Below are 540,363 nucleotides of genomic sequence, written 5' to 3' on the forward strand. Positions count from 1 at the left end.
GAGTACCCATGCTAGGATCTTATATAATTTGGTAAGATTTATAGTTCAAGGGATAATGAAACCAAAATTATATCATTGGTAGGGTGTGCAAAGAAGAGGAATAATTACCATCTGGGGTTCCTCTAACAGAACTAGTAACTCAGGATAGTTTATATGGCTAAGCAGATCCTTTCAAGGTGGCCGGGATGTTTGGTAAAACTAAATTGAATCCAACTGATATTGAATGATCAGCTGGTCATTTCGTCAACTTATCGCTACTTTAAACAACTCTGTTAAATCTTACTCATTTAGGTTAACACAACTTATAATTTTAGCAAATATCGATAGTTTCATTATCGGAGAGTCCAAGCTAGAGATTTGAGCAAGCCAGATGCGCACTTTGGTTTCGGTCTCAAATAAACTTGCTAATTTAAATAGATAAAACACCGCCCAGATCTGAAGTTTCATGTTTACATAAAAAACTCTTTATGTATCAAACAGGTGTTATTTGCAAAACGAAAGCCTTTTTCAAGACACTAAATAGATAATATAACCAGAAGTCATTGGTCTCGACCCAATGTGATAATAGCGCTATTTTCAAACTTTGATATCACATGTAACTTCCCCAGGTTAGGTTAGGTTAAAACGGTTGTCAGCCCGAAAGTTGACCATGTTTGGCCCGTCTAGATGCCTTATGGCATCTAGGTTGGATTTCTCCTACACTCGTGTAAAAATAATAAACATGAGATTCTAAGATTTGATCAGCCAGGTGCGTTTTTAAATATCGCAATTTGGCTGGGCTCATTTTCGCTAGCTCTGATAAGCTAGTTAGGGAATGGCTTAGCAGGATTACGGTTTTAAAGGTTTGATTGCCGCCTGGCTGCCAATATATATGTTGATATTGCCTGAGCTGACTTTGAGCCTTTTTAGGCAATTTAGTGCTTATTTTATAGCAAGTACTTCAGCCTGAAAAACACAGCTGTGTGTCGGAAGACTGAAGGATAATTGCAGCTTGAATTGCTCAGAGTAGACACCACCTCCTACGCATAGCTTTGAGACACATATGAAGAAGTTCATGGCACTCAGTAGTCTGTTTTCGATGGGATGTTTGAATACCCTTTTAAGATAGATGCGCATCCAATGGTTTAAATTGTTTGCAAGCCATCAATTTGTGAGTTGAGCTTGAGCACAACGCACAAGCAGCAGTAGCAAGTGCGAAAGACGAGTTATGTTCTTTGCCAGGATTACGTATCTGTTTTGAATGCGTTTCGTTAATTGTTGAGCTTCTCGACAACAGGAATTGACGATAATGCTCCAGTACTTGTATGCACTGAACCCAATTCGGGATTGTTGTATAATACAACTATAAATTCCATTTGTTTCTAGTTTCCTGGTCGCATTTATGTAGAACCACATAGATTAACATGACTTGCGCTATATCGATGTCAGAGAGCAAGGACGAAAGCGAACTAAATAATGCCGATGCATTGTCAATTACCGAACGTAGCTGAGTAGCGTTTAATAAACTAGCTGAAGGCAACTGACAAATATACGATAAGGTCTCTGTAAATATCAATGCTGACTTGTCATACCGGGACTTTAACTTTTCTAAGGTCTTAGCGTAGTTTTAATTGGTGACTGGGAATGCCTTCATGCACTCCAGCGCAGCACCCTTTATGCAGTTGATCAGATAATTAAACTTCTCAATATTTATTACTTGCGCTCCGTTCACGATTTGATTAAGCGAGCAAATGAAGTTTTTGTATTCCAAATGATTGCCATCGAATTTGGGCAAGGTCAAACAAGGTAGACGTGATGCTTGAGAATGGAAAGCAACGTGTGATTGTACTCGTCGGTAGTTTTCCAATGAATGAAATTATTCAATTTGTTTTCAGATCTGGACGGTGTTTAAACTATTTAAATTAGCAAGTTTATTTGACACCGAAACCAAAGCGCGCATCTGGCTTGCTCAAATTTCTAACTCGGACTCTCCGATAGTGAAACTATCGATATTTACTAAAATTATAAGTTGTGTTTACCTATGTTGAAATATGTTTGAATATCGCAGCAACGATTAATACTTAAGTATCGCTATATCGATTAGTATCGAAGATCTGGTCACACATGAATTGTCTTCCTTTCTTACTGCGTTGTATTTTCCTTAGTTCAAAAGTTGCTCTCAATTCTTCAACAATTAAAGACGCACTCGCGCATAATAAATATAATCCATAATCAGAAACTGCGTTTAGCTCTTCATTTTTTCCACGCCATTTACAACAACCTAAATGAGGAAGATTTAACGGAGCTTTTTAAAGTAGCGATAAGTTGACGAAATTAACAGCTGATCATGCAATATCAGTTGAATTCAATTTAGTTTGACCAAAGAACACCTTTCAATAAGGCGGCAACGAAGTGCAGAAAAAAAAAACATTAAATTACTTGAGCACTACTTGCTAAGTGATATTGAGTAAAAGCTGTACAAAAATATTGGAAAATGAGATGTTACGCAGATAATAAGTAAGTAAGTAAGTAAGAAAGGTATGAAGTGGCTGAAGAACTAATTGCCTTTTCATTAATTGTTGAAAATTACTGATTTAAATTTGTAGCCGCCTTAATTCAAACAGTGACAACAAAATCAAAACCTTTTTTTTTTTTTTACTGCAATTTTTTTTTTCATTTTCTTGCTTAAGAACAGTGTTTATTAGTTATTAGAAAGAAATCCCCTTACATAAATATTTTTATTTTATTGTGCTTATTTTTCACTGCATTTATATACCTCAAACCACTATATAACCTAAGTCAAACGTTTTTCTGATAATAGTACTTCTGAAACTTTTTATACCCTGAACCCATTAAAAATGGGTAAAAAGGGTATAATGGTTTTGTGGAAATGTATGTACCAGGTAGAAGGAAGCATCTCCGACCCCATAAAGTTTATATATTCTAGATCAGGCTCAACAGCCGAATCGATAGAGCCATGTCCGTCTGTATGAATACGCAGATCTCAGAGACTATATAGAGACTTCAAATTTGAAATATAGGTTCTCGTATACCAGGCGCAGATCATTATTTTTGCTTTCTTCCTCCGTTTCTTGATTATCGATACATTTAAATTTCCGATAGCAATAAATGCTACAATTTTAAAGGCAGAATACATACAGAGTACACATATGCGTATTATTGATTAACTTCCTAATTTTCAACAAGATCGGTTAAGAAACACCAAAGTTATAGTCGAAAATATATCCTCATACTGATCTCATATCTATCAGTAGCCGCAAGCATTTTCAGTATGCATCAATATGCTAGCGCATGTGTGAGAAAGAGATGACATGATATTCGACGCGAGCGTCAATATGTCTGCCCGAGTTCACTCGATTACAGCACTCTTGCTTGTTTTTGTTGAGATAGCTACGAGATAACTACATGGACAAGTTAATACTATTTGGAAAGGCAAATTAAATACCCTTAGTATGATATAAAATGTATAAGCTTATATAGCACCTTTAAGCTATTTGTAAATGTCACAGGGTATTAAAGTCAGCGAAATTAGATAGCTGTTAACATTTTGTAATTATGAAACTCCGCCGGTCCAAGTCGCAACTGACAAAACATAAACTGAAACGGTACGTGGGTCCATTTGCTGTGCAAGCATTTGAAGGCACAATTTAAAGTTGCGTTGCTAAAGTGGTTAGAATCTGTGAAATTATTAGCTCATGGATAATTAAGCGTACTGAGCCCAACCGAACTGAAATTCAGGTGAAAAATAGGGTAAGGTTAATTCGCACGGTGGTTGCAAAAATTAAATTATAATCGCGCTTAAATAGGCAAAGTTTGTTGATCGTCTAACGCCTGGGAAAATAAAGCCCGTTTGTTGTCTTTGTGAGAAATTCACAGTTCTCTGAGCCTTCAAGGGCATGAAATATTTCCACTTAACGGTCGTGTGAGCAACGTTCAAAGAGCCGCAAGAATTTACTTTAAGCCACTTAAAGTGACTTTGTGCCAGCGATTAGCCAAAAAGTTAAGCAAATCATTAACATGACTTATTCTGAGATCCGTGGCATTCACTGCGGCAGCTGCGAGAAAAAGAATCGGAGGTGCTGCAAATTGTGGGAGAGCGTAGACTATATATTGTTCTAGGATCTAGGATCAGTAAAAATATCAATCCTTGTCTTAAATACAAATATACACGACACAATAATTTTTCTTACACTCTTGTCTTACAAGTGTTTCAGTAAAACATACTCCAGGAGTCTGTCAGCAATTTGTTTGCCATATTTTTCCTTGCCATTAACTTTGCAGCTTTACACAAACTCATGCGAATAATAAACTGGTAAAAATTATTTCACTGGCAAAATTGTGAGATATGGGTTCGATGAAGAAACTTCAAGGGCAACAACCCTGAGACTAGCCAAAGCAAAAGCTGTTGTTGTTGCTACTGTTGGGGTTGTTGTTGTTTCCATTGAATTTTTAAACTTGACGCTGACACCTGAGAATAGCTTTGTGTGTCACAGTGTCAAGGTGCCTGCAGAAAGCGTTTCACAGTTACTCTCAAACTCACAAAACGCAGCAGCTTGCGCTCATTTTTTGGGGGTGGCTGGCGTTGTTGAATCAGCCCCCATTATCAACTCCCAGCGTCGCGCTATCAGCAGCCCCATTAAAGCTGTCTCTCAGCGCATTGAGCACTGTCGAAGCCTTGCCACCTGTTACGAGTTCGCTCGAGCAACAGGATGCCATTCATAATAAAAGTTACCGTTGAGCCAAAGAGCGCGAGCTTTTTCCGGAGCGCATGCCCCAAATTGAGTGGGAAAAACTTCTAGCATTTAATATGAGAAAATATGAACATAGCGAAAAGTTACTCGGCCAAATGCCAAATGGCAAAACGTGGGTTGTAGCGATATTTTTATACCCTGTGGCCACGTCTGACTGATCTTATCTGTCAAGCGTGTCCCGTGAACATAAAATGATTGGTAATAAGCTTGAATTACAATCTATGTACATGTTTTGTTAAGCCCCCAGCGATAATACATAATTAAATATGCTTACATTTTCAAATTTATATTTAAAGTGTTGTTTTCGTTTTGTGTTTTATTTTTATTTTACAACCCTTTTTTGGTCAGTGCTAAGCACATTGGTGTACATTGCAAGCTTATTTTGTATTTTCTCTACCTACCCTTTCAGTAGGCCTTATTATTTACATGACTACAAGCAAACAATACAAAAAATTTAAGAAACAAATTAAATGGAGTGAATTAAAAAATAGCTCAGTTAGTATTATCCTTGAGATAATTATAACTAAAATAATTCAAATATATAAAAAAAAGAAAACACAAAACATCGCAATTGCTTCTGCGTGATGTGATGACAATGTTGTCTAGGGTTAAATTAATATTTCCTTAAATTTCATTGTCGTGGCACACTTATTATTGATGTTTCCGAAAATCTTTAATCTCTAAAGAGTGTAGTTCACAAATTAAAGTCAATTTTGTGAGTGTTGCTGCTGAAATGCGTATATTTGAAGACCATGGAGTAACACTTTTAGATTAAAACAGGAGCGAACGTTGTAGTCGGCCGTAACCGACTACGAAGTACTGTGATACCATAAGTTATTCCAGCGGATAAGTAACAAAGAAAAAGGTGGTTGTAGCCAAGAAGTAATGTCCAAGCTTGCATTTCAAATTGCGGTAGATATAAGCTAGTAATAAGTTTGGTAACTCTAGCTATTAAATTACGGGAGATATGGGGTTTTGGAAATTTTGGGGGCCGGAGTGGGCTTAGCCAAAAAATTATTAGAGGACGTTCCTAGTAATCTTCCTTCCAAGTCTGGTAAATAGCTATTAAATTACGGGAGATATAGGCTCCTGGGAATTTTGAAAGTGGGAGTGGGCGTGCCCAAAAAATAATTTTGGAGTACGATCTTAGTAATCTTACTTCCAGGTTTAACAACCGTATCTCTTAAATTGCTGGATATATAGCCTTTTATCGTCCTTGTGTGCGGGGGTGGGTGTTACTAGGGTGTTACTAGCACTATACCTTAAGATCTGGTGACTCTAGTTTTCAAATTGTGTGAGATATATAGTCTTATCGATTTACGCTAACAGGAGTATCGGTTTAAGGAGGGGGAGTGTGCGTGGTCATCCAATTCTTTATCGATCACTTAGGGGAGTTACCAGTAACATGCTTTTAAAATTCGGTGACCCAAGCCTACAAATTGTGGAAGATATGCGCATTTGAGATATTTAGAATTGAAGTTCCTGGGGGCGGCTGGTGTGGGCATGGTCTGAAAACTTATATGCCGATCCTTGGAGGAGGTTTCCAGCAAGTTACCTCCGCAGTTTGGTTACTCTATCTTTAGAATTTTGGGAGATATGCGGGCTTATCGATTTACACTTTCCGAAATATCGGCTTTGGCGATTATGAGCACAGGTGTGGGCGTGGCCATACAAATTTGTTATCGGCTTTTAAAGACTCTAACTCAAAAACTTCATAGAATATAGCCAAGGCGGTGGGCCTTGGGCGGCGGAGGTAAGCGTGACATATGCCAATCTTTGAAGGTCATCGAAAACAACCAGCCAACCAAACTTGGACTTTAGTCTTAAAATTGTGGGAGATATGCGGCTTTATCGGTATGTGAATCGATTTTATCGATTTCCTAGCCACCTGGTGGACGAAGCACTCTCATTTTTACACTTTGTCTGACGCGGGCACAGACCAGTTTATGTTCCAAGTTTCAAGGATCTCTACGGGGTTTGAAAAAAGTTGAGTTCATACAGACGGACAGACAGACAGCATGACGGACATTGCACAAAAGCAATATGCTGTGACACCTTCGGTATTAAAGTATAAACAATTAACTTTATAACCTTAAAAAATAAAATTTATTATCTAAGACTTCCGATAATTCAATGGGCCAGTCTTGTGATAAAGTACAATTTAGTCGACTCCAATAAATGAATAAATTACATCTAACAACATTTCAGCAATTTAATATCAGAAAAGCGAATTTGTTGTGAAACAGTTGCTTTCTTTTTGTATAGAAAGTGTAAGTACTTTCATTTTGAAGGATGGATATTAATGTTATTAAACCTATTTATTAATAAGCCTTCCTTTTTTATATTGTACTCTAGAGTACTAATATCTTTTGATAGTCAAGTTGTGGCTAAAATATCATGATGTGACCTCTCACTGCTTATTGCAGTCGGACTTATCTTCTTTTTTGTCTTGGTGAAAAAATTTGAAATTTTAACTTCTGAAAGATAAATTAAAGATTTAGCTTTGATTTGTACCAGGCCACTAGTATAGAAGCAATAATCTGACAATACACATATGCAATTCGCTTGTCGAGACAATGATACACAATTTCTTGCGGTAATTTTGTCGATATGACGCCTCCATGTATTGTCTGCTATTGGTAGTACTAAGAGTGTAACATAACATATATAAATTAACTGCAACTATGTACTTGACTTATAATATCAATATCGATCGATATCATTGGTGTGATATCCAGCTTGAAGCAGAAGAGCCGTTTTTGGAAGATGTATAATTAGTTTTGACTGCAGCAAAAAGCCATATTAAATTCACTGTCAACAAAGCTATTCAAGATATCGGAATTTGATGACTCTTATACGAACAAGCGACTTTTTACATCATTTGTATGTCAAATTCTGGAATGCGGGGGCTAATTATCTAAATAATGTAGCAAACTAAATTATATTTATTGTAAACGACTGCTTGCTTTACTTTATTCACAACGATTGAGCTTAGATATTATGTTTCAGTCTTAGTACTACACAGATAGACTACTGCTTATAGTAATTCCCTCCCGAATTAGTTGTCGTGCCGTGCTAGGTGTTATGTTTGTAGTTAAACTACTAAATGGTGAAATCGATTCCGTTGCGCTAATAAGCCAAATTAATTGTTATTTTTCTACCATTTACTTTTCCCTCTTTTTTAAACTAATAATTATTCCTTGAATGAACCTTTTCGAGAACTCTGTAATTAATACAAAATGTATTTTGAATGCGAAAATGTCAATCACGAGGCAAAGCGCTTTAAAAAGAGTTCGTAATGATAGAAATAGAGGACTCTGAGCATGATGGATTCATTGGATATCTTAACTGATTCATACTAACTATTGGAATTTTCACGCTTCATGTAATAAATGTTAAGCCAAATTTATATACCTTGATACCGAAATGATTATAGTATATCGGTTTTGTGCAATGTCCGCTATGTTGTCTGTCCGTCTGTATGAACTCAACTTTTTTCGACACCCTTAGAGATAGGGGCTTGAAACTTGGAACATATACTTGTCTGTGTCAGATAACATGTAAAAATAGAGTGCTACGTCCAGTTGGAGGCTAGGAAATCGATAAAATCGATATTCGCAAATCGATAAAGCCACATATTTCCCACAATTTTAAGGCTAAAGTCACCAATAGATTCATCAAATTTTAAAAGCATGTTACTGGTAACTCCTAAGAGATCGATAAAGAATTAGATGGCCACTCCCACTCCGCCTCTCAAAACCGATACACCTGTTAGTGTTAATCGATAAGGTCATATATCTTACACAATTTGAAAGCTAGTCACCAAATTTGAATGGTATATTGCTAGTAACACCCCTTCAAAGCTTGCACAGTATTTCTTTACTACACCCACCCTGTTTTTTGCTATTTGTTATCAGCTGGTATTACTTATTGTCTTAAAGTATTTTACAGTCGGTTACGCCCGATTGGAACGCTTTGTCTTGTTTTTCTTATGTTTTAAAAATATTACATTTTATTTTTGAGTTATTTATTAGTCGAAATTAAATAAATATATAAATAAAATTGTAAACACAAAAGTCTTCCATACAATAACTTATTTTTTACAGATAATTCCTGCGACAGCTTTTAATAGTCCAATTCGGTAGATTCTGATAAAAGTACTACTGCAAGTGTATATGAATATTGAACTTAAAGACTTACAACAGTTACATGAGTGTTATTTTTAAAATGACCATATACATTATACACACATAGCACTTGAAAATGATTGGTTCAGTTCGTTCGACATAATACGAGTACGTATTTTATGCATATATTGCAGGGCTTAAGTAGAACTGCACAGTCTGCAGATGTGAACTTATGCAAAATACAATTTTATTAATATGATGATCATTTTTGAAAGACGCAGTCGGGGCGGCGAGCTTTTATTGGATAATTCCGTCTTCAACCACTGAGAAAAGCAAAGGAAAAAGCAAAAACCAAAAAAAAAAACAGAACAAAAATTCACCATCTAGCTTAAATTCAAAATAATATAAAAACAAAAGCAAAAATAAAATTTCAGCGATAAAGAAATACGTCGAGGCTTAACGGGAACTGTGCGATTGAAGTATTTTGCAATTTTTGCGCAAGCAAAATACCGGAAATCGCAAGGGGCTTCGGAACAACAATAGCAACAATGTGCGACAATAATAATAAATTTTCATAGCTTCCCATTGCCGTTAAGCACCTCCCCTCCTCCTTCCGTTGGGTTGGAGCGACATATGAACATGCATATGGCTTGCACCCATTTCACATTTGAGTTGTAGAGGAAGTTTGGCTTCAATAATTCAACACCCAGTTCCATATTGTACGCAATCCTTCGCATTGAATAACACATAATTCTGTCTGCATGATAAACTTCTTTGCTCATTGGATCAGCCCGGACAAATAACTGATATGCCAATTACACTTTCAGCGCATTCTCCCGTCGAGCCAAAATATTAAAAATGTATGTTATCTTCAATATGCCTCGCTCTCTTTTCACAGTGCAGTGAAAATCATGTTATCCTGTGTCTGATGTGCCAACTTCCTGGCTTCTTGTGCGTGGCATTGACGTTGCGTATACGCCATGCTGACGTGGAAAAGCTTTAAGCCAGCGATACTTTCTGGGCATAAAGTGTGTTGCCAAAAGCGTGGGTAAATGTCACTGATTAGATTCTTATATTACAAAGGCGATAAAATAATAAAGCGTTGCGAGTTGACACATGCAATATGTTGTTTCCTTTAGTGAGAAAACATTAAATTCAAGCTGTTGTTTGCATATTGTGTAAATATAGTTAATTTGAGGTTCACTCAGAAAAAAAATTACACCCATTTGTTAAAAAACTGCTTACTTATTTGCGTGGCTTCATAAATATGTTATATTTACATTTGAATGCTGATATTAGTTGGCGCTGCCAAGCATGGTGCCTTTGTGCGGATATTGTGGAGGAGGTGCGTGCATCCATTAGGTATCCATGACGTATAGTGGCTTCTCACTATTTTTTTTTTTTGTTCAAAATCATACCTCCTAAACTAATGAAGAATTCTTCATAATTTAAAAAGCATATGCTTTAAAATGAGTGCGCATCTAGGGGGCGTCACGTCATGACGTCATGCCAGTCCGGGAACAGATTCTACTGCCGGAGAATGATAAGTTTTCTCGTCTGGCAGCAGCAGCGCTAGCGCGTCAATGTTTGGCAGCTACGGAATTTTGTCAGTGAGGACGTCCAATTGGAGGAGTAGCTTGAAGTACCCGTCAGATCCGAGAGTATGTCTAGTTGTAAAGGAACTTTTTACTTGGGTACAAAGAAAGTTAAATTTTTGTTACTCTATTCTTATTAAACATACGTATTTTAAAATGTCGCATAAACAAACACTTTGGATAGTTAATAAATATTTATAATATAATTTGAAAATCCATACCTACGCAAACTTCCCACAACAGCTTAACATTAACATTAACAGTCGAGAAATCAAAGCGAATTTTCTTAATTTCAGAAATAATTTTTTAAATAAAGGTTTGTAGCTATACTTTTTATAAATATTTTCTATTGTTAAGAAATCAATTGTTTTATAAAAGTAATGAAAAAGTTCTTGTTTTCCGGTAGTGTTTCAAAATTTGATAGAAATTTTTATTAATAATAAATATGTGGGCTCAATAGAAGCTGGGGTAAGTCTGACCACAGGTTACCTCGAAGTCGGCACACTTTATACTAGATCATTTTCACTTGTGGAATTTTCACATTGCCAATCCTTTAAAAAGCGAACTGGTTCCACTGGACTAGTTCATTATGGAGCGACTGCAAAACTAACAAACAAAGTGAATACCAACAAATATAAGTGCATGTTCCTAATCAACAGAAATGACTTTGTCAATTCCCCAGGCTTGGCAAACAATTCGCTAACACAAACTCACACACGCACAGACTCTAACACCTACAGACTCACACATACTTACGCATGAGAGGACGAAACACTTATCTCACTTACGTTCAAGTGTCACTCAATTTGTCTTTGTTTGCCCAGGGCCAGTGAGCAACGCCTAAGGGAAATTTCCGTGTGAAGAAATTGTTGTTTATTTAATAATGGATAAGAGCACTTCAAGCCATTTCATGATGCAACGTGTCTCCGCAAAAAGGACATGATGCGCAGCTTGACCAGATTCATCTGCACACTGTCCCGCACATTAACGCTGGCCAGGTCCTCCACATGCGAGTATCCTGCTCGCCGCAATCAAAAGGATTTAATGCACAGCTTACATAGCTAATTGGTGTCAACTTACCGGCTATAATCACAGCCTGATTGCCAAGTTGATGCCCCAATGCTCGCCATGGATCCAATTCGCCATGCGTGAAGAACAGTTCTCGGTAAACCACGCTTTGGTTAAATTCAAACCCACCGAACTGGGCATTCATTTCTGCAATGCCCATGGCCAGCGCTGCCGGTGTCTGGCCTGGTCCAAATGTATCACGACACAGCTGCTCAAAGTACCACACAGGCACCTGACTACCAAAGGACATGCAGGATGATGCACTGGTGCTGCAGTTGGTAGTGGTGGTGGTGGTGTACCATCCAAATTGGTTGCAAGTCTGATAGAACCATGCGCGCGCTGCAAAGAAGTTTTGATTTGCAAGTTACTGTGTTCCACTCATTCACTTACTGCCTGTGCTGCGATCCGAAACATCGCTGAACACCTCCAACATTGCCTTATAGCTGAAATCCTGACAGCGGAATTCCCTGAGCCGTTTGTCATCACCCGAGTATAGCCGCTCCAGAAAACGTTCCAGGGCCAGCTCATCGCTCGAGTGCAGCGACATGAGCGTATTGCAAAGTGCCGGAATATATTCGCTTAGAAATATAATTGAACAATTTATTAATTGGCGAACTACACTGAGAAAAAATCGCTATAAAATTTAGAAAATCGCTCTAAGAGGAAAGTCGTGCAGATAGCCAGAAAGAAATTATTTCTAAATATGTCCTAAAATTACAATAATCATTTTTTTCTATGCTGAAAATTATTAAGTTTTATGAGAAAATGCCGTGGAATTACGAAAAATAATTTTCAAAAATATAATTTTTGAATAATAAATTAAGTTACCCTTGGTGATTTTCTACATTATGTGGCGATTTTTTTCCGACTATAAATGCAAAGCTACCTGCATCAAGCATGAACGAGACACACCTGTAACTCTGCACAACCAATGCAAAGTAATTGCCAATGCCATTGAAGAAGGATATGCGATCCAGCAAATCACTTGCATTAAAACTCGCGCATGCATCCAGTCTTTCAAGTAATTTACTTATTTTATTCGTGTTGAATAACTTTACCAAGTGGTTAAATCCATTCTCTAGACGTTGTGTACAATTATGGCCATAGGTCAGGTTAATCGAGTTTCCGACGAATTGCATGTATTCTGGAAGCAACACACAATCAAATTTAATATTAATATATTTGGATTAATAATACTTCTTTTTGTTTCTTAATAAGGAACGAATTATTACATTTTTTTTTATTATTAGATAGATTAGTCTGGTTATATTTTGCTATTGATGTAGCAAAGCTACATTTGATACATAATCTACATAGGGACAAGAAATCTGATTAGATACTTTCTTAGAGGAGAGCAACCTCCCATTCCTATTGTCTGACCAAAGAATGTTAAATTATTTTCTTCCCGATACTATTAAAATGCTAACATTTTCTATTACTTTCCATCTCAAGAATTTCGGATTTCACAGAGAAGATTTCCAAATAACTCTAAAATCGAACGCAGAGTGTATCACCCAGATATATAAGATATATACTTTATGAAGTAATTGGTATGAAGTGCAAAACTAGCTCCATATAACTTAGAAAACAACTTAAAAATCTTTTGCTAAAATTAAGAGAAATAAAAGACGAGATTTTATAAACGACGAAGTCTACGAAGTTATTTTTCTGCAAAATCGAAATCTTGGCAATTTTTTAAATGTCTGGGCGATCAATTTTTTTCTTAATGTAAACCCAAATAAATTGTAGGAGATGAGAAGCTCTACTTACCGTAAAAATTAGCTTTGGCAAGCAACGGAGCACTGGAAGCCCAGCTTGCAGTTACAAGTTCTGGATAAAGTTGCGTCATCCAAGCTACCATGCTGCCGGAGTAGGATCCACCAATTAGGATTACCTTGGAGTGTGTTAGATTGGCGGAGTGTGACTTCTGATATCGGATAAAGCACGCAAGATCTGCCAAGGCTTGATGCAGATTCAAATGCTTAAGATTCTCCAAAGACATGCTATTATGGCTTGAGCTAAGAAAGGCATATTTGATTTAATTTTAAATTTGTATTTTAAAATAGCTAACTTACTTATGTGGCAAACTTTGGCCGTAGTATCGATGCTCAGTATAGAATAGAATGCCCGCATTTTCCACGGCCATATCGTGTGTAAGACCCGTGCTCAGCAGACCCGGCGTAATCGTCCATTCGCCGCCTACAAATATGTAAATTGGTCCCTGAGGCTTGTGATATTTGTCATTGCGAAGATAGCGCTGAAAGGAAGAAATTCTATCTAGAGTCTAATTTGTGATTCATATCGATTGTCTACTCACCATTTGCCAGGTTTTATTATTAAGCTCATCAAAGTGATCGAGTTTTTGACTTAGCCAAAGTTCCTGTACTGGAGCAGCATCACTTTTCGAATAGCTTCCTGAACTGGGCTCCTGCAGCAGTAGCTCCAAAGTATAACGATAGGCATTAAAAGTAAATTGCTCCGCAAAAGTGCTCACTAATATTGTGACGAGATAGAAACACTTCATAGTGTTGTGGACAGCTCTTGACTGAAGTTATTGACCCAGATCGATTGTCGTTTTATAAAGCGTGAAGCGTTGCACTTATTGCCCCTATAGATAGTTGCAAATTTATGTAAATTATCTTACTATCGTAACACAAATAATATGAAGAAATGTAACATTAATAGAGCAAATTAAAATATATCTGCTGATAAGTAATTTTATTTATTTATTTAAAACATTTCCAATTCGCTGCAGACAGACTACACGCAAACTTAACTAAAAAGAATTTATATGATGTTCTGATCAAAAAGTATTTTGCATTTTTAATGTAAAATTAAAATATAATATTATCTTGCACTCCAGCTAAAAATTGTTATTTATTACTGTAATTTTTGGTGCAAATTTAATAGTTTTATGATTATTAATTTAAAGTTGAATAATATCAATCGACTCAATACAAAGGAAATACAAAGATAAAAAGTAAAATAAATTAAATTATAAATAAAAAGGAATATTGAAGTTTATATATATATAAAATAAGATATTAAGATTTTTGGGATATTTTAATGTAAAATGATCTAGCATTTGTGTCAATATTGGGGTTAAATAAATAAAAATTAACTATATATACGAATCAACGAAAGTAGATTTTTTTTGTTCTTTCAAATTATATTTATTTATAATAATCAACTATGGTCAACTTTGTCATAAATACTTAGTTTTGTAATATAGTTGTAAAGACATTTATTGCAATTCTTCAAATATTTAAATATCGATTTTGGCTATACCTTTAAAATAATACAATCTGAATAATGCGACTTCGATATATGATCCTGCATATTTAAAAATACTTTTACCCAGGGAAAATATATTTGAAATTCTCTCTAATTTATTAATTTATGTGAAACTAAATGAACTGCTTCATTAATCAGTTCACAATGCTTTCTGACCTAATCGGCCTGCATAGATATGTCATCTTTGACGTTCTTTCGTTTTATGGATAAATTAGTGCGTCCCAGTTGAGGTAAATAAATCCTAAATATTGTTCATAATACAAAAGTTTGCTTCCATCAAAGAGTGTGCGATAAGGGCAAATTAAGTTTCCCCTTAGTACCTTTAATAGAATTGCCATAACAAGCCATGCAGCCCAAAAGACAAACAAAGAAATGACACTGCCAAAGCTCTCCTTCTGCCCACATGACCTTAATTTACTCACACATGGTTTTGAGTGTAACGCCAACGCACTGTAAGAGAAAACATCGAGCACTCCGAAATGCCCCTAGAATATTTTTATTGGAGCGAATCAGCGTTAGCCTGGGCAGCCCACAAGGCAATCTATTGGGTTTGGCTGTTGTCCGTAGTTGTGTGGGCCGAGATTTCTGCGTGGGCAGCAAATTGGGCGGGTCGGGCACAAGCCGGCGTTCTCTTCTATGAGTCATTTTCTGTTGTTTTATTCTCTTATTGCTTTCCACTCAGCGAATCGCTCAGTTGGCGCTGTCGCTCAAATTATAAGCTGGCTCTGGGTTAAATTTCAGTAAAATGTGTTTTTGTTCATTAGCCAGTGCGGGAAGTCCAAAATTACACACACTCGTTACTAATTAATATTTACTGCTTTAATTAGGAGCACAAGTATTTAGTGGATGTGTGTTGAGTGTGTGTGGATCTGTGCGAGTATGTTAATAGCTGGGTATTCTGGGTGTTGGGAGTGTCAAGTACTCGAGTGGCTTCTTCAGTGATGCATATCGTTGTGACCTTGAGAGTTGCGCCCTTCCATTTATGTTCCAATGGTAATTGATATGCTCATCGGTTCATCAAAGGTATTTCTAACAGAGATACTCTTTAGGAGGGTATTGCGTTTATGTCACACAACTTATTGCAAGACACATTTTCAGAATGAAAAGCCGAGGTTGAATCGACAACACTAAGCGCAAATACACTCTGCGAAACTCGATCAATCAGTGATAATTTAAGCCGTTTAGACCATCGAAATTAAATCGTATTTTATCACAAAATACCACATTTTGCCACTCCTGGGTCCAGGATGAATGTTCTTTTGCAAAATAGAATCTGGTTACTTGGTGTGCCTTCGTTAATACTGGCTTTGCTTTATTTATTTTTTTCTAAACCAATTGATCATTGGTTGATCAAATTTGTTGAACACGATGTTTCGATACTTGTAACCTTAAACCAAATAGAAATTTAGTCTGTAAGATTGCAAATTTTTGCGTATGTGATCTCAGCTATCTCCTCAGGCTAGCGTGTTTTTTCCTTTCCCATTCCAAATTGTTGTAAGCAACTTTCTAACTGTAAAATATCCCATTCAAAGAACTTGCATGTAACTTTATAACTATCTACTTTTCCTAAGACTAGAGAGTGACTCCTTTTAATCGAATTTCGCACCCAAGCTTGCTCAAAAACACAAATATGCAAATATTTTGGAAATAACTAACTGCTCAAGCTGCGTAAACAAGATCCTCTTAGTTTTTTTTAGCACCTTAAACACGAGTGCCTTTAATCGAATTTCGCTGAGTGTATATGCATGAGCAGCATCACTAGCCGAGTAGATATACCCATGTCTTTCTATGTAAACTATTCTCTTATTATCTGGTTGCTGCAGGCACTATATATGTCAATATGTAATATGTTCTTGTATAAAAAACTTGTATCATGTTAAACTAACTGAAATCTCAAGTTACGCTTGTTATTATGGTCAACATCAATATCGACCACTGCAGTCAGAAGAAATGAAGCGCAAATCCTCCTGAAAACCAGAAAATTTGTGTAATGCTTGGAAATAATTTCTAAATATGCGAGACAATTTCTTAAAACTACAAGGTTTTTTTTTCCTATTTTTCACAAATATATTTCTTAACAATAGCAAATATTTCGTAAAAGTATAGATACAAGCACTCTAATTTTTCTAAGTTTTAGAATAATTTTACCTGGAATTGGGAATAGAAAAACATTGTATTTTAGAAAGACACAACATTCGATTTGAGAATCATATTTAATTTTAATTTAATTTAAGTAATATCCAAAAGTATAGCGAATTTCAAACTTCAGGGCGATTTATTTTCTGACTGTGTATCTGCGTCGGTCGGTTTTTTAGAAATGCAGTACAATTTTGATTATTCCAGAATTTTGACTCCGCTTTGCTAGTTTATGTAATCTTCGGAGTACTTAAGATAATCGTTCTTCCATTTTTTTCTTATGGACTTATCGTATGGGCGAAAACTAATCGAAATTTAGTTTTTATTGTTTTATTTTTCATCTGAATATTACATATTTCTATTTCGGCCTATTTAACTTTCTTGTTAACTTCAACTTAGTTGAATGCCATACCGAATGCCATACCTGATAAGCAAAGTATTTAAAATAATCTAATGTAGCAATTGACTAGTATGAATGCCAATATAAAATTGTATAAAATAGATAAATAGAATATAACGTGTTGGTAGATTTTGCGAAATGAATAAAAGTTTAGCCAAAGTGAATATTTGCAAATAGTAGTTTTCATTGTTGTTCTTCAAAGTTGCCGCGAACATCAAATCAAGCATTCGCCAGTGTAACAACTTGTTGTAATGTGCGTGCCTCAAGCGAACTCTCTCGCATCACCTTTGCACTTCACAATGGCCGCAGAGCCACAGAGCAGCAGCAACAGTGAGTCAAAGAGCAGACCGCATGCTTCACGAACTGCGCTCGCGTTTCACTCAGGGTTGAGGAATCGCGTAGGCGATTGAGACATACTCGACGCTCGATGTCCTTTTGAGTGGAATGCAGCTCATAAAAGACGCAGTCAATGCGCTCAACGCTTCAGTCGAGTTTGAAACTTACACTCAAGCGGAGTTGTAAATAGTTGTTCGAGTTTTTTGGCTCGTACTCAAACGTACTGTGACCAAGTTTTAATCCCACACACATCCGCATATATTACATATACACATATAAATAGTTCTGCAAACAGAAATGCATAAAAGAAAAACTAGATTATAAAAATTAAAAACATAAGTAAAAAGGCCGCGTGTTTTTCAACTCGCATTCATTTTTTGTGGATGTGTGCTTTTGCGTGCGTGTGTTTATCTGTGTGAATGTATGTGTGTGTGATACAGTAAAGCGCATAAATTTGGAATCTTCTTCGTAGTGAGTTTGTTAAAGACAAATCAAGTGACAAAAGTTGACAACAAAAATATCAAATTTCCACGCTTATCTGTCTTTTCATGGCTGAGTGTGTGTGAGAGTGTGTGTGTGTGTGTGTCGAAGAATTGAATTCAAGAACAGCCGTTGTACACATTATTTACCCCAGCAGAGTTAGTCTCAGCCTCACTTCTAGCCTCGTTAGTCCCCGCTTTACTCATGTGTGTGTGTGTGTTTCTTGTGCTTTGAATAACAACACGCAGAGTTGTTGATTGTTGCCTGCTTTTGTGCACGTTTTTTGTTGCTATGCCTCTTCTCATTTGAGCCGCCCCCTCCACTGACGGCACCTGTTAAATTATGCATTAAGAAAACGGAACAGCGCACCCCAAAAAACACTCCACAAGCGCCATAAAAAATATAAATATAATAAGACTGAAAAAATGCTGCGAATATAAAGCTCAAATTTTCTGTACTTGTTGTTCTTGTATTTTTTTTTTAGTATCGGGCAGTCGGTGTCTTTGTCGGTTGGATATATTTTACTTACATATTATGCAAATGAATGCTTCTTTGTGATTTTTGCAGCTGCCTCTGCAGCTATTTTTTACATTTCTTAACCTTAAAGCTGCCTATAAGGCCCCAAAAACATATGCCTTGCTTTCGCTTCCTGTTTAAGTTTAAGTTTGGTCGTATCTACAATTTCTGATCAGCGTATATATATACATACAAAAATGTACACTTTATTTTTTTTATTCCCATTTTTTTTTATGATTTTTTATTTCCAATGGGCATCAGATCACTACATTTACTTTTTTGACACTTCCAAATCAGTGCCAGAATTTTTCGCACATTGGTTTGATTGGGTTTTTTTCTGGTTTGTGTCCAGATGTTGGATAATTTTGCAATTATAAAACCACGGAAATGTTATATATCTTAAAAGTAATTCTTATTTTATAATTTATGCGTAATATTTTTTACTTTTAATATATATATACTTTTATATAATATATACTTTTGTGTCGACTGAGTTTAGTTGACATAAAATAAATAAATAATTAAAATTGTTTTTAATTTTTACCAGCTTTATCCGTTTGGCCTTCAGTGAACTCAGTCACAAGTTATGGTCAAGTACGTCTCACACCACTTATTAAAACAATTTGTGTCACTTTGTCTGGCAGCATTTTTACCACCTCAAAAATAAGTCCCTTACTTTCCTACTTTATGGCCCGTCTGCTTCTGCTTCGGTTTCCGTTTCTGTTTCTGTGCAATTCTATGCCCCTGTGGCCTATCTTACTATTTGGCAATGTGGCTTCGCTTTTATCAGCGGTGCAAACACGTCTTAAAATATTTCGCTTCTTAGGCCTCTGGTGTATATAATTTGGTCGCAAATTGTGTTTCCACTGGTGTTGAATGTGACATGAGCCACATTTCTGTTACTCAACATGGAATTCTTTATTATTGAATCGTTTGCACAAAACTTTTATTTGAGTTTATTAAAGAACTCTGACATAATCTGGATGTGGCTCATGTATGCTTGGGAATTGTCAGGAGTTTTAACAGTGGTCTTCCTACGGATATGCTCCAGTGGATTTATGCCTTAAAATTTGATATTTTTATTGAAAGTAACATTTTAGTGATTTGAGATTATAGGTGCCTCAGCCTCTCAGCTCGCATTTTTTGTTAGATACTAGTTAATATAAACAATAAATAAACAGCATCTACGATTTTATTTGCTGTGTTTTGTTGATACTGCAAAGCAAATTCTCTGGGACGTACTCAAATTTGCCATAAAATTGCTGTTAGACGCTTTATGATTCGTGAACTTTAATTAGAAAACATGGGTATTCACTTTGCCTTAACCAGACGAACAATAACCCAAGGGATTAGTTTTGTCGCTCTTTGAGCAAAACTCAATAGAATTGTCAATGCACCCCCAAAAAAATGTATATAAAAAAGAGCAAGTGCCAATTCAAAGAGGGACGCACAGACTAATTAAAATGCTGTCATTTATTTCTTGTTGGTGAATTTTTTTTTATATTTTGTTTTGACAAACTGTGCAAGAAAAAGTTTCAGAAAAAGTTTGTCTTCTTGTTTAAACGAAGTGAGCAAAAGCGTAGCTAGATTTTTGATTGCCGCAGAAAGTATGCTAAAAGTTTGTTCAGCTTCAAGTTTGACTTTTGTGTAAAGTTAGCTCTTAGGCAAAGTAAAAAAAAAGGGTTTCACTTGGCTATAATTAAAGGTGCGGGTACAAGCGCCATTTTATTACTAGCTTTCTACTTTCACACCATTTCCAAATGACTCTGCTGCGTATGTGTTTTTTGGGTGCTCCAGAGACTCATTAAAAGGCACTCAAGGATTGCGAGAGTGTGTTTTATATATATATATATATGTATATATGTGAATATGTGTCTTTTTGTGTGCTTATGTGTGTATTTTTGGTGTGTGTGCGAGAAAAAGGGTTGTTCAACTTTTCGTCGCCACCAAAGAATTGTTAAAGTTCGTTAAGCTGATTAGACGGCTCTGCCATATAATTTGTTGTTTCATTTTGTATCTTGGCGATTATATATATTAGTACATATATATTATTTGTGTTAGTGTAATTAGAGGTATGTATGCTTTTGCGTGTGATGTGAAAATTTGGTGCGAAGATCCCAATGCTTTAATTAAGTCTGTGTTTATTAATTTTCTGTTTATTGACCCTAATTATCATTGGGAAGACTTTAAGTGGTTGCTTCACCTCAGTCTTTGTCGTTTATTTCTCACTTCTTAGTTACTTTTGTGATTTTTCCCCTGAGTATAATAATTATGGTGATCATTTAAGTTTTCAGTTTACTGCTTGTCAATTTTTTCATTTCATTAACATTCCACACTTATACTTATACTTGTCTATTAATACAACTTGATCTTAAGAGGGGTCGATATAGCCATATCCGTCTGTTCGTCTGTATGAAAATGCGGATCTAATAGACTGTAGGTGCTATTGACTTCAATTTTGAAATTTAAAATCTCGTGCACCTAACACGCGTATATCGCATTGGTTGCGTTTTATCGATATTATAATCAGAGCCTTCCACTTCATTTAAAATGTAGCTTCACATATTATTGGTCAACTGCGCTGCCTTAGGTTGTTGTACCTTTCAGGACCTGTATCTGCCATAAGAAACGGGCGGACTTCCACTCAAATGTATAGAACTTTTTAAAGAGAAATTTGGCAAATAAAACTGGACTAATATATTAAATAACTATATTCGGGATGTGTAAGCTTATAAGATGACAGCATGCTCACTATTACATTATTAATTTTATTTATTTTAAGCTTGGAAATGCATGTGGCTACCAGAAACACAATCCCAATTAAGAACCAACAATATGTGTATGCCAAAGTGACTACTTTCATTAACGTGATTGTTTTGATTTGTTCTTCTCGTTGCAGTGTAGAAAAATGTAAAAAGTCGACTAAAACATAATATTCGTTTGCCTGCAAGTTCTTTTTTGGATTTTAAGTTTAAGCGAAAACGAAACCGAAACCGATACCGAAATATTTTAGAAAAGAAACGAAAACGTAAACTAAACCCAACGGTTTATAGCTTGCTGTAATTGCACAAATTAAATACTTACATGTATAGTGGTAAACTCAGATATCGAATTAACGTAACGAACGTAAGTTAAGAGTAGAGCTAATTTCTGGTGCGTATAACTCCATTAGAACACGATTAGCCTAGCATATAGTCAACATAGAGCAGCGGAACCAGCTGTCCGCATCAGAAGTGCCAACAATAATTCAATCAGAACCCAGACGCAAAAAGAAACCGCCAAGTGACAACGGTGACACGAACCATACCAAGTCGCCGGAGCTGGAGTCTCTCCCCTCCCTTAGCTCCAAAAACGCAAACTAACCAGAAAACTTTGTCGAACAATCGTCTAAGACGCCAATCGTGCGTGTGTGAAAGTTTTACCCACATCTATTGAAAATATTGGACTCAATTGCAGATACATAGTGAGAAAGTGACGCGAGTGCTTCAATTTCGCCACGCGTACAGCAAAAGGAATTAAGCTAAATTAGGAGCAGCAAAATAGACATACAGCACCAGGATGTCCTCTTCCATGCCAAAGACGATGATCTGGCCAACATTTATCATTTCGCTGCTGTTGCTCCACGCAACGGCTAATGCCATCGATTTGAGCCGCTTGTACGGACACATGGCAAATCCGATACAAAAACGTAGCGGTAAGTATTCTCTTTAAGTATGTGTTTTAAATTATTTATAAGTAAATTTACTTATACTTAAGCAGATGCTATGTTATAAAGTACAAAGGGTTTCACAAAATTTAAGCCATCTAAATTGATTGAAGTAAATTCGAGTGTTTTACATTTTATATTTATTTTTATATATTTATTAATTTATTCATGTATTAGAATTTCAATATAACCATTTCTGAAAAAAAATAATGACTTTCTAAATTAAGAATTTTCTAAATTTAAGAATTTTTGCAAATGTTCTTGTTTTCGCCGTGATTTTTATTTTTTTCGGGGCGACTTTCTAAATTTCTGTGTGATTTATTTTCTGAATGTATGATAGTATTCAAGCTCAGGGAACAGATAAAGATATATATATAAATACACTTAAAACAATGTTTTAACACCATCTTAAGCAAACCGGTATATCGTTATCATTAATAATAAAATATATTCAAAGATGTAAAAGTAAAACAGAAGCGACCAATTTACAATGGTAGCTTTAAGTGTTAATTTTATTTCTTCCAGTTTCTTTTCATATGTACATATGAATATGAATGCATTTTAATTGTTAAAGCTTTAAATAACACACAATTGCAATTGTAATTCTGATTTCATGCAAAACTCCAATTAAAATTATTTTCAATGCCAAATCAAAGGTCATAATATAAATTTTACATTATGACAGCAGCTGCGGTCGCAGAACGTTATTCTGCCAAATTCAATAAATCATGAGTAAGTCAAAAGTGCTTGTTGATAAGAAACCCAGTGTTCACTTTTAAAGGAAATATAAGCTATACTTATACTGTCAGGTGAAAAGGGGCAACTGTTATGCATTCTGGTCAGCACGGGAATAATGATTGTGAAATGTTACCGAATAATCATATGTAATCATATCATGTGCCATTCCATAATTTGATATGTTAATGACTATAATTTCTCCTTATAAATGAATTATTCATGGGAAATTGAGCTTCAATGATAATCAATAACACATTATGACGGTTAGTCGTTACATTAAAAAAAGATAATTGATTTAATAAATATGCCTTTATGTCTGTAAATATTCTTAATAATGTTTACCTATTAAATCCATTTTCCAAATAACATAAGAAGTTGGCCAATAGCGAATAGCTTCAATTTGAAAAGATGGCTTGTGGGATTGTACTACACATACTTACTTAATCGAACACCATATATATAAATACTAAGTGTGCATTTTGAACAAACTTTATAGTTGAACTCATTTAATTAAATAAATAGCAAATGTAATTTTCTATTTATTCCTCTTTCACTTAAAGCTTATTTGATTTGCGGAGAACTTGAAGTGGCTGCTTTATTGTGTTATCGTTGAGCCAACAAACAAAATGAAACGCTTAAGCTTTTTGGACAGTTTTGTGGCTTTCCGCTGACAATAAAAGGACTTTTCTTTCGTCACATTTTCAGTTGCGTTTCCATAGCTTGCCCCAATCTCCTGTTTTCTTCGTCGGTAACCATCATTCAACATGTTAGCCATTCATTGTCGGTTCTTTTTGTGCTTCTGGCATTTGGCTTTGACCAGCTTTATGGCCACCGTTGACGGTAACGAACGCAGCTTTGGTCATAATTTTGTGGCCCAGGGCGTTGGCAGTAAACAATTGTGCAGCTGATCCAAGCTAGGTGCAACAAAAACGTAGAGCGCTACTCACTTAAAAATGATTTTTTTATCAACTCTTTTTTTGCGTTTACGTTTCATTATAATTAGTTACTGCATAATATATATATGTGGGTATGCCATGTATCAGCAGCTAGCCAGTGCTTGATTGAAAACACAATATGACGAGGTTATAAAATTTCATTTAAAATTAATGACCACGATTAGCAGTGGCTTAACTGAAACCGAACCTGAAAACCGTCTCGAGGACTTAAAAAGGTTTTAATAAATAAAAATTTCATATTAAATTTAAAATTAAAGTTGCCAAATAAATTATATAAAAGTAGTAATAGTAGTAGTATTATAAAACGTTAAGCAGATAGAAAGAGTTAGATAATAAGTGGCACATAAAATAAATAAAAGAAAGTCAAAGAAGTTTTTAACGTTTCTACTAATGAAGGACGTTGAATCAGAGGAACCCTGCTGAAGTACGAAGACAAACGGAGATTGGAATTCTAGTTAAAGCCACGCAAAGAGAAGCAATTGCTACTGAAAGGAGTCACCGACTAAGGAAGAGCCAATGAGCACAAAATAATAAGCAGTCTGAGGTTAAGTCTGCTTAGCACGATTCGAATTACATACTAAAGATAAATTAATTCACCCGACACCGATCTGAATGGTACTCTAATGACGACTTCGTCTTTCATGTCTCTCACCTATGAGAAAGCCATTAAAAGTTTTGCTGCACGAGTTCCGCTTACGGTTTCGCTTATTTATATTTAATGAGGCACGCAGCGAAAAACTTGGCCAACAATGCAGTGGACCAAGAACTAGTTAAAAAAAAAATTAATTTCGAAACATTAGCGCAAGCAGCTGACACAAGAGAAACTTTCACCTGACCCGAAAGATTTTAATACAATTAGGAGCTTGGCACGAGCAAGAGAGACCGCAGTGGAAAGTAATAATCTAGACGGTTATTACTTGAGGCTAGCAGGAAATTGCAGCTATACTTACGTCCCAGTGTAAAATACTTGGTATAATGTGCGCGTAATCATGATTTTGGTTTTTGGTGCTTTGTGGCATTTGGCAGCAGTGTTCTGTGCAACATGCAACTGCAACTGCACTGCACAAATGATCACGTAAATGGGCAACCAGCTTGAATGGCAGCACGAAATATTGGAAGCCAAAATTGGCCCCGGCATTGGCAGGGCGCGTTTGTATTTTATATTTGCATGTGTGGCATGCTCCAGCAAACGCCGCTGAGTATACTCCGTTTTGTTTTCCATTTGTTACCGCTCTGGTTTGCCGAGTGCACTCGAGTGGCAGAAAACACCCACACACACACACACTCATACAAGCACACCTATACACATGGCTGATTTCAATTGAATTACAATCTTAAAGCTAGAGAATTGAAAACATTCTTGCTCAACATTGTTCACAGAACGCAATAAAAGCCTGGTTCGCATGGAGCGTATTTAACTAATTGAATTACACAATAAGAAAATACATATTTATATGTAAGGAGAGCAGCCACAAATAGCTAAAGAAATTAGGCGACATGAAAGCATATAGTTACCGATGTGTGAACAAATGGGGATTAGTTATTAGCGACTGGATGTCATTTCACAGCTTTAATTGCTTAAAATAAATATACCCGGTCGTCTGATTAATTTTTTAAATACGTTTACGTATACGGAAATTAATGAAAGGGCGTATATAGTGTTGCATACTTTGGCACAACATCATTTTATACATTTTATGCATTTTTAATGGGTTTAGGGAAAATATATATATATGTATATATATTTATATGTATATATACATATTTGTATGCATGTCTTGCTTTTTGTTTTATTTAATTGCTTGAAGCATTTCAGTTCACGTAGATTATTCACAATTCAAGCTGATTAAGCTTAATTGAATTATAATTGGCCAGCTAAACATAAAATGCAATTAACATCCAATCAAATTATAAAGTAAATTAATTTTAACTTATTCAATAACTTGGTTATTAAATCACTTAATTCTTCAAAATACAAATGGCAATGTAGAGTTCAAAGAAAATGGCTAAGAATATGCAATAATTAATTCCAAATCGGCACTGCACCTGAAATGAAATTATGGTAAACTCAAAACGAATTGCTTTACTAGATATTCAGTTTTAGTAATATTCGTTTAATAAGCCCTAAATCATTTCCACTAATAGCCAAAGTTTACTAAACACAAATTTATTGTTATTGGTAAATAGCAGAACGAAAAACTTTGTAGGCGTATCGGTTGGGTTGTGCAATTTGTGTGCCTCCAGCCCGACATAAATAATAACGATATATTTCATGTACATTATCAAAGTCTTTTGTAAGCAATTTGCCAATACCATAAAATTGGTATACCGACGAGTTGGTCAAGCTACAACACAATACAAAGTATCCTACTACAGCGATAAATTTAATTATGTTGACATTTTAATTATACGAGCACAGCAGTGATTTGTGGCCCTCTCGCAAACTTTGTGCAAACTGGTCATTGATATGCAAATCTATGAATTATTAGATGTGCGTATGCAAATTACCTTACCCTAGACCCATACAGTTATTTCATCACGCATACGACGCATAAGCGCCAAAATCTTTCCAGCGCTTGTCAATCATATACAAACATACATATATTTGACCCTCTTTTTGTAAATGATTGTCAACAGTGACAGAAAGTTGACAGTGGTCGTATGGGTGTCAACCATCGAATTAATGATGCACCGATTAATTGCGTATCGCATTCATATGAGAATCGCGTGGATCAAAGTAAGTAAGAAGTCTTTACGTATTGAAAGCCATATACCCAGAAAAAAATTTACGAGAACTGTAAAAAAACCGCATTCTGCGCGATAATTTTTAGATATATTTTCTATTATTAAAAAAAAAATCTGAAAAACAGAATATAGGTCTTTTTAATTATTGGAAATTGTTATTCATATATTTAGAAATTATTTCTGAAGTATAGAAAATGTTACTAGCTTTTATGGCGATTTTATATTTTATCTTTATATGCACGTTTTATATATTTGAATCAAATGTTTTGATATATGTGCTTACATAAAATAGATATGTTTCCTGCCGTGTAATTTGCTATTTAATGCAATCGGTAATCGATTTGTATCGATATTCTGTAAATTGAAGCAGATATTGAAGAAATGAAATAAACTTGATCTGCATCTGTCAAATGCAAAGCTTTAAGTTTTTCCATTGTAGTATTTAAGAAATTGTACCAAATTATAAATAAATGATAAATACAAGCGGACAAGGCTAATTCAACTTGGCTGCTATTGTTATTCAAGAATATATATACTTAATTATCCGAGATGCTTTCTTTTGCTTGTGACATACTTTTGCATAACTTCTTTATTATTTTTAGACATTTTAAATGAGGTCAGGGTATAGAAAAGATTTAATTCCTCCATCTCAATTTTATATGTGCATCTACGCATATAAATATTAAATTATTTGCTTTCTCAATATTTCAAATAAAATGATTATTTAATGGATAAACTTGTCTATTCAAATTCAACTCGTGAATGAAGTGATTCTTGAGGGAATGATGAAGTCAAATCTTAATTGCTTTCGGCTTATATATTATTAATATGACAGTTTAAGGCTTATGTTTAATTTTAGTTCAATTGTTTAGCAAATTTATGACAAGCTTGCAAGTCACAGCAGCCAAATGAAGAAGAACGAATTTTAAAATAAAACTTTCATGTTTTGTTAATGAAATATCACGATTTTACTGATGAGATACTTTCGATTTCACAATAGCCAGATTAATAAACAACAAAAACCTGGGTCGAAGGTAAAGGTCAATGCAATCGATTTTTTCACGCAACTTTAAGCCAAGCGTATGTAAAGCGTATTACACACGATATATACATAAATGCGTAGACGCAGCTAGTTAGCGAGCTTCGGCCTGACGTCGTTTTCCTATTTAAGCATTCACATTATGCATACCTTAATGGCTTGTATAGGGGTTAGTAATGAGTCTGCGACTTGTATAGTATAAGCGAGGGCAGTGAGCTATATTTCGCCAACTTAGTTTGCACAGTTCGCCGTTTTTTATGGCGTAATATTATTTGACGTTGGTCTGTGGGTCATCAAAGAGCAAAGTTCTTGCTCTACAAACATCCATCCACCCGTCCATGCATTTAATAGCAAATAACTAGGGGCACTTTATACATATATTTTTTACGGCTTGTCAATTTTACGGGCAACCAACCGCGACTGGGAGTGAAAGTATTTTTTCCGCTTGGCATTTCTTGTTTCTGCTTTCTTTGCCCTGCCATTCTTCCACATTCTCCCACATTGAATTCACAATGTGCTTGTTCTTACAGTGCAAACGACTGCTCTAAAAGTTTTGCATCGAGCGCACAAATAGATAAACGAAGAACACGCTAAACTTATTGAATATTTATATACCTATTTGTATATGTAAGTTTGGCTGGTGGGCCTCGTGCCCACCTCGAGGACTTTTATGCATTACTCATACGCTATCACGTGTCGGATACAAAGTAAGCTAAGATAAAATATCACTTTTTCATTAGGACAAAGCCACTCGAACTTTTTCATTAGGACAAAGCCACTCGCAACTGGCATCCAACAGTCGAGTGAAAAGTCATCAAATATAGATTCGTGTTTGTTGTAAAAAGAAACCAAAAAGTCAACCCTATTTTCGATTAAACCCTCTTTTCTCTATTATATTGGTTTAAACACGTTAGTTAGAAAATTAGTTCATTTACATTGTACATTTCTTTAACAATGGAAATAATTTAAACTTGCAGCCAAGTTTTTATAGTTTGGAATATTAATGAGTGTGAAATTCAGTCTGTTTCAAAATACAATTTAAATTTAAATTAAATATTTTTGTTTTTTCTTAAGTTTTGTTTTTATTTATTTGGTTGTTAGTTGTTTCAAATTTGGTTATCGCCTGTCTCATATTTTAATTAAATGTTTTGTTATTCATTTTGCAAAGACAAATAATAAAAATAGCCTAATCAGCTGTTAAATCAAGTTGTAATTTTGCCATCACACATTAACGACAACAGAGTCATTATGGAATCGCGAAGTGTAAGGAATGTGAATGTAAGAAATGCTGAGCATAGTGGAATCCAGCTATTAGATTTATAAAATCTTTGCCTCGTATCTAGTTATCCAGCTATCTAGCGTACGTGCTGAAAATAAATTGGCTGAACCAGAGATTTTTTTGTAGGCCTTATTTATCGTTGCTACTTGACTATAAACTTATACCATTTTATCCATGCTTAGCTATGTTAAAATATATGCCATTTTTATTTAAATAATCTCACTAGATGCTGACAATAAAGCCCTTTTGTTTTGCATACCACCCACATTTATATGTTTGCATATTATCAGGCATTTATACATATATATGTATTTATATATATATATATACATAAATTTATAAATATATAAATTTATAAATATATAAGTTTATAAATATATATAAATAAAATAAAAATGCAATTCCGAATGCAAGAATTCGTAAGCAGACTGGCGGCCAGTCATGTTTTTTCAAAGACGTGTTAGCTAAAAAATACATTACTTCTAACTAGAAATGTAGATGCTCATTGGCTGAGAGAATTTGCATTTTCATTCACTCGAAATCCACTTGTGAGTTTCTGTGCACTTGGCCAACGAACGGGCATCTTGAGCTTTTTGTGGACTGCTTCTGGCTTTGAATATCCAATTTGACTGCGGGCATTAAATGCAATTCAATATGTATCTGGTGGTGTTGAAATGCCATCATGTGCTGTGGTTGTGTAACTCATAGATTTTCCAGCTGTGACTGGATTCATATGAATTGCTTGTGTTCGTTGGTAAAATAACACGTATGAAATGAAATGAAATGAAATATTTAGTTTGTAAATATTCATGACTCAATTTAATGCACTTTAAACGCAATTTATATGTGTGAAATACTACCTTTGGTTAATACCAAGAAGGTATTAACTTAAATGAACTTATTTCTCACTTTATCAAACTTTTATCTTAATTAAGTGTCTGCAGCTTAGGTTAACAATTTTGCAAGTTATACATTTGAAAGGGTACCTGAGGATATCCGCTAACTAGTTTGAAAAGTTTTTAAAGTTAATTAGTTTATCCACATTCACATTCAGATTAGGTATGATATATATATATATATATATATATATACATATATACAATAAATTTAATTTGAATTTAAATTATATTTTCAGACTACATAATAAAATGCAACTAAAACAATCCTTCGGCTTTCTTTTCGCAAATTTATGTTATTATTTAATTCCAGCAATTATTACACATATTAATTTTCCGTTTGCATTGTAAGCCGGCAATAAATATTGCTATGCCGACTAATTGTAATTAACACAATACTGAACTTTTGAGAGACAATTTGCTAAACTAATTTCCCACAATTCTCTCGTTCACATTTCAATTCAATTCTGACATACCATAACAGAAATCAATTAGCACATTTGCTTTGTGTAAATCCTGATTCGCACCGGATAATAGAGGCTCAACCGCAAAGTGAATTTAAATTGGCAGCCATTGTGGTTGCCAACCAGTCGACAGGTGTTTTTTTTTTATAGTGCAAGGACACTCAATTGGTTGGGTTGGCTACACTGAAATCAAAACTTTTGGGCCCATAGCCTTGACTAAAATTGAAAATTTGTGCATATCACTTTTAGTTGCCTTTCTTGTCACCCACTCTCGGCAAGGAGCAACTAAAACCACTAAGTCAAATAAACAAGGCAAACTTTTAAGGCCACGACCCAAGCGAGTAGCATAAGTTTGAGAAAAAGAAATAGAATTGGAACAGTCGTAATGCTCGACTAGGATGTACCCTGTGAATTGGCTTACAAAGCTTTAAGACATGCATACTCGTATGTGTTATTCGATTTGAAAGAATATTTTGTTTAAATCTTAATTAATTATTTAATATGGACTTAAACAGCCTACAATTTCCAAATGAGTTTTAAAAAATAAAAAATAAAATTTAAAGTCAAAATAAAAATAAAAGTTACAAATTAGATGAATTGAAATGAAAAATAAATAAATAAAAGTAAATGAATATTTAAAATGGGAGAGAAAAAATCAATAAAGTATATATAATAAATATGGGATACTAAATACAAAATATTCCAATGTTTATTGCGAGAATTGGGGAAATCTAGAAAAGACCCAATTAGACCAAAAATTGTTTAATTAACTAATAAATGAGATGATATTCAATTAAAAATCAGTAAGAAAATTAAAATTTAAAATAAAAAAAATTCAATGACAATATTACATAAGGAAGTATGAAAATGTTAAATGGTTCATCCTTTGTTACAAGGATTGGGGAAAGTCAGAAAAAACAGAACTCTGTGGATTTTTTCCAATTATTTTTAAATACTTTCTAAATTTGTTAGGCCAATTGTATTTTTGCGGGGCTTTAGTTACTTTTAAAAATATTTCTGAGTGTTAATGTTCAAATTTATATAGACATTTACATTATTGGCATCGAAAGCAGTACACTTTTTAATATCTTATTCACTTTAGGGCAACATAAGTGGAAAATAAATATTCTTGATAATACAGTCTCTGGCATTAAAAATTTCTATTTAAATAATTTCGCAACCACTTTCTTGTTGATATAGATAATGTTCTTATAACCTGGTAAGTCATCTTATGTCTATCAGCTTACTTTTGCACAACTTGTGCATAAATTATTTGTTCACATTTAGCACTGCGCTCAACACGAACCACATTCACTGCTGAATTATTCTAGAACTAGGACAGGAGTGTTGTGGATTTGAAATGTGTTCTCGAGTTAAATGAGTGCAACGGATAGATGCAAGTGCAGTAGGTTCTGGTGCTCAGCGCAAGGCCACAGGGGAATTGTTGTGTGTACGAGGCAAGAATAAGTGTTGAAGGCACTCGAGTTGCATTTTGCGGTTGTGATGAAGTCTAAGAGCGAAACGCACATAGTTGAACAGACCCACACGTATTATGCCATAATAACCGCACTACTTATATTCATACACACATACACACATATGTGGCAACAAATGGGTTTGGAATTACAATTGCATGCTTTTCAAGGAGACCTTCAAGAGCAAGGAGCGAGGGACTGTGTTTTGCTTATTAGCCAAATAAGTTTCCTTTTCCTAGAAAAGGCCATTTTGTATGTCTAGTTACATAATATTCTTGGGGTAGCTTATTTTTAAAAGATATAAGATGAAAGAAGTCTTTAAGTGGAAAAAGTGCCTTCTCGTAGAAGCAATTTTAAATGTAACACTAGCTGTATAACAATTTTGGGGAACTTATTTAACTTATTTCACTTAATTAGGTCAAACTAAAATTGTTGGCAGCCTACATAATATCTGATTATATAAGTAGTTGCTGCTTTAAGAAATTTTTCGATTTAAATAAATCTAAAATATACCTGAATGGCCTCTCGCCCTTTTTCGACTTAACAGAAAACAATGTCAGCATGCGTGGAATTACTCCCATTTTTACTGTTTAGCACAGTAACTGAAAAAAACAATGGCATCGCATGCTCTTAAGACAAATCTTTGGTTTACAACACAATGCAGACTTGTCTGCTTACGGCTTTTAATAAAAAAAAAACAAGTAAGAGTGCTATAGTCGAGTGAGCTCAACTGCGATTTACCCTGATTGCTTAAACTATTGGCAAATTTCCCTATAATAAGTTTTGCGTCCAAATGTGAGCAGGTCTGCAAGTGAGCTCATTTCTTATAGCAAGCTCAGGCACTGAAGAGTAAAAAAAACGAGCAGCGCATGTTTTTATTCACAAGCCCGAACTGATCCTAGCTGACTGGCAACGAACACGTGCATATACATGAATACATACATTTACGTACATACATACGTACACGCAATCGTAGCGGGGTAACGTGGGTCTGCAGAATATACAGACGGACAGACGGAGATGGATATATCGACTCGACTGTTGACCCTGATCAAGAATATACACTTTACGTCGGAGATGCGTCCTTCTGCCTTCCTTCTGTTACATACATTTGCACAAAACCATTATACCCTTTTTACCCATTTTTAATGGGTTCGAGGTATAAAAAAAACCTGATCTTTTTCTGAGAGAACTTAATGCGAACTGATTTTTATAAACTTAAGCTAATAATAATTAAGCCTTTGACTGCTAGCTCTGCCGGCGTCTGGAATATATTGACAAGGCGCGCGTGTCGTCTGTCTTCATGCGACTTGGCTGTGATCGGTTTTGGATTGGTGATGTGGATTTGTGATTGGTTTTGGATATCCGACAGAGTTCAGCGTTGGTGAAATATGCTGACAAGACGATAGTTGACTTTGGGTATTTTCAACGGAGTCCAGCTTTGGTGAAATATGCTGACAAGGCGCGCATGTCATATGCCGTTTGATATACCTTTGGCATTGATCATTGGTTTGAGTGCATAGGCGATTTGTAATAATAGTTCTTAACTTATACATACATACATATGTGTACTCACACACATATATATTTACACTCGCAACAAATTTATTCATACTTTAAATAAAAATAAATAAATATATAGTATATATATATCAATTATCGACATGTATCGACATTCTTAAATGTGGCAGTTATCGATAAAATATACGAGAACTTATATTCTAAATTTAAAAGCCCATTTTATGAGTCAACAACTGCATTTAGATTTATTTTTATAAGTTTAGGTAATTTTGATTTATGCCTAAAATAGTTCATTATTAAGCATTGAAAATTTATTCCTCCCCATCCTTTGCTTCGGCCGCAGATTCAGCAGTATTTTCGGTACCAATCGAGGGTGCCGGCGCTTCCTCTTCTTTTTCGTCATCTTTGGGTGGTTTTCCTACGCTCCTGCCACCTAGAGCCAATTGGGCTTCGGGCGAATATTCGCCCTCCTCCTCGCCCTCTTCTTCGGCAAAGTCCGCGGCAATCGGCTCTGGCGGCAGCCAGCATGCTCCCTTTATAAGACGCTGCTCGATCTCGGAAATTTCGTTCTTATAATACTGATTGAAATCGGGGCGATCCCAGATACTCTTCACCCATTGCAAATTGAAGTCCATCTTGGTGCAGCAGCAGAACTTGCGTAACTTGTGGCACTTGGGGCACTTGCCGAGCTGGCGGGCGGGATGCGTATACTGCTGCTTCTGCTTCTTCTTGCAGCAGTAAGGGCACACATGCTTCGGCTTGCGCTTGGTACTGCAAGGCACCGGCTCCTTGGCGTAGACAAGATGTCCCCGCTTCTTGGCACAGAAACAACAGTTGCAATCATCACCCTCTGGCTGCCGCTTGCGTGTCTGCATACGATCGTAGAACTTCTTGTAGGCAATCTTGATTTTCGCCTCGTAGGCCAACTGCTCGTTGCAGGAGAGGCCGTCGAAGCGTGCATAACTCTCGGCACTCTTGCGTGCGGCATGTACCCAGACGCACTCATCGTTGTAGCTGGGTCTGCCCTGGTCGTCGTAGGTTAGCTCCTGATTCGGCTCATAGTAGAAGGCTTTGAAGCCGCGCTTGATGATGTTGTAGGCCAGATGTGCCTCCACCTTGTTCATCAGGGACTTCTTGCCCAGCTCGTGGAAGAGATCCTCTTTGCGAAGTCGTTTCTTGGGGACCGTATCGATGCAGTAACATACCTGATCATAGTGCAGAAAGGCATACGTTATAATGTCGACGGTTGACTTGGCCTTGCACTCGTGCAATCCGCATATAATCATAATCTGTGCTAATGTATTAGCTAAGTCCAGTACGTTTTCCAGGAATATCGATGAGGCATTCACCTCGCCCAGACACTTGCATTGGGTGTGCTGATCAATGATTCCAAGTGGTGCATGGCGCTGGCACTCCTTGTGTTGACAGTTATTCCGGCACCGGAAATCAGGCATCGCATGATGGGCCTGCATAGAGCTCATATACAGAAAATTTTTAATGTGATAAAATTAAAAAGAAAAAATTTATTTGTGGTCTTCTGACTTTTCAAAGAATATATACATACAAAATATTCCTAATACATTTTGACTACAAATTGTGAAGGAAACCCCAAAGGTAAAGTTAACAACTGAATTGTTTCTTTTGTCTTCTTTTGTGAAGTGTTGATTTTACAAATATAAAGCTTTAACAATATGAATTTGAAAATTGTTTCACTAAGGATCCAAGCTCGCTTCCAGACAGTGACTCACAAATTAAATAATAATAATAATAATAATATTAATAATAATAATAATAATAATAATAATAATAATAATAATAATAATAATAATAATAATAATAATAATAATAATAATAATAATAATAATAATAATAATAATAATAATAATAATAATAATAATAATAATAATAATAATAATAATAATAATAATAATAATAATAATAATAATAATAATAATAATAATAATAATAATAATAATAATAATAATAATACTAATAATAATAATAATAATAATATTATTAATAATAATAATAAACATAATCATAATCATCATGATAATAATAATTATTGATAATAATAATAAAAGTAATAATGAGCACATGGTTTCACCAAAGGAAACAATAAGGCTAGTATCCAACTATACTCAATACTCTTAATAATTGTAAAAAAATGAGTTAAAGAAAAACTTTTAGCATAGGTAAAAAGATTAATAATTACAAATATGCATGGCCTGATTACTGTGTGTTGCTAAAAAAAAAATGTTTGAACGTAGCAAGAATTTGATATGTATACCAATATTCCTTACGTTACATTTGATTGGTAAATGCATGCAATACTTTATAATATTATAAGACATTCTTGTTACAAATTTGATAAGCATTAAGCATTTTTGAATAATACAATGAATGCATTTTGTTTCTTATGTATAAAGATGTATATTTCAACAAGAACATTTGGGATAAGGGATAAGTAAATAGACTGTAAAAAGCAGACACGTCAGGCTGATCTCTTTAAAAATGGCGACCCTCACGCTGTAAGCATTTGTAACTGTTAATGGCAGCATTGACTCATGTTTATGGTTGGGTCGAACTTTGAGTGCTGTCCTGCATAATAGATGCCAAGTGCCCGGGACAATATTCATAAGCCATGAGCAGTTACTGCGAAGACATGTCCTGATTACTATTCGTTACTTCCCAACAAAATATTTGCATAAAATTTTAATTTATTAGACAAGCGGAGTATCAACAAGCGACACAATATCCATATCCGTTGACAAGAGGCAAACAGAACAAATATTGGCCGTGTGAACAGGAAAAAAATAATACAATCAAATATGTTTATTGAACAAAAGCGCTGACAAATGCCGCTCCCAACCCCGTCTCCTTCTCCACGCACGTCTAGCTCAAATGGACACAATCCAAACAGATGAGCGATAAAGTTGTCATTACTCATGCTGTTGTGTATTTAGCCTGTCGGAAAGCACAGCTGAGGATAACCCTGAACACTGCACGCATTAGAAAGCAAAGGCCACATAAAAATAAAAATTGTATTGCTCCAGATTTGGCGGTTACATCAAATAAATAAGGCAAAAGTACTTATTTTATGTATTTGTATATGTATTAATGGCGTCTTTCCTTTTTTTGTTGTTTTTGAAATGAATCTCTGTGTGTTATATATATATATATATATATATATATATATATATATATATATATATATATATATATATTGTATTTGCAGACATTCAAGGCTTGATTCCATCTACAGCTCGTTTGTTTTTATTTGATCTTTTGTCTAAACACCGTCAAAGAACCAATTCTTTAGATAGAAAATCCCGTTCGATTTGCCAAATTAGATGTCGAGTGAGTAACTTTTACCCAGCTGGATTCATGTATTTAAGTTTTGGCACACAGTTGAAATATAAATTTTTGAACATTGACTAAAACTTGTACTAATTCTATTAGATATAAAAGAAAAAGTTCTAATTATCCCAAGAACTATTTGTTGAGGATATTGATTTCGAAATTAAAGTGATTCGTTTTTTTTTTTTTTTTTGCTATTCAAAAGTCAATATAAATTTTAATAAGTTTGCGTAGTCTTGGTCAAAAAATAATATAATTGAACAACTAAAAGGAAGTTGTTAAATCAATTATTAACGACTTTAACGAATAATATATCAATAGTATTGACTGTTGTCAAATAAAATATTTGTGTATTTGAAACTGTTTGCTGGGCACCTGCTTTTGCAATTGATTCATAAATTAAAGTGCTGCATTTATTTTCCATTTAAAAGCAAATGAAAGCATTCATAATGTATTTAAATTGTAACAACTTTGGCTAGTCTCGTTCAAAATTTGTCCATTTATATTCATCTAAGACAAAAAACTGTGCAAACTCACCAAATACATGAAAAGCTACACTGAATTGTGTACCACATACCAACAGAAGCAGCAGTAATAACAACAGCCACAACAGTAATAAGTGTAAGCAAGTCAAACAAATCCCGAGAAACCAGAAAAAACTTTTTCGATTTCGTGAGTAACTTATTCAGTAGCGTCGGCATTTATGTAACATTTGACAGAAATTATAGGAAGTTAGAGGATGTTTTTTTGAAGAACAAAAAAAGGCGCAAGTTTGAATTCGGGACAGGCGTACCTTAAATTATGCAAAATTATGCTAATGGCAGAGCCAAAGCCCAGGCAAATATAAAAGGCGAAAAGGACAAGTGCCACGTGGCGCTGTGTAAATCAAATTAATATCATATCTGATATACAGATACCCACTGACATATATGTATATGCATATCATGCAAAATTAAAGCAATTGGAGAGCACACTCGGGGCATATGCGTAATGAGCGCAGACGTATGCGCAATTTATGAATAATTGACAGCTGAAAGGCAGCAGTTGGTAAGCTGGCAAGCTCCCCTACCTGACCCACAAAAAAAAAGAAATAAAATAAAAGCTTCAACGAGCAAGCGACATTTGACAATTTCGGCTAATGTGCACGGTAAATTTTGCATATGAACCCCCTCAATGAGGAGTCACGGACAGTCGAGGACCTCCGCAGCTGAGCATGCTGCTCATCATCATTATTTTTCATAAACATTAAGCTACGCATTATAGCCATTTATCACATTTGCAGATTTATGTGCTACCGTTGCAAACATATATGACTTACAAGCCACTTACCTACAAAGGGTAGAATCTAGAGTTTAGAGTATCTGACTGATAGTTACCCTGTAAGCAAGCCAAAATTCACAGCTGAATTAAAATAAATGATGAGGAAGAAAGTGAGCTCAGATGAAGACAAAAAAATTAGTTGTTCAGACCAAAATACTGAATACACGCATTTGGCCATTTATTAGAAACACGGTTAAAAAAAAAAAAACATGATAAAACCGGTAATATTCATGAATCTGTCAGTCGCATGTGATTTCAGTCTTAGTCGCCACGTATTACTCCTATGCGATACAAATATTTTTATTGATTTTGTATGCCAATATTTTGGGCGAACGCCTTTTTAATGGTAAGTGGTGACATCAAATGCGTTATATTATTTTTATGCGATTGACGTGACAACAAATAGAGACGCCTCGAATAGTGGTGTATTGAGATTTGATTTTAAAATATGCCTAATCGTGGACCATTAACATTTTTAATATCTTATAATATTTTTATATGTATTCGGGCATACGTTAACTGGTTTAGTGACCTTTGATTTAACTTTGACTCGAGTACTTAATTGTGATTGCAAATAAAATATATGAAATCTAAATATGAAATCAACATCTGACCATACAGACCAATAATTGTGTGTGGTGATATAACCATGCGCAAGCAAGGGAATGAATTCAATTTCGTATCTGTTAGGCTCAACAAGATAGAATTTTGCAGTCGGGCTTAACCGACTTTAAATACTCTGATACCAATACCTTTAAGTACTCCAATACCATACGTTAACAGGGGTCGGGTGGGTGAAGCCATGAAATACCGATCTTTGATGGAAGTTCCCAGTAATCTACCCTCCAAGTTTGCTTTTAAAATTTAGGGAGATATTGGATTTTCAATTTACAAAAAAATGATTGAGAAATATTAGAGAAGGCTCCTAGTAATCTGATTTCCACGTCTGGTAACTGTAGCTCTTAAATTGCGGGAGAGAAGTGGGCCTAGGCCAAAATCTTAACAATAAAATCTCGCAACATACTTTTCATCTACGGATACTCCAGCTTTCAAATTGTGGACGATATATGGCTTAATCGATTTAAGCCATCAGGAGCATCAGCTTTGGGAGGCTGAGTGTGTGTGGCTATCCAATTTTTTTTTTATCTCTTAGCGGAGTTATCAGTAACATACTTTAAAAATTTGGTGAATCTTGCTTACAAATTCTGAAAGATATGTTCATTTCAGATTTCTAGGCTTAAAGTTCCTGAAGACGGCGGGTGTAGCGTGGTCCGAAAATTTGTCTTTATCTGTGTAAATTATGAAAGATATTGGGTTTTATTGATTTACACTTTCATAAATATTGGCTTTTGCGCTTATGCGCGCATGTGTGAGTGTGTGGCCATAAAATGTATTATCAATTAATAAAGGCGACTACCAGTAATACACCTACCAAATTTTGTTTTTGATTTTTAGGGGCGAGGGTCTCGGTCGACGGAGATGTGCGTTGCATGTGCCGATCTTTGAAGGTATTCGCCAACAACCTACCAACCAATTTGAGCTTTAAAATTTTAAAAGATATGTTTCTTTATCGATCTAAGTGGACGTAATACCTAACGCTGGCACAGACCAGCATAAATTCCAAGTTTCAAGTATCTATCTCTGGATACTTTCAGTATCAGAGTCTCAAAAGTTCTCACATACGATTAAAGACCTAAGCAAAAGTGTACAGGTGTCTCGATGAATATAGAAATTCCGGTCTGTATGACTTGCGTTGTTCAGCCGAGTTTTTGTTGGTTTTATGCGTTATTTTTTTTCCAAATTTCTTTTTAATATAAAAAATTTTTGGTTTTGAGGGCCCAACTCAGAAAGGATGATAAAACGGGGTATCCACTATGCCCTGCAGAGTTCACACTTCCAATTTTTGCCGCCGTACTTTTATTTCAGTCAATGACTTAACCTTATCCGTTTATTTTCCATTTCCAGTTTTTTAAATACTGTTAAAACTGGATATTTTTCAAATTATGGCCGCTTCTGGTCTCTGAAATGTACGCACTTGTCATTCAGTGAATTGACATATTTAGGGCCGTCGTTTGCGAAAACTTCTTTGTGAGGTGGCACTGCTTTGTGGTCATGCATTGGGCATTACGCAAAGTCGCTTGATTCTACTTTTGCCTGAGTCACTTTTCTAAGCGTTTGAGCCAAAATGCTTTTAGCAAATTCTGTAATTGTCACTGAAAACTTGCTGCGTCGAATCCTCACATAATCGCTTTTTTTGCATCTTTTGTAAATTGTAAAAATAAATTCTGCGTATCCAAAGGAAAAAATTAATATTTTCTCATTTCTTATGGGAAAAAAGTGAATAACAATTAATTATATTCATTACCTTAAACTATTTTAAAATCCAAAGTTATTCATTCTTTAAACTATTAAGAGTGTTTTGACATCTAGTTTTAAGTCTTATTCGAGTAAAGGATAAAATATTCAAATTATTTTACTACTCGTATGGCTACTTTTGGCAGCACCTACAACTGCACTCACGGAGTTTCATTGAATGTATTAGATTTGTAATATCGGAATAGGCTGGAATATTCATCCATTCTTTTAATTTGTTTCGAGTTTTCGGACTGCGTTTTGCCACTTTGTTCTTCAAAAATGTCCATAGATTTTTGATCCAATTCATTTAAATAGTGTATAAATCTTATGGACTTGCAGACTCCTCCTTCTGCCGTTATACTTATAAAATCAACTAAGTACAATAATATTACCTACGAATAATTCATTGGAATTTGTTTTTGTTTTCGCTCCTATTGATCTTTGCACACGACGTTTCCTACTTCCCAAGTATCATTTTCACAGTATACTTGGCCTCTATTCTTGTGCACGTTCTTAAGAGAATATAGCATGTGGCATGAGGCGTTTTCTTTCCCCTTCGTTGCAGTGTGCACACACACACTTCCAACAGAGAGTATTCTAAATTTGACTGCAGTATACATTACTGAATATGAACGTATTATTGCACACCTTGAGCCTCTATTTCACAAAAGGAACATGCAGCAGCGAGAACCAGCCAAATAACGAGTTGTGTTCGCTGTGCGACACACTAGGCCAGAGGCGACCCATCTACAGCCCATGCGGCAAGTCAAGGTCTTCACGAGTGAATGAGCGGCAAACCGAGAGCGAAAGACGTTGCGAGTGCCGTTATACACAGTGCAAAGAAGTGGCAGTTGTTAATCAGCTGTTGCAGTGGTTGGTCAATAGAAACAATTTTTTTGTTCTAGATTTGCGTACTGTAAAATAAAATTAAGCATCTGCCATTCCGATCGCTTAGCAAATTACTTTGCGCAAAGCTCCCCACTCAATTGTCGTGTCACATCTATCACTCATGTTTGTTCTTATGTCCGGTAACTCAAAAATGCTTACCACAGTATATGGATACTACATGAATCATGCAATTGTTGTAAAATGTGGAACCCAATCACTACCGACACTGCCACGCGCAGCATTCTTGTCCCCGCTCCCAATAAATAAAATAGCAAGATACACAAAAAACAGGTTTAATGGAAATGTTCGTGGTGGTTATTTTATTTAAACTAAATTAAACTAACAATCTTAAAGATGTATACTTTGAAATCTGGCTACTAGCTATTTTATATTATATAATTTTATGCCCGCACACAGCTAGCTACATGATGCTATCTAGTCGAGTACTTTCAATCCTTTTACTGCTCCATAAAATCGCAGCAACTTTTTACGACAAAACTTTATAATAATAAACGAAATCAAGCCATAGATATCTCCACATTTTTCTACCAGTGCAGCAGCGAGTATAGCGTATCGGATACCTCATACCTGGCCATCACCTGACACACGGCGCTTCCCTTAACTGCCGCCCGCTCTCCCAATAGTTTCCATGGCGACCTCGTCCACGTTCCCCGCCATTGACTTTTATTGTTTGTGAAAGCCAATGCAAAGTTTGCCATGGCTCAGACAACAACAGTTGGCCATTTTGTCTGCCAAAGATTTATGCGCGATTGCTCAAGTTTTATGTGTTTCGTAGTATTGCGTTGGCTGTGCTTTTCAAAGTATTCCCACTCCCTCCATAGCAAGGATGACTTCCTTGTTGCCTATCTGTCCCTCTCTCTCTCTCTCTCTCTCTCTCTCTCTCTCTCTCTCTCTCTCTCTCTCTCTCTCATTCTGCCTCCCTTCTTTATGTAATGTTTTTATTTTTTTCATTATGATCAGGGGGCAGGAATTTAAGTTTCTACGTGCGGGCGGCGTTTCTTTTATGACAGCGCGAGCGCTTTAATAGCAGGAATGAGCCGGACTTTAGTTGGTTCTGGATCCAACTTGGCCCAATGTGTTCATCCAGAAGAGGTTAAGGCGATACTCTTTATAAGACTTCGTTGCACTAGTGTTGGATTAGGCCACCATCAGAGCAAATTTTGCATAACTTACCTGACCAAGAAGCCACATAGCACTCGGGCTTACTTAAATGGTTAAATATTTAAAGTTCGTATTAAAAGCTCTGCATAAGTTGGGCCTCATTTTCTGAACTTCAATACCATAAGCTAACTAATAAATGTGGGCCAGACTCTGTCGATTGTTGAACCAGTAGTTTAGGATATTTTAGTTAATGAAAAAAAAAATCGGTATTTCATTAACTTTAAAATAGCTTTAATATCTGAACGCCCGTATGCCAATGTTTGAACACCCCAGAAGTCAGTATAAGCCCCGCAGGAATCAACTGAAATGTCAAATCAATACAACTTTGTTGACTAACCTTAGTAATCCTCAATGACAAATGGCAAAAACATTTAATTGGCACTCGTCGGCCTGCGGGCAGAGTGGTTCCCTCAAAATGTGGCAACCTTTGACCTATATCATGCGCGCTGAATCTACGTTGCGATCCGGCAATGACAGTCAGTAATGGTAAAGACAACTTATTTTGGCTGGGCCTTCAGGCTAATCACGAAAACCATTACAAAGCCATTAACTAGGGCAATCAAATGCATGCAAAAAGCAAAAGCTCAACCAGAACTTAATCTAATTTTAATCAAAATGGCGAACTGGAAATAATGAAGTTGATTTGTTAGGCGTAAATCTAAAGGAAAATAGAGCAAACAGATTCACTAATTGCCTGATAAGCTTGCGGGAAACGGAAAATTTGGCGTGAAATTTCGAGGCGTTCAGTAATCAGACAAGCAACAAGAAGGATGTTGTTTGGAATGATATGATAAATGCACGAACAAAAAATGTACTAGGATTGCCAGATGGCGCCTGACACGCCATTTGCCAAACCTTCCTCTGTCCCTAGCCGTATTTGTTCCCATTCCTGTTTCGATTTGGGCGTTTCATTTACCGAAAATGTGGGCGTGTTGTCGCCATTGTATTTGTCGTGCCGCAGCTGATAGCCTTTCGCCATTGATTGATTGATTTGCTTATGCCAAAATGAATTCGTCATGAATTATTGAACAAGTCTTCCGGAGCTAATTTCTTATGGTCCAAAACAATTGACGAATTTGAACAATTATCAAATGATTGCATATTATAGAGTAAATATTCGCTAACAAATAATGCTCTTTGACTAATATTGTCACAAAAATATAGGAAAATAATTCGACTATTAAATTTAAATGTTTATGCACTTATTTCAGCTTTATCTAAATCATATTATTGCACATTTTGGAGTATGACATCATGATATTTAACTAATATTGTTACATAAAAATGTGCACGGCTATCTTTTATCATTTGTATAATATGTGACTAGTTTAGTGCAATACTCAATGCCATGCAATAATATATATATTTTTGTGTGTTGAAATTTCTGAAATGTCTGTGATTACTCATATCTCACATAAATATTATACAATCATTTTAATAATAAATAGGGAACTTATTTGCGCTTCATTTTGACTTTCTTATGTAAAATTCCATAATTATTATTATGTGAAACTATCTAAGTAGCAAGCTGTAGATTGATGCCATTTCACTTTTGGCATTGTATACTTTGTATCAGTATTCATAAGTCGTATTCGAGAGCTAATCTCAAATTATCTTTACAAGATCTTTAGACAGTGCATTTCGTCATTGTAATCTGTCAAATAACTCCCAAAAATAAGACAATTTTAAATTTCACTATATGAATAATAAGAACAAAATAGAAAATTTATTATATATACTGTTGAATATAGCAAAACCAACTTTATATATTTAATATGAACGAAATATAGCCACAATTTTTACAAATGTTTGTAAACATAAACATTTTAAGTTGCATTTAAAATTAAAATTTCTTAATCTGTTCTAACAAAAATAGATAAGTGGCATAATAAATCTGGGTGCAGTAAAATGTAATTCATGACATTTATTATTTAATATTGATCTTTTTACATAAGCCTATGTCAATTTGATTTTCTCTTCTCGATTAACTGAACAGGTGCCGCAGCTGGTGCTCTACTCAGTACCCCCACACACGAGTTGAGCAAAAGCCCATGGGGGTCTCTGTAGAGACTGGAGGGAAATCGGGTAAAATGGAGTCGTTATCACCATGCTTTAAGGTGTTGTCAATGCATTTGGCTTGCACAAATGATTAATGTAAATAATTTATAAAGTGCAGTGTATTTTTCTTTAACACCTGTTCAGCCACTTGTTCGCATCGCAGCCACCTTAGTGCCTGTGTGATGCTCATTTCTGTCTGAATTTAATTTACATATTTACTTTTGTTTTTTGTTGCCATTTCCTTGATTTGTGGGAGGAGTGTGCGTATTAACCTTATCGCGAGCCTGGCAAATGCGACCTGTTAAGCTGAGCCCGGCAGAAAGTGTCGGGTTTTGCCGTTACACGTGCATGCAGATGGGATTTGAACGCGGATGTTGCGCTTATAATTTGACTGTGGGAGAATTTCTTAAAAATGAAGCACGAGTATTGTTGCCAAATTGATATGAGCAAACATAAATTGACAGCATGATGTATACCTTCTGGTTATCAGAGAGTTAAGCCATTAGGAAAAACAATATTCGAAGAATATTTGAATAGCAAATGTTTTATGTACTTGAAAAACATTTGAGTTTTGTATGCTTTAAGAATACAGTTATAATAAATAATTAACTTACTGTTATTGCGCAGGTCGAAGGAGCAAAGAGTAAAGTAATTTTATTATTATACATAAAATTCGAAAAGACAAAAAATTACTCGAAATGTGGCCTGGAAAATGCCGAGCCGACCATCTTAAGGGACATTTGTAATTTGGTTATTGGGGCGTGTGATTAGGCGCAGCTGGCAGCGAAAAAAGTTGCACAACTTGTGGGTTCTCTTCTGGCTTTTACCTTAACACCAGCAAGCCATGCTAACTAAGGAGTACGACAAAAAAGTTTGACTTAGTTGTTGAGGGGGAAGTCTTGGGTCTACAGCTCTTATGTAATTTGCGTTTTCCGACAATGTGGCGTATGATTAATATTTAATGCGAATTTCACTTACTGCAGACGCGCCACGTTCGACGTACCTTATTCAATTTCGTCGAGCTTGCTTCTGGTCTAGAGCCACGCCCAGTAGTATATTCGCCTTGAATACAGTCTGTCATGCTCGTGGCAGGTGGAAGCGACAGTGGCGCTAATCAAAACGAATGTTTGCCTCGTTTATCAATTACAACAACCGTTAAAATCAACAATAACAACTAGCTCGAAAGTAGCTGTTGGCTTAACGTGCTTTCAATTAGAGGCCTAAGTTAAACGAATGCGTCTGAGACCGCAGCAATTGGCAAATACGTGCGTCAGCATGGCTCAGAGACCTATGCGGCTTGGATGTGTGTGTGTGTGTGTGTCTGTGTGTGTGTGTGTGTGTGTGTGTGCTTATGCCGTTTGTTGTTTTTACTTATTTGGAAAACCAAACATTTCTCATGATTACCACTCATTAATTTCTGGCCTGCCGGTAATGTCCTGTCATTTGGGAACCGTTTGCAATGCGAAGTTGGAAAGTTTTGTTTGGCGCAAACAAGGAATGCAATGTTTTAGGGCCACATACAAAAAAACTTGATTGTTGACTAAACGTAAACTAAATTGAAAAACAACAGTTATCTTATGCAAGCCGAATACTAAACATCCTTATAGACCGGAGTTATTTTCGCTGTAATATACATATTTGCTCGGAATTAAAATTTGTTATTGTATAATGTTGTGAACTGCATTTGACATGTTTGTTTAAAGCAAATATTACAAAATGTTTCATCCTACGACTGATTGTTCCTATGACAGCCATTAATATTGGAGTACAATCAGGTTATCGCCGACCTATGTGCTGCCTTCAGCAGAAGGTCCGATGTATAGCAAGTTTTATCGAAGATATACATTTAGATATGTCGCATACTCATGGCTTTATCTGTGTGAATATAAATTAAATATAAATATAGCTTAAATAAATACTTATTGTAGCTTCTTGATTTAATTAAACTAAGTACATTACCGTGTTTTGGGTCATTCTGTACCAAAACAAGTTACCACAACATTGAAGTTTCGATTCAAATCTTTACATTTATTTAATTGCCTGCACTTAAACGGCACTACAGCGTTATGATGGCGCTGAAAGCAACGATGCCGTTAGCTTAAGTGACTGCCTGGGGCCACAGACATGACTGGGCTTTTGTTGCTCTGCAGTTCTATAGCATGGCCACATTCCTTAGGTCCCCCAAGCATTAATTAATTTTGCACGTCTTTGGCCATGTGCAGGGCTGGCTTAGTTGTGATATTTTCTGCGACAGCAGCTCAAGTGATAATTATTTAAACATTTTTTTTAAGCTGCAACGTGTCCGAAGACAAGTGCAAGGCCATTCAGCAAGTGACGTAAGAGAAATAGCCGTCGGCAATTAACTTAGAAAACAAATGTGTCAGCGAGACAAGGCAAGGTCCTTGGATACTTGGCGACTCGACCGCACAAATATGTTGACATTTGCTTATATGCTATACTTAGAATGGCACATTTGTTTACGCGTTCAAGGTGTGTGCGTCCTACAGAATTGTAATATACGCCAAAGTAAAGGCAGGCGAGATTAAGATATGCTTTATGGCAAGCAAACTACACTAAAAGCTATTAAGAACCCGCATTTAATCACTTCGTCACGATCAACAAGTCAGTAAAATGACATAAAAATTGAGTGCGATACCAATTCTATACGAGCTAATCCTCCACAAATTCAAGTCAGCTCCAGCTCAAATACAATAACATATATTACGTGTGAACGAGCCTTTTAATGGTCTGCTTGGTGTAATTAAAGAGAACTTTATGCCTGACATTCAGTCGGACAGTTTAGTTGCTCTTTAACAAACGGCATGTAATAAAATTGATTCACTCTTCACATTACTAGCGCTTCTTCTTCTCTTTCTAAAAAATGTAATAAAGTTTTTTCTCCCCATTAACAATGACAAACGAATAAAACGACAAGCAACATGACATTATAGTAAAAGCAGGAAACGGAAATTCCACCAATTTGATGACTTCCTTATGCTTTTATCCTTCGACACGGACACTTACTGGCAGCCGTATAATCAACACTCTCCCTCATCTCCTACACCCTCTCACTCTCTCTCTCTCTCTGTCTCTCTCTCTCTCTCTCTCTCTCTTTCTCTCTCTCTGTCTGTCTGTCTGTCTGTCTGTCTCTTTTTGTCACTCTTGCTATATCAGGTGTCCACACATTTGTTTCTAATTTAGTGTCACCTTTGCAACAGTCGCTCTGGGGGGCATCCACTTAATTGTGTGTGCTACGCTGTTGCATGTGTAAGTGGGTGAAAAGTTGTTGCAATGCTTTTGCAAACAAGTCAATTTTAGCAATCCATTTGGAAGAACACTATTATTAAAGGGCGAAACATGAGTCAACATGTATGGGGTTCAATTCAATCATGGCCTGACTTTATATACGATTAAATTGGAATAGTTGTTCTGCTAAATGTATGGGGAATATTCAAGCCGCTAAGCAAATCTATTTATACTCGTCCCAACGTTTCCATTTAGAAATGAATCAAGGCTGCTTAATCAGAAGAGTTAGGTTAAGTCGGCTGTCAGCCCTATGAAGAAGAGTTACTTAAGCTATTTTTTTCCATTTCAAAAAACTAATTGTTATGCTAAGAGTTATATTTGTTGTTAAATTACTGAATGGTGAAATTGATTCTGATGCGCAGATGAGTATTTAATTTTTCTGTTAAGTCTAAAGTTACCCGTTATTTCTTGCCTGTTTCTCTTGAGCGTTATACTACTAACTATTCCTGGCAAGAACCGTATCGAGCCTTTTTCATTTATTACCATTATCTGTAATTAATAATGAATTTTTAAACGCATTTTCGCGGTTTTCCCAATCTGTGCATCTTCTCCAGCAATCTTCAAAAATGCTCGTATTATTATTTTTATTATTTATTTGTCCTTTTTTCAAAATATATTATTATTACTTTTCGTATTTTTCTGTGTGGACTGATAGTAATTGACGTTAAATAAACAGATTTACTTTTATTCAATTCAAAAAATATGAGTGATTCGTACAATAAAATATGCCCTTCTAATTTTTCTATTGTTTTATTTAAAAAAAAAAAATAGTTGCTAGTTGAATTTAATACTCCATTCAAATTTCGCATAAGGAAAATAAAATAAATATTGAGCTTTTCTATATGTACACTATTTAAATTAGAATTCACATATTAAATGTGCATGCTCTGACATGAAAATGAAAATGTTCTCAAAATACGAGGGGTGCAAAACAAACAAGAAAATACAAACGAATATAGCTATATTACCATATGAATAATAATTTAGAATTCGCAGTTTGTGTATATTATGTTTGCACTTCTGGCCAGACATTTGCTTACCAAGCAACCAAATTTGTATTTTCGTTCTGCACAGTGACAAATGGGAACTTTGACTGCACAACTATTAAATATAGCATGCCCATTGTGAGCACATGCCCTCGATTCCAAGCTTCACTCAGCGATAGAAAAACCAACCACAATATAACCCCAACAGGACAATGACAATGAGAATTGTGAGTGGCGTTGGCAGTTTGGATGATTGCAGCCACAGTCTGACAGACACATGGTCGCTGAGCCATTTTGTAAATATTTTTGGGGCGTTCTGTGGCCCAAAATGGAGGGCGAGGCAGACTGTCCGTAAAAGGCAGACCGGCGAATGTGTTTGCTCGTATTCGCTTATTTTACTTTAATGACATGGTTTTGTCTGTTGCGTGTTAAACGATCAAATATACAAACAAAAAAATCATCGAGAATCCAATAACGAAAACAAACGAAATATGGTTGAAAATTTGCGGGTGGGTTACAACTACTACAAACTATTTTTGGCAATTTGTGGCTCTTCTCAAGAGCCAAGTGAACATTGAATTTAATTAATTGAAATGTTTATTTTAAGCATATTCACATACTTTTTTTTTTAGAAACTTTGATGTTAATTTGGTGGTGTTAAGCATATTTGGTCTTCACATATATATTCAAGTATTTTCAACACACAATATAAACTTTATTTTTTGGGAATAACAAGCAATTTAATATAATGCTTACATTATTATTAGATAAGTTAATTGTTTTAATTGCTTATGAAGTTTTCCTATGGTAGACTTTTAGCAATATCCTTATGCATGAGTATTTAATTACAGCCTTTACTCCAATTTTATTGTCTCGACACCTCCGTGCATGAGGTGTTGTGAAGGTTGATGGTATTCTTAAATTTCTTATAGCAAGAAAAATGCAAGTAGCAATAGCCACTTTAACGATGCATTTCCGGTCAAGTTCCCGTTGACCAATCGTCTATGAAAAAAAAAAAGCCCCCAGAACACGGAAAAGGAGCCAAAAGATATAATTGCCTAGGTTATGGCGTTTAAGGCTATATGTTTTTTTTTTAATTTTATTATTTTATCATCCACAGTTTTTGAGTTAGAGCCGTCAAAGTTGGTATTTATTTTACTGGTAGCCGCCTTTATCGATATTAGATTTGTTTGGCCACGCCCACACTTGCGCTCACAATCGCCAAACTCGATATTTCGAAAAGTGTAAATCGATAAGTCCGCATATTTCCGACAAGGTGGAAGGTGCCTTTCTGGTAACCTCCAGGGATCGGCATATCTTCCCCAATTTGAAAGCTAGAGTCACCAAATTAGTTAGTTAAGAAGTTACTGGTAACTTCCCTAAGAGATCGATAATAAATTGGATGACCACGCCCCCTCCGCCTACCTAAACCGATACACCTGTTAGTGTAAATCGATAATACCATATATCGCACACAATCGGAAAACTAGAGTCATCAAATTTGAAAGGTATATTGCTAATTATTGCTAATATTGCCTTTCAAAATCCGGGAAAACAAATTTTGGACCAAGCCCACTCCCGCCCATAAAAACGATAAAAGTCAATATATTCCGCAATTTAAAAGCTATAGTTACCAAACTTGGAATGTAGATTACTAAGAGCGTACTCCAAATATTTTTTTGACCACGCCCAGTCCCGCCCCCAAGATTTTCAAAAGCCTATATCTCCAGTAATGTAAAAACTAAAGTTACTTGGAGATTGAAAGAAGGATTACTAGGCACCTTTCCTTATAATTTTTTCGGTCACGCCCACTCCCGGCCTCAAAACTTCCAAAATCCCATATCACCCATAATTTAAGAGCTACAGTTACTAAACTTCGAACGGACGTGACTAGCTTATATCTAGCGCAATTTGAAAGGCAAACTTGGACATTATTTCTTGGCTCAACCCACCCTTTTCTTTGTTACTTGTTAGCTGCTGGTCTAAGTTATGGCATCAAACTATTTCTCTCTTGTTTTTTTAATGTAATGTTTAAAGATGTTAAAGAACTTTCTACAAATTAATACAATACAAACGAGTAACTTAAGTCCGCATAAATATAAGTATAGTCGTTTAAGTATTTTAACTTCGGTCAATCGACTTGTAGTATTTTTCTTAAATTTTTTATATGCCATTGCGTTGCACAGCTGTTATTCTTTGGTAGTACTTAAAGCAAATTGCAGTTCTGCGCACATCCGGCATGGCTATTAGAAAGTGTAATTTATTATTGCATTTTCACCGTTTTCCATTCGCTGTGGAATATGTTTTTCAGGAAATACAAGCGGCACTATAAAGTTTTATTTCCGTTCGAAAATTTACTTTTTATGTGCCATTAAGAGTGTAAAAGGTATGGTTCTGTTTTCATTGCGATAATTTTAATGAACTACAAATTCATCAAATAGTTGAAAATAGTGAAAAACAATAAATAGTTGATAAATCTTCTCTCGAAAATATGCATGATCAACTTAAAGAAATAAAAGATAAACATTCGTTTAAAAATGCAAATTACAATTACGATTCATGCAGAAAATCTCTTTGGAATTTATTATTGAAATCATATTGTCTTGATTTATTTACTTTGTTATGTGATTAACAAAAATTAATGGAAAATGTGAAAATAATTTCACAATTAAGTAGACTCAAAGTAATGTTCACCAAAGCAAATTAAATTTGATAATATTTGGATATCATTTTCAATCAGATTAAATACGAATACACAATTTTTATTTGGCCCCTTAATTAGTTGATTATCGCATTTTAATTAAATGTTATATTAACGAAAGAGTAAAATGACGTCAATGCACAAGTTGCAACTCATGCTCGGAGCTTTAGTAGTAGTTTAATTTGCAGGTCAGAATTATATTTCGGTATATAAATGGATATAATTAGTACTCCTGTCCAATTTAATTAAGTTTTGATGTTGATTGGTTTTTGATAAATTTAGTGGTGGTTTGACATATCTACAGAAATTCAATGTCGATCATATACATATATATTGACTTGCTCAATTTGTCGGAAGATATATTTTTATCATTATTATTTTTTTTTAAATTTATTTTATTTTATTTTGAACCTTTGTTCCCTTACATTCAAAATATACACTTATAATTTACTGCGCTTACAATCTCGCTTATATTTGTTAAAGGAACAAAAGGTAAAAAATACAAATATTTCTAATACCAACAATGTATTATTACTCTAATTTGAACCATATTTATTTGTCTATTAATAATATCATAATTTTAACAATTCAAGTTCGAACAATTCAAAATTCAAACACCTGGAGGGTATTTAATATTTTTAAAAATATTATTATTAAATCAGTTATTGTGGTTTAAAAAAAAAACTATAAACACTCAAAGTAAATATTTATGTCGGAATTTATTTTTATATATTTCATTAAATACAAATATAGAAGTAATGAGATAGAATTAACAAATTAAATATGAATATTAGTCAATTAATATTAATAAATAATATTTAAAAAGATGGTACCGAATAGGCGAAGTATTTAAGCTATTACCATTTACTGCCAATGATTTTTCGACTATAATAAGGGGTATAAAGACAGGAACTTGTTTTGTTCAGTTATTTTATCAACTGACTGTATATGATAGGGTGATCGGCCGTGGACAGCTCGAGTAAGTATCTATCGAAACACTGACACATTATTTGAGCTGCATTACTTAATAAATGACTGAAGCATGTCTGACAGTCCTGAATAAATTTCAGACACGTTGTCAGCTAGTGAAATTGGTTCGTGTACATTTTCAGTTGCCTTCGAGCAACCTTCACATACTTAATTTGAACACATATTCCTTTTGGTCGATGCCAATAAGTCTATTGTAAGGATGCATGTCACTGGGGTCTATAATAAATTACGTCAGCATTGTCGTAGAGAACGTGCTACTGCATATAAATGTGCTAATTTATAAGCAAAACAATTAGTTGTATGCAATCAAACTAGTTGAGCAAAGGCAACAAAGTGCTAAAATAAATACAAGCCACATGCGAGTGGACAAAACCTGCCCGAAAGGAGAGAGGAGAAGGAAAGTAATTTTCATTAGCGTGCTGCTTGCCTTTGGGTGTGGGTGTTTGTAATTATTTAGTTTATATTGCGTATACGTCATGTTGTGGCAGAGTATTGTTTGCCTTTCCCAGAATATGGTTTTAGCAGCAGGAAGTGCTCAGAGCTATGGAATGAAAACGATTCCCTTTAAATTCGATGAGTCATGTTTGTTGTTATTTTTCCACTTTTCTGTTGATATTTGTAAGTAAAGTCTTGGGCTAGTTTAAAATAATTACTCTGCAGGTTCAATTGATTCTGTTAATTTATATTGACATCTTCACATATTTTCAACATGTATTTATTACGCAAATTAATTTTGCCTTTCATTTAATATTAATCGTATTCACAGCATATTTTATGATGAAGTAATGTCTATAATCGATATCCTGTCAATCCACAATGCATAACTTGTTGCAAAGCCGCAGCTTCGTGTTATTATGTGCGATGAAACAAGCTCTTCACATTGTGTGACCTGAGACCATATTACCAGAAAGCCTGACGGGACCCTGAACACTTCTGGCAACTGGGTGGGTCAGGTGTAGTGCAATTGGAGCTGATGTGGTTGTGGAACAAATATAGCCCGACATACGAGATGAGAAACATATATTGCGTATACGCATTATGTCTCAACACTTTTCCCATTTCTGGTGAAGCTGATTCCATGCGTCTCTCATTCGTTCCATCTGGCTGCCAGTCACGTGCAGTTCTTAGCGCACAATTTTGTTTTTTTTTATGCTTCTGGACAGTGTGCAAAATTGTTCAGCTCCTCAACTTACATAGACAATACAATCTTTAATATTCGTTTTATCGAGACACAGTTACCAGAGGCTTCCACAGGTGCGTGTCGTCTCTCTTTATAGTCTGTGACACATTTGTGCAACATTCATTAAGTACGCCACACGCAACACAGCCTGGTATCCATTTTTATTAGCATCGTCTCTTTGGTTTCAGTGTGTGGTATGAAAAAAAATTCATGACATGACTAACCACAGTAAATTTTGTTACTCTTGTGTGCTCTGCTTCAGTGTCTCCGACCTCAAAATGTGACGCTTGCATCAGATAGAGAACAAATCATGATTATGCTGCCTACATTTGTACGGACTTGTTTCTATTTGAAAGAACTGAACATGTTTGCAGCACTCTTAAGTAAACACAGAATTTTAAATACTGCATAGTGACAAGCAAATATGCTTTGTTAAATGGTTTCGTGCATTTTACCATTGAGAGAGGCTATTTTTAGTCTGCCTTCAGTTCAAGCAATGAAACTTTTGATAACTTTAAACAAAACTGAGCTAGAAGGTTTCGCATGTATTGAAATGAACAAATAATAATTTTCATTTTTAAATATTTGCTGTACCTTAATTGTCCCATATAAACGAGGAAAACCATCTGCTTCAATTAAGTTGGGCAGAGGTCTATCAAAAGCCTAATGTGATTTAGGTAGCTTTTATGACAAACAATTTAAGCAAGTAATATACATGGAAAAGAATATACGTAGTACACTCCCCAGTCCGCTGACAGAACACTGAAAAGAACACCTAGCTAAAATCGGGATTTGACGATTTTCTGACAAAGAGTAGGAATCCTCAAAGCACATTAAATCCTCAAAGCCATAGCTTTACGTCATTGTTCTTATTTCTGTAACTTAAGTTTCTTAAGTTTCGGTTCTGAATCGGGATTTCATTTCCAGTTTGACACCCTGTTTACAATAATATCATTTTCAGATACAAGTTCTTAAAAAGAAAATTTGAAAATTAGTTTCGCTTCTGATTCTGAACTTCAATCGGTTAATTTTGACTAACGGCTCCGGTTTGATTCTCTGGTAGTATATATTAATGTATCGAAGCCAAAATTATCTAGTCAAGAAAGCTAAAATATTAGATACTTGACCCATCTTTAATAAATTGATACCATTTATAGTAATGCTTAAACTTTGCCGAACATTTTTAAAGACAAACTATACTAAACTACTAAGAGTCCACACACCTTATAAATAATATTTATGATTCATTTTGATAAATACATTACGTTGTGCAAAGAGCTATGTTACACTTACTTAAAATACTAAAATCCTTTTGAATATGACAATTTTCAAGTCACTTAGCTTTAGCTTAGTTGGCAATAATTTGCATGCGCAGAACCAGACCAAGTATAATTTTATGCCTGCCTAGCATGGGGCAACATTGGCCTTTGAACTTGGGACGTGTGAATATTACACATATAACACATTTCAAGCGCTAGACAACTTAATTTAGTTGTCATTGTGCATAATTTTCCAAAACATGGAAAATAAAATGAATCATTGTAAGTCGCCCCGAGCAATTCATTACTATTTGATGTTGGAACAATTGGAATTTATGTGCCGAAATTGCTGGGGTAATTGACAAGCCTAAAGAGCAGGGAGTAATCTCATAATTCACTCAGACGTGTTTATGGAGCGAACTGTGTGAAGTCAAATTGCAGCTAAACTTCACGCATCCAACGACTCGGAGAAAAGGTCAAAAGGTGCTGGCCAAATTGGCCAAAGGGTCTTGGTCTGATAAGGTTTCAGTTAGTGTCAAGCTGTCAAATCGTTTTGTTTTGCTCTCAATTCGAGGCACTTTAATGTTCATTTTGTGGAAAATGTTCATATTGTGCTGCATTATTAATCATGTTGTGTAACTCTCGGTTAATCAGCTTAGTTGCCTTAAGGATAACCTTTAATCAGGCATCAATTGATTCAAATGAAATTTTGTGTGTTTTTATAGGATTTTGCACTTATATCCTTGCTATTATCCATTGCATTGGGTCCACTTAGTGATGAAACCAAAAAGTAGCTACAACTACATCTACATAACATTTATTAGTGCAATGTGTAAAGTGTATCAAAATTCCAAAACGAAATAAAATAAATGTATTATAATCAAGATTCCAAGATGGAATTCGTTTGTTCTTTATGAAAATTGATATATATATATAATAATAATAAATTGAGATATATATATAGTGATTTAGCTGTGAGAAATAATAAATAAGAGGTCAGCAGTTCCAGTAAAATACAGTTTTCCATTCAGTTGTGTGAGAAATAGTAAACAGCCAATCGTCCAGTCATATTTAATAAATAATATCCAAATTTTTATCAGTCTGTCCATACATGTAATATATTTTAAGGGCAAATAAAAGGACAAATTAAATACGACCACCTAACTTATACCACAAATTAAAACAAAGCATTTCAAGTCACTGTATGAAATATGCATATATCAATAATAACATAAATGTAAATCAATTTTGAAAGGGATACATAATTGATAAAGGCAGTTAAAGCCAAAAAACATTAAAAGCACAAAATCAAGAAAACAAAACAAACATAAAAATCATTAAACAAAAGAGAAAAAAAAAACATTAACAGACAATCAAGGCAATTAATTTATTTTCATATTTCAAATGGTTTTTGGCCGGCACTAATTTGCACTGTTCATAAAATGCCGTAAAAAGCGCATTAGGAGATGATGAGCAAGGGAGGTATTTGTTTTTTATTTCGACATTGCTGGAGTTCTCGGGGGAACGATATCAAAATGAAACCCAAACAAGGGGCAGGTTAATTGAATTTATTGTTATTCTGGATTTTACTTGTTGTTATTTTTCGCTTTTTTGTTTTTTAGCGCTGCTTTCATGGCTAATATCCAGCGCCATTTGTTAACATGAATGTGCGCCGCTGAAAATTTGGTATTTTAATTTGCGCTTGTTTTTGTTTTTTTAAGACCTTTTTGCTTTTGTGCCGAGACTGTAAATTTTCACCATATCTCTTTTTCAGCAGCCTTTCCAGGCACGTGGCGGTCACTAATACATGGGTCTGCCTTGGTGTAAAGCTTTCCATGGCTTTTAGCAGCAATTTTCACTTCTACTTTTAGGTCTCTGTATATGATGGCGTCTGGCTTAGGTATTTATTTTCTTTGTCTGCCTGTATTGTGCGGGCAAAAAAGAGCCGCGCCACAAAGAATAGGTTTACTTTTCATCATCTGGTGATTGTCGTTCCGTGCATTTATTTTTATGGTGATATGTGGTTTGCTTTGGAAAAGATTGGTTTAAAAGTTATGCGTTTAAAATTACCTGCGGCCTCAACGCTAAATTCTGTGCGCACTGATCGAATTCAATTTACTTTCAGCATGAGCAAAATGCGCAAAGTTTAACTTTTTGTTTGTTTGCTAGGGCTTCCTCCTCAACCAGTCACTTGACAGTTTTCTATTAAACTTTTCCAAGTATTCATCACTCCGACTATCAAATGAGCATAGCAGCATCTTGTTGCCATTGACACGGACCAAAGTTCAGTTGTTGTAAGGAAAAATTTACTTTTCTTAAATCTCACTACTGCTTATAACGACTTCTTGCAAACTATTTTGCTAATAACAAGTAGGGTATTAAATCTTCAGAACCCCAAAGGATTCTTGATGTCTCGTTTTAAAAGTAGCAGCAATAAATACTAACATGCTGAAACTGCCTTTGCAATTCAAATTGATGCAACTGAAGGTGAGTGGCAATAAACTGTAGGAAAAGGAATAAAACTAAAAAGAAAGATATACAAATATATTTCTTATAGCTTGCAACTTGCAAGAATAGGTTGACTCGTTTTTCCAGCATTTTAGTTCTAATCATTGAGAGTAGTAGAACTATTAAATAACAGTTTATTACAAAAATCCTAATACATTGTGCAATAATGGGGCTTGTCCTTGTATTTATTTAATCAGTCGACACAGAAATAAACAAAAAGTAAAAAATAAATTAAATAGAAATACAATTATTATTTTAATTAATACTGACAGACCAGATATCACCGATCGGGTCACTATATGATATAGCTGCCATAGGAATCACCATGATATCCAAATCAAATTGACCTAATATGCGTATTATTGTGTTCCTTATGTTCGGATAAATATACCATCTAGATCGGACTAATATATCATACAGATTATAAAGGCAGAGTCGGTTGGATTTTTGTATTATACTCGTCATAAATGCTGCAAATATAAATTACTTATAAACTCTGTGAATCCCAGATGCAAATGATAACAAAGAAACCCACAAATCGAATCGGCAAACAAAATTGTAAACGAGGTAACAAATCCGCTTAGTACGCTTAAATACGATTACAATGCTACCGCTCTGTGCATCAATCTGCTATTGTGTTTTGATTAACAAACAGAGGTGGAATGGATTTAATTTGTAATATACGAATTGTACAAATTTTGGTTATGTTATGTTCGTTAAATTTATTGCCTTCTTATATAGTCCGTGGTTAAGACATTACAATTATGAAATTAATGTTATTATAACAGGTTACTTTTCGTCTAATACGCGGAATATTTCAAGTCATTCTCTTTAAAAAGACATCAAGATCGGACCACTATATCATATAGCTCTTATAGGAACAAAACACTTGTGTTTTTTTTAAATTTATAGTGAAATTTAGATTTCAGCCTACAAGGATATATAAAATGACTTATAATTTTAAATTCGATTTAATGGCTCTTTGTTCATATTGTTGTTCATATAAATAGTTAGAAGAGCTATAAATTTTGAAGTTGTGATACATTGATTTTTACCAATATTTGAATGAGCAATTTGCCATTTTTCACATCTAAGGCCCACTTATTGGTGATATTACATTTATGTAATTTGCAAGCCTTAAATTCGTATTAAATTTTGTACATAAAAAACAATAAACTTGTAAATGGTTTTTTAAAGGTAGAGTCTAGCATTGATATTTTCATTTTCGATTAAAATTTTATAACAACCTTCATGGTGCGTTTTGCGTTTCTCCTTTTTTCACAGATGCCTGCCATCCGTACGAGCCATTCAAATGTCCCGGCGACGGTAATTGCATTTCCATTCAATATTTATGCGATGGTGCGCCCGATTGCTCTGACGGTTACGACGAGGATATGCGCCTTTGCACTGCTGGTAAGTTTCAAAGTCATACGAGAGTTGACAATTTTCTCTGGCTTTCAATTTAAGTTTTCAGTTCACACACATGCACGCGTTTGAGCATACGTATATGCTCAGTTGGCCAGGATTTGGCTTGAATTGTATGCAAACTTGTGATGGACTGTCAATAATTTTGTTAGGGCCATTGGGGTTTCAGCTGAATCAATGCCAGCGAATGTGCAATTTTGATTTGTGAACGCTAGCTGCAATCAAACATGTTAAGGTCACATCACAAAATTGTACTCTTGGCTTAGCAGCTTGTTCCCGGCATGTATTTAACTGGAATTGAGAAATGTTGCTGTCGAGCAGCTCCCAGGAAATTAAAGGCCGTATTTCAATTAGGTCCTCATGCTTCCTCATGTCTCTGTGACATGTCAGGGACATGTGTACATGTGTCAAAGCCTGAACTGACTTATGTAGCCAGCGGGCAAATCGACTAAAGCTTAGCAACTGCGTAGAACATAAAACACTTTGTTGCAGTTTGCCAGATTTGTGAACAAGTTTCTTTGCGTTTTCCATTTTCTTCTTTTGGTTTGCTGTTTACTTAAATCTAATCAATTTAACAACGGCATAATGAAGCTTGCCAGACATCCAAAAAGTTTTCATTTCATCGTCCATTTGCTCATTCAAAGTTTCTGGCAACAATTTAACGTGTAAGGCATTCAAAAAAAAAACTTTCACAAGAACTAACCGATTTTTTAAATTTTTTAAAATTGTTAAATAGCCAATTTTCAATTCAGCCTGTCTGGTTGGGAAATGCTTTCCACACTTTGCTACTAACTAATTTAACTTTGGCATTTAAGTAAATTTAACAGGTAAAATGTAAATGAACCTTGAGCATAGGCACAATTGGCCTAGACAAAACCCTTTCTAAAGCTTAATATTTTAGTTTATTGTCAGCAAACCAGTGCCACTAAAATTGTTGCAGTGCTTATGTTGTCTAACGCAACACTCTGCTTGCCAGCATATTTCTGAAGCAATTATAGGATGCCTGGATGGAGGATCCATGGATTTTATCGCCACTTAGCTACCCGTGAACATGTACAAATGTTCCTATACTTCCCTTGTATTTTGTGAGCTTCATCCGCTTCTCTCACCATTGTGAATTCGGGGTTGAGCCAAAAATATACGCAAGAACTCCCGTTGCGGCCTTTTATGTATATATATATATGTACATGTTGTTGTGGCGTTGGTCTAGTCCTGTAAGCCTGTCATCTGGTTCTATTAACATTGATTTTTCCTTATAGCTTTGTTGTTGTGCCTTGCCATGTGGTTCGTGCTGTCTCCAACCGAACTGTGGCCAATATTTTAAAGCGACATGCTTCCTGCTGTGCAATGGTATTAATCTGTATTTTGTGGTTGTCCGCCAATACTGTTTAGAATCCCAGCTGTGATACTGGACAGACATGTGCTTGTCTTTGTATCCGCATTCTTGACAAAATAGTAGCAAATATACGTCACAATCTAGACGAAGTAGAGGACGGAAAGCTATATTCAATCGCTTGTCAAAAACAGGAGCTGTCGACAATCTTGATCTGAGTATCATCGAAATCTTCTTTTTTGGTTAACCTTAGCAAGATATGTTGTTTTTTTGCTTAGGCAATATTGTGTCGTAGTCACTTTTAGTAAGTTGTGGTCATAATCGTCTAGTAACTGCTACATTATAAAAAAAACACACAGTCTCAACTTCTTCGGGTCTCAACTTCTTTTCTTGTCATGTCTTAATAACATTTGGGTTCATCTCATCTTGTATTCTTGCGCACGTCATCAGTCAGAGTTTTCAATTACCGCAATGTGAAGCTGTCTAAGGTTCTTTGACATTCACAGCTTGATTTATATGCATATGTAGATATAAACGTAAAAATAAATAATTAATTTACATATATTCATATCGATTCCCAATAAAAATAAATTACAATTGTAAAGATATAGTCTACCAATTGATTTATAATATATTTTTAGATATTATTGGTCAACTGCGCTGCTTTATCCTGAACGTGTTTTTATATGCATCATGTATTTAATAGCTGGGCTTGAGGACTTAAGCAGTTTTACTTGTTTTAAATAGGGTTTGCTTCTTTTCTTAATTTTTCTTAATGGTTAATCGTTTCAGAACTAACTGAGAATTGTTTTGCAAATATTAGTCAATTCCCTTCATTAAGCAAACAATACATAGAGGCATCAAATCGACTAAAACCTGCTACATATTTGCCTTTCTATTAGGTACTAATGGGTTTTCAATGTGTGCGAAAAAGTCAACAATATTGCGAAGATAGCAGCAATTGTCTGTTTAGTGATATTACTTATGCAGTTAGTATATCATTCAAATAGGAGTATATATATAGCATATAGCTCTCGAAATATGTCTATCATTATCTTTCTTGTAAATGCTATATATAAATGCTACTATAAAATGTTTTGTTTCATTAGCATCACTTGTAGTTTGTTGACATATCCATGACACATCTCCTATCAGCACTTGGCTTATTGCTATTCTCGCTGTTTTCCAAAATTTTCTGACTGAATCAGCTGTTCTTTTCTGCCAGGTCATCAAAGCTTGAGAAAATCGGTTTGAATTTCGTGACGCTAAACAAGTTATTATTATTGTTGCCCATGTTCGAACTATTGACAGTTGGATTATTGAAAGTTGAACTATTATTAAATAAGTTTGATCGAAATGCGAAAAGGTCGAGACGTTAAGGTTGAACCGGGTCCGTTGAGTCCATTGAAATGGGAGTAGTTGTTTTCAGCGGCTCCAAAAATGCGTCGAAAAGATCCATCAAAATTATTCCATTGGACGCCAAACCGTACTACTTACTACTTCCATAGTTTGGACTATAATGTGTTCGTTCCTCGTTCTCAAAACCAGCTCCCGACCCGAAACCGCCGGCGAAAACATTGTCTGCCCTATTATCCTGCTGTCCATCTTGTGTGCCACTTTTCTGGTTATCATTCATTTTGGCAAGGAACAGCTCCCGATCATCATTACTCTCATTGCTATTGCCGTTGTTGGCATAAACAGAGCGCTCATCGGATTGCTGCCGTTCTTCACGTTCCCGTTTGCCAGCCTGAAAATAGTTATTCATGAACTTGGAATTGCTAAGCGCATTGCTAACAGTGTCTGGCAGCGATTTATGGGCACTGATGAAACTATCATTTTAGTTTGTTGTCTTGATTGCTATGGTTGCAGCTGCAGTAGTTCTGCCTTCAGCAACCGAATCGAGCTCCGGTACTTAGTTACAGTTATTTGCAAATATATTTTTAATGGACTCTACTTTGCTTACCGTTTGCTGCAGCACATCATCCACCTCATCATTGAACGATATAGTTGATATATTTTCCTGATTCGCCTTTCTCAAATTTAGTACCAGTCCATGGTTTGAAGTCAGTTCCCGGCTCTGCTGTTGTGTTTGCTCCTTACCGAAATGACTTTCACCTTCCTCATAGTCGGTATCACAGACATTGTCTCCAGGTTGTTGTTTCTGCTGCTGTTGTTGTTGCTGTGAATTCTGCATTTGACTCCCGCATCGCAATGCTCTAAGACACTTGGCGATGCGATGTCGCAGCTTCTCAAAATCGTGTTTATAGCTTCGATACCGAATGCGATCAGGATGATTGGCATTGGCGCGTTTCCAATCCTCGAACTGTTTCTCCCAGTGATTGAACAGGCGAACAAGTTGTTGCTGCTGTTGCTGTGGCTGATTTTGGTAACTGTTGCTGGTATGCCCAAAATGACCCCAACAATTGCTGCCACAACAACCAAAACTCAGTCCACCAAAGTTCCAAAAATTTAATGGATTATTGTAATTTTTAGCAGGCCATCTTCGATTGCCAAATTGATTTGCCGTATTGCTGACGCCTTCATTGCAATTACTGTCATTGCCTTGCCAGCGATAGTTACGTCCCTGGCCCAGTTGCCACTCCCATCGTGGACGCTGTCTGCCTCCCTCATTGCCCCGGTATAATGTTCCCCTGGACCATGGATTATGAGTTGGCATTTGCTGGAATCTGTCAGGCGGCTTCTGTTGCTGCCACTGGTTTGACATCGGCGGCGTCGGCGTCTGCTGTTGCTGCTGCTGCTGTGGCAGCTGCGGAGGCTGCTGTTGCTGCTGCTGTGCCAACTGCTGCTGCTGCTGCTGTTGCTGTGAAGTTTCGTGGTCGACTTCCGGCTTAGTATACATCTTTGGCTGTGCTATTATTTGACTAGGCAACTGCAACTGCAACTGCGACTGTAGCTGCCCCTGTGTGTATACGTGTGGCACAATTTGCGCATTGCTAGCTGCTCCAGCAACCATTTCCCACTCGTACTGCGTGAATCACATATTAAACGGCGTAAAATGTGAGTTCCTAGAACAACTCACCTGCTTACCATACTTGGCATGCCACTCGGCATATTCAAACTGATAGTTTTGCCACAACTGCCACTGCTGCTGCAACACATACTGTTCTTCCGGTGTTATCGTCGCATTCTGTTCGAGCGTGCATTGCTCTGTGGCGCCCATATTGTCTACTGGCGGCGGAGGTAGTGGTGCATCTGACGGCATTGGTGGCACTATTGTGGGCTGGGGCGTTGTTGCTGTCATCGACACCTGATTCCACATAGCCGATATATTAAATTCACTGATATGTGGTGCAATTCATAAAATGCGCAAATAATATTTTTATTATTCTCTGTAAAAGTGACAGGAAAAAAAATGACAATTTTACTTAAATTTAATATCAAGTTAAGATAATATTCTAATAAATTGTTGATATATATTTTTTGAAGTTTGTTGCTTAAAGTCTTGCTTCAAACTGAATATATAAATTCAGTTAGTTACATAAGCTTAACTGTGTGACAAATATTTCCTGGCTTTAAGGATTCCACATTTTCATACGTTATGCACATCTTTGTTTATATATCTATTAGAACACGAGTAACCTTTTGCTCTGCATGCCAACAACCAAACCAATTAGTAATTTGTATGTCGAGTATTTTTCTGTAGCATTGATTTATATAAAGGTCTCCACCACAAGCTTATACTTTTTGGAAAGGTAATTAATTTTGTTATAATACACAAAGGGAAATGAAGACAATCACAAGCATGCTCGATGCTTACATTGTGGTTATATGGTTTGGTACAGTTTGCGTCTATGTATTCTGTAGTCCTCTTCAAATATATTTGGCATGGACATGTCGTTAGCAGACATTACATAGTAATTGCATTTTTAAATTCATTTGTTGATTTCGATAGGTTTGTTGCTGACTAAAATACATTATAAAATTAAGAATAATGTAGTACTTTTCACTTGATTTAATTAAGACCCGAAACTAAACTTCGAGTACAATTTCGCCGAAAATTAATTAGAGAAAAGACTATTTTGCATAATGTTGTTTTTGCATAATTATGCCACGTATTTTAAGTTGCTTTTATTCTTTCTTCTCTGTCAAATCAAAGTTTTATCATTTATAATAGATTGATCAATTGTCCTAATATGTATATTGTATATTTTTTGTTTATTTCAACTATAATAAAATTAGTCGACAAATTTTAAAATACTCACAATATACTTAATTAAAATGTGAAATTTTAAAATAAAATATAATATATCTAGGGGTGTTAAAATATGAAATAGCCCATTTATTTCTAGAATGCTGAACAACGACTTTAATATTTAATAATTACTTAATAAGCTCTTGAGGATTGCATTCTGTTTGGGCAGATGCTGATTTATGGCCTCCCATAGAACAAAATAAAGGCGAACAATCAGTAAAATAATTAAACAAATTGCATGACAATTAAGGGAAAAATAATTAACTTTGCCACTATTGTTACCCAGTCAAAGCACGTAATAAATATTATACACAGTTTGGCAAAATATATTGTCGCTGGCTCGTTAGGTTGTTTCCCAGCACACAAACTAATCAAGTCCGCAAAGATAAGTTTAAAGTTACGCACAGTGGGCGAAACAAACAATGACGAAATTGTACGTATAATTGCGATTCCCAAGCAAACCAACGGTGCTGAACGAAACTTTAAGCACACAGCACTAATTGCCCCAATTCATTCGACTGAAACCTGAAAGTCACCAACAGGCCTTTGTCCTTGCGTTTTTATTTTTTATTACCTGAAGCCATTTAAAATGGACCCAAAGGGTAAATTGGCTTTGTGGAACACTCTATAACAGGTAGAAGGAGTATCATCTTCGACCCAATTAGGTACACATATTATTGATCTGTCTCAAATATTATAAGAGCTAGAGATTACAGATTACACGTCCACAATTTCATTTCAGTGTGTCAAACTTTTTAGAATATGTATTTAACTGTCGTCTTCAGGGTATACCGTTGTCGAGCTTACTTAACTACAGCATTATTGCGTGATTTTTTTTGATTCCGTTGCCAGGATGTGCGGAGTCCACAGAGTAAAGTCGATAGCATTGTGGCGCACATATTCCGTGGCCCATTGTTATGCTACAACAAAAAAACCAAACGCAAAAGAAAAAAAAACTATTTTTTAACAATGAAATCATTTAGAAAGTGTCAGGCTCAGTCGCCGCATTGCCCGCCTCCTGTTTCTTGGGTGGCCGCGACCTGCTATAAAGGTTTCCACCTCAGGCAATTGCTGCTGAGTTATCCAGCAGCATCGAGCGGCTGGTATGACTGGCTTTTTCATCAGACGGTGTCGTTAAATGCGTTCAAAGTGCTTATTAATGAATAATAATTGGAGAGCAGGCGCCACTCTCTGTGGCTTTTAAATGTTGAGCTTAGTAAATGAAGCTTGAAACCAAAATCGGAGACCATTAAAATCCATTTTCATTAGGGAATTGAATTAAAATCCAACTTATCACTAGAAAAGTTAACTGAGAGTTTTAAGTCGACTGCTTAAGAGCTTATTAACTATATTATTGATGGCAGAAATATCAACTAAATTGTCAAATGTTAGTACAACCCTTTTTAAAATGGCTCCGGATAAAAGCATGATTTTGTTTAGTAAAAACAATACTTTAGACCATTAAAAAAAGGAACAAGAGAAATGACTGCAATAACAGTATAAAAACTTTTAAAGCGCTGCATTCGAATACCCCTGGGAAATTAGCATAATTTTGCATACATATTATCAACAGCCAAAAACTTAATATTGGACTTTAGCCTGAAACGAGCAAAGCGCTGTGAGGAGGGCCTGAAGGCTGGCGGGCAAGAGCCTGCAAATGTTACGTAGCCGTTATCTAAACTGCTGATGTATATCGCTTGAATATGTAACAAGTTAAAGTCAAACAGGCGACACACACCTACACAGAGGTCGGTTGGTATATGTCAAATTTCTGTCCCAGGCGATGTATCCACGCCATACATGCACAGATGGTAAAAGCACAACAAAGCAACAAAAGGAGAGAAAAAAAGCTGTCAAACTGCGCCATTTGCATAACAAATACAGTCAGTAACTGAATATACTCACACACACCCCCTCCACCCTCACACTAGAGATCCATCGACTGACGCGTCCTTGCAACCATTAAAAATGCTTACAACAGTCAGCATATGTACGTGGGGAATGCTTACAGAGGGCCAAAAGTGCAGCCAGTGGTTTAAAAGCCGGCATCAAGCGGTGCAAACGGAGTGCCGGAGTACGTACTAACTGACTGACCTACAAATGTTGGCAATTTATCCAAAATGCCAAGGGAAAATAAAAATAAAAGGAAATTCTGAAGTGCAGCCCGACGGCTTTTTTTACCTTTTAAGTATCACACACATGCCACCACAGAGGCACAAGGCAAATTGGGCAAGGCAATTCTCAGGAATCGCAAAAGAGCTATTAATTAATAGAATTTGCTAAGAGAATAATGCATAAGACAATTGGAATGCTCTAGTTAAGAAAGCTCGATTAGAAGCTAAGCTTTTTCCCCGTGTCACCGTGCAATCAATTTTCTCTTGTCAGAGCAGTGAATGCATTTATTAATAAACCGGCAGCTAATATACACTGCTTTAAGATTTTGGCTAAGCACAATTATAATTAAATTTAATGTTTAATGACGTGGAAAAATATCTTAGAGATTTAATAGTGGTTGCCCTGCACCCACGTCATTATCTTAGATATATATTTAAATGAACAGTATGTTTCTTAGCCAATCTTAATATAACTACAACAGGTGATCATTACTATATCAAGGAATACTGCACCAAGCCAGTTTCTGACTTTTGAGTAACGCAGGAATTTATCCTTAAAATTAATCTTTGATTAAGTCTTAGCCTTTAACTAAAGTCCCGGAGATACACGTGTTCGTGCAAACCGACTAATTTTATTATTATTATTAGCAAAATATGTGGATATGGGGATATTTTTACTTTTTGTTAATAAACTTTCCAGACATTTGAATATTAGAATACATCAAAATCCATGAACTCTAAATATTTAATTATTATTACGAGCACATACCTTAAAACAATTTCATGTGAACGACTAAAATTTAAAATTAAATATTTTATTTGCGTTTTTTGCATTCCCTTACTTTGATTAGAAATATACTTATCTAAACCAACATAATACTTGAATTTCGACACGAACAAAGTACATTTATTTATTTGACAACAGTTTTCTGTGAGCTCTTCAGGCAATTATCGTTCATAAGTAATTGATTTCTATAATTGATTTAACGAACGCGCTAAAGTACTGCGGTGTGCAGAAGTCTGCTCGGAGATTGACTTAAGCAGATTGATTAATTATTCAATTATGATTATATATAGGACTTTTGTTAACACTTTCAAGTCACAAAAAAATTAGAGGATATTATAGTTTCGAATTGAAGCATTTGTCTAATGGTAGCAGCTCTAGTTGCCGTCTGTTCAGATATTACTTGAATGGTCCCACTTAAGAATAGAACAATGTTATCCGTTTGATTATAAGCAATTTATAAATATTTCTCCTATTTTCTTTCTTCGTCCACTTACAGCCAAGCGTCCACCCGTCGAGGAGACTGCATCATTTTTGCAAAGCCTAATCGCATCACATGGACCCAATTACTTGGAGAAACTTTTTGGCAGTAAGGCACGTGATGCCCTTTCACCACTGGGTGGTGTGGAGAAGGTGGCCATCGCTTTGAGTGAATCACAAACGATTGAGGACTTTGGCGCCGCATTGCATCTAATGAGGTAAGGTCCGAAAGTTTAAACATCAAATACGCCGAAGGCCTAGATTTCAGGCAAAAAGAATCCTTTTGTTTGCTCACACCCATCGTGAATGAAGCGCATGTTTAACTCATAGCCTCAAGTGTCCAATACAAAAAAGAAAAAATAAACAAGCAAAAAATTGTATAAGTAATAGAAGCTCTTAAATAAACTTAACATGACCCCAAAGTTATTTATTTAAGTTACGTTCCCCTGTCACTGTTTTTATATATGGGATTTCAGGTCTGCTTCACTGAGCTTCCCACCACCTCTTGGCCAAGAGTGTCCTTGGTTGTTCTGCAAAAATATATGAGTGTCCTTTACTTTTTCTCTGTGCTCCACCACTACAAATAAGTTATGAAATTTTACATTTTTGAATGCTTACCCTTTTATGTGTGTGCTAATTTTTCTGTCTGTGTCTGTGGTTTATTTTAGTATTTTTTTTGTGTGGTTGACATTCTAGCACTCTGGATTTAAGGTGTTCCTTCTCTTAAACCTTGCACATAGAAAAATAGTTTAAAATGGTATCATAAAAATGTATACTTATTCTGTTTTACAGCAAGCAAGCAACAAACTAGTCAAAGGATAAATATACCATTTGCCTGTTTGTTTTCTGATATGATTATCTTACAGAATATTTTTAAGTCTTTGAATATGTGGTGATGAAATAGATTTGGGTTGCTACGAGCAGATACTAGGTAAAAGTTTTTTCAAGCACTTCCATAAAATATTTTATGTACTTATTAATCATTGCTCATACTAACTTATAATTACTTATGTTTCCTTTTATTTATATGTATTTATCTTACTTTGAATATAACTTTCCTCTTGGGCCAATTGAAATTTATTTAAAGGAAATATATTACTTAAATATCAATGATGCCAAATCATTGCCTGAAGCAAAATTCATTTGGGTTACACTACCTTTTCCATTAGATTAAGTTAAACAAATGAATATATAGATGGTGCTGAAGTTTTATAGTTCTGAAAGTACAATGTGTAGCTTATTTATTTTTATTTAATTTTTGCATAATCTTTTCAAATAGGTAAATCGATGAAGACACAATATAGAATAGCTACGGCTCTTATTATTATCAGGGTTTGTAGCACTTAATAACCACTAGAATTTATATAACATTTTTAAGCTCGGATTCACTATTATTTGAAAGCTTGGTGTTTTTTTTTTAGCAACCTCTGATATTAATTCGGGTACTTATGTTGTTGAGAGATATACCTAAAATGAAAATCTTTTATAGGATATGATTTTTTTTTTTTCATTTTGTAAAACTCTATTTTAAAATTTTAAACTTTTTTTTTCTTTTGTTTGTTTGTGTTGTGTAAAGTAAATAAAACTGGCAATGTGTCAAAAATAAAAACGAGCTCAGAAAATCGCATAAAAGTGAATATTCATGAAATGAATAAAACAAAAACTAACCACAAAACGGCAGCAACCGTAATGAAATTCCCCAAAAATAACAGTCGTCCAGAGTGTAAGTAATTGCGAGAAGACTAGACACATAAAGAGCTCAGACCGACATGCTGATAAATTGGCCCAAAACTCGGCTACTCCACAGGCCAGGCCAACAGGCTATGCCCCAGTTAACCGCATACAATCTACCATCTGTGGGACTTACAGAATTTCATCAAGGCAATTAGTCGTACAAACGCCCGAATGCCATACAGAATAATGTTTGAGCTTGGGTTGCCTGCTGGAGCACTTTTTGGGAGAAGGGGCAGGAGTTTAGCAGGGTTTTCAGACTTGCAAACACGCAAATTGTATTTATGTACATTATGTGCCTGCCAATGTTGTTGTTGTTGTTGTCGCATCTCCTTTCGTGCCCATGATCATAATGAAGTATTCTTTATTTATCAACAACAACAACAATAACAATAACCTGGACGACTACACCTGCAGGGATTAATTAAGCAAAGCGGAAAATGTGTACCTGACCGCAAGAAGGATTGTAACCACGTTGTATGTGGCTTTCTTGTGAACCTTAAGATTAAAGACGGCACTACAGCAAAACGCATAATTGAGAGTGTGTACATTATACGTTTATTTATTTAATGTCAACTTATTTGAACCGATTCAAAAACGTACAAAGAGTAAAAAATAAATTAAGCTTAATTAATAATAAAATTCCATATTTAAATTTACAAATGAAGTAGAACATTATAATATAATTTCTAGAAATATTTTTTTGTGAATTTGTTGATAATGGGCGTGAACGCGACCGACACAAATAATAGAGGATGTTCCTAGTAATCTGCTTTCCGAGAACTATAACTAAATCCCTTAAATTACGAGATACTCTGGGCGCGGCGGAGGTAAGCATGGCATATACCGGTCTTTGAAGGACATTGCCAACTGCTAACTGTAGCCTTAAATTGTGGGACAAATGTGGCTTTACGGATTTGTGTTTATCGACTTTATAGGTACCTAGCCTCATAGTGAATGTAGCCCCCATAGTTTTACATTTTGTCTAAGGCGGGCACAGAGGAGTATATGTTCCAAGTTTCATTGATACCTTCGGGATTCCCGAGACAAGAAGCTTAAAATTGAGTTCTTAATGATAGAAGTAGCAAACCATGAATTGACAACATGATAAAGTCTATTATAATCATTACAGAGTACTCTAAATGGTTTAGGCAAAGAATAATCAGCAGTTCATTCTTTAAGAGAAAGAGGAAAAAGTAACGGACAGCTCCAAAGGGAGCAGAAAAATGTATTTGGCTCATCAGCACAGAGGATTCAACTTCAGCATTTAATAATTTAACAACAAACATAACACATAACACATCACTCGACGATTAGTTGGGGAGGAAAGGTCAATATCGGTGTATGGAAGTAATACAGCCCAGTCATGGCGATGAAAGGAAGTTATTAAGAATTTTTGAAATCAAAATGTTTCACACTACCAGCGTCTGATGATGTTAAATTATGACGTCTAGGAAGAGGATAAAATAAAGTTCTGCCGACCTTTAACTTTTTACTTCTTTAATATCATTGAATATGTACATGTCCATTTACACATTTTACAAGATTCAAACAATATTAACATTTATTTTGCAGATCCGATTTGGAGCACTTGCGTTCCGTTTTCATGGCTGTGGAGAATGGTGATCTTGGCATGTTGAAATCGCTGGGCATCAAGGACTCTGAGTTGGGTGATGTGAAGTTCTTCTTGGAGAAATTGGTCAACACCGGTTTCCTCGATTGAGTAGCGCCGGATCCGGCTTCTGGATTTTATTATGCACACGCACAGCCCATTAATCCTAATTTCTATTCATATTTGGGCACACCCTATGATAATTACAATTATTAGAAAGGTGTTACCCCAGGTATGAATATCAATATTAATGACACATACATTCAAACATCCATACATTAAATATTTTCTCAAAAATTTCGAAGTTCTCTTGAGTTTTCAAAATATAATCTTAAGTTTTATGCTCTCTTAGCCCATCCAACTATTTATTTGCTATCTATTTGAAAACATCTTTTATAGAAAACACCAAAAGCAACAAAAATAAATAAATAATAAAAACAACAAAGGCAACAAACTTAGCAGATAGGACGCTAAATCGATTTCTCTGCTTCTATTTCACTATTATTCTGCGCTCTTTCAATCGGTCTGCACTTTTAAGCTCTCTCAATTAATTTGTATTTAAACTTTGCCAAATTTTGAGAAAATCAACGCGCATCTTTTAATAACTGATCGAATTTTCAAACAAAAAGAATAAAAAAGCATTACATATTCACGCAAAATAAAAGCAAAATGTGGAAGCAGGATCGTTCGGCAAAAGAAACCAAGCAAAACAAAAGTAAAAAGAAAACAAACAAATTATATTAAAAAAAACTTTTATTCGCTCTTTCTTATGTATATGTGTATAATGAAATTATCAATGTATTTGTAAGTGTTTCAAGATGCCTCACAATAACTCTAGTTTCAATCCACAAAAAATACACTCAAGGTATTCACTGATGCAGAAATCCTACAATTGTTGTACGAAAGAAACCAAGGCTATCAGTAAAAAACCTTCCAAGAAATAATGTTTAGTACCCACCCAAAGGAGTACGTCTATCTTTTTGAATCTTCTTTTCTACACACACACGCACACCTATATGCATCTGTGTAGAGTGTAGTATATCTCTTTGGATAAATACGGACATATCGTCCAGAGCTTGTTGCTTAATTGAAGCCCATATGAAATGAACATTCAATGTTTCAACTTGCAGCTATGCGGACTACATATACTATATTAACTAGTACAAATACTTAAAGAAAATATGAAGTAAGCTAAACCATAATCGTAAATGTCGGGCTACTGTACACGATTCAATAACTGGAAATACAATTGTCGAGTTGCATAATTTATGAATTCAATTAAATACACGCTCTTGCGAAATAATGCATATCCTGAGAATCAAAACAAAAACTAACAAATTAAGGATTAATAACTAACAAAATTATATCACAATGTTATACTTTATTCAAATTAAAAGTTTAAAAATTAAGTGTAAGCTTACTCAGCATATTAACACAAATACTTTTCCAATTAATGTTTAAAAAAATAAATAAATATTAAAGACAGTAACCAAAATGAAGCTCATGAGATTTACATATTGATTTATGATTTAAAACTGACCCAAAACCAATATGAAAGATATAACAAACAAACAAAATTTGCTTACAAACCTTTTCTTTTATCACTTTTCTAACGTTTCTATCGATCAAATATATATAAATAGAAATTTGAAAACTACCCACATATATTAATAGATTAGTTCAAAATGGTACACGAAAGAGCACGGAATTGTTAATATGAAGTGAAACTAACTAAACTAGCGATGAGGTATTTCAGTCCAATTCAATGCAAGTAACGAACCCAACGTTCTAATGATAGATCAGTGTTAGGGCAAGCAGAAAGCGAACATTTAAAAAATCGATTACAAATTAAAACAAAATAATGGAGTTATAAGTACCTTGAATTAGCTGGTAGAAACAAAAAATGAAACTAAGTATTGATAGAAACAAGAAACCAAAAGAAAACCGAAACAAATCATATGATTTTCGACTTAACGATACTTTTATTAATAGTTGTCTATTTAAATGATTAAAACTTACATAAATGTACACAATGTTTATATATAGACGCAAAATTGAAAAATGCAATTAAGAGTGGTATTGAATGAAAAATGAAAACAAAAGATCCATTGAACTATATATATATAAATATATATATATATACATAAAAATCTATATGTATACATAAATTTACATAAGTATATGACAAAGAAAGTATTTATTACAAATATTAAATAATATGTTATGTATGCACACATGTGTATATGCCCCATGTAAATAAAGAGACAAGCTACATATTTCATATGGATGCAAATGATCGATGAACGCGAACAAACTAAACAAAAAAAAAAAAAAAAAAAAAACATAAATAAACAAAACAAAATACAACCAAGTGATAATTTGATTTTTTTTATAAAACAATCGCAACAATTTATACACTATGTATTCTTAAAGTAAATGTAATGATTCAACACTTTTATATCGTTTAATCGAAATCATATCAAAATTCTCAATATATATTGTATCTTTGCAACAATGCTACAATTATGCGTTTCTTTCTGCATATTTTTGAAAGTTTTAAGATTTTATTAAAGCAGTTAAGTACTATATACAATTATATATGAATACTAAAATATAAGCCACAAAACTATATCACATACATATCAGCGGATTTGCTATAGATGTTATTAAGGCGCTATAGAAAGCTGCAAACAGTAAAAAGATATGAAAAGTTAAATGGAACAACTATTTTAAACCTACAACTAGGCAAATATGCAAACATATCAATGAACAAAATTAAAACATATCAAATATGAATACACAAAAAAAAAACCAAGCAAACTTACTGCAACAGAACTTAAATTTAAAAAGAAATTTACAAAAATTACATTTTAATCACGCAACAATAATTAATTTTTCCAAAATGTGTTAATACCCATTATATATATACATAATTTTGCTTTAATTTATTCGCATTTGTGACTTGTTTCAGTATTTTAAGCCCAAAAACTGACCCAAAAAACAAATTAAAATGCTGAAACAATTTCGCAAATCTATACACATTAAAAAAACGTACTTTTTTTCAAATACAAACGTAGCGTTTTAGAGTCGTCCTTAAGTTTAATTATTATTCATTATTAGTATTATTTTTTAATTATATTTAATTATCAAGACTTGTAATAGTTGCGCCCATGCATACAATACGTATTTAAATGTGTGTGAGTATTTCTATACAAAAATTACCAATAAACATATCAGAAATGTTAGCAAAACTATTACAGCAAACGAGAGTTAAGTACTCTTCAAAAATCACAACAAAAAAAACAACAAACAACAATTTTGAAATTAAGCATAACGTGAATTCAATTACCGAAAAATAAAATAATGAAAAAAGAATATTAAAAAAAAAAAAACGATAAAAATACAAAAATTCTATGTGTATATGAATATAGATTAAAATGCAGAAACATAAATACAATTTTTAACATTCCAATGAAGCTATTTCTTTGGTGTGCTGTTTAAAAAACAATACACACAGTCTTTTATTGGTCACAGTGGAAATACTAGACAAAAAAGCTAGTTGCTAAAATTATTCGATTAATAATTTGTAGGACCACATACAGTAAGTTGTAGGAAATCGATAAAAATCGATACCCGGTAAATTGTATAGACACGCCTCCTGCCCCGATAATCCTCAAAATTGATATATCATAAATTATAAATCAATAAAAATGGAAATTTCCCACATTTTTATTTTTATTCATTGAATTAAAGCCTGGAGCGTATATTACTGGAGACCTCCTTTCAATATCTATACACACATTTTCGGATCACGCAATGATCTAAAACTATCAGATGTGGAATGTGGCTTACTAATAATTTCCTTCAAAGATTAATGGGAAACTATTTTTCTAAGCGACTCCCGCCTACAAAAATTGGCAAATCCTATATCTCCCACGATGTAAGAGTTAAATTTACCAAAATCGGAAGTTAAGATTAATTGCAAACTCTTTCAAATAAAAATATTTTTTGTCAGTTGGTATTACATTGATATAGCGTACTTCACAGTCGGTTACGCCCGACAGCAACACTCTCATTCGTTATAATTACTGTTGAAAAGATCTACTGATGGCAAATCGAAGCACGTGTTTATTATGTGGAATCAAACAATTATTCACTAAATTTGGGATGAGTTAAGCAATTTGGCTGATAGATTTCGACGCGCGAATACCAATCAAATATTGTAGACTAGTTGTTGTTGTTGCTAACAGACACAATATTGCCGTGTGCATTAATTAATGGAAAATTAAGCTATCAGTAAGCTGTTTATGGGTCTTACTTGTTTGAATACACATACGAAACAAGTTTGAATTCAACAAGTGCGATAAGATACGCAGTCTCCCACACCTCAAGGCCCTCCCTCCCATTCACTGCCGCTAGTACTTTCGCCCAAAACAAAGAGGGAGATAACAAATGGAGAGAGAGAGAGAGAGAGAGAGATCGAATTGTAGCCAACATCGTCTGAAGAATGAGAGACTTCTTGTCTAAGCGATCTCTTTGCAAATAAAACATTACGTTTCTGGATCTGTTTCTGTTTCTGTTTCTGAATTCTAATCTGCTGCGGAGACGTTTGTATTTCTCAGTGTCTCACTTGTGCCATGTGATGATAGCCTTCGTAGTATTTATATTTACTTGCTGCTTGATTAGACGCTCGCAACAGTTGTCGTCGCGTTAGTCGTACTTCAAATTTTAGCGCATTCGGTCATCACCATCGGTTCGCGGCAGGTGCTTACAAACGTACTGGGTCATCAGTATGCAGCTCTGGTAAATGCAATTTCTGCAAATACAAATGTGTGCTTCCTCTTGTCATGCGTAAAGCACCGTTACGCCCTGAATCGCTGCTTTTTAACAACAGCATAATTCCCAATTAGCACTGCTCAATTTTCCAGCTGCCTAAGAGTATGTGACGAAAAGTGAAGAAAACTCTACGCAATGTGTTTTTTATTTGTATAACTGTTAAATTGGCTTAAAATTCATTTATTATTTTAATTAACTCAATAAAAGTCATTTATAACGACTCCTATTTAGTTGCGTGCTAAATTGGTTTACAATTATTTAAAAAAAATATTTTAAGTGTGCTTTCTTAAATTGATAACTCAAGAACTTCTCTTTGAGAGTTATAAGAAGTCTTATACATATACATACATAACCATGCACGATCCCAGCGATTATGATTCAGTTTACAGCGAGCAGGATTTTTTGGATATTGTTCAGGGTGCTTCAACGCCGCCCCTGATGAACTATGAGGAATTTCTAGAGAAAACAATGGGTGAGTTTGCAAGTTGCTCTACTTTGATTATACAAGAATTATATATATATATATATATTTATATATATATTTTTTTTTACCTGGAGACATTAGAATTGTCTACAAGTTTTGCGCTTATCTTGTGTTTATTTTGGCTTTAAATTTTGATAAAATGCCGTTGCGTTGAAACTTTTGCATATAATGTAAAGTGACGAGCAGTTTGTGATTAATATTGGTTATAATATATTGTAAGAATATTTTTGGTAATCTAATTCCAACTACTTTAATTTAATAAAAATATTGTTGAATTAGTAAATTATTATTAATAACCTAAGAATGTTTACATTGTAAACTTTTAACTTGGCATATATTATTTTATTTTATGCTAGTTCTTACCAAAAACAAGATCTATTGTAAATTGCTTACACTTTGCCAATCATTTCCAATAAGATATCAATTGATTTCTAATTCCGCCTCACAAATGCAACAACTGAAATGGAACATGCGAGCCGCTCTCGGAGAGTACACTGTTAGTTAACATTGATGCAAACCGATCAACAAGACAGAAACATGCCAATTCAATTTGACCAAAAGCGGTCTTTATATTAGCAAATAAAGATTTGAATTATCAGAAAGATTAGCAAAATATGTCTTTTAAATTATTTGTTCATATTTGTGACATTGTTCAAACAAAATAAATAGATAAATTGATTGTTTTGAATGGTCGCGAATAACAGTGAGTAATGGTAATAAATTGACATGGCTAATGAAAACACCACTGTGAACACTGTTACCCTCTTCAGTACTCTCTCGAAATGGTTGTCTCGTCAGTGCTGACACTTAAATTTAGCCATTTATTCCAGCAGCGATATATATATATATATATATATTGCAGAGCGTATAACTCGAACTTTTCCCGCTTGATCTATCAGTACTTATTTAATTTAAAATATGCACAAAATGCACAAATGCACAAAATGCACAAAATACACAAAATGTAAGAGCTTGTGCATTGGCTTATGTTCATTCGTCTCAGCAGCATAATTTAGCCGTTTCTAGCTAGCATATGCTGTGTCGCAGCACAGCCTACAGCACTGTCGCTCATTTTAAAGATCGGTTTGCTCCAATCAGACAGTCACGACAGCGCAGTCGCGCGAGAAACTTCGCTTTAAAAACTGCGCGGAAGGTTTTTAGTTTTACGGTCGAGGTAACAAAATACAACAAAAAGAAAGAAAAAAACGCCAACAAAAGAGTAAAGAAGAAGCAATACCAAAGGGTAGCAATAAAAAAAGTGTATAAAAATTCGAGCTTTGCTGTGTGTTATTTGCCATAAAAGTGGCTAAAAATGCTCATTAAAAATATGTGTAATCAAAATATGTATTCTTGAAAAGGCTCAAAGCTAGTGCAAAAAATTCAATTTATTGTGGCGCCGACGTCGACGGCGACGTTGACGCCATCGTCGACGCAATAAGTTCAAGTGTAGTTTGTGTTTGTGTTGCTCACAACAATAAGAAACAAGTTGTTTGTCTGCAAAAAACCTTAATAATATTTTGTTAGATTAAAGTGGTATTTTTTTCTGGTTGCCAGCGCATAAATAATTTTTCTGTGGCATTTTTTGTCTTTAACTCTTTTCTTGCTCACACACACAAAAACATATAAATACAAATACACACACATAGGCACACGTATAAAATCACACACACACGCTCACAGCCACAGACAATTGTAGTTGTTACTGGCTGCTGATTCTTTGACTCACAAATTACCGAGACTTCAGGCAGGCAGGCAGCGACGCAAGCAGCAACAGCAGCAGTGAAACTGTTGTCTGTTCCAAACTGTTCCATCGTTTCCATATCTGGTTTTCCCTTTCCATTGCACGGCGTGCTTGTTGGAATGTGAGGAGCGGGTTTACTGCGTATTTCGTTTACCAACCGTACCGCAAGTCTCAACCGGTGTTTGTTTTCTGATCGAGCGCGAGAACGAGAGAGCCGCCTGCGCTGTTACTCTCTCGCTCGCTCGCTTGCTCTCTCTCCCTCTGAATCTGCGCGATAAGAAATAAAAAACAAAAAAAAACGGACTGCACTATCAAAATAAGCAAACAATCAGCTAAAAGCCGTGTTAAATTAACCGGGCAGCAACAACAAATGGCAGGCAAACAAATACAAACAAGAAACTCATTAAGGCAATAGTGTTGTGCCGTTTAACGGTAGTGTGTTGTTTTTTTCCCTCTCTCTCTCACTCTCTCATTTCGAGTTTGTGTTTGTTTTTCATATATTGTCTCTGTTTATTTTGCTTGGCAAACATCGAATTCAAGGCGGGAACTTTACAGGTGTCAATTCTTATTTCTTATTTCTTGTTTTTTCCCATCAAATTTGGCACCTTTTTTAGAAACCCTTGGCGCGCCTTTGTTTTTAGTAATAATCGCAAAATATTACAAACATACAAAAAAAAAAAGATAAGTGAGAAAGTGAAAGAAAAGCAATAATAATAAAAAAAAAGCGAATATTCTCAATGTGATTCAACGATTTTACAATTTTTAATCTGGATATAAGCAAATTACGTGTTTCAAACGCAACGAAATTCTGGATATAACCCACATATTTTACGAACCGATCTACTAATATGGAACCAGCGATTTTAATTGGTAAGCTGACTTGGGAAATAAATAAATAAGTTGGCCAATGTCCGATATGGAATTGGCAAAATTCATTTATTATCGATTAAGAACAGTTAATTTACTTACTTTTATTTACTCTTCCCGTTTTATTGAACTAAACAAATGGTAAATCAGAATAAGTTAAAGATAAAAACTTTTTTTTATTATTATAGAAAACAATCAAACAATAAACAGTATATATTATATATTCTAAATTAATATTCTTAATGTTTGGTGATCTATTTTCATAATTTAAATCTTATAAACTCGCAGGATCCAGGTTTTCTTATATATCCTCCGATATATTTACAATCGTTTTTCGCTTGTCCAGTCAGCTGTTAAGTTGATAAAAATTGTAAACAAAATAATGTACATAATATAGTTAAATACTATTAATCTGTTCGACCAAAGCATTGTCAAGCCTTTTTATAGAGGGAACTTAAAATTATATTTATCTGTGGCCTTTTCTAAGTCATTTACAACATTCATTCACTTTGCTCGAAGAAGTTTGCATATTTACCGGCAAAATAAGCACGTTTATCATTTTTTTTAGTTGTCCTAGCTTAGTTGTAATGTTTTGTGTGCAGAAATTGGCAGGTAAGGTAATATGGTAAAATTGTCTAAAAATCATTTGCTATACATATTTTCATTGAAATACCGAAAAATCTGATATTGCGCTAAAAATGAATGCCTTTATTGTGGAATTTCAAAAAGAAAAACTACTCTAAGCAATCCATCAAAAAAGCACAGGTTGTGACTGGGCGCTCCTGCAGCTGGCTTTCGAAAACAAAGGATTCGACTAACTTTAATCTTAATATGCCGAGTTAAAGTGATGCTATTTTTTCCAACAAGACCCAAAAACTTAATATCTATCTACGTACAGTATTTATAAATTTATAAGAACACATTTTAGAAAGACTATTCGAAAATGCTTCGATGTTTTAATATTTTTTTTTCTTTCAATTGAAGTACCACTTTTTCATAATAAACTGACAAACCAAACAAAACTCGGAACCCTCTTCGATAAGTAGTGTTTAGAGTTATTTTTTTTTGTTTAATTTTCATGTTATTTTGGTGCTATGTTTTCTTGAAATATGTGTAGTCCAAAAGAATCGTATTTTCCTGGCATTACATTTTGTAAAAAGTGTTAATACTATTAATAATTATGAATACACAATTATTAAAAGAGAAAAAAATCATACAAGGAACGAATCAATTTTTCCACGAACAGAATTGGAATCTATAGAGATGAACACAGATGGGACATCATCAATATTGATGCGAATGTTAATTAATGATCTGGTAGCTAGTAATGGAATCGTTAACACAACTTCAGCAATGCACTTTGGGAAGCACGAATCCAAATGGAAAACCATTACAAATGTTGGAGTAACAAATTGCAAACTGTAATCTTGAGTAATTTTTTTTATGGGCGTGAGCATGTTGCATTCGCTTGTGTGGCGACTGCTCCACATTTAGTGGCAGGCAGACAGACAGACACAGAGACAGACCAGGCAACAGATGGGCAGACAGACAAACAGACAGACAGAGAGTGTGGCCAAATGCAAATGCGCATTCGCATTCGCATTCCAAAGCAGTCAACGCCGCCAGCTGCTTGTCACAGGCCAACTAGAGACATAGATGGGACATACACTATAAAAAATATACCAAAGAATCGGAGTTTCGTAACATTTTTGAATGTTTTAAAATCACCAATTCCAAATCTTTTGGTATTGAAATAATAATCTTATCATCTCTATATTGCTATACAAATTTTTCGAACTTTATTTTGAAATCTATGTTAAAACTCATGAATTTCGTAAAAGGTATCTTATTTATTTAATGTCGACTAATATCAGTTAAATTAAATAACATTTTTTTTTTAGCCATTTAAAATTAAAATTAAAAATATCAAACTTTAACTTCATTTTTAATTCGTTATGAATTTGAAATATATGAAAAAACTAAACTCAAAAATGTTTAATATGTTCTAAAATGCCACTTTTTAAAAACTTGTATTTTAATGAGTTCCCTACCATTTTTGTCGAAACGCCTTATCTTCAAAGTGCGTTATTTATTTATTTAGTGTCGACTAATATCAGGAAGCACAGAAAAAAATTAAATAAATTAAATGTAATATTTGTGTATTTTAAATAAAAGTTTTTTTTTTATTATTATTTTTATATATTTTAAGTTTGTTTCTAAAATACTTTATTGATTTAGTAATGCATTTAATATAAAGTTTTTTGCATTTTAGTATACAATTAAATAAGGCACTTAATGGGTAGTACCTTTAAATTAAATAAGAACTTTAAAATGATTAAGGTTAAAAAATATTTTCCCAAAGAAAAAACAAAAGAAGTTGAAGTTTGCCAAGCGATTTAGCTTGATATTCTCAAATAGATTTTATTTTTTTATTTTTATTTTTGTAAAGTGTAAATACGCATAGCAAATAGTACCAGCATACAAGCGAACACAGCGCGAGACCAAGCTGAAAACCCACACACGAATGCGGCAAATGGCAAACACAAATTGGTGCGGTTCGGAACCGAATCGAGTCTCAATTACCGATAGACCCAAACAGCCCACAAGCCCCACAAGCGGTCGGATCTCATTAGTGAGCGGGTTACGCAGCATGGCGAAGCAAGAAAGGGATAGCAGCTAACTATGCAGAGTATATATATATATACTTATATATATGTATGTATTTAAAAAAAAATAAATAAATATATATATATATATATATATATATATATATATATGCGTACATCTGTATTTGGATTATTATAGTTGTGTGTGGTGTTTATAAAGCGAAACCACCGCCACTGTCGGCAATGGGAACACGCCCGCTGCTTGTCTGAGATCATTAAATGCTCAGCCAAATGAGCTGAGCGAGAGATGCAGATGCCCACTCCAGCTATGTGTGTGTATGTGTGTGAATGGGGTGTGTGCCCGTGCCGGGCGTGTGCAACATGTGGTCGCATTCGTGGTTGGGCTCGATGCGAGCTGACAACTGTCTGTCTGGGCTGGTGTAAAGAAATTGTTTTTCAAGAAATTAAACACACAATTGAAGGGGGGAGTAGGGGGTAGGGGCAAAAGTTTAAAACTGCTGTCATCTTCTTCTTCATTATTTTCAATGGGGTTAATTTGACCGGGTCCCCACACACTTACACAAAGATGTTTGGAAAAAGAAACTAAACGAAGTTCAAACTGCTGTCAGGCAATTTTTGGGCAACTAATGTGATAAGCTGGTAAAATTTGTATCATTGTGTGTCATATACCTCTGGGGAACATAAATAAATGAATGAGTTCTACTGAAGCTGAGAGAAAGAAACATTATTTTAACTCGACGGATTTAAATTGGGAATATCTCATGATAACCCATTTTATGGGCAATGTGTCCACGCAAATGCTTATTAGTCTGGAGTAACTTATGATTTATGTTGTTTAATTAAATAACATAAATCTTATCTTAGTCTATTTCATTATTATCTTTTTATTATAAACTGTATTTATTTTTTATGCATATGAAATGTCTCAGATAACTTTATCCATAATTAATTTAAAAACCTGTTAAAAATATAACTACAACCGAAATGTTTGATAAATATACAAATATTCTCATGGAATTCTCACAGCGAGCTTTCTTTAGTACTGGACAATCTCAATATTATTTTTAATTGGTTTTAGAAATTCTTCATCTAATTCCTTATTCAGATTTACCTTTATTGCTAAAAATCTTCCAAAAAAGCATCTAACATGGCTAAAAATTTTAAGTGTGCACCTTTTTTTTTGTGCCACACAAACAAATACTATTTTTAGAATTCCTATGATTTTTAATAGGGATAGTTAGACATTTTATATAATGATTTTCTGAAACTCTCATTAATTACTTTTAACAGTCTCGTTTTCTTCTATGCGCTACTCTTTGTTTACGGTTGAGTAAAAAAGCTAAGTCTTATCCATCAGATCATCGGTCAGATTATCATTTACTTGAGAGTGTCAAGTCTATATATAGGATCATGTTTACTTGTTCCATTCTAAAAAATCGCATTTGTTGACTATTATCGCAAAAGCAAACTTGCATTCGAACGTGACAACTCATTGTCATTTGTATTAGTATCTGTATGCCGTAGATATGCGAACACAGACACGGATACAAAAGACAATGAGTATATGTATGTAGTAAGTATCATTAAACTAATAGACAGCTGTACTTACAGGTAACTGTGGAGAACAAGCTTTTATAGCTTTTTTTTTTTTTTGTTGTTGAACACTGTTCGTTACTAAAAATAAACATTGAGCCGACTGTCAACAGTTGGATTGATGTTCTGCCACTGGAGACGGTTAGTCAGTCAGTTTTCAATGGCAATTTTGTCTAATTAGAAAGTTTGCCTAACTAATATGGCAAATTGCATAGCCAAACAATTGTTAAGGTAAAAGCAAAACCCAAGTGAGTGAGTGAAATGTTTGCAAAACTCACTTGACCATAAATATTGTTATTGGGATCCATTGACTGCTGAGGAAGGCTCATCGATTTGTCTCTGACGCGAAGACACAAACCCGAGAAACCGCATTGAAGCATTACAAATCATCGACTGCAGTGGAAAACTGATCGCTTACACATGTTGACATATATACACTGTATATATACAAACATATATGCAGTTATCTCTCTCCCAGTGTAAAGATCCCTTTCTCTTTTTCTTCATTGTGTTTGCTTCGATGCACGCAACATCGATCAATGTGACTGATAAGACGTTTTGAGTTATGAATTAAATTAATATTGAGGGTAGTGCAGTCAGTCAGTAACTTGTGGAGCATACAGATTGATTGGGTGCACACACACACACAGACACACAAACACATTGACAGAATGATCGATTGATTGAATGACGAATGATTGAGCTTGCAACTCTTTGACCGCAACTTAGATGAGTATATCAAATATGGGCTCGGCACGCAAAACCTTCAGATCACAGATAATAGATAAATTGATAGATGAATTACTAAATAAATTTGCAGCTCACTTAAAGTATATGAATCAAGATGATATAGACATAAAATAAATGCTGGATTCACACAGCGACTTCAAGCATCAATCATCAATTTTCCCGAAAATTGAACATAATTTCTATATAGGCAGTTCCTAAATCATTATTAATACACTCAATAAATAAAATGAATAAAAATATATATTGAAATTCACTGTGAAAATGTAAACAAACCCAGTGTAAGGAATTGAATTTAAAAACAGAAAATGGTCAATAATCAAAAATGTAAACCGAAAATATTATATTTTCAAGATTTTTATATTTATTACATAACTTGTATTTTAAATTAAGTGGTATTGACATTGAAAGAATTTCGACTAGCGAAGAAACTTTTTAAAGCAGGTTACTTCAGTCGTTGCAGATACAGTCTCTTGTATCTTAAAATTCTTAATTTATTGTTTTATACGTTTTCGCTAGATTCGCTTTGTGTGATTAGCCTATAAGATACAGATATTTATAGTTGCATAATAATCGATAAAATACACAAAATGTAAACAAATAAAGGAGAGAGCTATTCAGATGTGCTTATTATTCTTCTTCAGCTTTATAGCGCACTTAAAATGTGACCAAAGGCAACAAATAAATGAAGAAAAGCCAAAAAAAAATTATCACAGAACAAAACAATCAACAGATATACATACAGTAAATAAACAAAAGAGCAGCTCCATGGGCAGGGTCAACATTTCTGCCAATTCAATTATTAAAGCTTCTGCTCCTTGCCAACTGTGAAATAGAAACAAACATTAAATTGCCACGAATTAAGCGCCACACACCAGATGCTATCTGTATCTTTTTTTGTATATCTTGCTGTATATATTTAATTGTGTATGTTCGTTCATTTCAAGTCATGTTTGTTTGTCCAATAAATTCGCGAGAGCGCTGTCGTATAAATTAATAACACATGACTGGGGCGTATTCTCACGCTTCGCTGGGAAATGTTACGACAATGCCAGCTACAAATGTCCTATCAATTAAAGTACGGCATTGGGAATGAAAAAGTTAAAAGTTAACAGTCAAAAGTAAACGCTTTCGCACTGAAAAAAAAACACAACACAACATATTTGGATGCCAGACAAACGCCTGAGTCGCTGAGGAGTCAGTCAGGTGCATTTGCACGCGGGCACAAGACGGCCATTCGGCCTAAGTGGGCCTTAATAAGCCCTAGGAGAAGCCCAAGTGAATGGCAAATAATCGGAGCAGCAAAAATTTGTACGCGCAGACAAAAGTGGTCGAATTACAAGGAGGATGCTGTAGTCACTTGAAGTGTTGCTGAATTGCTTGAATTGAATCCAATAGACAGGAACTAAATATCTTTTGAATCTCTTTAATTGAAAATATTATTTATATTTAAATGTTGTTTTTAAATATTGAATATATCTTATCGGAAACTTCCGGAATTTAAGCCAATTTTGAATTAATTATCTTATAAGTTCTAAGCCAGTTTTAAACTAGATACTAGTTTCTAAGAATCTCGGGATGGGAGAGCTCTTAAATGACAATCAATATTACGGGATGGACCGGGATACAATACCATACACGACATTTGGAATAAGTCCCGATAATTGAGATACATCTTAATATATTCAAAATTTACTAAGAAATATATATATATATACATTATTTTTGGAAAGTATTTTCTTATAATAAAAATGTTGTAGATACACAGACACAGTTAAGGTATATAAACCATATGCAGGAAGAATGATCAAAATTCACAGATGTAGATAAAAAAAAAAAAATGTTTTTAAGGTCGGGATTGTCTCGATTAATGCATAACACAATTCATGAAATATTAAAAATACACTCTGAAATGCTATGAACGATAACACATATCGATTTGATGAAATGATTAAATTGAAACCATGTTAATTTTAAATAATACTCGTATGTATATTCATATACTATATGCAAAATGCGAAATTTAATTAGTTAATAGGCAAAGACAATCTAACAAATATATACATGAAATAGTTCATTGAAAATCCACAATAGAAAAATCAGGACAAAAGCTTTCTTAGTGCTGGATAATGTGTGTTTCCTTCGTGCACAATTTTTCAATTAGACAAATTCTCAAGCATTTCATTCAACTTTCAAATAATTGTCGAGTGCAATTTTGGTAAATACTCAACTTAGCCGGCATCTCAATCTTCTGTACAGTATAACCATTTTCATATGTCTGTATTAAAAATGGAAAACGGCTATGCATTTAAGTTCCGCAACATAGAAGAACGAGTATGTGGTCTTAAGTGCTGCTGGCCTGGCCAGAACCAGTTTTGTTCAATTACCAAATAGCCGTTTCTTCTTCTTCTTCGTCTTAATTTAGAGTCTCCATTTCAGTGTCGTCATTATCGCCGCTTCTAGTACTTGTCGGCGATGTTGTTCTTGTTATTGGATTGCATTTAACGTACAAATGAATGAATTTCGCGATAAGTAAATTCAATTATCCGTAGTATTAATGAATGCGTAAAATTTAAGCAGCAATCGCAGCATTTTCTCAGCTCACCAAAAACCTGCCGCCTAAGTGAATTCGTAATCAACTCTGAAGAGAAACAGACAACGACAGACAACAGTTTGCCAACCGAACCCACTGAATGGTTAATAAGGCGTTAAGTGTTTCGAGTGGGCTGTTGGCCAAGATATGGCTAAATAATTTAATGAATATTTTTAGATAGACAAAAGTGTGGCTGCTGGGTCACAAATAAAGTAATTGCAAAATGCACAGTGTCAATTGTCAAGTGCTTTTCAAAAGAGTGAGCTCGACTACTAGATACTGAACTTAGTGTAGCAGTCAAAACTAAATTATATTTCTTTCACAAACTCGTCTGCTTATTTCACTTTATTCACAACTATTTATTTATTCAGCTTCAAGCTGGTGATCTCATCAATTATCGATCACACCAAATATCGATCGATACCGTTATTATATATTAAGTTACAGATGTTATGTTACAGTCTTAGTACTACACTAGTGGCCTGCTAAATTAGCTGTTAAAAAGATTATTGTCTTATTGCCAAATTTAAGCATGCGTGGAAGTGATCTTGTTTCTAATGTAAGACGAGTAAAAATGAAACTAATTCTGTGCAAATATTTAATCTCTATTTATTTACCAACATTAAATATCAAGAAGTGAGCCTCTATCGATACTCGCAAAAAATGAGCAGTTACCCATAAAACGCAAAATAAACTTTATCTGCCCGGGGTGTACGAGAACTCATATTCCAAATTTAACACCTTTAGCTTTTAAAATCACATAGATAAATTGATTTCATCCTGATCAATGTATATCGGAGATGACTAATTTGCCTTTTTAATAGGCTCTCGTGTATATATGGTATACAAATTATTACTGCAGTATAGCTGACCATGTGCAAATATCGAATCTCATATATTTTGTTTGTTCTATAATTTATTAAATAATAAATCCAAGCCAGCTCATAAAGAATTCTTAGATTAATGACCGGGCTTCATCGGCTGTTCGCAGTTATCTCAATTGGTGTTTTAGACAATTCACCCAGCATGGCTTAAATTCTATTATTTTAACATCTTAATATATTTTGTATATCATCAGGCGTGATTTAATTGATAATTTGTATTCATTTAAATTGATTATAAAATATTACTGAACAGTGCAAATCTTTTGCATTTTTATATGAAAATTGTTATTTAGTCTGCATAGCCACAGCTGGACAGCGTTATTTTCGGATAGATTCTAATATCGATATGCAATGCAAACTCGAGAAGAATATTATTGTCACAGTCTGAAAAGCAAGATGGCATGCTAATTCCGTGGGCTGGCCATCCGGCAGCAGTATATATGCAAATCTGCTGGCACTCAATGTCGGAAGTGCTGGGCAAGGTGTTGACCGACCTGTGGAGCTGCGGCTGTAAACAGCATATTTGTAAAACAACAATAATGAATTAAAACTTCCGCTTACGCGAGCACCACATTCCCGAGCCCGAAAGCCATAACAAAAAAACCATCAAACCAACCAACCAACTAACCGACTGACGCGTCAGTCTCAACGATGGCGAAGGCGTCCAAGTGCCGCCATGGAGGTGGGCAATTGTGGGGGTTTTGACTCTGGCTGCCTGGTTAGAGACGCAGACATAGACATGACTTGGGTCTTGTTGTCCCCCACGTTGATAAGCCTTTTGGCAGCATTCATTTTGGGCAACGTCAAGAAACACTCGGAAAGTGTTGGACATGCTGGTTGCTGGTCGCTCGCTGTTGGGTGCCCCCTTTTGGAACAGGTTTTCCCATGATCTTCTGACATTTTTCGGCGACTATGGCACGTACTGAAATGCAGTCGGTATACTAATTTATGCGGGCCAAAGTTGCCTCAAATGTTCGTTTTGAATGATGCATTTAATTTGCTGTTGCCTGTTCAAATAGTCAGTCTTAATATGGGAACTCTGTGTGTCTAACCATTAACAGGTCATACACGAAGTCTGAATGGCCATTCTGAACTGCGCTGAGATTATTAACCAGATGAAGACTTTATTTGCAGTGTTTAAGAATTTTTTTTTATCTTATCCGTTATGAAGCGTAAAAGCGTAACGAATATCTCGATATTTCTAATAATTACAATATTACCTCAAATGTTATGTTTTTATGATTGTTTGTTTCATTTATTGAATGAGCGCTAGTCAAAATTGTGCTGGGATTAATAATCAGGTGAAGAATCAGTTTGAGGAAAAATTTATTGAGTTTTCCTTTACAAACGTTTTTAAATTTATTTGAAATCCAATTTTTTTCGGAAATATCTGAATATTTGTAATAAGAAGAATATTAAACGTAAGATATTATCTTGAATATTTTATAATTTATCATTGCTTACTTAATTATTTAAAATGTCCGTGTGAGCTCCAGACAGTACTACGCTGCAATTATTAGTCAGGTTAAAAATTCGTTTGCACAGATTGAGGAAATATTAGTTTTTAAGTTTCGTTCTTGAATTTAATTAAAATGCAAATTACAAAAATATCTGAATGTTTAAAATAATGAGAATATTAAGGGAAATGTGTTATCTTACATATTTTATTATTTATAATTGTTTAATTGTTATGGATGTGTTTTAATAATTATACTCAACGAGTATAAATGGCGTTTAAATTAATGCTTCAACATTATGCTTCAAATATGTTCAATTGTACATTTGAAGAGGTATATTTATATTTTAATGAAATATCTTTATTAAAGCACGCTTGAAATGATAAAAACAAAACTATGCACTTATTGTCCAATGAGCTTTTATCCAATTTATCGGTAAATCCACATGGAATAAATATAATAAAAAACTATACTCATTCCTGTTCGCATCGTCGATTCAATTCTAGCACAATTGAGTAGAACATCGCTGAGTATTTGTATTCAGCTACTCGTTCCACTCGAACCTTGCAACTTTTTTTTTATTATTTCATTTTATGGAGCAGCGCACAAGAAAGTAAAAATAAGTAAAAGGCAACATGGATGCATAAAACAGTGCAAATAATATATGTACATATTTTTGCAGTCAAGATAAAAATAAAAAATAGCACAACAAATTAACCCAATCTCAAAATACAGCAAATCAAATCGAAATTCGCGTCACATGCGACGGTGTGTCACGTACTACAACAAGCCGATACAAAAGTCTCGGTAATCGAACTTCACAACGGCAATAAGCCTGATAAAAAGTATGCTTTTGTGCTACTTATAATATAACAGACACATGCCCAGTAAGTAGAACGACAAAAATGTTTTTACTCAGTATACATACTTTTACAGAACATATGTACATAAAATAAAAAGAGTATATAATACACATGTGGATGATGTGTTGGGTGTTATGAATGAAATGAAAAATCATGTTTATCATGCTGGCCCATTTCATGGCGGTGAGTGCATTTCCCAATTGGCATGTAAAAGCCCAGCGACAAAAGCCAATTAAAACTGAAGCTGCCGGGGTCATAAACAAAGCTGGCAAGCCGACTTTATGAAATTATCATTATAAGCTCCAGCTCGAAAGTAGGCAGTGGTGCGTGGAAACAACAGTAAAAAGTCAACTTGGCAAAAGTTTAGTTGCTAACAAAAATATTGAATAACGAAGAGGAACGCTATTTTAGGCACAACGAATTTGAAATACCCTTGCTGACCGCAGTTGATCGGTTGACTTTTAATTTTGATCGGCAATTTGAAATATTATGTTTTTGTAAGATTAAAAAAAAAAACTTCTTTTCTGTTTTTCAATTGCCTGTTAACTGAATATTCATCGTTTGTGTATTTAGTTTGTATCAGAAAAGAGACATCGATGTCTATGGATACTTCGACTATCATTCTATATATATAGCGATATAGTAGTATGATGCGATGCGTAAAGCGATGAATGAATACTAAGTTTAATTAGGATAGTTTCAGAGCTGACGAATAAAATTATAATAGCCGCGACAAGGCCACAAAATGTCAATTTTCCAAGTCTCGACTGAGCATGCAAACGATGGCAATTGCGAATTCACAAGAAAAGTAAGCTTTTTATAATATATATACATATATGTGCTACATATACATATGCACTTTATTTTAATTTCAATCATATGTATGTGAAATTGATTCAATCAGTTTTCACTCAATATCCCATTCCATGGCTTTTATAGAATTTTTGAATAACATATGTGGGTATTATATGCACGGGCGTAGTAACTGTTTGGGTAAACGGAGGATAAAATTATATTTGTGCACTGGACCCATTAAAAATGGGGGAAAGGCTATTATATTTACGCAAATCTGTAACTTCAAATTAAGTCGGTAGATAGAAAACATATAAATGATACACAATAAAATTATATTTAAAACTCTGGAATAAAATGTAAATGTATGTAGACGAACTCCAAAATGTCCGAAGTACAAGGGTATGTAATCTTCGGTGTGCCTTAAATAGTAGTTCTTTCTTGTTAAAACTGTAAACATACTTATGTACAATTGTTTCAATTAGTTTTCACTAAATATCCAATTAAATTTTATGATATATGTACGTACGGCATAGTAACTTTTCGCAATATATTTTGGAAAATTATTATCTATATTCATCTAAAGTTCAATCGTATATATACGTATTTCAAACACTAATCGTTTGATCATTTGTGAACTGACGACCCCCCTGACTACGCCCTTGATTATACAAATAGAAATGTATAAAGTACTCGTATTATATCACGCTCATTAATCAAAACAAAATATATCCGTGCTCGTTTCTCTTTTATACTGCTACGCCCAGAATTTCAATTTTGGTTAATATTATTGTCGAATAATTAATGAATCGGAACGAGTACCCGTTTCTGCTTGCTGCTGGTAGTGTTAAGTCATTTACATCAGAGGAGTGATAGTGCGTTGTATGAGCGTTGCTTATCATCGAATTGAAAGCGCCAGGGTAGAGTTCTTTCAACTTTTCCATTTTTCTTGCTGATGTGCGTGACACACATACAGTACAGACACACACACACACACATACTCATTCGGTTGTTTACATATATGCATAGAGTACAAATGTACAAATATTTGTTACGGTAGTCTCTGTCAGTATGCATGTGCGTGTCCGTGTGTTGTGTGTGGTGTGGAACCAGGGAACTTTGCGTGTGGCTTGTGTTGACCCGCAACAGGCAAGGGATCGAATCAGCGGCACATGCCACAAGAGCGGGTGTTCAACAACAAACAAAATGCGGCGCATTGCCGTTTGTTATTTTGTTTACAATAAATACAAATTTTTGTATATACCCTGTACCAACAAGAAATGCTAAATATTTAATTTAAAAAAAAGCACAATTGTTCAAAAAAGATACCTACGTCCAATAAAACAAATACAACGAAAATACATACATATATATTTATTTAGATGTGTATGCATATATATGTATTATATAAGAAACAATATGTGAATTTTGGCTTTAATTGCACGCAATACTTTTTTTATTATTAAGATATTGTCATAGTGGAGGTTTAATGTGCAAATTATTAAAAGCTGGTTTCAATGCATGATTTAGCAAAGAGAGTTATTTAATTGTGAAATAAGAAGGGAATGAGCTGTAATAGGTTATATACTCTATGGTGTTCAACATTAATTGATTTGAATAAATTAAATTATTCTGAACAAAAGACAAACTTCACCATATTTTGTGGACAGTCATGAAAATAATTAAATTTGATTATCAGTCTTAGGAGTTGGTTCCTAGTATGTTATCTATATGCCGATATTTGAAGAACGCCACCAGAGATTCACCCTCAAAATTCGATGACTCTAGTTTATAAAATGTATGGTTTTATCGATTTCCCAGCTTCAACTCGAAAACGTCTAAATGTAAAATTTGTAGTTTCCGGACTTTGCTGAAAACTTTCGGTAACTAAAAACATGGTGCATACAGGGTATCGCCTAGCCGGCTAATTTCGTATCGGGCAATATTTATTTATTTTATATTTTCTCACTTAGCAGTATTCACAGTTCAGATCGATTGTTAATGATTGGAATCGTGTTTTCTCTAAGAAATAAATAACATCTACATCTATAAATGTGTGTGTATGCATTTGTACAGAGGTCAATGATATTTATATTTCTACTTTATAACAAATTTCACTATGCTTGATCTGATATCTTTAACGTAGTGTTCGCACTTTAAGCAACTTTAACATATCGTACACAAAATCCAATATAATTTTAATCTTTTTTACAATATATTTCATATTAATTTTCGAAATTGCAACGAACTCAATAAATAGTAGAAAATTCGAACTGTTGAATAAGTCAGCAAAGTATGCAAAGTCAAAAACAAACACACATTGAAGGGTACACACTTCACCACAGCACACAAGACAATTAAAATGCAATCTGAATGACAATCAAAGGCTTTTTTCTGTTTTCACTGACAAAACGGGGAGCAAACATTACGTTTTATGACATACAGCCCAACTTTTATTTTCGAGCGAAGATTATTTTCATATGCTGTCGGATCTGGGAGCCATAAAATGCCGATTTATTGTTTTTTAATTGAAAGCAATAAAAATGTTCAAAAGCGACAACAGACAAATCAGCAACAACAATAACCGCCTGTTGACGCTGTGTGGGCGTTATGGGTGTGAATTGTAAGCTGAAAATACCTGAACCTTGGAATGGAATCGAGAATTGGAGGAGATACAAAAGTCACAAAAGCGTGGATCGAAATAATTACAATTGTATTGTTGGTAATGACATCAGTCAGTCAGTTTCTCACTATTCAATTGAATCCAATTCAAGTCAACTCAAATTATTTATGGCAACAAATTTTTTATTTTTTTTTGCCTGTACCACAAGTATTCGGTATTCAATTTGCCATAAATTGTTATTGAAATTTAAATTATATAATGTACAGCTGAAAAGCAGCAACAAACAATTTCACGGTATTCATTTTGATGTTCAAAGGTTCTATTTCAGTTGTCACAGGTATTCAATTCGTTCTCAGTGATTCGGCTTTTCAACTAATACTCATGCAACGAATCTTAAATGAATAGAGATATGCATTTGCTTTTGACTAAATTTCTTTGTATTAATCGAGACCTTTTAACGATACTTTGCTGGCAAAACCGGTTAAACGCAGAATTTGTTAAAAGCAGATTAGTTTATTTTAATTTGTTTATTCAGATGACTGTTGTCATAAATTTGACCTTCGCATTAAAGTCGGAAGCAAGAGAAATTTGGTGACTAACTTTAAAATGTAAATTTATATTGATTTGCGGGTCTCTTCGTAGCTTTTCGTGTTGCTATTGTTACTGCTACGAATCTTAACAGAGCGTTTGCCTCACCAGACTGATACCACCATACTCTTTTAATTTTGGTAGTTATCATAAACTAACTTAAAACCAAAACAAGTCTTCGCGTATACTTGAAAAATCCCATACATAGTATCGCTAAATACTTATACATTTGAATATGCGAAATTGAAATAACCTAATCGATTTATATGTATAAATTTTCTACTCTCCATCTTCTATGTTGTTTTGATACTGAAGAATTATTTACATATATTTAAAAGGCACCGTCTTTTTAATTTAATAGAATTGTTAGGTAAACAAATAAAACTAGAGTTCTTAATTGAATAAAGATCATACTGATTTATAATGATAATGATGGGAGAATACTTTAGTCGAGAGAGCTATACACAGAAAATGCTTGTTATTGCAAGCGTTTAATAAATTTTAATATACGATTATCGTCATTTTCTTTTAACCGATTATTGTGATATTTTAACAGATAACTGATGATCAAGGTTATGATAAGGAATATTTCTACCAAATTGATAATAATTAAAAAGCTACATTTTTAAAATAGTATCATTTATTACTAACGGGAAACGATTTGTATCGGTTTATTATTGAAAGATTTTCAATCGCAATGTCAATAGTTAATATATAACTATCATATAAGTTTTCCATATTTATTCGTTAGGAATGAAGTTTTTTATTAGTGAACTCGTCCATTTCACAACTTTTTTTGTTATTAAAAGTTATCCTTTCTGAACTTGTGGCAACTTTATTTCAAAAGAAGACACGTATCAATAAAATAACTTGCGAATAATATCAGTGAACAAAAATTGAGTGAAAGACTTTTCCCAGAATCCGAATAGAATATAACAATTTCATGTAGCAGCCGAAAGCAATTTAAAAAGAACTTTGAAAACAAACAGCAATGGCAAAAAAGTGAAGAAATATAAATCCGAAAATATTTCCTAGTAAGCAAAAAATGCAGCTTCAACTCCAATTGCAATTGCAAATGCTGGAGGGGAGACAACGAAATTACGGTAATTGACCCTGAAAATGATGCTGCTCTATGCTGGAATGCTGATGATACAGTCTCCTCTAGTCTTCAAGTCATCAGTTTGCTGCTGCTGTGATGAGGCAGCAGTTTGTCATGGCTTAGTACATTTCATTTAATTGCCTCCGGCAAAGACATCTGCTGCTTGCCAGTTTCTGGAGAGCAAAGTGGTCGGTTGGCGAAACGTCATAAGCTCATTTAAGCTGTCTCTAAGCTCAATTAATGCAAATAATGGAATTTCATTTAATTAGCAAATGACACGCCAAAAACATTTCTCTACAGCTCCGCACCCACAAAGTGTATTAATTAATTGATGAGCAGCCATTGGAAATTGCTACTGGACCCTTGAAAGTACAACTCAATGGCAGCTTGCATTGAGTGAGGACTTTTTTACGTGCAATGTCATAGGCCATTAGCTGGAAACGTGGAGTCCTTGTCCTGGCTGGCTACGCACTTTACAGTTGGCCACACTTGTGGGTCACATTCAACAGATTGTCCGCCCCCAAATCCCGTCACTTGCAACGAGCTTGCAGCGCCGCGAAACGTCGTTCAATAAATATGAGTGTGCGTGTGGCATGTGTGTATGCATGTGTGTGTTTAGGTGGCTCACACTAATAAAATAAGCCAGCAATTAGTTTGCACAAGCAGTTGCCCTCATTTATGTGGCAATTAAACAGCTTTTAGTGCGGGTAACGTGCCACAAACTGTTGTTGCACCTGTGTATATAAGCAATATACATATTTCTGACACACAGCAGCCACAATCCTGGCAACCTTGGAAATCACTGTGGAATGTAATTACAAAATGCGCTAACTTATTGATGATTATGGCATGTTGATTGGAATTTTAACGAGTTGTCCCCACAATCCAATGTTCAAGTGTGCATATTTCAGCTTAAGAGATTATATTTTTTTCTTATATAAATAACATTAATTAAAATTATGTTTATCTCAGACTTGACCAATATTTACTTTCCCTTTATTAATTAAGTTGAGTTTGTCAGACGGCTTAACCAGGCTCAATTGATTACTTTAGCCGCACGCTGCGTCCTTAAGGCAAACCTTGTACCAGAAACAAATCGACTCAGGTCTTTTCAAACAGTATTTGTTGAAAAAAAAACCGCTTCATATTTTCTGCAGATATTGGATTTACATCGCCTATCTGCTATCCGCACAACTGACCTCTTTTGTTCCTCTCAAATCATGCCTAGATAATTGTGTTTGGGTTGTATTCAAATTGGTTATGAGTTGTCACCGCGCTTCGCTTGATTTTGATGGTCTGACATAGATGTTGACATGGATTGATAACGTGTCCTTTGAATCATCATCAAAGTTCTGATCAGCTCTCATGCTTGCGCGACTGCCATTTCATTGCGTCAACCCATTTGCTTCAAGATGGCATCAGCTGCCGTTCCATTGCCAATTTCTGCTTTGAATTACCATATTCTAATTATATGTGAAATATTTCAAGTGAAGCAAATGACAATTAAATTATATTTCATCCAAATGTTAGTGAAAAAATGACATTATAATATTTTAAAGCATGAATACACCCGAAAAGTACTTAATATTTAACAGAACTAGAAAGAATGAGTATATTAGGCACGCAGAAGATTCCAAAAGTTAAGAGTATAAAAATATGCACAATTGGAGAGTTTAGGTCGGATATGTTGGTAGAATAAAATGATTTTTTAAATTAAATAACTAATAAAACTTCAACTTAAACAAACCACAATACACAAGACACAATACTTAAATAATTTAATTTTGATATTTTCAACAATGATGATCTGAGTTACCAAATCATGTGTTCATCAGGCAAATCTTGTAGGTGAAAGTATTAATTAATCATTTACTTAATTTTTCATGGTTTTCGCATATTATTTAATTTTATAAATCTTACGATTTAAGTCGATTCGAACCCGCAACCCTCTTTTCGTACACAAAAATTAAGTGAATTTTTCTATCTTAAGATATATTTATTTCGTGTATTTAGAAATTATTTCATGACAACAAGGATAAATTTATAGTTTGTATTGCGATTTTCATTTTAGGGAGATTTTCCAAAACACAGGATGAATATTTCTGCTAAATGCTTTTGTGAATGCAAAAACACACTTATGGGGCAAATGTGTCAAATTTAAGTCAGCAATTGTTCATTAACTGTAAATATACTTGATTTATTACACAATCGATTGTCAATCAAAGAGACTTATAGCTTTTCGTGATATTGCAATGAAATGCCAATACTTCGATCAGGTATCCACAAATTGCACATGAGTATCAAAACGTTAATCACTTACTCGCAGGCAATCAATAACTGCACGAACGCCGCTATGCTAATGGATAATTGCAAAAGTCAGGTTGAATGCCGATCCAGATGTGGAATAAAGTCGAGCCGCCATCAATCACCGCTTCGATTTGGCGACTAGCTTGGCACCAGTTCCTATGCTCGACTGTAGGCCCAGTCAGTCATAGGTGGGTGTAATGCATACATGCAGTGTATGCAAAATGGTTAGGCCACAAATTGCATTTTCGCACAAAACTGACAAATGACGCTGAGGCGCAGACTTGTGGAAGCGTTTGCTCTGGAACTATCTGTGCTGTGGTGTGTTTTGTTGTGTTGTGTTATGATGACGGCCTTACTAATTGATTTTGAGTCAGTTGGCACGTTTTCCGTGCAGTTCATTAGCAGAGTTGATCAGGGCTTGGCCTGACAATAGGTCTAGGAAAACAAAGTTCGCAAACTGGCAACTTGGCAATCGTTGGCACCTACGACGTGTGCTGTTTTATAATACTCTGCGACAAGACAAGCACGGGGATGGCCTACAATATAACATTAAAGGTGGCCAGTGCAGCTCGAGGTGGGCTTTGGACCATTGGTTTAAGAAAAGTTGCAAATTCTTTGACTAATTTTCCGTTGCATTTGTATCGTTTTTTTCTTCTTTCTCATTGCAGATGAGCGACAGCACATACAGAAGAAAACTTTTACGAAATGGATCAATTCACATCTTAGCAACACCCAGTGCACCCCAGTGAGCGATCTGTTCTTGGACCTGCGAGATGGACACCGTTTGCTGGCATTACTCAGCACCCTAACACACACACAGCTGGTGAGTTGATCAGTTATCCTAACTTGTAAGAGATTTATTCATGTAAGGGACGAACTTAAAACTAGAAGAAAATACGATTATAAATTATATCGATGTACATACAAACTATACAGCTACATTTATTATTATTTAATTTTTTTTTTTTTTAATATATCGCTAAAATTAAGATACACAAATCATGCTTATTTTGCAATTACTACATTTAGTAATATGTGTTAAACTAAAATATTTTCTCCTACGGAGCAGCTTGAAGTATTTTTCTTTTATATCAATGCGTATGTAAAGTGGAATCTGAGCTAAGACACTTAAGTGCTGGGTAAAGGGTAGCTTGTATATCCTGTTTGGGCTTATACAAATATTCAAGGGATGTCAAATCGCTTTAGGCCAGAGTTTACACAAGCATTAGGTTCTTCGTTGTTCCCGGGCAAAGGGATTGCTGCTCGATATGTATTTATAGAAAGTCTTTCATTTTAAAATTGTGTATACCCTGAAAAAATTGAAAATGCGAAAGAAGGTATAATGAAGTTGTGGAAAAGTATGTAACAGGCGGATGGAATCATTTCCGTAGAAATATAAATAACATAAGCAAGATAATGCAAATCTTAGAAATAAATAAATAAAATTAAATTAATAAATAATATATTCTTGATCATCCGACTCCATTTAGCCAGAAACTAAAACAATAAATGAATATTAAATATCGTCAACCAAGAATATTTAATCGAAAACGGTCACCGTGTTACTAATATCGTAAATATCGATTTGCGATATTCCTAAAAGATTAACCTGTAACATTCCAACTGATCTTATTATATATTTTAGCAAGGATTGGGGAAACCCAGAAAAAAACCTGATCAGAAAGAAAATAGTTAATCGTTGACAGCTAGCAATAAGGAAAGTGAGTAAGCGTTAAGATTTGTGAAAAATATTAAGATAAATAGTAAGAGAGAAAATATCACAGAGATTTCTCGGAGATATTTTAGCATTGAAAATTTGATCAAAGGAAGAGAGAGTTGAAAAGAAGTGTGCAAAAGGATAATCTGTGATGCATGACGGCAATAGAAAGGAGACAAAGTTCATAGTAGGTCTGCTACTACCCTGACATGTTATTGATCAACTTCATTAAGATCGAATAAGATCATATTTTTGCATATCCTATTAAAGCGCCGACTAAATATTTAACAGATTAGTTCAGAGTGTCTACTAGTTAATGTCTCTCACTCTCTTACCTTCTTTGTTTTTATATAAAATATGTGACAGGTAGCAAATAAATTTACATTATATAATGCATTTCATTATGGCAACAAATAATAAGTTGATGTGAATATATATCACATCAAAAATTGCATAAATTATTAAAGTTGTGTGAGTATATCAAAAAATCAATAAGACAGTAAGCTAGTTGATTCTGTAGTATTCTTAAACTAACAAACGTATTTTTGTTTGCTTTCTTTGCTGAATAGAAACCCGAAAAAGGTCGAATGCGTGTGCATCACATCAACAATTTGAACAAGGTTATGAAGGTTATCCAAGAGCATGGCGTCAAGTTGGTCAACATCTCCAGTGATGACATTGTGGGTGGTAATCCGAAGCTGACACTCGGCCTTATCTGGCTGATAGCACTCGAGTTCAATGGCCAGCATCTAGTCAAAAGCCATTCAAGCAATGGCGTTGAGAAGTCCCTGCTGGCCTGGGCAAGACAATATACCGAGCCGCACGGCCTGATGCTCAACGATTTTGCCAACTCTTGGGCGGATGGACGCGCCTTTCTGATGATATTGGCTGCTCATCTGGATGAACTGGATCTGGAGACGGCGTTGGCTCAGCATGCGCTGCAGCGTCTGCACTTGGCATTTGATTTGGCGCACAGGCATTTTAAGATCGAGAAACTACTGGATGCGGAAGATGTGCATACCCACAAGCCGGACAACAAGTCCATACAGATGTATGTGATGTGCCTGTACCATGCCATGGAATCGATGCGAGCCAACGAACGCGACCGAGTGCCCTGCACAAGCATCACTGATCTGGACGAGGTGCCCCTCGATGCCGCCGTCGATCGGGAGCTCTACACGTCGGACAGTGCGGCCAGCATGATGGAGCTGAAGCATGGAGTGGCGGAGTCAGCCTCGCTTCGACCACTGAGCACAGCCACGAATGCCAGTGTCGAGATTAGCAGCTATCAGACTGCGCTAGAGGCGGTGCTGACTTTGCTGCTGGAGGATGAGCAGTTGCTGTCACAGGATCTGCCGGATCCGGAGAATTTTCAAGCGGCCAAGCTGCAGTTTCATGAGAACGAGAGCTTTATGCTGAAGCTAACTGAGCATCAGGAGTTTGTGGGCGAGGCCCTCGAGGAGGGCAGCAATCTGATAAATGAGTCACAAAAGAAGGACGGCTCTGGTCTCTCTATGGACGACCAAAACGAGGTCCGTCAGCAGATGGTGCTGCTCAACGAACGCTGGGAAACGCTCCGACTGCGAGCCCTCGACATGCAGGCCAAGATTCTGATGCGACTGGCCGAGTTCCAGAAACAGAAACTCGAACAGCTGCGTCAGTTTCTGACAAACGTCGAGGATCGCATCTCGCACATGAGCGATCTCGGACCGACCGTAGCCGAAGCGGAACAGCAGCTGACCGAGGCACGCCAGCTGAAGGCGAATCTGTGTGAGCAACAGGAGCTGGTGGACAGCATCAGCAGCATGGTGGTCATTGTCAACGACACCTCCGGCAATTTCAATGATCTGGAGGATCGATTAAGTGCACTCGGCGAACGCTGGTCCCATGTCGTCAAGTGGATCGATTTGCGCACCGAAAAACTGCAGCAATACAAATGCATCTCCCGCTGGCTGGATGCCCGTGAAGAAGATCTGAAGCGAATGGAGACCCGCGATGTGACCGATGTCGGTGGCATAACGCAGCGCATCAATGAGCTGAACTATTGCGCCAAGGATTTGCTGGAATTGCAGCGCTATTTGATTGATTTGCGACAAATGGTGGCGGCCACGTTGCAGGATGGCGACGACAAGGGAGAACGGGTGCTGATGCAGCTGGAAAGCTACGAAGATCGCTTGGATGCCCTCAAGCAAATACTGGAGGTGCAAACGCGTCGCATCGAGACGAAAGGTTTCAACTTTGGACGCGAACGTGCTAGCTACGATGATAGTCGTGTGGTGCGACCCGAAAATTGGATCGACTATCAAATGATTATACGATTCGGTGAGGATGAGGAGAAGCAGGAGCACGAGGAACACGAGCAGGAGCAGCAGCAGCAGCAGAAACACCCAAAGTTGGACGCACAAGTTGATGCCGATCCGTTAGCTAGCAAGAAGCGTAAATTGCGCAATGCAGACAATTTTTTTGCTTTGGAATCGAAAATCGCGGATCACTTTTCGCATGTCCAGGATGTGGAACAGCAACTGCAGCAACTACAGCGTCAGAGTCTGCGCAACCAGTGCGACCTGCTCAAAGAGCTGCAAGCGGAGAATCAACAACGTGCCAGCTTGCTGCCCGAGCTCAAGAAACTGTACGAGGTGTGCGAGCAGGAGGAACCCAGTCGGAAGCTGCTACTGGAGGCGGCACACATCAAGCAGCTGGAGCAACGCTATGCAGCATTGGGTCAGCGTCTGGCCAGTCAACACAGCGAAAGCAGCACCCTGTTGGCCAAGGAGCGTTATTACAATAGCTTAATCGGTTTTAAGCTGGTCCTTGCCGACTCGCGGGACTGGTATAAGCAGCATGCGGGCAGTGCCAGTTGCCCGGAGCTGGAGCAGCGTCTGAGCCACATGGACTCGCTGGCCACAGAGATTGTCGAGGCGCGAGAGGCCACCGAGGCGCTGGACGAACAGCTGCTGGAGTGGAAGCTGGACTTTGGACTGTTCCACGATAGCTGGCACGACATGAAACAAGCCCTACAAGCGCTCATCCAGCAACGTGGTGGCGAGAGCATCATCCGGCAGGTGCAGCAGCTGGAGGAGTTCGTTGACAAGGTGGCCAGGCAGAAGGTGCGCGTCGCCAGCCTCGATGAGATGCAACAGCAGCAACAGTTGCTCAATCAACTGGTCGACGAATTGGAATCCCTGAAGCCCAGCTACGATCGGGTGCCGGACCACATGCTCAGCGCAGAGCTGCAGGCCGCCTGGCAGCGTCTGCCAGAGCAGCTGAGCGAGCGTGTCATCAAGCAGACCACCGCCATCGAGAACCTCAATCACTTTGTGGCCGAGTACAATTCGATAATTGCGGTGCTGCGCAGTGCGCCCGACATTATCCAGGCCCAGGATCTGCGCAAGCTGGAGATCGATGTGATAAGTGCAAGGAATTTTAGTGAGATTCTGATCAAGGAGGCGGAACAGCCGCAACGAGATTCGTTGCAGGCACAGATACGTGCACTAAATGCTCTTTACGAGCAGGTGGAGCAACTGTATCAGGCGCAGCGACAACAGCAGTCGGCGCTGCAAGCGCGCAGCGAGGCCATCCAGAAGCGACTCCAGGAAACGGAGCGCTGGCTCTGTGAACTAGAGGCGAATACGCCCAAGTCAGGCGTGGCCGCCATTCGCAATTCCAACGAACTCTTCCAGAGCAAATCCAAGTTCCAAACGCTCAAGGAAACCTGCGAACGGGAGGCGGCTCAGTTTCGCGAGCTCAATGAGCTGGGCGGTGAGCTGCTGCTGCAAATGGACGAGCTGCCGGAGAAGGGCAAGGACAAGGACTCCAAGTATGGTACTCTGGCCAAACAGTTCACGCGCCTCAATGCTCGCTGGACGGAGGTGACGGAGCTTGTGTACGCCAAGACAGCGTTGCTCGAGCACATCTCCACGCAGCTGGGCGAATTCAAGAAGTTCATGGTCAGCGAGACGGGTTATCTGGATCGACTGGAGAACAAGATACGCAACACGCCCGAGAATGCAGCCGATGCCGAGGAAATTATGGAAGAGCTGGATGTAAGTTCAAAACTGAATGTGTTCAATATTATGCCAAATGGTCCAAGCCTAAATTTAAGCTTGATCCTAAATAGATCAAATCAGTCCCTTTAGAAATGATAATAGCAAAATATATCCTATGAACTTATAATACATTTCTTATACAACCTCTTTAAACTATTTTAATTCTTCAGAAAATATATTATTTTATGTAAATCGAAATGACGCTTTAAGCGTTTTTTAGAAAACATAATATTTCGACTCCCAAAAATGAGCCGATGTCCCAGTTATATGCGATCATATCTTGGATTTTTTTTATATCTATATAGATATAATATATACATATATAATAATACACTCAACCTATTTTTAACTTTAACAATTTGCTATTTGATTAAAAATAATATTATAAATAAAAACGTGTTAAAGGTTTAATTAAATGTTCAATATTTTATGTTTGATTCTTGAATAGTTTGTTTTGATAAAACATAAATATTTAATAGTTGATTGCTATTCGATTAGAATAATGTCTTTTTTTTTTGTTGATGTTAAATAAATGTGTTTTGCGTCTTTTTTAAGGATCTGGAAAATGTGCTGCGCGCCCACTCCGACGAATGGTTGGACAAAATTCAAGAAATTGGCAATGAGCTAATTGACAATGAATTTATGGCCGATGTTATGCGTCAGGACATTGATAAAATGGTGGAGCGCTGGACGAAGCTGCAACAGCAGGCCAAGAAGCGAACCGAACTGCTCGAGGAGAAGGTGAGCGAGGCGGAGCAGTCCGAGAAAGCTGTCGTTCATCTGGAGGCCTGGCTAACGCGCATGGATGAGATACTCAGCGAGCATCTTGAAAACGATGTGACCATTGAGGATCTGCCCGATGATTTTCAGGCACGTATAAGCTAAATCAACATTAAATCGGTTGAACTGATCAGATTTAATTCTATAGATTTTGGCACGTGAATTCGCCGTAAATGAGCAAAACTTTAAGGATATTACCGAGCTGATTGCGGAACACACACGCAAGGGTAGAACTGGTGCCGCCAATCGTCTGCAGGAGCAGCTCAATTTAATGGAGTTGCGCTTTAAGGCCTGCCAGGCCAAGCTCAACAAATGCACCGCCCCCCAGCCAGCCTATGAATCGCGCCTGAATCGAGCCTATGGCGATCTACGCAACGTGGAACACTCCACATTGGTGTTGGATGTCGCCTCGGCGGGTCCCAGCACCGTTCAGGCCCAATATCAGAAGTGCTTGGTAAGCGTTCATTAAATTAAACTGTGAAGATTTAAGCTCTTGACAAATTCGATTATTTAGCAAATATATCGCACACTGTCCGAAATCAAGGCAGAAATTGAGAGCACTATTAAAACGGGTCGGCGTGTCTGCGAGGATAAATACACAAAGAGTCCCAAGCAGCTCAGTCAACGCATAGATGCCCTGAAGCATTTGTATAATGCCCTCGGCGAGAATGTCACCCAGTCGAAGGTCTTCCTCGAGGGTCTTCTCAAGCTTGCCAGGCAGCTGGAGCAGTGCTTCGATAGCGCTGATGAGTTGATCAGGCGTTTCGAGTCGCCACAGGAGCTGCACGATCGCAATTCCATACTGCTCGAGTTTGAGGATGTGCTCCAGCGTTGTGAGGAGCACTACAACGAGTATAGCAAGTCCTGTGATCAGAGCTGCATGCAGGAAACGCGCCAACGCATCGATGGCCTCAAGGCCTCCTACCACAAGCTGACCAGTGCGGATATTATCAAGCGCCTCACCGAAATGAAGACCACGCTACAGAACTTGGATAATATTTCGCTGGAAACTTTAAAGTTAGTAGAAGCAGTTAGTAGTTGTTATACAATTAGCGATTGACATGCTTCTATGAGAACTACACATGCCCTAGACCTCAATTTATAAATGTAGATACTTACAACTAATATACATAATATATCTAGGTAGTTTCTGTTAGTTTCATGGTATCTCAGCAATTTACAAATATATAATGAAATTGAAGAACTTTGCCAAGATATAGCTCTTAATACATACCTCTCGTAATTGACTCCATGAAGCTAAGAAAAAGCTAATTCACTGGTCAAAAAGGCGAGTAAAATAGTTACTACTTAAAGGCTTTTATGATGAACATATATATTTAGGAGCAAACATTCTTAGAACCATAAAACATTCACTAGTGCTCTTCAAAGAATGCATAAGAATGTGTCTGCCAGCTATCCGACTGTTATTTTATATGTTAATCAACTTAAAACATATGCTCATAACATATTTATATTATTCTTATCAGAATTGTGTGTAAAAACTAAAGTCTGCAATTATAATTAGCACGATGGCTTCATATATTCATATATATATTTGATACGAAATACAAATATTTATATACAAATATAAAAAATTTTAATAAATAGAACAGCGGGTCCTGACCAAATAACAGCTATATGAAGCCGAAATTTTGACCAAAACTATTTTTTAGCTTTGAGCTTTTCAATGTAAAACACAAAATCTTTTTTTTTCATCCAAGCATTTTTTGTTGGGATTTGAACACTACCACAAGCACGACAATAATTTATATTTTTAACTGTTACCATTTTTAATGTATTTGCTTATATTTTACAACTTGCACTCTTTGCAAAACATCTACTTTGATGAATTTCATAAATTTGCAACTTTAAATGAGTGATGGGCTGATATAGGCATCAGCATGTTTTACAATAGACCGAAATATTAAAATAAAATTAAAGAGGTATTTAGCTAGCATTTTTAAATGACTCATCATAAATTAAAAATGAAAACAGCAATAAGTCATTCGTAATGATAGACCACGAGCCAGCAAAATACCTATTAAAATTATAAATAAAGGCCGCGAAACAGAAAACAAAAAAACAAATAAAAAATATAGCGAATCGGATATTCTGAATCGAATCAGCGAGAAATAAACTTATTCCACTAAAGGCAGTCTTGGGTACTGGAGGTTTAAGTGAAATAAATCTGTTGTTTATTTCTGTTCAATTAATCGAATGTATTGATTTCCTATTGCAGAGCCATGGAGCATGACCTTAAGGAGATAAATGTACCATCAAATCCGGAAATTGAGAAATTGCAGCAACAAGTAATTGCGATTGTTGTGGTGCGTACAAAACGATTGCCAATATAAGAAACTCGTAATGCACTAATATTGGAAATGCTTTTAAGGATTCATCTATATATTTAAATATTTGTCTGCTTTCTGTCTATTTGTCTTTTAGTTTACAGTTTGCCTTAAAATTCGCTTCATCAACGTATTTCACTTCAAGCACTTTATTTCATTCACACATACAATTTTACTTTGTGGTCGTTGGTTCTTTGCCACTTTAACACCTTTGCACTTTCTTTCAATATTCGCACACACACACACACAACTACACACTCAAGCGAACAAGCTCGCACTATATTCTTTTATCGAAACTCTTCTTCCTGCTTGCACTCTCGAATTGATTCAAATTTTGAGCTGGCATTTTCTTTTCTGCTTCACCATCCTTTCAGGCAAGCAAAAAATCATTGAATTAGATTCGTAACGAACTGAATTGAGCGCAATTCTTGTTTCAAGCTTCACTTGCAAGTTTAATGTAAAAATTTAAAATGTTTGTTACTTAAAAATTCTTTAAAGAGAAATATCTAATGTTAAGCTTATTACTAATCATAAATTATTATGTTATTATACTTAATGTGTGATATAATCAAAAGGTGATTTGCCATACAATTTACATATATATGAGTAACGCTTATTTATTGTTTGTGTAAATTCATTATATTTTTTGTTTGCTATTTCATATACCACCCATTTAAATAAAAAAAGAAGAAAAAAACATTCATAATAATCTTTCCACCAAGCTAATCAAAAACCAATTCAAATACCAGATCAAATACCAAGAACCATCACCCAAAAAAAAAAAAAAAAACAACCACCACCATATACCAGAATCACCGTATCACTAGCTCTACGAGGTCTAACTTGGTGTCATTTTCACGCTTCAAATTTCAATTGTATACATATGGTATATATATGCAGATAAACATATATATAAATATATAATATATATATATATATATATATATATATGTAATATATATTTATATATTATATTTTATTTTTCGTTATTTGGAGCTCTTGTTACTGTCCCCTTAAGCATAAAAGGCGTTCAAATTGGTTGCGGCTGCGTCAAACGTAAATGTCCAATCAATACATTTCAGCAATATAAAAATAAATATAAAGCCAACATAAGTACACATTATAAGTACATAAGTATCTACTACTCCTTTCACCAACGCTAATGTACAGCAACTGCTTTTTTGGTCTCCATATATACTACTTATAAATACTCAAACCTATAACATATACCTAATACGGTAAGGCTTCATTGAAAAAACAAAAACAGTAGCTTGTAGAGCGAATTGTGAGAGAGTTATTAAACACTATGAAACTACGCATCCTTTGCACAGGATATGCTAAGAACACGCTTCAGCGCAACATCGACGCTTGCCACACAAGATAAGCCAAGAGCAAGCGATGACGATACGGAAATTGTTGTTGTTAGCGATACGGTGCGTCAAAGACGTGCACGGACGCCACAATCGGGTGAAAGCAGTACACCATCCACTCAAACAACAGCAACAACAACTACAACAACAACACGCAACGAAGCAAATACACAAAAGGGGACGGCGTCGGTGTCGGTGTCAGATTCCAAAACTAAGCCCACATCATCCGATGGCGAACAAGTGCTGCCCGATTTATTGCCACCGCAAACGTTTCGCCTGGCCGAGTCCAGTACGCTGTTCTCGCAGATATCGCTGAATCCGGCCAAGATGGTTGCTGGGGCATCTGCAATACCACCCGTGAAACCTGCGAAGAACAAACGCAAAGCGCCCGCAGCACCAGCACAGGTTGTGGAGATAAAGGTGAAAAACATTCAGAACGATAAAATGTCTGTGCAAAATATTGCGCTGGCACCGCAACAGGGAGAAATTGTGGATACCGTCAATATATTGGAGAGTGTGGAGCCGCTGCTGCCCGAATATGTACAAACGGTGCAGATTGTGGATCTGTCGGAAGACTCGGACTCCTCGCTGCTCGAGGTGCGACGCAGCAAGAGCAAACGTTCACTCTGCGAGTCGCCAGTAGGGTCCAAGGATCCCAGCCAGGAAACTGGCTCAGATAATGATGGGGATGAAGCAATGTTACGCCCCTCGGCGGGCAACACAAGCACTCCACTGCTGCGCGTGGAGAAGCAGCGCATATCCTTTGATGAGAAACGCAAACGCATCGCCCATGAGCGGGACATACTCCGCGATTCCGAGGAGGATGAGCCACCTCAGAGCGGTAGCTCTGTCGCCCAGTCAAATGTCGCCAAGCCGAAACGCTGGCGTCAACTGCAACCCGAATTACAGGAAGCGTCAAGTGTACTCCTCGATAAGCAGACGGAACCCGAATCACCCATTCGGAATAGTTTCTATAGCGCCGACAAGGAGACAGGTTTTGATATTGAACCGCTGGTATTCTCCGATGATGAGGAGATACCGCGTTTCTCGCTGGAAATGACACCAACCTTCGACTCCGATAGTGATACGGTAATTTGGTAGCGCTTTAGGCCATCATTTCAATATTGTTGCTACGCACGTTTTTTTCTTTTCTTTTTATAACTTTCGCAAAGCAGAGCCGGATTGAGACGCCCTCGACGAAGAAGCCGAACTCGTTTCTGAGTAAGGTGCTCAATTCGATGCCCTCGCCGCTAGACGACTCGAATGTGACCCTCAAGAGTCCGCCAGGAGAACTGCCGGCCAGCGCAAACTTGGAACAGCGAGTACAGGAATTCAATAAGTTATCCAAACAGATGATCTATAAACTCGAGGTGACCAAGGCCAAGATCGAGCAGTGCCATGAGAGCGAGGCGTAAGCATAGAAACTGAATTTTTCAATTACACTTTGTAATTCTCAATTATATTCTTGCAGAGAGGATCTCAGAATGCTAATCGCACCGGATGCAGCCACTCTGATCTCACAGGGTGATTCCCTAGTGCTCGAGACACATGGTAAACAAGGCAGCATTTCACGAATCGTCATGCGCACTCAGATCATTCTGCGCGAGAAGTTCCGCGAAGTTCAACAGGCCAAGTAAGAACTCCGCAGACTCAAAGTGATATTCTTTGCTAAACAGTTTTAACTTGTTATCAGATCAAAAGTGACAGGCACTTCTGCACCACAAGCGACGCCGGAGACCGTTAATATTGAGGAGCTTGTCACTAAGGGTTTACGTCGTATCAATGTGCTGATCGAGAAGCCCGTCGATCTCAAGTCCAGCACTGAGCTCGAAAAACGCATGGAGGACATCAACGTAAGTGTGACCAAACAAATTTCGCACTGGCATCTGGCCAACATTTATCAGCATCTGGCCACAAATGCACATTTAATTGGCCATGGCCAAACTGATTTGAATACTAATACCCCATATCCATAAAATGAGTTTAATAACGGGTATATCGGCATCAGTATTGCTGATCTGCAAATATAATAGCTATGTCTAAATAGAGAAAACACTTTTGAAAACCTCATTGTTTTTATATCTTAACCTCTAAACTTAGCCAAAAAAAAGAGTATGTTCTTTAAAAAACTGCTTGATAGAAACTTTCAGAAGAAAACATAATTTATACGAAATGCATTCTTAATTTTAGCATTTAAAATTGTTTCGCAAACTATATGCACATAATTGTAGGATATCTTATGGTCGGGAAATATCGACAAACGCATTTTTATTTTTGTTATTATAATCGGGTTCATGAATTTTCTTTTTGCGTACTAATTTAGATATCTTATTGAAATCGTCGGTTTTTATTTTTTGCTCTTATTCCATCCAACCAAGTTAATTGGCCTCTTGAGAATTCAGAGCATCGGCACAGGCCAAAATACTAAATGCCAACACTAGGAATACCCAAAATAAACCAAAAATTTTGACATAGTTACACAGTCGTCGTACGACAGCATTAACAGCATCTGTAACATCTATATATATATATATAAAAGCATATATGTATATATATATATATAGATATACATATATATATGTACATATATGTTGTTGCATTTCATGTGAGGGGAGCAACGAAATCGCTTTTGAGAAGAGAGCAACTTAAGAGACACTTTGCTATATTAAGTGAAACCAATAAAAAGTGAACGGCACTAGTTTTTAATTGTTTAGTTGGAGCAACACATCTATGTTTAATTTGTGAAGTGTCATGTTTTATTTAATAAGGAAACTTGTGATTCAAACATAATATGCATAAATAAGATATATGTAAATATTTGGATCACACAACATTTATATTTATATTTAACATCTTTCTATGCATATGCTTTATTACCGGTCTGTAAGATTTCTATACGTTTCAAAATGTGGAGAAAAAATGTATTTTCAATCTGCAATAGGTACATTTAAAATTGAGATTAATGCAAAAGTGTTTTCTCATAATTTTCATAAGTGGTAAAATACCGTTGTTTAAATATTTTTAATATTTTGATTGACAAAAGATGCAGTTTAAGGAAGTACATGTACCAATTAATTTGATGGAGGTACAATTTTCATAAGAAATTCAATACGAAAAATTATGTTGTAAACACTTTATTGCAGAGAAATTCGACTTTATTTTAGATCAGATTAAATTGTTTACTCATCAATTTGCCATATCAATGCTTTTATAGTTACCTGTTCCATCTTGTTTGTTTGATGGAAACTTCCAATTTGTATACCAAATATTATTTTGTATGTTTCAATTAATTTCCCAAAGTTTTCTCTTCTTAATGTGAGACAAAATGTCTGACAAATATTCTTAATTCACGCCACTATCTGAAATTAAATACAAATCTCCCATCTACACTTCGACAATTTGAAACCCTAGAGACATGCCCTAAAATTCATCATTAATCAAATCATTTCACTAGTTGTTTATTTTTGTTATTCGTTTTTCTTTTGTTTTTTTTTTTTTTGTTTTATGGCCCCACCGATGACAAAATAACAACAAAAAATCAGACAGAAAAGTGGGAAACCTATGATTTAAAAATAGAATAATGAAGAGAGTATCTTTAAGGCAAACGAAAGAGCGATCTTAAAAACATTATATTTGATTTTTAATTTTCCGCTCTTTGACGGCGGGGCTGCTTTTGTTTTCAGTCGATGCGCGTCTTATATACGCAACGGTTGCGTCGCTCGAAATTAATTTCGTTATTTAGTTTAAGTGATTGAAAAGTGCAGTGACGAATATTCGCTTGGCGCCAAAATTGTTTATCTCGTGGGCTCAATGCAGTTTTGCTGGTTGACACAATCTGCCAGTGTGGTATACATAGGACACACAAGACCCACAAGATTTGACGCACACACTCACACACACTGACCATCGATTCACGCAGGGGACATTTTTGCTCGATTGCAGTTGGAATTGAATTTCATTCGCCGCTGGCCATCCTAGCCATTTCGTTGGTGTGCGTGCATCGTTTCATTTTCCGCTTGAGCACATTCATTGTTAACAGCAGAAAGCAGCTGAACTTAACTAATATTTGAACATCTTGCAGGAACGCCGAGACGATCTGCAGGTGATTGTCGGCGCCATTGGCAAGAATCCCCAAATGCCAAAGGTGGCGCCCATCATGATGAATGAAATCGAAAAGGTTCGCCATGCATATTTGTCACCCGACCATTTCAATTAACTTTGGCCAATCAACACTCACTTTCACAAACATTTCAGACTAAAAACAATTTGATTGCTCACGCCGATTCGATTGAGCTCTCACTGACGCAACTCAAAAATGGCTCACAAATTGGCAACGGTAACGGAGCTGGCAGTAGCCGTCAGGGTAAGTGCTTTTCCCATTTCCCATTTCCCTTTGTTTTGTCATAAGTCTTACGAGCTTAGTTATGGTCCATTGTTATAGTTACGGTACAAGTTCTGGGTCAATGACTCATAGCGTTACGCCTCATTTGGAATAGCTCTGATCTGTTGAACGTTTAGTTTGAATTCATTAGCCGAGATGCCGAGAAAGGAATATGTAGTTTAATTGATAGGAAACAAATTGTTATTATTAAAAATTTATAAAAAGGGTATAATGGTTTCATGTGCAACTATGCAACAAGAAGCACCCTCTTAATCAGGATCAACAGACAAGTTGATATAGCCATGTCCGTCTTTTCGTTTCTATGAAAACTCAGATCTCAAAAACTACAAGAGCTAGAGAATATATATTCTCATATGTTTCAATTATACATATCGATTTGTACAATGTATTTTATACATCATTTTTTATGTTATTTATATCCATATTATTGATTAATTTAAATCAGCATAATTTTCATCAAAATAGCTTAACAAAACCGAGTCTCATGTACATCATATTCCTTTTCTTTTTTTTTTTATATACATATATAGCATTTATATTTTAAACATTAATCAACCTACTGAAAGGTTATAAAACATTAATTTGTCAAGGAACCAATAATGACAGTAGCTTAAAGTCTATAACATAAACATAAGAATGGGCTTAACACATAATACATAACATTAAATATAACATTTGTTGCTCATTAATTTAAACGTCCAAGAGTTCAGAGGTCGCTGGTGTGGAGACGCTTTAATCTGCGGCGTGTGGTATTTGAGGCAAGTGTGCAAGCCAAAGGGTTGACATGGTTATGTAACCGGTCATTGTAATGACTCGTATGTCGATGTATTTCTTGCATAATTGTTGGAAGGCCGAAGTCATTGTGCAGCGTCCTATTGCTGAAATAAGGTGGAGCACCAGCGATGTCCCTGAGCACCTTGTTCTGCAAAACTTGAATTTGGTTTACCCAAAATGTTGCAGCTGTGCCCCAAAATGAAATGCATGTGAAATGTCCAGGTGGGCACGAGAATTTATTGCTGTCAGCAATCGGAAACATTTTCTGCATAATGAGAGCACCATGTATGCTTAAATTTGAGTGTGCAAAAGATTTTGAAGTTAAACTTGATAATAGACTAGAATATTTGTAACTGTTGGATTCAGGGTATATCGTAATCAAGCCCGCTCGACTACAGCATTCATAGTTTTTTAGGTTCATGTTTTATAGGATATTCCTTACTCATGAACAAATCAAGTAAAATATTTCAAATACTTAGTGTATTTACATATGGATTTAGATTCCTTAATACACCAAAAGTGTTATGCAGGCCTTCAAATAAATAAAAATATTCTTATATGTATTTAAAAATATTTCCAAGTCGTTTGCTGTTTACTAAAAATGTACTTACTGGCTCAAATATATATTTGCCTACGAATATACATTTCCATACCTAGCATTTTCAATACTGTGCGTATCAAGTTATCGTTAGCCCAGATATACCAATGCTAAAATGTTCAATATATCCACTTCAACTGGCAGCTAAAAGCACTTGCGAATAAGCACGCACAATATCATAATTGTTTTTACCCAATTTCGTCTTTGAAGTTTTAAATTTCAAAAGTATTTTCATGCAGCTGGCCATTTTTGACTGCATTTCATTGCATTTCTTTCTACTCCTGTTCGCTCCGCTCATCTTTTTTTGATTTTATTGTTAAATATTTATGCCGGGCACTGTTTTGTAAAGGGCGGACAGCCAAATGCGTCGTGTCAATGGCACTTTTGACACTTCAGACACAGATGTGTGCACATGTATGTTTATGTTTTTATTTCGTTTCTTTTTTTATACTCTGATACCGAGGGTATCATAGTATATTGGTTTTGTGCAATGCCCGTCATGCTGTCTATCCGTCTTTAGGACCATATACTGGTCTGTGCACGCGTTCGAAAAAGTGTAAGAATTGGAATGCGACCTCCACAAGGAGGCTAGGAAATCGATAAAATCGATAAAAAAAAGCCACATATCCCACACAATTTTAAGGCAACAGTCACCAAACTTAGTTGGCAGGTTGTTGGCGATACACCTCTTAAGTGTAAATCGATAAAACAATATAGCTCAACCATTTAATGGATAGAGCCAACAAATTTGAAAGGTATATTGCTAGTATCCGAAAAAATGAAAATTACTAGGATCCCTTTCTAATTTTTTTTTCAGCCACACCTACTCCCGCTCCCAAAATTAACAAAAGCCCAAATCTAATCTACTTCAAGAGCCATAGTTAGCCTATACCTAGCGCAGTTTTAAAGGCAACTTGGACGGTAGGTTACTAACAATCTTCCACCCTGTTATGTGACACTTTGTGATCAGATGGTACTACTTATGGAATCAGAGTATTTTACAGTCGCTTACGCCCGACGACAACGTTCTCGATTGTTTTTGTGTCAACCTATTGCAATAGGAGCAGATACAATTCTGGTTTATTCTGGTTGAGTGCAAATTGCATCGGATAAATACATTTTTAAGTAGTATTTTATTTTGAACTTAAAGTTACTTAAAGAACTCATGAAATATCGATATTTTTTAATGGCAGCCATAATCTATTGATAAAATTTACCTCCGATACACATATATATGTATTGATTAAAACAAAAAGATATTCCAATTGTAATTTAAATAAATAGTGTGCATAGAAATAGAAAAGCGGGCAAGCAGACATACATATGTATATGAATATATGAAGACCTTATGGAATCAGAGCGAAGACAAATTGAATAATAAGACCCTCTGTAAATGAATCAAAATATTTCTAAGGAAATAAAATAAATCAGAAATATATTTTCTTATAAACAATGAATGCATTGCATTCGAGACGCAACGACGGTATCTTCAAATCGATTCAAGTCTCAATTTGAAAGTACTTGCGCTGCTTAGGGAATGCAATGCTAGCTTGAGAGTCGTTAACGTTTTGCTTAAGATTTGTTAGGTCTCTCAAACTTAAACGTCAGTGAAGATGAATTAGTTGACGAGATTTCTTTATGGTATTCGCATACTAATTACTCTATCGCTTCTATGGATTCCATTCACTTTTATATAATTTTCAATATCCTTTAGAGACTTTTTATAGTTGCAATCCACCCAATCTGTGATGAATGAATGAATTGGTGCTGGCATTATCACTTCACTCATTTTCTTGCCGTTCTTGGCAATGCTAAATTCGGCACTATCGAAACTCCGCCTGCGTTCTTGGAAGCTCAGTTTTGGCGAAGTGCTGTCAACTTTGGCCTTTAATAAAGAATGTCTGCTTACTGGGGGACTGATTATAATTACTCTTTTAATACGTTTCACCACTGTTTGGGAAGTAAACGAGTTCAAATGCTTCAGCAAGTGGAGTGGGTTTAATACTATCTTCTTTTTAGGACGTGGGGTGTCAAATGACAAAGTGTCGTAAGCGAAGCTGTCAATCGAAGCAACGCTTCGCTTTTTGTCCTTAAATAAGATACTCGAATTTTGACCTTGCCAATTGCAGATACCTTCTTGCACTTGATTTGCGTTTACGCTGGTACGCATATCACTAAGACGCTTTCGGAGAATATCTGAATCCACGGGTTTATAAGCACGTGGATATGGGGTGTTAACCCTATCGTCAATACGCATTAGGCCATAGTCCCGATCAGTCGAATCTGTCGGATCCAAATTTCTGAACCTAAGTCTCTCTTTTAATTTTCTTTTGGTGGCTTGCAGTGAATCCTGTGATCCTTGAGACTCGAGCATTGCAGTAAACACGTTGAGAAGCAGCAGCAAACAGTAAATGCATAAAAATGAAAAAAATACGTTTTTTTGTTTTTGGTTTTTGTCTTAACATTAACTGGGAACTGTTTTCAAACAAAATTTGTAATATCAAATTTGTAACGGCTACTTTGTTCAAAATGAGCAGATATTGATATTGATATATAACAAAATGCTGAAATATTTGATTTTATTTACTTATTTCATTTATTTAATGTGGATGTTGACATTTATAAAAAAGAAATAAATTTAAAAAAATTAAAATTGCAAATTAATTTAATTAAAATTAAAAAGTAGTATTCACATTAATCCATTCAAAATGAAGAAAAATTAAAATAAAATATAGGAAATAATAACTCCTATTAGAAAACGTTAATTGTTCATATTTATATATATAATATATTAATATGTATATATATATATTTTAACAAAATATTTGGGAAGAGTATAAGCTCGGGGGGGGGGGGGGGGGGGGCTGGATGGGCATGTCAAAAATATATTGATATTTATTCTTATGTGTGTGTGCTCGTACTTACATAAAGGTGATAGATTCAGACACTCGCTTTTTATACGTTGCCAAATAGTAACACTTTCTATTCTGTATGTGCAACTTTTGTCTGCACTGCTTGCCACGCCAGCGAAGCACTGTTTGCCACGCCAGCGAAGCACTGCTTCATTCTGCTTCATTCTGCTCATTGCTGCGTAACTCTGACCGTACGTTAGACTGCTCTGCAAAAGAAAGAGATTTTCCAAATATTTACATAGAACCAAGTTCTTCATGAATATTTATACATTTATTATGTTTATGAGTTGCCAGTTAGTCTGTGGTTGTTCAGATCGCAAAATTAGAAATGCTTTTGCAACGATGTGCAAATAATGGATGAAACTTATCACAAATTTACAATCAATTTTGAATAGTTTTTTTTTCCTTAATTTTTGCGCATAGTACTCCCATTTTGCGAGTAAGTTGCTGAATTGAGTACTTGGAGTGACTAAAATTTATACAATATGCAATTGGTTAACAAACGAGTTTTTAATTGAGTTAGTTTCGCTTTTTAAATATCCACATTAGCTTTGAGCCGATCTTTTGATTCTGTTCTGTGCCGTACAGGGAGCTTCAACTTGGTCGTACCGGCCAGAGAAGCGGCATGGCTACTCTTTCGAATATGATGTTGAATAAACATTTCAATTTTCTCTTTTGCATTTTGATCAGCTTGTGACAGGTCTTCATTTCTTATTGGGTCAATGTTGGCTGACATGATTTGTTCGCTCATCCTCTTGCCATTTTTGGCAATGGTGAACTCGGCCTCATGGAATAATTGCCTACGTTTGTGAAAGCTAAGCATCAGGTCGCTGCCCATCCGGCCATCATTATCTAGTTGTAGGGAGGGATCGGAGGAACTCTGGCTTTTTCTGGGACTGATTAGAGTGACCTTCTTCTGTTTATGCTTGGGCTTATTGCCAGTGAATCCCCTTCGCAGACTGCTGTTAGGCAATTGTGAATGTTTCAGTGAGCAGGCTGACTGACTTTCGGTTGATCTCTCAATGACTCGAAATTGATTGCGATTGGCTTGGTCCGCTTCACTGATTTGTTTTCTGAGTAGCTTAGGGTTGACGGCATAGCCTTTCGCAGGATGGGGAGTGCCTTGGGGTAATTTTTCTGGATACTGCGGGCGGCCTGGCCTGAATTCGCTTTTGAATATAAACCTGTCAGATTCGAGCTCGTTGTATTTCATCTCGCTCTTTCGCACCTCTTCGACTCGTAGCCTAAGCGTTTGAGAATCAACTCCTTTGAATGGACGTGGATATGGAGTCGATATCTTGTCTTGGACTATTCGCATTAGTCCGTAATCCCGATTTTCCAATGAAATTTGCTTAGGTGATCTTATCTTTGCTGGCGCCATTTTTTTTTTTTTTTTTTTTTTTGCCAAATATAACCGATTGTTAGTTGGAGTTCGCTATGTAAATCGTAGTTTTATTTTTTCTCTGAATATGTTTGAGTGTTGTTTGCTGTGCTGAGTGCAGATCTGTTTTGAAATTATATTTATTTTCACAACATACTCGCCTCAGAGTGACACTGCTTGCTAGGCATATACAGCACTGCTTGAATTTCGCATTGGCTTTTAAAGAGCTAAAAAAGCTAGTTGCTGCATAACAACAGTTTTTGTGGTTTGACACCAAATCACAACTAAAAGCGCACTTGGAGCTTGCGAGCTTTTGTCGAAACTTTTATTGTTGATTAGCTTCAGCAATTGCCAAACAGCTGTTAAGGACTCCGGGAAGACATTTCAAATTAACACGTTCAGCGGTAAGGAAGTAAAAGGATTATTAATACCTGAATACAGCTTAATTATGTTGACAAACAATTCAAAAAATAAATGAATAATCAAATGTGTGTAATGAATGTAGTAAAATTCAAAATACGGTGTGTGAGCGAAAGGCAGACAAATTTAATGAGCACTCCAAAATCAAAATGTTTTGAAACTCAAATGTGAAGTACCTTTTCTTTTAGACTCGAAATGTATAATATAACGAACAACGTGTTGAATTCAAGTTTCATTGACTTTTTTATTATTGATAAATGTGTAAATGGATTTGTCTTAAGTTATAAAATGTTTGTCAAATGACATGTAAGATGAAAATGGAATAAAAAAACTAGTTCGATGGTAAAGTGTTAAGGAAAATGTATTAAATTGTGTAAGGTTGAAGGTTCAATACAATAATACGATATCCACAATCTGTTTATCAAGACTTCCTTTACGTTACTTTTTCGAAAGCTTTGTATAACGTGAGTAAAATAATTGAAGTGAGTTGAGGGGCAACTGTTTCTATTATTTGTGTATCATTGATATTAATGTGCTCAACAGTGGGACCACCTATTTTAAGGTATAAAAGAAGAATAATAAGTAGAAGCGCTGAGTGACGTTGTGAAGCAGCAGCCCGACAAGTGGAAATATCACGCTTTTTCTGGTTTGTAATGAATTATGGCATTTTGTTTGTGCGAGCGTTGACGTTAGCTTTATCGGGCAGCTTCCTTTGCCAATTCTGACGCTTCTCACACATATATTTTTCCTCTTCCTTTTTTAATGATTTTTATTTTTTTTTTTGAAGAATTTTGCACCTGCCAGGGGCCGACGGTTGTCGCACAAAAGACAATAAATGGGCTGGCACAATACAAGCGTCAAAATGGATGAAAAGAAAATTTTGCACTTAACGCGTTTTTCCTCTCCAGCTACTTCAGTATGTGTTTCTAAGGCTTGTTACATGGTTGTTTTTGTTTCTCGCTTTTCCATATATTTGTTTAGCCACCTCTTGTGTGATGTGCCTCTCATGAATTTCATTTTAAATGCTTTCAGACACGTGGTATTCTTTCAGTCATTCATTCATTCATTTATTCAACATAGACATGACTAGTAAAGGCCTGCCTGCGAACCTGTTCTTATTTCCCGTTGGTTGGGTAGCCCGTCCCAAATCCCTTCACGCAAATAGGGGCTCTAATCCTGCGTGTTGGGGCCTGGGCCAAAAGCAAAAACAAAGTTGATGGTCGCGACTTAGCTGCTGGACACAGACACAGACACAGAGACAGACACATACACAGACTTACATAGTTATTGGGTTTGTTTTCACGGCTTATGTGGAACTCAAGCACCAAAACTTTCATAAATTTTTGCACTACCTCTTTAGGCTTACGAAACTTGCCCAAGGCTTTTCTTTCATTTCTTTGCACTAAGTATTTCAAGTGTTTCCTTTGCCGTTTTCCCTTGCATTGAAATATTTGCGACCAGTTCTGGTTTTCAATTGAAAGTTGCCATTTAGGGTGGATCCCAGAATGCGAAATAAGTAAAATAATATTATTATGTGCATTGCTGAGTGTCGCATGCCGTAAAGCAGACAAGGACTCAGTCTTTATCACAAGGCAAGTGCCTTTAAATCGAACCGCATCTCGTACATTGCTCTACACTTGCATTTGCACTTCAAAATGTGCTTGTAATATTCAAATAGATAGATATTTAAATTTGCCTTTACTTATTATTTTTTTTTTTTTTTTTAAACAAATATTTTACTTATTGTTTTCTGAATTTCAGATGTGAATTTTTCTAAAAAATAATAAGCATTGACAGTTACTATTGATAGTTTCAGACCTTGATAAAGCTGTGCTCGTTATTTTAAAGCAATTTATTTGAATAATAATTCATTTTTTATTGTTGTACAATTATGGTTATGCAGCTATTTATTGCTCTGCTACGTAGATCGTTCTGCACCACTGTATTAGAGCTACTGCAAACGTAGCGCAATAAAGCTACTTGAAAGTTTGCTTCATTGAAATAGTTTTTCATTTACTCAGCTTTTTTTATGCGCTGCGAGACAGGCATTTGAAATGGCCGCCAGACTGAACTGGCAGGCAGGCAATCAAAGGCGCAACATGAAAGTGAGCCATTCAAATATGGCACACTGGACCAACTGGCCGACTGAATGTTGGCCATTTTAACCGCAATTGGCCGGCATAAAACCGCAGCTGCTGCTGCTTGTTATAAAGGGGCGAGCATTTGTGACAGAGCATCAGAGACACACCTAATTAACGCATTTTTTCATTTAACTTGGAATTCCCTTTTGCTTTTTCCAATTGCAGATTACAACAACGAACCAAGCGGCATTGGTGCTCTGGCCAGCAGTTTCGATAAGTCCGTTCTGCACATTTCCGACTGGCTGACTTGGGAACAAAACATGATCAAGATACAGAGCGTTCTCGTTGATGATGTGGACGCGGTGCGTTCGGACATCGAAGCACAGGAGGTGGGTGGCCCAACCAGCAGGATGGAGTGACCAATGTTTTTACTTTATTCTTGTCTTTTATTTTTTTTCGATTCACAGAAAGTTTTGCGTGAATTGAAAATGAAAAAACCGCAACTCAATGAACTGGTGCACACAGCGGAAGTGCTGAAGGGCGATACTAAACGTCAGCAACTGCAGGAGAAAGGTAGGCTCTTTAAACATTTAATTCACTTAGTTTTATAGGCATTTTATTTTATCCAAAGTGCTTGAGAATTGGTGATTCAATGATTAAGTCAAGCAATGAAATGTAGAAAACAAATTCCAAGTGATTTATATCCTTTTTGACATACATATGTTTCAAATACTTTCGTTTTGCTGTGCAAAGTGAATAATGGGCTTAGATTGGATCTTTTTTTCTTCTTCTAAAAAGTTTGAGGTCATTTTGTAACTATTATTAAAATGCAAGTATTCGAGATTTTTAAATCTGAATTTCCAATTGAAGGAGAAACTGTTTAATTTGAGGGGTTTCCATATCAAGTCAAATTTTTTCTATTCATCAAAGGTTTCGCTTTGCAAATTGAAAAAAATTATTTATTTTGGTTCTTTTTTGTTCTCCAAAATAGTTTAAGGCAATCTTTGTATATCATCGAATTTAAGATTAAATTGAAAGCTGCTGAAGCGAAATCGAAACCTCAATTGCCAAATGCAGGAGGAATCCTTTAAGGGAACATATGTGAACGTTTTCTAATTGATCGAACAAATTGGCCATTTGATGGCATATGGAAATTTCATTAGGCCTTTTCGTTGCTGTCGGTTAAATGCCATTATGAATTACGATTCTGATTGCATTCCACCCACGACATTGGCTAGATAGTAAGTCCATTTCGCATTTCCCTTAACGAGTCCCGTGCAAACAAATTTCCGGACCGAAATACACAGACACACACACGCACACATACACACGGTCCGAGCCAAGCGAGAAATTCAGTTAAAATAGGAAAACACACGAGCTCCACTTGAAACTGCCAACTCATTCGGGGCACTTGCCTCTTTAACTGACCCGAGCGAGTGCTGCCATCGGTGGCTGTGTAGTACTGCAAACATTTACATACCGAGGCCGTGAACCGTCTGACACTTGGTTGTATTCCTGTAGCATCTCCCCCGTGTTGGACTGGCTGCTGCAGAATAGACAAACAAAAATTAATGAAACAAATTGAGCACTTACAGATACCCTGGAATCGTATACCCTCAATGTACTTCATTTTTTATTTATGTATTTATAAGATTATGACTTATTAACTAGTGCTGACCTACGAATTCAACTCGAGTTGATCATTAAACTAGATTATTAACTCAAGTTATTTATCGTTAAGGACAGACGCAAGGCTTCTGGTTTCTTGCGGATGAATTGTATTGCAGTGTGGGTTGAGTGTGAAGCACTTGTGATTAAACTCTTTTCATTTAGTTAACTTATTGTCCTTGTGCTTTTTTATAACCACATTTTTTTTTTTTTTTTTTTTTTTTATCTATGTTATAATGGCGCCAAAAGAAAGTGCTACTAGAAAAGATGAAAGATGAATTCATGAACTTTTCTTCGCATGTTTGAAGTGTTATTTTTTCATTTAATAGAATCTCTTGAAGAGTAATTTGCAATAAGTCTAGACAAATTTAGTAACAAAACATTTAAAATAACCAAGGTCTCCAGGAAATGACCGCTCCAAATGTATTAGTGGTTTTCGCATGGGCTATCAAAATGATTAAAAATGCGCTTATCATATTTTCTGGTACAGCTTCAAAAATGTTGTGAACCGTACTCAATTTCGTCGTTGAGGCAGTTGTTTGGTTGCATCGTCTTGCGATGCGCACAAACTGATTATGATGAGATTAACGTTTTGAAATGATTAACTAAATTGTATATATTTTACTTTGCTTATTGATGCATTCCATGTTCACAAAATTAAAATTTGAAAGCGGTCAGAATTAATCCGGTTTGAAAACACCGGCGGTTAGGCAGTACTGAATATGAATACAATATTATATATCTTACGCTTACGGCATATATCATAAATTGTAAAGCGAAAATGATTCAGTTTTACTTTTTGATAATGTTTTAGGTATGATAAACAATATATTTAGAAGCCCTTTTAAGAAAATAAACGGTTTTTACTAATAAATTTATTAGTTTATTAGAAAGACTCGACAACACTGTTTTCAAAGGGTATTCAAAGGCGGAAAAGCCCAGAACTGTCAAATGGCAATGAAAGACAAAAGCAAAGTTCAAAATAAATAGCAAACAATCACACACACACAAATACACATGTGAATCCTTAGTCAAGTGTGAAACTTGAGAGTGCATAAAATGCCGTGCACAATAAATCGGAATCAGGCATTTTTCTGGTCATGCGTTGCACTTCGGTGGTGAATATGCTCCACGGTTTGACAGCCACTGACGAAGAGCACAGATGTTGTCCCAAAGAGAGTGCAAATGTTCATTGCATGCCTCAAGGCGCATGCTCAAAAGAGAAATTCACACATCCACGCACACACACACATACACACACATGCATCTATGTGGGAATGTACTTAAGTATGTATATTTAGTGTATTTTTTGCATTTCGTTCATTTGGCTCTCGGTGGAATTTTAATGTGGCAGCAAGCAGCCAACATTTCTGCCAGTTGACATTTAATTGACAAGTGGAGCGGGCGAGCGGAGAAGCGCTGAAGTGAAACATTTTTATGCCCCTTGCATGTCCCTATTGCTGTTCTTTGTTGTTGTTGATGTTGTTGCTTGCAGTTTGTTGGAGCTTACATAGTTTTGTATTTTATGTTATTGTGTTGTGTGTTGGCTCTGGGGGGATTGGCCTGCAGTTGTTTGCTTGCATTGCTTGTGTGCTGTTGCATATTATGATGATGTTTGGTTTGTCATAAACATTTGTAACCGTCGACCACGTACATAACGGAATCCTTGTTGCTACAGCCCCTCCACTTGCAACCAGCAACAAGCTACACCGTCTGCCACATACCACTGATATCTTGGAAATGACTTTGTTGTGGTTCTCATTGGTTCCTCAGTTCAAGGGGTCAGATTTCTGGTTCTAGTTTAGTTTTTACTCCTTAGAGAAGGTTCTCGTTTGTTCAGTAATTTATTGCTGTAATTTATAATGACATTAATAAAAATAAAAAATTAAGAATGTAATAGTTTTTGGGAATAACTGAACTGTATTATATGTAGTTACATAATTTCTAAATATATTTATTTCTTTTTCTTAAAGACACCTTTAAAATGGTGGCCTAGAATTATGAATTATTATTACTTAAATATGGTTTCTAAAATTTAAATTCAATAGGTTACTTTTAATTGTTTGATGACACAACATAATTGCTGTCATCTACACCAAAATGCTAAACTGCTGGGTCAAGGATATAATGATGTGATATAAATATGTACTTTTAAATGTTGTTTCTTTTATTTATATTATTTAAAAAAAAAACATTACAAATGCGAGGCAATTAGTTTTAAATGGAGATTCCCCTTGAAATTGCAGTCTGTAAATTATAGATACGTTTTTCGCATATATCGAATATTCTTTGTTCAAACTAAGTTACCTTTATAATTTTAAATCGAACTTTAAGCTATTTGTCAAATTGAAGAAACAATTGGGCAATAGGCCAACTAAGTGTAGCCGAGCAATAAAATTGGTCAAGGCACAAAATAATTGCTTTTGAACTGAAAATCCATATATTGTCCAATCAATTGATAGGAGACCTGCCAGCTGGACCCCATCTCTCTCTCTCCCTCTCTCGTTGTCTCTCTGGTCGCCGCTTCTTATCTCGGACCAAACGAACTGCACACAAAATCAATTAATTGCGCATTTTGTAAGCTGACGCTTAATTAAACCATTATTTATTATCTCATATGGCTCGATGGCGTGTCATGAGGCGCGGCCAGACAAAAAGTTTTGCCATCCCGTGTGACCCAACGCACCTACGAGCTGTGTGTGTTATCATAAATAAAATGCCTACAGTGGAGAGAGATAGCTCCCAAGCCCAGGCCAGAGTGTGGAGTAAAGCAAAGCAAAGCAAAACCGAAACCAAAACCAAAACAGGGCAATGTGTGGTCTCCTCGTAAATCTGTCTTTGACATGCAATTTTAGTGCAGCGGCTGTTGCTGCAGCTTGTGCTCCGCCAGCCAAACAATAACAACAACAGCAAGTGCAATAACAATGCACATTCTGCCAAAGGACAACGCACTCGGCCAGCCACCGGGTAAGGCATAGTCCCGTCCCCCTTCCCATTCCCATTTCCATCCCCGTCCCAGTCCCAGTGTGTGGTCCCCAGGCAGGGGTAGGAAAATGGAGCTACCAAATTGCCTCTAATTGTCGTCTTTCTCTTGGCGACGCTTTCGAAAGCTGCAGCCACTCTTCCAGTGCCCAGTTACACGCCCTCTTCACGCCATTACATGCTTTAATAGGCCTACCATGTACTCCCCTCTGATGGCCTCTGTGCCCTGTTAAACCAACCAACCAACTGACTGGGTGTCTGTCTGACTGACTAGCGCTTCCTGGCATGTGTCTGCGCTTTCAAGAACTTTTTCGCTTTGATTGCCGTCCCCGCAGGGCATTATGACTTGCTGATGAAACATGCATAATTTGGTTAGTCTGATCAATATTCGTTAAATAATAGACAACCCTTCGAGGGCTCTGCTTTCCTTTGATTCATCAAAACCTGCCTAAGTTCGGCTTATTGTAATTGTATTTGAATTTTCCTTATTCACTAAAGGACTAAGGCAATGCCACAGAAACACTAAGACTAATTACTATTCTTAATCTAATAATATTTTCAATGCTAACTTAATACGAGTATGCGGAATATAACCGACCTTTTTTTATAAATTTTGTGTGAATTGATAGTTCATTATTCAAATCAAACCATTTCTAATCAGAAAATGGAGCATTTTTCTGAAGCAGTTATTTTTTAAAACCCTTTTAAAAACTGTCTTTTAGTCCACATTAAATATGTAAATAAAAACAGTTTCTAGAGAATCACTACACATACAGGTTATTACTTTTTGGATAAGTCTCGTAAAATATAAAATATAAAATATATTAAAAACCGGTTTGATACGGATCGTGAATCGATTGAGTTGTGTTGCAAATACCTTATTAAGGTAAAATAATTGTAATAATTTTAATTGCGTTTTAAGTTTGCTTCCAAAAATTATATATTTACGCATTTTCTCATATATTTTGCAGTATATTTGAGTTTCGATCTTGCGTTTTTTTTTTTTTTTTTATTACTTAAAAGTGAAGTGTATTTGAGTTTCGATCTTAGGGTTTTTGTTTTTCTGTTTTTAATTACTTAAAAGTGAAGTCTCATGGTTGCTTAACCTCAGACCTCTGCCTGGGGCAATTGGGCTTTGGCTTCGGCTATGGCTTTGGCGCTGGTATTATGAAACTTGAGTACTCAACGCTCCTGCCACAAAATTGAAAGCAACATTAAATTAAATAATTGTCAGACCTGTCTCAGGCATTCAGTTATGCGCAATATAGTTTTGCGCACATTTTTGTGCAGTGTGGAACTATTTAAAAAATGTTTCCGACCTGGCTTTGTGTACCGCTAAAATTATGTGTGTGACTGCAGCGTCCCTGCAAAAAGATGGCCAGGATGAATTTCTCAGTTGGCATCAACTGCAGTCTGATTTTTTGTTTTTGTCCTTTTTCTTCTTAAATATTCACTGTTTACGCAAATTGTCATGGGTTAAGTGTACGTGCTTGCCATGTGTGAGAGTGGATTTGTTTTTAAGTGCGTCCACCCCATCCCCATCGATTCAAGTTGTCCCCATTGTTCTCTTCACTATGCACAATTCTGTCGTGAATGAATTTTAATTAAATTCATTAAAAAGGTTGAGCCTTAAAGTTTGCTGTTTTTAATTGCGTTTTCATTTAAGTGAACTCGTTCTTTAATTTGCGGCTCTGCGAATCCGGCTGTTGGCAGCTGTCTTATTTTATATAAAGTTGATGACGAAATTTGCTAACTTTTGTAATTAATCTACTTTCCTCTCTTTCTCAATCTCTTTGAAGTTATATGGATATATGTGTTATAAGCAGATAGACAAATCCAACCCGATAAGGTACACTTTGTACACTTTATTTCCTGGTAGTGGCAATAAGCCGACTCGAAATCTGTATAAACGAAAATGAAAATCGCCCAGAAAAGTGGAAAAAATGTCTGATTTTTTAAATATTTTCTTAAAATATATATAATGAGAACATTTTTCTTAATAATAGAAAATATTTCAAATATATAGAAATGCCACGGCATACTTTGAGAAAAAAATATGGCTGAAATTTAGAAAATAGTAAGAAAAATTTCGAATGTAATTAACGATAATTTAAGTTCTAACGAAACTAATGTAAAAGTTCTGCGTACACCCTGAAAATTAGATATATAATTTCCAAATATTTGAAAAATGTACTTTGAAATTAAGAAAGAAGTTTTTAGAAAGATACAACTCTCCCTTCGCTTTCAGAAAATAATAAGGTGAGTTACTCTTGACGACTTTTGTCGTATGTCTATTTTTTTTATTTTTATTTTTAGTGTTTTGTGTATAACTAGGAACTGCATAGGGTAAAGTAGGCTGACTTACTTGTATGAGATTTTCAATTGAAGTCGACTCCATTACTTGGCATCACCTAAACACCTAGGCGGCCATTTTCTACTCAAAAACTAGCCCAGTTTTTCCCATGTATCCAAATTGCATTTTAAAAGCAATCCCATTAACATGTATTTGTTTATTTGTATTATCTGGCTCACGTTCAAAATGATGGCTCCTTTCCACTGCTTTACTCTGCATTAAAACCCTCGGAAATAGTACACCCAGAGCTTACATCTTGCCGTCATTAAGGCCGCTGCACACGACTCAACTTTAACAAATCCGCACGTTATTTGCCACACCACCGAAAAAAGTCTGCAAGAAGGTACAAGCCAGCCGAGGGTGTTGAGAGGAGTGATGAGGCGGCTAAAGCAAATAACTACTACACACACACACACATACACACATAGAGAAATTCCGTCAATGGTCCCGGCACGCTTGTTGTGTGCAACCCTGTGCAAAGCTGATGTAAAAGTTTCTTATCAGTTATCAAGGTTCGTGGCAGACACGCACAACATGTGGCAGGAAGGTTGGCGGCCCCAGCGAGTGAATTCCGGCTGCTCCCGGCTATGGAGCAATCAATGCGCATGACATTCACAAGCAAAACAAACTGCCGGAATGCCGGTGAAAGAGAATGAATAGAATGGGAGGAAAGAGAGAGTGATATATTAAGAGAGAGAGATAGCAAGAGAGCGCCGCCAGGTGGGTGAATTGTTGTTTTGTCTGTGTGTGGTTCAGTTTGGGGTATGGAGTTGGGGTTGGGGTATAATAATTATGTTGGGGTTGCTGTTGCTGCGCCCCGCTTTGTTTACCCTCGAATTGGGGGTTGGTGAACAGAGAGCGAGCGAGAGAGAGAGAGAGAGTGAGAGATGAGAGGGAGAGCGGCGCGGAGTGGAGAGAGCGTGTCGAAAGCGTAGCCGAAAAACAGTTCCGTGTTGAAAACGCTGTGCTCTTTGTTTGGGTCTCCAGTACGGACTCTGACAGCAGTCAGCCCAGGACATTCGTGGGCTTTGACTGCGTACAAACGGTTGTGAACTTGCTTCTCGTATCCTTCTTGCCTCAATTGGTGGCGTCTCCGGCCCGCCTCTGTCTCTGTCTCTCGTCGCGACGCGTGCAAAAATTCTGCTCTCAAAACTGTAAATTTAAAATGCCGTAAAAAGCGAGAAACTCGTTTTTCACTAAGCCAAAATAATTGCATTCAATTAGCAAAGCTTTTCAGTGTCGAGTGTGTGTGATTGTGTGTATGTGCGTTATTTTGTTCGTGTAGTGCTTGTGTACGCTGTGTGTGTGTGTTCATTACAATGTGTGTGTGTGTATGTGTGAGTGTGTGTGTATGTGTATTATTTCGTTTTTTAGAGGCCAACAAAAGTCAGGCCACAAAACGGCATTTTAAGTTTTTGTCTGCGATGGATTATTGCCCAGCCTTGTCTATTTCCCATTTCTGCACACAACCCCTGCACACCCCCCTCACCCATTCGCTCGGCACCGGTGGCGGTCGTGTTGTCGTTGCTGTTGTTGTTGCTGTTGTTGTTGCTGTTGTTGTTGTTGCTGTTGTTGTTATTTTTGTTGCCACTTTTGTTGCCGCTACTTTTGTAAATCAATAAACGTGAGGGTGGCAAAAGCCGCAAATATTGTCGAACGCACGGATACAAAATGTGCAACGCAAAATCAAGTCATTTACAAGTAAAAAATAAATAAAAAAGAAAACGAAAAATATGTAAACATAAACTGTTGAATTGCATACATGAGTTCACAAGGTTTGATGGTTGAATACCCCTTATTCATCATCATCATTGTCTGAATTAATTTAAAATATCGCTTAAGTGCGCTTCCATGCAATTCAAAATAGAGCAATTCCAACTATTTAAAATTCATGGGATGTGATTAACATTTGTGGCACACGTATAAATATGTATTTCGGATAAAAATATGGCTGGAATAAATGCATAAGTAACAACTGAATAAAAACTAAGCTAAATGAACTTTATTAATTCAAAAGCTAAAAGTTTACTTCAACAATACATTTACAGTGGTCATTTAGAGTTATGAAAAATTCTGAAATCAAATGCTGAAGTTCATATTTTTCAGTTACTTAAAAAAGGTTTTATTTATGGCTCACAGTACAGTTTCCATTTCAAAACTGGATAAAAGGGTTATTATGTAGTTTGGCACTATGTATTATGTATGTAAGCAGCTTTGACCCCATAAATTACTGATAAGGTTGGAAAAAAGGGACACTCTATTGTAATAATGACAGATAGACGGCTGTCACATTTTACCCTTTTGATGTATCGATGGAAAAAGCTGTTTTTATTGATTCCATTATACTAACAAAATAACTGGCTTTGTATTAATTCATTTCAACCATTTAAAAAGTACAACTCTGTTGGGGACATTTATTAAATGGCTTTATTTGGCCTTTCCTTTTTCATATTTCCGTAGTACGTATACACAGCGACAAAATTAGCATAATTTACAGATATATATTTATATTGAGCATATAAAGCAAATAGGAACATTAACAATTTGCCATATAAATAATCAAAATATAACGAGAAAAAGCTCTATTATAATTAAATAATACACATGAACTAATTTCCATATAAATATTCAATAAGGGGTCGCTGAAGCCAACAAAACATAAGCCAAATAAAGTAGGCGTATTTGTGAAAACAACAACAACAAAACAACAACAACAACACTGGAAAAAAAGACGTTGTACTTTTATTGTTGCCTTCACATCATAGTGAAATAAATGTGTTTCAATAAATTACATGACCGCGCAGCGCGAAACAGGACGAATGGGGATAGGGGGTGGGTGAGCGGGAGGGGAGTCGCAGCAGCCGCCGACACAATTATGCTGCCAAACTTGTGTGTGTGTGTGTGTGTGTGCGTGTGTGCGTGTGTGCGTGTGGCGGGTGTGCACGTCGTGAATGGTAATTCATTGGAGGCAGCGCACAAAAACAGCAATGCCAGCAAAAGAAAAATAAGAAAACAAGAAGGTTCGTCTATTTTAGACATGCCGAAGACTAAATACTCTTGATTGTTGACCGATGACCAACAGCTGTTATCTAAATTGGTTTAAAAAAAGGCATCGACTATTAATGTAGCTGTCCAAAAATTTGTTTTGCCTAGTATTAAGATCACAATATCTTATTCAGTGGGATTGGCTTGGATATTTTGTGAAACAAAAAATGTTTAAACGCAGGAAATGCTATGCCAGCAATATGATATAGTGATGTGATCCGGTTGTGTCTGATATATGTACAAAAAGATGAATATATTCCAAGTTTCTTCAGATTAGCTTTAAGACTTAGGCATTAGATTGCATAGGAACAGATAGAAACGGTTATATATGCTGGTCAAGAATATTTATATATACCTTATGGGGTTGGGTATGCTTTCCTCTGGCTTTTAAGTATACCCTTCTTTCCTTTTTTTAATTTCTCAGGCAGGCCGAAGACGAAAACCCTTGCAGACCGAAGCAGCGATTCTTCCTACGGAAGAAATATTGATCAGTTGGCAATTAGTTCTTACGCCAGCTATATTCCATGTGATTCAATGGTTATATATGTATATATTCCAAATTTCAACAAGATAGCTGTCAATGGGCATATGGGCATGGATATATGGACGGTAGATATACCTTATGAGTTCCGTTTGCCTGACAAAATTGGAATACCCTCTGCAAGGGTATAACAAGAAGGAAACTTTTCGCTTACTCAAATGGCAAAAGCAACAAATATAACAAAAACAAAAGTAGCAACAACAGTAGCAAGAACCACAACCACAACAAAAACAACGAGCAACTCAAAACGGCGAAACGGCGTCGAAACACACACTCAAGTTATTTGACTTGATTGCATACTTTTAGTGGGAACACAGCATATTATTTTTATTTATTATATATGTATGTGTGTGTGTGTGTGTGGGTGTGTGTGTGTATGTTGTAAATCGCCCTCTCAGCGAGAACGTGCTGTGTATGAAAATAGTTTTCGAGCAGTGTGTGTGTGTGTTTTTTTCTCACATGCTCCGCTTCTGGTTCTGGTTCCGCTAGGGGTTGTCTTGCCACACCTATTGTTGCAATGCTTATGGGCCTGGTTGTTATCACAGCCATTGGTTAGCTTCAAACCAAAACAATGAGGTCTACTCGAGTAACAAGTTTTCATTTTGCTCATCTGCTTTTCGCTATACGCTGAGCCATCAAATTGCCTTTAGTTTTCGAGCTGCAAAATCTCAATTTCAAAAACGATTGCACATTGTTTACAGTCTGAATAAGTCTCGTTTTTGTTTTTATCCAATGTGCTTTCTTGCTCCATTATAGAGACGGTGGACTGGCTTATAAACTTGATTAATGATTAGCTTCTCGGGCCAAGAACAATGGATATGTCAACTGAATGTCATTGGACAATTTACACACACTGTTGTGCCGAATTCCAGTGGGTTGGGGTTATATTCAAACACAACAAATTCATGTTGATTGATTTGCTTCGATTAACTCTATTTGATTTAGCAATGGGAGTTTTAGTAGCAAATAGCATAGCTTATAAAGCATATGATTAATAAACCCTTTTTGCTAAATTGGCTGTCAAGCACACTCAATTTTGTTTTGGAGTATCTATAAAATCTTATAAGGTGAAGTTCAAGTTGGGAATTGTTTATCTTGGTTAGAATCGAGAAGACTGCTTTTGTTTATTGTAGCAGCTATGTTTATATCTAGAAAAGTTCGTAATTAAATTTAAGCTAACGCTGAGAAAAAAATCGCCTTTAATTTTAGAAGTTGCCATTTTAATCAACTTTATTGAAGATATTCTATTTTGTGACTCTTCGTCAAATCTGAACACCATTCCATGAAACTGCAGCGTGATGCATTGTTGTAACGCGTGGCTTATCAGGTCTGCTTAATGTCGACACAAAAATGATTTTAGTTTATGTTTTTATCGGGAAAACCCACTCGCTCATTTATTACATTGAATGTCTTTGAAATGCGGTCAGTTTTTCCACAATATGCGCTTTCAACTTCCAACACCTCTCCAAAAATAATATTTATTGCTTTTATATGTAGGTAATTGCTAAAAGTTACCGATCAAAGTTTGCATGAGAATGTGATGCTTATAAATTTGGGCCAGCTCTTCGGAAAAATGAAAAGCAATTTGAAAACTCCAACAATTAGTGAGGAAGTAACAAAATAAAGAATGAGAAAGAAAACTCAGCGTTTGCTATACAGTTGCACATGATTTAAGAAACTATTAAATGAAGTCAAGCATTTGGGGGAACAATAGCCGAAGAGTCAAAAGCAGTCCTTATAGAAATTGTTGCAGAACAATAAGACAGAGAGACAGAGGGAGAGAGTGAGAGACAGTCAGACTGAAGCAGACAGTTGCTGGTTGCAATAAAAATGTAGTAGTAAAATGGCCAGCAACAACAACGTTGCAACGTCGACATTGTTATATGTATGCATTCAAAGGTGTGCCAGAAGTTAAATGCACCTGCCACGGGCCGTTTCTGGGGTTTAATGGCATGGCACGGACTGGACGGGACAATAAAAGCGCACCGTTAAGTCTCACGTGGAATGACAGCAACAACGAACGGCAACACAACACCGAACCAACAACAATGCACAGCAACAACAACGACAACAGCGGACAACACAACAAACAAGTACAGCAACACCAACACCAACACCAGCACACAATACAAAACTTGTCTGTTGCTCCTTGTGTTGCAGGTGCCAAAAGCAAAAGGCAAAGTTCTCACTGGCTCTGCGTAAAAGTTTGTGGCATCCATTTGGGCGCCGAGCCGCCTGCGTGAGTGGATGTATCTCTGTATATATATACGTATATATCTATATATATATATATATATATATACATATGTGTGTGTGGGTGTCTTTGCATGTGTTATTTTTGCTCTGCTATGCACCTTTGAATACACACATGTGCACTTGCTGCAGACGCGACTAAAGTATTTTTTTACTGTGGATTTCAAATTTAGCGAGAAACAATTGAGTTATACTAACTAAAAAAGGAGAAATATCGCCTTGGTCTGAATTAAATAAATTTATATGAGTAAATGTTAATTTTTGGTTGGAATAAATACAACGTTTGTGAGACCAATAAATATTATTAATTGTAAAACAAGGCTGAAAAAGCTTTTATTTTGTTCTCTTATCCAATAAAAAAATTATCAATTGTGAATTAAATTCAAATAGTACGACTACAATTAAGATTTTGTCGTAATAAAACCAGCATTTGAAAAATTTAAATCAAATCAAATGATCCAATTCAAAAACATTTAAAGTGATAATAGTAACCAAATCGATAAAACTATTTTTACAGCAAAAGTAATAAAAAAAAAAACAGTTTAAATTGACTAGTGTATAACATGTATAAAACTAAACTAAACTAAGATTACAATTCAAATCATTTTAGTAAACAAATCGATAAAAACTGTTGTGATAAATTCTCAAAAAACTGAAAAATTCTGCAAAAATAAACATTTTTAATTGAATTGTGAATAATAGGGTTAAAGTATAAAAACTCAATAGGGTGTCGTGAACTAAAATCAATTATGCCAACAATTAAAATGATAATAGTAAACAAATTCAGAAAATTCAAAAGTGGAAAATATTTAAATCGAAAACGTTTTCAATTGAATAGTGGATTAAATGCTTATAACACAAGTGAACAGAATCAATTGGACCAACAAACCAAATAATAACGGTAACAAATCGATAAAAATCATTGCAATAAAGGCTCAAAAAAGTGCAAAATCCCTCACAACTGATGCCCACTGTGCACCGAAGCTGACAGCAAAGCAAAACAGCGGCAAAAGTGTGCAACGATTTCACAGATAACCAACAAACAAAAAAAAAAAAAAAAACGTCTCCTGTGCGTTAACAGCCGGCGCAGAGCAAGGCAAAAAGTGTGGTGAAAAAAGTGTGCGAGAGAGCGAAAATCAACAGAGAGCGATAACAAGGGAGAGGTTCAGGTGTGGTAGGGAGTAAATGAGAGAGCGCATGGCGAAGGAGCTCTTAATTCAAAGCTTACTTACTCTTTGTGCTTGCCTGTGTGTACTTACTGTGTGTGTGTGTGAGCGGTTGTGCAGTTGTGGGAGGATTGTATGCATGAGAGAGCCGAAGCTCTCTTACGTCGAAGTTTGTTTACTCTTCACGTTTGTCTGAGTGTGCTTTGTATGTGTCTGTGTGTCTGTGTGTGTGTGTGTGAGTGTGTGAGTGTGTTTGCCTGTGGCCTGTTGGTGTGTTGAGTTTCCGGCACGCTGCATAAACAAAACTAGATCCGCGGCACAAGCCACGAGGAGTCAGCAGACACCGCTGAAGTTACTGCCGTTGCTGGTGTTGCAGTTGTTGCACATGATGTTTATCATTTACCAATGTCAACATTCAGGCGCTGTTGTTTTTTTTTTTTTTTCATAGTCGCCGTAGACCATGCAACATATCAAACATATCGGAAAGCGAACGTGATGCCGCACATAAAATAAACTTAAGTCCAAAGCCTGCCCCAAACAAAATAAAAAAATAAAAAAATTACTGCCCACAAAATTGTTGCAACGAACGCACAACGCCACGCACAAAACAATCAGCAACAGCAACCAGCTGCGATGACTGCCAAGCCGCCGCCTCCGGTGCCACCAACGGTGCCGCCAACGGTGCCCCATGATGATGCCACAACGCCCAAAATTGCGCCACAGCTGATGATGCCACGCCTCAACTCCGAGCTGGCTGCCCAGGCCGCATTGCGTGGCCAGCAACTGTTGCGCAAACAGTGCTCCCAGGAGCAGCAGCAGCAGCAACAGCAGCTGAACGGGCAAAAGGTGGCGCCACCACTACCGTTGCCACCGCTGCAGAGTCGACCGGTGCCCGCGATACCGGCACGCGGCTCCAGCGAACGTGCCGCACCACCGGAAATACCGCCCAAGCGGCACAGTCTCAAAAGTCTGCCAGATAACGGACAGACAATGATGATTGTCCCTGGGTTGCCACCTCCACTGCGTCAACCACCGCCACTGCCCCGGAAACCGGCATCCGCCCAGACCTCCGCACAGAATAGTGCCCAGAATTCGCCGCTGGCCGTGCTCAAGTTCAAGGAGAAACCACCGCCGCCGCCCGAAAAGCATTCAACGCTGTCCGCAGAGGCGATGGCCGCACGTCGCTGCTCGAATCCGTTTGAGATGCCACCGCCACCACCACCGCTGGTGTTGCAATCTGCTGTGGCCGCCCTCAGCGAGCAGAGCTCCAAGAATGCGCTGGCCAATTGCAATCCGGTGCCGTCGCCAGCACCGACAAGAGCCAGCGAAGCCAAAAAGCTGAACAATATGCGTCCAGTTGCTGCTCCCGCTCCGGTTGTAGCCTCGCCCACGGATGAGTTCGGATCGGAGGATGCGCTGCGTGGCATTGAGAGTGGACTGCGCAACATGGAGCGCGCCATGCAGGAGCAGATGAATCTGCGCACCCTGGAGGCTGCCGTGCAGAATAACTTTGATCTGAGTTTCAAGGCGAGCTTGGCAGCTGGAGGCGGACATGGTCGTCATTTGGGCAGCTCCGTTAATTTGCGTAGCGCCAACTATGAGCGCAATTTATCGCTGGACGAGAGTCGAGCGGGTGACTCCCGACAGTCGCTGGAGGAGCTGAAGCAGCTGCGCGCCCAGGCACAGCAGCAGTCGCTGCACAGCAACTCATCCTCGTCGTCTGTCTCCTCGGCCTCCGCCTCCGCCTCGCAGGTGGAGCAATCGATGCGCTCCACTATTGAGCATCATATGCGTTCGCTGGACCGCAATCTGCCGCTGGAGCTGCAGTATAGTAGGCATCGCATGCAAAACAATCTGAATTCGGCGGGGCATCATCTGCCGAGTGGTGGTGGTGTTGCAGCGTCGTCCGCCCAACAGCAGCAGCAGCAGCAGCAGCAGTCGCCCCAGCCACCCATTCCGCTGAGCAGCGAGTTTCGCGAACAGATCCGCCAGCAACTGCTGGGTAACATTCCGCCGCAGGTGGTGCACAACATGGGCCAGTTGCCCGGCTCGGCGGCAGCTGCCGCACTGTTGCAGCATCAGGCTCAGTCACGGGCAGCTGCGGCCGCTGCTACTGCTGCCGCTCAGGTCGCCGGTGGTGCGGGTGTCGGCATTGGCATTGCCATTGGCGCTGCAACCGTCGCTGGTTTATCCCGCGAGGAGCTGCGAATGCGCCGACGCTCCTCGCATGATGAGACCCAAATATCGCAGAACCCGACGGGAGGCATCCAGGGTAAGGAAATAAGAGTGCTTTGATCTTTCATCTGAATAGTTGACTTCGATTGGACTTCGATTAACTTCTTAAGTCTTCAGTGTGTATTTCGTGATTGGACATTTTTCACATCAGAACTTTTGTGTAAATGCAGTGCTTTGTCTTCGTTTTATTGTTTAAGCCTTAACTGGATACAATTTTTATTTCATAGGATTTGAAGAGTGATCAGATTTGCAGTTGAAGCAACTTCATTGACATATCTGATTATTATTATTTATTTTTTAATTACTTATTTTATTGGTTTTTTATTTGAGTCTTATAAATTATTGTGCTAGTCACAAAAGGTTTAAATATAATTACATTACAAATAAAAAGAACATATATATCTAGTTGCCACAGCATATGGCTTAATGCTTAACTCTCTGAAATTTTGAAATCTCAGGGAAATTGAATCGAAGCGCTGCATCGTAAATGATTAAATTATTATTTCTGCTAGTTTGGGTAAATTTCAGCTTGGTAAATATCATTTTATTTTATATGGACATTCCACGAAAAATGTGAATCGCAGATTGCAGACTTGCTTAACATAACCAATCCTTACTTGCTAGTTTTTAGAGTGTTATTACTGTGTGTTGTTAAGTATTAACATGAGATTGCTTTATTTAAAGTTAGTTTTTGTCCATTTTGACTAGATTAAAGTAAATAAAAAGATTTCGCTATGATTTCCATAATCGTTCTTTACCCAATTATTGAGCTAATATTTAGATATATTCAAAACTATTCTTAAATAAATTTTTTTATAACTATCAAAATTGCTGTATGAAAATTGTTATTATCTGAAAATATATTCAAATTTTTTTTAAATGTGTTTTTTTTGTTGTTATTTATAGACTTAATATATTTGCTAATTCTGTATCGATATTAAAGCCGCCGGATTTTTTAATTTTAAAAATCTACACATATTTCTGCTCTGTTTTTGTTTGTATTTATTAAATGTGATTTATACTTTGGTCCAAGCTGCGATTCGTGCAGCAGGCTGAATGGCAAACCGCTTCTTATAAATAATGTTTTAAAAAGTGAAATATTTTGTGAATTTCTTTCCTTTTTTTTTAATTTTGTGCTTTATGTCAACCTTTTTTTATAAATATTAAAAAATAAATAACTCAAAAATGTTGCCCTTTTTTTTAAATTTCTTAGCTGAATGAATGAATTGATTTTAAGAAGTTATGTTAAAATAAATTGTAGAATTTATTTTTTATTTATTTTATTGAATTTTGTTATTAATTTATGGGGTACTATTTATACAATTTGAAAGCTTGAGTTCTCTCAATCTAAGCGTCAAGAGCAACACTGCCAAAGATTCCAAGAGTTGATTGATTCTTTTTTACAACGTTGTGTTGCAATACAAATGGAGTTATTTATTAAAAAATAATATTACAATTATTAATATAAGTAAGAGCACGAGCGACAATACCTTCTGGGGGGTTCTCTTCATTTGTCGAATTAATCTTTCACCTCTTATAAATTTATAAACAAATAGTGCCTTGCCGTGTTTTTTTTGACAAGGACACTAATTCAAGTTTACACACAAAAACAAATTTGCTGGTTGAAAAAGGAATGTGAATTGGCTTTATGACTGACTAAAGCGATCAATTCCAGCCAACGTTTAAAAAAGAATAACGACAGATTTAATAAGGATGGTTCTCTCTGTGTATGGGCATAATACTATAAAGTAAATACCGAGTGTCAGTATAAAGGGGGTAATCCAGCGAAAATTTACATGTTGCGGATATATACTGGACTTACTACTGATTTAATATTTAAACAATAATATAATAATAATATTTTTACTTGAGTGTATAAATATACCACTCAATCCATTCAATTGGATACTCAAAGGGTTAAATATATTACGTATTTTTTATTGGGCAGACAGAAATTGAAATCGTATTTAGATGTAATATTTATTTTATATTATAATATATTATTATTGCGTATTTTGAACAGATATTATTATTTTTATATTTAATTATTACTTTTTCACTTCTCTGATAGAATTAAAACAGTTCTCGATAGCACCGCATTGTTCAGCTGATTTAGACTATTTGCGTTGCTTTCTCAAAGGTAACGACTACGACTCCAGTTTGTGTAATGCTAACCCAGTTGTGCAATAGTTAACAGCCCCAATGGACACCAGACTGGGGCCCAACTAATATGAGAATAATTGAGACTACCCCACACACAAACACAAGCAATACTTACCCAGAACTGAAACTGAAACATTGTTTTTTTTCTTTTTTTTTTTTTTGTACTAATGTCTTTGCATGGCGTTTTATAAACTTACAACTGATCAATAAATGTTGAATGGGTTACCGGTTCCATTGGTTGCCCAACACTAGAGAAACTCCAGCTAATTTTGTGTCACCCAGTTCTAATTCGCTATCTTTTTTTAGCTAATAAAATAACCTCAAAGCTCACTCAGTAATATACATATTTGTAAAGCTAATTGAACTCTTCTCTGTTCGAAAAATTCACAGTGACCCGTCTGAGAGAGCATTGGGATGAGACGTCGCAGTGCGTCTTGCAGCGAGCTGGCCAGTTGAAGAACATGCTGAGCGACTCACAGCGGTAGGTTATCCATCCACCTGATCCAGGTCCCACTGCACTTGGGGTCAATTTAATTAATGCTGAATTCCCATTGGCAGGTTTGAGGCCAAGCGCCTGGAGCTGGAGAAGTGGCTGGCGCGTATGGAGCAGAGGGCCGAGCGGATGGGCACAATTGCCACCACAGCTGATATACTGGAGGCCCAGCAGAAGGAGCAGAAGGTGAGCTGTGCTCTGTTGTTTTGAGTTCTCGTTATGGAGAGCATCTAATTAATCTATTTCCTATGCAGTCCTTCCACGCCGAGCTGCATCAGAATAAGCAGCACTTTGAGCTCTTCAGCGAGTTGACACAGAAACTAATTGCAGTCTATCCCAATGATGACACTTCCCGCATCAAGAAGATGACGGAGGCCATTAATCAGCGGTGAGTGTATATTTCAATCGTGCTACGACTTCAGCCGGACCCCATTTAAATGCTATGCAAAAAGATGAGCCATTCTCCCTTCTAATCAGTTGTGAGAATTTGCATTTAACGCGATTTAATGAGTTGCAGTTTAAGGCGGCGACTTTGAGCTCATTAAGCCGGTTTAATAATCTTAGATAATAGAGCAGTTCAAGATGAGAACTCTTTTAAATAGGTCCAAAATGGTAAATAGTGAAATGAACTCGCTTTATTTAATGTTGATTTTTTGACTTTCAAAACATTGGATAAATATTACAAATAAGATTATTTTCTTGCAAAACTAAGATTTTGTTGATTTCCAAAACATTATTTGTCTAGTTTCTGACCTAATAATTACTTGGATGTTTTAAATAAATTACGCACAGTGTAATAATGCACTAAATACAATTCAAAAAAGGTTTCAGTTAAAATACAAATTTTATTTGAACTCAAAATGAAAGTTACAAATTAAATAAAATTAAATCAAAAGCGTCAAATTAAATTACAAATTTAAAATGAAAATTAAATAAAATAAAATAGTAGTAAATAAGTAGTACAATTTATTTTCAATAATTGGGGAACCCAGAACAAACCCAATCACGTCAAAAATTGTTAAGCGTCAGTAGCGTTAATAATAATAAAAGTAAAATCGTTAAGAATCAGAGAGAAAGACAGAGAGACATTAAAAGAGTGAAACATAAAATAAAGAAAATATATGCAAATCTCTGAATATCAACCACAGTTAACCACACTCAGGGGTTTCTTGAGATATTATTTAAAATTGAATTAAAGAAAGAGAGAGTTTTATCTAATAACTAAGGCATTGAAATGACACGAACCTGATTGTGGGTAATAAGTTGTGCAGGAAGACAGTACAAATGGTCAAAGTTCCTACGAGGTTTACCAGGAATAGAATCCTCGCTTTCACTATAAATATAATATATACAATTATGATTTAGTTCAAGAGTAGACCAAAGACTACAGACTATAGCATAAATATTATATATATAGCTTAGCTTATATACATAGCTTTGAATGTACAGTTTTCCAAATAGAAGCGATTATATTTGTACACTTCTATCTGTAATTATACGATCTTCATCTTAAAGCTTGAATCCAAAAATATGTTTTTTAGTTTTAGAGATGCAAATAAATAGATTTAATGTAGTTTACATACGACATAACAAGAAACTTATTGCAAATCGGCCGAAAATTGCTAACTGCTCTTTGCTTATTGATTACAGACTTCTTTACAAATTTAAACAAAATGTAGCTTTGCAAAGAATATATTAAAGTGATGCTTCTTGATTCTATTCATCTGCATTTAAAATTGTAAAGATTCACTTGCCAAGTATTATGAAAAACTGACTGAAATTAAGAATATGACAGCTTATACTATATAGCTTTATCAATCAAATAACCAAGTCCTTTGTAATTTCTTTAATTTTTTTCGTAATTGCTTAAATCTTTTCTAATTACGCTAATATATTTCATCACATATTACTTGCAGCTACTCCAACTTGAATAATGGTGTCGTCAATCGCGGCAAGCAGCTTCATGCCGCAGTGCATAGTCTACAAATGTTTGATCGGGCCATGGACCAGGTTAGTAAGATCAGATCAGATCAGATTAATTTATGTACTTATCTAATCGAAATGTGTCTTACAGTTCCTCGCTTTTCTCTCGGAAACGGAAACACTTTGTGAGAACGCCGAATCGGACATTGAACGCAATCCCCTCATGTTCAAGGTGAGTCGAGACGTTTTTCTTTCTTGTGACCCCCTCTTGAACCCCTTTGAAAACACCGCTGCCTTTGTTGAACAATTAACCTGCACTCAAGGCACAGATTTATGCACTGCCAAGTGCTTTCTTCAGTTTCCTCTGAGGGGCATTAACCCAGCTCATCTGCGAGTGATATTGTAAGCAGAAGATGTGCACAGTGGTTGAACTACCTCAAAATGCACTCGAAATTATGTTTGCTTCGAGTGTTATATTGATATTTCTTTGTTTAAATGTATTTTTGAATTACTCATGTCATATTAGTGAACAAAATAGTCAAATCAACCACATATTTGTATAGAATATTTAGTGAACAAATAATATGATATGCAAAAAATTTAAAATATCTAGTAAATATATAGTAAACGAGAGGATCTGGAATAATATACACTAAAATTATATTTCTTTTATTATACAAAACTTTAGTATAAAGTCGTCACCTGAATAGGACTCCCCTTAAGTCCATTTTCTATTTTCTACTGTTCTCAAACCAACTATTACCAGAAACTTAATATTTTTAACTGCAAGGATTTTGGATATTAACATTAAGTTATTAAACAAAAACCAAGAATCGATATTTAAAAAATAAAATCATTTTAGAAAACTCAGATTATTTTTAACTTGAAAATATCAAAAAGCTATTTGGAATATTTTAGCTTAAATATAATATTTTTTATTAAGCAATCCCAAATTATTTTTCCACCTCTATATTAATACTAAATCAGAGTTTTTTAATATGTTTCCAAATCAAGGCTAACTCAATGGCTTTTTTAAGATGTTCGTACTTTGTTTTGTTTATATATAGCTCTATTTTACTATAAGATACGTGATCTATGCATCAATTTCTTTCGTTGGGCTACACTTTGATTTCGGTCCAATCGATGAGCCATAAACAAAATGATTGCAATTTTCCGAAAGAGTTTTCCCTCACATATGTGTGTATGTATTTATGTGCTCTGTTCTATAATTGGCCCGCATTTGATGTGGCTCTCTTTTATGCCCTTATCAGTTCATTTTCCCCGAGCACTTTTCCTCTGCTGTGAATGACCATGAAACATGCAAGCAGTTTATGATATCAGATCAGGGCTCAAGTGCTGGCTCCATCAATGGGTATGAGGATGGGGATGGTGATGGGGATCCACTCGAATTTGCTTACTTTGTTGCCCGCTTTGATGACCAGGCCAAGGCACTGATCTCAGGAGGAGAGGGGTAGGGAGGGAAGTGGGAAGTATAGAGGAGCGTGTTCCCAATGCTCGGCCAACTCTCGAGCAACTCCCGACCACTTAGTGTCTCAATTGCATTTGCAATCCGAATTGCAGCCATTGCAGCTGCAAATGGGTTGTATGCCACACACAAAAATATACAACCCCCCACTCCCGATTGCTTGTTTGTCCCCGGGCACTTATCATCAACACCAGCGCATGCATCACTGTCTCCACCTTACCCTCCGCCGCCCCCTCTATCTTTGTCTCCCCCGCACATCAGTTGAGACTGCGGCGCGTTTTTCGAGTGTGGCATGGCATCTGCTGGTTTGATTGTTTGTTTTGTTGCTGTTGCCCGCCTGGGTTGCTGTCCATGCAACGTCATCATCATCAACATCGGTTTCCCCATTTCTATTATAATTACGCATTCTCCCATTTGAGGCAATTATTGTAAATGCGTCTTTTTCTTCACTTTTCATTTCAATATTCCATTCTTGTACATTTATTTGTCGATTCTTCTTCGCATTCAAGTGAGCAATTCAATTATAATTATTTATTTCCCTCGCCTTCCATTTGACTTGACCTTTTTTTGTATATCAGATATTCATTAGATACTTGTTCAATTTTATTACGAGGCCCTTAACATTATATGTAAAGGAATATTCAAATAGAATAAAAGCATATAAAACATATCATTGATATCAACATAATTATTTGTTTTCGCCAATGTCCTGGGAATAACTTATTTTTGTGATTTCAAACGGAACGTTCAAAAGCTTTCTTCTTGGGTGCTTGCACCACACCTGTCCCTGTCCCAAAGCACAAAGCTCAAGCTGAAGCTTGAACCAAGATTGAAATGCTCATAACCGTTGTCCCAAAAGCTTTGAGAACTCTCCCCAAAGCGCTTTAGATTCAAAGCTTATGTTGGCAATGCTGCACGATATTAATATGATAAGAACTATGATAAAAGTTTGTTGACAAATTTAACTTGTAGTCTGATAACATAATTGGGTATATAAATTGTATGAATCAACATGCACAGTAAATAAATGCATAAAGTTAAATAGTTTTGTGTAAGGATTAAAAGTGCGGATTCAAATATGAAAGGAACTCCTTATTAATATGGTTATATTAATGAAAAACTCAAGAGCTTTCTCACGTAAAAATTTGTTTCATATACAGAAAATAAAGACATTGATTTCTTTTTAATTTCAGAAAATAGAAAATAATTTTATATAAGTTCCTGTTATCAATTCTTATGACTTTTAAAGTGCGATAAATAATATAATAATTATATATATAATAATAAATATATACATACTTATATAGGGAAACTCACAGATGTATGAAGAACTAAGAATCTTTCTCACATAAGCTATTTATTTGTAAATTGCATCAGAAATAACACATTTATATTATTTTCTATTATTGATAGCACATAACCTATTCCCAATGCTTATAGAGTGTCATAAATATATTTATCCAGAGCAACTCAAAGTTCAAACAAAATATGACACTTTTTGTATTTTGCCTGCGAGTACCGTTAAGTTTACCGGCTGCGTGTAGAGTGTGAGAGAACGAAAAACTCTCCACTGTTTTCGTTTTCGTTTTCGTTCTCTGTTTTTGTTATCTCGGCACATGGCCCGATGCCTGAGCCGACGCCAAGCGAGTGTGCCGCTATTTTGGTTAGCTCGCCTCAGCTGCGGTTGCCGCCGCAGTTGCCGCTGCTGCCTGCTAATGCTGCTGCTGTTGGATGCTGTGACGCTGACGTCGGCGTCGGCGTCGGCGTCGCTGCTTCGGCAGTAGGTTCGCACTTGCCGTTGGTCTACGTCGTCGTTGTCAGTTCGTGTTCTGAGATACGCCCGGACGCGCGTTGATAACGGTCGCTGCTCGCAGATTCGCTTAACCGGCTTGTAAACAATAAAAAAAATGTATAAAAGAATTGCATTAAAAAATTCAACAAAAATAAGCCAACGAATTTAATCAAGTTAAACAATTGTGAGAAAAATATTTTAATAATGAAAATGAATTAAACACACTACTTATCATTGCATACCTACAGGCGTGCATACACACACACACGCACACAGCTGCAGTTGAAGTTGCAGTTGCACATGCAAATTGAATTCAGCGTGCAACAATTAATGACAAATCTTTGCTTTAAGGCGGCACAGCCGTCGCCATTTTGCCTCGCTTGCCTCGCTTGCTGCGTCTGTGTACGCGTGTGTGTTGCTAAGTGTATACGTGTGTGAGTGTGTGTGTAAGTGTGCATATTAAAGTGAAATATGCATTAATTATGCACACACATTTTCTCTGGCCTGTTTCCGCCAGGCAGCAGTGGCAGCAGCAGCAGCAGACGCTGGACTAAGTGAGATTGAAATTGAAATTTGTGCAACATACAAATAATTTTTTAGGGTGCCATAAAACCAACACCAAGCAACAAAATATATTTGCAATGTGAATTTATTTCATCTAATAAATGGCCTGTGCACAAATATATTGAAATGCCTCTATACATAAATAAACAAACGAGTGTTAAAACGATGCAATGTTGCAATGGTCATTGTTAAAAGTGTTGCATAATTGAGTCATTATGGAGTGCCTCGCATTCAAGCGGTGCATAATTGAAGCGACATTTTGTGGCACCTAGTTTCTCAATAAATATCATTTAAAATGGCATCTGACAAAAGTTGTGCGCAACATTATAGAGTAAAAAGAGAAACCAATATATTTTATTTAAGAGCAGCTGCTTGGAATTTTAATCGAACATTTTTTGCATAAGCCATCAAACATTTTTTGCATAATTGAATTATATAGTTTGCAATATTCACAGAATTGAAAGCATTGTGTAGTAAAATCGATCAACAACAAAATAGAATAGTTGCTTCACTCGAAATTCTTGAACCGAAATCGAAACAAACTCTTTATAACTGCCCATATATACAATTTGTATATTTGTATGGCAAGTCAACAAATCAAACAAATCAAATTTGAACAGTCTGAAGACAACACAAAAAATGAAATCCATTAATAACCAGTAGCCAACCACTTGGAGACAACCAGCGTTTTTTTTCTTTCTTTCTTTCTTTTTTTTTTTTGTTGTTTTTGATCCCTTCGATGGTTGCTAAACTTTCAACTTCAACTTTATCTTTAGCGTCAAGTCAAAGCCGATTATTTATCAAATGACAACACAATCGACACAGTCTCGTGTCTCGTGTCTTTTGAGTAGTTCCCATTTCATTCATAAAGAGATTTCCGCACTTTCGAAAACTTTTCGTTTACAAGCTTTTCACGTCAACGCGCATTAACACAAGAAAATATGCAAGCCCTTCCCCTCTCTTGGCTAATAACAAATGTCAAACATGCGTTTTCTTGGGCTCTTTGGTGTGTCTCGTTGGTGTTGTTGTTGTTGTGGTTCTTGCTGTTGTCTGCGGCATTTGGCATCTGGCATCTGGCCGCGTGTGTGGGGACTGTTTACGTTTACCTGTTGACGCTTGTGGCGTCGGCGGCGGTGGCAGAGACAAAGACAACAGCGGCAACAGAAACAGAGAAACACAGCAAAGCAACAAGTAACCAAAACAAGTTCACAAAACAGAGCAAACCAAAAAGATTTAACAACTATTCTGATAAACTCTCTTTATTCACATCGAATAAGCCACACACTTCCAACGAGAAGTATGTGGACAACTTGTCGTTTCTCTTTTTGTTCTGATTCGTTTTTTTTTTGTCTGGGTTTCTCTGTTACAAAAATTCACCATGATCTTTTTTAAATATATATATATTTTTTTGAAATTTTGATATTATTAAATATTTCATTTTTTTTATTTTTTTATTTGAATTTATTTGTTTTTTTTTTTGTATCAACTGATATAAGTCGGCATTAAATATGTAAATATTAGAGCGAATTTAATAAAAGAAGTTACCTTTTTTTTACCATAGAAACACTTATATTTTGAGTTATAATACAAAATTAAAACATTCAATAAATTAATTATAGTATGGAAATTAACAAGAGAAGTTTCTTATTACATAGAAAATTATACTTATACTTTAAGTAATAATAGCATTCATGTTACAAATTTGATTAAGTTTTTACAATTAAAATACATTTAGACATTTTTATAATTTTTTTGTTGTTTAATTTTAACACGCATAAATATATTTATTTCTTATTAATTTGTTTTTAACTTTTGTTTAGCATTTATCTGTGTCGCCTGATACTAGTCGAAATTTAATAAATATATAGTAGTAGAGAATTTAAGAAGAGAACTTCCTTTGGACCACAGCAATATAAACTTATACCTATTGTTTGAGTAATAATAGTATATTAAGTTCAGTAAAAAGTATTCAGTTTCATTTCCTACAAGGTAACAAGCTTTATCACAAGTTTTTAACACTCTCCCGTATTTGTATTCAAGAAACAATAAAGTAAAAATAATGCGTAGGCATTGAAGTTGTCATGGTTGTTTATTTGACGTTGTTTTGTTGTTGTTGTTGCTGCTGCTGCTGCTGCTGTTTTTGTTGTTGTTGTTGTTGTTGTTGTTGTTGTTGTTGACGGCGATTTAGAAGCACTTCAAAACTGTCTGCCTGGTTGTCTGTTTCAGCTGTTTGGACTGCGTGGGTTCCTCGAAGCTGTTTGATTAAAGTCGCGCTTGGCTTTTTGGTTTTTCTTGGTCAGTTCTGCTGAGGCAGCATCACTTGAGTATTAATTGTCTGTGTTTAGTTAAAAATTATGATGCTTGAGCGGATTTCGGCAGTGATCGTAAAGGTGCAGCGCCGAATCGAATTACAATCTTTGATCAAGTTTTAACTGGTATTTTTTACTTTCGACTAGTCGATGGAAATTCAATCTCTTGAGGAACATAAAATTTGGTGGGTGCTTATAAGCTGTTAAGCTAAAGTAGTTGATTAACGAGCTCACGATTTTATATGCTTCTCCAGCTAATTGGAAAACTGTACAATGGAGAGATGTAAAAACTAGGGCCATAAAAGCTTTAAAGTGTATTGTTAACAAGATCGTGATCTCAATTTAAAATATAGTTTCTTGTATGTATTCAGTCTGCAATTCCTTGCTGTTCACGTATTAAATCCTTTTTTTCTTGTTTTCACTTTGTAATTTATTAACGAGCAATATGGTAATATTTCTATTGTCTGCTGTGGCGTTTCATGGCCTTTCATTTTAATTAAAAATAAAACTATTTGTCCTCATTAGTGAATTTGTTATACTTGTAAATTTCAAAAGTTGTACACCCTCTTAAATAGCTCTAAACATATTTGATTCAAATTTATTGTGTCAAGGGGTCAAGTGTAAAATATATTTTTTTTAACTCTGCACCACTCTGTAATTTTTCGGGGCTGGAGTATTGTGACGGTACTTAAAGTTGTTCGATTGCCCGTTACAGACAAACCCCAAACAATAATAATAATAAGAGCAGTAGAAGCAACAAAACCCCATGATGACAGTAGAATTCAAGTGCACTTTGTTAAACCAATTAATTTACATTTCCGCGCAGGGCAAAGCCAAAAAAAAAAGATGAAAAAATACACAAGCACAAACAAACATGAACAAAAACAGACAGCCGGAAAACCTCACAGAGAAGGAGAGAGAGAGAGAGAGAGAGAGAGACAGAGAGAAACAGAGAAAGAGGAAGACAGCAACAAAAAAAATGGGAATGCTGGAAAAACTTTACAACATAGAAACAAAAGTAGAGGCCAGTCGAGCACTTGACGAACGACTGCCACTCGACTTGAACGGGTGGAGGCTGAATCGCCACAGGATGCAAAGGCTATCAAAGCCACAAATTTACTGTTAGTCTCTCTTTGCGTGTGTGTGTGTGAATGTGTGTGTGTTAGTGAGACTGCGTGCTCGTGCTGGTTAGTTTGAAGTGGGCTGCGGTTCAGCTTGCGTCGGCGACAACAGTAACTAGATTCTAGTGCCCCTTGTCATTTGGGCAGTTTGCATCGGTCAGCGGTAAGGATGCGGTCAGGATGCGGCGAGGACATGGCGCAAAAAGCGTAGCGCGGTTTTAAGCGTCGTCGTAGACAGTTTGCAACGAGTCCCGGACACGACTCTTGCAAATTGTGACAACAATGAACAAAGCAAGCACTTCAAGTGCCTGTCCCCATTTTTCCATTTTGCACGTGGCTCTGCTGTGGTTATCCTTGGCAGCGACGAATATTGGATTCGAGTCGCGTCCTTTTTTCTCTGATCGAGGCTAAACTGAAAGTGGTGCCACATTAGGGATTGCAAGTCCCCTAAGATTTCTACTTATCTATGAGATTATCGCTTGTGCTAAAAACAATATTATCCATTTTCTATTACTTTTCTGTTGCGCATGCAATAAGAAAACTCAATTTCTTATCTGCTTAGATAATGGACTAATACAACCAAACTAAACAGTTTTCCTAAGGAAACGTTTACATTTTTAAAGAATAACCAATTTTTTTCACATACAATCATTTTTGCTCACGTTTTGGTAAGTTTTGTGTCACAAAAATTATTTGTGATTTTCATTAAAGGCATATTTTACAGAGAAGTAAATAATAGTAATTCAATCTTCGTCGTTGGCTTCACTGTTCGAGCTTTTACTCTCAAGGAATATTTTAAATTGAAATGCTTATTATGATATTTTGATGGAATACGTAATTCAAATTTAAAAAAGAATGAGTGTCAATGCTATCTATAAAATATTAGTACGATTAGTACGATAATTTCGCCCAAGAAAAAAGCATTTTCATATACGATAAAAAGTACAGTCGATTCTTGGATTAAGTATAGTGATTGAAGTGTAGATCAAACTTACATCAAAAAGTGAATTTCGATTTAACATTCAAAACTTTTGCTGAAATGGGTTGATATGTGAAAGAAACAGCGAAGAAAATAAAGATAAAAAAGAAAAAACATAGAAGAAAGTAAAATATCCTCATTAATATTTTCCTCCATTTGGGATCTCGTTGAATCAGGGCATCTTCTTCGTCGGGTAAGCGTGAACTTGGCACCACGAACGTTACCTTTCTTCCTGTTTGATTATCAGCTGAAGTTGCTGGAGCATTTGTCTCTGTGGAAATTGATGGTTTTTCTCTCTTATACTGCAGAGTTGTCCTTTCGGGTTGCATCTTCTCGCTCACGCTCATCGCAGATGCCTCAAATACGAGCAGATCCCAGAAGCGAGATGAATATTTTTGTGTATTGTAAAAGTATTCAAAAACATAACAATTTGGTAAATGAAAAAAGAATCTAAGCTAGCTCAATTTTGAAATGCCGCACTTAAGACCGTATTAATCGTAACTCCAAGTGTTGTGTTTTTTTTTTTAAATTATTATTTTAAATATTAAATATTAACATATTCAACTAACTATGCCGTATTTAAGGATTCCCTGAATTAAATTATGTGTTTGTTTATCATTTTCTTTAGAATGCCCAAATATGCTCAAAAGAATTGAGAATCAGTCGATTTTTTACTAATTCCCATATTTAACGAATTACATTCTTGGAATGTCTTCAAATCAACCCCCAAACTTTAAGGCACTGGCACTAACATTTTTGGTTGAAACTTTTTTTCAAATATGTTCTTATCCATTTTCCCATAAAAAAAACACAATTCCTCTAACTTCAGATGCAGATTTGCACCCCATAAACACTAGCATTCTTTACCCAGCTTTTCTCAGTCATGGCTTCATTTGCCTAAGTTTAGAAGAGATTAAATATTTTAACTTTAAGTTAAAAAATGAAAATGTTATCCAAAACAGAATCACGAGGCGCAAAACGAATGAAACTAAATTATGAAAAATTATTATTCCCGAAGAGCAGAAAACAATTTTACGAATAACTATTAGTCAGACTGTATATGAGATGGGTTATTTGATGTTTCCTTCTACCTTCATAATTCCATAGACTATAAAGATATTACATTTAAGTCTTGATAATACCCACAAAAGGATTTATTTCTTATAAACGAAATAAAAGATGTTCTGAGGTATCATGGAGCTAGAGTACTTGTTCAATACTTTACTATTATTACCGTATTACTGCATATATTTATAATGGGAATGTATATATCACACACAGATAAAGATATTTTTCATGGTGTGCGGAAGATTTGTATTCATCATTGAGCTAGAGTTATTGTGCACTACTGTTTCATGTATCTATTTATCTATGATGGGAGTGCATATATTACACACAGATAAACATATTTGCCAGTGCCATCTAGATGTAATGCACTACGAATGCATGGCACATAAATATTACATCTTCACTTCAGCTATAATTGCTTGAACGCGGCACTTTACCCAGGCACATTTGAAATGCGACAGCCATGAAGATGCATCCTCTTCGCCCCCACCTCCCCTCTTGCACCCTACCCCATATATATATACATATATATACAAACACTCAGTTGCCCTGTAGGGTTTCCGCTGCGGCTCCATTGCAACCGGTTTTTGAATATTTTTATTTGGCTTTGTTTTTTGTGACCCTTCCTCACATGTTATTGCATTTAATTTGCAACAGCGTTTGCTGCTGCCATGCAAAAGGAGACAGAGATAGCGTTAGATAGAGACAGGTCAAGAAAGAGAGGGAAACAGAGACAGAGACAGAGGCAGAGTTGCAGACGCCGCACAGACAGCGAGACATATTTACAACATTTGTTTGGTGTTGGTGTTGAAGTTCGTCGTAGTTGTTTGCCGTTGTGTTTGTTTTGTGTGTTTGTGCTTGTGTTACTCCATTTACAACTACAAATGGTAACTCGTGGCCAAACATGCGATAGCAACAACAACAGCAACAACAACAACAACACTTCAGCAGAAGCTGGAAGATATTTGTGAAAAACGAGAGAACAGCAACAAAGGCAACATTTTTTTCTTTCTTTCTTTCCTTCTTTTTTTGTAAATGGCAACGAAATTAAATGAGAACTTTATGCAGCAGGAAATGCAGACGCAGACCGAGCACACATAGATACTCACACACACACACATACATACACACAGACACACACACAGATATTACAATTGTTTAGCTGCTGCTGTTATTGCTGCATACTTTTGCGCGCATTCGCATTTCTTTGCCTGCATGAGTTTTATTGTATCGCTTTATTTGTAAGTTTAATTTTTGTACATTTTATTTGTGCTTCTGCTCCACTTCCACTTCCACTTCATTCGTTACTGTTTTGCAATGTTAACCACGCTTTCATCGCAAAAATATTATTATTTATTCTGCCTCTTCAGCTCTTCGCTCGTTTCGCACTCGTTGTGTGTGAGTTTTTCTGATTTTTCTTTGGCACCCACAAAGTACAATGCATGTTTTTGCATTTCTCTCTCTTTCTTTCTCTCTCTCTCTCTCTCTGTGTCTGTCTCTGTGTGTGGTTGCTTAATGGAATTATGTGCATATTAAAAGTACATTAACAATGTGGATGGATTATTATTGTTAAAACTAAGGAAACATTGTTATTCATTTAAATACATTGGTGCAGCTAGCAAATTCGGGTAGTTTATTTATTGTTTATTTATTGCTTTTTGCAATACATTTGGTTTTGTTTCAGTGATTTGCACATTTTTCGAAGATTGAACATGTCAGGTTCGATTTGACTAGATTTGAACAACAAGTTTTATTTAAGAAAATGTTTGAGTTTCACGATAGACTACTCTTGTAAAAAGGGTCTTATATTTTTTGTGAAATAGTATGTAAAAGGCAGAGGGAAGCATCTTCGACCACATAATATATATATAAATATATATACATTTAAATAATTTATCAGTATCAAAAGCCGAGTCGATATAGCTGGAGACTTCAAATTTGAGATATAAGTTCTCTTATATCCCGGAAAAAACAAGTTTATTTTATTTCATCGATAATTGTACCCGTTGCGCGAATATCGACTTGCGAGCCTTCCATTTAATATATAATATATTTGGCTGTAAATATATACTTTCTATCCGGTTCGTATACAAATACCCAAGTTAAGTTAAAAGGTCCAGTGTTCACTCGACTACAACATTCATATTTGCTTACGTTGCTTATATTGTTTTCTAAACATAATATCATCATGATTTTTGATTTAAAAGGGTCTTGGCTTAAATTCTTAAATTCAATTTGGAAATTTCTGGAAATTTACATTTACTGCCAAAATAATAATTCGATAGCAATCCGCACAATAATCGACCTTCAACGTCAAACGCATCCGAATTGAAGTCCACATAATTCACAATTGCCAAAATGTCAATGCGTTGCGTAGAGTAATTGAAATATGTTGCACATCACTCTACCCCCTCATCATTCCGAATACTGAAAAAGATGAAGAACAGGGGAAAGATTATGTCAAGCAAATATATTTTCAAAAACAACATGCGACTGTCAATCAAAAAAGCAACCAGAAACTGTAAACATAATCTCAACTGGTTGTGAGTCTGAGCAGCTTGCGGGCAGAGGCAGAGATACATTCAAGATAAAATTCGGGAATTTTTCAATGTCATCGGCGAGACATAAACAAGAGCTATAAAAATATATTGTATGCGATTCAGTTTTCGCAAATATGTACATGGTCACGTCGCATATTCAAATAGTTTGTCAATTTGGCTATATTCGACTATTGAGTACCCTGTACAAAGTTATGCAGATTAAGTTGTTTATTCGAATTTACTAATTGAAAAGTCAAATTTTAGCCGCAACTTTAAAGTACATTAAATGGAATTGAACTATATATTGTATCTGATATTAATTGTTGCCTCTTATTCAGATTAATAACGGATTTGGCATACCCCATTTATGCTTATTACTGTGTAGAAATGGTGATGAAAGCACTGCAATGTTCACAGTTGTCAGAAGCAAGCCAAAAAACCGCACAAGCCAAAATGTCAGCTTACAGCCACGCAAAACTTACAGCAAATTATAAGCGACATGTGGCAAGCGGGCTTTTGGGCGTGGCAGCCACAAAATGTGGCATGGGTGGTTGGGTGTTCGGTGGTGTTCCTCCTCGACGTTGTTTGTTTGTGCGATAAAGTTCACAACTATTTCAAAATGCCAGCAGCACAAAAACAACATCTTCAATTGCAGCAACAGCAACAGCAACAGCAGCAGCAGCACCAACACCAACATCAACATCAAAAGGCAAACCATACACATGTCAGATAAGGCTTATCTGGCTCGCAGCGCCGCAGATAATACAAGTTAAATAAGATAAAAATATGGAAAACTTTACGATTTGAGTTGCGCAGCTCTGGTGATGCTTGGGAAATCTGTCAGCATCACACTGAGCAGAGCAATGTTGCAAGTTTCAGTTGTTTTAGCCCAGTTATCAGAATATTTTTCACATCTTTTTTCATTTTCATCCAGTTTATGTTTTTTCTAAGCTCTTGCGGTTAATTAAATATTCAGCTAGATAAGTGAGCTTAGAGTAAAGGTGCTTAAATTAGGAGCCGCAGGCAGTCAAAAAAAAAATAAATAAATAAATAAAGAAGAAAAAAAGGGTGAATAAGCCCATAAAAATATGCCAAGCGTTGTAGCGCCACAAATTATTTACCTTTACCTAACCGGCAGCAAAAGGCAATTTAAATTCTAATGATAATGCCGCAAAGGCCCTGCAGCTCAGCTCATTTCTCCAGGGTGGTCGCCAACGCAGCGGGAACTGGCTCTAAGCGAGCTTAGCAAATTAGCGCGCCCGGCACCCAACCAATGATAACCGAAAACCACCCAACCTCCCAAACAACCCAACGCAGTCGAATCCTTTGGAACAGCTCAGCAACATAAATTTGTACTTTATTTCCGCCTTTTGCATAATTTCCAGTGCCAGAGTTTCATCGCATCTCCTTTTCCGGTTTCTTTTGTTAATTATGCTTTGTTTAGTACGCATTGTCCAATTATTTGTTGTGTGTGCGTGTGTATGTCTGGTGTGTGTGTGTCTGTGTGTGTGTGTGTGTGTGTGTGTGTGTGTGTGTGTGTGTGTGTACGTGCGTCTTTTTGCCCAGGGATTTGTCCTTTGCTACAGCGCCATTAGCTCCTGGATAATGTCTTAAGATGCAGCTGGACTAACGAATGCCTGGTGTGTGATTTATTAGCTTATTTAACTTGAAGAATAATTATTACAAATGATAAAACGAATTTCATATTCAAACATTAAATAGCTTTAATGTGCGGTAAGCACATAAAACCAACTTTTCCTCAGCAACTTTTAACCATTTAACCACTTAGCTATTAAGACCCAATTGAAATTCATTATCGAGCTATTCAAGCCAAGCCACTTACTCATAATTAACTAAACAATTGTGAGGCAAGCAGCGAACGCACAATTTGGCATATAAATCATTGTTAAAGGCCACAAGAAGCATTCTCTCAAGGCTCGTTAAGCCGCAAAAATCCCAAGACCAGTATGAGCAAAGCCAAAAAGTAGTTGAAATTTCCATTCGAACAGTTTGGTAAATTGAACGGAACGTCACAGCTTTCCACAAAATCAAATGGCAAAATGGCGCAGCTAACACGATAATAATCCTATCAAATGGCCAGAACAAGAGACCGCCATAGCCATATCCATAGCCATAGCCATCGATCCCCTCCAGTCAAAAGTCCATTTTTTAACACTTTGTTTGCCTAAAACAAAACTAAATAGGCCAAGGGAACGATTCGGGCTTTAAGTCCTTTTTTGTCTTGCCAGAGAGCTCTGGTGTGTGGCAACAATTATTGCGTCATTAATCAGGCGGCATTTGCAAATGCCCCGACATTCAATATATTAGCGAACCAAAACTCAACGTCCAAAAGTTGAGCAGTCGGCAGCTGGCATGACTTTTGCGCGACTGGCGAAAAGGCAACTTGAATTTTATTGATTGTTGCCGGTCTCTGAAATCCATGCCAAAGAAGATGAATGAATCGCTTGAAACACAAAATAAAATGAAAGCGAAGCGAAGCGTAGGCAAACTCAAGTGGAAGCGGTTGTATTTTGAATACCCTAACCAAACTATGACCTATTGAAATGTTGCTGTTTTATTTAAATACTGAGCAATAATCGATTACCAAAAATTATGTTAATCTAGCTAGCTGCAAATCGACTTGGGCAGTTTATGTGACTTGAAGCACTTGCTGCAATCGCTATACCCCATGGAAGGGCATGCAAAACGGTCGCCGCGCAAGTGTGAAAATGTGTAAGCCAAGATGGAAAATGTTGCATGCTCAAAGGGATTTCCATATGACTTGCTGCTTGTCGCTGTTCACGCTGTCGATCTGGCCCTTGGCCATTCAAAGGCCTGTTTCTTTTGCTGGCAAAAAGAAAAAGAAAATATCAAATGCCTTTTTTCATTTTTTTTTTTACATGTGCCGTTGCTGCCTCGGGCAACCCGAGCACAAGCCCGTAGCTCGTAAACCGTAACCCGTAACCCGTAACCCGATTCATCCGCAGCTCCCTCTCGCAAACGCATTAAAAGCCACGCACACATTTTTCCAGCTGGGCAACAAACCAACCGAGCAACCGCCCAGCGGCACGGCACTCACAGTTGCGTATTAATAAAATATCCATACATGCATGCTAAGTAAGTGTCTACTTCCCTTCCCAGCCCTCTACATCCTCAACACCTCGCCAATATATATATATACATATATATATATATTTATATTTATATATGTGTATGTTTGATTCTGTGATTCCTGCAGCCGAAACGAATTGGGATTTAAGTGTTGTACAAGTACAAGGACAAGGCGTTCTCGATGTGAATGTCGTTCAGTGTGTGGCAGGGGAGTATAAAAATAAAGTGCGCTGCTGCCTGCGGGTAGCTTGTGCTGTGTGTAAGAAACTGTTTGCCCCAGTACGTGCCCCAAACGCTGGCAGCGTGGCGAGTAGTTGCCAAAACGGAAACCTCAAATGTGCTTGCATGATATTGCGTATACGCAGTTTTCTCTTCTTTTTTTTTGCAACTATTGAAGATTACTCTTGTACATATATCGCACATGTAAATGGACATTTGTAGCAAGCATTAAAGCAAATCAAAACTGCCAAAAATGTATGCCAAATTGTGATTGCGAATTGAATTTTAGATGATTTTTATTTTTTTTAGTACAATGGTCATTATATTTCACTTATGTGGATTCTGTGGTAGTTAGATAAAATTCACTTTTATGGGACGGGAATATGTGGCTTACAAATATTAATGTATTTATTTGGCTTGATCAGCAGCTTTAAAATATGTCATAAAAGGTTAGCTTATGAAATTGCTTTCTAATGGTATTCAAAAAGCAGAATAACTTTTTATTGTACAAACCTTCTTAACATAAATTGTAATAGTTTAATTTAATAATCCAAGTGGTCCAAAAGCGTGTGATGATAATGATAATAAAGTATTGTCTGCTGATTTATGTTATTGAAATTATTCAATATTAATGTATTTAACGTCTTATTAAAGTGATTTAAGTCTATAGTTTGTTAAACAGTCGTTGCGTAGATATGATTGTTGATTGTTCCACCATCATACTTGATAATTTACAGGACTTACAGCAAGATTTTCCTTTTTAGGTAAACAGAATTCGTTTATTATCATCGCTTCATTCGCTTCATCCTCGATTTCCTTGAGAGTTATTCAATTTACCTGTTGCCTGCGAACAATTTCCATTGATCGGCGTTAACTATGCGTGATAGTTTTCCTACTTGGCGAAAAGTTACTAAACTGACTGCTTGGTATAAGCACTGTGGCTCATCCAGTTACCTGCCACCTGCCACCTTCCACCTGCCAAATGCGGAACTTAATTGTTTGCCGCAGTTGTTGTGCTGTTGCTGTTGCTCTTGCAGCTAGTTGTCAATTTTGCATAACAGATTCATTAATTTAACGACGGCAACAGGGAAAATTTTTGCTTAGCCATCAGAAGCACGTAGCGACAGGAGCAATTGGCAATGGAACTGGCAGGACAACTGTACAACAGGACAAATGGACAACAGCACAGTAGCAGCGATAGCTGGCAGCCATTTTGTGATTAAATCTGGGCGCAAGTTTCTCGTAACTGCCCCAAACCCAAAATGAAAATTCACCACCGAGATGGAGAGGGAGAGAGAGAGAGAGAGAGTGGCAAGCATCTGGCGGCGATTGTTGTGCCCCTAGTTGCTGATGTTGCTGGTGTTCATTCAATTGTTGCCGTTTTTATTGTGCAAATTATTATTGTAAGTGAATTGAATTAATTTTGCGCAGAGCGCTGAGTTCGTTAAGTTCGTTGGCAGTTTTGTAGTCGATTTGTTAAATTCAATTACTTTATTGTGATTTTATTGTGTACGACTCTATGGTCCCCCCATTCTAGTGAAAATGTGTGAAAACGTTCCAGATTAAGCACAGTTTCAGTTTTTGAAAAAAGAAAAAAACTGTATGGCCGCCCATAAGGGCCAACCATTTCTTTTATTCTCTGTAGTTTCAATTATGTTCAAGTCCATTTTTGGGTTTTCATAAATAGTTACGGTTTTTGATAACATTAAGCTGATATTGCAGGGAGGCTGTTTCTTTCATGTTTGAGATGCCCGAACTTCACCATTTGCTTGCCTTGCACGTTTGCCCGGAACTTTTATGATGTAATCGAATTTTAATGTCCACAGCCCAAGGCACTTGAGCAGATCATAAATAAATTACTTACATATAAAAAGGGTTCAGACGGCATTAAAATTGGTAGCGCTGTTTTTAACTTTTGCTATTATTAAGACGCTTATTATTTCCTTCAGTGCTCGTAATTTAAATTTGATAGCCATAACTTTTCGCTGCGTAACTGACGAACTCCACTGCGTATACGCAATGTCTACTATAATGATTATATATTGCCCGGCAGGCCATTTTAAATTTATGAGGCAAAGCTTGCCATAACCTTAATTTCTTTAGAAAAGTTTATATCAATTTCGAAATTGTTCTAACTGCATCAATAACCAAATTGAAAAGTACTGAATTATAAATTCGATCATAACAATTTTAATTAGCATTTTTAAATATTTCGATTGAGTATTGTGAATAACTTAAATTTTTGAAGCTCAATTTCTGGGAATTTATTACTTAAAAGCTTTTGCACAACTGTATTGTGTGCAAAAATTTATCTGTAGTTATTAGTTCCAAACAAATATAAATAATTTACAACAGTAGCTTAGTTTAATAAATTCTAAGCTTGAAATTTGCAAAAGTCGAAGGTAATTTAGATGCATTTCCTATCAAATGAAAAGCTATTTTAGATACTAGCATGTGGCGAATTTATAACCCGGAAACACACCTACAATATTCACACCTATGGTGAATGCCATGCAAACACGTCATAAAACAGACCTCTATCTCTCTTACACACATACACACCCGCACCTGCACACACTCTCACTCACATACACGCACATACAAACATGGTCGAGATACTTTTGGGATTTCAGTGACATGTCAAAATCGCATAAGCACATTTCTGTCAGCTTTTAGTAGATTAAAACTTTGATCCAAACACAGCCGCAAATTATTAGCATAAACTTAGGTTGCTATCGGTGGCAGACTTAAGAAAAGTTTGTCTTGGGGCTTTGTCGACCGCAAAGATACCGAAATTGAAAATCCCCGTTAAATACTCGTGGCAAAGCACATTAAGACTGGCCACAAATAAAAGGCAAAGTAGCATTTATTATTGCGTGGAATCCGCGAAAAATCAAAGTGTCAGAAAGCTGTCAAACACGGACAATGTTCGTTTATTGAGGGCACAAAACTCTATTAACACTTGAATACATTATAATTAGAGCGAGCTGTGGTCTTAATTATTTGATACAGACCAGCACACACACATATGTATGCCATCCATATACGAGAGCTGACTAACGCAGCTCATTTGTTGCTAGTTTGTTATTTCAATTAGACCCTAATAAAATTGTCTAACCGAACCGCAAAAAACTAATTTTTCTGCTTACTCGTGCAGACAGGACTCGCAGATTCTGTATTGAAGGGAGCGATGAGGGGGAGGTCAAAAATCGCTTGTGTTTGGGTGGTTTGTCTGGTTTGCTGTCTTTCGGTCTGCCAATTTGCTTTCGCATGTCCGGGCGTTGTCTTTAATTGGCCAACTTAAGTACCGTTACGTTTCAGTTTTACTTTTTCAAATTTTCTTGCAACTGCCTGCCAACCAGCGAACCTGCCGCATTTCCCTAGCCATTTAGTTTACCTTGCATTTTCAATTAGTGTTGGTGTCGTTGTCCGTTTGCTCAAATAGGTGGCAAGACTTTCCTCTTTGGCTCGTTGTCCTACACAGCTCCGCCTTAACATCACCCGCAAGCTGATTTATGTCGTTGCCTGGCACGGACCCCAGCACTTTTCTCGGTATGGAGGCTTAGCAAATGGACGGCAATGGAGGAGGGAATCAGACTGGGGTTAGACTGTGGGCAACGCTGGCAACGAAGCGTGCCAATCTCTGGCTATCTCTGCCTTGGCGCTGCCTTAACTAACTCGTCTTCATTTCTCACTTGGCTGCGTATTTGCACAGTATCGGCAAAGGTATCCCGTTCCAGCCATGTTGGCAATGTCTATTGGCTAAACTCACAGTACGCGCCATAAGGTGCAATGTTGATGTATGGCTTAGTGATAGGGTTGCCGGGCTATTGCAAAATTTGGCAATATATAATTAAAGCTAGTTTTAATGTTGGCCCCATTGGAAAATTTCAAATGTAACTGGTCATATCTAAAATAGAAAGCACGTTCAAAATAAAACTTTTTTGCACAGATTAGTCTCTTAAATAATTTTTCTAAATGTAAATTTTGTACATTTTGCATTTGGGACCTACTCTTAATATTTAAAAAAGGAAATATTAATTTATATTTACATATATTTACTTACATATTTTAGACTGAGAGTTTAAATAATGATATAAAATTAGTGATTATATAATCTGTTATATTTATAGTTAATTATAGGATTCCTTATAAATGTTTCCCTTACATATTTTATAATATTAATTTGAAAAGCTATGCAGACTGGCAGATACTTGTTCTTAGCACAATTTTGTTAAAGAAACATTTAATCAATTACAACTTGTTGATGTGAATCTTGGTGTATAGTAATAGATAGATAGATATTATTTACATACGATTTTAGCAGATTTTAGTTGACTTCATTTTTTATAACAATTAAAATTTATGAACATACATGAGGATTTCTTGAATTATACATATTATTAAAAATCAATAATATATATAGGACCAAGGTTTAGCGCTTGATAAATACATACTAGTTCACAATATCTATTAGGTTTTCGGAAAATATGATTTAGATGTTTTCTGTTTGGGTAGAGTCTGGCTACGAACAATACAATTTGAAGAAATATTATAAAAAATTAATTATTTAATCCTAAATTTAAGAATTAAATCAATATTACATTTTCATTTAATTAATTTATTTTAAAATTTAAATTTATTTTTCGAGTCTTCTGTTATTAGTCATTGAGGAAATAAACAAATTATATTGTAACTTCTTCAAGCGCCGACAACCCTGTTCAGCATTTGAGACAAGTAGTTTCTGAGTCCATGCAAATTGCGAATCGCTGGCATTTCAAAGCGCTCCAGCACCTGCGACAAGCTTTTACCGCCACGAAGCCCTTGCCACAGTTAAAAACTTGGAATGCCAGGCAGTCAGTCAGTCAGTCAGTCAGTCAATGAGGCAGGCGGTGAGCAATGGCTTGAACCGCAGCCTGGATTCTTGGTCTGTTCCTTTTGCTTGGGATCCCATTTCTATGAGTGTCGTTTTGTTATTTATCCTGCGTGCTCGGTGCCTGCAACCCGTCGTAGCGCCTTTGGGGCATGCCACTTAACACACTTCGAGCATGGACTCAAATGACGCCTACAACGTGCAACTGGATGCCTTGCCACGCCCACTCCATGGTGGGCAGAGAGAGTGTAATTTAGCTTAAGCTTTGCGTGCAGCGCGTGTTGTTTGCTTTACATTCCTTTTGCTTTTTAATTTATCATGTCTATTTGTTTAGTCTTGCTTGGCCATTGCATGTAGCGACTATACGACCGTCACGCCCCTCACACCCCTCGCCCTTTACCCAACTCCTGGTTCATTTGTTATCCTTGTTTGCTTTTGTATCTCTGTACATGATTTTCTTTGTGTGTTCGGGCGAGCTTTGAATGGGGTTGCTATTTTTTCCCAGCGCCTTCGTCGATAGTTTGTTTTTGTAAAAAATTGCTTTAACTTTGGGGATTTTCCTTTTTGCAGTCTGCCTGCCCATCGAGAGGGTCTGGCTCTGGTTCTGTGGTCAGGTGAATGTGGTTCTCTTTGAGTTGCTCCTCAGTTGATTGTGGACCGTTGTTGTTGTATTCCGGGCTTTGGATTGTGTTTTTATATTAATTGAAAATAATCGAACTGGGCTTTAGCCCTCTTGTGCGATTATAAGTATGTTTGATGAGAGTTTTGCTCTTGTTGGGATCGAATGAACCCATTATGTGTTCAATTAAATTAATTAAGAATTGGAATGAGACAGTGATAATTTAAAGGATTATTTATTTGAGAACTCTCTGTGGAATGACCCAATTTTTGTTTATAAAACCGCAATCAAAATTGATTCGTATTGATTGCGGGTATTGGGTTTTAAACGATTTTTCATGATAAATGAATATTTGCTTAATACGTCCAAAACACACGTGTAAGCTATGAATTTCTCTGAAAGTCAGTTAGATGGTGTTTTGTACTCAAACTGCATATTTTGTGCTTTTTGCATTTAATTTCTGTTCGCCCAACTCCTCCTCCAACTCGTACATTCTGCTTGCTGCATAATGTGGCACGCAGAGGGCAAACAAACGATGACAACAACCTCCCCCAGATGAGAAGTGACAGTCCTTCGCATTTGTAGACAAGCCCAAGATGCGGTTTCTGTTTCCCATGGTCGTCGCTGCTCTTGTATCTGCTGCCACAAATTGAATCAAATTCCAAGCTGCCGAGATTCATCAACCACACAAATACAAACGCAAACGCAAACACAAATACGAACACAGACACAGACACAAACCGTGACTGTGACAGCATATCTTATTTAATTTCATCTCGCTCTGCTGCAGATAACCCGGCAGAGACTAGAGACCAGAGCCAGAAAGAGAACTAGGAACGCGTTTGTACTCAAGCACAAACCGAGCATAACATTAATTTTTGTTAATCCATTTTGAAGAGTTGGTCACTGGGTACGCACACTAAGAATCAGCAGCAGCTGCTGCTTCAGTTTTCAGTTTTCAGTTGAGCAGTTGAGCAACCGCAAGTAAATATGCCTTCATTAATTTAAAACTTAAGCAAACAATACCAGAACTTGGCTAGTTACCTCCAACTTTCCGCCTCGGCCCGGACTCTAAGTTATGTTCATTAGCAAATTCAGCAGCATTTCGAAATTAGGGCAGGCGACGGCACAGCAACATTTATCCGGAATTCCAAATGAGGCACACGAGTTACATAGAAATTCAGATAAAGCAATGAAGAAAAATTAAAGAGTGAGGGGCGAAAGTGGTTGATAGGTAGATCTGTGCTAACCTAAATATGCCAAACTAAAGCTGAAGCCTGACACTTTGTTGCCTGCTTTCGGGGGCAACGCTCCAAGGGTCAGCAGGTGTGTGTGCCCCCCTTGTGTATCCCCATGCCAAGTGGCTTTCTCTTCAGCTCAGTATGTGCATGTGCTAAAGTGTTGATACAAGCTACTTTCGCAGCTATTACTGTCCTCAGTTTTAGCACAGTAACACACTCGCACACTCATCTCATGTGTGTGGATGTGTGTGCGTGTGTGTGTTGCCTAGTCATAAAGCACACGATACACACACACACACACATGGACAGGCAGGCAGCTGCGCACGTAGCAGACAGCTGGGCATGACGAGCTGACAAAGTGCAACAGCCATATGCTGTGGGTGTGTTTATGTGTGTGTGTGTGTGTGTGTGTGTGTGAGGGTGTACTTTATCTCTCAAACCTTCTTCTCCCCCACCCAGCTCTTTGCTGTTTATATGCCTTTCTACGACATTGCAACTTTTCTATCACTATTTACATAGCACAAAATGATGTGTTTGTTTTAATACTTATATATTTACTTAATTGCGTTTCCAAAGTATTAAATTGAAAATTTAAAGCACGTGGAGCATACAGATTGCTGACTATTATAAATTGGTAGTTGTGTATTTTCGTTAGATTCATCAGTCAAAAGTATAATGCAAATGAATCTATATCACTCGGCGCAGGTTTGACTCACATAAGTCAAGCAATTAAATATTTTGTTAAGGGCGTTTCATCAGTAACCAATTTTAAAATATGTGGAGCATACAGCTTGCCATTTCTAGAAGTGTAATTTTGTTAGATTTGACAGTCAAAAGTACAATGCAAATGGATCTACACACTCGGCGCATGTTTATCACACATTTTCATGCGTGTGTCGCTGTATTTGTATTAACATGCTTGCGCGCATTTCCCTCATGGCATGTTTCATTTTCCCATTTTCTTCGTTGCTTGTAACCCGTACTCGGAGCACACCGAACACCGTAGTGTTCGCTCATTTGTTTATTTTCATATTTCAACTGAGTTGGTAATTTATAATTTATGCGCATTTTTTATTAAATATTTATGTTAATGCCGAGTTTTAGCCCGACCGCAAGCAACGCCCCATAGCAGCCTGCTTCGTCCGTGTTATCCTTCCTTCTTTCCTTCCCCTGTCGTCCTGTCGTCGAGTATTTCCCTTTATAGCGTATTATGCCATAAAGCGTACGAATGCTTCAGTTGCGTTTGTCTGCCCCTCCACCAACCAACCCCTTTCCTGTGTGCGTGTGTGTGTGTGTGTGTGTGTGTGTCACACATATTTGAAATGCTGTTGACACGTAGCTGCCACGTAACCAGCACGACCGCAAAATGATCAGAATGATGATGATGAGGATGATGCTGATGATGTTAGCCCACATAGATGGTCATAAATAGTTTTGCCAACGCCATCGCACAGCACAAAACTTCAGTAACTGCTACATCCGTTGGCATTTCAATTTTGAATTTCGTCCTAAAAATTCCTCGACTTGCACATGCTTGTATGATACACATACCCATGTATGGTATGGTATAAGCCAAACCCCGCAGAGTATGTCGAAATATTTGGACAGGTATTGCCTTGTGCAACAAGGCTGTATTTGCACAATTTGCTATTTGCATCAATTGCAAAATTCTAATTTGCATGTATGCCCCCGGCTTTGATAAGAATCTATCAGGGCTTTATCTGGAATTCGAAAATCCCCATTGTGTTTGTGTTTGTGTGCATTGCTCAATTTGCTTGCTGATTATCTATATGTAAACACCAAATGTTTATTGTGCATCTTGTCAGACATTTTGATTTGCTGGATTTTCAGCTTTTGCCATTAACATATTCAGGTTGTTGAAGGAAATGGCATACAAGTATTTATTTAAATTGCGTGCTAGAAAAGAATTAATGCTTAGCACATAAATAAAACGGTATACATTTCATGTGATCTATTTAAATAGATTTAATTCGTACTTTAACTGTTGGCAAGAATCAAACAAATTTTCTTAATAGCGAGATCTATAATTTTCTCTAGAAATATAGGATTATTGAATTAATCTTGTACTTGTAATACGTACATGAATTTTGAAGCTGTCATAATATGTATAGATGTGTTTTTCTAAGCTCAAGATGTGGTACAACTTTGGTCAAATGCCAGTAGCAAATCGAAATATTGTGTATACGCCCCGCGGTGTGCAATTAATATAAATGCAATTTGCTTTCAATGGCAGCGTCTACCACAAATTTCATTAATTGCCCCGCGAAGTGCAGTTAATTTGATAAGCCAAAAACGTGATGCTCAACGGCGAAGAAGCTGAGTGATTGATTGATTGATTGATCGTCCCATTCCCAAACAATTTGACAACGCAATGGCCACTTAACTGAACCGCACTGAGAACGATATGCTAACGACAATAACGCCAAAGAGCGTACAACAGCAACAGCAGCAGCAGCCGCAGCAAAATCCACAGCAGCAGCAGCAGCCACAAGCATTTCAGACTGCCAGCATGAATGGATTTCGGATTACCGGTTATCCGGCCGCTGCCACACCCCCTGCACGTACTGGCACTGCGAACAGCATTTACGCCAAGCCCAATGCCCACGAATTGGATCTGCACATAAGTGAGTCGCTTCTATACCCAGGCAGCACTCAGACCCACCAGCAACAGCAGCAGCAGCAGCAGCAACAGTTGCTACAGAGCTCGCCAGGTCCGCCGCCGCAATTGACGAATATGTTGCCTATAACTGGCATACCCGGTGCTGCCACGCCCATCGCTTTAAAGGGCAATAATCCCTTTCTGAATAGTCCCTCGCCAACAGAGGCGCCATCAACAGTTGTTGCCCGGCCGGCAGCAGCAGCGACAACATCGAGCGGCTACGAGATGCCCGAATATGCAGAACCCTCGCGTCTTCGCGGCCTCAAACAGCGACCCCATAGCATTGCTGTGAGTGCCGCCACAGCCTCGCCCACTAACGGAGGCGGGCGTTCTAGCTTTGTGGATTACAATGCCCAGCAGCAACAGCGACTGTTGCAGCTGTCACGCCAACAGCAACAGCTGCGCAATGCGGTCAGTCTGGTAAGCAGCTCCAGCAGCAACACATCGACTACATCAACATCGACTGCCGCAGACAAGGAGTCCCTCTATGCGGCCATCTTTCAGCAATACCGACAGAGCCCCACCAATGGACAGAACACAACGGCACCACCGGTGCCACTGCACCGCAAGCCGACCACCCAAGTGGCAACAGTAACAGGTGGCCAAGTGCCGACCGTGCCACGACGCTCACACAGCACACCCAGACCCAACGGACCAGCGCTGCAACAGCAGCAGCTGCAGCAACAACAACAGTTGCAGGCAGCAGCAATCAATGGACATGTGAATGGTAATGGAGTGCAACGTCCACGCAGCCTCGATCGCTATAATGTTACTGGTGGTGGTGCAGAGGCGCCGCCTATTCCCTTGCGTCGCTTTGTGAATGGTGGCAACAACAATGGCACCCTCGGCCGCAGCCAGCAGCGCAGTCCCAAGAAGAGCAGCAGCGCGGACAACATGTTGCAGACAGCACCCCAAATCCAAGCACAAAACACGATGCGCCACTCGATGAGCTTTCACGGCAACCAGGAGCAGTCTGTGGAGGCGGCTGAGAAGGCTGAGACGCGGCCCAACAGCTATGCGGCACCAGGACCGGATCAGGCCTACCTGGAGCATCAGCTGCGCGCCTATTCCGAGCAGCTGCGCACCATTACGGAAAGCGTTCGTAAATACTCCGAGCAGGCGAAACTCCTTTCCGAGCTGAAGCGACAGCAGCAGCTCACAAAGCAAAGCCAAACTAATCTTAATTTGTTGGCGCCCAACAGCAATGGCAATGGCAATGGCAACTGCAGCAGCAACAATAACAGCAGCAACAGCGCCACCAATAACAACAACAATAGCTTTCAGTCAAACATGATTTCGCCAGAGATTGTGAGCAAATCGCTGGCCTCGTTGTCGGGCGCAGAGGTGCAGACTCCGTCTAATCAGCTGCGCCTGTTCCTGGACAACATACGCAGCAGCATGCGGCAGGAGTATCAACAGCACATGCCCGACGACATCCTCAAGTCGACGCCAACAACGACGACGACAACGTCGACGGCGCTATCGACGCTGAAGCGGAATGGCGACGCGGCTGTGTCAAAAGTTGTTGCAGAAGAGGCGCCACCGCCGACGCCGTCGGATCAGTTGCGTCAGTTTCTGGATGCGATACGTGCCAATAAAATACCTGAGAAGGCCGACAAGCCGAAGCTGAGCAATTCCCAAACGCTAGACTCGTTCATTTCGAAGCCCCTCCAAATGCCGGATGTCACCTCGGGCATGCCATGCGTGTCTGTTGCACCCGGCGGAGAAGTGGCCAACAATGCCAACAATCCACCCACACGCAGGCGACCCAAGAGCAGTGTTCTACCCGCCAAGCTGGAGCAGCGCGAGCATTCGCTGGTTACATCGGAGAGCTTCCATCAAATCTCCGATAATTTGCGACTGATGAGCGAGGATTTGCAGGCGCTCAGCCCCAGCAAGGTGGCGGTCAGTAGCTCGGCCAGCAGCGGCAGCCTCAAAACGCTCGCGACCAACGGCAACAGCTCCCTAATTACAGAGCTGCGTGTGATTACCAGCTCGCCACAGCAAATGGTGATGAGCAAATCGAATTGCTCGCTGGGATCGCTGGCGCTAACTGCAACTACGCCATCGAGTGCAACGACAACACCATCAACGGCGCCACTGATGACTGACTTCAATGAGATCTTGGACAGCTTTCATGCCATGGCCGATAAGTACAAGTCGAAAGGTTCCTATGACTACTTGCGCAAATGCTCGGACGCCTTGCGACAGCATTCCATGCAGCTGAAGCTGCAGCAACAGCAGCAACACCAACCCCAGCAACAGCAACAACAACAACACCAGCAACATCAATTTCAGCAGCATCAACAGCAGCAACAATTGCAAAACGGATTCACCAGCGATGACAGCAGCTCCTGCAGTACTACTCCGGGTAGCATTCGGGATGCGGTCCAGAATCTGCTGCTGTTGCCTCGAAACGGTTTTCAGATACTCGACGATCGCATGCGATTGTTTATCGATATCATCGATAGTCAGGATCGCTTGAGTCAGGTGAGTTACACACAACCTAAGACTGTAGACTATTGTTAGATATATCTCAATAGTCTTTGATTAAACAAGAATGCCCAAAATGTGAACATATTTTTGTTAGTACAAAGGCGGCTGGTGTTTGTAAACCCCTACTTAAGTCCTATTTATCAGTAGACCGATAAGATTGTCATTTATTAATAATTTATTACCTCATTTTATTCCAGGTATGTTTCAAGCTTATCCCCTAAATTTAGTACCATACTATGAATGTAAGTACAAGCATATTGTATTTTAACTATTATTATATTGGGAGACCTCATGTACAGCAACCAGAGTGCCCCTTTCTTGGGCCTCCAGCTCTATCCAAATTTCTACACAAATGCGAAACATCTACACCTACGACCCAATCTGCTATGATGTGCTTTGAGGATTTCTTCTCATTGTCACAGAATCTACAAATGCGCCACTGACTATATCTAGTTTACTTAAGTGATTTCATAGTCTACAATGTCCTGTCAATGTATGTCCCGAATATGTATGTTCTTCTCCGTGGGCTATCAATTGCTTAAATCGGTTAATAATCGCTTAAGAGACATTAGGGTTGTCTGTCGGTGATTTAACTAAGTGTGTGTTATTCAAAATTCAAAGGAAATTCTAAAAGAAATCTTTTATTAACAATAAATTTTGTTAATTTTATATATTCAATTCTTTATTAAGGCATATGTCAGCCCGGCTGCGTTTCTTTCAAAACGCATTTTATTATATTTATTATTTAAACTATTATCATTCACTCACATCCCTCAAGCCAAATTTGGCCAGACCAACTTATCTTGGCCACCCGCATATCACGTTCAATTACAAAATATATGAAAAGCCATCAAACCAGTTAATAACCCAAAAAGATTAAGTTTTTAGCATCAAAAGCCAGTCTTACCACCAGCAACTGTTAAAAACTTTCAATTTTGAGCAAACTGCTAAAGCTGAACATTCGCAATTAATATTAATAAACGGCAACTCATTTTAAGGGGCCCAGCTAACTAATTTCAATGCTAATCGGCAGATAAAGCTTTGGAAGCAAAATTGAAATTTTAATCAAATTTCGGTGGTAAATTTTAAGCTAACCGCAGCCACGCCCACTTTAATATATGTAGTTTTAGGCAGTTCATTCATAACGATGGTGATGATGAAGCAGGGAATTCAGCTGTCTATGTGTGTGGGTGTGTGTGTGTGGGTATGTGGATGTGTGTGTGTGTGTGTAGAGGCCATTAAACTGGGGCACAGCACAGGCGACAGTTGAGAGAAGTAATCAAGCGACAAGTCACGAAAATTCCCAAAAGTAGCTAATCAGTGAGCCTATCATGACCTGACTAAGGGCTAAAACTCCCCTCCCCTCCCCATATCTCCCACGCCTCTAGTCAGTTCCACAAGCATATGAAATTTGATTTGCATTTGCTGGAGCTTTCACTCAGACAATGTCTGTGTGATGGTCTGTCTGTCTGTCTGTCTTTTGATATGCAAAATAAATCAGAAAACTAATTTTGTAATATTTAGCATGCCTGCGGGTCGGAAACGGATGTGTTGGACTTCATGCTACCCCATATTTACAACCCCCTCCCCAATTGCCCACTCCTCATGCTTGCTATGTGTGTTGGACGGGCTTAGACAAGAGTTTTCGCTTGGGGCATTCTAATTGTACACGATCTGATCTGTATCTGTACCTGTACTCCTCCTCCTTTGTCACAGCTCCTGTGCTGGCCAAGGTAAAGTTCTACCAGTTATCAGACAACCCCTTGCAAATTCTGTAATTTTACTACGGGCTTGATTAATGCTTAAGTTTTTGTGGCACTAGAGGTGAAGTTGGCTTAGTGAAGGCTGCTTAGGTACATGAGCATATCTGTGTATCACATATGTGTGTATCCACATGCATGCATATGCAATCAACCTGGAAATATAATTGATACTGTCGGGACTTTAAGAATATTCATTTATACTCTACGAGTGCATCAGATTGTTCACATACTGACATATTCGATAATTTGTAGTGACGCGATTTTAAAAATATTAATTTGATGAGCAGAAATTATTGAAGCCGAAGTTTGTGTATTCTTACATGCCTGCCAATTAAGCTATGTGTTGAGGTTTAGTTTTTACAAATATTTTGGTTTTTACTCGATTCACTATTAAAATGAGTAAATTTACAATGAAATTAAAATTTGGCCCTTTTTAAGTAAGAGTCAAAATGTAGTCAACGTGTTCTCTCCCTTCGCAAGCAACTTATTATAAACTGCAAGATATATAGGTCTTCAGCCTAAGTTTTAATGTACTGCATAGTCCCAATGCTTCAAATGTGCTTAGATTACTGCACAGTTTCAAGCTAATCAGTTGGAAATACAATACTTAACATGCATCCATTTGTCTAATTGAGAGCATTGCTGAATGAAATGCTTGAAATGTTTCTAAAATGCTTTTTGATGCATATGGAGAAAGCTGTGTAACTGATGGCAAGCATGTATAAAAATTATGTAATATATTACAATAATTAAATTTGTTTATTACGACTATAACTAAAATAATAAAATATTTACATGACTGCAGGTATCAAAATGCATGTAAATGTTACACAACTTAATTTATTTTTTTAAAAATGCATTTAACCAAGCCAACAGTCTTTGTTGCTGCAGTGTTGTGTTTCGGCTGGTAAAACATATACAAACAAAATGTGATTTTCACAATGTAATGGATTGCAATTGTGCAAATTTGACCAAATTGAAATAATTGAAATAATTGCGATTGGCGACCGATGCCCACACAAAATTTCCATTACAGAGTAATTATTGAAACTACCCGGAAAATAACAAAAATAACAATGATAACCACATGTTTGCCAAGCGCATTAAAAATGGAGCCAAATGGACCCTCTGCGATAAATGAACTGTAAAATAAGCGACCAACCGAAACGTCATTTGCACCCATTTTGGCCACCATGGTGGCTGCCATCGGTGGCCACATTGACAGCATTGTCAAAAGCCATTTATTTTAATTAGTTGAGCTTACAACACGAAATCGACAACAACAGCAACAGGAATAACAACAAGAATTACAAGCGAGTTTACTTTATCCTGCAATTAATAAATGCAATTCTGTGGTCAACACCTAGCTGGACAAAATTTAATTATTCAATGACATTCCTTCTATTCCATTAAAGCTTTTGCAGTGACACTGTGCTGCAGGTCAAGAGAGGCAATTACACGTTTATATTAGCACCCAAACATTCTGATCTTAGCCACTTTTAAGCCCGATAATTCGTGTATTTAATCTATTTTGGCATTAGCGTGTAAGTGGCCTAAAATCGCTGCTCTGATATTAGTCTTTGCTAAGTGAATAATAAAACAATGAATTAAAATATAAAAGAGATTGTAAATAATTTTCTGCAAGAAAAGCAATACATAAGAAACCAATTTAAAATTAAAAAAAAATCAATATCATTTATATATTGTTTTCGACATTAAATTATAAAAATTAAGTTATATTTTAAAAAGAAATTTAAAATATAATTAATAACACAAAGTTATTTCCAATACGGCTTAAAGTTTATTTGAAAGTAAATAGTTACCCTAGACACAAGAGCTTTATCTTTTTCGCAACACTTTGATTTGTTGAGTAAAGGTTTGAAGTCAATTGCTAAACCTTCTCACAACAAGGTAAGTATCATTTCAATAGGTGGATTAATTTTTAAAATATAAATGCTATATAAAACAAAAAAAAAAGAAAAAGAATTTACAAAAATCGCAACACTCTTTAAGAATATTAAAAATATAGAATTTTTTTGTTGGTCAAAATGTACATGCCACAACTTTACTTCCTGTTAGCTTTCGTGAATGAAAGAAAAAAAAACCAATAACTTTGGATTCAAGATCTTACGCATAATAGAAAGTATATTTAATTCAATTGTATTCAAAATTTAAGCAAAAACGTTATATATGTGTGTGGAAATACCTGCAATTACACGCAGTTTTAATAGAAAGAGGGCGCACTTTAGAAGTGCAATAGAGCGGACTGAAGTGAAGTGTGAGAGGCATCCCGATTTTCAACAGCCTTCAATAGCGGCTCCTGTCGCTTGTCGGCCATGTTGTTTATTAATTGCATATCATAAATCATGATTATGCAACTTGCTGACCAACCGCTGTGCTAGTCGTGGCTGTTATTATTAATCTTTCGCCCACACACACACACACACACACACATCTCAATGGAAGAGGGAGGCCCAGACAGAAAGAGAGACAGAGAGAGATTGAGAGAGATTGAGAGAGATTGAGAGAGAGAGAGAGAGAGAGAGAGAGAGAGAGAGAGAGAGGGAGAGGGAGAGGGAGAGGGAAAAGGAGAGGTAGAGATGGGAATGAGTCTGTCCTACCTGGTGGCTGCCATATGGCAGATTCATGCAAATGCGCCATTGTCGTCGGCATCGCATCATGGTTGTTGTTCAGCTGCTGGTTGGTCTATCTTGATTAATTGCAAAAGTTTACTGGTCACACGAGCCTGGAAGCAGAGCCGGCAGGACCTGCTCGAGGACGAGCCGTGGTAATATGTCAGCTGCTCCGGCCTCTTTCGGGCCACCGAATTAATAACAACAATGCGGATAACAAGCATCATAACACGCGTATGTTGTCGCGTAAATTGGTTTTAATATTTAAACCAGTTCATTACTCACAGTCCACAGAGTGAGAGTGTTCCATTGAGGAAACAGGCGAAAACTGCTCTCGCTGGAAAGTAGACTACAAGTGAGCGCTTAATCAACGCGCCTGGAGTTGTGCATCGAAGCAACATTAAGTTGCCGCAATTAAATCAAATTGAAGTTTCAACGGCAAGAGACAATCAAAAACCCAAATTGCTATTTTAATAGCACTTGCACCAGCCATTGCAATAGCAGGCGCAAACATAATAAACAAGCTTTGCCTCCGATCGGCAGACAAAACAACTCAGCAACTATTTTAAATGGATTAGAAAGATTGCTTAATGTAAGTTCAGCAAAGGCTATTAGCAAAGACTATCTTACTTCTATAACATTCAATTTAAATTTACAACATTATATTATTAATGTTTTTATTAGATACATTTTGCTAAGCCCTGAATTAGACAATTAAAGTAACCATTAATATTTCCATACTTTAAATCATGACTAATTTTTGATAATGTGTGTTTGCATTGGTTTACCCCAAGACATGAATTATTTTGTTTACAATTGTGAAAATGTATTCAAAATCATTCCATGATTAAGGTGGTGCACTTTCTGTTTGCGCTTGTCTCAAAGGAGTTACAGATAGCAACAATGGCAACAAAAGGAGTAAACGCGTTGCTGCTAAAATGAAATCGATTTTTGAAAATGAAATGAAAACTGAGCCGACAGTAGACGAAACGGTTTGGATGTGCCCACAGCTCTCCAGTTTCCCAGTCGTCTCGATGCCTGACAAGTCGTCAGCCTCAATGCATTTACACAACAGCCGTCAGCCAACAAACAGCTCCAGTTGCTGTGCCGCATACGTGTGTATTTGAGCACTTATGTGTGCGTGTGTGTGTGTGTGTGTGTGTGTGTGTGTATATATAGTATGTGGGCTTTAGGCGATCGACGAAAGTTCCTTTTTTCGCCAGGTTTTTATGCTGATTTTTGACATATTTTCTTTGGCAGCGAGAACAGTAAACAAAATGTCAGACTGCAGGGCGTTTTTGCAAGGTGCAACTGGGTTAACTTGAAGTGCAATGTAGAGAGCTATGCAAATGCCGTGCGAAAATAGATAAAAAATAAAATAAAAAATGTATCTCACAGATTGCAGCAGATTGTAAACGAAATACGTCCGGCGTTTTCCCAATTTGCAAGCTACCTCCCTCGCTCTTTCACTCTTTCAGTCTATTTTCAGTCGTTGCTACTTGGCATATGTAACAGCTCAATTTGGTATTGTGGCACGAAACGTATTTGGTGTTTTTGAATGGCAGCTTCATTAATCAGAATACGTAGCTGCATTTACAACTCGTGTATTGTGACTCTGCATCCTTTTTTTGTGATGGTATTTGCATGATTGTACAAATGTGGAAATTCATATGTGAAATAAAATTGCAAGCAATTACTTGAATGCCTCTGGCATTCAGTCAATTGGTTACTGAACTATTTTCAACCATTCAAGCTCCGCCCTCATCATTGAACATTGAACATTGAATAGTGCCAGAAGCCAATGCTCGTTTTGCGGTCCATATGCGTTGCGTGACATCCATTAATTGCAGTACGCGAATTAAAAAGTGTAAATTCCAACAAATCTCACTTGAATTTTGCCGGAATTCCCATGTACACAGAATGAATTATGTACACCGAGCTGTGTTTATTACAATCACGTGATCGGACTTCACAAATGGATTAACTTGTCATGTATGCAACTGCACAGCAATTTTATCAAACTTTATAACTTTGAGAAGTCTTGTAATGTAGCAGGACACTCATTGAGATGCTATTGCTGTGATTGATAGTGGCATTTGCAGCTCTATGGCATTGGTAATTAGAAATTTCAACTTAATGCATCAGTGGTTAACCAAGGTCATAGAGTCTCTAGAAACAGCGATTACATTTGACTCTATTCCGAGCCATATTGTCTGCCCATAATATGGTGTCGTCATCAGATGTTGATAAGAGCATACTAATAATGCTATGAATACCTTACAGATAATATTTTATTTTTATTTGAGACGAGCTCCTCTAAAAAAAAAAAAAAAGAAAAAACAGTGGAGTTCTGAGTAGTGATATTGTCTGGATTATTTTTTCGTGAGATAAATAAATGGATTGAATGGAATCGGCTAAAGTGTCTATTTGTCAGTAATATTGATTAACATATAAATTTGTTCTTCGCGTGCTTCTTCCATTTCCATGCGTTTTAACGTTTTAACCTTTTTGCTACCGTTTCAGCTATATATATCGCTATATTGTGCTCTTTAATTGATCTTGATTTTGAAATCAGAGAGAAAAGCGAAAGATTCATTGCAGCTGTCTGTTATTGGCCCTGCTATTGCTCTGTTAAAGTTCGTAGGAATAGCAGTAGCAAAACGGAACATTACGAGATAGCGTGGAATTCTCAATCATTGCTTCAGAGTATACCATGAGATTCAAAATGATCTCTTGCATTGCACGTATGAGTTAATCGATATGAGACAAATACATAGATACATATTCATACACACATGCAGATTATCCAAACAATCGGCAATATGTAGCTCTTTTTTGTTCCATGTATTTTGGCGCATCTTACCATCGATAACATTTTGCTAAATTGAATTGTGCATGGGGGAAAACAGAGTCTCGTCGTGAATGATTTTCCTTCCAGCTTGTTGCGAAATGCAGACAGGAAATTGGGTGATTGCTGCTCACATGCCGAGCCGAGCCTGATGAAAACTCAAATTGAGTGTGCAATTTCTAGACTTAAATGCCAATCTCACTTAGGCTCTAACTCTGGCAGAAACTACTTTTACTGAGCCGAGTCTCAACTGCAAAAGTCGACTTGAGTCTTTAAGATTGATACTTTAGCACCCCATTAGTTGATTTATTTTTTCTGTTGTTGAGAATAGTAGCTAAAGCAAACAGTGCGACAACTTGACATTTCTCGAGTGCGCCACATCAAAGTCAAAAGCTGGTCGAGTGTGTTTATTAAAGGCGGCGCTGAAATGCTGCACAGCCAACTGATGCAAAATTCTTTGCTGCTGCCTCTGATCTCTGCAACATTCTGACTGCAGTTTAGCTCGTTGCCATGTCAATTGTATTGTGTGCGGTGCTTATGTTTTACAGCCTGCTTTTAACTCTCACACACACACATGCACACGTAATTGCAATCTCACTAATGCTGGCAAATGTGTTGCGGCTTTGCAGCAGCAGCAGCAGTCACAACAATATGGTCACACTCAATTGGATTTTTTACGTGTGTGTTGTGTGTGCTGTGTGGATTTTAGATTACTCAGCGAGTTCAGATGCCAACTGCCATTCAGAGTCATCTTTTTTTTCGCTCTTGACGCTTTTGTCAGTGTTGTTGTTGTTGTTGTTGTTGTTTTTCGCCCATGTTGTTGACATTACTCAACGCCCAGTTTGGCAGACGCGTCAAGTTGTTTACTCGTTGTCTTTGTTACGGCTCGGATTTATTGTGTTTAATGTGCTGAAAAGTCTGCTTATTTATGGCACTGATTTCGTCTTCTTCTCCTCACACATGCGCACACACACAACAACTAGTGTGTGTGTATGTGTGTGTGTGCTCGCCTGTGAGTTTGTTTGTCTTCAAGGGTTTGCCCTACGCGATATACGCCAGTCAAAATAGTTGGGCTCAATGTTTCATGTGTTTTTGTCATCGATTCTGTTGCCTTTCGCTTGATTGTGTGGAAAATTGAAAGAAAAAATGGATTTACTACCAGTTTTCTAGTGGGTATTGCTGCGCTTCTCCTTATCCTTTCGACTGTGCCTTTCTCTATTGTGGCACAACGTTTGGCAAGAGCTATAAACTTGAATTGATTTGGGAATTTGTTGATTTGAATGACTAACTGGGGATAATAACAGTAATAGATTGTAATGGTAAGTTCATTGGATAATAACATTTGATGTGCTGTTAAAGAGTAAGATATATCTAAACATGAATATAAACTTTTCTTGACTTGAAAAAAGAAAACAACCAATCGATTCTATTAAGCCTTATAAACAAAATGCTTTCTAGATATGAAAGCAGAGATGTTTGCTTAATAAATACTAGATTAAAATATATAATAAATAATAGAATTTATATCTCATGCAATGGTATAAAATCTCATTGGAAATCGGTCATTAATAATCATTATCAAGACAGATGATGGATGCCCAACACAAGATTGATGATCGATTCATACCTATACTTTAGTCACCTTCCTTAAAAAATTACAGTATAATCCAAATGAATAAATTAGAATTAATTTGGGAATTATTTGATTTGTGTGACTAATCGAAGATAATAAATGTAATATATAGATAATGGATTTGATCATTAGATAGTCACATCTAATGTGCTGTTAAAGAATAAGAATATGTACACATGAATAAACAGCAATCTTCAGCATTCCAGCAATTATATCCTTTAAAAGTCAGAGATCTTTCCTTAAATGCATTACACACTTCACGACAAAATTACGACTATTAGAAAAAAATATTCTGTATAAGAATCATAGTTTGTTGTTTTACTCGATATAAGACTGTTGATCAATACTTATGTAGTTCTCAGACAATCAGCTTAGCTGGAATTGAAATTTAATATTCCTTAAAAAACTACATTATTCAGTTGATTATTTAAGTAGATTTGCACAACATTAATAACTGTCCTGCATCATTATTCATATTTATGTATTGGCTCCTTATAACTATTGAGTTAAGTGCACGCAGAGCTACGATAAATACATAAAGTAAACTTGACCAAGTGGAAGTCCATCCAAGTAAATTCCTCTAAAGCTGTACTCTTGACCACATTTCCATCCACAGAGCAGAGCTGATGTGACGTGCTCCATTTCTGTTAGTTGTGTCTATATTTGCCTTCAGTCCTCGGATGTGTGGAATTTCTATTTATTGGCTGGATGTCATATATCTATTTGTATCTATCGAATATTACATCATAAATATATATTAAATATTTGTAATAGATTTTTGCATTCTCTGCACAACAAGCACTGAGGCGAAATTTATGAACATTTTTTGATAGCACAGCTGCAGCTGCAATTGCAATCGCAACTGCAAAAACTACAATAAAGTTTTATCGCACAAAACATGTAGCAACTAATATTTTAGACCTTGTGCTGGCAGCTGATTTTTTGTTGCCCTTATGCTTTTTTTTTGGCCCTGCTGCTTTATTCACCCCCTTCTCGGCCAGCAAGAGAAGCAGCTAATAGTGTTTGGCCATTTTTCAAAATGTCTGCACGTGGCGAACGCTCGAAATTGGCGGAAAGGCGTGCTGGACGAGTGCAGTTCTCTACTCTCGTAGAGAACTCGTTAGATACAATCCTCAGCAGCCTCACACAACAACTACTCTCTTCCCTTTTATACAATAGTGAATGGTGGCGCGTTGTCGTTAGCTCAAAGTTTGTTGAACATTTTTATCAGCATGCAGAGGCAATGACATGACCACATCACACCGACACGGACATCAGCAACAGCGCCAGCAGCAGGAGCCGTGGTTGCCCCATTGGGTGGGCCCCAACAAGGGAACGGCGGCAACATCGTCCCTGGCATGGCATGTGTGCCTTACATACTAATAAAGCGCTAGTTGTCAACGCCTGCTGTTGCCATTCTGATAACATTTTTGCCAAAAATCCTGGCTACGTTTCCCCTGCTATTTTAAATTCATTGTAAATGTCAGTGTTTTTCATACATATGATTAAAACATCTGATATGTGCAAAACTTCAATAGCTTAACTAAAAATTCAATAATTATTTTTAATATATAGGGTTATAGAAAGTTGCGATTAAAAAATTGAATCTAATTTCACCGGGGTCAAAATATCTGTTAATTAAGACAAACCAGCTAAAAAGTATCATAGAGATGATGCTCTCATAGGTTATTAGAAATAGGAAAATCAGCTTGGCTGGTCGTTGTTCGACCTGCCATATTTGTAATTATAGAATTTTTTAACAGACATTTTAATTTGCAATTATTTTACCTTTCGATTTATCTTACATACAGGTTATTTAATTTTTAAATTGAAAATATTTATTAGCAAATCATTATGATGTAAAGAGCGATCATGTTTAAATATGTATTATTCGCACGTTTGAATGGTGAATATCGTTTAATCTGAAAAATACTGAAAAGCAACGGAGGATTTTCAAATATTTCCCGACGGATAGTGCTCAGTTTAGTTAATTAAATAAAATAATCGAGTCTAGGTAAGCATTATGAAGGTTTTATAGAGAATTACTTTGAAGTTCAAAGGCCATTCAATCCAGTAAAATATGAAGAGGGGCTGATAATTCCTATCTTCCAGCTTTATGAACCGTAGCAGTCAATGCGTTCTTACAACGTGGAGGAACACATGAATATGGATTAATCTTTTCTCTAATGCAAAGCCGATAATAATACAATGTTCTTATGAATAGGGCGTACAGGTACGTCCTGTTAGTAATCTGACTTTCGATATGCATCCCTGCAATTTAATACTTCGTTTTGTGATGATCTTGACTAGCTAATGCTGATGGTAGGCAAGGCCATTCGTGTATTAGATACCTTTTTCGATCGGCAACTAAGAACCAGTCCTAGGCTCAGGAGCAGAATGTTCACTTGAAGAGTTAATTGCCATCATTGCTGTCATATATTTGTTATGAGTTTCCTTGATCGCTTGGTTATCGAGTAGGAGTTTCGTCCTTGGCGACATGTATTTTATAAACTCTGGAGCATCCAATTTATTAAGTTTTTGAAGTAGAGTGGATTTATCTTTTATTTCATTAATGACAACTGGTAGGGGAAGTCGAACTATCGATTTGGGCGAACTACAGTGATATCCATGCAGACTGGTATACAACTGAGATTGACCTACAGTCAACATTTTCTCAAATGTTTTACAAAAATACTTTAGCTTATGCGAAATATAGCTTTTTAAATATTTTATCTATTTAAATACCACAGAAAAACAGTTGTAATTTAATTTGTGACAAGAATTTTATAGCCAAATATGTTTCATTGCTAACAGCTTAGACAATGCTGATGCGATTTGCTAGATGATATCTTTTCTCTTCCTCCTGGCTGCATTAAAGCTGTGTTACATATACGCTTGGGATATGTCTGGATAGAACAGGAGCACACACAAAGACGCACTCTATAAGTGGCCCTATTGTGAAACGGAGGCAACTTCTCTGTGCTCAATTCACCAGCACCTTCACTCTCAGTCACACAATATAATCCAACCAACAACCAGCAACCAACCAACCAACCAACCAACTGCTCAGTCAGTCAGTCACTCAGTCAGTCAGTCATGAGACCACTTTTTGCCGAGTTTATTACTTTTATGCGATTATGTGTCATGTGCTAGGGTCTGTGTCTCTGCATGGGTGCGTGTGTGTGTGTGTGAGTTGGGAGTGTGTCATTGCCATTATTAGTTCCATATAGCACAAATGTGTGTGTGTGTGTGTGTATTAGTGTGAGCTCTCTTGTAACTGCTACTGAAATTAATTCCAATTATTTATGGCCTTTAATTTACTCTTTTTTTTTGGGCCTGTGCTGAATTCATGCTGTGGATTTGTGGCAGACTCTGTGGTCTGGCATTTAGGCTATTCATAATTCATAGCTAATAGTTTTGTGTAATAAAAAAAAAATAAAAACAACTTTATGGCTAATAACTAGCTGAGTTGGCAACTGCTCTAAAATAAATAAATAAAAAAAATGGATTGAAAAATCCTGGATTTGCCAATATGGCAAAAGAACAAATGTTCTTTGCCATTTCTGATAGGGATTTGATTTTAATGATGGTAATAAGTGGGATGCTTCACAAAATGAATTTGTAGCTTGATATTGCCTTTAGTAATTGTGAAATATTTGCTTGCGTTCCCATTTTGAGGAGTAGTATATCTGAAATTCACTGCTTCAGAGTCATAACTGCGACCATTAATGAGTGTGCAACCAGCAGCAATTGGCAGCTTGCTGTGCAATCATAATAGTCCACAACTCACAGACTGTTGCAATATTACACATTCGCACAGTTGTACGAAAGGCAACAGCAGTGTTGAGCAAACATGAGTTTTACACCAAAATTGTGATGGCAGAAAAAAATAGATCAAAAGAGAAAAAAATGATAACTTTAAATGCACGCACACAAATATAAAATATTGGCATCGTTGTCGGCTGCAACATGCAACATGGGAAATCTATTTGTTGGTGCAAGACCAGGTCTGTGTGCTCCATAACTATGCCCGTCTGGCTGTCAGTATCCTATTTTGGTTTAGTTGTCTGTCTGTGGTTGCTAGCTAGGCAACTGGCGCGCTAACAACTCTCGTCAACGTTATGAGATTCTATCCTCTATCCTCTCTTGTCCTCCTGGACTCGCTCCTCGCTTATGTCTCCATCTTCTGTTCTCTGCTCTGTGTTGGGGTGCTTACATGCGAGTTTGTTATTTTCGGAACGAGTTAAAATTAGCATAGTTATGGCAAACGTGCAGTGCTTTCGACTCTGGCTGTTACAGTCGACTGGCTGCAAATGGCTGCATCGTAATGATGTGCAAATGTAACGAACTCGGTAGTTGCTAAATTGAATGAAAACTTTGCTGGAACTTCAGTTGCTGCTGCTGCTTCTGCTTCTGCTGCACTGCTTAAAATGTATCATTGCACTTAATAACAGCATTCATGTAGGTCAGTGTGTTGTTTATAAATAGTTAGGCAGGTATACCAACTTTAGTCACATTAATACCGAGCACACTTGTGGCGCCCATAAGTTGGTCCATTCTCTCTCACTCTCTCTCTCACGCTCTCTCACGCTCTCTCAATACTATTAGCTTCATGGGATTCAGGTCAGCTGCATAAGTGCCTATAAGCATGCAATGTACTTTTGCTCAGTTACAGCTATGAACGCAGATTGTGGCATACAGGAAAAAAAGGCAGAAGCCCACACGACTATATGGAAAGCTGCATGAAATGCTGTTTAGACCACCAGCGGGCAAAAAGCAACGCACAAAAGTGTGATGTCAGACCATAGCCCATTATAGTCCCGCACTGCCCCGCAGCGCAGTCCGCTAGCTGTGTTTATTTAGCCTATAACGCGTCAGTTGGTTGGTTACAGCAGTTAAAAAAGAAAGGACAAAAATGAGCACACGTGGCTAGCGAGCTGCTCGCACAGCATCAAAGCGTTCAAGCATAACAAAAAAAAAACTGAAACGAAGGTAAAAGCTGTGGGGAAAATGAACAAAAAACACTGAAGAACGAATATGGTATAAGTATAAGTTCAAGCAAAGCTTAAATACCCTTATTAAATTTGTAGGCTAGGCATCTGAAATAATATGAATTCTACTTAATTTTAATATTTTAATTCAAAAAATCATGAATCAACTAATTTTCTTTGAAAAGTCATCAGCGGAGCTTGAATTTAATGCTTGAGCACAATTTTTGAGTTTTCTCTAAGCACTCAGAATACAACTTAAATAGAATTAGAATCGTGTGAACTAATCGATAAAATTGATAAAAAAAATAATTCATTATTAATACACTCAAGTATGGAAAATATTTATAATTGTGTGATCAAATCGATAAAATGAGTAGAAAAATTAAATTGTCATTAAATTGTTTTTATTTTTATTTAATACCATCCATTTCTAAATAGTAAAAACAAATTGTGTAAATTTGTAATTATATTTTCTACAACAAGCAAATGTCATTATGGGAAAGAAAATTTGTGCAGCGCAATTTTTGGAGATATTGCTAGTTTTTGATCCCCGTTCGTTATTCTAAACACAAAATATATATCGAATATTTGGTGTAACGAGGAGTGACGTTTTCCTTGACACAATTAAAATAGCCTGTTGAAGAGTATTTAAACGGGCAGAAAGTGACTCACAAACAGCGCTGGCATAGCCCAAACGCATTCCCTGGTTGGACTTTGTTGACCTAAAAATCTCATTTGCCGCTTGCTCATTTTTGCCATCACTTTTGTTACGTTTGTTGGGCCTGCCTTCCGCCTGCACTGCCCCGCCCCACCATTTGGTTCTTTGTTAAGGCGGCCTCAAGCTAGGCAGCATATTCTTTGATATAAAAATATCTGAGCAGTACCCCGCCCAATTGGACAGAAGAGGGAAGAGCAAGTGATGCAAGTCTACAAAATACTAACCGATGATTTAAAGCGGCTGGGCCAGGAAATGCGAGGAAATGAGTTCCAGGCAAAAAAAAAATACTGACCTAGTGTCAGGCAGCTGGGTGAAATACATTTTGCTTCTCCCTTTGATTTGATCTGACTTTCACATGTCCATTTTACGCTATAATACCCCATTTTTATATTTAAAATTTATTAAAGTTGTATTATTCCACATAAATTTTAAGCCATTTAATTTGTAACTTTACTTTATTTAAATTGACTGTTACAGTTTTTATTATTTAAATGTTTTGAAAATTCGTGATCTGCCTTAGTCTATATTAAATAAATAAAATAAAATCTCAAGGCTGTCTAGGGCAGCAGCAATTCCATATGTTTCTCTATACGTATACCTATTATTTCTTCGGATGCTCATGTTATGAAGGATTTTTAGTTCAATGGAATTCAATGCATGTCCAGCATTTATTAAATGTCATGTCGCTTATGCTGTAAGAATTTTCAATTGTTTATAAATGTTTGCAGAAGTTGACTTTAAATTTTTGTGGAAAACATTAAACTGTTTCATTGTTTTTGACACGTATCCATTTTAATAATTATTTTTGTTCGCAATCCTTCTTTGCAGGTAAGTTGAATACATTGTGCACAGTGACCATTAATCCAAAACAATATATAAGTTGACGTGGGTTACGCGAATAAAAGGAAAAAATTATTAAACAGAAAATACTTAATTTGATAATTCGAACCAGTTCCCTTGCATTTAACAACTCTCACAAAATACATAAAGAATTAGAAATGTACCATAGTTTTCAATATATAGCTCATATTCGTTACTTATTTAATAATCAGGCACAAGTTAATCTTCAATTATAAAAATGTTTTCCAGTTATTTCAACGTACCTTAAAACATTAGTCGCCATTTGCGAAATCTTTATAATACAATTTTGCAAAATGTCGCCTTAACTCTGGCCTTCAAAATTTAAATATAAATCGGATCAGCTTGCAGAGATTTTTCCAAGAAATGTGACTAAATGTCAATTGAATAAATGAAAAGTGAAGGCGAGTCTCAGTTTCGAGTCTGTCACTTAATAGAACAATGCTACAACGTGGGGAACTCTTCGACCCAATTTGTTGGCCTTCTGCTGCGATTTAGGTTTTCATTTAATTTTCTGTTTTTCATTTTCCACAAAATATTTTACAGGCAAATCTGTATTTTAATATGCGCGACAGGGAAATGGAAAAAAATGCTGTGAAAAAAAAGAAAATTTTGTTAGCTGCGACAGGCTGGCAAAATGATAGATGAAAGACAGCAGTACGAGACGTGTGAAGGGAAAAAGAAAAATTAGCGTAGGCTTCAAAAGCAATCAAGATGACAACTTAAGTAGGCTTCGTAGCAAAAATTGAATATGTGCGACCGAAACGAAAGGCGGACAAATGTCAGAAAAAAATGTACAACGGAGCATCCCTTTCGGGTATCGAAATAAGGGGTGAACCCTCTGGTTGGTGGGGTGTGAAGCGTTAAAATCGTTGAGAAATGTGGGCTCAATTAGGGCCTAATTGTATGCCTATAATTGTAGCAGACAACTCGCTACACTTTGTAGATGTCGGTTCTTATAAAAAAGGGTGGGAGATATAAATTTTAGCAGCTACGAAAACAAATTTAAAATGCCAGACATTGGTGGAGTGTCCTGCAAGTGTTGACAGGAGCTGCCATCTATATCATTTTCGCAAATCGTGCGTAAAGTTTTTAAATTATTTAAATGAAACACAACAAGACCAGCAGGCACGGCGCATTTCTAAAGAAATGTATGCGGCGTGGAAGACCCTTAACAAAAAGCAACACGACCCAACTTCAGCACAATCGGCACAGACAGAGATTTGTTGGCCTCACTGACTTTGGGCCTGTTTAGCGGAGCATATGGCCAAGGAATCAGTTTATGTGCGTGGCAAATGTAAAATGTGTACTTAAGTTGCTCGGCCCCAAATGCGCATTTAACTTAATCAAGATTTTAATATTTAAAGAATTTTCAAATGTCACGCCCACAAATCGGTCTCACTAGCCATCTTATCTTGTGCCACATTTGTGGGGCTGTGGGCCTGTGGGCCAAAAAGGGTTGCTTGTGGTCGGGCCCAAATAACATTATCTCACTACATGACAGTTGGCACACTTCAATTGCTTGTGAAAGCCATACAATGCCATGGAACCCCTCTAGAACATAACCAAGCCAAAGAACCCTACGCCAAACTCAATGTTCAACATTATAAATTTTGTTCTTTGAGCTCTCTGGTATTCTTTTATCGTTGTCGTTGTTGTTGTTGGTATTGAGAAAAGTTTTCTGATGCTTTTTGCGGCTGGCTGTCGACTTGGTTTTAGTTTTATGTTGCACTTTTATTTATTTTGACATTTATACCAGGTTCGTAAATACTTTTGCAAAAAAATCAATAAGCTGAATGACAGCAATTTTTAAGCTGGTCAGAGTGGAAGTAAAAAATCCCTTAAAAGCTTTTTGCGGCCTTCAAAGGAAATACTAAATATTTAAATTGGCAAATAAATATGCTTATGACTACCAATCGAGTTAATTTCGTTGAGGACGTTTACAATCGGGTCAAAGAGTCAAAACTTAACTAAAATAACATTTGATATATATCATAATATTCTTATCGCAATATATAAAAATAGTTGCAAGGCCTTAGCTTATCTTAATACGTTTTATGCATTTTTCTTGGATGCAAACGGTTGCAACTTTTCCTAGTGACGACAGTTTGTAGCGCTCTTAACGCCATTTTAAGTGAGAAAGTTACACACAGAAATCAAAGTTAAGCTACAGACATGAACTCAAAGATTTGTGCGCACACACAGACATAGCGCTTAATGTGGTGTGTGGTTAAAGAAAGCGCTATATAAGTAAGTGTGCTCACAGTGTCTGCTTCTACATACATGCATAGAGGCAACTGGGGCCGCACTCAAATCTAGCAAAAAAAAACTTTTCAAAGGCCACGTCAGAAGTTGGCAGGCTCAGCCAGGCAAAATGAAGCGTTACGACAAGGACGTGGACGTGGGAGGAGGGGAGTGGCGTTAAGGGAGAGAGGTTGGAACGTGTGTGGGTCGCTAAAACGCTTAATGGTGACGGTGTCGTAAATGGCAAGTCAAAAATCTACTTGCAATATACTTTTAGCTCTCAGTGTGCGCCTGTCTGTCTGCGTGTCTCATGTCTCTCCATGTCCATGGGGATAAGCTGGCCAAAAAAGCAGACTATGAAAAAATAAGGAAATACACGTGACAATCAACATGCCAACATGTGTTCCTCACTCCTTGTCTCCTTTGTCTCTTGTACCCATCCAATCCCAACGCCTTATTATTTGTGCCATAGTTTTGTGAAATAAATTTGCCAAGTTGCTCTTTGCATTTTATTGTTATGCGCTGTTTGCCTTGCCGACTGTCTCATAACTTGTTATTGTCACTGTTAACATCTAGTATCCTCGAGATGTTTTTCGTGCCAGTTCTGCCTTCCCCTTGCGTAATTTGTCTATGTTGGGAGCAGCAACTACCACACTCACACACCCACATATACCCACACCCATCATCGCATACACACATTAGACCAATTGTCTGCGTTGCTTCTGGAATTGTAAGATTTACTCCTATCGTTTGACAATCCACCTACTTTGTCCATATTTTCCTGAGACTTCGCCTGTTCTTATTGCGACTTGTCTCAGCTGCGTTCATAATTTACGTATCTCTCTGAGCACTGTTTAATCTGCTTCATGTGCGATTTAATGCCGTTGGCAATTTATTTATGCGACATGCACTTACCATTGCACATTTGTAACAACGTACTTGACAGCAAATTATATATAGATTGTAGTGGATATATTTCGGTAACTGACTATTTGACTTATAGTAGATGAATAATAATAATAATTATATGTGTACATATCAGTTAAAATATATGAGCATTTCATAAATATGTTTGGTAAATCATATATAGTAGATGAATAATAATAATAATAATTATACATAAGCATGTCAAATCATATATTTACATTTTCCACAAGTACATAATAACTAACTGATGATGTCAACAACATTTGTCCATCCATCCATTATCCATTTGTCGAAGACAATATTGTTTGTTTCAGCGTTTTAAGCAGATTCTAAACACGAAGTTATCTTGATCACATGTAGTATAAGACATAGTCAATTTCTTAAAGAACAAACAATGCCTGCGAACACATGAGCAAGTAAAAATCATGCAAATGAGAAAAGTTTTCACCAGAGGATCCATTGTTTGCTCGGGGAATGGGGAAGGGGGTTTGGTGAAGATGGTTATATCAGCTGATGCTACTGTGGATCTACTGTAGAGTATTTTGCTTGCTTGCGATGATGACAGGGAAATGTAAATAATTTAATTTCAAGTACCTGTGGTTTTCTTGGCAAAATCATTTTCAAACAAATAAACTGAACGAGGCAACAACTTGTTTCTGGAAGCCGTAGAAAGTTATCAAAAGCAGCAACAGCAGCAGCACCAGTAATACCAACAAAAGCAACAATTATTAGCTTCGGCTGAAGAGCAGTAGAGAGACAGACAATTGCGACATAAACAGCCACTCGAAGTCGCAATCGTCGGCTTAGGTGTGTGTGTGTGTATGTGTATGCTATGAGGAGGGGTGTGCCAGTTGACAAAGTGCGAGACGAACTTTGGAATTTGTGTATTTTGCGCAAAACCGCAAAACTTGAAGTGCGCCACTTAGGCCAACAACTTTATCGCTTAGATAGGGAGAGAGAGTTGGAGAGGAGCCTACTTTAAAATTGGTTTCCCAAAAGTGGAACAAGCTTAAGCTGAATCAAAGGCAAGACTATGAGGTAGCCTTGTCAGGCAGTCAGCAATTTGTTTATTGAATTTATTAACATAATTGACTGCTGCGAAAATGCTTCTGCAGCAGTATTATGAAAAAAGTTGAGTGCTTGCAGCTGATGCCGGGCCAACAGGACGGTTACTTAATATCGGGGAAATCAGTAGCATTTCCTGCGCACCAACTTCCGCCAGCTGCAAAGTTAGCTGCTTATCCTTTTTTTTTTAAACTCAATACAAGTACACAGCAAACCCCAATCCAATCCCACACACCCTTCTTCCTCATGCTCTCTCTCTCTCTCTCTCTCTCTCTCTCTCTCTCTCTCTCTCTCTGTTCATTTATTTTCGCTCTCGCTCGGATGATTGGTGATACTCATTTGTATGTTGTGTGTGTGTGTGTTTGGGTGTGTGTGCGTGTTGTGCAGCTCGAACGCACGTTAGGTAAAATCATTTTGCTTAATTTTAAATCAGTTTGCCATTTGCCGCTGCGAAGGTTTCTAGCTCCCCTGCGACGTGGCTGCGGTTTAATATTGTTTATTGCTGCGGTGCGTGTTGTGGACTTTAAGGCGCCTGTCTTGGCCAAAGTAATTTAGTCGTTTGTTTGCCCATTTGTTGTTGTTCCCATTCCAGTTTATAATGCTTAAGCACACTCACGGGTAAAGTTAACTGCAAGTTGCCAACTTTATTAATGTTCGTCTCTCCGTTGTGTTTTTGTTTGTCTTTTTTTTCAATACACTGTGTCTGCCTGATTTTCATGTTGTTTACTTCGTGGCATCTTTTTTATAGCATACACTTTTCAAGCCATAGATCTTTTCCGTATTCCGCATCGTTTCCAATATGAACATATTCATATTGGTATGTTTCGCTAAGTAAGATTACGGCTGTGCCATTTTCCTGAAGCTATTATTAAGCTGTCAATTGAGCTTGTGCTGCCTATATCCACATTCTCATTGTCCTTACAACTTCTCATAGCACAATTTCTTCTCTTTTATTAGCGACTTTTCTTACCTAGAACTTAATGTATACAATTTACATTCACACTTTATTTTTAGTACACCTTTTGACATATTTTTTCCTTTTTTGTTTTTTACTTAACATAAAAACAAAACCAAGTACGCAAAGAATTTGCTGAAGGCTTCACGGCAACATTTACCAAGCCAGTAAGTTGCACTATCGTTATTTATAGTGGTGCATGCTTATAGCAGCACCACAGTGCCACCACACGCCCACCCTTGCTGCTCAGCTCTTGACACCAAACTCGGGAGCGTTGCCATCAGCAACGACACAATAATATTTTTCTTGCAGAGTGGCAACAAGGTTGACGCTATTTCATGCTCTCTCGACACCATTAAGTGCACAAAAAAATTTTTTTTTTTAATATTAATGCACATAAATTTTTATTTGTATTTTTGTCACAGTAATAGTTGAAATTTTTCCGCCATTTACTATCACAGTGCATTATTATATTTTATTTTATTTTATTTTAAGTTGGTCAGTTATTTGGAAACTCTTCTTTGCCGAAAGGCAAATTGGAGTTTTTTTTTTGCAAACTTTTCATTAAAAGTTAAGAAACCAGACCAAATCCCGACCACAAATTGCCAATTTATTTCAATAAATCCAATTACTCAACTAAAATGTTAGCCCCAATGTGATTTTCACTTGGCAACCAAACTGATGCGTATGTGTGTGTGCTTACCCCACATCTACTGTTGCCTCGAACAGTTGACCAGACTATTTGTCTTTTTAATTGGGCGCTAACTGGCCCGCAACCTCGTGGCTTAGCAGCTCCACTCAACTCCGCGGTCAGTTTGGAAAACTTCCATTACATATTTGTATAACATAATAGCGTACACACGTGAGTGGCCTTCCGAGGTTCGCAGGCTCATAGGATTCAAGCCAAAGGTAACACTGGTAACACAATGCTCGACCATCGTCTGTTTTAAAAGTTTATCGGGAAATAAACAGCAAAAAACAAAAGAAGAAAACAAACGAGAACGTTGCAGGCGGGCGTAACCAACTGCAAAATACTCTGATACTAATTGATAACAGGTGGCAAGGAAAAAGATAGATGTAGCAAGGAAAAAATAGTTTTTCAATTTTTTAAGGGAATATCTTGTAAAAAACTTTAAAAAAATTAGGTGACAGCCTTAAAATTGCAGAAAATACAGGCATTTGAGATGTTTAGGTCGGAGTTTGGTGATTCCATCTTAAATATTGTGAGAGATATGCGGTTTTTATCGAACTTAAATGATCGATTTTGTCCATTTCCTAGCGGACTAATCGACGTAGTACCCTAATTTAAACACATTGTTTGCGGCGTATATCTTCCAACTTGTAATTTGTCATTTTTGAGCTGTCGAAATAGTTGCATGACACACTTTCCACAAAACCAATATACTCTTTCACATTCGTTATCAGTGTGTAGAAACTTTCAGCTGCAGCATGTGTAATTTCTGTACCTGGCCATAGCAAAGTTTCATTTACTGCGTTGATAATTTGTGAAAAGTTGTTTCCACTGGTCAGATTCGTGGCCATCGGAGGCTGCTGCTGTTGTTGGATCAACTGAGGTCAGTGGCCAGCTGGGTGCTAGAAAAACTTGCAAGTCTTTTGAATTCCAAATGATCATGTGTTTTGATTTATATCCATTGATAAGACTTACATAACTTGTATTAGTGTTTGCTGGTCGAGGATTCGAGGATACTTCGCTTTAATTTTTGTCCTACATTTTGACTTAAATCTATAGATTTTCATAGCTATGTATTTGTTTTTCCAGTGCATAAATAAAATGTAGACATCCTAATTTTATTAGTTGATCTCTCTCGCTCCATAGAAGATATCTGTAGGTGCATTTTTTTTTAAATTAATACTACAATTTCCATCATTTCACATCCTATTCTGTTCAACCCTGCTCTGCTCTGCTCTGTTCTGAGTGGGCGTTTGCCTGTGATCCAGGTCTGCCATAGAAACGCCTTTTGCGTGTCATAATAATTTTTCGTATTCCTTTTATTGCCGCCTGAACCAGGCACTGCACACAAAAGCTGAGAAATGGCGCATGAGAAGCGGCAACAAACTTTAATTAGTTATGCAAAGCGAGCACAGCTCTGGGACATTAAAAACTAGCACATAAAAAATGAAAACCGAGCGCATAAAAAGCCTTAAATATAGCGGTCACTCTGGGCAGCATAAATTTAAATTGCGAGAGCTTGGGAATAAATAATACACAAAAACATGAAATAAACTGTAAAATGAATTAAGGCGATATACGCACAAGTATTTATTTTGCCAAGACCATTCATTTGCATTCATGCGCATTTTTATAAGCAACTTAAAATACTGTTGTTGAGAGTGCTCAAAAGGGGATTACCCTGCACACAGCTTTAAATATGTATATAACCGCAATATAAATATATATGTTTTTACATTTAAGCAACTGCTACATTCTATTTGATTCTCTGCTACGACCATATCCGTGTTTAATTTTCAATTGTTATAAAGTCTGTGGGTTACAGAGATGAACTGTTTATAAGATGTAGTTTCCTAATAACATAATGTAAGTTAAGAACTAATATTCCCCTTTAAATGGGGTCATCATAAACGCTTTTCACTTAAAATTAGTTTGAACGAAAAAAATATGCCCATCATTTTATGGTGGTAATTAATTAATTAATTAAGCGCGAATATATAAATTGTGTCGGCATGCTTGTGTGTGTTTGTTGTAACTGTGTTCAAATGCTCAAAGCGTGCAAAAATATGAAAACAAATTAGCGGGAATTTAATTGGTAAAACCCATTTAATGCGGAGTTCTGAACAAAAGAATGCTTTGAAATTATTTCGCCTGAAATGCAAATATAACCATATTGCGTGCAAAATTCTGAATATTCTGAAATTCTAAAACATGCCGTAGAAAGATGATAAATATTTAATCATTTTGCGCTTAAGTTAAAATTGCACATTATTTCTATTAACATAAATTACACGTTTTGGCTACTTCGTTCGTTTTTTATTTTATACAGTAGCTCTTTTAACTGTATTCATTACTAGCTTAATTATACTCTCATTAAGTTTCTAGAATTATAATCCAGAAATCCCGTATAGTTACTGAATTACTTTTCTAAATACTCAAAATGAACTCCAAATAAAAATATTTTGCTTGAATGTGTATATGGGCTGTGTAAAACTGCTCTCAAATGTCCACTTTTTAACTTTAAATATTTAATTGGGTCTTTAGAGATAATGCAAAAAAAAAAAAACAAAAAAGCTTCGAAAACAATTTCAAGAACAAGAGGGACAGTCCAGAGCAATACACTTTTGCCATTTTAAGTAAACGAAGTTATTTCTATTCAGAAAATTTGTTGTTGTTGTTCTTTTTTCTCTGATTGTTAACATTTTGTATATATATATATATATATGTTAACATATATGTTATGTTAACATATATATATATATATATATTTATATATATATATATTTTTTTTTTGAGCTGGGCTAAAAATGTAATTTTACCCGCATTTTTTTCCCGATGTCATATAAATTGGAATCGCTTATAATACGCTGTTTTTGTTTTAATCTTTGATTTACTGTTCTCGAATTAGTTAGTTAGAATTAGTCGAACTTCAAACTCTCAATTATGTTATTGCAAATGAGATCATTTGACAAATTATTGAGTAAGGGTATTTAATGATCGACAAGATACAGACAATTTTCTTCTCTTGTTTTGGACAAGTTCGTAAAGATATTCAAATGTATTGACATCGTTTGTTTTCTGTTGTGAATATTTTTGGAACGTTGTCCGGTGTCTGGGAGGAGCTCGGACGAGCTGAACTGCAACAACGGATAACGTTTAACCAGTTGCACTTTGTCTCCCGGGACAGCTGTACGACTATGCTTGTGTGTATCTGTGTGTATATGTATTTGATAAATACTTACATACTGCAATTCAATATGGTTATTGTGTTTCCTTTGGCTTCCTCTCCGTTGTGGATGTTACTGTATCCGTTATTGTTGCTACTGATGGTTGCATGCTGCATTATTGTTGTTGCCACTACGTGACATTACTGTCATTCCGGACACGAGCGCCTTGCAGCTTTCTGTAGCCAGTTCATGGCTTATCATTGCCTTCGTAGTATTTGCTTTGCTTCGTTGCAGCCTTTGCTGCGATACCATTAAGTTAATTAAAATTTTGAAGTAATTAGCAGCACGTTCTGCTTAGACTGTTGACTATATCTTCCCTGCAGTTGAGACTGTGCTGATAATTGTTGGGTAGCAGACTATTATACGCTTTTAATGTTACTTATTTACTGCGAAGTTCAAATAATATTTCTTATTGTTTTTTTTTTTTTTAACTTTCATATGTTTCATTTTGGGGTCAAACAATATTTCCATTACCTTTACCCTTTATAGACAATTTTTTCTTAAAAAATTTTACATGTTTGCACTTGTCTTATTTTGCTGACACAAACTTTTGTTTGCAAACTGCTTGCTTGTCAAGCCCAATTATTTACTGAGGACCAAACTTTGCGAGCGCACACAGAAAAGAAAATATTAACTGTAATTTGGTGCTTGCGCTCTGGGAAACACAAATCCACAACATGCCCAAGGATTGCCCCAAAAGTCGCACAGCATATACATGTGATATGTTTAATTATTTATTACGACTAATTTAAAAAGTCGCCCAGCACAGTCCAGTTAAAACTTTTGCTCATGTGGCCACATACATAAAAGTAACTGCATATGAGAAGCCCAACAAATGGTTTAAGTGCTGAACCCAGATTCACATCAAGCCACATCATCATGAGCAGCACAGGTCAAAACCGCACTCAGGCCGAGCCGACTGCCTCCCAGGACCAGACAAAGTTAAAGTAGTAGTTCAAAAGTGTCGTCGTTGCCATCATCATGATGATGAGTCTTCTTCTGATGAGCTTTCCTGCAACTAGTTGCCTACCCTGCAGCTTACCCGAAGTCCTCCATGAGCGTGGTGGAGCACACAAAACTCGTTTCTATTTAATAAACAAATTAAACTTGCTGTCGGTGGAGCTTATTCTCTTTTTTATATGCTCCCCTGGCAGCTAAGGAGCATGCAAAATTTCAAAGTACCACATGAAATACATTTTGGCTTTTACAAGCTTCTTAAGCTGGAAAAGTTTAAAGATCGCTTAAAATTTAAATTCATATTATACTAATAGTTCTATCTTTACGGATTTGTAGGACTCCAACAATTAAAAAGAAAATATCGTTGTAAATCGTGATTATCTGCAAATTTATTTAAATCTTACAAACAGGCTATATTTTATCTTAACATCGACTGGTTAACCAAAAACTCACTTTATTCTAGACATTCATACTATCCAAATTTGCCAGGCATTATTTATTACTTTGACGCCCTCAAACCATTTTCCCAACAGCAAACATTTCTCAATTATTTTCCAGCTACGTTGTATCTCAGTCCGAGGTCGTATGTGGAATTTTATTATGCCCTTTAGGATATGCGCCTGCGAGGCGCAATTATACCGCCACCGCATTTTATATATTTCAATTTACTTTGTGCCAAAAAAATAAAGGGAGAATATAAACAAATAAATAAACAAAAGTAATGGCATTACACATTTCTTCCATCTTTGAGCTCTGCTCCGTCAGCTGCGCTTCTTTATGAATTTTAATGAGCCTTCGCCATTGCTGTTTGCCTCGTTTGCTATGCAAAATATTTTTGCAACAAACGTCACGCAAATCTTCAATGCTAAAATGCCAGCGTCTGTTCGCCTCCGTCTTCCCCCATATTCTTCATCTCAACTTGGCATATTTTGACTTTAACCATGCAGTTTCCTCTGCGTTGTTTTATTTTGCAACGCTGAACAAATTTTGTGCCAGCTCCACGAAAATAGTTCCCAACTTGGCCAATGTGCCAACTGGGCCGCCTTTGTTAGCGTTGCTAAATGTTCGTTAACGTGGCGCATAAATTTGTTGGCAAACAAACGCTGACTGTCTGCATAGTACATGACAGGATGAGGTCTCTTAATAAATTCGCATCCGAAATATTTGCATCCTCTTCAATAAAGACATCTTTCCTGACTACGCCTGTCTTTGCCATATAAATTTTGTATAGTATTTGAAGTGGAATACTTTTGAGTTTCGCTCAAGTTGAAGCTCAATATAATTAAATAACACTGTGAAAGCAAGCATAACTAGCAGATAAGCAACATAAGTTGAACTCCAGACTCGAAAGCCAGACAATAGTTGGAAAGTCGTAATTATTTATTCAATACTTAATATAATAATAATAATTACAATTAATTAATTACGACTGTCGAATATTTATTAATAATAAGTGTAACTACTGAGTTTTTTTTTAACTATTTTTGAAAATAAATAGTTTGTTCATTAAGGAATTCTTTCTATTGATGACTTATGATTTTACTGAGCCTTCCGATTCTATTATGTAATCAAAAATTTTTTAAGACTGGGCGATTAGTTAGACAGATATACATGTCTATATTGACTCAACCATTTACGGAATATAGTCACAAATGCAACGACTACATTTTAATACCACCTGCCGGCTTAAACTAAGTAAAACTATATTGTACAACAGAAGCCTTGAGTCCGACCCTAACTAGTATATTATTCACTCAGTCCCTAGTGGAGTGTTAAACTTCTCACCGAGCTTACACATAACAGCCTAAAGCCCCAACTATCACCCCTTCAATTCCATTTAGTCTGAAAATCAAAAAAATAGGGCCCAAACCAGGAAAATATCAAGCAACATTTTTGTTGCTCAACTCGCTCCGCTCTTTTTGTGTAGAAGCGCGTAAAAATTTTTAATTAAAAAATATTTGTACAACAGTTTTGTATGCATTTTTCATATGCTCTTCTTTCTTGCGTTGCATTTTCTATGCGATGTGTGTGTTATTAAAGCGGTTTAAAAAGGCGTTTAAAAAAAAACTCTCCTAAAGCGCATGCCAAAAATAAATGGAAATTAATTAATTAATTTGACAGACAAATATTTGCATTGAAATCGGCGTACAGCTGGCAATTGAAATGCAGGCGGCAACATGGCGTATGATTAATATGCATTAAACAAAACACAAAAAAAAGTATGTTTTTATTTATGGGCGCTGCCGTTGAACTTTCCGCTAAAGTCAGCGAGGCAGACACATTGAAATACACAACAACTGCCACTCTGGGGATTTGGGTTAATAGCCGACTCGCAGCCAGCCGGCAGGCAGCAAGGACTACATAAAAACAACAAGAACAAGAACAACAATGGCTTTGACTATGACCGGCTCCCGGTGCGGGGATCTATTCAAGGTGCCCGGGCGTACGTGCAAGCCTCACAAAAATAATGGCACCGTTTGTTTTGTTTGTAGTTATTTTTCTTTTTTTTTAGTTTTTTGTTTCAGCTTTTCTTTTATTTTATTTTTTTTTTGTTACGCCTTGGTGGCAACGTCAGAAAAACAATTCAAGTTAAAGGCAAATACGAGTAACAATAACAGGAGACATGGGGCAGTTGTGGCACACTGAGGCCCAGACAAAGACAGAAACTGAAGTCACCTGAGCTTACCTGATCTCACCTGCAGACTGCAATAGACAATACAAAACACAGGGACAAAGGCTTGTGTGTGTGTGTGTGTGTGAGTAGAAGCATGATGGGAAATGCGCAAGTCACTAAAGACAGGTCTGGTCAAAAGTAAAATATAAGCCGGATCCGGACAGATGTGGACGTTTCATTGAGGATTACGCTAGACCCACTGAGCTACTTATTTGCAGCAGTGTGATACCTTAGAGTTTGGCATTTGTAAAGCTAAGTGGCTTAAAAGGGTTTCAGTATAGTTACAGAACTTAATAAGGATATGTATACTAGACGTATAGATATCAGATATGTGTAGTTGTTATGCTACTAGTGCCATTGCTGTGAATGAAGCCGCTATTAAACTAGATACACACTTAAGCAGAACTATTAAATTACCGAGCAAAGATGCGCCTGAATACAAAACAGCGAAACATGCGGCACATAATAGACAGGACATCAACAACTGGTTGAAAACAATGAGTGCGAAACAGCTTAAAATTGTAATGCTGACTAGCAAGGGAACAGGAGACAAACCCATGTCGTAAACTTCAGTCACTGGGCAAAAGGCACTATAAACGAAACGAAGCCAAAGGATGCCGAGTGGCAGTGCCGGAAGACAGGTCTCAGCGTGAATAAAACTATGATACCTCTATTCACCTGGCCTCTTTGTGAGTTGGCTTCATGTACTAAAGAGTCAGAGGAACTCTTTTGCCTTTGCTCTACTAAATAAAGTTCTAGGCACCAAGATGCTATAAAGTGTGTGTGGAAAACACCAGAGCTGCTTTGCAGCAGCCAAAGAACCCCTATTCCACGCCACCTTCTCCAGTTTGAATTTTTTGACAGAATATCTAATGCTTGCCGATTTACCTGCTAAATATAGCTTGATAGCCGATTAAGAATGTGTGTTTGTGTGTTTGTATGTGTGTGTGTGTGTGTGTGTGTGTGCGTGTGTGCGCTGGCTTTGCTCATGGCAGCGTAAGGCTTAGAGATAAGTCAAGGACAAATGCAGTCAAGTTTCTATCGCATGAAAATACATTCCAAAACACAGTTTTCATACTTTTCCAACAGGACCGCTCATATTTTGTATTATTTTTACGCTCCCTCTTTCTCAGAGATTCCTTAAGCTTTTGCATTTTTGTATTTGGATTTGCAGTCGCTTGTGCTTTTCATACTTCAAACTATTTCTCTTTGATTTGTAAAGTACAAAGTGTAGATAAAATGTTTTACCAGAAACAAATAATAAATTGAATCTTTACTGATTGAACATTGGCCAAAATTTACTTGCGCTTATGCATTTTCACTGCATTTTCCTTACAAGCGAAAGCAGACTCTGAATGCAATATGATTTATTGTGGCTTGTGATGAAGTCAAAATAGTTATATTTTATCTCCAACGTTTTATGAAGGAATTTAACTGTGTTGTCATTTGTGTGTTTAAAGTAAACTTTACATTTTGTATATTTTTATGGCTTCATAAAGTGAGGTATTTTGGATTGTCAAAATGGAGAAATGATGAATTTTTCGCAGTACTAAATAAAATTAAACTCCCCCTTTCACACACACACACACACACATATACACATACACACACGGATAATATGCTTTCGCACGTAACTCATCCAAGAAAAGGTAACACCTGAAATAAACATAATCAAATAAGCCTGAAAGCGGTAAGCAAACAACTTGTCGTTCGGTGAAAATCAAATTTCAGTTCTTTCTTTCTTTCGTCATGTTGGCAATGACAGCTAAAGTTGGCCATAAAGGATTTACACGCATGTAAACAGGCGGCTGACTAAAATATGTAAAGTGCTACATCAACATGCGCACTTGTAGGACCTGAGAGGAAGGAGGGTGTTTTTGGGGGGTGGCACACTCACTGGGGAATGAGATCTCATCGGGGCATTTTAAAATTTGTTGTCGCTTTTGTTTTCAGTCGTTTAGTGGGCGGCAAGGGCATGGCTGTCACTGCCGCACGAGCGCCTCGGGCGTGCCCTACTTGACAGCTCGACGCCCGTTCCTGTTGAGAAGCAGGCGGAGCCACACCAGGCAGGGGGAAGGTTCACATTTGAGGGTTGAGGGCTGCGTGCCTGGCCAGCCTTGTTAAACATTCGTCACTGCCTCAGTCGACATCACTTGGTGATGTGTTTATTATGTGCCTCTAATATATTTATGAGCGCGTTATAAACGCATTTCCATTTTATTTGTATTTGGCCCGCTGCTGCTTCTTGATGTTTTCCTGCCCTTCACATCCATCGTTTACTGTTGTTGTTGTTCTCTGTTTGGCTGATATGATGCGCTATTATTTATGATGGAAGAACACCCAGAGGTATTTTTGGCTTACTCAAAAATTTGATTTTAAATTCATGCTGACATTGCATATAAGCATTTAGTGCCACCTTGTCAAGTTTATTTTGCAGCAGGCGTTGGGTCCAAGCGAATATTTATCATACGCTCCGTGGTCGCTCTGAAAATGTATGCGAAATACGCCGGGCATTTGCATAATTTATATGCTCTTAATTCTATGAATTTATATTGCAACTTTAGTCACCATAGGCTTTAACCTATGTTAAATGCGCAACTTATGGAGTTGCAAAGATTTTCTACAATACTCATAGTACGGAATTGAAAAATTTACTTATTATAAAGTTCTGAGCTTAGCCATCTCAATGAATAAACTGATTTAATTTGAACCAAGCCTCTGTTATACGTAAAAAATGAATTCGAACTCGACATTCAGTTTCTCATATAAATCAAAGCATAGTCAACATCCCTAAATATCTATATGTATGTATATATGTATAAATATATATATTTATATATATATACATACATACATACATATACATATATATGTATATATAATATATTTCTTTTGCAAATATCTGCTTTGTAACTTCGGTTAAATGAAAAACATATGAACTTGAAAAGACTTTAAAAAATATCTATGGTATGCTAATTAAAGCATCTTTGAATTAAAACTGGATTTACCATCTAAAACATCTTGTGCACCGACAATTTTTCTGAATTTTGTATTTATGTGAAGGAGAAGCTTACGACTTTTTGGGAAATCTTATTTAATTATTATTACATTTAATTTCATATAAAATAAGCCATAAGTTTTATACACATTATGAAAATAATATTAAATAATTACTCGATGGTTTGGTTTGTATATCTAATAATTTGAAAGAAAATATATATTCTTACAATAAATCTTTCCAAATTAAATTTCCACGTATGCATGTAATTCAATTAATTATTTTAAAAGAAAAATATAGCGTTAGAGCGCCAGCTGTCTGAAATGAATTTATAATTGGCAACAACTCAGCAACAGGCAGCACGAAAAAGAGCATATGGCATTTAACTCACGTCTAGCTTATGCCCTCAGCTGGTCTGGCAGGCTGCTAGATGATTGGGAGAGAGAGCCACATCTACTTAATTGGGGCTTAAGACTGCAAAATGCAGTCACTTTCTACACACCAACACACCAATAGCAGCAGCGGAACTGTGAGAAATGAGCCAGCAAAGCGTGAGACAGACAGCACCTAAGTACACACACAACCCACACACTTACACACGCACAGGTAATGACTGCTCTTATGATTCTTAGGCTATTCCCGAACCAGGGAATGGATTGCCACGAATTGGCCTTAAAAATGCCCGCCGCTAATGACATGGATATGGACAGGAGCTAACAATGACAAGCTCTCGTCATATATGTATATAAAGTACTGCGGGTGTGCTTATCAGTATTTATGTGTGTGAGTGTGCAAGAAATTGAGGTCTTTCAGCGAACAAATTAGGAGCATTAGTCGTTGTAGCGACGGGGGCTGGACGTAAAAGGCAACCAGGATAATGACCAAGTGCAGCGCGACAAAGTGCTGTTATTAGTAGAGACGCCGTTGTCATTGGCATTTTCTGGTTTTAATTGATTTAATCGGCTTTTCCTATTCGCCTGGCTGGCAATACGTAACCGCCTGGTAACACACATATGCACACATACGCACCCAACCAACTCACACACAACCCCCAGTGCTGAGACGCTGACTGCTCATTAAAAATGCTTTGTTTTGCTATGTGTTTTTTGCGGCTCTTCCCCCCTCCGGCTCCCTTCGCTCGCATCGCTCATTTCCGCTCTATTGGCGTATAAACAATTTTTGCGCATTAATTGAATTGCTCTGTTTGTGTGTGCGAGTGTGTGTGTGTGTGCGTGTGTGTGCGTGTGTGCAGGCATGCGTGGGCGGGTTTGTGTGTGTGACATGCATAAGCCAAATTAATTGTCCTCTCGTTTCGCACAGCATCATAGCAAAAAAAAAAAGTCGAGTTTTACGCCCTTTGCTTGCTTAGATTTATTTATTTGCTCCCTTTTTTCTATATTTTATCCATTGTTTACATGCAACAAAAGCCATTGGCCCTCTAATGAAGGTTTAATTAGCTAACACACGCACCCACACACACACACACACACACACATACACACACACACACACACACACACACACACACTTTGGCACGCATTATTTTAGAAGCCATTTCCTGCGCTGCTATTTTTATATGTGCCACTAATTCCTCTTTTAATTAGTTTATTTGGCACGTTTTGTGTGATTGATTGGTTAATTCAATTAGCTGAACTCGTTGCCTTGGCACTTTCACGCGACAAGCGCCAGCTGTGAAAGGATTTTTGCCAATTGGACAATTGAAACGTTTAAAATAAATATATGGCCCAATTAGTCAATGGAATGCCATGCTTCCTGCGATGTACTCATGGTTTATTCGAGAGAGGTTAACGGGGAAACACGCTGATTTCTATAATTATCATATCACATACACAAATTTTCTACATCGGTTACGGCAATTCGAAGCTGAGATCATTCTTTCGCGGGTTGAATGACTTTCCACTGGGATGCACGGCCTCTAAAGCAAATATCAGTCGACAGGCTAACTTTCATCACTATTTTCTGAATTTTAGATGGGATCAAAATATAAGTTTGCATTTCTACTTCTTAGAATTATTTTCTTTTATCGTTATACCCTGAACACATTAATAATGGTCAAAAAGGGTAAAATGGGATTGTGCAAAAGTGTGTAACACCCAGCAGGAAGCATCTTCAACCTCAAAGAATATATCTTGTTCAATATCAATTGCCGAGTTGAATATGCAGATCTCAGAGACTGTGAAAGGTAGAGACTCCGGAATTTGAATAAGAGTTCTCGTATACCCCGTGCACTTAAGTAAAAAGTTTAGTTGATATATTCGTCAAAAAACACATCCTCATTCACATATGTATGTGGGGACGATGTGGTTACAAATTTGTTCGGATGATTTCAAATTTAAAATTTTATACAAGTGAGAGGGTATCGAATCTATTTTTTCATTGATTAAAATAAGAACGAAGTGCTAGATATAATAGATTTGGATGCATGTATATTATCATGATTCTAAGTAACACAAACATTGAATTAAAGTTTATTTCGAGGTTTTGCTGATGGTGTACCTTAAAAACTTCTTAATGGTGGTAACGCTATTCGCATATAAGCTGAGCTGGGAACTCAACCGCATGACCCAAGCCACATCAAAGTTAAAGCCTTTAAACCCTACACGGCCTATCTTAAAATTCACAAGTCCAGCTCATCGTACAAACACATGTACACTTATATTGACTGAGTGTGTGTGTGTGTGTGTGTATTTTGTGGGTGACTTAACCAAGAAAACCACAGCAAATAACTGTGCACATTTTTTGGGTTTTTGGGACCAAGCAAAACACAAAACAAACCGAGAGAGATGAAACATTTTTAAGCCTTTAGCAAGCGGGTTGACAAATAAAACACCTGCCACAACACAGATGCCACTGACAGCCAGAAATGAGACGCAGCCACAGCCGCAGCCGTTGCTTTTATTCTAGTCAGGGGGGGGAGAGGGTGTGGTTTGGGTAGGGGCTACCTGCGGTTAATAATTGCAAAGCGCCAAGAGCCGGATATGGGACACGGGCAACGGGGCGTTTAAAAACTTGTCACTCATGTTCAAGAGTGCCGTGAAAAAAGCACGTGGAGGTGGAGGCTGGACACAATAGCGGCGCTCAGATGGCCTTAAGCGCCGTGCGGGCTTATTGATGGCATGCTCGGCAATTTCATGGCCTGCTTGTTGTTTTAAATGGCAGACGTTTAATCCAACCCCCTGCTTCCTCTCCCATCCCTCTCGCTGTAGTGAACTGGAGATTGCTTTGTTCAAAATGTTTGCACACGCTTTGCATATCACAGTTTTTAGATACGTACACACACACACAGTAACACCCTAAACAACACACTAAATATGTGAGGTTGTGTTTGGCTGCGATATTCATATTGAAATTCAAATTCAATTTCCTGCCAGGTGCCGAGGAGATCGCGCACTTTTGAATAAATTTCACATGCACTAATTTATTAGCATTTCCGCGTATGTTTATTTTTTCTGTTTTATATGTTTTTGGAAATTCAACCTTTGCAACCTTTATAACTTGTTGTGTTTGTGCCGTTACAGGATCTACAATCGGAAATTGAAACCCATCGCGTTGTTTACGATCGTCTCGATGGCACCGGCCGCAAACTTTTGGGTTCGCTCACCTCACAAGAGGACGCGGTTATGTTGCAGCGTCGCTTGGATGAAATGAATCAACGTTGGAATAATTTAAAATCGAAAAGTATTGCAATCAGGTAAGTGTTTTTTGCCTCAGACCTTTTCACATTCTCGTTTTTGTTGTTTTTGCTGCAGTCTGTCTGAATGTTTCCGTAGTTAGGATGTATCGCTGAATTCAGCCGGATGCTGATGATGATGATGATGATGGTACTCAAACCACATCCGAAAAGTGTTTCAAGTTGCTTTTGCCGGTTGTTGTTCGGCATTATTATTGCTGTTTTTAAAGGGGCTTGCTATTGAGTGTCGGCTTGGGAATCATGAACAAAGACCGCTTTTTAACTAGGCCATGCTGAACATGATAAATGCGCACAAATTGAAACAATGCGGAAAATATTATAAATCATTCAAGTTATAAATACCTATACAAAATACCCAATCAATTATAAAACACAACAAAATAGACTCCCCGCAGAAAGTCATTGGCTTAAGAGGTATAAGAGGAAGGGAAATATGTGGACTAAAATTAAAGTGCATTAACCCAACAGCTTATGAGCCGTGGATTGATGTTAGCAAGATATAATATATAAGCCTCAGATGAATGAAGAGACAAACTCTTCGAGCTAAACGCATTAATTTAAAAAATAATAAGAAAAATGCCCAAAACTTCTGGGGTTTTTTAAATGAAAAATTGGTCCAATATTTGTTGCATTGATAAAGGAAAGCTCAGTGAAAACCTAATCTGAGCAAAATGAAAAAAGTTAGGAAAAATTTTGTTACGATGACTAAACACCAATGCATCCGAGCTATTAGGATATTGAATTATTAATGATGGATATAAAGGACTCTGAATTGATTACACTATAAAGTCAATTGTAATTGTTATAGAGTACTCGAAAAGATTCCTGTAATACATTATTTAGTAGTACAACGTTTAAGAAAAACTGTAAACAAGTAACATGACATTCTAGCAGGAACTGAGGAATTTGTACCACTTTGTCTAATTGATTCCACGTATAGCTTTATTTTATTTATTTTATGTTTTGTGTTCTTAAAAGTTTGATATCAATTTGATATTTCCAATGAAGCATTAACAAAAAATTAGCCAAGTGAAAACTAATCGAATTACTCTTCAAATACTTATTTTTAAAGTATTCCTGAAACTATATTTTGTCAAATTTACAATTTTTAAGAAATTAGTAATGATGCTTCTGCATCTTCTTTGCAATCCTAGTGGTTGATTTACCAACCTACGTTTATTTCGGCTTCCCATCCGTTGAGGGTTAAATTGAAAGTAAAACAAGGCCTAGTAGTAACTTAACTTGTCATATTCACAGAATATCCTTACTGACTAGCCAGTTCTATTTTTGTCGAGCTTGTCGAATTATCAAAAGTTTTGCAGAAGCAGCCACTTAACACGTTTTAAGCAGTAGTCAGTTCCAAGTTACGGACACTGTGTAAATGCCTTGCGAGCTGACGCGTTAATGAAACCAAATTAAATTCGAGTTGTGTGCCACGCGCTGCAGCCACAGCAGCTGGGTTAAAAGACTTTGTGTTGTCGAAAATGCGAAAATAGCAACATAAACAAGCCAGCCAAGCGGGTTGCCATTCGGTGGTGCCAGACAGAACGCAACATAACACAACACTCTCCGCCCAGCCAGGCAGAAAGCTTCATGTAAACGCGAAGAACCCATCAAACAGCTTCGGATGGTGGTTGGGCAGACAACCAATGAAAATCAATATAAGCGAAACGCGTGAAAAGTTCCGGAACTGACTGAACTGACACCGACCCAACACTGTGTCACTGTTTTGATGTGCCACAATGCTGACAGAAGACCAACCCAGCCAACAACACGATGAAGTCCAGGGTAAAAACGCGTTGGCTTTTTCTCTGGTCCAGTGTTTGTAATTTCCACATTTCATAAATAAAGCACACCAGCGTATACAAATATTGTCCGCTTGTTGATATTGATGCTGGCGATGGACAGAAGCTGAAGCTGATGCTGATGCTGATGTGGGCCAAAGTCAGGCAGTCGACGATGTTTACTCGCTCAACAGGGCTGGTGAAGAGAGGGGCAGTGCTGTGTAAAATGAATAATGATGATGACACGCGAAAAGCGCTGAAAAACAAGCGAACGCAAAATGAATATAAATGGCAATTATGTGGCCGAGTCTGGGGCTGTGTCTGTGGACCCTATGCGCACAAAAGTAGGCAACCAGATTGAACGTCCTCTTGGAGCGCTTTTCAATTAGGCCGCAAGAGCTAACGAATGACACCTTAAGTGTGTCCGAAATGTTTGGCCATGCTCAGCAGCAGCCCCCCTGTGACGCATTTTTTGTTGGCCAAGTTTTGACGATTATTCTTTGTCAGTTCGGAGACGCTTTCTATTTATTTTCATTGTTGGCGTTTTGGCATATTTCCGTTAGCCAAGTTTGTGCACTTCCGATATTGTTGTTGGCAATGCCGTTGTCGTTTGGCCAGCAGCAGTTGTTTTTTTGGTTGACTTTGTTTGCCTTGGCTCTACTTGTTGTTTGCTCAACTACCAAAGATTTGCTAGCTTATAAATTCCAGTGAAATATCTTGGACAGCACTTGAAAAGTTTTGCTCTCGAAGCTAAGCTGACTTGTTTGTATTAGCCGCAGCACTTGGGCAATCGCCTTGGGTCATTTATGTGCATAGTTCTTGGCTTTGAACTTTTCATCCTTCCGCATATTGCATCCATTCTCCCACTGTTTCACTTCCTTGCCATAGTCAAACTTAACTTTTGTCAAGTTTTTTTTAATGTTTTTTGTGGCATCTACAGGTGTTCCAGTTGCAACACATTCTTTGGCTGCCACTGCTGATTGCCGTCTTGAGTTGCGCGAAGATTGATGAACCCACTTGATATACTATATATAAAATCCATGTGGGTGGTGTCATGTGCGGTGGTTGCGATGCGTGTGGTTTGTCTTAAATTACATTTGGGAGACCCACAACGGGCGGAATCCGAAAAATTATGAGGGTTGAAATACATATTGCAAGCCGAAAGCGAGCTGAAATGATGTATACGAAAGTATTAGAATACTCAATCAACGTATTAAGCACTGACAGATCTGCAAAATTACAATATTTATTCTCTTGTCTGTTATAAATGGATGATGAAAACAGTTTCCTAAGGCTACAAAATGAATACAGAGCTTTAACTTCACTCAATCGAATTATATCCTTAAGAATTTATTAGCTACAACTTAAATCATTTCGAAATAATCTTGCCTCACGACAGAAAAGCTTCACGTATTTCAAATATCCAAATAGCATAAGTGTGGAATGGCTCAGAACATTTTGATTATTCAGCAAGCACTGGGGAAGAGTATGTCTTATCTTTCAAAGTATTTAAAATTTAATGATGAGACTAATATAACGTAACATAGGATTTAAGTCGGCTCAATTTTAAATTAAAGACGAAAATTTGTCTTGAATTCAATAAGGCAGCTTTTGTTTTGTTATTTTAATGAAATATTTCTCATTTCCTAAAAATATAAAGAAGACGCAATGCATTTCCAGTTCACATGATTTTGTTCCGCCTGTGCCCAGATCATTTGCCAGCAAAATGTGTTTCTCGCTCTAATTGTGTCTGCAAAAGTCAGAGACAGAAGCTGTCGAAAATAAAAATAAAATATATTTAATAAAGAAATCTAACATGGCACTGCCAAACGTTGTGCAAAAAAGAAAAAAACAGAACTGGGTATAAGTACAACGCAAAAAAATATTATATATATAAGAAAACAACAGAGATAATGAGCAAGACAAGAAGATTTTAATACATTTCATTGCCCAATCATATTTTCGAAGAAAGTTATTCCATTCATTATTTGAATGGACGAAAAGCGAAAGTGGGCGTAACTTGAGCAGCTGCACGAAAGTATAACCCATGTATATATGTATGTATATATAATACTGTACGTATGCCTGAATGTCTGGGCATGACTTCTATTCCATGCCTTAATTACAAGCGAAGGCGAACTATAAAAATAATAATAATGAAAAGGAGCCAAGGAATTTGACCAAAGATAAACAGACAAAAGCACAAAGCGATGCCTATTGTTATTGCAGAGTTCCCGTGGATGCAGATTTTTCAGAATTCTTGAACCCAACCCCTCATCCCACCCACCACTCATACACAATGGGGTCAAAATATGGCAGCGATGTGGCCAGGAAAGGACGCTGTTTTGGCCATATAAAATGAGAATAAAATGCCAGGGTGTCTCACAATTAGAGCGACAGCTCAAATTCAACATAGACGACAGCCACTTGGGTCGACTGCGACCCTCGGGCGCGGCAACGGAGGGTTTATTAGAGAACCGCCCCATCTCACCCCAAACCCGACATCCAGCCAAAGGAACGGAAGCAGACAAATTGTCGCTGGCATCATGCGGTCGTTGCCATGCTTCTTGATAATCAACACAGCCGCTTGCGACTTGCCTGTGTTGCAAAGTGCCAAATTAAATTTAATATTATCATAACGCTTATATTTGCCGTTTGTAGCATACTTGTCACCGACTTCTAACCCGCGCCGTATTCTTTGCCTTTGCTTGCAGAAACCGTTTGGAATCAAATTCGGAGCACTGGAATGCGCTGCTTTTGTCACTCCGCGAACTAACCGAATGGGTCATTCGCAAGGATACGGAGTTGAGCACCCTAGGCTTGGGTCCAGTACGTGGCGATGCGGCCAGTCTACAAAAACAGTTGGTAAGTTTAAGTTGAATAGAATTAGATAATAAATGCACTTTAAACTTGTTAAGTGCTATATTCATTTAAGAGGTTAAATAATATTTGAATAATCCAATTTGGGTTTCGAATTCAAATCATTAAAAAAAATATGTGAATAACATTTTAATAAATTTGCTAAATATTGTAACAACTTTCATAAATAAATGATAATTTTGGCTGAAGGACGATTCTTTAAATATATTATGAAATTCTATTCTGAAAAAAAGACTTCTGGACTTACTTATATTTACACATGTGAAATGCTATGAGTGATTTTTTTTTAACGGGGAAAGTTCGTCAAATACACAGAGAAAAAAGAATCATAGTTCTGAATGTTCAGATATTTGAAATGATTATTACTGTTTACAAAATACTAACATTTTAGTAAGACAATAATAACAATTATTCTATTCTTTATAAGGTTGACTTATTTTAATAATCTAACTTTCACGTTAAGAAAATCAAGTCAATAAACAATAAAAATAAGGAACATTTACTGTTAGTAAAAATTAGTCAATATTAAAAAGACAATTGCAAATTTTCTATATACATCATTTTCTAAATCGCTTAAAGATATTCTTAAACTTATAATATTGGTTACAGGCCGTTAAAAAGTTTATCTGAAAAATCCAGTGCCATGGGATTGGATTTATCTATTTATGAATTTACATATTCCACATTGTGTGATACTCTTTTTATATTTGCTTCGGTATTAGGTCGTCAAAAAAAAAGAAAAGATTAAGCATACTTCTAAATAATGAAACGAGGGCAACCCATCATTAAACCATGATATATTTGATGTGATAAGATTATTTGATAATATTGCATATTCAGGATCTTTTTTGGCATCAGATATCCCAGTTTACTAGTAACACAACAGCTTGACTTAATATCAAATATTAATTTAGTTTTATTTTTGTTACATGCGGGCCTGCTCTCATGTTGCACCCGTTGAGTGCCCATTGGGTCAGCCAGGTCCTCAGCAATTATGTGTAGTATTTGTAATAAGCATGCCCTCAATTTAAACACAAATTTCACACTGCAGTTGGTGCCCATCATGAGGTTGCTGCTGCGATTGCTGCTGCTGCCCTCTGCTGTTTTTTGTGTGCTGCCAACGACCCAATTTTAACCTTTCTCATAGTCATAGCACTGGCTGCACCTCAATTTGCTCTACCAAACTAATTGTGTGGAAGGCTTTCCTCCATACAATTGCGGAGTGCTGGCATTTTGGGTGCCATTTCTGGCACAATTTGTAATTTTTCGCCTCGCTGTGTGTGTGTGTATCTGGGTGTAAGTGTGTGTGTGGGTGTGCTGGTATGAAGGGTCTCAGTGATTTAATGGCGCATAAAGTGGTTGGCAGGCCCATTTTGTGTGGCAGACATTTTTCAAGCTCGAACAAATATTTAGCCATAATTATTTGTCAAGCAAATCTCTCGCACACTTTATTCAGACTCAGCGAGATTAATATGAATTCCGCATTCGGCGCCGCATTCCAATGTTTAGTTTGTTTAGGAAAGTCTGTTAACTGCGATTTTAGCATAACTATTATGCACAAACAGAATGAACCCAGCTTATCACATTGGAATTGCATTTTATTCCTACTCAATCGCATCAGCATACAATGAAGCGGACACAGCTTATATTTATGTGATTGCACATAATATATTGCTTATGTATTTTTGATAAGTCCACTAAGCAGACACTATTATCTGCTTATAGATAGTTCACATTACACTCTAAGAAAGTTTCTTGTTAATTACAAATTGAGCCTTTGCATATCTTAGACAGCTCTCAATGATTAACGATATTGAAATCGCTCCACTATATCATTGCTTGCGTGTGTCTGTTCGACTAATATAAATGTTGTTGTTTTTGATACAAACCACAAAATGAGAAATACAACTTATCTTAAAGAACTTTATTTGAATTGAAAGTAAAAAATTGATATTTATCATAAAATTCCACAATCATTATACTGGTCAGCAACATTGTGTTTTTCTTCTCAAATCGCTTTACATTTCGGATGCAACTTGTCAAATGATTATTATTTAATATATTTCCATATTGAGTTTTTATAATAATTAACTTCGTATGTCATCTTCTGACTGGTTGTTGCTTCTCCAAATATTAAGAATGCTCTAGAGAGAGATATGCGTTGACTTACACAAATCCCATTCAACTAACTTCTTTTTAGAGTACAACTTTACTACACCTTCTCATATGATAAGTAAGTCAGCTGTTTTTAATACATGTGTCCGCTTGCAAAACCAACAATCAGACAAACATATTTTGAGGCAGAGGCATAAATTTACATTGAGAAACGACTACTTGGTTCGTTGCTTATAATCAGTTAAGTGTCGAGAAAAAATTCAATTTATTCAGGAAAGAAAATAAATCGGTTCGTGCACATATAATTTGTACTTGAGTGCTTGTGATGTGGATTATCAATGCGATTTGAGTCACACTCAATACTTGAATGTATCCATTAAATAATTCAACAGTTCCTGCGTCAATGTTTTTTATAGCCTCATAAGAATTGTGCTTTATACATTGCATTCGGTTTAGTTTTTTATGCATAGCAGTTATCGATTCCTCTCATGCCTGGTGCTCAAATCTTTATAACTGGCCAACTTGACCGAATTGCTTTGTTGAATTGAAAGTCCCACTTAGCCAAACTGCTCTAGCTGCGAATTCTTAAATAATTGTTAAATGATGCTTGTTATGTCAAAAACATTCACACTCACATGCAGCACATATGTACCATGTATGTATGTGCCGGAAATCACTTAAGGACTTGCCAAGGCAGAAAAAGAACCTAGCAGTAGAAATACCAGCGGAAGCTGTACTCGTGTCAGCAACAACAAGAGCCAGTTCTGGCCTGGCCAGTTGAAAATGGGGAAACACTGTCTAACACAGCGTGCACCACTTGAATTTCACTTACCCCTAGAACGCAGCCCCGCCGAGAGCTCAGCATAAAAATGGGGCAACTTTCACCCTTGGTTCCTGGCAGGCTCTGAAAATCTATTGCCTGCCACTAAGTTACGGTCTGCCGGACATTTACATTTCGGCTTGTGTAGTGTGGAGTATGGACTGGAGTGTGGAGAGTGGAGTGCCGAGTAAAGCCAACACTTGAGTTGTGGCACTAACAAACTCAGAAAAGAATTTGGCTTGTATTTCGTATTGCCTTTCATTTGATTCGCTGCCTTTGGCGATCTTTTTTTTATATTTTTACACTAAATGCATTAAATATGAAATTTATTGTTAGCTCTTCATGATGTTTTATTGGGGGGAGACACTTGAAACGCTTGCTCGTTTTGGGGCTTTCTCGGTCGAAAAGCAATTGCAATAGTATTATATATATGTAGAGCAAATAGTTTATGGAGGCCAGCAGCGGCACTCGTATTATTTGTCTCTGTATCAGATTGGGCCAAATAAATAAATCTTTTGCAGCATTGACAATTATAGTATATATATGGTATACATAGGGACGTTATAACATTTTATTTTATTTGCACAAGCAAAACAGTTTAAGCCAACCAAATCTCATTTCTTTTGTGTCCTGTCTCCGCTTGCAGGATGATCATAAAGCTTTTCGTCGTCAGTTGGAGGATAAACGCCCAATTGTTGAGAGCAATTTAACGAGCGGTCGTCAGTATATTGCCAGCGAGGCGCCCATTTCGGATACCAGCGATACGGAGGGTAAGTTTTACGGCATACCATTAAATTATTATGTATATATGGCGGATAGCAAGCCACCTCCCCCTCCCCCATCCCATCTACTATCCTTGCACATTAACTTTGACCACAAAAGTGACAATAAATTTTCAACTATTTAAAGTTAATTTGGGTCAGTCTTAAAATTTCGAATAAACTAGAAATACTTACTATAGCACTCTGCTTCTCCCGCCCTCTGTACCTTTCTCTCTTTCTCTCTCTCTGTCTCTGTCTCTCCCTGTGTACGCTTTAGTAACTGTTGGAAACCTATTCATTCCATTCTAACAGTAGCCAAACAACTCATCAACATTCAACAAATGCCATTCACAGCGCTTTCAATTTGTATGGCAAATCTCAAAATCAAACAGCAAACCAACATGTACGACTAAGAACTCGATTGTGCACTGGCCCTACAAGCTTAACAGTTGACCAAACCACTAAAGCACACACCCCTCACCCAATCACACACATACACCCACTCCCACACAACCACATGAATAGAGAAGCACCCGTAAAGTTTAGGGCACGTGAGGCGCCTAAAAGTAGACAACTGCTGTGCGGCTGGTGCGGAATTGCCAATTGATTTTGTTGCATTGCATTTCCCTTTTTTTCTTTCGGTGTATTTAAGGCTTAGTTCTTTTTAACTATAGCCAACAATTTGGAAAATGGTTGCCTTCGGTTTTGGGTTGTTTTCATTTACAGCATTCACAAAACGGCGACAGATCGCCAATTGCCACACCCTGCCGCCCAACAGCAGGCGTCAACGATAATTGCATCTAAAGCAATTAGTGCGATTAGTACGCTATTAGTGCCAACCATCAACAGTTGCTCCATCTATTTGTGGGTGTGCGTGTGTGTGTCTGAGTGTGTATCTCGTTAAGTTGGTTATTTCTGGGAGGCATTTGGATCTCTTTGTCTGGCAGGAGATTTTTACCAATGATGTTTAATCTGTGGTTAGCTTGTGTGCGTGGAATTTAATGCTAATTGAAACAAAGCTGTGTCGGCCCCTAAAAATGTTATTAAAGTGTCTAAGCACATATAACCAGTTTTTACTTAACTGTTTTTAACCGATCTTAATTAACGAATTTTGTATTAATTTGAATGTAATAAGACGTGTTCTTTAAGGTGATAGAAACCTGAAGCAAACATTTCTGACTTTAATGTTATTTGTACTGGATATATAATATTTTTCCTCTGAGAAAACCCGCCTTGTAACATATACAATTTTAATTAATTAAATAATAGTTCAATAAAAAATAAAGTTTATTTTTTAAAAATTCGTCCATTTCGGATCTTATAGAATATATACCGTCAGAAGCTGTGGTGAGCAGTCATCTTATAAATATAGAATTTTTAAACGAAATGTCAGTTTCACTGCTTAAACTCTTTTAAATTGTGGTACTATTATTTATAATGTTAATTTCAAAAACTATTTGCGCTAATGTGAATTTACAGTACCTCTAACGCGTTTTTGTAATGGAACTTACCTTTCCAATACAGCTTTCCCCAAGTAAGCGAAGTAAGTTTGTTAAACCATATAATCATAAATATTTCAATAGAGATAAAAAGCAGACTAGCCGCAATTATAAACCAAATATACTTCAACCAAGAACAATGGATTTTTTAGTTTTGATCTTTACCCAGATATATATTTTTGCTAACTGGAAGCATTCGAAAATATTTGATTCCGATTCTATATGGGGGAACTCAGATTAAGTTTACTTTGTCCAGTTGGAGTTGTTCTAATGTCATCTATTTTATACTTTTCCTGAAACTAATTGTAAATTCACTTTTACTTTTAACCTAGTTTTAGTATTTTTTTTTCAGTTGTCTTTGCCTTTTTGTAGTTGACCAAATTTAATTTTTGAAAAAATGTGCAAGTCTAAGGAAAATGTCGGATATAAATTGAAATCAACGCAAGAAAAGTTTTCCAACCGTTTGTCTCCATCTCCTTCAATACATACATTTTACATTTCCATCAAACTGTGTCGTCGTCAGTCCGTCAGTATGTTAGTCAGTGAGGCGCGCAAAGAGCAGAAAACATCTATGCGATAAACTCAATCTCAAATTGAATTTGAATATTACAACAGGCCAGAAGCAGAAGCAGTGGCAGGAGCGGATGCGTCCTCGAAAGAATTTTAGTATTTGAGTATTTCACTTGTGATATTTGCTTAGCGCCATTATATTACCATGATGTCGAATGTCCGACAAGCAACGCCTCCGGTTCGGGGCCATAAAAGTTGTATGCCGGCTCCGTTCGTGCATTAAATTAAATTCAGATTTAGCCAACGGCTCCTGACATTCATTGATGCTGATGCGCTGCCATCGAAGCCACTGTTGTTGTCATACCTCTCGGTGTCACTGTCGCACAGCAGTTCTCTTTGCTGCCACTTGTCACTCTCTCCCTCTCCCTCTCTCTCTCTATCTCTCTCTTCTCTTGCATTTCCTCCACATGCATGTCAAGCTGTCCTTCATGTTCCATGACACTTCTATTATGTTTTCTTTTTCAGTTCTGCTTCTTGTCGTTATATCGACTGTCGATTTGATCTCGAGTTTGCTAATCGAAGCGGATATTGCTAAAGTTGTTGTTTTTTTTTTACTTTCATGGTCCGAGTTATCTCGTTATCGGAAATCTATGATTTAAACATTAATAAGCTCAGATTCAGATAACTCTTTGAATCCAGACGATAAGCACTTAATTTTACTGAAAAACAACTCTCTCATATACAACTAAATTTGACTTTGACTTATCCCCAGTGTACTGTCGAAAATTGTCGAACTCTAGACAGTTGCCCGACACTTGCGACAAGCTGAGATCATTTTATTGCAAATTTAATCACTGTGTGCAATCAGCATAATCAAAGTCGCTCCACCGCGCAAGCTCCACCCCCCCCAAAACCACCCAACAACCATCGTCAGCATAATCATCGCTGTCGGGAGACATTAAGAACCATAATATCATCTCTAATTCATACAGTTGAGCGCGCCCTTACGTTACGTGCCGCAGCACAAAGTGTGAGCGGGAAGGGAGTAGGGGATGTGTAGGGGAGGTAGACCGCCTACCAAATTTGATAGCAGGTGCAATTATTGTTTTTGCTTGCCTAAAAAGAGCGTGTCTGCCGCTCGTTCAGTTCATTTTTTTTCGAAACTTCTTCACGCTGTTTTTACTCACACACACATATTCATTTGCCCTATCCTTACAGCTCCCCATGACTCCGACTCCCGTTACATGACCGCTGAGGAGCAGAGCCGGGAGCTGGCACGCAGCATTCGACGCGAGGTTGGCAAACTTTCCGAGCAATGGAACAATCTAATCGATAGATCTGACAATTGGAAGCATCGTTTGGATGAATACATGACGGTAAGTCTATCACGGCCTTACTTTACTTCTTCATTCACATTTTTGCTGTGTTATATTTTCATAATTTTGCATCTGGCTTTCGGGCGAATTTTCTTCCGACAATTTGAATTGACTTACTGGGCTTGGAGCCCGTGACTTTTTGCCGTTGTAATTTGTATGGCCTCCAATTTGTTTTAGCTTCAGCAGTTCAAGCATCATCTCAACTTTATTTTTTCGAGGGTCCTTTTCATGTGTCTGTGTGTGTGTGTATGTGCGTGTGTGTGTATTTCGGTGTGTGTGGGTGTGCAAGTGTCTGATTGTCTCTGTGCGTGCTCGCGTACTTTTTTGTGCAATTATATTTGCAAAGTGGAAGTGCGCTCAAACTTTTTCAGCAAGTAATTTGTAGAGAAAATCAAATCAGTGCTTCAAGTGTGGGTAGGCCTTTGATAGGAATCATAAGAAGCATAAATAATTTGTAATTTCCGAGCACGCAGATTACTACAGATGCCATTCGCAGTTCATTTGAAAATTAAAAAAGGTTAAATTTCTTTCCAGCATGTAAGAATTTAAATTTAAAATTTAAATCATTGCTATTTCATTCAATTGCCAAAAGACAACTAAATTGTGTTTTTATTCTATCATCTTACACATTTCGTTTTCTTAGCACATACGAATTGGCAAATATATATATTTTTCAATTACATTTCCATATTATGTACGTAAAACTAACCAAAAGAAAAAACAACACAGAATGTTGAAAATGTTGAATACCCTTTACTTTCGCATTGTTTGTTATAGTATTTTTGGAGTTTTCTTCTTGGCAGTTGGCAGTTTGATTGGTGTTTGGTTGGGGTTGTGGGTTGGGTTCAGCTGATGGCTAATAAATGCAAGTGTGCTTTTTACGACACATATCGTTTGGTTTGCAAAACAACGCCAGCAACAATGCGAATAACAACAAAATATTGGGCCACAAATGTGACGGGTCGGATGGCGACGGCTGTCGTTACTCATACGCACCGTAAATTTGATGCAACAAAGTTTGGCCGCATAAAAATGTCACAGAGCGTGCAAACAATGGATATACAAGTATATATACAAGGATATACAAGTATATATATATAGTAAGTATATATATATATATATATATCCATGTTCATGTATAACTCGTTGAGGGGGAGATTGTATAAAATATCAAAGCGCATAAAATGCACATATTGTGTATGCTGGTAGCATACTTTTGGGCAACCGAGCTAAGCTCAGGCAAAAATCAATACACAGCAAGCAAAAGCCAGGAAAAGCAAGCAAGAAGCAAAAGGCAACGCCATAAAACGAAACAATACGTTTCTTTTTTGTATGTGGCAGCAAGAAACAACAAGTGAACAACGGCATAGTAATATATATTTGCAACAAAGTTCGCATAAATATGACACTTGAGTGGAAAGGCAAGAGAGTTGGCTTAAGATTTCAGGCGTTAAGGGTTTAACGTGCTACGCCCTCAGGCTTCTTCTCTGTACAGTCTTGTGCTACTTTGAGGGATATTCTAATGTTTCTATATTTAGAGCCAGGCACAATCTATCTTACAAAATCCAAATCCACATCAAAACAATTCATGTTAAGCCCATCCTGCCAGCTTATATTGTTCTCGCCCGAATCCGGTTTCCCTTATTCTTTTTCTACGCGTTTTAGATACACATTTTTCGTTGGCTCTCAACGCATCAAAATTTAAATGCGTTTCAATTTAAAATTGAATATTATTTAAACTTATTCACACTCAATAAAACCATTTTTTAATCTCATTAAAACTTAAAGATTTTGATTGATTAAAGTTTGGTTCGCTCTCCTAACTTCTGCGCCTAAAATGTAGCAAAATATCCTTTACATCTTTTAAATAATAAATATTTTATTAACGCAGAAAAAAATACGTTTGAACCAAGACTAGCTCAACGTTCTGGATTTTTTTTTTTAAATTCTGCCATGCGCCTTTGGGAAAAAATAATTTTGGTTGCCATGCAGGTTGCAGCCGACGAAAAACTGATAAGGCAAACTTTAATAAAATTAACAACGTGATGGTAAAACAGAAAAATGAGCAAAATAGAATTAAAAAACTTTCTCAACAAGCTGCCAAAGTTAGTCTAGCATCGGGCGCGGGAGTTTTCGGCAGAAAAAACGTAAAAGTTTAAATAAGTGCAACTTAAAACAATTACCAGGAAACCAGCACAAAAATGGAGCAGCTTGGAGAAGCGCAAATGAAACTTTCTGTGTACTAAAATAAACGCTTTATGCAGCGCTCGACTCTGTTTAAATGGAGTCTCCCAATGGCTTGGTACACTCACACTCACATCCACACCCCTACAAGCACACACACGCGAGCCAGGCTGATGTGGGACAAAACTTTGCTAACAACTGGTTAAAATCCACCTCCCCTGAACTGACCAGAAGCAGCTCTCTCTAAGCCGCAGCGAACACTTCGGTTAATTAACCACTAAAAAATCCATCCGTGTTCTGTTCCATCTGCATAGCTCGAAGAATTTCTATAAAATCGTGCAAATTCCATTGAGTTTTCAATTTTATTTTAATTTTTTGCCTGCATTTCTGTCGAGCATGCACCAGTGGCAAGTCAAAAGAAATTAAAATAATTCACCACGTCAATGACAAGATTTGGGTTATTTGCTGTGTTAATAAAATGAAATAATTTTTTTGAAGCTACAAATGAAATTAATATTGGGCGAACACAAAGATAAAAGTTGTCTACGACAAATTTTCATGTGCCAACAAAGCTAGTCTTTAATTATGAATATATATTTATGGAGAATCACAAAGAATAGTTCAGCATTGTGGAATATGTCATTTGCAGAAGATTGTTTATATCTAAAAGTATGCCGAAAATCCAGTATATTAACGTTGACATACGCTTTCAAAGAATTTTTGAAAAAATATCTTTAAATTAAAAATCACAAAATAAAAACAATTAGTCGACTTTGCACTTAAAAAACAACAAATATACTATAATAAAACTCAAATTAGTGTGCTTAAACTATTTACATAATATAAAACAAGAATCTTAGTCGACTTAAATATAAACACATATAATACAATAATTTCAAAACAATTCCGATAATGGCCGCAAGACTTCAAAATTGTCACTAAGAAGCCACAAAATTTGCGATACATGTGTCAAGTCTTTAATCAAAATGCTGCCGATTGCCGTGCCACTTGCATGCCTGTCAATCAAATGCATCTGCAATTAGAGACGAACTTGCCACTTGCCCTGCATACAATCCACTTCACTGCATGCGAAACTTGCTGAAGACTCCGGCTCACAAATGATGCATCAGCCACATCAATGTCGTCATGTCAATGTGCCTTTTGGGGTTCACTTTAAGGCCGTAGGCTATGTGCAAAATGAAAAGTGCTCAACAAGGTCTGCACTGCAATTTGTCAAACTTGGCAGCCCAAATTCACACTGGACATCGCTATAGAACTACTCCTGGCTGATTGGTAAAAGAATGGAGGACTCTTGGCGTATTATAGAGTTGATTCCAACAAGGGTAATTACGTGAGAAATTCTATGGTGCGTGGAGAGACCACAGTCTGGAGAATCCAATTGTGTTGCCACTTAACCCAAAGCAGGCGCAATGCGCCCGTTTAAGTCGTACAAATGCGTTTAAAAGCGTTAGTTCGTCTGTTGGTCAGTTGGTGATGAGCTAGAGGGTTAGGCAACTAAAAAGTAATTGCTTTGCACTGTGAAATATATCTCATTGATTTCCTGTTAAACTGCAAAAATAGCAAAATAAATGTGGCAAAAACGCACTGAAATTGCAGAAGCCACATAGGGAGCCAACTGAATGCTTTGGGGGCCCTGACACTGCGCACATTTCTACTTGCCATAATTTAACCACATGTGGTCGATATTGACGTCGAACATATACACACACACAGTTAACTCATTTAACCCCATATGACCAGTAGACTTGGCCACAATAGCAGCTGCTGCCCTTCTTGTCATCGTTGTCCTTGAGTCCACTTGGCCTCCTGGCTACTGGCCAGCTTACCGAGAGCTTTGGTGCTGTGGTCAGTTCGGGTTTGTAAAAAATGTGGTTGCAACAACATGACTGCAGCTTGGCTTAGTTTATTATGCAGCCCATGCACAATGAAATCAATTTCGAATTTCGAAAATTCTTCAATAAATCACTCATACGCAGTGTGAATTATGTTGGTCATTCTTGAATGCTTTAATGTGTGTGATTTATGACCGCTTGATGTTTATAAATGATGTTTTAAAAACTGTGCTAACTATAATATAAAATATTTCGCAAAATGTATGTCGGACAAGCGACATTTTCAGATTTGATCATTTCTCATGCAATCCCAAAAGTATGTAACGCTTTTTTAAGATAATGTAGTCGGGAAACAAACCGCGACAAGCACATTAATATTAAAACTTTACCGATCAGAATTTAAATGCACATCAAATAACACCAATACAAAATTGATATTAACAATTAAAACAACAAAAAAGCGCGCGAAAATTAAATAGCAAAGTAGCTTTCTAACAGCGCCCATTCATCAATGCTGTCCTGTTGGCATGTTATTTCTTTAAATCAGCCAGACGCAAACAGCACACTGCAAATGATTTATTGATCACAAAATGCAGCAGACCTGTCAAAAATGCCAAAAAAGAAAAAAATAAAAAATATAAAAGCGATTGCAATTCTAAAAGAAATAGAAAAGCTTTCACAGCACACAAAACTACAAACAAAATATTTTCCGCCATCCACTTGGGAAATCAATTGATTGTCACGCTAAAATGGCTTGGCTTTTAGCTCTGGCTCTGGTTCTGGGTCTGAGTCTATTTCTGGCTATGGAATTCCGTATGTTGCTCCATGTGATTACTTTGGCTATGATTGTAACTCGGATCCAGGTGCATAAGCCACCCCAACTCCCATCCAACAGCACCCGCTATCAATTTAAGACCACACACTGCTCTCGTTGTCGTTGACTTTTTGTGCCATTTTGTAAACATGTCGCAAATGTTGTGTGCAAAAAGTGCAGCAATCTGCCACGAAATGTAGTCGTGTATAATTGTCAAACGTGTTCGGTTGTATTGAAAATGCGGGCATATACAAAAATACACACATAAACTCTCACATAGTAACACACACACACACAAAACCAATATGCGAACAGAACGAAACTCAGGCCAATTCATTTACACTGTCATTTGTTTTTTTATACCCCGAATGCATTACAAATTTTTGAAAAGGGTAGAGTGGTTTTGAGCAAAAGTATGTAACAGACAGGATCAACAGCCGAGTCGTTGTAACTATGTCCGCCTGAAAGTCACAATTTTAAAGTCAGAGACTGCTAATTAATATATAGTATACATTGACTTATTATTGATCAACTGAAATTTCATGAGCATCGGATACGAAACAATCATTTTATAAAAACTATTTTCATATTGATATATTTAATAGCCCTATATAATATATTTATTTGGGGTATCTCGTAGTCGAGTTGACTCGACTACAGCATTCTTAATTGTTTTTTATTTTTGGCGATTTTTTTCGCTGTCTTTCAGCACCCTTTTATGTGCAACGAAACGTTTTTTCAATTTAATTTGACGGAGTTGGTATTGAGCAAATTTCATAAAAATTTGTTTGCCCCTTTTACGATATTTAGTTAACATTTTGGGCATTAAATGTGAAATAAAAGCTTACACAAAACTGTTTTTTGATTGACTTTGCCTCGCAAATATAAACGCGTAGAAAATAATCATAAATATAATTGGCCAAAAGTTTTTTTGCCAGCAAAAGATACTTTCAAATATATACGGATTTAGTTGGTAAATACCCGCGACGTTGCTTCAAAGTTGAAAAATATTGTTTATTATAATTTTTCATTACTATCGAAAACAAACGATGATTCAGCCGAAAATGTAGATTAATCTTAAAGTACACGAATTGGAAATTCGTCAGCATTATCATTGATCGTAATTAATAAATGTTCAAAAATAAAAGCGAAGAAGACTTGAAACTTGAGAACTTGCAATTCTTCTGCTGCTCTCAGACTAAAATTCAATTTACAAATGCAGGAAATCCGGCTACAAAAACAAGCCCAGCAAACAAAAAAAAAACATGCCAAAGATACTCGTACTTTTTTTCAAGCAGACGACAAATCGGCTTTTGTGAAGAAATATATGCATATAGAAAGCAAAGCAAAGCCAGAAAAAAAGCAGAAAAAATGCTGCCCCAAAAGGTGGCAGCGTGAAAAATTATGCGCTCAAAATAGATTTTCCAGCGACACTTCAAAATGGATATAAAAAAACTCTTGCCGCCTTTGTCCGTCCAGAGCTCAGTCGTCCGAGCTGTCGCGTCTGGAGTTAATACATTTTTGTGGCACGTCCTTTGCCGGCGGCACAAGTGTGGACAAATCCACTGGCAGAGCGACTAAAATTAAAGAAAAAATGTCTATACTTATAATAAACTCGCTGCAAGCATTTTTCGCACTTTGTCACATGTTGCAACGATGACGATGTCTGTGTAAAGTGGTGAATAGACATTTATTTTTTGCATTTTTCTTTTTGCCACTTAATAATATCATCTCTCAGTCGCTTAGTGGACAAACCAACTGAAGCAGAAATTGGCTTATTTGTGCAATAGTTTTTCATACTTTTTTGGCATTGAGTTAAGTTAAGTTGCCAATGAAGAAATGTGTGGACAATCAGAGAAACTAATGTATGTGTGGCAAGTGAGTGAGGCAGGAAGTGCTGCAGTTGGAGAACCTGTGACTCTTTGATTGAACCACATAAGTTATTTTCGGTCTTGCTCGAAAATTGTGAAATGAAAAATGTTTTTCGCATACAAACTCTTGTTTAAATTTGCAAAATAATTTGCATTTTTAAAATGACTTTCAAAAATGATAAAAACAAAATCTAAAAGGAAAACAAAAGGATAACAAAAATTAAATAAATACAACTGTATTTCATGAGTACTTTACCGATTTGTATATCAGCACCTGAGCTCTTAAAAATCACACATATTAAATTGAAAGCATCTCTTTTCCATGGTGACACTTCCAGTTGAATATAAACATACATTCATCCAATAAATCCTTCAGCGCTCCATTATGATCCACAGCCCGTCCGTGACTCATGAGTCGAAAACGGCAGCCGCAAAAAATGTGTGTAAAATGTCATAAAAATCAAATAAAAACAATCGAAATGCCGGAAAAATAAAGCAGAATGACAAAACGGGCCATTCAAATGCATTTATAAATCGTATCGAAATAAGCCAAAATGTCACAACAAAAATAAAAACAAAAACACAAAAAAGGCAAAAATAAAAATGAAAATGAAAAAACTGTGGCAATAAACAAGGCGAATCGTAATGCTCATTGAATTGTTACGAGTATCACAACAACACTCAAGAGCGCCACTCAATTCGCCGGCAGACAAGCCACTCAGCTCAGGCACAACGTACGACACAACCACTTAATGAGCCAGAAGCTCGCTGAGAGACAAAAGATGGAAGGAAGGGGGGAGGGCAAAAAGCGCAAGCGGGAAACAAAACAAAGCGCACTACTCAAAAAAAAAAAAAAAAAAAAGAAGAAACAAATACACAGATATAATCCTATACATTGACATGTAAACAGTTCCACGGCATAAACAAAACTCAAAATGCGAGCAACAAGTTCTCCTCTACATGCGTGAGTGTGTGTGAGTGTGTGCTTGTGAGTGCAAGTAAGAGAGCAAGTGTGTGTGTGTGCTTGTGTGTTGTGAATTGGGGAGAACAAGTTTCGTTTCGTGCTATTGGAGTTTTGAGCGCAAAGTGGCTGCAGCTACGCTGACAGAGACGCCAACGCGAACGCCGACGTCGACGTCGACACACGCTCACTTAACGCATGCGGCCGGCGTTGTTGTTGGGTCAGTTAACGAGACACCGGCGCGTAAGTTGGTTGCGTTTTGTATGCAGAAGCGGCGCGCGCAGAACGCGATCAACCGGCAAAGGCCAAAACGAAACAAAACGAAACGAAAACAAATTTTCATTTGCATTCGTGATAGATACTTACGAGGATCTTTTCAATATAAAAAAAGAAAATACGTAATGAAAACAAAGTGATTTTGTGCTCAGTGTCGTTTTGCAGCTGCAATGCTTTTCATACTTAATGTTGTGCGCCCATTTGCTTCCCATGAGGTGAAATACAAAACCAAACGCGAAAAACTGTTGTACAACAAACGAGAGTAACAAGAGTAATAAGGTCGAATTTATAATAATCATTTTTGTCAACGTCGGCGACGTCGGCAACATGGCAAAAATTTGTTTGTGATAAATGAAATGAAATTCTTTGTAACAGTCACGTTTAAAATTGTGCGCCCTTTTTTCGGAGTTTTTTTAGCCTCTTTTTTATTTGCGTTCTGTGCGCATTGTGCGGTGAATTTCATTTTCATTTTGCAGTACATCGCTGGCTGTGCGCGTACTCGATACTTTATCTACCTTAAATGAACCAACGCTTCTGTTTTTTCTTCTTCTCTTTTTTCAAGTTGTTGTTTAGTGGTTTTTATGATTGTTGTTGTTGTTGTTGTGCGGGGTTTGGGAAAATATGACGACGGCGTTAAGCAAGAATTTATGCTGCATGCGCTGAAATACACAAATTTCGTATTGCAATTTTTAAAAATAATATAAGCCAGACAGCGATGAAATGAAAAAATCAAATGAAAAAATCAACAAATTACTAAGCAATCACTTAACATATATAAAGAGTTGAAACGAGCCGAACGCCTATTCAAGCTTAGAACTTATAAAAATAAAAAAAAAATAAAATAAATATAAATATATGTTGATACCAGTACGCTAATAAAAAATAATAAAAAAAAAAACCATAATATCTAAGATACAAACATCGCATAAGATATATAGTTTTCGTAGACCAATAGTGTCATCATCGGTTACCAAGCGATCTCAAGTAGATCAATCTCTATGCCCGTGTGCCACTTTGTGTGATAATGAAATTTACAAGTGACTTATCATTTAATTACATGCAACTTGCCCAACAATTTTCTTTGCACATCAGCCAGATAAGCCATAAGAAAAAAAGATTGTGTAAATAAGCACTCGATTTGCATCTCACATTTCATGTGCTCCCTTAAAAAGAAGGTTTTTATTTGATTGGCACCCCTACTAAAAAACTGTGTCCGACCACACTTTTAAGATCCCACGCTCGTCTGTCCAATGCCTAAAGGCGAGTTTCTCGCTGGCAGCCAGCGAAGGTCGTTTATTATTATTTACTTTGCATTGTATTGAATCTTTTCTGTGGCTCAAAGGGGAAGAAAGAAAGCCGCCTCTGAATATTGTGTGTGGAGTGTGAATTCGAGTTCAAGTTGATGTTGCAGTTGGAGTACTCACTCGAGTACTCACACAGGATTTCTCTGTGCAGTTTATTTGTTAAAGTTGTCACTTTATTTGCTTGCTTCCCCAGCATCATCAGCATCAGTCCCTGACTGAGATTGAGAGCCAGACCCAGCCACAGTATCGCCAGCACCTTATGGACATATGTGTTGGTTTCTTTGGGATTTCAGTAACTCCATTTACTCACAGATACACTTCTGCCTGGTTGTATCTCAACTGGATTTACATTGTCGCACATCTTCATCTGCATATATGCGTGTGCGATTTTTTATCTTTTACAGTTGTTAGCCATTGTTATTGCCGCTGCTGTTGGCTTATCTCGTTGTGCACATTCCAACCGTGTCTCTGACGAGGACGAGCTCCATAATGAGAGCGGCGGCGGGAATGAGGATGAGAACGGGGAGAAGACAGTCCCAGATGTCTTTGTTTGTCAGCTTTTTAATTAGGACTATATGAGTCAAACTGCACACGCCTCATCTGAATTGTACTCGAGGTCCTCAGTTCATATTGCTATATGCCCCATAAAAAAAATTAAATACTTTGCGCTGTTTGCAGATGATCTTACTAAGACAAATATCGACTACTATATACTCTAAATATAAGTATAAATATATACACTATTAAAAACCATATTCCACTTTAATTATTTGAGACAAAATCTATTCTATTATTTATGCACCAACATTAGGGATCTGCTATCTGAAATGTGTTCGAGGTAATCAGTTCATATTGCTATATTCCTCTTAGAAAAAAATTAAATACTTTGCGCTGCTTACAGATGACCTTCGATTAACATCCACTCCAATATATTCTAAATTTGTGTTTATATATACGCAATTAAAAACCATATTCCACTAATTATTTAACACAAAATCCATTCTATTATTCATGCCCCAATATTGAGGGTCGGCTATTCGGTCATTTGATTTCCACACGCCCTATTTGCAATGTGTTTTGTATAACCCATAAAAATTAAAACTTTGCACTCTTATATGCTCTAATTGTATATTTGTATATACACAATTAAAAACTGTATTCAAGTTGAATTTTTTCACACAAAGTCTATTGCCCATTCATGCAACAAAATTTAGGGTGTTCTGTTCCCCATTCGATTTCCGTTGGCCGGTTATTCACATCAAATTCCTGGACACATCGATGATGTCAACATTTATGTATTTGAACTGGCTTTCGTTAGACTCATTTGTGGGCTATTTTGAAAGTGCAAAATGAAAAGCAATCTGGAGTTGACCGTTTGACAGCTGCGGTACGCATTTGTAGTCAGAACATCTGGTTCAACATCTTGCGGGAAACATATTTGTGGCTGTTTCAATACCAAATTAAATAACTTTCATTCATGCATTTGTACATAATACGCGTTTTATCTGTCAATATTCTCTTCTGATCTGTTTCTTTTTGATTATTTTTGTATTTTGCAGACCAGTTCAGTTTCAGTTGTAGCTCAAATTCTTATTACCAACACGCTCAAAGTACGTTTACTCTTTTATGTTATAATTTTCTTCTTTTCTTTGTTATTACATGTCCCCATATATATGAACCTCTACCAAAACATAATACCCACATCATTTTTTGGGTTCCCATAATATTCATTTGTTGTACATATACATAAAACATGCAGTTGCCCATTCCTAAACAAAAGTCGTACATAAATTTGTCACTTTTATCTAACAGTCCGATGATAACAATTGAAGTACATATGTAAATATTTATGTATATACATATATGTCGATGCGGTTCTTGTTTATATTGTTCTTTATGAGGCTGCCGATGTGCATGACGATGATGATGAAAAGCGTCACAAGGCCCATAATTAATGCCATTGGATGCAGCAAATTTGTACAATGAAATCGAAAACTGCCCTCGTCTGGTTTTTAATGGTCGAGTTGTGATGCTGCTGTTTTATTTAAGCTATACTCGTATTTATTAAAAGCACACATGTTTGCCGCCCCACAAATTTATGAGTTGCGGTAGGGATTTGAACCCCAAAGCAACTTTGACCCACTTCGAATGGGTGGCTGCGTAGATAAGCACCACATCGCCATCAATTAATAGCAATAGCTCACTTTATGAGGCAAGAACGACTGCCAAATGCACTACACGTAATTACTTCGCACTCTACAATCAGAGAAAGCAATGTTAATAATAATTCACCACTTACTTGGAAATTTCAATTCAAATAAATGTATATTGTTAAGCACCCGAAAAGAAACATTCTCAATTAAGATTCCCAATTGAGGGCACAAATGTTAAATGATACAAAAATATTTTGATTTCTTGATGAATTGTGTGCATAACTAATCATTATTTTCTAGCAATGTTTTGAATTAAAAAATTTGCTAGCATTATCATATAACGGGAAATTAAATTAACGTATTTAACTTGTGGCGATACTTAAATTTAAATCATAAGAATGAAAATATATTTAGGACAATGAGACACTTATTAAACACCTTAAATGCTTGCCCGCGACTATAAATCTTAACGAAATTTGATAAAGATAAATACTTGACTTGATTATCGTGGGGATCCTTATTTTATTTGTTGCAGCTGCAGCTGTTCATGATTACACTATATGAAATTCTTATTTCAATTGTAATTGCGGGTTTTCAAAACAAAATAACAAAATGCAAATCAATGTTATACAGAGCGAGTTCAGCAAGACCTTTGATTCCGTGAATTACTCTCTTTCAATTCATTTAGCATTTCAAAATAACTTAATTTAAAATCTTTGGATTTAAAACTACTTAACACTTAGAGCACAGAAAGTTTGTATTAAATTTAAAAAAAAATTGTATTTTAAATGCTCTGTTTCAAAGTCTGTTCAAGTCAGTTTTATTATAGCTAAATGCGAAATATTTCTTAATAGCGGCAAAAATATATTTTCGGTTTTTTCCATATTTTGCGTTGTTATTCACATGCTTGTCTGCTGTCTCCCCTTACAACAGGCAGCCAGATATTTATATAAATTTCTCAAATATTTGTATTTATTTACCTGCGATTGCCAGCCAAAAGCTGCACTTATTTTACATATTCACTTTAGCATTTCGTGAACGCTATTTAAATTCCATACTGATAAATACGTTCAATATACGCGTTTTCCATTTCATATATACAGCGCCGCTCAACTGAATATGTCCATGAAAGTATCTTTGCATTTTGCTTTATATCTCTGCTTCTACTTCACTTACATTTGTTTGTTTCATGAAAATTGAATACGAATGTGTAGAAAACTTTTCTTGGAAAAATAATTCGATAAGGTTTCAAATATTTTTTTTACTGATTGGATAATATGAAAGGAAATGTATCCTTGACAAACAAATATTGCTTTCGACTTTTTTTCAATTTTAAGCTAATAAGCCGATTAAAAATATCATTGTTTTATAGTTTTTAAATAAATAAGACATAAATATTTGAAATCGTTGACTTCCTGTTTTGCTTTAACAATGACAGATTCTATACAATAAAAAAAGTTGATTAAAAACTATTAATTTGTTGAAAAAATATATATACGAGTATATATAAACTTTAGAGGAGGTCTTGAACGTATTTAGTTAAAAGGAACTGTGAATAAATTTCCATAAGTTTATACATGTATTTGTGTACTACGTATATATTATATACACATACGTTTTTATGTGTTGTATACTTATTAGATGTGTAAACAAACACCAACAATGTGCCTTATCTGGCCTGGCTGGAGCTGTGCTCGAAGGTCTTCTTCATTGGGACTCCTCGCTGTGGTTACTTGTGGACACTGTGAGCCCACTTAATTTTGAGTGGCTTCAATTTGTGGCATATCTAATCGGTTCTTCGTCTGCAAATGTTATGTGAAACTTTTGATTTAATTCGCTTGAAAACAGCTGCAGTATGAAGTCATCATTTTGGATTGTAATGAATTTGACAATTACTCAATGACTCAATCAAAGCCAAATATTGTATCATAAATTGGCATAAGCAAATGCAACGGACTCCATTATGCCCATCAATTCCTACATTCACATTCCTTACATTTGGTGATTTCAAAAAACACAAAAAAATCGATATTAATTTCTAAAATTCGCAACATATTTACAAATGTTGAATGTACAACATGTTGTCCCTTATAGGAGCATGTGCAGGCAACATCTTTACATTCTGCAGATATTCGAAAATGGAAAATATGTTGATAGTGGAATCAGGCTACAATTTAAGTACATACTTCAAAATGAAACGGTTTAAGGGATGTCACGCTTAATTGGAAATTTTCTTTCAGCAAGGGAGATAAAAAAATAGTTTAGCTCAGTTTTATTTCGTTCGTTTATCCTTGTCGTTCGAGCTTAGCAATAATGTTTATTGCACCAAGTACTCTCGAGGTAAACAAAACTTTTTATATACTGCAAAATAACCTCGTAATTTAAAGCGAAAACTAAAATCAGGAATAAACTTGCACTTATTGGCCAAACAACGTTGCGTTGTCGGTTCCCAAATTTGGCTTCTTAATAATCGGAATGGATGGCAACATTAAGAACTCCTCGTAGTTGATTTACCATATTTGCGGATCGCAGCATGCAGTGCGCATTTCTCGTGGTTGTTGCATGTGGTATGTGTGGCATGTAGATGCTCCTGGCAGTTGCCGCTTGTGCCTAAGATCCCCTCTTGATTGAAGCTAAAAGCTGAAAGTTGTTTATGCTAATTGCACTTAATTTATGCGTGCTCAGCAGCGTTGCAAGTGTATGCGTGTATGTGTGTGTGTGTGTATGTATGTATGTGTGTGTCTATGTGTATATGTACATCTGTACTAATGTACATCTGTAATGTTGTAAGAACTTTAAAGAAATTCAAAGACAAGGAAACACAGTTGGCTGTGTGAGTTTGCTTTGTTGTTCTTCGCATAGTTGTTGTTGTTGTGCATACAATTGATATTTATTAGTACACTAAGAGGCAGGGGCAGTGCGGGGTATGTCTGACAATTTTTGCGTGCCTCAAATGTGCAATTATCGCCACAATTGCCGCCAGCCCGCACCCACACTGCAACCAAACCCCACACCAACTCCCCCCTCCTGGCTGACATTTGCATGTCAGTGGTTTAGTGGATAGCAATCCAAACATATGTGTATGCATACATATATGCATACATATGTATACGAGTATATATATATATTTGACATACGCGACTTTCAGACGCCGACAGCCATTTAAGGCTTTCCACATGTGGCAATGCGACGCCTTCTATGGCATCTACACAAATGTCAGGCAAATGTCGAGACTTGGCGACTTTGTCGTGGCGCTTAATCCTGCTGGTGTTATTTTCGTGGTGTCTATTTCGGCCAATTAATATGCGGTTAATGGTGTTAACTGTTTGACGTGATTATTTATAGGCCCAAAGATGCAACTGCAACTGCAACTCAATTCCATATGCAACGTGAGTGCCAAATTAATGGACACACAAACATACAGATAGACAGACAAGCAGGCGGGTTGTGCATTTTGCATGTCGAATGATGGAGCTGCAAAAATGTATCCGATGGATTGCATAAGCCGGCAAAAACAGCTCCCGTCGAGCTTGTTGTGCCCAGGCGAAGGCAAAACATCAAGAATCCCATTTTTTTTTGTTGTTGTTGTTGCCTGGTGTGGTGGCATTGACACATTTCAAGCATCTGCACGAAGCATGAAATGTATCTTTGGCTTAAAAAAAAATAGTAGTAGAAGTCGTAGAAGAATATGCAGCAGAATAAGCATATGCTAGCGTGCATAAGAAGCGTATCTGAAAAAGTGTCAGCTGAGCATGTCGGATAAATATGAGTTGAGCTGAGCTTGAGTTTCTATTGGTGCAGCAGAAATTGAAATAATTTAACATACAATTAAATGTATTTGAACCAGAAGACAGTTGCAAAAATTGCACAGTTGAAAACTGCTTGCGCGATTTGTTGCCAGATTAAATATGTATGCGTACATTTCATATGTCGCTGAAATCAAAGGTTTTATCAGCTCGCTTCGGTTATTCGAGTATTCGTTAAAAATCAGCCCAAGTGCTATCGCTTATCAGAGCATGCTTTAGCGCCTAAGCCCAACGATTTGCTTTCATTGCACATGGCTACATGCAACATACACATGATGCAGCTTTTGCAATACTTGGCTGAGCACGTAGCATGGCTAAAGCCTACTTATCAGCGTTTTGGGCCAAGAGTTGAGTTATAAGACCTGAGCAACAGCCACTCTTCGATAGCTTACTACTTTTTTCAGGCTTTCGCACGCTCACAGCCCATGGGTTCTGGGGCTATCAATGACAGTCGCTGTCAGCGTTGTTTCAATCAATTAAAAATTGCTGCATTAATTGCCGCATGTTGTTTATCGAGAGAGCAGTGGACGCTGGCTAGCTCAATTATTTCAATTGAACAATTATGTTGGGACGACTCTCGTATTTAACAGTTGCACTCAATTAAGTTAGGATCAGAAATTTGAGGGCGTGTTCACGTCACCCCATCCCTCTTTGCAACGCGCATATGCTTCATTGAACTGTTAAGCAAATCAAAGGCGGGTGGGGTGCAAACAAATGAAATAATTCAAATCAACGAATGTCAGAGTTGACTGACAGATGCTTTGGCTGCCTACATTAGCCGGGAAGTGGCAAAGCAGCTCAACCAAAAGAAATCACAACTCACTGCCCAAGTGGCAGTTCTGAGAGGCATTTTATGCAAATCACCCACAAATTGCCTACCACTCGACATTTTGCTCTTGGGCTCAGTTTGAGTTTGAGTTCGAGTTCGCTTCGGTTGGGAGGCTGCAGCAGCAGCCAAGTATTAATAATGCTAGGCAAAGTCTCTAATGAGCGCAAATGTTTGTCAAAATGTTGACAACTTAATTGAGCAGAAAATTTACATGTAACAACCACAACGCTACTCAGTTGAACTTTAGAACCAAGTTTGCTTCAGTTATGCATTATCAAGTTAGTTAGTTAGTCGACGGGTCCGCAGAACCTATTTGCAGTCAAGCCGAGTGGCGCCTCATTTGTCAACGTCAAGTCAGCCCGCATCAAAGAGCAAGATTTCAAATGAACAATTAGCACCACCAAAGGGCGGGCTGGTGAAGCATGAAGCATTAAAAACCAAACTAGTTGAACTCTTTTCTTTTACCGTTTCCAAAATCACGGCACAAAAGAAAAGTAAAATCCATCATTGCAAATGGCTTAAAGTGCAAACTAAGCCAAATTACAAAGCATAGCGATAGCAAAGCACGACTTTAATGCGACTTTAATGAGCTGCAACCATTTATTTTACTTTGCTCTTCGAATATTCGAAAGCATGTCAAATTGTTTTTAAGAAAGAGTCGAGTCTGTTTCGACCCTCAATGAGTGGATTTTAATGAACAGCTGCCAAGTAGCTTGCATCAAAAATTCCAACATGCAACTATAATTCAGTAAATAATGAATTCATTCTTATTTTTGTTGTTTACTATTTATGAAATTGTTCTCATATAATTTGTAAAACATCCAAATATTTTTTTACAGTAAAAGCACGCACCAATATTTATTTGAAGAATAATAATCCATCATCCATTTCTTCCATTGTAGAAAATTCTTTATCATCATTGCATATCCATGCATTTTTGTTTGTAAATTTTAAAGAAACATTTTATTATATTTGGTTTTAAGTCAGATTGTATTTTATTTTCGTGCCCGAAATTCAAATATTTGGACAGCTTTTGCATGCTTCGTATTTGATTTGGTCAACGATTTTACCTGAATTTCTGAAATTTCAAATCATTAATAAAAGTAAACAATTTTCTTTGAATTGCATACATATTTTTAAACCGCCACCACCCATAAAATATTTGAAACAGCTCCCCCTCGCGCCTTCCCCCACACAGTTCTGAATGGGTTGGCTTCTTCTGTGCTTTGGCAAAATTACTGCGCAATTTTCCGCAATTTAATTGTAAAATAAACATTTTAGATTATGGCCAGGTGCGTTTCGTTGGTTTTCAAATATTTGTTGTTGTGGTTTTCCATTGTTATAAGCAAGTGAGTAAGCAACGCCCTGATAAATTTATACTCAGAACTCGAATTGTAATTTTAAGTTTATCCTTAATATTGCCAAAATTTATATGACCAGCACCTGCACATGATAAAGTTTACACTCGATTTTAATGATTATTTCAATAAAAATGAATTGAACTAATAAAAAAATTGATATTTGGTCCCCACATTAAATAAACATGAATTCAGCCAAAGCTGTTAAGAATTTTTCACTAGAGACTTTTTAATCAGATAAGTACTTAAAATCTTTCGCAGTTTAACTGCAAATCCTTAAAATTTTATTTAATGGTTTAAAGACTAACTAATAGATAAGTGAGGTGCCTGCTTTGTTTATGTTTAGTTCCCGCAGTAGTAAAAATAATTTTACTTCAAATTGTGCCATTGATGAGATTTGTTTATGCCACAGAACTACCTGTGTTTTATTTTAAAACTACTCGATCCGAATTTGCCTTCGATTGTTTGTTTTTTTTACTTTACACACACGCCGAGAACTTTGGGCACTTTAGGTAATTAACATGAATTTTGGCCCTGAATATTGAATATTTGCCCTAGCCGGCAGCCGCAAGTGTCTGTCTAGAAGGCCACCAAACAGGCCATCGATAAGCGCAGCTCAAAAACAGCACACGAAAAACAGATAAAAATGGAGAAAATCAATAATCATTTAAAATTCAAATGGGCAAAGCATGAACCGGAAAATGTGCGAGTGCTGTAACCAAAACGCAAAACGGGCAAATGCAAATTGGAAAAACAGATAATGAAAATCCGAAGTGGGGCTCTGGGGTCGCGCCACGCTAATGAAATTAAAAATTGATGGTTTGGGGCCATAGGCACAAATATATGTGTGTAATACTATATATATATAGTATATATATATATATATATATATATATATATATATAAATGTATGTTTCTAGGCGAAAACAAATACAAGTCGAGCGCACAAAACAAATGTCATTTAATAAATTGGAAATGTGGGCGACTGGGCGCAACTTCGCTACCCTAAGTGTGGATTAGAATGAGAGCTGGGTGGGGGAAAGGGCCAGTGTATATTGTAAATGTGGAAAGTATGGTGTTTTGCCATGCCTGATTGATTTTGCGGCGTTGGCGGCGTCTGGGACTGGAGCTGAGGCTGACAGGCAGATACAAAAGCAGCCACAAGAAAGACAAACGCCGCCAGTTTGAGCGTCTTTGATGAAGTTGCCAAAGCGCCGATATGACGATAGTGACGTCGTTTTGTGGTCTCGTTGCTCAATCTTCCTGGTTGTTGCACCAAGCCGTTGACATCAATTAATTGTAAAAAGAAAAATTGACTATCAGCCAAGCAGGCATTCATGCAGGCAGTCAACCAGCCAAACATCTAGCCAGTCAGAGACTAAGATTCGAGCAAATTATTACTGGAAGCCACTCACATGGCGACTCTTACGCATTTGCAGACCCTGGATTGCAACTCGTGGGCGTTGACGCCAGCTCCAATCGGTTAGAATTGCTGCTGCAACATCTTCTCATCGTATTTTTCTTTCTTTCGCTTCATTAGCTCGCTCAATTTATTTCTCCTTTACACGGCAATTAATCAGATTACGTCGAAATGTGTCACTAGGTTAATGCAAATATATTACGCCTGCCAGTTGCACGTCTATTCCGAGTTCTTAGTTCCCATTCCTATTTATAGCCATCCTCAATCGTGTGGCAAACGGCATACGAAGTTTTTTAGTTAGCTGGTTGATTGGTTGGTTGGATAGTTTTAAAGATTTGCGTCTGTATTTGTTTAGCGCTGGAAATGCGCTTAACGCTGCTTAATTAGAGGACTGAAGCCAGAAACAATTTTAAGCTGATTTAGCGACTCTGTCGGAATTAAATGTTTTCTATTCCATTGCATGATTGATGTTCAATTTACTTACGTTTAATTTGAAAAAACAGCTGTACCAAAGATTTCAGCTCAAAGCTGCTTTGTTATCTTAATTTGCTAAAAATCTTAGCACTGTATATCGGTATATATATGTATATGGAAATTTCTTTAATTTTTTCCATCATTTATTTTAATGTATTATAATGCTACATAAATATTGGCTCTGACACATTTTACTGGTACACGTGTACTTTCTATTTATTGGCTTTCTCTAATTTGATTTTATTGAGTTTAACTCTATTTTTTTCTTACTTTGAAAATCTTGGAATGATTAATGTTTGCGACTATTCTTAGGCAAAGAAATCCTCTGTTGCTTCATGCAATGATCATATTTTCTAAATTTTTATTGCTGCAATATTATTTAATTATTTTACTCGATTAATTGTTCTACAACAAGTCTAGAGGCATTTAAAATTGAATGAAAATAAATATATTTGTAGTATATCAATAGCCAGCAACTTATCTTAATAATATATAATCCCTTTCAATCTCATGTCAAGTTGGTTAAGCTTCATATATCCATTTTGATCTACAAACTCCTCTAGCAATAATAACACTGACTTGCCTCACTTTCGCCTTGACTTCAATATAAAAATTGAAAACAGATCATCAGCATTAATGATAATAACAAATAACAGCTGGAAATCTGTCGTGCAAAGAATGTAATACTCATATTGTTGGCCTGCCTGTTCAATACTTGAGCATTCAACATAAAGCCATTAAGTGACACACCCGCAAAAAAAAAAAAAAACACAAAAGCGAAATAGATCTCGACATATTTATCAATTTTTACAAAGAAAATAACTGGCAGAAAGACCAGGGCTTGGTGCAAACATCTCTGTCTCTGTCTGCCTATATTTTGCTTCCTCTCTTTCTGGATAGTTGAGCTGGGTCTGGTTGTGTTTATTCATCCGCGGCAGCTTCAACTTGTTTTGGGCGCATTCGCTGCGGCTCAATGCAGGCAGAGGGCGGAAGTTGGTAAAAGAAAAAGAAAAAAAACGGAAATTGAGCCATAAAATATTGCGACTAAATTATTTTGCTGCAGCGCATTTAAAACTTTCAAATTGTTATGTCTGAATTTCAGGTGCTCAGCTGACGACATCTTTTGTTGTGCTTTATTTAGGCTTCTTTTGTTGCTGTTGTTGTTTACTGTTTACCGTTGAAACTGGCGCTGGCAGCAGTAGAATTCTGCTTATTTGCACGAGTTATAAAAGCACTTTTTATAACTCATTAAAATTATTATTGTTCTCTTTACCCACCACAACCAACACCGGAATTCTCTTCTGCTGCGTAGGTGGCAAACATTTAAAGGTTATTCTCTTAACGTTACTTTTCCGAGGAATGCCACCCACCACCCAAAATAACACTTCCACCCAACCCAGCCAGTTTACGATTCAGCATCTTAAATTTATGATGGCAAAATTTGTGTGAAATTTGTGGCAAAATTTTGCTAAATTTTTATGAGAACTTCCGCAGCTTATTTGGCTCAATGCGTAGGCATCTCCGGTTGAAAGGGATCTTTAAGATTGGCCTGTTAGTGTTATTAAAACTCAAAAAGTTTGCCATAGCCAATGTCAACTGATCAGACAGGCATCGAAGATATGAGTAAATTTTATGCAAAGGTTTTTCTGAGGAGGAGCAGGGGGAGGAAGAAGGAGGGGAGGTTGTTTGATATCTACCAAATGTAAAATTTAAATTTGCTAAATTAATATTGACAGAGAACTCCAATATAATTAACTAAGACCACACTTATTAAAAGCTATAAGAAATTGTTTACGTCAAGACTCCAATTCAATAAGTGGAGCTCATTTTAGTTATATCAGACTCACTCCACTCAGTAAGTAAGTTATGCCAAAGCCCTGATGCCCAGAGTGTGTTAGCTGTTAGTTGAACTTGTAATAGTTTGGCATAATTTATTCAGTACGGTTCCGCTTCTTAATTTATTTTGTTATCATACCATAGCGTATCTCATCATAAACATAAAACCATATATCCTTAAGTCATGATTATCGATCAATGTGCTTTCCATATATGTCAGCCTTCCAGCCTGTCAGCTGACAAGATTACCCAGCGATTGCTGTCACCAACACAAAAGCTTTTCTCAGGCGGCGAAATCGCCATTTTGCTGAAGTCGTTGCATTTAGCTGAAAGCCATTGAAAACACTTTATTAATGGCTTTATGGTTAGGTAGTTGCGGCTACAACGGCAAAGTTCTGCTTCCAGGTTATCGGTCGGAGCTATTGCGCCCTACTTGCAGTGATTTTCTTACACCCCTGCTGTCTACTGCACTTGCACTTCATTTTATCTATTATGCTCCACTTTCGTCATTGTCTGACGAAAATTAAGATTCAATGCCATAAACGTGTGTGGGTTCCACTCAGAACGCTGGCATCAATAGGGGGCCAAAATGGCAACCAGCTAGCCAGCCAGACTGGCAGCCAAACTATTGTCGTCCACAGCATCCAAGCATCCCATCATCCAAGCATCCGGGCAGCAGGTGTGTGCCATGAAAAGTTTTGCAGGCACTTTCATCTTGTTGCTGCTGGTGTTGGCAGCTGGCCACTCGGTTTAAGGGTGTAATAAAATGATTATAAAATAATTTTCGCAAACAAAAGAACATGTATTCGAGTGCTCACACGTAGTCGCTCTAAAGCCCCCCACCTAATCCTTTGCCCCATTCTGTGTTCAGCTGCCGCACTTGCTACGTGCCTCCATTCGATGTTTTTCAAAAACTTGGACAAAGGCCACACCACCGTCCAATACTTTTCTTGCAAAACCGATCAATCCACTTATACTTTTCTAATTGGATAGGTTAACTCAATATATTTAAATATATCGTTCACCAACAGCAGGTCAAGTTTTGAAATAAGTTTCGTCATCCTTATGCCGTTGGCTTCAAACTTTTTCATCATTTCTTTAGTTTTGTAATTGTAGTTTTTCTTCAATTTGGCATAAGCTATTCACAAATATAACTGATTGTTTATATGTAAATATATTTTCATTTGAAGCCGCTCACTAACTTTACCTAGCTATTCTACGCTCGATTAAAACATTTTACTATTGTCAAATATTTCACTCTCAGTGCCATAAAACATTTTCATTATTACTCATTATTAATCAAAAAGAGTTGTCATGAAAACACAAGAGAAATTACTTTCTGCGCTACACTGCGTTGGTTTATTTGTGCCCAATGCTGTGCGTTTTCTTATCATGTTTTTTTTAATGTATATTTTGAAACATGAATACTTTGGATTAATAAAATTAAAGTTTATGCAGATTCTATACAACCACTGTTCACGTTCTTCTATATCGCAAAAAGTTTTGATTAACTTGTTTGACTTCCGCTTTGAGTGATACAAAATTGATTAAATTGATTTAAGTGTTACTTAAAACGATAAGATAAGAATCGAACCAGACTCACATTCTTAAGCGAACGATTATTAAATAAATGACATGTAGTCTGTGCTTCATCACAACATTTTTGCTTATATATAACTCGTTTACCGGCTCATGTATGCCTATTTCCTCACTTCCTTCTAAAGTCGTAAATGAAAAAAGAATCTTTTATTAGCCGACGATATTTATAGACAGAACCAAAGACAAATAAAGTACAAATACGAAATCTTTTCTGTATAAATAATAGCAATTAATTGTCATAACAATGTCAATCCAACAAGCAATGAGCGTACAAAGAAACCTCCTGGTCCAGCCACACACAATGTTCCAGTAACTCCACCCACCTTGGGCCAGAGTCCACAGACCCACTTAAATCACAACTAGCAGTACTACATTTGTATTCTGGCCCGAGTGAGGTAATTCGAGCGAGCGACAGCAGAATCAAAAGCCTTGGCCGTTAGCGATGCAATAAACAAGTCTTAAGGTTCTCGACCATTGCAACAGTTTCTAATCCCCATATGTACATATACAAGCATATACATATATATATATATATATATATACAGATGTTCAATTTGTATGATGCGTAGCAGCAATTTGTGGCAAATTGCTGTCAGGCGGATACACAAAGTGCACCCTCCAGGCAACGCTGGTGGTGGGGGCAGAAGGGGTCTTGAGAAGCATATCGAGTTGCCTGGCAGCTGATGCAGCTCACATTTGCAACTTTATTTATCGTAGCAAAAACATCTTGTAAATTTTCCACGCTATTTTTGCCTCAAGATGCTGCCGCCTCGACTGTGGAAAATTCAACAATTGATTCCATTTGCCAATCCACCTACCCGAATCGTCTTGCGCCGCAGAACGTTGCCACACGAAATTTATATGAAAATTCGTTTAACCAAAAGCCTTTTAAAAGGCGTTGTAGACAAGGACACGCCCTCGCCTCTGGGGCCATCATCCTTGAATTCGAGAGAGACTCTCGGCACTGACCTCCTTCCTATTTTCGTATTCAGATTCCGATTCGGATCGGATTCGGTTTCGGATTCCCATTGCCATTTCTATTTCCATTTCCAATTTCGCACTATCCACTCTCAAGTCTCGGTTTCATGCCTCGGCTTGCTGCGATCATTTGTGTGTGATAAATTGTGCCACATCGCTTGCCACTTTTGACTTTCATTGCTGACCATAGTCAAAGCGCCCACCAAGCCATTTTTTTTTTGTTTTTTTTGTTTAGTTTTCTGTTTAGAAAAACTAGGTAACTCGGTAAATGCCTAGCTAGCTGCTGCCTGCCACTCAATCCTTATGCTGCTGCAACAAAAAGTCGCATTTTATACACGAAATACTATTTTCAACGCCAGTTTAAGTTGTGATTTTCTATGACGGCTGCTGCCCAAATTGATGTATAACAAGGGCGTGGCAAATGTCTTTATGGTTACCACTTGGTGCATGACGCATTCGAATTGGTATGAATGTTATGCCCCGCTCCGAAACCCTCTTAGCTTGAGGCATGATGCAGTAAACTACAAATGTGAGTTTTTTTCCAGATGCGAAACCAAATTTGTATTGTTGTGCCACTGAAATTCGACAGAGTCTTATGAGATTTGCCAGTTTGAGCGTATATATTTATTCCTTTCCAATTATTTTCAATTTTGTACATACATTTGAAATGGATTATTCACAGAATTACATTTTTGGAATATTTTATGCTGAGTGATATGAAGTTATCTGGTTAATATTATTATTAGTTACTTTCTGAGATGATATCGTAGATGCGGGAAGTTTACTGATGTAAATTTCATTCGTTATCGTTTGAAAAAAATCAAGTTCAACTGTCTGCTAAATCTGAATGCAAACAAATACTTGTTATCCAATGGCCTTGTATTCAGTGCTACACAACCATTAAAAAGAGAACAAAGCACATTTGAAACAAAAACAAAAACAAAATCGAAAACAAAACGCAACGCATGCTAATACGCCCACACATTTTCCGCTTTCCCATTGTTTGTATCACTCAGTGAGAAATGCATTTCGAATACGGTTTACGCACTACAACAACAACTACATGTACAATGGATCGCTCGGAGCTCAGAGTTGAAAAATGATGCATGGACGGGCACAGAGAGTAGCTTTAAACTCGTTTAGATGTTGGGAGAAATAGGATGGGGAAGGGCGTAGAACTTATCTGGCAGTTTTGAAAGCAAATGCGAAACAGAGCGCAACAAGCCGATAGGCGGCCGACAAAGCCCAAATTGAGGGGACCAAGTGAGAGCCGTGACACATTATGCACTTTTGCTGTTTTTTATTATTTCTCTTTCCATTGAATCACAATAAAGTGAATAAAACTGACGAAAATTTCCGGATGCATATTGGTTTTATGTTAATATAATAATCCGCAAAGGCAACGTGTGCAATGTTTCTCCCGACGACAGTTCTGTTTTACATTGAATTGTTTTCTTTTCTCTTCTTATTTTTGGAATTAATTTCAAAGTTGAATGCACTACGCAAAGTCATTGGCTTGACGAGTCCGCATTCTGTGGCTTGGCAATTACTCAAAACAATTACCAAAATTTATTACGCACTGATTGATTAAAAATGCTAGCAGCACAACTGAGATTTTTCATTGACTTCTGTGCCTCAATCAATTCGCGATTATCCAAAGCACGTGCCGCGTTTCTTATCAAAAACTGCTCCTGATAAAATCACTGTTGCTTTGGCTTGGCCAAAAGTCGGTGTCAATTGTATTCGTGGGTTTATGATTTAAATGCACAATTTTCGTTACATTTTGATTGCGGTCAATGAATCAGCATTTCTATTACCGCAGCGCAATAACTTTGACTTTCCACGCTTGAATTATTGCTTGTATTCTTGTCACGGTTGTTGATCTCTCTCTCTCCATGTCCGTCTACATCGCTCAGTTTCAAGCTTTGTGTCTGCCGTTTGTTGGACCATCGAAAATCTGAAAAAAACACCTCGAGATCGTGACGAGTTATCGATGTGACCGCAGGCTTTCTATTCGCATTGTCTTCGGCCCAGAGGCCAAGCATTGGCCACTTAATTAGTTTTGGAAATCGTTGTTGATAAACAACAAAAATGGTTCTTCAATGGGGCGCAGGTAAACGGATTTAGCATTCGGTTGTTTCTTGCCTGTGGTTTTACATAAATAACCAAATTCGTGTGATTAATATGTTGTATGGTTGTTGGAGTTGTTTGATTTCTTGTCTACAATTCGCCATTAAAATCTTTGGCTCCATCGCATGTGCCGCGCATTTTGTATTAGTCGAGTTGAAAGTGAAATTGTTTATTGTTAATACACCACAATAGCTACTGAATATATCAAAGATAACATCTTGTTAATGTGCTGCGAATCGCAAAACAATTTGACAGTTCGACAGGAATGCAAACGAAAAATAAACTTTAAGAATGTCGTATAAATCTCCTACAATTTGCTCATTAATTGCGAACATTATTCTCTTTTGTTTTATATCAAATTTAAATTGAATTATTCACTTTAAATTTTATATCATTTAATTTGAAAGTTCAATTGTAATTTTTATTTTTGAAGCCTATTTTGAAAATGCTACTGTCTTTCAATCATATTATATTTTCTTTTAAGCTTTAATTTTTTATTATTTTTAATTATTCAATTTAAATGATGTATTTTAAAATTTTTCGAGTTTAATTGATTGAATTAATCACTTGTAATTTTATAACATTTAATTTGTAACTTTAATTTCGACTTCAAATTTTTAAATTTGTAAAGATTTTTACAAATTGTGAAGTATTTAAAATCCAAATTGAAGTAAATAATTAATTTTTCATAATGATATCATATCATCAATCAGTTATAGTTGGTTCTTATTTACAATTCTGCACTATTTGCACTCCACACTCAGAGTTGAAGATATTTCGTGTCACAAGTGAACCTAGTCATTTTACCCATAAATACTTTCATACGATTGTTTGGTGCTATTCAATTACACAATTTACAAATGCGACTGAAATCCATTCCATTTCCCATGCCTCGCAGCGATTCGTGAGCACTTTTTTGTTGTTGTCTACTTTTAGCTGTTGCTGCAAAAAAGTATTTGCATATCAAAAGCAATGACCAACAACAGCAACAAAACATTCCAATATTCATCCCGGCATTTATCCAAACATCAATGCGGCATTCTGTCAAACTTGCACATGGATTGCATATGCAAGGCCACGTCCCAGAGCAGATACCATATGCATACTTTATAATTTAGAAGACAACAGAGCCACAAGCTGAAAAGGGATAAAGAGATAGACAGAAAAAGAGAGAGAGAGAGAGCGAAAGAAAGAGAGAGAGAGAGAGAGAAAGAGAGAGAGAGATAGAGAGTAAAAGTCAAATTCATTTGGATTTTCCTCATGTTCGTCAGAGTGCATCAATCAAATTTGAAATGCATTTTCTACGTAAATAATTTGTATGGCATTCAAGAATAAAAACAACAAATTAATAATAGTTACAAATTTTTTGTTTGTTGCACACGCGTTCCGTTTGTGCCACACAAAAACATGCTGTTGCACATAGATTGCAATCAAGAAAATGTGTGTGCAAAAATGTAAAATGCGTGTGGCACATTTTCAATTAGCTGCAAAGCGCATGTGAGTGTCTTTCGGTTTTCAGTTGAAAACTGTGGAGACTCTGCGTAAGCAACTTTAATTTATGCATTTCCCAAACAAACAACAACAGATTGGTACAACAGTGGTTGGCCAAGGGGCGAAGGAGGGGGAAGAGGGTGCATGTTTGCCCAACTAATTAGACACTTGTCATTCGTCGTAATGTTGTAATAAATACCGTTACAATGTCATTACCAGCATTACTTGACGGTATTCCAGTATTTTTGTTCCTCCTCTTTGTTTAAGAACTTCTCTTAACAGTCAATGGGTCGGTTGAAGAGGGTTGGGAGGGTAACGTCTGGCCTGTCTGTCATTGGCTTGTTAGCTTTCTTGTCTGTCGTGAACTCGCTCCACAACGAACAAGCCCCTTCAAACCCCCCTCGACGAACCGCTCCTGACTTTGTTTAAAACTTTGTTTTGCTTTACGGCTTAGAATTTTAATGAGCTTTCGTCTACTGCGCTTTTTGTCACTTCATTCTGAAATATCATCTTTTTTCATCATCATGCTGTTCACAATCCACGTTCTTCGTGCATAGATATTGTCGTAATTTTTTGTGGGGTCATTGCTTAGTTATAAGTATTAACTACTTGACACTTTTGACTTTCAGCATTAAGTTAAGTTTGCCATAAGGTGGTGTGTTCTTTGCTTGTTTGTCTTTTTTTTAAAGATTTTTTGAAACCCTTGAAATTATGGAATGATTTGGCCTTGTAGAAGCGAACTTGTATGACTTAATTAATCCCTGCATTAATTGTGTGAAACCCAAAATCTTTAACTTCGATTCCACTTTACTCACACAATTCATTTCACGCTTGCTTGAAACAAGTGTAACTTTTCTTTTTCATTCTTGGTGGTGTTCCACTAACCTTTGTCACCTTTTCTGTTGGCTTCCACCAACAACATCCTCTGCTCCCCCCCACCCACCCTCTCATTTACTCATTTCTGGCAAACTCATTGTCAGATATGTACGTCGGAAATGGAGACAGCAACAACATTTTAACTTGATGTCTGTAACATTGAAGAGCCTATCTATGGGCAAATATTGCCCAACATAATTTACACACGCCCAGCAATTGTGCAAACAAAATGCAGCCGACGACCTTTTGCTCGACTCTACAAACACCACAAACACTAACAACAACAACAAAAACAACAACAACAACAAAAACAACAACAAAATCCAGTAACAACAACGTGTTTATTAAACATTCCAAGATGTCTGGATAATTAACGCTAGGCAATGTTTACAGCCCTGAGAAATTTCGGCGTAATTGAGTGGCTTATTTGCACCGTCGATTAATTTCCACAAACATGGATGTGTTCTCTTTATGTGTATTTGTAGTTGTTTGACCATTTGCCTAATGCCCGTTGCTATATTGATCCAGCAAGCTAACTAATAATAAAAAAAAAACCAAAAGAAAAAATAATCCTGTCTAACCGGTATATAAAAATAGAAACGTTCATTACGCAAGAATGTGCCCTAAAACGATGCAGCAAAGTGCCTAAGAAAAACATCAACAACAACAAAACCTGAAATCGGCATAGTAGTAGTAAAAAGATTAATTAAACCAAGCAGTAGCAACAACAAAAACAACAATATCAACAACAACTGCAACAGCATCAACACCAGCATCAACAACTCCGATGCGACTCTTTGCTGCAACAACGCCGGCAGCGACAATGTCGCACAGCTCCAGCTCCGATGAGGCTGGCGAAATTATAAAGAATGCGCACATTGAGGCCGGCAGAAGGCAGCGACGACACTCGCCAGGATGCACGGCTGCAGCTGGGCCGGATGAGGGAGGTGCCGGAGCTGGTGGTGCAACGATCTACAGCAACCACAGCAAGTCAAGGTCATTGGAACGCTATTCGGGTGCGCCATCCCAGCAGCAACAGAAGCAGCAGCAACAGGCACTGCCGCCCTATGCCACTCCCACGAGCAGCACACGACGCCGTCTGCTTTCGCCGTTTCGCTCGATGAAGCGTCGCAGTCGCAGCAGCAGCAGCAGCGGCGACTCTCAAGCCTACAATCATCACGCGGTAGTGGTTGCCAATGCAGCGGCTGCTGCGCCGAGTGCTGCCAATGCTGCTGCGACTGCTGCGACTGCTGCCAAGGCCAGTTCTCAGAGCGGCGACAGTGGCACGGGTGGCACCGAGCTGGAGCACGAGCTGGAGCTCGAGTTAGAGTTGGATCACGATGAGGAGGAACACGATGAGAGCAGTCAACTGAGTCTCAGCTACTCCCAGCTCAGCAGCAGTGGCTGCGATGAGGCCGATGCCGATGATGAGGCAGCAACAACAGCAACTGGAACAACAGCAGCAGCAACAACACATGCATCGCATTCGCTAAATGTTGATGTTGCACTGCAACATGTTGTGGACGAGCGCCGACGACGCAACATGTTGTCGCTGTACTCATCCTCGTCGGAGGAGCAGCTGCACTGCCGCATCGGTGACATCACCCTCATGGACGACACCTACTCGAACTGCGATCCACAGAACGATGCGGAACGCATGTTTCTTCAAATTGTTGGCATGTTGCGTGATGAAAATGAGGTTTGTTTCTTGGCTAAACAGCTCGTTGTACTTTACTGAACATATGTATATATGCAAAAGATGCATAAGTAGTTGCTTCATTTTCCAGAATGGCATATTTAAGCTATACGATTTTAATTAAACACAGTCTTTGGTCTCCTACGCTTTCGCTTGACTGCATATAAAATCTTGATTAAAATTCAGCCACTTCTCCCCAATAAGGGTTGTCCGTAGCTCACATATCTATATATATGAACATTTCGCTGGCAACTGTAAATGTAACTGCAATTCCGACTGCAGTTTTTCCAGCGATGAAATTGAACGATTTTAAGCGGCGCAATTTCATTTATAATCTCAATTAATTAAACATCCGATTTATGGACTCATTACTTACAAAAGTCCTAACGAAAGCAAATTGAAAGCTTTCCATTTAGGGGGGGCAATCACCTTTAAAATATTTTCCCCTAACATGAAAATATTTTATATAAGATCATAATTAATACTTTTAAAAAATTATTATAAATAAATACTGTCCTCTAGTTTAATTTAAGATATTTTCACACATCTGAGTCTTAATGTATTTGTGGTATTTAATTTGTATATCTCAAATATGTCTGATTGGTAAATAACTGAAACAACTGAAGTCTTACATTAGAACATTATTTTCTCAACATTATTTTGTAATGTACATATTTTTGACATGAATGAAGATGGATTATTTGAACAATGATTATGTTGAAATTATCTGTGAGCTCGTTTAATCAACAATTTTTTCTTACCACTCAATATGTCAATTAAGGCTTAGTGCTGGCATTAAAACAGATTTCCGATAAATCAAACTGACAATGGAAGTAAATTTGATATGATTCCGGCTGGTCAATTGCTAAGCCATTTGACATGCCAAACGACAGCAGACGCCATAAAATGCACTCAGTGGGAGCAAGTAAAGGCATTTTTAATAAGAAAGCGACCAGTGGATGCCCTGAGGTGCTCAACTCACCAGGTCGCCAACGTGCTGAGATGCCATAGAAAGTATGACGACAGTTTTAGTTTTGCTCTTTTAGTTGGCCAGCGGTCGGAATGATATGGGAGCCGCCGCATTAGCTTCTGCGATGCCTGGCAAGTGCCACGTAATAACTTGCACCGTGTTGCACATTTTTTTTAGTTTTATTTTTGTACGGAGGATAGAGAGGGAAACGAAAGCAGGCATATTGCTTTGCAAGGATTCGCAGCACATTATCACGCATCTTTCAGGCTTTGACTTTGGCTTTGGCAGTGGCTTTGTTCCCGTTGATTAAAACTGCACAAACTTTTTCTGACATACTTGGGCTTTCAGAGGGCATTGCCCTCCTATCGTACTGTGTAGTTCTTCTAATGACTTTTATATCAAACGGTTTCTTGCTATTGTTGCGGCAACGTTGCCTTGTTGCCTCTAATTAGTGCTGTTGCAAGCAGACGGGGGCGGGGCAGGACAGGGCAAGGCGAAACTGGGCGCGCCACGCTGCATATTTATTGCAAACATCAAATTATTGATTGCAGCTTCAAACCATTTGCGGCGACAAGTGAAGCCTCAGTATCGTAATTTTCCTCTATTGTTTGTGCCCCCTTTTGCTAATTAAACAGCAATACAAAGTGGTTTCCCCCACTTGTTGTTCTTGTTGCGGTTGATTGTGGCAAAAGGAAGCGCAGTAAATTGTAACTTCAATTATGCTTGCCCCTAATTAGCAAGTGAGCAAAACTTTTCATGACAAATCAGATTGCTTCAGAAAGCAGACTACACTTAATTCTAGAAAACAATTTCATAATAATAATATTAGGAATAATGTAAACCTTAATGCCTACGTAAAACCACAAAATGAATGAATAATTGCTTTAAATAATAAACCAACTCGATATTTAAAAAGCCACACAAATTTTAAATGAGAATGAGAGTGAAGTCATTTTCCATTATCATCAAAGATAATTTGCAATAACTGATTAACTTTTTATATTAAAGTTGTATATAAATTAAACCCCCCAAAATGTGCATTCATATTTTAGTTGAATCTAAAATGCGTTTTCTATAAAAAAAAAAACATTTGAAAATATTAAGTTCTCTAATTAAGTTTCAAACAATCACAACAAATTCATAAAGAGTGTGGTACAAAACTAAAATGCAAGTAGGAGTTAAATGGCAAACAGAGCCAGGCCCATTGTCCACAAATCCTTTCAATGAACTCCTTTCGGCTCCAGCACATGTACATTGGCCATGCATGCATTATGGAACATAAACTTGCCCCTGGCAGCCAGCAGAAGCTACAAAGTTCAATATAATAAACACAAACTTCAAGAAAACAGAATTACGCATTTGTATGTGTGTACATAAAGGAGGACAAAAAGACGATAGCTAGAAAGCAGCACGAAGATAACCAAATTAAATAATAAAGTAAATGGAGAACGGAATGGAGCAGGAGTTGCTTTCCACGCACGGTGTGGTAGCCTAGCATCCTGCTGAATGCATGGTGCACTGCGGCAAAGTTGAAAGTTAAAAGCTGTGCACAGGTAAATGCGTTTTGCTTGTTGCATGCATTTGCATGCAAAATGGCTGGAAAAGAAAGTTTGTGTTGCAAACTCCAAGGGGACGACAGCAGCTCCGCCAAATGGTCTGCCAAAGTGAAATTGAAAAGCGAAAATGATGAAAATGTGCAAAATGAAACGTGTGCCATGCTGTAATAAATGCTCCCACCTCAGCTCCCCGATGCTAGCATCCACTTACAAAGCGTTCCAATTGGCAGCCCCGCATCCTCAGCCCCCTGTGCAAAAAAATTAAAGTGTTCTTTATTGCTAATGAAGAGCATGCACACAAAGGAGTTTGCGGAGGAGAAAACATGCCTTTGATTTACTTATGCATGCCCAACTTCAAATTGCAGCTCGCTTAATACACAGCCACAACAATGCCCGGCCATAAACACATTACTCTATTATTGCAGCAACAATGCGAGCAATGTGGCGTATGAGTAATATACTCATCACCGCTAAACGGCTACCTCGACTGCTTGACTTTGCTTCTCGAGATAATTAAACAAGTCAGCCGAAAAGTAGGCAGCAAATATTTTGGGACAATGGATAAGACAAGCCGAACGCAATGTATATAAAGATTCACAGATGCATGTATGTGTGTATGTGTGTGTGTCTATGTAAATAATATGCAACTACCCTTAACTGGTGTTAGTAAATTATATTTTATCCCTTCTAATGCAGCTATGTGCATATAAACTAACTTTGAAAAGAAGAGCCAGCTCCAGACCAATACTTTTTAAATGGGCTTGCTAAATATACATGCACACCTACATAGATTTCCTCGGAGTACACTTTATTTAATTTAAGCACTAATGCATAATAAATAGCATGTAAAATATTTTAAAATGCAAAACAAGATAAACAAGAGTCTGTTTGATCTACGGCAACCTAATACTAATTGCTTAAGTGCAAATATTTTGAGGCCAAGCTAAAAATATTCCGGAATAAATATTAAACATACACATTAATATAGAAAGAATCAAAAATGTGAATTTTATTTAAACAAATATTGAATAAATACAAAATACTAAATTCGACAATGCTCGACAAGGAAATACCAGTGACCCAGCAATTATATGGATTAAATCGTTTAAAGTGCAGTACCTAGTTATATTGTCCAATTTTCCTTTAAATTGTTTTGTAGACTGTTCAAGTGCAACTGTACTTATTTGTATATTTATATATATATTTTTTTTTTGTGTAGAAAGTTGTGAAGAGTCAAAATAAATGTTTTTGTTGGAACTTCTTTTTACATTTGGTCGAAATCCTTGCCCTTGCCCTTTTAAAACAAATTTAGATTACATATACTCCCCCAATTATCAAATGTCCAATTCAGCTTAAGTACTTCTGAGATGTTCGCCAACAATTTTAAGACTCGATGCCAATTACAAGGGTTTTACTTAAAGGTGTTATTTTAGAATGGACTTCGGAAAGTAGTTTCTGGGCAATATCATTTGTTGTTTTGAGATACATTATTTTAATTCAGAGTAACGTTTCGCCTTTCAGCAATACAATGTTTTTCCAATTCCATTAAATCCCCATCAAATTTTCGTTTTTTGTATATTATGCTTTTTGAGGTACATAAAAAATATATTTTTAATATTATGTCTTTTTATGCCATTTGAGATAGATTTGTTTATCGATTTTGTAGAGTCGTGGGGTATTATCAATAAAATAATAGTTTCTAAATTTAAGACGCAAGGGCATTCAACGGAACAAAATGGGTATATTTCAAATTTAATATTAATGCACGACCATTTTACGACGCAGCAATGCTATTATTATTTACTATATGAAACTTTTATATGACTTTCGTAAGCAAAATAACACAAATTTATAAACATTACTAACTTCGATATTTAAATCTTATTTCTTGCAGAAAATGCGCCAATTCCAGAAGGTCCTAGAGGATTTGAGCTCCCGTGTCGCCCTGGCTGAGCAAACAAAGAATGCCTGGCAGACGCCCACATCTGTGGATGAGGCAAATGAACAGATGCAGCAGCTGCAGCGCCTCCGTGATAAGATGACAACAGCAAGTGCATTACTGGATGATTGCAACGAGCAGCAATCCTTCTTCACCGCCAATCAGGTGCTGGTGCCGACGCCATGTTTATCCAAACTAGAGGATTTGAATACACGGTAAGTGTATATTGCGAAATTTTCGCTTCGATTACTTTATTTTTTTGATTGCTTTATTTGTCACAGCATGAAATTGCTGCAAATTGCGATGGACGAGCGTCAAAAGGTTTTGTGCCAGGCAGGCGCAAATCATACACACGAGAACGGCGACGAAGGTCGCAACACATCGAACAGTGGCACCATTGGGCCATTACCTAATTTGGGGCAAAGTGTTAAGCCGCCTTGGGAACGTGCCACAACCGCCGCCAATGTGCCTTACTACATCGAGTAAGTATCAACACCTTAGTCCCACAGCTTCTATTTAAACGGCGGCCAATTAAAACTGAACCAAACTCATCCAAATCTCCATAATGCAGCCACGAACGCGAGACCACACACTGGGACCACCCGGAGATGATTGAACTGATGAAGGGGCTGGCTGACCTTAATGAGATTCGTTTCTCAGCATATCGCACGGCCATGAAGCTGCGAGCCGTCCAAACCCGACTGGGTAAGTACCTGATTGCAGGCAGTGATATTACGTACAGGTCATAAATTAATTTGCTGTAATGGGGTGTGCAAATTTAATTTACCCTTTGAAGCTTAAAAAAGTTATTCAAAGTAACTCAAACATTATATGAAAGATACGCGGCCACATAACTATTTTACTTTTTAAAAATGAAAATAAATTTGGGTTTCATATGTGATTATAATTCAAAATAATATCTAATTCCTGACCCTTATTTTCTATGAACAAATAATAAAATATTAAGGCTTAAGTGTTTAAAAAAAGGTAACAACAACAATTGAATATTTACTTTAAAATCAGTTTAATTTCATTTTAAAATACAAAGATATGTATGTTTATCTTATTTATTATTGATGTCTCTTTGGATGCACCCAAAGCTGTCAGAGTATTTTCCATCGGACATAGTGAATTGATTTCACCAGCAATCAAATTGTTTTCATGTTTTGACTGTTAATAAAATATCTGGAAAATTACTAAAGAGTTCAATGAAATTATTTTTGTATTTTAAATTGAAACCCCCTCTAATCCTTCTCGAAGGCGTTGTATACTTGTGGTCTACATATAATAATTACATCTCATTCTTAATGTGATATGTTTCTAATTTTAGCACTTGACCGCATTTCAATGGCCACCGCGTGTGAATCGTTTGATCGTCACGGACTCCGGGCACAGAACGACAAGCTTATCGATATACCGGACATGACGACGGTGCTGCATTCGCTCTATGTGACAATCGATAAAATTGATTTGACACTAATGCTCGACCTGGCCATCAACTGGATACTGAACGTGTACGACTCGCAGCGCACCGGTCAGATACGCGTGCTCAGTTTCAAGGTGGGGCTCGTGCTGCTCTGCAGGGGTCATCTCGAGGAAAAGTATCGCTATCTGTTCCGCCTGGTCGCTGACACGGAGCGAAGGGCGGATCAGCGACGCTTGGGACTGCTGCTGCACGACTGCATACAGGTGAGTGTGTGGAGTGGCAATCAGACAATGTATTAGGTATATAATCCAATTAATTGCTTACAGGTGCCGCGTCAACTGGGCGAGGTGGCCGCATTTGGTGGCTCTAATATTGAGCCCTCGGTGCGTTCATGCCTGGAACAGGCGGGCATCTCCCAGGAGACCATCGATGGCAATCAGGAAATCTCAATTGAGTTGCAACACTTCCTCGGCTGGTTACAGCACGAGCCGCAGAGTCTTGTGTGGTTGCCAGTGCTGCATCGTCTGGCCGCCGCGGAAGCTGCGAAGCATCAGGCCAAGTGCAACATATGCAAGGAGTATCCAATTGTAGGCTTCCGCTATCGCTGTCTCAAGTGCTTCAATTTCGACATGTGCCAAAAGTGTTTCTTCTTTGGACGCAATGCCAAGAATCACAAGCTAACGCACCCCATGCACGAATACTGCACAACGGTGCGTATGCCCAATGATCACCCAATTAAACACACACATTCGACAACAATTGTTTTCATCTCTCATTCCACAGACCACATCCACCGAGGACGTGCGCGATTTCACGCGTGCACTCAAAAACAAATTCAAGAGTCGCAAATACTTTAAGAAGCATCCTCGCGTCGGCTACCTGCCCGTGCAGAGTGTTCTAGAAGGTGGGTACAGTGACAGAATATTATATATTTCCTATTTAGCGGTGTTAAGAAAATGATATATTAATTAATTTTTCATTTAGTCATTGCTTGACTTGAACAAAAAAACAGAATAAATTTAAAAAAATATGAAGCGATCAAATATGTAATTTTAGGATTACTATTATTACAATAACTCAAATATTTCTTTAGAACCATTTAATAATAGAAAACTGAGGAAAATAGATTCGTTTCCTCGCTCTCAGGAACTCGATATTTTATAGAAATTTAAGTATTTATGTTATTTTGGAATTCAATGATAAATTGAAGTATATACAATTGCACTTGCATTTTGATAGATCGATTTGACTTTTACTAAAAGTAAGCGTTGTAACCATTCGTAGGAGATGCACTTGAGAGCCCGGCGCCCAGTCCGCAACACACGACACATCAGCTGCAGAGCGATATGCACTCGCGATTGGAGATGTATGCGTCGCGACTGGCACAAGTGGAGTATGGCGGCACTGGGTCCAACTCGACGCCGGACAGCGATGATGAGCATCAGCTGATAGCACAGTATTGTCAGGCGCTGCCCACGAACAATGGCAGCGCTCCCAAGTCACCGGTACAGGTGATGGCCGCTATGGATGCGGAGCAGCGCGAGGAACTGGAGGCCATCATACGCGACCTGGAGGAGGAGAATTCCAATTTGCAGGCCGAGTACCAGCAACTGTGCAGCAAACAACAAAGCGGCACACCCGACGACTCCAACGGAATGCAACACTCCAGCTCCAGCACGGCGGGCCTGGCCAGTCAAGGCGAGCACGGACAGGTTAGCAAATAAGACTCACCATGCATCCAAACAAATCAAAGTAACTTTTGTTGTTATTCTTGCCAGCAGGATATGATGGCCGAGGCGAAATTGCTTCGCCAGCACAAGGGTCGCCTGGAGGCACGCATGCAAATACTCGAAGATCACAATCGCCAGCTCGAAGCGCAACTGCAGCGTCTGCGTCAGCTGCTCGACGAGCCCAACGGCGGCGGCAGTGCCACCAGCAGCGGACTACCCAGCGCACCGGGTTCAGCGCTCAACTCCAAGCCAAACACATTGCAAACGCGCTCGGTGACTGCCTCGCAGCTGAACACCGACTCCCCGGCCAAGATGAATCAGCAGAATGGCCACTACGAACACAATTCAAGTAAGTGCGAGCTGCCCAATTATCATTGAATTCAGGGAACGTCAATAATAATAATAATGATTACTTTCAATTTTAAAATAAAAAAGAATCTGTAAGCTACTATTTGGAAGATTGTTGAGTTTAAAAGTTATAGTTTGAGTTTTTCTATAATCGGGAAATAACATTTATTCCCTGAATTGTTAGGCAAAACCAGAAAATAGATCAAATCTTATAAATCAGCATTAAATTTGGGTTACTTACTTAATAACAACAAGTACAATTTATAGCCTCTATAGCGCTGCTATATTAAAGTGTTATCCCGCATTAAATCCATTTACGATCATGCCTAATATATATATCTGTGATTCGCCATATCTATATGCATATGTAGAGGGTATCATGCTGCCCGGTCTGTGCAACGAGCTGCAGCAGCACCCGCAACTGGCCAATCTGGCCGCCAAGCATCATCAGAACCAGTTGAGCGGGGCCTTAAACGCACTGCATCAGCAGCAGCAGCAGCACGCTCAGAGGGGAATCCTTACTGGCAACGGTGGCATCGATATGCCCAACATAGGCATGCAGACGTCAAACTATTTGGGTGACGATGGACGTCCGCCGCCTCCGCCGCATTCCAGTTTGTTGCAACAGCACATGAATGGTGGGGAAATATCTTGAAAATTACTTAATTCTTTTGAATTTTTGTACTTTTCCTCAGTTTTTTCAGTTGGTTGATTTGTTCTTCTGTTAAGATATGTAGATTAAAATTTTTTTTAGAGCTCTTTTTGCTTTTGATGTTGTTTGTACATTTGTGTTTGAAAGCCAAACTCTATTTAATCCGAAAAACTAATATGAAATCTCTCTTGCTTAATTCCCCTGCCATTGCCCACCTAATGACCATAGATCTTGGCTAGAACGTTTGGAGTGTATGTCAAAGCGGTAATGCAAACAACTATGTTGTCTTAAAAAAATAAAACAGAATATGAAATATTTAAAAATAATTACCACAAATATCTGACAAAATTTATTTCCATGTCTTTGGAAACAGATGGCGCCACAAATTTGGTCACTGTTATAACGGAGCAGGAAATCGAGCCAATCAACGACGACTTGGATGAGACGAGCAGCTGCACGACTACGAATACAACGACGACCACGACCACAAATACGGAGAAAACTTGTGTGGATTTAAGGAAATGAAGAAGTTTCGATACTTAAAGATGCAAGGCAATACTAAGAAATAGAAACGCAACTTACGGATAATTCATTGTAATGGCTGGCGTGCAAGCAAATTCTAAACAGTATACATATACTTACATATACATTTACTTATATATAATTACAACACGCAACTTAACATATAAATATCGTGGTACATATATTTATACATATGAATATACAAAAAGAAAAGGAAGCAGAAAGAAAGAAATAAAGCTGAAAGTTTTTTATTAGTTATCAGAAAATATCCCTAATAGTAAGTGAACGATACATATTAAAAGCTGAAAATAATGCAGAAATATAAAGTATAGTTAAGAGTCTAAAAACCATCGTAATAATAATGAATAATCAACTGCGAGCACTTGCAAAACTGATATAGATGCACTCTTTTCGAAACAAGGCAACAAAGGATAAAAATGATTTTTGATGTTCCCACTTACTTTGTATTTTGTATACGCTAAATAAAAAAATGGTGAAGCATATTTAATAAGAATTTAATTGCAACTTTATCATTTTACTTTGAATAAAAAATACTTTATTTCAGTTTAATTTGTAAATTATTAATATTCCATTAATGTGTATTTTGTATTATAATGTACGTGCTAACTAAAAGTGTGCTGCAATGTTTTTAATTAAAAAAATAGTCATTATTCAAAACAATTTATTTTGTATTTTTATTTAGCTTAATTTATTTATTTGACAATTTCAGGTTTACCCATTCTTATATACATCTATTTTTGAATTGTAGATACAAGACCAATTGGTTTTCCCCGAACTTAATCAATGTAATATTGACGAATACGATCTCCAAATGGACCACATTTTCTATGATCTTTACTATCACAATAAAAGCAAACAAATGACCCGTAAATCAACTGATTGAGATGTTTACTAGATAAATCAATATAATTCGACTTAATACTACTAGTCAAATTACATCCATCTTTACCTACATAAATACGCATATGTGAAAACGATAAATACAATACAAATTGCATTAAATACCAAACTAATCGAACGGTTTTAGATGTCTAAAGAATTCAAACATAATCATACCATATAACATATACGTTTATATGTAAAACATAAATTCATACATATATCATACAAAATATAAATCAGATATGACCAAAGGCAAATAAATAATTTTATTAGAATATCCACAACAGTAAATAGTAGCACTTTAAAAATTCAAAACACATGAATCTTTTAAATTAATATTTTAATTTCGTCCAACGAACTATTTTAAATGGCAATCTCTAGTTTGTTTTTAAAAAAATTCTCAACTATCGACAATATTCAACACAAAGAATTATATTTATAACATATACGAATACAATTTTTATTTTCATAATCGAATACAAATTTAAAAATAATATAGTTACATTTTATTTAATTTAATGCATAGAGCAAGAACTGACTATGAAAATCCATACATAGTATATATACATATATATGATCTTTCTCACAATTCACAATCAGCGTAGAAAAGTTACCCAGTACGAATATTTTTCTAACCGAATCATGAAAAGAAGTCCTACCAATAACCAACAGTTTAAAACCCTCCGTTTCAAGTTAAAAACAAATGAACCAAAAGAGCTAACAAATAAAGCTTACACCAGACGCTAGATACATCATCAAATTAACATATGAAATCATTAGTAAACATATCCTTAAAATGCAAAAATATGCTATTTGACTTAAGCTAAAACTACATACATATATTCAACACGAATTTAAATGCATGCATGTTATTTAAACTACATCAATAATGAAGAAAACTGTCGTTTTCCATTCCATTCAATTTGCAAAATAATTGAGTTATTGCTGTTTATCAGGCAAGCCACAATTATTATTTTAGAATACAACTGTAAAAGCTGCCAGCTTTGGAATAATTTTATATTTAATTATATAAGATAAAGGAAAAGAAAAAGATATAAATAAAAATGAAGTAAAGCAATTCAAGCATATCCCAAATAGTCTTCAGTGCATCAAGTGGTTGTCTATGATAAATACGGTGTTCTATATGCCAAGATATGAATTACTATATGATATAAAGATAGACACAAAGCCAAACAATCAACGAAAATTATACAAAATATATTACGTGCTATATTAGCTCCTTATTTAATAAATATGTATTTATACATACATATGCTACAATACATGCTCGAAATATTAAGCGGAACTCAATGTCACATAAATACACAAAATCCTACTACCTAATTCTAAGTTCACCTAGCAAAATTATGTCCAATTGTAAAGCATTGAAGCATATCTTTCACGTTCACCCAAGCCCTTAGTTAAATGCTTACCTATTCACTAGAGAAACGTATTTTTATGAATAATAATATCGCAACTATCTATATAAATTACAACCTAAATTACATTTTGTTTGTTTCTCTACTACCTAGAAGCGAAAGTAGACAAGGGGCTTGAACTAGCTCCAAAATTGTTTTAGTGGTAGCTTGTACATCAGTACGAGCAAATTCAATTGTACCTATCTTTTGATACCGTTTACTACAAAACTAAGGACTATAATCTTACAACAGTGTACATTTTATTTGATTCTGCAAGACCAATGCGAAGAAAACAAATATATCAATTTAATTTGTAACTTGTGGCAGATTAAATCTATCTATGAGATCTTAAACATTTCAATCTGCTCTGCAAAAGGTAGAAAGTATATATATACACAGATATAATAAAGCGTACACACACATACATATACATGAGCAAACATGCAAAAAAAAAAATATTAACAATAATATCAACAAATAATACTTAAACGTTTATATACAAAACACACATACATACATCTATTTATACATAATGGGATAATTATACTACATCATATAATATAAACATATATGACAATTACAAAAAGTTGATACAATACAAAATATAATACATAAATTGCGTTACAAATAAATGTTTTCTTTAACTTTGTATCTTACACCACTTTGGAACATTACAATATTACTCCATAATTATTTAGGGGTCGCTCAATAGTCGCTCAATAGTCGCTCGTAGATTATGGTCTGGCTGTTGACTGTTCCACATTTAAGACCGGCTTATCCAATGGCAGCAGGGCTCTGTTTGGATAAGTGACAAATTTCAACAAGATAGCTTGAAAGCTTAAACAAGAGAGAACGTTGCTGTCGGGCGTAACCGACAGCGAAATACTTTGATACCATAAAATTAGCTTAGTAGTAACAAGTTACACAGAATTACCAAGAATTACTGTCCAATTTTGCCTTTCAAATTGCGGTAAATATAAGCTGGTAACGTTTCTTCGAAGTTTGATAACTGTAACTCGTTCATTACTGAAGATTTGGAAAATTTTGGAGGCGGGAGTAAACGTGGCCAAAAAAATTATTTGAGAAGGTTCCTAGTAATCTTCCTTCTAAATTTGATAACCGTAGCTATTAAATTGCAGGAGATATAGACTTCTGGTAATTTTGGAGGAGGAAATGGGCGTGGCCAAAAAAAAATGTGGGGGTATGATGTTAGTAACCTACCTTCTAAATTTGGTAACTGTCGTTAATAAATTGCGGGAGATATAGAATATTATCGTTTTTGGTGACGAGAAGTTTTGAGATGTTACAATTTACCTTTCAGATTTTGGGACTCTAGCTATCAAATTGTGTGAGATATATGATCTTACCGATATACACTAACAGGTGTATCGGCTTAGGGAGGCGGAGTGGATGTGGCCATCCAATTTCTCATCGATCTCTTAGGCGAGTTACCAGTAACATACTTTTCTATCTCTGGGCCAAAGTTCCTGGGGGCAGCGGATGTGGACGTGGTCGGAAAATGTATATACCGATCCTTGAAGGCGGTTACCAGCAAGTCACCTTCCAAGTTTGGTCACTCTATCTTCAAAATTGTGAGAGGTATGCGGGTTTATCGATTTACACTTTACAAAATTTCGGCTTTGGCGCAGGTGTGGACGTGGCCATGAAAAAGTTATCGGCAATTAAAGTAACATACCTACCTTATTTTACGGCTCTAACTCAAATACTGCAGAAGATAGTCATTTAAAATTTGTATAAGCAAGGGGCGTGGGGGTTGTGGCGGTGGGCGTGGCATATGCTGATCTTTGAAGGACATTGCCAACAACCTATTAACCAAATTCGATGTCTGTAGCCTTAAAATTGTAGGAGATATGTGGCTTTATCGATTTGCCAATATCGATTTGATCGATTTCCTAGCCTCCTGGTGGACGTAGCACTCCAATTTATACACTTTGACACGGACACACACCATTATATGCTCCAAGTTCCAAGGCTGTAGCTTTAAAAGTGTCGAAAAAAGTTTCGTTCAGCACGACGGACATTGCACAAAACCAATAACCGAGTATACCTCGGTATCAGAATATAATAAAATAGTAAAACAAAAAAATTATTGTACCCTTTTTACCCATTATTTTTTATGAGTTCGGGGTATATTAATATACAAGGTAACTAAGGTAACTACTAATTGTGTCTGCCTCAAATCCTATTAAATTAAATAAAAGAAAGTATAAAATAAATGTATTGTACACTTAATAATCAAAGGCAATCGAAACTTCTCAACATGCGCACAACTCTCATTCTTGTCGGAATATTGCAATTATGGAAAACTCTAAAAATTCATTACTATGTAAGTAAGCCTATGGTTTACATTTTGGACAATATTTTTATTTTTATTTACACTCTTTTGTAGGAAGCAATCGAATTCAAGATAACTAATGCGAATTCTACAACAAATCACTTGTTCACAGCATTATTTGTTCCAAGTTTCAATGCTCCAGCTTTAAGGATGTGCAGAATATTAGAGAATTAACATCAGAACTTACTACTTAAAATAAAAATTAATAATAACTGCTCTCATTGTTAAAAAACGTTTGGAAAATGTTAATAGTTGAGAGTTTTGGTTTTGTAAGAACACGTGTTCGTAAAGTGTCTTTACCTCTGTAACTCCACATTTACATAGAACATAACTTATAAACCGACCAAATAAACCAAAAGATCGTATGCTACCGAAAATATTTTTTTGAAGGGACCGTTAAACATAAAGTAAGAGTTGAATTTACTCTTTTAAATATTTAGTATTGCATTTAGTAGTATAAATATTATTCGAATCAACCCAGTACTCCTTTCCTTGTTATACTACTTCGACTAATACTCTTAGGCTAGCTCAAATCCATAATCTTTACATAACAATTATCTAGTCGAAAGAGATCAGATAAGAGAGATAAGATTCCCATAACCCAAACCTATATTTATCAAAAGTCGTAACGACTTGCACATGTAACTATCTCCGATCCCATTAAGTATAAATGCAATCTATAAAATGGGTGTAAAGAATTATGACAGAAATATGGCTAGATCGACTTGGCTATTTTTCTTGATCAAGTAAAAATATTCTTGGCAGTGTTGGAGACTTCTTCATTAAATCCTTCTTACCAATTTGTAATGGGTTCATAGCAACAATAAGCGATTATTCTAGACACGCCAAAGACAAAGTACTCTTGCAGACCGACAGCCATAACCGAGCTATATGATATATTTTTCGGATGTTGATTATTTTATTGCCACCTGTACTGTATACGATTGAACAGTTATCTCTTTTTTTAAAACTTAAGTATTGTACCATTACGTTTTACCATAAAAAATAAACTTTGAAAAATACCGAAATTTGAATACTTTACATACCGGAATCGAGATCGCTACCTAAAATTCATCCAGTTTTACCAAAATAGTTTCAACGATAAAATACTTGTTTGGATAGAAAGCCACGATGACATACAGAAAAATACTTCATAGGGTCGGAGTCGTTTCCGTCTCTATACGCCACACAAACTGCTAATCGTAACAGCCTGTGCAAGGGTATAGCAACATAGTTTCTAAATAGGCTATCTAAACAGATATATTTTATCTTGATTTTATAATTTTAGATTCTTGGAACAACGTAAACGATAAATTATACTAATGAATAAGTCAATTAAACTTTTAGGGATATAAATCAAAATCAACAGCAGCCAGTTGGCTTATTGTTAAAGTGCTTCTGAAAGTATGCTATGCACAATGTTCCTATTCTAGAAGGAAGGAATCGGATATATCACTACTGTATTAAGTATTTAAGAAACTCTTTAATCATTTGTATACATATCAATGTTCTTTTACTCCATAAGTTTAATTATTACAGCATATATTTCGAAGTATTTCTGTCCAAGGTACACAAGTATCTTAAAATTAGTTCGCAGAGAACTTTAATCAAAACATCGATATTATTCAATCTTTAATTTTATTTGAAGATCAAAAACCTTGCCAGCAAATTTAAGTTTATACTTGAAATATAACAACACATACATTTTTAAAGTATTTGAGCTTATATTAAGCAAAACTTGTGAGATAAGGCCGCGTATATATTTAATATTATATATAAGCATGTATTACCAACATCCAATGACGAACACAACAAGGAATAGAGTGGACCGTTTAGAAAGCAGAATGAAATCGGAGAAACAGATAAACACATATAGGAGGTGGTGTTAGTAAAGTCAGAACTAATCAAAGATCAGAGAAAGCTAGAAATAGATTGCCTTCTAGTTGCCAAATGCCTGCGGATCTCAATGATGATAGTAGGCGTGGTGAGGGTCGGCAGCAGATGCGGGAAGAGCAGCGGGATATTGGGCATAGGGACTATGGGCAAGTGCTGGATAGGCAGCATGGAAATGTGCGGTGGAAACTACGGGACCAGGAGCAGGAGCTGGTGCTGGTGCCGGTGCTGGAGCCGGTGCTGGTGCTGTACGATGTAAGTGGCTCAAGGCGTAGGGATAGGAGAGCAGCGGGAGCGGGGCCTTGGGCACTGCCGGCAATGCAGGTGCTGGCGCCGGACCTGCGAGCAGCGCATGTGGAGCAGGTCCTGGTGCAGCCAATGGCTTGTAAGAGAGCGGCTCTTTGCGTACAACTGCATTGAAGCCGTGATGGGGATCGGCTGTGTAGTCCACTGTGCGCTTGGTGCCATCTGGATCCACCACTGAATAGCTGCCCTTGACCACATCACCGTGGCGCGTTTCATGTTGGCTCTTCAGGTCACCGGTGTATCCGTCCTGGATGTCGTAGCCGAAGGAGTACTTGGGATCAGGATCATACGGTTCAGGCGCAACTGGCTTGGGTGCGGGAGCTGTGAGGCCAAGGCAAATATATAATAATCCTGAAATTTATTTAACTGTTCCTCCGACTCACCAGGCGCCACATATGGCTGTGGCCCGTGATGTGGACCGTAGCCCGCATAGGTTTGTAGGGGTCCAGCTGGGCCCCCATAGTATGGACCGGGTCCAAAACTGCCGGCGTAAGCTAAGCCAAGCGCAGCGCTCAGCAGAAATATCTGCAAACGAGACGATATCAATTTAAAACGGTGACACTTTAATTGAGATCATCCAAAGTTCTCTTAAAATTTTACTCCTAGGGATCCGTTGTTACCAATTTACAACCGAGTTACTACAAGCTTATAACACTTCCATTAACACATAAATTTTGTACGGGGTTCCACACACCTTCAGCATTTGAGTTTTAAGTTGTCCTTGCGTGTCTCTCCACTTTAATCAATCCTTTTGTAGTCCAGACCCCAAATACTAAACACCACTTCGAACGTGGCTAACCGAATCGAGGATTGCAGCACAAAAACGAACGACAAACGCGCCAGAAGAGGAAACAACAACTGCAAACGTTTCGACGGCGTTCTGGCAATTTATAGTAAAACCTGGCGGCAAATGTCGCCTGCTTCACATGGTGCAAAATACCAAGCGAACAATAAACTAATTGAAGATCAACTCAGAGACCAGCTACAGCTATAGAAACAGGCCCAGACTGATCATGCCACATGGCGCGCACACAACAGCACACAATCAGTTAGACACCCAGACAGCCTGACATCCAGCAAAATCAACAACAACAAACAACAACCAACCAGTCAGCCAGACAACAACAACAACAACAAGACGATGTTGGTATATTTATGTATTAGCTAGAGTGGGCAGCAGCCACCTGGCGGTGAATCGTGTGCCTGGGTTCAACATTGATGCTGGCATCGCTCACATCGACTTAGAAAGGTTATTCTTCCGCTAAACCATTTAAAGGGACCCGTTTGCCATTTGCCCTTTCTATTTTGTGCCCTGTTTGTGATTCGCTTACGATTGTGGCAATTGTGTGGAAATTTATTTCGTTGCACACCCAATTGAAACGTTCACTTATTATCAGCTAGGACTTGGACCAAGCTTAACTACGCGTAATGAGTGCCAGCTAAATGAAAATTTAAACCAATGAAATGGCAACCGGCAGCAGTAACAACAGCAACAGCAACAACAACAAAGTTGCGCATGCTCAAAAGGTCAGATAGTCGACAATTAAATTACAGCAAACCAAATGCCTGGCTCCAGCAGCCGCGAAAGGTCAATTTACCAGACGCTTTGTGCCCTGGCCATATAACCAGTACCCAGCACCCATTACCCAGTCATCCCCTCAGGTCCTCCAGTCTGCAAGCGAGAACGAATAATGTCATTAGTTTCATGTTCACTTTGTGCGCTTAATTTATGATCGCAAATTTGTAGCAGGCCGCAGACCTGCAAGGGTATCGACAGTTCCAACCATTGTTTCTCATCCAGTTTTGGTATGTGACAAGTAAAGCAAGAAATCGTGCATGTTGCCGTTATTCAATTCTACGTTTGGTAACACGAAGATCAAAACAATTGATCAAAACAAATCAAGCAATGTTGCAAACGTGCATTACGTAAATTGTAAGTGCATACGCTCCGGCATATATATATTTATATAGCTCCCATTCTTCAGCAGTATGTCTGATAATTTGTCTGTCTATTAGGCGTGCTCTAATTTGCGAAGAAAGAAAACCAATTTTTAAAACGGGCATCTGGACGTTCCAATTAGAGAATACGGAAAAGCTTTCCCTTTTGAAAAGAAAAGCTATCGAACTGGCGCCTAAAAATAAATAGCTATTTTCATATGAAAAAGCAAAAGACATGCACATGCAATTATTTATTTTATTATTTATACCTAATTTTAAATTACTGGGCAGCATTTTGTCCAACAGCCGTATTTTAAATATTTTTCTAAGCTTTGGCATTACAACTTTTCTGAAAATTTGTTTGAACGCCAAATAGATTTGAATGCCTATTCCTTGACAACTAGCAGACTTTGGGTTCTTATTATTTGAGCAAAGTAATTTGTTTGCATTACCATTACTCGAATGCCATTATTTTTAATCAAATTTAAGACTTTAATAAAATGGCTGTATCACTAAGCTGATAGCTAACTAAGCTGTCGGGGTCAATTTATTATATAAGACTACTACGGAATTTACTCATATAGCTATCGATGTAGCTGGAAACGTTAAAATAATACTGATACCAACTACTGATCTAAACTAACAATAAATAATATTGCTAAAATTATTTTAATTGAAAATATGTTTAATTGTGGGATAGGTAAATTTTACCTGATACCAAAGCAGTTGCGTTTCAGTTCCAATTTAGTCAGCTGTTTTAGAAACATGTGTCATCGTGATGGCTATCTAGTATTTGATCGGATTCGTTTTTATGTTTAAGCGACAAGTCTTAAGTCAACCTTAATTTAGTCCGCAATTGCAATTTGCAAGTAGACGTTCAAGCGGTGAAATCATGGACTTCACTAGTGTGCTCGACAAATGCGGAAGTTTTGGGCGTTTTCAATATGTTATATTACTATTATACGGTTATACGAATATACTCAGTTCCTTGCATTACTTTTCGCAAACTCTTATAACATTTACGCCAGAGCATTGGTAAGTACCTCACAACAGTGACTCAAACCTATATGCACTATTTCAATATTCAAAGGTGCTACCATGACGACCTGCAGAATTTAAATGAGTCAGAAATTCGATCGGTATACGCAAATGTGACGCACAAATCCTGCACACTATTGGATGCAGTGGTCAATGGAACGGGTCTTGTCGCAAAGACTGGTCAGTGCCAGAACTGGATATTTAAGCGTGAACAGGGCTATGAGAGTGTTACAACTGAGGTATTTTGCCATGCTGACAATTTATTTAGCAACTCAGGCAACTTCTTACACTTACACTTACACAGCTGAAATGGGTCTGCGACAAGTCACATCATTCAACCGTAGGTCAATCGTTCTTTTTCCTTGGCTCAGTTGTGGGCACCGTCATATTTGGACATCTCTCGGATCGCATTGGACGACTTCCAGCACTGTTGATGGCAACATTGACGGGCGCATCTGGAGATTTTCTCACCTCGTTTGCTTATAGCTTTCCATTATTTGCTGTTTCTCGATTTGTTTCTGGACTCTCCACCGACACAATGTACTATTTAATGTACATTTTGGGTTAGACAAAAAAAACTTCTGAACGATTATTGAATATTGAATTTGAAAATATTTATCATTTCATGTTTTCAGTGTTCGAGTACCTGAGTCCAAAACGTCGCACCTTTGGCCTCAACATTATTCTCGCCATTTTCTATTGCTTTGGACTGATGACCTCCCCCTGGGTCGCCATCTGGATAGGCAACTGGCGTCATTATCTGTGGATAGCTTCGCTGCCAGCTCTTGGGGTGCTCTGCTATCCGCTGATACTCTCTGAGAGTGCTCAGTGGCTACTCACCAAACAGAGATACGATCAGGCAGTGAAGAGTCTCAAATGGGTGGCCAGGTTCAATGGGAGGCAGGTGGAGGACTCTGTGTTCGATGAGTTTGTCAAGCACTATCGCGAGAAGATGAACGAGCAACAGAAGCTACCAAATCATGAGGATACATTCATGGGAATGTTTAGAACACCGTATCTGCGTCGTTGCACGCTGTTCTTGATGCTGAAATCGTAAGTAATTGCGAGCATATCGTTATATATTGATATCCCATCGACTATGCAGGGTCATCATTACACTCACCTACGACGTGATCAACCGCAACATGGAGGGTCTGGGCACCTCCCCATTTAAGTTATTCTCTTACACATCGGTCAACTATTTACCAGCTGGCTGGACGATCCTCTTACTTCAAAATAACATCGGACGCAAGGGAATGGCCTGCAGTGCCCTGCTGATAGGTGGTATAATCAATACGGTTACCGGCTTTCTTATTGCATTCCTCGACCCAAAGGAAAACTATCTTTTGCTGGCCGTTATGATTGGCCTGGGCCGCTATGGCGTGACGGTCTCATATGATGCGGAAATCCAATATGCTGCCGAGATAATTCCAACTAGCGTGAGGGGGCGAGCTCTCTCCAATATACATGTTGTGGGCCTGGCCTCGAATTTTCTAGTGTTTTATGTGATCTACTTGGCCAAGTTTTATAAACCATTGCCATCAATTTTCATTAGCAGTCTGATGTTCCTCGGCGCTAGCTTATGTCTGATGCTACCGGAAACACTGAACAAGTATGTTGTTATTTTGATTAGTACATTTTGCGGAAACCTCATTTGTATACTTGTCTAATTTTAGAAAGTTGCCAGAAAACCTTGCCGAAGCGGAAAGTTTTGCTATGAAGACGCATACTTTTTCTTTTCCATGGTGCACAAAACGTCGACAACTTTCGCAGAATTCAGTTTAAAAACGTAAATACAAATTTAAAATTGTAATTTCCATTGTGCAGTGTACATACTATGTATGTATTTTCTGGCGACCATTCGCGTAAGTACTTGAAATTGACAAAGGATCAAGGAAGGCAAAAATCGATTGAGCACTTCTTAAATAATAAAAAGTATATTACAAATAAGGGTAAAATTAAACGGCTAAGTCAGAATAGCTAATAATATTTATACATTTACTTATATAAAGTGTGATTACATTGAAATAAAACGACCACCAGTACAAGTGAGTTCGGATCATTTTCTGTGAGCACAGTCTTTAAATATTCACTTTACCTTAACTAAATAAATATTTTCTGCTGAGCGTTACAGCGCTTTAGTTTTTCATTTATCTCCAATCTATATATAAATATAAATAAAAGAGTCTAGCTGGGAATCAGCGTAGGGCCAAACCATTGCCGGCATTTTTAATAATTCGATTTCGAAGTTAAAAAGAAATGTTGAAAACACGTTAAATTACACATTTGATTATTTATTGATTGCTTTTTATAATTGAAATATTGTTTTTTTCTGGCTCCGTTATTGAAGTATGTACATAAAACAAAATATTTAAAAAAAATCAATTGCCCTGGGTTCATCAAAAAACAGATGTATAAAAATGGTATTTTATTAAAAGGTGGTGTTTCACATTAACATTAACATTTTTTTTGCGAAATGTTTGAACTGCTAAGAGTTTGATTTGAAAAAAAAAAGATTCTAAAATAAACTTAACATTTGGGATATTCTGTCTTAGGTCGAAAATTGTTGCAAATAAGCTTTGCTTCCCATTCAATCGACAACATGCTAAGCAAAGTTGTATACAATTGCACATAATACTTTGATCATACATTACCACAAACTAATATATAAGAAATATATATAATTTTTTTTATCAAATTAGATTGAAGTCTTAACGTTAAACATTTAAGATATACAAACGGAATAGAACATGATTATATGGAAACAATAATTCGTGAGTTGAAAAAAATTATTCGAATATTTAAAATAAAATCCTTTAAGTGCTAGTCGAAACAGCTCGACTAGCAGATATCCTGAACCAAAATCTTCACATATCAAAGCAAAGCGCTAAAAAATACTGAAACTTTTGTTTTCATATGAGTCCACAAATTTATTGTGTTGTTGCAAATTTCTTAGCCGATCTCGAAGAAATTTGTAGAGACTATCAATATTATGTTAAGAAATAAACAGACCATTTAGGAAACTATATTATTAAAATTGAATCTAATATTGATATTGATAATTTGTTATCTACAAAATTAAATAAAAACCAATGAGAACGTTGCGGTCGGGCGTAACCAGGAGCAGGACTGGTTACACTAGCTTTCAAATTGTATTCAAATTTTCATACCTATTTACACAAGTAGACCATCCAATTTTTTATCGACCTCTTCGGGAAGCTACCAGCAAAATTTGTTGACTCTAGCTTACAAATTATGGAACATATATGCCGATCTTTGAAGAAGGTTGCCAGCAAGTTACCTTCCAAGTTTGGTGCCTCTATTCTTAAAATTGCGGGAAATATGCGGACTTATCGACTTACACTTTCCGAAATATCTGCTTTGGTGATAGTGGACACAAGTTTGGGCCTGGCCATTGGCTCTTAAAGGCAGTTGGTAGTAATATACATTCCAAATTTAACGGCTCTTACTCAAAAATCCCGGAAGATATTGACACTTCCCAATGTTAGGGGCGAGGGACTTGAGGGCAGCGGAGGTGGGCGTTGCATATGCTCATTTTTGGATGACATCGCTAACAACCTACCAACCAAATTTGGTGACTGTAGTCTTAAAGTTGTGGGAGATATGTGGCTTTATCGATATGCACATTGCATTCATAAAGACGGATTTTGCACAAAACCAATATAATAAATTGGACATTTCTAACTTCTACAGTCGCGGTAGGTAGAAGGAGGTTAACAGAGAAGGACAGAGGATAGTCATGGCCAAATCGACTCGGCTGTTGACCCTGATCATCAATATATATACTGTAAAGGGGTCGGACAGGTTTCATTCTTAACAACTTATTCGCTTTTGACCCATTTTCAATGGGTTCAGAGTGTAAAAAACCTCCGGCTCACGACAATCATATGAACATTTTTGCATAAGTTTGTACCTAGTGAAAGGCAGCTCGTGCTTATTACGAATGCATTAGAAAATTGCTTACCTGCCTAACCAATTGATAATTAACAAAATATTTAGCATACATTTACTTAAGATATTCCTCGAAGATATTCCAGAGCATTTGAACATTTGCATATGCATTTCGCATATTCAAGTACTATGAATACATTTTTGAGGCATATTTTATTAGATTAGTTCGTTTGAAAAAGTGATTATTCTTTCTCTCAAATTCCACAGTAGCGACAAATTACGAAATACCTGTGCTTAACTAGTAAGTGCACGTGATTGAAGGCAGCTCTTTATACCCTTCTCATACACTAACAAGAAAGAACGTTGCGAAATACTGTGATATCATAACTTAGCCCAGCAAGTAAAAAGTAATAAAGAAAAGGGTGGGTGTAGCCAAGAAGTACTGTCCAAGTTTACCTTTCAAATTGCGGTAGATATAAGCTAGTACTGTTCCTTAGAAGTTTGGTAACCAAAGCTCATAAATTATGAGATGTGAGTTTGGGAATTTTGGGGGCGGGAGTGGGCGTGGCCGAAAAAAATATTAGAGAAGGTTCCTAGTAATCTTCCTTCCAAGTTTGATAATTGTAGTTATTAAATTGCGGGAGATATAGGCTTCTGGGAATTTTGGAGGCGGGAGTGGGCGTGTCCAAAAAAATGTGAAGTACGATCTTAGTAATCTACCTTCCAAGTTTGGTAACTGTATCTCTTAAATTGCAGAAGATATGGGCTTTCATAGTTTTTGGGGGCGGGGGTGGGCGTGGTCCAAAATTATTTTTCGGATTTTTGAAGGGTGTTATTAGCAATATACCTTTCAGATTATGTGACTCGAGCTTTCAAATTGTGTGAGATATATGGTCTTATCGATTTACACTAACAGATGCATCGGTTTAGGAAGGCGAAGTGAGCGTGGCCAACCAATTTTTTATCGATCTCTTAGGAGAGTTACCAGTAACATACTTTTAAGATTTGGCGACTCTAGCTTACAAATTTCTAGGGCTGAAGCTCCTGGGGGCGGCGGGTGTGGGCGTGGTCTGAAAATGTATATGCCGATCCTTGGAGAAGGTTACCAGCAAGTTACCTTCCAAGTTCGGTTACTTTATCTTTAAAATTGTGGGAGATAAGCGGGCTTATCGATTTACATTCTCCAAAATATCGGCATTGACGATTATGGGCGTAGGTGTGGTCGTGGCCATAAAAATAGGCTATCGGTTCTTAAAGGCAGCTACCAGTAAAATACATTCCCAATTTGACGGCTCCAACTCAAAAACTGTGGATGATATAGCCATTTAAAATTTTTATAGTCGAGGGGCGTAGGGGCTATGGAGGTGGGCGTGGCATATGCCGATCTTTGAAGGACATCGCCAACAACATACCAGCCAAGGGAGATATCTGGCTTTATCGATTTTCAAATATCGTCTGGTGACGTAGCACTCCAAATTTTACACTTTGTCTGACGGCAACATCAGTATGTGTTCCAAGTTTGATCTCTCTATCTCATCGAGCAGACGGCGTTCATACAGCCGGACAGACAGATATACAGCATGACGGACATTGCACAAAACCAATATCCTGAATATAGCGAAGGTATCAAAGTTTAAAAAGTCTGCTCTATATCATTTTGCTCAGCATCACTTCCCACGATGAGATAATCAAATTCGTTTGTCCAACCGCCGGTCTGTCTTGCAGTTTCTATGAGAGTTAGTCACTCTGTCTTAAAGCTTGGAGAGTTTGTGCATGGGTTCGTAATCTTCGGCGATCTGCGTCCTAGACTATTTTGAATTCAGACTGTTTCAAGATCTTGATATATGTATTTCGTTACTGTGTTGTATTATTCTGTTCATTATTTATATAAATATATATATTATATTTTTTAAGCATATTCTAATTGCTTATTTATTTGTGGTGCTCTGATTATGATAAAATTGCGTATTTTCGTAAAACCAGCAAATCGAACAACAATGTGAAAAGAATAAATTATCTTTAAATATATAATATAGAATCTTTAATTGAAGCTTTAACTATGGTACTAACCAAGTACCACCCGCATAAGGTTATCGCTTTTATATCCACATAGCAACACACATTATTTACAAGCGCTCTTCAGGGAAAGACTTGGCATGATTTAGTTGGCTTTAATCGTTTCTGGGGGCGGGAATGGGCGTGGTCCAAATGTTATTTCCGAATTTTTTAAGGGTGCCACTCAAAATTAGAGACTCTACCTTTCAAATTGAGTGAGATATATGGTCTTATCGATGTACACTAACAGATGCAGCGGTTTGTGGCGGCGGAGTGGGTGTGGCCATCTAATTTTTTATCGATCTCTTAGCCTACAATATGATATATGCCCATTGTTCAATCCTACAACGGTAAGATAGCAAAGGAGGGCTCTTGTCTAGACAATAGGTAAAGACGTGAACAGACACGTGCGCGACTCCCATCGTTACCATAATAAAACCTTCCGCGATAAGAGTTCTCTGAACTGATACGATAATTAGTGTAGACGCATTTGCAGCAGTTAATACGTAGCTACCTATGTCCTTAGTCGAATAAGAATAACTGTAAATAGCTTTAAGATAATTTAGGATGTTTCAAAAATCATGTCGGTGCAGTTCGGCAACAGGCTGTGTTCGATGCTTTAACAACGTCGACGTGTTCTAAATTTACACCTTTCTGTAGTACTTGTGCCTTATTATTATTACACTTTAGCTTTATCGATTTGCGATTATCGATTTTATCGATTTCATAGCTCCCTAGTAGACGGAGCACCCCAATTTTGACACTTTGTTTGGCGCGGGCACAGACCAGTATATCTTGCAAGTTTCAAAACTTTGACTCTAAGTATGTCGAAAAAAGTTGCATTCATACAGACAGACAGTATGATGGACATTATACAAAACCAATATACTATGATACTCTTCGTATCAGAGTATGAAAAGGGACTTTCAGTACAAAATATAGCTTTGTAGTTCCAGTCGTTCAGTCATTATATATATTATTGATGGAATCTTATTAAATAGGCATATTATTTTTAATGACAAAAATATTATATTTATGAATTGAGCGGCTGCATTTTTGCAAGTCATTTGTTTACGTTTGTACGTTTAAGCTAGATGATAGCTCACAGCGAAACAAACAAAACAAAGCAAAGCAACTAAGTATGACTGAGAATGCTGGACTAGAACATGCCACGTAGCACACTACGAAATACCGAAGCATTCAAAAAATTCAATTTAGTTTATTCAAAATAATTTGTTAATAATCAATTAATTTAATTAGTTGATAGTTATTATTTATTTTTTCGATTGTATTGCAATATATAACAAGATTTTAAGATACGCACATAATATGGTTCAATGCCATAAAAAATGCGTTGTGACACAATACACACTTACAAAAAAATGTACACATAGGTGTATACTTTAGTCCACTTACAAAAAATGTACACATAGGTATATACTTTAGTCCAGTACAAATTTAAATAGAAGAGGCTTAATATCAAATAAGTTATTGACATGATTGCAAAATATGTACGATCAAGGTAAGTAGGTAAATACGATATTTGTTCAAATTGCAATTGAATCGGCACGAGGCTGTGTATAATTTTAAATTTAATGCTATAATGCTAAAATTATAATTATAAAATATAACACCTCACCAAAATAGTATGCAATCATCCTTGGCACTATCAAGTCTTTTTTTACAAAATTACTTTAGAGTTCCCTGTAATTTTGTATACCCTCGCAAAAGGCGATTATGATTTTATCGAGGAGAATGTACCACATTAAATAAAACGTTTTCGACCTCATAAAGTATATATTTTTCCATAAGTTTGAATAACGGTAAATTGTGATAAAATTGTGATTACTACTGTGTGTTTAACTTTTTACTACCACATGTGTTGTAATCATTAGCTTTTGTTTATTTTGTATACTCTGAACCCATTGAAAATGGGTAAAACGGATATAACGGCTTTGTGCAGAAGGAAGCATGTCCGACTCCGTGTTCAGGATCAACAGTCGAGTTGATAAAGCCATGTCCGTCCGTCTGTAAGAATACGCGGATCTCAGAGACTATAACAGCTAGAAACTTCATTATATCGATAACTGTCTTCGATTAGCAAATATCGATACATATCGTTTTCCGATAGCAATACATTTCACAATCTCAAAGGAATATTCTTCTAATTTATATATAATGTGCATTTTCATAATTTTTATCAACTGCATGTGTGAGAAAGAGACGACAAGATAATCGACGCGACGGCAACAAGATAATACACGCAATCATAATCAATATATATATATATATACATATATGCGCTTGTCGCATGTCTGTGATTTCAGTTCGGGCTTATTTTATTATAATACATTTTTAGAATATATTTAACAGCTGTGTTCTGGGTATATCGTAGTCGAGCTCACTTAACTACAGCGTTCCTACTTGTTTTTGCTAATCAATTTTGAATTTATTGCTTTTAAGCAAAAATTAGGCGAAAAAATTAAAAGTACACGCAAAAAAGTACATAAAGCAAGAAAATAATTATTCAATTAAAAAAATGTCACATAAGTTTTAGAGAACTTCAAATAATTATTCGTAAAAAAAATTAACTAAAGTTTTTTTCAACATTATCAGTGCACGTGCAATCAACCGCAGAACATCAACATTTGGATTATTCTACGAGATAAAGATAGAGTTCGTTATGAAAAAAAAAGAAAACAAAAACAAATTGCGATTCCAGAAATGGGCGCACGACAGTTTTGTCACTAAATTCACAACTAGACGCCCAACGGCACACGCAGGCTCAAAACTCAAAGCTACGTCACGCAGGCCAAAAAAAAAAATTATATTGTAATAACTGTAAGCGAATCGCATTGCATGCAAAATCGCTTTAAGCACGGCAATCGCATCGCTCAAAATCTATATTTGTCTTCCAGAAACACAACGCCTATGTGCATGTAGACATACATACTCGTACGTATGCATACGGTTGCATTTGTTTTCGGCTGACAATAACAATGAGCGAGCTGGCGACATTTCCAACTTGACTTCGGTGTGCTGCGGTTCGCATTATAAGTGTTCTGCTCTAGTCGAAATATAAAATCATCACAATCGCATCTGTCGGTGGCTGTTCCAAGCGCTTGTTCAAAACACTCGGGCTTCAGCTGTTTTATGGTCATTTGCAAAAAGCTGTTCCCTATCGTAATCTTTTGTGCGGGCGTCTGAGTCAATCAATACAATCAGCCAAAGAAAGCATTTCATATTGGAAGTCAATTCAGTGAAACTTGTTGCTCAGGACTGTGAATGAGGAAATAAATAAAAATTGTGAAATAATAAGAATTTATCATAAATGCAAACCAGCACACAAAAATTTGTACTTTCGGCATTATTTACTTCATAAATTGAATATTTATGTCGATTTGTGGTAAATACATATATATACTTTCATAAAATGTAGTGTTATGTAACTAGTTTTTCATCAGAAATATGTTGGTATATGTGAATAATCACAGTGATCTTTATAATATTTTCATCAAATATGAATATGAATATGACTCCACCACAAGTTGCCCATATATCCAGAATTTTTGGTTATCCTTTACGGCTTCTTTGTACGGTATTGGTTGTAATTAAAAATAATTTCATTTTCTATTTAAGCCGATACTCAATTAGCTGATCATATGTAACCCCAACAAGTTATTGGGTTATAAAATCGGATTTAAGCTTATTTTTATACCTAACTCATAAAAAATAAGAACCAGAAATTTGCGTATGTAACTGAAATTAAATATATGGTCGCGATAATTAAAAAGCTTGTCGATCTCAGAGACTATTAAATATATTTTTTTTATTTACTATACGCAGATAGAGTCAAAATTTAATTAAAAATTGTAAGGTATTTATTCAAACTAAAGAATTTTCATTCCATTTATAGTACTCTGACACCAAAGATATAATAGTATATTGGATTTGTGCATTGTCTGTCCTGCTGTCCGTCCGATTTTCTGTCTGTATCAACGCAACTTTTTTCGACATCCTTACAGATAAACACTAGAAACTTGCAAGAGATACTATACTGGCGTATTACGGCCACTAAGAGGATAAAAAAAAAAAAACTATCATCGCAAATCGACAAAGCCACATATATCCAACAATTTTAAGGCTGCACTTACCAAATTTGGTTTGTAGGTTGCTGGCAATGTCCTGCAAATATCGGCATATGCCACGCCCACCTCCGCCACCCAAGCCCCAGCCCTTAATATTATAAATAGCTATATCTCTCGCAGTTTTTGAGTTAGAGAGTTAGAGTCAAATATGGTAAGTATATTACGGGTTGTCGGCCTTAAGAACTGATATACAATTTGTGTGACACCTGCGCCCATAATCGAAAAGTGTAAATCGATAAATCCGCATATCTCCAACAATTTTAAAGTGAGACTCACCAATCTTTTAAAGTAACTTACTGGTAACTTTCTTCAAAGATCGGCATATACATTCTCAAACAAAGCCCACTCCCTCCATCCCCAGAAAAATCCGCCCTAGATATCTAAAAGTCGCATATCTTCCACAATTTTTAAGATAGAATCACTACATTTTGAATGAACGTTATTGGTAACTCGCCTAAGAGATCGATAAAATTGGATGGCAACGCTTACTCCACATGCCCAAGCTGATAAACTTGTTAGTATAAGTCGATAAAACCATATATCTCTCACAATTTGAACGCTAGTCACAAAAATTTTAAGTATGTTGATAGTAAGAACCTTAAAAATCCGTAACTAAGATTTTGGGCTACACCCACTCCCGCTCCTAAAATTCATAAATGCTCATACCTACCGAAATTTTAAAGGCAAAGTTGGAGGATGATAACTAGGAACCGCCTTCAAAGATCGGTATTTTTTGACTACACCCGCCCTGTTCTGTAGCACCTGTTATCAGATGGTATAACTTATTGGTATCAGAGTATTACGCAGTCGGTTACGCCCGACTGCAACGTTCTCACTTGTTATACATTTTAATAATATCAATATTAATTCCGGCAAGAACTTAAGAAAATTAATAAATTATGATGATAATAACAAGTAATTGAACAAAGTGGATATATATAGATTCTATCCTTGCAAAATATTACATCAAGTATACACACAACTTAGAAAAAAATGTCAAACATTAATTATATAAGTGTTTTTCATGAAGCTGAGTCGTGCCGGAAATAAAAAGCGCTAATTGGCTTGGATAATTAAGTGAATTCAGCGCTACGCGAAAAAAAATCTGATTTAATGAAGTGAGTTGCGATGCAAGTGCTGCAAGTGCAACGCTGCTGCTAACTAGGAGCAAGATTTGGCAAATCTGAAGCTTATCAGAGAGAACTGAACATAATCCAAGGGAGTAATAGAAAGTATCCGCTGTATATGTGAATGCAGTTTGTGAGGGAGCAAGCAGGTATAATGCTGGAAGTGGATAAAGTGTTGGAGAAATGCGGCGACTTCAGTCGGCTGCAGTTTCTCATGATGCTACTATTCAGTTTGATAAATGTGCTCGCATCTATGCATTACTATTCCCAAACGATTATTAGTTTCGTGCCAAGGTATTGGTATGTATCACTATATCAATGCACATACCTAATAAATAATTATCATTCATATGCCCAGGTGCGCCGATAACTGGGACCCTGAATCCGGCATTCCAGACACATCCAGCTGCTTGCCACTGGGCAGCAATGAAACCGATTCACAGACTTGCAATAGCTACAACTATAAGCTCTACATGGGCTACCATAGCTTCACCAGCGAAATGAACTGGATATGCGATGAGGCGTGGAAACTCACACTCGGCCAGTCCATGTTCTTTGTGGGCTCCGTGGTGGGCACTCTGGTATTGGGCTATCTAGCGGACATAGTGGGTCGGCTGCCCATCCTCATTTTTGCCAACCTCATTGCGATGCTCGGCAACATTTTGACAATATTTGGCACGAATCTGACACTTTTTTGTTTATTTCGCTTCATCTCCGGCTTTGCCACGGACAGCAACTTCTTAATGATGTACATATTGGGTGAGCAGTGTATTAATTCACTTATTAATTATTAATTTGAATTATTTATTTTTCGCAGTTATGGAATACATGCGACCCTCGCTGCGAACTCTTGGCCTGAGCATCTGCATCGGCATCTTTTACTGCTTGGGCTCGATGGTTGTGCCTTGGATAGCAGTGCTTGTGGGTAGCTGGCGAGGCTTTCTACTAGTCACATCGCTGCCATTCGCATTGGTGCCGTTGTTCTACTTCATTGTGCCGGAGAGTGTGCAGTGGCTGATCTCCAAGCAGAAATATGACAGAGCTGTTGACTGCTTGCGGCGAATGGCCAAAATCAATGGGCGCCAAATTGATGAGAGCGTCTATGTGCAATTCGTGGAACAGTGCAAACGACGTCAGCTGACCCCGAAGACAACGCCAAACATGCTGGACCTCTTCAAAACACCGCGTCTACGCCGCAACACTCTCATTTTGTTCTTCAAATCGTGAGTAGCAATCACAGTCTCAGTTGGTTGACTAATTCACGATAATCTTTATTTATCTGTTCGCCGCTCACCCACACAGCATGGTCATTACCCTCTGCTATGATGCCGTCTCGCGAAATGTGCAAGGCCTTGGCATTTCGCCATTCATTATGTTCTCGTTGAGCGCAACCACAATTTTTCCCGCCTGCCTGCTACTCATTGCTCTCCAAGATCGCATCGGACGAAAGGCAATGGCTTCCATGTCGCTGCTCCTCAGTGGCATTTTCATTTCTGTGACGGGCGGTGTTCTTTATGCCGCTACTGCTGCCACTGATCGAAGTAAGTCATAGCTAAATCATTCATCATTTACTTAGGACAATTATCTTGCGAACAGCAAGAATTATATATTTTATAGCTTTAACAAATTTTAGTTCATAATTGGAGATGAATAGATTTTAATACAGTTTTCTATAGGAGAGTGCCCTCACTGGTGATTTATAAGAACATATTGTATTCTTTAGGAAATACATAGTTTTATGACTTCTTATTATCAAATACATATTGAAAATGAAACTTTAAATTTGATGGATCTACGTAATTGACCAATATAAACACACATATAAAGTTATGCGGACTTGTAAAATTAAAATTCATAAATTAATGAGTTTGAGTCGGAGTCGGAGTGTTCCTCCTAAAACTTACGCGCTTATACTATGAAAGGCAGATACTATGAAAAAAGGAAATATATATAAAATATACTTAATTTTAATAGAATATGCAAGGCTGTACACAACAATTATAGATGTCTAAACTTCGGCACCGATGCTCTCATGGAAAAGAATTTGTTTACTTTATATGGCCGGATGTTTTTTTTTTTTTATCCACGTATTAAATACATATAAACAACTTGATATTGCAATGCTTATGTAGGATATCCATTGAGTTAAGTTGAGCTTTATGAAGCTTTTAGATAATCCCTAGATATGAGCTTTGCGATAACTTAGTTTAAGGGACCCAAGAATAATTTTTCAAATAAAATTTGTTTTCATATTGAACAGTACTTTACTTTTAGGAAGCAGTCTTCTTCATTAAATCGTTTTACGTTTTCATCCACATATGTATATACATTATGTACCTACAATTGAAGTGCATCTAACTGAACATGTACATTTTGCGCAGCTACAACATTACTAGTGACACTTTCAGTGATCGGTCGTTTTGGTGTCACAGTTGCCTACAACTCGGGAGCCCAATATGCAACAGAGCTGATTCCCACCTGTGTGAGGGGTCAAGGCGTGGCTGCTGTACATGTGATGGGCTATGCATTCACATTCTTCAGCGCCTACATCCTGTTTACGCGAACCATTTTCTCGCCGCTACCGGAAATCATTCTGGGCGTGCTGTCCTTGCTGGGCGCCTGCCTGTGTCTGCTGCTGCCGGAGACCCTAAATCGCACGCTACCCGCTTCACTAGAGGATGGCGAGAACTTTGGCAAGAACGATAACTGGTACATATTTAGCTTCATGGAGAAGCGCACGAGATCGACGGCACGCCTCGCCCCGGGAAATGGCCAGTCCCTTTCCAATTCGAATAATTCCTCCATTTATTTTTAAATCAGGACATTATAAACTATTTTAGTATTTAGTTATTGTAATACTTTTAAGCTCTCACTTAAAGTTAGTTAAGTCAATTATACACTGTTGCTAAGCCAATAAAAATATTCCAGCGTCCAAAATATAGTGTACATATTAAACTTTGCATGCAAATAACAACAATTGTCTTTAAGAGCAATAAAAAATGATTTAAGATGTTGTAGTTTTGGTTTGTTGAAATTGCTAATCTAGTTATTGTTAATTGTTGCGCTACCAGCGATTTGTTCCACTTGCAAATAAATCTAAATCATAGTTGATTTCAACAACGTTATAATGTTTATAGCATAATATGAACTGGAAGCTTCAAGCACCGGCTTAGCCCTTCAATAACAAAAACATTTCATTGCTGTCAAAGAACGAAAGTGATAAGACTGCTTTGCCTGCAGCTGTCCGGTGATTAACAGGAGCTTTTTATAGCACGAGCTTAACCTAAAGAGCGATTGCAATGTTGTACAATTTGATGGTGTGTGTTATTAACAAAGTTTACGATAATTGCATTTATGCCATGCAGAGCGTCAGCTTAAAAATTAAAACAATTAAATACATTTAAAAGCCTGCTTCTGAGATCTCAAAGTGTTATTTTTATTACCTAAACAATTGGAGTTTATTGGAAATATTTGTATTTGCCTATGTACACCGCAGCTTGTCTTGCATTCCCGTTTTGTAGTCTTAATATGCTGCTTCTGTATTAAACACAAAGCTCTGATTAAATGTAAGCCCCAAGTTATACTAGGTTATATGCCCAGAACGTGTTCGTGTAGTTCGTAGAAAATGCAGTGAATTATTCTGAGGATTACTTGTAGAAGGAGAATCAGATCATTCTGGACTTTCTTGGACAAGTGTGATTAATGAAAATGAATACCTCTATGAGTTTGATCGACAAGTTGGATGACCAAAATTATAGTGTCTGGGACGTTCAAATGAAAAGCGTCCTCGTTTATTCAGAGCTATAACAGTATACATGTATGTGCTGAGCAAAGGGCAATATTTGATAAAAGAGTCGAAAAGACTATGGCAAGCATAATGCTTTGCATAAAGGCATCCCGAATAAATCACGTGAAGAATTGCCAAACATCGCCAAGTGCCTGGAACATCCTGAAAGAAATTCATTGCGTCGGGAAACTTTGTTAAAGGCAAAGCACATGCATAAGTTTGCAGACTCAGTGGGAAGACTAAGCGAGATCGGCTTTACAATAATCGAAGAGTGTTTGTCTATATTGTTGTTGCCGAGTTTGTCGGACGGATACAACAATTTCGCGATCGCCATGGAAACTCGTGACACGTTGTCGTCGCTAAGTGTGATAAAAATGAAATTACTCGATGGGAGTCAACGTCGTAGATCGGATAGACGGGCAGACAGCGTCAAGCGGAGAGACAAAAATGTTCTCGACGCGTATAGACAATCCAGCAAACAGAAATGAAGTCAAAAGTAACTGTAAAGTGCATCGTAAAAATGCGCAGCAGAGATAGGCAACACAGGCCGCCTGCTAGACATGTAATCGTCGGCGGCACTGAAAAAGTGCAAGGCGAGTAACCCAAGTGGTGTTGGTTTCGCAAAGAACGTGGTGTCTTAGCAGTGGTGCCACAGCGAATTTGTGTAACGACAGATCGTGCTTTAAAGAATTGAGAGAGCACAAAGATAAAATTATTTGAGATGTAAATAGTTATATGCAGGCATATGGGCGTGGAAAAGCGTGAATAAAGTGGAAAAATAACACCATTGATTTGACCGATCCATTATATCACTAAGCAGACAATACAATATAGCTGCTTTTTCGCACACATTCATAACCCTTTAGGGCCTACTAGAAAAGGTGGGGTCCTGTTCGCACGCATGCACACATGCTCATAAAAGGCTGGGTTTTTCATTTACCCGCCATGTTCTCGCAGAGAAGTTAAGTGAAATAACGACAACTTTCGCCCAGAGACTCAGAAAAAACCTGATGCACTTTTTTGTCAATTTGCCGCCTCTATTGTATTGCCTGCTTCGTGATTATATGTAAAAGACCTTGAATGTAACTTTGTGTCAGGCTCGAAAGTACTCAAAAGGGATTCAATATTAAATATGGGCAAAAGAGTGAGCGCATGGAAAATCGCACATGCGCGGAAGACTTATATTTGTTCAACACAGATGAGCAACAGTGTTTCAGCGTTCAAGATAATTTAACAGACACACTGAAGTGGCACAAGCGGCTTGGCCATTTAAATTTTATCAGCCTTAATAAAATGATTAAAAGAAATTTAGTGCACGGTTTGCAGGTAGCGCAGTGCTCGGACTTAAAAGAACATGCATGTGAAACATGCGCGAAGTGCAAACTAAGTGTAAAACAGGTGTGCGCCAAAGGCACACTAGATTTCATACACACAGACATTTGAGAAAATATTGTGTAGGTGGTGCGCGGTACTTTGGCGCATTTACTGACTACAGATCAGGATTTGTATATGCGTGTTTTATGAAAACTCGCGATGAAATCTTTGAAAAGTTCAAAGTATACAAGGTGTCTGCAGAAAACATACTGGACGCAAGCTAAAATGTCTCAGCGACAACAGTCCTGAATTTTTGAGCGGCGATTTCGAAAAATATTTAGTGAGCAACGGCATCAAGAGACAGCGTATTGTGTCGTATAAACCCCAACAAAATAGTGTAGCGGAGCGCGCGAACTGACACGAATAAACCTGTTTCATGAAAAGTAATCGAAACAAGTGATGTGATATTTTTTGAAGGTGAAACGACGGATGACAGCGTAAGGGACCCATTATCGTTGGTCAGGAAGAAAGTCGACAATGAGCCTGTATGTCTTCATAATGGCCATCAAACTGAGGATCGCGTGAATTCCGAACGAGATAACAAGGTGCCAAATATATCTACAGATGGAGACATTGGTGATAATGAGAAAATAGAGTCATGCGAAGCACCGGGCAAAATTAGTCCTGGGCGGCCAAAGAAAGTGCGCACCGAGCAGCCAGGACGCCAACGAAAACAGTATGATATTTTGAATTTTATGACAAAGTAGTTGCACCTGCTAGCGTCATTGCACCGTTGATTTCCGATCAGTGAAAGGAGGGCGTCGATGTAGAAGGAGATAGATAGTCTATAAGCCAACAAGCCTTGGAAGTTGTTGATCTACTAAAGGGAGAGAAGGCAATTGGATGTACCCAATAATATGGCGTAAATAACAATGAGAATTTCTGCCCTGTGGCCAGATTTTCGACAGTCAGCTTAGTGATTGCTCTAGCGATAGAAAATGGTTCGTATATGCATCAGATTGTGTATTCTGCTTATCTTAGAAGTGATCTGCGAGATGGTTTATATGCGGAGTGATTTGCTAACCAAGATTTCTCTGAACGAGTTCTAAAACTCAAGAAGGCTCTATTCAGCCTTAAACAGAGTTGCCGTGAGTTAAATGAGAAACTGAACGCCGTGGTCATCAAGATTGGTTTGTATATGCATCGTGAAGCCAGCAAACTGAATGTAAGAGTCGTAAATGTCGACGATCTTATTATGTCCAGCACACGGGCAGCCTTACTGTCGCCCATAGGTACTACATTGAGAACCTTCTGCGTGAGTCTGGTATGCACAACTGCAAATCTAATGCCATAGAGGAAGGATTTCAAGTCAGATGCGACATTGACGGATGTCAGCGAGCGAACCAGGCTAACTATCAATCATTGGTATGTAGACATAACTGCATTGCCTAATATATTGCACTAAGTAACGAGATACTTAAGAGGCACTGCTGAGTGGAGTTTGCACTACCAGAAGACCAGTCAGGTGATACACTGTTACGTCGATACAGATTGGGCTGGAGACAGCACGGACTGGAAGTTCTACAGTGGCTGGGCGTTCATTGCAGCAGGTGCTGTTTTCACATGGGAGTAAAAAAAGCGTAGCGTCGAAGCATTAAGCAGCACTGAGGCAGAGTATGTGGTACTCTCACTGGTAGCTAGGGAAGCTGCACATATACGCAAAGTTATGCGTGAAATGGAATTCAGCGAGGGATCTGCAACAAGGATATTTAGCGATAATCAGAGCCCTCAATGCTTGGCAAAAGGTGCTAAATTCCATTCGCGTAGTAAGCATATCGACATAAATATCATCATATCAGATATATAGTCAAAAATAATGTATCTCCCAAGAACATGATCGAAAAAACCTTTCTAAAGTAAAGCACAAGGAATTTGTTAACTTAATGGGTACGCGTTGAGTATGTAATAGCTTACTTTGTTTAAGTAGACAAACGACGTTGAGAAGGTGTTGGAAATAATTGTATTTGTATTTTATTTGAAGAAAGCTTTGAAAGTTGACGAATAGAGAAAAACGTATTTTGTACTAAAAGAATTGCATCAAAATCTTAAGTTATACTAAGTTCTCAGATCGTTGCCCTATTCGCACTTATTTGCTTTAGCAATATTTCAACGTCAGATAATAAAGCTTAAGAACAGCGGCACTTTATATTGTAGAAGGCTAGGCAAATGCACATTTAAATCGTTATTTACTTTGCATTTTGATTTTAATTTCTTATTCGTTTTCATAATAACGTTTATCATATGTTTGGCATATGACTGGATTCAAAAGATAACAATGAATAGAGATTTGACAAAAGAGCTAGCATCAGCATACTCTATCTCCAAATAAAAATGACTTAAGACATTTCACGATTCCAATATCAATGGGTTTAAAGAAGCATAGAAGTGTACACAAATACTTATAATCAATATGAAGGTTTGTTTAGCTGCTTGTTGTGCATTTTACATGACAAAAACAAATTTAATGTCAAAATAAACTCAATTTTTAAAATTACCATTAAATTTCGATTTAATGTTTTTTTTTTTCTTTGTTTTTCAATAGAGTTTTTGAGTAGTTTATTCGATACAGAACGAGTATTGAATGAATAAAGAATGTATTTGCTTGACTGTTTTAATATGATATTTTGATACATAAGATATAAATATATCCTCTAAAGCCTTTGGGAAAATAGCGTATTAAATTAATCTTAACTTAATCACCTAATCACTTAATAGCATGTGACGACCTCTTATCTATACGTATACATATTACACAGCCACTAAATAATAAAACAAAACAACTTCACCGTCTACAAACTAAGCCATTACAGATTTTTTCAACTTGCTGTTTGCATAGAAAACGCTTGGCGTTGCCAGATATTGCAGGCAATAGATGATCGTATGGCATGCGATTCATATAACGTATATGGATATATATAGGTTTATATCTGTATATACACATATATGAATATTGCAGCAGTCGTTTCTTGGCACACGATCGGCGGCCAACGAGCAATGCAGACGTTGGGACCGCTATTCTAGTCACAAAGAACACGAGAATTCTCAACACAATGGACTTCGAGAGTGTATTGGAGAAATGTGGCAGCTTTGGGCGCTACCAGTTCGTATTGCTGGCTCTCTATGGCTATACGAATATACTGTCGTCGTTTCATTATTTTTCGCAGACGATCATAAGCTTCACGCCGCCGCATACGTAAATCCAGTTTAATGCAATTTAAATTATTTCAATAAATGTAAATAATTTTCCCATTTTATAGATGCATGCCTGCAGTTCCGCATGATGTTTACGCTTATCAAAATAACTCATCCTCTGGTCGCTGTAACTACATTCAGTGGGATCCGGTGCTCTTAATGAATGAGGAATTCAAATGCGAGTCATGGCAATTTGAGCGCGAGAGTGGCTATGAAAGCATTACGACTGAGGTATGTTAACCCTAAAAGTAGGCAGCAGTTTACGGAATTCACAGAGTTATACTCGCTTCTCTGAATATTGTGCACAGCTTGAATGGGTTTGCGATGATGCCTATAAATTGGCCGTGGGTCAATCCTTTTTCTTCGTGGGCTCCGTTCTGGGCACCATATTCTTTGGCTATCTGGCGGATCGCATTGGTCGACTCAAGGCCTGCATGCTGACCACATTGACGGGAGCTTTTGGCGATTTCATCACCTCATTTGTGCACTCGCTGCCATTTTTCTCGGCTGGCCGTTTCATAGCTGGTCTATCGACAGATACTCAGTACATTCTCATGTACATATTGGGTGAGTCTGAACAATGAGTCTGAATGCAAGCTCCGATTATATTCGAGCTGTTCTTCCAGTATTTGAGTACCTCAGTCCCAAACGCCGCACTCTGGGCCTTAACATTGTGTTGGCCGTTTTCTATTGTGTGGGTCTGATGGTCTCGCCGTGGCTGGCCATTTGGGTGGGCAGCTGGCGCAATTATTTGTGGGCTGCCTCATTGCCGGCGTTAGGCGTACTCTGCTATCCGTGCCTGCTCTTCGAGAGCGCCGAGTGGCTGCTGACCAAGCGACAATATGAGCGGGCTGCGCAGTGTCTGCGTCGTATTGCCAAATTCAATGGACGCCAAGTGGAGGAAAATGTATTTGATGATTTCATTACGTATTATAGCAAGAAGATGAACGAGCAGCAGAAAACCACATCTGATACATTCATGGGCATGCTGAGGACGCCACGATTGCGTAAATTTACCATCATACTGTTCATCAAGTCGTAAGTCGAAAACGAGTGCAAGTGTTTAAGATTACAGACTCATAAAGATTTTTCTCTACCAGTATGATCATCACGGTGGCCTTTGACATACTCAGTCGCAATATGGAGGGCCTGGGCACCTCACCCTTCAAGCTCTTCTCATTCACTAGCATTACGTACCTACCCGCCGGCCTGACCATAATCCTATTCCAGAACTTCATCGGTCGCAAGGGCATGGCCTGTGCCTCCCTCTTTGTAGGTGCAGTGATTACCGCCTTAACTGGCTTTCTGGTAGCCAGTTTTGATCCGTCGGAGCACTCGCTTCTTTTGGCCTTAATGGTGGGCCTGGGCAGATATGGTGGTGTTGTCGCCTACGATGCGGAGGCTCAATATGCCGCCGAAATTATACCCACTAGTGTACGAGGGCGTGGCATGTCTAATATACATGTAGTGGGCTATGCATTTGGCTTCTTCAGTTCATATATCATATTCCTGGGAACCTTTTATAAGCCGCTGCCGTCGATTTTCATTAGTCTGCTGATGTTCATTGGCGCCGGCTTGTGTCTGGCTCTACCGGAAACAGTGAAAAAGTAAGTAAAAATGGCATACAATCTTGCAAATGTTTTATTTATTGATTCGTTTAGGAAACTGCCCCAAACACTGGCAGATGGCGAGAATTTTGGTAAAGGCGAAAACTGGTATTACTTCCCCTGCTTTGGCCAAAGGAGGAAACCGACCGAGGAGACGGTAGTGTCTGTCGCGTCCATAGAAAAAACTTGTAAAACATATATAAAAGAAAATCTCTGAAAATAAAGTTCTTTAATTTATAGTATTTACTTTCCGAATTTATCATTTATTGCCTACGGCACACCCACTATAATCAGTTTAGCTCATAGCGGCGTGATATCATTGCTTAATATGAATGTTATAACATTAATGCTGTTATAAAAGTTAAATATGGCAATAAATGCATAAATTGTCAGTAATGCTAAGACTACCGTTAGCAACCCAATAAACCCCCCAACTAACCCAATTCCATTACCGGAGCTATGCAGAAAGGTCAATAATTATCACGTCGATTTGAATGTGTTCCACACTGCTTTGGAAATGCTTGGAATGTGCGCATATTAACTGAATTTCGCAATGTCAATACAATTGTAATATATACTATACACGTGTATAACGCATACATATATAAATATATATAAATATTAGTCTAGGCCGTACTATAAAGGTGTCAGGTACCGGATAAGTCCAGCGGTAATGCATATACAATGTTTGCTCTACAGGCGTGACTTACAGCAATTGCCGCCACTAACTCTTGCATAAATCTTAGACTAATCACACTTGTGACTGCCGAAAATTCTAAGACCATCAACAAAGACACGTTCGTCACTTGATCGGTCGAGTTAAATGCCTGATAAGAGCAACGGAGTCAAATACGCCTTTCGAAAAATGCCCTTTCGAAATTTCGAATGCACAATACTATTTAAGTTTGTTGCAAGTGTTTGTGCAACAATTGCATCGCTATGCAGAAGCGCAATTTATTACTACGGATACCAGATTACCATAAAAGCAAATTCTTGTATGTATATATAAATAAAAGAATATCCAAGGAGTAGTGTCAACAAAAATGAGTACCATACGAATTGCTAATTGTTTGTTGGCCACATAAAGTAGGCAATTCAAAGCAGGCAGTCACTGACTTTTTGGCGCTACGAATACAATATTTGCGAAAGTCTCAACGTATTAGAGGCCCACAGAGATAGTCAAACTTAAATTTTATCACTAATTTCGCACTTTAATCTGGGGAGACGCTTTACGGCAATTATACTATATAAGGCCGGCACTCAACAACTGAACCAAAACACTTGGAAGCCTGCTTCGCGCCGAGTATGTTGTTAACGGGAAGCTTTGAAGTCTTCGCTCTTAACCCGATACCTGCAGTATAAAGTGCCCCGTGATTTGAATACATATATAATACATAGTATATGAAGTAAATAAAGTTCACCTCAAGCAGCTAGGGACAGAATTGAATATGGATTTCGATCGTGTGCTCGAGAAGTGCGGCAGCTTTAACCGCTTCCAATTTGTCCTCTTGATATTGTACGGCTATACAAATATACTCAGCTCGTTGCATTATTTCTCGCAAACACTCATCACGTTTACGCCGGAACATTGGTCAGTACTTGAAGTACTTAAGCTTCTGCATGTCATTTTTACTAATTAAACACTCGAAACTTGGTCGGTACAGGTGCTCCCATGATGATCTTCTTGGACTCAATGCGGAATCGATACGCTCGATTTATTCAAATGTAAGTCAACCCGCCTGCACACAGCTCGATGGCGTCATCAATGGAACGGGCATTGTGTCCAATGGCGAAACCTGCCAGGATTGGATTTTCGAACGTGAAAGCGGCTACCAGAGCCTCACAACTGAGCTCCAGTGGGTCTGCGACAAATCCCATCAGCCGGCCGTAGGCCAATCCTTCTTCTTTGTGGGCTCCGTGGTGGGTACCATCACCTTTGGCTATCTATCGGACCGCATTGGCCGGCTACCTACCTTGATAATGACAACATTAGCTGGTGCTACCGGTGACATGATGACTTCCTTTGTGCACACCTTACCATGGTTTGCATTCTCGCGCTTTGTCTCTGGTCTCTCCACCGACACCATGTACTATTTGGTGTACATTCTGGGTGAGTAAGCGAAAGCCTTTATACGACGACCTAAAATCTTTAATCGTTACCAATATTTCAATATTCACTTTGCATTCATCCCATGTGACATATCAGTGTTCGAGTACCTGAGTCCAAAACGTCGCACCTTTGGCCTCAACATTATTCTCGCCATCTTCTATTGCTTTGGACTGATGACCTCCCCCTGGGTCGCCATCTGGATAGGCAACTGGCGTCAATATCTGTGGATAGCTTCGTTGCCAGCTCTTGGGGTGCTCTGCTATCCGCTGCTACTCTGTGAGAGTGCTCAGTGGCTGCTCACCAAACAGAGATACGATGAGGCAGTGAAGAGTCTCAAATGGGTGGCCAGATTCAACGGGAGACAGGTGGAGGACTCTGTGTTCGATGAGTTTGTCAAGCACTATCGCGAGAAGATGAACGAGCAACAGAAGCTAACAAATCATGAGGATACATTTATGGGAATGTTTAGAACACCGCGTCTGCGTCGTTTCACGCTGACCCTGCTGCTGAAATCGTAAGTACTGCTAATTAATCGTTGATAGATTGTCTTACAATATTTATTCTATGCAGGGTCATCATTACACTTTCTTACGATGTGATCAACCGCAATATGGAGGGTCTGGGCTCCTCTCCATTCAAGCTATTCTCGTACACATCGATCAACTATTTGCCTGCAGGCTGCACAATTCTCTTGCTCCAAAACATTATCGGGCGGAAGGGAATGGCCTGTGGCGCGTTGCTGGTGGGCGGAATTATAACCACAGTAACGGGTTTCATTATTGCCTTTATGGATCCGAAAGAGAATGCCATTCTGCTGGCTGTTATGATCGGTTTGGGTCGCTACGGAGCCACGGTCTCCTATGATGCGGAAATCCAATACGCTGCCGAGATAATCCCAACCAGTGTCAGGGGGAGGGCAGTGTCCAATATACATGTCGTTGGCTTGGCCTCCAGTACGATGGCTTTCTATGTGATCTACTTGGCCCAATTTTACAAGCCACTGCCATCAATTTTCATAAGTATTTTGATGTTCATTGGTGCTGGCTTATGCCTGACGCTTCCTGAAACTCTGCACAAGTAAGTCACAATATTCAAGCAAAGCTCGAATCAGTTAATATTTTGCTTTTATCTAGAAAACTACCGGAGAACTTGGCCGATGGTGAGAAATTCGCCATGAACGAGGGTTACTTGTACTTTCCCTGCTTTAAAAAGCATCGCGAAAGCGCGTCCCAGTGCACCGAAGAGAAGTCAGAAGCTTAGTACTAGGCTTAAACTGAATCTGATGTAGATAACAAATAACCTGAAGATGAGCTTAACGTAAAGTTAGTTCCTGTAACAGAATGGTCTGATAAGTATTATTCATGCCAAGGATGCATAGTAATACAGATGTAGCTGATAAATTACACAATACGTGTTCCACTTATAGTATTCCTACTGTACTTAAACTGAACTAAGAAAACCCCTTTGTATACCTCCTACCATTTAACCTTAAAGTGTATACCAACAACTTCAAGTAAATAAATAAATATTTGCTTTTAATATAACAATAAGAAATTTATTTATTTGTTGTAGTGAGAAGACTTTATCCGCTTTTTAAGGCTGATACTAGTAATATACATTTTACATTTGTTGACTATAGCTTTAAAATTGTGAGATAGACCAACCAACAAAATGTAGTAACTTTCTTTAACAGTTTTTATTTGCGATTATAGCAATTTTCCAGTCCCGCAGTGGACGTAGCACCCAAATTTTGAACACTTTTTCGGAGGAACATGTTCTAAATTTCAAAGAAATTGCGAACAAACAGAAGGTAGACATTGCACAATACCAATGTGCATTATACCGTCAGTATCAGAGTACAATTATTATACCTTCGGTAACAGATCATAATCAACGCCTTGTGATAGTGCGCCTATGAAAAATTCTTGCGTCTGCTGACAGGAATGAGTAATGACTAGTTATAATAACTCTTTACAGCTGATCATAAATATGGATGGATATACCATTATCGGAAATCGCCTACAAAACTGATACTCCTGATGGGGTTAGTCGATAAAAACACATATCTCACACAATTTTCAAGCTGAGTCACCAAATTTGAAAGGTGCTAGTAACACCCTTTAGAATACTAGAGACAAAATTTGGACCACGCCCTATTTGTCTACAGTTACCGAACATGGAAAGTAGATTACTAAGAACGTCCTCCAAAGAAATATTCACCCACGCCCATACTCGCCCCTAAAAATCTCAAAAGCCTATATGTCTTGCAATTTAAAAAATATAGCTACCAAACTTGGAAGGCAGATTACTAATGTTTATTTCGGCCACGGCCACTTCCGCCCCTAAAATTCTCAAAACTTTATGTCTTATGCAAATTTAGAGCCAAGGTTACCAAACTTGAAAAGTAGATTACTTGGAAACTTCTCCAACATTCTTTTGGTCACGCCCCCTATCACCCCCAAAAATGCACAAAAGCCTATTAATAGCCGATCTAATTTAAATACAAACTTTGAGGAACCTCATTTAAAGATCGGTATTTCTTGGCTACACCCACCCTGTTCTGTGGCACCTGTTATCAGGTGGTAATACCTATGGTATTAGAGTATTTCGAGTATTGCGTGTACTCTCACTTGTTTTTTTTTTCTGTTACATTAAGGCATGATCATATTCCTTTAATCGTACCCCGACTTCCCCATTTTCGACAGCTGCAATATTTCATTTCGAGACTACGAGCTTTTTGTTATTTTATCCTCTAGCAAAAAAATAACAACAATGGCCACAAAATCAATTGGAAATAAGGGTGAGGTGGTTATGGGGTGTACAAAATCCGATAAATACGACAAATTGTGTCTTAGCTTTATTTTATTTTTTTTATATCTGCATAGCTTTCGCAAATATGAAATACAACGAACTAAAAAAGACTTTGTGAATCCCAAAAAAAATGTATCTCTCGGAAATTGGTTGCATATTAGCAGCTGAACATTTCAAAGTGGTTAGTATAAGTTCTTGTTTCTAGTGCATTAAGTTTTCAGCTGAGGGAATTCCTCATAATTCGCTGGAACTGCATAAATTAATTACGCAGGGCAGCAAGGTGATTAATATGAACTCCAATGAGATTAAAAATCGCGGAGACTTCATTTAAGCAAGTTAGAAAGGATTTCTGAGGCATGTTAGACTATAAAATTATTTTAAATTAATTTCAATATATTCTGCAATAATATACTTAAGAGTTAAAGTACTAGCTACAAAGGCTTACGGCTCCACGGCGCTTCAATACGTGTATCTAGATTTTGTTTAATAAGTTTCAAGATATTTATACACGGTTCCGATGTTCTGATGCTGAAGAAGTTTGGTTTATTTTTAAAAAGAGACTTATTTGCATAGAAATAAACAGACAACTTAGCTTGAGTTGATTATCAGGAATTTATATGAAGTCGGCGATATCGCGCTACAAACTTTATGATAAAATTATCCTACAATCTACTTAGTAGGTATTACTACTAAAAACAACTTACGTAGTACATAGAAGTTTTAGTTTATTTATGTAAATTGTTCATTGCAAACAAACCTTTAAACGAATTAAGCGAATTCGTGTGAATTTCCAACAATTATACATAGTACATTATGAAGACTTCTCTCGAATTCATTTGAAATTAAAACTTGTAAGTTGAAGGTAAATATTCAGCAGCAGTGAGCGAAATATACAATATAGGTTTCCAAGAAAATAACAATTATAGGTTAATCAGCCAATATTCAATTCGCTTTTAGCCAATAAGAAAAAAAACTGAAAAATATCCCAACAGCAACGCATGAAAGTCTCGGTAAGGATTACCTCACCTGCCAGGAAATCCAATGGATACTAAGTGATAATCGATAGATCAGCAGGGTATATAACGAAAAGTAAACAGCAATGTTATTCAGTTGAGAATCACAAGTTGCAGCACGAGCTACAATCAAGTAGATACCATGTTCAATAATTAATTAATCAAAGATTGAGAATTAATCAGTTAGCAGAAGCTATTAACCAAAACGCATTCTCCTATATTCGTTCTGCATTTGGCGGCTTTTTGGCAAAATGCTCCATGTGCTCTGCCCTCGGCTCAGCAAGATGTCCTGGAGATTCTCGAGTTCACTAAGGACTTTAAGAAATTTGTTGAGGCCTTAAGGCATATGTACTTGCCGTACAACATTGAACTTCCAGGCAGTTCAGAGCAGGAACTTTGGTGTGTCCTTCCCATTAATGATGAATTGGATAATTTGATTGTGAAAATTAAAAGGAATCTGATTAAGCTGGAGCAAGAAACATGGGCGAGAATATTTGAATTTAAAAAATACTGTTTGATAAGCTATTTGCCTAAATGAAAAACCACATTACCCAAAAAAAAACGGATTGTTGTAGGCATATTGAGTTTGATATGGAGTATACTCAGTTTTCTGTCACATAAAATTACAAAAACAGTTAAATAATAATAAAACAACATCCGATTTTTAGTGGTCTTAAGTTCGGCAAATATACACAGAGTTGCTTTCAATAACGGTTTAATGTTTTTCAAATTAATTTTGGCAGAGACTTGAAGCACGGCTTAGCATTTTTATAAGAAACGTCAAACAACGAGCATCCGGCAGAAGAGAGAAAAACTCTTCTTAAAGGGCATTGATGTTAGTGGTTTCGACAGCAGTTATGATACTTGTGGATGCTGAGTTAACAGAATTAAAAACACTACACGATGGGTGCCAAGTTCAAAATAACAATTCTATATAACAAAAAGTTTGGGTGCTGCGAACAAAACTTATTCTTAAACTCCCTTAATAACAGCCAAACCTTTCAACTTGGCAATTTGCCAAGCGGCTCTTAGCAGTGACTGCAATTTCTTTTATATTTTATTTGCTTTCACATTTCAGAACACAAGCAACTGCTTTTTTGCTTTTCTGATCGCCGGCCATATTTCTTTGCTGCTTTCGTTCGATCGGGCGTATGAACGACAAATGTTGTGTGGATGATATTTGATACTATAGTATTTTGTGGAATTTAGAAACACCATTAATGATATCCAAAACATGGTGTACACTTAAACTAAATTCTATAGACATTGCTAATTGTGAGGAAGTATTGTTGTACCCAGAAGCATTGTGATGTGCATTGTGTATTCCAATGCTAATTGCGAGTGCCGAAAACATATTTAGAAAATACCTCTTAATGTGAAAATGTATTTAAATTCGAAATTAAATGGTCGCTCAACTTAGTAGTTTTCGCAGGGAGAGTACATTGCTTTTGTGAAATGTCTGTCACGATATCTATTAGTCTATCCACACTTGTGTGTGCAATTTTTTCGACACCTTAGGGACTTGAGAACTGCTGAAATTTTGATGTAACCACTATGGGCTAGGAGACCGTTATAATCGAAAAGAGTAAATTGATAAAGCCACATATCTCCCAAAATTTTAAAGGTACAGTCATCAATCATCCCTCAATGATCTAACATAGATTGTATTTGAGGTCCTTCAAGGATTGATAAATAAACTTCCTGACCGCCAGAATATTTTGGAGGTACAGTTCTCAAACTGGGAAAGTAAATTACTAGGAATCTCCTTCCAAAATTTGTATGATATCGAAAGTTCCATCTTATGACCCATTGATCTAGTAATACAGCTAGCTAATACAACTTCAAAACTAGTAATGAGCATGAAGACCGTGAAATAATATCGCTAGTCGTATACTCGGAAAGTGCTTTTGATGGATTGTCATAAAGTCAGAAGCAAAAGTGTTAGGTCGAGGGAATTATGTTAATTGCGCCAAGAACGGTTGGCGTATGTGATTAATTTTAAAAAGAAAAACTTTTCAAATTTCTGTAGAAATCTCGACTATCAGCATTATAGAAATATTTTTAGTTTCTTTTGAAGGTGTAAAACGGTAAAACAAAAATTGATTAAAAATATATTCATAAAAGCAAATATATCACAAAGATTTATACAAATTTTGTATACAAGTGTTTTATTTTATTTTTAATTTTTTTTCTAAAATTGTAGTTATTATCAGTTTTGCACTTGCATTTGCAATGCATCAAATCAAAATAAACTCTGCTATATACTTATACACTTATGATAAATTATTTTTTACATATTTATAAATGTATATTAGTTTTCAATTTATTCAATTAAGTGAAATTGTGCCGCTTAAGTGTTAACTATGCGATTCCGATTCCGTTCGATATTTTACACGTTTTTGGAAAATGTTTTCGATGGCTATCTACTAAATCGATTTATTTAGTTATTAAAGAGATATATGAATACATATAAACTTTGAAGTTTATTTATGTAGATATTTAATCCTAGATTTTAATACATATGTAAATATATATATATATGTATATTTATGTGCGTAAGTGTGTACGAGTGCGCATAGAAAGAAAAAGTTGCAAAGAAGATGTCTAGATGCTGAGCACTCATTTTATATTCTTCAAGTAACCATTAAATGTTTGTTATTAGTAAATAAAGCAAAAGCTTGAATTTTTAGATCAAAGAGCTGGCTACTTAGGACTATTTTTGTTGTTCCTCGGCTGATTAGTTGATTGGGATATTATAAAAAAATTGTTTAACTACACTACGAACTAGTCATTAGCATTTCAACTTGGCTCATTGTTTGGCATCCTTCATGGCCTGCTCCTCGCGATCGGCATCGATCAACGATTGTTTGCGCTTGGTGCATTGGCCGGACTCCACATGCTGCTTGGCATCGATTAGTGAATGCTTGCGCTTGTACTTCTCTAGATCAGAGTCCGAGTCATCATCGTTGTGATGGTGCAGGCATGGGAAGTCGAACATGCTGTCGCCCTTGCCAAACACCTCACCTTCCTCGATAGTCGTCGGCAAAGTCCTGTTAAGGCATAAAATTGTTATATATAAGTTTAATTTTATATATAGAAACACATTTCGCACACTCACCGGTTAAGCGTCTCGGGCAGCAGGAGGCACACAAAGGAGCCAGAAAAGAAGAGCACGCCCAGAATAATGGAGGGCGCTGCCTTAAAGAACGTGCCCAGCCAAAGAATATAGGGTGCGAGGAAGGAGGCCGCAAATCCAGCCACATGCACAGCAGCCACACCCTGGCCGCGCACACACGTCGGTATCAGTTCTGTGGCATACTGTGAGCCCGATTCGTATGAAATGGCAACGCCGAAACGCGCCGCAATTGTCAGGCAGGCCAACAAAATGGCATTGTGGTTGTGCTGCTGATAGGCAATGGCTATGCCAGCGGCCGATGTGAACAAACCGCCAATCAACAGGGAACCCGATGCCATGCCCTTGCGTCCAATGCGATCCTGCAGGAGGACCAGCAAAATACTCGAAGGCAGCACGGCCAATGCGCTCAGCGAAAACATTATGAATGGCGATATGCCCATTCCTTCAACATTGCGAGACACGGCATCGTAGCACAATGTAATCACCATTCTGAAAATAAAATAGCCTTGAAATATTTGTACACCAAATAGTGCAGGACTCAGTAAAACGTACGACTTGAAGAAAAGAATGAGGGTATTCTTGCGCATGCGCGGCGTCTTGAACATGTCCAATAGTGTGGCATGCTTCTTGTTATCGCCACCTTGCATTTCGCGGGTCATTTGACAATGACGTCGGAACTCGTCAAACTCCGCTTGGGTCACATGACAGCCATTAAAGCGTGCTACGCGCTTCAGGCGAACGATGGCTCCGTCGATGTCATTGCGCGTTACCAGCCATTGAGCGCTCTCCTGCACCACAAAATAGTAGAGCACCACCAGCAGTATGGGCAGCGATGTGCAGGCCAAGTAGATCTGCCAGTGTCCGGCTAAGACAGCCAGCCAAGGCGTAAACACCAAGCCCAGACAGTAGAACAGGCCCACAGCCATATTCAGACCCAGGGTTCGCATGCTGGGACGGATATATTCGAGGACTGTCACAATAGAGTTCATCTTGGTTAGACTATAATGAGACAAAGTGAAAAAGACCAGACTCACCTATAATGTACATGAGATAAAAGTTGGTATCGGCCGCCAGGCCCGATATGAAACGGCAGAGCGTAAATGTTGCAACACTCTTCGTAAAAATGGTAGAGAAATCGCCAGCAAAGCCGCAGAAATTTGACAATATCAGCGCTGGTACACGTCCAATTTTATCGGACAGCAGACCATAGAATAGGGTACCCACAACGGACCCAATAAAGAACAGCGATTGTCCAATGCGTGCCTTATACGCTGAGTCACAGACCCAGTTGAGCTATAGAGAAAAACATATAGTTACAATTGTGCACAAATTTAAAAAGAAGAAACAAACAACTATTATTAAAGAATTTTAAAAACGCAAGCATAGATTGTCGATAAATGTAAACAATAATGAGAGCCAATTTGGTTAATTAAAGCCTAGTCTCAAAGTTGTTTAAATTTACCAAAACAAAATTCTGAAGAAGATAGTAGATTTGTTTTTAATACAAAATTGTCTTTGTGCTTACTATCCAACTGCCTATTCTGTCGAAGTTATTCATTTTGCAGATAGTTATATTCATTTTGTTTTTATGAAAATTGTACTGAGAAATATTCAGATGGAGTCTACTAAAGCAAACCAACCGACATTTCTTGACATAAAGATCTTATCAACTCGAATCCTAAGTATAATAAAATCGTGTTTGTCTTTTCATTTTTATATCATCTAAGAAAAGCTTGCGCTTGCTCAGGAGCATATTACTTTTAATTTTAATAAATAACTTATTTTTTATTGATGTAAATTCTTATTATTCTTAATATGTATATAGATTGTGGAGCTAATTTAGATCCTAGCACTGCGACCTAGCTAAGGGCGTCAACTCTATGCACACTTATAAAATACCCTCAAAAAGAGTATCATACTAATTTCACACATATTGCTGAAGTGAACTTACTTCGGTGTTCATGCTTCTATAGCCAAAGTCATAGTTATAGATCCATCGTTCGCACCTCTCAGTGCTGACAGTCACATTGGTACCATTAATGTCTGCTAAGCGGGTGCATGAGGGACTCTCAAATTTGGAATAGATATCAGCTATCTCTTTATATGTCATATTAACTAGCTTCTCATGATAGCACCAATGATCCGGAACGAAACTTATCACGGTTTGTGTGAAGTAATGCTGCAAGGAGCGTGAGTTGGATAATGTTAATGATAAGATGTAAGCATTTTATAGACTTTATGTACTCACCAATGATACAATGATGTTGATGAAGCCAAAGAGGGCGAGTATCATAAACTGATAGCGATTGAAGTCACCACATTTGGCAAGAATTTGATCGAAATCCATTGTGATCTTTTCTAAGCTCGTCTTTCGGGTGTATTGGATGTGTGTGTACTTTGATGGGTGTGTATTTGTTGCTTGGACACTCTGCTCGTGTTGTTGTTGGATGGCGTATCACAATTTGTTACGTGTCTGGTGTGTGTGTGTGTGCGTGTCTGTTGTGTGTGTTGTGTGTGTGTTGTGTTACAAAGGTAATAAATGTATACACATTTGGTTCACATTTGAAACTCTGGATTGCCTGCAAATAAAAACCATTAAAGCTTTTGGTTTTCTTCAATATTATGATAAAAAATAAAGAAAAAGAGAAATCAATTTGAAATGTGATCCACAACTAATTTACATAGGCAATTAATTACTAACCAAGATGTTAGCCTTGTGATTTCTCAATTAATGAGCAGACGATTATAGCAAAACAAAATCAGTGTGCATATATTAACTAAATTGATTGTATATGTACAATGGTAAAGAACCCAATATATTTATTAATGTGTGAACAAAAAATAAGACGCAAGGAAATTTTAATTAAAAATATAAACATTTTGTTAAAGAGAAAGTCGGTCATTGATTTACAATTGCAACTGACCCAAATATACTGAAACATTTCAAAGAAATTAAAAATATACTCAATAATATTATCGAAATTTTTACAAAACACGTTTTGCCACTTTTAGTTGCCACATTTAGGGCGATTTTTTTTTTCTATAACAAATATGTTGCACTGAATAATTAAATAAATCCATTTAACACTTGAAATATTTATGCTGAAAATTAGCCATGAGTCTAATTAAGCAGTAAGTAAGTAGATTGGGTGTTACGAGAACAAAGAAAACTAACTACATCAAGAGTTATCTAATAATTATTGACTAATAAGCATGTCACTGGTTGTCAACTGGTCCAAAGTAATCGACTACTAATTGGGTCGAATAAACACGTGTGACAGATACGTAAGCAATCAAATCGATGCGACTTTATTTTGATGAAATGCTGAACGCATAAATTACAATATTTTTTCAGCACTCTAGATGCGAGTTGAGTTGAAGTCAGTCAGTGTGAGAATGTCATGTTCACAAACAGAATTGGTTTTTGTGTACTTCGAATTTGAATATTTTACATTTTGACAACTGGTTTTAGTTAAAAGTGATTGCAAAAGATCCGCCTTAAGTGCATTACTTTTTTCTAAGATATCTCATACACAGTTTAAGAATCGATTAAAATAAAAAAAAAGTGGTTCAAGGTTTTAGGATTAAAAGTTGAATGTGGCTGGGTATTTTATCAAATATGTGTACAGAAATATTCTCAGCATTAATCGAAAATTAACGAAAACGTTTTTAAATTTTAAGCCTTAAGTAATTATACCATTAAAGAAAATATTATATTGATTAAAATATTACTAACGTAAATTTTATTATATAATTACAATATTTTAGAATACTAAATTGTCTGAAAAAGAAAACCAATATAAATAATTACGAAATTTTTAGCTTTGAATACGCACAACAAATCAAGTCAAAACACGAAACAAATTTGTTTACGAAGATAACAACAAAACAGAAAACATATGCGTATTTGCGAGAAATTGTACACAATTTTTTGTTTATTTTGTGACAGCCGTAATAAGAATAGAAATATATATTTTATATTTTTTTTTTTTTGCAAATACACAATATACTATTTGGAAAGTATGTATTTATTTCAAAGTTCAACGGATTGAAATGGCAAACACGGCTAGGCTAATAATAAAAGCAGTCAACGAAATTTTAAATATCTTGATTTAGCTGCTCTTAAAATTGTTCTTATTGTTAGTGAAACGCACAATTTGATGGGGATTTTCTTTCAAACAAACTGAGTAGTTGGCTGCTGATTGCTTTGGTTTTGGGTCTGTGTTCTGACGAACGGCCCGTTTAGCGCGCGCTTGTAACGTGCCCGCGAATATCTCTAGCGATGTGTATCCACGAAGTATCTTTTGCGTACTGAGCCAGACAACGCCGCCGTTTGTTTATAATAAACAACAAACAGCTGTTCGACTGAGCTCGGAGCGCTGACGTCGACGTCGACGCCAAGTCAAACATTATTATATCCACTGGCGGCAGACCAGGGACAGAGTTTTGAATTAATTCCACATTGGGGACTTTGGGGGGCTGTACTTCAAACGATCGCTTGAACCAGTTTCGCGTAGCGTAGGCGGGGTGGGAGGGGATGGATGGCTAGAGCGAAAACAGGTCATAAGCTGTGAGCAGCGAATAATACTTAGATGAAAGTCAGACTCAAGTCGGGCTTTTGACTTTTACGATTGGATTCGATACGATTTCATTTGATTTACATGCTCATATGTGCCTTGTGACGAGCACACGCGAATCAGCAGTTAGCCATAAGAAATTGCCCCGCTAATTATTGGCGCTAAACATACTAAGCATACATATACACATGTACACATTATATTTGATTTACTCGCAGTTAGATCGATATTGCAACATTTTTACCACAATTGTGACTTTTACCTTTATTGGGCGGCCTTCTGACTGGCCAATTTGCGATCTTAATTCAATTATTCACAATTATATTTCGTATGACTGCATTTCACAAAAGGGAAAATACATGAGGCGCCAGCAATTAAATGACTAATGCCTTAGGGGACTACTTGCTAATTGTTTTTATATATTACTTTGTGAAGGCCCAGAGGGAGAAAACAGCAAGCATTACGTTCTTCTACAACATATTTCTTAAGCTTCCAGTTATCCTATCGTATCAATTAATATCTATCTAACTATCTTGGGGCCCGTTTGCAAATTAATATATTATTATTATTGTAGCTACTTTTAAATGATTTTTAATACATTTGTCAATCAAATAAATGTATAACTTAAAATAAACGAATTCTTTCACTTATAAGTACTTCAAATCGAACACTACATAAATCTTTTTAATTCCCGACTTCCCGACTGTAATTAAAAACGTAGTCAAAACCAAAGCTTAAGAATTTCTTTAGCCCCAAATTCCGGAACTGAATTGACAAATAAATAAAAGTTGTTCTTTCATTTAATATTTCACAACTCAAAATACAAATAACATTCTGGAAGATGATTAAATATCAGTTATAGTTAAGATCCATACAAAGCATCTTTCTATCTCCCATCAGGGTTCATATATATTTTTTTAAACTCTAAATTTTAATATAATTTCTAACTATATGCTACACTCAAATAATAGAGATAACAACTTCTAAGCATAGGCAATTAAGTACTCGAAAAGACAAGAAAGTGCTAATTAATTTACGGCTTACAACTATTAAGGAGTACGTTAAACAGACAATCGATTAAAAAATATTTGAGAATTTTTAGGAAGCTGCACCGGGATCGCGAAGCAAGACCGTTCCCAAGAGCAGTACTTATCGTAGACAGAAAAACAGATACATTATTGCGCATCCAAATATTTACATGATGGATTTTCCTTTGTTTATCGTCCGTTGGCAACTCAACAAAGAATAAAGAAAACTCTTGGCGCCCAAGTCAGCAAAGAGTCAAGAAATCCCCTCAAGGCAACTCTTATATCAAATCTCCAAACAATAGCTGGGTTCAACTATAAACACGAGTTATCCGATTGCTGTTGCTTATACACATATATATCAACATATCCACAACGCTCGACAAAAAATTTGTATTTATCTACACCTGCTTATGATATAATTTATTGTGAAATTTTCAACAGCATTACAAATTTGACTTATTTCAAATTGTTTCATTTGCATTTTTAAAAATATTTTTTCGCATTGCAAGCTATGACTAAGCGCCATTGAATAGCCAATTGACACTTGTGATTTCACAGTCTCCGATGCTAACTTTTACACCTAATTGTCGATTTGAAAAATACATATAAATATATCTAAAAAAGAAGGAGGAGCCACGAGCATATGGCTATTTATAACATAAATGTATGAGCCTTTGATAAATTTAATTTTATAGAAATTGGTAGTGCTCAAAATGACTCGATATTAAATTGCTCTTATCAGAAAACGATGTCAATGAAATAATTCTTGTCATCTTATTTTGCATAAATATAGATTGAGACACACACATTTATATAATTTATAATTTATATAATTAATATTTATATATAAATTATAAATATAGGTATTAGATTTCCCTAGAGCTTATTATCATAATGACGGGCCATTTTGAATCAATTAAATGTGCACTTGATTTCCCCATCGCAATATTACAATGAATGAAATGCAACACAGCTGCCATTCAACACCAAGTCTCTAATTCAATAACATACTCCAATATTTATTTGTGCGTATTATTTTCACATTGCCTAAAGCGCAAAATCCAAGAGTGAACCGTATAAATTTAAACTCTTTATGTGATTGGTTTTTTTTTCGTTTCACACACATCCGATAAAAATTTGATTATAGTCAAAATTAGATGCTCATATTTAACCTAATAATTATTAACGGTTTACGATGTTTTGCCCTGAATTCATAAAATTGTTTTCTGTTGTTTTTTTTATTTTTATTTTATATATACAGTGTCTCACAGTTCAAAAGACGCAGTGCCTAGCAAAAAATTTAAAGTGCTATAAGGTTTAAACAAAGAAACAAACGCAAAATGTTTAAATGCCAATTTGTATAATGTTATATCACGTTTGAAAAATTAACTTTAGTTTTAGTCTAAAACTGAAAACATATCCAAAATACATGTTACAGTTCATTTGGCGCAGTCTTAGAAAAGTAACATATTTGGCGTATAAAAACTTGAATAAGGATGTTAATACTTAGTATGATACCCTTTAGCCTTAATAACTTCCCTTAACCTATTATTCATGGAAGATACCAGCTTCCGGGTCGTTTCTGGACTAATTTTGCTCCACTCATCCAGCAGAGAATTCTTGAGATTGGATCTGTGATTCCGGATGGTATTTTCCAGCAGAGCCCACAAATTTTAAATAACATTTAAGTCTGGAGACTGGGTCTGTGGAATTATCATGTGGGGGCAGTACCAGATATGCCAGGACTGTACTAATCCGGACTTATGCTTGGCTTTTGTCCTGGTCGTTGTCGTGGTAGAACCGGAAAGTACGTCGGATTCCTAGCTTCTTGGCACTTTGGAGTAAATTTTCCTTTAATATATTGAAATACACACTCTTGTCCATTGTTGTTTCAAAAAACACAAAATTTCCGTCACCGGCTTCCGAGATAGATGCCCATACCATGACACTTCCTCCGTCTTGCTTGACTGTTGCCTTTAGGATTTTGGGACTCAGCTCATTATTGGACTGTCGCCACACATAATTTTGTCCGTCTGAGCCAAAAATGTTTAATTTGGGCTCATCTTCAAATATGAATGTGTCCCAGAACTCCAAATCCTTGTCCAAGTGGGTTTTGACGAATGCCATCCTAGTCCCTTTATTTTTTGCGCTTATAAAGGGCTTCTTCCGTGGTACTCGGGCATTAAAGTCATGGTTGCGGACAACCCGGCGCACAGTTTCCACACTGCACTGTTTCCCCATTTCATCCTGCACCTGCTGAGTCAGTTTTGGAGCCGATAACTTGGGATTTTCCCTTATTTTCCTGATGATCCTCCGCTCCTCCTGTTAGGTGAAAATCTTGTTTGGTGCCTTTCTGCCCTTGTCCTCTATCCGATTTTCGTCGACGAAGCGCCGAATGATGTTGAATATAGTTGTGGTGCTTAGATTTACCATTTTAGCTATTTGGCGATATGAATATCCAATCTGGAAGTGTTCCAGGATGAGATTTCGTTGCTCAATGGTAGTCCGTTTGTCCATAGTCCTTGTTGGCTGGTGGCACCCGAGATGCAGGATATAACTAAACTGACTACGAAGGATTGGTCTATTTATACCGAAAATAATCAACATGACGTAAAAAATCCGGGTTTTATGGCACCCAGGTGTCCATAACGCCCCTGAACCAAATTCGCTGTGACCATAAATTAAGGTACTTTTTTACATAACCCGGCCCAGCCGGTGGAAAAACCCCAGTTTATTGGGATCATATATTCATTATGGTGGTTAATATATGTACCTGCCATCGCTCTTTGGAATTTTTGAAAAATATTGAATAATTTGTTTATGACAGGCAATTAAATTTTTGGTTAGACACTGCGTCTTTTAAACTGTGAGACACTGTATATATATATATATTATCAATAGTCACTACTCCTGCACTGGCAATGAAAGCGCCAGCTCTTCCCATTACACACAACAAACAAACACACACAGACATCAAACTTGACAGCTCTAGCATTCGGTCGATGCAGTCCGATGTTGGGTTCGGTTCGCGATCTGCATCGGCTACTGCTCTCGTGACAATTGAACAATTCGCTTCGACTTCAAGTTCAACGAATGGCTTCGGCTAATAAAAGCATTGCGTGACAGTTTCTTTCAATTGGCCCTCGTTTGTCTGTGGCTAGGTGAGACAAAGAGAGACAAAGCGAAGAACTTTTCAGTACATACACATATACATAAGTGGCGCCCTTTAAGCATTTTAAATGATATATTTTAAGAGACTATTAAAAACGATATATTCGATAGATTTAAGCTGGGCAGCTTGTCTTAGAGTATAATGGAATTTCAGCTGGCAGCTTATCTTTGAGTAAAATGGGAAAGAGAAGCAAGTAAATACAAATTATATTAGTGTAAGCTTTGTAAAAACTGATTTTTACATAAGTGTATATCCCTCGTAGTATTTCGTTTTGCTATTGCTATTTAACAGAGCAATAGCAAAGCCAATAACGGAATACTGAAATAAATCTTTTGCACTGCTCTGCTGTGCTTTGTCATTTGCAAGAGCAATAGCACAAAGACCAAGCGCGAAACGAGAGCGTAACAAAGGAAATGTAATGCTTCTGCTACTGCTATAGCAATCTCATGTTTGTTTTACTCTTTTTCTCTACTATTACTGAAATTGCTAAAAATTCAATAGCAAAACGGCAACCAGTTGCCAAATAAACTTGTAATATTATCGATTTCACATTAATTGCTAATCGCAAAAGTCTATAAGACTTCTTCATCGAGAATTCACATTAAATTCGGGTTAGTAAACCGTAAAGCACGGACCCATCTCTAATCTATAGAATTTACGAGTTATAAGTAGCCCTTCTGTGCTTGCTCGCACATGCAAATTCTTTTATTGGTATGGCGTCATTAAGTCTGCAACATGCTCGCTGCAGTGCAATGCAGGCACATAGAAGCAATGAAGTAATCAACCAAATTCCCGCTGGGTTCATAGTTAATTGTTACTTAGCAGAGGCGTTGACGAATAAGATATCCGGCAAGCGATTCAGCTGAAAACCCCCTTGTGGGAGAGAGAGAGATGGGAGATGTACAATACAAATGTAACAAATTGTCATTCTGTCAATTATGGAATTCCTATTCTAATAATGTTCAATTGTTTTTAATGGCAAATGTTTGCGCCTGCTTGTTGCTGTTTCATTTCTTATGAATATTTTTATTTTTATCTATGCAAAGATGAGGGTACTTTGATACATTTGTTTGAATACACACATACACATAAATAGACACACAAAACACTTGGTGTCAATTGAAGTGCTTATATGGCACATTAATAAAACAACAATAAAATTTATATTCTTCATAATGATGAGAGTAATGAAGAGTGGCACCACTCGTAATGCGATTTACATATAAAAATAATTTTAAATGTGAATAAATTTATTCGCTGTTGAGATTTGAATTCGATGCGAAAACGTGTTTATATGTTTACAAGGTTCGTTATCTTATCTTTGTAAGATGCATTCTCCAATGGTTAAACAGATTTATTTACAATTTTAAAATGTGTTTTATTTAATACACCTAAAACCTGCATTGCTTCAATCAGTTGTTGTTTCAATAGGTTTTCTTTACCCCTTATGGTTTTCTTTAGTCGTTCAGTAGAAGGTTTTCCCCCATAGACTGATGATTAGCAACATTTCAACTGTGCCGAAAACTAACCTATTTAGACGCTAATTCATCCATAAAACTTCGTGATCTCATCGGCAATAAAGAAGCAATTATATGTTTATATTTGAAGCTTAAAATATATGAATTAGCAAAAAGATACAAAATGATGATTATTAGTTTATGTAGGGTATCATCTTCATGGAGTGAGAACATTAAAATTTTAGTAATTTTGTTGTACACCGATAAGATATTCCAGTAGCGGATCAAATCAAAAACAACAAGTGGCAGAGCACGTGAACTTAACAGACAGACAGGATAATTACATAGTAATTTACGGGAAAAACGGCAAGGGAATAGACCCAGCTGATAAGATGTCTCTGGACGTGCTTTCAACGTAGTAGTGGTTTATTGCCCAGTCCCAGCCATCCAAATAGATAAAGCTATCAGAACATTTTCGCCAGACAGGCAATCAGGCGAGACCGATTACAACGGGCTAACGACGCCGGTCGGATCCAACTACCAGACGCAACAATCCATCAACTAGTTAGACAGAGAAGCAGAGAGGAAGGACATCGTTTCGTAATGGTCAGAAAATGTCGTCATTTATAGTGTAAGTGAAAGAAAGAAATATAGTTGGTTAAAATACGACAGCTGTGATGCGATTTTGGCAGGTTATTAAAACCGATTTCGACTAGCACAAGTGTCAACGAAATTGATTGACATTCTATTTATTAATTCGACTATTAGAGGGCTCAATTACTCTCTCGCACGCCCTTCTCTACGAATATGAGCTTAAGAAGTTTCCCTTTATATACATATATATTTTATGGAATTGGGTTGCATTCCTTTGTCTCTTACATTTTTTTTATTTTTCATAATTCATTCATTTTTTCAATCATTTTTTTCTCAACTTCATTATACCACTTTTAAACATTTTTAATGGGTTCAATGACAACCGTGTCCAATAGCCAACTAGAGCATGTAAAAATAAATATGGAAGGTTACAAATAGTTTTATTCCATGAATAAAAATAATAAAATATTTCTAATATGACAAGCACATTTCACTTTTATTAAGAAACATATATAAATATATGTATGTATATATATATATATATATATATATATATATATATATATATATATATATATATATATATATATATATATATATATATATATATATATATATATATATATATATATATATATATATATATATATATATATATATATATATATATATATATAATATAAATATATACAATTTTTTAGCGATAGGAAATTCTACAATTTAATTGATTTGTTTTGATTGCTTTTTCTGGGTAACAGGGACAAACTCTCAATTGAAATATGTTGATAAATGTTGTAAGTGGATAAGAGTATATAAACTATAAAGTGTAACTCATCTCGTGCCAAACTAATTTCATGAACTATTCATTAACACATAATTAAAAAAATAATAAACTAGCATGGCAAAATACACATGACATACATATATAAGTTACTCTTAAAGTATTAACTGTGACTTTGGCTGTAATTTTTCGTTTGAAAAGAGTTTTGATTTATTAAGAATCAGCTCATTAATTTGCGACAAAATGCTAATTTTTAAATAACATTTTTGATCAGTAGAAAATCCACCTACAGATGTTTACCTATCGATGTTTATCGTTATTTGGAAAACTTAGAACAATATTTAAAAAAAAATAAATAAATACATAACCAAACCCATTGATCCGCCTTTCAGACCACACCAGCTACAACATTAACCATATCTTATCGTTTTTAAAATGGCAACTTACTAAATAAAATAGATATGCTTTCTGGGGTTACTTTACAATAACAATGAAAACAAACAAAACACACGAATTATTAGTTGTTCGATGAACCACAAATCCAATCTGAATATCTTATGAGTGAAACACCAAAGGATAGCTGCAAGTCATCAAAATAAATCAATTGAGTTGCGCATGCATATTCAAATGATCTCATTTTTGATTATGTTGTGCCAGCATAAATGTTGGAAATATATTTCACGGAATCATGTTACCGTGACGTAAACAAATTGGCACAGGGTGTGGCCAGCCACACAATAAAAATACAAATAAAAACTTATTGAAAACTCGAACAACCTTTGTGCTCACAAAATCAATTGACAGTGAAAGAGAAAGAGAAATGTCGAACGATTGATTCTACGGTTAATGTCAAGTACTCATAGCAGGTGAACCGCTTGAGTTTGTGCTTGTGGCATCCAGGTGCAACAGATAACTAGACACAGAATACAAAAAAAAAATGATCCTCATCATAATTTCAAATGCAAACCAAACGCACAAACAATCAGCCGGTTTTAGCAGAGCAGACAACAGTCCCCAGAGTTGACTGCAAATGGCAACAAATGATGCGGGGAATGGCAACGTGACGGACTAGCTAAAACAGCTGGCATAGACGCTGCTCGATCAGCCAACCCATATTTTGCCCAGACCCAGACCCAGACCTAGACCGAGACCCAGGCAGCAACAACGATGACAGCACGCTTCGAGATTGTGCAATGATAAGCGCCAGGCAAACACAAATTGAGTAACCGTTGAGCGAATATGGCACAGGCTACAATTGAAGTGTCTAATGCTGATGACTCTCAACCCATTAGAAATGAGGTGAACACAAATGAAGCCTGGGCAATAATAATTGGCTGACGGCCACTTAAGCGCTTGGCAACGTCAACTCTGAATTTTAAAAATATACCATAATATATATATATAGTCTCTAAAATATATACTCGATGGGGATAAAGTAGTGTATCTATTATTTAGTATTCGTGGCAGGCAACAGACGAAGAACGCACAAGACTTTTATTTTTGTTTTTTTTTTTTAAATGAGTCAAAAACGTGACAAAAGTATTTTTTTATCATTTTATTTATTTAAAACAATTTGATATTTTTTATTATTTTGTTGTATTTTGAGCATTTTAATTAATGATCGCTTCTAAGAATTGTTTCATCTTTACATTAGGTGCTCACTTAATTTAGCTGTCAAAGCTTAAAACCTAGTAAATATCGGAAACCTGTTGTTGCAGATCAGTTTTGAACGGACACAACTCTAGATAATCAAATGCCATTTGTCTACACTCTTGGAAACCAGTCAGAAGTATGATGTATACGAGTAAAACACGTTATTAGATGCCAACAGCAATTTCCAAGTACACAACTAACAATTATTGTTATCATATGTTACCAGCTACCAGCAACTTTTCTTTCTGCTATTGCCGCTCAGCAATGTGCAATTGAAAATGAAATTGAAATTGAATCAAATACGCTACGAATGCGGTTTACCTAGAATCACAGCCAAGTTTATAGCCAGTACTTGACGAGGCACTTATATGTACTTGCGAATTGCACGTATTTATGAGTGGCTGTATAATTTATAAATCCCAATTATTTTGCTTCACATGGGGAAGATAAAATCACTTCAAGTGGGTTCAACAACACGGTAAGAACAATATTAAGAAAAATAAAATGGCAATGTTCTGCTTAAAACAAAAAATCAACAATAATTGGTATACATATTAAACATAGAAATACTTCAAGAAATACATATGGAAAATACATAAAATAGTGGTCACTTTTTAGGTGGTTTTGAATTCTTAAATAATTTGATTGAAGTAAATTATTTAGGTTTACTAAGTGATTAAGACTTGCTAATCATAATAAATTTACTATCAACAAAGCACTTCAAGGCCTTGGTCTTATTATCATAGGAATTTGATCTTTACTTTTCGCTCTTAGACGTTCAACTCTGGAATACGGATATTGTGTGTGCTCGCCACAATATATAATCCAATACAAAATTAATTTAAGGTTTTTGATCTTCGTCGCTAAGACTGAGGGTTATTAACTACACACACCGATAGACTCCTTGTTATCAACTTTCCCTCCCTAGCTAATAGTCGACTTATGTCAGGCTTAATGTTTGTAGTTTAGTTACTAAATGGTGAAACCGATTCCACTGTTTTGAAGAGCAAAATTAATTTTTCATCATCTCACTTTCTCTTAAGCTTTGTACTTTCTTACATGGACATTTTCGCATACTCTGTGATGATAACATGCAATCAGTTCAGAGTCCTCTATTTCTTTCATTAAGAAGTCAATTTTAAACGTTTGACTCTCAAATAAAATTTGCATTTGCATGTGTGTTTTTGTTTTTGATTTTTTTTCAGGGTTTTCCCCAATCCATTCAACAAGTTTAGCATTTAAATAGTAGTTACATTTTGTAAAACTCGTCCGAATATTATTGACTAATGTTATTACTTGATTAAGTCAGTTGAAGGTAAGGTAAGATTGTTTTGTATTTAGCAAACATATTTTTCCCTTTCTAAATTTAAAGCAATTATGTGATTTGTCCCTTTTTTGTTATCGTTTAGCTTCGTAAGCAAAGAACCGAAAAAAAAGGCTAACTAGCAAAACAGCAAAGTCTTGTCGACTTTTCATTATCCCATATGTATTCTGTAAATACTTAAATCGAATTCAATCTCCTAAAGAGGATAAACATATTTGTATTGGTATTTGCATGGTCGCAAACGTGACATTTGACAACTTAAAAGGGCATTAAATCAAAGAAACCTTCAACATTTTGTGTGTAATTTTTATTTTTAGATAGCCTTTTAGTAGCTTTATGTTTCGTGCAAAGAACAGACTCTATTGAAAAATAAAATAAGACAAAAATATTATTGAAGTTTTATTTCTTTTGTTGCACATTAAAGTTGTAAAGTTCTTATTATATACTCTCTCACATATATCTTGTATATATGTAAACTGTATTACATAAGAACAAGATAAAGTTAACAAAAATTTTTTCTTGTTTTTTATCACGTTGCATGTAAAAAAATTCTCATATTTTATTTTGTGTTTCGCAATTTTTCTAATACTCTTCATAAAGCCACTGACCACATAAAAACTCTTTCAAAAGCATCAATTTCAAAAGTCTTTGAATTGGGCTCTTAAGCTACTTTGGAGCACGCAGCTCACCCTACCATGCCCCGCCCCCCGCAAATATTTAAAGTACGCCCTGCAAGGTCGAACAGGAACATAAAAATGGTCATGCTTGCTGCGCGAATTCTGCGCAATGTTGTTGTTGTTTTTGCTGTCGTTGTTGTTTTTGCTGATTTAGTCAACTGTTGCTTCACCCGCTTTGCCCGTTTTAATGATGTCGCTGCGAGCATAGAATAGTAAAATACGAAAGAGACGAGGCGTACCATGAAATGTCCAACAAGAACTAGTTAACAAGTGAAAGAAGCAAAAACAATACAAACTGAATTTGAGTGCCCAAGGCAAGACACGAGTGATGTGTCTAAGGAAATTACAAACATTTTGGCCGTAGATCAATTAACAAAAAATTATAAAGAAATATACATATGTATGTTTATGTATAGGTACACATTTGACAATCTGTGCATTAGTATATGCTTAGGTTTTTCTCACATGTGTTTTGTATATAGTTATTTATTTTTAAAATACACATTTAAGCGCCTAAGCAGATGCAATACATACATACATAGGTGGGAATGTGTTGGAACTGTTGCCGCAATGGGTTGCATAAATTTGTTAATTGCTATTTTTATATGCGAAACTTGGCGACAAAAATCGAATCGAATATTGAACAAAACTTTCCACTCGCCTGTGATAAAATTGGCATGCTTCTGCTTCTGTTGCACTTCAATTGCCGTCAATGAGTTGTTATTATATCAACGATCATCATATGCCTATGGTTCATACTTTAGATATGCCACTCTGTGGCCACACAATTTGTTGGTTATTCTTTTTTATTGATTTTAATAGACAAAATATACGTTATAATAGCGAGCAGCACGTGAACTGAACTCTATATAGAGTCCACCAAAACATCGCACTTTGGTATCTATTATTTTTCTATGTTTTACATTTCACCGTTTCGCAGATTTACTGTTGGTTCTCCGAATACATCTGGCATTGCATCGACTGCACGTTTATTTGATCAAAATTTGTGTTTTGATCTTTGTTCATTCGGTCGGTCGCCTGCGGCATGAGAGCCGTCGTTAGACTGTTCACCGCTGAGGGATGATTCTGTTCCTCTACTCAGGTATATGCGAATATCGGCCATGACTTTGAGAGTGTCTACGCAGCAACAACAAAACTATTGAAAACACTACCAAAGAGCAAGAGCGCAATTATAAAACACGGAAAACACTATGCTTGTACAATATTGCAATCGCTCGACTCATAGATACCCTGCACTTGCGCTAGACCACAAGCAATTTATTTTGTATACTTAAAATTAAAATTTTGCAGTTTTACGATTTGAAAGTCGAAAGTATTTTTTTAATTCTGCCTGCTTACATTATTTTAATTGCATTGAAGAGCGCATTTAAGCTGATTTGAATTTAAGCCCTTTCGGATGCAGTTTGCGTTTGCATTGCCTTTGTTTTTGTCATTGCCATTACCACTGCCACTCAGTTGATAGCACCGTATTTTATTTTGCTTGCTTTGCATTGGATTGCTCTGCTCTGCTTTGTTATTTATGCGTTTTGCATACAGTATACGCGACCTGCTGTGCTCGTGAGTCAGTTTGAACCGGTTCAGTGTGCAAGGTCCGAAACGGTGTGAGACAAATGTGTAATAAATACACTTATAATGCAATTTTCATAATCCTTATGATTGCTCTGTGTTAGAGTGAGTCAAACGAAAAGCGGGCACTTTGCCAGAAATTAATGTATTTACTGCAAATTACGCGCAAGTAATCAAATTATTTACAACAATTTCCATAATCACGCAATACTATTTGGTTGCACATTTTTCAAAGAGCAATATTCCCACAATTCTTATATTTCACATATCATACATTTCCGAGTGTAATTTTTAACCCTGTAACTAGTTACTAATTAATTATACTTTTCTTATATATTTATTAAATATTAATATAATTCTTTAATTTGGAACTTAATTAGTATTTGTATTTAATACACAGTAATATTTAATTAAATCCATAATAAAAATCCATAACAAAAAATGCAAATTCTTAAATTGTTTCAGTGATGTATTGCCGCTATATACATATATTATATTATTACATATAATTATGAGTCGTTTTTCTAAATGGCCCAAAGTAACCTAAAAATGATCCACAATTAAAAATACTCAAAGACTCAGTTTCAAATTAGAGATCTATTTTAGTTATACGTTTTGCTTACAAGCCATTTTTAACCAAAATTGCTACGCAAATTCCTGGTGCAGGAAAGTAGCAATCAGAAAGGAATAGCACAATTAACGATCAAACATAAAGCAGAACTTTTCACAAACTCATAAAAAACAACCCTCTTCCCGAATGCAAAAGAAAATCTCAAGCAATGAAAAACAATAAAATGCCTTGCAACATAATGAAGATTACTTTGACGCAATATAAATAAATGGAGACGAGACAAAAATTGCATGACTCTCAAAATAGGATTGAGTTTAATGCATTTAGTGTAAAATAAGTAAACTGCTTACTTTTATGTACTTACATTATTTACACTTATTTACATAAATTGCTAAACAGACCCAGATAAATAGTCTTGTTGTTTTCATAATTAACTAAACGGAAGAAGATTAATTTCGTAAAGATAAATAAACTTATGTTGTTCGTATGTCAAGACAAATGTTTTCTTTTCTAACAAATAAAAACACATACGAGCATGCATACGCATTAATACTAATATTTATTCTGATTGTGCGTCTCCGATTAACTTCCTGAGAGCATTCAAAGCGACGCTTATCAAAATGTCTACGACCTTCACCGTGAATATTTCGTGAGTCGGAAACGTCATCTTAACAGTCGAAAGAATTGTTGATTACTCATTTTTGACCGCTGTCGACTTAATCCAAATATATCAAAAAACATTTTCTTTGAATACGACCTGAGCCAGTTGTGCTTTCAGAAGCATTAGAACTTAATGCCAGCAATTTGGAGGCTCACCAAATTCAAAACAATAACGCTATTGATAGTTAGACTACTACAAGGACAACAGCAGCGAGGGCATAAAGATAATGGTTATTGGATCGACTAGGAAACGACAAGAGGATTTTTCCAATATTGCCAAGCTTTTTAGTGACCTTAGTTTGGCACAATGGGAGAGCGTTTAGGAAATGGATGAGTAATTTTAATGACAAAAAAGTTACATAAGTGAACATCTTTAGGGTAATGATCTGTTACTAAAAAAAAAGACAAATTTTGCTGGCAGTATAGCAGACGTGATCCTGCAATTAACAAAAAGTTTACGTCGTGATGCTGATTAAAATCTGAATAACGAATTTCACGATGAAGATTAATTTAATAATGAAGATTCAGCAATGTTTTCAGAACGGAGGCGCTATAAAGATATGGCATGATAACTAGCGGATCAGACAGCGCTAATCTGAATTAAAAACAAAAGTGACGACAAATTGAAATTACAGAAAAATATTGCCGATTCCCTTTTAGCTTTAGAGACTTGTAAGACTAAATAACACCGTTTACAGATGGCTGAGCGATGATTAAAAAATTGAACATTTTGAAGATGAATTCATTTCATTTGAGTTCAAGTATTATTCAATTGATGAAGTACCTGACGCGAGTGTTAAAAAATGGATGCTGTATTACACAAAAAAAAAAAGAGAAGTTAACATTATACGTACATGAAAATAATTTATCTCGCAAGGGAAAATATAAAAGCGTACGTAGATATGTGAAAAATAGAATAATATGCTACTGTTGTGGTCAAAGGCATACCCAGCCATACTTAAAAAGATTCCAAGCCGTATGCTCCCCTTGCGCTTTCTCATTGTTCTTGTGCAAAATGATAGACTTCAGACATATTCAATCAAAAGGATAAATGTTCTTAATTGCCAGCATTTAGTGATATATTGATGTGCAAAAATGTAAGTATTTCAGAAAAGAATTTCGTGGTATTGTACCATTAAGCAGACAACACAATATTATATAATATATATAAATATTATATGTAAATTAAACAATTCATTATTGTGTTTTATTTAAAAAAAAAACCGGATCGTTTTCTTTGAGTGTTTTATTAGAACTAATGTTTTAGATTTAAGCTAATAATAATTAAACCTCCGACTTCTAGCTCTGCCGATCTGGTCACTGTTGTACGATTGGTGGAAATGTCGGATATCCCTTCTGAATGCCATGGCGTCTTAGTTCCGCGGTAATCGTTGATTTTGGGTATTTTACACTGGTGAAATATGCTGTCAAGGCGATAGTTGGTTGTGGGTATTTCCGACTGAGTCCAGCATTGGTGAAGATATGATATAGCTTGGCCTGGGTCATTAGTTTGAGTGCGTAGGCTATTTGTAATAATAGTTCTTAACTTATATATTGTCTGCTTAGTGATCATAGGCAACCAATCCGGTGGAGCAATCAGAATCAGAATGAATAAGTTCTATCGCATTAGCAAGAAAGAAGTGATGTTGTTCCAAGTTTTTGCATACTTTTAATCGATTACGGAAAATCGATAAGTACAATTGTATCAAAGCATCATATATATCCCAAAATTATAAAGCTATATTGCGCGCCCACAAAAACGAAAGCCTTTATCTATAACTGTCTTATAATCACACAATTAAAAATAAATATCAATTACAAAATTTTTCAATGCTCAAGCCACACCCACCGTCTGTGCCCTACCACAGCACCTATGAAAAGGGACTTTGATGCTTGTCATCAGTTGGTATTGGAGTACAACGAAAGAGATTGCAAATAGCTTTTGGTAATACATAGTCGAATTCATTGTTCTTCCTAATATATATACAGTGTCTCGCAGCTCAACTGGAACAGCGCCTAGCAAAAAAGTTAATTGCCTGCCATAAACAAATTATTCAATATTTTTCAAAAATTCCAAAGACCGATGGTAGGTACATATATTTACTACCTAAATGACTATATGACCCCCATAAACTGGGGTTTTCCCATCGGCTAGGCCGGGTTATGTAAAAAAGTACCTTAATTTATGGTCACATATTATGTGGAACAAGGGCGTTATGGACACCTGGGTGCCATAAAACCCGGATTTTTTACGTCAGGTTGATTATTTTCGGTATAAATAGACCTATCCTTCGTAGTCAGTATATTTATATCCTGCATCTCGGGTTCCACCAGCCAACAAGGACTATTGACAAACGGACTACCATTGGGCAACGTAATCTCATCCTGGAACACTTCAAGATTGGATTTTCACATCGCCAAATAGCTAAAATGGTAAATCTGAGTACCACCACTGTATTCAACATCATTCGACTCTTCGTCGACGAAAATCGGATAGAGGACAAGGGCAGAAATGCACCAAACAAGATTTTCACCGAACAGGAGGAGCGGAGGATCATCAGGAAAATAAGGGAAAATCCAAAGCTATCGGCTCCAAAACTGACTCAACAGGTGCAGGATGAAATGGGGAAAAAGTGCAGTGTGAAAACTGTGCGCCGGGTTCTGCGCAACCATGACTTTAATGCCCGAGTACCACGGAATAAGCTCTTTATAAGCGCCAAAAATAAAGGGACTAGGATGGCATTCGTCAAATTACCCACTTGGACAAGGATTTGCAGTTCTGAAACAAATTCATATTTGAAGATGAGCCCAAATTCAACATTTTTGGCTCAGACGGACAAAATTATGTGTGGCGACAGTCCAATACTGAGCTGAGTCCCAAAATCCTAAAGGCAACAGTCAAGCACGACGGAGGAAGTGTCATGGTATGGGCTTCTATCTCGGAAGCCGGCGTCGGGAATTTGGTGTTTTTTGAAACAACAATGGACAAGAGTGTGTATTTCAATATACTAAAGGAAAATTTACTCCAAAGTGCCAAGAAGCTAGGAATCCGACGTACTTTCCGGTTCTACCACGACAACGACCAGGACAAAAGCCAAGCATAAGTCCGGATTAGTACACTCCTGGCATATCTGGAACTGCCCCCACACGATAATTCCACAGGCCCAGTCTCCAGATTTAAATGTTATTTAAAATTTGTGGGCTCTGCTGGAAAATAACATCAGGAATCACAGATCCGATCTCAAAAATGCTCTGCTGGATGAGTGGAGCAAAGTCAGTCCAGAAACCACCCGGAAGCTGGTATCTTCCATGAATAATAGGTTAAGGGAGGTTATTAAGGCTAAGGGGTATCATACTAAGTATTAAGATCCTTATTTAAGTTTTTATACGCCTAATAAGTTACTTTTCTAAGACTGTTCCAATAAAACTTTGACATGTATTTTGGAGAAGTTTTAAGTTTTGACTAATTTTAGTTAATTATTTAATATTTTAATAAAAACTGAAGCTTCCTTTTCAAACGTGATATAACATAAAACAAATTGGCATTTAAACATTTTGCGTTTATTGTTTTGTTTAAACCTTATAGCACTTTAAATATTTTGCTAGGCGCTGTTCCAGTTTAACTGCGAGACACTGTAGATGGATGTGAATGTAAATTATGCACTTTGAGTTTGGTTTTGGCTTTAAATTAATCGGTCTAATGGATGAGCCCAAATTATTTTCTTTTTAATAAAAAAGGAAAAAAAAAAAAAAAATTGGCCCCAAATAAAATATTATTTTTTTATTTAATTTTATTTTAATTAAAAAAAAAAAATTTCTATCTAAAAAAAAAAAAAAATAAAAATTAAAAATTTTTTTTTTTTAATATTTTTAAAAAAAAAAAAAAATTGAACGCTGTATTGAGGCGCCCCAAAGTCTCTGAAAAGATGACTAAATACGCGATAAGGCAACTGATAAGTCGTTGTAGTAAGTCAGCTATCAGTTATTTGCTTTTGCTAATGCAAACTTACCATATATAATTTTTTTATATTTTTATTTTAATTTATTGGTATAAATCTTTGAGTATAAATGTCTCGTTGCATGTCGTTCGTTCGCATTGAATAATGTTCATATGTTAATATGAATAATAACAAAAGTTAGGAATAGGTTTTTTCCACTGTCTGCTGATATTTTTATTAATCAAATAATTTTCCAAGCACGAAATTTGTATGCCACGGTTATTTTGTTTTTTATACTGAAATTTGGTTTATGCTTATGCTAATTTTAATCTGAAGTAAACAAAACAATAAAAATTGCATCAATATACTTCTCTTAATACATCAAGAAAATTAATATAATTAATAATTAGCAAATTAATAAGTAATTACATAAAAATGTTAAAATTCAGAAGGTTCCTATAACCGTTTTTTGCTGCAGACAACTTCAACCTGGAAAACTTTTCTCTGCACACTATAAATCACCGAATGATCCTTTTGTCACATAAGAAACGGAATCATACAAAGAAACTAATCACTTGCAGACAAGCCAACGAACACACAGAAACACCGTGTGATGAAGGAGGGTCCCAGCGGAAATGTCATTCCTGTCTTGTAACTGAAATTGGAGGTTGTGGTTGTGACAGTGCTAGTTGCTGAGTTGCTATATATAGCACTCAAGGACAACTGCATATAGTATATGCTCTAAAGCACTAAAGCAAGAACATAAACATTGCGTTAAATTATCAGAACGGAAATCGCGTGTACCTTGTTCTCATACCCATACAGAGGGTACTCTAATTGTGGCATAAAATGTGTGACGCTCGGAAGGAGACATCATTTAGCCCATAAATTATATATAATCTTGATTAGCATCACTAGCCGAGTCTACATGTCATATATATCATGTCTATCTACCTGGCTGCTGGACTATTTTATTTTATATGATCTCGAATCCGTTCAGAAAACAAATCGCGCAGAGTTTTAGAAAATCGCCCTGCAAATTACTCAATTTTTCTGTTTTTTTTTTTTTCGGAATAATTTCTAACTATGTGAAAAGAGCGTCTTATAATTAGAAATGTTTATTTCCTATTTTTCAGATATATATTTCGTAATAATCGAAAATATTTATAAAAAGCAGAATTGAATTTGTATATGTAAAATATTAAAATACGAATGCTTAATAATGACACAATTAACAAAAAATATAATTTAATAATTCTAAATTGAATTTTATATAATTTATAGTTCTATGTACACAAATAAAAAAAACCATACCCTGGAAATTGGACATATTTTTCCTAACCTACCGTTATACAAATGCACTTTGTGAATAATAAGGTAAGTCACCCTTGGCCCAAAAAAAAAAAATCATAATTTCCTACATTTCATGGCAATTTTTTTTCGTAGTGTAGGTCAGTCAGTTTTTCAAATAAATATTGAAATTGGATTGTCTAGATTCTGGCATGAAAATGTATATATATATATATTTCTTAATATACATTAAATATTTTTTGGGGGAAGGTTTGTATCTGGACGGCATGTTTTTCATTATTATATCCGCTCGTGAGTCAGCAAAATTGTATTTATTTATTTCTTCATGCAAATGCTAAAGAATTTTGTGTAGGCTTTGGTCGCTTCGCTTTTTGATGTTGATTGGCTTCTTCTGCCTTTTGTGTACATACAAACGTAATTTTTGTATTTAATTTGAGTTTTCTTAGTTAGCACACAATGATGTGCACATTTTATGCGAGTTTTCTATGAATTTGTTTGCGGGGCCTTTAAAATGTGCGATTGACAGCAAATTTATGGGTCGAGTATTGATTACATTTTATACAAAAAATGCAATTAATATTGAATAATATTTAAATCTATTCAAACAGAAGTTAATTTATTCACAATCAACCATTTTGTTGCACGTATTATTTTAAATAAATTATATTATCTTTATAAGTTTATTGCTGAAGCACGCCTTGCTTTCAATTTTTGTTAAGTTTGCATTGGTTTTTATATTGCGGCACATTTCTTGATTATAACCAAAATAAAACCTCTATTTTTATCTGATTTAATCTAATTTATTAGCCCCCATGACAAAGAGGAAGTGTTAATTCAATTCGCTAAGCATGTGGAGTTCAGCTAATGCTGGGCTAAATATTAGACTTAAGTCACAATTTATCCTCGATTCTTTAATCGGTATGATTAAATTGGTACATAATTGATCACCACCATGACACATTCAGGCTCTACTTACACACATTTCATTGCCTTACATAAAAAAAAAAAAAAAAAAAAAAAAGAACGTTGCAGGCGTAACTGCGAAATACTTTGGTATCATAAGTAAGCCCAGCAGATAACAAGTACCAAAGGACTGGATGGGTGTAGCCAAAACGCACTGTCCAATTTTGCCTTTCAAATTGCGGTAGATATAAGCTAGTAACGTTCCTTCGAAGTTTGGCAACCGTGGCGCTTAAATTATGGAGATATGTGATTTTGGAAATTTTGGGTGCGGGAGCCGGCGTGATTGAAAAAATTATTTGAGAAATTTTCTAGTAATCTTCCTTCCAAGTTTGGTAACTGTAGTTGTTCAATTACGGGAGATGTAGGCTTCTGGGAATTTTGGAAGCGCAAGTGGGTGTGGCCAAATGTTTTAATACGATCTTAGTAATCTACCTTCCTAGTTTGGTAAATGTAGCTCTTAAATTGTGGAAGGTATATGCTTTTATCGTTTTAGGGAGTGAGGGTGGGAGTGGTCCAAATAATTAGCAATATACCTTTCAGATTTTGTGACTCGAGCTTTCAAATTGTGTGAGACAAATGGTCTTATCGAATTGCACTAACAGATGTATTGGTTTAGAGAGGTGGAGCGGGCGTGGTCATCCAATTTTATCGATATCTTACGGGAGTTACCAGTAATACTTTTAAGATTTGGTGACTAGCTCACAAATTGTGGAAGATTTGCGCAATTCAGATTTCTAGGGCCGAAGTTCCTGGGGCGGCGGGTGTGGGCGTGGCCATGATAAAAGTTATCGGCTCTTAAAGGCGGCTACCAGTAACATACTTACCTAATTTGACGACTCTAACTCAAAAACTGCGGAAGACAAAGCCATTTGAAATTTTTATAGGCAATGGGCGTTGGCGCGGCAGAGGTGGGCGTGGCATAAACAAATCCCCGAAGGACATTGCCAACAACCTACAAATCAAATTTGGTGACTGACACCTGAAAACTGCAGCGCCCTGGTGGACGTAGCACTCCAATTTATACCCTTTGTCTGACGCGTGCACAGTCCAGTACGTGTTCCAAGTTTCAAGTCTCTATCTCTAATGGTGTCGAAAAAAGTTGCTTTCATACAGACGGACAGACAGACAGACAGACAGACAGCATGACCAACATTGCACAAAACCAACATACTATTGATACCTTGGGTATCAAAGTATAACAATAAGCATCACCCACATTTTAAAGTAATAAAAGTAGTTTAATTTATAGTCGAGTGGCACCATCATTTTTCAATGTCAGTTAAACACAATCGGTTACTCGTTGTTGTACTTTAGCCTGTGCATTCAGAAGGTATGCTGACAGGAAACAAAAGACTGTCAACTGCCCCATATGCCTTATTTAGAAATGTTGTGGAACAGGAACAGTCAGTCAGTCAATCGGAGTATTTGGCCACTGTTTGGATTGTAATTCGAGTGTGTGGCAAGTCCGTGTGGTTCTGGATATTTGCACATATGCCACACAGACCGTTAAGCACGTAGACACACAGCAAAGCTAAATAAATAATTTTAATCGTATTAAAGTTACGTTTAATTACTTCAGGAATATTATATATCGCGAAATCAACGCGGTATTAATGACTAATGCATAAGTTCAGATACCCACTCAGAGTCGCTTATTAAATCAATAAAATTATCAACAATTTCTGAAGGCAACTCGCAATTTAGCGAGGAAACAGTATCAAAACAAAGTACAAGTATATTTATGATAATGTATAACCCAAGAATATTGTAAGCAGATTATAATACACGACAAAATTCTTGAGAACTCCCAAAGTTGCAAAATTTTCAAATAATACACAAATTTTAGTCGGCTTCCTGTTACAATTGGTAACTTTAAACCTTTTCGTATTTTAATATATGCCACAGTTTATTTAAAGATTCGCCCCATGAACCCAAGACAAGAGCACAATGGAGTACAAAGAAAAACTCAGCTATCTCCTCACAAGTGAAAAACTTGTCGAAATGAGGCGCCCAACGAGTTAAACAAAGAGGCGCCAAGGCGCCGCAATGCAACTGCAAAGACGCCAAATCCGAGAGCACACACACACACACTACACACAACACATACACACTAAGTTAGCATTGAATGAAGGAAAGCATTTCCTCAAATGCTAAACTGGCAACGGCAACCAAAATCGATAGTCTAGAAATCGCAAACGGTCATTTGGCCTGAAGGTACTCGATTGTGTCGAGATTTAATTAGGATATATTAAACACACACATCCATACATGCGTAGGAATTTATTTAATTAGGACATACTTGTGATTTCCGGCTGAGCGGCCTTGACGAATTAAGTTACTTAATTGCCTCCCGGTTTATGCCCCGCAAGTTGCCTGGACAACACCCTCCTCCTTAGGGCAATGCCCGCTGCAATTGCACCTGAATTGGTCCAAGCAGCGGATTCGAATGGAAGCAGCGGCAACAACGAACGGCAATCGAACCCAGCATTATCCCGCGTCCGGCTTTTGCTTGGCCGTTCACACGAGAAATCCGTAAAACAAACTGTGCGATGACAACAAATCTGACAACGAAGTAGAACCAATTACAGAAACCGCACCACGAACCGCAGAGAGCACGACGAACAGCCAAATGCGCACCACTCTGTGGAAAACAAAATAAACGAATGAAAATTATTATTTTCATGAGCCCAGAGTGAACAGAGGACGCTGCCAACGCCAACGCCATCGACAGCGACAGCGACATGTGCGCCATTTGCGCTGGCGGCAAGAAAAACAGCTGCGCTCCACATAACAGAGCGCACGCTTTCCCAAGTGACGTCATTGTTTGGCACATGCGCACCAAAAGGGGAGCTCTCTCAACATCAACATTGGACATCCCACTCCCGCACTTGGCCCCAGTATAGCAACAAGCTCTCAGTGAAGTGTGAAGGTTGCTCTCAACTGTGCATGCTTGTTGCGCTTTGGGGATGTCATCGACGTCCAGCAATGGAAAAGCAACTGATTCTTGGTTGATGTATGAGCTAGAATGCACTTGAAGAAATTGAGCGCTCATTTCGACTACACAGCAAATTGAGGAAGTGAAAGTCCAAGTTTGTGCTGATAAGGGCTGGCTGTGAGCCAGCAGAATTCACCAAAAAGGCAATGCCATGGTCTGACTTATGTTAGATAATCCTCCAATTAGTTCGGCAAACAATTAAGCGTAGAGACCTTAACATTAAAGCTGTTAAAGATTTAATTAAATGAATTTCAAAATGACATATATATATATATATATAGTGTGATCTTAAAAAGAAAAACAAGTAAGAATCTTTGAGAGTGCTCGCCTAGCCCATACCGTGAACCCAAATCCTCTCATATCATAAGTTGTTAATCTTTTAGATATTCAGTCCAACACCCAAATGCTTATACACAGACAAAATCGTCCCGAATTTTTGAATATCTCCATAACTTTTACTCTGCTTATTATTCAGACAATGTATTTTAAAAACTTAAGGTTGTGTCTATTCGGGGTATTTTTTCCTTAGTTCCAGGGTACATTTTCCTACATTTTACTCATAACTGTAATAATGGCTTTCTGCTTCATTATATTATCATTTAACATCAGTATTTTAAGGTTTCAAATATACACTTACACTTTTTTCAAATATTATCCATTTCAAAAAAAATATTTATATTTAAATTTAAAACAATTGAAAACTTTTCTAAGTTTAATAAATGTTGTTTTTTATTTGTAAATAGAAAAAAATTTAAAAAAAAAAAAAAAAAAAAATTTCTGATTTTTTTTTTGGTTAATTTTAATGGGTTCAGAACATAAAAGCGATGAATGGAGGGCGAGCTAAATTGTTGTCTCCACAACCAGTTGGAACATAACATAACTAATTATCTACCAGAAAATACCTATCTAGACATTTAATTATAGATTTTGCTCAGAAACCAATCAAGGTCAAGCATTATCAAAAAAAAATCGATGGCCATAAATTTGAAAAAAATATTTCAATATTTCAGTAGGTGACCAAACTTTAGTAAACCACTAGTCAGTAAAGTAACATTTAAAAAAACACAACTCACGATAAATTTTAGCTAAGCTACATTTACATGTATATATATATGTATTAAAGGAGACTTTTCCAAACCGATACAAATATGAAAATTCCTAATCTACTGAGACAATAATCTTTATGATTCTAATGTATCAGTATTTTAAAATGTTAATTTAAATTTTTATAAAATTATCTATATAAATAAGAGAACTTTAATTTATTGGTCATTTTAAGCATTAAGCAGACAATCGACTTCGACTTGGTCGAATAATTTGTAAATAATTAAAATAAACAGATTATAAATATTGAAACGTAGTCCAAATTATTTGCCGTATAAAACAGTTTTACTTTATAAACGGTAAATACAATATTTATTTCAATACACAATATCAAAAGATAATATTTATAACATATTAATGTTATTATTTGAATACAATAAATACATTATTGCACCGATAATATATGTCTACTAAATTTTTTTTAATATAACTACTTCATCTAAATATATTCACATTTTTTTATAGTTTATGCTTGTTTAGATGAGATTTCAATGGGTGTTCGAGAGAGCCTGAGATTTAGTAAAAATTGATGAGATTTAAGGAAGTATGAAATTTTTGTATGTGCACTCTAAGTACATTGCAAACTAAAAACAAAAATGATTTTAACAATAACGCCATTTACAAAGAATTAATTTCTTCTGTGGTAATTCTTTGTCGTTGACAAATTGAAAAGCTAATGCTTTTTAATTTTAATATCAATAACGAAAATATTTTGTGCAATATTTAGTTTGGCACTTAATGGGCTTAACTATTTGAGATTTAATTTTATCTACACTGAGACATTGCACAAGTACCCAATAGGTACCAATAGGTATTTTAGTAGTGCATTTGTATCACATTCACGATTGTTATAAACAAATTCTAGTGGTTGAATGAGTAAAGCTTTTTAACCATATTGCAAGCATTTGCACATACGTATTTCAAAAATTTATATCACTAATTAAGTTTCTGCAAAGGAACTTATATAACACAATGAAGCACTTTTACAACCTAAACTAAAAATCAAATATAAATAAATATGCAAATTTGTGCAGATCACTGTGCATTCGATTTTCAAAGTTGTTTCTAACAGTCTGCACCAGAGATGCCTGTGGTCGAATTTTCTCCATGTATAATTGAGTCCATTTCAATTTCATTTGCGGTGAGTAGTTTTTCCATTTGTATTAACTTTAAATTGGGTTCAGTCACAGAGGCAGCATCCACATCATCTACGCTTGGATTTCGTGACATCGACATTCGCCTAGAGCGTTCTGAAAGTACAAATTATAAATACATAAGCATTTTATTCTAAGTGAGTACCAATATTGCCAAAAGATTCGGTTTGTATTTAGTATTATGGTTTTATTAGCATGATAAGTGAAGTGTGAAAAGTCAAAAGTCTTTGAATATTGGCAACAGTGATAGGTTAATATATTAAGACAATATTTGAACAACTTACCAAAACGAGCGCGTTGCGCTTCTTGATTAATGATAATTTCATTCGTGATGTAGATTTCCCGTCTTATTTGATCCCGCAGCTCTACGCTCATGTCGGGAATGCACCAGCGCACAAATATCATTACAAGGGCCACAAAGTTCTGAAAAATATGAAAGACATTCGAAAAATATACTATTATTTATTATAATATTAATATAAAAATAATTTTATGAACCCATGTGCTTCTACAAAATTTACAATTTCACAAAACTGATTAATTCGCTAAGGAACAACCTTCAAACAGCATTTACATTTAACTAACTGTAGAACCGTTTGTTGTCAATTTTCACCACTTCTACCAATTGGGGTCATTAGCTCAAAGTAAAACCATAAAAATGCATCATCGCCCAGCCACCGAAACAAAAGAACACTTTGTTGTTAATTCAATTCTTTTGCTAATCACTTGGCAGACAGACATTAGCCTCCACCCTAATATGGTCAAAACATTAGTTAAAGAGCTGGGATACATTTCAAAATGAAGAATCAAGTAAGCCCATAGATCTAGTTCATGTGCCACTTATGTACAAGCGAAAAACACAAGTGAGAACTTATCTATCTAAAACATAAATAGAAAAAGAAACAAAGAAATTACAAGAAGAGAAAATGGCAAATAAATTAAAGCCGGACCTAATTTTGTCACACAATGCAAATGTTTGATTTAGTAGCGGCAAATAGTTTGAATCGAACGCACGCGTTCACAAAAATCGATAAATAAATAATTTCGAGGATCTAACAGAAAAGGATATTAAATAAAACAACATAAAAACCACAAATTAAATAAAAATTTCGTGAATTTAAACAAAATAAGTATTTCAAGTAATTGCCATTCAAAATACATCTGATAATTAAATATTATATATATAAAAAAATACAACAAAGAAATAAAGCTATCAACAATTTAGTACTTCTGCAACAATGAAACGATTTGCCTGTTTGAATATACGCTCCTTTGGCCTAAGCATAGCCTCTTTGGATGTTTTAATTGCTCTGTGCACCTTGAGCCTGTGCAGCTATCATCTATATAACGATTTTATGGACTTGACCCAATGGCAACAGAGTGATGTGCAGATCCTGAGTCCATTTGGAACATTTGTGGCCACATTGGGTAACCAGAGAAAGCGATGTAAATCAGTTTTTATAAAAATAACTCATTGATTCTGTAGTGGACTATGTGCTGGTCCATGAATTTTCACAGGCATTCTATATGATATTGACGGTCACTGTTTGGGTAAAGGCGTTGATAAATCTGGTGGTGGCTTGTATTCTAGTCGATGGCATCAGACAAGTTAGAAATTTGCTGCTGAATATATTGCTAAATAATTTATCTACTTTATTTTTACTGAATAGCGACGACTTATTTGTATTGCCCCATGGTTGATTAATGCGTGTGCATCGATGATCATCGAAGTGGCTATCTTTGTATGCCTAGAGCTAAAAATTGATGAAGTGGATGCCTCCATAGATCGACGCATTGCGCGCAGCGTGCTCTTTGGTGTATTTATTGGTAAGCTAGGCTCACAATCTCACGACCAGGAATAACGCAATTAATCCGATTTATTTCTGGTAGTACTAAATGCGCTCTTTGCCTATGGCATTTATGCACTGTACCGCATGCTGAAGACATCAACAAATGAGAATCGAGCGCTGCAGGAGAGCATTGTGGAAACGTCCGGTATGTTTCAGCATATCAAGGTTTAAAGCATTCACTGGCTATTAATTGGCATTCTATACACATCTGAACGAACAGAAAGCAAACTAATCTAACGGATTTCATAAATTAAAGGTATTTTCTCATTCGATGTACAAGCATTTATGTAATTAAACAAATAAAACGAACAATGCAGAGCATGCCCAATTCAACTCACTTCAAAAACGACTACGAAGGCCAAACGACAAGCCAAAATAATAAAGTACATGTCCGAATAGGTATACTGGTTTGGTGAATTAGGCGGCTCCCGAAAGTCCGTGTACCTTGGTATAAGGAAAAGAAAACGTAAGTTAAAAGACAACTTAGAGAATACGCATTGAAAATATATTTACTTGCACGTGGTTATATTGGAAGAATCACTAGCCAGTCTGCGAAGCTCTGCGGAATCAGAGATTTTAAATTCGGACAATGTAAAGTCCAAGTAGCCATCCAAGCTCCCATTTTCTGACTTATACCTATATACCCAACGAGGTATCATATCCGAAGTGAACGCAATGATAAATCCCTAAATAATTAAATAAGTCACATTATTGCTCACAACAAGAATAGTTTCAACTCACATTCGTGATGACACTTAGCTTGCCAATGCAGTCCAGTATGCGATACCAGACACCAATATCCCGTACACGCTGTGAAACCGCCCTCTTGTGATGCGTCAGTAGCTTCTTGGCATCCAAGCGCATTTCGAGTATGTTATTGAGTAGCGCAAAGAATGGAGCAAGCGGAAAGGCAGCCACAAAAATGGTAACAAAACCATATTGCAATACCATTTCCAGATACTCCGGAAACAGGCTACGTGCGCCCCAGTCCAGCAATTTGAAATCACGCATCCAGCGCTCATCTTTGCCCTTGTTAGGCTTAACCGCGTTTCCAATGAGTTTCTTGAGGCCTACTTTAATGACCAGCACCCGGCGCCAAAACATAGGCAAGCATACCTCCAGTATGGTATTAAATGCCTGCTTGCCTATCATTATAATAGCCAGCTGTATGCACAGCTCTGTCAGACAGCCACCCGAGGAGCACTAAAAACACGGATCAATTAGAAGTAATACAATTACGACGAATACGCAAAATTACCTCTTCCTGCCGGTACTGAAATACCTTTATGTACTGACCCGGATGGCCAATATATTTGCCCTTAAAGAATGCTATATAAAATATGGACGCATAATAATTTACGAATTGCAACAAGTAAATCTTCAACGTCAGCGAATCGTCAAATTGTGTTTGAGTGCGCCACATTTCGAGTTCAGTCAGATACTCGGCCAAGTGACTATATAACTGAAATAAAGCGAATTAATTACATCAGTTAGATCAGAGTTGATCTTATTATCAGCTACTTACATAGTTGAGAACATAAAGCAAGCAGAGATTGACAAATGCCGCCGCTGAAGTCGCCACAACAATCGCTTTCGATGTGGTCATTCCGCTCCGGTCATTGTTTAGGGTGGCCACCAGGGACATGCGATAAACGACAACGGCGACGAGAGCAACAAATGCCGAGGCAATCAGTAGCAGCACCACGGAGAAACTGAACACGGTTGCTGGCAACTTCATTCGCCAAAATGGCACCGTCGGCTCTTTTATATTGGTGACGTAGTCGGTCCGTGTTGGTTTAATGTTCTTCAGACGCGCCAAATACTGCGGCCTTGGATGCTCTTCGTGCACATCGAAACCGGTTAAATCCCATCGATGCGTAATTTCAGCTGAATAGCGTTTCCAAAGCTCCAGAAAAAGTGTCGCCCAAAAGGACATGAAAACGGCAAAGAATACGGTACTCGGATTGTCAATAAGATATGTTATCTTTGCGTAGTTGCAGGTCTCTTTCAGATCCCAGAATTCACACCACTCGCACAGCGGACACATTGTGATATTGACGTTTGATCGCAAACAAATATCTTTACTGCAAATGCAAAAATATCCATTAGCTAAAGCAAAGTTTGCAATAGTATTTCATAGTAAATTACACAGGCACATAATTCTTAAGGGAAATCCAGGAGTAAAGAAAACAAGCAAGACCAACTATGGAGGCCAGCAACAGCATGTACGTGTAGTAGCCCAGCCAGGCAAAGTAGAGTCCTAGAAATTGCACAATGCAGTTGTCAGAAAGGGTGTGTTTTCACATTTCGTGACGAATTCTTACCAATCTTGACGCCAAAGTACTCCTTAATATCATCCAGTGGCTGATAGCGATACCATTTCTTCACCGACGCCCAGTTTGTGTAGAGCAGTTCACGCATTGTGCCCACCTCCATAATGTCGCCCTGTTGTTTAAAAATCAACTATTAGATTAAATAGTTTTTATTGATAATATTAATAATAGTCACATCATGCAACGGATAGGCGGCACAATAGACACCCATGGCTATCAAGCGTTCGATGCCAAAGGCCATTTCACTGTCTCGCTTGGCAGGAAAGCGCTGGCGATCCAAAATGAATTCCACAATACGAGAACGCACTGCGGTCGTAAAAAAGCAGTCCTGACGTATGTCGAATCTATAAGCAATGATACAAATTATTAGCTTGTTATAAGTAACCACAATGTTCAGACTTACAGATATTCCTTGTCACGGCTGTAGATGGCCGTAAATCGATGGGCACGTTTCGGGAACAAATTCTCGTCAACATAAATATTACGCAGAAAGAATTGCCAGACTGTTTTGAGACTAGAAAATACACTTTTTGTTGAAGTTTTTACCACAGATAAGCCGGGTATCTGAAATAATATAAAACAATGATTATTTAGCCAGGAAATTGCATGTTTTCTCAAAATGTACTTGGTAAAATAACATCAAACAAAACTAGCTAGAGCACTTTTTATAATTGTGGCGTAAGTAAAAGCTGAATAAACTACAATGAATAATACTAGCACTTATTTTGAATATAAATTCAAATATTTATACACATTATATTTATTGTGGATATGTAATGAAAAACATATTTAAAACGATAAAATGATCAATTTTCTGCACGATTATTTCAGATCATTTTACATATTAAGTTAAACATTAAGTTTTTAATGCATGGATGGGAAAATGCGTTCTCAAAACAATATATTACATATTACTGATTCACATCAACAGACTGTTATAGTCAATTCTAACAACATATATTCTCTCAATTTTTAAAGCTATTTTGATTAAACTGCAGTCAGTTGAAATAAAGCACATTCCCATTAAATTTGTAATATCTAGAAATCATACTGCTCCTGGGTTTTACATAATTTAAGAAAGAACAGCTATCTCTGGCCGAGCTCCACCAGCCCACATCTATAAAGATTATAACATAATTTATGATTGATTATTATAATTAGATTATGATTACGAAAATTATAATATCGACATCTACTTGCAATATCTTAAAGGCATAATAATTACAATAAGAGGGCCTTGGTTAACTAAGAAACTAGAAAAAAGAAAAACATATATGGATAGTTCCTAAGGAAGATATAGTTATTGAAATATATAAAGTTAGCCCCAGATAGACAGACGGACTCATATATCGACTCATTAAACACTTCACAATATTATAAAATATTAATTATCTATGTTCTCAATGTTACTATTTTATGTGATTGACCATTTGGTTGGTTAGGAGCTTTTCTATAACAATTGTTAATTATGCTTAATTTTGACCAGAATAATTTGGCAGACCTTTGACAAACACTGCGCCGCATATTGTAGACGATTTGACCTTTCATTTACACTCAAATTAGATAAGAACTAAAATAACATAAAACATGTGCATATTAAAACAATCATTGTGCATGAAACTGTATGCACCCAGGGTGTAAAACGTAAGGCTACAGAAATGGGTACTCACCTCCTTCATGGGCATACGCAGCTTAAGTATCTCCGCATAGCGACGCAACACCTCCAGAGGAGCATGCAACTGAAATATGTGAATTTGACGTATTGTTTAGCAAATAATAACTAGAATTTATTTCAAACACTACTCACTTTGACAAAATAGATTTGATCCAAGTGACTGATCTCCACCTCGAGTCCCTGTTTTATAAGTCTCTCCTCAAATATGCGTCGCTTATCCGCATACTCCACCTCCGTGGGTGCGTGTGAATTGATCTTGTAGGCCAAAACAAAATCAATCGATCGTTTGCAGTCTGCAAAGAACAATGAAGTGTTGAGCTCGGCTCTTTGGTAAAATTCCCGTGGGCAGCTGCACTCGCGCTCATCGTAGCTATTGGTGTCCAGAGTGGGTTCAGTCATTGGCAGTAGAGGTGTGGAGTGGCTGAAGCTGTTCGCCCTATGCTGGCTGGACTTGCCGTTCGACAGTTGCTGTTCGGGTGCGTCTGGCAGTTGAAATGTGGATGACTCGCTGTTGAGTACGGCAAACATATATTTTCAATTTTAACGGTCACAATATGTTATTGTATAATGGATAAATATGTGAGAGTGATTTCATTAAACAAAAGCCAATACAAGGACACTGCCCTGGAATGATTCCCCGGGGTCTCTATACGACCTATTAGCGCAACAGGGACGTCCTGTGGCCTGGCGTGTCCAGAGCTCATAACAGCTACGGCACTCCACTCCCCAATTATTCAGGTCAATGCGAATGAGAGCCGTTAACACTAAATGACACGTATAATATTATAACGAAGACAGTACATTTAACTGCAAGCCAGACGGCGCCTATGTGAACATCAGGGGATTGTTTATGTATTGATGAATTTATTTGTTTATGCAGCCGTTTTGTATATCAAATAGAGAATTGTGAAAATGTACACAAGTCATAACAACGCAAAACAGCACAGAGACATTTTAAATTTCTCATCACCCTATATTTTCAACTTCTCCCTGGAGCGAATGCCAATTTGTAGACACGTGCTAATGAGAAAATTGCCTACACTTTTTCATATATATATATATATATATATATATATATGTATATATATATATATGAAATTATATATTGTAATTTATTATTTGCCTGTGAAACACATTTCCATTGACATCTCTTATGATTCAGATGCTTTGGCGCTTTAAAAAATACCTCCGGTGAATCACTATAGCATCAAATTAACAACAAGTACATATTCAATGAGTATGAATAATCGTCGAGAGCAAAATGTATGTGATACTTAATTCAGCTCTTATCAAGACGATTATTTGACGGTTTCTAAATATTTTAAATAACACTTGCTTTCTTTATAATAGATAACACAATTTGGTTGAAATTCGAGGCGCTGCTAGCCAGAACTTAATCACACTAATCCAATTATGAGTATACATTTTATCATTACGATTATAAAAGCCTTGTTTTACTTCTGTAATAAGAATCTTTGTAAAATGTTGGTATCGCGAACATTATTAAAATTATCAGAAGTGCATTTAAAAAAGCGATAAGGTTTTATGCAGGGGTCTCTCTTCTTTTGGGTTAATATATGACATAAGAAAACAATGTAAATAAAGCATTGTTCATTTTTTATCAAAAAAGAACGTATATTTGTAAAGCCTGTAAGTTTTCTGTACCACATTTCAATTATTTATGCATTGTGGTACACAACTTGGTTTTCCCATTAAATGTGAATAACCAAAACGAATTAGTTGCTGCAACTTCATTTAAAGTTGAGTGTTTTTAGCTATATTTATCCGCAGTTCGTTGATGAGTGTTCTCTTTGCGCCTATTATTCGTGTTTATGGTTTCGATTTTAGATTGTATTATTTATATGCCGCAAAAGTTCATACCAAAAATGACCTTCCAGCACAAAGTGATTAACTTGAAGTTTCTTAAAAATTAGACACATTTACACACAATACATTTGGACACACTGGAGGTATTTTTTCGACTACAAGCCCACTGTTTTATAGTGTCATATATATAAACTTATTTTTTGTAATCAAGGCCACGACATATAAAATTTATTCAAAACACAAAAATGAGAGAAAGATGAGAGAATTGGCAGAAGCATTTTAAATATATATAGCTTATATAACGCATTGCTTGACATATAGTTCATTCTTGCGTTATAGGCCGTCTTGATTTGACAAATAAGTGGATATATAAATAACAAATACAAATTTAAAAAATTATAATAATAATAAACTGACACACGCATCATGTGCACCCACACAAAAGATATGCACACAGAGAAGTCATTGAATTATGTCCCCGAACTGATGATTAATACATCACAACTGCTCGTAACCAAGAAAAGCCCAATAAAAGAATTCATCAAAGTAGAGTATCGCATCCTCTGTCATGTTGTTAACCTACCCAATAGTAAACTGACATTAGCCAAAAAAATGTGCAAAAAAAAAAATATGGTTACACTAATGTCTTTCAATTTTTTTCACGCGAATTATTAATATAAATATTCACTTAAGCACAGTGGATGTAGAAAAAAACCCAGCGCGATGACGACGACCAACGCGCAGCAGCAACGTCAACCAACTGAACAAAAAAGAAAAAGAGACTTCGCCGACAATCAGCTGAGCGAAGAGAGTAATTCAAGAGGCGTCTGCCCGTTTACCGGGTTGTATTGTCAAGCACCTGTTACCCCCGCCCCACCCTTTGACAGCACACATTCCAACTTACACTCAGGCGAGAGTGAGAAATCAGCTGTTGCTAGCGTCTGCGTCGAACAAGACAACGTGAGCATGGCTGTGTAAGAGAGTGAGTCAGAGCACTTGAGCAGAGCATATCAGATCAGTGAGCTTTAATCTCTGTTTGCGCGGAAATCTGTTTGCGTGAGTGTGTGTGTGTGTGGGATTCTGATTCCGGCTTTCGTAGTAGTTACACAGTAACAGTTATTCCAATATGTCATAACAATTATCAGAAAACCGTCTACTATCCTGTTAGTGAATGCCGTTAATTATACCGTTTGATAATATGAATTAAATATCAACCTAAAAGGGGAGTGACCTTTGTTACTAAGATACAGAGATAAATGAATGCATTAATATCTGGATTTATACAGGGTACACTACGCCAGCTAATAAATGTTATATATATTTGTACTTTTCAGACGTGCATTAAAATTCACATTTCTTCTAGATCAATTTTCAATATACACATTCATCAAATTTACAGTAAACTTGAAATTGCAATTAGAATGTGTTTTAATAGAGAAACTTAAAAAACCGTCTGTGATTATATTATATTGTAATTAAGGGCACAAATGAGAGACTAACCGACATCAGAGTATTACACTCCAATTGCAGCATAAAATCATCAGCTTAAAAAACGCGGGAATGTAACTTCTTGAGTACATTTAATAATATTTCATATATAGAAATATAGGCCTATAAATTTATATGTATATACATACAATATCTAAAAACTATTCCGTATATTTAAAAAATCAAGAATCAACGCCGAAGATTATTTACCCTCACAGACCGAAGTCAAACCAAACATCTGCTGATTGTTTATTAAAGATTTTATCACGGGCTTTTATCAACAATTTATGACAGTCCAACATAATTTCACACTTTAAAAAGACGGACAATTTTTTATCTTAAAGAAACAAACTTAGAACGTTGCAAATGTACAAAGAGCTTTTACAGGGCGCCTATCTAAATTGATATAGCTAAAACTAATGTCTAAAACGTGTTGGCTTTGCACGACCCAAAACGATTTAATTCTAGAATAGATTCTAATTTTCAAGTAAATCAAATTTCTGCGCACTATTTTTCTGCCAAAAAAAAGAATATATATATATATATATATATATATATATATAAATGTATACAATACACAAATAATAAATTAAATTTGTACTCTTCAAGTAATCTGTTCCTATTTTGAAAAGGTTTTTTTTTCTATGTAGAAATTTCTTAGTGTGTGCGAAACTGCTCTGATCAAAATATCTCTAAAGTAGGAGGAATAATAATAATAAGAATAATAATAACGCATTAAAAACGACAATCCGATAATTCTGATTTAAGCCAACTGTAGGGAATCACCCTGTAACGGTAAACACGAATAGCTGAGCACAACAACAGATAGCAATAAACGAAAGGTAATTAAGTTAATAAGCATTTCCCTTAGTATAGGCCTCGATAGTGCATACACACAGATACACACACACATACACACACGCAAACACACACGCATACACACACACATAGATATATACATACACACAGTTGCGAAGAAAATAATAGCACAACTACGAGATTTTCTCTTATGAAAGGAAGAGCAAACCATTAGTTTCGCAATTTTTCAAATATTGGTTTTTAATATATTGTTTAGTACTCCCTCTATAAATGAAAGTCAGTTCTGTTTGCGGAATTATTTTCAATACATATCTTTCTCCTTTGAATAGAAAAGTGCCCAAAAGTAGCGAACAAATTAAAGCACCACTTACAACCTTTATGGAAATCACTTATTTATTTCTAATTTGCATAATTATCAGTGCATATTTAAAAAATGGTGTTACAATTTGTTTCCTTCAGATTCTATATTTTTGTTGAAAATTATCTTAATTTACATTCAATGCAACCGAGCGTCTATATATACGTATATGTATATGTTAAGTCCCTCATTAATGAATATCAATATTGTTAACTAACAGCATCGCGACAGTCTTGAGTAAACTTTGGTTGAGTACATAACGCTGTTGGTACTTCATTTTATTTTCTTAATCAGGCATTCCCTGACACGGGGAAAATCCGCTCTAACAGGTTATGGGCCCAGAGTACGTGGTCTCATAAAATTGGTTAAAGTTTATTATCCAGAGTTACGAACTCGGATGTGTTAAAAGAAAAAATCAGCAGATGGATGTTTGTAAATTTAAATTGCTTCGCAGAAATAGAAAAATTAGTGTATTGTACAAAATTGAGATGCTTGAAGAAAAGAATTATGATTCTGGGAGCATACAGATGCGAAGCATGTTGGTGCATGTGGATCTACGGGAAGATGCGTCGGGGGATTTTCTGAAATCTGCGGTTGGCGATAATATTAACTGGAGTGCTCTGGATCGTAAGGCTTTGGCAGCGATCACGCTAAATGTTAAGGGATCGCAGTTGGGATACAGCAATAATTGCACAATGCCGCAGGATGCATGGACTAAGTTGCGCGAAGTCCATCAGCCAAGCGGGCCGGTGCGTAAAGTCTCGGTATACAAAAAGTTGCTCAATTCACGCATGATCACATTTAATGGATCCTGGATCAGCTTCCGGCATTGGAGTAGCAATAGTTGACGAGCTCAAGGTCATTATTTTGCTTTCCAGTCTTCCAGACCTTTATGAGAATGTCGTTGAACGGACAGCAGCATTGAAATTTAAGAAATTCGGCTGGTGCTTGGACAGTGAAGCAACAAGTCATATGTGTTGTGATAAACAAATGTCTTCAAATTTTGAGGCGCATACCGAAACAATCGGTTTGGCGGACGCCGGCTTCTTGCAAACAGAAGGCAGAAGCGAATTTCAATTGAAAACGGATTTGTGTACACTGGTATGTGGGTCAAGCCATAGCAAAGAAGTGCATTGTAAATTTTGATGCAACAAGTGCAGGAGTGTTTAAAGCGGCGAATGTATACTCGACGCCAAACGAGTAGGAAATCTGTATACGTTTGAAAGCCATCGTAACAGATGTTATGCTGCTGTTAAATCAGACGGAGGAGTTGTGGCAGAACAGATATGGTCACGTGAATTATGATAGTTTGTGTGAAATGGCAAACAAGGCGCTGGTGCGAGGAATGGAAAACGTTAACGTATTACAACGAAAGTCGTGCAAGACGTGCATGTTGAATAAGGTTCACGTGCAGCCATTTCCAGGAGCGCAAGAACTTCTGGAACTAGTGCACACTGATGTGTGTGGCCCTTTCGAAGCAAAGTCTCTTGGCGGCTCTAAGTATTTCCCAACGTTTATTGATGACAAATCAAGGCGGATTTTTGTGTATTTCCTCAAAGGAAGAGTCGAGGTTTTTCTCAAGTTCGTGGAGTGCAAAAATCTGGTAGAGCGTCAGACAGGGAAGTTGATGCATTCGCTACGACAACGGCGAATATGTAAACAAAACGTTCAACGGTTATTTGAAAGAAGGCACTGATCGAGATGACACCAATGGAAGCGTGGACTAGTAAGAAACCAACGATAAGCCATCTTAAAGTTTTGGTTCCGTTGCAGTGGCAAGGGTCATCATAAGGGCAAGTTTAAGCCCAAGGGGAAAGAATACCGCATGGTCGGTTATTCAATGCAGGGGAAAGGCTATGATGAGGTTGACCTCAGCGGGGAAGACATCACATCTTGAATAAACTTTGGTTGAGTACACAACGCTGTTGGTACTTCGTTTTATTTTCTGATTCAGGCATTCCCTCCCTGGTGCGGGGAAACTTCGCTCCAACTTTATTAAAGTTAAGTAAGTTTAAAGCGCTGAATAAAATAATGTCTTTTTCATTCTCACTTGTTTAAGGATATTTTTCGTCTTTTAAAAACGTTTTTATAAGTTCCTTAAACTTACAAATTAGAAAAAAACAGTGGTGCTTTTATTATGTCCCCAAGTGTTTCTTCATTTTGCTTACCTCTCAGCGAATCTAGCGCGCTTCTCGTGCATGTTGATTGCTTCGTACGACGATGAGTTTCTGATATTAGACTTATCGTCGCCATAGTCTCCTCGCTCGAGCCGCACAAGTCGCCGAGAGGCATCTCTTTCGCCGCCCCAGATGCTACCTTTAGGCACCAGTCTGTCTCCGAGGCCAACTCGCTGCAACAATTCCTCATTGTAAGGCGCCAATGGAGCCGAATAGGGTTTCTCAAACTGAGCAGCTGGTTGCTCTTCGCTCGACAGCCTTGAGGAAACCTCGTCGGAGGCAGGCAGCATCTGGGTTGATGCTGATGATTTCGCTGTCTCCATTTCCAGCGCATCAGCAGCATAGCCGCTATTATCTAAATTTAGCATTTAGCTTTAGACGTGTTTTAATTTTTGGTAAACTGTGCGAATTTCTCGCTCGTCATCTATGTGTGTGTCTGTATGTGTGGGTATATGTGTTAGGCTGGTCAGCTAGCGGTCAACGCGAGCATCAGATATGATTGGACTTAGCAATTGCGACTCTTATCACTGTAATTCATTCTCTTTTATTACACAATTAACTGGCAATGATTGCGCTTAAAATAATGGACTAGACCAAGCGGCGAGCGCCACAGCACCTCTCCGAACGAAACCAAAATAAACACTAACGATTACAATTCCCTTACAAAGATAAAAATACAGAGAAAAATCCTAACGAAAAAAATACCAAATGCAAAAATCACCTAAACCTAAAATGACTGACATACAAGTTGTACGACATGTGTGCATTGATAAGAATGCAAAAGAGAAAAATGTGTGCTTATCTTAAGCACACCGAAGATTAAATACACTTGCAGCCCAAAATCACCAATTTAAGATCAAAGCTTATTTGACTCAATCTAAAAAATAATGGTTAACAGAATGAAAGCAAATTTCAAACATTTTAAAAATTATGTTTGGTTCCCCGCCTGATCCATATCAGATTAATAGCTTAAGAACCGTTAACAATTATAAGTTGTTTTTTTGGGTTTGGTGAATGATTTTAGTTCTTTCATCCATAGGAACACTCTTGAGATACATTTTATAAACATATTATTCGCATCCGGCTGTTTGTATCGTTACAAGGCACACGACAAAATGATAGCATTTCTTGTAATAGTAAAATGATAATCCGTACATCTGTCATTCATGTCTGAACGTCGTTGATGTTATCAGTGCTTCTGATATAAAATTAGAATACATAAAATGAAAACCCAGTTCAGGAAAACAACTTGTATTTGTACGGAATTAAACATAATTGAAATACAAAATACAATACAAATAGTTGGAAAACAATGGCCAAGGCAAATTAACGAATGAGAAATATAAAAATTTTATAACTGCACCGAGGGATACTCTCTTGGTGAAACAACAAATTTTAATATATGGAATAATAATACAGCAGTGTTTAATTAATGTATAGGCATATAGTACGCTCTATTATTAATAAGTGGCTAAATTATGAATTAAAAGAGTTGAACTTGGACAACGAATTTACAATAGAAACGAGCATATTTTTGCGAGCGAGCTGGCCAAAAACAATCAAATAAAAGCAGCTGGAAACAGCCCCTAAACCTTCTTGTTGTAGTTTTTGTGCACCTCTGGCGAGATATTGTAGACGAACTGCAAAATCTCCTGGATGACGGGCTCCTTGCGCGTCCGAATCGCCCCCTCCATGTCCGACAGTTTCACCCGAGTATCCGCATCGATTTTAGCAGCAACTCCCTCGCGGCTGCCCATGTGCTGATTTTATTTAAATATTTCAAAATTAATAAAAGTATTTAAAAGTGCATATCGTAAATTGTGATTTATATTTACCTTGGCCTCGAATTCTTTGAAGGCGCGCTCGCGCTCCTGACGGAATTTCTCAATCTCCTCGGTGGCCTCATCCTTGGCCTGCTTCAATCTCCTCGCCTTGCCTGCAATTTAATTCAATTTTTTTCAATTTTACTCTCTTTCTGTCAATATTTACTTCAAACGCAAAACGCATCATGTGACTCGAGACACGATACGCGATTCGACTCGAGGCGCATAACGCGTTACGTTGTCGTTAGCGAAAAAAAAGTCGTAAGCTTTTTTGTAACTATCAACCGTTTAGTGGGTGAGGGGGTGCAATTTTGTTGTGTTCGATATGCACTTACGTTTCCTGGCCTCGGCCACCTTTTCGGCTGCCTTCTTTTCAGCAGCAAGCAACTGCTGTATTCCCTGCGTTTGACTGGCCATCTTAAGCTGTTTCTACAATTTAATGTTTTTTTTGGTGCTCGATTTTGCCCTGGTTCCCGTGCAAGTTGAAAAAAGCAAGTGACGAAGGCGAAGGCAGACTCGATACGAGCGACGTGAAAAATGTCATATGACGAAGTCACACACACGCATACATACAAAATTAACCCTACAATCGAATGTATCGAGTGTAGAACTAGAGGTGCTATCGCTACCGATGTTTCAACCACAATAACTATCGATAATCACCACCTATTGGCATAAATTGGAAACGTTAGAGATATAAGCTAATATTTATTGAGCTGCTTAAATGGTAAAATATTCTGACAAACATATCCTGAATAGCTATTTGCTTACATGTATGACAATTGAGATCAATATAGAATACAACTGTGCTAAATTCAATATAGCTGGACAGCTATCTTATGCGTATATATCGCATTTTTGAATGTTGGCAACATCCCGCCCTCTAACTTATCGAATAGCGGACACACCTAGTCGATTTGGTGGTATATTTCAACTATTTGGTATATTTTTTTGAAGACATGTTTATTTACAGACGTATTTTGGTTAAATTTCTTAAAGCGAATAGGTCATTTGGAATTGAAATATTCGGTTACACTTTAGTCAGCAAACTCAACAAATATAGGAATAATTTGAACGAGCGGTACATACATATAGAGATATAGATAGATATAGAAAGAGAAAGACGGAAGGACGGACGAATCAAGATCAAGCATGGAGAAGGCGAGCAAAAACAAGCGGATCGCCCGCGACGAAAAGCAGCGGGACTCAAAACTAGAGGATGTGGTAAGTAAGGGCAATCGACAAATCATATTCTTTTAAACAACAACAACACATTTGGCAGGTGCTAAAATCCTTGGACGAGTGCAGCACAAATGAGGACAAACTGAAGTTACTGCTGCAGCGGCACATGGAAAGCGAGAAGATGGTGAGCAAACTGAACAGCGAGATGCGAGCGCTTCAGCGCCAGATGAAGGCGCAGCAGCGGGAGAAGGAGCAGGTGCAGCGCGAGCTGAACAAGAGTGTCCTGATGCGGGACAAGCTGCAGGAGGTGTGCCGCGAGCAGCAGCGCATCCTCAAGTCGGTGAAGAACGAGAGCATGCTGCAGATCAAGGTGGAGGAGGAGCGACGCAAGGAGAGCCAGATCAAGTTTCAGAGCTCGCTGAACGAGGTGCAAAAGTCGCTGACCAAAAACAATGAAGAGAACATCAAACTGCGCGATTACAACATCGAAATGACCAAAAAGTGAGCAACATTAACTCAAATAGAAACACCGGCCTCTCTATTTATAGACACCATCCATGTGCTTGTGCCTCTGTGTTTGTGTGTGTGTGTGTGTGTGTGTGGCTGCCACACAACAAGACAACCATATGTTCATCATTTGTTTTTCTTCTCTCTTTATTTTTAGGTTAAAACTGCTGGCGGAGCAATATCAGGCGCGTGAGAAGCATTTGGAGAAGCTGAACGAGCAGGTTCAACTGGAGTCCCAGCTGCATCAGGCCAAGCTCAACAAGGCACAGGTGGAGGCGGCCATGGAGAAGGAGATACTCACCAAGTGAGCGCGTTACCTATAATTCCACATATATACTCTGATGCTATATATTAACAGAGAAAATCAAATTGGACTCGAGAAACTGTTGCAGGCGCAACGTGCCATCAAGGAGCTAACGGAGCGGGAACAGCAGATGAAGGAACAGTTGAACATTTATACGGCTAAATACGATGATTTTCAGCAATCGCTGCACAAATCCAACGAAGTCTTTAGCAGCTACAAGCTGGAGCTGGAGAAAATGTCAAAGCACACGAAGAAAATCGAAAAGGAAGCGCTCGGCTGGCGTCAAAAGCATGACAAGGCCAATGCCATGGTGATTGAACTGGCCACCGAGAAGCAGCAGCGGGATCAGCAATCGGAACGTCTCCTCAAACAGGTGGAGCAGCTGCAAAAGCTGCTGCGGGCCCTGCAACAAGAGAGGACAACTTTACATCAGACGCTGCGAGATCAGAATATTGAGATACCCGCCATGCCGCAACTGCCCCCAGAGCCAGAGCCCATTAAAGTGGCACCACTGGCGGACAATGCCAAAATGGAGCTGATGACACGTAATTGTGCGGAGCTGAAACAAACGTTGGCCAATCTGCAGAACCAAATGAAACTGCTGACGACAAATGACGCGAAGATTGTCGCCGCCGAGGCAGAGAAATGCAAAGCTGCCGAGGAGCAGCAGCGGGCAAACAATGCCAAGAAGAACGCCAACAAAAAGAAGGCCAAATCAAAGGCGAAGGCGGCAGCTGCTGCAGCTGCAGCAGCGGCGGCGGTAGCATCGGCATCGGAGATGGAAACGGACACCGCCTCATCGGAACAGACCTCAACATTGGAGCCAGAAGCGGAGGCAACAGCAACGGAAGCTTCTGGCGAGGAAAAACCTGTCCAAAATGTGCCAGAATCTCCGCAAAAGGTGGACGATGCTGCTACAAAGTCTGCAGCCATTGAGCAACCGGAAGTGCCTTCATTGACTGATTGATTCCACGGCGGAATAGAATGGCATGCGATGCATCCGTAAACTAACCCACAAGCAACTCCTCCTTCGACTGTTATTGTATCAAGCTTTCCTCCTTTCTACATGAATACATAAATACATTAACACGTACATACATAAATACATATGTGCATTTGTCATATTCGTAATTTTGTAAAATGTAGCATTCAAAACAACAAATGTAAAACCATCCGCATCTAAACAATTATTTATTGTATTTTATATATACATATATATACATTTCTATATATATATAAATGTATATATATATATATATATATATATATATATATATATATATATACATACATATACATACATATACATATACATATATATATACATACATACATATATATATATATACATATCTGTGTGCATATATGTATATACCCTATTTATAAATGCGCAAATTATGAGCTGCTGCAAAACAAAAATTAAACAGTTTAAAAATACACAGAAACAAACATGTGTTTTAATATAATCCTGCAGGACGTAGTGCAAGTTTTTTTGAAGGCGAACAGTAAAGAGAATATTACAAATTTGATATTAATAAAATAGCGCTAATCTGTCTGTTTATTCTGAATGGAAAGTTAATAGGAATGTGTAAGTAAGTCAATGGTTAAGTTTGAATTTTGCTTATCTTGGATAAGTAGATACTTTCTCCAATCCTATCAAAGTGTAATTGTTAATACGATAAATAGATGACAATTTATGAGCTAAAATGTATATTTTCATATAATTACACAACTTTGATCTAGTGTAATGATAATGTTATTATTTTTGGGTGAATGTTTAAAAATCGGTGATATATTTTAGTTTAAAAAATATTGCTGATGTGTAATTTGGTAAAATACGATTTTCCTCGCAGTTTCTCAATCGATCTTAATGAAATTTGTAAAAATTATCAATACTTAGTCAAAGTATATATATTATTCATTATATAGGAATATCTTTAAAATTGTGGCTATTATTTCGATAAGTAATCAATTTTTATTGAAATTTTGGAAACGGTGAAAGTTATCGAAAAATAAAATATACTTGATATGCGTTTGGTGTATGAGATTTTACATTATAATTGAAGTATCTAGTTCTTGTTGTCTTTGAGATCGGCTTGTTTATTAGTAGTTCATTATAGTATTTATTTATTCAATGTGGACTAAAACAGAGCACAATTTTGTAAAGGTTCTAAAAAATAACAATTTAAAATGAATGTTTCGAATTTAATTATATTAAATTAAAAGAAAAAATTTTAAATTCTAAATGATAAACAAAAAATTAAAGAATACAATAAATAAAAAAAAACCTGGGCTCTTAAAATGTAAAATTGTCCAACATTTATGTCAATGTTTCCTAATCCCCAGAAAAAAAAAACTAAAGAAAAGCTGTGGAGTAAGTTTACCACAGCTATGCATGTTCTGAGGTTTCTACGATATATATTTATTTAGTGAAAATTTTATTAAAGGAGGAGAGAGTTCCGTCGAGAATGCGTTACATAAGGCATTCTACGATTTACAAATTACTCGAACAGAACGATCTTTTGTGCATAACGGCAAAACTATGAAGACAAAATTATCTTCTAAGTTTGTTTAAGGAAAAGAAAAGTTATGATGACATAACAGAAAAGCGGAATAAATAGATAAATCAAAAATATATTTATTTTCAATAGGTTGAGGGTAAGAGGAGCTTAGACATTTTCATATATATGTATTTTATATATTATTATATTGAATAATTCAAATTGAGTATAAAGGAATATTGTTAAAGATTTAAAGTTATTTATTCTCTTTTTATGTATTCAAGTTATAACATAAATTTATTTATATACTTAAGGCACCAAGATGGAACCATGGCTGCTAAAGTCTTTGTTGGAATTATTTTTGTTTCTTATTCCATGTTTAGACCAGAATTACAGGAATTACTAACAACAAGTCAGTTAAAAGACTCCTAGAATTTAAGTATATTTTTATTTACACTTTTTAAACAAAAGTCGAACAAGTTTTGTATACCAAGTTTATCTTATCTGAGCCAGTTTCTCTGCATTGTTATTAAATTAATAAGTGACGGAATGCCGCATGCCACAGTTTGTTAAACAATATTGTTTACCGTAGTTCACATTGTTGTTATTCTTATTTTTGTTGTGTTAACTGCAAAACTTTGGTAAGAAACTTGGGAATGTTTTCATTTAGTTTCGTGTGCTAAAAGTCACTGCTAAAGCTGGTGTGGCGCCACTTCTAAAGCCGTTGCGGCTACCGCTTGACGTATCGCAATGAACTGAGAATTGGCAGCTGGTGCCATAGTGTCTGCCGGGGCATGCAACACATTGCGTTGAGTGCGCGACTAAGGCTGCCAAGACTTAGACTACGACGACGACACTTCATGGTCATTATAATTGTGTTGTAATTACTTGAGGCACGCAACTGTCATTTTAGCTATGCTAAGCCATGTCGCACTTTCCTGTGCATATTTTAAGCGCATGCAACGCGGTGTATGAGTAACGCCATCAAAGACGCACAAAAGATCTCATGCCACAAAGCTTGGGCATTTTAAATAAAGCCATTTAAGTGCTCCACTAAAATAATTACAGAAATTAATTTAAATTGCATAAAGCGGCGAGTTCAAGCAAACTACCCCCCATAACCCACCCCTCCCCCACTCACTCAACACCACTCCCTCGCGGTCTGAGTGTGAAAAATGCCAGCCGTAGCCACAGTAGCAGCAAGCCAAGCAAAGCCAGCCACATAGGCGTCACTTGTGCATATTTTACACATGCACACACACACACCTCGTTTGGCAGATGTGTGCACATTTAGCAGGCAATGGGCTTTTCAACGTTTAATGAGTTAATACGCTAAATTTGAAAGGCTCGCAAGCGTGCACCAAGTGCTCGTCCAGAAAGCTTCCTGTCTTATTCCCAGCTTCCCAAATGCTCATTGCCTGCCGTGTCCATCATCCCACAAGTAGTTCATTTTAGAGCTTGAAAAATTAAAAAAAACAGCAAGAGCAACAATAATCAGACACACACACGCACAGAGACAACATGCACACACACACTAAATTCTTGTCATTTGATTGTTAAATATTCGTCCTTCTGTTTCTCGTCGGTTGTTGGTGAAAAGTGTGGCAATGCTCAATACTCAACAATCCTTGGGTAAGGAGGGGGAGTGTGAGACATGGGGCAGGCATACCAAGTATGCTCATCCTAAACTCTGGGGTGTAATTTCTCAGGCACACTGGCAAAAGACGACGATGTCGACTAACAGTGAAAGTTAACAGCGTCGTCGACTGCGACGCCAGCAGCGCAACATGGGCCCAAAATATGTCCAAACGTATGTATGTACATACATATGTCCGAGACAGAGTCGAGACTAGAAACAGACCAAAAGCCGTGACGAGAGAAGCCACACAATTGTTTGGTGCTGCCAGACAGTGTCACTCGCAACCTGCTAAACAAAATGGGGGCTTGCAAGCGGCACAGTGGAATCAGTTATGCAATTAAGAGAGAAGCTTATTGTAATCGAATTTTAATATTCTCAAAATTTGGCAATTTCTTCAAAATTAAATACAATGTTACTCGCATTTAATACATTTTTTTAATCTGTATCAATTAGTCATTTAATTATTTCTGATTATGCCACTGTATGCGCGGGAGCCATTGCACCAAGACCTCTCTTCTGACGAGCTTCTATCTGACTCTCTGGTTTCGTACGCTCTCTTTGGCGTTCGCTCTCGCCGCAAGTAGTCCCCGCTGTCAAGGCAGCGGCGAGAGCATAATAATGTGAAGCTGTCGGCGCTGCCGCTTCAGTCTCTGTCGCATTCTCAGCTTGTCCGGAGTAAGGCAATACCAAAGCAGTGCTTAGTCAAATTTCAGTAACGGAACCTGGCCGTCTCCGTCATCGTCGCCGCACTGCCGACACGAACGCAAAACCGAAACGAATCAGAGACGAGGCGACGACGACGCCGACGTCAGCGTTTGAGTCGCGGTCGCGTTTGCCGTCGCTGCAGGGACTGTAACTGTAATCAGTTGTGTATAGGATACTCTCGTGTGCGCGTCGCAAGGTTCCTGAATAACGGCAACGGTTAACTGTGCCGCCAACGAAAACTGGGCTGCTTGGCGGCAACGCACCGCGGTTTGTTCTTAACTTTTATTTATGGTATGCTGCTTTTGCTGCTGCTGCTGCTACTGCTGCTGCTGTTTTTTTTTCTTCTTGTTTGTCGTCGATTGTTGATTGTTATCAATTCAAAAGAATTCACTAAATGCGAGCGTTAAATTTTCGCCTAGCAGCGTAGTCAAAATTTTTTTTTCCAGCTACAGCTGCTGGCGGTGCCACAGCCGCAGCTGCTCATGCTGCTTCTGCTGCTGCTCCGCTTACGTCGCAGCTGCTGCTGCTGCCGACTGCGCTGCTGCGTTGTCCGAGATAAAGGATATGCCCAGATCTAAAAGATACAGTTTTTTTTTACTTCTGCAGGCTGCTTGCTTGGCTTTTTGCTGTGTCGCTCCATTCGCAAGCGAATTTAGGCAACGACAAGAACAACAACAGCCAGAAGAACAACAAAAACAGCAGAAAACAACGTAAAATTAGAATGCGTGGTGTGCGTGCGGGTTGAGAGTAAAGTGAAGTGAGTGACAAGTTGGCAAAAACTGAAAATGTAACAAAAATGTGCGCAACTATACAACAAGTAAATTAATAAGCCAAAGTCATTACCAAATTAAAACGAGACACGCAAAAGACGAAAAAAAAAAGAAAAGCAGGAAGAAACAGACGAGGGCCAAGTCAAGTGCGACGAGCCGAGTCGAGTGTGGCAAGTCAAGAGGTTCTGCTCTGTTTTGTTCTGTTCTGGCTTGGAGCATCGGGTTTGTATCAGAGGGAGCTGCTGGCTGCCATGCTTTGAGGTTAACTCGTCCGTGGTCCTCGTCCTCGTCCTCGCCGTCTTCATCGTCATCGTCATCGACATCGACATTGCTGCCGTCAAAGGCATCGAAGGTAAATATATACATAGCAGAGGCAAGCCAAACAAACTAACCTACAAAGTAAACAATAGCGTAACGGTATAAATGCAAATTTATCACCTACTCACGCGCACTCACACACCCACACTCACACTCTCATATGTATAAAAAGAGTGGTTTAACAATCAACACTCCTCAACAGTCTGATGTCGAGACTTCAAATCAATAAAAAAAAAAAATAATAGTCCTTATCTACACTAAAATATTTAACAATTTAACAATAAAAATAAAATATCATATTTAATTTGATAACAATATTTAAGTTGAACTTCGCTTGACCTCAATTTGAATCACACAGTTTATTTACACAGCTAATACTAATGACTAATGTAAGAATCTTTTGTTATCACACGGTATCTGGCAATTAGGATCGTCTATGAATGTAAGACTCGTAAACACTTCTTAAATCTAGTTTGCCTTAAGCATACAGACCAAAGTGTCATTATTTGTGACTTTTGTGTGCTTAATTGTTATTAATGGTTGTTGGCTTTAAATAGAAGAAAGTTATAATATTCACTCTATCAACTTATATCAAATTATCGTTTCATGCCGATACTTTCCAATATATATTCAGTGCTACACCTTTTTTTTTAGAATAGGACTTATTGTGCGACGCAAGTAGTCACGAAACAGCGCAAAGAAAAAACCTACGAATATACCAAAAAAAACCAAAACGTATGGCCCTATAGCGAAGTGTGTGTATAAATTTGTAATCGCATGCCAATTATTCAACTAGACTCCCTAGTCGCGCTTGGCCATCCACTTGCATACAAAAATCACCTTACGCGAACAGTACGCTCTATACATTATCACACACATGACAAAGTCAATATATGATCTAGAACAATCAAGAATCATTCCCTAAGATAAGTCACTGAAAAATTAAAATTTGAACCTATACGTTAGAATCTTAGAAAATTAGTGTCGAAGTAAAAATCTATTTAAATAATGGAAAATAATTTTCAGTCGTTTGAGAATTTTGCTTTGAACTATCATTATATCATTCATTATGATGGATATAGAGTTCGATTTTAAAATTGTAACATTAGAATGCTTAACCTAAGTGAGGATTTCGAAAATTCGATTTTATTGTTTGGTGACAAGAGACTTCAATTTAGTTTTACTAAAGCGAAGCATTTGAAGCTTAGGTTTTTAGCTCCATAAAATAATGTAGAGTTAATTAATAGCAAATACAACCAACAAATCGATATTCACTGAAAATCCAATTAAATATAAAATAAGTCGAGAGAACTCGACTACGAGCTACCCTGAACCCAACTATTAAATATTGTTTTCAAATTCGAGAAATTCGAGAGTTCGACACTGAGATACATTTTATCAGCATATATCGCAACGATATCGGCTTTACTGATGCGGATCAAGAATATATACTTTATGGGGTCAAACATGCTTTGTTATTCTTTTTAAATACTTATTGTAGACAGTTCCCCACTTGTAATGCATACAAAAATATTTCTTTATTTTGTGTGGCTCAATAAACGACATCCGTTTACCTACTTTCATTAAAAATTGAACAATTATTGATTGATTCTTTTACCGGAATATTAAGAGTACTTTAATTAATAAAATACATACGTATTATGTATTGTGTTACCAAAAAACCTATTAAATGTTGTTGCAACAACGCTCGAGCATTGCATCTACACGGGCTTTCAGGGTCCTTCAGCTGCACAGCAATTTATTAAATAATGTGTGAGTAAAACGTTGTGTCATGTATATATTTATTTATACAATGCTTGACGTTATTTGCTAAGCTATATTTTAAGTGTTGCCAACTAACAGCAGCAACAGCAACAAAAAGAACGCGAGCTTGCCCCAGGATGCTGCACCAAAGATGCGGCAACATGAAAAAAAAAACACTTAGTGCAAAAGTAAGCGACAATTGTTGTTCGTGGCTGTGGCGTATAAAAATAGCACCAAGGTGCGCTCTAGTTTTATTCACACATACGCTCATACACGCACACACACACACACAAACACACACGTCTACGCCTACACAAAAGTAGATTTTCTCATGCAAAGTGGGCAAACGCCCACAAAAGTACTGTAAATAGAAAATGTTAAAAATAAACAGAATTCAACTCAACGTACTATTGGTTAGTTACCGAGGGGCGGGGGTGTGAAGCAGTGGAAGAAGAATTTAATCAAATTATCATTTGCGAGTGCTATAAAAGAATGTGTGCATGTGTGTGTGTGTGTGGTATTTGAATTTGATTAAACACTATTTTTGCGATTGCATTCGAGTGTTCAAGTCACACCTCGTGACCTTTCCTTGCCTGGTCAAATATTTGTTACCTAAGCATTTAAACACGCAAACCTCGAATGCCAAAAGCCGAAGGCGTGAAATGATTCAAACGCTTTTATAAATTGCCCAATCACTCTGGGTGTTGGGCTCCGGCTATCAAAATACACAGGTAATCACAGCCACAGAAAATTGAATGGACGTGTACATGGTTCAAGCCTACATACTACTATATATATCAATTTACGATATTGGAAATTAATATTAGTGACAGACAAGTTGGTAATATCGCCAATTGCTTTAGTATTTCATTTCTGCAATTATGTAATGTGAAATCGCAATCAGGCAAATACTCTCATGTTCTCCCCTTTGCTGAGCACACAACTATTATTGAAATTCCGTGTTAAGTTAATATATGGCTAACTAGTTTTTAGCAGGAATAATAATAAGAACTTTTACATTGCTGCTTCCTTTACATTAACAAATATCCTTGTGTTAGATACATGTAATAACAGAGAGTATCAGAAAAGCCCACCTTACAAACGACTCCCTCTCATTCTATGTAACATCCATGTCGTCCACCAAGATCGATAGAATATATAACTTAATTAAAGGCTGTAATTTACTAAAACACATATAAAAGTAGGAACGACTATTATTTTTAGCAGCGCTGCTAATTATTGTTGGATTATTAATTGTAATATTATTTGTACATAAATGTTTAATATTTTATATTAATAAGTAAATAAATCAGACCATAGAATATAAAACTTAGTTTGTTATATAGCTAAATATATATAATAAATAAATAATTCAGACAATAGAATATATAATATATTTTGTACAACTAATGCTGCAAATCCAATTAAATAATGTACTTTATCAAATCAAAACATATTTAATTATGTTATGCAAGCAGAAATTATAGTCGGCAGATAATAGCTAAAATTACTTATTAACACACGCTTTTATTATAAGAATATTTTCTCATAATTGGTGAACTTATTAAACACAAATACGCCAAGGACAACATCATGATACGCAGATGTGTCTAGAAAATGTACACACACATATATATCCTTATATATTTTTGTTTATGTATAAATATGTACTTTTTTATGCCACGTACTAATTAATATATATGTGTGGGGTATAATAAAGTTGAGCAGATAGAAAAATGAATGAACGTAGTGTGTATATATTTACAATCATTATAGATGATTCGATCAAGCCTATTTTTCTGAGTTATTGCTACAATTAATTATTAATTTTAAAGTTATAATAGATAAATAATAAAATTCGATATATACCAAACAAAAACCCATTCTATAATTATATTTTGTAGACAGGGTACATTTCAGTTGATCACTCACCGTTTAATTGTTACATACTTGTTTTTTATATGAGCTGCCGTCCTTGCTGATTGTTTTTATTGCCAGCTGATGAATGTAAAGTTGTGCAAAGTTTGGCGCTCATAGCGGCAATACGCATACGCCATGTGGCAAGCTTGAAAACGATATTAAGGATGATGGAGCGAAAGATTTGCCTGCCACTGTGGCTTGTGCGGCCTTGTTGCGAAGCATTGGCAACACTTTTTAATTGCCGCGCATTAGCTGAGAGAGGCGTAGTTGTCGAAAAATTCACATTTACAAGCAAACATATGTTGGCAACATGCAATTAACAATCAGCCTCCGAAAAAAAATAGAACGCAAAATCTGAAAATGTGGCAACGCTTCGCAGCTTATGCTGCACACTCACTCTCACACAACCACATTCACAAAAACATACTCGCACCCACACACAGAAAGCGAGACAAGTGGCACTTACAAGCATTAATTACTATGCCGGCACTGGCCAAGTTAACGGCAAATGGCCTCCAGCAGCAGCCAAGAGACTGCCACTCGTGGAGTCGACAGTCATCCTGCGATTTAATAAAATAATATATATATGTGTCTATATGTATAGCATACTTTTTCGCGCAGCGCGTGTTTTTTGTATGAGTTGTGCCTTCAATGTTTCAATTTTTATTGGCATTGTTGTTGCTATTGCTGCTACGTTGTTTTCGGCTGAAAAAGCTTTTCATATTCTTATTATTCGGCTTGTTTGTTATTGTTATTGCTGTTGTTACTGATGAACAAAAAAAAAACTGTTTAAAAATAATAAAATATGTTTAGCGCTAATAAATGTTGGCTACATAAGTCTGCGGTTATTGACTTAAGCAAATTATATAATCCAGAATTTTACAAATCAAATAAAATAATATTTCATACTATATTTATGTTTTAAATGATCTGCATAAATGCCTACAAGTACCTGCATTGCTAAGCAGTACAAGTAGCTGAAAATCACATCAAGACCTGGGACTTCGGGCAAACGAAAATTTGAATTGAGTGAAACAGACTTCAGCTCTAATATTTGCTTCAGCATAACCCTATAACCCGAGAGAGCTACAAATGTCAAAGTTCCATTTCAAAAAGATGGAAGAACTGTGGGCAAATCGGAAGCTTGTTACATGCAACTGTTTCGCATTGAAGTTTAATTAGGGGTCAATTGAGGGCCACTTGGGTACGCAGCCCAATCGAAAACTTGAACCGTATAATTGCATTCATCAATTCGACTAAAAACTTAAAATGGCCTCGAGAAATTAAAACTAAACATTTTCAGCAGTGCTACGAAAATGCCACAAAAAAAAATCTAAGAAGGCAAGTAACTTGGCGCTGCATTTCCGATACGATAGTTTTACTAACTCTTTGCAATGAAAAAGTTGGCTTACTTGGCACTGGCCAACCGGCTAAAAACTGACTTCATTGTCGGCTAGTCAAACTAACAAACTGCCAAAATAGTTTTGGACCCCCACTCCTCTAACACATTGACTTCCCTTGTGCGGGAGCGGGCATTTCCATATACGATTGTACTCGTCGTATAGCTGTGCGAAATGGTTAACAATAAAACGCCATTGAGCGTCGTCCTGCTGGCGACGTACACACACAGACACACATCATACACCCACACACCCGCACACAATCATCACACAAATACACAAACACTTCTAGAGCCGCCCGCTAGTTTTTATGGCCCCCAGAACATCCGGCTTGGCGATATGCGCCAAGTTTTAGACAATCATTTTCTTTATCGGCCAACAAAGCAAATGGCGAAACGCAAATGCTTAGCAATTTTTGTTGCTTTATGAAGAAAAGGGGAATTGAGGGCCAGTGACTGAGTACTTTGAGGGCACTCACTACAATAATTTTTGGCCAAGTTATAAATATGCGGCACTATTTGTATGGCTGTATGCGTGCTGGTGCGGGCACCACAAAATGTTGACTGGACAACAATTTTTTGCTTGAATTGCTCTAATTTATGAGCTGGCTTAATTTATTTCCGCCCGCCATATACACATAATACATGCCAGCATGTCTAAAAACAAGTTTTCAAAACTGTTTTTTTTTTCTAAATTTTTTTTTTTTTGTAATTTGCTTGAAACGTAATGTGCTCATTATGTCACATTTACATTAATTCTTAGACTGAACCCTGCAAATATATATTTAGATAAAGATGACTATCGATCCGGATTAATCCACCAAACTAGAAATGGCGAAGGGGAATGAAATTAATTGGCGAGCAGAAAATTTATGTTGTTGTTGTGTCTATTTATTTTATTGACAGCAGCACAAAACACGCATATAAACAAGCTTAAGTAGCTTAACTTTTTATTTTCACTTCATTATCAAATTAAATTTGAATAGCGATGAAAACACATTAAGAAGATTTATAATTTTGTTTTTCTATTCGATCACATAAAGTACGCAAATAAAAAAATTGCGCTGAAAATCACACTAAAATCTTTTTTTCCAAAATAATTTATATATAATATACAAAAAAAAACTTTTAAAAATTCTTAAGTTTTTTTTTTTTCAAATTAAATTATATGAATTTTCAGCTTCCTAAAATATTTAAAATAAAGGAAACTCGCTTGTTTCTGGAAATACATAATATATAAATATACACAATAGATATAATACAATAGAAAGTATATCGATCCTCTAAAATTCTGGCATAGTCTCATTGTTTAAAATTCGTCTTCATTAAACTTTGAACTTGTTCAATGAGTGACAATTTTGTTTGCTTGTATTTTAAATGCGGTGCAAGCTTAATATTGCTACAGAAGTTATAATCATCGTAATATTATCGTTAATATTTACATAGCTCCCATGTGAAGAATTCTTCAATCTACAAAGTTCTTCAATCCCAATAGTTTAATTATTAGCAAACCACGATAGTTAGCGGTCTCAAACCTAAATTGAATACTTTCGTCAACTTAACTTAAACAAGTGTTTTAATTAATAATTCAAATACTTTATTTTTTAACGCGAAAACTATTACTATATAATTATATATGTTAATATAACTCATTCAATTTGGTAAGGACAGGAAATATTTTTCCATGATTTCACGCGATGTTGTTGCCCAGACTTTTTTATGACGACAATTAGTGTCATAGAATGTTCATGTTGTCTACTCCCATTTATACATTTTACGGGACAGAAGTACCCAAATGTTATAAAAATTATGCAAGCTTGAAGAGCAGTACGGCAGGAAATAAAAAGTATAATAAGTTAAAATTCGTCCAACTTGCAAACAAAAAAAAAAACATGTTGCCTATTCAGCATATTTACAAACCTAGCACGAGAAAAATAAAAGTTAATTCTACTCATTCAACATTGTATACTCATTTCCATGTAAGCTATTGTTATAGTTTTGGAGCTACAACTGGGTGAGGCACCAATTAACTTTTCTAACTTTCGTATAGTTTTGTGCCTGCCGGAAGTGATATTCTGATAGAGACGGCCACGTGACATTGATTTTCTGTCACGTGAACCGACGACGTGTCGTCCAAAAATTTGTTAACCTATTCAGCATATTTCAGGTCGAATCTATACGAGACGTATGTCGTATGTATGAGACTTAACTTGTATCATAAATAAATCATTCAATTGAGTTTACAACCTCATTATTTAGCTATTAAGTATATTCAAGTTACGTTCACGTTATTATTTGTAATCACTAATAAGAAGATTGAGTGTAAGAGGGTGTCGCATGCTGATTGAAAATCGAGATATGAATAGCACTTATTCTAGATTTGTGTGGATGGTGGTAGCCCAAATTGCTTGTGGGTACAGTATTTAACTAACAAATTATTACGAATGGAGCTTCTCACTACCTCGCAACAAAAAGAAGAACAGGGACAAGGTCACGGAGACAAAGTATCACGAAGAGGGATACGAACAGAACAAATATAACGCTGTTCAGCATGCTCGTGGGAGTCATTTGTTATTATTTCTTGGCATATCTCAAAGCTCCAGTGGGGGCAAATGCTGCGTACATGGCAGCTGCAAAATGGTCCCCTAAATTATCACGACATAGTCGAGTTTTTTTTTAATAGCGAGCAACTAACCACAAAAAAAAACAAAAATAAAAATAATAACGCTGCTTTAGAATCGTGCAAGTTTCCATCAACACTTTTTGCCTGATTTCCCCAGCGAGACTCTCAAACGAAAGTCTAATGCTTAACTACATTTTAATGCCATTTATTAGGTTTATTCCATGTACGTTCAGCTGGCCAACTGTCCACTTGTTAGTTTAATGCAATCAAAATATTTTGCATATCCGTCACTTTTCGGACACGCAAACCTATAATAACAAATGTGTTCCTTTTTCCATCGTAGACATTTATAAGAACAGCTGGCTTATATCCAAAATTTCACATAATTGCATAGCCAACTTTTTTGGCAAATATACTAGCTTTAATTATGCGTCATGCTGCCGCATGGAACACACACAAATATATATTTATATATAAATACGTACAACATATGTGTATATACATATATATTTAAGTTTGGTTGCATTTCTATAATAAAATTAAAATATATTCCAAATAGACAGCAACCGACATCTCCAACTAACTCAAAACACATATTTTGGACGTGTGTTCAATTGATTATAAGTATGTACTTTCTTCCTGTAGAGCAATTCAAAGACTTGACTTTATTTAATCTGCATAAAAAAGTAAAAGCTGATTAAATTGGAATACACTAAGTAGATTCCAATCAGTCAATTTATATGGGTTGATAATTGTCTACGATTATGCATAATTGTGATTGTATGGTGTAGTCTTTTCTTTCCGATTTCAGCCAACTATTCAAAGTTAACCTTTTAAACGCTTTTACAAATAAATTTAGCCAAAATTAAGTCCGAACATTAAAATAGATCTCTGAGCACATAAGGTACATAAATTTTTGATCTGTCATCTGTATGATATACACTAATCGCAGCAAATGTTTATAGGAGCTAAAGGTTTAAAAGTACATGTATTCCGGAGCTAAAGACTACAAATTTCGAATATAGGTTGTAGTGTACAACACGTAGCTTATTTTATCGATAACTGTTTCCGGTTCGCTAAGATCAATTTTATCAATTTCCCATATCTCGTAATTCGATCACGAATAAATTGGATTGAAATCAATTATCATTTATTTCGTCTAATGTACGATAAAAAATCAAAGATGCTGCAATACCCTAATTTGCAAAACTTGTTACCCTTCTCTCAATTGCGAATATAAATACGTGGGTAATGCCCTCGCTCAGATTGCACTTGTAATGGGGAATGTCACTAGATGTATTATAAATCAATTGATTGTCAACTCCCCACATAATTATTACGCCTGCATGCATCAATGAAGACATTGTCGCAAATGCAAATCTTAATCCTCCACACGCAAATGTCAGCACGAAACATCATCATTAGCAACAGCCATGATAATGACAACAACTACAACATCCAACAGCTAAACTATAAAAGTCAATATTGGCCAATTTCAAACCGCACCGGCACAGTGCAAATGCATTTTGAATTTGGACAAAATGTGAATGTGCGGCTCACAAGTCCCTCTTGTGCAAGGACCTCACATGCAAAAGTGCTGTGAAATGCCATTGCAAATTTCAATTTGCTGAGAGTATTTCTCACATGTCGACACGGAATTTGCTGGTTCATTATTTAGTCGTTTCTCTTTTTGGCAAAGGTCTAGCCAGATTTGGTTTTGAAACCACAAGAACCCTTCAAACCCAAATCAGGTTGGGCTAGATCTAAGAGCAGATTGAAGTGTTGCAATTTCTGATTTGCCGAAAGTCGTTTATCATCTGGCCAAGAATAAAAAAAAAACACCCAAATAAAAAATATACTGCACATGTTTACTGCTGGTGGCCGTATAATTGGCGTTGATTTATTATCTTCGTGTTCGTATCAAGATGTAGCTTCGATCTTGTGGGGTTCAATTGTGTAATTGTGTTCAGCGCCAATAAAAAATTCAACTTAAATAAGTAAATTTTGTATATGTAAATTGGTATACACATTTCTACATAAAAGAACTCACAGGTATATACACAAATGCGGTTTGTGGCCATCGCGTGTCGCCACTGTCAGGCTATATATTTTAGATAGTTGCTGGTTAGTTGATTATTTAGACGATTGCTTTTCTAGTATGCCACTCCTCTATGTATGTCAGCCTGTCCCTATAAATGGCATGAAAGCTGTGTGAAGTGACAAAGGCTTAGCGACATTGTCCATTGCACAGTGGCTCATACGTATGAGGGAATCTCATGAATTCAACATTTTAGAATATCATCATATGGAGACACAAGTCCAAATTATACATGAAGAAAATTCTGTACCTTTTAGCTGTTTCGTCAATAATTTCCTATAATTTCTAAATAAGATATTCCAAGTTAAATGTATGAAATGTTTTGTTTCCTTTTTAATTCAAAATACAAAATTATTACGCATGATTGGATCCATCTTCAATTATAAAGTCGCATATCTAGCTTGTTTACATTTAATTTAAGCAGGACAAAATTGACTAGAAAATGTAGTTTGTCAATATTTCCAATTACAATTTATAATTTTATTATCATATCAATTTTATTTATGGTTTGTTATAACTTACAATTTGATTAAGAAGCCTTTATCTTCTTGTGGAGGCTATCATACAATATAATGAATAATTTTAGATATATATTACAGCCAGGTTGTTTGAAGAGGTTTTTGAGCCACTGTGTACGCCCCGAGGGGCCTTTATGGGAATTGGCTTGAGTTTTTGTTTAGGTTCTTTTCAAGTAGTAGCATTGCATGACTGAATGCAGGCAAGCCTTGTCCTTGCTGTTGCTGCTGCTGCCTGTCGTTGCTATTTAGAAGCTAAAAGCCTGACATGCACACCATTCCAGCACATCAGAGTAGAGCCGAGCAGCACAGAGTAGAGGAGAGCAGAGCTTGCTGCGTCGTAGTTCCAATTTCATACTTCCATCTCTGACTGAAGACCGCACACACAAACTCAATTAGACAAATGAATAAGTATGCTATTCTTGGCAATACAAATACGGCACATTTACTCAATGCAAATGGTATATTCCAACAAATCTGCATATCGCTTTTGTCTTAAAGCTCTTTAAGAGAATTTTAATGTGCTCATATTTGTTGTGGTTGTCATTTACCATTTGGCACAATTGGCGCATTAAGACGTTTAAGCTCTGACCTAATTTAATATTTAATTAGCTCGGCATTGAATATTAAGGACCGGCATTGAGCTGTGCTGGGTGTTCGTGTGCTCGCTGACGGAAGCATATGTGTCGTATACGTGACATTCGACAATCATATTTTTCTGGCACTCAAATTGGAAAAGCAGCACCGGCAAAACACCAGCTGGCTTACTGCATTTTGAGTTTGTGGGTGGACTTAAGCCCCTAAATGGGACGTTCGCCTTGACTTCCGCTCCTTAAGCGATATAAAAATGTTGTAAAATGCAGGCAATCGAGGCGTTTACTTTCGTTGCAGCAGCTGCAACCGTCTCTGATTTGTGCAAATAGAGTCATGCAATTAGCTGTACAATTTTATTCAGCAGCTGTTTGGTGTGGTTAAAACTAACGAAGACATTCACGCCGTAGTGGCCCTAATGGTAAACTGTTTTTCCCAGAATAAGAAATGTTTATTTATAGTGGTAGAGACAACAAACAGAGGATGAATGCATTTTATGAAAATTTACGCTTGATAGACTGTCTTTATGTTCGGATTTGCATGCGCAAATATTTAACTTTAGGGACATCATTTTATAATTCTAAATTGTTATGATTAATGATAATCTTTTGTGCACTATTCGCATCTCCTTGCCTTTAAGAAAGTCTGTTAGCTCCAGCCCAATTAAATATTATTTATTTTGGAATACAAAATAAAAAATGTAGTATTTTGTGAATTGTAGCTTTCTCCGGTTATTTCACAAGTATTATATTTTCAAGGATAAAAATCCTGACGTGTCTACGATTGCAATTTTTGTTTAATTTTTGGTAAACAAAATTGAGCTTAATAATAAGTGGTTTCTGTTTCGTTCGATTGAAGTGGTCTCACTGTTGTACTTTAAATGTTCTTAAATTTCTCAAAACGTTCTTGAACCAGCCCGAATATAAATGCAACAATTATTTTTTCAGATGCAGGCTAGGAAACTCTTACTAAGACGAGTACGTGAGCTTGAACCTTTGAGCATTGTGCAGATTGTTCATATCATCCTAATTTGTAAGCCTACAAATTTCAAATGTAATACTTGCATAAGTACTTTCTTACATATGTCTACCAATATACGATTGTTTACAGACAACATTGTCATGAAATTTGCTTTAAATCTCAAATTTTAGAATACATATTTCCAACTTGGCTCTTTTCCATTTCCATTGTAATCAAATAACGAAAAACTCAGAACTTTACTAAAGCATTCAACAAAATCTTTGAATAAAACTATAAAATACAAAATAGTTGTGCGTTGCTTAAGGCTTTTATTCAGCTGCAATTTGTGCATAATTTTCAAGTTTTTGCAAAGTGCAAGATAATATGAGTATTCTATATGAGTATTCGATTTAGTGTTGTTGTTGTTATCAGTAAATAGATGTTGACTCGGTTTCTATGTGTATTGCGGTACTCAGGCTCTGACATAGATGAATTATGCATCTGAATTGAGCTTAAGTAGCCTGCAACATATTTAAATTGCTAGAAAGCTGAAAGTTAAGCGGGAACTTTGGAAATGCATATTTTGGGTACAAAAGGTTACATTTGATGCTTAAGTAAGTTTTTATGCCAAAAGGAAATTACCGCAGCAAATTGGCGAACTGCGAGAAATGTTTGCCTGGATTAAACTGTGAAAGCTATTTCCGCCATTCCCTATCTTTTTTGTTTCTATCAACTGGATTTATCAATTTCAACTGAAAAATTGCTGAGTCGTCGGAAATTACTCTTTGCTGTCCACAGCTAGATAGCACTTTTGTTTGTCTCTGTGTGCATCATTGTGCATTCACTCAAATTGAAGTCTAGTTTAAATGCCATAGAAAGCACGATGCACTTGCACACGAAAAAAAATGCTCCATGTTGAAGCACTTTTGCATTTTATCAATGCAGCGAGGTCAAGTTGCTCACTCGTGTTGGCTGAAAGTGCGATTAAGTTGCTTCTTGGCATGTCTTTGGAATTTTCTTATTCCCAAATTCGCTGCTATGCCAACTTGCTTCTAGCTTAAATTCTAACTCAATTGAAAGCAATGCATCAAATGCAAAATTCGTTGTAAGCTCAATTTGTCCTTCGCACAAATATATCAATTATCGAAGCTTCAATAAATCAATGCTTTTACTCGGTTACTTTGAAGATTCGACTATGTAATACCACATACTCATTGCCAATTATGGATTACATTATTACGAATACATAACATTTGGAAAGGCGGAAGTTGAACATACAATTTTGCACGTAGATATGTATTTGAAGAGTTAATTGAAAAAATTGTATTTTTTTGGCGGATCTACGTTTTGTCATTATTGTCATAGCTTTGAAAGAAGAAAAACATATTTTCACAATGCTGTGCTTCAGCCAATTCTTATCTGTGGAAATTAAAATATTTTTTTTAATTTTTTATTTCTCCAAACTATTTTTCAAATCGTCTTTACTGCATCTTCAATTAAAAGCATAAATGCAAGTTGTGCCATCTGGTGTTTTATAATGGGCGGACTTATACACAATCACGCATTTTTAAATTAGAATATTAAAATTTAAACTGATTTTCATAATCAAAAAAGTTTTGAAAACTTATGAAACCATTCCAGTTTTATGCAGCGGGCAAGCACAGAAGATAATTAAAATGAATCATAAATCATTTTATTTTGCAGCTGCTGTGAATAAAATATTGAAAAATAAATAAGAATTGGGATAATAAATTTAACTCATCAATCAATGCACATCCGAAGAAATTTACTATTCACAAGTGAAAGGTAAATTATTTTATAATTGCTTAATATTCGAATGATTACATTTCAAAGAGAGCGTAAATTTGTTTCAAACATCATTGATCAAAACGAATTTTAGATATGCGCAATACCACAACTTCAAATGATGGTTCGTCACCTCAAATTTGATGATTTGTGTATAGGTTCTTTTGAGGGTCAAGCAAGGGGGTATACCCCATTAAATGCCATCGTTAAGTGCGGCATCAAATCCGATGCACACTCAATTCATCTGCATGCAAAGTGCTCATTAATATCATCTGAGTTAGCACAACTGACAGACAGTCTGACAGTCAATATCTGCACCCCTCCCCTCCCAAACACCAAACTCCAGCCCCTCTTACACCCCTGTCAACTATTCCAATAGCGATGTGAGAAATAGGTGCTGCATTCGGCAAGGCGCGCGCATAACTTGATTCGCTTTGATTTATGGCACGCAATAATAATCAGCATTTGCATGTTACCGACAAAGCTTACATGCAACCAAACTCACACAAACACAAACACGCGCAAAAAACACGCACATTTCTGAGCAAGTGGGCAAGTGAGCAAGTTTTTGCCACAAGCAAACACGATGTATACTCAATGTAGGTACCTATTTATTTAGGTGCATGCACACACAAATACTGATAGCTAGTTGGTTAGCCGACTGACGGCAACAACAAGTTGCACTTGCGGCAGCTGCAAGTTGGCCCTTCGACCTTTTGAATCGGGAGCCAGAGACCGCCGACTTGCGCTGATGACGAGCAGCGTCCTTGCGCTGTGGCATCCGTCGACCATCCGTGATTTATGTAACTTTTTATTCAGGCTCATTTCTCATGCTACGCTTCTGGCTCTTTTCAGCGATGCTTGCCTCATTAGCGACTTAGTGCTTCGAATGCCGAAAGTGTAAAGGTAAATGCAGGGGAAGCCAAATGCAAATCCAAATAATCCAAAGTGAAAGCCAAAACGACAACCGCCCCCCGAAAACAAGAAAAACCACTAAAGGAGTTTACAAGGACACACGAACTAACTAAATATATACATAGATCTAAGTATGTATGTGATGCTTGAGTGACCAACGAATTCGGTTAATGAGTTGCTTTTTACGAGCGAATGAAAATGGAAATTGATATTATGCTGCAGCTATAAATAAACGCGGCAAATTAAAATTAATCAGCATCCGAGCTTGAATTGCATAGCAACAACAGCGAACAACATTCACATTAACATTTAGATTAACAACATCAACAACAACAACAACAAAAACAAAAACAACAACAACCATGGCATCACCACCAGAAAGTCCCATTGAAGAGGTGGTCTATGAGTTGGAACACACACGCGTGCCTAAGCCCATCCCAGTTGCCCTCGAAGATTTGTGCCGCCAAACCAAGTTCACCAAGCAGGAAATCCGCGTCATGTACAGAGGATTTAAAACGGTAAGTGGACATACGCATCGCAATTTATTTGCACCACCCCCCAAAATGAAATATATATATATATGAAGTAAGAAGAGAACACATTTGTATGTCTACACATATACTCGTATTTATATGAATATACATTTCTAGCGTAGGCTAAGCACATAAATTTATGAGTCTGGAAGTCAGCAAAAAAAAGGAAAAAAAAAAGAAAAGCACTGCAAACGATAACATAGCCAAGTGGTTTTTGGTTGGACGTCAAATAATGCCAGCCAATTTAATGCATACGCGTTTTGAATTTCATTGCATACTATCACTGCGAATGTGTGGGTGCACGCATTCATAAGTAAAGCAGTTCTCACAAATGTGGGTCAACCAGATAAATAGATAAAAACTGGTAGTTTTATGATCTAATTTTTTACAGACACGACAATATATTCAAAATAAATAGTCGTAGAGAAAAGAAATTATGTAGATAACAGATGAGATTGAAAAGCTCTCTTATCTAAAGCTAAAGTGTTGATCTTCAAATCATTAAATACATCTGAGTAAATTATTGCAATGTAATAGCTTCAAGGCATCTCCTAGTCGAGCTGTCTTGACTAGAGTATTCATATGTGTTCTAATAAAAGCTAGTAGTCACTTGAAATAGAACTCCCATACTTTTTGCTAGGGAAAATGTATAGGTGCACAGCATACTTTGGCAAGGATTCAGTTCGAGTGTGAACTAAGCTTATGGTCAGTACATTTGCGCTCATATTTTCATAGATTTCATTATTTTTTTACAGGAATGTCCTGAGGGTGTGGTGCACGAGGATTGTTTTAAGGATATTTACGCCAAATTCTTTCCACATGGCAGTAAGTATTTTTGTGTATTTTGAGTGTGTGTGTGTGTGTATGTATGTTGCATTTCAATGTCCTTGCTGGCGTTTTTCGGTCTTTTTATGGCTGCGCGTCATAAAGTGCAACCTCCAGCAGCATTTCAGTTATGTGTGGCAGATTTGGGAGCTTGCAGTTGCTTACCCCAAAAATGGCAGTACTCGCATTAAGTACTTATACGATCCAAATATTTTCTATTTCCTCAGATTCCAGCTTATACGCTCATTATGTGTTCAAAGCTTTTGATGTTAATTGCAATGGCGCCATTAGTTTTCGGGTAATTACGCTCCTTATGTTATTATGTTGTTTTCTGTTTCGTTAAATAAACACATTTATATATACGTACACAAAAGGATTTGCTAGTCACCTTATCTACGCTCTTGCGGGGCTCCGTCTATGAACGTCTCCGCTGGACCTTCAAGCTGTATGACCTGAACGGAGATGGTCGCATCAGTCGCGGCGAGCTGAGCGAAATTGTTTTGGCCATACACGAGCTTATGGGAAGGAGGCCACATCAACCAGAGGACGATCGAAAGGCGAGGGATCAGGTGCGCAAAAATTGTATATGATGGAAAAATCATAAATTCATTAATTATTATTTTATTGACTAATGTTAATAATAACAAGTGAGAACGTTGAAGTCGGTAGCAACCGACTGCGGAATAGGCTGATCAAACTATAATACCAGCTGATAGCAGAGTGCAATGCCGTGTTTGTTATTTTTTTTAAATCTTTGAAGGAGAGTGCAGGATATCTAATATTGCAGGAAATATAGACTTTTCCAATTTTTCTGGCGGGAGAGGTTGAGGCCGTAAAGGAATCTTTGGAAGAGGATCATGGAAATCGGAAATCGTAAGCCATTTTCGATTGTTAGGGCCGAGTACATAGCGGAGGGGTTGTCACCCGAAAATAGATTTGTCGATTTTTATGGACGTGACAAACAATATGCGCTCCAAGATTTACAATTGTGTGAGATATGCAGGCGTGTCCATAACTTTTGGGTCGATACATAAAATCGGTTTCTGGTAATATATCTTCCAGAATTGCTGCTAGTATATAACTATATACTAAAATGTCATCAAAGTTATTTGGTCAGTGTAGCACCTGAATAACACGGCTCTAGAGTTTAACAAAAAATAAATAAAAAAAGATATATATATAGGATATAATTTATATAGTATAACAAATAAGTCCAAGAAATTTGCTTAAAGGCACTTTTTTAATTATAAAATTTTAAATACAATTAAAAAAAAAATAACAAAAAAGTTCGCTGTTTTAAGGACACGATAAATTAAAAGGGAATTAAACTTGTAATATTAACATAACATTTTTTATTATTTTTTTTTTTTTTAAGTGATGTTAAGGTGCGAAATTCGATTAAAGGCAGTCCCAATAAAATTAATATAATATTTAGAAATGACATGAAAATAACAACTTAATAATGTGTTCAGCCTCCAGATTTGGTTATCACTAAAAAGTTATATTTGTCATCGATTCAACAACTACTTAAAACTCAGATAGTGGGATTTTGGACCATTCCTTAACGACGGTCGGGTGATCTTCCTGGCCACTCTAAAAGCATAAAGTTCTTATCCCGAAACCACCCACTGGAATAAGGCATTTGGGTCTGTTTGATGCTCTATAAAGTTCAAGAAAACTTTGTCCAACAAGTTCGTATAACCCTCCGTGCTCATACGACCTGAAATTTTACAAATCAAGGTGATGGTGTTGTTATATATCCATGTGAAGGTTTTGTGATAACTGAATGCAGCCGGTGGGATAATTTTTTGATGTTGGTATTTGGGCGTTTTTTGTTGTATTTTTCCTCTATTTTTAACACATTATCAATTGCTTATGCCGATCGACGCAATTTAATTTATATTTGCCGGTTGCTCATTCCAGTATCCTTGTAAGTCAGAATCTATTCCTCAAGTGAAAGTGTTTTGCCCTTCCCATTCGAAATATTTGTAAGCAACTGATTTGTTCTTTATCTAAAACATTAAATAAAGATGTAAATTTTCTTATCCCATTCAAAGAAAATCCATATAACGCAATACTTACTTTTCCAATGGCTTGACTGCCTTTATCGCACCTAAACTAACCATAAAAAGGGAAAAACCCAAAAATCTTGGAAAAAACTAACGGAACTTGCATTCCAATGCATCAAAACAGTGTAAGAAGGAGAATCACCGTTAACAAGGTCATGTTCCATCCCGCACCATAAACACGAGTGCCTTTAATCGAAAATCGCGGAGTATATAGGTATATATCTGTGTGAGGTCTTATATTTAAATAATTATTATTGTTCAGATGTAGTAGTTGAGATTCGATTAATATAATAATGGTTGAAATATGTTTGAATATCGCAGCAACGATTAATACTTAAGTATCGCAATATCGATTAGTATCGAAGATCTGGTCACACATGAATTGTCTTTCTTTCTTACTGCGTTGTATTTTCCTAAGTTCATGAGTGGCTCTCTATTCTTCAACAAGACGCACACGCGCATAATAAATATAATCCCTAATCAGAAACTGCGTTTGACTCTTCATTTTTATGAACGCCATTTCCAACAATAATTAACTAAACTCGAACTAAAGAAATAAATAAAACACAAATTGTCATGGTCAAAAGCGCAAACTAATTTAAATTATGCTAACAATATTCGCTAATGCAGAATATGTATAATAGATTTCCCCGTTAGCATGCGGAATTAAAATTTATATTTAAGGGACTTGTTTGATTTGTTATACAAATGTCTGTATATTCAACAAAAATTCCACTAAAATCAAGTTATTAAAACATTAAATTTCGACACCAGCGATGACAAGTTGACAAAAAAAAATCAATTGAGTTTATGTTGCAATGCAATGCGGTTTGGCTTTAGTTTTTTGCCTTATTGCATGCATCATTTTTTATGCAAGAGCCGCAGTTGACAACGTGTAGCATCCGATGACGTTACCGATTCAACGACATAAGCGCGATGCGAGACGACACGGCTTACGCTGCGTATGAGTAATTATGATTATGCACATACATATGTATATCGACAAAGGCATTCACTTCTATATGTTGTGCTTGTATGTGGGTGCAGCTCTGGGGAATTGGATTGGAAACACCGAGCAGATGCTTTGTGTGCGCCTATGAGCGGAAACTACAGCGGATATTTTATTTAATGATGAAGGCTTCATTGCACATATCGTCGATAAGCGATGAGAGTGTGTATGTGAGTAAAGGGATTTTGACGATGATTAACAAAAAGTCGTGAATGAAAGTTTAACACCAACTATTGATTGATTTAAATGTGCATATTTCAATACGTTGCAAACTATTGCTAAACGTTATCGTATTGCAGGTGGATCGAGTTTTTCGCAAATTGGATTTAAATCAGGATGGCATCATAACGATAGAAGAGTTTCTTGAGGCGTGTCTCAAGGACGATTTGGTAACGCGCTCATTGCAAATGTTCGACAATGACCTTTGATGACAAGACGAACCAGAGATACGCAATACAAGGACTATAATACCGCTTATAGATCTATAGATTGAATAAACATATGCTGCGCCAGTTTCACCAAGCAAAATCAAAGACAACATTAATTGTTTTGAATAAATGTGTGTGTGCAAAGTTCAACGGTCAAATGACACCAGTATAACAATGATATAAAAGAAGAAACAACATATTAGTATCTAATTTTATTTTAGGTAACTAATAAAAATATGAATATCGGGCGAACAGAAAACCAAATAACCAACTTTAACATTTATATGTGTGTAACGGTACAAGTACTTAGGTGAGAAACGGATAAAAACAAATTGAATACAATTTATGAAATATGTAATTTTTTTAAGCATATTATGAATTTAATCCTGCCGTCAGAAGCGATTTGGTCTTATATGTAGTTATTAAATGTATATGTATGTATAAAAAAGAAATACTTTATTTCATGCAAACAGCTAAACTGAACCACCAACCATAATAAATAAACAGAATAACTTTGAAACGGAATTATTTGATAACTAGAAATGCAGTCGAGCAACAAAATGCAACACGATTTACTTTACACGATTTAAATATAAAATAAAACAAAAGTCAAAAGAGTAACAGCAATTTATATATACATTCGCGTATATGCATAAGTACTTACATATAAATAAGTAAATACATACCCATTAACATACGTTCATAATTGTACTTTTTAGCAGACATAACAATAATCGTTTGTGAGTGAATTTAATTCCTTGACTAAACTATTTGCATTTGAGTGTTAGTTTTAACAGTACAGCTCGGCGCCTTAAAAGTTATTTCTTATTTATTTTTATTATTCAACAGAAAATTCTGGAATACAAAATTAATATTCAAGTTCAAAATGCTCATATTTTAAATTTATGAACTATGCGGTCAATTAAAGAATAAAAAACATGCCACATTTAAATACGCCAAATTGATTTCCATTAAATTTTCATTTATACCAATTGCATATGTTTCCTGTTAAGTTTTAATCATATTTTGTAAAATTTGTCTTTTATTTCTGGATGCAAAACTACCACCGACAAACAAGCACTTGACACTTTAAACCACATGTTTCCATAACAGCATGATTAAATTGCGTTTTGAAATTAATAATTAAATTGCGCCTGCATTAATAAATCATACGCCCGGGCCACGTGCCATCAATATATAAAAAAAAAAAACAAAAAAACAAAATAAACAGTAAAGCTTAAGCTTGTGTAACATGCATCCACTCTTCGTATGTGCCATGTACTCGTATTATCTGTTAATGCGCCACATGTGCCCTACATTTTAATTATAGTACATACTATTAATTTAGTTCTTAGCATATCAACAGAGACAGACAGAGATGAGACCGGCAGCAGTATGATACGATTGCCTAAGCTGTGGAAATATTTAACATTCCCTGAAAGCACGACAGCAAAAAAGTTCTTTTTACATTGTACCTTCCACACAATACAATTGTTGTTTCAGCAAAAGTTTTATACTTACTTACATATAATACATGTAATACGCGTCGCGTTCATTGAATGACACTGTGCATGGAGTCGAGACAATCAATGTGGTTTTAAATTTCCCTTTAGTTATATAAATGTTCTTCCATTGTTATTTTTAACAACAACAGCTAAATATTTATGTAAAACACCTCTACATATTTATATTTACATGCTTATAGAAAGACGCAAACTGTTCTCTGTCCCAATGAACGTATTGCCCCAATTGGCGTTTAATAAGACAAATATTGAAATAGAGAAAAGAAAATTGCTCAAGGCCCATTAAGTCTGACGAGCTTGAATTCAAACATCTTGTGAATCTCACGCTGCAACAGTCTATTTAAAATGTATATTTTTTGAGCAATTCATCTGCTTTTCTGTGAAATATTGAACAAGATGCTCTCAAGACATTTGTTTGAGCCTTTCATGCTAAACGATTTTCTTCACTAAGCAATGCCGCAATATTCCAGACTTATCTCAAATACCATTATCAGGTTCTATCATGAACTAGTCAAAATGATTGGCAATATTAGCAAATGCGCTTTTATAAGTAATTAATTGCAACTAACTTGTAACTAAGTGCATGACATCAATGTCCTTGAACTTGAAACTTGAAAACCAATGCGACCTATTTAATAAACCACCCAAAGATTCTACCTACCTAGTCTGTATGGATTATTATTGTGCAATATGTATAAACTTACACTGTCCATAAAAAATAAACGGAAAATAAAATTTACCATTTAAATATCTAACTAGTAAAATACTAAATAATGAATGAAATTGAAACGCTTAAAACTTAATTCCTTTATTAATTAATCAATTGATGAACTTTATGCTAAAGCCAAAAATTGTTATTGTTTTTAGCACATAAATGTTCAGTAAACGTATCGAAATTTTGTGTAAATGTCTACTAAGCTACTCCCAAATCGATCGAACTACAAATTAAAAAAACACATACAAATATAACAAATTCGAGGGATTAAAATTTTTAATGATGTCCTAAATATGTAGCTAGTTAGCAAAGATAAGACCCTAACTGTGTAGCAACTATTTGTAGCATGATTAAGATTGGAGAAATTGAAATTGAAAAAAAAAAATACGAAATGATGTATATTTTAACTACATATATTGCATTCGCATTTAGTTGAAACTAAATTAAATCAAAATGTACCTAGTAAATGTAAATTATGATAATAATTTTCCAATATAAGCTATTTAAATTACGATTAAATGTAAAGGAGCTTGGAATGAAATGAGGCGATAAAGAAATTAAACCCAAGGTAATTGACTCACTTTATGGCTCCTGAAATTTATAATAATTTAAATTTTATTATTTATGCTATCAACCTTTAAGCGAAATTTTAAATTAACTAATTTATAAACCAAACAACATACTTAAAAGTAACTTAACAGCAGTAAACGTGGTTAGTGATTTGGATTGTTTATAAGTACATACTATAATAGAAGACCCATACACATTGATAATAAATATGAACTAATACAACTACTAACTAACTATATTAAACTAAAACAAACTCTATTCAATTTATTTAATTGTCTAATACATTCAAATACATATGTGTGTATAAATGTGCTAGGACTATCCGTACATACTTCTTTGTTGTTTAATATTCAAGCCGAGTCGGCGACTAAAAATATTTGTGGTCAACTCTTAAATTAAAAAAAGCATTTGGCATTTCATACATTCGACACACCAAATACTCTTCTCTCAAACCAAAAACCTTTTTCAGTTGTATGAACTCGCTATGATCTTATTAACTTATTGCATATGTATACGTAATTGTTAGTTTAGATTCAGTGTCACTTTGGTTATTGTTTCCCATACGAATTGAAATATATGTATTTAAGTTAAATCTGTTAGTTTTAGCTCTGATTTAATTAAATATATGTCATGATAAAAGAGACCATCAAATAACAAATGAGAACTGGGCAAAAATAAAAAATTTTAATAAAAATAACAATTTAATAATATACGGTTGTCTTTTCTTTAATTTAGTTATAAAAAAAATGTGTGCCAAGACTTAACATAGACCAGTCTATTCTATAATGAATTAGTTTATACACTGGTGATCTTTCAAAATGACTTGCAACATCGAGGAATGCCGATAAAATTGCCAACCTCCATTGATCTTTTTCTGGAAGAAAGCTTGAATTTCTGACGTGTCACAGTAAATGCCGGAGAACACTTACCAAGTGAGCAGTTTCGAAATTATTCCTCTGATAACAGGTGCCGCAGTACCTTTAAAATTGCTGTAGATATAGGCTTTCGTAAATTTGTGGGCGTGAGTGGTTGTGGCTGAAAAAAATTATAGAGAAGGTTCGTAGTTCGTAACTATTTTACAAGGAGAAATAGGCTTCTGAGAATTTTGGATGGTGTAATAATCATCTTTTCAAATTTGATGACTCTAGCTGCAAAATTATGGAAGATATATTTCAGATTTCTAATGTCGATGTTCCTTTGGAAGGCGTTTGCGGGCGTCGTTTAAAAATGTATATGCCGATCTGTGAAGGAGGTTACCAGCTAGCAACCTTCTAAGTTTATGGAGTCTATCTCTTAAATTGTGGGATATATGCGGTTTTATTGCCCTACACATTCAGAAATATCGGTTTGGCGAGTATGGGCGGTGGTGTAGGTGTGCAATACAACTGCGGAAGATATAGCCAATTATTTAGAGTCGGGTGCCAGGGGTCGACGAAGGTGTGCGTGTCATATGCCGACCGTTTGAGGACATTGGCAACAACATACCAACCAAATTTGGTGACTGTAGCCCTAAGTTTTGGGAGATATGTGGCTTAATCGATTTGCGATTATCGATTTTATAGGTTTATAGGTTTAGCCCCCTTGTGGACGTAGCATTCCACAATTTGTCTGACGCGGGCACAGACCAATATAGTTCCAAGGTTAAAGTCTCTATGTTAGGGTGTTGAAAAAGGGTATGTTCATACAGACAGACAGAGAGTATGACGGACATTGGACCAAACCAATATAATATCATACCTTCTGTAAAAAAAATGTGCTACGACAAAAAAAACAACACCCATTTATATTCCGATAGTGGGTTTCATTAGACACTGCCTGCAAGGAGCACATGCTCAAAAGACTCAATCCGTATTTGATTGTGAATTCATGGTGTTTTAAAGGAAGGGAAGTGCGTCGAATTGTCCCGTCCGGCATATGTGTAATCAATGTCAACTATGCTCTCAGTGTATTTTCTCTTAATTAAAATTTACTGTGTATTACTAAAAACATTAAGTATAAAATTTAAAGCTGGATTGAATTTCTTTGCGTCATGGTGCTTAGGAGTATAAGTAAGTTTCAACTTATCCTCTGTAAGCTTATAATGCAATACTAATGCCTTACAAGCTTCTATTGGACCATAGTTCAAGAGAATAGAAAAATATTGTAGTTAATATTTATGCGTTTGGTATTTACTTGGATTATCAACCATTATCGGATTTATTGGAAATGCCAGGCATGCTCTTGTTTCCCGGTCCCTCTTCATTTGCTAGGAAGGTTTACCAAATGAAGCGACCAGCGTTCTAAGCGAGTTTCTGTTATCAAAGAGTAGCAGTGACACCTATATCCTTTCTTTCATCTACCAGATTGGTGTAGCGTGTGGCAGGCAACAAAACTTGTAAAGATGATCGAGACAGTCGGTTTTTAAGGCAGTGTTATTGCAAATTAGAGAAAGTAAGATATTTCGCAACACGATAGCAGTTCAACGCCAAATCCAGATGCACTAAATCGAAAGCTGGGTTCATGGCGAACGGTTGTTTCCAGAGTCGATCAGATCAAAAAACATCCGAAAAGATCTCTTGTGTTATTCAGTTTAATAAGCCACGTGCTCCGATTTATAGTAAAGCCCCTTTAATTTATTTGTTAAATAGATGTTTATTTATTTATGAAATATCAATAATATGTCACTGATTTAATACATTCATTCAAATTGATTCTGTTCATATATTGAATTTTGTATTTATGCGTCCGGTTGTGAATATCTATATTTGAATTTGTGTGTTTCTTTCATATTACTAACATGAAGTATTTCACATACATTTGTGTGTTTTTTTTTATTAATAGTTACGATTTTTGAGCGTCCATATCGTAGGATTCAATTAATATTGCTTAACTTGTTTCCTCATAAATATGTATGTAAATCCAATTGTGCATTTTTCACCCCACAAACTGTGATTAATCTTCATTTTCATCAAGTTGTTTTTTAAAGTTGACTTGCATAAGGACTCAGATGTTGATTGGATGAAATCAAGTTTATATTCCGCATGACCCTCGTTTTGACAGACGATTCACAAGGGGATTGACAATGCACAATTTTTGCATTACGAATTAATTGTTTATGAACTACTTTCACTTTGATTAATGCAATATGTTTGATGTATTGATTTGGGTTTGATTTTAACGTCTTATGATCTTTGCGCCGTAATCAACTTTTGAGGTTTTGTGACAAATGTGTATGTCAAATGTTTTACTTGAGTGATTTCTTTAAATTTCTATATTTGTTTATAAAATGATTCACTACAATTTGAACGTGTTAATTTTTGTTACTTGGATTTGTTATACATATTTGTTATTTGTGAAATTGTTCACTTAGACTACATTTTAAAATTTAACTCCATTTGCACAAACATTTTTACTTCACTAAATCAAAAATTGGCTTAACTACTATAAAATGTAAATAAATGTTTACGCTTTGATGTGTAAATTTAAATATATTTATTTAATTACGATTATTTGTAAATTATGTAAATTTAATTTAATTTTGTCATTGGATTGGTTGTAGATTAGATTTATTTTAACGTTGTGAAGGGTACAAAGTATGACGCTCAGCTACGTTTAGCTACCAACAAAATACATTTAACAATAGTAAAAATACAAAAATTCGTGTAGTTTCGCTTGTATGTATGAAATGAAAATAAAACAGAGTTCAACAAAATACATATATGAATGTATGCGTTTATATATGTATGTGTATATGTAGATGCATGTATTTAGGGGGTTTTCGATCTTTATTTTAAGTAAACAAAAATTTTAGTTCGTGTTTTATTTTCCATTATATATTTTTTAAGTTACTGTTTGTATAAATAATTGTACTTTGATTAACAATAAATAATTATTCATTCAAAATTGCAAGTAGTCTGATTTGACATATGTTTAGATCGGATGAGTTTGTGTGTGTGTGTGAGTAGCGTGGTGTGAGTGTAGTTTCGATCGTATTTAATTGATGGCAGGGTCATTTACAGAGGGCTGTTAGTTAACAGCATGTCGAACAGTGCATGAACTACAGCAGCGCTTCTTCTTATGGCAGCTAGTTGGCATTAAGTTAACAGTGCGCTCTTTTTTAACATTGGATGTTAGAACAAATTTTGTAAATACATAAAATATTTGGCATTTAATTTCGCGAAGCTCAACGAATTTCATTTAATGTTTACTTATTAGTTTTAGCACATGATTTTACACAAGAGAAATGATAAGTGTTTTTTTTAGGTTTGGATCTTTGGATTTCAATGCCGAATCAGAACTGAATGATGGCATTTTAATCATTTTCACTTGTGGAATGCTCATTTGAAAGGTTTTTTTTTTTTTTTTTGTAAGTTATGCACGTACAAATTTGCATACGATTCAAAAATGTTTCGAACATCAAAACAACAAATTTGAAACGAAAACTATGATTGCATTTATACTTCTGTGTTTTGGCAAATAAGATTTTACTTTGTGCTTAAATTGTTAATTTATTATATGATTTCTTTATAGTATATGAGTCGTACTATTTATTTATTTATGTATTGCTAAAACATTATGCAATTTGTTGTTTTAATTTGAAACTTTTCGCCTTATGCGGTTAGACTATCCTAATATTAAGGAGTTTACTGCTGTGTAAAGAGTTGTGTGTTTTTGTATTGTAAAATGTTTTCGGTTTGTTTATGTAGAATAATTTTAGAAAAGTTTTTGCGTATCTCAAGTTCATATAAAGTTCATTCAATTACTGTGACTCTTCGTTAATTCCAAGTCTGCCACAATTGCTCAGCTCAGTTGTTGTTTGTTAAAGTACTACAAAAGTGTATTAAAGTATTTGCAACGACTGACAGCCCCCTCAAATGTAGCCAGCTACAGCTCTTTGCCAATGCCGCTGTCAGTGTTAAATGCATTGCTTTCGCTCCAATTGTTTTTGCTTTTGTTGTTGTTGTTGCTTTTAGTAACGCTTATGCTTTAGTTTACATTTGGTTTGTTAGTACTTCTCATCATCCGTTATTTCCCTATGGGAATTCTGTAATTCTCAGGCCTTGTAATGCTGATTCCTCACCGCACAGCACAGGCTCAATGCGAAGGTCAGGGACAGCAGCTCCAGCAGAATAACAGCGGCGGTAATTGCAAAAATAGTAGCCCAATTCTCATAAATGATGTCGATCAGCTTATCAACGCAGCCCTGGAAAGCAAAAAAAATGTCATTAATAAAATACACAGACTGTGTGTGCGTTTGTGTGTGAGTGTATTTGTCTGCTTCTCATTTTCACTGCAATCAAATATTTATTGAATGTTTATTATACGCATTCAGCAACAAGAGAAGTTACTGCCCAGACATTTGAAATGCGTGCGGAATATCAATAATAATTAATACATTTTTATTGTCGCTGCGACAGGCAGGCGTAGCATTTTTATTAGCTTGAAACAAAACAATCAATACAAAGGATTATTAATTTTTATGGTCTACCGCTTGCTGGTGTTCAAAAACCCACCGACAGCCACCAAAGGTCAGGTAAAATTTGCTCAGACACAACCCCATAAAGTGTCGAGATTAAGTTTTAAATAGTGTTAAATATAGAAAAAGGGGAAAAAATAATAATAAGAAACCATAAATTAAGCACATAAAGATCTTAAATTTTTAATATGCTGTTAAACCCGATTATATAGAGGATGCATCTACGCACAACGACTGTAAAAGCTATCTCGATGCAGAAAAGAGGAATCGGTCTAAGCGAAGACTTCAACTACTGAGGTCTCTCTTCCTTGCAGATGTAGGGGAACTTTCGGACACTCAGCCTAAAAACTAACCATGCGAACCCAATCCGCAGGATGGAACGCGGTACCTCGAACACATGTACAGTTGCAAGAGTAGTATATCCATATAATATATATTATCGACAATAAGCCAAGCATGGTTCAATGTGGTCGATATTGGGTTCTTTCGCCTCCCTTGCTGACAACTTGCTGATAACCTAACCTAACCCCGCGTATGAATACAATACAATTGTCTATACATAATTATATTTGCATATAAATCTAATCTCCTAAGAGATGAATACTAAAATAATAAAAAATGTTCAATTTAAATGATTTAATCATTTTAAAATGATGACTTAGTTGTTTAAATTAAAATCACTATCAAATTGCCTTTTGTTTTCACATTGCTCGATTTATATTCTAATACTTATACAGATTAATATTATTATTATTATTTTATGTACTTTGAAACACCAGCAGTCTTCCCAATATGTTTATATTCTCTGTTTATACAAAGCCAAATATAATTCGAGTTTACCTGTTGATAAATGGACGTATTCAACGGACCGCCAAATTTCAAAATACGCGACTTTTCACAGTCGTTGAGACCCTCTTTGCAACACGATTCGGGTATATTGTAAAATACGTTCATCGAGGAGACGGCAATATCAACGATATTCGTGCGATCCACATTATTAAAACGACTCGTGGCCCAATCTCCAGGTCCATCTGCGCCACAGCACTTCAACTGCAACATAAAATGGAATAAATGAATACACAAAATAAATAATAAATATGCCAAGTGTTCATATATCTACATTCTTTTGCAGCGTATCAAAGGTAACGGTCCGTGAACTCATGCTAGACTGTCCGTACTCTTCCTGAACAGATGATTTGACCGCCGCACGCACAATATCATCCAGTTTGTCTTTGTTGTGGAAGGCCCAGGCACCGGCTGCAATTTGTGCCACCATCACAATGAGTATGACACAGAAGAACTGCAAAGAGTAAGCGATTTGTGAATGGGACTTGAGCGTAAGTGTGCAAGTGGGCGTAAATAAGCAGCAGTCGAAAAAAGAACAATTTACAAAATGCAATTTTAATGAGACTGTGGTGGGCGAGACAAATGCAGACAACCGCAGGATGTGTGGGTTGCTGCTGTGCATTTTAATTGAGACTTACCGAGATAAGCAGGCACTGACTCTCGCGACAAACGCCAAAGCAACCGAAGAATGCACCCAGTGTGATTAGTATGCCAATCGCCAGGAAGACGTAGAGTGCTATGTGATAATGGTTATACGATTGTGTCATCGACAGCATGAACGTGGGATCCGTTAGCATCCACAGCGAGGTGACCACAATGGTCAAACCGATGAGCTGTGAGAAGAAACAACAAAGTTTTAAAAGAGAATATAAATAAATTTAAAAATTAGTTTGTATAAATAGGTCATGCGTTCATTTGCTCAGTGAAGTAACGTCATATTTTCCCCTCAATCTCATCAATCGAAACATTAGCAGCAAAACGCTTCAATGACGCCATGTGTGTGCTTGTGTGTGTGTGTGCGACACGCCCCACTAGAGAGAGGGGGCGGCAATTAAAGCGGGCGGCAAAAGTCGTGCCAAGAATCCCAATGTAGTATTTGCCCCACCATCCTCCATCCCCTCATGGGCATTATGAAACATGGTCCGTTTGTAACTTATGATGTCAGCAGACAGACAGACAGAGAAATTGTATATTTTGTTCATTATTTCGAGTCTGCGTTTGTCTATTTGTTTTGTGTGTTTACGCTCTTCCTGACATTAAGAGCCCCTTCTTATTTCCTTTCTGCGTTCTTTTTTGTTTTGTTATTTATTTTATTATTGTTTTTTTTTTTTTTTTTTGCCAAGACATTGAATCAAATGCCGATGCGAATGAGAGGCCATAACCTTATCATTTGTCCGTGGGGATTATCAAGCAAACGAAGCATCTCTTAAAAATGCCAGCTAATATTTTGGGCTGTGTACTCACGTCACTTGAATAATATGTATGTACGTATTGAACTCAACGCTGATTATTCTGTTTTGCATATAATATAGTATATGCTTACATTCCAATTGGAAAGGGAATGAAATTACACAACAAAGTTGCAAGTTAGAATTATATAGAATAATTATTCATATATAGTTCTGTACGTATTTACAGACTGACATTCCTATAGCAAAGCGCGAATCTCGTTGTGCTTCTTGATATCCATTACGAAATGCTCTTCAAATATTAGAGTGTTACGAAATGTTTTAACAGTATCACGGCTTCTATTTACGACTTCTCCCACGTGTGATTTTGTAATGCTAGATTCTGGTGCATTGCAATGTTTACCTTTCCATCAGCTGCTAATGATAAGATTACGCAGCTTACGGTCAGAGTCAGTGAAAACGAAACAATTGCAAAAAGTAAGAAGACGCTTCTGCAGAGAATCAAGTTCTTGAACAAACCCAATAAGAAACCTAGAAGCTTTTATTGGTACTTATTCGTATCGAAACGAAAAATATATATTATTGCATATTTAATTAACTAAAAAGTAACTTCTATTGTGTGTATAATAAATTGTGTATATTTATTGGAAAATTAATTGTCAACATTTTGTTGGTTGTAAGACATTATACGAAAAAACAAAAAATTTGCTGGTTGTCGTGCATAACTAGATCAAAATTTAAATAACATATAAAGCACTTATAGTCAAACCGACAAAAACTTTGCGGTGTTGCAATCAACTTTGCATATCATGTGTGTATATAACTTGCGATGAGGAGCAAGCTGTGAAATATGAGCATATAAATATATGTATACGTATATAAATGTATGTATGTAGATATGTACAAATGCCACAAAGACCGCAAATCGTTGCTAAAATGTAATAAGTATACATATGAATATATACCGATTAGCGATAGTCCAAAGCTTAGAGACACGAAAATAGCAACTAGTGCAGTTCTCTCATACATATGTATATACATTTTGAGAGCTGAGTCAATCTGCCAGTTAAATATTACATATGTACATAAATTAGATTTAACTTTGATCATAGTGCATAAAACAGATACATCTGGTCTTGTCAACTGCGTGAAATACAGTCATAATAAGAAGACTTCTAAACATATGACAGGTGTTCAAAATAAATACAAAAATTATAGCCAACAAATTTTTAAAAACGTATTGTACACAATAAAATGTTTTAGTATATACAAAACAAGGAAACGCAAACAAAACTGTTCAGCCGAGCAAACACCTTTTATTCCAAAGCAAACTGACACACCACCTACACTATATGGATCAAAACTCTCCCAGTTGTTGTTTATATTGAAATAGGCAGTATCGAAATTTTCGACAATGACGACCTACCCCAAGTCAAAAATATTTTCATCATAAATAAATTCATAAATACCAAATGTAACCCCCAACGTGAACTCTTGACAATTAACTGTGTTTTTAATGAAACTAACCTAACATAACTGAAGACATCGTTAGCAAAGCTCATTTCAAGCAAGCCAAAAATTTTATTTTTAAATTAAATCATTTTTAGTCAAGTGAATAGAGCGTTTAGCTGTTGAGTTTGCTGATACTACAGATAGACAAAGAATATTTATAAGGATTCATTCCTTATATATAATGCATAAGACATAAATAAATATACGTACACATATACATATACATATACATATACATATACATATACATATACATATACATATACATATACATATACATATACATATACATATACATATACATATACATAGGCATATACATATACATATACATATACATATACATATACATATACATATACATATACATATACATATACATATACATATACATAGGCATATACATATACATATACATATACATATACATAGGCATATACATATACATATACATATACATATACATATACATATACATATACATATACATATACATATACATATACATATACATATACATATACATATACATATACATATACATATACATATACATATACATATACATATACATATACATATACATATACATATACATATACATATACATATACATATACATATACATAGGCATATACATATACATATACATATACATATACATATACATATACATATACATATACATATACATATACATATACATATACATATACATGTACATATACATATACATATACATATACATATACATATACATATACATATACATATACATATACATAGGCATATACATATACATATACATATACATATACATATACATATACATATACATATACATATACATATACATATACATATACATATACATATACATATACATATACATATACATATACATAGGCATATACATATACATATACATATACATATACATATACATATACATATACATATACATAGGCATATACATATACATATACATATACATATACATATACATATACATATACATATACATATACATATACATATACATATACATATACATATACATATACATATACATATACATATACATATACATATACATATACATATACATAGGCATATACATATACATATACATATACATATACATATACATGTACATATACATATACATATACATATACATATACATATACATATACATATACATATACATATACATATACATATACATATACATATACATATACATATACATATACATATACATATACATATACATATACATATACATATACATATACATATACATATACATATACATAGGCATATACATATACATATACATATACATATACATATACATGTACATATACATATACATATACATATACATATACATATACATATACATATACATGTACATATACATATACATATACATATACATATACATATACATATACATATACATATACATATACATATACATATACATATACATATACATATACATATACATATACATATACATATACATATACATATACATATACATATACATATACATATACATATACATATACATATACATATACATATACATAGGCATATACATATACATATACATATACATATACATATACATAGGCATATACATATACATATACATATACATATACATATACATATACATATACATATACATATACATATACATATACATATACATATACATATACATATACATAGGCATATACATATACATATACATATACATATACATATACATATACATATACATATACATATACATATACATATACATATACATATACATATACATATACATATACATATACATATACACATACATATAAATATGCACATACCTACATATACTTATATATACATATTTAAATATTAATTTTTTGTATTATATAGTTTATCACAAATTTGAAGTATATTAATTTAAGTTTAAGACGAGCTTTTGCTATGAGTAAGAGTGAGCAAAGAACGAGTTTAAGTGACTGCTAGAGAGAGAGAGAGAGAGAGAGAGAGAGAGAGAGAGAGAGAGAGAGAGAGAGAGAGAGAGAGAGAGTGCGCACACACACAAGAGAACAAGTGCAAAATAGGCCAAAGCAAAGAGCATTTTGCGAACAATTTAAAAGTGTGCGTGTCCCAATAAAGCACAGTTGTAAAACAAATTTTGCAATTGGCGGAAAATTGATTACAGCAGTATAATAATAAGCACATATATACATACAACATATACACACACACACATACACACACATATGCACATACACACACATGTTCACATACACACACATGTGCACATACACACACATGTGCACATACACACACATGTGCACATACACACATACATACAGTACACACAACTGACAAAACGTCGCGTGCAAGAGAAAATGTGTGCCAAACGCTTAATAAACTCCTTAAATGACCTACATTCGTAGCTCTGCTCTGTGAAAAAATGGCGAGCGAAGAAAGACGATGAAAGAAGAACAGTTGAGCATTTGTCCTCGCATTTAAAAATTAACCACTATTTTTATATTTCAAACGTATATACATAGTAAATGAATAATTGTGCAAAAAATAGCACAACAAATTTTGAAGAAAAAAAATTAATAAAAAAATAAGGAAGAGTAAAGCAAATCACTGAAATTGATTTTATAAAAAGACGCAAGCGGATGCCAATTTAAACGTCAGACGCATTTCAGCATCAGCAGCGTCATCGGAAATCGTGAAAATGCTTGGAAATCTCAGTCACAGTTCTGCAAATGTGCATGGAAAAAGCTTAAATTACAAATTATGCAAATAAAATCAACATCAATCGAAATTACTACGTAAATTTGAATCGTCTGATAGTATGCTGCGTGTCATATACATATGTCATATATTTATTTATATATGGAATATTTCCCCAACTTATGAATACTTCGCACCACTGTGGCCAGCAACAACAATCGTCGTCCACCTCCCACTAGCAGAAGCAGCAACAAAAACAAAAACAACTACAGCATTCAAATCAACATCCACACGGAACGAAAGCAAATATTTTTGTTGGTTTGTTCGAAAATAGATTTGACTAATAAATACTATAGGGAAAAATCGAAAAACCAACAAAACACAAAAAAAAAAACATTGAAAATTCAAATTCAGTGGTCAAATTTTCTACAAGCAAACTAAAACAAACAACACATAACAATTAAGTCGATGAAGCAATCGGGAAAGAGTAAATTGCATAAAATCTCACACGGGGAAAAAAAACGTTGAACCCTTTCGGCTAGATGAGAGCGAGAGAGAGAGTGGCGCACCCAAAAGGCGCCAAATCTAGGTCCTGCCCACACACAACATCAATGTGTGTGTGTGTGTGTGTGTATGTATGCATACAGAGACAGATACAGATACACACTCGGGCGTTAAAAGAATGAATGAGGCGTTGTAGATAAGAATAAGAATACGAGAAATACGAAGGTGTAGCAAGAAGCAGACTTTAAAAACTAACAACAACAAGGCACGCATATAAAAATAAAAAGAAAAACCCAACAGGAAAAAGTCAAGACGAAAACAAGAAAAACAACACACAAACTCATGTGTGGGAGCAGCAAAAGTGAGGGGGGGGGGGAGATGCTTTCGATGTGTGTGTTTGTATGGGTGTATTTGTGTGTGTGTGTGTGTGTGTGTGTATATGTCGCATACTCTTCTCCCACCCCACAGCGGAACTCTATTGTTTATTGGAGTGTAAGGAGTGTGAGCAGCGCAGCAGCTGCACAGAGTGTGCGCGCGAGCAAAAGGGAACGCGCGCACAAACACACAGTTAAAAAATTGACGGACTGTGTATGTGTGTATTTGATGTTTATGTGTGTTCCAGTTGATGTTTGTGTTGGTGAGCAGGCTGTTTCTGCTTTTGTTGTTGTTGTTATCTGCTATTGTCTGCTTGCATACCTACCAAGAATAAGATGTTTATAAGGACCATCAAATATTTAACACACGAACAGCAGCCGTTGAGACCCATTTTTAGGGTTTTAATTTAACTCGTTTCACAGATTTTTTCGTTCGTTTACTTGACGGCTTTTTTTCACGACCGTTGTTGGTTTCCTGCCGCCGATTTAGATTTGAGAAGCTGCGTTAGATGCAATTTCTCTACTCCTTGCACTTGCACAATATTCAATTCAAATGCGCTCGCTCGTTTTGCACTCGGTTTAAACAACACTTTTCGTTTAAGACATCGACATCCTTGTTTTTTTTACCGTTAAGCGCGTTATGTTTAGCAATAATTTAAATTTTTATTTGTACATCGAAGCAGCAGCGGCGCTCTCTCAATCGCGTCTGAGTCAGTGTGACCGCCTTTGAATAGCTGAATAATGCACAAATTGCAAGAATTCTATTTCGATAACAAATTACTCTTTCAAACGCTGTGCAGCACTGCTTTAAGGATGAGCCAAATTCGATAAATTAAGTGTGTTAAAATCTAATACTAAAATATAAAAATAGCATGGTATGTCGTACTCATTCCACAATCTTTAATTTACAGTATGAATTACACCATTATCGATGATTCAACAAAAATCGAATACCTTACTATCGATAAGCAAATACGAATTCAAGTAATTGTCATTTATGGCTTCGCGGCGTTGGGTCACACTCGTGGTTCGTTGTTTTTCCATCAGAAAAAAAACAGTGAAAGAGTGCAGAAAGAAATAGTGAGAAAAAATGCATTACAAGTAACAAAACTGCAAATTAACTAATTAGTGAATAGTGCAAAAGGCTGCAGCTGATTGACAAAAAAATCAAAATCAAAATGCATTAACAAAACATGTAGCTGCGCTGTGGTAAATTCCCCACTCCAAAAAAAGCGAAAAGAAAATCGGTGCAAAAGGAAAACAAAATACACAGCCAAACGCGAATGTAAATGTAAAGTGCAGGCAAAAGGTAAGCACAATATCCCCTCACCCCTCCCCCACACACCCCACCCCCTCTCCCACTCCACCTAGTCCACACCGACTACGAGCTGCAATCAAATTGAAACAGGCTGCAGTTTTAGTAATTAAAGACCAGCCCCCCGCTACTTGCCCCTCGTCCACTCACCGCATTTGACTTTATACATACATGCCCCACAGTGAGCAAGTGTGTGTGTGTGTCTTGTAATTTTGTTACGCAGTGGAGCGCTGCGGTGGCTGTTGAAGTAGAGTCTAAGCATTTTGTATATGAGAAAAAAATCAGACAAAAAAGTTTTGCCTGCGCTTTAAGGTTTTGTTGCTGTTATTGCTGTTGTTATTATGTATATAAAATTTCACAAGTGCTGCATTTGAAGCCAGTTGCGAGACGACTTCTTCTTGTTGTTTTTGTTGTGTGTTTGTGTCTTGCCCAAAAATGATTGAAGTAGTGCAAAAGCCAAAAAAAAGAAGCAAAACTCAGCACTTACTTTGCATACACATGCATGTGTGTGTGTGTGTCTGTGTGTGTGTAACAGACACACAAATGTGTTCACGTACATATATGTCGAAACATATGTATGTATTGCTTTTCCGCCCCGCGCTTGAGCTTCTCGTAAATAAAATTCACTTTCACCTTCGATTGTGGGCAGCTTCGAGTAGCGGGAATAGTCGACCAATTAGTTTGTGTACTTCTTTAACTTAAATTATTGGTCGCCTTGGCAAATTCGAAAGTGAATGTGTAGGCATGTGTGATGTGTGTATGAAATGAAAATAGGTGCGAAAAGGAAGTCGAATTGAATTATTGAAATAAATTTAAATAAATATACAAATTTTGAATTAAAAAAAAAATAATAATAAAAAAATTATTGCAAACCATGATCAACAAAAACATTTATTATATGTTTTAAGATAACACTGCTTTTGCTCTTAATTATATTGAATCATATTAAATAAAATGCCATAATTTAAATCGCACAAATACCTAAAAATAAAATAGAAATAATAAATAAATTAAGTAAAATAAAAATATAAAGTGAAATGTAAGCAGTCAATCGTATTTACACAAAAGATAACAATGCGTATTTTGCCAAAAATTTCTTCTTATCTTTTAGTAAATAAATATATTTAATTGTTTCTTCGGTTCGTTGTTCGCTTTTTAAAAATCCGACACGCTCCCCTGGCTGCTTCTTAATTTGTCTTAATTAGAAAATGATCGGATATATGTATGTATAAATATATATACACATGTAATATATGTATATATATATATATATATTTATGTATATATATATACATATGTATATATATAAATATATGTATATATTCAACTTCGTTCCCCTCGCATGGTTTATTTCTAATTAGCGCCTTTCTGCCCCGTCAGCGTCTAATTGTCTGTCTGTCTCTGCCAGACGCAGTGCTGACAATTTCAGCAAGCGTGCAACGTGTGGGAACTGTTAAATTGTTGCATCAAAAAGGGGGACACACATTTAGATATTTCAATCATTTGCATTCCACACACACAGATACAAAGCACATAATTTAGTGCGACCAACGGCACTTGGCAACATGCGACAACAACAACAACAATAATAGACAACCGACAACTAGGAAGTTGTTGGCAACTGTTTTGCTTTTGTCTTTTGTGCTTCAATTCTCTTTATTAACATTAACGAACGTCTTCATTATCTTTAACACAGCACAGCATTCAACATTAACGATAACAGTGGGCTAACATTGTACAAGTGCATTAAACCCAATAACAACAGCAGGCGCACATGTTAATAAATGTTGAAGTGCTCGACTATCCCATACCCTGTTTAATTTGAAGGCATGTGCTTAAAAGTATGCTATCTCCAATCATAAAATCGACTAAGAACTGATTGCAAATAAAATCTATGAGCCTCTCCCTCTCTACTAGCCTTGCCGTAAATTTTGCTGTCGCCATGTGTGTGTCGATTAGCAGATTAGCAGAACGCAGGTCATTATTTGGCTTGCTTTCGCTTCGAAATGTTCTCTTACTAAATAGAGACCCGATCTCTTGTGCGAACAGGTACCGACTTCTTATATGTGTGAATATAGTAGCAATATCGTGCAGACTTTTAAATATCTGTAAAGAGAGCAGCAACACTCTCACCTTGTCTTCTATTGTATGCTTAGTAATGTTATGCATTCTGTATGCACATGTAAGACGAATTACAATCAGAACGAGCTGTAGTCTAATCAAAAGATATTGTCTTAACTAGAGAAACTTCATACTAAACCTAATAGGAATTCTGCTGGCTCATGAATTACACGTGCATAACTTGGTGGAAATTAACTTTAAAGTAAGTTTGGATCTCTTTCGAAAATTATGAAAAGGTATTATAATATCAATTGATTAGTTTCCATACTTTGCTGGAATTCTGTGCGCTTTTTGCTTATCATAAGCATAGAAATGTTTCTACCACAAATCGCTAGCTCAGTGGGAAAAGGCCAAAATACGACAAAGTTGATACCGTCTCAAATTTCGAAACCACAGTAGATGAAGATGGAAAAGAAATTCTTTTAAACGTTTTCGGGGAAACTCATTTGAAATTCAGTTCATAATGTTACTGAAATTTCACTTGTGTTTTTGATGACTTACTAATTTTCAGTTTTCTGGGAATTTTGGGAAACTTATCTGAAATTCAATTCTTAATGACCGTTTGACTTTCATGATTTAGTTTTGGGGCGCTCATCTAAAACTAAATCAATACACTCCAAATGAACTTAACCAAAAGAAAAAAAAACAGGGTATTCTAACGGCAGTTTGAAAATGGTATGTGAACATGCCAGAGAATTTGTTGCAATAACAATACGCGCCCACAACAACAACAAGCAACGTAAGGTGTATAACTACAAGTGGCAAAAGCACAACAGAAACTGGGTAATGCTTTTATAATTTATTCCAGTGACTTTTTATGGCCTGCTTCTTTGTGCTTAGGCCCGTTTATTTTTTCACACACACCGGCAACAGTTGTGGCTTGCCGTGTTCCGCTTTTGCTACTGCTGTTTCTGCCGCGACGGGGTGGAAAACTTTAACCCGCATGAAAGTTAACCTTATTGTCTGGACGTTGGTTGGGATTTTCAGGTCTTGCGAGTGCTGAACGAATATTTAACTATACAAAGTAAATCATACAATTTGTTTTTCAGTCAGAGCAGCTGTTTAAAGTTCTTTAAGAAACTATAGCAAATACAAGAAGAAACAAAGCAAACAAAGTCGACAATAACTAAACACACACACGCAGAGCAGACATTTTGGGTTTACCATAGCTGGTTTCGAACTTTCATGTATTCCAAGGTTATCATTTAATTTTCTAATAAGCCCAAAACAAATTTCAGTTTCATTGCAGGAAGCAACGTCGCACAGACAACAACGGAGCATCAGCAGCAGCAGCAGTTGGTTGGTTGGTGCAGATAAGCACTATTGATAACAATTGATACTGAGACCGAGACTGAAACTCAAACTGAAACTGAAACTGGTTTCGATTGACCGAACGAGTCTCCTGCGCAGCGGCAGCGGCAGCGGCCACATTCTCGCTTATCATTGACCGAGCATGTCGCACGGCAGCGCCGGCGCGCAATCTGGTGGCGGTGGCGTTGGCGCTGGTAGCGGCAGTGTTGGCGGCGGCGCAGCGGCTGCGGCGGCAGCAGCAGCATCTAATTCCGAATATCGTGAGCTACATTGGACGGTGTCGAGCGTGATGGACTCGTCACGCGTATCTACCTGCCTTATATCGATGCTCCTGATTGTCTACGGCAGTTTTCGCAGCCTCAACATCGAGCAGGAGGCTCGCGAGCGTGAGCAGAAGAAGCGCAACGAGTCCATGACAAATCTGCTAACGGGCGAGCAAGTCGAAAAGGAACCAAGTAAGTCAACTTTATGCACTCTGCCATTTTTAACAATTTTTCTTCTTATATATATATTCATCGCTACAGTTGTAGCTAGAAATATATATTTACATGCCTGAATTAGTGAACCGAATGAAGGAATATTGTCTGAAGTTTATTGATTTCTTAAGCAAATTGTGGTTTGTAAATACCAATATTAGATAGCAAGAAAAAAAATAAATCAAGAGAGAACGTCGGTTACCCCGACCCGAAATACTCTGATATCAGTAAGCGATAACATCTGATAACAGAACAGATTGCGTATAGTCAAGAAATACCAATCTTTGACGGAAGTACCTAGTAATCTATCCTTTAATTTTGCCTTTAAAATTGGCTTTTGCGAATCTTTTGGGGACGGGATTGGACGTGGCCGAAAAAAAGGTTGGAGGAGTTTCCTTGTAATCTACTTTCCAATATAGGCTTTTGGAAAAATATTAGAGAATTTTCCTAAATGTAGCTCTTAAATATTGGTTTTGGGTTTCTCGTTTTAAAAATTTTGACCATCAGGTATATCGGTTTTGGGAAGATATTCAGAAATATCGCTTTTGGCCATATAATTTCTTATCGATACTTAAAGGCGGTTACCAGTAATATACCTTTCAAATTTGAAAGTTTATCTCAAAAACTGCGAAAGATACAGTAATATCCAAGCGGGGGCGTGTCATATGCCTTTGAAGGACATCGCTAACCACGTACCAACCAAATTTGGTGACTAGCTTTAAATTTTTGCAGAGGTATGTATTTATCGATTTCCGATTGTCAAATATCGATTTTATCATGAAGTAGGTTCTTCTCAAGGGAGTACGCAGGGGGAGAAATAGACACAAAATGGTTTAGATTAAAATTTGTGGGAAAATTATAATTCGGCAATCTCACCTTACAATTTTCGGATCCTTTTCTCGAAAAACTGCTTACGACCTTGGCTGCTCTATAAATATATATTTTTATACAAATTTCTGTTCTGTACTTAATGATTCAAAATTTTAGTTGAACTGCATATAAATTAGCAACATATGAAAAAACATGTTTGTCGAGTGAACAGACTTTCTCAATAAAAATTCAATCAGTAACTGCCAAAATCAGTGAATTAATTGGACTCAACAAAAAACAAAAAGCGAAATCAAATGCACAAACATTAAGCGCCACTTTACGTTTATGTCATTTCGCTTTAGTAATTTAATTAAGAATAAATATTGAAATAAAATGATTAAGTTTTTTATGAAGCTATTTTATAGATTTGCTTAAATGAAAGAGCAATAGCATTGCATAATATAATTATTATTTGTTATTTAAGTACATAAGCTATCGTTAAATATGAAACTCAAAATTCTTAGTCGATTCTGTTGTAGCGGACAAGTTTGCAACGCTGGATACGATGCATGCGCTGTGTCTGCCACTTGGCGCTTCCATATCGCTGCTCATCATGTTCTTCTTTTTCGACTCGATGCAGCTGCTCTTCGCCGTGTGCACAGCCAGTGAGTGTAACTTGTTAAGTTGTTATGTTGTTAAGTTATGTGTTATGCACATCTGCTTACAATAATTGAACAAACATTTCATACATATTTTCTCATTGTTGTTATTAATGCGGTTGTTTGCAGTCATTGCCACTGTGGCGCTGGCATTCCTCCTGCTGCCGATGTGCCAGTACATCATACGTCCCTGCACGGATGGGAAGCGTTTCTCCTTTGGGATCTGTGGTCGTTTTACGGCAGCGGAGCTCTTTAGCTTTACGCTCTCCGTATCCATTGTGTGCGTCTGGGTGCTCACTGGTCACTGGCTGCTAATGGACGGTACGAGAAATTGAATCACCTTGAATTTCAATTGAAATTCATTACTGCATTACATTAAATTTCAATGTTGGTATTTGTTACAGCCATGGGCATGGGTCTGTGTGTCGCATTTATAGCGTTCGTGCGATTGCCCAGTTTAAAGGTGTCAACTCTGCTGTTGACCGGTCTGCTGATCTATGACGTATTTTGGGTGTTCCTCTCATCGTACATATTCAGCACAAACGTGATGGTCAAAGTGGCCACACGACCCGCCGATAATCCCGTTGGCATTGTGGCCCGCAAATTGAATTTGGGCGGCATTGTGCGGGACACACCGAAGCTGAATTTGCCGGGCAAACTGGTCTTCCCCAGCATACACAACACCGGACATTTCTCAATGCTTGGCCTCGGCGATGTGGTGATGCCGGGTCTGCTGCTCTGCTTTGTGCTTCGCTATGATGCATATAAAAAGTCACAGGGCTTTACATCGGATCCAACGCTATCGCCGCCAAAGGGTGTTGGCTCCCGGTTAACATATTTTCATTGTTCCTTATTGGGGTAAGTCGATCGCTTGTTGCTCTTGTTGTTTTGTTCACGCTTTTACCATCATCATCATTATTTCATTGCAGCTATTTCTTGGGTCTTTTAACGGCTACGGTCAGTTCGGAGGTGTTTAAGGCCGCGCAGCCCGCCTTACTCTATTTAGTACCGTTTACGTTATTGCCACTGCTGCTGATGGCCTATTTGAAGGTATGCGAAAGTCTACTTAATATATCTTATATATATATATTCACTAACTATAACTGTTTATTGCAGGGCGATCTTCGGCGGATGTGGAGTGAACCTTTTATTGCGCATCAACCATCAAAACAAATGGAAGTCTGAGTGAACTCTATCTTAAAACAGAATTAAACAAAATAAAAACCCAAGAAAAATAAGGAATAAGAGACAAACGAACACCACACAATTCTAAAACTATGAATTATATCTCTTAAAAAGCTTTTTTTTAAGTTAGGTGATCCTCTTTTTAGTACAGTAACAGCAAAACCGAATAATAAATGTACGTAGTTTTAGCCTAAGTGGGAAAGTTTTTTAAAACCACACAAATGTACTTGTATATGTTAATTGAATTTGGGCTTTACGTTGCGCAAGGCAATAACTAGACTCAGCTTATGCTGAACGTAATATTGAGAATGGAATCAAATGGCAGATTTCAGATGCGCTTCAATCTCGCTCAGACTCAAGCTGCATTCTTACTTACATACAAACCTGCATATATACTATATATAGTAAAGGTTTAGTATTAGCTCGATTTTTTATTTAGCAACTGTTGAGATTTAGTTTTGTTCATTTAGTTTTAAAAAAGCATTTTCAACATTTCCAACAACACATGAAAAGCGAACATAACTTCACCATCATTTTTGTATTCGCATCAATTATTCATTTTCTGTAAATACTTAATTTTAATAACAATCACAAATAATAGTTAGTAAGTGGCCCGCATTTTAAATTCATACGATTTCAATTGTCTTTTTCAACACACATTTCCGTCCCCATTTCTATTTCCTGCATTCAACTTACACACACAAAAAAAATATGTTTTGCCAAAATGCATGTGTTCGATTAAAAAGATAAATATTGAAGAAAGAAAGAAAGAAAACAAAAAAAGCCAACAAACAAAGAAAACATATGTTGCACTCTGTGTGTTTCACAAATTAAGTTTCAAGAATTTTAATTATTTATAACGATCAAGCAAACCTAACAATAATACATAATTATAAATACATGCATAGTAGTTACATAATAATTTTAAGTAAATGCAATTTCGAAACATATAGAAACAATAAAAAATGTGAGATTTGAACATAAATCATTCAAATAAATAAATTCACTTAAATATTACTCGACTGTGTATATATTACTTATACATATATACATACAGTTTTAATAATCGGAGCTGAAATGCGTGTTTCAAAACTTTAATTTTATGCGGTTCTCATTTGCTTCGTTTTTTTTTTTTGTTTTTTTGGCTGGGTAAATGTTAATAGGGATGTAAAATGCCAACATTTCGTAGTGCGACTTTTGATGTTTAAAGTTTATATTTTGCGGAATTAGAATCTGCCTGCTTCAAAATGTCACGAAATTTACTACATAATTTTAATTCCGAAAATTTGACCATCGTTGACATTCAAAAATAATAATAATCACGAAATTTACTAAATAATTTGAATTCCGAAAATGTGACCATCGTTGACATTAAAAAAATAATTGGCGCCCAATGCCGAAAATATCAACCATCGATTACTTCGCGCTCCGCTCCGATAGATAAAAAATAGCGGTGCAGTGGAGGAGGGTCGATAATTTAATAAGTTAGGACTGACGATTCTTGTGGTGTTCAGACGATAGACGATTGTATTGCGTTGTGTTTTTCTTCTGGAAAATAAAAATATTGCGGAGAAAATAGTGAAAAATTGTAAGTTAAGTGGAGAATTACAAGTAATAGTTGAGTGCGCGCCACCCAATAAATAGTTGAATAACGCGTAAATGTAAGTTGAATATGTGAATAAATTGCAACGCCAAGAACAAATGTGTAGGTGTGATACGCATACATACGCATGCTGAGCGTGCAGCCAGTTGCATTTCAATAACAAATGGGAAATTGTAGCATTTTCTGAGTTGAGCTGGCCTTGACTCTGAATGCGCTGTGACTTCAGCTTATCATCGAATCTGCAAAACAAAAACAAAACAGCAGCCATATCACACACACACACATAACACGCATTCCACACACATTTATAGATATACGGTGTGTATGTGTGTGTAGATACGTTTTTACGCCTACACTTGACGTAAAGTAGCATTTACAATAAACCGAGAACGTAAGAACGTAACAGTATATGTAACGTAACCTGTGCGCAAAATCAGCAACGTAAACGCAAAATGCGCATTTTGCGAACTAGTTCATCCTGTTTACCAAACAAGATGCTCTTCAGAAGTACCTGAGCCGGAACGAACTGACGATGCTCTTCAGAAGTACCTGATCCTGAACGAACTGACGATATTTAATAATAATATGTCATTTTAATTTAATAATAATTTCCAGAAAATAAAATATTCACTGTATTGGTCTTATTCGATCGTCAATTCTTATTTATAAGAAATCAAGGCACATTTTATGTTTCAATCACCTTAATTCGCAAATAAGAAATCATAATTATAAAATTTCTGAAAGACAATTCTAAATACATTGCATTAAGCTCCTTCGATCTTAAAAATCGAAGAGACATTTTCTGTTTTAATCACATTGATTAAAGTACAAAAAGACGCAAATAATTTATAAGATTAAGATAAGATATTTGTTATTATCATTATAATTTTTTTTTGTATAGAAACGTTGTGTTGTATATTTAGCAAAATCTTATATTTTTAATTATTTTTTAATGATTAATTTTTTCATGACTGAGTTTAATTATGAATGTTATTTGTTCTCGATGCTGATAATGTTGTGCAAGAATGCTGGGAGTAATTGTAATGATAGTAATTGTAATTTACTTTAGTCGGGACATCTTGGAAGACAAGCTCATAATTTAACATATGTTGTATAATAGGGTAAAAAATTTAAATAAATCATTAATTTATTCGTCATTCGACTAAGAGACCCATATATTAGAGTATCAAGTTTAGAACGACCTTCAGAAGGATATTTGGCTTACATACGGAGTTTATACAATGGAAGTTCATCCATTAATGCATTAAAATTAAAACCATTTATTTATATGTTATTTTGCAGCAGCACGGACTTCCGCTGGGTAACTCTTGCATCAAACTGAATATAAACGGGCACCACGAACCGGAGCAGCGCCACCACCACCCGCACAGACATCAGCAGCCGTCGCATCTGCACATGGGTGGCAACAGCGCTGCGTCTAATGCGAGCGCTTTCAGCGCTGGCGGCTACATTGGTCCGACAACGAGTCTGGGTGCTGCCGGTGGCAGTGATTTGATACCAGCCCCAATGGGCACCGGCACAGCAATTGGGGGCAGCAGCGCAACCTATTCCTCGGGCGGTACCACTTGGGAGGAGTTCTGCGATCGCCATGCGCGCGTTGCCGCCAGCGACTTTGCCAAGGCATGCATCACCTTCATCAATGGCAGTCTGCCGCCGGAAGTGGCACGCAATATTCCGTATCACAGTTTTGCTGCCAAATATGTCGAGTATTTTTCACAGCACTACGATACCGAGTTCTTCAGACGACGCAGCAATTTGAAGACGGACATCGGCTCCCTCTTCGATGGTGGAGGCGGAGCTGTAAGCAGTGATTTCGGTGCGGAGGAGCATGAGGTGTCGCGTCTGTTCCCCAAGTCGCTGCTGCGCCGGCTCTCCTTCAAGGGACTGCGCAAGGGCAAGGTGAGCGTACAATGTGGACAATTGTGGCCAATGCTCCAGGTCATCAAAGGTTAACGTCAGAAGCTCTTCTTTTTGCAGGCCTTCTTTCACAAGAACTCGGACGATGTCGACGGCGTCGGCAGCAGCAAGCAAAGCAACAAAACCAAGCTGGCCAAAATCGTTGTGGAATGTCGCAAGGAAGGTATCGTTAATAATTTAACAGCCGAAAGCTTGGATCAAACGGCTGGCACACAAAAATGGGAAAAATGCCGACTGGCATTGGTCAAGGCCGTGGGCGGTTATATGCTTGAGTTTTATACGCCCCCCAAATCGACAAAGCCGCGTAGCGGTGTCTTCTGTTTCCTCATCTCGGAGGCACGCGAAACAACCACACTCGAGATGCCTGATCGCATGAACACGTTCGTGCTCAAGGCGGACAACAACATGGAGTATGTGATTGAGGCCGATAGCGCTGACGACATGCGCAGCTGGCTGGCCACCATCCGCTATTGCATGCGAACGCCGCCAACCCAACAGCCAATGCTCGACTCCGATGTGATTGCGGCAGCGATGCAAACATCGCCGGTGACCACAAATCCCAATCCGACAACGAGCGGCGGTGCGGGTGCAGGCTGTGCATTGGGCGGCATACAGAATCCCCAATATCAACAGCAGGGGGGTCTTGGCGGCTCCAATGGAAATCTAGTCAATTCGCAGTCTGCGGACAGCGCCTTGACTGTCGCCGCCGGCTCAGGCAGCAACAATGCAGCCAATTCCGCCACGGATGTGAATGTCATTTCGCAGGCCAGCCATGAGTTGAGTAGCACGCCACCTGAAATCCCCTCGCGTCCATCCCGAGCCGAGGGTGGGCGGGGTGAACAGCGTTTGTCCTCGTCGAGTAATTTTGATGGCAATGAGCTGGTGGAGAACGAATCCGATGTGAATGTGGCCGATCTGACGGCTGAGATGCGTCTATTTCCCTGGTTCCATGGTACGTTGCCACGTGCCGAGGCGGCTCGCATGGTGCTGCAATCGGAGGCAGCCGGTCATGGTTACTTTTTGGTGCGGCAAAGCGAAACGCGACGAGGTGAATTTGTGCTCACATTCAATTTCCAAGGACGGGCCAAGCATCTGCGCCTGACAATCTCGGAGAAGGGCCAGTGTCGAGTGCAGCATTTATGGTTCCCGACCATCCAAGAGATGCTCGAGCACTTCCGGCACAATCCCATACCGCTTGAGTCCGGTGGCACTTCAGATGTGACGCTCACGGATTGGGTGCATCACACGAGCAGACTGAACGATCCGGCCGCCAACATAGCAACAGGTCCAAATGCCGCCGCAGCGCACGAGGCAGGCGTCGATGTGGCAGCTTCTGCGGCTGCTGGTGTCACAAGCAACGTGGCCAGCAGCTCTGGCAATGCGAATGGCAATGGCAATGGACATCCATCGCCGAGACATGTGAGATAGCCAAAATTTTGGAGTCAATTCAGTGTCAGTGATGGTTTTTATTTTCCTTTATTTGATTTTGTAACGTTATCATTTTATAAAAGTGGGGATTGCCAGAGATTGCCATAAATGAATCATATTATCAATAGGAATTAGGAACAGGATTGCCATAAATTATCCGGAAATGATCAATGACCACCATCAGCAATAGGAATAATCTGAGATTAACAGCAAATGCAACATGGCTTGCATATTAACTAAAAGTTCTTGATTTTCAACTGCAGCCGGGCCCTATAAGACAAAATATCTATTAATATAGAAATAAGCTTGGATTCATTAAGTTAAATTCGCGTAGTTTTAAACGTTTCTCCTTTTTACACAAAAAATGCCTTTCAATAATGATTCATTATAGATTTTGTGCGTCTACTGTGAATATAAAATTCTATATATTTATTGAGTTATAGTTGTAAACGAATTTCAAAGGGTTTCTGTTGGAATTGTTTTTGAAAACATTCGGTAGATATTTTTAAAAATTATAGTATTGTATTTAAGTCTACAATTTCAATGATAATTATCTTCTTGCATCAGATAGTAATAATAACAGAGCTAAATTTTATCTATTAAAATATTCTACTAGGATACTCTATATCTGAAACGGCTAAATTTGTTCTTTTATATGTAATGGGAAATTTAGCAGTCTCTCTTCTGTCTAAATTCTTGATTGGTTCTTCACTTCAAGTAAATGAATTTTTGTTAATTTAAATGTTGTTGCAAATCATTTGGTAAGCTGTCTTTTGTATTTTATTTTTGTTTTGTGTTCAGTTTAAATTCGTTTCCATTATTCTCGAATGTTTCATGTGTTAGCTCACACAAAACATATTTTAAGTGGATAGCTGAAATCTAATCGTAATTTGAAATTCTTAAACATTTACAGTGCAACGAAGTGATTACCATGAATCTAAGTGTTCGCCTAAAGACAAACGAAATCGAACTGCCACAGGAGCCAACACACGTCTATTTTCCGGAGCAAGTCTACTTTCATTTGGATCCTACAACGCTGACCGTTCACCAATCGCCGCCGGCTGGTCAAGGATTCCTGGATCAGCCGCATCTACGGGCGTCGAATGCATCACTTCAGGCTGCCCATCCGGGCGCTGGCCCGGCACGTCACGGCGGCGACACGAACGCCGGTGGCAGTGGTGGTGGTGGTGCTGGCAGCAGCAGCAGTGGCGGTGGCGGCAGTGGTGCAGCAGCCGGAGCCGAGTGCAGCGGCCGCGCCATTGATAATCAATATAGCTTCACTTAAGCGCATGTCGCGCCAATGCATGGAATGAGATTTGGAACTTCTTGCGCGGAATTTATTTTTGTGCCATTGCGTTGCAGCAGCATCAGCGAAATATTTTTATATTTTGTTAATTTCCTCCTTCTATATTTTTTTAAAACTGTTTTGTGTTTGCAAAGAACAAATGTCTGTGCGTAAGTCGCATTCTTGTTTCTATTAATTTGAGAGACTTTTTGGAAGACATGAAGTAACTGAATATTATTACGATTACGATTATGATTGTATACATTAAATAGCTAAATGTGTGTGTTCATTTTAAGTACATATGTAAGTGTTGTATGTATAACAAAAAACAAAAACAAAAGTGTAAAATTTGTGGCACCAAAGGTGCGACACTTGCGAATCCTAAAACTTCCTGCTTTACAAAAAAATACATACATATATACATTTTATATATATGTATATATATATATATAAATATGTGTATATACATATAACTATATATAAATATATAACCTACACTTAAAAATATGAAATCATATATATATTTAAATTATATTAAAACTGATAAACTACAATAAATGAAGTTATATGAATGCATATAAATAAAAATATATTTAAAAGAAAGAAAGTGTGCGTATGAAAAGCGGTATTGAATGAGAATGAGAGAAATGTATTTTAGATTTACTTATTATTTTTTGGATCAAAAGCCGTTGGCAATAAGATACATGTAGCTTCGATTACAAATAAAAGCGATAACAATTCGGTGTATTTCCGAAAACGCAGTTCGCTCGATCCGTGAGCTACTCATTCGATAGTTGAGCAATTATGAATCGATTTTAGACATCGATGAGTCTCTCCATCTGTTTATTTATGAAGTTACATTCAAGAAAAACCCACAAAAAATAAATCACAAATTCTTCTCAGAATCGTAATAAACGTCTATAATGATAATAAGCTTTAATAACGGCTTGAGCTACTTTTCAAAATTATTAGAGATGGGTATTCGGAGCTAGCCTCTTTGTGACATTTAAACAAGTGTGACCAGCAGTCGGAGAAATAATATACAGAGCCGGAAAAAAATAACAAAAAAGAGAACAGCCGGCAATGGATCTCGAATTGGATATAGTAGATTCTCTGGGCGCACTTGGCTATAAAAACGTGCAGCAGGAGGCACTGAGCCAAGCCCTGGATGGTGGCATTGGCAGCGTTGGCTTGCGCGAACTGATTTACTGGCTGGCCAATCAATTGCACTTGCTGCGCAAGACCGACGAACATATCGCATCCAGCAGCAAGGAGAACAATGATTTCGCGTTCGAGCTGTCGCTGCTGCTCACGGAGCTGGGCTGTCCGTACAAACAGTTTGTGGCTGGGCCGATGTCGGAACGCTTTCAGACACGTGCTTCGCTGCTGCAGCTGCTCGATTACCTCACCGCCGAGCTGATGGCCACTAAGATGACAATGAAACTGCAGCCAAACGAGCCGCCCAATAAAAAATCAAAGACTGAATCGCATCTGCAACATGCGGTGACGCAGCTGACTGCTGACCTTCAACTGGGTGACCTACCCAAAAACATCAATGCAAAGCTGCTGTTCGAGCGGCTCACTCCCAAACTGGAGCAGCGACTGAAGGAGAGGCAGCAGTCGCTGCTTGGTGAGCCCCTAATGCGCATGGGCAAACCGTTGACTGATGTCCAATGGCGTGTACTCGAAACCATGCACAAGGATCTGGACGAGGAGTACAATCTGCGGCGTCAGATGATGCTGACGCGCCTGGAGGCGACTGTCCAGAGTTTTCAGTGGTCTGAGAGCATGAAGAAGCAACAGAAAGAGATTGGCGATCGTGTTCAGCGTAATCTCAAGGAGATTGAGAAACTCAAATATGGCGGAGAGGATACTAATATTGTGGCACTGTTGGCTGCTCGCACGGATCTGGCCATCATTGAAAAGACGAGCTCGGCGAATGTGCGCAAGAACACTGCGTCGAAGATAGAGAAACATGTGATTGGCCACGTGCCGGATCGTGGTGGACGTGCCAATGAGCACGCACCGCCGCCACCAGAGATGCCCTCCTGGCAGCAGCAGCGTGCCGGCGGACCTGGCGGTGGCGGTCGTGGCGGCGGCGGAGGAAGCCGTGGTGGAGGAGGAGGAGGAGGAGGCCGTGGCGGTGGCGGCAATTTCCGTGGCGGCAATACAGGTCGCGGCTCTGGTGGTGGTGGGCAAAACTGGCAACAGCCAGGGCAGCAACAGCCGCAGCAATATAATCAGCCGTACCAACAACAGCAACAGCAGCAGCAAAACATGGATCAGCAGCAGTGGATCAACAGCAGTGGACGTGTCCAAGGCACTGGCTGGAATCCTCAAGCTGACGGGCGTGGCGCTGGTGGCTACAATGGTGGTGGTGGCGGCGGACGCGGCGGACGCGGCGGCTACAATCACTACAATCAACGCGGCGGCTTCCGTTGATCCATTCTAGTCAGAGTTTGAACTTATCTGCCGCTTATACTAATTACCTTAATTTAACTAATATTTATTTACGATAGAATGTTTCAATGTTTTTTATTCTCCCAACAACGTGCCTGTCACCTAATTTAACATGTTCTGCAAAACCCATAAATTCATATGTTAATTGTTAGTAGGGAGAAATTAAAAATATAGAAAAACCTTGTCATCTCGAATATAAAATCATGCATCGCGTTTAATATTTGAGGTGGCGTTTTTACTTTCAACTGGCTAATCTACTTTGGCGTTTGTTTTTGTTTTCCTATCGCGCAGAGACGTCACCAACTGGGAGCCAAGCTGTTGATAAGCTGTTATCAAAGTACCTAACGTACTTGCGTTTCATAATTTTATAGTTTCTCAAACAAATTTATATTTACAAGTCTCGCCATTTCAGAAAGCTATGTTAAAATGTGTTTGAAAACCTAATAGCTAATAAATTTAAAAAAAAAAAGAAGTTAACTTCATTAAGTTTCGATTTCTTATACAACAAAATAAATAGTTTCTGAGACTTATTTCATAATTGTACACAGAAACTTCACTAAAACATAAAATAACTTAATAATAAAAGCTTCTTAAAAATATGAGATCTTAGAGTTTGTGCAATTTACAAGTTTATATTCAAATATGTTTGAAAACATCAGATCAGAAAATTGAACGCCCTTTAAATTACTAATATATTTTAAAAATTTAATTTCTGAAACTTTTGTTTCTATATACAATAAATTAAAAATAAAAAAAGTTGCAAGCTCGTATTTCATAATTGTTGTATATAGAAAATATACTAAAAGATAAGATTCACTTAAAAAAAAACTTCTTAAAAATGCGAAACTTATGTTTGAGGCCTTTAAAATTTTAATTCAGTTGAAAATAAATATTAATTTAGAAACAAGTTCTTTAAAATGTATGATTTATGCTTGAGGCTTTTAAAATATTTGTATTCACTTTTAGACAATTCAAATTTATTGATGTTTTAACTCTTTGAAAATTTTATGAAATTATTTAGAAGGTTTTTATTCCGTTCGTGGAGTACATTTTGAATAATCACTAAAAGATTTACTGCTTAGAATATGAGTTTAAGGACAATCAAAACGTAGAAATTTCGTCTTAGGCTTTAAGAAATGAATTTGAACCCGATCGAATGTAATTACTGTATTTTTCAGAAATCCATCTTAGTGTTAATTTTTGAAAAATGTCACCTCATCTGTTTTGCTTGCTGAGCTGATTGATAAGTTGGCCTAATTTATATAGATGTGCGTATATACATTAATCAAAATTCGGTTTGGGACTACGTGCATAGTACAATGTTTAGATTTGGGTTAGATCTGCGATTGAATGGCGTACCCTACGCCCCTGGAAAGGTAACGAAGCATCAAACACGCGACACTCAATTGCCATTGAGCAGCGGCTCAATCTAGCGATATATTCTGGTGATATAGCTACTGTCCACAGCCGGCAATTAACGTGTTCAATCGGCATGAAAACTATGTCGAAGTCATCCAAATGACAACGACATGGACAGGCCCACACAGCTTTCAGTTCAGTTCCACCGAAATATTCGCGGAGATCGGTAGCACTACCGAGGAGTGTTTACCAACATTTTGTCTTAACTCCGCAAATCGCTTGACAGCAATTAGCCGCTATGCTGCTGTTCAGTTGCAACCCAATTTTAGCGTTTCTGCTTTTTAACGTTTTTAACAGCAATTTTGTGCCTGGCAGCGCACAAAATCTATTGGATCGCTTCCGACCCGCGCCCGCCAATCTGACACGCACCGATGACGTCAAAGTGGTGTCCGGCACAAAGGTGAAGCGCTACGAGCGCATGACAGTGCCACTGGGGGGCTTTGGGCCAGTTGTGGGTGGCATCGGTGCAGCCGGACTGCTTAGCCCCCTGCTGCATCCACAGCCGGCATACGTCGGCTACGCTTATGTAGGTCCTATTTAATTAGCCATGATTCAAGCGAGTTAAGCAAGAGCTCTTCCTCAGGTACCCCAGTGGCAGGCGGGCGCAAGGCTTGTGGGTGACGGCGAATCAGCGGCTGCAGCCGGCATGATCACTTTCCAGCAGCTACCCTACAACAGTGACATCAAAGTGACTATCAATGTGACTGGGCTGCCACCGGGAAAGCATGCCCTTCACATACACACATACGGCGATGTCACAGAGGGCTGCAGGTCCACAGGCGGACAGTTTCCCAACAATTTTGTAAGTCGCTCCAGTTCAAATACGATTCACTTAAACCAAAAATCTTCATTTTAAGTTTTTGCAGCCTATTTTAAGAATATGTCTCTTTGGGCACACAATAGAACAATTTTTGCATTAGTGGCGTTTTCGAATATCCCTTTTAATTTATTTGTAAATATGAGTAATTATTTTTTATGAAAACGTTATTTTCGAGTACATATATTCAAAAATTTTTGATATTTTGTAAAATGCTTATTTATTTGAATTTTAACCGATAGAAAAAATCGAAGATTGTTTAAATATTTTTTTTTTTTTAATTAAATTAATAGTTTTCAACGTAATTAATTAGAGGAAAATGTAAATACACACACAAACAAAATATATATATAAAATATTAAAAATATCCGTATAAATAAATATTACAATTATTTGAAGCACAAATAATACCTATAAATTTAAATGTACAAAAATGCAGACAAGCAATTCTTTCCAATATTTTTCTTTCAATTTGAACCATTGACTTATTTGCAGCTTGGTAATCTGGAAGTCAAGGATGATGGCAGCATATCGGCAGTATTTATGAGCATCTACCTGCAGCTGTTTGGCTTCAATGGCATCGTTGGCCGCTCCGTCGTTATCCACAGTAAGCCAATCGATTTGAATACGGCTCTCAATGCGGAGGTGTTCTCCTCCGCTCTATCCGTGCCCAATGCCTTGGCCTATCAGAACGAGGAGATGTCGGTCGGTGCGCCAATTGCCTGTGGGGTCATCAGTCTGATGAGCACAGCTAGCACGGCACCGACCCCGTCTACCACTAGTGCACCCTAGTTATAATTATTTGATAATCATCATAATCAACATTTAAAACAATAAGCACTCAATTTTCATAGCAATCTGCAAATAAATAAAAAGTATTTTTGCCAAAAATATATAATTTTTAATAGTTATTTTCCAATTTACGATGTGAGCTTGAGTACAAAAAAAGCGAATAAGCATAGCAAACGAAAATAATCGTTAAAAATTATGTACATATTTAATTTGTGCATATTTATTTTCATACGAATCAAATTTATTTATAATGAATTTTGCAATGTAAAATGTGAAATAAATTTTACAAAAATACTTTTTAAATTATTACCACTTAATGATCTGAAAAGCTCTTTCGTCTAAAGCCTTCCAACTGTCTTGTCTGCTTGATACAGGCTTACGGGGTATCTAGCAAACGAGCGTATTTTGTGTTTGGCAAATCAAAAGACAATAAAATGCAGCTCAGCTTTTATTATGTAAACGTGCTGCGCATGCGTAACTATTTGGAGGCCTCCCCAGTTTGGATTTCCAAACTTTCTTCGGAAGTTGCGCTAGACCTTTGAGCGCAGTTGAAGGTTGTAATTTGATATGATTGCTATAAGTAAAAGCCGTTGCTGGCTTCTAAGCGCTTTGAGTGTTGCGATGGTTGTCTGCTGTCATCTGGAGTTGGGCCAGGCTCAGATGCAGCTGAAGATGGAACAGCCGGCGAGCACTAAAACAGACTGGCTGACATTTCCCTGGTCGCGCCACAACAAAACCAATAAGGTGACGTACTTGGCTGCGGGCTTGCACCTGAAGGATGAGTACAGTCAGGTGGACATATCCAGTTTCGCTGGCTTCGAAAGTCATCCCTGCCGTCGCGTCTGCCAGAAGGGCCAGACGCAGAGTTGCTACTATCAGCTGGTGGTGCACAACTATCGTCGCCTTGGTGCCGAGTGTCAACGTTGCCAGTTCGATGAACGCGCCTGTGCCGGCGAGAACTGCATCTATGGAGATGGCATTTCCACGCCAGTTATGGCCGTCAATCGAATGGTGCCCGGACCAGCTATCGAGCTGTGTGAGAACGACACCGTTGTGGTGGATGTGCTGAACTACTTGAGTGAGCCGAGCACAATCCACTGGCATGGAGTGCACATGTCGCGTACACCCGAAATGGATGGCGTAGCCCATGTCACCCAGTATCCGGTGCAGCCGGGCGAGGTGTATCGCTATGAGTTCCAGGCAGATCGCAGCGGATCTCTGTGGTACCACAGCCATGAGGGCTGGCAGCGGGGCTTTGGTGTGGCTGGCAATCTGATAGTGCGACAGCCCCATCAGGCGAACCCGCATGCACGGCTCTATGACTACGATCTGGTGGAGCATGCGCTGATGGTGCAGGACATTTTCTACGACAACAACATTCAGCAGGTGCGCAATATTCTGATCAACGGTAAGGGACGCAATCATCTTAGCCAGCTGCCCGATCAGGATCCCAGGCATCGCTATGAGCGTCTGCGCGTTACGCCTGGCTATCGATATCGCATGCGGGTCGTGCTCAATGGTGTGTTCAATTGTCCGGTTGAGTTCTCTATTGAGCAGCACAAGCTGCTGATCATCAGCGCGGATGGCAACGATATTGAGCCAGTGCTGGCCGATGGCTTCTTTCTCACAGCAGCGGAGCGTTTTGACTTTGTGCTCGAGGCAAATCAATATGCAAAGAACTATTGGTTACGCGTCCGGGGTTACGAGCAGTGCCAGGAGCAGAATCTCTACCAAGGCGCGGTGCTCAGCTATCGGGGTGCCGCACGCAGCGAGTTGCCTCTAGGAAGCATTCTGGAAAGGAGGCAGGGTAGAGAGCTTGACGAGCCTCCCACGTACATCAATGATTTTCGATTCAAATTATCCATCAATGATTCCATCACTTTGCTGCGTCAGGCGAACCAGACCAAGGAGACAGATGTAGGCACTGTATCCCTGCGCTCCGTGGAGCCCGTCCCCTGGCCAAGATACACCAAATTCTTAACGCACTACTCCAGTCTAAGCATGCGACAGGCATCAAATGGCGAACAGCTCTTCCAAATCGATGAGATTAGCTACAATCCCCCAGGAATTTCCCTGCTGCAGGGACGTCATCTGTATCAGGACGATGGCTACTTCTGCAATCGCAGCTCGCTGGCCAGCCAGGGACGCAACTGTGCCCGAGAACTGTGCGAGTGTGTGCACGTTATACGACTGCCCGCCTATCGACCCATTGAAATGGTCGTGGCCAGTTACACGGATGCCACACATCCCATTCACCTGCACGGGCTCACCTTCCGCTTGGTCGGCCAGGGCGTGCTGGGTAATCTTAACGATTTGAGAAATGTAAGTTAGCCAGACCAATCCAAAGCAAGCTTAACTCCTTTTGCTTCAGATACGCCAATTGGATCGCCAAGGACGCTTGTCGCGCCTGCCCGACGACTATGCTGCCGTGGCTAAGGACACTGTCCAGGTACCCGGACTGGGCTACGTCATTTTGCGCTTCATCTCGGACAATCCAGGCTTCTGGAGTTACCACTGTCACATCGAATCCCATGCGGTCCAGGGCATGACGGCTGTGCTCAAGATCGGCGAGAACTATCAAATTAAAAGTATTCCAGCTCGAGTGCGCTGTTGAAGCGGACATACAGCAGAAGTGCGGAAATGAAAAAATTATAGCACTACTCTCACAAGACATATTTTCAAAATGTGCGTTTTCAAATTTTTAATTTTAAGAAACTCATATACCTTTTAAAATGTGGAAAATGCTCTTAAAAAAGTGAGAAGCAAAAAACCATAATTTTATTTATCGTTTTCAACTTATTTAAATTTAATTAAAAATATAATTACAAAATTAAATATTATGAAAAAGAAAGAAAATTAACGACAAAATAATACCGCCATTTTTCAAATGTACTGTAATAATTATTTAATTTATCAATTAAGTACATTAGAATTAAACAAACGATTTCTATAAAGTATGTAAGTGGCGCTATTATTTTTTTTTCCTTTCAAGTTTTTTTACCATACCCTTCAAACGAAAAAAAAATAGATTTCCAGGAGCAGTACTAACTTTAATTTATAAGGGGAATACATAACCATAAATATAAAAGTCAAAATTTAAAATCAAAGCAAATATTTCAACGAAAAAACTTATGAAATAATAAATTGCATAATTCAAGAATATAATATATACATGTTCATGTATACATGCTTAGTGCTATGACCTTATCATATACTTTTTAATTGTTTTGAACTATACCGAAATTATGATCACATGCAAAACTGAATCTATCAAACCACTGTTGTATATAATTGGGACTCGTGGCTTATCGGCAGATTAGGTTTAAGTTAAGCTATATTTAAAAGACGTTTTGTTCTTGTTTCGAAATGGTTAGAAGTCTTAACGTTTTTTTGGCATTCGTATGTCTTTGGATTGGCATTCAAGGCGCCTCTATTGGTACATACCCAAGTGTATTTGAAGACTGTGATTTTTATCAGCAATTCAATGATCCGGAGGGTCGTTTGAAGCTGAACCCAAGGCTTAAAACAGTAAGCAGGATTGAATAAATCGAAATCCATATATGTATATAATAAATATGTGTACCTAGGATGATCGCATTAGGGAACATGAATATCCGGCAGACTTTTTTTAATTGGACTTTTTCGCATTCCATATTCACATATGCTGCAGAATCAGATGGAGAATCGCCCCATAGTACTTATACAGCGTACTTATACAGCCTATTTGGTAGCTCCGACAATTGGATATCCATGGGCCCTGACAATGCCCTGGCTTTTCAACTAGCTGATGAGGGCTATGCTGTGTGGCTGGGCAATGCTCGCGGTAATACCTATTCCAGGAATCACACGACCAGGTCCACGGAACATCCCTATTTCTGGCGCTTCAGCTGGCACGAAATTGGCTACTTTGATATACCGGCTATGATTGATTATGCGTTGAAAACCAACGAACAGGGGCACAAGTCCATTCACTATATAGGTCACTCCCAGGGCACAACAGTATTCTATACGCTCATGTCCACACGACCTGAGTACAATGACAAGATCAGGACCGCGCAAATGCTGGCTCCAGTGGCGTTCATGAACAACATGGTTAATCCATTAGTTCGAGCGCTGGGACCATATCTGGGGTATCAAAATACCTATTCGCTATTATTTGAGTCACAGGAATTTCTACCATATAATGACTTCGTGCTGGCCTTAGCCTACAACGCGTGTGGGCAGGATTCAAGATTTTCCAGCTACTGCAGCATTTTGTATGACAGCAGCCCCGATGGACGCTCTAACACGGTTAGTCGCTTTTAAGTGATAAAGTATGTGTTGAACTTTTACTAAATATTATATGTATGTCTCCATGGAGTGCTCTTGTGATTAATATTGCAACAGGTCCCGCCGGCGTTTCGACCAGCCAATTTTTACATTATATACAGGAACAACAGTCTGGACACTTTCGTTATTATGACTATGGCAAAAAGAAAAATATGAAAGTATACGATTTGAAAATACCGCCAGACTACCCAACGAACTTGATAACCAGCAAAACTCATTTGTGGTACGGGGATAACGATATTATGGCCGCAGTGGTAGATGTCTTGAGATTATCTGATACCCTACCCAATATGGAATTGCATCATATGGAAGATCCTGAGTGGAATCATGGTGATTTTGTAACCAACTGGGAGGTGCGGAAGTATATTAATGATCCAATAATTAACCTTATCAAAGAAATGGATGCCCAAAACTAAATGGCAATGTTTGGAATGTTAATATAACTTAAATAAAAAATGCCAAATCTTTTATAATTCCGTCTTGATAAAAAAAAAAAACAAAATTTCGTGTTTTTAAACCAAAAAACCAAAAATTAAGCTGATAGCTATTTTCATTTATTACTTCATAGACTTTTTGTTGCGAGGGGGAAAAATGTATAAATATAAATTTAATTTGTTTACTATTCATTCAATACGAGTGGGGTTAGCGATAAGACAACGATCGTAAATCTGATAAGTATATGACGTAAATTATTATGAATATTCATTAGAAATAACAAACAGAAATAAAATTGAGTGCTAAATGTGTTTATAAATGATGACTTGACATACAGTATAATATTTTAAATATACATATAGTATATTCAGGGCAATTTCAAGTAAAGTCGAAATTCAAGTTGAAATTATAAAATACATTTTAAAGTATTTTAAATGTAAAAAATGTTAGAAATCGCAACATAAAACCGTTTTGTAATTAACTTTTACCATTCTACAATTGTATTAGAATTTTCAATTGTATCGATAAAACCAAAGTGAGATTTTGTCCTTGTTTTAAGTGCTTACTAGAGTAGTACAGAGAGATACAGAGGGAGAGAGAGAGAGAGAGAGATAGAAAATGTAGTTGGGCATTGAAATCTTGACGCGTATGCTCAGTGGGAGAGCAGAAACAAAATGTGTTTTACTTATTTTCTTGCTGGTAAATCGTTTGAGTAATGACTTTTATATGGGATAAACTATTCTTTGACAAAAATCTTAAATAACACCCGCAGTGGTTTCAAATTGAACAACACTTTTTCACATTTTACAGCACTACTAACCAATACCAATACCAATAAAGATACGCAACATGCGTTTACACATACATATACATCATGCACATGGCAGAGAAGTCAATGGTATATTTGCAGAAACCACAACGAGGCGTTATTTATCACGTCCCATCTTATTGTAGTGAAATTATCATCTTATCTTGTAGTCACAACTGAGAGGTTTGTTTTCATAGATTAAAAATATACAACGGGTAATTTTACTACCGCATATTGTCGCACATAAAAATATAAAATGATAAATAAATAAAAATGTGCACCCATTTTTTTATAATATGTTGAGTGTAATTAAAACTGATTTGAATGCCGGTTGTCTTCTCATCAAATCGAACAAAAACTTGTTGAAGATTAATTGATTTAGATCACGTGGTGGCCATTGCATACTGTAATGTTCGTATACAGGTATGGCTGGAATAGCAGATACGAGCAACGTGACTTTAAATGCGTTACAAACTTAAAAAAAAATTCTGACCCTCTCTGGCCTTGTTCTTGAATATGTAGATATGTATGTGAACACGTGTACAAGTCCAAATTTATTTCACAATAAACTGTTTAGAATATGAAAGCACAACATCACTGATAATGAGCTGGTTTCAGTGCCTGCTTTGACCCCTGACAATCTGCCAGATGGTGTGAGCCAGACAACTCACTAAACGATTCTTTACAGGCACACTGCAAATTTGCTCAATCAGTCTTAAATAATCGACGAACATGTCCGCGAGTAAAACCTACGTGCGTCCGGCCGATTTTGTAGATCCCGGAAAGCCCTCGAAGTGCACATGGCATCTGGGTACCAAGGAGCAGACGCCGCACACGCAACGTGGCATTGCGCACCGCCAAAAGATTACTCCAGACATCCTGTCAGTGATTGGATGCACTCCCCTGGTCAGGCTGAATTCCATACCAGCCAAGGAGGGCATTCAATGTGAGATGTGTGAGTATGCCACAATATTCTGATTATTCAGATTGTTCACATTAATTAATTGACTTGTTTATCACTACACTTTCACTATCATTCTTTTTATGAACTGATACGAAATAATAAAATATTCCTGTTGACTAGATGCCAAGTGCGAGTTCTTGAATCCGGGCGGTTCAGTGAAGGATCGGATTGGCTATCGCATGGTTCAGGATGCGGAGGAGAAAGGTCTGCTGAAGCCAGGATTTACCATCATAGAGCCGACGTCTGGCAACACAGGCATTGGCCTGGCAATGGCCTGCGCGGTTAAGGGCTACAAATGCATCATTGTAATGCCCGAAAAGATGTCCAATGAGAAGGTGTATGCGCTGCGTGCGTTGGGTGCCAAAATAATTCGTACGCCCACAGAGGCTGCCTACGATTCGCCGGAGGGTCTCATCTATGTGGCCCAGCAGCTGCAGCGCGAGACGCCCAATTCGATTGTGCTGGATCAGTATCGGAATGCAGGCAATCCGTTGGCGCACTATGACGGCACCGCCGCGGAGATACTCTGGCAACTGGATAATAAGGTGGACATGATTGTGGCCACAGCCGGTACAGCCGGCACTATTAGCGGTCTTGGGCGCAAAATCAAGGAGCAGGCTCCGAATTGCCGTATTGTCGGCGTTGATCCATATGGGTCGGTGTTGGCCCGCCCCGCCGAGCTGAACAAGTCTGATGTAAAGTTCTATGAGGTGGAAGGCATTGGCTATGATTTTCCACCCACTGTCTTTGATGGCAATGTGATCGATGTGTGGTCGAAGATCTACGATATCGACTGCTTTCCCATGAGTCGTCGCCTCAATGCCGAGGAGGGCCTGCTCTGCGGCGGCTCCAGCGGTGGCGCCATGTACGTAGCTCTGCAGCAAGCACGCAGCCTGAAGCCCGGCCAGCGTTGTGTGGTTATCTTGCCCGACGGCATTCGTAACTATATGACCAAGTTCGTGTCCGACAATTGGATGGAGGCGCGCGAATTCAAGCAGCCGGTGAATGAGCATGGTCACTGGTGGTGGAATGTGCCCATATCGCATCTAAAGCTGCCAGCTCCAGTCGCCCTGCTCAAGTCCGACGCAAGTTTTGCCGATGCCATTGCCTTGATGAAGCAGCACCATGTGGAACAGCTGGCCATGATCGATCAGAATGATGGGTATGTTAGCTACTGTCTGTCAGCTTTTGTTTTATTTCTAATTGCTTACTCATTTTGCAGCAGTGTACTGGGCGTTGTCACCCAGGAAACGCTCATGAGCCAAATTGTCAGTATGAATTGCAAGCTAAATGTCCCCGTGGTCAAAGCCGTCAACAAACGAGCCATTCGTCTGCCGGAGAATGAGAAACTTGGCAAGCTGGCACGCATTTTGGAGATTGATCCTAGTGTGCTAATTGTGAAAAAGAGCAGCGAAGCCAAGGACACGATCTTGGCACTGGCCACCAAACTGGATGTCACCTCATTTATAGCATCTGGCGATGGCGCCAAGCAAAACGGTAGTGGAAGCGGCGATTATTAGAGGCTATCATTAAAATCGTCTCTCTTAATTTTGCGTGACTGAATATTCTTAAAGCGTAACAACAGCGTGCATTTCTGATTTTATATTTTTGCTACTAAATTATGAGATATACTCAATTTTTACAAACATATGTGTTTTTATATACACTGGCACGAAATGAAATCGATAAAAACACACACACATATATATATATATATATATATATATATATGCAATATCCCCCACTATTTTAAAGTTAGTCATAAAATTTGGTTGGATTGCCGGTGATAGTCTTTATGATCACCTACGCCGGTCAAAGGCACATAGATAACAATTTTTATATTATACATCTGATCCTCAAAATCATGGAAGCTACTCACCAAATTTTAAATTGTACATCTGATGCTCAAAATCATGGAAATCACAAAATTTTAAAGGTAAATTGGCAGCAACACTCTTCAAAAAGCTGATAGAGACCACGCCCATTCCTAAATGTCAGTATATACTGATAAGTGTTACACCGACAGAATTATTTTCCGACGCTTTCAATATTTCGAATTGACAAAGTAAAACAGAATAATAGGTAATATGAAAGATAGATTTCATTAAAATAAAACAAGAAAGACAAAATTATAATATTCTCTCCAAGGTATACAAATATTTAAAGACTTAAAGTTTGATAAAACGCATTGTTCAGAGAATCTCAAATGATAACTTTTTAAAACATATCACGGCTCCAACTAATCACCCTTTTTCGTTCCTTTAACATGATCTTCGACCCTTTTGTGGGACTTGGTCGTTAAGTGTTGCAGATAATGTTTCTGTAGCTTGAAACTCTGCTGGCAAACGTCACAGCTACGAAATATATTAGATTAGAGAAATGTTAAAAAAATGTAGAAGCTTTAATTGTTGAAATTACCTAAAATCACGGCTCATTGTGTGAATCATTTGATGGGCTCTGCAGTCGCCTTTCGTCACAAAAGTTTTATCACAATATTCGCATTGGAATGGACGCAGATTACCAGCCATGTGTATTCTGTGATTCAAATTGTTGTTATATTGGTATGTTTTGAAGTCAATATGAACTTTAGTTGCTCTCACCTCTCGTGCGTACTGCGATTGCTGCAGTGGCGAAATGTTTTGCCACAAGCATAACGACACGGATACGGACGCACATTGTCGTGAGTGCGCCTATGATGATTCAGTTCGCCACTTGTACAAAAGGCTGCGCTGCATAGTTTGCACTTATGGGGTCGAGTGCCAGTGTGGCGTACAATGTGATTGCGTAGATTAAATCCAGTGGTGAAATTTTTTCCACATATGTGGCAAATATGCTCGTCCGCCAGCCCATGAATTCGTCTCTTATGCTTCTTGAGAAAGTGCCTGCTGTGGAAGTTCTGCCCACACTCCTCGCAGCTGTGTCCAAAATGTACTCCGATGCTCTTTAGGTGGTCAACGAGTGGAGCAGAATATTTAAAATCATGTCCGCAATGCTTGCACACAAATCTGAAATGATTTATATTATTTCCATGCATTTTTATACATGTTGAAAATGCACCTAGTTTGGAGCTGCACGTCATGCACCTGATGCATGTGCATCTTCAGTTGATCTTGATTGGTAAATGTCAATCCACACTGATGACACTGGTATTTCTGATTTCTCGGCTCCCTTTTATACTTTTTCCTGATTAGTGCTGATGGTGTTGCCGTTGGTAGCGGCTGTATTTCCACCTTTTCTTCGTAATAGTTCTCATTATCTGAATTGACAAAGTCTTCCAGTTGTTCATCTTCCATGTCTAAGTCTGTACTGCGAATGATGTGCTGTGTAGGTGACTCTGGATATGTTAGTATTTCTTGTTCCGCCTCCTCCTTGAACTGTACTTGGAGGAGGAGTTGTGATTGTGCCTCAATGCAAACTCTGCGAAACTCTACTGCAATTTCTAGATTTTGCAGGCATTGTTGGCAAATAAAGTCCGAAAGGTCTTCTTCTCGATTTAGCTGAATACGAAAGGTAAATATTTATTATTAATTATTGTTAAAAAAACGCATCTCTGTATAGTCGAACTTACAACCAGTTCTGTCACCATTTTAACTTGCAGCAGAATATCATTTTCTGAATTAAATAAATTCTGTGCTGTGGTAGATTCAATCGGCTGCGCGCATGTTCTGCAAACGTCATCTTTCATTATGTTCTTTGGTTTCTTCCCCTAAATAAAATAGATATTTAAATACACGCCAAATTCTGGATTTAAGTGCAAAGCTTACATATGCGACTTTTAGTTTAAAAATACTGACATCGTCTTCGACTTCATCGTCAATGGTGTCATTGGCATCTACATCGTCATTGACAATGCCATTATTCTCGTCATATGCGCCTTCCAAGTATTCTGTATCGGTATATTCCGTATCATCTTCCAATGGCGAGTTGGGAGCAGGAGTTTCGTCGAAACTTTCAAAATCCGAGCTAAAAATTTTTCGATAATATTGATTTCAGTTCAAATCTGACAATTATTTGGTTACCTTTTTTTCTTTGACAATTCCTGTAAGAATGCCATATCATCGGCGAACTCCCATTTAATGTGTGGAGTTTCTAGGGGATCGGCTTCAGCCTCAATATCGTCACCATCCATCTTGGAACGGCTGTGCGCCGTCTTGCAATGGTAACGATAACACTGCCGCAATGAACGCCAACCAACCTTGCATTCGTGCGCTTTTTAAATACAACAAATTATTAGTTACAACTATATGCAATAAAGTATCATCATTTATAACTTACGATCTCTGCCCATCTCAGCACCCACGGACATCCAAGCCGCCTTCAAGCTTGTAAGATCATTGTGCTCTTTATCCGTCACGTCCCAGAGTAGACGCCGAAACCTAACTGCAGCAATCAGCTGTGACTTATCCTCCTTTTTAAATCGCAGAATCTTTCTACGATACATAATGCGGCTTGAGAAACTGATGAAAATGTGTTTGCCGGAAAACGACACTTCTTCCTTAAAAACAACTGAAAAAACCTAAATTCTTAATATTTTACATATGTCGTAAGATTAAAAATTAATTCCAATCCATAATTTGTCGTATTATTTTATTTATTAAGAACAGCGTACACACCTCAAGTGTAAAGTGACTGAACAAAGTTACCATTCACACAAATTACATCAGCTGTTTATTGTCTGACACTCACACAGAAGCAACTGTACCATACCAATTTTGAATGACATTATTTTAAAAAACTAAAAAACCATTAAGTATTGATAATTTTACTCTTGTGCAGTTTGGTCCGTTGATGCAGCGATAAATGGGAGGATCGCTGAAACCATTGGTCGCATGGTTCACAACTGCAATATATAATTTATATTTATATATTAATAAGATCTAACTATTATGGATTTCTTACTGATATTTCCGATTATTAATATGAACACGTTCGTGCATTCTTCGAACAGAGGTGGAGGTAAATGTTTTCTCGCAGTATTGGCAGGCAAAGGGACGTTCATTTGTATGGGTTCTATAATAATTTAAGAAAATATATATTTAACTCGCATGTGGCTTGATTTAACCAACCTTTCGTGAACTGCCTTACTGCTGGTGCCACGAAATGATTTGTCACAGAAGCGACAAGAATATGGTCTGGCTTTGGAGTGCAAGATCTTGTGACGGATCATTTCGTTATGTGTGTAATATCGCCGCTTACAAATATCACACTCAAATTCCTTTTTCCCCGTATGGCGTAACATATGCAGTTTTAAATATGTTGAGCATTTAAACTCTCCGCCACATTGTTCGCAAATCCATGTGTTTGGTTTCTTGGAGCTGCTTCTTCTATTTATTCTATTTGCTTTGGCGCTGGACTTGGATGGTTCCGGGCATTGGATTTCAACTGCTTCGCAATTGGATTTCGAGTTTGCTTGTTGAAGTTCAACACAGTCCGTATTATTTACATTTTCGATGTCTTCACACAAGTTGTGCTCATCCTTAAGATTTTTTATCGCCCGTCTTTTGGCCTCCAATAGCTTTTTGTGAGTGTCGAGGCAACTAACACGAAATTCAACAACCTCTTCCAACAAGGATTTGCATTTATTGCATATATATTCTGGCAAGCTCCTGTCGCTCTCCATCTATAATTATTTACTTTACAATATACTTATACCAAATATGCATATTAAAGAAAACTTGCCCACATGTCGGTGATATCCTCAATTAAAGATACTAGTGGGTAGTTGAGTTCCTCAAAAAGCTTTGCTCTTGCGATCTTTTCATTTATTGTTATTCCACAGGTGCGGCAAAGACCGCGCCAGTCTTCCATTTTGGGTTTAATTAAATCTAAAATCTGCGCTTTAAAAATGTGATTAATGTTTGTGGTTTTTGGGCGAATGGCAAACGTAAATGCCGGAGCAACAGTTGACACTGTTATTTCAATGTGGTCATTTTTTGTGCATTTTGGATGAATATGTGTGTACACACTGATGTTATTTTATTTGTGCATTTCGTAAACAAAAATAAATGTTTATAAAATAATAATGTCGGTACACTGTAGAACTTGTGGAGAACCTATTTACAATCTCAACCCCAGAAATCTCTTCAGTCATGAGAACAAAGATATTCGCAAAAACATCGAAGCAATTACAGGAATAAAAGTAAGTAATTTAAGAGTCCGTTGGACTCTTAAAATATATTAAAAGATATTTTATGTTTATAAATTTTATACATCTTCAGTTATCTTATCACTCGCATCTACCGAGCCATGTGTGTTCCTGTTGTTATTTGGACTTGAACCATTCTATGGCATTTCGGCAACGCTGTGTGGTGACACACAAGCATTTCATGAGCTTAAAACAATCAGATTTCGCTGAAAACAACTTAATTTCCAAACAATCTCTGCTGGCCATTGATCCATTGTTTGATTATGATCTTAGTACTGAAGAAGATGCGATCATTGAATCCAAGTACACGACTGACTACCCCCCAACTACCAATGTATCAATGTCCCATAAGAAACTTGTCCAAAATACCCAAAGCCATCTTTCGCCTCGAGTACGTATTATGCGTTGTCGTCATCCAAGTGAAGCTCTCGAAAAACCAATTCGTCCGACAACAAATCCTGCGGCACCTTCAATCATTTCAAGGTCGACAAGAAAAGTAATTAGAAAGTTGCCTGATGAAATGCGAAATGTCAAGAAAAATAAGCCGCGTATTGCGCCACTGGAGAAGAAATTCGTTTGCGACCAATGTGGCTGGTCTTTCCGTGATCTGAGCAATATGAAGGATCATGCAGTGCGCCATTCGGGCGTCAAAAACTTTGAATGTGAAGAATGTGGCTGTAAATTCTTCACGCGACCCCTGCTCATGCTCCACGTGCGTGTCCACCACAAAGGCGAGAAGCCCTTCGTATGCAAATATTGCGGAATGGCCTTTCGTAACAGTCCCAGTCGGTGCCGGCACGAACGGTAAGTGAACCTAATTCTCCCCTCTTCTAAATGACCTGCTCTTAATTTCAATTTAAAGGAAATACCATGCAAAGGAATTACCCTTCGTGTGCAATCTTTGTAGCAGGACGTTTATTAGTAAAATTAGCTTGGAAAAGCACAGAGAGGCTCATGATTTGGGAGAGAAAATCTATCGGTATGCATTTTGACACTCCACGGCTATTATTGACCTATTATTATTCTTATTTTAGCTGCGAAACGTGCAAGAAGACTTTTAAGGGAGCCATATTTTTAAAAAATCATTACACTACAAAGTTTCATCAGAGGAGAGTTAATGAAATGATTAAATATGACTTGGAGACAGCTGATATAACAACGGTCACCGATGGCGATGTTAATTTTGATTTTTCAGATTCTATTATTGAAGAGATTGAAAATTAAACAGGTGACCTTATTTTAAAACCAAAGGCGATTAATTTCCAGAAAATATGATTTATTGAGTATCTCGTTAAGCCAATATTTCCGTATTTAAACAAATGGGCCATTGAAAATTATAGAATTACTTAAGCAAAAATTCACAACTCCCTTACACTTAAATATAGTTTTGCCATCCCCAACAATTTTGCAGATAAGCAATTTCCAAAAAAAGCCACAAATTTGTTTAAATTGTGAACAATTTCAGGCTTAAACTTTTTTCACGATATGTTATCGATATCTCTTAGATAAGCCAGTCACATGTTAACTTAGAAAATACTCAAATAACAGCCCTGCTCCACTCTAGGGTGGTGATCTGAATTTACACAAAAATATTAATGCAATTAGAGGACGCTCGCAAAAATGTCGATTCAGTGCAGGACGTGTGCGGACAACATTTTCAATCCAAATGCCAAAAATATCTTCGAGCAAGATGACAACGAGATATTACTTAACATCGAGACGCTAACTGGAATCCGGGTAAAAATTTATCTCAGTAAAATATGTATGCAAATCTTTGAAGTGAAACATGAACAATGTGTTTTTCTATAGTTATATGAAGAAAGAAATATGCCCACACACATTTGCACCTGTTGCCATTTGGAGCTCTACCATTCGATGGTATTTCGTGAGCGCTGCATTAGAACGCAACAATTCCTGAAGAACGGGAAGCCCAAGGCTAAGTTTGATCCACTTAAAGCGGCGCACAAAGATATCCTTGTCGCAAATGCTAGTGCAAACAGGCCGTTGTGCGTCAAAATAAAGGACGAGCACATATCGAGTACATCCGATCCAACGGTCTCCAATCAGCAATATTCTTCGCAATGCCGCCTTTTACGTGGTCGCAAGCAGACACCGGAGAATTGTAAAGATTCCTATGATTCGAGTCCTGCTCAAGCGGCTTCAGTCGAAATGACTCAGCAAATTCCAGAGGATATGGTGAACCTCGAAGCGGCGGATAGATTTAATGACTCGCCTACCAGTAGTTTACACAATAGCACATCAATGGATGAGTTGCATAACGCCTTCGGCGAGATTTCTGATTTCCAAGAAGAAATATCCCCTGCTTCCAGTCCAATGGAAGGATCTTCCATTGCCCCCCTCTCCTCAGCCCTGAATGATAGCGTTACGACCAATACGATATCCAGCAGCAAGAAGGGCAAGAAAATCAATGCGAAACCTACGGCGGATCCAAAGGTTTTCATCTGTGACCTTTGCGGTCATCAATCTTCAAATCAGAAGAACTTGCAGATTCATATACTGCGCCACAAGGGCGAAAAGAACTTCGAATGTGAAGAATGTGGCCTGAAGCACTACTCCAAATACTTATTACAGCTGCATATTCGGGTTAAGCATCGAGGAGAGATGCCATTTTCATGTAGATATTGTGAGCAGCGCTTCTTTTCCGGCAGCACACGCCAACGCCACGAACAGTGAGGATGCAAAACAAGAGCACAAATATAATTCTGAAATTCCACTTAATTTTCTTTTTTCTTTAACAGAGTTCGACACATTAGAAGTTTTTCATTTGAATGCAAGGTTTGCGGCAAAAAGTATCTAACTAAATCATGTTTGAATAAACACGAATTTCTGCACACAGGTTTTCGACCACATCGGTATGTTACACTATTTATAGTATATATTATATCATATAAAACCAAATTTAATTTATCAGTTGCGATTTGTGCAATGTGGCATTTCCTCGGAAACCGGGCTTAAGGATCCATTGCCGCACAAAGCAGCATCAGAAGAGGGCTAGCGAAGCCTTAAATAATCAACTTGATGTCATTAAACAGATAACAGTTGCGGACGATATTCTAGTGTTTCCCGACTCGATCATAGAAGAACTCGATGTGCAAACGGCGATGGATGAAGTTATTTAGAGCCCACAATTAAAAAGATGTGCCCACATTGACAGTCACACGTCGTTGTAGTGCATCAGCTGTTATGTTGCCATTCACACTTTGATTTCGATAATAGAATCATATTAAAAAACCACCGCTGCCTAACTATAATAATTTAAATTGTATTTTATTAAAATATGTCGGCTGTGCATTTATGTAGAACGTGTGGTGAAAAGATTTACCATCTCAATGCCACGAATCTCTTTGAGAAGGAAAGTCGCGAGATTGTTGAAAATATCGCCACTTTGACGGGAATCAGAGTAAGACTTTGTTTACAATATGTACACCTACATGTACCTACCTGTATGTGTATTCAGACGTTTTAACAAGCTGTATGTTTGCTTAAAGTTTGATGAAGGTGAAGACATGCCTAAACACATTTGCCCGTGCTGCCTTTTGGACTTAAACTATTCAATTGCCTTCCGAGAGCGTTGTATAAACGTACAACGACTTCTGCGTGATGGCCAGCACGAGGAAGCGACTACGCTGGATCCACTGAACTGTAGTCCACAACGAAAGGTGACTACTTTGAAGATTAAGAGTAGCAAGCAACCGCAATCTAAGATTGTGCGGACTCATATGGAACCGTATCATATATCAAGTAGCCACACTTCACGACGGTTGACAGTTGCTCAAAGCACAGTTCAGCATGTCAGATGCAGTTTCAAAGGGGTTACAGCTCCTGGTGCGACCTACGAAGCATCCATAGCTTACCCAGAGGCAGACCGTCATGCGAAGGCAACTAGTCCTAGTCCAACGAAAGCGACTTCTCTGACATGGAGCAACGAAACAAAGAAGGCTATGCATTCAGTATCAGTGAATGCTCCAAGCGCAGCACATCATACCAGAAGCAGCGCCAAAACGATTATAAATCCTGCTCCTTCGACATTCGAACCACACAAATCTTATACAGAGGCAAAATGCTGTGGTAGCGCTAATAATTCTAGTTCAGCGAAGTCAAGAAGCAAAGGATCAGGCTTGGAGTTTACGCAGTCATCAACAGTGGATTACGAAAGCGAATTTCTTAGAACACAGTCGGCTGTTATTAAGAAATTCGTCTGTGACCAGTGCGGCAAATGTTTTGCAGATCACAGCAACTTGAAAGTCCATATATTGCGACACGGTATCAAGAATTTCGAATGTCCGGATTGTGATGCAAAGTATTATACAAATCATCTTCTGAATTTGCATATACGCGTCAGGCACAAGGGAGAAAAGCCATATGCCTGCAAATATTGTGGCCAGCGCTTTTTCACGAGCACCGCCCGCTGTCGGCATGAACGGTGGGTAATGGCCATGACTCGGTTTTACATTACTGTAATTTTTATTATTCAACAGGGTAAAACACACGAAGAAATATTCATTTGTGTGCAAATATTGCGGAAAAACATACCTTACAAAATCGTGCTTAAACAAACATGAGTTCCTTCACACGGGTCAACGACCATTTCTGTATGATTAATTACGTCTTTAACTATTATGTCATTTACAACTTGCAATTATTATAATTATTGTAATTTTATTTCAGATGCGAAATATGCAATGTGGCGTTTCCCAGAAAAACGAATTTAAAATTACACTATCGTTCAAAGCAACATCAAAGAAGAGCTGCCGATATGTTGGGCACCAAATGTGATATAATTGAAGAAATCCCGGATGAGGCAACCGAAATGGATATCGCAGATTTAATTGTCGAAGAATTTGATGAATAAATAAGCAGTACTGTAATTAAATACATTTAATACATTTGTGGATAAGTTGTCTAAGAGACGGGACAGCAAATACAATTTGTTTTCTCTTCCATAGAATACCATAGAAGCCAATGCTGTTTATTATTTTGGTTCATATTTTGTTACTATGTAAAACCTACACGTAAAATGACCAATAATAAGACATTTGAAATTTTGCGTATGTAAAAGTGACATTGCATTTGATTTTGCTGTTCACATTATAATTGATACGAATGAAGTTGTTAGCTCGTGAAGAATAATGTGTTTATTAATATAAAAATAAACTTTCAAATGTCAAAATTGTTATATTTATTGCCTAAATATTCGGATAACACGCATAGCAGTGGAGTTTGGTTAGGATAACTTGTTAAAAGCTTTCATCTTTCTACCGATCGTTCATATGGTAGTTACCCGAATCCTGATTCGAATCGTCAGACTCAGACATATGTAGTGCCTGCAGTAAAACGAAAGTTGTGAATTTGCTAAGATTGCTTCATTATTAACTAGTTTGCATAGACGGGTCGGAGAAGTCTCCTTCAAAGCGTTACACACCTCATTACAAAAAGTTAATAACTTCTGCAATATGTACACTTTCATGTAGTAATAATAAGTTTAAAAAAAAATCGACCAAACTATATTAACTTGTAGTGCGTAGTGTATTTGATCTGGATTTGTGGTAAATGATTTAAATTCCTTCCAAAATTAGTATAAACAAATTTTTAAAATATAATATGCCAGATGTAACATTTTTCTTATATGGAGATTTTAATCCTGGCACATACGGATCCTGACGCTTGATTTAGAATGGAATGGAATGGTGAATGCAGTTGAGAGCACCGGCAACTTATTAAAACATAAATGAAAATGTTGCGCCTGATAGATATGGCAACTGCATGTACATACATATGTATGTATACATATACTTTATTTATTAAATATCATATATTTGTAGGAAGCTTCCTAAAAGCACACTTTTATGTTTTTTGAGAACGCTTATCTAACTATTTGGTCTGTCCAAATCAGAAACCCCATTTCACAAATTGAGCAATGGGTGAGATATATATTAAGATCTCTTTTTTAAACATTTTTATTATTATTTATTATTATTTAAAACTATTTTAATTATAGATACAGATTAATGTATTCATGCCTCTGTCAGCTGCCTTGAACGAAGATACAACTTTCATAAATATTTGGAAAGAAAATGAAGACCGTTACTCAGTGCAAATTACAAAATATTTGTGTCACCGAGGTTCCAGTTGTTAAATTGGGAAAAATGCGGTTTTTAGATTTCTCAGAAAACTTTGGAAAAAAAAAACAAGTAAGAATGCGATCTACATTGGTGTTAAATTTATTGTAGTCATATTTTCAAATATCGCATTAAGTTTTATATACTCAAATGAGTCCATTATTAATGGGATCGGGGTATGAAATAATAAATAGTTTCCCAAAAAACGATGATAAATTGTGGGCATAGGCATAAAAACAAAACAAGTAAGAATGCTTTACTCGAGTGACTTCGACTAAAGCCAGTTAAATTTTTATTTTTATGGCCAAATTTCCCTTTGAAAGTTTTGCAGCCTTTTTCAGAAAAGTAAACAAAAGTATTGCAGAGTATTATTTTATTCACAAGTCCGAACTGAAATCGCCGCCTTGAGATACATATATTGTGATATGTATGTATGTACCCAATCGTAGATAGCGCTGCAATACATAAACAATCACACACCCAATAAGGCGCACGAATACCTCCACTGCGATTCATAGCTTGTCATATGAGGAGACTAATATGTCACGGGGATGATAGTATTCGGATAAGTACCTCTGGTAGGCAAAAAAGTTCTTGTTTGTCATTAAGATGGCATTGACCAAGTCGATTCTTGTCCTGAATAACTTCAGCAGTTTGCCAGGTATCCCCGGGTAAGCCCCTATAAATCCACTTACCGGCCAAGCAATACGAGAAGGTTAATACATTGAACCATCCCCTTCGAATTTGTTGAAATGGTATCCTTATTCTAGGAAATCAGTAAAAGTAGTGAATTATTGCCGAATGACGGTTAGGGCAATGCTTCTACCACCTCCGACCCATTAAGACTTGGCAAATCTCCAAGCACGTTTTTGTGGTACGTCGTTATTAAGTTGACAGTTCAGGATCAGACTTTACATTCCTGGCTAAAGCGAGTCCGGCTCTGAATTCACTTTAATTAGGCCGGGTGTCAAAATTTGCATGCAAAGATAACCATGGCATTATTACGTAACTGTACAACGACCAGAAATAACGACCTGGAATTGTGGCCCTACAAAATGGGAAATATTCAAACACAAACAAAGAAGAGCTAACTATTTAATTTACAACTCATGAGATACGTGCGACATCGGGATCCCTAACATTTTGTTGGCCAACACTGATTGGGTGAGATGAGGGCATAAGAAACAAACGAGAAAGGAATAATTGTGAAAGGGAATTTCTCCAGGAAATTTAGAGGAAGAATCACTAGGAAGGGAGGGACACGCAGACTGTACTAGATCCACACAGCCAACACAGCAGCGAGCGGACTGGTTTGATGGAAATATTTGTTTTTTTTTTATTTATAAAAGAATACAAATTTTTTGTTAACTTGCCGCCCAATATATAGCGGTCGAACTTCCCTGAGTCGATATCTAGCCGGCTGAGCGATATATTGGTGCATTCGACAGGCAAGGCATAACAAGTAGGTCACCACCACCGCTGGAGAAATCTGAGGAGTAAGATATAAGCCTGGCGAAGCAGCGTAGCACAGTGTTATGCGACCTTGATCAAAAGATTACGTAGCTGGTGGTGATGCTAGAGGATGGCAAACGGTGTTCCATCCATCAACCGATACGGGACTCAATCAGTAATTAGGATGCCATAGTTATTGCGCCAAAAGGTGGGGCCAGTTACTCGTAGGTATAATGCAAGATAAAAGCGGAAGATAAGATTAGCGAGCTTGGGGAGCTGGTTAATAGGATCAGGAGGACTCAAATGGGTGAGCTATTCCTGCAGCTGGATAAGCCATGTATGGGTACCTTGGCATTCAGGTGCCTTGCGTGAGCAAGCAGAGGTTCTGTTTTTTGCTCACCGCATGACCTTCGAATCCAGTGATCTGGATGAGGTCACGACAAATCATGATATCAACCTGCGTATGGCATATGGGCAGACCCAAATGGCTACGATTAGGCTTCCAGCAGATAGCGCAAGGAAAGCTTTGCGTGGCGTCTTGAAAGTGGGATGGGTCAGCTCAAGACTCCGGGAGCGCTTTATGTGTGAACCACACTAGCCAATCACCGGAAGTGGCGGGGTGGAAAGAAAGTGTGGCCAAGTGTGGTAAAGGACACTAGCACAGGCCACGAAGGGTTTGTCCGGGCAAAAATTATCGGAATATCTTTTTACAGTTGTTTCGCCCCACCGTGTTAGGAGCTGAGACGGTTCCAACAGATGCTGGAGGAAATTTCGGAAGATGCTCGCTGCTGTTATAGCCGGGCAGTAGAATGGGAAGCAAAGAGACGAATGCCAGTCTGTTGGAAGAGTCCGCAACGCCGTAAACTTGGCAAATTGTGGGAAGTAGCTTACTTGTCGCAATGCTTGCAGAGGGTCTATTATAGATATTACCCTACTAAGCAGTTCATTTTGCAGAATGGCAACGGTGGAAAGTCTGCGAAAATTTCACATTCAGCGATGACTAAACGATTCATTTTGTGAATGGAAGAACACAAAAACGGCCGCGACCCAAAACTAGTGGGCCCAAATGGAAAGAAAACTGCCGTCTTCTTACGCCACGCCGAGTCCACAGTGAGTGACGAGATAAACCAGCTAAGGAAAGCGTGCTTACTGGCGAGAAGGCGTTTCCAACGTGCCGGGGGCCGCCCAGACTTTGCCAGTATGCTGGAGGACCTCAGAAGACCCAAGATAGAACTGATACACAGCATTAAAAGGAGCAAAGATAGCTGCTTTCGGGCAATCTGCGATCTGCTGACTTGAACCCATGGGGCACCGCTTACCAGGTGGTCACAAAGAAAAGCCGAAGTCAGGAGACTGTAAAGGTGACTTGCCCTACGTCTTTAGCCGCCATTGTGGCGACGCGGGGAGATAAATATGCTCCGGGACCTGACGGTATCCCGAACAATGCCCTTAAAATTGCGGTGCGACTGATACCTGACGCTTTTGGCGAAGCATACTCCAGATGCCTATCGGACGGAGTATTTCCGACGCGACGGAAAAGGCAGCAGCTAATCCTCTTGCTAAAGGGGGATAAGCCAATTGAGGATCCCTCAAGATATAAGCCGATCTACCTTTTGGATACAGCGGGAAAGGTCCTGGTGAAGGTAATTCATAATAGACTACAATGGTTTCGTGTTGCTGCCAAAGCAATTGAGGGAACCAGTTGGATATGGGGCGAGGAGTATTGTGCTGTAATAACATTGATGCACACATATGCAACGCGTTCAACAAATGCATTAAGGTGCAAGTCAACAACGGCCTTGGCCAGAGTGGGATAAAGCCCACAACCAAGCAGCATCTATATTGTGCACATGCGCACAAATCGAACAATTTTGATGATCGTTCATCTCTCCTTGAAAGACCGTTGAGTCAGAGCCATTTAATTCGGCCTTTGCATTTTCAGTTAGCAATAAATGGTCGGAATCTTTAAGTATCCTCGCCTTTAGCCTTCAGCTTGGCCCATGTCAATGCAATCTTTAGCATTTATTTTGGAAAACTGAATTTTAACTATCTAGCCCTAGCTGGATGGCATGGAGCCAATATTAAATTTATGTTTTTTCATTCTCTCTGGCGTTTTCATATATTTTAATTTTCTTTGATTTCTTATTTTAATTTCAAGCTGTTGTCTGGATAAATAGAATTAAAGTTTAATAAATATATAATGTGATGTTAATAAGAAAATAAAGTTGGTAACATTAGTTATTAAGAAAAGTAAGATAGAAAAACGAAATTAAAAATACTGGACTGTAAACGTGCATATATATTTAAAATAAATTCTAATTTACAGACAACATCGCCAGCAGATCGATCTTTCGCAGCTTGAAATTGAAGTGAGTTTTGTAAAGTCGAAAATTATTGTTTACTTACAGTAGATACCTGTGATTGATTAGCGAGAGCAGTGAAAGCTAAAATATTAAAGTATAAAATAATCCATTATTTAGAACTTTTTCGAAGTACACGGGATACACGCTCGTTAACAGCGGCGCTGACATCGTTGCCAGAAAGAATAACATGATTTAAACTGAACTTGAATATCTAACCGAAGTTAAAAATGTATGTCTCAATTTTCGCACGGAATGAAGAAATATTCCTCAGCTTGCTAAAATAGAAATATGATTTTATGTATAAGATATGTAAAATATATAAGTAGTTAACTCTGAGAACAGGTAACTGAGCTAATTATAACAGGCCGAGCTCCTAACCAAGCTGACTCTCGGCACGCTTCGAGTGCCATCTTAGTCCGGCCCGGAGTGAGATGTGACGCCTTGTCAGTACCACTGTCGTAATCGTATCCGCTGTTTGTCCGGGATTGCTTATTTAAAAAGAATCTCGTATTATTCGCAGCAAACTTCCCCGGGGGGAGGCCGATCCCTATCCGCAACCAGCGACCCGCCTGGTGGTCTCAGCTCAGCCCCATCCGAACCATTCCACAAGTTCTATGGTTTGGCGAAAATATAACAGTTTGAAGCTGCATTTCTCAAAAAAAAAATGTAAAACGTGAATTTCTCGAATTTCTTTCAAGAAGCATTTGATCCAGAATTAATATATATAAAAAGGGCTTCATAATGTTGAAAGTAATTCGGATTTTCGATAATTTTCGGCGATGATATAACAGTTTGAATTTGAAATAAAAAAAAAACTTTAAACGTGAATTTCTCAATTTATTCAAAATGAATTCATTTGTATAAAAAAGGCTTCGCAATATTGATAGTATTATGCATGGTGAATAAATTTTTCTTAACTATGATTATGCTTTATTTTAACATGTCGTTTTAATGAGCTTTAATATATTACTTAGGTTGGGTATGTTAAACCAATGTGAGGATTAAAAATTTGTTTCTATTTCTAGACCCATCTAAGAAAGAAATTAGGGAATTAGTAGAAAAGTGCAATTTTAATAATGCAGAAAAATCGTAAAGAATGATTCATGGCCACATTTTGTTAGAAGAACTCGCCCAGGTCACAAATTACCAGGTAATTAAAAGAAAACTAATGAATGGTGAAGGGCAGATCTCTACGCAAAACGAAACTCCGGACGAATGCTTATCCCTATCTCCATGATATTGATTAATATATTAACGCACTGCAGCTACCCACGAATGATTCACCCGCTTGGCTACATTGCTCTGTGGTCAATAAATAATGTCCAATATGTCTTTGTTTGCTGCGCGGATATGGACCCAGAAAATCAATATACAATTGTTGAAAGGGTCGGACTGCTCTACCATCGAAATTCCCAACGTAATCGCATAAATCAGCTGCGACCACTCCAAAACAACTTCGATGAATCCTCTCCAAGGTGTTCTGAATGCCCCATGCGAAGACACTTGGCTATCATGTGGTAGGCCTCTTGTAATGTAGGTAAAAGGCTACTAGTGATATAGTTTTAAGACTGTAACATAACATCTCCAAATTGAAGAAGGAGAAAGAGTCGTTGTGAATAAAAAAGTGAGCAGACGTGTTTATATATATATATATATATATATATATATATTCAAGGATGTGCATGCAATATGCTCATATGTGTGCATTAAATGTAATATGTGTCGCTCACAATAACTGTCTATCAGGCCGAAATCTGCTCTCGATGCAGTTGCGGCGAATTCGCTCTCTTTCGCCATTGTCCATCAGGACATGTGCCGTTAGTGTTGCTGCCCATACTCAGACTGACGGCAGACAATGGTTAGCGCCAGCAAAAGGGCAGTGGAAAATTACCAAAAAGATTACGCCACCTTGGTACAATCCCGCCAAAAGGTGGTCAACCAAGGCCTATAAAAGCGGCGCCACAGCGCTCTATAAGCGAGTCTGTGTGAATCTATAAACGAGTCTATGCAAATGTGAAAGTCGGTCGCAACGAGCAATCTAACCGCGAAATACGAAGGACGAAGTGACGACACAGTGTGTCGAAGGAGTCAACTAAAATAAAAGGATCTGCTCAAGGATCACGGAGTACATCGAGGTCCTGAAATTAGGTGAGAATCGTACATCCTTGCCACGCTCGAACAGTGGCAACAGGCGATATCCGCGAAAAGCCAAGCGAAACAAGCGAGGCTTGGTCTGTGATTAGCCAGAAAATTAGACATGCGAATCCTGACTCACAGGAGCACTAGAAGCAATCCTTGCGGAAATCGCCGGAAACCACTAGTCCTGGTGAGCATCAGGAGTGCTGTACGGAATCTCTGGTGGGTAGGCTGAGATTCTGGACTTACATAGCTGGCAGGCGGAGTGTATGGTGCAGATTCTTGCGTACAAGAGCTCAAAAGACCAAGGAGACCGATGGATCGCGAGATGCTACTGAGCAAATAGCAAGTAAGTAATCATAACTAATTGAGGAAAAGTTTCATTATCTATAGTAAAAAGTGCGATAAACAAAAAAATTGTTAATATATTTACACTGTGTTTAGAATTGCCGCAATTGCAATATAAATTTGTTGCTCGAACCCTCAGCGACAAGTTTTAGTTTGGCTAAGATAAACCGAATAAAAATGTTTGTTATAACTGGCGCTCAACTTTAGTGGTTGCGATAATTGAAAGTACTCATATATATTAAACAAGTGTTTCTTGCATGGGTGTACGATCTAAAAAGGAAGAAGCGCTAAAATATGGACCAGAATTCCAAGTGGAATTATCTGGAACATTGGATGCTATGCCCAGACAATTTGGAGAGTGGGTGAGTACACACAGATTGACATTTAGCACAAGAATGGAGGAACTAGTGACGATTCATGTTAGACAATCACCTGGCAGAGAAATCGAATGTGTTGCGGATGCGAGGGAGTGGACGAATATAAATTTCGCCCAGCTAAGCATCCCGGCAACCAACGCAACAGCGCGGGCTCGAGACGTTAACCACACTCTTTGGGGAGCAGCATCCACACCACAGCCACCAAGAAGCGTGTCCATAAGCGAGCAAACGGCACCGACAATGTCCCAGGAATACCCCAACGTAGCGAATCAAGTCCGCGAACGGAATTTTCGGTTCGACGGCACCACTAAGCCTTTGGAATTTCTGGAACAAGTCGAATGATCAGCCGATACCTATGGACTTAACCTGAACTTAATTCCCAGGGCTATGCTGGAATTACTTCAGGGAATGGCTCTTAAGTGGTACATAGCCAACAATCAGCACTGGACGAGATGGGTAGCATTCGTCCAAAGTTTTCATGAGTATTTTTTACCAAGGGACTACTTCGAAAACTTGAAGGACGAAGTTACCCGAAGACGGCAGACGATGTACGAACAATTTATATTCTATGTGGTGGAAATGCAGACGCTCGTGCTGTCATTGCAATGCTCGGTGGAAAAAGAGTTGAACTAAATAAATAATAATAGCCTCCCGCACTTAGCTTACGCCAGGTCATATCAATTCAAGAATACAAACACATATAAGCAACCCAGCGAGGGCATGCCAGGAGGGACCCTTTGCAAGTGAGTGTACGAATCCCATGCTGGAATATTGCTGGCTATGTGGACGTATCGGTGTCGTACGTTAGTACGGTGCCTTTGTGTGAACTTTCGGCAACTAATAACGATAAAAGATGCACATCCACTGCCGCAAGTCCACCATATCATCTGGATCATCTGAGAGACGCACAATTTATCACGATATTGGACCTCGAAGATGCAGATCCCGATGGAAAAGGAGAGTCGAGCGATGACGGAATTCACAGTTCCAGGAAAAAGACTGTTCCAATGGAAGCCATTTGGACTTCATTCGGAACCAGCCACGTTTCAGAGGGCCCTTGATCGCGTGATTGAACCCGAAAAATATGCCGCTTGCGTTTGCATATTTGGATGACATCATTGTGATCGGGAAAACACGCGAGGAACACATGGACAACTTGGGACAAGTGTTTCGACTGTTGAGAGCAGCTAATCTTAGGATCAATGTGGAAAGTAGCTGCTAGGGCCGAATTGAAACCCTCTGGAAACATCAAAGAACTACGACAGTAGATACCTGGGAGTGGCATCATGGTACAGGCGGTTCGTACCAGATTTCGCCACCACAATACACCCACTAAACTCTATTAAAAATAGATACAAAATGGGAATGGACCGGAGAGCACCAAGAAGTTTTCGAAAACGTCAAAGCAAAGCTGACACAAGCCCTTGTGTTAACATGCCCAGACTTCTGAAGGACTGACCCAAAACTCAGAGGAGGGCGAGCGGGTCATATCGTTTGCAAGCAGATCTTTAAATGGTGCGGAGCGTAACTACTCTGCGACCGAAAAAGCGTGGCTTGCGATAAGCTGGGGCATAAGGAAGCAAGGGCCGTACTTGAAAGGATACCACTTCACTGTCATTATGGATGATATGGCAATGAAGTAGCTGAACTCCATTGAAAGCCCATCAGGCAGGATCGTGAGATGGGCACTGGATCTGCAACAGTTTGACTTTGACGTCAAATACATAAAGGGAAACCTTAATGTTGTTGCAGACGCCCTATCCCGACAACCCCTGAAGGATACGTGCCTCAGAGTCTCGACTATGGACGACGCGATGGACCAGGCAAACAAGAGCTATAACTGGATCCAAAAGATGCAGTCTGACATTGCGAAAAATCCGAGGAAGTTCCCAGACTATAGTGAATAATCCGGCAATCTCTATAGACACATCCCGCATCTGGAACCGAGGATGTGATACCATGGAAACTATTTGTGCCCACCGGAAAGAGAAGGCAAGTGCTAATCGAAAACCACAACACCACCACCGCAGGTCATACGGGTAGCAGAAAAACAATAGCCCGAATAGCAGTATGCTATTACTGCCCAGGCTTATACAGAGACGTATGCACACATGTCCAACAATGCGAAATATGTCAGCAGTATAAGCCAAGTCAAATGGCCGCGGCAGGACAAATGCTGACCCAGATACCGGAGGAACCCTGGACCACAGTTTATGCTGACTTCGTGGGACCACTACCGAGATCGACCCACAGAAACTCGATGCTGTTGGTCTTTATAGACCGCTTCTCGAAATGGACGGAAATGGTACCACTCCGAAGCGCCACTACAGCAACGCTACAAAAGGCCTTCAGGGAAAGGATTCTTGCGCGGTTTGGAGTACTCAAAGTATTAATAACCGACAATGGAACACAATTTACAAGTCGGGCATTAAACAAATTCCTTGAAGAGATATGTACACCGGGTACAGCGCGGCATTCGTAACACAAGGCCGAGAGTCTAGGCTTCCAAAGGCGTTGTTCGACGAGGTGACAGTCGGAACAGGCCAAGCATCTCAAACACCGTCCGACAAAGCAAGTATTCGAAAAAGCAGCACAGGACCAAGCAAGGCACTACAACCTGCGTCGTAGACCGTGGAAACCCAATATCGGAGACAGAGTGTGGGTGAAATTACACCACCTGTCGAATGCAGCAGAAGGATTCGCAGCGAAGCTAGGTCGGAGATACGGGGGCCCTTACCAGATTGTAGATTTTACATCACCCGTAATCTGCAAAATAAAGGGCATAACAGACAGGCGGATAAGGACAGCACACGTGAGCGACCTGAAGCCGCACAGCGACCGGAAGGATACGGGTGAGCCTGAAACTCTCAAACACTAATACACGCCAAAATTCCATACAATATAGCAATTCCATAAGTCAAATTTTTTTCTTTCCCAACATTAAAAAGAGAGGGAAAATAAATGTAGTTTTATACATACATAACACATTTATAAATATATAAACAAATATAAAACCAAAGGGTATAAAATAACCCAATATAGACCCAAAAGGAAGGGTATAAAAATAACCCAATATAAAAACCCAAAAGGAAAGGGTATAAAATAGCCCAATATAACCCCAACAGGAAAGGCTATAAACATAAATAAATATAAACCCAAAAGGAAGGGTATAAAAATAAAATAATATAAGCCCAAAAGGAAAGGGCATAAGCATAAACAAATATAAACCCAACAGGAATAGAGACAACAATTACGCTGATCAGCTTTACAGCGGGAGAGCGAAAAGGGAAACATGCAACGAGAGCGCATGACCATGACCTACAATCGACCGCAAACGTACAAGCTAGAGATCAACGGCCCCTAAAACTTTCGCTCAGCAACACGCTTGCACATAAAGTGCAACGATAATATGTGAGCGAGTTCACATGCACGCGCAGCGAATAGTTCATCACACCAAAAACTAATCAGCCGCGCGTTTGCGCACAAAAAGGGCACCGTTGGTTACTCACGAATATAAATGCAAAACAAAAAAAAAAGCGCAACAACAATATGTGAGCGAGCGGGCATGCACGCGCAGCGTAAAAGGTCAACGCACCCAAAAACTAATCAGCCGCGCGTTGGCGCACATGCGCCGTTGGTTACTCACCCACACTAGTACAGACGCGACGAGGGGGAAATGGCATCACCGCCACACGCTGTCAGCATAGATGGAGATGTGGTGATGGACGCAGTTCCGGAAGCCAACGAGGAGGTACTGCCACGACGCCGACGCCACCCGAGTGATATGGACGACGTCAATCCGGAGTGGCTTCGTTGGCAGTACCCGGAGCTGCCCCCGACGCCGGACGCCGACACTACCGCGGTATGTTTCGCCGGACCACGTCCCCGCATCGATTCTTGGGAGTCGGCCGAACCGATCAAACCCGACGAGACCGAGAACTCGGAAGGTGAAACCGAAGGCCCGGGGACGCTGGGCGACGAGGAGCCCATGCTCATATAGTCCGAGGACGAGGACACTGACGAGGAGCGGCGGTCATCGGCGTCTACAGTGGACCCGGACGACGAAGACACGATGCCGTTTCCACAAGCGACGCCGGAGCCGGACATAATCGTCATCTCAGACGAAGAGCGGCGCGAGGATGGAGGAGAGGCACAGGGGCAGGGCGAACGCCCGCAAATCCCTCCACCCACCGTGACTGCCACCACCGCGAGGGCCTTCGCGGACGGCCACTGCAGGCACCAGGTAACACTGGTGTGTGTCTGGGAGGAGGAGGCGGGGTTGTCACCCACCTGGCAGCTGGAGGAGGAACAACCTCCTGCAGACCCCAACCCCCCGCAGCGACAACGGAGCCCAACACCGCCCGCCGTAGTGGAAACCGCCATTCCTGCGCCAGGCGTCGTGCCCCGAGGCGGGACCCCAACCCCCGACCGACGCTCCAGCGACAAAGCTCGGCTCCGGAAGGAGAGGCTGGACGGCAGCAGTTGCCACCGACTTGGTCCTGGCAGGGCATCGGCCATCTCCGTGATGCCAGGTGGCCAAGCCGACGGGCGTCCAGGATCGTGTGGCAGGAGGGGCACCGCTATCGGGTAAAGACTTCGATGCGAGGCACGCGCGTCTTCCGCAAGGAGTAGCGTCAACAATACCAAGAAAAAATAAATACATAAAAAAAAAAAAAAAAAAAAATCTAAACATAACCCCCCAGCTATTGTCTCTGTTTACATTTTTAGGCCGTTGTTTTCTCCTTTTAGGTTGGAAAGTGGAAGCTTTCCGCTGCCGAAGAAAGAAGGGAGTGTGAGGAGCCATAGAAGCATGCACTTGTGGGCATGCATATATGTGTATGTTTATGATTATATACATATATATGTATGTATGTTGACGAATGGGCATGCGAAATGTCCGTGAGCATGTTATATGCGCCCTCACAATAATTGTCCATTCAGGCCGAAATCCGGCCCTGACGCAGGTGTTCAGCCATTTGAACGTGTCTGACACACATGCCCATCAGGACATGTGCCGTTATTCTGTGAGGAGCATTGCGGGAGCAATACTGTGGTCTATACTCACACTGACGGCAGACAATGACTGGCGCCAGCAAAAAGGCAGTGGAAAATTAACAGAAGATCACGCCACCAAAAGATCACGCCACCGAGGTACAGTCCCGACAAAAGGTGGCCAGCCACGGCCTATAAAAGGAGCGCCGCAGCACATGGCAGGGGCTGTGGAAGTAAACACGTTGTGAAAGTAAACACGCGAAGCTGTTCAATTAAACAAGAGAGGCTGCGCGCATATACACGTTGCGAACATATGTGCGAGTGAAAGCCAGAAAGTGCAAGGACACGGAGTGTCAAAGGACTCCGCGAAACACGAGGATCACAGGACATCAAGGTTCTGTAAACAGTTGTGAAGTGTATATCCTTGCCACGCCAGAATTGTGGCAACAGGCGTTATCCGCAAGAAACCAGGCGAAGCAAACGAGGCTTGGTCTGTGCTGAGCCAGAGAGTGACACGCGAATCCTGACTCACAAGAGTACTAGGGGCGATCCTTGAGAAACAAGGAAACCACTAGTCATGGTGAGCTGATGCTCCTGATAGAGTGCTGTAAGAAATATCTGGCGGGCAGACTGAGATCCCGGGCTTGCGTAGCTGGCGGGCGGAGTGTTTGGGGCAGATTTTGGCGCACAGGAGCTCGCTTCCAACTGGCCAAGGACACCGATGTGTGGCGAGACGACACGGAACGGGCAGATTATAAACAAATAAACCCAACAGTGTAATCGCAAATAGAATAAGTGAATAGAGCAAGTTAAATATATATGCATTGACGGCGTTGTTAATTATTGCAAACGCAATAATAAATTTGTTGCTCGAACCCGCAGCTCGACTGAGTTTTAGCCTCGCTAAAACACAACCTAGCAAATAGGTTCGTTACAGTATACAATTTCGATAGTATAATAAATTCAGTTTTGTCCTCACTATTTTAATTTTTAATTTTGTTTTTTGTAAACTCATATTCAAGTTTATTTTATTTATTATTATTTGGGGGAAGCTGCACCGCGACCTATTTGATCTATTGTGCCCCCTCTTGAGCTTATAGCTCTTCCATCAGCCCCAACTCTCGCACGAATGCGAGGATCTTTGTTGGGTTGAGGTCTTCTATGCCTTTGCAATTCAAAACATGCGCCCCTAGGATGCTGCTCCTTCTTCTAGCTAAGGCGACACACTCTGCCAGGATGTGCATCGAGGATTCCTCCTCTCTTTCACAAAACCTGCAGAGATCGCTACTGTATATACCCAATTTTGTCAGGTGACTTCTTAGTCTACAGTGTCCTGTCAATAGACCGGTAAGTATCACAAGGCTGTTCCCATGGTTATAATCTGTTTAAATCGAACAAGATTATAACCACCTAGGAGACATCTGGCTTGTCGGAGTCCTACTGTCTCCGACCAGCTCTGTTGCCGTCTCTGCATCTCTTCGTTTCAAAGTTCCAGTCGTATGGTGTGTCTCCCTATGCCACAATACGGTTCTAGTCCTGTTAGGGCCCTTCCTGCCCCCATTCTTGCTTGCATGTCAGCCGCCTCGTTCTCCGCTATGTCCCTGTGGCCAGGGACCCATCGTAGGGTGAGCTTGTTGTGAGTCCCGAGTAGGTCTAGCTTTGAACGAACTTCATGGACTACCTTCGATGTTATCTTAGTCCCCATTATAGCTTTTAATGCTGCTTGACTATCGGATAGGATTGATATATCCGTATTCCGATAGTTACGTTCTATTTTGAAGTCCGCACATCTCCCTATCGCACACACCTCAGCCTGAAATATGCTGGTGTGCGTTCCCAGAGATTCATGGCAAAATACCCGAGGACCCACCACTCCAAGGGCGGTGCCCTGATTCGTGAGTGATCCATCGGTGTACCATTTTATGGTGTGCGGTTTCATGGGATGGACTTCATCCAGAGTTGTCCATTCCCTTTTACTACTCATACGAACTGTGAAATTTCGCTCGAATATGGATTCGGCTACCATTTCGTCCCTAGGTTGCATCAGCAGGGCAGTTCGTTTGAAAGGAGTTGGGCATCTTTATGGCTTAGGATATGGTTGCCCCCAACTCCTTCTGCCGATATCCTTAGAAGCGTGGATTTCTGCTTCAGCCTTATGTTATGGTGGAGTGGTGTGAGCTCCATTAAGGCTTCAAGGGCCATTGTAGGGCAGGTGCGCATAGCTCCTGTCATACATACGCAGGCCATTCTTTGCAACTTTTGTAGCTATTTCTTCACGGTGATCATCCGCGCCCTGTCACCTCATGCTACCACCCCATAGGTTAACATGGGTCTTACTACCATCAGGTACAGCCATCTTAATATCTTTGGTGATGTACCCCATGATTTGCTGGCAATACTACGACATGTATAAAGCGCCCTGGAGCACTTTAATATCGTGTTTTGCACATGGGTGCCAAAGTTAAGTCTGCTGTCAAAAGTGACTCCCAGGTATTTGACCTCCCTACTTGTTTCTAGTAGAATCCCTGAGAGCCATATTTGTCTCATCCTCTGTAACTTATATCGTCTGGTAAAGGGGACGATGACTGTTTTCGTAGGGTTTAGGTTGAGTCCAACCTCCCTACACCAGTCATACGTTATCCTTATCCCTGACTGGACTATGTCACAGAGTGATTCTTCAAATTTGTCTCGCGCTATGATAACAATGTCATCGGCATAACCTTGACATTGAATACCACTGTTGGCAAGTCTGTTTAGTAGTTCGTCTACTAACAGACTCCAGAGTAGCGGAGACAACACCCCCCCTTGGGGACAGCCTTTGGTGGTTAGGACTGTTACAGTGCTATTATGTAATGATGCCGTGGCTTGTCTGGACCGTAGCAGTGCCAGTATCCATCTGCTGGTGGTATGGTCCAGGCGTCTTCTTTCAAGAGTAGCATTGATTGCATCGTGAGATGTGCTATCAAAGGCACCTTCTATATCTAAGAAGGCGCACAGTGCTACTTCCTTATTATCAATTGCCGCACTCAAAGTACGTCGCAGCTGATAAAGTGCTGTGTCCGTGGACCTGCCTACTTTGTATGCATGCTGCGTTGGGTGCAGCGGCCTTTGCTTAAGCAAAGTGCTTCTGATTTTGTAGTCCACCAGCTTTTCCAACGTTTTCAGTAAAAACGATGTTAAGCTGATGGGTCTGAAGGACTTTGGGCTGGTAATGTATTTCTTCCCTGCCTTGGTAATGAAGACTACCCTAGCTCTCCTCCACGCGCCCGGTATGTATCCGAGGGCTAGGCTACTTACTAATGCCTTCCTAATACGGGAGAGAAGTATTTCCTGTCCCGTTTGAAGGAAGGCTGGCGATATGCCGTCCATTCCAGGGGACTTATAGGGTTGGAATGTTCCAACTGCCCAATTAAGTCTCTCCCTTGAGACTGTCGACTTGGCGCATGCCCAGTCGTCAGTTGATGGCCTGTATCTACTTTCCCTCTCGATAGCCTCTTCCTGCAGGGGTGTACTTCCTGGGAAGTGTGTCTCGAAGAGTAATGCTAGTTTCTGCAGATCAGTGCTCGTAAAGGAGTTATCCCCACGCTTCAGTGCTAAGTTCGCATCAGGCACTCGTTTCGTGAGTGCTCTATGGAGCTTGGCGCCTTCGCTTGTGCTAACTTGTGCTAACTTGTGCTATTGTAGGAGGTCAGGCTTTCACGGAACTGTTCCCATATTCCGTCTCTCTTTGCTTTATTGAAGAGGCGACGTGTGGTCACGCGCAGCCTTTCTAGGCTGTCATTCCACCATGGGGCATCTTTTTCCATATGCTTTTTCCCTACCGGGCAGTTATCCTCAAATGCTTGAATTATGCATTTATTCAGGTCACCAATAGCCCTGTCCAGCTCTAGCGGCTTTCTGGGTATACCAGATAACCCGTTGGCTAGGAAGAGCCCTAAGGTCGACTTGTAGCCTTCCCAGTTGGTTTTCGTGGGGTTGCGACCTGGTGTGCTACTATCCGTATTTAATTTTAAATTAAATAGGATAGCCCTGTGATCGGACATTGATTCCTCTTGGGAAACATGCCAGTCCCTAAGGTGAGGCTTTAGGGACCGACTGATCAGGTCACCTCTTCCCTGATCCTAGTGACAAATGTCGGTGCAGATCCGACATTACCTAGTGCTAGATTATGTTTAAAAATAAAATCAGTTAGGCACTAACCCCCTAAGATTGATGTCACTGCTGCTCCATATAGTATGGTGCGCATTGGCATCGCATCCGATGAGCACTGGCATCTTCTCTTTCCTGCAATACTCCACCAGCTTCTCAACCTCTGATGGTGGGCAGGGTGCATCCCCTGCTAAGTATGCAAACACGATGACCATAGAGACTCCAGTCTTCTTCTTCTTCAGTCCACTTACGGGGATGGTCCCGTAACGGAAGAAGACCAGGTGCCCCTTCTCCACAATTACATTCCTGGATAGCTCATCTATCCCGATCACCAGGAGGGCTCCTCCACCCTCGTTTCTCCTGGAGATCACCTTCCAGGTGTCGGTCTCGATCCTGTTCTGCTTCCTCAGCAGAACTAACAGGGAATCGGTAGACCGATCTGCACTCCTGGGGCAGAACAGCGTGACGGACGGAACAGGACGTGTCGTCCCCCACCTTGCACTCAAGGGGCACGCACTTCCACGATTGTAGCCTTATTTTCTTTACTTATGTAATATATATAACAATTTTTTTTTAATTGTGAATTTTATTTATTTAAATGTTTACTTTAAATCGAAATAAGAAAATGAAAATGAAATAAAAAAAAATATTTCGGAACATATGGAGTATTAGGGCAAAACCAAATTATTCATTTATTTAATTTTGTAAATTATTTTCTTGTTTCATTTATTATTTATCTACTTATACTCGTATATATACATATATACTATTTCAATACTATGATTATTTATTTATTATTTTTCTTTTCATAATATTAATAATAATAATATATATTTTTTATATTATTTATATTTTGTTTACTTATATTTATTTCCTTTGAATATTTCATTTCCATTTCTGTGTTTATTCATTCATATATTTCGGCAGCGACTTCGATGTTAAAGTGTTAGCAAACTTTTGGGCTGTGCTTTAATTTTAATTAACAACTTAAAAGCCCACTCAAAAGTCTTCCGCTCATTGTAAGGTCGATCAAAGTTGAGTGAGTTTTTTTTTTTATGATGTCTTTCTCATCACCAAATTGACAGAGTTTTGCACTTGCAATTTTACACTTCTTCACATTTTAACGCACTTTAAAATCGAAGTATTATTGCTGCTTACCAACAATATAATTTAAATGAAAAGTAAAGTTAGGGACCAGATGCACTTATTTGAATATCCTCCACATCCAAAAGATCTTTTGTAGGTGGTTTGAAGAGCCATATAACCATGCACGTGTGAGTATGCATGTATATGTATGTCCGAAATGACGATCACCTCAGGTTCCAGTTCGGAGCGTGCCAATGGCGTGAATGGCATTGTGTCCTCATCGTCGGGGGCCAGTGAATCTAGTCAGGATTTACATCATCCAAATCGCTATGTACCACTTAAGAGCCATTCCCTGAAGTAATTCGGGCATGGCCCTGGGAATTAAACTCAGGTTCAGTCCATAAGTATCTGCTAACCATTCGACTTGTTCCAGGAATTCTAAAGGCTTAGTGGTGCCGTCGAAACGAAAATTCCATTCGCGGACTTGTTTCGCCACTTTTGGGTATTCCTGGGACATAATCGTTGCCGTCTGCTCGTTTATGGACACTTTTCTTTGTGGCTGTGGTGTGGACGCTACCGTGCTGCTGCGCTTGTTGCCGGGATGCTCAGCTGGGCGAAATTTATATTCGTCGACTCTCTCGCATCCGCAACATTTTCGGTTTCTCTAGCCGGCGATTGTCTGCCATGAATCGCCGCTAGTTCCTCCAATCTTGTGCTATATGGCAATCTGTTTTCGTGAGTACTCACCCACTCTCCAAATTGTCTGCGCATAGCATCCTAAGTTGCGGATAACTCCACTTCGAATTATGCTCCATATTTTAGCAATTAATCTTTATTTTTTTTAAATATATATAATGTATTTTAAATTATTGCAACCACCAAAGTTGGGCGCCTGCTGTAACGAACCTTTTTATTCGGTAGTATTTTAGCTAAGCTAAAACTCAGTCGAGCTGCGGGTTCGAGCAACAAAATTTATATTGCGTTTGCAATAATTAATTACACTTGTTAGGTTTTATTCGTTTAATAGCTGATCGTTCCGTGGTGTCTCGCCTTACATCGGTGCCCTTGATCAGGTTGGAAGCGAGCTCCTGTGCGCCAGAATCTGCCCCAGGCACTCCGCCCGCCAGCTACGCAAGCCCAGGATCTTAGTCTGCCCGCCAGAGATTCCGTACAGCACTCCTGATGCTCACCAGGACTAGCGGTTTCCTTGTTCCCAAGGATTGCCCCTAGTACTCCTGTGAGTCAGGATTCGCGTGTCACTCTCTGGCTCAGCACAGACCAAGCCTCGTTTGCTTCGCTTGGTTCCTTGCGGATATCGCCTGTTGCCACAATTCCAGCGTGGCAAGGATATACGTTTCGCACCTGCTTACAGGACCTCGATGTCCTCGTGATCCTTATGTTCTAGTTGAGTCCTTCGATACACAGTGTCCTTGCACTCGTCCTTTGTATCTTGCGACCGACTCACTTTCACTTTGGCACAGATCGATTCTCACTCGCTTATATATTTGCACAGCTTCGCGTGTTTATTTGCACAGCCTCGCGTGTATTTTTGCACAGCTTCGCGTGTTGCTGCGCTCTTTTTATGTTCTGATGGACATGTGTGTCAGACACGTTCAAATGGCTGAACACCTGCGTTAGAGAGAGAGAGAGAGAGAGAGAGAGAGAGAGAGAGGGCGAAAGAGAGAGAATTCGCCGCAACTGTATCAGGGCCGGATTTCGGCCTGATAGACAGTTATTGTGAGGGGCACATATAAAATTGACTACATTCTGATGGGCATTTCGCAAGCACATCCACGAACGTACATATATATATATATATATATATATATTTATGATCATTAACATATACATGCATACTCACACGTGCATGGTTATATGGCTCCTCACAGTGTATATATTTAGTTATAATATATTTATTATAGTTATTTAAGTTTTCAATTTTTTTTTCGTTTAACGTGCAAATCATTCTAGCTGATTTCACTAATGGTAAATGCCGATAAAACAATTTGGAATATATTTTCCACACGAAATAATTTATGTCTGTTAGTCGGAGACGCACTTGCCCACAAAGAATTTTTGGCCGGTGGCAATTAAATTATTTGTTCAATTGAAAAAAAAAATTCCGGCCTAGGGTCGATGTTCATCGCGTCCACATGTTACTTTTCTATACAAGTGACAAACAAAACAAAGTCTATGGGACTCGCACGACCATCCCTTTCGGCAGACAAAAACTCAACAGACGCGATCAGAAAAATTTCTAATCAAATTACCAAAAAAGGCTCGACATTGTACTACTATATCTCATATCGGCTTGGTATTAAAAAAAAAAACCAAAGCATTGTGCTGCGTAGGCGTAAAATTTTATTAACTTAGGCAAGCGCACTACATTTATATGTTGACCAAATGCTAATTTGTAAGTGCTTGCGTTAATGGCTAAATGAAAGCTTGAGCGAAGTGCACAGCTTATGAAACTCAATTACTCATCCCAGTTACGACGGCTTGGGTCCACATATGCCTTGATGACTGAAAGAACGGATCGGTTGACTCTTTCTGAAGGATTAGCCTGAGGAGAATAATATGCTTTATAGGAATGGAAAATGTTGTATCTGTCTATCAAGGAGTTGAAAGACTTAGATTTAAACTGAACTCCGTTGTCAGATACTATTGTTTCGGGTATTCCGAAGCAATGGAAGATATCTTCTTGCAAATAACGTCTGACAGCTCCAGCATTTTCGGCTTCAAAAATGAAAATTTCGACATATGGTCCAGTACAACAGAAATGCCAATATTTCCAGATTTGCTGCATGGATAGAACCGCAGTGGTTGGCCAGTATGTCCCATTTTAGGTTTTAAAGTCTGATGGGGATACTTCGTGGCCTTACAAACCTCGCAAGCATTTATATAATTTTTTACATCTGTTCCCATATTTTGCCAATAATAAAACCTTCTGAGTCTTTCCAAAGTTTTGTTTATTCCACCATGCGCATGCAAGTGATCATCATGAGCAGTTTTAAGGGCAGGCAATATCAGAGGCTGTGGCACCCGAAGTTTCCAGCATACATCATCTGCAACCTTGGAGTCTCGGATCGACGGTAAATAAATTCATTTTCAATCATTAGGTCTGGCAAAATAGACTGGGTTGTGCGAATCTTATTCTTTATGGACTCGTAGTCTGGAGACTTAAATTCTGGTGACTCCAAGTCGACTATTAAGCTATTAAGCACAACAGAAAACAAATCTTCCGCATACGTACGTGAAAGAGAATCGGGGACTATATTTTGGCTGCCCTTTTTGTGCTGTATCTTGAACTTAAGCCCTTGTAATTTAAAGGACCAACGGGTTAGCCGTGAACTAAGATCCACTTGGGTCATGAGCCATTTAAAAGATGCATGATCCGTTATAACAGTAAACTCTTGACCTTCTATATAGGCTAAAACAGTCGCATATCACTCCTTTTCGGTGACCCTATACTGCCTTTGGAATCGACTAAGTTTCCTTGACCTAAATGCAATCGGCACATCGTCACCCTTACAATTGGTCTGTACCAACACAGCTCCAACTCCAGTGTGAGTAGCGTCACAATGTATTGAAAAAGGATCAGCAAAGTTTGGGCTATGCAATATCGGAGTCGAACACATGTGATTCTTTAAGGACTCGAATGCCTGTTGAGCTTCCTCAGTGCATTCAAATTCCCGTTTTGTCTTGAGAGAGAGACAAGGTTAGTCGATATTGATCGCTTTGTTGACCCACTGTTTGCGTACACCCCTCTACGTGCGTGATAGTTTTTTGAAATGCTTACACTGCAATTTCTACAACTAGGTTTGTAAGTATCTGTTTTTCCGCAGACATAACAAAATACTCTGCGCTCTGCCACACATTCTTGGTATCGGTGACCTTTTCAGCGCAATTCCAGCATGACAAATCTACCGCCGACAAGTCATACTCAATATTGGATGAAGTTTCTTCGTCAGAGGCCATCTCAGATTTGGTTTCGGAAATGGCATTCATTAGACATCGAGGAACAACTGATTGCTTTGCTTTTAAAACCGATTGCATGAAGATTTGTCGAGTCCGAACTAGGTGACGCAAATTCTTCATCGAGTTAGTACGCTCATATCAGATCTCATGCTGAATTTCAGCCAACAGGTTGGCTTTAAGGTTTCTACCAAAGACTTTTCAGACATGGGCTCGGACATTCCGTCCGGTCATCCTTAAATTGACCACGAAGGGCAACGCACAAGTCTGGCCAATAAACTTCCGGGACACTTTAATGGTAGCGCCAGTACAATGCGCTAACACTCCCATCAAACAAGTTACTGGCATATCTGGCCGTCAACTCTAAATTGCCATCCAATGATTGTTTTGTTAAAGCTTCTACGCGATATAAAAAATCTTCTATGGACATAGTGCCCTTGCCGGTAAACCTAATTTTCCAATTGGCCATTATCTGACTTACCCGATGTGGGCGAATGTCAGAACCTAATCTTCCATTAACAGGTGTTAGAATAAAGAGAGTTTTCGAAATGTGGTGCCTGATTGGGTGTAGAATCATTCCTTGCTGTCGGGTTTTGAGCGAAGCCCGAGGTCGGTGCCATTGTCGAGGGTAAACGAAGAGATTACTCTACCGTTTGATTTTGTACTTCGGACAGAGGCCGCACGTGAGAAGGATTTACATTCGCTGGGTTGGTAGTTGGACTAATTCTAAGACCTTCTCAAAAGGGCTTGGACCAACCTGTTCGTTTGGTCGGCCAAACTGGTAGCAATGAGTCGGGTTTGCTCAACCATAGCCACTCTTATAGTTTCGGTCATCGATTGTTGTATCGATTCCATGTTTGGTACCTCTTGCTGTATAGTTGTTGAGCCCTGTGACAAATTAATATCTTCAGAGTTGCGAATTTCGACTTGATCGCGATTTGTAACCCGTTTCGCTTGTGCTCTGGTCTGATGGGACTGAAATGTTGAGGGCCTTCTTGAATTTGACGTAGAGGGTCCCGTGGGACTATGATTCTCAGTTGTAGCCGAATTTAGGCGTGTCAGGCTCTGATTGAAACTGGGCACACTTACTTTTTGCCGGCTTTGGTATTGAAGCACGGTCTATGAAAGTAATGTCCGCAAGAGGTTGCTAATAACTGACCCTGGAAAACTATTATTTCAGAACAAATGCAACAATGTTTGCTTGTGTTACTAGTTCGAGTCAGATCTTCTGTACTATGAGACAGAACAGAAATGAATTGCGAAAATTTGGTTAACTAAATCTAGTCAATCACTCTTTAATTTATACATCTAATTTTTATTGAGAAGAAGCAAAAGAAAATTGAAGATAACAAAATTGTTCGTAATCACGATATCGATAATAATATGGGAGTCATGCAACTGATTGTAAACTAGAATAGAATTTCCTTTAGTTACAGGAACAGGAAGGAAATTATAAGGAGAACCAGATAACTATATGTCATTTCGCAGCAGATTGCGCTTAGAAAGTTGCTTAATCCTCGTCCAGCCAAATTCCTTAAGGTTTCTGAAAAGGAATTTTAGGCAAAAGGGGAACTCGGTATCTGCATAAAACAGTCGTACCGGTGTGTTGAACTTATCCAAAGTAAAATTAAAGGGGATGACTGCAGCCAATCCAATAAACAACATATAAAACCTTCGGAGTAATAAGTAAACAAGGAGTAAAAGGTATAAACTATTATTTGACAACGGAGTTTGTAGTGGTGTACTTATATGCACATTAATATTAACCAAAAAAAAATAAAAAAATTAAAACAATTCGCACTGGTAACGTTTTTTGGGATGCGACTGTAACAACGATCAGCCTGTAAGCACACATGTAAACAGCTGATCGATAATAATGCGTTGGCCGAACCATTCACAGCTTTTTGTGACCTAATTAGCAACTCTAATCGGTGACCTAAATAGCAACTCTGACTCAGAGCATCTGTGCGTAGCGAAGCCCACACAGTTGGTTACGGCCAATGCATTTATTTTCTGCAATTGACGACGTGTGCAACAATATTCTTATTGAAAAATAACTTGGTGGCATCGTCATATTAAAGCTCGTTTTATTGATATTAAATCTTCTCGAAACGTGACGTCTGCCATAAGAAAAATGTGCCAGGGCAGCTACACCAATGGTTCAATTTGTGATCACTTACAGTGTCCCAGTGCCCTTGAAGCTGCACAGTTGACCAGTTCAAGCGCGACCAGCGTATTGCTGCTGTTAACAATTAACTTGCTGTTAATTTGTTGGGTGTGAAATACGGGGAATACATCAGTACAGTGCTCACGTGCAGCGGTACCAGCCCTTTAAGGCGGATCAGCGCCGAAATCTCGGACGCAAATGTAACATCTGATTGGCATAAAGTGCACCAACTGGTGCAAGTATCGGATCATATGTGAGCGGCGGTTGACAAAATTTCGATTATTTAGGACTGAACTCTACAGGGCTACACAACTCTACGTTTTATTAAACTTTAGTTTAAATTAACATAGAATGAATTTGTGAGGAATTAATATTTAATTTTATAATGCATTAACTAAACTTGGTATGGTATGTATATGTGATATCAGCTGTTATATTGTCTAATCCGTTTTGAAGTTCAAACAGCAACGTCATCCGTCTTCAGGCCTGTCGACTAAAATGGACTACTAATACAACTGTTTTGGTGCTGTAAGTACGGCGTAACCGCACCCAGAGATTGTAAGTTATAAAGAAAATAACTAACTAATGATGACCATATAATAGATGTGGCATACAAAGACATATGTAAGTACCTGCCTGATTTAGTTAACTCAAATTACATACATATATATATATATAGCCAAGGGCCATTGTAGCATAAGTTTATTATTAAATATTATTATATCCAAATTGAAGAAAAAGAAATTGAATGAATTATTAGTCATTAACTAACCCTCCCAAAGGTCGGCAAAATTCTTCAACTGAACCCTCCACGAGGGTGCCGACTGAACTGTCTCTATAGTCTTGTCCATGGGAAAGGATGGAGTCATGGTTCGAGGTAATGGGCCGGACTTAGGTATAATGCGACCCGTGCTGATAGTCAGCAAGGCTGGGGGCCCTAAAAATAGCCCAGTCTTTTACAGAGCATATCGGATACCTCCGGTATTAATCAGCCTTACCTGCACATCGTGGATCTCTGTGTAGGCGGACATTCCTTTCTCCGCAGCTCGTGGGAATCAAAAATGCATTCCAATTCAATTAAAAAAATTCAAAAGAGTCCGGTACTCTTACAAAACCGGCAGGGAGCAATCCCAGACATGTAGCGGAGGCAGTGGCTCGTAAGCCTGGCCAAACCGGTAACACGACAAAAGTGGCGGAAAAGCCTGTTTGTCAAGTCAGTGGTGAGGGTGCAGTTGGTAAGAACCCCGACCCATCCGACTCTGTGGTAGGTAGGCAAAGCACTTGTGCAGCCAACCTGCCAGCCGGAGCGGATGCAAAGGGCGAAAAACCAACTACCAGCGCTGCGGCTAAGAGGCTGCCGACCGATGAAATGCCGCAAGCATTCTAAAGCGGCAGAATGCAAGCACAGTGTACAACCCACCAGCCGAATGGCAAAATAAGGTCGTGTGGGCCAGGAAGGTGCTGCCAAACTTCTGTTAAGCTCCACCCAACAAAGAGCAGAGCCAGGCAAAAAGGCAACGCTCCCAAGAAACTCACGGACCCATTGCAAAGCGGGCCAAGGTGCAGCAGGGAATGTCTTTTGCTGTCATTGCCAAGGAGTGAATCCTAATTGGGATCCTTGACAAGGGAAACAAGGACGGCGGAATGCAGAAGGAGCCCTCGCTGTTCACTGCCTGAAACTATTGAGCAAGGCGCCTGGGCCACCACCGGTATGTAGAGATGCCGGGTGGTACCAGGGTAACACAAAGGTCATTGCCTGCCAGGATGCTCGCTCGGTAGAGCTTTACAAAGCTGCCGTAGCAGAGATTGGCGAGGTCTACCCTGGGGCGAAGCCTCACGCATCTGGATCCCGGCCTCTTTAAAGGAACCGGACCAGATGCTAAACCTATTGCAACCCCTCTCTTCCCACCCATGATTGAATGGTGGTGAAGATTGAGGCCACCGATGGTCCAACCAACCAGGCAGTGCTGATCCTAAACAAGCAATCGCTAGCACTCATCGAAGCCGCCAAGGGCGAGCTCAATTTCGGCTTTGGCTCCATTACCGTTAAGGTATATAAGTCGGATGCGCCGGCCGGAGGAGACCCTGTTGTCTGTAACAAGACGGCTGAACAGGGCCCTCCTGCGGAGATCGGAGCAACGGATGAGGAGCTGGAGCCCGGTTGCACGTCGGACACGTCGACTCTCACTCGGGGCCTTGAGGCCTTGTATCACGAGTTAGACGAGGATGACTTTACGCTGTCGAACGAGGACGACAGCAACAACACGGTGATGTCTCCAGATGTCCTTGAGACTACGGCAGATAAACCGTCACCACAGTAAAGCAGAATCCGTTGCTCTGATGCTCCGCCTGGCTGGAGGCGGAGACGACATAATACTATTCCAAGAACCTTGGGTGATTGGAGGAAAGGTTTGCGGACTAGGTAATAAAGATTATAAGCTTTTAGTAGCTGGAAATGAAGGTACAAAACGCACCTGCATCCTCGCGAAAAAACATCTAAGTATTTTTCTGCTTCATAATTTTAGCAATGCCAACAACACAGCGGTAAGCCTGGAGCTCCAGTAAGGCTATTGTCTGCCTATATGCCCGCCACCAGACGAGATAACAAGATCCCTCGTCCAGGAGTGCGAGAAGCACAGGATCGGCCTAGTTATAGGCTGCGACGCCAATGCTCACCACACTCAGTGGGAGAGCACGGACACAAATCCGAGGGGTAAGTCACTCTTATCCTTCATCCTTAATACTAACCTTCTAGTATATAACACGGGAAATGAACCCACCTTCATTATTAAAAATAGAAGAGAGGTCATTGATCTGTCCGTCATTTCACAATCTATGAGTGACCAGCTAACAAGTTGGAGAGTGTCTGATGACCACTCCTTCTCTGATCACAGGTACATAGAATTCGAGCTTCTCGCGAGTCATCCAGAACCAGTTCACTTCATAAATCAAAAGAAGGTAAACTGGGAAATCTTCAAAGCCAAACTTGAACGAACCGTTTCGGAACACTCACCAAAAGATCCGAACAACTTAGCTCATCTCTGCCATCTCACAGAAACTTTCACTATAGTATGTAATAAGGCTTTTAAGGCAACCTGCTCTATCAGTATGCCAGTGCACAAGAAGAAACCAACATGGTGGACACCTCAACTAAATTTCCTTCGACAAAGTTGCAGGTCTCTCTTCAATGCGGAGAAAACGCAAAATAACGACCTGCAATGGTCTGAATACAAGTCAAGTCTGGCTGAATACAAAAAAGCCACCAGACGGGAAAAAAGGAAATCTTGGAAAGATTTCAGCACAGATATTGATTCAACTACTGAAGCTACAAGGCTTAGAAAAGTTTTATCAAAAACCACACCCACACTTGGTTATCTGAAAAAGGATGACAACTCTTGGGCGGTCTCCAGTGAAGAGTCACTGGAAATCCTCCTTAAAACACACTTCCCTGGCTGCTCCGAGCAGTCCCCGAGGTGCGCAGAAACCAACTGTATAGAGAGCGCATCTTTAAAGTCTCTTATATACAAAGGTAACATCAAGTGGGCAGTGAACAGCTTCGAGCCGTTCAAAATAATTTTCATACCCAAAGCTGGGAAGCCATCGCACACCAGCGCCAAAGATTTCAAACCCATCAGTCTGTCATCTTTCATGCTAAAGACTCTGGAACGACTCATAAGTCTCCATCTCACAGCATCCATTGACCACAGGCTTATGTCGGAGTCCCAACATGCCTACAGGAAGGGTAGATCCACGAATACTGCCCTTCACTCTGTGGTCTCTATTATAGAGAAATCTTTACTTCATAAAGTACACCCTAATAGCGTTTCTCGACATTGAGGGCGCCTTTTACAACGTCACTCCGGCAGCCATAACTGGAGCTCTGCTGAACCTGGGGATTGACACCGGTCTGGAGGGATTGAACAGTCAATTGCTCACTTGCAGGACTGTGATATCCACACTAGGGTCGTCAACTCTCTCCAGGTTCGTAAGCAGAGGTACGCCACAAGGAGGCGTCCTGTCACCCATAATATGGAACATAGCCAGTAACAAATTGCAGCGGGACATGGGGCGGCTGCCAGACGGTTTCATACACAGATGACGTTACGGTAATTGTCTGGGGAAAATATCCGCAAACTCTCTGTGACCTCATGACTAGTAAACTAAAAATACTGTCATGCTGGGCACAAGAGATTAGGATTAGGGTAAACCCAAATAAAACGGAACTAGTTCTTTTTTGCAAGAAATTGCAAAGTCCCTTCTCTTGGTGGCCCAGTCTTAAAAAGAAAACCACCCCTATTAAACTAAACAAAGTTCAGCATATGGCTAAATTATGCATATCAGGAGCGCTTCATACCACACCTAGTGAGGCACTTGACGCTGTCTTGGACATTCCATGTCTGGAAAGAGAAGGAATGAAAAATGCAACACTCACGGCCATAAGACTCAGAGAATCCCTCGCCTGGACTACTCAGAGTACAGGCCATGCCTCTATCCTAGAAGGGAAGCCAACCATTCCTTCAAAAACAGATTACTACGTGCCAGTAACACAACTGGGAACACCCTTCAATACATACTTCCGGCAACCATAACCTTCTTTACAGATGGCTCCAAGCTAGACAACCGCGTAGGCGGAGGGGTCTACTCCGAGCAGTTCAACATACAGTTATCCATCTGCCTTCGAACACACTGCAGTGTGTTTCAAGCTGAAGTATTGGCCATAAAAGAAGCAATAGACCCCCTAGAAAGGCTCAAAGTTATCCCTGGCAATATAAATATCTATATTGACAGTCAAGCAGCAATTAAATCCATCAGCTCGATATCTTCTAATTCGATATCAGTAACAAGCTGTCGCAAATCTCTATATGAGATGGCTAAACAGCATGTTATTAGCCTCATATGGGTTCCTGGTCACCAGGACAATGAAGGCAACTGCGAAGCCGATGAGGTAGCTAGGAAAGGTACTATGATGAGTTGCTAGGAAAGGTACTATACTACCACTCCTCGCGGACAAAGAAGGTATAAGTGTGCCTCTAGCTACCTGTAAGCTCAACATCAAGGAGGAGTATAGGCGCAGGTCATGAATAAAGTGCCCGCATAGCACACCAGACATGGCCAATCATCAGCTCCAAGCGCAGCAAAGAGCTGTGCAGTCTAAGTCGGACCAACTGTTCTGCAGTGATCCGGGCTCTAACGGGGCACTGGCTGGTCGGCATTCATGCCAACAGACTCCAGGTGCCATACAATGACTTTTGCAGAAGCTGCAAAGAGGAGGAAGAGGTGGAATCTCCGGAACACTTCTTCTGCCTTTGCCCCGCACTTGCCAGGAAAAGGCTGGTAATACTGGGAAACTACTCCCTAACTGGTTTATCGGAGCTCCGACATATGAGACCGGCCAAGATAGTGAAATTCATTAACGCATCTGGCTGGGCACATGTTTGACTTGTTAGAATGCTTTGGAGGCACGACTGCAGGAGAAAATCATTTGATCTCATTCGGTAACACAAGGGGCTAATATTGCCTAAGTGTGTCAACCCATCTGGCTGACAGCCGATATAATCTAACCTAACCAAAGCCTCTTATATCATAATATTGTAATTCAAATCTATTAACAGCAGTAAAATTTTCTCAGAACTTCCTTTTGTTGCAAGCAAATATCGTTGGAAAAGGCAACTCCTCTGCATCAATCATTTGAAGGGGTCGTTGACATTCCTCGTTAGTTACAAAGAATGTCACTCAGTTTCGTGCAATTGAGAGAGAGACGACATTATTCGATCATTAATAGAAATACTATGCTTTATTATTATAATAAATAATGGTATTAATGATTTTAGAAGGTCTAATAGTTTCAGCCTCGAAATCATGGTTATATTCCATTCTACATTTGAGGTGGAGCTGAACTACCTAGGATTAATGAAAAGCTTTCGGAATAGACATTAGCGGTGGGAGTTAGGACATTTACAATAGCTCCTTATATTATAATTTGACGTTCATGTCCAAATGGCTTGATTCTCATAAATGGAAGACACAGAGAAATTAGGCTTCTCTCTTAAGATGTCAAATCCTTTAGACATGTTGGAAAGTTGGGAAAATCGAAGCCATAAAATATGAAATTTTTCTTCTCTAATAATAATTAAAATACGCAGATCAAGTTCTTGTCGACGTTAGGATTAAGCCAATCTATTGCGAGCCTGTTCGTGACTTTGTTTGGCTTGCCGAATTGTGAATTCGTAAACCTCCGTGCATGATCAATCGTATTTTGCCTGCCTTCAATTTTCCAAATTTCAGCATTAAATCTTTCATTTGCCCTCCGAGAACTGTCCACCACAATCTGCTTCTTGATTATGCGCGCTTCAGTTGAAGCGAATCGCCTATTTTTTAATTAATTAATTAAATCACCGACTGTATCGTTTATATTGAGTTAAGAATTTGCATTCACCGCGTCGATTTTCATTACGATTTTTTGAAAGTCCATGTCGTTCTCATCAGTTTCAGTTTTAATCTTATGGAAAGTACCACCATTGCGATTAAACAATGTTTCCGTATGTAGACGTAGCTCGTCTCCAATAACAAGCTTAACATCCATGTTGCCACCACCTGAAAGTTTAAGCCATAACCATTTTTTCATCAACACACACAGTATGCTCAAACTGTACATTGGCTTTATCTTATTTAAATTACGATCGTTTCTAAAACTGACTAAACACCCGTTACTGTCTTTTAATTTTAGCGCACATACTTCATTATACAGATCATAGCGCCGCACATTACATTTACTGCCAGTATCAAACAATGCTAAGCACTTCATGTCACTTAAGAGAACTTCATTTGATGTTAACCCAATGTTATTAATCACAACGCGCATTTTTGATTTTTCTTCGATTTTTCAACTTTTTCTGTGCGATATTTTGATCATGTCCGTTGCTTCTCGTTCATCATTGATACTCCGCCTAGTGTGTTTTCTTCAATGGTGTCCGCTCCTAACTCTTCGTTCTGTGTTCGCGTCCTTCGTTTTCTTCATCGCTACCTTGTTCATTGTCACTGCCTTCCTCATCGTGACTGCCTTCGTCTTCGTAACTGTGTTACAGCAGTTGTCCGGCATGTAAATTACGAAAAATATGTAACACCATATTATCAGCTTATGCATATTTTGAACTTATGCCCAATATACAGCACTAGTTTTCTTAAGTATTTTGCGTCATTTTCGTCATAGCTAAAACCACTGAACTCGCGCAACCGCTTTCTATTCGCTCTGTGTCCTTCTGCCTCGAATATGAATTTGGAGAAATGCGCATATGCTTGACTTCTGTGTAGATCGCAAACTTTTTGCAATTAAGTAATTTAAATTTGCCATCTTTACTTCAGTTAACCTATTTCAGTTAATCACACTGTTGAATAATTTCGTAGTTTTCGATTTAAATCTTTTGTCGTTTTAAATTTAAGTTTATCGTCGATTCTTTTTATTTAACTTTTTCACCGTTTTTTAATTTCACTCATTCGTTCTTTTTTAAATTTCAATATCTTCAGCACTTCCGGATGAGCAACCAAATACATTCCGCGAAATTCGATTAAAAGCACTCGTATTTAGGGTGCTAAAAACTGTACCAAGCCTCACGGGACTTTGTTTACACATTTTGTAACGGCGCTTTTTCTTCTTACACTGTTATAATGCGTTGGAATGAAAGTTCCGTTAGTTTTCTCCAAGATTTGTGCATATTTGTGTTTTTTGAGTTAGTTTGGGGGCGAAATTCGATTAACGGCAGTCACTTTCAAACCTTGTAATGGTCGCCGTTGGAAGGATTGCTGAACTGATAAAATTTAAATTATACCGCCTTTTCTTTGTTCGATAATATCGATCGATGATAAAATTTGAGTCAGTTTCGTAGCACCCAGCCTTCAGAGACCTTAATTGAAATGTTGCAGAGCTCGATCAATTGGCTCTTCCGAGGGAAGAAGCAGAAATGCAAAATTCGAAAAAGAAAAGCTTTTTTTTCGTTGTTGTTTGCTGCTTATAAAAGAGCTGGCGGAGGCAGGCTGCAGCCTTTTTCGCCTGGTGGTTTTATCCAAGAAGTCTGCTCCCTCCACGTCTGTTAGCTCGATGGCTAAGCGTTAGAGGTTAAATCCGCGCGCCTCCAATTATTCAGAGATTTTTCATATTTTGGGCAGAAAGGCCTGGCCGCGACCACCACCAAAAGAAAAAGTGAGACAACTCCATTTTGGAGGCCATCGCGGCAGCGATCATACAAGTTTTGCCTTGTAAAAATTTATAAGGTATGTGCCGCAGTTGCCTCAATTGCCGTGTATTATTCTAAAGTTCAAATCCCCTTCTTAGCACTTTGGCCTAAAATTCCAATCAACGTTTACGCAAAGTTTTGAGCTGCAGCTTTGGATTTTGATTTCTGCACCGCAGCTGACATCAGTGCATCACAACCAACCCGCCGCAGAAACCGGCGCTCCTAATTTTTCTGTGCCAAGTGCGTTCGAAATTTTTTTGCTGTGCTCATAAACCAGAAGTAATTTGAACCTGCAAATTACGTAGAAGTGCCCATCAAAGATTAAAAAATATAATAAAATATAATAGAAAAAAAAAACAAAAAAATAAAATAAATAATAAATAAATGAAAAAAAGTTTTACCAGTAACTACATTCTGTGCCTCTACAATACATCCAACAACCACACCAACATTCTTTTAAGCGTGTGCAGCACGAACATCTGTTTATTGCAAGCTTCGCACACTGACCTGCGAAGTACAGTGGCTGCGATGTTGGTTCACCCACTTGTAATATTTTTTTGTAAATAATTAAAATTAAAAGTGTAATAGATTTCCTTGCAGTTTGTATTAATTTCTAAAACTCAAGTTTTTCTTAGATTTTGCCATTAATTAAATTAATTATTACGTTTTTTAAATTAAATTGTTATAGGGCTTAATTTTCAATTAAATTGTTTTAACTTTGTAAAAATTTCATAAATTTTGAAATTAATTTTTTTAGTTAAAATTTTGTAAATTTAAAATTTTTAATTATTAATTTTATTAAATTAATTTTTCTTAATTAACCTTTTTTTTTTAAATTCCAAATTATGGATTTTTAGAATTCAACTTTTTTTTCTTAATTAAATTCTTCTTATTGTTAATTAATCTGTAAGTCACTTTTATCTTATAAATTTAATAACTCACATTATGTGGCTAACACTAGGTGCCCGTAATGATGATGAATGAAAATGAATAAACCCGAAGAGAAATAATCATGAAGTGCTAAAATCGTTACGTTCCTGGGAGGCATGGTAGTATAATGAGTTAGGACAAGTTTTTTTATAGGGGATCAACGACTAACTGCGCTTCGATGATCATGGTTGGGTTAGGGTATAGAACGCGAGAGTCGACTACCACCTCAGACCTCGCCCCTTTCAGGGCACCCTGAACAGATGTCAGCCCACTATAAAGGGAATTGGTCTAGTCCATTAATTGTTTGTGGGATTTGTAAACCCAAACGAACTCTTTGAGGGGTATCGTCTCCCCATGTAGTTTAGATGTAGATGGAATCCCAAAAAAATTAAAACTATGTTGTCCCTACTGAGACTCAGCAATTATCCACCCCATCCCGAAAGAGCTACGGTCCAGAGGATTCCGCCCGCTCTATCCCTCAGTAGAAATAACCGTTCTCCCGATAAGAAGAAAAAAAAACAAAAAGAAAGTGTGCCACTCGGACGTACCCGAATACCAAATTTGGCAAGGTATACTCTCGAACTGTCCAGTATATATATACCTTCGTTAAAAGAAGTAGAGCGTTGTATGGAATTTCTTTGAATGGGATAATAAAGTGTACATATTTATTTAATCGGAAAGGAAAAAACACTCTCACCTGAGGAGATAGCTAAGATCATTGCTTTCAATGATACTGGAATGAACAACAGACAAATATAAATAAAATTATGTCGATTGGCATCAGCAATCGATGACATGTTAAAATTAAATGAAAACTACAACAAATAATGTTAAAAAACCAAGATCAAAAATTTATCACACAGACAGAAATCTGCAATCTTATAGGCTGGACTGGATAAAATTGCTACGGCACTTAAAATTATATTTGACTTAAGGTTATAAATATCGAAACATAGGGTTCAACAAATTTTTTCAGATAATTGGCGATTGGTTTGGAAGAAAATGGGGTCAACGCCAGTATTAACAAAGGCACACCACATAGGCAGATTAAATGTTGCAAGAGAACACATTTCGTGGACGCAGGAGTGGCAAAATATGGTATGTTCTAATAAGTAAAAATTTAATTTCGATGGTTTATAGAGTTCAAATTATTCCTGGCACGATTTAAAGAAGTCTGTGAGATATTTCCCTACTCGAAGCTGCGGCGGTGCTGCACTCATAATCTGCAATCAGTTATAACAACAAGACCCTGATTTGTGAAATTGCAGGCCGCATGAGCCCGGAGGATTATATAAACCTGTTGGACTAAGTTTTGCCAAGCTTTATGGAGAATCAACCAGACCCAAATGTCTTATTCCAGCAAGATTATACTGCTATAAGGACCTTAAACTTTTAGAGGGAACATGTGGTGCCACCTGTTCCATCGAGCTTAAGTGGGAAATCTACAGTTTGAGACAGTTGAGTAGCTACGAAGGCTGTCGATAAGGAGTTCTATCAAGTAAGAGTACTGTAGTCGAGTGGCTCGACTACGATTTACCCTGAACCCAGTCGTTAAATATATTTTAGTTTTATTGGAAAATTTCCCGTTAAAAGATTTGCACCAATGTGTTAGCAGGTCTGCAAGTGCGCTCTGCCGACAAACACGCGAATATTTACACATACATGCATATATACACACATATATATATATATACATACATACATATTGTACATATTGCAATTGTAGGTAACGGGGGTCCGCAGAACGGTCGCGTCGATTATCATGCCGTCTCTTTCTTACACATGTGCTGACATATTTATGCATACAGAAAATGTTTGCGGCTACTGATGGAAACGGGATCAATATGAGAATATATTTTCTACTATAACAGTTGATCAGTAATGTGCGGATGCATATTATGTTTTAATTAGATTATATCTTCAAAATTGTAGCATTTATTGCTGTCGGAAATTAAAAATGTATCGATATACGATAAACGGAGGCAGTTGTCGATAAAATATAGCAAGCTTGTTATGCGCCGGATATACAAGGACCTATATTTCGGACGGATGAACAGACGGACATGGCTATATCGACTCGGCTGTTGACCCTGATCAAGAATATATATACTTTATGGGGTCGGAGATACTTCGTTCAGCCTGTTACACACATTTGCACAAAACCATTATATCCTTTTTAACCATTTTGAATGGGTTCAGGGCATAAAAAGTAGTTGAGTCGATGTCAAATCGCATGTTTTTAGTAATACACAAATCTGAAGTTTAATTTGTTATTTTCAAGTCATTTCTACATATTATATTAATTTTATTCGAACTGCCCTTAATAGCATTTGTTATGGTCAGTACTTAAAAAAATATAGAGTTGCAGCGCTAATCGTTTGCGACAAATTTGTCGCCTGCGCTGTAACGGACGAATAGTACGCAAAGCAGTGCATCTGAGCACGCAAAAAGCTGAGCTTAAAAAAAAATAAATGAAACTTTTACGCAAACGGAGCATGCTCAAGGTTAGCAATGATCGCTCAAGGGAGCTTTCGAAACGCAGCCAACTTTGTTGTCTCCGCTTGCATCCGGCGGCTTGAGCGAGCACAACCGGGTATAAAAGGGAGCTGATCTCAGCTAAAGCCCTCCTCCTTTTTAAAATTATTGCAACGTGCGGATGCAAATAGAAAGTAAAACGTCGGTCGGCGAAAATTTATATATAGCACGTGGCGGCTGAACAATAAATAAAATAAATTAAAATCGTGCCGAATTCTTTTTTTTTTTTTATGTAGCCTTTATATTTTAAACATTAATCAACCTATTCAAAGGCTATAAAACATTGATTTGTAACAGAATGAATAATAACAGTGAATTACAATCTATAACATAAACATGGGACAGGTTTTAGCAGTTAATAAATAACATCAAAAATTACATTTAGGGCACATTTATTTAACGCCCTACAGTCCAGAGGTCGCTGGTGTGAAGGCGCTTCAACCTCCTGCGTGTTGTATTCGACCCAAGTGAGCAGGCCAAAGGGTTGACATGGTTGCGTAAACGGTCATTGTACCGACTTGTATGTCTGTTAATTTGTTGACTGACTGTCAGCAATCCGAAGTCGTTGTGCAGCGTTCTGTTGCTCACATATGGTGGAGCACCAGAGATGTCTCTGAGCACCTTGTTCTGCAAGACTTGAATTTGATTAATCCAAGATTTTGCAGCTGTGCCCCAGAATGGAATTCCATATGTCCATGTAGGCAAGATGATGCTCCTGTACACCAGCAGCTTGTTGCTCAAGCTTGATCGCTTCAGCAACCAGTTGAGTTTTTTTTTTTGGATCTACACGCTGCTGCAGTGATATTTATGTGTTTGCGCCAGGTAAGTTTCCTGTCCAAGAACATACCCAGGTAGCGAACATGGTTCTCCTGAGGTATGACCGTGTTATTGAGTCAGTTCAGGACAGTTGGACAATTACCATTCCTGAGCACGAACGTGCAGTGCTGAGACTTGCTCCCATTGACGCAGATGTCCACCGGTTGGCCCAACTACTAAAACCATCCAAGAACCTCTGCGTAACCGCAGCTGCTCTCCAAGCAGTGGTGGTGTTAGCAAGGAACACTGTATCATCCGCGTATGTGGCAAGCAGCGTGTTTCTGGCTACTGGTTCGGCAAGTCCGCGGTGTACAATGTGTACAAGGCAGGTCCAAGGACACTACCTTGCGGTACACCAGCTCCAATGGGGCGGATGTTTGATCGCTCGCACCTAACTTCTACCATCAAAGAACTGCCAAGCAGGTAAGACCTGAGCAGTAAATACTGCCCTGATGGTAGCAGGGACTTAAGCTTAAAAAGCGCAGGCCATCATGCCATACGCGATGAAATGCTTTCTGGATATGCAGGAAGACGGCAGAGCTGTACTGCTTATTTTCCAAGGCCTCGAGGACGTGCTGTACTACTCGATGAACTTGCTCTGGTGTACCATAAAAATTGTTACGATTAGATATTTAAGAAACGGGAAATCTTAAAAACGATGGCAAGCTGAATACTGAGTTTGCATGCAAAAGTGCATTAGTATTAATTAGTAAATAAAAGCCTTAACAGTGACAAGTGTTGAATTAGCTGCTTCACATCCCCAAATTGTGAGCAGTGAAGTTTATTCTACTTTCAATGACACCCAAGGGAAGTGGATGATTTATGAGTGTGGAACCAATAATGTGGATCTTGGATCTCTAGTATTTAGCTAAGATCGAATACATTGCCGATACACATAGTTGGTGGGCCCACTTAAACTAATCCGCATGTCGAGAGTAAAATTAATCAGTTGAATTTACGGTTATTTTTCTGTTTGATTAGGCCAGCTGCTGATAATACGTCGGAATACTGTGGTAACTGTTCTGGAATCTTGCGTATTTAGCTAAGATTGAATAACCTGCCGAATAAGGATGCAACATAAATTTCGATGTACAGTTAGTAGCGGTCCTAATGGATTGAATTTTGTAATCATATCCGTTAAAGGGCAAAGATTGGAAGATTGTATTTTTGTTGTTGATTGGTTGACAATACCGCCTAACTTTCTCTGGAACAAGTATCTCATTACCGAGAAGAGGGAAGCGGGTATAAATTGTTTACACAGTCTGCAACAATTATCGATCTATCTGATAAAGTGACAATAGTCCAAAATTATCTTAAATACACATATTATATGTTATGGATATGTTATGGATGGATTATGTATATGGATGTATATATATATGTGTATGTGTATATGTGTAGATATAAACACAAAATTATTTTTCTTTCTATTCATTATATGCAGTAGGTATGGCCCCCATTGAAAAAGTTTATTTTGAAGTAGTATGCCCCTAGAACATACCCCCATGCCAAGTCCCGCATCAGTCGATACTTCAGAAAAAAATGCAATATTTGTCGTCATATTCTGACAAATACACAATCCTGTTATATTACCAATTGTAAGCATATTATTCATAAAAATTGTCTTGAGAATTGGCTACAAACCCACAACAGTTGTCCGGATTGCGCCAAGGAAACCGAAGCCCAAAATCTTAAAGTGGTTATAGGAACCTGCTCGCCTCGGTTGAAGCAAGTAGAACCAAGTACTCGGGTAGTGACCCGGAATTTAGCAAAATCAATGATGGATGTATCTACTCATAAACCAGTATATCACAAACAAGTGGATTGTATTACCTGGGCAGACTTTTCTCTAGCCTTACGCCAACAATATCGAGATTACATATCAGAGCTTAGCAGCAAGGAACAAATACGTTCGCAAAAACAAAAACAAGGGGAAACTTTTGAAAACTTTTATGAGGATGTGGTTTCACTAATAGATAAATCATCTGCTCGAATCGAAGAAGAGAAGTTGATTGAAATTCTTAAAAATAATTTGTTTCCGGAAGCGCATCACAAGTTGTTTTACCAACCAGTACATTCTGTAGGTTAGTTGCAAAGATTAGTGCATATGCACGAAAATCTAGTAAGTGAGCTGAACAATCGCAGCGAAGGAGTTCCCAGGACGAAACCGCTGAGTCGAATTGCGAGGTTAATGGAGAAGAAGAGATCGCTGCTATTCATAATGCAAATATTACTTGTTGGAATCGTGATGTGAAGGGACACGTCTGGGAGAATTGCCTTGCCCATGTAATGGTCAGCACGCCACGTAAAAAGATATATATAGAGTTGCAGCGCTAATCGTTTGCGACAAATTTGTCGCCTGCGCTGTAATGGACGAATCGTACGCAAAGCAGTGCATCTGAGCACGCAATAAGCTGAGCCTTCAAAAAGTGAAACTTTTACGCAAACGGAGCATGCTCGAGGTTAGCGATAGATCGCTTAAGGGACCTTTCGAACTTCGTTGTCTCCGCTTGCATCCGGCGGCTTGTGCGAGCACAAGCAGGTATAAAAGGGAGCTGATCTCAGCCAAAGCCCTTCTCCTTTTTAAAAATTTTTGCAACGTGCAAATAGTAAAACGTCTGTCGGCGAAAATTTATATAACACGTGGCGGCTGAACAAAGAAAAAAAAAATACATAACATAAATTAAAATAGGGCCGAGCTTTTTTCACACCAAAACCAGCAAGAAACCCACAAATTTAAAAGACACCAAAACCACAAATAAAGTTATAACAACTGTGCAAAAAAAAAAAAAGAACCAAGCAAATAATTATAACCGCCCCATATATAACTTGTGAACGTGCCACGTGTCCTCCCGTGCCCGGCCAGGGGCCGTAACCAAAGCCATCTGGAAGCGGAGAGGCACCGCTGCTGGACCTATTCCGAAACCTCTGAAAGAAGCCCATGGTCCCGATCGCTACTCCATGACGCTAGGAAGAAAGCCCCATTTTTTTCATCCCCTGGAGACGGAGGCAGCTCATCGGCAGCAGCAGCCACACCGGCAAATTAATTAATTCATTAAATAAAACAAACCAACAAAGACTCCAATAACAATATATTACAAAAAAAAACAAAAAACAGAAAAAAATGTAGTATAGAATAAGTGCTTAAAGAAGAAAGTTAAGAACGTATTATGTATCATAAGTAAATCTAGAAAAAAATATTACAAATAATAAGAGAGATTAAATATCCGCAATGCCATTAAGAAAACAAAATTAAATGCCCGAAAAAAAATAATAACTTAAAATACTAAAAGGCCAGGGAAATTAAAACCAACATCATTAAAACTATCGAGTCAGAAAAAAATTGTAAAATATATAAAACAGGAAAGAAGTGACGGGCTGTGTATTTTTGCGTAAGTGCAATACTAATAAAATCACATAGTAAAGTCATAAAACCAAAAAAAAAAAATATATATATATGCCAGATAACTCCCCCCCCTGGTTAATTTTTATGTGATTGAATAATTAATTAAGTTTCAGTGGGGAAAATATACCTCTATATAAAACTACGACAACAAGAAATCACCCAATCGTTGGAAGGCCTTTCATCGGAAAACGTAAGTCAAAAAAATTTGAGAAATACCCGATTATTTCCACCAGATTTTTTATTCACGCAAACAAAACAAGAAATTAATCAGAAACACACCCGCTTTAGCTTTTATCCGCTTTAGGCTGCAGCTTATCCCAGGCTAAGCTTGAAGCTTTCAGCTTAGAATATAGCTTTGGAGTTTTGGAAGCTTAAGGTCAGTGGCGCATGCGCAATAGGTGGCGCCAATCGACAGTTTTTGCCTTGAATTATATTGCATACTTACAGGTGCCAACAAAATTATATGCACACTTGTCACTCAAGGAAAACAATAAGTAAATAACTAAAACCAATTAAAGTCCAACATAGCAAATCTATGACATCATAAAACACAAGTTAGCTAGTAATAAAACAGATTTAAGTAAAAGGAGCACAAATAAAAAAAAGAATAAATATGATTTGCCCTCTGCCAAGTACCATTGAATATTCTCTTCTATATTTTTGAATTTTTGTACTTCAACTATTTTATTCCATTAAGCTTAACTTTTTATAAAATGAATAAAAAAACTTTATAAATACATTAAACCCACATTGTAAAAGCAGGAAAAAATAATATCCCCCTTAAAAAAAAAAGAAAGAGAACAAGAAAATTTTAATTATGAATAAAAAATAAATACACATATGGAAAAAACAATAAATAAAAATACAAAATATGAGCTGAAATTTCTAAAAATATAGTGATTAAGAATTATATTGCTAATTTGTTAAATAATAAGAAATAAAAAAAAAAAAAAAATTACAAATATCTTTATAGATCCATATTAACGTTTAAGCTACTCATTTGTGTTAACTTTAAATATGGTAAGATCATAAACCGCTCCACAATATGAATAATGCGAGCAAATAAAAAATTTAGCCTGTATTCAGCAAAACCAATAATGGAGTAATTGTCGCGTATATGGGGCCAACCAAAATGATGTAATGAAATAGAAAAAGTTTTTTTATAGGGAATCTCACAACTCGCCTTTGGAGATTCATGGTTGGGTGGGTAAAGACTGCGAGGATCGAATGCCATCTGAGATCCCGCTACATTTATTTAGACAGTCCAGCATATATATTAGAACATTCACCTTTAATATTAGTATTTCGTCCGATCTTTTGATTTTTTTTGTTGCCTTTCGAAGTCCAGCACTTCCTATTTAGTACAGCAGGGACTCTACAATAATTTAAACATTATGTAATAGAGCCACATGTCACAGCAACCCATCCCATTCCTCTCGAAAGAGCTAGGGTATTAAAGGGTCCCGACCTCAGCTGTGATTCTGTAGCTTCGTCGTAGGTGGTATTGGTCTTTTTTGGTTGAATTTGCAGCTTCACACCCACAAAATTGTGAGCAGGGAGGTTCTAATACTTTCAGTGACACCCAAGGGAAGTGGATGGTTTATGAGTGTGGAACCAATAATGTGGATCTTGGATCTCTAGTATTTGGCTAAGATCGAATACATTGCCGAACACACAGTTCGCGGGACCACTTAAACTAAACCGCATGTCAAGAGTAAATTTAATGGTTCGTTAGCCCCACTCTTCCAACTCTCACAGTTTAAGCTCAGTTGAATTTTCGGTTATTTTTTTTGATTGATTAGGCCAGCTGCTGATAATACGTCGGAATACTGTGGCAACTGCTCTGGAATCTTGCTTATTTAGCTAAGACTGAATACCCTGCCGAATAAGGATGCAACAGAAATTTCGATTTACAGTTAGTAGCGGTCCTAATGGATTGAATTTGGTAATCATATCCGTTAAAGGATAAAGATTGTAAGATTGTATTTTTGTTGTTGATTGGTTGACAATACCGCCTAACTTTGTCTGGAACAAGTATCTCATTACCAAGAAGAGGGAAGCGGGTATAAATTGTTTACACAGTCTGCAACAATTATCGATTTATCTGATAAAGTTACAATAGTCCAAGATTATCTTTAATTACATTTCTATATTTGCTGGCTGTCAAAAAAAAAAACAAATATATATATATATATATATATATATATCGTATATAGGTATATATGTATGTGTATGTGTATATATGTAAATATAAACATAAAAATATATTTCTCTCTATTCATTATATACATTAGGTATGGCCCCCATTGAAAAGGTTTATTTTTGAAGTAGTATGCCCCTAGAACATACCCACATGCCAAGTCCCGCATCAGTCGACACTTTAGAGAAGAAATGCAATATTTGTCGTCATATTCTGACAAAAACACAATCCTGTTATATTACCAATTGTAAGCATATTTTTCATATAAATTGTCTAGAGAATGGGTTACAAACCAACAACAGTTGTCCGGATTGCGCCAAGGAAACCGAAGTCCAAAATCTAAAAGTGGTTATAGGAAACTGCTCGCCTCGGTTGAAGCAAGTAGAACATGTAGTCGCAGGACCCAGTACTCGGGTAGTGACCCGGAATTTAGCCAAATCAATGATGGATGTATCTGCTCATAACACAGTATCAGATCCCCGAGTAAATGAAGGGACTGAGGTGCCATTATTAGAGCTCGAGGGTAGCAACGGTACAAATCCAGTAGAGCCACCTGCAGGACGTTATCAAAACCCAAGAAGAGGACGCCCAGCTCGTTCAGCCAACACTCGTCGGGAAGAACCGGTGGCAGTGGATTATTCTATTATACAGAACATGATTGAGCTAACCGTATCGAGATTAATGTCATCCTTAAGTGTGAGCCCTCGGTAGCCTACGCATGTTCCAACATCACCGTTAGCCCAAAACTCGTTAGCCAGTCGCACCTCGGTACACCCAAGTAAGGTGGTTGAGATAATGCAGAAATGGAATTTACATTTCGATGGTTCGGATGTAGGGTTGAGTGTAGATGAATTCATGTATCGCGTGAAAGTGCTCACCGATGAGACTTTGGATGGAGATATAAATGCGGTATGCAAACACTGTGAGGAGCCATAGAAGCATGCACTTGTGAGCATGCATATATGTGTATGTTTGAGATTATAAACATATATATATATGTATGTTCACGAATGGGCATACAAAATGCCCGTAAGCATGTTATATGCGCCCTCACAACAACTGTCCATTCAGACCGAAAACCGGCCCTGATGCAGTTGCGGCGAATTCGCTCTCTTTCGCCCTCTCCCTTTCTAACGCGGGTGTTCAGCCGTTTGAACGTGTCTGACACACATGTCTATCAGGACATGTGCCGTTAGTGTGGGAAGAGTATTGCGAGAACAATACTGTTGTCCATACTCACACTGACGGCAGACAATGGCTGGCGCCAGCAAAAGGGCAGTGGAAAAGTACCAGAAAATCACGCCACCAGAAGATCACGCCACCAAAAGATCACGCCACCGAGGTACAGTCCCGGCAAAAGGTGGCCAGCCACGGCCTATAAAAGGAGCGCCGCCGCATAAGGCGGGGCTGTTCGATTACACACGCGAGAAAGTAAATACGCGAGAAAGTAAACACGCGGTGAAGTAAACAAGCTGTGCAAATTAAACAAGAGAGGCTGCGCGCATATACATGGAGGGAATATATGTGCGAGTGAAAGCCAGAATACCAGTGAAAGTGCAAGGACACGGAGTGTCAAACTCAACAAGGATCACAGGACATCGAGGTCCTAAAATTAGGTGCGAGCCGTATATCCTTGCCACGCTTGAATTGTGGCAACAGGCGATATCCGCAAGGAACCAAGTGAAGCAAGCGAGGCTTGGTCTGTGATTAGCCAGAGAGTGTGACACGCGGATCCTGACTCACAAAAGGACTCGGCGCAATCCTTGGGAAACAAGGAAGCCGTTAATCCTGGTGAACGTCAGAAGTGCTGTACGGAATCTCTGGCGGGCAGACTGAGATCCTGGGCTTGCATAGCTGGTGGCGGAGGGCCCGGGGCAGATTCTGGCGCACAGGAGCTCGAATCAAGCAATAAAAGTGAAATAAATAAAGCAAGTTTAATATATTGATGCTGTGTTATTAATTGTTGCAAACGCAATATAAATTTGTTGCTCGAACCCACAGCTCGACTGAGTTTTAGCCTAGCTAAAACACCACCTCGTAAATAGGTTCGTTACAACTGGCGCCCAACTTTGGTGGTTGCAATAAATTAAAAACACACATTAGATATTAAAATAAAATAAAAATGGTTCGCGCGTGGGTGTACAATTTAAAAAAAGACGAAGTGCTGAAATATGGAGCTGAATTCGAAGTGGAGTTATCCGGAACTTTGGATGCTATGCGCAGACAATTTAGAGACTGGGTGAGTACTCACGAAAACAGATTACCATATAGCACAAGATTGGAGGAACTGGTGGCGATTCATGGCAGACAATCGCCGGCCAGAGAACCAGAAAATGGTGCAGATGCAAGAGAATCGACGAGTATAAATTTCGCCCAGCTGAGCATCCCAGCAACAAGCGCAGCAGCGCGGACTCGAGACGCCAATAATACTCTTTGGGGGGTAGCGTCCACACCACAGCCACAAAGAAGAGTGTCCATAAACGAACAATCTGCACCGACTATGTCCCAGGAATACTCCAGAGTAACGAAACAAGTCCGCGAATGGAATTTTCGTTTCGACGGCACCACCAAGCCTCTGGAATTCCTGGAACAAGTCGAATGGTCAGCGGATACATATGGACTGAACCTGAATTTAATTCCTAGGGCGATGCCCGAATTACTTCAGGGAATGGCTCTTAAGTGGTATGTAGCCAACAACCAGCACTGGACGAGATGGGTAGCATTCGTCCAAAGTTTTCAGGAGTATTTCCTTCCAAGAGACTACTTCAAAAACTTAAAGGACGAAGTTACCAGAAGACGACAGGCGATGCACGAACCGTTTAAAGTGTACATGGTAGAAATGCAGACGTTCATGCGGCCACTGCAGTACACGGCGGAAAAACAGCTTAATAAAATATACAACAACAGCCTCCCGGATCTACGAGCTTACGCCAGGCCATATCAATTCAATGATTTGGCAGAATTGATGCATTTGGCCGAAGCGTTCGAGGAACTCGAAGCGGACAGGAAAAAGCTGAGACGACAGAGCCGCATGGAGCAACCGAGACCCATGGAACCACCACGACGCCGCATGGAGCCGCCACAAATGCGTCAGGAAGCTCCTCAATACAGCCACAGGGAATCCGCGCAGAGATATAATCGACCACGATTTATGGCAATGACGGACAACCAAAACACACACAACCAGGCGTATCAGGAGCGGACAGAATTCGACACGAGACCCAGACCTGCCCCGAGGACGAGACGAGACAACATACAAACACATATAAGCAACCCAGCGAGGGCATGCAGATTTTGCGGCCAGGAGCGACACTTCGCAATGGAGTGTACGAATCCTATGCTGGAATATTGCTGGCTATGTGGACGTATCGGAGTTCGTACGTCAGTATGTTGTCCGTCGGGAAACGAGCACCGGCGTCCGCCACCGAGGGGCGAGCGGGAGCCGAACAGATCAGCCCCAAGACGCTAATCGGAAGCCTGCAGGACGAGGGAGCGCAGCTGACAGCGGTCGTAGAGATCGGCAACTGTCGGTATAAGGCTACGATTGACACAGGGGCCACGAGTAGCTTCGTTAGCGAGAAGCTAGCTCGTGGACTGATCAACGTAGGCCGACGAAGCGCAACCGCACGTCGAGTCCGGTTGGCAGATGGCCGAAACAGCGGAGTCCGAGAACAAGTCGAGGTGAACATCAGACTAGGGCTGAGGAATATGGATATTGCCCTACTGATACTCCCTGGAGTCATCGACGAATTAGTCCTCGGATGGGACTTTTTGTCTGGTATGGGAACAGTTTTGGAGTGCGCAGGGTTACTAGTAAACATTCCAAAATGCGAGATAAGCCATCAAGAGGAGATGTTGTTGGTTGCCAAAACGGTCGAAACACCAATACATCCGGACGCAGAGATTGATCAATTTTTGCGAGGAGAATTGGCGGCATTTGGAGAAATAAAAGGAACATCGCCTATAACTGAGCACCGCATTGTCATGAGCGACGATCGGCCAATTAAACAGCGGTACTTCCCTAAAAACCCCAAAATGCAAGCCGAGATCAACAAACAGGTGGATGACTTGTTGACCAAAGGGTGCATCGAGCCCTCCAGAAGCCCACACAGCGCACCAATCGTGATGGTGAAAAGAAAACGGGAAAATGGCGTCTCTGTGTGGACTTTCGGCAACTAAACAGCAAATCTATAAAAGATGCATATCCGTTGCCGCGAGTCCACCACATTCTGGACCAGCTGAGAGAGGCAAAATTCATAACGAGCTTGGACCTGAAAGATGGATACTGGCAGATCCAGATGGAGAAGGAGAGTCGAGCGTTGACGGCATTCACAGTTCCAGGGAAAGGACTGTTCTAATGGAAAGTAATGCCATTCGGACTCCATTCGGCGCCAGCCACGTTCCAGAGGGCCCTCGATCGCGTGATTGGACCCGAAATGATGCCGCATGCGTTTGCATATTCGTAATCGGGAAAACACGCGAGGAACACATGGACAACTTAAGAGAAGTGTTCCGACGGTTGAGAGCAGCGAATCTGAGGATCAACGTGGACAAGTGCGACTTCTTCAAAAAGGAACTTAAATACCTTGGCCATCAGGTGACCGAAGAAGGGATACGCACGGATCCGGAGAAAATAGCTGCTGTCGCCGAGTTGAAACCCCCTGGAAACATAAAGGAACTACGACAGTACCTAGGAGTGGCATCATGGTACAGGAGGTTCGTACCAGATTTTGCCACAACAGTACACCCACTACACACACTATTGGAGAAAGGTACAAAATGGGAATGGACCGGAGAGCATCAATAAGCTTTCGAAAAGGTCAAAGCTAAGCTAACACAATCCCCTGTGCTAGCATGCCCAGATTTCTCAAAGCCATTTTGCTTGCAGACGGATGCTAGTAATTATGGCTTGGGAGCGATACTGACCCAAGACTCAGAGGAGGGCGAACGGGTCATATCGTATGCAAGCAGATCTTTAAATGGTGCGGAGCGTAACTACTCTGCGACCGAAAAAGAGTGCCTTGCAATAATCTGGGGCATAAGGAAGCTAAGACCGTACCTGGAAGGATACCACTTCACTGTCATCACGGATCATATGGCACTGAAGTGGCTGAACTCCATCGAAAGCCCATCAGGTAGGATTGCGAGATGGGCACTGGAACTGCAACAGTTTGACTTTGACGTCAAATACAGAAAGGGAAACCTTAATGTTGTTGCAGATGCCCTATCCCGACAACCCCTGAAGGATACGTGCCTCAGAGTCTCGACTATGGATGACGCGATGGACCAGGCAAACAAATGCTGTAACTGGATCCAAAAGATGCGGTCTGACATAGCAAAAAATCCCAGGAAGTTCCCAGACTATAGTGAAGAATCCGGCAATCTCTCCCGCATAGAGCTGGAACCGAGGATGTGGTAGCCTGGAAACTATGTGTGCCCACCGAAAAGAGAAGGCAAGTGCTAATTGAAAACCACAACACCGCCACCGCTGGTCATACGGGCAGCAGGAAAACAATAGCCCGAATAGCAGCACGCTACTATTGGCCAGGCTTATACAGAGACGTACGTGCATATGTCCAACAATGCGAAATATGTCAGCAGTATAAGCCAAGTCAAATGGCCGCGGCAGGACAAATGCTGACCCAGATACCGGAGGAACCCTGGACCACATTTTGTGCTGACTTCGTGGGACCACTACCGAGATCGACCCACGGAAACACAATGCTGTTGGTCTTTATAGACCGCTTCTCGAAATGGACGGAAATGGTACCACTCCGAAGCGCCACTACAGCAACGCTACAAAAGGCCTTCAGGGAAAGGATTCTTGCGCGGTTTGGAGTAACTAAAGTTTTAATAACCGACAATGGAATACAATTTACAAGTCGGGCATTAAACAATTTTCTTGAAGAGATGGGAATCAAACATCAATTCACAGCGCCCTACACTCCACAAGAAAACCCCACGGAACGCGCGAATCGCACGGTGAAGACAATGATCGCACAATTCACCAAGGACAACCAAAGACGTTGGGATGAAGCTCTACCCGAGCTGACACTGGCAGTTAACACCAGCGTCTCAAGCTCCACCGGGTACAGCGCGGCGTTCGTAACACAAGGCCGAGAGCCTAGGCTGCCAAAGGCGTTGTTCGACGAGGTGACAGTCGGAACAGGCCAAGTAGCTCAAACACCGTCCAACAATGCAAAGAAACTAAAGGAAGTATTCGAAATTGTCCGGCGGAGTTTAGAAAAGGCAGCACAGGACCAAGCAAGGCACTACAACCTGCGTCGTAGACCGTGGAAACCAAATATCGGAGACAGAGTGTGGGTGAAGTTACACCACCTGTCGAATGCGGCATAAGGATTCGCGGCAAAGCTAGCACCAAGGTACGGGGGCCCGTACCAGATTGTGGATTTTACCTCACCCGTAATATGCAAGATAAAGGGCATAACGGACAGGCGGATAAGGACAGCACACGTGAGCGACCTGAAGCCGCACAACGACCGGAAGGATACGGGTGAGCCTGAAAATTCAAAACACTAAATTTTGCCAAAAATTCCAATCAATATAACAGCGCCGTAGGTCACATTTTTTTCTTTCCCTACATAAAAAGAGGGGGAAAATAAATGTGGTCTTATACATATATGACACATTTATAAATATATATAAAAATAATTCAATATAAACCCAAAGGAAAGGGTATAAAAATAATTCAATAAAAAAAAAATACCCAAAGGAAAGGGTATAAAAATAATTCAATAAAAACCCAGAGGAAAGGGTATAAAAATAATTCAATAAAAACCCAAAGGAAAGGGTATAAAAATAATTCAATAAAAACCCAGAGGAAAGGGTATAAAAATAATTCAATAAAAACCCAAAGGAAAGGGTATAAAAATAATTCAATAAAAACCCAGAGGAACGGGTATAAAAATAATTTAATATAAAAAATAAAAAAAAAATGTGTAAGTACATATATATGTGTATAAATAATATTGGAATTGATGCAAATCAAAAATGCAACAACAATGCGGGAGCGAGCGCATATGTACGCGCAAGGGAAATGGAACATGCAAAGAGAGCGCATGACCATGACCTACAAACGACCGCAAACGTACATGCTAGAGAGCAACGGCCCCTAAAACGTTCGCTCAGCAGCACGCTTGCACACAAAGTGCAACGATAATATTTGAGCGAGCGGACATGCACACACAGCGAAAAAGGTCAACGCACCCGAAAATTAATCAGCTGCGCGTTTGCGCACAAAAAGTGCAACAATAATTTAGCACATGCACCGTTGGTTACTCACCCACACTAGACAGATGCGTGTACACGATGCACCGTTGGTTACTCACTAATATTAGCACAGATGCGTGAGATGCACACCCGAAGGGCAAAGGGGGGGAATTTTTTTGGTAACCATGACCTACAATCGACCGCAAACGTACGAGCTAAAGACCAACGGCCACCAAAACTTTTGCTTAGCAACGCGCTTGCATGTAAAAAAAAAAAAAAAAATGCAATAACAATGTGGGAGCGATTGCAAATGTACGCGCAGCGAAGAGTGAATCGCACCGAAAACTAATCAGCGCGCTTGGGCGTACCCGAAGGCAAAAGAGAGGATTTTTTTTGCGCAGGCGTGCGCCCGAAGTTCAAGATAAGCTCAGCTCTTATACTAGTGCTTAGGCGCGTGCATTAGAATAGTGAGAATATGCATTAGAGCTTTGCGAAAGAGAATTCGGGCATCGCGATCAACACACCCACACGCACACGCCCCAAAAGGGTATATAAGGCAGAAGCAGCCACGCACTCAGCTTCTTTGAAAAAAAAGAGGAAAAAAATATAAAACCGCAACAGCATTACAATGGAGGCACAACCCAATTCAAGCGTGGATAGCAGCGTGTCGGCAGCAGGTCACCGCCGCGCCTCGGACCCAAATCCCTTTGGCCGGCCCAGCGAAGCTGGCGTCCCGTGCGACGAGGGAGCCGGTCCGGGTGCGCGCGCGGCTAGCGATCGCCGGCCGCGACGCCCACTGGGACGCGGAGTACGCTTGGTGCGCGTGGTGCGCGTCGAGAGATGCCGAGTCCTGCGTCGCATCGCGCAGGAGCTGCGGAACCGGCGGAGCGACGAGCTCGAGCTGCTAGCGTCGCCGCTACACTTCCCAGCGACGAGGAAGGAGGGGCATCGCCGCCACACGCCCCCAGCATGGGAGAAGATGCGGTGGAGGACGCAGTCCCGGAAGCCAACGAGGAGGCCCATTCACGACGCCGACGCTACCCTAGCGAGATGGATGAGGTGAATCCGGAATGGCTCCGTTGGCAGTACCCGGAACTGCCCCCGACACCGGAGGCCGACACCACCGACGAAGAGGAGCGCATGCTCATATCGTCAGAGGACGAAGAGGAGTGGCGGTTATCGACGTCTCCGGCGATCTCGGACGACGAAGAGGCGATGCCGTAGCCACAAGAGACGCCGGAGCCGGAGGTGATCACGATCTCGGACGAGGAGGAGGCACTGGCGAGGAGCGGTGGTCATCACCGTCTCCGGTGGTCTCGGACGACGAGGAGACGATGCCGTGGCCACCGGGGACGCCGGAGTCGGAGGTGATTGTGATCTCGGACGAAGAGGAGGAGGAAGAGCAGCGCGACGATGGAGGAGAGGCGCAGGGGCAGGGTGAACGCCCGCAAATCCCGCCACCCACCGTGACCGCCACCTACGCCAAGTAACCCTGGTGTGCGTCTGGGAGGAGGAGGCGGGGGTGCCACCCACCTGGCAGCTGGAGGAGGAACACCCCCCCGCAGGCCCCAACCCCCCGCAGCGACAACGGAGCCCAACACCGCCCGCCGTGAGATCACCACCACCCCCGCCGCCGGAGTGGAGACCGCCATTCCTGCGCCAGGCGTCGTGCCCCGAGGCGGGACCCCGACCCACCCGACCGACGCTCCAGCGACAAAGCTCGGCTCCGGAAGGAGAGGCTGGATGGCAGGAGCTGCCACCGCCGGCTTGGCCACCTGGCACCACGGCGATGGCCGATGCCCAGCCAGGACCAAGCCGGCGGGCGTCCAGGATCGTGTGGCAGGAGGGGCACCGCTATCGAGTAAAGACTTCGATGCGGGGCACGCGCGTCTTCCGCAAGGTGTAGCGGCAATGAAAAAAAAAAAAAATAAATAAATAAATATATAAAAAAAAAAAAAATTAAAATTATTAGTAGCATATAAAATAAAACAAACATAACCCCCCAATCTATTCTCTATTTACATTTTTAGGCCGTTGTCTCTCCTTAGGTTGGAGAGCGGAAGCTTTCCGCTGCCGAAGAAAGAGGGGAGTGTGAGGAGCCATAGAAGCATGCACTTGTGAGCATGCATATATGTGTATGTTTGTGATTATAAACATATATATATATGTATGTTCACGAATGGGCATACAAAATGCCCGTAAGCATGTTATATGCGCCCTCACAACAACTGTCCATTCAGACCGAAAACCGGCCCTGATGCAGTTGCGGCGAATTCGCTCTCTTTCGCCCTCTCCCTTTCTAACGCGGGTGTTCGTCCGTTTGAACGTGTCTGACACACATGTCCATCAGGACATGTGCCGTTAGTGTGGGAAGAGTATTGCGAGAACAATACTGTTGTCCATACTCACACTGACGGCAGACAATGGCTGGCGCCAGCAAAAGGGCAGTGGAAAAGTACCAGAAAATCACGCCACCAGAAGATCACGCCACCAAAAGATCACGCCACCGAGGTACAGTCCCGGCAAAAGGTGGCCAGCCACGGCCTATAAAAGGAGCGCCGCCGCATAAGGCGGGGCTGTTCGATTACACACGCGAGAAAGTAAATACGCGAGAAAGTAAACACGCTGTGAAGTAAACAAGCTGTGCAAATTAAACAAGAGAGGCTGCGCGCATATACACGGAGCGAATATATGTGCGAGTGAAAGCCAGAATACCAGTGAAAGTGCAAGGACACGGAGTGTCAAACTCAACAAGGATCACAGGACATCGAGGTCCTGAAATTAGGTGCGAGCCGTATATCCTTGCCACGCTTGAATTGTGGCAACAGGCGATATCCGCAAGGAACCAAGTGAAGCAAGCGAGGCTTGGTCTGTGATTAGCCAGAGAGTGAGACACGCTTATCCTGACTCACAAAATGACTCGGCGCAATCCTTGGGAAACAAGGAAGCCGTTAATCCTGGTGAACGTCAGAAGTGCTGTACGGAATCTCTGGCGGGCAGACTGAGATCCTGGGCTTGCATAGCTGGTGGCGGAGGGCCTGGGGCAGATTCTGGCGCACAGGAGCTCGAATCACACCTGATCAAGGATACCGATGCGTGGCGAGATGCTACGGAGCCAGCAATAATTAAGCGATAGGATAAAGAATAATAAGAAGACCAACTGTGAATGGTGTAATATCAAGCAATAAAAGTGAAATAAATAAAGCAAGTTTAATATATTGATGCTGTGTTATTAATTGTTGCAAACGCAATATAAATTTGTTGCTCGAACCCACAGCTCGATTGAGTTTTAGCCTAGCTAAAACCCCACCTCGTAAATAGGTTCGTTACAACACATACATGTCCTTTTCATAGGAAGAGCACGAGATTGGTATTGGCGATATCACAAACAAGTGAATCGTATTACCTGGGCAGACTTTTTTCTAGCCTTACGCCAACAATATCGTTATTATAGGTCAGAGTTTAGCAGCAAGGAACAAATACGTTCGCGTAAACAAAAACACGGGGAATCTTTTGAAAATTTGTATGAGGATGTGGTTTCATTAATAGATAAATCATCGGTTAGAATCGAAGAAGAGGAGTTGATTGAAATTCTTAAAAATAATTTGTTGCTATATCAACCAGTACATTCGGTAGGTCAGTTGCGAAGATTAGTGTAGATGCACGAAAATCTAGTAAGTGAGCTGAACAATCGCAGCGAAGGAGTTTCCAGGACGAAACCGCCAGTGCAACGCCGACAAGCTTATGCGGTGGAAGAACTGATGATGAAGAAAGAAAGATGAAAGCTGGGTCGAATTGTGAGGATAAAGGAGAAGAAGAGATCGCTGCTATTCATCATGCAAATATTACTTGTTGGAATTGTGATGTGAAGGGACACGTATGGGAGAATTATAAACGTGTATAAGCCACAATGCAAAGTATGTATTCAGCGTCGGTCGGAAAACCGACAGAAGGGTGTATCCACCAACAACAGGATGCCCCTATCCAAATAGAAACAAATTATACCAGCTCTGTCCTTTGTAGTCCCGCTGTTTCCTCACTTGCTATAACAATTTTAAAAAATCCCCGGATGCAAAAAATATTCCGGAGCGGCTAAGAAATTATTTAGAAATTAGAAATAGAATTTTTCAGGAAAAGCGTCCTTCAAGTTCAAGAAATAAATTGCGTCGTAAGAACTATTTTAAACGAATGAAAAATGCTAGAAAATTATTAGTATCCATTATTTTCAACAATCGAAACGATTCGCGTTGCTACGCGGAAGTGTCGTTTCTCGAATTTACAGAATTTGGTCTGCTAGACACCAGTGCGACTGTAAGTTGCATTGGGTCTTCACTAGCTAAGGACAAATTTACTGATCTACCCGAATTTAAGTCCCTGAAATCTTATATAAACACAGCTGATGGGAAAGCTCACGAGGTTCTTGGGGTTATTACCGTTCCAATGGCTTATAAGAAGATGACAAAACAAATGCAGCTGTATATAATTTCCTCAATCAAATAAAGAGTCATATTAGGGATAGATATGTGGAACATTTTTGCACTAGCTCCTAACGTGATTAGCGTTCTGGAATTGCCCTGTAAGCCGTCAGAGAAATCCCCGCAGATAAATGAACCAGAATCAAACTCATATCCTTTGACAAATGTACAGTTACAACAGCTAGAAGTAGTGAAAAACCTTTTCCCAAATTGTCAGGAAGGCTTAGGCCGCACTAGTCTGATCCAACATCGCATCGACGTTGGAGAAGCACGACCGGTAAAACAGCGCTTTTACCCAGTTAGCCCAGCAGTTGAAAAACTGCTTTACTCTGAAATAGATCGTATGTTAGAACTGGACGTCATAGAGCCCTGTTCTAGTGCTTGGAGCTCACCTATGCGTTTAGTTATAAAACCTAATAAAATCCGTCTTTGCTGAGATGCACGGAAGCTCAATGAGGCCACCAAGAAAGATGCCTATCCGTTGCCGAGTATCGAAGGAATTTTTTCACGAATGTCAAAGGCCAATATAATTTCAAAATTAGATTTAAAGGATGTGTATTGGCAAATAGAGTTAGAACAAGATTCCCGGCCATTGACAGCGTTCACTATTCCTGGTAGACCACTGTACCAATTCAAGGTCATGCCATTCGGCCTGTGCAACGCGCCTTCCACAATGTGTCGACTTATGGATGAGATTATACCCCCCGATCTTCGACATTGCGTCTTTGGATACCTAGACGATGTATGCATAATCTCAGAAACTTTCTCAGAACATCTTGCAGTATTGGTTCGACTAGCCGAACAATTTCGTAAAGCTAACTTGACTTTAAATATTGAGAAAAGCCATTTCTGTGTAAACAGAGTGAATTATTTAGGGTATGTAATCGGTAGTGGAGGTATTTGTACTGATTCCGCAAAAACTGAGTGTATTAGGAATTGGCCACCACCCAAAAACCTCAAACAAGTTCGAGTATTCCTAGGTGTGTGCGGATGGTATCGTCGTTTTATTTCAAACTATGCTGAATTAACGTGTCCTATTACCGATGTATTATCTATTAAAAAAAACGTTTGTTTAGCTCGCAGAGGCTCAAGAGGCGATGGAAAAACTTAAAGTGGTACTCACTTCTGCACCGGTTTTACAAAACCCCGATTTTACAAAAAAAATGTATCTTCATTGCGATGCTAGTAACTATGGGATAGGAGCTGTCCTTGTCCAGTTATCGCCGGAAAATGAAGAAATGCCCCTAGCGGTTATGTCAAAAAAATTAAGTCGTTCTCAAAGAAATTATAGTGTAACAGAGGGAGAATGCTTAGCTGTTATCCTAGCTATTGAAAAGTTTAGATGTTACTTCGAAGTAATAACGGACCACTCCAGTCAATTGTGGCTGATGCGACAACCAAACGCATCCGGTAGACTTGCGCGATGGATTTTTCGACTGCAGCCTTACAAATTTAAAATTTCGCATAGAAAGGGAAAAGATCACATCGTGCCGGATGCATTATCCAGATTGTGTGACGATGGATTGGCAGAGTTAGAAATAGGTCCAATAATACATTTGGAATCGAATGATTTCTTTGATAGTGATTATCGAGCCTTAAAAAATAAATTTACCCTTCAACAATCCAAATTTCCAGACGATCAGTTTATTTATATCCAGATAATCAGTTTATTTATATGAAAACTGAACATGCCAGCGGAATCGACGCGCAGGATAAGAATATATGGAAGTTATGGGTTCCAGCTCGAATGCGAAACCAGGTTTTGATGCAAGCTCACGACAACGTCACCTCATCTCACTGTGGAATGCAAAAGACCATAGAAAAGTTAAGAAGAAATCGTTACTGGCCTGGGTTGGCAAATGACGTAAGTAATTATATTCGCAACTGTGACACTTGCAATGAAACAAAAGCCCCTAACGTCCTTCGGCCTCCAATGGGCTTCCAATCCCCCATCTGCCGACCGTTCCAAAGATTATATGTTGATTTATTCGGTCCGTATCCACGAAGTAAAAGTGGTCATGTCGGATTGTTAATTATATTAGACCATTTTAGTAAATTTCATTGGCTTCATCCGCTAAAGAAATTCACATCGTTGGCTGTTCAGGACTTGCTTTGGAGTACCTGAAACTCTGGTTAGTGATAATGGTACGCAGTTCAAAGCCAATGATTTTAATGCGTTTCTAACAAAACTTGGAATACGGCACTATATTCGCCCCAGAGCAACGCTGCAGAGCGTGTGAATCGCTCACTGTTAGCCGCAATTCGTGCCTATCTTAAAACGGAACAAACAGAATGGGATGTAAGTATTTCAGCTATTTCGTGCGCATTACGTTCTTCATTGCATCAATCCTTAGGTTGCTCTCCATATAAAGCCCTATTTGGGTTAGACATGATAACCCATGGCGGTGATTATCGGCTCCTAAAACAATTATCCCTGTTAGAAGAGCCCATAATACCATTACAACGTACCGACAACTTAGCCTTACTGCGCAAAGATGTCCAACAGAATATTCGTCGAGCGTATGACCGTAATGTAGCGCAGTATAATTTGCGGTGTAAGCCTGTATCCTTTAAGGATGGTCAAGAAGTCTTTAGAAGGAATTTTGCCCTTAGCAAATTCTCACATGACTTCAACGCCAAATTAGGACCAAAATTTGTGAAATGTCGAATAAAGAAAAAACTTGGCAATAGTTTTTATCTCTTAGAAGATTTACAAGGACGTGAAATAGGAACTTATCACGCAAAAGATATTCGCAGCTAATTCCCGCTAATCTTCCAGCTATCGTGTCATATTATTGTGTATGTAATGGACCAGTGTATGTAATGGACCAGAAGTGCATCTGAGCACGCAAAAAGCTGAGCCTCCAAAAAGTGAAACTTTTACGCAAACGGAGCATGCTCAAGGTTAGCGATAGATTGCTTAAGGGACCTTTCGAAACACAGCCAACTTCGTTGTCTCCGCTTGTATCCGGCGGCTTGTGCGAGCACAAGCAGGTATAAAAGGGAGCTGATCTCAGCCAAAGCCCTTCTCCTTTTTAAAAATTTTTGCAACGTGCAAATAGTAAAACGTCTGTCGGCGAAAATGTATATAACACGTGGCGGCTGAACAAAATAAAATACATAACATAAATTAAAATAGGGCCGAGTTTTTTTCACACCAAAATCAGGAAGAACACCAACAAAAAAAGAAAACCACAAATTTAAAAGACACCAAAACCACAAATAAAGTTATAACAACTGTGCAAGAAAAAAAAAAACGAACCAACCACATAATTATAACCGCCCCATATATAACTTGTGAACGTGCTACGTGTCCTCCCGTGCCCGGCCAGGGGCCGTAACCAAAGCCATATGGAAGCGGAGAGGCACCGCTGCTGGACCCATTCCGAAACCTCTGGAAGCCATGGTCCCGATCGCTACTCCATGACGCTAGGAAGAAAGCCCCATTTTTTTCATCCCCTGGAGACGGAGGCAGCTCATCGGTAGCAGCAGCCACACCGGCAAATTAATTAATTCATTAAATAAAACAAACCAACACAGACTCCAACAACAATATATTACAAAAAAACAACAGAGACAAATTTAGTATAGAATAAGTGCTTAAAGAAGAAAGTTAAGAACGTATTATGTACTTTTCAGATCGGAGAAAACGTAAGTCAAAAAAAAAAAATTTGAGAAACACCCGAATTTTTCCACCAGATTTTTTATTCACGCAAACAAAACAAGAAATTAATCAGAATCCCTAAGCCATAACCAATAAATAACCACCCAAAAAGAAAAACAAAACCTAATCCGCACTAATAATTAAAACGTGATTCATATACATACACACACCCGCTTGAGCTTTTATCCGCTTTAGGCTGCAGCTTATCCCAGGCTAAGCTTGAAGCTTTCAGCTTAGAATATAGCTTTGGAGCTTTGGAAGCTTAAGGTCAGTGGCGCATGCGCAATAGGTGGCGCCAATCGACAGTTTTTGCCTTGAATTATAATGCATACTTACAGGTGCCAACAAAATTATATGCACACTTGGCACTCAAGGAAAACAATAAGTAAATAACTAAAACTAATTAAAGTCCAACATAGCAAAGCTATGGCATCATAAAACAAAATTTAGCTAGTAATAAAACAGATTTAAGTATATTGAACAGAAATAAAAAGAATAAATATGATTTGCCCTCTGCAAAGTACTATTGAATATTCTCTTCTATATTTTTGAATTTTTGTACTTCAACTATTATATTCCATTAAGCTTAACTTTTTATAAAATGAATAAAAAAAAACTTTATAAATACATTAAACCCACATTGTAAAAGCAGGAAAAAATAATATCCCCCTTAAAAAAAAAAGAAAGAGAACAAGAAAATTTTAATTATGAATAAAAAATAAATACACATATGGAAAAAACAATAAATAAAAATACAAAATATGAGCTGAAATTTCTAAAAATATAGTGATTAAGAATTATATTGCTAATTTGTTAAATAATAAGAACTAAAAAAAAAAAAAAAAAAAAAAAAAAAAATATCTTTACATATTCATATTAACGTTTAAGCTACTCATTTGTGTTAACTTTAAATAGGGTAAGATCATAAACCGCTCCACAATATGAATAATTCGAGCAAATAAAAAATTTAGCCTGTATTCAGCAAAACCAATAATGGAGTAATTGTCGCGTATATGGGGCCAACCAAAATGATGAAATGAAATAGAAAAAGTTTTTTTATAGGGAATCTCACAACTCGCCTTTGGAGATTCATGGTTGGGTGGGTAAAGACTGCGAGGATCGAATGCCATCTGAGATCCCGCTACATTTATTTAGACAGTCCAGCATATATATTAGAACATTCACCTTTAATATTAGTATTTCGTCCGATCTTTTGATTTTTTTTGTTGCCTTTCGAAGTCCAGCACTTCCTATTTAGTACAGCAGGGACTCTACAATAATTTAAACATTATGTAATAGAGTCACATGTCACAGCAACCCATCCCATTCCTCCCGAAAGAGCTAGGGTATTAAAGGGTCCCGACCTCAGCTGTGATTCTGTAGCTCCGTCGTAGGTGGTATTGGTTTTTTTATACCCTACGGACTCAAGTTAGATAAAAGATCCGTTCTGACTTGGTTAATAAAACATGAACGATTACACCCAGCGCCGCATATTTTTCTATGGTTGTGGTGCTCTAAACGTATATAAGCCACAATGCAAAGTATGTATTCAGCGTCGGTCTGAAAACCGACAGAAGGGCGTATCCACCAACAACAGGATGCCCCTATCCAAATAGAAACAGATTATACCAGCTCTGTCCATTGTAGTCCTGCTGTTTCCTCACTTGCTATAACAATTTTAAAAAGATCCCCGGATGCAAAAAATATTCCGGAGGACTTTTTACGTTTTCGCCCTTATCATCAGCGGCTGAGAAATTATTTAGAAATTAGAAATAGAATTTTCAATGAGTCCTTCAAGTTCAAGAAATAAATTGCGTCGTAAGAACTATTTTAAACGAATGAAAACTTCTAGAAAATTATGAGTATCCATTATTTTCAACAACCGAAACGATTCGTGTTGCTATGCGGAAGTGTCGTTTCTCGAATTTACAGAATTTGGTCTGCTAGACACCAGTGCGACTGTAAGTTGCATTGCGTATTTACTAGCTAAGGAAAAATTTACTGATCTACCCGAATTTTAGTCCCTGAAATCTTATATAAACACAGCTGATGGGAAAGCTCACGTGGTTCTTGGGGTTATTACCGTTTCAATGTCTTATAAGAAGATGACAAAACAAATGCAGCTGTATATAATTCCCTCAATCAAACAAAAAGTCATATTAGGGATAGATTTTTGGGAAATTTTTGCACTAGCTCCTAACGTGATTAGCGTTATGGAATTGCACTATAAGCAGTCAGAGAAAACCCCTGAGATCAATGAAGAAAAATCAAACTCATATCCTTTGACAAATGTACAGTTACAACAGCTAGAAGTAGTGAAAAACCTTTTCCCAAATTGTCAGGAAGGTTTATGCCGCACTAGTCTGATCCAACATCGCATCGACGTTGGAAAAGCACGACCGGTAAAACAGTGCTTTTATCCAGTTAGCCCAGCAGTTGAAAAATTGCTTTACTCTGAACTAGATCGTATGTTAGAACTGGACGTCATAGAGCCCTTTTCTAGTGCTTGGAGCTCACCTAGGAGTTTAGTTATAAAACCTAATAAAATCCGTATCTGCTTAGATGCAAGGAAGCTCAATGAGGATCCATATTGGCAAATAGAGTTAGAAAAAGATTCCAGGCCATTGACAGCGATCACTATTCCTGGCAGACCACTGTACCAATTCCAGGTCATGCCATTCGGCCTGTGCAACGCGCCTTCAACACTGTGTCGACTTATGGATGAGATTATATCCCCCGATCTTCGACATTGCGTCTTTGGATACCTAGACGATGTATGCATAATCTCAGAAACTTTCTCAGAACATCTTGCAGTATTGGTTCGACTAGCCGAACAATTTCGTAAAGCTAACTTGACTTTAAATATTGAGAAAAGCCATTTTTGTGTAAATAGAGTGAATTATTTATGGTATTTAATCGGTGGTATCTGGACCGATTTCGCAAAAATTGAGTGTATTAGGAATTGGCCATTATACCAAAAAATTGTATCTTCATTGCGATGCTAGTAACTATGGGATAGGAGCTGTCCTTGTCCAGTTATCGCCGGAAAATGAAGAAATGCCCCTAGCGGTTATGTCAAAAAAATTAAGTCGTGCTCAAAGAAATTATAGTGTAACAGAGCGAGAAAGCTTAGCTGTTATCTTGGCTATTGAAAAGTTTAGATGTTACTTGGAGTTACAAGAATTCGAAGTAATAACGGACCACTCCAGTCTATTGGTGGACTTGCGCGGTGGATTTTTCGACTGCAGCCTTACAAATTTACAATTTCGCATAGAAAAGGAAAAGATCACATCGTGCCGGATGCATTATCCAGATTGTGTGACGATGAATTGGCAGAGTTGGAAATAGGTTCAATAATAGATTTGGAATCGAATGATTTCTTTGATAGTGATTATCAAGCCTTAAAAGAGAAATTTACCCTTCAACAATCAAAATTTCCAGACGATCAGTTTATTTATATCCAGATAATCAGTTTATTTATATGAAAACTGAACATGCCAGCAGAATCGACGCGCAGTATAAGAATATATGGAAGTTACGGGTTCCAGCTCGAATGCGAAACCAGGTTTTGATGTAAGCTCACGACAACGTCACCTCATCTCACTGTGGAATGCGAAAGACCATAGAAAAGTTAAGAAGAAATCGTTACTGGCCTGGGTTGGCAAATGACGTAAGTAATTATATTCGCAACTGTGACACTTGCAATGAAACAAAAGCCCCTAACGTCCTTCGGCATCCAATGGGCTTACAATCCCCCACATGCCGACCGTTCCAAAGACCATATGTTGACTTATTCGGTCCGTATTCACGAAGTAAGAGAGGTCGTGTCGGATTGTTAATTGTATTAGACCATTTTTGTAAATTTCATTGGCTTCATCTGGTAAAGAAATTCACATCGTTGGCTGTTCAGGACTTTTTATTAAAACACGTGTTCCATTGCTTTGGAGTACCTCAAACTCTGGTTAACGATAATGGTACGCGGTTGTCTCCGCTACTCTGGACGAACTACTAAACAGACTTGCTAACAGTGGTATTGAATGTCAAGGTTATGCCGATGACATTGTTATAATAGCGCGAGGCAAATTTGAAGAATCACTCTGTGACATAGTCCAGTCAGGGATAAGGATAACGTATGACTGATGTAGGGAGGTTGGACTCAACCTAAACCCTACGAAAACAGTCATCGTCCCCTTTACCAGACGACATAAGTTACAGAGGATGAGACAAATATGGCTCTCAGGGACCCTACTAGAAACAAGTAGGGAGGTCAAATACCTGGGAGTCACTTTTGACAGCAGACTTAACTTTGGCACCCATGTGCAAAACACGATATTAAAGTGCTCCAGGGCGCTTTATACATGTCGTAGTATTGCCGGCAAATCATGGGGTACATCACCAAAGATATTAAGATGGCTATACCTGATGGTAGTAAGACCCATTTTAACCTATGGGGTGGTAGCATGGGGAAACAGGGCGCGGATGATCACTGCGAAGAAACAACTACAAAAGTTGCAAAAAATGGCCTGCGTATGTGTGACAGGAGCTATTCGCATCTGCCCAACAATGACCCTTGAAGTCTTAATGGAGCTCACACCACTCCACCATATCATAAGGCTCAAGCAGAAAGCCACGCTTCTTAGGATATCGGCAGAAGGAGTTGGGGGCAATCATATCCTAAGCCATAAAGATGCCCAACTCCTTTCAAACGAACTACCCCTACTGACGCAAATTTCACAGTTCGTATGAGTAGTAAAAGGGAATGGACAACTCTGGATGAAGTCCCATGAAACCGCACACCATAAAATGGTACACCGATGGATCACTCACGAATCAGGGCACCGCCCTTGGAGTGGTGGGTTCTCGGGTATTTTACCATAAATCTCTGGGAACGCACACCAGCATATTTCAGGCTGAGGTGTGTGCGATAGGGAGATGTGCGGACTTCAACATATCCGATAGTCAAGCAGCATTGAAAGCTATAATGGGGACTAAGATAACATCGAAGGTAGTCCATGAAGTTCGTTCAAAGCTAGACCTACTCGGGACTCACAACAGGCTCACCCTACGATGGGTCCCGGGCCACAGAGTCATAGCGGGAAACGAGGCGGCTGACAAGCAAGAAAGAATGGGGCAGGAAGGCCCCTAACAGGACCAGAACCGTATTGTGGCATAGGGATGCACACTATACGACCGGAACTTAGAAACGAGGAGAGGCAGAGACGGCAACAGAGCTGGTCGGAGACAGTAGGACTCCGACAAGCCAGATGTCTCCTAGGTGGTTATAATCTTGTTCGATTTAAACAGATTATAACCATGCGAAAGAACAGCCTTAGGATACTTACCGGTCTATTGACAGGACACTGTAGACTAAGGAGTCAAGTAGCGATCTCTGCAGGTTTTGTGAAAGAGAGGAGGAATCCTAGATGTACATCCTGGCAGAATGTGTTGCCTTAGCTAGAAGAAGAAGCAGCCTCCTAGGGGCGCATGTTTTGAATTGCAAAGACATAGAAGACCTCAACCCAACAAAGATCCTTACGTTCGTACGGAAGTTGGGGCTGATGGAGGAGCTATAAGAAGGGGGCACAATAGATCAAATAGGTCGCGGTGTAGCTTCCCCAATAATAATAAAAAAAATAAAGGATGGCCAAGAAGTCTTTCGAAGGAATTTTGCCATTAGAAAAATTCTCACATGACTTCAACGGCGAACTAGGATCGAAATTTGTAAAATGTCGAATCAAGGAAAATCTTGGCAATAGTTTTTTTTTATCTCTTAGAAGATTTACAAGGACGTGAAATAGGAACTTAGAACGCAAAATATATTCACATCTAATTCCCGCTAATCTTCCAGCTATCATGTCATATTATCATGTGTGTAATGATCAGGACGTAACTTAAAAACTATAGAGTTGCAGCGCTAATCGTTTGCGACAAATTTGTCGCCTGCGCTGTAACGGACGAATAGTACGCAAAGCAGTGCATCTGAGCACGCAAAAAGCTGAGCTTAAAAAAAAAAATAAATGAAACTTTTACGCAAACGGAGCATGCTCAAGGTTAGCAATAGATCGCTCAAGGGAGCTTTCGAAACGCAGCCAACTTTGTTGTCTCCACTTGCATCCGACGGCTTGAGCAAGCACAACCGGGTATAAAAGGGAGTTGATCTCAGCTAAAGCCATCCTCCTTTTTAAAATTATTGCAACGTGCGGATGCACATAGAAAGTAAAACGTCGGTCGGCGAAAATGAACCGCGGCTGAACAAAAAAGAAAATAAATTAAAATAGCGCCGAATTCTTTTCACACTAAAACAAGAAAGAACACAAAAAAAAAACCCACCAATTTAAAAGACACCAAAACCAGAAGCAAAGTTATACCAATTGTAAAAAAAAAGACGAACCAACAAAAATCTTGTGAACGTGCCACGTCTCATCACGTGCCCGGCCAGGATGGCCATAACCAAAGCCCTCTGGAAGCGGAGAGGCACAGCCGCTAGACCCCTTCAGAAACCTCTGGAAGCCATCAAGAAGCCCGCTGCCCCGATCGCTACTCCATGACGCTAGGAAGAGAGCCCCAATTTTTTCATCCCCTGGAGACGGAGCCAGCTCATCTGCAGCAGCAGCCAAACCGGCGAATTAATTAAAACAAACCAACACAGACTACATAAACGATATATTACAACAACAAAAAATAAAAAAATTGTGTATAAAATAAGTGCTTAAAAAAGAAAGTTAAGAAAGTTATTCTGTATCATAAGTAAATCTACAAATATATTACAAATTATAAAAAAAATTTCCACAATGCCATTAAGATTCAAAAAATGAAATGCCAAAAAAAAAAAAATAATAATAGCTTAAAATACTAAAAGTCCAGGGAAATTAAAACAAACATCATAAAAAACTATCGATGCAGAAAAGTTGTAAAATATATAAAACCGGAAAGTTCGAATTTTTTTTATATCATAAATAAGCTCAGAACTTTCAAATCAAACCGATAAAAGTGACCGGCTGTGTATTTTTGTATAAGTGCAATACTAATGAAATCCCATATTAAAGTCATAACAAAAAAAAAATACCAGATAACTCCCCCCCCCCATTATTAATTTTGTTTTGTGATTGAATAATTAATTAAGTTTCAATGAGAAAAAATATACATCTATATAAACCTACGACTACAAGAAATAAACCCATCGTAAGTCAAGAATCTACTTTTCCTGAAATTTGGTAAAATTCGGTACCAATAAACGTACTTTCGTACGAAACATAGCTAAAAATTTAAAAAGGCAAATTTGAGAAGCACCCGAATTTTTCCAAAATATTTTTTATTCAAGCATAAAAAAAAGAAAATAATACGAATCCCTAAGCAACCACAGAAAAAAATACCATTAAAAAAACCAGAAACCAAATCCGCACTAATAATTAAAACTTGATCCATATACATACTCACATCAGTTGAACTTTTATCCGCTTTAGGCTGCAGCTTATCCCAGGCTAAGCTTGAAGCTTTCGTCTAGGTAAGCTTTCGGCTTGGAATATAGCTTTGGAGCTTTGAAAGCTTAAAGTCGGTGGCGCATGCGCAATAGGTGGCGTCAATCGACAGCTTTTTGCCTTGAATTAGATTGCAATGCTTACAGGTGCCAACAAAATTATATGCACACTTGGCACTAAAAAAATAAAACCAATTAAACTCAACCATAGAAAAAACTTAACATTACAAAAATAATAATAGAAAAATAAATCTACCAATTCACTCTTTAGCCATGGCATAATAAAACAAAATGTAGCCAGAAATAAAACAAATTTAATTATAATAAAAATACATCAAACATTACCCTCGGCAAAGAACAATTGAATATTCTCTTATATATTTTTTTAATTTTTGTACTTCAACTATTGTAATCAACTAGGCTAATTATTTATTTTTTTTTATAAAAATGAAAAGAAAAAATTTATAAATATATTAAGAAAACTAGATTCGGCATCACAACGGGCCAAATGTGGCCTAAGTGTGTCAGCCCATAGGGCTGACAGCCGACATAACCTAACCCAACCTAAGAAAACTAGACCGAACATTGTAAAAGCAGGAAAAATAATAATACAATTATAAAAAAAAAACAAGAAAAATTTGTAATTATTAATTAAAATAAATAAAGGATCAAAATATGGAAAACCAATTATTTATAATACCAAAAATAAAACTACAACTTATAAGCTGAAATTTCTAAAACTAGAGTTATTAAAATTATTAATGCTACTTTGTTAAATAAAAAAAACTATATATACCTTTGCATATCCATATTAACTTTTAAGCTACTCATTTGTGTTAACTTTAAGTAGGGTAAGATTAGAAACCGCTCCCCGAACTGAATCATCAGAGCAAATAAAAATTAAACATGTATTCAGTAAAACCAACGATGGAGTAATTGTCGAGTATACGGGGTCAACCAAAATTATATAATGAGATAGAAAATTTTTTAATAGGGAATCTCACAACTCACATTCGGTTGGGTGGCTAGAGACTGCGAGCATCGAATGCCATCTGAGATCCCGCTACATTTATTTAGATAGTCCAGCATATATTAGAACAGTCACTTTTAATATTAGTATTTCGTCTGATTTTTTATATTTTGTATCAATTTTTAGTTCCATTTTATTCATTAATTTGAATTGCTTATGCACATATTTTTATATATTTAATTATCCACTTATATATTTATGCAAATATTTATTCCGATTTACAAAGTTAAATATTATACTGTTCAAATCCGGCATCCTGATTTTGCCAAACTTCACAAATTTAGATACACAAACGATCCCCATAATATTATTATTAGAACTCTGGTAGGGTATAATAGGTAGATTGAGGTTAATTTGATAAAATTTCATTTGAATTATTTTCACATATATTTGGTAAGATTTAGCTGACAAATTGTTATTCAAATTCAAATTGTAATTCCCGTTGTAGTTTTTCCAGGCGGAAAGTTTTGTTATTTTATGTTGAAAATGCAAGCTAACTAAGAGATAAATCTTAAGAACGATAATAAAGTGTGTGTGTTACGGAAAATATCCAACAGCCTACTAACCAAATTTAGTGACTCTAGCCTAAAAATGGTGGCCTTATTAACACATTGTCTGACGCGGGCACAGAGGTTTCTAGGCCTATATCAAGACATAGGTCGAATGCTATTTGATTGTTCATATTATTTTGACTTAAAACTATTTGACTTAAAATTATAATGGTATGAAATATGTGCGAAAGTGTGTAACTTGCAGAAATAAGTATCTCCGACCCCACATATAAGCAAGCTATACTTCAGCACATATTGATCTCTTTAATATTAGCGGGCACAAGAATTCTCTGTAATCTTAGCTATTGCGTTTATTATTTTTAATTATTTATATATTGTTTACAAGATGATTTCAACTGTTGCCAATGTTTTGAGTTTATTTATTATTGATCGTCAAAAATAAAGCGACCGGAGCAATGTAAAATAGCTCATTGAAGTGCTAAGTATCTAAAACAAAAAGGGTAAATTTTTTGGTATTTTTGTGTAAGCTTAGGCTATATGCTTCTTACCGCAGCAAAACTTTGAAGGGATAAAGTTGAAAACTTAAAAGCTGTTATTCTCACAGGTCGCTGACTACAAAGTATCATAAATTCTAAGCTTGTGCGGAACTCTTTGTTGTACGGTATTTTGGATGTTCCTTCCCAGCCGCAATTATAAAGATGATAAGCCGTGATTGTTGACTATAAGAAAATGGAAAAATACATATTTGATTTTCAAATTTATTAAACTTGGACAGCGTTGTGCAATATTCATTGCAGTGAATAATCAATAATAAGCTTTTTAATTTCAATAACTCTATCTAAAAAAATGTGGGATTATAGGCTTTTTATCTGACATAATCCGACGGGCACAGATAAGAATATGTTTAAAGTTTAAATTCTTTATTTTTAAGTGACGGGTATGGTGCAGACAAGCAGCTTTATGGGCATTGTACAAAAACAAAACAATTTGGTTCTGAATTTTTAATGTTTTGTTTTTTATATAAAGAAAGCCGAGAAAGTTATATGTGAAAGGAAAGAAAATTGATTTGCGTAAAAGTCCAATATGATCCTGTTTATTTAATTTTGTTTTTACGAATTTTAAAGATTGCATAAAGAACAATAATAAGATTATTAAAGATTAAGATTTTAACGCTTACATGTTGTATTAATGTATCACCGTTGCCGCAAAGTATGTATAGCTGCGATATTGCCGATGAGATGTAAACGACGAACTTAATGTAGTCGCCAATAAACATGTTTTTACCCTGTTAATAAGTACAACAGTAAATTATAGTATAAGATAACTAAAAATAAATACTTACAGTAACGAGCTGAAAACCCACCATGCAAATAAGAAGTGCCGAAATGGTCAGATTCACAAGAAGTATGGGATTAAAAAAATCTTCCAACAGTTTAGCAAAACTAAAAAAACATCTTTATAAGTCAAATTGGAAATCTACACATATATTCAAATTAGTTTGGTTATTAAGCCAATGTGGGACACTGCTATTGCCCGCCTATTTTCTTAACGGTGGAGCCGAATACAGGATGCTACAGAAAATGCAATAACAGTATGAAGGGGTTCAGCACCAATTCGATGCCGAAGCAGCGAACTGATGCATGAGTGCCATAGGGGGAGCCTGAGAAAGATTTTGAGCACCAGCGCTGCAAAGCACCTATCACACGAGGCGGGACCTAGCCAAATCAACAGGTTGATGCAAGGAGCCATGAGCTGTTAGAGGTAGAATATGGCTGAATGGAATCTGTGCCCAGGTGATTGCGAGCTGAAGCTCTTAATATATTCGAGCGAAGCTCCTAATATATCCTTCGAAACCGAAGGATTATCCACACGCATCTACAACTGGAGGGTCTTTTATGAACATTCTTAGAATTATTCTATGTGACAGTAAGGAGGGTTTCTCTTTGTGTAGGTCATATAGAAAGATTTGAAAAACCAATTGGCAATACAATTATTACTGTTATGATTTAAATTTGGATAGACAATGAATTTATAGGTAACAGCTGACATACCACTCCACTAGTTTTGTAAAGTGTTCTTTAATTCTATTCTAATCTAATCTACTCTAATCACACTATAAAAAGTATCCCATCCCGACACGTACATTTTACATCAATTTACTCAACTGAATATAGAAAAGTATATTATATCCGAATGCTTACCAAATAATCTTGTTATGATGATGGGCAATGCTGTGAAGCTCTCGTATTTGTTTTAAGTGAAACTGTTTTATGTTAGATTTTGGGCACATTTGTACATTTGTGGAATCCATTAAAACATCAATTCTCTCATGCAGTAGGCGAAATTGTCCGCATGTGTATGTTACAAAGAATCCAAATATAGAATCTTCAGCAAATAGTGTTGTAACTACACAAATGCCGGCATATGCTGTAAATATGTACGTAAGCGAATATGGTATCCAATTGTTGTACGGGTTGAAAGGAAAGAGCATTTTATATGGAAATGGCTTAGTCGATGCGTCGATGCCAACAATCCAGAATAGCTCCACCAGTGGCAGTATACAATACATGAGTATAAGGCAAGACAGCAAAACACTCATCACTCGATAGGTATTCATCCACTTACGGCACTCATTGGAAACTTTGACATTTGAGTCGCTATACAAAAATTGCATAATAATATAAATTAGAAACAATTAAGAATGTTGTAGTCGACCGTAACCGACTGCTGAATACTCTGGCAGGCTCAGCTTCTTTTCCCACCTTTCATCATAACGTGGCTTAAGGGTATGAAATATTACAATTCAGCTCTCGTCTTTACGCCCTTTCGTATACATATTAGATATTGTAGCCAACATACGGAAAAGCGCAGGAGCCTTCGTTATATTTACGTAAGTATACTTCTGTGTGCACAACAGTAGTTTCAGACTTTAATTGTCTATGATAAATGGACGCAAAGGACACATTATTGCAGATAATTGAATTTGTCGCTTTTTATACTCAGAAGTTTTGGTTGCTTACAAAAAATTGACTTTGCATATACAAACAAACATTGAACAATGAATATATGTACATTATTTTATTCTACTTACTTTGGTATCCAAATATCGACTACGAATTGTTGAATTATTTCATAAAATTTTCGCTGGTTCAGTCGTAGGTGCATTAAGCGAACAAAGTTTAAGGCACCCATTAAAGTAGTACAGCAACTTTCCGTAATCATAATAATATCCCCAAAGTTGTTGACCAAAAATGCCGTTTGAAAGCTAATTGTAATGCCCACCGATATAATAACATACCATGCCCACAAAGTATAAGCTAAGCCATATATGTTCTTCCGCGTCAGTGAAGCTGGCCTTAATTTCTGCGAAATGGTTTCTAGAGGCCAACAACCATTTAATTTTAACCAAATGCACTGCATAGGTATGCGAAAGCCGTTATCTCGAAGTGGCTGTGGATTGAACATTACGATACGACTGACTTAACTACTCTATTGCACGCCAATGTAGCACACTGCCTTTTATGTCGTCGTAAATAAGGAGAGTATGAGAAGTACAATTAGAATCATTAATGAAACGATTAAAAAGCTCTTTGATGTTACAACTTCTTGGCGAAAGCCAACAGAATATTTAAGTATAACCTTAATTGCATCAAATTATATTCTTTGTTATTACAATTTCTTAACGAAAACCATTCCAATATTTTACTGTACTAGTGGTTTGCGCTATCAGTTTTTTGATAGCTTTATTTTCCAAAAATAACACAAAGTTAATTCAGAACACGCTTTATAGCTTGTTCAAATGTATTTAGACTAGAAGCCAACGCTTAGTTTTTTCTATCAACGATTTGTTTATTAAAGATTTGAAGACAATTGCAAAATATTCTCACAATAAGCATAACTACCGAGCGAAATGAAGATTTGAAGCCACCGCTAAACCTTCTCAAAACGAGATGGTAACTAAAACGATAGATCAGCTATAGACATACAGCACAACTAACTAGCTGCAGCAGCCGGCGGATCAGCGTTCTTCCTTTATCGGAGAGAGAGAGAGAGAGAGAGAGAGAGAGAGAGAGAGAGAGAGAGAGAGAGAGAGAGAGAGAGAGAGAGAGAGAGAGAGAGAGAGAGAGAGCGGCATGCAGAGAGCGTTGCTCAAACTATATTTAACATATTGTGCATATGTAATTACAACTAACAATAAGTTATTAATATTAAGTCACGCAGGGCTCTAAATTAAAGTATGTAAACAAATTATCATAAAAGTTCTATGCTGCTGCTGCCAAAAATAGTAATTTTAAAAAATTCATATTTATCCTGCAAGGTATATCTCGCTCCACCATTATCAAGTGTTAAGACGTTTTAATAAACAATCTGATTCAAAATAAAGAATTGTGCCGCAGCACAAGGCGAGGGCTGTGCAAATATACGAGTATACGCGAGTCTGCGCGAACCTATAAGCGAGTGAGAGTTGAACTGTGCAAAAGTGAAAGTGAGACGGTCGCAATTTACGAAGTCAACGAGAAACGTGAACACGAGACACAAAGGACGAGTGCAAGGACACTGTGTATCGAAGGATTCAACTGAACACAAGAATCACAGGACATCGCGGTCCTGTAAGCAGGTGCGAAAAGTATATCCTTGCCACGCTTGAATTGTGGCAAAAGGCGATATTCGCAATGAAACAAGCGAAGCAAACGAAGCTTGGTCTGTGATTAGCCAATGAGCGAATCCTGACTCACAAGAGTACTAGGGACAATCTTTGGGGAACAAGGAAACCGTTAATCCTGGTGAGCATCAGGAGTGCTGTACGAAATCTCTGACGGGCAGACTGAGATCTTGGACTTGCGTAGCTGGCGGGCGGAGTGCCTGGGGCAGATTCATGCGCACAGGAGCTCGAATCGTAGAAATTAAGCGATCAGAAAACTAGCATTGGAAAATTTAATTTCAAACAATATAAGTGTAATAAAATAAAGCAAGTTTAATATATATTTACACTGTGTTATTAATTATTGCAAACGCTCGACTGAGTTTTAGCTTAGCTAAAATACGAACGAACAAAAAGTATCATTACAATATAATTAAAGAAAAAATTATAGTTATGCCAATAATAAACTCAAAATTCGATTCCTTGAATAGTCTCTGCTCAGAAAACTGATAAAAAAAAAATTGAGGCACTCTATTTTTCAGAACGCACAGGGCCAAAATTTAAAAGTTATGAAAATCGACTAGCTCATTTTGTAATTATGGATTATGGAAGTCTTCTACGGAACAGATTTTTGGGGACTACATATTTTATGATAAGCAATTTTCTTCAATTTCAATTGGAAAAGTAGATCAAACAATAATGCAAATGAGCGGATTAGCCTGATACCCAATGCATTGCCCCAAAGAGTGTCACTGCAAAAAGAGATTTGACAAAACAGGGCCATAAGCGTGGGCATTCACAAAAAGAGTACGAACATAAAAAAAATATTTTCCTGAACTTGCTTTATAAGCGATCCATAGCTAGTTGCATTACGCAGAGGATGAGGCATGTGTCGCATAATAATATTGCGTCAAATTATTTATTTTATTTCAAAGTCATAATTCTATTATCCCCTGGAGCGTATTGGACTCAAACTTACACCAGCCAATCGCGTTCCTATGCTACTTAAAAAAATCCAAGATCCAAAAATAGTGTCTGCTTTTGAATTTTTGATCGGAATTGCCATTTATTCATTGGTGCCCATTTGATTGTGGGCTTCCAACACAGAACATCCCTTAGGAGACTTTTAATGCTTATAACTGTAACAGTTATGCACTGATACTGAAGCTTGTCTGAGTTGGGTATAAGCCCCTCCTAGGGAGCGTAACCTTGATCGCATCTTAAGATGTATTGTCTATCATGTCACCTATGATGAATACAAAATTTTGAATATTATTTATAAATGCTTCTCAAAGATGGCGAGCGCAGTCAACAAAAAATACGATACAAAGGAAAATGTTGAACATTTAGAAAGAGAATTATGTACAAGTGCTGAATGCCAAAAAGTCTACGGAAGCAACTCTAAATATAGAGAAGGAGTCAACCAAAATAATCCGCAGATCGGTTTACAGGCAGGCACAAAACCTGATTCAAAGAGCACAGAAAAGGAGCAATTTACAATTTGTAGAAGAACAAGCGACGGACAATTGTAGTCCTCAAATCGATGAGTAAATGTTGAAATTATGAGAATTAGAGAGACAAAAGTTGGCAAAAAACTAGTGGACTAGGGAAACCTCAGAAATGACCCTTCATTACTTAGGCTCTCAAAATTAGCTTATTCAATTAAATAGTTAAACAAGCTCTTGGCTTCTTGACTTTTTCTGAAAGAGGCCGGATCAAGCGGATAAAATGTAATGTCGTTCACATTGTAATAGTCACCGTTGATGGATTGCGGAACTGATAAATTTTAAATTATACCGCCTTTTCTTTGTTCGATAAAATTTGAGTCAGTTTCGTAGCACCCAGCCTTCAGTGACCTTAATAGAAATGTTGCAGAGCTCGATCACTTGGCTCTCCCGAGGAAAGAAGCAGAAATTAAAAATTCGAAAAAGAAAAGCTTTTTTTCGTTTTTTTGCTGCTTATAAAAGAGCTGGCGGAGGCAGCCTGCAGCCTTTTTCGCCTGGTGGTTTTATCCAAGAAGTCCGCTCCCTCAACGTCTGTTAGCTCAATGGCTAAACGTGAGAGGTTAAATCGCGCGCCTCCAATTATTCATATAATTTGCATATTTTGGGCAGTAAGGCCTGGCCGCGACCACCAGCAGAAGAAAAAGCGAGACAACTCCACCTTGGAGGCCATCGCGGCAGCGATCATACAAGTTTTGCCTTGTAAAAATTTATAAGGTATGTGCCGCAGTTGCCTCAATTGCCGTGTATTATTCTAAAGTCCAAATCCCCTTCTTAGCACTTTGGCTTAAAATTCCAATCAACCCCACACCAGCCAAACGTGTGTTGGCGCAGTCGCTTCAGGTGTGGGGGTAGAAGACCGCCAAGTCAAAGACAAGTGGAATTAAATTTGGCGCCCTCCCCTCGCCATCCCTGGGCCTTCCCAATTGGGACACAATTATCATACGGGCGCCCATCTGCGTTTACGCAACGCTTTGAGCGGAAGCTTTGTGTTTGGATTTCTTCACACCAGCTGGCATCAGTGCATCTCAACCCGCCGCGCTTCTAATTTTTTTGTGCCAAATTCGCTTCCACATTTTTTTTGTGCTCAAAAACTAAAAGTAATTTGAACATTCAAATTACTTATAAGTGCTTGCTTAAAGTTGTGGTTGTTGTTGTGAGAGCAATAGCTTTTCCTTGCCGGCCAGAAATTGGCCATCATCAGTTTTTTTCTTTTATTTGAAGAGTAAGTAGTGTAAGTAAGTGTAAGTAAAAACAAAAACAAAAATTAAACTACAGGATAAATAAAACAAAAAAAAAAAAATTAATTAATTAATAAAGGCAAATATAAGATAAGTGAAGAGCAGAAGAGACATATAAAGCTCATCTAAAATGCACACATACACACACAACCCCATATATACAAGCATCGATGGAAAGCTTTCCAACGTTGGACACAAGTAAGTGTACAAATTCTTTATTTTTTGCTTTTCGTAAGCTGAGCTTATCTGACATGCTGTACCGAGAAAGCTGTCTGCACGTGTGATCACCTCCACAAGTAGGCGAAAGAAGAAAGCATGTCAGATAAGCGCAAGCTTAATTAGATTTACCTCATTGTTTAACTATTACTGTTGCCCACAAACAAAAGAGAAGAAAATATAATCAACTATAATAGAAAAAAAAAAACAAAAAAATAAAATAAATAATAAATAAATGAAAAAAAGTTTTACCAGTAACTACATTCTGTACCTCTACAACACATCCAACAACCACACCAACATTCTTTTAAGCGTGTGGAGCGCAAACAGCTGTTTAGTTGCCAGCCTCGCCCACTGACCTGCGAAGTACAGTGGCTGCGATGATGGTTCGCCCACTTGTACTATTCTTTTTTTTAATAATTAAAAATTAAATTTTTAATTGTTTTCCTTGGAGTTTGTATTAATGTCTCTAATTAATGTTTTTCTCAGATTTTGCCATTAGTTCAATTAATTATTAATTTTTTTTAAATTAAAATGTTATAAAAGTTAATTTTCAATTAATTATTTTTTTGCCAAAATTTTATAAATTTTTGTAATTAATTAATTTGTTGTAGTTAATTTTTTTGAGTTAATATTTTGTAAATTTAAAATTTAAAATTATTAATTTTTGGAATTAAAATTCTAAATTACTGAATTTTAGAATTAAATTTGTTTCCTTAATTAAATTTTCCTCATTGTTAATTAATCTGTCACTTTTTCACTTTTTCTTTATCAATTAAATAAATCCCATTATATTGCTAACACTAGGTGCCCGTAATGATTATGAAAGAAAATGAATAAACCAAAAAAAATCGTAACGTTCCTGGGAGTCATGTTAGTATAATGAGTTAGGACAGGTTTTTTTCTTAGGCGATCATCGACTAACTGCGCTTTGATGAGCATGGTTGGGTTAGGGTATACAACGCGAGAGTCGACTACCACCTCAGACCTCGCCCCTTTCAGGGCACCCTGAACAGATAACAGCCCACTATAAAGGGAATTGGTCGAGTCCATAAATCGTTTGTGGGATTTGTGAACCCAAGCGAACTCTTCGAGGAGTATCGTCTCCCCATGTAGTTTAGATGTAGATGGAATCCTAAAAAATAAAACTATGTTGTCCCTACTGAGACTAAGCAACAACCCACTGCATCCCGAAAGAGCTACGGTCCAGAGGATTCCTCCCGCTTTGTCCCTCAGTAGAAATAAACGTTCTCCCGATAAGAAAAAAAAAAACAAAAAACAACAAGAACGTTTGCCAATCGGACTTTCCTGAATACCAAATTTTACAGCGCATACGCTCGAACGGTCGACGAGAATTGGTCCGAACATTACAACGTTTAAAAAAAAAATCGTAGAAGAATCTTGGCAATGCTTGACTAAATTCTCCATTCGCCGGATATACTCAAACGATCAGGACCCGTCAACAAACTAGCTTTGTTCGGGAATGTGGGCGGGGTTTTTGTTGACATATCGGCACACTACGTGAATTTGATTTATAGGGTCCCTAAAAGCCCTGTTCGATAATACTTAAGTTAATTGACCATTCCGGTCAATCCAAATTCAACGCGAAGATATCCAAACAAATTATCAAGATACAAATAAAAAAGAGGGGGGAAAAGAAAAAATAAAGGGGGAGGAAACCAAGGATACGTCGGTAGCCACGAAGGCGGTGTGGTCTAGGTGTCATTCGACGCACACCTTTTGCATCAGACCCGACCACGATCTGCAAGGGTATTTGTGATTCCAGATCCCTATATGTGCATACCAATACATTTTAGATTTTAGTCATAGGGTCGACTCGGACAAAAATATTTACGCTCTCATTGTATAAATTTCAACATGTAAACTTTAATTGAAAAAGAAGGGTATCTAAAAAACTAAACTTAACATTTGTGAGGAGCCATATAACCATGCACTTGTGAGCATGCTTGTATACGTATGTTTATGATTATAAACATATATATATATATATATATATATATATATATATATGTTCATGAATGGGCATGCGAAATGCCCATGAACATGTTATATGCGCCCTCACAACAACTGACTATTCAGGCCGAAATCCGGCCCTGATGCAGTTGCAGCGAATTCGCTCTCTTTCGCCCTCTCCCTTTCTAACGCGGGTGTTCAGCCATTTGAACGTGTCTGACACACATATCCATCAGGTCATGTGCCGTTAGTGTGTGAGTGAGAATCGAAGTATATAAGTGAGAATCGAAGTATATAAGTGAAAGTGAGTCGGTCGCGAGATACAAAGGACGAGTGTAAGGACACGGTGTATTAAAGGACTCAACGAGAACACAAGGATCACAGGACATTGAGGTACTGTAAGCAGGTGTGAAGCGTATATCCTTGCCACGCCAGAATTGTGGCAACTGGCGATATCCGCAAGAAACCAGGCGAAGCAAATGAGGCTTGATCTGTGCTGAGCCAGAACCACTAGTCCTGGTGAGCATCAGGAGTGCTGTACAAAATCTCTGGCGGGCAGACTGAGATCCCGGGCTTGCGTAACTGGCGGGCGGAGTGCCTACATGAGCGAAGGGGTATTCAGGCAATCGAGGAAAGTGCGGCGTAGCGGGGACTTTCAGAGAGATAGAGAACAAGAGAGAATGCGTCCAACTACTCGCGCACAAAATACCAAACCCACCGAAGAAATGGAGAGTACTTCTCATCCAGTCGGAATGCGTAGCCGAGAAAATGTAGCGGGTACTTCGTCAACAACGCAACAAACCAGCAAGATCAGCACGTTAAGTTTCATGCGAGAAATTAGGGAAGTAGTCTCATCCCTGAAAAAGGAAAAAGGAAGAAGCGATTCAAGTTCACAAGCGAGAGAGGCGAGGATTAATCAACCACCTGCACCTACTCAGCGTTTCGTGGATAATCGAGCGTTGGAATCCGAACATCAGAAACAAGCCGAACAACGACAAGTTCCCGTATCGTGCTGGATGCAACAAACGGGTAATGAGAGTGGACACTATCAAGGAAACCGCACGAGCATCTGGGATACGAGGCAGGAGATCAATCACATCCGAAGGTGGGGCCTGATCTTCGACGGAGACCCGAAGGGAATGCCGGTGGTGGAATTCATCTTCCGTTTGGAACATCTCCAGTCGAGGGATTTCCATGGATTAGTGAACGGGCAGACTAAAGACTGGTACTGGATGTATGTGCATACTTCTGGAATTCCCGATTGGCCAAATCACAGAGGTGGCTTACAGCTGCAGTGTGAGCCCGGCTAGCTCAGTCAGTCGAACATGAGGCTCTTAATCCCAGGGTGTGGACGATGGCCTACGTTGGGCAAAGATAGCCACCTTTTGCACTCCTGTCTCTCTGAAATAAACCTCGAAGCCGTAGTGTGGTGTAATGGTCGGCAGATAGATCGATAGGCGAGGGATATCGATGGGGACCATCTTCAGAAAAATAGGGAAGCAAAGAGAAAAAGAAAAAAAAGAGGAAGAAAGGACCGCATGCGCATGCGCTGCAGAAAAGAATTATTTTAAAAAGAAATTTGAATGAATTAATTATGAAGTAATTATATATCAAATAAAATAATATAAAATAAATAAATATAAAACAAAGGTAAAAGTAATAAATAAAATAAAAACATACAAACATACCAACCGGCGGCAGCAACAGGCGGATCTATCCATCGCCCCCATCAAGGAGAAAATCGCCAGGGACAACTGGACTCAGGAACCGGGAAGTCGAAGCCCGGAGTCCCGGACACACCTCGGATTTAATCAAATCACCTCTGAGTTTGTTCCTGCCTAACTACGGCAGAGTGAGCCAAAGACAGTTGATCGGCCCTAACCCGTGCAAAAGTGCTCATTTTGAAAAGTGAAAGGGAGTTCGCGCGCTCAAGAGAGGGAGAAGAACTTTTTGGTAGGAAAGAGAGAGGGAGTTCGTGCGCTCAAGAAAGGGAGAAGGCAAAATATTATCCGAGCGAAGGAATAAAAATGCCAATGATCGGAGTTTTTGGAGGAGAGTTGAAAGTCAGCGGCTAGAAGGATGGAGGCAAAGAAAATTTAAAGGTCAAAAATACAAACCGACGGCAACAAATTAAAGTGATCAAGAAAGTTTAAAAACAAAAAAAATTACAAGCCTATAATATTTAATAAAATCCACCGACGGCAACAAATTCAAATGATCAAGAAAAATTTAAAAACCAACAATTCAAACCTACAATACTTAATCAAATACACCGACGGCAACAAATTCAAATTATAGAGAAGAAATTAAAACCCGCAAATACGAACCTACCAAGGGTATAAAACCAACCGGCGGCAAAAGTTTAAATATTTAAGTAAAAACGCCAAAATGCACACCTGCCAAGTTTAAAAAAATCGGCCCCGACGACAAGCTGCAATCAAAAACCGCCGAAGAAGACACCAAAATTTTAAATGTAATCCCAAACGATTAAAGTGAAGTCCACACCGGGAGAAGACTACCAGGAGCAGAGTGCCATCCGGAACCAACAGCGACAAGGAAGAGCAGGACGAGGGGAGAGAGGGATCGGAACCATCCAACAAAATCGTGAGTCCGTTCCAATTAAATCTCGGCGGAAGGAAACTTGTGCATTTCAGCAGTGCGTAAGCCTAACGCAACTCTCGCACAGCTGATCCGTGTTACATCAGTGATGCTCAGCCGTCGACAGTGATGCATAAACTTTTTGTTGGCTATATTATAGATCATAATTTACGTATTTATATTTGTTTGTTGTGTTAATTATTTAATTATTAAGTTGTCAGTATAGCTAAAATTTATTACCTTGAAGCCCATAATCGATTAAGTTATCTTAATCACTAATTGTTACAAGAAATTATTTGCGCTGAGCAATTAACGCATTCCGGCTTTTAGCTTTAATCATCACCCAGACATTTCTATTTTGGTTTTCTACGTGGCAAAGGCTAGTTGATTATTGAGTGCAAAGATTTTTCTTTCCTCAGGCATAAGATTTCTGTGAGTAGATACCCTCATATTTATCCCGCGGAGCTCCGTAGGGTACTTAAGGGTGTCCCCCCAATAATCTGAAAACTCACCTTCGGTGGAAAAAAAAAGAAGGGAGGTATATGTATATATAAATAACCTAATTTGTGTATGTAGGTTATGTAAAAAGACTTTAAGCCCCAAAACCAGACTGCGCCAAAAGACAGCAATTGTGAAGGCGTAGAAGGTCGAATGAAGATTTGTCCGGTCTCGTTCCTTTAAATTAAATATAGTGTAATAACAATAAATACTAATAAGTCCGAGCATAAAATGTTAGCCGTAAGCCATGAATATTAAATATACTTAGTCAATTAAAATGAGGGCTTAAGTTTTGTAAATGGAGGGGAGGGGGCCAAAAGGTTCTTGGAATAATCTGTGATCTTTGACATTAATAGGGTGGGGCCCTAAAATATGATTTCGTCCTACAGGAAGGGCGGGAACGCTACGGCGGTAACAGCGAGGCCACCGTTGGACGTCGAAGTTAAAGTATTTTTTTTTTGTTTTAAATATCAGCCGTTATATCAGCTGTTTAATAGTGATGTGTAGATTTGTTTAGTGTTGTGCTATTGTACGGTCGGCGGGCATGGGTAGACCCACCCCTAATGGAGTACTGGCTGGCCGGAGCTGCCCCCCTAGGACAAACCGACTCGTAACAAAGGCATAACAAATGGCGCCTAATTAATAAAATTAGGCTGACATAAGAATAAATGTCACCGTATTTAAACAACACCGCGAAGCACATTTGTAGCACCAAATGACGCTTGCATGAAAGAAATAAAAAAAAAATGAATAGATAAGAAATTAAAATAATCAGGAGATTGTACTTGAAATTCTGAATATTGATAATTTTCCATATATTGAACAGGTGGCCTTAACCAACAAGTATGAGGAATGTTTTGTCGAACCGTGGATGAGCATCCTACTATGCTGAGTCCATCGCTGCCACAAACAATTATTATTATTATTAGGGGGAAGCTGCACCGCGACCTATTTGATCTATTGTGCCCCCTCCTGAGCTTATAGCTCTTCCATCAGCCCCAACTTCCTTACGAACGTGAGGATCTTTGTTGGGTTGAGGTCTACTATGTCTTTGTAATTCAAAACATGCGCTCCAAGGATGCTGCTTCTTCTTCTAGCTAAGGCAACACATTCTGCCAGGATGTGCATCGAGGATTCCTCCTCTCTTTCACAAAACCTGCAGAGATCGCTACTATATATACCCAATTTTGTCAGGTGACTCCTTAGTCTACAGTGTCCTGTCAATAGACCGGTAAGTATCACAAGGCTGTTCCCATGGTTATAATCTGTTTAAATCGAACAAGATTATAACCACCTAGGAGACATCTGGCTTGTCGGAGTCCTACTGTCTCCGACCAGCTCTGATGCCGTCTCTGTCTCTCCTCGTTTCTAAGTTCCAGTCGTATAGTGTGCCTCCCTATGCCACAATACGGTTCTGGTCCTGTTAGGGGCCTTTCTGCCCCCATTCTTGCTTGCTTGTCAGCCGCCTCGTTTCCCGCTATGTCCCTGTGACCCGGGACCCATCGTAGGGTGAGCCTGTTGTGAGTCCCGAGCAGGTCTAGCTTTGAACGAACTTCATGGACTACCTTCGATGTTATCTTAGTCCCCATTATAGCTTTCAATACTGCTTGACTATCGGATAGAATGGATATATCCGTATTCCGATAGTTACGTTCTATGTTGATGTCCGCACATCTGCCTATCGCACACACCTCATCCTGAAATATGCTGGTGTGCGTTCCCACGGATTCATGGTAAAATACACGAGGACCCACCACTCCAAGGGCGGTGCCCTGATTCGTGAGTGATCCATCGGTGTACCATTTTATGGTGTGCGGTTTCATGGGATGGACTTCATCCAGAGTTGTCCATTCCCTTTTACTACTCATACGAACTGGGAAATTTCGCTCGAATATGTATTCGGCTGCCATTTCGTCCCTAGGTTGCGTCAGTAGGGGTAGTTCGTTTGAAAGGAGTTGGGCATCTTTATGGCTTAGGATATGATTGCCCTAACTCCTTCTGCTGATATCCTGAGAAGCGTAGCTTTCTGCTTGAGCCTTATGATATGGTGGAGTAGTGTGAGCTCCATTAAGGCTTCAAGGGCCATTGTAGGGCAGGTGCGCATAGCTCCTGTCATACATACGCAGGCCATTCTTTGCAACTTTTGTAGTTGTTTCTTCACGGTGATCATCCGCGCCCTGTCACCTCATGCAACCATCCCATAGGTTAACATGGGTCTTACTACCATCAGGTACATCCATCTTAATATTTTTGGTGATGTACCCCATGATTTGCCGGCAATACTACGACATGTATAAAGCGCCCTGGAGCACTTTAATATCGTGTTTTGCACATGGGTGCCAAAGTTAAGTCTGCTGTCAAAAGTGACTCCCAGGTATTTGACCTCCCTACTTGTTTCTAGTAGGGTCCCTGAGAGCCATATTTGTCTCATCCTCTGTAACTTATGTCGTCTGGTAAAGGGGACGATGACTGTTTTCGTAGGGTTTAGGTTGAGTCCAACCTCCCTACACCAGTCATACGTTATCCTTACCCCTGACTGGACTATGTCACAGAGTGATTCTTCAAATTGGTCTCGCGCTATGATAACAATGTCATCGGCATATCCTTGACATTGAATACCACTGTTGGCAAGTCTGTTTAGTAGTTCGTCTACTAACAGACTCCAGAGTAGCGGAGACAACACCCCCCCTTGGGGACAGCCTTTGGTGGTTAGGACTGTTACAGTGCTATCATGTAATGATGCCGTGGCTTGTCTGGACCGTAGCAGTGCCAGTATCCATCTGCTGGTGGTATGGTCCAGGCGTCTTCTTTCAAGAGTAGCATTGATTGCATCGTGAGATGTGTTATCAAAGGCACCTTCTATATCTAAGAAGGCGCACAGTGCTACTTCCTTATTATCAATTGCCGCACTCAAAGTACGTCGCAGCTGATAAAGTGCTGTGTCCGTGGACCTGCCTACTCTGTATGCATGCTGCGTTGGGTGCAGCGGCCTTTGCTTAAGCAAAGTGCTTCTGATTTTATAGTCCACCAGCTTTTCCAACGTTTTCAGTAAAAACGATATTAAGCTGATGGGTCTGAAGGACTTTGGGCTGGTAATGTATTTCTTCCCTGCCTTGGTGATGAAGACTACCCTAGCTCTCCTCCACGCGCCCGGTATGTATCCGAGGGCTAGGCTACTTACTAATGCCTTCCTAATACGGGAGAGAAGTATTTCCTGTCCCGTTTGAAGGAAGGCTGGCGATATGCCGTCCATTCCAGGGGACTTATAGGGTTGGAATGTTCCAACTGCCCAATTAAGTCTCTCCCTTGAGACTGTCGACTTGGCGCATGCCCAGTCGTCAGTTGATGGCCTGTATCTACTTTCCCTCTCGATAGCCTCTTCCTGCAGGGGTGTACTTCCTGGGAAGTGTGTCTCGAAGAGTAATGCTAGTTTCTGCAGATCAGTGCTCGTAAAGGAGTTATCCCCACGCTTCAGTGCTAAGTTCGCATCAGGCGCTCATTTCGCCAGTGCTCTATGGAGCCTGGAGCCTTCGCTTGTGCTAACTATGCCTTCGCAGAAGTTTCTGTAATTCTTCCGTTTGGCCTTCCTTATCTCCTTATTATAGGTCAGGCTCTCACGGTACTGCTCCCATATTCCGTCCCTCTTTGCCTTATTGAAGAGGCGACGTGTGGTCAAGCGCAGCCTTTCTAGGCTGTCGTTCCACCATGGGGCATCTTTTTCCATGTACTTTTTCCATGTACTTTTTCCCTACCGGGCAGTTATCCTCAAATGCCTTGGCTATGCATTTATTGAGGTAACCAATAGCCCTGTCAAGCTCTAGCGTCCTTCTGGGATTACCAGACAGCCCGTTGGCTAGGGAAAGTCCTAGGGTCGACTTGTACCCTTCCCAGTTGGTTTTTCTAGGGTTGCGACTTGGTGTGCTACTATCCGTATTTAATTTTAAATTAAATAGGATAGTCCTATGATCAGACATGGATTCCTCTTGGGAAACATGCCAGTCCCTAAGGTGAGGCTTTAGGGACCGATTGATCAGGGTGATGTCTAGCACCTCTTCCCTGATCCTGGTGACAAATTTCGGTGTAGATCCGACATTACCTAGTTCTAGATTATATTTAAAAATAAAATCAGTTAGCCACTCACCCCTTATAGTATGGTGCGCATTGGCATCGCATCCGATGAGCACCGGCATCTTCTCTTTCCTGCAGTACTCCACCAGCTTCTCGATCTCTGGTGGTGGGCAGGGTGCATCCCTGCGAAGTATGCGGATACGATAACCAAAGAGACCGCGCTGCTTACACCAGTAAGGGAACGCAGTCTCTAGTCAGGAATTCTGAAAGGATTGTAAAGTTAATACTTTTCCTTACCATGATACAAGCTCTGGGTGCTGGATCTCTCCGATAGCAGATTACCTTTGAGTCGACTGTGAACAGGCCCTTGATGCCATCGTTCACCCACGGCTCCTGTACCAGGGCCAGCCCAAGGTGTTTGTTGGTAAACATCCTTGCTAAGACCGCCGAGGCTGCCTTAGCTCGGTGGATGTTTACCTGAGCTAGCCCTGTGTTGATGACCTTTGACATCTACTTTTGGGGAGGCTCCAGCTGACACGGTGAATGGGGCTTGGAGCAGTCCCCGTCACCGCTGCTCGTCATAGTGACGTCAGCTGCAGCTGCATCCTGCAGCTCCTCCTCCAGCTCCTGCGAGGACATGGGGATATCGTCGTCCCCCAGCATCTCCGCCTGGCAGAGCGTCGCATCTGCCAGTTCTTCGTCACCTCCGACGTGTCGGTGGGCTGCGCAGTCGGACTGCCCTGCTCCGGGGCAGGAGTGTCCGATGTGGTGGTGTTGCCCACCGAGACATCCTCTCTGCCCGTTGGAGCAGGTTGGGGCCTTTCTCCAGTCTTCTTTTCCTTCAGTCCGCTTACGGGGATGGTCCCGTAATGGAAGAAGACCTGGTGCCCCTTCTCCACAATTACATTCTTGGATAGTTCATCTATCCCGATCACCAGGAGGGCTCCTCCACCCTCGTTCCTCCTGGAGATCACCTTCCAGGTGTCGGTCTTGATCCTGTTCTGGTTCCTCAGCAGAACCAACAGGGATTCGGTAGACCGAGCTGCACTCCTGGGGCAGAACAGCGTGATGCAGTGGGGCGACGGTATGTCGTCCCCCACCTTGCACTCAAGGGGCACGCCCTTCCACGACTGTAGCCTCGAAGTTGCGATCCTTAGCCAATCGGCTGAGGTCTCATCGGAGCATTCAATTACTAGGAATTCAACCCTTTGCACCTTTGCCGCTGCCGAGTCGCGGGCAGCGCCCACAACCCCCGGGCACATCCTCTTGGGGGTGGCCACCGGAGGTGTGAGACTGCTGCTCCGCCTTTTCGAGGCTGGCATAGGTGCTGCAACCTCCTCCCTGGGCTCTTTGGCCTTTTTCAGGGCTTCATCGGGGCTGAGTCCCTGCTGGAGGTACCGGAGGTACCACTTGACCCTTGAACCGCAGAGATTTCACCGGTTTGGGTCATCCAGCCCACAGGGTTGACCCCTTGGTGGCAGGAGCTCTCCCTTCCTCTTTGGGCGCTGAGCGCCTTGCCTCGCGCTGTTCGGTGTTGGGTGCGGTGGTCTGAGTGTACCAGCCATCGGTCTCCCATGCCTCACAGCCACAAACAATAGTCCTGCCGATTTGGTCAAAGAACATCTTTCAATTGTCATTAGTTGTGAAAGTGAAGCTTAGCTGGTCCGTGAGCCGGAGAAAAGGCCGAGCCACGTTGCCGCTGAAGTGGATCTGAAGCTAAAAAGAAAAATATAATTTGATAATTAGTTTACCGGCCAATTAAAATTTCTTAAAGATAGCATACCTGGAAATGGGGTTTACAAAGTACGTCAAGTTTTCGAGTCGCGATCCGTGCATTACTGTTTAGTGATTGTCAACGTTGTTCGACTTTGAGAACGCGCGCAGTCAATGGAATTAATTAATATTTCAGAATAGAGAGGAACAATTATAGGCGAGCTAGAAAGATAAAGGAGTGTTTTTTGCGTGTGATATTAAATTATTTTCGTTTCTTGTTGTATGGATTGTTACCTGTAGGTGGCGTCATACGGTGTTACCCTCATCTCACCCATCTCAATGTTTAAATTGTATTTTCGAGAGTGCTGAGTTTGAATTTTGAGTGTTAGTTTGTTGTGATAAGTCGATTTTTAGTGATAGCTTAGTTCTCAACATTATTGTTACAAGACAATTTTGACTTAGAGATTAGGTTAGTCAAATATTATATATTACATATTACATATAATTATTTCGGAGTGATTTATTGGTTGTTAGTATATTCATTGAATATTTATTTATTTAATACATGTATAGATTTAATCAATGTTTATTGAGTAAGTGGTTATATGTTGCTTATTTAATGATATAATCATTTTTTTTTCCACTGGAGGTTGAGTAGAAGTACAGATAATTATTTTCCATAGACATATTTATGCATATATATCTATATACATATATTTATGAAAATTGTGGGTTAGAAAATTGTACGTTTTTTATTTTGTTGCATGTTGAAATATATATAAAATTAATAATTACATGAGCGAAGGGGTATTCAGGCAATCGAGGAAAGTGCGGCGTAGCGGGGACTTTCAGAGAGGTAGAGAATAAGAGAGAATGCGTCCAACTACTCACGCACAAAATACCAAACCCACCGAAGAAATGGAGAGTACTTCTCATCCAGTCGGAATGCGTAGCCGAGAAAATGTAGCGGGTACTTCGTCAGCAACGCAACAAACCAGCAAGATCAGCACGTTAAGTTTCATGCGAGAAATTAGGGAAGTAGTCTCATCCCTGAAAGTGGAAAAAGGAAGAAGCGATTCAAGTTCACAAGCGAGAGAGGCGAGGATTATTCAACCACCTGCACCTACTCAGCGTTTCGTGGATAATCGAGCGTTGGAATCCGAACATCAGAAACAAGCCGAACAACGATAAGTTCCCGTATCGTGCTGGATGCAACAAACGGGTAATGAGAGTGGACACTATCAAGGAAACCGCACGAGCATCGGGGATACGAGGCAGGAGATCAATCACATCCGAAGGTGGGGCCTAATCTTCGACGGAGACCCGAAGGGAATGCCGGTGGTGGAATTCATCTTCCGTTTGGAACATCTCCAGTCGAGGGATTTCCATGGATTAGTGAACGGGCAGGCTAAAGATTGGTACTGGATGTATGTGCGTACCTCTGGAATTCCCGATTGGCCAAATCACAGATGTGGCCTACAGCTGCAGTGTGAGCCCGGCTAGCTCAGTCAGTCGAACATGAGGCTCTTAATCCCAGGGTGTGGACGATGGCCTACGTTGGGCAAAGATAGCCACCTTTTGCACTCCTGTTTCTCTGAAATGAACCTCGAAGCCGTAGTGTGGTGTAATGGTCGGCAGATAGATCGATAGGCGAGGGATATCGATGGGGACCATCTTCAGAAAAATAGGGAAGCAAAGAGAAAAAGAAAAAAAAAGGGGAAGAAAGGACCGGGATTATTTAAAAAAGAAATTTGAATGAATTAATTATGAAGAAATTATGAAGAAAGTATATATCAAATAAAATAATATAAAATAAATATATATAAAACAAAAGTAAAAGTAATAAATAAAATAAAAACATACAAACATACCAACCGGCGGCAGCAACAGGCGGATCTATCCATCGCCCCCATCAAGGAGAAAATCGCCAGGGACAACTGGACTCAGGAACCGGGAAGTCGAAACCCGGAGTCCCGGAGACACCTCGGATTTAATCAAATCACCTCTGAGTTTGTTCCTGCCTAACTACGGCAGAGTGAGCCAAAGACAGTTGATCGGCCCTATCCCGTGCAAAAGTGCTCATTTTGAAAAGAGAAAGGGAGTTCGCGCGCTCAAGAGAGGGAGAAGAACTTTATGGTAGGAAAGAGAGAGGGAGTTCGCGCGCTCAAGAAAGGGAGATGGCAAAATATTTTCCGAGCGAAGGAATAAAAAGGTCAATGATCGGAGTTTTTGGAGGAGAGTTGAAAGTCAGCGGCTAGAAGGAAGGAGGCAAAGAAATTTTAAAGGTCAAAAATACAAACCGACGGCAACAAATTAAAGTGAAGTTTAAAAACTAAAAAAATACAAGCCTATAATATTTAATAAAATACACCGACGGCAACAAATTCAAATGGATCAAGAAAAATTTAAAAACCAACAATTCAAACCTACAATACTTAATCAAATACACCGACGGCAACAAATTCAAATTATAGAGAAGAAATTAAAACCCGCAAATACGAACCTACCAAGGGTATAAAACCAACCGGCGGCAAAAGTTTAAATATTTAAGTAAAACGCCAAAATGCACACCCGCCATGTTTAAAAAAATCCGCCCCGATGACAAGCCGCAATCTAAAACCGCCGAAGAAGACACCAAAATTTTAAATGTAATCCCAAACGATTAAAGTGAAGTCCACACCGGGAGAAGACTACCAAGAGCAGAGTGCCATCCGGAACCAACAGCGACAAGGAAGAGCAGGACGAGAGGAGAGAGGGATCGGAACCATTCAACAAAATCGTGAGTCCGTTCCAATTAAATCTCGGCGGAAGGAAACTTGTGCATGTCAGCAGTGCGTAAGCCTAACGCAACTCTCGCACAGCTGATCCGTGTTACATCAGTGATGCGCAGCCGTCGACATAGATCATAATTTACGTATTTATATTTGTTTGTTGTGTTAATTATTTAATTATTAAGTTGTCAGTATAGCTAAAATTTATTACCTTGAAGCCCATAATCGATTAAGTTATCTTAATCACTAATTGTTATAAGAAATTATTTGTGCTGAGCAATTAACGCATTCCGGCTTTTAGCTTTAATCATCACCCAGACATCTATTTTGGTTTTCTACGTGGCAAAGGCTAGTTGATTATTGAGTGCAAAGATTTTTCTTTCCTCAGGCATAAGATTTCTGTGAGTAGATACCCTCATATTTATCCCGGGGAGCTCCGTAGGGTACTTAAGGGTGTCCCCCCAATAATCTGAAAACTCACCTTCGGTGGAAAAAAAAAGAAGGGAGGTATATGTATATATAAATAACCTAATTTGTGTATGTAGGTTATGTAAAAAGACTTTAAGCCCCAAAACCAGACTGCGCCAAAAGACAGCAATTGTGAAGGCGTAGAAGGTCGAATGAAGATTTGTCCGGTCTCGTTCCTTTAAATTAAATTTAGTGTAATAACAATAAATACTAATAAGTCCGAGCATAAAATGTTAGCCGTAAGCCATGAATATTAAATATACTTAGTCAATTAAAATGAGGGCTTAAGTTTTGTAAATGGAGGGGAGGGGGCCAAAAGGTTCTTGGAATAATCTGTGATCTTTGACATTAAAAGGGTGGGGCCCTAAAATATGATTTCGTCCCACAGGAAGGGCGGGAACGCTACGGAGGTAACAGCGAGGCCACCGTTGGACGTCGAAGTTAAAGTAATTTTTTTTTGTTTTAAATAATTGTTGCCACTGTCCGTTATATCAGCTGTTTAATAGTGATGTGTAGATTTGTTTAGTGTTGTGCTATTGTACGGTCGGCGGGCATGGGTAGACCCACCCCTAATGGAGTACTGGCTGGCCGGAGCTGCCCCCCTAGGACAAACCGACTCGTAACAAAGGCTTAACAAATGGCGCCCAATTAAAAAAACTAGGCTGACATAAGAACAAATGTCACCCTATTTAAACAACACCGCGAAGCACATTTGTAGCACCAAATGACGCTTGCATGAAAGAAATGAAAAAAAATGAATAGATAAGAAATTAAAATAATCAGGAGATTATACTTGAAATTCTGAATATTAACAATTTTCCATATATTGAACAGGTGGCCTTAACCAACAAGTATGAGGAATGTTTTGTCGAACCGTGGATGAGCATCCTACTATGCTGAGTCCATCGCTGCCACAAACAATAGTCCTGCCGATTTGGTCAAAGAACATCTTTCAATTGTCATTAGTTGTGAAAGTGAAGCTTAGGTGGTCCGTGAGCCGGAGAAAAGGCCGAGCCACGTTGCCGCTGAAGTGGATCTGAAGCTAAAAAAAAAATATAATTTGATAATTAGTTTACCGGCCAATTAAAATTTCTTAAAGATAGCATACCTGGAAATGGGGTTTACAAAGTACGTCAAGTTTTCGAGTCGCGATCCGTGCATTGCTGTTTAGTGATTGTCAACGTTGTTCGACTTTGAGAACGCGCGCAGTCAATGGAATTAATTAATATTTCAGAATAGAGAGGAACAATTATAGGCGAGCTAGAAAGATAAAGGAGTGTTTTTTGCGTGTGATATTAAATTATTTTCGTTTCTTGTTGTATGGATTGTTACCTGTAGGTGGCGTCATACGGTGTTACCCTCATCTCACCCATCTCAATGTTTAAATTGTATTTTCGAGAGTGCTGAGTTTGAATTTTGAGTGTTAGTTTATTGTGATAAGTCGATTTTCAGTGATAGCTTAGTTCTCAACATTATTGTTACAAGACAATTTTGACTTAGAGATTAGGTTAGTCAAATATTTATAATAGGTTACATATAATTATTTCGGAGTGATTTATTGGTTGTTGGTATATTTATTTATTTTTCTTCTCCGCCAAGTTAAATAAACATCAGAGAAACTATTCCGTCACAGAGAAGGAATGTTTGGCGGCGGTAATGTCTATTAGGAAATTCAGGCCGTATATCGAAGGGATGCCATTTACCTGTTTCACTGACCCCACCAGTTTAAAATGGTTGATGTCCATGAAGGATCTAAGTGGAAGGTTAGCTCGTTGGTCCCTACAACTGCAGGGATATGATTTCTGTATAGAACATCGGAAAGGTACTGACAACGTGGTGGCCGATACCCTTTCTCGTAGTGTCGAGGAGATTGGTTTTGAGCCGGAACAACTGTTGGGTTTTACAACCACGGAGTTTGAGTCAGAAGAATATCTAACATTGATCGAGCATGTACGAAAGAATCAAGATCAGTTACCGGATACGAAGATAGAGGGAGACTTGCTGTTCAAGCGTACGGAGTTTGTTCGTCCGGAAGATGAATTAGAAGGAACGATTTGGAAGCTGTGGGTCACTAATACTTTGACAGCCGGACTGATTGAAAAGGCCCACCTAGATGAAACGGCCGTTCACGGTGGGATCTTTAAGACGTTGGAAAACTTGCGGCGTCATTTCTACTGGCCAGGCATGGCGGTTCAGGTGAAAGTCTGGTTGAAGCAATGTAGGACATGTAAGGAATGTAAAACACCAAAATTTGGGATGCAAATGGGACTTGGAAATGCGGTAGTAACGGAAAGACCCTTCCAAAAACTCTACATAGACTCTGGGGAAATATCCAAGATCTAAGCAAGGACATTCTTGAATTTTCGTGGTCATGGACAATTTTTCGAAATTCATATTTTTAAAAGAAATGCGCGAGGCTACAACGTACAACGTGGTGAACTTTTTGGTTAGCGAAGTTTTTTATAAGTTCGGAGTACCGGAAAGCTTTCACTCGGATAACGGTCGTCAATTTGTATTACGCACCTTTCAGAATATGATTGAATCCTTCGGGATTTCGCATATGCGTTGTAACGGCGCGAATACCCAGCTCGCAATTTACAAAACACTGCACATAACATGCACATTAAACTTAAGCAGCTGGTCTAGATCAGCTAATGCAGCTTATGGTGCGTTAGAGAGCTTTCGAGCGCGAACTTTCGTTCTTAATATTTCTAACGCGAACTTTCGCTCTTGAACAGTCAAGTTGGCTGCGCTTGCGTTTTCTGAATGCATTTTATTCTTCCGCGTGCTATCGATGCAAGAAGCAAAAAGCAGATCTGTGCCAAAAAAAAAAAAATGTTTGTTTGTTTTACTTGAAAATTTGCACGTGATAAAACAAATAGAACAAATAGATAGAATTTAAAGTGCGATATTACAGATACCATAAAACTGAAGACCGGTCATACCCGACAGCAGTTGCATTTAATGAAATTTCGACTCATTACCGGGATTTTGGCAGTTCACGTGTTTCGAGTGTTGGGTGGACCGGCAAGGCATTGCAAACAAAACAAAAGGTGCATACTGACTTGTCGGTACCCTGCAAACACTGCAAGCACACCACATCCAATCATTGCACCACACCACAATACACCATCGACCACGGAACTGTGAGTATTTCCTGGAGCATAGTAATTGTGAGTAGACTTTAAAGTTGTATCTCTTTTGTGCTCGGCTATAGATTTTGTTAAAAATAAAATCAAGCCGAATTCAGCGGAGAAGCGTTGCCAGCGTCTATTCAGGGCTGCTCAACGCGGCTCAATAACAACAGAAGAACAACTACAACAACAATAACAAGAGCAACAATAACAACAACAGAACCTTGCACCTTTGACTCTAATTATCACCGCCTACAGATCGTCTACGTCGACAGGCCTGCTGACATCGATGGATCGCTAAGGATGATATGGTAGTAAGTACGGCGTAGCCGGACGTGATGGCATCAGAAATGCAATAGTGATAACTAAAGCGCCCATAGAATTTTGTTCATGCATTCAACTGCAAAAGTATTGATATTCCTAATAATATAAAATTAATAAGATTGTAATAGTATGAGAGCCATAATTTACAATGAAGTTACAATATCCTTATTGAATTCCATTATCATGAATTGCTCCTTTGTATTTAACTTTAATTCAATTATAGAAATATAAACATGGGATAATTTGTTATTATTAAAGGCACCGTAGGTTTGTAGCACCGCAGGCTTCATAGGGTAGGATCAAAAATTGCGATAGATTCCTACGAGGTTTGGTGGGTAAAGAAGGAGAACTCTAACAACTTAATTCTCCAACTTTAGTTAGGCTATAAGCAACATCAGTCCGTTCCATTGGTATGGCTCACATTCCTTATCCCGTTCTTCCCGTTCTTCCCTGTCTACGAAATTATTATTATAGCACCGTTTGTTTAGGCGACACAATACCCACGCCAAATTTCCCTGAGCAAGGCCGCCCCAAATAGTAGACAGGGTTTGCAAGCCGAGACGACATTGTTAGTTTTCGTTACACCCGTCCGTATTCGTTAGACTTTGTGAAGTCAAATTCGGCGTAAATGTGTCTGTTTGAATAATTGTTGTGCTGTTCTAATTTTGTGGTTTATGTTTAGGTGGCCGACGGCAGGTCACGCAGCAATTGTATAATTTATGTTATATAGCCTGAAGTTGACGCAACAACGACTTTGCCGTCGCGCAAAATTGCTGAATACAGCCTCGAAGCTACTGCGAGGGAAACACTGGGCGAATACACCATCTCCTAATATTGGCAGCGCGCAAGCGCACCGACGGCGTATCTCTTCAGCCGGTGAGTACGTTCCGGTATGGAATAAGTGCCATCAGGATAGAATAAGCCTTCAGTAACCAGTCGCGTAGTTCGCAGTAAACTTAATCGAACCCAGAATTTTAATTAAAACACAAATTGTAAAAAAAAAAAGATAAGAGAAACATATGTCAAAAAAATCAGATCCACGCCCTGTCGAGTGCAAGTCGACTGCGCGCATGTGATCAGTGCCAAACCCAAATTCAGCGCCCAGGGCGCACTGCTCCAGCGCATCCACCCGCATCCAGCTGTTTCGTTTGTTTTGTGTGTGCATGTAGGTCTTTATGTAGTGTTATGTAGGTCGAGTTTTTTTTTGGAGTCTGTACCGTCCACGGGTAGGGTTGGAGTTACTCACCTCTGGGAAGCTATGGTCCGTTACTTCTAGAGCTATGAAATGCCCAAGCTCAGATAGAACGAGTGAATATAGTCAATTGATATTGAAAAACGAAAAAGGCTTAGCGGTGATGACTCTATCAATAAGATGTTCTGAGAATGGTCACATTAAGAAATGTGATTCTGCTGCGTGGACACTAAAGGCAATGCATCAGCCCATCAGTACAGTGAGAAAGGTCACATTGTTCAAGAGATTACTCTTCATGCGGATGAACGAGAATGCGAAAATGCAAATGTACATTGCAAAACTTGTGAACGCTGTGGAGCAGTCATCAGAGATTGCATTGAGATTCGGTGTTGAGGGGGATTGTTGAAAATATATAACAGATTAATACATCATTCCGATATCTTATTAGTAATTTTAATAAAGGGATATCGATACTGCGCTCGATACCCCAACTATTCCCGCTATGTATCAGAAACATGTTGAATAAACTTTCTTTTTTGTCTGACTGCCAAAAATAATGCATCACTTGCTTCAAATCCCAACTAAAACCGTAAAGAAGTCATAGACCTTATCCTTGCCCCAAAAACAATCAGCGATCACTTAAAAGGATGGAGAGTTTCTGCTGAACACGCTGAGGGTGGTATACTTGGACTACATTGAGTTATCAAATTTTCTTGGCGATTTTAATTTCATCAAAGACAAATACTGATTTTAGCCACTTCATTGAGTATAAAAAGCATATTCATGGGCATTCGTGTATGCGGGTAACAAGGAAAACCTGCATTTGTCGCTTTGTTATTGTATATGCTCCAATACCACAAACTGAAACTTTGTTTACCTTTTCCAAAAGTGATCGGCCATTTAAGCCTTACGAGGAATATATAATGAGATTACATCAGACGTATTTGTCGTAAGCGATCTTTCAGCTCAATTCAAGTATATGCATATAACAAACATATTCTTCCTATGCTAAAATTGACATTCAGTTTATATTATATCCATATGCATGATGTAGTTAAGTAATTAAATACATAAACAAATCTCAATAACGGATTTATAAGCGAATGCGATGCCGTTAAAATGTTAAAACAGCTCCACAACTAATCTATTAATCAAAAGTGGCAGCATATTAGTCATCAATTTTTTCATGATTAGAAAGCCGTAAATTATTGTGTGGGATTGTGAGAGCTCGAAACCAGGAATGGTAATTTTTAAATTAACACATCACCCGAGAATCGAATGAACAGAATAGACAGATATTTTTACCGTTGGTCTGTTAAATCCAAATATAAATAATATTAATAGCGACGTTGTCGTAGAAAATTAAGTCAAAGGGATTAGGGGATTTTTTGCGCTTCTATAATATATATAAATATAAATTGTAAGGAGTTTTATTGGACAAATGAAGACTTGAAAAAAATTTAACACGAAAATTACGACGTATTCTGGGAAAAACCTGCCAGACTGTAAGACGGGGTTATAGAAACCGTCGAATGTGTGGGTATAAGGAGGAGTAGAGTCAAGTTCAGGATGTTAAAATCCCAACGCTCTTCCTACCCAATGTGACATCGATTCAGCATCTGCTGCATAAGCTCAATAGCTCTCCATGCGTCAACAATTTCACTACAAAGTTCCGGTGTTTGCTTAGCATTCGCAAAGGATGTGTTTTCTTCTTGAACATTGTAATTTCTTATTTCCATTCGTGCTAATCTATATATACATTTTTTTTTTTGTGCACACGTCAAGTTTGTGAATTTGTGTTTCCTCGGTTTGTGTAAAACACAAATAAATATTAATTATTTTCCAAATTATTGCACTCCAATAAAGTTTTTTAATTGAAATAACGAATAGCAGCTCAAGCATGTTGTTGCGCTGTGAAGTGGCATTGTTGTTCTGCAAACTTTTTGGTTTTTGTATTTTTATGCTATTGCCTGTCGGTGTCTTTTATGTGCGCTCTCAGTATATTAATCTCTCTCCCGCACTCTCAGTAACATTGTTGTTGGTGTTGGTTGCTGTTGGGTTTACTTTTGTTTTCTATTCCGTTGGTTTTTTAACAGTTATTGTGTGTGAGTATGTACCAGCGTTTGTATTGTTTTAACCGTTGTGTGCATTAAGGGTTTTAATCTGTCCTATGTTATATTGTGCAGTAATTTTTTAATGTTATTAACTTTCTTTATTAATAAAGTTGCTACACCTTGACTATCGGAAGCACCAATATATCATTCTGCCGGCTAGCTATCGATCGACCGGCAAACTAACAATAATTTTAATAATTCTTATTTCTTTCATAAATAATCAAACTAAAATCTATCAGTCTAGTCCGCTCGCTACTGTGTTGGCTGTGCGGATGTTATCCAGCTAGCGTGTCCCTCCCTTCCTTTAAATCTCTTGTCAACATTTATTTGAGAAATTCCCTTTGGTTATTCATTCCACTTTCGTTTGTTTGCTATACCTCACCTAATCCCATTAATTTCATTTTCATTTCATTTTACACTAGACTATTTAATTCACACTATATCATATTTGTTCATCATCAATATTCTTAACTAGTAAGTATACAATTTTAATGCCTAATACTCTGTTGGCCAACACTAATTTTTTTTACAAGTGACTTATATTTACAATTATTTATATTACTTAATTTTTACAGAAGAAAATGTATATATTTTTTTCTACATCACTGATGGGTCAAAAGAGCATCACTGTTGCCGACATTGCGCATCACTGATATCTTAGTGGTTATGGACGATCAGCTGATTACGGAGTGCCAATTGGCCGTAATTAATTGGACGGGAACCAAATCACTGGTCTGTTGCTATGCTCCGGATCGTCTTACTGTTCCCTGGACTGCACTCCTCTGATCCTGTGTCAGCCAAATTGCCCCCCGGTGATCTCCTCCTTGGTGGCGGCTGGTCGGTTTTTAGTTTTTTCTCTCAGTGGTTGTCGTTTGCTTGCTCCTTTTCATCCTTTTTTTATTTTACTTTATTTATTTTTATTGATGTATAAATTTATATATGTTTATATATAGATATACTTGTATATCTATTATTTCGCTAGCATCACTTTTTCTTTTTTCTATGCGAATGCGAATGCGCATGCGGCCCTTTTTTTTCTTCCTCCTTCTTTTCCTCTCTGCTCTATTTTTTTTCTTCCTCTTCATTCCCTAAAGGTGGTGCTAAAATCTACTATCGATCTATCGACGACGAGTAAAAATTATTGTATATTACAAAAAAAAAAAATTACAAATCCGCGGAAGCGTTAATATGGGCTTTGTTTGCTACTGATTGAGTGATTATATGTCGCATGAAAAATGTATAAATTTGCTAACCAAGATTAACGTATAAATGCATACGCATCAGCCAAGGGATGAACGCTGCTATAGAGTCACAATTCGGAACCTACATCACAGTATGCCTAGCGAGTGGACTCGCACTGAGTGGATTCGCTGTGTCTGGTGCTACGCCCCGATTTGCGGGTAGGCCTATCAACCTGTATGATTTTGAGTTGGCACCCAATGAGGCAACAAGAAGAAGTTAAGTTAAAAAGTCTCTTGTCATGAATACCATAGATGCTCGTGTTATTAAGGCGCGGCCGCAGAAGGTGATCATTCAACTCCATGCTGAGCTTTGGAGTTTGCTGGAATTCTATGATTGTAAATCAACTTAAAGTAACACAGTATTTATCATCATACCGGTTAGATTAGGTTAAAACGGTGGTCAGGCCGAAGGTTGACACACATAGGCCATGTTTGGCCCGTTGTGATGCCGTATGGGATCTAGGGTGGATTTCGCCTACACTCGTGTATTAAAAATATAAAAAATCAGTTGCGTTTATAAATTTGGCAATCCTGGTTGGTCTCATGGCTTCCCAGCATTGCCAACCGTTGCCTGGCAAATGGGCAGAAGCAGAAGAAGTGTTCCGGAGATTCTACTTCTTCTTCTTTGCAGTTTCTGCAAAAATCATTATACGGCACCTGGAGTCTATTGGCATGAATGTCGACTAACCAGTGTTCGAGCACGGATTACTGCAGAGCAGTTCGTAAGACTCAGATTACTCAGCTCCTTATTGTTCTTTGTGTTAATATTTGGCCATGTTGCTAAATGCATGTAGCTAAATGCATACATTAGGAGTGATAATAGAGTTCCTTTCCTAGCTAACTCATCAGCCTTACAGTTGCCTCAGCCTGATATCGACTTTGACCTGAATCAACCTGAAAAACACTGCAGTGTGTCAGAAGACTGAAGGATAGCTGTCTATTAAGTTGCTCAAAGCAGACACCTCCACCTACGCGGTTGTCTAGCTTTGAGCCATCTGTGAAGAAGGTCACGGCTGTCGGTGGTCCGTGAGTACCATGGGTCTATTCCTCCCTTGGGGGGAAGTATGTACTGAAGGGTGTTTCTAGTTGTACTACTGGCATGCAGTAGTCTGTTTTCGAAAGGATGTTTAAATTCCCTTCTAAGATAGATGCATGGACTGTTTTCCGAGCAATCCAGGTTAAGAATTCTCTGTGTTATGGTCGTGAGTGTTGCATTTTCTATTTCTTGTCTTTCCCATAAAGCGACTGATGCCGTTTTTACCCGTATTTGTGTGCTAAGGTTGCAGTATACGAGTAGTTTCCTAACCAGTCAACCCTATGAACTTGGCACTGTTATTGAAGAAGAGAGTTACGTTATTTAATCGGGGATAAGAGGAGGGATTCTGTAATTTCTCGTAAAAATAACAAGTTCCGTTTTGTTGGGGTTAACACCTTAACCATACTTATTTGCCCAACATGACAGTATTTTAAGTTTACTAGTCATAAGGTCACACAGAGTTTAGAGGTAGATGAAAATTACCGCAAAGTTATCTGCGTATGCAACAGCTTGGCAGCCATCCGCTTACATGTCCCTTATCGCTATGTTCCACAGTAAGGGTGGCAGGACGCCCCCTTATGGCGTACCTCTCTCCAAGTGTAGATTTCATAATCCTGCAAGTGAGCAATTGATTGATCAATCCCACTAAACTGGCGTCAATCCCCAGGTCTAGCAGAGCTCCAGTTATCGCCGCCGGAATAACGTTGTTGAAGACGCCTTCAATGTCTATGAACGCTATTAAAGTATACTCTTTATAGAGTAGAGATTTTTCTATAACATTGAGTACGGAATGGAGTGCTGCATCTTTAGATCTGCCCTTATTTTAGGCATGTTAAGACTCAGAGGATATGAGACAAGGGTCAGGTCTATGACCACTCTCCAAGTTTTAATAATAATAGTGGGATCCTTTCCCGAGTTGCATACTAAAAGGTTACTATTGACAACGAAGGTTAAGAGCGACTCACCCCTCAAGTTCGTGTCCGCATTCCCCCACTGATAGTGGTAAGCATTGACGTCGCAGCCTATGATTAGGCCGATCTTGTAATCTCCTGTGGTGGTGATCCAGTGCTGTCATGGGGCATATATGCAGACAGTCGCTGTATCGGAGCTGGCTGGAGCTTCCGGCTGACCACTATGTTGTCGCCATTGCTAAAATGATGGAGCATAAAAATACTTTGATGTTTTGCGCGAGGGTGCAGGTACGTGTTTTACCTTCAGTTTGAGCTACAATGAGCTTATAGTTTTAACTTCCTAGCCCGCAAACCTTGCCTCCGATTACCCAACGTTCTTGGACTATATCATCTCCGCCACCAGCCAGGCGGGTCATCAGAGTAGCAGATGCTGTTTTAAAGGGGTGGATGTTTATTTGTAGTAGTCTCAAGGACATCTGGAGATCCTATCCTCACCACCGTGTTGCTACTGTCACCCTCGCCTGACTCTTCAACGCCATCTTCATCGATCTCATTGCGCATGGCTTCAAGGCCCCGAGTGAGTGGGAGGGATGGGTTGCATAGCTGCATAGTCAGCAGCTTGTAACGAACCTATTTACTTGGTTGTGTTTTAGCTAAGCTAAAACTCAGTTGAGCTGCGGGTTCGAGCAACAAAATGTATTATTGTGTTTGCAACAATTAACAACACAGTCGATATATATTAAAACTTGCTTTATTCACTTATATTACTTGCGATTACACTTGTTGGGTTAATTTACATAATGACTGCTCGTTCCGTGTCGTCTCGCCATACATCGGTGTCCTTGGTCAGTTGGAAGCGAACTCCTGTGCGCCAGAATCTGCCCCAGGCACTCCGCCCGCCAGCTGCCCGCCAGAGATTTTGTACAGCTCTCCTGATGCTCCCCAGGACTAGTGATTTCCTAGTTCCCCAAGGACCGCCCCTAGTGTTCTTGTGAGTCAGGATTCGCATGTCACTCTCTGGCTCAGCACAGATCAAGCCTCGTTTGCTTCGCCTGGTTTCTTGCGGATATCGCCTGTTGCCACAATTCTGGCGTGGCAAGAATATACGCTTCACACCTGCTTACAGAACCTCGATGTCCTGTGATCCTTGTGTTCTCGTTGAGTCCTTTGATACACCGTGTCCTTGCACTTTCACGTGTATTCTTCGCTTCTCACTCGCTTATATGTTCGCGCAGCCTCGCGTATATATTTGCACAGTCTCGCGTGTATATGCGCGCAGCCTCTCGTGTTTAATTGCATAGCCCCCGCCTTGTGCTGCAACGCTCCTATTATAGGCCTTGGCTGGCCACCTTTTGCCGGGACTGTACCCCGGTGGCGTGATCCTCTGGTAACTTTCCACTACCCTTTGGCTGGTGCAAGCCATTGTCTGCCGTCAGTGTGAGTATGGACAACAGTATTGCTCCTGCAATACTCCTCACACACTAACGGCACATGTCCTGATAGACAGGACAGGGAGAGGGCGAAAGAGAGCGAATTCACCTGAATGGACAGTTGTTGTGAGGTCGCATATAACATGTTCATGGGGATTTCGCATACCCATTCATCAACATATATATATATATATATAATCATAAACATACACATACATGCATGCTTACAAGTGCATGGTTCTATGGCTCCTCACAACCTGGTCCGGTTCCTTTAGTAAAGCCGGTAGCTCCTTGGTATCAGCCAACATCTTCACACGCTGGTGACCTAGGTACATTGCTTAGCAGCTGGAAATAACGGACAGCTAAAGCTCCTTCCACCCACTTCCACTGATTCTTGGGGATTCTCCCGTCTTTATTGCCCTTGTCGAGAACATAAGAATTCTTTCCTTGGCAATCTCGGCGAAACGTTTCCCCGGCTCTGCTCCTGTCAGCGTCTCGCTGAAATTTGACAACACCCTTTTGGCCTACTCCACCTTGTTTCGCTATTCGGTTGGTGGATTGGCCGCTGCACTCGCTTTCTACCGCTTCACAATGCTTGCCGCATTCGTCCTCTTGGCATCCGTGAGTTTTCACGCCATGGTGAGAAGGTAGTTGGCAATTCGCAATTGTCACCCGCTCCTGCCGGAAGATTAGCTGCACAAGTGATCTACCTTTCTGTCAAGCCAACGGATGTGGCAGGGTTTTTGTCAACTGCATCAGAACCAGTGGATAAGCAAGCAGGTTTTTCAACCAAGGTTTTCAATAAGATTTTCCAAATATGGTGGCTATAGTATCCCACATGCGATATCAAATGCTGTTATTTTTTAAATGATGACTTTTTTATGTAAAAATTAACCTGTACAAACAACAGAATATGTTTGCCAATGTCATATTTCATGTCAATCGGGATCGGCCAAACACTTTTTTGACAGTCAAACGAATGGCTAATTTGGGCTCTTATAATTTCGCAATTGTTTAAGTTAATGAACCTTAAATAATGTTTTAATAGTTTTAAGAAGTCCATTTATTTATCTACTATAAAAAAGAACAAAAATTAAAGTCAATAACAAAATACAATTTTTTCCAAAAGAAATGAGAAAATATGAATTTTTCCTGTGTCGCAACATTTTCTGAACAGAAATATATATAAGTTGGATGATTATACGTTTAAAATGCTTTCGGAAATCGATTTATATCGTATATGCAATAACAACTATTTGTGTTTCGGCTCATAGAGCGACAAATTTAATATATATACATAATTAAAGTGATTGCCAACATACTCCCCCCATTGAAAGGCACTCTTTCAACAGCATCCTCAATAGGCAGGAGATACATCTTCTTGATGGCTCTTCTTATAACGGCGTCTTCAAGTCAGCAACTCGAGCAATGTCATCCCTGCCTGGAATTAAAGCCATCACTCCGGCGAGTGGGCAACTCATGGGAGGCAGATTCTCGTCCTTAACGAGGACTACGTCATCCACATGAATTTGACGAGTTACAGATCTCCATATGGTACGCGGTACTCCTCCCGCCCACGTGACCAAAAGATTTGTTGTAAGTGGATCACTCGCTGCCAGCCATCCAAGCGATTATAATTCAACCTTGTTAGATCTAACTCGAAAATTGTTGCTGGAGGTCCGCCAATCAAAAAATGGGCTGGAGTCAAAACATCTAAGTCGCCAGGATTCCCTGAAATTTAAACTAAAGGGCGAGAATAAATAATGGTCGGTATTTGGCATACAAGAGTTCGCAACTCCTCAAAACTGAGCAGCGACTGTCCAACACAGTGGTAACAATTATGCTTGGCGGTTTTCACTGCTGCTTCCCACAATCAGCCAAAGTGTAGGGAGCGAGGGGGAATGAAACGCCAATCAATGTTGTCAGGCAGGCGGAATTAATGAACAGCAGTAGCATGAGCATCGCTCAAAACCACATTTTTCAACTACTTTAAATTGTTTTTGGCTGTCACGAAGTTTGTGGCATTGTCAGACCAAATCTGACAAGGCTTGCCACGCGTAGAAATGAATATCCTCAGAGCGCCAAGAAATGATGCTGTTGTTAAGTCCTGTACCAGCTCCAAGTGAACAGCCTTGGAAACGAAGCAGATGACGACCGAAGTGTGTCATTTGACTAGTGGTCTGGTACGAACAACAGATTTGTAGAAAAAGGGCCCGCAATAATCGACTCCAACTACTTCAAACGGATGAGATGCTTCAATCCTCTCTGTTGACAAATTGCCCATGATGTGGTCGATTAGCTGTGGCTTAACTCGAAAACATCTGACGCACTTATTGACAACCCGAGACACAGTTTTCAAGCCGCCCATTTGCCAATATTGAAGGCGTAAATTGGCAAGAAGTGCGCGAGGGCCTGAGTACAGGTTACGCTCATTAAATGCTTTGATTGCCACAGTAATTGAGTGGTACTTAGGCAGGATGATTGGATGTCGGGATTCATAAGGCAGACTTGAGTTGGCCAGTCGGCCACCAACGCTCAAAACCCAAATTATCAATAAATCGCAACGGTAATGCAATAGTCGGCCACCAACGCTCAAAACCCAAATTATCAATAAATCGCAACGGTAATGCAATAGGGCTAAACTTCTTGAGCAAGCAAAGTCTTCATATCTTCCACATATGGCGTTCTGGACGAAAAGAAGCAGAATAATAGTTCCTAGATGAATGTCCGGAAAGGTAAGACCTTTCGAAACACAGTTAGTAGAAGGTCCCCTAATAATACCATGCCTCCCAGGAACGTTAACGATTTCACCACATCACGATTATCTTACAGGTTTATTCATTTCCATTCATAAGCATTACGGGCGCCACATAATGGAATTTACTTATTTAACAAAAGTACTTCTAATAATTATAAAAAAAAGGGATTCATAACATTTACTAAAACTTAAATTTAATAAAATGGAATAAAAAATGACTTACATATTAATTAAAAATTGAATTATGAAAAAAAAATAATTAACTGAAAATTATTATTTATAAAATTTTAATCAAAAAAAAAAAATTAATTCAGTCCTCATCTTAGCTTCGTCGAGTGCGAATGTGTATTTTGGTGACTGCGATATTTTGTGCTCAAAAATCATTATACATTGGACAATCACTAAAATTAGTGGCAACATTAATTATAATATTAATGTCGTAAAAATAATAACAATATTACTGTGCTTAAAATATGAAATATGTGCTAAATTCGCTCAAATATAAAACTACGCACAATCAAAACAATAACAAATAACAAAAATAAAGTGCATACGCTCTTGCTCAGTGCGTTTCTCTCTCAAATTTTGCTTTGCCTGTTTCTGTACCGCTGAGAGTTCACGTCGAGCTTAAGCTTGATTATCTCGTCGTATCCCATGCACTTCTCCGTCTGAGGCGCTGACGCGCGCAGCTCGGTCTGCTAGTTGCTTAGTATCGGCCCTTGTGCGTGTGAGCGTGAGCGTTATTCTCTCCCGCTCTCTTAAATTATCGACGCTCGCGAGCAATGCTGCAGGTGAATTTCGATTTTTGTGAGAGGCGTTAAACTAGTGCAATTTGTGCGTGCGCCGCGACCACTCTTCTGAAATGAGTGCGCTTGGTGCGCGCCATTTGCACAATTATGAGCAACACCCGCATACCTCCACTGTCGACGATGCGCCTGACACTGCAGCTTCAGATTCTTGGTGCTCGCCTTGACTTGCCAGACGGACCAGCGAACACCGTTATAATCTGCGCACTCGCCCGAAAAGCAGCAATGGTAGCAACAACAATGCAATAAAATTGGCAAATATCAACAATGCGAACAGCTGCAACAACAAACATCAACAAGAACACTGACAACAACAAAAGCAATGCACACAAAAGCATTTTAAACAACAACAATGCCAACAACCACAACAACAACACCGGCTCTAACAACAATACCAATATCAACGGCAACAGTGCCAACAGCAACCGAGATATGCGATTGCTCGCAATTAAACGCACCAAATGTTGACACTGTTGAAGTTCGGCCAACAAGGCCTTCTAAACCTCCACCACTTATTGCTGAGGGTGTCACTAACGTTGTTGGACTGCTGGAAGCACTAAATGATGTCACGCCGCTTGACAGCTTTATGCTCAAATGCAGTGGTGGTGGCACAGTAAGGGTAATGCCAAGTGGGATTGACGCTTGCAGGGCTATACATAGATTGTTTCCGGATAAGCGAATCCCGTTTCATTTGTACCAATTAAAAGAGGATAGAGCTTTCCGCGTGGTGATCAGGGGACTGCATCCATTCCTGCAGAAAATTGATCGCATCAGAGATGAACTGGACAGACTTGCGTGGTGTCCAAACCATCATAAGTCGCGTTACCAAGAAAGAGCTGAATCTGTGTTATTTGGAGTTGGAGCCGGCTGCAAATGACAAAGAGATATGCCATATGGACATCCCCCAGTGCCACATTGGAATTCGGCCATTCGATGAAGTACTGCCAAATGCAGCATCACTGTGTGAAGTGTGGCTCAGCACATGCAAGTCAGATGTGCGAAAAACCTTTAGACGCTGACCCGAAATGTGCTATCTGCGGTGGTAACCATCCAGCAAGCTGGAAGGGATGCCTAGCTTATCAGCGCGTTGTCAAGGAACGGACGCTGGACGCACATACAACAAGAACGGCAACAGCAAACATGATATCAACAACAACACCTGCAGCCACAGCGCCAGCAAAATCAGCTATCCCCTCAGCAACAATTTCAGCTAGAAATTGCAACAGCCTCATCTGTACCATGAGCACTCCCAGCTCCTGTTTGACAGTCTTATGTCAAAATTCGACAATTTGAGTTGACACTTATGGCCATGATGAGCCTGTTGCACGCTGCACTTGCAATCAGATGAGCCAAATTGGGACGCGCATTGGCGTATGGAACGCCAATGGCCTTGCAAATAACGCCAATGAGTTGGAGTTATTTATTCAACGCCATCAAATAGATGTAATGTTGGTCTGCGAGACTCACTACTGTTCCAGATGGCACTACAAGCTTCCAGGCTACGAGGTACACCTTGCCAATCATCCTTCGGATCGCATGCGTGGCGGAGCAGCAGTGATCATAAAATCTTCACTGCAAAATCATGCGCTGACTTCATTAACTTGGCTCTGCGCACAATGTGGTATTGTTAAAGTCTTTAGTGATCAGGAGAAGTAGTTCTAGCGGCTGTTTATTGTCCACCACGTTTTGTGTGGGAAAAGAAGTCTTTAAATGTCTCTTCGAAGAGCTTAGCCCCAAGTTCCTGATTGCTGGAGACTGGAATGCTCAACACAATCTCTGGGGTGTCGCGTTGGACACTCGCCGTGGGATTGCGCTGGCGGATTGCGTGGGAGACTCCAACCTCCAAGTACTTGCCACAGGAGGTGCAACGCATTTCTCGTACGGCAACCATAAGCCAACAGCAATTGACTTTCCTGTGTACGTTGGGATCCGGTTTGACTGTCTTGGTATATCCGAGTGAATTGAGCTTAACTCCGATCACATCCCTTTGATCGTTGAGTCCAGAATGGCTGTAGCTCTGAATGCTACCAAGACACGACTTCTGCCGCGCACGGCAAACATCACCCGATTCCGGCAGAGGTTGGTTCAGCTTTTCAACTTGAACATAGAGCTGAGCTCACCGGCTGATATTGATTTTGCAGCGGAGTCATTCCTGCGTAATATTAACCTGGCAGGTGAATACTTCATGCTTGGCCAACTACCCTGTTCGCCTCCCAGTCCAGCTCTAGTAAGGCACAAGAGAGCACTGCGTCGTCAATATATGCGCTCACGCAATCCGTTGGATCTAAGGGACTTTAGGCGGGCTGCGCACGAGCTGTGAAAGCTGCTGTTTGACATTAAGAGCAAATATTTCCAGGATATGCTCCGCAATGCCGATCCCAATAAGAATGATGGATTCAATTTGTGGAGGGCAACGCGTTGTGTCAAGCGGCAGCCACTCAGGCGGATCCCCATTATGCGACCGAACAACACTTGGTATCAATCGGCATCGGCGTATTCGGATGAGATGCAAGGTCGGTTCACGCCCTTTGCACTCGAATCATCCAGCCGTGATTCGCATACACCACTTCGCCACTCTGTGATCATCAGTTTGGCTTCAGGCATCACCTTGGTACACCAGAGCAATTTCATCGAGTAGTACAGCACGTCCTCGAGGCCTTGGAAAATAAGCAGTACAGCTCTGCCGTCTTCCTGGATATCCAGCAGGCATTTGATCGCGTATGGCATGATGGCCTGCTTTTTACGCTTAAGTCCATGCTACCATCGGCGCAGTATTTACTGCTCAGGTCTTACCTGCTTGGCCGTTCTTTTATGGTAGAAGTTAGGGGCGACCGATCAAACATCCGCCGCATTAGAGCTGGTGCACCGCAGGGTAGTATCCTTGTACACATTGTACACCGCGGACTTGCCGATACCGTACCCACATGGACATATGGAATTCCATTCTGGGGCACAGCTGCAAAATCTTTGATAAACCAAATTCAAGTCTTGCAGAACAAGATGGTCAGAGACATCTCTGGTGCTTCGCTATACGTGAGTAACAGGACGATGCACAACGACTTCGGTCTACCGACAGTCAGACAACAAATTAACCGACATACGAGTCGGTATAATGACCGGTTGCACAACCACGTCAACCCTTTTGACTTTGATGTTATTTATTAACTGCTAAAACCTGTTCTATGTTTGTGTTATAGATTGTAATTCACTGCTATTATTTATTCTGTTACAAATCAACGTTTTATAGCCTTTGAATAGGTTGATGAACGTTTAAAATATAAATGCTATATAAAAAAAAAGATTAATCGCTTAATGTTAAAGTGTTTGCTTAGAATGTCCATATCCTTCTAAAGCTAAGCCCGATATACATGACCGCATGTGCTGAAGCTTTTCAATGTCACTAAGCTCAGGTCTTTGTCAATAATTGAGTTAAACGTGGATATGAAGTTAGGAAATTCCGTGTAACCTCCAAATCATATGATGACGATAAGGGATGCGATTCGAACATTTCAAGCCGAATCAACCGAACTTATCTTTAAAATGAAATATGTGCAGGCACACTGTCATCAGACGCGACTGTTATTTTGTTCATGCTTACGCTTAACGCAAACACAAAATTGCAGCCAACCGCACAAAGTAAACCGACCAAAGAAATACACCGACAACGAACGGCCTCCTCATGTATCGCCTACGCAGAAATGCTTATGTACCGACGCACGAAACAAGTTCACAAAAGTTCAAAGCGAAGTAGAAGCACTCTAAATGGCCATTATTTGACGAATTTCTTTTGCATTTGTCTTATGATTTGATTTGTACACCTTTGGCTGGAAGCTCAAATTATAGTTGTTTACTAATTGAATCACAACTGTTGTACTGATTTTTGTTTTTGTTTATAAAATGCACAAATGCACTTTAAAGGTTTTAAATGCACGATATAAACAGAGAGAATCACGTCGGGGTCACCAGTGTTTGCGCTATCAGTTTATTAATAAATGTACTGTCCAATAATAACACAAGGATATTTCTACGTTATACAATTTATTGAATATATTTAGACTAGAAGCCAGAGCTTAGCCTTTTTAACAATGCTCTGTTTTGTTTATTAAAGGTTTGAAGCCAATTGCCAAACCTTTTCAACACCATTGTAACTTACGATCGATAAGCTAAAGAAACCAAAACCGAATATAAAGCTGCAGAAGCCGGCAGCTTAGCGAGCGTCCTTTTTCGAGAGATAGAGAGAGAGGGAGAGAGCACTGCCCTATGAGAGCTATACGCTGGCTGTTGCAGCTAAACTACGCTTAACAGAGAATGCATATGCAACCACAACTATTTATGTTAAGCCTCACAGGGCGACAAATTCAATATATATACACACTTAATTAAAGTGATTGTTGCTTCGTTGCTGCTGCTACCAACATTGCCTTAATGCAGGCAACACAAACAAGAGCTGGATTTTCTAATATAAAGCAAGAGAGAACGTTGCGGTCGGGCATATAGCGGATAACAAGTAACAAAGAACAGGGTGGGTGTACCCAAGAAGTACTGGCCAAGTTTGCCTTTCGAATTACGGTAGATATAAGCTAGCAACCTTCCTTCCAAGTTTGGTAACTGTAGCTATTAAATTGCAGGAGATATAGGCTTCTGGGAATTTTGGAGGCGTCTACCTTCTAAGTTTAGTAAATATAGCTTTTTATGCCTTGCCTATCGGAAGCACCAATATATCGCGCAGCCGGCTAGCTATCGGCTCAGGTGTAATTCGACCGCGATATATTGGGCAGCAAATTAACAAAAATTTGTATTCTTTTATAAATAAAAAAAAAACAAATATTTCCATCAAACCAGTCCGGTCGCTGCTGTGTTGGCTGTGTGGATGTTGTACAGCCTGCGTGTCCCTCCTTCCTAATGATTCCTAGTCAGAATTTATCGGAGAAATTCCCTTTTACTATTATTCCTTTCTCGTTCGTTTGTTATACCCTCACCACACCCAATCATATTAAATTAACAATTCATCTTCATTCGTTTCATACTAGACTATTTAATTCACAAATCATGTCTCACTTTATCCACAATATACTTAGTTAATAATTGTACATTGTGAATTTCGAATATTTTGTTGGAAAACACTAAATTTTCTTATTTATGTAATATATTAATAATTATTTACTTAGCTTAAAGTTTAAAAAAATGTATGCTTTCTTTTTTTTATTGACTGCTAAAGTGTGCATCACTGATGGGCACAATGAGCATCACCGTTGTAGGCATTGCTCATCACTGATGCCTTAAGGGTTAGGGACGATCAGCTGTGTTTTCGTGCCAATTCGCGGCTATTGGTATGTAGGGATGATCCGAGTCGTCTCAATGTTCCCTGGATTCCAATCCTTGTTTCCTGATTTGTCCCAGTTATCCCCGACGATCTTCTCCTTGGTGGCGGCGTTGGATTATTGCGCCTATTGTTGCCGCCGGATTGTTTGTTTGTTATTTTTATATTTGTTATTTATTTTATTTTTTATATTTAATGATATTCGTTATTTTTCTATTGTTGGAAATAACTATTATTGCCTATGTATACCGCAGCTTGTTTCGCATTCGTGTTTCGTTGTCTTAATCTGTTGTAGCCTGCGAGCAACCGTATTTGTCATATCCCTTGGATTAAGACCATCTTCGATGGTATGTTTCAACTACTTTCATGTAGTGTGAGTCAGTCGTTTTTGGTCGCTTGAATCGCGTATAAGTCGCATGAAGCGGACATATTTTCTGTATTAAACACAAAGCTCTGAATAAATATAAGCCCCAAGTTATAATATATACATCTAATTTATTCACATTTTTTTTAAATCTTTATTTTTACGCGCATGCGCCTGCGACCTTTTCCTTTCCTTCTTCTTCCCCTTTTTTTTCCTCCGTTTCTCTCTTCCTTTTTTACCACCATCTAAAGGTGGTCCTCCACTCGATACCCAAAGCCTATCGATCTATCTACCGACCATGGTTGGCAAAAATTCCTCAACTGAACCCTCCATGAAGGTGCCGACTGGTAATAGCATTACAGTGGTCCGCAAGATACCGATCCCTGAACCTCGGACGTGAACTGTCTCCATAGTCTTGTCCCTGGGAATCATGGTTTCGAGGTAATGGGCCGGACTAAGGTGTAATGCGACCCGTGCCGATAGTCAGCCTGGCTCGGGGCCCACAAATACCCCAGTCTTCTACGGAGCATATCGGATACCTGGCGACCTCCGATATTAATTCAGCCTTACCTGCACATCGCGGAACTCTGTGCAGGTGGACATTCTTTCTCCGCAACTCGTGGGAATCACCATGAATTCCAATATAAAACAGAAAAATCAAAAAGAGTCCGGTACTCTAATAAAACCGACAGGGAGAAATCCCAAACATGTAGCGGAGGCAGCGGCTCGAAAGCCTGGCCAAAGCGGTAACCTGACGAAAGTGGCGGAAAAGCCTGTTTGTCAAGCCAGTGGTGAGGGTGCAGTTGGTAAGAACCCCGATCCATCCGACTCCGTGAGAGGAAGGCAAAGCACTTGTGCAGCCAACCTGCAAGCCGAAGCGGGTGCGAAGGGCGAATTGCCAACTACAAGCGCTGCGGCTAAAGGCTTACGTATGCCGAAAGAAGAAATGCCGCAAGCATTTTGAAGCGGCAAAACGCAAACGCAGTGGCCAACCCACCAGCCGAATGGCAAAATGAGGTGGAGTGAGCCAGAAAGGTGCTGCCAAACTTTTGCGAGGCACCACCCACCAAAGAGCAGAGCCAGGCGAAACGGCAACGCTCGCAAGAAGCTCATGGATCCGTTGCAAAGCGGGCCAAAGTGCAGCCGGGAAGGTCCTTTCCTGAAATTGCCAAGGAGAGAATCCTAATAGGGATCCTTGACAAGGGCAACAAGGACGGCAGAATCCCGAGAAATAAGTGGAAGTGGGTGGGAGCCCTCGCTGTCCACTGCCTTCAAATGCTGAGCAAGGTGCCTGGGCCACCACCAGTATGCAGAGATGATGTGTGGTACCAGGGAAATAAAAAGATTATCGCCTGCCAAGATGCACGCTCGGTAGAGCTCTATAAGGATGGCGCAGCAGAGATTGGCGAAGTCTACCCTGGGGCGAAGCTGGTCGCTTCGACTGGAGCGAAGTCCCGATTAGACCTCGTGCGGGCATCTGGATCCCGGCATCATCCAAGGAACCGGACCCGGTGCTAAATCTATTGCCACAGTAAATCAGCATTCGCTGCCCTGATGCTCCGCCTGACTGGAGGCGGAGACGATATTATACTAGTCCAAAAACCTTGGGTAATTGGAGGCAAGGTTTGCGGACTAGGAGACAAATATTATAAGCTCTTAGCAGCTGAAAATGCAGGTTAAAAACGTACCGACTCGTAAGTCTCCATCTCACAGCATCCATTGACTCCAAGCTGATGTCGGAGTCTCAACATGCCTACAGGAAGGTGTAACACGTCCAGTGTTTCGCAGTGGACAACCTCGGCTAGCTCAGTATTCTCAGAGGTGGGTAACTCCAACCCTGCCCGTGGACGGTACAGACTCAAAAAAAACTCGACCTACACAACACTACATAAAAACCTACATGCACACACAAAACAGCTGACGGGCCTGGTGTTTATGGCCACGACGTACCCGCCCTTCCTGCAATGGGCCTGCACGGATTCGATTTGCCCATCGCCCTTAAATTGTAGTTGACGACTAATTTATTCCATGCTCCCGGTGATTCTTCCCTGTATATTTTACTTACTCACAGATCATCGTTATTTCCTTACAATTTATTAACAAACATTACAAGGTATAATGTAGTAATTACTAAATACGCCGCTAGGTAGCGTTGTATTCTGCAACGGCTATTCAATTTTTAATTTAAATCGGGAATCTTGCCAAATCCGATAAAACCAAAATAAAAAAATTGAACAAATATGACTATTACTTTAGGTGGCCCTCAATCCCTATCCTACCCTATTAGAGCTCCAATATAAGTATTCGGTGTATGGGGGGCTCGTGCAAAAAAATGTTTTCCGCAATTTGGCAAAATCCGGACGCCGGATTTTGTTGACGAACACGGTTAACTTAGAAATTTAAATCAATATTAGATGCGTGAATAAATAAATACATTAACATAAATAACGAATAGCTTAACATAACGTTCAACAAATTTGCTTAACATAACATTCAACATTTACATAAATATACTGGAGGAGGGGTGGGTGTGCTGGAGCACTGGTCACATGCGCGCAGTCGACTTGCACTCGACAGGGCGTGGATCTGATTTTTTTTGACATGTGTTTCTCTTTGCGTTTTTTTTTTTCCTTTTTACAATTTGTAGTTTAATTTGGATTCTGGGTCGATTGAGTGTACTGCGCTCGAGCTACGCGGCTGGTTACTGAAGGCTTATCCTGATGGCACTTATTCCGTACCGGAACGCACTCACCGGCTGAAGAAATACCGTCGGTGCGCCTGCGCGCTGCCAATATCAAGGGATGGTGTATTCGCCCAGTGCTTCCCTCGCAGTAGCTTCGAGGGCGTATCCAGCAATCTTTGCGCGACGGCCAGGTCGTTGTTGCGTCAACTTCAGAGCATATGACATAAATTACACAATTGCGGCGTGACCTGCCGTCGGCCACCTAAACATAAGCCACAAAATTAGAACAGCACAACATTTATTCAAACAGACACACTTACGCCGAATTTGGCTTCACAAGGTCTATCGAATATGGAGGGTTAATGCGCTCCTAAATGTACTTCAACATTTGATCCGTACGGCACAAAAATTTAAGCGCTATGGACCACGACCTGCCTCACTGTGTTTTTTCTTTTCCACATGTGTTCTTGTCCCTAACCCTCAGCGCGCCACCTTACGGAGAATGTTCTCACATGCAACGCTGATCTCGCTGGCCCTGCCAACTTGCTCCCGCTTTTCAGCAATGTGGTAAATTTCACTTTTTTGATCCTCTCTCTCATAGGCGTTGTTTCCAACGGCTCTAACAATCCTGCAATTGCGAAATTTTTTTGCGAATTTCGCGTTGAAGGCCTTGCTGAAGTCACTCAGCACAAAATTCCGCCTATAAACTTCTTGGCCTGGCACAGCGTGAAACTTCCGAGCCCGCTTGTCGTACTATTGCCGGCTGCGTTCAAACGCTTTGTGCAGATGCAGCCTCACCTGATCTTTAACTATTTCGATCTTGTCCTGCGTTTTTAAATCGGAGGTGGAGTGTTCACCCATCGACCGTAGCTTCCGTGCGAGTTTGTAACTGGCTCCATTTAAAAACATCTGCTGTCCAAAAATCGCATGAAATAGTGTCACCCCGGTTGCCGAATAGACAGCATTACAATATCGCAACCTCAATTTCTGGTAAGAAGTGATCCCACTCTCTATGATCTTGCTCTAAATACGCGAGGATTGCTGCAAGCACCGTTCGGTTCACGCGCTCGGCTGCATTGCTTTGAGAGGAATATATGGCCGTTCTCATGTGGGAGATCCCGAAAGCTTCGACCACATTTTCGAACTTCTTGGAAACGAATTGTCGACCGTTATCCGAACCATCCGGTTTCAGGGACACCAGGAATTCCACCACATTGTCTGCCGTAGCGTCTTTCATGGCCTTCAGAAACGTTAATTTCGAAAAGTGATCGACGACTACGAAGACCCATGCATGACCTCTTTTTGACCGTGGGTACTTTCCCAAAAAGTCGATGTACAATTTCTGAAAGGGTCGTTCTGTCTTAACCTCCTGCTCTATGGACAGTCGAATTGTCTCCGTAACCGGTGGAGAGTTTTCGTTACGCCTCCGTGGGAAGCCTTCGCGTCTACGTGAGCTTGTTCTATGAGCGTTGAAGTAAGAGATTCAGGCACCCATAACTTCCACAAAGTACCCTCGATTTCCTCTTCCATTCTTGTAAGCCCGGTTCGTTTGTACAACGCACAAATCCGGCAATCGATCCTGATTTCTCATGACCTCCGCCACAACCTCTTTGTATTCTGCAGACTCGAATTCGACTGTCTGGAAACCTAGCATTTGGTTCAAGTCAAACGCTAGTTCAGCTACGCTGCGAGATAGAGTGTCAGCGATGACGTTGTCAGCCCCTTTTCGGTGTTTGATTTGAAAATCAACACGTTGCAGGCGCAACGACCACCTCGCTAAACGTCCGTTTAGGTCATGCAAGGACATAAGCCATTTGAGACTTGCGTGGTCTGTAATCACAGTGAACGGCATCATCTCGATGTAGAGTCTGAACCTTTCGACAGCTAACACCGCGGCGAGACATTCTTTCTCCGTCACAGAGTAGTTGGCTTGGTGTTTATCCATATTGGCGGAAAATAATGCTAACGGTCTCTCATCGCCCTCGGAATCAACTTGGAACAGTACAACCCCAACACTGTAATACGACGCATCACACTGGACGTAAAACCTCCGCGAAAAGTCAGCATGTACAAGTACTGGAGCGGATGTAAGCGCCTCTTTCAACCTTCGTACCGCATCAGCTGCCTCGTCACTCAACTTAAACTTCCCTTTTTGACACCCCTTTAGTGTATCCGTCAGTGGTGCTGCCACTTCTGCGAAATTCTTAATGAATCGGCGATACCACCCAGCTGTTCCTAAAAAGCTGCGCTTCCTCCCCCTACTATGAAACCTAGATATTTCAGACTCTTGAAACAGAACTTAGATTTTTTTAATCCAATTGTCAAATTGGCCTCTTTTAGTTTCTGCGCCACGAGTCCCAAATATTTTATATGTGTGTTAAAGTCCGGAGCTATAATCAGCAAATCATCCAAGTACACGAACACATTCGACCTGAGCTGTGACAGTATAACCTTATCCATTAGACGGCAAAGTCTTTGAGCGGCGTTACACAGTCCGAAGGGCATTACGACGAACTGGTAGAGCGGGCGGCCAGGCACCGTAAAAGCCGTGGATGCTTTGCTGCTTTCGTCCAACTCTATTTGCCAGAATGCGAATTTCAGATCTACGCTAGAAATATAGTACGTTTGATCGATACGCGAAAGTATCCCCTCGATGGATGGAAGTGGATAAGCGTCCTTGACGGTGACAGCGTTAAGCTTCTATTGCTTTCTTCGATAACTCCCAGGGCCAGCATCTTGTCCACCTCACCCCAAACTACTTCCTCCATCGCCGGGGACAGCGTATAGTGTCGGTCCTTCACCGGAATAGCCCCTTCGACCAGTGCTATCTTATGTGTTTGTGCTGTTGTTTTCCCCAATCCTGCGTTTTCAAAGGACAAGAACTCTGCTTTTACGGTTTCTAATCGACTCTTTGCTCCTCGTTCAACTCCCAAGCATCCCCCTCCGGCTCTAAAGTTTTTTCTTCTACATAATGCTCGATTGCTTCAACTAAATTTGGCTTCGTTTCTTCAGAGGTTTGCGCATCCATTGATCGCAATACTTTAGGAGCTAATCCAAAAACTCGCCAGAAATCTATGCCTAAATATGCCGGCTGTTCGAGGTACGGACAAATGTAAAACGTCATGTCCTCCTCCTTTTCTCCGTATGTGACTCTTGTGTGTACCCGGCCTACAATGGATCGGTCCTCCCCAGAAGCGGATCTCACGCTAGACACATAACGCTCCATGGGAACTTTGATCTCGGCCAGAAACTCACGAAAGCCACGTCCCAAAATACTCACTGAGGCACCGGTATCCAAAAGTCCCGCAATTTGTTTACCTTCAATGCTCACCTCGGCAAACACCCTCGAATCTCGATTATCTCCTCTCTTGACCGATTCCACAACTTGTCTTTTCGCGCGCCTTCTTCACCCTTTGCGTCACTAAACGCATCCCATCAAGCTTCCGTTCCTCAAAAATCTTATTCCTAGCTATCATATATGCCCTTATCCTTTCTTCATAAGGTAGGTGCCTTAATGTCCTATTATGCTTGCAGTTTATGCTAACTGTACTCTCTGATGGTGTATTAATAATTATTGAGTGGGAGTCGTTCGTGAGCGCACCTCTCCCGGTCTGGTCACGCCCACTCGTCCGTTTCCCCCACAATCTGGGCATTTAGGAGCAAGTGCATCTGGTCTCCCACAACGGTAGCAAAAAACCCTTCGCTGCCTATCTAAGCAATTTCTCCAGTCGTGTCCCTGCTGGCTACAGTTCCAACATCCAGGCCTTGAACTTGTCGATTTCGCCCGAATCTCGTCGACATCCGGCTCGACTTTGGCTTTCTCCTCGAGATCGTCACATATGGCACTAACGTTTTTACCTGGTCCCGCGTATTTTGCTTGCGTACCATATGCTAAACGAGAACCACGCTGTCCCAAGCTTGATTCAACCTCGTTACACTCTTCCCGCAGGTGATCAACAGAGTATACATCCATTGCATAGATGTATCTCCCAACCGAATCTCTCAGGCCCTTTTTGATCAACTTTATCAGTTTAGGCTCTGGCTACGGTATTTCCAATCGGGAGGCCATACTCCGATTCCCCAGGGAGTTGTTGACGCTGCCTCATTTCTTGCAAGCGATCGACGTCGTCCCAACTTCCGCGAAACCTTGCAAAGAGCGCCTTTCGGAGTTCATCCCACGAGTATATTGGTCGTTGCCTCACGTGGAGCCAATACCATTCCCGGGCTCGCCCCGTTACTAGCACGTGAAAGTTGTTGAGGATTTCGTCCCACGGATACTGGAATTGCCTCTTTAGGTATTCCGCCTTAAAACAAAATCCCCCCCAGCCCTCTGTCATTCGAGCCGTCGAATGACACTTCCCACTTGTCCATCTTGACCCAAGATCGACCTGAGTGATGCTCGATATTCGGACGACGATGGTTCGCAGTTCCCCGATTTTCTTCAATTGTCGACACCTGCCTAAAATTTCTGCTTCGGATATTTTCCCGTTGCCTCTGGTCCGGACCTGGGTTGCGCCATTCCCACTCACCACCACGACTTAGTCCGCTTGAGGTGGTTGACCTCTCTGGCTTTGTCGGCGGCTTAGGAGGTGGTTTGGTGGTCGAGCGTGATTTTGGGATAGCCCCCTGATACGGCTTTTGCTGTTGACCAGACTCAGCACTAGCAGTTTCCGTTGGCACCTGGCTACGCATCACGGGTGGTGGCGTCGGTCTAACTATATCGTTTATAGCTTTCAGCATTTCTTGAAACCCTAGACGCACTTCCTCCCGCAATGCTTTCGCTATCCCTGTGTCCATTGACTGCCTGTAGGTTTCCTGAGCTTGCAAAATCGCAACGTTAATCGCAGACACTATCTCAGAGTCCACTGCTGCCTCGGGCTGTCTAACCACGTCGCGGTCTTCTCGTTGCAAGTTAAAATTGGTGACTGGAGCTAATGGCCTTACAGGGGATCTTACTAATCCGATGCCCCCCATTACTCTTGCCCCCGCGACCAAGAATCGGAGTGGGCAACGCTGTCGCCCCCTGACCGCAACTGATAGGAATGACTCGCTTCTATCTCCTTGGTTTCCCTTCCCGTCATGACTAAATTTATTCCTAATATTATCACCTAAACTATTAACTGATAAATAACGACAAGACAATAACACAACACGCAATATAACACAAGTACTTTAACAATCAATTTTATAAGGGAGAATCACCTTTAGCCGGTATTAATCGTCGTTCCAACCTACGTCGTTAGCCAAACTGTTCACGCTCAAACAGACAAACAAAATTTTTTATGAAGACATTAACTGGTTCGATCGTCAGCTTTGCTGACGGTTCCCAGTTGATTAAGTCCTTTGGGCACGTTTCCGGTCAAATTTGCTTGCCGACACGATGTCCATCGGTAGAGTGCAGCGCATGGTTACATCTCTATTGTACCATGGGTCACTCTATCCTAACAGAGTCTCGCTGTCGACACCAAAGTTAGCGGAAACACACTTAACAAAAATTCTAACAAAACTTTCCCGTATGTGCATACTATTTTAATAAAGACAAAACCCTATGCATGGACCTGCTTCTTCAACCACGGTTCTCGCGATCTTGATGATTTCAAAAAATCCATTGGGCGCCATTCTTGTAAGCCCGGTTCGGTGTTTCGCAGTGGGCAACCTCGGCAAGCTCAGTATTCCCAGAGGTGGGTAACTCCAACCCTGCCCGTGGTGTACAGTCCACTTGCAAAAAATGGATTCCGCAATTTGGCAAAAATCCGGACGCCGGATTTTGTTGACGAACACGGTTAACTTAGAAATTTAAATTAATATTAGATGCGTGAATAAATAAATACATTAACATAAATAACGAATAGCTTAACATAACGTTCAACAAATTTGCTTAACATAACATTCAACATTTACATAAATATACTGGAGGAGGGGTGGGTGTGCTGGAGCACTGGTCACATGCGCGCAGTCGACTTGCACTCGACAGGGCGTGGATCTGATTTTTTTTTGACATGTGTTTCTCTTTGCGGTTTTTTTTTTTTCCTTTTTACAATTTGTAGTTTAATTTGGATTCTGGGTCGATTGAGTGTACTGCGCTCGAGCTACGCGGCTGGTTACTGAAGGCTTATCCTGATGGCACTTATTCCGTACCGGAACGCACTCACCGGCTGAAGAAATACCGTCGGTGCGCTTGCGCGCTGCCAATATCAGGGGATGGTGTATTCGCCCAGTGCTTCGAGGGCGTATCCAGCAATCTTTGCGCGACGTTCAGGTCGTTGTTGCGTCAACTTCGCAGCATATGACATAAATTACACAATTGCGGCGTGACCTGCCGTCGGCCACCTAAACATAAACTACAAAATTAGAACAGCACAACATTTATTCAAACAGACACACTTACGCCGAATTTGGCTTCACAAGGTCTATCGAATATGGAGGGTTAATGCGCTCCTAAATGTACTTCAACATTTGATCCGTACGGCACAAAAATTTAAGCGCTATGGAACACGACCTGCCTCACTGCGATTTTTCTTTTCCACATGTGTTCTTGTCCTTAACCCTCAGCGCGCCACCTTGCGGAAAATGTCCTCACATGCAACGCTGATCTCGCTAACCCTGCCAACTTGCTCCCGCTTCTCAGCAATGTGGCCCTTTAAATTTCACTTTTTGTTGTGGCATATGATAATTGAATATCGATATGTCTGCAAAAGCAACAAAGGGCAGATTCACAGATACTGCCCTTCACTCTGTGGTCTTTTTCCACTCCATAAGGAGTACAGCGTTCCTCGACATTGAGGGCGCCTTTAACAACGTACCTCCGCCAGCCATAACTGGAGCTCTGCTGAGCCTGGGGATTGACACCAGTGTAGTGGGATTGATCAATCAATTGCTCACTTGCAGGACTGTGATATCCACACATGGGTCGTCAATTCTCTCCAGGTAGGTCAGCAGAGGGTACGCCGCATCCCTACTATGGAACTAGCAATTAACAAATTGCAGCGGGACATGGAGGGGGAAAAATGTTGTGGTATTATTTTAAAGGAAATACCCCACAACACTCTCTACCTCATGACTAGTAAACTAACAACACTGTCATGCTGGGCACAGGAGAGTGGATTAGGCGTGAGCCCTAATAAAACGGAACATGTTCTTTTTACAAGAAATTACAAAGTCCCTACTCCATTGTCATACCTATTCTTCTGTATGGAGTCGCAGTATGGTGGCCCTGTCTTGAAAAAAATTCCACCCTTAATAAATTAGACAGAGTTCAGCGTATGGCTGAACTATGCATATCAGAGGTGCTTCATATCACACCTAGTGAGGCACTTGACGCTATCCTGGACTTCCTATGTCTGAAAAGACAAGGAATGGAAAATGCAACACTCGCGCCCAAAAGACTCAGAGAATCTCTTGCCTGGACTACTCAGAGTACAGGCCATGCCTCTATCCTAGAAGGGAAGACGACCATCCCTTCCAAAACAGATTACTGCGTGCCAGTAACGCAACTGGGAACACCCTTCAATACATACTTTCCCCAAAGGGAGGAATGGGTTCATGGCACCCCCGGTCCACTGGCAATCATAACCTTCTTTACAGATGGCTCCAAACTAGACAACCGCGTAGACGGAGGGGTTTCCTCCGAGCAGTTCAACATACAATTTTCCTTCAGCCTTCCAACACACTGCAGTGTCTTCCAAGCTGAGGTACTGGCCATAAAAGAAGCAATAGACTGCCTAGAAAGGCTCAAAGTTAGCCCTGGCAATATAAATATTTACATTGAATCGATATCAGTAACAAGCTGTCGCAAATATCTACACGAGATGGCAAGACAGCATGTTATTGATAAGGGTTCCTGGACACCCGGACATTGAAAGCAACTGTAAAGCCGATGAGTTAGCTAGGAAAGGTACTATACTACCACTCCTCGCGGATGCAAGCTCAATATCAAAGACGAAAGCAGGCGAAGGTCAAATAAGAAAAGGCAAAATGCTACCTGCGCCCGCATAGCACACCAGACATGGCCAATTATCAACGCTAAGTGCAGCAAAGAGCTGTGCAGTCTAAGTTGAACAGACTGTTCTGCAGTGATCCGGGCTCTACCTGGTCGCCATTCATGCCAACAGACTCCAAGTGCCATATAATGACTTTTGCAGAAGCTGCAAAGAGGAGGAAGAGGTGGAATCCCCGGAACACTTCTTCTGACTCTGCCCATCACTTGCCAGGAAAAGGTTGGCAATCCTGGGAAACTACTACCTAACTGGCTTATCGGAGCTTCGACATATGAGACCGACCAAGATAGCGAAATTCATTAACGCATCTTGCTGGGCAAATGTCTGACTTTTTAGAATTTTGGAGGCTCGACTGCTGGAGAAAATCCCTAGATCCCATTCGGTATCACAACGGGCCAAATATGGCCTATGTGTGTCAGCCCATTGGGCTGACAGTCAATATAACCTAACCTAACCTATCTACCGACCATTACAATCTCTTTAGTTACGCGGGATATAGGCTTTTACCGTTTTCGAGGGCGGAAGTGGGCGGCGTTCAACTTTATTTTTTCGGATCTTTTAAGGGTGTTACTCGCATTATACCTTTCAAGTTTGGTGACTCTATCTTTCCAACAGTGTGAGATATATGGTCTTATCGATGTTCGTCCACGCAGAGATGAAGCTGTTTGAAAAATTATTTTAAAAATTAGGAAAAACATATATATTTATATATATAATTTACATTTGACTATCCGTTTGATTTAATATCAGCCAGTGTATTGTTAACTATTAATGCATCAATTACTTCTTCTTACAATGACATATTTATAAATTGTTGCTTGTTGAATATGCTGAATTTATCAGAAGATTTATGATCTGCTTAAGTTTTATGATCTGTTTATCCACGCTTATACAAAACACAAAAGCTGATAAGCACTTTTATTTCAAAATTTACGTGTGTTTGTAAGTAGGCGCATGTGCAACGCAGCTGACTGATGCTGATAATAAACTCGGAATTATTTGATTTCAAACTGTTTATTGTCTCCTGGACAATAGCGAATATCCGCTGAATCGGGATCCGTGGGATGAAGTTGCTCTCTTGGGTTAACAATATTGGTTGGAATATTTTCTTTCACCAACTGCTCTAACATACCTTTTATTCTCTACCGCACTTTCACAATAATATATATATATATATATGTAAAATACACTGTAACCTTTGGAGTTACAATCACGTGTTTTATTTTATTCACTGTCGATTTGCTAAGTACACGACTTCTTTCCTTCAATAACCTTGACAGTTTGACCGCAACAAGACCTCGCTTGAACCGTGCGCTTATTTCGTGCTGCGTTTTGAGTGGTTCTATTCTAGTCGGTTATCTGCCTATCTCTCCGTTTGAACGGCCGTCTAATCACCAACGACAAATTTAGAGTGGACCAAATTTGTACAAAAAAATATTACTATTAAATGACTACTACACCCCCACCGCCACAGATAATGAAACGAGACTTACTCGTAGAAATATTATCTGGAACAATATTGTCGCTACGAGCTAATTTTTATATTGTATGTCTTTCAAATGATAAACTCCGAGATTCTTTCCTTTATCGTCTACTAACTCATAATAATATGAACTACGTTTCTTATGGATTTTGGCTGGGATGAACACAGGTGCTAATTTAGAATTAAACTTTTTGATGGCATTACTCTAAGCAAAGTTTCGGGCATACACCGAATCTCCGACTTTAAATTCGTGAGCCTTGTTTACATTTTCTTTTGCTTTTTGTCTCATAAGTGGTAATTTATCTGTATAGTCTACTCTGGTATCATCGCTTACCAAATTTAACTTTCTTAACAGACCATAATCTTTCCCATTTAAAATCATATTCTGACCAAATGACAGGAAATAAGGAGTACTTCTATGTAGCGTAGCTCTTAACGCTCCACTGATGGCATTAAATTTGTGTCCCAGTTCTTTACCAACATAAGCACGAATCGCGGCTATGACTGATCGGTTCAATCTCTCACTAGCATTAGCTTGTGGCGAATATATGGCTGTGCACTTTTGTGTTATTCCAAAGCTAGTAAGGAATGATTGAAAAATACTGGATTTAAATTGTGATCCATTATCTGTCAGGACAACTTCTGGTACTCCAAAAGTGTAAAAGAGTGATCCTTCAAGATAATCACAAATTTTCGGTGCTGTGAATTTCTTCAGCGGACATAGGAAATGAAACTTAGTAAAATGGTCCACAATTATGAGTAGCCCAATATTACCGGTTTTTGTACGGGGATAGGGTCCTAACAGATCGATATATAACTTCTGAAATGGTCTATCAGAGGTGAATGGCTTTCCCATTGGAGGTTTCAGAACTATATTTGGACTTTTAGTAGTGCCTTATCCTCAATGGCGAACTCAGTTGTTTTATAAACATAATTAACAATTACTTTCAAGTCTGGTAACTTGGAAC

At 38.0% G+C, this 540,363-nt stretch overlaps 30 protein-coding genes, 2 long non-coding RNA genes and 3 pseudogenes across 64 annotated transcripts; 22 read left to right on the plus strand and 13 right to left on the minus strand.

Moving 5' to 3' along the window:
• Nucleotides 1-10,357: 10,357 nt before the first annotated feature.
• LOC6569963 (putative serine protease K12H4.7) lies at nt 10,358-13,769 on the minus strand. Its single transcript, XM_032741821.2, has 7 exons — nt 13,617-13,769; nt 13,312-13,553; nt 12,454-12,685; nt 11,932-12,119; nt 11,554-11,880; nt 11,262-11,491; nt 10,358-10,545 (listed from the first exon to the last, which is right to left on the minus strand). Exons 1-6 carry the CDS (start codon nt 13,685-13,687, stop codon nt 11,382-11,384), a joined length of 1,170 nt encoding a protein of 389 aa, XP_032597712.1. The 5' UTR covers nt 13,688-13,769; the 3' UTR covers nt 10,358-10,545; nt 11,262-11,381.
• Nucleotides 13,770-17,856: 4,087 nt separating this feature from the next.
• On the plus strand, nt 17,857-72,035 carry LOC6570009 (IDLSRF-like peptide). The gene is made up of 5 exons (XM_001996215.3): nt 17,857-17,927; nt 21,603-22,397; nt 58,900-59,028; nt 67,984-68,182; nt 71,271-72,035. The coding sequence occupies exons 2-5, from the start codon at nt 22,262-22,264 to the stop codon at nt 71,416-71,418; spliced, it is 612 nt and encodes a 203-aa protein (XP_001996251.1). The 5' UTR covers nt 17,857-17,927; nt 21,603-22,261; the 3' UTR covers nt 71,419-72,035.
• On the minus strand, nt 33,741-35,176 carry LOC6569962. Its single transcript, XM_001996217.3, has one exon. It carries the CDS (start codon nt 35,001-35,003, stop codon nt 33,834-33,836), a length of 1,170 nt encoding a protein of 389 aa, XP_001996253.2. The 5' UTR covers nt 35,004-35,176; the 3' UTR covers nt 33,741-33,833.
• LOC6569961 (putative mediator of RNA polymerase II transcription subunit 26) lies at nt 61,420-63,718 on the minus strand. Its single transcript, XM_001996216.3, has 3 exons — nt 63,414-63,718; nt 62,337-63,359; nt 61,420-62,120 (listed from the first exon to the last, which is right to left on the minus strand). The coding sequence occupies exons 1-3, from the start codon at nt 63,651-63,653 to the stop codon at nt 61,863-61,865; spliced, it is 1,521 nt and encodes a 506-aa protein (XP_001996252.1). The 5' UTR covers nt 63,654-63,718; the 3' UTR covers nt 61,420-61,862.
• Nucleotides 72,036-76,482: 4,447 nt separating the features above from the next.
• On the plus strand, nt 76,483-254,529 carry LOC6570006 (dystrophin). Of its 14 annotated transcripts, XM_032741740.2 has the most exons (37): nt 78,990-79,238; nt 98,077-98,231; nt 99,695-103,168; nt 103,727-104,041; nt 104,100-104,405; nt 104,466-104,968; nt 106,191-106,278; nt 107,631-108,758; nt 108,845-109,080; nt 109,141-109,302; nt 109,363-109,522; nt 111,751-111,846; nt 111,924-112,032; nt 120,463-120,626; nt 120,705-120,810; nt 138,552-138,620; nt 139,034-139,124; nt 139,202-139,322; nt 139,391-139,524; nt 141,053-141,146; nt 141,211-141,291; nt 202,879-203,051; nt 207,550-207,700; nt 211,297-211,420; nt 214,639-214,796; nt 225,619-225,669; nt 249,126-249,385; nt 249,452-249,652; nt 249,742-249,875; nt 250,501-250,859; nt 250,923-251,306; nt 251,380-251,500; nt 251,881-252,308; nt 252,375-252,675; nt 253,046-253,312; nt 253,555-253,590; nt 253,700-253,767. In XM_032741740.2, exons 1-36 carry the CDS (start codon nt 79,217-79,219, stop codon nt 253,563-253,565), a joined length of 10,737 nt encoding a protein of 3,578 aa, XP_032597631.1. In that variant the 5' UTR covers nt 78,990-79,216; the 3' UTR covers nt 253,566-253,590; nt 253,700-253,767. The 14 variants fall into 14 exon arrangements, with proteins under 14 accessions (XP_032597637.1, XP_032597632.1, XP_032597633.1 ...); XM_032741746.1 differs by lacking the exons at nt 78,990-79,238; nt 253,046-253,312 and adding an exon at nt 76,483-76,615; XM_032741741.2 differs by lacking the exons at nt 78,990-79,238; nt 253,046-253,312; nt 253,555-253,590 and adding an exon at nt 76,483-76,615 and having other exon boundaries at nt 253,700-254,529.
• Nucleotides 254,530-260,192: 5,663 nt separating this feature from the next.
• Nucleotides 260,193-261,560, minus strand: LOC6570005 (larval cuticle protein A3A). Its single transcript, XM_001996212.3, has 3 exons — nt 261,419-261,560; nt 261,108-261,249; nt 260,193-261,045 (listed from the first exon to the last, which is right to left on the minus strand). The coding sequence occupies exons 1-3, from the start codon at nt 261,425-261,427 to the stop codon at nt 260,489-260,491; spliced, it is 708 nt and encodes a 235-aa protein (XP_001996248.1). The 5' UTR covers nt 261,428-261,560; the 3' UTR covers nt 260,193-260,488.
• A 1,990-nt stretch (nt 261,561-263,550) lies between these two features.
• On the plus strand, nt 263,551-265,521 carry LOC6570004 (organic cation transporter-like protein). Its single transcript, XM_001996211.2, has 6 exons — nt 263,551-263,697; nt 263,753-263,939; nt 264,005-264,263; nt 264,336-264,753; nt 264,806-265,312; nt 265,377-265,521. Exons 1-6 carry the CDS (start codon nt 263,555-263,557, stop codon nt 265,483-265,485), a joined length of 1,623 nt encoding a protein of 540 aa, XP_001996247.1. The 5' UTR covers nt 263,551-263,554; the 3' UTR covers nt 265,486-265,521.
• Nucleotides 265,522-274,733: 9,212 nt separating this feature from the next.
• LOC6570003 (organic cation transporter protein) lies at nt 274,734-277,874 on the plus strand. 3 transcript variants are annotated; one of them, XM_032741823.2, is made up of 5 exons: nt 274,734-275,242; nt 275,301-275,701; nt 275,760-276,165; nt 276,245-276,483; nt 277,351-277,874. In XM_032741823.2, exons 1-5 carry the CDS (start codon nt 275,067-275,069, stop codon nt 277,755-277,757), a joined length of 1,629 nt encoding a protein of 542 aa, XP_032597714.1. In that variant the 5' UTR covers nt 274,734-275,066; the 3' UTR covers nt 277,758-277,874. The 3 variants fall into 3 exon arrangements, with proteins under 3 accessions (XP_032597714.1, XP_032597713.1, XP_001996246.2); XM_032741822.2 differs by having other exon boundaries at nt 274,813-275,236; nt 277,324-277,874; XM_001996210.3 differs by having other exon boundaries at nt 274,815-275,242; nt 277,324-277,874.
• A 2,309-nt stretch (nt 277,875-280,183) lies between these two features.
• On the plus strand, nt 280,184-282,261 carry LOC116806035. Its single transcript, XR_004365502.2, has 3 exons — nt 280,184-281,233; nt 281,336-281,468; nt 281,526-282,261. It is a non-coding gene; the product is annotated as an uncharacterized LOC116806035 (long non-coding RNA).
• Nucleotides 282,262-283,052: 791 nt separating this feature from the next.
• Nucleotides 283,053-285,143, plus strand: LOC6570036 (organic cation transporter protein). The gene is made up of 6 exons (XM_001996209.3): nt 283,053-283,296; nt 283,361-283,526; nt 283,604-283,862; nt 283,922-284,333; nt 284,396-284,902; nt 284,957-285,143. The coding sequence occupies exons 1-6, from the start codon at nt 283,154-283,156 to the stop codon at nt 285,117-285,119; spliced, it is 1,650 nt and encodes a 549-aa protein (XP_001996245.1). The 5' UTR covers nt 283,053-283,153; the 3' UTR covers nt 285,120-285,143.
• Nucleotides 285,144-286,176: 1,033 nt separating this feature from the next.
• Nucleotides 286,177-288,566, plus strand: LOC6570035 (organic cation transporter-like protein). The gene is made up of 5 exons (XM_001996208.2): nt 286,177-286,493; nt 286,567-287,012; nt 287,109-287,526; nt 287,583-288,089; nt 288,146-288,566. The coding sequence occupies exons 1-5, from the start codon at nt 286,351-286,353 to the stop codon at nt 288,270-288,272; spliced, it is 1,641 nt and encodes a 546-aa protein (XP_001996244.1). The 5' UTR covers nt 286,177-286,350; the 3' UTR covers nt 288,273-288,566.
• A 4,424-nt stretch (nt 288,567-292,990) lies between these two features.
• Nucleotides 292,991-310,295, minus strand: LOC6570034 (organic cation transporter protein). 3 transcript variants are annotated; one of them, XM_032741809.1, is made up of 7 exons: nt 309,897-310,295; nt 296,221-296,551; nt 295,924-296,151; nt 295,007-295,265; nt 294,525-294,942; nt 293,955-294,461; nt 292,991-293,886 (listed from the first exon to the last, which is right to left on the minus strand). In XM_032741809.1, the coding sequence occupies exons 2-7, from the start codon at nt 296,317-296,319 to the stop codon at nt 293,646-293,648; spliced, it is 1,752 nt and encodes a 583-aa protein (XP_032597700.1). In that variant the 5' UTR covers nt 296,320-296,551; nt 309,897-310,295; the 3' UTR covers nt 292,991-293,645. The 3 variants fall into 3 exon arrangements, with proteins under 3 accessions (XP_032597700.1, XP_032597701.1, XP_001996243.1); XM_032741810.2 differs by having other exon boundaries at nt 293,157-293,886; nt 310,159-310,275; XM_001996207.2 differs by lacking the exon at nt 309,897-310,295 and adding an exon at nt 298,127-298,280 and having other exon boundaries at nt 293,157-293,886.
• A 12,464-nt stretch (nt 310,296-322,759) lies between these two features.
• LOC6570033 (anoctamin-1) lies at nt 322,760-336,669 on the minus strand. Of its 5 annotated transcripts, none has more exons than XM_032741792.1 (15): nt 336,597-336,669; nt 329,509-329,884; nt 329,372-329,440; nt 329,203-329,271; nt 328,105-328,265; nt 327,877-328,045; nt 327,693-327,813; nt 327,517-327,628; nt 326,894-327,452; nt 326,627-326,830; nt 326,110-326,571; nt 325,882-326,054; nt 325,707-325,812; nt 323,803-323,941; nt 322,760-323,614 (listed from the first exon to the last, which is right to left on the minus strand). In XM_032741792.1, the coding sequence occupies exons 2-15, from the start codon at nt 329,773-329,775 to the stop codon at nt 323,430-323,432; spliced, it is 2,796 nt and encodes a 931-aa protein (XP_032597683.1). In that variant the 5' UTR covers nt 329,776-329,884; nt 336,597-336,669; the 3' UTR covers nt 322,760-323,429. The 5 variants fall into 5 exon arrangements, with proteins under 5 accessions (XP_032597683.1, XP_032597681.1, XP_032597684.1 ...); XM_032741790.2 differs by lacking the exon at nt 336,597-336,669 and adding an exon at nt 336,037-336,583; XM_032741793.1 differs by lacking the exon at nt 336,597-336,669 and adding an exon at nt 331,892-331,973.
• LOC116806023 lies at nt 324,757-325,668 on the plus strand. Its single transcript, XM_032741794.1, has 4 exons — nt 324,757-324,946; nt 325,005-325,126; nt 325,189-325,345; nt 325,409-325,668. The coding sequence occupies exons 1-4, from the start codon at nt 324,757-324,759 to the stop codon at nt 325,537-325,539; spliced, it is 600 nt and encodes a 199-aa protein (XP_032597685.1). The 3' UTR covers nt 325,540-325,668.
• Nucleotides 336,670-337,280: 611 nt separating the features above from the next.
• On the minus strand, nt 337,281-338,436 carry LOC6570032 (V-type proton ATPase subunit G). Its single transcript, XM_001996205.2, has 3 exons — nt 338,204-338,436; nt 337,881-337,981; nt 337,281-337,805 (listed from the first exon to the last, which is right to left on the minus strand). Exons 1-3 carry the CDS (start codon nt 338,283-338,285, stop codon nt 337,632-337,634), a joined length of 357 nt encoding a protein of 118 aa, XP_001996241.1. The 5' UTR covers nt 338,286-338,436; the 3' UTR covers nt 337,281-337,631.
• A 487-nt stretch (nt 338,437-338,923) lies between these two features.
• On the plus strand, nt 338,924-341,127 carry LOC6570031 (alpha-taxilin). The gene is made up of 4 exons (XM_001996204.2): nt 338,924-339,092; nt 339,151-339,551; nt 339,715-339,861; nt 339,916-341,127. Exons 1-4 carry the CDS (start codon nt 339,021-339,023, stop codon nt 340,826-340,828), a joined length of 1,533 nt encoding a protein of 510 aa, XP_001996240.1. The 5' UTR covers nt 338,924-339,020; the 3' UTR covers nt 340,829-341,127.
• A 3,574-nt stretch (nt 341,128-344,701) lies between these two features.
• LOC6570030 (Kv channel-interacting protein 1) lies at nt 344,702-365,439 on the plus strand. 2 transcript variants are annotated; one of them, XM_001996203.2, is made up of 7 exons: nt 344,702-344,997; nt 345,313-345,828; nt 360,326-360,903; nt 361,674-361,743; nt 361,971-362,041; nt 362,118-362,312; nt 365,121-365,439. In XM_001996203.2, exons 3-7 carry the CDS (start codon nt 360,748-360,750, stop codon nt 365,247-365,249), a joined length of 621 nt encoding a protein of 206 aa, XP_001996239.1. In that variant the 5' UTR covers nt 344,702-344,997; nt 345,313-345,828; nt 360,326-360,747; the 3' UTR covers nt 365,250-365,439. The 2 variants fall into 2 exon arrangements, with proteins under 2 accessions (XP_001996239.1, XP_032597686.1); XM_032741795.1 differs by having other exon boundaries at nt 344,702-344,973.
• Nucleotides 365,440-371,553: 6,114 nt separating this feature from the next.
• LOC6569981 (CD81 antigen) lies at nt 371,554-381,672 on the minus strand. The gene is made up of 5 exons (XM_001996202.3): nt 381,247-381,672; nt 374,997-375,191; nt 374,633-374,812; nt 374,353-374,562; nt 371,554-373,239 (listed from the first exon to the last, which is right to left on the minus strand). The coding sequence occupies exons 1-5, from the start codon at nt 381,310-381,312 to the stop codon at nt 373,090-373,092; spliced, it is 801 nt and encodes a 266-aa protein (XP_001996238.1). The 5' UTR covers nt 381,313-381,672; the 3' UTR covers nt 371,554-373,089.
• A 278-nt stretch (nt 381,673-381,950) lies between these two features.
• LOC6569980 (signal peptide peptidase-like 3) lies at nt 381,951-389,782 on the plus strand. Of its 2 annotated transcripts, none has more exons than XM_001996201.2 (7): nt 381,951-382,229; nt 385,595-386,122; nt 387,493-387,618; nt 387,742-387,933; nt 388,017-388,470; nt 388,542-388,662; nt 388,729-389,782. In XM_001996201.2, exons 2-7 carry the CDS (start codon nt 385,810-385,812, stop codon nt 388,795-388,797), a joined length of 1,275 nt encoding a protein of 424 aa, XP_001996237.1. In that variant the 5' UTR covers nt 381,951-382,229; nt 385,595-385,809; the 3' UTR covers nt 388,798-389,782. The 2 variants fall into 2 exon arrangements, with proteins under 2 accessions (XP_001996237.1, XP_032597708.1); XM_032741817.2 differs by having other exon boundaries at nt 382,199-382,229; nt 387,478-387,618; nt 388,729-389,755.
• A 502-nt stretch (nt 389,783-390,284) lies between these two features.
• LOC6569979 (SH2B adapter protein 2) lies at nt 390,285-395,151 on the plus strand. Of its 8 annotated transcripts, none has more exons than XM_032741787.1 (4): nt 390,285-390,385; nt 391,703-392,320; nt 392,399-393,790; nt 394,680-394,739. In XM_032741787.1, exons 2-3 carry the CDS (start codon nt 391,817-391,819, stop codon nt 393,764-393,766), a joined length of 1,872 nt encoding a protein of 623 aa, XP_032597678.1. In that variant the 5' UTR covers nt 390,285-390,385; nt 391,703-391,816; the 3' UTR covers nt 393,767-393,790; nt 394,680-394,739. The 8 variants fall into 8 exon arrangements, with proteins under 8 accessions (XP_032597678.1, XP_032597673.1, XP_032597676.1 ...); XM_032741782.2 differs by having other exon boundaries at nt 390,328-390,385; nt 392,381-393,757; nt 394,680-395,151; XM_032741785.2 differs by having other exon boundaries at nt 390,328-390,385; nt 392,384-393,757; nt 394,680-395,151.
• Nucleotides 395,152-396,037: 886 nt separating this feature from the next.
• Nucleotides 396,038-397,741, plus strand: LOC6569978 (protein FAM98B). The gene has a single exon (XM_001996199.3). The coding sequence runs from the start codon at nt 396,135-396,137 to the stop codon at nt 397,491-397,493; it is 1,359 nt and encodes a 452-aa protein (XP_001996235.1). The 5' UTR covers nt 396,038-396,134; the 3' UTR covers nt 397,494-397,741.
• A 1,320-nt stretch (nt 397,742-399,061) lies between these two features.
• On the plus strand, nt 399,062-400,627 carry LOC6569977 (superoxide dismutase [Cu-Zn]). The gene is made up of 3 exons (XM_032741759.1): nt 399,062-399,456; nt 399,514-399,732; nt 400,243-400,627. The coding sequence occupies exons 1-3, from the start codon at nt 399,169-399,171 to the stop codon at nt 400,537-400,539; spliced, it is 804 nt and encodes a 267-aa protein (XP_032597650.1). The 5' UTR covers nt 399,062-399,168; the 3' UTR covers nt 400,540-400,627.
• A 550-nt stretch (nt 400,628-401,177) lies between these two features.
• LOC6569976 (laccase-4) lies at nt 401,178-403,153 on the plus strand. The gene is made up of 2 exons (XM_001996197.2): nt 401,178-402,861; nt 402,911-403,153. Exons 1-2 carry the CDS (start codon nt 401,200-401,202, stop codon nt 403,151-403,153), a joined length of 1,905 nt encoding a protein of 634 aa, XP_001996233.2. The 5' UTR covers nt 401,178-401,199.
• A 752-nt stretch (nt 403,154-403,905) lies between these two features.
• Nucleotides 403,906-405,284, plus strand: LOC6569975 (annotated as a pseudogene).
• An 898-nt stretch (nt 405,285-406,182) lies between these two features.
• On the plus strand, nt 406,183-408,721 carry LOC6569974 (cystathionine beta-synthase). Of its 2 annotated transcripts, none has more exons than XM_001996195.2 (4): nt 406,183-406,294; nt 406,800-407,066; nt 407,196-408,237; nt 408,298-408,721. In XM_001996195.2, the coding sequence occupies exons 2-4, from the start codon at nt 406,844-406,846 to the stop codon at nt 408,593-408,595; spliced, it is 1,563 nt and encodes a 520-aa protein (XP_001996231.1). In that variant the 5' UTR covers nt 406,183-406,294; nt 406,800-406,843; the 3' UTR covers nt 408,596-408,721. The 2 variants fall into 2 exon arrangements, with proteins under 2 accessions (XP_001996231.1, XP_032597649.1); XM_032741758.2 differs by having other exon boundaries at nt 406,203-406,294; nt 408,301-408,721.
• Nucleotides 408,722-409,165: 444 nt separating this feature from the next.
• LOC6569923 (zinc finger protein 540) lies at nt 409,166-411,576 on the minus strand. Its single transcript, XM_032741724.2, has 8 exons — nt 411,351-411,576; nt 411,095-411,284; nt 410,840-411,038; nt 410,644-410,781; nt 410,133-410,572; nt 409,676-410,080; nt 409,494-409,610; nt 409,166-409,429 (listed from the first exon to the last, which is right to left on the minus strand). The coding sequence occupies exons 1-8, from the start codon at nt 411,514-411,516 to the stop codon at nt 409,315-409,317; spliced, it is 1,770 nt and encodes a 589-aa protein (XP_032597615.1). The 5' UTR covers nt 411,517-411,576; the 3' UTR covers nt 409,166-409,314.
• A 144-nt stretch (nt 411,577-411,720) lies between these two features.
• LOC6569922 (zinc finger protein 436) lies at nt 411,721-422,433 on the minus strand. 2 transcript variants are annotated; one of them, XM_043215743.1, is made up of 5 exons: nt 422,423-422,433; nt 412,755-412,907; nt 412,142-412,695; nt 411,975-412,085; nt 411,721-411,915 (listed from the first exon to the last, which is right to left on the minus strand). In XM_043215743.1, exons 2-5 carry the CDS (start codon nt 412,881-412,883, stop codon nt 411,822-411,824), a joined length of 888 nt encoding a protein of 295 aa, XP_043071678.1. In that variant the 5' UTR covers nt 412,884-412,907; nt 422,423-422,433; the 3' UTR covers nt 411,721-411,821. The 2 variants fall into 2 exon arrangements, with proteins under 2 accessions (XP_043071678.1, XP_001996229.1); XM_001996193.2 differs by lacking the exon at nt 422,423-422,433 and having other exon boundaries at nt 412,755-412,990.
• LOC6569921 (zinc finger protein 32) lies at nt 413,059-414,490 on the plus strand. The gene is made up of 4 exons (XM_032741723.2): nt 413,059-413,214; nt 413,294-414,024; nt 414,083-414,199; nt 414,255-414,490. The coding sequence occupies exons 1-4, from the start codon at nt 413,098-413,100 to the stop codon at nt 414,442-414,444; spliced, it is 1,155 nt and encodes a 384-aa protein (XP_032597614.1). The 5' UTR covers nt 413,059-413,097; the 3' UTR covers nt 414,445-414,490.
• Nucleotides 414,770-416,495, plus strand: LOC6569920 (B-cell CLL/lymphoma 6 member B protein). The gene is made up of 4 exons (XM_001996191.2): nt 414,770-414,957; nt 415,030-415,910; nt 415,980-416,093; nt 416,153-416,495. Exons 1-4 carry the CDS (start codon nt 414,841-414,843, stop codon nt 416,358-416,360), a joined length of 1,320 nt encoding a protein of 439 aa, XP_001996227.2. The 5' UTR covers nt 414,770-414,840; the 3' UTR covers nt 416,361-416,495.
• LOC6569919 (myoneurin) lies at nt 416,495-418,109 on the plus strand. The gene is made up of 4 exons (XM_001996190.3): nt 416,495-416,641; nt 416,730-417,664; nt 417,720-417,833; nt 417,910-418,109. Exons 1-4 carry the CDS (start codon nt 416,519-416,521, stop codon nt 418,091-418,093), a joined length of 1,356 nt encoding a protein of 451 aa, XP_001996226.1. The 5' UTR covers nt 416,495-416,518; the 3' UTR covers nt 418,094-418,109.
• Nucleotides 422,434-442,205: 19,772 nt separating the features above from the next.
• Nucleotides 442,206-449,820, plus strand: LOC6569916. The gene is made up of 3 exons (XM_043215760.1): nt 442,206-444,866; nt 444,931-445,118; nt 449,616-449,820. The coding sequence occupies exon 1, from the start codon at nt 444,325-444,327 to the stop codon at nt 444,724-444,726; it is 402 nt and encodes a 133-aa protein (XP_043071695.1). The 5' UTR covers nt 442,206-444,324; the 3' UTR covers nt 444,727-444,866; nt 444,931-445,118; nt 449,616-449,820.
• On the plus strand, nt 444,746-447,975 carry LOC122322699 (annotated as a pseudogene).
• Nucleotides 449,821-485,263: 35,443 nt separating the features above from the next.
• LOC6569914 (odorant receptor 13a) lies at nt 485,264-488,376 on the minus strand. The gene is made up of 6 exons (XM_001996185.2): nt 488,003-488,376; nt 487,113-487,568; nt 486,254-486,353; nt 486,089-486,196; nt 485,460-485,630; nt 485,264-485,397 (listed from the first exon to the last, which is right to left on the minus strand). Exons 1-6 carry the CDS (start codon nt 488,374-488,376, stop codon nt 485,344-485,346), a joined length of 1,263 nt encoding a protein of 420 aa, XP_001996221.1. The 3' UTR covers nt 485,264-485,343.
• A 19,019-nt stretch (nt 488,377-507,395) lies between these two features.
• On the minus strand, nt 507,396-508,028 carry LOC116806040. Its single transcript, XR_004365505.2, has 3 exons — nt 507,935-508,028; nt 507,711-507,862; nt 507,396-507,644 (listed from the first exon to the last, which is right to left on the minus strand). It is a non-coding gene; the product is annotated as an uncharacterized LOC116806040 (long non-coding RNA).
• Nucleotides 508,029-515,964: 7,936 nt separating this feature from the next.
• LOC122322700 lies at nt 515,965-517,115 on the minus strand (annotated as a pseudogene).
• Between the last annotated feature and the right edge of the window lie 23,248 nt (nt 517,116-540,363).

This window comes from Drosophila grimshawi, unplaced genomic scaffold, assembly GCF_018153295.1.
Source record: "Drosophila grimshawi isolate 15287-2541.00 unplaced genomic scaffold, ASM1815329v1 contig_545, whole genome shotgun sequence".
NCBI classification, from domain to species: Eukaryota; Metazoa; Arthropoda; class Insecta; order Diptera; family Drosophilidae; genus Drosophila; species Drosophila grimshawi.

Coding starts and splice junctions, on each gene's coding strand:
- LOC6569981 (XM_001996202.3), bottom strand. CDS start 381,312: ATGGGTCTCAACGGCTGCTGTTCGTGTGTTAAATATTTGATGGTCCTT. Junction 375,192..381,246: donor TTATAAACATCTTATTCTTG/GTAGGTATGCAA, acceptor TTCTTCTCACAG/CTCATCGGTTTGACCATTGT. Junction 374,813..374,996: donor GTCAGTGCCTGCTTATCTCG/GTAAGTCTCAAT, acceptor TACTCTTTGCAG/TTCTTCTGTGTCATACTCAT.
- LOC6569977 (XM_032741759.1), top strand. CDS start 399,169: ATGCTGCTGTTCAGTTGCAACCCAATTTTAGCGTTTCTGCTTTTTAAC. Junction 399,457..399,513: donor CATACGTCGGCTACGCTTAT/GTAGGTCCTATT, acceptor GCTCTTCCTCAG/GTACCCCAGTGGCAGGCGGG. Junction 399,733..400,242: donor GACAGTTTCCCAACAATTTT/GTAAGTCGCTCC, acceptor ACTTATTTGCAG/CTTGGTAATCTGGAAGTCAA.
- LOC6569916 (XM_043215760.1), top strand. CDS start 444,325: ATGGTGGTGAAGATTGAGGCCACCGATGGTCCAACCAACCAGGCAGTG.
- LOC6569914 (XM_001996185.2), bottom strand. CDS start 488,376: ATGTTCAATCCACAGCCACTTCGAGATAACGGCTTTCGCATACCTATG. Junction 487,569..488,002: donor GTCGATATTTGGATACCAAA/GTAAGTAGAATA, acceptor ATTTTTGTATAG/CGACTCAAATGTCAAAGTTT. Junction 486,197..486,253: donor TGGGTTTTCAGCTCGTTACT/GTAAGTATTTAT, acceptor ACTTATTAACAG/GGTAAAAACATGTTTATTGG.
- LOC6570031 (XM_001996204.2), top strand. CDS start 339,021: ATGGAGAAGGCGAGCAAAAACAAGCGGATCGCCCGCGACGAAAAGCAG. Junction 339,552..339,714: donor AACATCGAAATGACCAAAAA/GTGAGCAACATT, acceptor CTTTATTTTTAG/GTTAAAACTGCTGGCGGAGC. Junction 339,862..339,915: donor GAGAAGGAGATACTCACCAA/GTGAGCGCGTTA, acceptor ATATATTAACAG/AGAAAATCAAATTGGACTCG.
- LOC6570033 (XM_032741790.2), bottom strand. CDS start 336,413: ATGCTAAATTTAGATAATAGCGGCTATGCTGCTGATGCGCTGGAAATG. Junction 327,814..327,876: donor CCGCCTATCCGTTGCATGAT/GTGACTATTATT, acceptor TTTAAACAACAG/GGCGACATTATGGAGGTGGG. Junction 326,055..326,109: donor AGCTAAGTGTCATCACGAAT/GTGAGTTGAAAC, acceptor TTAATTATTTAG/GGATTTATCATTGCGTTCAC.
- LOC6570034 (XM_032741809.1), bottom strand. CDS start 296,319: ATGGATTTCGATCAAATTCTTGCCAAATGTGGTGACTTCAATCGCTAT. Junction 294,943..295,006: donor TTATCTCATGTACATTATAG/GTGAGTCTGGTC, acceptor CTATTGTGACAG/TCCTCGAATATATCCGTCCC. Junction 293,887..293,954: donor CTGCCCGAGACGCTTAACCG/GTGAGTGTGCGA, acceptor ATGCCTTAACAG/GACTTTGCCGACGACTATCG.
- LOC6570036 (XM_001996209.3), top strand. CDS start 283,154: ATGGACTTCGAGAGTGTATTGGAGAAATGTGGCAGCTTTGGGCGCTAC. Junction 283,863..283,921: donor CATTCTCATGTACATATTGG/GTGAGTCTGAAC, acceptor CTGTTCTTCCAG/TATTTGAGTACCTCAGTCCC. Junction 284,334..284,395: donor ATCATACTGTTCATCAAGTC/GTAAGTCGAAAA, acceptor TTTCTCTACCAG/TATGATCATCACGGTGGCCT.
- LOC6569979 (XM_032741782.2), top strand. CDS start 391,817: ATGGGTGGCAACAGCGCTGCGTCTAATGCGAGCGCTTTCAGCGCTGGC. Junction 392,321..392,380: donor AGGGACTGCGCAAGGGCAAG/GTGAGCGTACAA, acceptor GGTTAACGTCAG/AAGCTCTTCTTTTTGCAGGC. Junction 393,758..394,679: donor GACATCCATCGCCGAGACAT/GTGAGATAGCCA, acceptor AAACATTTACAG/TGCAACGAAGTGATTACCAT.
- LOC6569962 (XM_001996217.3), bottom strand. CDS start 35,003: ATGAGCTCTATGCAGGCCCATCATGCGATGCCTGATTTCCGGTGCCGG.
- LOC116806023 (XM_032741794.1), top strand. CDS start 324,757: ATGAAACGATTTGCCTGTTTGAATATACGCTCCTTTGGCCTAAGCATA. Junction 325,127..325,188: donor TAGTCGATGGCATCAGACAA/GTTAGAAATTTG, acceptor TTTACTGAATAG/CGACGACTTATTTGTATTGC. Junction 325,346..325,408: donor GCTCTTTGGTGTATTTATTG/GTAAGCTAGGCT, acceptor TATTTCTGGTAG/TACTAAATGCGCTCTTTGCC.
- LOC6569922 (XM_043215743.1), bottom strand. CDS start 412,883: ATGGAAGACTGGCGCGGTCTTTGCCGCACCTGTGGAATAACAATAAAT. Junction 412,086..412,141: donor AGTAAGGCAGTTCACGAAAG/GTTGGTTAAATC, acceptor AAATTATTATAG/AACCCATACAAATGAACGTC. Junction 411,916..411,974: donor ATTAATAATCGGAAATATCA/GTAAGAAATCCA, acceptor TATATATTGCAG/TTGTGAACCATGCGACCAAT.
- LOC6569974 (XM_001996195.2), top strand. CDS start 406,844: ATGTCCGCGAGTAAAACCTACGTGCGTCCGGCCGATTTTGTAGATCCC. Junction 407,067..407,195: donor GGGCATTCAATGTGAGATGT/GTGAGTATGCCA, acceptor CCTGTTGACTAG/ATGCCAAGTGCGAGTTCTTG. Junction 408,238..408,297: donor ATGATCGATCAGAATGATGG/GTATGTTAGCTA, acceptor CTCATTTTGCAG/CAGTGTACTGGGCGTTGTCA.
- LOC6570035 (XM_001996208.2), top strand. CDS start 286,351: ATGGATTTCGATCGTGTGCTCGAGAAGTGCGGCAGCTTTAACCGCTTC. Junction 287,527..287,582: donor CTGACCCTGCTGCTGAAATC/GTAAGTACTGCT, acceptor TATTCTATGCAG/GGTCATCATTACACTTTCTT. Junction 288,090..288,145: donor CTTCCTGAAACTCTGCACAA/GTAAGTCACAAT, acceptor GCTTTTATCTAG/AAAACTACCGGAGAACTTGG.
- LOC6570006 (XM_032741750.2), top strand. CDS start 76,498: ATGCACGATCCCAGCGATTATGATTCAGTTTACAGCGAGCAGGATTTT. Junction 207,701..211,296: donor CCAGTCTACAAAAACAGTTG/GTAAGTTTAAGT, acceptor CTCCGCTTGCAG/GATGATCATAAAGCTTTTCG. Junction 253,313..253,699: donor GTTGCAACAGCACATGAATG/GTGGGGAAATAT, acceptor CTTTGGAAACAG/ATGGCGCCACAAATTTGGTC.
- LOC6569976 (XM_001996197.2), top strand. CDS start 401,200: ATGCAGCTGAAGATGGAACAGCCGGCGAGCACTAAAACAGACTGGCTG. Junction 402,862..402,910: donor ATCTTAACGATTTGAGAAAT/GTAAGTTAGCCA, acceptor CTTTTGCTTCAG/ATACGCCAATTGGATCGCCA.
- LOC6569923 (XM_032741724.2), bottom strand. CDS start 411,516: ATGTATCGTAGAAAGATTCTGCGATTTAAAAAGGAGGATAAGTCACAG. Junction 410,573..410,643: donor AAATGGTGACAGAACTGGTT/GTAAGTTCGACT, acceptor TTTCGTATTCAG/CTAAATCGAGAAGAAGACCT. Junction 409,430..409,493: donor ACAATGAGCCGTGATTTTAG/GTAATTTCAACA, acceptor TATATTTCGTAG/CTGTGACGTTTGCCAGCAGA.
- LOC6569920 (XM_001996191.2), top strand. CDS start 414,841: ATGTCGATTCAGTGCAGGACGTGTGCGGACAACATTTTCAATCCAAAT. Junction 415,911..415,979: donor ACACGCCAACGCCACGAACA/GTGAGGATGCAA, acceptor TTTCTTTAACAG/AGTTCGACACATTAGAAGTT. Junction 416,094..416,152: donor ACAGGTTTTCGACCACATCG/GTATGTTACACT, acceptor TTAATTTATCAG/TTGCGATTTGTGCAATGTGG.
- LOC6570005 (XM_001996212.3), bottom strand. Junction 261,046..261,107: donor ACAGCCATATGTGGCGCCTG/GTGAGTCGGAGG, acceptor TTGGCCTCACAG/CTCCCGCACCCAAGCCAGTT.
- LOC6570032 (XM_001996205.2), bottom strand. CDS start 338,285: ATGGCCAGTCAAACGCAGGGAATACAGCAGTTGCTTGCTGCTGAAAAG. Junction 337,982..338,203: donor GGTGGCCGAGGCCAGGAAAC/GTAAGTGCATAT, acceptor ATTAAATTGCAG/GCAAGGCGAGGAGATTGAAG. Junction 337,806..337,880: donor TCAAAGAATTCGAGGCCAAG/GTAAATATAAAT, acceptor AAATAAAATCAG/CACATGGGCAGCCGCGAGGG.
- LOC6570003 (XM_001996210.3), top strand. CDS start 275,067: ATGCAGTTTGTGAGGGAGCAAGCAGGTATAATGCTGGAAGTGGATAAA. Junction 275,243..275,300: donor AGTTTCGTGCCAAGGTATTG/GTATGTATCACT, acceptor TCATATGCCCAG/GTGCGCCGATAACTGGGACC. Junction 276,484..277,323: donor TACTGCTGCCACTGATCGAA/GTAAGTCATAGC, acceptor CATTTTGCGCAG/CTACAACATTACTAGTGACA.
- LOC6569978 (XM_001996199.3), top strand. CDS start 396,135: ATGGATCTCGAATTGGATATAGTAGATTCTCTGGGCGCACTTGGCTAT.
- LOC6569961 (XM_001996216.3), bottom strand. CDS start 63,653: ATGTGGAATCAGGTGTCGATGACAGCAACAACGCCCCAGCCCACAATA. Junction 63,360..63,413: donor ATGCCAAGTATGGTAAGCAG/GTGAGTTGTTCT, acceptor TGATTCACGCAG/TACGAGTGGGAAATGGTTGC. Junction 62,121..62,336: donor ATGATGTGCTGCAGCAAACG/GTAAGCAAAGTA, acceptor AACTATTTTCAG/GCTGGCAAACGGGAACGTGA.
- LOC6570030 (XM_001996203.2), top strand. CDS start 360,748: ATGGCATCACCACCAGAAAGTCCCATTGAAGAGGTGGTCTATGAGTTG. Junction 361,744..361,970: donor CAAATTCTTTCCACATGGCA/GTAAGTATTTTT, acceptor CTATTTCCTCAG/ATTCCAGCTTATACGCTCAT. Junction 362,313..365,120: donor ATCGAAAGGCGAGGGATCAG/GTGCGCAAAAAT, acceptor ATCGTATTGCAG/GTGGATCGAGTTTTTCGCAA.
- LOC6569963 (XM_032741821.2), bottom strand. CDS start 13,687: ATGGCCGTGGAAAATGCGGGCATTCTATTCTATACTGAGCATCGATAC. Junction 13,554..13,616: donor GGCCAAAGTTTGCCACATAA/GTAAGTTAGCTA, acceptor TCTTAGCTCAAG/CCATAATAGCATGTCTTTGG. Junction 12,120..12,453: donor TTGGTTGTGCAGAGTTACAG/GTGTGTCTCGTT, acceptor TATATTTCTAAG/CGAATATATTCCGGCACTTT.
- LOC6569919 (XM_001996190.3), top strand. CDS start 416,519: ATGTCGGCTGTGCATTTATGTAGAACGTGTGGTGAAAAGATTTACCAT. Junction 416,642..416,729: donor CCACTTTGACGGGAATCAGA/GTAAGACTTTGT, acceptor GTTTGCTTAAAG/TTTGATGAAGGTGAAGACAT. Junction 417,665..417,719: donor GCCCGCTGTCGGCATGAACG/GTGGGTAATGGC, acceptor ATTATTCAACAG/GGTAAAACACACGAAGAAAT.
- LOC6569921 (XM_032741723.2), top strand. CDS start 413,098: ATGTCGGTACACTGTAGAACTTGTGGAGAACCTATTTACAATCTCAAC. Junction 413,215..413,293: donor AAGCAATTACAGGAATAAAA/GTAAGTAATTTA, acceptor ATACATCTTCAG/TTATCTTATCACTCGCATCT. Junction 414,025..414,082: donor AGTCGGTGCCGGCACGAACG/GTAAGTGAACCT, acceptor TTCAATTTAAAG/GAAATACCATGCAAAGGAAT.
- LOC6570004 (XM_001996211.2), top strand. CDS start 263,555: ATGGACTTCACTAGTGTGCTCGACAAATGCGGAAGTTTTGGGCGTTTT. Junction 263,940..264,004: donor ATGAGAGTGTTACAACTGAG/GTATTTTGCCAT, acceptor ACACTTACACAG/CTGAAATGGGTCTGCGACAA. Junction 264,754..264,805: donor CTGTTCTTGATGCTGAAATC/GTAAGTAATTGC, acceptor TCGACTATGCAG/GGTCATCATTACACTCACCT.
- LOC6569980 (XM_032741817.2), top strand. CDS start 385,810: ATGTCGCACGGCAGCGCCGGCGCGCAATCTGGTGGCGGTGGCGTTGGC. Junction 387,934..388,016: donor TCACTGGCTGCTAATGGACG/GTACGAGAAATT, acceptor TATTTGTTACAG/CCATGGGCATGGGTCTGTGT. Junction 388,471..388,541: donor TTTCATTGTTCCTTATTGGG/GTAAGTCGATCG, acceptor ATTTCATTGCAG/CTATTTCTTGGGTCTTTTAA.
- LOC6570009 (XM_001996215.3), top strand. CDS start 22,262: ATGTCCTCTTCCATGCCAAAGACGATGATCTGGCCAACATTTATCATT. Junction 22,398..58,899: donor TCCGATACAAAAACGTAGCG/GTAAGTATTCTC, acceptor CTTTTTTCACAG/ATGCCTGCCATCCGTACGAG. Junction 68,183..71,270: donor GCCGCATTGCATCTAATGAG/GTAAGGTCCGAA, acceptor TTTATTTTGCAG/ATCCGATTTGGAGCACTTGC.